At 62.2% G+C, this 454,923-nt stretch overlaps 38 protein-coding genes, 3 long non-coding RNA genes and 3 other non-coding genes across 121 annotated transcripts; 21 read left to right on the forward strand and 23 right to left on the reverse strand.

Annotated features, from left to right (window-relative positions):
* Positions 1-13,602: 13,602 nt before the first annotated feature.
* Positions 13,603-77,582, reverse strand: DYSF (dysferlin). Of its 20 annotated transcripts, none has more exons than XM_090139944.1 (57): positions 77,464-77,582; positions 70,415-70,470; positions 70,229-70,320; positions 69,746-69,851; positions 68,828-68,945; positions 68,541-68,731; positions 68,306-68,434; positions 68,050-68,112; positions 67,917-67,967; positions 67,376-67,406; positions 66,999-67,114; positions 66,799-66,925; positions 66,559-66,662; positions 66,329-66,397; positions 66,214-66,257; positions 66,014-66,096; positions 65,052-65,093; positions 64,503-64,618; positions 64,144-64,257; positions 63,465-63,642; positions 62,352-62,476; positions 61,776-61,882; positions 60,131-60,323; positions 58,857-59,012; positions 58,622-58,753; positions 57,874-58,040; positions 57,484-57,598; positions 57,298-57,403; positions 56,271-56,413; positions 54,387-54,560; positions 53,557-53,650; positions 53,337-53,414; positions 49,378-49,559; positions 48,689-48,829; positions 47,376-47,405; positions 47,219-47,248; positions 46,925-46,966; positions 46,047-46,148; positions 45,251-45,412; positions 44,297-44,462; positions 44,060-44,133; positions 42,050-42,112; positions 39,212-39,310; positions 38,422-38,550; positions 37,635-37,790; positions 36,836-36,927; positions 34,886-35,056; positions 34,514-34,656; positions 32,350-32,489; positions 31,086-31,174; positions 30,790-30,885; positions 28,348-28,489; positions 22,097-22,196; positions 21,195-21,373; positions 20,452-20,561; positions 19,771-19,918; positions 13,604-15,759 (listed from the first exon to the last, which is right to left on the reverse strand). In XM_090139944.1, exons 1-57 carry the CDS (start codon positions 77,549-77,551, stop codon positions 15,721-15,723), a joined length of 6,333 nt encoding a protein of 2,110 aa, XP_089996070.1. In that variant the 5' UTR covers positions 77,552-77,582; the 3' UTR covers positions 13,604-15,720. The 20 variants fall into 20 exon arrangements, with proteins under 20 accessions (XP_089996059.1, XP_089996070.1, XP_089996071.1 ...); XM_090139945.1 differs by lacking the exon at positions 77,464-77,582 and adding an exon at positions 74,919-75,046 and having other exon boundaries at positions 47,219-47,245; XM_090139943.1 differs by lacking the exon at positions 77,464-77,582 and adding an exon at positions 74,919-75,046.
* A 754-nt stretch (positions 77,583-78,336) lies between these two features.
* Positions 78,337-114,291, reverse strand: ZNF638 (zinc finger protein 638). 3 transcript variants are annotated; one of them, XM_031588684.2, is made up of 25 exons: positions 114,046-114,180; positions 107,196-108,756; positions 103,242-103,303; positions 102,999-103,037; positions 96,268-96,575; positions 94,834-95,171; positions 94,246-94,392; positions 93,858-93,989; positions 93,636-93,694; positions 93,406-93,458; positions 92,772-92,843; positions 92,356-92,535; positions 92,198-92,269; positions 91,873-91,925; positions 91,342-91,473; positions 91,061-91,189; positions 90,724-90,765; positions 90,361-90,501; positions 89,913-90,038; positions 88,746-88,795; positions 84,770-86,090; positions 84,177-84,242; positions 82,288-83,209; positions 81,396-81,514; positions 78,337-81,285 (listed from the first exon to the last, which is right to left on the reverse strand). In XM_031588684.2, the coding sequence occupies exons 2-25, from the start codon at positions 108,561-108,563 to the stop codon at positions 81,229-81,231; spliced, it is 5,988 nt and encodes a 1,995-aa protein (XP_031444544.2). In that variant the 5' UTR covers positions 108,564-108,756; positions 114,046-114,180; the 3' UTR covers positions 78,337-81,228. The 3 variants fall into 3 exon arrangements, with proteins under 3 accessions (XP_031444544.2, XP_089996078.1, XP_089996079.1); XM_090139952.1 differs by lacking the exon at positions 114,046-114,180 and having other exon boundaries at positions 107,196-108,823; XM_090139953.1 differs by lacking the exon at positions 107,196-108,756 and having other exon boundaries at positions 78,338-81,285; positions 114,046-114,291.
* A 4,119-nt stretch (positions 114,292-118,410) lies between these two features.
* On the forward strand, positions 118,411-125,283 carry PAIP2B (poly(A) binding protein interacting protein 2B). 2 transcript variants are annotated; one of them, XM_090139959.1, is made up of 4 exons: positions 118,411-118,484; positions 120,267-120,400; positions 122,463-122,636; positions 124,404-125,283. In XM_090139959.1, the coding sequence occupies exons 2-4, from the start codon at positions 120,269-120,271 to the stop codon at positions 124,458-124,460; spliced, it is 363 nt and encodes a 120-aa protein (XP_089996085.1). In that variant the 5' UTR covers positions 118,411-118,484; positions 120,267-120,268; the 3' UTR covers positions 124,461-125,283. The 2 variants fall into 2 exon arrangements, with proteins under 2 accessions (XP_089996085.1, XP_031443972.2); XM_031588112.2 differs by having other exon boundaries at positions 122,463-122,639; positions 124,404-125,281.
* Positions 121,090-132,615, reverse strand: NAGK (N-acetylglucosamine kinase). Of its 4 annotated transcripts, none has more exons than XM_031588109.2 (10): positions 131,601-131,717; positions 130,766-130,850; positions 130,596-130,694; positions 129,251-129,392; positions 128,297-128,407; positions 128,113-128,225; positions 127,699-127,786; positions 126,309-126,406; positions 126,101-126,179; positions 121,090-122,037 (listed from the first exon to the last, which is right to left on the reverse strand). In XM_031588109.2, the coding sequence occupies exons 1-10, from the start codon at positions 131,627-131,629 to the stop codon at positions 121,898-121,900; spliced, it is 984 nt and encodes a 327-aa protein (XP_031443969.2). In that variant the 5' UTR covers positions 131,630-131,717; the 3' UTR covers positions 121,090-121,897. The 4 variants fall into 4 exon arrangements, with proteins under 4 accessions (XP_031443969.2, XP_031443967.2, XP_031443966.2 ...); XM_031588107.2 differs by lacking the exons at positions 121,090-122,037; positions 131,601-131,717 and adding exons at positions 125,757-126,023; positions 132,525-132,615; XM_031588106.2 differs by lacking the exon at positions 121,090-122,037 and adding an exon at positions 125,757-126,023.
* Positions 132,607-139,951, forward strand: TEX261 (testis expressed 261). The gene is made up of 6 exons (XM_090139958.1): positions 132,607-132,763; positions 134,852-134,931; positions 136,220-136,373; positions 137,055-137,122; positions 137,969-138,071; positions 139,705-139,951. The coding sequence occupies exons 1-6, from the start codon at positions 132,694-132,696 to the stop codon at positions 139,815-139,817; spliced, it is 588 nt and encodes a 195-aa protein (XP_089996084.1). The 5' UTR covers positions 132,607-132,693; the 3' UTR covers positions 139,818-139,951.
* A 74-nt stretch (positions 139,952-140,025) lies between these two features.
* On the reverse strand, positions 140,026-162,666 carry ATP6V1B1 (ATPase H+ transporting V1 subunit B1). 3 transcript variants are annotated; one of them, XM_090139955.1, is made up of 14 exons: positions 162,022-162,666; positions 157,805-157,860; positions 157,095-157,193; positions 155,023-155,116; positions 152,185-152,262; positions 151,139-151,278; positions 150,425-150,526; positions 149,664-149,761; positions 148,391-148,514; positions 146,653-146,803; positions 144,732-144,814; positions 143,497-143,617; positions 142,542-142,671; positions 140,026-142,458 (listed from the first exon to the last, which is right to left on the reverse strand). In XM_090139955.1, exons 1-14 carry the CDS (start codon positions 162,095-162,097, stop codon positions 142,059-142,061), a joined length of 1,752 nt encoding a protein of 583 aa, XP_089996081.1. In that variant the 5' UTR covers positions 162,098-162,666; the 3' UTR covers positions 140,026-142,058. The 3 variants fall into 3 exon arrangements, with proteins under 3 accessions (XP_089996081.1, XP_089996080.1, XP_089996082.1); XM_090139956.1 differs by having other exon boundaries at positions 142,160-142,458; positions 143,497-143,601; positions 162,022-162,662; XM_090139954.1 differs by lacking the exons at positions 146,653-146,803; positions 148,391-148,514; positions 149,664-149,761; ... (5 more) ...; positions 157,805-157,860; positions 162,022-162,666 and having other exon boundaries at positions 144,732-146,222.
* Positions 162,667-166,343: 3,677 nt separating this feature from the next.
* VAX2 (ventral anterior homeobox 2) lies at positions 166,344-177,448 on the reverse strand. Its single transcript, XM_090140117.1, has 4 exons — positions 177,318-177,448; positions 176,261-176,479; positions 172,013-172,200; positions 166,344-166,811 (listed from the first exon to the last, which is right to left on the reverse strand). The coding sequence occupies exons 2-4, from the start codon at positions 176,475-176,477 to the stop codon at positions 166,344-166,346; spliced, it is 873 nt and encodes a 290-aa protein (XP_089996243.1). The 5' UTR covers positions 176,478-176,479; positions 177,318-177,448.
* Positions 177,449-188,276: 10,828 nt separating this feature from the next.
* Positions 188,277-211,019, reverse strand: SIGLEC1 (sialic acid binding Ig like lectin 1). 3 transcript variants are annotated; one of them, XM_090139960.1, is made up of 21 exons: positions 210,886-211,018; positions 210,303-210,397; positions 209,625-209,981; positions 208,730-209,026; positions 207,395-207,658; positions 205,782-206,036; positions 204,675-204,974; positions 203,060-203,443; positions 202,283-202,585; positions 201,329-201,583; positions 200,601-200,903; positions 200,174-200,434; positions 198,910-199,212; positions 197,804-198,058; positions 195,683-195,958; positions 194,195-194,446; positions 192,387-192,656; positions 191,365-191,619; positions 189,964-190,260; positions 189,494-189,602; positions 188,277-188,635 (listed from the first exon to the last, which is right to left on the reverse strand). In XM_090139960.1, exons 2-21 carry the CDS (start codon positions 210,349-210,351, stop codon positions 188,509-188,511), a joined length of 5,172 nt encoding a protein of 1,723 aa, XP_089996086.1. In that variant the 5' UTR covers positions 210,352-210,397; positions 210,886-211,018; the 3' UTR covers positions 188,277-188,508. The 3 variants fall into 3 exon arrangements, with proteins under 3 accessions (XP_089996086.1, XP_089996087.1, XP_089996088.1); XM_090139961.1 differs by having other exon boundaries at positions 210,303-210,394; positions 210,886-210,989; XM_090139962.1 differs by lacking the exon at positions 189,494-189,602 and having other exon boundaries at positions 188,511-188,635; positions 210,886-211,019.
* A 9,063-nt stretch (positions 211,020-220,082) lies between these two features.
* On the forward strand, positions 220,083-234,423 carry HSPA12B (heat shock protein family A (Hsp70) member 12B). 3 transcript variants are annotated; one of them, XM_090139966.1, is made up of 13 exons: positions 220,083-220,337; positions 221,424-221,496; positions 222,296-222,396; positions 223,061-223,179; positions 225,172-225,358; positions 227,045-227,149; positions 227,232-227,348; positions 228,249-228,420; positions 229,290-229,376; positions 229,677-229,781; positions 230,841-231,099; positions 231,209-231,312; positions 233,096-234,423. In XM_090139966.1, the coding sequence occupies exons 2-13, from the start codon at positions 221,454-221,456 to the stop codon at positions 233,725-233,727; spliced, it is 2,031 nt and encodes a 676-aa protein (XP_089996092.1). In that variant the 5' UTR covers positions 220,083-220,337; positions 221,424-221,453; the 3' UTR covers positions 233,728-234,423. The 3 variants fall into 3 exon arrangements, with proteins under 3 accessions (XP_089996092.1, XP_089996090.1, XP_089996089.1); XM_090139964.1 differs by having other exon boundaries at positions 221,445-221,496; XM_090139963.1 differs by lacking the exons at positions 220,083-220,337; positions 221,424-221,496 and having other exon boundaries at positions 221,849-222,396; positions 233,096-234,422.
* A 46-nt stretch (positions 234,424-234,469) lies between these two features.
* ADISSP (adipose secreted signaling protein) lies at positions 234,470-238,890 on the reverse strand. Of its 3 annotated transcripts, XR_016466262.1 has the most exons (7): positions 238,349-238,890; positions 237,530-237,638; positions 236,196-236,338; positions 235,571-235,709; positions 235,286-235,408; positions 235,079-235,169; positions 234,470-234,984 (listed from the first exon to the last, which is right to left on the reverse strand). XR_016466262.1 is itself a non-coding variant. In XM_090139967.1 (6 exons), exons 1-6 carry the CDS (start codon positions 238,787-238,789, stop codon positions 234,884-234,886), a joined length of 1,056 nt encoding a protein of 351 aa, XP_089996093.1. In that variant the 5' UTR covers positions 238,790-238,890; the 3' UTR covers positions 234,470-234,883. The 3 variants fall into 3 exon arrangements, 2 of the variants coding, with proteins under 2 accessions (XP_089996093.1, XP_089996094.1); XM_090139967.1 differs by lacking the exon at positions 235,079-235,169; XM_090139968.1 differs by lacking the exons at positions 235,079-235,169; positions 237,530-237,638; positions 238,349-238,890 and adding an exon at positions 237,104-237,502 and having other exon boundaries at positions 236,196-236,341.
* An 824-nt stretch (positions 238,891-239,714) lies between these two features.
* Positions 239,715-243,495, reverse strand: SPEF1 (sperm flagellar and cilia associated 1). Of its 6 annotated transcripts, none has more exons than XM_090139969.1 (7): positions 243,343-243,495; positions 242,149-242,213; positions 241,883-242,039; positions 241,039-241,197; positions 240,595-240,655; positions 240,298-240,412; positions 239,715-239,853 (listed from the first exon to the last, which is right to left on the reverse strand). In XM_090139969.1, exons 1-7 carry the CDS (start codon positions 243,470-243,472, stop codon positions 239,746-239,748), a joined length of 795 nt encoding a protein of 264 aa, XP_089996095.1. In that variant the 5' UTR covers positions 243,473-243,495; the 3' UTR covers positions 239,715-239,745. The 6 variants fall into 6 exon arrangements, with proteins under 6 accessions (XP_089996095.1, XP_089996098.1, XP_031443952.2 ...); XM_090139972.1 differs by having other exon boundaries at positions 241,883-242,057; XM_031588092.2 differs by having other exon boundaries at positions 241,143-241,197; positions 242,149-242,260.
* A 2,249-nt stretch (positions 243,496-245,744) lies between these two features.
* Positions 245,745-250,908, forward strand: CDC25B (cell division cycle 25B). Of its 2 annotated transcripts, none has more exons than XM_090139975.1 (16): positions 245,745-246,079; positions 246,902-247,017; positions 247,179-247,230; positions 247,727-247,768; positions 247,885-247,921; positions 248,045-248,137; positions 248,224-248,343; positions 248,471-248,608; positions 248,882-248,956; positions 249,056-249,235; positions 249,330-249,425; positions 249,573-249,635; positions 249,721-249,819; positions 249,923-250,056; positions 250,147-250,258; positions 250,347-250,908. In XM_090139975.1, the coding sequence occupies exons 1-16, from the start codon at positions 245,910-245,912 to the stop codon at positions 250,485-250,487; spliced, it is 1,668 nt and encodes a 555-aa protein (XP_089996101.1). In that variant the 5' UTR covers positions 245,745-245,909; the 3' UTR covers positions 250,488-250,908. The 2 variants fall into 2 exon arrangements, with proteins under 2 accessions (XP_089996101.1, XP_089996102.1); XM_090139976.1 differs by having other exon boundaries at positions 249,059-249,235.
* Positions 250,909-250,998: 90 nt separating this feature from the next.
* AP5S1 (adaptor related protein complex 5 subunit sigma 1) lies at positions 250,999-252,367 on the forward strand. Its single transcript, XM_031588099.2, has 2 exons — positions 250,999-251,305; positions 251,679-252,367. Exons 1-2 carry the CDS (start codon positions 251,163-251,165, stop codon positions 252,088-252,090), a joined length of 555 nt encoding a protein of 184 aa, XP_031443959.2. The 5' UTR covers positions 250,999-251,162; the 3' UTR covers positions 252,091-252,367.
* Positions 252,368-252,708: 341 nt separating this feature from the next.
* Positions 252,709-258,510, forward strand: LOC116225628 (RING finger protein 145-like). 3 transcript variants are annotated; one of them, XM_031588078.2, is made up of 10 exons: positions 252,709-252,955; positions 254,942-255,050; positions 255,208-255,299; positions 255,892-256,127; positions 256,215-256,390; positions 256,485-256,625; positions 256,740-256,922; positions 257,062-257,209; positions 257,395-257,751; positions 257,839-258,510. In XM_031588078.2, the coding sequence occupies exons 1-10, from the start codon at positions 252,724-252,726 to the stop codon at positions 258,343-258,345; spliced, it is 2,181 nt and encodes a 726-aa protein (XP_031443938.2). In that variant the 5' UTR covers positions 252,709-252,723; the 3' UTR covers positions 258,346-258,510. The 3 variants fall into 3 exon arrangements, with proteins under 3 accessions (XP_031443938.2, XP_089996100.1, XP_031443939.2); XM_090139974.1 differs by lacking the exon at positions 252,709-252,955 and adding an exon at positions 253,249-253,444 and having other exon boundaries at positions 255,871-256,127; XM_031588079.2 differs by lacking the exon at positions 252,709-252,955 and adding an exon at positions 253,249-253,444.
* Positions 258,511-261,277: 2,767 nt separating this feature from the next.
* Positions 261,278-276,875, forward strand: EBF4 (EBF transcription factor 4). Of its 2 annotated transcripts, XM_090139977.1 has the most exons (18): positions 261,278-261,532; positions 261,991-262,106; positions 264,456-264,612; positions 264,735-264,798; positions 264,858-264,913; positions 265,165-265,238; positions 265,741-265,809; positions 269,247-269,328; positions 269,873-269,990; positions 271,461-271,591; positions 271,675-271,801; positions 272,815-272,903; positions 273,124-273,189; positions 274,136-274,304; positions 274,382-274,564; positions 274,713-274,916; positions 275,541-275,616; positions 275,724-276,875. In XM_090139977.1, the coding sequence occupies exons 1-17, from the start codon at positions 261,278-261,280 to the stop codon at positions 275,609-275,611; spliced, it is 2,031 nt and encodes a 676-aa protein (XP_089996103.1). In that variant the 3' UTR covers positions 275,612-275,616; positions 275,724-276,875. The 2 variants fall into 2 exon arrangements, with proteins under 2 accessions (XP_089996103.1, XP_089996104.1); XM_090139978.1 differs by lacking the exon at positions 261,278-261,532 and having other exon boundaries at positions 261,915-262,106; positions 271,461-271,558.
* Positions 276,876-280,352: 3,477 nt separating this feature from the next.
* Positions 280,353-282,071, forward strand: LOC116225643 (uncharacterized). Its single transcript, XR_004166128.2, has 2 exons — positions 280,353-281,856; positions 281,959-282,071. It is a non-coding gene; the product is annotated as an uncharacterized LOC116225643 (long non-coding RNA).
* Positions 282,072-289,401: 7,330 nt separating this feature from the next.
* Positions 289,402-289,947, reverse strand: LOC116225644 (uncharacterized). 2 transcript variants are annotated; one of them, XR_016466264.1, is made up of 3 exons: positions 289,924-289,947; positions 289,701-289,767; positions 289,402-289,612 (listed from the first exon to the last, which is right to left on the reverse strand). It is a non-coding gene; the product is annotated as an uncharacterized LOC116225644 (long non-coding RNA). The 2 variants fall into 2 exon arrangements; XR_004166129.2 differs by lacking the exon at positions 289,924-289,947 and adding an exon at positions 289,898-289,916.
* Positions 289,948-293,747: 3,800 nt separating this feature from the next.
* CPXM1 (carboxypeptidase X, M14 family member 1) lies at positions 293,748-300,246 on the forward strand. Its single transcript, XM_031588100.2, has 14 exons — positions 293,748-294,850; positions 295,375-295,485; positions 295,840-295,949; positions 296,213-296,352; positions 296,416-296,500; positions 297,212-297,362; positions 297,439-297,527; positions 297,605-297,728; positions 297,809-298,005; positions 298,075-298,254; positions 298,860-299,157; positions 299,226-299,365; positions 299,650-299,752; positions 300,010-300,246. The coding sequence occupies exons 1-14, from the start codon at positions 294,505-294,507 to the stop codon at positions 300,243-300,245; spliced, it is 2,310 nt and encodes a 769-aa protein (XP_031443960.2). The 5' UTR covers positions 293,748-294,504; the 3' UTR covers position 300,246.
* A 229-nt stretch (positions 300,247-300,475) lies between these two features.
* Positions 300,476-302,540, forward strand: LOC116225638 (putative N-acetyltransferase camello). Its single transcript, XM_031588096.2, has 2 exons — positions 300,476-300,567; positions 301,239-302,540. The coding sequence occupies exon 2, from the start codon at positions 301,250-301,252 to the stop codon at positions 301,904-301,906; it is 657 nt and encodes a 218-aa protein (XP_031443956.1). The 5' UTR covers positions 300,476-300,567; positions 301,239-301,249; the 3' UTR covers positions 301,907-302,540.
* LOC116241588 (N-acetyltransferase 8B-like) lies at positions 300,501-306,391 on the forward strand. Of its 2 annotated transcripts, none has more exons than XM_090140017.1 (2): positions 300,501-300,567; positions 304,716-306,391. In XM_090140017.1, exons 1-2 carry the CDS (start codon positions 300,505-300,507, stop codon positions 305,418-305,420), a joined length of 768 nt encoding a protein of 255 aa, XP_089996143.1. In that variant the 5' UTR covers positions 300,501-300,504; the 3' UTR covers positions 305,421-306,391. The 2 variants fall into 2 exon arrangements, with proteins under 2 accessions (XP_089996143.1, XP_089996144.1); XM_090140018.1 differs by lacking the exon at positions 300,501-300,567 and adding an exon at positions 302,656-302,793.
* Positions 306,392-306,542: 151 nt separating this feature from the next.
* LOC116225639 (N-acetyltransferase 8B-like) lies at positions 306,543-308,516 on the forward strand. Its single transcript, XM_090140019.1, has 2 exons — positions 306,543-306,795; positions 307,784-308,516. Exon 2 carries the CDS (start codon positions 307,796-307,798, stop codon positions 308,465-308,467), a length of 672 nt encoding a protein of 223 aa, XP_089996145.1. The 5' UTR covers positions 306,543-306,795; positions 307,784-307,795; the 3' UTR covers positions 308,468-308,516.
* Positions 308,517-309,055: 539 nt separating this feature from the next.
* Positions 309,056-318,406, forward strand: VPS16 (VPS16 core subunit of CORVET and HOPS complexes). Its single transcript, XM_031588075.2, has 24 exons — positions 309,056-309,242; positions 309,469-309,557; positions 309,659-309,756; positions 310,479-310,607; positions 310,954-311,098; positions 311,163-311,278; positions 311,507-311,629; positions 312,730-312,785; positions 312,973-313,062; positions 313,477-313,571; positions 313,749-313,825; positions 314,058-314,189; positions 314,300-314,427; positions 314,794-314,829; positions 315,031-315,139; positions 315,210-315,344; positions 315,431-315,539; positions 315,891-315,988; positions 316,400-316,504; positions 316,833-316,910; positions 317,072-317,241; positions 317,401-317,497; positions 317,707-317,810; positions 318,042-318,406. The coding sequence occupies exons 1-24, from the start codon at positions 309,190-309,192 to the stop codon at positions 318,184-318,186; spliced, it is 2,517 nt and encodes an 838-aa protein (XP_031443935.2). The 5' UTR covers positions 309,056-309,189; the 3' UTR covers positions 318,187-318,406.
* Positions 318,407-318,620: 214 nt separating this feature from the next.
* Positions 318,621-326,578, forward strand: IDH3B (isocitrate dehydrogenase (NAD(+)) 3 non-catalytic subunit beta). Of its 2 annotated transcripts, XM_090140014.1 has the most exons (13): positions 318,621-318,715; positions 318,870-318,947; positions 320,535-320,633; positions 321,215-321,335; positions 321,715-321,775; positions 322,556-322,688; positions 323,079-323,212; positions 323,623-323,725; positions 324,187-324,333; positions 324,427-324,521; positions 324,609-324,669; positions 325,079-326,286; positions 326,409-326,578. In XM_090140014.1, the coding sequence occupies exons 1-12, from the start codon at positions 318,680-318,682 to the stop codon at positions 325,166-325,168; spliced, it is 1,158 nt and encodes a 385-aa protein (XP_089996140.1). In that variant the 5' UTR covers positions 318,621-318,679; the 3' UTR covers positions 325,169-326,286; positions 326,409-326,578. The 2 variants fall into 2 exon arrangements, with proteins under 2 accessions (XP_089996140.1, XP_031443944.1); XM_031588084.2 differs by lacking the exon at positions 325,079-326,286.
* A 303-nt stretch (positions 326,579-326,881) lies between these two features.
* On the reverse strand, positions 326,882-330,711 carry NOP56 (NOP56 ribonucleoprotein). Its single transcript, XM_031588080.2, has 12 exons — positions 330,581-330,711; positions 330,301-330,390; positions 330,107-330,221; positions 329,874-330,035; positions 329,602-329,800; positions 329,189-329,376; positions 328,967-329,118; positions 328,691-328,791; positions 328,262-328,410; positions 327,947-328,068; positions 327,620-327,754; positions 326,882-327,391 (listed from the first exon to the last, which is right to left on the reverse strand). The coding sequence occupies exons 1-12, from the start codon at positions 330,581-330,583 to the stop codon at positions 327,200-327,202; spliced, it is 1,608 nt and encodes a 535-aa protein (XP_031443940.1). The 5' UTR covers positions 330,584-330,711; the 3' UTR covers positions 326,882-327,199.
* Positions 327,830-327,897, reverse strand: LOC116226064 (small nucleolar RNA SNORD57). The gene has a single exon (XR_004166225.2). It is a non-coding gene; the product is annotated as a small nucleolar RNA SNORD57 (small nucleolar RNA).
* Positions 328,141-328,211, reverse strand: LOC116226065 (small nucleolar RNA SNORD56). Its single transcript, XR_004166226.1, has one exon. It is a non-coding gene; the product is annotated as a small nucleolar RNA SNORD56 (small nucleolar RNA).
* LOC116226059 (small nucleolar RNA SNORA51) lies at positions 329,437-329,569 on the reverse strand. Its single transcript, XR_004166222.2, has one exon. It is a non-coding gene; the product is annotated as a small nucleolar RNA SNORA51 (small nucleolar RNA).
* Positions 330,712-331,020: 309 nt separating the features above from the next.
* Positions 331,021-373,062, reverse strand: DCTN1 (dynactin subunit 1). Of its 11 annotated transcripts, XM_090139985.1 has the most exons (34): positions 372,913-373,062; positions 369,435-369,570; positions 363,151-363,399; positions 361,005-361,083; positions 359,104-359,135; positions 356,759-356,779; positions 350,424-350,441; positions 347,607-347,627; positions 345,269-345,457; positions 344,109-344,147; positions 343,033-343,230; positions 341,845-342,049; positions 341,454-341,532; positions 340,781-340,940; positions 340,420-340,524; positions 339,723-339,914; positions 338,569-338,685; positions 338,084-338,236; positions 337,436-337,596; positions 336,751-336,919; positions 336,295-336,363; positions 335,848-335,910; positions 335,620-335,769; positions 335,237-335,398; positions 334,830-334,961; positions 334,584-334,712; positions 334,150-334,292; positions 333,832-333,998; positions 333,132-333,146; positions 332,587-332,720; positions 331,793-331,982; positions 331,495-331,571; positions 331,322-331,411; positions 331,021-331,237 (listed from the first exon to the last, which is right to left on the reverse strand). In XM_090139985.1, exons 3-34 carry the CDS (start codon positions 363,376-363,378, stop codon positions 331,100-331,102), a joined length of 3,825 nt encoding a protein of 1,274 aa, XP_089996111.1. In that variant the 5' UTR covers positions 363,379-363,399; positions 369,435-369,570; positions 372,913-373,062; the 3' UTR covers positions 331,021-331,099. The 11 variants fall into 11 exon arrangements, with proteins under 11 accessions (XP_089996111.1, XP_089996106.1, XP_089996108.1 ...); XM_090139980.1 differs by lacking the exons at positions 369,435-369,570; positions 372,913-373,062 and adding an exon at positions 367,214-367,438; XM_090139982.1 differs by lacking the exons at positions 350,424-350,441; positions 369,435-369,570; positions 372,913-373,062 and adding an exon at positions 367,214-367,437.
* Positions 370,867-375,725, forward strand: LOC116225957 (uncharacterized). Of its 4 annotated transcripts, none has more exons than XM_090140011.1 (4): positions 370,867-371,087; positions 373,709-373,865; positions 373,947-374,113; positions 374,412-375,725. In XM_090140011.1, exons 2-4 carry the CDS (start codon positions 373,715-373,717, stop codon positions 375,684-375,686), a joined length of 1,593 nt encoding a protein of 530 aa, XP_089996137.1. In that variant the 5' UTR covers positions 370,867-371,087; positions 373,709-373,714; the 3' UTR covers positions 375,687-375,725. The 4 variants fall into 4 exon arrangements, with proteins under 4 accessions (XP_089996137.1, XP_089996139.1, XP_031444537.2 ...); XM_090140013.1 differs by having other exon boundaries at positions 373,712-373,865; XM_031588677.2 differs by lacking the exon at positions 370,867-371,087 and adding an exon at positions 373,144-373,225.
* LOC116225642 (retinol dehydrogenase 12-like) lies at positions 375,684-380,250 on the reverse strand. The gene is made up of 6 exons (XM_090140016.1): positions 378,361-380,250; positions 377,045-377,284; positions 376,884-376,973; positions 376,607-376,795; positions 376,056-376,162; positions 375,684-375,972 (listed from the first exon to the last, which is right to left on the reverse strand). Exons 1-6 carry the CDS (start codon positions 378,515-378,517, stop codon positions 375,790-375,792), a joined length of 966 nt encoding a protein of 321 aa, XP_089996142.1. The 5' UTR covers positions 378,518-380,250; the 3' UTR covers positions 375,684-375,789.
* A 144-nt stretch (positions 380,251-380,394) lies between these two features.
* On the reverse strand, positions 380,395-382,176 carry C4H2orf81 (chromosome 4 C2orf81 homolog). The gene is made up of 4 exons (XM_031588082.2): positions 382,098-382,176; positions 381,718-381,939; positions 381,410-381,616; positions 380,395-381,212 (listed from the first exon to the last, which is right to left on the reverse strand). Exons 1-4 carry the CDS (start codon positions 382,167-382,169, stop codon positions 380,415-380,417), a joined length of 1,299 nt encoding a protein of 432 aa, XP_031443942.2. The 5' UTR covers positions 382,170-382,176; the 3' UTR covers positions 380,395-380,414.
* WDR54 (WD repeat domain 54) lies at positions 382,095-388,078 on the forward strand. Of its 2 annotated transcripts, XM_090140006.1 has the most exons (10): positions 382,095-382,513; positions 383,034-383,096; positions 383,294-383,360; positions 383,723-383,779; positions 384,049-384,176; positions 385,579-385,679; positions 385,824-385,986; positions 386,085-386,159; positions 386,556-386,681; positions 386,781-388,078. In XM_090140006.1, exons 1-10 carry the CDS (start codon positions 382,160-382,162, stop codon positions 387,813-387,815), a joined length of 2,169 nt encoding a protein of 722 aa, XP_089996132.1. In that variant the 5' UTR covers positions 382,095-382,159; the 3' UTR covers positions 387,816-388,078. The 2 variants fall into 2 exon arrangements, with proteins under 2 accessions (XP_089996132.1, XP_031443946.2); XM_031588086.2 differs by having other exon boundaries at positions 382,101-382,513; positions 386,556-386,923.
* On the reverse strand, positions 388,064-392,830 carry LOC116225627 (rho-related BTB domain-containing protein 2-like). Of its 2 annotated transcripts, XM_031588076.2 has the most exons (9): positions 392,574-392,830; positions 392,393-392,496; positions 391,050-391,235; positions 389,928-390,838; positions 389,688-389,806; positions 389,382-389,532; positions 389,133-389,221; positions 388,959-389,064; positions 388,064-388,882 (listed from the first exon to the last, which is right to left on the reverse strand). In XM_031588076.2, exons 1-9 carry the CDS (start codon positions 392,763-392,765, stop codon positions 388,713-388,715), a joined length of 2,028 nt encoding a protein of 675 aa, XP_031443936.2. In that variant the 5' UTR covers positions 392,766-392,830; the 3' UTR covers positions 388,064-388,712. The 2 variants fall into 2 exon arrangements, 1 of the variants encoding a protein (XP_031443936.2); XR_004166126.2 differs by lacking the exon at positions 388,064-388,882 and having other exon boundaries at positions 389,133-389,216.
* A 1,465-nt stretch (positions 392,831-394,295) lies between these two features.
* LOC116225630 (drebrin-like) lies at positions 394,296-399,242 on the forward strand. Its single transcript, XM_090140007.1, has 14 exons — positions 394,296-394,460; positions 395,107-395,159; positions 395,242-395,354; positions 395,510-395,584; positions 396,096-396,233; positions 396,315-396,392; positions 396,457-396,608; positions 396,728-396,782; positions 397,199-397,273; positions 397,352-397,484; positions 397,555-398,289; positions 398,401-398,495; positions 398,743-398,797; positions 398,882-399,242. The coding sequence occupies exons 1-14, from the start codon at positions 394,375-394,377 to the stop codon at positions 398,953-398,955; spliced, it is 1,917 nt and encodes a 638-aa protein (XP_089996133.1). The 5' UTR covers positions 394,296-394,374; the 3' UTR covers positions 398,956-399,242.
* On the reverse strand, positions 399,230-410,463 carry RTKN (rhotekin). Of its 12 annotated transcripts, none has more exons than XM_090139996.1 (14): positions 410,125-410,439; positions 408,729-408,850; positions 405,634-405,833; positions 405,504-405,565; positions 404,040-404,093; positions 403,848-403,965; positions 403,025-403,243; positions 402,147-402,241; positions 401,868-401,974; positions 401,056-401,184; positions 400,816-400,981; positions 400,619-400,723; positions 400,332-400,437; positions 399,798-399,931 (listed from the first exon to the last, which is right to left on the reverse strand). In XM_090139996.1, exons 2-14 carry the CDS (start codon positions 408,804-408,806, stop codon positions 399,925-399,927), a joined length of 1,446 nt encoding a protein of 481 aa, XP_089996122.1. In that variant the 5' UTR covers positions 408,807-408,850; positions 410,125-410,439; the 3' UTR covers positions 399,798-399,924. The 12 variants fall into 12 exon arrangements, 11 of the variants coding, with proteins under 11 accessions (XP_089996119.1, XP_089996118.1, XP_089996128.1 ...); XM_090139994.1 differs by having other exon boundaries at positions 401,056-401,187; positions 410,125-410,424; XM_090139993.1 differs by lacking the exon at positions 400,332-400,437 and having other exon boundaries at positions 399,230-399,931; positions 410,125-410,463.
* Positions 410,464-410,643: 180 nt separating this feature from the next.
* INO80B (INO80 complex subunit B) lies at positions 410,644-412,604 on the forward strand. The gene is made up of 5 exons (XM_031588708.2): positions 410,644-410,798; positions 410,891-411,080; positions 411,349-411,467; positions 411,734-411,915; positions 411,990-412,604. The coding sequence occupies exons 1-5, from the start codon at positions 410,753-410,755 to the stop codon at positions 412,452-412,454; spliced, it is 1,002 nt and encodes a 333-aa protein (XP_031444568.2). The 5' UTR covers positions 410,644-410,752; the 3' UTR covers positions 412,455-412,604.
* Positions 412,605-413,059: 455 nt separating this feature from the next.
* WBP1 (WW domain binding protein 1) lies at positions 413,060-414,887 on the forward strand. Its single transcript, XM_031588069.2, has 4 exons — positions 413,060-413,202; positions 413,357-413,459; positions 413,525-413,686; positions 413,782-414,887. The coding sequence occupies exons 1-4, from the start codon at positions 413,140-413,142 to the stop codon at positions 414,450-414,452; spliced, it is 999 nt and encodes a 332-aa protein (XP_031443929.1). The 5' UTR covers positions 413,060-413,139; the 3' UTR covers positions 414,453-414,887.
* A 184-nt stretch (positions 414,888-415,071) lies between these two features.
* Positions 415,072-417,855, reverse strand: MOGS (mannosyl-oligosaccharide glucosidase). The gene is made up of 4 exons (XM_031588063.2): positions 417,508-417,855; positions 417,222-417,439; positions 416,930-417,123; positions 415,072-416,858 (listed from the first exon to the last, which is right to left on the reverse strand). The coding sequence occupies exons 1-4, from the start codon at positions 417,845-417,847 to the stop codon at positions 415,148-415,150; spliced, it is 2,463 nt and encodes an 820-aa protein (XP_031443923.2). The 5' UTR covers positions 417,848-417,855; the 3' UTR covers positions 415,072-415,147.
* A 101-nt stretch (positions 417,856-417,956) lies between these two features.
* LOC116225619 (programmed cell death protein 4) lies at positions 417,957-421,122 on the reverse strand. The gene is made up of 11 exons (XM_031588062.2): positions 420,970-421,122; positions 420,567-420,849; positions 420,390-420,487; positions 420,198-420,311; positions 419,770-419,991; positions 419,580-419,677; positions 419,390-419,504; positions 418,778-418,885; positions 418,603-418,713; positions 418,394-418,533; positions 417,957-418,077 (listed from the first exon to the last, which is right to left on the reverse strand). The coding sequence occupies exons 1-11, from the start codon at positions 421,024-421,026 to the stop codon at positions 418,026-418,028; spliced, it is 1,398 nt and encodes a 465-aa protein (XP_031443922.2). The 5' UTR covers positions 421,027-421,122; the 3' UTR covers positions 417,957-418,025.
* A 273-nt stretch (positions 421,123-421,395) lies between these two features.
* On the forward strand, positions 421,396-422,033 carry LOC149918337 (uncharacterized). Its single transcript, XR_016466265.1, has 3 exons — positions 421,396-421,431; positions 421,546-421,619; positions 421,713-422,033. It is a non-coding gene; the product is annotated as an uncharacterized LOC149918337 (long non-coding RNA).
* CCDC142 (coiled-coil domain containing 142) lies at positions 421,487-425,732 on the reverse strand. 2 transcript variants are annotated; one of them, XM_090140005.1, is made up of 11 exons: positions 425,559-425,732; positions 425,072-425,189; positions 423,714-424,979; positions 423,528-423,614; positions 423,296-423,448; positions 423,037-423,194; positions 422,798-422,956; positions 422,564-422,678; positions 422,312-422,489; positions 422,029-422,240; positions 421,487-421,774 (listed from the first exon to the last, which is right to left on the reverse strand). In XM_090140005.1, exons 1-11 carry the CDS (start codon positions 425,592-425,594, stop codon positions 421,518-421,520), a joined length of 2,739 nt encoding a protein of 912 aa, XP_089996131.1. In that variant the 5' UTR covers positions 425,595-425,732; the 3' UTR covers positions 421,487-421,517. The 2 variants fall into 2 exon arrangements, with proteins under 2 accessions (XP_089996131.1, XP_089996130.1); XM_090140004.1 differs by having other exon boundaries at positions 423,528-424,979.
* Positions 425,733-425,816: 84 nt separating this feature from the next.
* Positions 425,817-430,468, forward strand: TTC31 (tetratricopeptide repeat domain 31). Of its 6 annotated transcripts, none has more exons than XM_031588066.2 (14): positions 425,819-426,138; positions 426,426-426,509; positions 426,689-426,757; positions 426,915-427,061; positions 427,184-427,315; positions 428,090-428,192; positions 428,480-428,570; positions 428,641-428,782; positions 428,864-428,965; positions 429,036-429,111; positions 429,197-429,344; positions 429,499-429,573; positions 429,818-429,920; positions 430,000-430,468. In XM_031588066.2, exons 1-14 carry the CDS (start codon positions 425,890-425,892, stop codon positions 430,081-430,083), a joined length of 1,605 nt encoding a protein of 534 aa, XP_031443926.2. In that variant the 5' UTR covers positions 425,819-425,889; the 3' UTR covers positions 430,084-430,468. The 6 variants fall into 6 exon arrangements, with proteins under 6 accessions (XP_089996134.1, XP_031443926.2, XP_031443928.2 ...); XM_031588068.2 differs by having other exon boundaries at positions 428,129-428,192; positions 429,033-429,111; XM_031588064.2 differs by having other exon boundaries at positions 425,820-426,138; positions 429,033-429,111.
* A 2,345-nt stretch (positions 430,469-432,813) lies between these two features.
* Positions 432,814-435,890, reverse strand: LBX2 (ladybird homeobox 2). The gene is made up of 2 exons (XM_031588707.2): positions 435,575-435,890; positions 432,814-433,351 (listed from the first exon to the last, which is right to left on the reverse strand). The coding sequence occupies exons 1-2, from the start codon at positions 435,873-435,875 to the stop codon at positions 433,011-433,013; spliced, it is 642 nt and encodes a 213-aa protein (XP_031444567.1). The 5' UTR covers positions 435,876-435,890; the 3' UTR covers positions 432,814-433,010.
* An 11,424-nt stretch (positions 435,891-447,314) lies between these two features.
* PCGF1 (polycomb group ring finger 1) lies at positions 447,315-450,411 on the reverse strand. The gene is made up of 9 exons (XM_031588706.2): positions 450,254-450,411; positions 449,850-449,955; positions 449,620-449,772; positions 449,017-449,088; positions 448,831-448,939; positions 448,275-448,308; positions 448,016-448,102; positions 447,861-447,941; positions 447,315-447,490 (listed from the first exon to the last, which is right to left on the reverse strand). The coding sequence occupies exons 1-9, from the start codon at positions 450,347-450,349 to the stop codon at positions 447,443-447,445; spliced, it is 786 nt and encodes a 261-aa protein (XP_031444566.1). The 5' UTR covers positions 450,350-450,411; the 3' UTR covers positions 447,315-447,442.
* Between the last annotated feature and the right edge of the window lie 4,512 nt (positions 450,412-454,923).

A 454,923-nucleotide genomic window follows, 5' to 3' on the forward strand; every position in this document is an offset into this window, starting at 1 on the left:
TTTTCCTGCAGAGGCCATTCGGTGTGGAAGCAGAGAGAATCTAAGGCTACGGAACACGTTGCATGGGTCTCCTGGTTACGGCCTCTGAGCACCCATCCCTCAGCACACGAGAGCTCCATGAAGCTGGGCTTGCTGTTTCGGTGTTGGCCTGGTTGTCATCTCCATCAGCACAGAGCAACGGGCAAGTTGGCTCCTGGAGGTAAACCCGATGCTGAAATTCACTTCAAGAGCCGTAGAGATGTGGCTCAGAGGGATGTGGTCAGTGGGCATTCAGTGAGACCCCCCTGGGATTTTGTGCTCACAGGTTCTGATCAGTCTGATCTCTGCTGCCCACCTCCCTGCTGGCCATAAATACCAGGATTATTCCAACGATTGTTGTGGCCTCTCTTTTTTCAAAACAACGATAATAAAGAAAAGAAAACGTGTTTACGTGCGCAGGGAATTCAGCAGAACATTTGGTTTTGACACGAACCAAAAAGTTCCCTTTTCCTTTCAGATTGCGGACCGCTCCTCGAAAACCTTTACTTAATTAACCATGACGAAGCACAGCTTCGAGTTGCTCACCCTGAACTGGTTTAAAAATGCATGCGATCCATTGCAGAAGTGTTTTTATGGCACAGAAAGCCTCAGGTCGGGGCACTGACCTCTGCATCCATCCCCATGCCACCCCAGTGCCACCTTGGCTCCTCTCTGCTGGGAGCTGTAGGAACAAGAGCTGCAGGTTTGGTTTCAGCCTTTGGGTATCTGAGGCTGCTGATCTCTCCTGCTGGACTGTAGATGAAGAGCAGAGAGCTAATTTGGATGTTTTGGATGACTAAAAGTAGGTGAAAAGTTAGCAGTCATCTTGACTACATTAAAGAAATTGGGCTCCTTGGGTTTCTGGCCATGCAAGGTGCATTGCTCAGGCTTTGAGTCACTGCCTGTTTCTGGGTTCTCTCATAAATCACCATTCCTGGGCATGGGAGAGTTACAGCAGAGATGACACACAGGGAACAAGACACTTGGGGAAGGCTGATTGGTCAGACCCAATGGCATTTCCTATGGCCAGGAGAATAAGGACAGAAGTGCCATATTAGATCAGACAATCAATGAATGCCAGGGTTAATATCAAGGTGTGCAAATAGCAAGGCATCTGCAGAGGAGCCACCCTGACTCCAGCGATTTGCAAATCAGGGCATTCATGGAACCAGAGAATCATGGACTCGTTAAGGTTGGAGAAGTCCTCCACTATCACTAAGTCCAACTGTCAGCCCACTGCTCCCCGTAGAATCACGGAATCATTCAGGTTGGAGAAGACCTGTGGGATCCCCAAGTCAACCCCAACCCATCCCACCATGCCCACTGACCTCATCCCTCAGTGCCACATCTCCACGGCTCTGCCACACCTCCAGGGTTACCCCACCACCCCCTGGGCGCCCCATTCCAGCGCATCACCACTCTTTGGAGAAGAATTTTTTCCTAATATCCCACCTGACCCTCCCCTGGCACAACCTGAGGCCATCACCTCTCATCCTATTGCTGTTACCTGGGAGCAGAGGCTGACCCCTTCCTCTCCCCAACCTCCTTTCAGGGCACTGCAGAGAACCCCAAGCTGTTCTGGAAATCTGAAATCTGGGATCCATTGGTCACATGGAGCTCTGGACAGGGTTGTTTCAAGGACCACTGGACCCATCTGGTTGGGATTCCCTGGAAAGCAAAGCCAGCTTCCCAGCTCCTCCCTACCAAAGCAGTGGGGAGCACCTGAACCCAGCTCAGCACCCTCAGGAGTGCTCTGCACAGCTCAGCCATGGGGGGCACATTTCTACTCCTGGTGACACATTTCCCACATCGAGTGCAGCCCATTAAAGCCATCACTGCTGAGTGTTTGCATTCATCCCAGTGCAGAGCAGAGGTGTAAATGCCAAGCCATGCAGAAAGGACAGCAATGGAAGGCAGACGAAATGTGGAAAGGGCTGTGGTTAGGTGGAAGATTCTTGGATGTATCAGTCACGCTGAAAAATGTATTCAAGATGCTGCAGCAGTGGCAAAAGATGGATTTTTCCTTCTTTTTTTACTTTTCCCCTCCTCTTTTTTTCCTCAGCCCAGGACTGAAAGCTTTCTGATGGCAGCATGATGGGAGCTGAACAAACCCCTTACTGTGATTAAAAAAACGGGTATATTTCCACTGGATTAAGTGTCACCAAACTATGGCTCATGTGGGTACCATGTTTAGGTACAAGGGAGCTAAATGGGTCAGGAACAGAGCTGGGACAACGCAGCCAGGAGCTGGATCCAGCTCCCCACAAGGTCAACCCAGAGCCTCTCTGATTTCAGACGATGGAAAACACCTTTCAGTGTGAGCTCCTGTGCAAAAGAACAACCTCAGTGCCCGGAAAAAAATAAAGATATTCCACAGGAAAAGAGAAAAAAGGAGGCAGAAGGAGCCCAGCTTGGCTTACAGCTGCAGTGGGTTGGAGAAGAGGTAGACCTGGTGGCATGGCTCATCCCAGCTGCGTGGGCACAGCAAGCAGCCGAAGCTCCAAATCCAGTTGCGTGCACCCAAAATAACCATTTCCATAGAATGACAGAATGGCCTGGGTTGCAAAGGAGCACAATGCTCATCCATTTCCAACCCCCTGCTGTGTGCAGGGTCACCAACCAGCAGACCAGGCTGCCCAGAGCCACATCCAGCCTGGCCTTGAATGCCTGCAGGGATGGGGCATCCACAGCCTCCTTGGGCAACCTGTTCCAGTGCCTCACCACCTCTGGCTGAAAAACTTCCTCCTCATATCCAACCTAAACCTCCCCTCCCTTTCCTTCCATCCAGGCGAAGGCACACAGCACCAAAGCAGGCATCAGGAAGGCATTGATGTCTCTTCTTCATGGCCACAGAGAATGGGGCGAACAGAAGCCGGGCTGGGAGGTAATGGGTAAATGGACCTAATGGGGCCGTGGGCTGCACGACCACAAATGTTACTTGTTTACCTCCCCAGTAAAATCCCAACATGGAAATAATGAATGGGGCTCGCAAATTAGTCACTAGAAATCACTTAACTCGTAAAAAATTATTAGCCCAGAAACAGAGGTTTGGGGGGAAAAAAAGGTGAAAAAAGCCAGAGGAGCTGTTGTCTTCAGACAAACGTTTTTTACGTTGAAATTAATGGGGGTCGTGTCAGGGCATGGAAAGCATATAAAACAGAGCAGAGAGGGGAAAACTCTTGCTGAGGAAGCCAAGATGAAGTGAAGCTGGATTTGGGTCAAGTGAGCGTTAAAGCACTGTCAGGAAGCCTGCTTTCTTAGCCAAAAATCAGATTCCGGATAGAAGCGCAGATCGAAGGAGGCTCTGGTTTTCTAAGTCGGAACGCAGCACGAACAGATGATGCTCAGCGACGGCTGTGCTGCTGCAGGGCTAAAAACAGCCCCCTTATTCAGCACACCGTGTGCATTTGTAGCTCTGAGAGAGTGCTAGTATCAAAGGCCTTTGCTTAAATTAGGTAAATCACTACTTAAGTTAACTCAGAGTGCTGGGCTTGGGGTCCGAGGCACTTCCCATGGCCAAAGTCATGGGAGCAGCAGGGAATGGCACCCAGACTCCAGAATGGGTCAGATTCCCATGGCATCCAGCTGTGATTCTTCACAAGCCGTGACCCTTCGGGGAAAAAGGAAAAGGAGAGAAGGAAAAAGGTTCCAAACTGCATCACCACATACAATTAAAGATACCAGATCGTCTGGGCTGAATCTGGCCTTTCAATACAAAATCTCAATTACGCTGGGAGGAGTTCTTTGCTTTCTTCTTGGAGGAGGGGGAACAGGGATGGAATTGCAAGCAGGCTTCCAAAACTTGCAGCACCATGAGGCTGTCTTGAAACTGAAGTCCTCCACACCACCAGCTGCCTCCTGTACCCAGAGCCACAGATGCCTCGTGGCCTTGCTTCAAATTAAAGCCAGGCTTTGTTTTCCATTCTCCTCTTAAGTCCCTGCTGCAAATTGACAAAAAATGCCCTTTGCCAACAGCTGCTAACAATGCTGCTAATGAGCATTCATCAGGAAGGCATAAACAGAAGAAGATGGAAAAGCAGCAGGGAGTGAGGGTGTCCTCCCTGGGGTTGCACTGCCTCTGCAGGCATCGTTATAGCTCTTCATTTTAACCTCAAATCAACAACTCTCCCCTGAGAGAGCAAATTGGACCAAGGGCGCAGCTGTGCTAAGAAATCCCGTGGGTGCTTTGTGGCCTTAAACACTTCCCCCATTAATGGCAGCCACCAGGAGCTTGCTTTCATATGGCTTGGGCTGGCTGCCAATGTGGATGCTCTTGTGGGGCTTCAGGTGGCTGCCAAGAGACCTCGCTTGGGTTGGGTTGGGTTGGGTTGGGTTGGGATGTCTTGTGTTGGGTTGGGTTGTGTTGGGTTGGGTTGTCTGGGGTTGGGTTGTCTGGGATTGGGTTGTCTTGACCTAAGTGAAAAAAGGGAATAAGGACCAGGTCAATGTGAAACCCTTCCCTGCCTTACCTACTGGAATTTGATTAAAATAAATTCCTTGCGCTGAAAGTAAAAGCAACCTTCAAGACTTGCAAATTTGTTGGCACATCCAAAGACTGATGTGAACTTTAGGTCTGTGTTAAATCCAGTGAAAACACATCAGATAGACCCTGTAGATACCCTAGTGGAAGAGCAGTGATCTGAAAAGGACCAGACCCTGAGGACCTCCCTCAGAAGATGCTGTCAGCTGGGAGGTCACCTGTTCAGAAGCCCTGGGAGGGGTTGTCCTAAAGGCTGAAGAGCTTAAATGAGCCTCTGGGTGAAACCCAACTATTTCCAGTTGGCTTTAGGACTCCTGCTGTAACACCAGAGCTATTTATTTGTTCTTATGACCTGTTGGACACTCGGAGGGGTCTGTGCTTTGCTGGGACTCCCCATTACATTACCAGCACAGCCAGGGGCTTTGCCTGGGACATCTGTTTGCAGGGTTTCTGGCTGTTTGGTTCCAGTGAGATCTATTTGTTACTTGTTTCTCAGCAGAGGATTTCTCTCTCGGTGCCATTTTTCCCATTCCTCTGGCAATATCTACCAAACCACAGAACTCAAATGCCAGCTGGATTTTGGCTCTCGTTTCCACAGCAAGAAGATTTACAAGGACGACTGAAGAACTGGTAATCTCTCAGCTTGGATGACAGCAATGTGAAGGAGCCTTGCTCTTCTGCTGGCTCCGGCAGATAAGTAACTCTCAGCCCTTGGGTAACATAGAATGGAGACTTCACACGTTTTAATTTGTGTTCCCATGTTCAGTTAAAATCCCCTTTCTGAGGGCTATTTAACACTCCCTTACCATGGGTGAATTCGTTGGCCAGAATATTTGGTGAACAGCTAGGAAGATATCTTGTCTGCAAGGAAATATCTGAATTCCCAGTGTATTTCATCAAATCACACTACAACCTCCGTGTCAAAAAGAGGACTTCTGTCCATTCTTGTTGGCCAACCTTCCTTACCACGTAATCCACAAATTGAAGTACCGAATGACTGAGATCCATAGGGCTCATGCCACAGGACCTGTGCAGAAAACAGGGAATATCTGAGCCTGGAGAACCCATTCCTACTGCTGCTCATATCTGATAGCCCTGGTTGGAAGCCTACACATGACCTTACAGCCAGATTCATCAGCAGTACTATAGGTTGGGGTGTGTGGAGCAGTGCTGTCTCACGAGAAAACAGCAGAGGCTCCAGAAGATGGTCAGGATCACGTGGAATTCAGTCCCCATCCAGGTGTGGTCACTGCCTGCAGTATGAGCTGCTATGGCACCATCTGCACCATCTTCCCCACAGTGGGAGATATCACTTGAGTGGGAAGAAAATGGTGGGATGCTTCTTCCAGCCTTTGCATGGGGTAAAAGCAGTGCTGGTTGGTGGAAGAAACATTGGAAAACTGCTGGGTTCGCCGCCACTGCTTTGTCTTCTCTGCTGCTTCGTCCTGCCTTTCTCCTCTGTGCTTCGCCCCTTTGGTTTTGTGGTTTGGGGCAGCGTAGCACCAGCTCTGAATGAGAGGAGGGTCTTGTGCTCATGGTACTTGGCACTGGCTGGCCCCGAGGCCGATGCATTTCATTTGGACAGTTCTCAATGAAATCTGCCCACCAGATGGGTTCATTCCTTTCATTCCACAGCAGCTCCTAGGCGCTCCGACCCAAATCAAAGCCCTCCCAGGTGCAGGCATTAAGAGCTTGCACCCAGAGGAGACAGATGGAGGGGAACCAGGGCAATGGGGAGCGACTATTATGGTGATCAGCCACCACAATTAGCACTGGAGATGGGGAAAGTCATCCAAAAACCCAACCCGTTCTATTCAGGAGCCACCAGATAGCTGATGTTAGCGTGATGTCGCTGAGAACCGGGCTGTCATGACGTTCCCAATACCCAAAAATATCACCACTCCAGAGGCCGGGATGGAGGAACAAGTCATCCATCATGTCAGCACGTCTGGTCCTGGGCTGCCGAGCACAGCACTGTGGAATGTTTTGTAGTGCTGGCAGCAGCGTGCAGGGGTGGCACATCTGGATGCGGTCGGGGCCGGAGCAGTGGCAGCTGCTGGAGGCACAGCTGTCAGAACGAGTAGGTCACCCCTTATCTGGAACCAATTTCTGAGAGATTATTTTATGCACCAGTGGCAGACCGAAGTCTGCTTGGCAGCTTCTCTTCTGGTTTCCCCTTACAGCTGGGCTTCTCCTCCTCGTGCAGGCTTGTCCTCAGGAGGCTTAAAAATAGATGCAGAGCTGTAAGAGGAGCCACACTGCTCTTCCAAGGGCATTGCCAAAGGGAGAAGGGGGGAATCTGCACTCCTTGGAGCAGGGAAGAGCCTGAATGGGAGATGACACTGAAGGAACCCAGTGGGCACAGGCACTGAACTACTGCTACCCATGTAAATCCCTTGCCAATGCTGGTGTGTCTTTGCTATACTGGGGAAGGCACCCAAAGGCCAATGCATGGCCCATGTAAAGAACATCTCAGTTTGTGTGCTGGGACTCATGCAGGGCATGGGAGCTCATGTCAAAATGTGTGGTCAGTGAGATCCCCCCTCGCAACGACTTGGGTTTGTCCCACAGAGATCTCTCAGCACCGAAAACACAGCTCATTTCATGTCATTTTGGACACCTATAGGGCGGGTGGCCCCATGTGAAGTCATTTCCCCAGGCTCCTTCTCCAGGCAGCAGAAAAGAAGTGTGCCCAGAGGTGGTTTTGAAGAGCCCAGTCACTCCTGCACAAAGCTCATTAGATCCAGAGCACCAGCAAGCTCACAGCACCGTTTTAAGCCATAGAACATCCCAAGTTGGAAGGGACCCATAAGGATCACCGAGTCCAGCTCTTCAAGTGAGGCATGATCAGTGCTCCAGGTGATATGTGCACAATGGAGGGGTTCTTCTGCCATCCCTTGAGAGGGAAAGTCCTTCTACAGCAGACGGATGGGTAGAGAAGGAAAGGTGCTGGACCTTGTAGGTCTCTTCCAACTTGGGATATTCTATGCCCTGCTCTGCTGGAGACCCAAGGCATTGGTGTGGGGACACAGAGGGAGAGGTGAAGCAAAGGGATGGAGCTGTCGAAAGAGGTGGGGATTTGTGCTGCATTTGCTTCCTGGATAGCTCAGCAACTTCCCCAACCAGATCCCCCATCCTGGAAGGATCTGCCAGTTTGTCCTTTCATTCCTTCTGCACGCCCACCCCCGTCAGACACGGTGCTCGCAGCAATCTGTCCTTCCACCAAGCAAGCTGCTGAGCTAGGGATTAAAAAATATATTTATAACCTCATATAGAACCATATATATATATAGGTAACACCTGTTTCCCTGCCTGGGGACTCGACTGAGAACATTCAGCTCCACGCTGAACGTGTTACCGGTGGCTTTGGCAGAAATGCCCATCTCTTCCCCCGAGATCTCACGTTGCCTCCCGTTCTTTTCGAAGGGCCAAAACACACTTTTTCACACTGCATTTCCAATTAAAACCGAGAGTCTGCAACGCATTCCAAAAGTGATGTGTGAAATGTGCTGGCTTTAATATCACACCAGCTAATGTAGGGCTGCTGGGCTGAGCGTGGCCGCTCGTAATTCACCTCTGGTTGGTGCAGAATTGAATTTCCCCACCCAGCATCCCCAGGGACCTCGGTGAGGACTGAGCTCCTGCAAGTGGAGAAGCAGAATCTCGCCGGCAGCGCGCAATGCCCTGCTCTGCAAGTGGTGAAAGACTCCGGGGAAACCCAACTGAGGGTGCCAAGGTGAGGGCAAAGGCATTGCAAGGCATTAAGGTGGCAATAAAGGGGCCCAAGGAGGATGCTGGAGGCTTACTTCTCCAAAAAGAATCATTACTTTTGTGGGGTTTTTTTCAGGAATAATGTGTCTGAGGAGTGCCAAGGCTGCTCCACGCCTGCTGCCATCTCCTGGGTGCAGCCTTAAGGTTGCAGAGACCAAAAAAGAGGGGCAGGTTTTCCCGTCCCCATCCCAGACTTTGTCTCTTGCAAATTGTCATTGCAGCTGATGACAGCAGGACCCCCCCCCGACCCCACCAGACCCATAGCAGCTCCCCTGCCCTCATCAGCCTGACAGGGTTAACGAGGCAGTATTGACCCCGTTGTCTTCGTCACGTCATTAATTTGCTGTTTCATGTAACCTGCAGCCAGGCTGCTCTGCTTTGGGAAAATCCTCTTCTAAGAGTGTGAGGGGGGAGGTGCTGGGGGTCCCTCGTTGTGGGGGTCCCGTTGAAGATGCTGGAGGAGGTGAGGAACGTGCTGCCCAATGGGGTCAGCTGGATGTTGGAAGGTCCACCACCAACCCATCGATGGTGATGTTTATTCCAAATGAGAGAGCAGGATGGAAATGATTAACAGGTTTAAAATGCATCTCCAGATCCCTTTTTTTTTTTTTTTTTTTTTTATCATCTCTATTAAATAAAGAGGGGAGAAGAGATGAAGCCCACCACCTTTCAGATGACACCAGCTGACCTTGGAGGGATGGTTGGTTGCTCCAAGCAGGACAAGGCTCGTCCCAAGCCCAGCAGATGAGGATCACAATGTGTGTCCTTGCCAATTTAACTACCATGTGGGCAATGTGAGCCTGACAGCGGTGGGATGAATGGTTTCATGTCCCTGGGCTGTGTTTTTCCATAGGGCCAACAAGGCAAGGAGAACAAGTAATGAATTTTCCAGTTCACCAGAGATTCTTTAAAAAAAAATATATATATATATATATATATAAAATTAATTCTACCAGAAATGAAATGTTTTCTTTCATTCTCAAGAAAGATTATTTGCTTTTTTTTTTTTTTTTCCCCCCTGAAATCTAAGGGTTTTAAAAAACCTAAGGGTTTCTTAAAATAGCTTGTAGGAAATTTCAAATCGGGGAAGGGGAAAGGGAAGGGGAAGGGGAAGGGGAAGGGGAAGGGGAAGGGGAAGGGGAAGAGGAAGGGGAAGGGGAAGGGGAAGGGGAAGGGGAAGGGGAAGGGGAAGGGGAAGGGGAAGGGGAAGGGGAAGGGGAGTTATTTTTTTAATTTGCACTGTAAAACACACCAGGGTTTGCCCCCCAGCCCTCCCCCAGAGATCCGTGTGCCAACAGTGCTGGCAATCAGCAGCACCACGACCTCACACACCTCGCACACACGCACAGAGCTTCACGCGTGCGTTAACTTGGCACAGTGTTTGTCCAAAGCCAGGGCTGGCTCCGTTACCCCAACTTCCCTGCCAGAGCGACTGCACTCCGGTCGTGGCCATTGGTCTTCTGTCCAAGTTGGCAGCCCTTCTGCTGTCAAGGTTTGGGAGATTTACTGTGCTGGAACGATCTGGTGAGGAGATGGGGGTGAGGGGAAGCTCTTAACTGTTTAACTCTATCTGTGACAAACTTCCCTTTCCCATCTCTGTCCTCGGCTCCTTGCTCCTGTAGTCTTGCAGCCAGGACGGAGCAGGCTTTCCCTTGGTTTCAATGGGTGTTTTGGTAGGAAGGTGTGAAGTAAGCAATATAGAATCACAGATTAATGTTGGAAAAGACCTTGAAGACCGTCAAGTGCAACCCATCCCCACCATGCTGACTCATAGGGTTGTGGAGTCATAGAATCCCATGCTCTCCTGCCCCATTATGCTCAGGGAAAAGGGACAGGACACCCTGACCTGGATGTGAAGGGCAGATGGTTGGCTAAAAGCCACCACTAAAAAAATCTCACATCCCAGCACTGATGTTCCTCACGGATCTGATTTGCAGAGATTTTCCTGCTCACTCGAGCAGCTCAGGGATCATCACTGGGGCACAAACTGATCAAACTGCAGGGAAAGTCCCACTCATCCAGACTTTGGGAATCTCCAAAAGCTCACGACCCATCAGCTGAGGGAGACCTTCATGAAACCACACCAACCTCTGCCTTATGATAAGGCACTCTCCAGGCCAACTCTGACTTGCCATGAGCTCGTCATGGCTCGTGACATGGGCTGTGAGACTCACACATCCTTTCTGCCTCTTTCCAACCCACTTCTGGGGGTTTTTCCAACCTTCTCCCACTCCCTCTCCAAGCATTCACAGAACCACCAGACACGACCTTTTCTTGTTCCAATTTAAACCAGAAAGGGTTGGGTTTTCTACCAGTAACCTCCCAAATTCCTGCCAGAACTTCTGGATCAAATGTTCACCTGATGATCTTTGTGAGTCCCTTCCAACTGAACTATTCTATTCTATTCTATTCTATTCTATTCTATTCTATTCTATTCTATTCTATTCTATTCCATTCCATTCCATTCCATTCCATTCCATTCTATCCTACTCTACTCATCCCTTTTAAGCTCTGTGTTGAGGTCTCACAGTTGACAAGCTTGGATGTTAAGTCTACCACCAGCCCTCCTCTAAGCAGTGCTTTCCAAAGCTAAAAAGCTCATCTCCTCCTGCACAAATTATTGATGTATCAGCCCCAAATTCTGGATACTCCGTTATCTCAAAGCACCAGAGAAGCAGATCTACCTGCTAAGGGGCTTTCTGTGATTGGGATGCAGAAAGGAAGACGTGTTTAATAGCTTGATGTTTTTCCATTCTGCAACCCACTAGATTTTATGTCTTTGCTTTTATTTCTTCTGGTGCATTCATGGCACAGCTCACCATACACACAAATGAATAGCAAGTTTTAAAGCTCGTTGCTGAAAAGCAGCATTCGATGATTTCCAGTGCTTCCATGACAAGCAGGCCTAGCATATCTCATGCACCAACCAGAAATGGATTTCCCACTACAGAACCTCTCTGGTCTCTGCTTCTCATCGGCAGGGTGGGACTGGATAGGACTGGGACCAAAGGATTTGTAGCTTCCCCAGTGCAATGCCCATGGTCACCTGGCTCCACTTGGGCCAGAAGAGCCCGGTGTGGTAACATGGAATTCTCCCAGTGTTACAATAAAGGCAAGGAGAAAATGAACTTCTCTCATTAATGGAGATCCCAACCATCTGAATCCAAGCTTAAATTCTTCACAAACTTCACTTCTTCACTGATAAAACAAATGCTTTCCTTCTCAAAAGGCTCAGCAAGTCTTGGCCTTCCACCCCCTTCCTATAAGGAGTCCCCATTCTTCTGGAAACCTTTTACCAGATCCCTGCGTTTGCTCCAGGTCCCCATTCCAGTCCCTCCCCTGCAGTTCTGGCAAGGCTGAAGTTGCTGGGATGGGCTGGATGGCCAAGTCCATATGGCTGAGAAGGGGAGGGGAGAGAGCAATGAGGGGGTGACCCCTCTGAGGTCTCATTCCTTTGGAGCAATTTGGGCATCAGTCAAGGTCTCCCACATTACTGTGTGGTTTCCTGTGTACAAGACGTGAGAAAGATGATAGCAGTTGTCTCTGTTGCTTTCCATTTTCTGGTGTTTCTGGAGTCGAAGGAGATATGAAAATGTGCATTAAAAAAAAACACATGTGCTTTTAGCATTTGTATTGCAAAGAAAATCCCGGAATTTCGAATCCCCATTGGCTCAGACAGTTAGGAAAGAAAGAAAGAAAAAACAGCCTTTGTTTTTTCTTCCTTTTTTTTTCTTTTCTCCTCCAAAACCCAAAACCAACCAGTGGTTATGAGGATCCCGACCCCCAGTTGCTCGTGGCCCCTGGGAGATGGAGTTGGTTGCCCTGGGAAGGTTCCAGCAGAGCTGGGCTCAGAGGCATCTCCACCAACATCCAGCACAGAAGAGGTGGATGGCAGAGCCACACGGATGTCCTTCCCCTCCCAGTGACTCATCCTGGCAGGTGCCAGTGGTTCTCTGTGTGCTATGGGGAAAGACAATCAATCCAGGCTTTGTTTTCCAGCCTACGGCCATTGCGAGCAGATGACTTCCCACTCTGTTTTCCTTGGCCAAAAAAAAAAAAAAAAAAAAGCCAGCCATAAATCTCCTGATTGTTCAAGGTTGTTTTCTTTTCCCCCCCTTTTCCATATCCAATGGTTCCTATTTGTCTTTCTTTTGTCTGCTCCAGGGGCTGAAATGGGAGGAAGGAGCTGCAGCCCCGTGGTCCAGCTCAGTGCCAGCTTGTCACAAACATGGAACGATGCTCTTTCCAGAGAAACCACCCAGATCCCACTGCCAGGAGGTAGGAGAGCAGGTGGATTTATTCCATGAAAAAAAGAACAAAGAGGGAGGAAGGAAAACTCAGCCAGAGCTGGGCTTTCCTGATCTGCAGGGCAATAATTCCCCACTCCTCATGAGATGGCACCTTTGGAGGAGGTCTGGATGCCAACTGGTGGGAAACCACAGGAGGAAACGGAGGAGAGGATGGGGCAGAGCTCCATCCAACCTGGCCCTGAGCACCTCCAGGGATGGGCATCTCTCCTCTGTGGAAGTCCCTCTACTTCAGACCAGGTTCAACCACTGCCCACAATCCCAGCCTTCAGGCTCTTGCTAAAATATTGCCTGAGCCTTTTCAGGCAGAAAACCAGAGCACTCTGCTGTGGGAAGACAAAATTTGGAGCAAGTCAGGCTCTTGCTTGCAGCCCGGGTGGATGCAGTTGAGATGTGGACCGGCATGGTTCATCCCATCTCTTTGTACCACTGCTGTAGTCCAAAGGGTGGGCAGAAAGCACGCAGACATTGGGGTCTGGGAGCAAATACAAGGAGAGGAGAGCCCTGAGCTTCACCACGGTGAGAGGCAGATGGATGGACCAATCTGTTGGGCACAGGACCCTGAGGGTAGGAGCACAGCAGGTGCTGGAGACCTTATGGAGATGATGCCCAGACAGCTGGCACCATGGGTGCATCAGCTTCTATCCTATCCTATCCTATCCTATCCTATCCTATCCTATCCTATCCTATCCTATCCTATCCTATCCTATCCTATCCTATCCTATCCTATCCCATCCCATCCCATCCCATCCCATCCCATCCCATCCCATCCCATCCCATCCTATAATAATTCCATTTTGTTCTATCCTATCCTAATTCTCTTCTATTCTGTTCTATCCTATCCTATTCCAATTCCTTTCTGTTCTATTCAATCCTACTGTAATTCTGTTCTATCCAATCCCATTCTATTCTACCCTGCCTAATTAATTATATCCTATCCTACGCTATGCTATTTCTTTTCTATCCCATCCCATCCCATCCCATCCCATCCCATCCCATCCCATCCCATCCCATCCCATCCTATCCTATCCTATCCTGATTCTGTTCTATATTCTTCTCTGCACCCTTTCAGGGAAAAGAAAGGCACTTGGGGACACAGACACTAATGCTCCCCTGGCTCCCTCCCACCCGGAGCATCTCCTTGGCACAGTGGGGACCAACACTCCGACAGCCCAACAGAACACACCAGGAAGAAGGTTTCAGAGCTATTTCATTTGTAAACCACAGTGATATATATATAATTATCTCTGTATATAAGGCATAGAGAGCAGAAGGCTTTACTTGGGTCCGGCCTCTTGGCTGGCTTTGGTAACGAGACCAGGCTGATGTGTGCAGATACTCAGAACTGTCATTGCCCACCACAGCCCCCGGATGAAACAAAGCTCTGCAGCCCGGATTGGGAAGAAGAGGACTGGATGTAGGGATGCTGCCTTTTCCCCTTCTGTCACTGTTAACCCACTCTGGTTTGCCAGGGAAGAGCTGCTGGAAAGCATTAGGGAATTAAATAGGGTTTTGTGATGGCAGAGGCTCTGGTGAAGTGACGGGTGGAAATATTTTGGTAGGGTTGCTCATCTCTGGTCGGAGCAACAGGACGGATGGATGAGAACCATCCACGGCTGGACGGGAGCACTGCTCTGGGCTGCTCATCTCCTTGGGGCTCAGCACTGAGATCCCATTTCTGAAACAGGAGGGGGTCACTGAGATGGGAAACTTCACCAAATGTGCAAACTGGGGCAAGAAATGAGGAAAGGGGCCTGGCTTCCCACGGCACAGCAAGGCATGTGGGAAGGCAGCGAGGCGAGCCGGGTTGCAGTGGAGGAGGACCAACCACAGCAGCACCACTTGGCCAAGCTGTAACTCACCCAGGAAGCTGCAAAGCCAACATTCCCCTTCAGCTCGCCTGTTCCTCAGGGGAAGCAGCATCCCCAAATCTTGGGCCAACAGTTGGTAGGTCAGCACTAGGTAATGAACAGGAGCACGGGTGGGAACGAGATCCAGAAAAAAGGTGAACATGGGTAAACATGAAGCGTTTTGCTGGCAAAATGGTTCCTGGGGTGGGGAACCTCCACACCTGAGTGCCAGCTGCTTTGGGATACATTCTCTGTGTCTGAAGTGTTGTGCTCACACGTGGCAGAGCTGCCCTGTGCGATCCAGGCACTGTCACAGTACTGAGCAGCACAGGATTTGCATTACATCCCCGCCAGCAAAGCAATTAGCCACGTGCTTTTCCCCCCCATCTGCTGCTAAGAACAGGCTTAAGTGCCTCGCTGGAGCCAACGCCAGCACAGTTTGTCCTGAGAAACAAATCCTCTGGGATCACCTTGTTCTGCTGTCTGCTCCCACGTGTCACACTGAGCAGCAGCAGAACCCCCTCTCAGTGCACATCAGTGATTGCAGCACGGGCAGGAGGAGCAGAAAGCAGCAATGTCCCAGCAACACCATTCACACCTTCTGGGCTGTGCAAAACCTGCATGATGTGCACTAATCATGCCCTGCTTGCAAAGCACAAAGCAAACAGCTGTGCTTCCGAAGGTCTGCCCTGTAGCACCCAGCAGCAGCGTGCACTGCGCTCTGGTGCTGCACTGCTTGGCTTCAGCAAAAGGAGAAAACCAATCAGCCACAGAGCTGCAGGGGTTGCGCACAGCAGGAAGAGAGAAGCAAAGCCCCCATTGCACTGCATTGCTTCTGGGCTGCTCCGTGCCCTCTGCTGCTGCTGCAGCGTTGGCTGGGAAGGCAATGGGGCACGTGGGAGTGCAGAGGAGGGAGAACAGGTTCCAAAAGCAGGAATGCATGAATGCACATCGCACGGCAGAGGCAAAGGGAGGCTGCTGCAAGGTGCCAAGAAAAACCTGCTCAGGACCTGAGAGATTGTGGCTGCCTTGCAGCCATCACTCCTCCATGAGCACCGCCTTGGAGAGCCCACAAAAAGGTCCTTTTCTCCCCAACCCTCTCCAGCTTTGCATCCGAGCACTGACCAAAAATTAAGACAAACAGAAGGAGGACAAGGAAGCCAAATCAGAACTGCTGCAGAGGAGGTTTGGTTTAGGCGCTGCTCCTGAGGTGAGGGCTGCAGGTGGCACGCTGCTTTGGGGAAAGGCACGTCGCTGCGTCCTGGGCTGCAGCGTCCTGCTGAAATCCAGGCATTCAGTTGAAAGGTTTCACCAGCTTCATAGCAGCGTAGTTCTGGAGGGAAGGAGAAAGAAGGCAGAGAAGTGGTGAGTTGGGGCATGGCGGCAGGAGGAGGTCAAAGCAAGAGCATCCCTCCTATGGGATGCTCAGGACACATGGGAAGGGGTTTTGCCTTCTTCCAGTAGAGGCTTCCCAGCAGTGAGCACCAAGAGTCACTCATGGGCTTGGATTGTCCCTTCCACCAGTTTTTAAGAATCACAAATGGTTTGGGTTGGAAGGGTCCTGAAGATCATTAAGTCCAAGCCCTGGCATCCTCCAGCAGCTCAGGCTGCCCAGGGCCCCATCCATGGCCTTTGGGAACCTCCAGGGACGTGGCACCCAGAGCCCCCTGGGCAGCCCTTCCTGTTGGAGAAGACCTCTGTAGGGGTTTAGATTGGATGTCAGGGGGAAGTTCTTTACAGAGAGTGGTGGAGGTGCTCAAGGCCAGGTTGGATGGGGCCCTGGGCAACCTGGTGTAGTGCCAGACCTGGAGACTGGCAGCCCTGCCTGCGGTTATGGGGTTGGAACTTGATGATCCTTGGGGTCCCATCCAACCCAAGCCATTTTATGGTTCTCTGATCATCCAGCCCAACCCCAACTCATCACCATGTCCCCTCATAGAGTCACAGACCCAATATGGTTGGAGAAGACCTCTACAATCATCAGCTCCAGCCAACGACCCATCCCCATTAAACCACGTCCCCAAGTGCCACATTCCCCCACAGCCCTGCAGCCTATTCTACATGCAATTCCTTCCTTGAAAGAAGACAACAACCCTGTAAAAAAGAATAAGCTGTGTCAATGCTGCTTATCAAGACCACAGTGCAAAAGCAGGCAAAGACAGGCCGGTTGGAAAGAGCTCTATTTAAAGTAGCTCTGCTTCAAACACCCGTGACCACATACTAGCCAGTTTGGAAGGCTCTCCCAAACAGATTGGATTTAATTGGTACAGGATGTTCTATCACTCGTTTGGAAAAAAATAAAAATAAAAATTAAAAAAAAAAAAAAAAAGACTTTGGAAACAAAGCATAATGCTGCTTTGGAGGAGGGGAAAAAACAAAAACAAGACAAGTAAAGCCCAGCCCAAAAGCATCACGATAAATTACGACGTGTAGCAAATTACGGGGCAATTTGCCAGCGGAGGATTTCTAATAATGCCATAAATCAGGCCAGCAACGTTAGGGCAGTTTACCAGAAGTCATTAGAAAAGCCTCCAGTGGGACATAACCTTCGAATTAATTATCCATCCATTTGTCTTTCAAGAGTCTGTCCTCCAAAACTCTTCTATTTTTTACGGTTGCGTTCCGGAGGGTCGCAAGTTTGCTGTCCAGCCACGAATTTGTATTAACCAAGTGTTGAAAGCCAAGCAGGATTATCAATCAGCGCAGAAAGCGAGCTGTAATTAGAATTAATGGCAGTGGAAGCAACGCTGGGCTCTCAGAACGCAAACAGAGCTTTAAAAGGTAGTAAACATTTCCACGGTGCTGCAAAGCAGAGCTGAGTGCAGCTGGAAGCAGCGCTTCCTCCTCCCATGGTGGTACCAATGAAACCTTCACTGCAATGCCCTGCTCTGCAACTGCTCCATGAGCACAGCTAAGGAAAGCTGCTGAGGAGCCCAACGCTGAGGCGGGGTGGAAAAGCCCCCAGGAAGAGATGAAGAACCTCAAAAGATCAGATTTTCAATGTTTTTCCCATTTTGGTAGATCCAGACGATCCTTTTTTTTCCTGAATAATTGTTCTGAAGAGCACTGAGGTATCAGCTCGTGTTTATCCACCAAAAAGGAGCTGGAGTTTTTGGGAACCACCATTTCTGGAGGTTGCTGCTGGGTTTGTGGCTCCAGCTGGAAGCACAGGGCTGTCACCACGCAGCTGGGGCTGTGGTTGGAAGCTTCCACCATTATATGGGCAATGAGAAAAAAATACGAAAAAAAAAGCTTTTAAACTTTATATTCTTATACCAAAAGCCAACAAAATGCCCCAGGTTCATTTCCAGGTGAGACTCCCAGCTCTTCAGGGTGGGAGGTGACCCACGCAGCCCTGGCTCTGCTCACTCCTAGGGCACGTTGTGGACATGCATCCATTGATCCACTGAATCGTGATTCATCGAATTGTGGCATCATAGAACCGTTGTGGTTGGAGAGCACCTCCAAGACCATCAGTTCAAGTGCCAACCAATCCCCACCATGGCCACTCACAGAATCATGGTTGGAGGAGAGCTCTACGATCCCCAAGCCCAAGCCATCCCACCATGCCCACTGCCCACAGCCCTCAGTGCCACATCTCCATGGTCCTCAGACACCTCCAGGGATGGTGACCCCTGCACTCCCTGGGCAGCTGTGCCAGTGCACTGCCACTCTTTTGGAGAATAAACATCTCCTAATATCCAACCTCACCCTGCCCTGGCACAACATGAGGCCATCACCTCTCGTCCTATTCCTGCTTAGCCAAGGACCAGCTCTGAAGAGCAATGGGATGGAATGCACCCAAAAACCTGTGGTATGGGACCTCAAAGCTTCATGGCCAGCATGCAGAGCTATGACAGCGCTCCTGGCAAGCAAGGCAGGAAAGCAAGCAATGAGGGGTTGGATTTCAGTGCATTTAATCAGGGATGCCACGGTGTGCCCTGCCAACACTCAGCACGCCAGGGGCATCCTTCACAGCAAACCAGCACCAGCACGACCGCCAGATTTCGTGTTGGATGGAGGGGAAGGCAACCGAATCCCCGTGTCGATACAGAACCGGTGACCTCAAAAATCTAGGGGAAGCTGGCCAACTGCACAGACAGAAAAATTCCATTCCCTTTTCAAAAGATGACTAAAAAAACGGACCCGACCAAAACGAAATTAAATACAACAACATTTAGCCAGGAAACAGGGAAAAATCCCGAGTAATAACCAGTGTAAATCAATAGTTATAGTTTGTGAGTTTCTGCTTCTCTCAACGCTGTTTTCATCCGATGCCACTGGAATGAATGCAAAACTGCTCACAGCTGTGGGGGAACACTGAGCCCTGGGTCACAACTGCTCAGGGTTCTGCTGCTCTGCAAGGAGGGGATTCTCCACGACGGGTTGGGACGACAACACAGCACAGATCTGTTCTTGTAAGGTTATTTCCTCTTCCCCACTACTTCACACGTTGGGAATGACTTCTCCAGCAGAAGCATCCCAGCCCTTCCCAAGGACACAAATCAAACCCAAGGAGCAGAATTTGTTATGTGCTGGAAGGAGAGGCGGGTTGTTTTTCTTATCAGCCCATGAGGGAGAAGGCGTCCAAGAGCATGAATTATGGCAGTGCTGTAGGAGCAGAGGAGGATGCAAAACCCCAACCTGAGCCAAATGGGGAGGATGGGGCTCCATTATTTATTTGTTTTGTTTTGTTTCACCAGAGGAACTGACAGTGAAGCAAGAAAAAGCCACTTCCTTGATTAACGAGGTGAAAACCCTCCCCACCTCGTTTCAGACACTGTGTTGGTACAACATGCTGCAAGCCTCAACAGTGAGAAAAGGGGCTGCCTATAAACCCTATAAACCCTCCTGAACCTTAAAACAATGACATTTCTTGCCACTGCTCAGCCCTGCCATGTGGCTGTACCCCTAATTAGGCTGCGTTTTTGTTAGGGATTTTCCCACCAACGCTCAACACTTCCAACATCAAAGCTCTGTGGGAACAACCAACGAACCTCAGCAGCGTTAGACTCGAAATAAATCACAGAATCAATCACAGAATCAATGAGTCATCCAATCGTAGGGTCAACGACAGGATCATAGAACGGCTGGGTTGGGAAGGACCACAAAGCACATCCACTCCCAGCCCAAGTCATGGGCTGGGTTATGCTGCCCAGGGCCCCATCCATCGCCATGGGCACCTCCAGAGATGAAACAGAGGCACAAAGATGTGAGCAGAGAGCAGATACACGTGCTCTTTTTCTGGACCATTGTGGCCCACCAGGCCATTCTTCAAGGACCATCACACCTGGGGCACACCCCACCCCTCAGCCAATCCCAAAAGCACTCGTAGGCTTCCTACCGGGAAGGCGTAGATGAAGATGCCAAGGAAGAGCAGCAAAATGACGAGCACGATGGCCAGGATGAGCAGCCACTTGTACCGGCGCCACAGGATGTACTTCAGGGTCTTGTATGGGGAGGTGAACCACAGGAAGGAGGTCTCTGGGCGCCTGCAGACAAAGCTGGGGTCACTTCTGACTTTCACAGTGCTTTCAACCTTCCTGGATGCCCAACCCCATGAACACGCCCCGTTGAAAGAGAGAAAATCCATTCCCCTGTGTGGTCTGTGCTCCTTGGAGCTCCACCCCAGCCTTCCAGCTTTCACCCATGGAGCCAGCCCCTTGCAAACACAATCACTGAATCATAGAATCACTAAGGTTGGAAAAGACCTTTAAGATCACCAAGTCCAACCACCAACCCAACACCGCCATGCCCACTAACAGAGTCAGAGTGATTAAGGCTGGAGAAGACCTCCAAATCAATTCAACAACCAACCCATCACCACCAAGCCCATTCATAGAGTCATTAAGTTCAGAAAAGACCTCCAAGATCACCACTTCCAACCCCAACCCCGACCACTGACCACATCCCCAAGTGCCACATCTCCACACGGAAGGCCTCCCACCATCAACCCAACTTTCCAACCTTCTCCTTGAGAACCCTCTGCCCTAAATTGTTCCTTTCCCATTCCTGATGCCCTTACTTGGGGTCCTCCAGCTTGGGGTTCATGTTTGGCTCATCCCGACCCACTCCAGCTGGCCGCTCTTCATGCTCATGTTCAGCCACAATTTCCAAAGTCATTTCCAGTTTTCCCTGCATGGGTGAAACAAAAACAAGCACATAATAAGCAAAAAGCAGAGAAATGGACGTGCAATGCAAAATACTGACTGGGGGAAGGAAAAGCAGCCCAGTCACCACCTGCAGTGACCATGAGGAGCTCAATGAACATGATCTCGTGCCAACCCCTCACCTGCCCCCTGCCTGCTCCCAGCAGACACCCCTCAGCATCTCAGAAATTGGCTCCCAGGTTCAGAAAACTGACTTCAGGGTTTTTGTTGAATCACTTAATTTGCAGCTTGGCCTCACACCTCTATCAAATGGCCACCACTGACCCAAACTGGAGCCCAGAGACTCACATTTAAATATATCTGTCTGCAATGGAACCCCTTGTACCCGTCATAATAGCACTGAGAACAGCTGAGATGCAGAGTTAAATCACTTGGCACGTTCTCCAAAAACAGCAGCAAAAAAACCTACTGGAGCAAACAAGTGATTTGCATACTGCCTAACAAATCCTGGGGGAAATCCTGCTCTAGCTCGTAAAATCTGCAGCCCCAGACTTGGTTTCATGCCACACCACGAGTTCCTCCACTTGCTCAGCCCAGCCATGCCCAGCTCAATGAGTCCCCAAAGGGACAACATGAAGAGGACACCCAAGGGCCTTACTGCCAGGATCTTCTTCTCATCCTGCTCTGCAACGCAGGGCCACCAGCCCTTGACAGTTTTCTGCTCAAAGAGGGACACAAAGCGGCTGGCAGACAAGCTGTCATCTATGAGCTCTAAGGAGCACTTCTCAGCGGTCTTGGCAGGCTTGGGCATCCTGTTGAGATCCATCTGGATGGAGCCTGCAGGGAGGAATGTGGTAGGAAGACCTCTCAGGGTAACAGCTCACAGAATCACAGAACCATTCAGGTTGGAGATGACCTCAAGAATCCCCAAGCCCAATCCCAACTCATCCCACCATCTTCCCTGACCACAGCCTTCAGTGCCCCATCCCCACAGTGCTGGAGTACCTCCAAGGACGGTGAGCCCACCACCCTGGGCAGCCTGTCCTTCCCCAAGGACTGCTCCCATGAAGAAGTGCTCCCCATGGCAACCTCCTGACCTCCTTGACCTGGACAAATAGGCTCAACGTGACCCCATTTTCTAAGCCTAGCATTGGTTTTAGCATATAATGCTGCAAAGAATTCAACACTGGCAGTGATATGGAGAGGGTGACCAAGAGCTCATGAAGAGCAGAGCTAGAACTGGAGAGCACACCTTGTGAGAGTTATTTGGGCACTCAGCCTTTGTAATCAATCAAAACCAGTATCTTCATCACATAGTTCCTCAGTGAGGCTTCTGGTGTTGGACATTTATTTGGGATGGTAAAAGGAAAAAGTAGATCAACATCCAACCAAAAGAAGAATCCCATAATGCCGGAGCTTCCAGCTACACGGATGATCTACTGCATGGCTCTGCTATCTTTCCTGCTGCAGGCTTCTGTTTTGTTTTAGCTTGGCCTAAACCCGGATTTCTGAGTATGGTTAACAAGGCTTCAACCTTGTTAACAACCCCTCCTGACTTACCCAAATAGTCATCGAAGGAGAACTTGTCATTGTCCCAGATCTGGAAGATCAGCTGAGGTGCAATCTTATTTTCTGTCTTGTCCAAGCTCCAGAAGTGCTCCTAAAAATCACATCAGAAAGGAAAACAAGGCAAAACAAAGGGCTGGTTAGCAGAAGTGGGCAGAGCCTGGCGACCCTCATCTCAGAGCAATGGAGATCCCATGGGTTATCCTTGGTGATGGTCTCCTTCCCAAAGAGAGACAGCGATGCTCCCATGTGTGAGCTCCTCACTTCTCACAGTACTTCATTCACCTTTTCTGCAACCCCCCGGGTTTTTGCCCTCAGGACCCATCGATGCTAGAGCTGGATGCGTTATCCCAGTGGCTCAGCTGACAATTACATGAAGCTGCCATATCTACTCCAACATCCAACATCCGAGCTCAAGGTGAGAGCCAAGTGAGCCAGGAAAACCAGAGCCTGTGCCTCCCTGTGCCATCAGCCCTGGCACTGCGACACTCCATTTCACTCCTCATCATCTAAGATCTCTATGCCCTCCTCACTTCCACCCAATGGGATGGGATGCGTTGCGTTGTGCGATACTGATGTGTATTAAAAACCAAAAGGGACCAAAAAAAAGAGGAATGCGTCACACTCCATTGGAACATAAATATTCAAGCGAGGAGAGCGTGGGTGGAAGGAGGCACTTAAATCCCATTGGAACTGGTTTCCCTTTAAGAGATCACCCAGAAGGGTTGTATTTCAGTTTAGCTCCATTCCCTGCCTTGCTTTGGAAAACCAACACCCTTCCAACTCCACGCCAGCATTTTTGCGACGGAGCATTTTATTTATGCGTTTAAAAATATTTTATAATCCAGAAAAATAAAATAAAGGCACTGGAAACTTCCATTTCTCCCCCTCTGCTCACTGAAATGTATTAAAACGTATGTTTACTCAAGCTTGGGGGGGAAAGCCATGTATTCCCAGCTAATAATTCATCTTAAATTAAAACTGCTACAAAGGGAAAGAGCTCATGGTGATTCTTCCCTTTCCCATGTACTGGTCAGGTCCTGCTCTGCTGTTGATCACCCAGAGAAAGCCCCCAGGAGCCCCTGTACCTGCAGCCAGGTGACCTCTCTGGGGTCAGAAAGGTTCTTGTGGGGTGTGAGAGGTGGAAATATTGGTTCCCCATCTGTGCTCTGCTTGGGAGAGGATGGCACATCCTGCAGGTGCCTCCCTGTGCTAAGTCCCTGGCTCTGGGGATGACTGCACCACCTGCATCACTCAGATGTGCCCATACCCCACGAGCATCACCGTGCTTCTGCTTGGGCTGAAGCATTAATTGTTACTAATTGCACACATCAGACCTTCTCTCTGCACTGCCCATCCCCCTGGAGTAAACCCAGCAGCCAAGCAGCCCCTCCCAAAGCCAGGGGTTCTAGGTGTCCACATCCCTGTTCATTGCAGGGAGTTGGATGAGATGGCTTTTAAAAGTCCCTTCCAACTCAAACAGTTTTGTGGTTCTGTGATTGGATGTTCTCCCTGCAGGAAGATCCATTCCTGTGAGAGTCCCAATGGGGAAGAAATGGGGAGCAGGAAAAGGAGCAGGATGCTGCACCCTGGTTTGGAGCCATGGCCATCATCCACACAACACAACAGAATTAAGCCTCCCATCCTCTGGGACTGACTACACAACCATACAGGACTTTGCCTTTCCACCTTCCTATAGCAATACCCAACGTCCTGCTTGCACTCAAAGCAAACAAAACCCATCCTCTGGCCCAGCAGCCTCCTTTCTTCCTACAGCACCTCTACTGCAAAGGGCAGCACTGAGCTTCCTGGGGCTCCCTGCACAGCGTTGGCCTTCCTGGTGGAAAAAACCCACCAATGGAGGTGCTCAAGAGCAGGATGGATGGCTCTGCGTGCAGCCTGATCTGGTGGGCTCAATCAGCTCATGGAAGGGGATGCAACTGGATGGCCTTTAAGGCTCCTTCCAACTCAAACTCAAGCCATTCTATGCTTCTACGATCTTTACGGTCTCCTCTAACCCAACTCAACTCAACCCAACTCAACCCCTCCATGGTTTTATGATCTTTAAGGTCCCTTCCAACCCAACCCAACTCAACCCCTCCATGGTTCTATGATCTTCAAGATCCCTTCCAACCCAATCCAACCCAACCATTCCATGGCTCTACAGTCTTTAAGGCCCCTTCCAACCCAACCCAACTCAACCCAACCATTCCATGGTTCTTATGATCTTCAAGGTCCCTTCCAACCCAATCCAACCATTGCATGGCTCTACAGTCTTCAAGGTCCCTTCCAATCCAACCCTTCTATGGTTCTCTGATTCTGACTGTGGTTTGACTGGTTGTGACACTTCCTGTGTTCAAGAACCACGAGCTCAGGACTCACAGATCAGAGCTACATGAGCTGGAGGAGGAATCTGATGCTGGGTGAAGTTCATGGGTTTGTTTTGAGGCAGTGTGAAATCTGCCTCCGTGATTAAACCTCACTACAAAGGTTCACTATAAAAACAACCATGAGCAAGAAACTTATTTCTCAACTTTTTGCAAGCCATGGGAAGGAAGGGGGCTTGAGTTACTGTTTGAGGGTTTCTTTTGCAGTTTGGGGGAGAGAAGGATGGCTGATGAATATCGTATGGTCATGAATAATTCAGCATGGGAGGCGGGAGAGAAAAAAGTCTCATACCACTGGGAAAGTGTTGACAGGGCTGAAATTCTTCTGGGCTGCTTTTGTTCTGCAAACACAAAGTAAGGAGCAGCGCTGCGTTTTTGGGAAGGTGGGGAAGTGCTGGGCTGTGCCTGCAGGAGAGAATCAGCTCCCACAGCAACTGGAGACTCCCTCCTCCTACAGGTCCATCCTCTGAAGAGCAGAGAGATGCTGTCCCCATGGGGACACTGCATCTGTCCCCACTCCCACAGCACCCACCTGTGTGCTGTTCCCTGCACTACTTGGCTTTGTGCCTCCTTCCCAACCAGGACAGCAGCTGAGCACAACAGTCACCTGTCATCTTTGCCTGGGGGCACAGATTCTCAAATCACTCCATGCAGTGCTGTTTTCTCAGCCCCCACGTGCTGGGCCATCCCACTGCCATCATGGGACTGCCAAGCGTTGGGTCTCTCTTGGGTCTGGCAGCACTGCCAGCCCTCAGCTCTCCACTCAGCCACGTTTTGCTCACCCCTTTCCACACTGGAAAGCAAAAATCAGTGCAGGAACTTTGCTGGAATATCACAGAGGCTGTTGGTGCATGCCAGGTTGTGTTGATAGAGATTGTTGCATCACTGTGTCTGCAACACAGTGAAATACCTTATTCGTGACTATCTCGTGTAATTACATCTTCTTCCCAAAAGGGAAGAAGAAAAGGTACTTGGAGCACACTCAAAATGTTGCATTTTGGCTGCATGGTGAAAGAAATGAACACTGTGTACTTTGGGGCACAATAAAGGATGGGAAAAAGGAGAGGAACATGTCCCACGTTCCAAAGCAGCAACCCTTCTATTTGTTTCACTTTCCAAGACCAAAAAGAAGTGGAAATTTCAATCTAATGAAATATTATCTCGCTTTTCATAAAAATCAGTGCTCGGTTCTCGTGATTTCACATCAAAACCCACTGGGGCAGAGCGGCTCCTTGGTGCACACTGGGGATTTGGTGACGTGGCACTGGGGGCCATGGTCAGTAGGATGGATTGGGGTTGGATTTGGTGATCCCAGAGGTCTTCCCCCACCTCAATGACTCTGTGATTCCGTGATCCTATGGTCCCTGACACCTTGCCTCCTGCTGAGCTTTTGTGGGGATCTTTTTTGAGGTCTAGAATGAGGCGAACTCCTTTCTCAGGAGACATTTTTCTAACACTGCTACATCAACAGAAGATAGGGGTAGACAAACATCCTGAGACGGTTAAAACGTTTGGAGAAGCAAAGACAGGAGCCCATGCTTCCCATCTGTGAGCTGAACTGACACCCGCATGGTCCACAGCTCCTGCTTTCTCTTGAGGTGCATTGGGATGTGGGTGCCCCATCCCTGCAGGCATTCAAGGCCAGGCTGGATGTGGCTCTGGGCAGCCTGGGCTGCTGGTTGGTGACCTGCATATAGCAGGGGGTTGGAACTGGATGAGCACTGTGGGCTTTTGCAACCCAGGCCATTCTGTGACTCTATGAAATCCTAGAGCTGTGAAGCTGTGGAGATGAAGCTCCCCGAGCCTGGCTGCAGCAGGCAGCACCTGGATCACCCCAGGTTGGTGGGCTCTCCCCCAGCCCTGCACACTGCCATCCTCACGCTTTAGGGACGTGATTTCCCCTTGGGGTTGGGTTGGCCCATCCCCACGCTGCACCCAAAGGGAACACAAAGGAGAGCAAATTGCAGGCTGCTTTCCTCCCGCAGAGCAGCACCAGCCATGCCGGGTGCAGGTGGCTTTTAGCAGCTCAGCGTTTGCCAGCTGACCATTTTGATTTAAATTCCACTTTCCATCGCCTGCGTTTAAAGTTCGGAGCGCGGGGCTTTTACAGCAGCAGTAATGAACCCTGAGTTCAAACAGCACATGGCCAGATCAAAAAATTGCCAGAGCGGAATGCGCCCCGCAAACACAAAGCACGGCTTTTCATTCATTATTTTTTCCTTTACAGAGAGGTTTTACAAGCTGTTTATTTTCTGATACGGTGTTGGCAGACATGCGGTCGGAGGAGAATCAATATCAGCACAGTGGGATGTATTTTCTTAAACGGTTTATAGGGGGGGGTCTTTGCTTTTTCAAAGGGGGATAATTGAATGTAGTACACACTGTACTTTTGATTTGTTTAACATGAAGCGTGAAATGGGCACCGCTGTGATTCTGTCAATCACTTTAACTATCCGGCAATTCATTTTGAAGCCAGGCCTCTTTGCAGGGATCGTCTGGCTCGAGGCTGGGGTGGTGGGGGGGGGGATTCGCTCGGCATCTTCACCCCTCCCAACCCAGGCCTTGCTGGGACCCACAGAGGAAAAGCTGGGGGGGCCCCAGGTGAGCTTTGGGGACGCAGGTGGTCCCACTGCAAGGAGCTGCCGTTGAGCGCCCCACAGCCAAAGCAACTCCAGGTGGGGGTGGGAGGGCAGGGAGGGGGGCTGAGCTTTCAGGGAGGTGTCACAGAATGACCATAGGGTTATCCCTGCCATCAGCCCCAGCAATACGCCTGTTAACCTTCGGGTGATCTGGGAAGGAAATGGAAGTGAGGAGGACTCCCTCCCCCAGCGCACTCCTTGAGAGCCTTCCAGTCCTTCCATCCAACTGTTCCCTTTCTTCCTTGCAACCCCAAGCTCACAGTATCATAGAGTCACAGAATCATAGAATGGTCTGGCTTGAAAAGGACAACAGTCCTCATCCAGTTCCAACCCCCTGCTGTGTGCAGGTCACCAACCAGCAGCCCAGGCTGCCCAGAGCCACATCCAGCCTGGCCTTGAATGCCTGCAGGGATGGGGCATCCACAACAAACCCACATCTGATCACAGCATTGCACTGACATACCTAAGAAACACTAGAAGCAATGCTCAATGTTTTGGCCTCCCAGGAAGCCAAAATCACACCTGGTTTCTAATCCCCACCCGAAGAACCAGCTCTCTTTTCAGACCAGGAGCATCTTCACCTCGAACCCCAAAGCAAAGATCTCCATCTCATCTCTGCACAACAGCACATTCCAACTGCTGTTCCTCTGCATGCCCTGCTGCCGAGCATCCCTTCAAGACACTGCTCCATTCTTTTCCCCCTTTTTAGACTTTCCATGAAGTTATCATAGAATTGTTTGAGTTGGAAGGGACCTTTAATGGTCATCTAGTCCCACTCCCAGCTCATGCAGGGCGATGCCCGTTCTGCAGTGCTGGAGACCGGGACAGAGCCAGGGTTGGGTAGGCACCATCCACGTGGTTGGGAGGCTCTATCCACGTGGTTGGATAGGCTCTATCCATATGGTTGGGCAGGCTCTATCCAACCATCCCACGGGAACATCACCTCCATCTGCAGAGCAGCCCCACCGCTGAGGCCCCACACAACTCAGAACATTTTGACACTGCTGCACCAATGCTCAGCTGCCTCCATGCCAGAGGGGGGCATTGGTCTCTCCATACAATATTCTGATGTGTTCCTCTGCACATAGAAGCAAAGCTACAAAACCACACGGGGCAGACACTCTCCTCTACACAAACAATAACCTGTTGGCCACTGACTTGCATCTGGTCAGGCAGATCAGCCCAAAGAAGGCACAAACATCAGCACGGAGACACTCACCTTTTTTGCAATGCAACACATTTGCTCGGCAGGCAGATAGTCGAAGGGGAAGATGAATCTCCAGTTGAAGTTGCCTTCTCCTCCCATCGACCTGTAGTGCACATCTGTCTTCTGCTTGTTCTCCTCGTGGCCAACCAGCCAGCTGCAAAACGCAAACACAGGGCTGATGTGGTGGGATCTCTGTCCCAGGAGGTGTCCCAGAACCGTGGAGATGTGGCATTTGGGGACATGGTGGAGTGGGTTGTGGTTGGACACGGGGGATCCTGGAGGTCTTTTCCAACTTCGGCTTCTAATCTGCATTGGTGAGAGCTCCTTTTCTCTTCGCAGCCACCCCAACACACTAACACCAGTCCTCTTGATGGAGGCAACACAATGAAGAAGTAAAGGCCCATTTTTTTCCTCTATTCTCTATCAGCTTCTTGGGAATGACTCCCTGGAGATCCCAAACGACCAAGGAGCCCTTCCCCATGAAACCCTCATAGGAATTGTACTCAACGATCCTTATGGGCCCATTCCAACCTGGGAAATTCTATCATTGTATGGCTTCACCCTGCTGTGCCCAGGGTGGTCCCAGCAGCCCAGTTCCACCCCCCCAGTCCTCAACCTACCCAGGGTCAAATGAAAAGCATTCCACCACCACTGCTTTTTTCCAGCAGTGAGTTTTGCAAGTGTGAGGTTCTCATTCCGCCCTTCTTCCTCCTCCAAGAGTTTCCAGCCTTCAGCAATCAACAAAAATACAAAACAAGACAACACATCCACTCGTAGGATTCTCCCACTGAGCTCAGCACGCTTCACAGAACCATTAAGGTTGGAAAATACCACTAAAATCATCTACTCCAACCATCAATCCATCCCTACTGTGCCCCTAAATGCCACATCTACTCTCTACTTCACTTATAAGCTCTTGGTGGACCAAAGCCATCCCATTACTCAGGAAGACAGGAAGACAATGTTTAAAGATGCCAAATGATATCACATAAATCACTGTAGTGGTGCTTGGCTGAAAGAGGGCTCCAGAAGCTTCTACCCAGGCTGCTCAAAGCAGGGCTGCTTTTCTCTCCCAATATCTTGAAACATCCCAGGAAGATGAGTGAGAGCCTCCCACCTCCCACATAATCCTTCAGGTCCATCCGCTTGGAGAAAAGCTCTATTGGAAATTGGACTATGAAAGCAATACAAAAATACCCCCCACCTACAACAGCAACAATGGCTGAGATCTTTTTCAGACTGCCAATAAACACCTTCACTTAATTAAAATAAAGGGCAGGTGGCTTCTTGCACAATACCAAAGCACTTATTTCACTTCCCTCCCTAACTGGCAAGCAACAACCTACATATTTTCATAGAGCCATAAAGGTGGAAAGGACCTCTAAGATCAAGTCCAACCACCACTCATACAATCACAGCATCATTAGGGTTGGAACAGACCTCCAGGATCATCAACTCCAACTACCAACCACGACCACCATGCCCACTCAGACAACCACAGCATCATTAGGGTTGGAGTGGACCTCCAGGATCACCAACCCACGACCACCATGCCCACTCAGACGATCACAGCATCATTAGGCTTTGAAAAGACTTCTAAGATCCCCAAGGCCAACCCCAACCATCCCACCATGCCCAATGGCCACGTCCCCAAGTGCAGCATCTGAATACAAAGGCTGTATCCAGAAATGGGAACGATGCAGCCACGTGGGGAAAGACTTTAGGAAGCCAAGCAAGATTTTTTTCACTCATTTACAGCACATAAGAGTGGATGGGTCAGCAGGGGTGAGGGATCCCACCAGGCACTGCGTGCTCTCGCCTTGCCATTACCCTCTCCAAGAGCTCCCAAGCCCCGAGGTGCACGGGGAGCGTGGCTGGAGCTGATAACAACACGCCTGATGTGAATTCCAGGTAAGCAGCTCGCATTCTGGATTTACAGGAGGAAAATTAGGATTGTAAAAAAGGGATTTGCAGTCTGTTTCAAAATCCTACCTCTTCCTGTGCGTAAATCCAAAGAATGCGCAAAATAAGTAAGTCCCTTGGCTGGGACTGCACCATTTTACACGAGATAAAACATAATGGAGTCAGGCAGAGAAGGGAATGCGCCAAAGGAATTACTGCTGGTTGCCACATTTTTGTGTGTTTCAAGGTAGAAAAAAAAGGGGAATTCCAAAAAAAAAAAAAAGTCAGCTCTGCAGTGAAGCCAACCTACATACACAGAACATCCCCAGGGCTGTGCCAGGAGGGGGATGGGCAGATCCAAGCCCTGACAGCAAGGCTGCTTCCCCAGATCTCACCCTTCCATGCACAACCATCGTGAGCACCCAACTGTTGGAGGAGCCCCTTCATCCCACGGGGCGCACACTGCACTGCATGGCTGCGTCAACCCCTTCGCTGCCATATTTCAGCTTCAAGGCCAAGGCACCCAGAAGACACAGCAGTGAGCAGGCTCACCCTTTGACATAGATGTCACTCATCTTCTCCCCGGTGATGCTGAGGTCATCGAGGATGACATCCTTGGTGTTCCAGATGATGCAGCGCAAGTAGAACCTGGACGTGGGATTGAGATGAGAAAGGTGGGAACCTCAATTTAAAACCCTCCCAACGGCCTGGATGCTTAACCTGACATCTCCAAGTCCCCTCCTCTTCCACCACAAGGAGGTGCAGGAGCCACCACCACACTGATAAAGAACAAAAAGCCAACGCTGCACCAATGGACGCCACCAACTGGGAATGGAAGAACTGCTCACCTCTTGGCTTTGCGTGGTGTGATGTTGAAAGGGGGGCCAGGCTGACCCAAGGATTTTGGAAACAGGTCCACCCACATCTGTAGCTTTCCCTGGAAAGAAAAGAGGTGAAGTGTGATGAGCCTCCTGTCTGGCTGAGCTTCACTCCTCAGCAGGACCGAGCAGTGGGTGCAGGAAATACCACGTGCTCCCTGGTTTCTTCACTGAAACTACGGGTCCTCTACCAGAAAAGTCTCATTGAGTGCTGCATGAGGATTATTTTAGTGATCCTTGGGTATGTATTAATGGCCTGAGATGCATCAGAGGTCATTCTGGACTACTGAAGCTGCACTCGAGGTTTGCTCTCCGAGGCTGAAGATGTCTACAAAGAGCTGACTGAAGGGAGGTGTGTGGGAAACACAAGCAGCCCACTGGTTTTCCTGTGTCACAGCAGCTGCCCCCAGCTGAACAGCTGCTCTGTGGGTTTCTGACCATTGGATGGAGGACGGGACGAGGGGGACAGGATCTCACTCTGCCTTCACACTGCCCTTCCAGGGAGTGAGCAGCACAAACACATTCAGGACTTTCACAACCGTAATGATCCTGTGAGCAGGCATGGTGGGGATGTGTTGATGGTTGGACGTCCAACCTTAATGATCCTGTGATTCAGTGATTCTTTGTCCCCACAGCTGCCCCAGTGTGACAACAGCACGTGGCAGCTGTGAGGACAGCACAGACCCAATGGCCAGCTGACAGCAGCCACCTCCTGGCTCTAATCACGAATTTCAGCGGGTGAATTAAGGTGGAAAATTGCTAGAGCGGTTGCCAGGGCATTTATGCCTGCTGGCAGCTTCCCTCTCCCACACTGGACTGGTTAAAAATGAACCAAAAAAGGTGGTTCTGCAGAACTGGCTGCATAAACCAGCTTTGCAGTGCAGCTGGAACACGTAAGAGGGATGAGGACAAATGGTTGTGCTCACTGGGAAGAAGCATCTTTTGATCCAAATGCAAAAAAAGTACACGTGCACGTTAGTGAAATGGGCTAGGCTACCTACAGATACCTAACTCCTGATTCATTTTGGACAGAGGCCCACTTGGCTTTTGTTTGGCTAAAAACAGCCACTCTGCAATGGCACCAAGATGTCATACCTCCGACGTCTCGTTCCCACTGCACTGCCAAAGGAGCCTGCAGCATCCTTACCATTCTACAGCAACTCGAGGCTGCCCCAGCACTGGGTAGGAAGCAGGGGATGCTCCCAGCCACGTCCCAGCCCAAAGCACTGCTCACCTGCTCGATCTCTGGCTGCAGGGGGCTGTAGAGGGGCCGGGTCTCCACGTGCTCTGGCACCAGCCCTTGTTTCCGCAGTGCATGCAGGGCCAGCCGCTCCTCTGCTGGCCCCAGGTGAGGGTTGTGGGGCTTGCCATCCTCTGCCAAATGCAAACCAAGAGCAGCGTTATGCCAGGGGAGCAAGCAGCACTATCCCTCTCTTTGCAAACACTGCAAGGACCGCATTGAAGCAGAAAGATCTGGGGTTTGGTTTGGCTTGCGGTGCCTCCAAGGGTTCAACCAGCCCAGAATCACAGCAGCTGGGGTTACACCACAGCCCCACAGCCATAACCCCACGTACCCACCCCATCTCCATCCCTCTGTTTCCTTTCCTCCTCACAACTCCCAGTCCAACCCACATTGCTGCCATCACCAGCAGACGTTGCCCTGTGCATGCTCGAAGCCCTCTAAGAGAGAGGGAAGGCTCAGCTGCCTTCCTACAGCTGGGTAGGTTGGCTATCAGGAAGGATTTCTGCACGGATAGGGCATGGAAACACCATGCCCAGGGGGTGGGGGAGTCCCCATCCCTGCAGGACACGAGGATGTGGCACTTAAAGATGTGGTGCAATGGTGGATGTGCAGTGTGGGGTGATGGTTGGACTCGACAGATGGATGGGTGGATGGATGGATGGATGCATGCATGGATGGAACCCTTCCCAACTCCACAGCTCTACAGTCTAAAAGCAGCCAAGAACTTTGGCTGGGCAGTGAGATGAGCTCCTTGCAGTGTCCTCCTCTATGGGTTTGGGGTGGCAGTCAGAAAGGAGAGGATGGTGAGTCCTGGTCCCCATGCCCACTGGGACATGGCTGCCACCTCACCAGGATGGCTGCTCACAGCCACAGCACTTCAGGGCCGTGCACCTTTGAGGACCTTTGAAATGAAATGCGTTCCATAAATACTATTGCAGCTCTGCAACCTTCAGGTGATGTATCCCAGCTCCTTTCTTGGCAAGATCTTGAAGTGGTTAACTTCAGACAGATGGGCCATTTCCCAAGCAGTGGAAACCTGTGTGTGCGTGTGTGTGTGTGTGTGTGTGTGCGTGTGCATGCAGGAAAAGAAAAAGCCCCTCTCAGAAAACAACAAATGTGGGGGTTATGGAATAATGGTTCGGCTGCAGGGCTTGTAAAATCCATGCTCTCGTGTTTAATAGCCTCACTTTATACCACCAGGTTCAGATCTGACACCGCTCCACACACACAGCTGGTTTCCAGATCTCCTCGAGGTCAAGCATCAGACTTTGTTCTGTTTTTTTGAACTGATTGCCATTAAAGCAGAGGAAGGTGAAAGGCAAGGGCTGGGAGAGGGGGGAAGACCCCGCTCGCTTAACACTTCTCCAGCCCTCTCTGAAAGCCTTTCACATAACAAAAGGCTCTGAAGGAGCCCTGCCTTCCTCCTGTGTCAGCATCACAGATTTGTGCCCTGATCCCAGGGCACAGGTGGGCATCAGCCCTGGGTCGTGCTGTCCAAAGTGCAGCTCCTGGGCCCAGTTGGGGGGGTCACATCTCCACCCTGAGCCCAACCTGCCCTCCCTTCTGCCTCTGGAACCCCTGGGATGGGCACCAGTGGATGCTCAGGGAATTTCAGGCATTCACGTTTGTGGCTTTTGGGGCAAACCAAAAGAATGTCTCTGCTGCATTGGGTGGCATCTCCTTCAAGGTGTGAGCTGCAGTGCACTGGCATCGTGTGTGATATTGTCTCCCCCTAGTGACCCCAGCCCCAAATCACATGGGCTGTGATAGAACTTGGGCTAGAGCTTGCCACCAAGGGCATGATGCTCCCAGCCACCCAAGGGAAGGGTGAGGCTGTGGTTATGGTGGATTGTAGGACTACAGAATGGCCTGGGTTGCTAAGGACCACAATGACCATCAGTTCCAACCCCCTGCTGTGTGCAGGTCACCAACCAGCAGCCCAGGCTGCCCAGAGCCACATCCAGACTGGCCTTGAATGCCTGCAGGGATGGGGCATCACAGCCTCCTTGGGCAACCTGTTCCAGTGCCTCACCACCCTCTGGGCGAAAAAAATGGGAGGTTTGGGTCCAACCCTTGGATGCATTCCTAACCCCCCAACACCACCCCCTGTTCTGGGTGAAGGGAATCCACCCACAGCCCCACAGCAGCCCCATACCCAGCTCGGAGAGGATGTACTCCTGCTCCCTGAAGATGAGCCGGTCGGACGTGTAGGTGGGAGCCTTGCAGTGGTGCTGCAGGGAGAAGAGGTGGAGCAGCTGGGAGGGACGGAGCTGATCTCGCCACTGGTTGGGCCCAGAGCTGGAACCAAACAGGAGAAAGCAGCAGTTCAGCACAAGGCAAAAACCTCCAACCTCAACGAGGGGCCCACTGGTGAGAGGGGCTGTGAGTCCCATCAGAGTCAGCTGAGTGCCCAACAGCCCCCAGACCCAACCCAGCTGAAACCAGGGCACCCATCACCCCAAGGGCTGAGGAACTGCCCCAGGGTCACCTCGGCTCCACAAAACCTCAGCAGCCTGCAGATACCCACACGCAGTAGGTCTGGGGAAGCCCACAGCGTGCCCCATATTTCGACAGGAACCGGTTCTCCAGGTCAATGATGGTCTCCCCAATCTTCTCATCCTTGGATAGGAGGTCGTAGTCATAGAGCGTGACCTTCAGGTCCTTCTCCAGGGGCAGAGTGCAGCTCAACTCGAACATCCTGTGCAATGGGAACAGAGAAATCAGAGAACCACAGAATATCTCAGGTGGGAAAGGACACATAAGGATCAAAACGTCTAAATCCGGGCTCCTCACTGCAGCACCACCCGAAAATCAGACCATACATGTCCACGGGATGGGGGTCGTGCTGCTGAACCAAACCCTACACACTGCCCCACCAGGAAGGTGCCACCACTGCACATCTTTGCCCCATGGGTTGGTGTGATGGCTGGACTTGAAGGTCTTTTCCAACCTAGCTGACTCTACGACTCTATCGGCGCTGCGCTGCGCTGCCTTTGCTGGTGGAGATCCATCAAGCAACTCTGAGCAAGCTTTGCTCTTCCTTAGTCCCTCCATCTGCTAATTAGTGCAGCCACTGCAACATCCAGGGAAAAGAGCAGGCACTGAGAGCCCTCATCGCCATGGGGGGAGAATGGGGGAGAAATGACAGCTTTGGAAAACCATCTGATCTCTGAGCCCAAAGGGCATAAATCTAAAACAAGGGGACAAGCATGATGTCAGCAGGGGATGGGCCACCCCCAAAGCCTCCTCACCCTCTTCTGCTGGTCCCAAGCTCTGTATTTTGTGCTGTCTGCTCTGCCATCACTACAGCAGCCTGCATTCCAACGTAACACACAGCAAACCTTCCTCTGCCTCTTCAAATACAGGGTGACAAGAGACGAAGTACCAAAGCCCTACCAAAGCACGACATGCAATGCAAACAGAGCCATTGTTGGAGATGGGGAAGGACACAGGGTGACAGGACAGCCCGGGTCCCTCCCAGCACCACCAGGATCCTCCACTTTGCAGCCCCCCAACCAACCCACGGCAGCCTTGAAGGAGGGGAAGCGAGCGATTATGCCACCAATTAAGAGCGCAGGAGGAGCTGGGGGTCAGCAGAAAGTAATTAGCGAGAGCTGGAAGGCAGCCAGGGGAAAAGCTCATGAAAAGGGAGGTTTAACAGCCGCCAGCAGCCAGGACCTCGCTGTTCCACCACGCTGTAAAGGCTGGGTGGGAGGTGAGGCCGCCGTCTAGACGGCCCGTGGCCGGGAGCCAGCTGCTGCAGCAGGGGACGTGCCCCCCTCTGCCCCCTGGGAAAACAGAGCTGCCCTCTCTGTTCAGTCAAAGAGGAGAGAACCTGTCTACCCATGGCGTCCTCCAAGCCCTCACCCAGTGCCATCCTTATCCTTTTTGCTCATTGCCTTTGGCGTCGCGCCCATTCCCCCTCTTTTTTTGGGGGGGGTGGGGGGGGAAAAGAGACACAGCACTGACAGCCTGAGCTGCTGAGACCCCAAGGCGACCAGCTGGACCTCACACACCATAGGGCCTGCAGGCATTCAGGGCCAGGCTGGATGTGGCTCTGGGCAGCCTGGGCTGCTGGTTGGGGACCCTGCACACAGCAGGGGGTTGGAACTGGATGAGCGCTGTGCTCCTTTGCAATCATTCTGTGATTCTATGAACCGCTGTCCTGAAACACAACGCCCTACACAACGTCCCAGCTCTTCAAGGAGACCCTCCAGGCACGTGGAGGCTGACCACCAGGCTCTGCCTGCTCCCCGTGGTGCCTTCCAGCCCTGAGGAAGGGCTTTTTCTGAAATCATCCTTATTTGTTGCCTGTTATCCAAACTACCACGGGGCAAACAATGACATCAAGTAGTTGGGTGGGTCAGACTGAGAGCCAAGAGCATGGAAGGGCATGGGAAGTTCTGGCTAGAGCCCAGCTCTATTCCCTCAAAATGACACAGAAACCTCACAGAATCCACGCAGAACCAGAACTTACTTTCCAAAGACAGGCTCCAGCGTAGAGGGGAGGTAATTTTCTTGGTCATTTATGGATTTCTTTCCCACTGAAATCTTCACATAGGGATCACACTAAAGGTGGACATGAAAACATCAGAGCAAGTCATTGCATGAGAAAATGGGATGGGATGGGGATGGGGGTGGGGATGGGGATGGGGGTGGGGACGGGATGGGGATGGGATGCAATGGGATGGGATGGGGATGGGGGTGGGGATGGGGATGAGATGGGATGGGGATGGGATGCAATGGGATGGGATGCAATGGGATGGGATGGGGATGGGAATTGGCTCAACTCAGAAACAGATTTTCAAACACAAAGGACCCAAATGTGAAAGCTAAGACTTTATCCCTATTTTCCAGTGGAGCAAAGAGGGTTACGAAGGATTTTTCTCTGAGTTCTGAGGATATTTTTTGTTTGTTTGTTTGTTTCAAACTGAAACAAAGAGCATTTTCTTTTTGAACCAACACAATTTTCTTTTTGCACTGGACTGGCAAAGCTCAGCAAAGAAAGCAGTGATGTGAAAGCCATCGTTTTTCCTTCCTTTGACACCGAGGAAAAATAAAATAAAATAAAATAAAATAAATCTCCTTGAGCTATTTTAACCCGTCCTTAGGGTGGGGGAAGAGTCAGCTGCTGGGATTCCCAGATGTTGCAGCAGAGGAAGAAAGAAGGGGACCATTCCTTATGCTGTCACCACCACCCTGATTTCCACACTTTGGTCACCCATCGTGGTGCTGTGCTCAGAGCTGGGGGTTCCCACAGCCCCACAGCAGCGTACCTTCCCGTTGGCATCCTTGGGCTGCAGACCAAAGGCACGGATGATGTAGACCCTGACAAGACATTCCTGGGGACCCCTGGCTGGCAGTTGGTGGAACTGTCGAGGTGGCAGCGGCACGCGGGGGTCGTCAGGCAGGGGGTAGATTTTGAAGGAACCCTGAGAAGGACAGATGTACTCGATCACACTGAGGATGGGGATCGTGCAACAGCTCACAGAGATGGCTGGGACAGCACCTCCCTGCCCTGCTGGCCACGCTCTGCAATGCACCCAGGGTCCCATTGGCCTTCTTGGCCACCAGGGCACCCTGCTGGCTCATGGTCAACTATTGGTCAACTGATGGTCAACCACTGGTCAACCGCTGGTCAACCAGGAGACTATTTGTGTCTCCTTCTTGGCCGTCAGGGCACATTGCTGGCTTATGGTCAAGTACTGGTCAACTGATGGTCAACCACTGGTCAACCAGGAGGCTGTGTCACCTTCTTGGCCACCAAGGCACCCTGCTGGTTCATGGACACCCTGTGGTCAACTGTTGGCCAATTGTTGGTCAACCAATGGCCAACCAGGACAACGTTTGTGTCACCTTCTCGGCCATTAGGGCACTCTGATGGTTCATCCTATGGTTGACCATTGGTCAACAACTGGCCACCAGGACAACCAGCTCCTCCTCCACAGAGCTCCTCTCCAGCAGTTCAGCCCCCAGCCTGCACAGTTGCTGCGGTTGTTCGTCCCCAGGTGCAGGACCCTACACTTGCCCTTACTGAAACCCACCAGGTTCCTCTCTGCCCACCTTGAACTCGCCCACGACTGAAGGATCGTCGTTGGCATCCTGCACCCGGCCTCGGTACAGCCTGAAGGTGTGGCAGAAGTCAGAGAGCTGCTCGAAGGCCTCCACGCGCTCCAGCTCCGTCTCATAGACCTGGGGAAGGAGAAGCAAAGGGCAGCTGCACCCCAACAGATCCAGGACAAGAGTGACCCAAGCCTGAAGGCAACACCACCCAAAAGGACATCCCTGCCATCCCCACCTGAAGATCAGAACTTTGGCAACCCTACCAAAACAAAAAGTGCATCACAGGAGCTCCAGACCGTGCCAAGGTGGCCCAAAGGTTCTTCCATCATCCAGGCTGCTCCTTGCTGGGAGCGCCTCCCTTAGGACCAGGCAAGGTTTACCCTGCTTTGGTCCAACTTGGATTTTGTGTTATTTTTGGCACTCCTTGCAGTGTGTCACCTAAATCCCCACCACCACCACCCCTCAGCAATCTCCGCTTTTCCTTGTTCTCCCCAAAGGGCAGCATTCCCCCCCCTCCTCCACCACGTAGTGAAACAGCAAGATCTCGAAGGCTGCAAAGTGGAGATGCTACCAGAACACACTTTGCAAAGGAAGTCAGCTTTTCAAAACAGAATAAATAGGTGTTTTTAACAACAAAATCACCTACGCTCTGGGGAAAGTCATCTCGTGTTTGTTGTTTTTTTTTCACCTTGGAAGAAAAAAAGGCTCAACGCTCAAAAACAAAAGCAAGGTCAGTGGAAGAACATCACAGCTGGGGTGCAGCGAGCCGGACCCAACCCAGGCCACTTACCTGCAGGGTGTCAAAGCCCTTCTCCAGGTAGGAGCCACACTTCTCCCTCTCCCCTGTGGAAGCGTAGAATTTGCTCCACCAGTCAATGAATTCTTCCTCCTGGTGGCAAAGAGCAAGCAGCACAGTGACACATCCCTGTGAGCACAGCCCAGGGTGAGCTCATCCCCGCCAGCGGGGCTCAGAAGCACAGAACACAGGGGATGGAGACCCCTGAGATCCCCACGGTGCCATAGAGGAGCGTTTGCCCCATCTGCTGTTCAAACAGCACTCCAGCTCTGGGGATGCTGTTCCAAGAAGAAAAGCGTTTTACGAGAGCAGCGCTTCTGAAAACTGTGCAGGCAAAGATGAAGGGGCTCTGACTGCGATTCCTGAAACATTCCTGAAAAATAATGATGTCTTATTTTAGAAGTCCACAGAATTCCATCACACTGACCTCATGGAGGAATCATAACGGAGGTTTATTGGGTTTATATTTTAAGCCAGCGGTGCAGACTCTAAATTGCTGTCTTGAATAGACATTGTTTTTAATAGAAATATTGCATAAATTAGCTCCGAGGCCTCCGTGCCTCCCCTTTTTTTTTATTATTTTTATTTTTTAAAATGCTGCCTTTCATCGCTTCCCCTGTTTTATTGTTCAAAAAGCCACGCTCCGACCACCGCGGCTTTACTGCGACATTCCACAGGTACTGAGTTACAAAGAAAGCACTCAGACTAATCCAGGGTATCTTCTGCACCCTGAGACACAGCCAGGTTAGATAATTTTGCTGATTTCTACCCATGGAGGGGAAAAGAGCAGGGGGAATGTTAACTGTGAAGGATGTTAATCCATCCAAATGGAAAAGCGAGGGGCTGATGGCTGCACCATGGGTGGGGTTCAGCCATTGGGTGACAGCCAACAGCATCCCTGGGGTTTGCTCTTGGATGTGGTGTGGGATGGAAGAGGGACAGGGCTGTTTCAGCCAGAAGAAGCTGAGTGGGATCCCATCAGCATCTCCCCGAGCACCCAGGGTACCGGGAGAGCCCTCAGCAGCAGGGTGTCCCTGTACTGACAATCCAGGGGGCCATCTCCAAAACAAAGAAATTTGGATTCAAAACAAATCCCTTTACAATCAGAACCTCACCAACACTCTGCAGACTCCTTTGAAGACTCAGCATCCTGGATCCCCCTCCAGATAACCCAGAGGAGGTTGAGTCATGATGGGTCTCAGTGTAGGGCTTTACCCAGGGGACGCAGACATGGCTGAGCAGGCAGCTGTCGGGGGCACTAAGCTCCTTTCCTCCTCCAGCCCCCTAAATGCAGACCTGCTGTCCAACGCAACCCAACCTAACTCAACACTATGCAACACAACCCAACACTGCGCAACACAACACAACACAACCCAACACAACCCAACACAACCCGATGTGCTTCACAAAATGCACTGGACGGGTCATTTCAGCCTGCAGCAAAAAGAGCTGTGGGAAGCTGAGGAGTTGCCTTGGAATGGGTGTGTTGGGTTCTGGTGAACCTCAGCCACATCATAGGTGGGGAAACTGAGGCACAAACAAGTTACTGGCTGGACAGCAAAGCCAGGAGCAGAGCAGGTATGGCAGAACTGAAGTCCTAATTGTTATTTTTGCTCTTCTAATAATTTCGCATGTCTCTGTGGGAATAATAGATAATTACAGCGCTAATAAATATTGCCTCCAGAGAAGCTGAGCCACTGCCCCAGACTCAAGACATCCCATCTGGGCAGCAGGTTTCCTGCTGGGAGGAAGCTTTGCAGCTGGGATGAGCAGATCTCTGCCAAAACAGCTCGACCCTTTACGGGTTCACCTCCCGTGATGTTGGTTATGGTGTTTCTGCAGATGGTACCCTGGGTCTCAGCCTCAGACAACACCACGTCTGCACTCCTCTGCTCCAGTGTGAGTCCCAGCCAGGAGACCCTGGCCAAGGCACTGGGATGGATGGCTCACCCTACACCCAGGGAGCTGAGGAAGACTTCTTCATGCCCATCACCTCCCCATATCCCTCACCTCAAGCTCTTCCCAAGGAGGAATTTTCCCCTGGGTTATCCTCAGCTTATCCTGATCCTTCAGCCCACTGCAGAGACCAGCCCTGAGCGTGTCCCATGCGCTGCCATGGGCTGTCCCCACGCACATCCCACGCCCCAAGCACGTCAGCAGCAGTGCCATGGGCTGTCCCCAAGCATGGACAGAGCAGCAGGAGAACAAAGCCAGCCAGAGCACTGGGGACAGCTGGGCTGCAGCACAGGCCATTGGCACCCGCTTCCACCAGGAGATATCCAACACCAAGAGCCCTTCCAGCTGATGGTAACAGGATAAGCTGTAAAATATGTGCTCTGATTTTGGAACTAGCCAACACAGCAAATAACCAATCACGCCAAACAGTTTACAGATTCTGATTTTTTTGTTTTCCTTTGATTGGGATGGCTTTGCTGACTTCCCATTCGATGGGTTGTTTGTGTTTCATACAACCAAAGCATCCCAAGCCACAGGGAGCCGTGGGGATTCAGCTCCTGTTGTGCCATGCTCTGTAAAAGCAATTAAAAAAAGAGGAGGATGGAAAACTGCCTCCAAACAGTTCCCTTTCCAGCACGGTTCTTAAGGCATCCATCCAAAGCAGGTGAAAAGCACAGAGCTTTGCAGACACCTCCCTCTGTCCTGTGTTTTCATGGGACCCCAGTGACCAGCTCTAGTGGGACATCCATGCTACGTCTGCTTGAGTGTTGGTCATTGCAGAAAGAAATGCCTATTTTTGCTGATCTTGACATACATATACACGTATAGTTCATTAAAGCAATTAATCAAGCAAGTTAGAAATGAAGCGATACCTACTTGAGGCTCGGACCGAGAAGCTGGAGGGTTAATTAGTGCTGAGCTGGTCATGCCCTCCACAAGCTACAAATTAAAATGATTGGTTAGCAACACGGTTAGAGAAACAATGGCTAACAGATGAAAGCACCTTGTAGGAGAAGTGTTGTCTGTCCCAACACGGGGCAGCACCTCCTCCTATGAGCCAAGGGCCATGGAGTCCATAACACAAGGGGCTGGGGTCCAACTGGGCACATGGTGGAGTTTGGGTCAAGCAGGGAAGACCGTGCTCACAGCTGTGCCGTGAGGGATGAGTTGATAGCTGGACTTGGTGACCTTAGAGGTCTTCTCCAACCTTCATGTTTCTATGATTCCGTGAGCAGGCATGGTGGGGTGGGTTGGGGTTGGACTGGGTGGTCTTAGAAGCCATTTCTAACCTTAATGTTTCTACAGTTCTATGAAGGAACATGGTGGGGATGGGTTGGGGTTGGACTGGGTGGTCTTAGAAGCCACTTCCATCCTTAATGTTTCTACAGTTCTATGGGTGGGCATGGTGGGGATGGGTTGGGTGGTCTTCTCCAACCCTAATGGTTCCTTGACTCTGTGAACCCTGTGATGGTTTTATCAACAAGAAGAGAACTTCTGCAGGTGGACCTTGGGGTTGTCTTTCTGCTCTGCTTCCCACAAGGATGAGGAGCAAGGAGAGAGCGTGGAGAACAAGGAGAGAGCGAGTGGGGCTGACCCACACCATGCATGTGCACGCTCAGCCCTTGCACAGCCAAACCATGCGTGCATCCTACAGGGGAGCAAAGCAGAAAGGCTGAGCCCAGAAGATCCTGCTGCAGAAATACTGCCTTTGTGTGAGCCCCAGGAGCTGCTTTTTCTTCGCATTTGCTAACTGCAGCACTGCACACAATCTGGCCTTGAGCAGACCTCGGGCTGAACCTCCCCCTCCGCTTGCACGCAATGCACCACGCAGCCTCAGCGCAGAGCAGTTTTGCATCTGTTCGTTTTCTCTCTCCTGTCGGGGACAACACAGCAGTCCTTTGTTCCCATCATCCAGCAGGGGGATGGAGGCCAAGCTGGGCAGGCTGGGGAGCAGCTCCAGAGCCACACACTGTGCACACCTGGGAACTGTCCCCATCCTCGTGAAACTGAGGGCTCCTTCATCCCCCGACCCCTCCACGGGTGTGGGACCACCAGCACGGCCGTCACCCAACCTCTGACTGCGGGAGGAGTGGGGTCAGGGCCAGGATTTGGGGTCGGGGAGGGAGATGGTGGGAATTCTGGGTTGGCTTTCCAGGAACAAACTGCTGCCTCCTCCCCCGCTCCCAAACAAAGGGCAGAATTGAAAGAAACAAAAGGAGGAGAATCCATCTGGGGTCCAACGGAGCCACTCAGCTCACGTCAGGGGGGTTGTTTTGGAAATGTTTGCTTTGGTAAAGAAGGCCCAAGTTTTGCACTCTGAAAATGCTGAAAAGGAGCACTTTGGCCACTTCTCCAGGACTGGCCCAAGGCTCAGATGTTTTCAGTGGGCTCAAAGCAGCCCAAGGGCTCCAGGCATCTACTGGGGGGCTGGAGAGCCCCCTGCAGCCCCGTGCCACCCATCCTGGGGGTCCCACTGCAACACCTGCAAGAACACCGTGCCAGAAATCCTCAATTTTGCTGCTGCAGAGCCAACCCTCATGTGGGAGGATATTGAAGCAGGGCAAGCAGGGAACAAAATGCTCCTCAGTGACCCAAGCAGGTTTGCAAAGGCAACAAAAAAAAGGCTCACAGGGACACATCCCAGTGCACGGCATGAAGGTGGCTGGGTGTGCGCAGAAAGGAATGCGTCCCCATATTCCTGGGTTTGGTGGGACCAGGGGACCCATAGGATGCCTGCACCACTGCAGCCCCTCTGCTCCTCACAGAGTGCTCCATCCTCTGCAGCCACAGCCCAGGACTGCCCTCCTGGATGTCCCACTGCCCTCCTGGATGTCCCACTGCACCCGTGCCACACAAAGCAAGGAAGCGACGTGACTTTCTCCATACCTGGGTGGGAAGGAGAGGCTCTTTGTCATCGATGTCAATGAGGACATCATCCCTGGGCGTGAGGCTTACATCATCTGCAATCAGGACAAGGATAAACATGAGCTCCAGCTGTTACAGACCCCCAAAGCCACCTCCAGATCGAGCTCCAAGAGCAAACTCAGCCATGCCCTCGCTCACGTTGGGCACATTGGCTGTGACACATCCCAGCGGAGCCCCCCGGAGCCCCTCCCCACGTACCTGCATGTTCCTGGGCACCGTCCGCCTCCTCAGCATAGGGGTCACAGTAGAATTCCTCCAGAGAGCGGATGGTGCACTGCCCCACCACGGGCCTGCGGCCGAACGGGCGGTTGTCGATGATTTTGATGATGATGGGGGGGCTGTAGAGGCTCTCGCTGGGCAGACGCTGTGGGCGCAGGGCAAGGAAGATGGAACCAAATGGGGAGAAGTATCTTCACCATAGGGTGGGGATTTATATGGGACCTCCAGAAATCCCCGCCAGCCCCTCCAACTTATGAAAAGTTCTTCATGCTGAAGGTGGTGAAGCACAGGATCTGTCCCTTCCAATTCAAGCCATTCTATGGTTCTACAAAGATCCCTTCCAACCCAAACCATTCTATGGTTCTATGAAGATCCTTCCAACCCAAACCTTTCTGTGGTTCTGTGAAGATCCCTTTCAACCCAAACCATTCTGAGTTTCTATGAAGGTCCCTTCCAACCCAAACCATTCTATGGTTCTATGAAGATCCCTTCCAACCCAAACCATTCTGAGTTTCTATGAAGATCCCTTCCAACAAAAACCATTCTATGGTTCTATGAAGATCCCTTCCAACCCAAACCATTCTGAATTTCTATGAAGATCCCTTCCAACAAAAACCATTCTGAATTTCTATGAAAATCCCTTCCAACACAAACCTGTCTATGGTTCTATGAAGATCCCTTCCAACCCAAACTTTTCTGTGGTTCTATGAAGATCCCTTCCAACCCAAACCTTTCTATGGTTCTATGAAGATCCCTTCCAACCCACACCATTCTATGGTTCTGTGAAGGTCCCTTCCAACTCAAACCATTCTACAGTTCCATGAAGATCCTTTCCAACCCAAACCCTTCTGTGATTCCCTCCAGCTCCCAATCTGTGGTTCTACTGCTTGTCCAAACCAGTTCTACCAGCCAACCCCACGAAGAGGTCCTCACCACTTCCATGAAGAGCACACAGACATCGAAGTTGGGGTTTTTCTTGACGTTCTTGATGACACAGGACTGCACAAGTTGCCCCCCACACTCTACCAGCAGGCTGGGAGATGTGACACTGGCCAGCTGGTAGCTCTTGAGGTTCCTCAGCCCCCAGGCCAGGATCTGCAGGGCAAGAGGAACAAGGAGAAAAGACTGAGCCAAAGGCCTTCCTCTGCATCTGCCCTCAGATTGAAGACATCTGCCCTCAGCTGAAGACCGTCCAGGTGGGCAGCATGCTGCTGGGAGAGCAACGAACCAGGTCAGCAACTGCTTATCTACCAACAGAGCATCTCTGCTTGGGGCAACCACCATCGTCCTGACACGAGGCAGATTTGCATTCCAAAAAGCAAGGGTGGTCCTGCTCTGTGCTGTGCCCCAGGACCTGACCCTTCCACAGGGCTCACTGCCCCAGCCCCAGCTTGGTTGGAGCCTTCTCATCACCCCAGAAATAGGAAGAGTGCCAACTGCATGAAAGTAACAGAGGATAAATGGAAACTGTTGGTCCACTGAGACAGCTCCTCCCAGGAGGAGTGGAAGGCACATGGTTTATCCACACAAGGGCCAAATTTGCTGTTATAATGGTGTAGGGAGATCTCTGGTTGGTATCTCATGGGTCGAACCAGTTCCCAGGCCTGCACCCATGGAGCTGCCTTGCAACCCATTCCATTGCCAATCCGCAGCAAGGATCCCCATTAAGGATGCCACCCTACCCATGCCACCCTCTTGCTGGCTGCCCCACACACTCCCTGCCACTCACCTCGATGGCCGTGCGCTGCAGGACCGGTTTGATCCCTTGGGGGACCATGAAGACGTTGGGTTCCCGTTGGGGTGGTGGGTAGGGCAGGTCAGAGTCCTCAGACTGAAAACCAAAAAGTGATAGCATCAGGTTGGGCCACCATCCCCACTGCCCTCCCATTCCGGTCCCCCAAAGCTCCCATTTTCTGCTGAAGTCATCCCCACCCTGATGAAGGAGGAGACAAAACTACAGCTATCCAGCATCAGTTGCAGGGAGGGATGGAGAGCAGGGATGGAGCAGCAGCAGCAGGGGATGGATTAGCACAGCACAGCTCCTTGAGCAGGCAGGGATGCTGTGACGAGCCCCATGAGTACCACCAGCATACCATGGTGGGACAGAGGGCACTCATCAGCACCACCAAGGAGGTTCAACCCCCAGAGGTCAATGCCACAGCCATGCACCCATTAACTGAAGCACTGAGATACCCACTGCCTGCAGGCATCGGGACTGGGCTCAGGTAGAGCCCTCTGTGCAGGCTGTGGGCAGAAGGATGCGACCATCACCTCACCAGCAAGTGAGGGCTTCAAAATTTGCCCTCATAGAGCAGCGAGAGGGACCCAGAGCTCCCTGACCACTGACAGAGGTTGGGCTTGGCACCCTTCCATCAGGAAGGAGCCTGATGGATCCCCTGGCTTCTTAATTACTGCAAAGGGCACCAGAGACTCAGGGTGGCACTGGGGTTGGAGTCAGTCCTTCAGATGCAGCCCTTGGGGGTCAGTCTGATGGGGACCCTGTGGGGCAGGAGGGCCAGGCTGTGCAGGTCCCTCTGTGGGGTTTTCAGGCTGAGGCAGAGGAAGGGAGGGGAGGGGAGGGGATGAAGGGTTTGAGCACAAAGGTACCCATCGGAGGAGCCCCTCGTAGAACAAGGCAGGGGCACAGAGCTGCAGTGCCCCGTCCACACACAGCAGCAGCAAGGAATGGAGGAGAAAGAGCAGAGAGATGGTTACTTTGGCACACTTCCTTCAGAGGGGCACAACACCTCATGCACGCTCATCCCACAAGGCTGACCACCACCAACCTGCCACTGGGAGCCCACCTCAGAGCCCACCTCCCTCCGGCATTACTAGAAGCCCAACACAATGGATTTTGGAAGTGACTGCCCCTATGACAACGATGAGATGGGATGGACTCACCTCATCCAGAGTGGAGGACAGCTCGTTCTGCTTGGGGAACAGAAGGAGATTAGGAAAGGAAAGCAACTCTCACCCACAAGCCCATCCTAATGCTCTTAAAGCAAAGGGAAAAGGATGTGTTCCACTTTCCTGCCCGGTTTGAGGAGGAAGGCATTACCTCGAAGCCAGGGATGTGGTGGACAGCTGGCTGTGGAGGAAACACACGTTTTCCATTTGTGCTCCCGGGGACAGCAAACAGCAGAGCCCTTCCCCTGCCCCAACACCAGGCTCCCAAATCCCCAGGTGAGGGCAGGGCTCTGTCTACAGCGGGGAGCACAGCAGGCCCCCCAGCCCAGGGCTCACCCCCCAACTCCTGCAGGTCCTGCACAGGGTGAGGAAGGGGTGGGCATCACCTCCTCCATCCCACCAGCAGCTGCAGACCCACGTGGAGGCAGCAAGCAATAGCACAGCCAGCATCAGCATCCCTGGGGGGCACAGCCCCAGTCCCCACAGCAATCCCCAATCTGGGATCCAGAGCATCCTCTGTGACTGCAGCATGCAGGCAGTGGGGTGCTCCTGCAGGAGTAGCAGCTGGATCTGCATCCCTGCAGGAGAAGGATGCAGGAGCAACAGGACATGCATCCATGCAGCAGGAGGAGCACTGGGAGCTGCATTCCTGCAGAAGGAGCAGAGGAACATGCACCCCTGCAAGAGGAGCAGCAGGACACACATTGGTGCAGGAGGAACAGTGGAATTTGTATCCATGCAGCAGGAGGAGCACTGGGACCTGCATCCCTGCAGAAGGAGCAGAGGAACATGCATCCCTGCAGGAGCAGCAGCAGGACCTACATTGGTGCAGGAGGAGCAGCATCTGCATCCATGCAGCAGGAGGAGCACTGGGACATGCATCCCTGCAGGAGGAGCAGTACTGGGAACTGCATCCCTGCAGGAGGAGCAGCAGGACCTACGCTGGTGCAGGAGGAGCAGCATCTGCATCCATGCAGCAGGAGCATTGGAACCTGCATCCCTGCAGGAGAAGCAGAGGGACCTACATTGGTGCAGCAGGAGCAGAGGGATTTGCATCCATGCAGCAGGAGCAGCAGCAGGACATGCATCCCTGCAGGAGGAGCGGAGAGACCTACATTGGTGCAGAAGGAGCACAGGGACAGGCATCCCTACAAGAGGAGCAACACGACCTACACTGGTGCAGAAGGAGCAGCTGGATCTGCATCCATGCAAGATCTGCATCCATACAACAGGAGCAGCAGCTGGATCTGCATCCATGCAACAAGGATCTGCATCCCTGCAGGAGCAGCACCAGGACATGCAGCAGCACTCCCAGCCCCCAGCAGCCAGCACCTGGCTCAGCACCAACCCCCTCCCCACCGCTCTGCTCATCGCGCTCCCACGCTGGAAGTTGCTGAGCCCAGCAGGGACAGCAGTGCTGAGAACGGCTGCACCGTGCTGGAGCAGAGCAGGAGGAGAGCTCACCTTTTCCCTCTGGATGAGCTCGAAGGCAGCCAGCAGCTCGCCGACGTTCCTGCTGCCTTTGAGCACGGGGTGCCAGGAGAGCCGCGGTGCGCGCTGCAGGCTGGGCTGGCACACACAGCGCCCCATGAACTCGTCAGCACCCTGCGAGCAATGGAGATGTCAGTGCTCCCCATCCCCAGCACAGACACACTCGTTTTTGTGCCTTTCACTTAAAGAGGGGGTGAGGTTCCTCTGCCAGTTCCCACAGCGAGAGCTCTGAGTGTGATACAGCGGCGTCACGGAGCACCCGCGGTGGGAAGGGATGATCCATAGGGATCGCTGAGATCCACAGGGGTCGTTTGGGGGGTTCTGGGCACAGGCTGCCCATGGAGGTGGGGGTGGAGTCGTCCTGGAGGTGTTTGAGAACTGTAGGGACGTGGCACTTAGGGGTCAGGGTCAGTGGGCATGGCGGGGTGGGCTGCGGTTGGACTTGGGGATCTTGGAGGTCTTCTCCAACCTGAATGGTTCTACGATTGTGTCCAACCCAAGAGCTGTTTCAGCAGCTGGTCTGGGGAGGATTGGGGTTACCCCCCCCAAAATGCTGTCACTAGAAGGCATGCAGGATGCTTTGGGCAGCCGAGCATACAACCCCACCTGTGGTACCCCAAGCCCTGCCACCACAAGGGCCCAGCTCGTGCCCACACACTCACATAGGTGTCGTGGTCATATATCTCCACCACGATGCTGGGAGGGCAGTCAGACACGTTCTTGGGGTCCCCGAAGATCTCTATCTCATAGAAGATGAGCGTCTGGTCCCAGGTGGGGTTCAGGGTGTTCTTGATCACTACTGTCTTCTGGCTTTGGTGGAGGAAGGAAACGATGGCATAGGGGTCTGCAGGGGGTGACACAGAAGGCCGAGGGTGAATCCCAGCCACCTCGGGAGGAGGAGGTGATTCACGGCCACACTGAGCCTGGTGTCTGAGAACAGAGCGTGGGCTGAGGGAGCAATGGCCATCCCAGCGTGTCCCAGGAATGCCAGCTCACAGCCCTGCACGCTCAGCTGGGGGACCTCCCCATCAAAATGTCCTCCGGTGAGGACTTTAACCTGTGTGAGGGAGCATCTGTGACTCCATGAGGAGCCATCCTCAACCTCCACAAGGAACCAGTCTTAAATTCCATGAGAAACCACCTCCAATCTCCATGAGGAACCACCCCCATCCTCCATGATGAACTATCCCCAACCTCCACAGGGAACCATCTCCAACCTCCATGAGAAACCACCTCAAATCTCCATGAGGAACCATCCCCAACATCCATGAGGAACCGTCCCAAATCTCCATGATGAACCATCTCTGCCCTCCACAAGGAACCATCCCTGACCTCCATGAGGAACCATCCCTGACCTCCATGAGGAAACATCCTTCTGTTCCACAAGGAACCATCCTTAAGCTCCATGAGGAACCATCTTCAACCATGCCCAACCTCCATGAGGAACCATTCCCGACTTCCACGAGGAACCATCTCTGTCCATCATGAGGAACCATCCCTGACCTCCACGAGGAAACATCTTAAAGCTCCATGAGGAACCACCCTCAACCATCCCCGACCTCCATGAGGAACCACCTCTGACCTCCATGAGGAACCATCCTTAATCTCCATGAGGAACCATCCTTAATCTCCATGAGGAACCATCCTCAACCTCCATGAGGAATCATTCCCAACCTCCATGAGGAACCATCCCTGACCTTCACGAGGAAACATCCTTAAGCTCCATGAGGAACCACCCTCAACCATCTCCAACATCCATGGGGAACCATCTCTGACCTCCATGAGGAACCACCCTCAACCATCTCCGATCTCCATGAGGAACCATCTCTGACTTCCACGAGGAACCATCTTCAACCATCCCCAACATCCGTGAGTAACCAACCCTGACCTCCGTGATGAACCATCTCCAATCTTCAAGAGGAACCACCCCCAACGTCCATGAGGAACCATCCTCAACTATCCCTGACCTCCACAAGGAACCATCTCTGCCCTCCACAAGGATCCATCCCCTCAAAGTCTTCGCAGTACTCAGCTCCCACCCCCCCCGAGGCCCTCCATGAGGGAAGGAGCAACCCACCCTAACCCAACCCACCCTAACCCAACCCACCCCTCCCCAACCCAACCCAACCCACCCCTACCCAACCACCCCTACCCAACCACCCCTACCCATCCCAACCCACCCCTACCCAACCACCCCTACCCATCCCAACCCACCCCTACCCAACCCACCCACATCACATGGGGTTCTGCAGGTTCCCATCACGCTGACCCGAGATGCTCCCCTTTGGAGCTGCTCTTCACCCAGCCCACCCCTGTGCCTCTTCTCAGGAGGTCCCCACCACGGGGGACACAGCTTGGCAGTTCATCTATGCAGAAACCTCAGTGGCATCGCAGAACCTGGGCAGAACCCTTCCTTCCTGGGGCACTTCCCTTCCCTACAACCCCCCGATGAGGGATTTATGACAGAAACCTTTCAGATACCCCATGAGAATCTTTATGGTTGGAGGAGACCTCTAAGAACCACCACTGAGCCCAGTCCCAGCCCAACCCCACCGTGCCCCACTGCCCGTGGGGCTCCACGCGCCTGCACAGCTCAGGCAATTAACACAGGAAGGCCAAGAGCAATTAACAGCAGGAACGTGCATCCAATTCCTCAAAGGGAAGAGCCAGAGGTGTGGGGCTGAGCACGGGGACGGGGGGAACAGGGATGGAGGTTGTGGGGCTGAAAGCATCGCCGTGGGTCACACTGGGGGAAACAGTGGTGGGGAATGGGGGATGCAGCAGGGATGTTGTGGGGTGAGAGAGCAAATGTTACAGGGATGCTAGAGGGGATGCCATAGGCGATGCTATAGGGGATGCTATAGGGATGCCATAGGGGATGATATGGGGGATGCCATGGGGAATGATATAGGGATGCCATAGCAGATGCTATAGGGGATGATATGGGGGTGCTATAGGGGATGCTATACAGATGCCATAGGAGATGCTATAGGGGATGATATAGGGATGCCATGGGAGATGATATAGGGGATGTCATGAGGGATGCCATAAGGGATGCTATAGGGATGCCATGGGGGATGACACAGGGGATGCTATGGGGATGATATAGGGATGCCATAGGGGATGGTATAGGGGATTATATAGGGATGTCATGGGAGATGCCATGGGGAATGATATAGGGATGCCATAGCAGATGCTATAGGGGTTGATATGGGGGTGCTATAGGGGATGCTATACAGATGCCATAGGGGATGCTATAGGGGATGCTATAGGGATGCCATGGGGGATGATATGGGGGATGATATGGGGGATGATATGGGGATGCTGTAGGGGATTATATAGAGATGCCATGGGGGATGATATAGGGGATGCCATGGGGGATGAAATGGGGATGCTATAAGGGATGCTATAGGGATGCCATGGGGGATGACACAGGGGATGCTATGGGGATGATATAGGGATGCCATAGGGGATGGTATAGGGGATTATATAGGGATGTCATGGGGAATGATATAGGGATGCCATGGCAGATGCTATAGGGGATGATATGGGGGTGCTATAGGGGATGCTATACAGATGCCATAGGGGATGCTATAGGGGATGCCATAGGAACATGGCTGGAATGGTATTGGGGTTGCAGTGGAAGTGCTACAGGGATGCAGCAGGGATGATGTGGGGGATATAGGGATGCTGTAGGGATGATGTAGGGGATGCAGTAGGAATACTATAGGGATGTTATGGAGTTGGTATGGGAATGCAGTGGGGACGCTATAGGGAATGCTGCGGGGGTGATATTGGGATGACACAGGGATGCAGTGGGGATCCTATAAGGATGTTGTGGGGATGGTATGGGAATGCTACAAGGATGCCACAGGGACGGTATGGGGCTTCTGTGGGAATACTATAGGGAATGCTGCAGAAATGGTATAGGGGAAGTCACAGGGGATGATACAGAGATGCTATAGGGGATGATACAGGAATGCTACAAGGGGATCCTATAGGGTCATAGTGGGGATGGTATTAGGGTTGCTGTGGAAATGCTACAGGGATGTAGAAGGGATGATATGGGGGATATAGGGATGCATGGAGATTTCGTAGGGGGTGATGTAGGGGATGATGGAGGGGATACTGTGGGGATGATATAGGGGATGCTGTGAGGAAGCTATAGGAAAGCAGTAGAAATACTATAGGTATATTATGGGGTTGGTACAGGAATACAGTGGGGATGCTAATAGGGAATGCTGCAGGGCTGATATAGGGATGATATAGGATGCAGGAAGGATGCTACAGGGGATGCTGCGAGGATCCTATAAGGATGTTGTGGGGATGGTATGGGAATGCTACAAGGATGCCACAGGAATGGTATGGGGCTTCTGTGGGAATACTGTAGGGAATGCTGCAGAGGTGCTGTAGGGAATCCCATAGGGGATGCTGCAGGGATTCCCACTTTGCTGCTTTCCTGCCTTAAAACGACACTGCAAAGCAGGGCTGGAGGTGCACAAAGGCAGCACAGAAGAGCAGCACAGCCCATGGGGATGAGACTGTGGGACCACCCAGCACCATCCCAGCATGTCCCCTCCCCACAGCCACACTCCTGTCCCTGCACATTGTGTGGGCTCACCCGAGAAGCTGTCCTTGTCCATGGCAGCCAGGTCCCGTGCCTGGTACATGTAGCAGCGGAGGTGGTAGCGGTTCCCATCTGGAATAAATTGAGAAATGGGTGAGAGGAGCACCCAGGGTGAGCTCCTAAGGAGCACCCAACGGCACCCAAGGAGGATGTGGGGCGATGCCCGGCCATGGGGTGCCATACTGAATTTCGTCCTCCCCCCACTGAGACTCACAGTCGAAGATGCAGGAGATGGTGGGTCTGTTGACACCGAAACTCAGTGTGGAGACGGATTTGCCATCGTCACTTTTGTCGTCCGTCACTCCTCCCTGCAAGACAGAGCAGCAGGATGGGGGCTGCACACCATGGGGGTCCAAAGGGACCTGGGGGCCATCGCCTCCCAGCATGGGGTGAGCTGAGGATCCTCTGTCCCTAAACCCTTCCCCTTGGGAAGGAAGGGTGTGGGAACCCATTGGGTGCACCCCACACGGAGCACCTCAGACCATCGGTTTAGCCCAGATTTCCCAAAGCTGGTGTAAAGGGAGGGGAGATTGAGGTTGGATGTCAGGGGAAGTTGTTTGCTGTGAGAGTGGTGAGGTGCTGGAACAGCTGCCCAGAGAGGCTGTGGATGCCCCGTCCATCCCTGGAGGTGTTCAGGGCCAGGTTGGATGGGGCCCTGGGCAGCCTGGTGTAGCATTAAAAGAGAAGGTTTGTGGCCCTGCGTGTGGCAGGGGGTTGGAGCTTCATCATCCTTGAGGTCCCTTCCAACCCGGGCCATTCTCTGATTCTGTGAAAGCCCTCAGGGTTGGTGACACCAGGGGGTGGCTGACAGCTGGGACCCCCCCAATGGGGACAGTGCATTATGGCTGCGATGCAAACGAGGGCAGCCCAACCCTCACCCCATGGTGTCTCCCAAGGGGGGAAGGGAGGGGAAGTTGAGCACAGAGCACAGGGTGAGGGAGAACCCGAAAGGGAGGAAGCCCCATAATAGCAGCTCCGTGCTGCCGCGCTCGGTTCTCATTCTGTGCACCAGCAAAAGCAGCTGGGTGCTGGTTGGGGACCTACCAGGGCCCCCTCCAAGGCAAACACAGCCGCAGCCCCGGTGCGCTCCAGGGGCTCCATCCTGCGTCTCCAGCGGCGGCGGCGGAAAGCGTCGGTGCGACGGGGCCGCAGGTGGAAGCGCCAGCCCAGCAGCGAGGCGTATTCCCAGCCTTCACCATCCTGCTCGTCCTGCCTGTGCTGCGGGGCAGAGCGATGGGGGGCTCAGCACCACCGAGGGGGGGGGGGCAGGGGTCTCCTTGGGTGGGGTTGCGCCCGGGTTCTGCTCGGCTTCTTGGTGCTTTCCCCTCTGCTCTGCCCTCATGAAGCCCCGTCTGCAGCACTGCGTGCAGGGCTGGAGCCCCCAGGACAAGAAAGGCAGGGAGCTGTTGGAGAGGGGCCAGAGGAGCCACAGAGATGAGCAGGGCTGCAGCACCTCCCCTACAAAGACAGGCTGGGGGAGCTGGGCTTGTTCAGCATGGAGAAGAGAAGGCTGTGGGGTGAATCATTGCAGCCTTCAGCACCTGAAGGGAGCCTACAGACAGGAGGGGAGTCAGCTCTTGGGAAGGGGAGATGGCAGCAGGACAAGGGAATGGTTTGAAGCTGAGGGAGTGGAGATTTAGGTTGGATATCAGGGAGAAATTCTTTACAGAGAGAGCGGTGAGGTGCTGGAACAGCTGCCCAGAGAGGCTGTGGATGCCCCGTCCATCCCTGGAGGTGTTCAAGGCCAGGTTGGATGGGGCCCTGGGCAGCCTGGGCTGCTGTGAAATGTGGAGGTTGGTGGCCCTGCATGCAGTGGGGGGTTGGAGCTTCGTCATCCTTGAGGTCCCTTCCAACCCAACCATTCTGTGATTCTGTGTGAGCTGCTGTGGGATTCCCAACAGTTCTGAGCCCTCCTGGGGTCGCTGTTTGTGAAAGGTTGAGGGAACTGGGATTGTTCAGCTTGGAGAAGAGAATGCTCCGGGGAGACCTCATTGTGGCCTTCCAGTACTTGAAGGGAGCACATAAACAAGAGGGGGATAGTGATAGTGATAGGATAAAGGGGAAAGGTTCTAAACTGAGACAGGGGAGGTTTAGGTTGGATATTAGGAGGAAGTTTTTCACTCTAAGGGTGGTGATGCACTGGAACAGGTTGCCCAAGGAGGCTGTGGATGCCCCATCCCTGCAGGCATCCAAGGCCAGGCTGGATGTGGCTCTGGGCAGCCTGGGCTGCTGGTTGGCGACCTGCACACAGCAGGGGGTTGGAACTGGATCAGCACTGTGCTCCTTTGCAACCCAGCCATTCTATGATTCTATGATTCATTGGCACAGCTGCCCATGGGGGTGGTGTGCTCACCATCCTTGGAGGTGTCCCAGAATCGTGGGGATGTGGCATGGGGACATGGGGACGTGCTCAGTGGGTTGGGGTTCAGGACCCTACAGGTCTTCAACCTGCATGGCCGTGTGATTCTGTGACATCCTCGCCAGGCTCACAGTCCCAAAGCCAAGAAGGGATTTTTCTCCCCAGACCTCTGCCAGCCCTCAGCCGGGACCCTTTGGGAAATGGGATGGGGTCCCCAAACATTTCCATCCCAAACTTTCTAGAAAGAGAGAAAAAGAGGGAAACTATTCCCGGGAACCTCGCTGCGCTGTGGCTTTCACAGTCCAATGGCACCACCTAGAGGGGAGCGGGGCTGGGAAAGGGCACAGAACCCACATGGCCAGCACAGCTCTGACCCATACCTTGTCCCCCACCCCACAACCACCAACACCCAGAGATGCCACCACCTCAAACAGACATTGACCCCCCGGTGAAAAAAACCACACGGCTTTCCTCCTTCAGGCCCCCAATGCACAACCCCGAGCATCTCCCCCCAGGTGAGGACTCAGCCCCGAGCTGCTCCCAGCCCCGCTTCCCTGCTCTCACCCCACCTTCCTGACGGTCTCCATCTGTGCCAGGTCCCTGCTGCGCAGTCGCACCCAGCGCCGGCGCCGGTTGGTGTGGTACATCTTCTCAGCTGGCACCCAGGCCTTGGGCCGGCGGTCCGGAGGGATGGTGATGCCATACTCCCAGCCTGGGGGGCACAGGGACAGCAGGTGAGGGTGGGAGAAGAACCCCCAACTCGCCTCCCACCCCTCCTCACATCCAGCCACATCAGAAGGGGGATGGGTGAGTTTTACAGTCCCTTCCAACCCAAATCCACATCATCCTATGGTTCTTTGACCTTTAAGGACCTTTCCAACCCAAACCCAATTCATTCTATGGTTCTATGATCTTTAAGAACCTTTCCAACCCAAACCCAATCCATTCTATGGTTCTGTGACCTTTAAGGACCCTTCCAACTCAAATCCAAAACATTTTATGGTTCTATGATCTTTAAAGACCCTTCCAACTCAAATCCAAGCCATTCCATAGTTCTATGATCTTTAAGGACCCTTCCAACCCAAACCCAAACCATCCTATGCTTCTATGATTTTTAAAAATCTTTCCAACCCAACGCAACCCAACCCAAGCCATTCCATGGTTCCATGATCTTTAAGGATCTTTCCAACCCAAACCCAATCCATCTTATGGTTCTACATTCTTTTAGGACCCTTCCAACCCAAACCCAGGCCCTTCTATGGTTCTATGCTCTTTAAGGACCCTTCCAACCCAAGCCATGCTGCAGGTCAGTGATCTCAGATGCTCACCAGCCCTCTCTCCCCAGAAGCCAGATAAGAAGAACCCAAAGAACGCTGCCTCTCCTGCAGCAAAGTGCTGCCCACAGACCCAGACAGGGCCAGGTCCGAGGGACAGACAACACCAGGGGCTGAGCCTTTCTCCTGAGCTGCCACCACAGCAGCTGCCACAGCCACAGAGAGACACCTCCATCCCCAGATGGGAGCATGGAAAGAAGCCCCCAGGGGGCAGAGTTCAGAGGGTGAAGTGGCACGGACACCCGAATCTGCCCCCTCATACCTTTCTCATCCACGGCTCTGTTGAGGTCGGTGTCCCACTCCACGTCTTCCCATTTCCAGCCCGGAGGACACTCGATCTCATCCTTGGGCAGAACCTTCTCCCCATTCTGTGGGACACCACGAGGAACAACGTCCGTCCATCACCCCTCACTTCGTGCAGCACCCCGGGGTCCCACTCACTCCTTACCACATCGGTGTAGGCATCGGCCATGTGGATCCACTGCCCGCCCGGCAGCCGCACCTGGTTCTCAAACACCTCCTCCACGAAGCTCAGGTGCCCCGCATCTGCCTCGTGCAGCATCCTGCACCCAGCAGTGGTGGTCATCAGTGGGGACCCCACCCCGCTGCCCCCGAGCACCCAGACCACCTGCACCAAATGGGGGCCTGCATGGGGATCTGCAAATCTGGGGCTGCACGTTGGGTCGTCACCCAACAGCGATACAACACGTCGCACATCAGCATCACTGCACGCCAAGGATGCTCTGGGCAGGAGGAGCCCCCAGTGGGTGACCTCACCCCCAGCTCCACATTTTAGGGCTCCCACCCCATGTGGTTTTGCAATAAAAACATCACTCACGTTTTCTCCGGGGAGATGAACCAATCACCAGCCCAGGTCCAGCCCGTGGAGGGCTTGAAGCTGTCCTTGGGGAGCTTGATCTTGCCGGTGACATCGGAATATTTGGGGTAAGTCAGGCCGGTGGTGCCCCAGTTCCCCACCAGTGCCAGCTTGGTCTGGTTCTCGTACTGAGATCCCAAAAGAGATTTGGTGTTAGCAGTGGGGTGAGAGCGGTGGCACAGATCCTGAGGTACAAGGGGGCTGTGGGCAAGCTGGTCTAGCGAGTGGCAACCCTGCCCATGGAGGGGGGGTTGGAGCTAGATGGACTTTAAGGGCCCTTCCAACCCAAACCACCCCACGGTTCTAAGAACCACGAAGGTGTGATGCTTCGGGACGCGGTTTCGTGGTAGACTTGGCAGTGCTCAATCACCTGCTGGCCCTGATGACCTCAGAGGGCTTTTCCAACCTAAAGGACTCTGTGACTCTATGAACTCACAGCCGTCCTGAGCACCAACCTCCTGGGAAGAGCCTCTCGCACCCCCAACCCTCCTGCGGGCACCCCCAGCTTCTACCCCAACAAGGAGGAGGAGGATGGGAACCCAGATCCCCCTCTCTCCACCTTGCTGGTGGAATCAGCTCCTCTCTAGGTCAAAAGGGAGCCCCACAGCACCCACGCCCCAACCAGAGCCCACCACCCCACACCCTGCCCCTCCAGGAGGACCCACGCAGCAGGAGAACCCGGAGCAGAGGGGTCCTGGCAGATGCTCACTGTTTCAGCAAAGACGGAGAGCCTCCCCTCAGCGAATTGGTTGAACTCCTTCTCGTCAACAGAGAGCCCAAACCAGAGCTGGACGCGGATCTGGGCTGGGATCCGTGGCCCCATCGCCTCCTCCTGGGGGTACTGCAGAAAGAGCCGCGCAGAAAACAGGAGAGCGGTCCCAGGGAGCTGCCCCGGGGTGCACGAGGAGCTGAGGTCTGCACGTGCATGCAGAAAGGCCACGAACCTTCAGGAAGATGGTCTGCAGCTTGCCACAGTTCCTACCGCAGTAGCTGGGGTGACCACGGGAGTAGAGCACCTCGTGGGCCGGCACGCGGGCGTAGGCAACGCGCTTCTCGCCCCGCAGCATCCAGATCACCACGTCTGGGAGGCTGTTCTGCGGCTGCAGAGGGGTGCAGGCGTTACAGAGTGATGGAGACACCTGACCCCAGGGATTCCAGGCCCTATCGCCAGCCTCCAGCCTATAGGGCTGAGCATCCCGGCCCCGCATCCCGCCCAGGTGGTGGCTATCCGTTCGCATTGGGAATCAAAGCAACACGAAGTGCCAGATGGAAGAAGAACAGACCATGACACCTCTGGGCTCACACAGCTCTTAGTGCACTCAGTTGGAAGGAGACCCATAGTCCAACCTCTTGTTTTAAGATCAGCTACGGGATGTGATGTGTAAAAGAAAGCTCAGGAAATAAAATGAGCAGGTGAATATTCCAGCTAGTGCTGGAATCCTGGTCACTGCTACACCTTCCCTGTGGTGTGTGGTCACGGATCTCTTTGGCACATGAAGCCCCACTGACTTTCAGGACTCCACATAATCTGCCATGTAAAAAGAAACCCAAATCTGTAGTGGTAAACAACAAAAAAGATGCATGAGTTACCTGAAACCCATTCTGCTGAATATTATTATTCCTCAGCCTTTTATCAGGTTTCCCAACCCTGATTCTGCACGAGAAGCCCCACTGCCAAGAGCTTCACTGGCCAACATGGCCAGAAAGTAGAAGTCACCACTGTGAGGTGTTGGATAATCTAAGATTGGAGTTTGATAATGACTGTGATTGGAGCTAAATGAGTGAGTTTGATCGGATGGTCTTTGGAGGACCCTTCCAACTCAAAGGACCCTATGATGACACTCCCAAATGTCACTTGATTGCTTCTTGTCTCTCCAATACACATCGAGCATGTTCAGTGGATTGGTTGGACTCCTTCTCATCAACAGAGAGCCCAAACCAGAGCTGGACGCTCTGCTTCTATTGATGTTTTGAATTTGATCATTGTATGTCTCTCAACTCACCGTTTCCTCCCTCTTTTAGCACCAAGGCAAAACAAGCAAAGCATGGCCTCTAAAAGTCCATCACAGAACCAAACCTCCTGCTTTGAGCAACAGCTGCTCAGGCCAACACCATCAGCCTCTCTACACCGAGTGCCACCACCCCATGAAACCTCACTGGTAGGTAACAGCAGGGTGGTGGCAATCCTCACGTGGGGACTGGGACATGGTGGCGTTACCTCCTCAGCCATGGCACGCAGCCGGCACAGCCAGTCCTCCGCCTGCTCCAGCACGGCTGGCAGGCTCAGCTCCTCGTGCTTCAGCCTCAGGGCCGCCCGCATCACCTGCTCCATGTTGGTGCTGCGGAAGCGGTACAGGTTCTGGTCCAGGTGTGTGCTGGCCACCTTCCCCAGCACGTCGGGCAGCGGAACGCTGCGGGCAGAGATGTGGTGTGAGCAGCAATCCTGAGCATCACCCTCCTCCCAGAATCCAGAACCACGGGGGGCTGGAAGGGATCTCTGGAGATCCTCCAGTCCAAGCCCCTTAATGCCGGCTCTGTTGGTCAAACTTTGGTCAACTGTTTGCCAACCATTTGTCAACTGCTGGTCAACTACTGATCTTTAGTGACCACTGGACAACTGTTTGTCATCTACTGGTCAATCACTAGTCAACCACTGCTCAACTGATGGTCAACTACCAGTCAATCTTCAATCAACCACTGGTCAACTGTTAGTCAACTGCTGGTCAATCATTAGTCAACCGCTGGTCAACTGTTGGCCAATTTGGTGATCAACTATTTGTCAACCACTGATCAACTGCTGATCAATCATTGGTCAACTGTTGGTCAACCATTGCCCACCAGGTCACCCAGACCACGCACACACAGCATCAATTGATTCAAGCTGCTGGATGAAGGAAGATTTCAGAATTTCCAGCCCAAGCCATTCCATGGTTCTATGACCTTTCAGGATGTTTCCAACCCAAACTCAAGCCATCCCATGGCTCTCTGATCTTTAAGGACCTCTCCAACCAACCATTCCATGGTTCTCTGATCTTTAAAGACCCTTCCAATCCAAGCCACTCAGCATGAGAGCTACCTGAGCCAGGTGAGGCACTGGATTTTGCTGCTATTCCTCTTTCCCCAACTGCACCCATCACAGTGCCTCTTCCAGCCCTTCTCCTTTCCCAGGACCTTTGTGAAAAGGTCTGGAGAACACTTGAGCCTTTCCACCAGGACAGGGAAGCACTGGAGGCAGTAGGGCTGTCCCACTGCTCCAAAATCCAGCCCAAGCTCCTTCTGAACAAACCCTGTGTGTCCCACCATGGCCCCACATCCACACAGCGACCACAGAGAGGTCAGGCTGCACAGAGCCACTCTCTAGTAGAACCACAGGGTCTTCAAGGTTGGAGAAGACCTCTAGGATCACCACCAAGTCCAACCGTGTGTGGGGCAAAACACGTCTCCTTTATGATGCTCAAAAGCAAACAAATGGGGGGGCTGTGAGTACAGACATGTGGCCAGGTGAGCGCGTCCTCCTGGAGCTCTGCACAGCGGGTTCCAGGCTGAAAAGGAGGAGGCACCACCTCCCCACCATGAAGGCCAGGGGGTGACGTGGGGACAGCGGTCCCAGCAGGTGTGGTGACATCATGGGCCGCCAAGAGGGACAGATTTGTCCCACGGTGGGAGATACATCCATGTCACCCAACCCAACACCTCCATCTCTGGCCCAACCACCGGCACCCAAGAAACCCAGCGCCTTGCACAGACACACGCAAAGCACACGGAGGTAAAGAAGAAGCAGGAAGTCATTCCTTTCCAAAACAAACAAGCACTCCTGCAACAAAACACAGTGAGAAGCGTCCCGTGAGAGGTGGCAGAAATACCTGCAGTCTGCAACGACGTCGTCCATCAGCTGGGCACCCAGGGACTGCAGCTCGCCCGGCGCGCCGTTGGCCTTGAGCGCAAGGTGGATCCGTTCCAGGTTGGCTTCCTGCACAACACAGGGGTAAGTGCCACGTCCCACCACCCCGGCGTGGCCCCCCAGCTCAGAACCTCCCAGCTGGTCCTACTGAGCCCAGCACTGCTGGGTGGGCTCCACTTGGAGCTCCCATAGCATGGCAGAAATCCCACCCATCGCTCCGAAGGGGAAGGAAGCAATGCTTCCCCCACTGGTTCCCCACTTGGATGAAGCATCCCACTGTCACCCCACAGGATGAGGGTGGTCCCCCCATTTCCCACCCAGCTGCATGACACCGTGCTGTCTGGAAGCCACAAAAGAAAGGAAGCATCCCAGGTTTTGAGTCACAGAGGAGGCACCAGCAGCCCCTGCTGTGGCTCCCACACCTCAAACATAACACCTGGGTCACCACCAAGCCCCACGCCCGACCCCACTAGAGATAAGTTCCATCCCCCCAGTCCCCCATGCACAGAGGGATGCACTGTGTCACCAGGGCACTCACCAGCCTGTCTGCTGCATGCTGGAGGAGGTTCTGAGTGTCGGTTCGGTAGCTGATGTCTTCCCAGTATGAGGACAGCACCACCACGGGCTTCACGTTGCCCCAGGGCAGGTAGTAATACTGGCAACCTGGAGGGCACAGCGCTGGGTGAGCTCGGGGCACCAGGTGATGGCAGCAGGCACCACGTGGTTGGGGCAGGAGCTCAGGGTCCGGCTCTTTTGGACACCCCGTGTGCAACGAGGTCCAAAAGTGCACACAGACCCATCTGCAGCTGCTCCTGTGGAGCGTTGAGGCCAGGAAGCAGCAGCACAACCCTGGGGTGCTGAAGGCATCTGAGCCCAGAGCCCCACGGGAGCCTGGGAAAGGCCACCCCAAAATACCAGCTCTCCCATGAGAAGAAAGGGGCGTTGTTAGGGCCAAGAGGCTCCACAGGAACGCTTAACTCCTGGCTGCCTCCCTCCTTTCCAGTCACATCTTCCCACATGTGCTGGTGCCTTCACACGTTGGCTGATCTTCCAAAGGTCTCCAGTTGGACTTGAAGACTTTCAGTTGGGTTTTGAGGCACTCCAGTCAGGTTCTGAAAACCCCTGGCTGGGTTTTGAAGGCCCCCCTTTGGGTTCTGAAGACCCCTAGTTGGACTTTGAGGACTTCAAACTGAGATTTGAAGGTCTCCCGTTGGGTTTTGAAGGCCTCCCATTGGGTTTTTGATGACCCCAGTTTTGTTTCAAAGGCTACCAGTTGGGTTTAAGGACCTCCAATTGAAATTTGAAGACCTCTAGTTGGGTTCTGAAGGCCTCTATTTGTTTTTGATGACCCCAGTTTTGTTTCAAAGGCTTCCAGTTGGGTTCAAGGATCTCCAATTGAGATTTGAAAGTCTCCTGCTGGGCTCTGAAGGTCTCCCATTGGGTTCCGATGACCCCATTTTGTTTCCAGTTGGGTATGAAGACCTCCAGTTGGGTTTTAAAGGCCTCCTATTTGGTTTTGATGACCCCAGTTTTGTTTTGAAGGCTTCCAGCTGGGTATGAAGTCCTCCAGTTGGGTTTTGAAGGCCTTCAAGGATGGACACCCCACAGCCACCCCCCACCAACGCACAGACAGTCCCTTGGTGCTGCTCACCATCGAACACGGCCCGGCTGTACTGCGTGGTGGAGGCCAAGGGCAAGCAGGTGTTGTCAAACTTGTTGCCATAGTTGCCAATGCTGACCTCAAACTGGATGGCATCGTCCACGTCCTGCAGCATGGTGGCCGAGTAGAAGGCAGCAAAGAGGGAGTACTTCCTCCGCCGCAGGTGCTTCTGCAAGAGGCACAGGAACAGGGAGGAGATGCCACCACTGCCCTCCTATGATGGCCCAACACATGGCAGCACGGCAAAGCCACTGAGATGGAGAGATCAATGCAGGAAAGGAGAACATTATGCGTGTCGACAGAATTTGGGGTGAGATGTTTAAGAAAAATCTAACAGAGGAGGAGACTGGAGCTATGTGTGGAGTGTGGAAAAGGAAGGTCAGTTCTAAAGAGCAGCAGGAGTGCATCTGCAACAGCACTCGAGGTCACAGGGTCGGAGAATCCAAGCTGGAAGGGACCCATGAGGATCATCAAGTCCAACTTGCTGGAGATGGGATTGCTGTTCTTTAACAGCAAATCTCCCGCACATCCACCTTCACTATGGTTTGCTCAGACACAGCAAGGCGGACACCCTGGGATGAAAACGCAGCGGGAGACGCCCTCCAGGAGACCATCAGCTGCAAGACATCCCCCTTCCACGGCCAGCACCAGAGCACAGCAGCCCCATTACCTCCACCCGCAGGATGTCATCTGCAGAGATGTCCTCCACCTTCAGCTCCCCGTGCTCCGCCAGCTTGGTCTCCAGCTCCAGCAGCACCCGGCCGCGGTACGCGACGCCCTCGCCCTTGGGGTAGAGCAGGACAGGGTCAGCAGCCATCGCCCCATCTTTCACCTCCACCTCTGCTCTTGTTGGCTTCACGGCAGAGGTCAGAGCAGCAGCGCTATTTCAGTGCCAGGAGGAGTTTAGCCAGCAGGACAGAGCGCACAGCATGGGCTCCTGCTAACAAAGCCAGGCAGGGTTAGCAGAAGCAGGAAGGAAGGAAGGAAGGTTAATTTATTTTGGGCAGTGCTGGGAAGGAGCTGATTCACCTTTCCTAAATTGAGCGCCTCGTACGGGTCGGGGAAGCCGGTGAACTCGCGGGGGCTGCCATACAGGTTGATGTAGCACGGGCCAAAGGTCGGCAGGAAGCCCAGCCCGTCATCCACTGCAGGGCACAGGAAAGGGGATGTCAGGGACCCATGGGCAGAGTGCCACGTCCCTGCAAACACCTTCTGCCAGGACAGGGAAGGTGCTGGCAACTGTGCGGGGCATCCCTGGGCTGGGAGCTGCGTGGATTTAGGGCTGCGCTGTGCCACGAGGCAGCGTGAGCCGTGAGCGCTGCTCCCTTCTGGACACCTCAAGCAGATGAGCAGCGAAGAGGCAGATCCACGTGCGCCGAGCTCCAGCACAACACCAGACCCCGGCCACTCAGTGTGCAACACACTGTCACCCTGAGACCTCCAGCACCGCCGCTGCCCAGCAGGGATACCCCAAAACCACCGGAGGGATGGCAGCGCAGCCCCTCCCCGGGCACCACACACCCTAAAGGAAAGAAGTTACCCAAGTGCCCTCAAACCAAGAGGCTCTAAAGGACGTACAGTCCGAGGCTTTCAGAGGCTTCGCGAGAGCAGGAAACGCATCTGGAGCGTAAAGAGATGGAGAGAGGTCAGGAGGAGGAGCAGGAAGGTTGTGGGACAGGAGGAGGCGATGGGAAAAGCAGATGTTGCTGGGGGATTTGGTGCCAACAGAGAAGCAGGGAGGCTGCAACACGGCCATGCAGCCCTCCAGGGAGGTTGCAGAGTGCACACGGACTGAGACAGGATGCAAAGCCTCCTGTGCAATGCAGCTCTGCAGCAATCTCTTCCTATGGCCACAGGAGGAATGAAGGTCTGCAGGACCAGGAACCAGGAGGGATGGCCGCCAAAACAACACAGCACAAGGCCAGGGGATGGATGGAGTCACCACCATGGGATGGATGGAGTCAGCATGCAGGGGAGGTGGAGTCACTGTGCAGGGTGGATCGAGCGACCTCATAGGACTCAGAGCCACCACCATGCAGGATGGATGTAGACACTACCATGGGATGGACAGAGCTACCAGGCAGGGTGAATGGAGCCAGCACCATACAGAACAGATGGAACCACCATCACCACAGGATGGATGGAACCAAGACCATATAGAATAACCAGAGCCACCACCATGCAAGATGGACACGTCATCATGGGATGAATGGAGCCACCACCACAAGACAGACGGAGCCACCACCACCGAATGGATGAACACAGACAGCACCATGGGATGGATGGAGCCACCACCACGGGATGGATGGAGACATCACCACGGGATGGACAGAGTCCCCACCATGGGACGGACGGAGCCAGCACCATGTAGGATAAAGAGAGCCAGCCCCATGCCCCTACCCGTGCCCCCATTTCTGCCCCAGTGGTCAGGCAGAGCCCACCCTGCCCGTTCCCTCTTCCAAGCCAACGCTGAGCTCCAGCTGTGAGCACGCCATGCTCCCCAGGGCCGTGCACAGAGCCCCATCCCACCACCCACTCACCCTCCAGCTCCCCGCCGGGCGCAGAGATCTTGGACATGCAGAGGTAGGCGGTGCCGACGACGTCGTTGTGCGTGAGACGGTCCCTGGAACACAGCCCACGTCTCAGCGCACCCCGGGTGCCCCCCAATCCATCAGCGCATCCCCTCCCCAGCTCCTCCTGTTTTATAGGGTCCCTGCCCCATCCCCTCCCCGCAGCTCACCAGTCAGTCACCCGGATCTTCATCTTCTCGCACATGGAAGGGAACTGGGGACAGAGAGGAGCAGTGAGTGGTGGCCGGGGGCAGTGGGGCGGTGAGGGGTGGGCACCGCGCTCACCATCACCGGCAGCGTCAGGCACTGGTTCCACTGCGGGTTGGCATTCTTCTCCAGGATCCTCGAGAAGAGCTGGAGGGGTGGGAGCAGGGATTGGTCTCCCCCCGGTGCAGGGAAGCCCCACACCCCAGAGGAGACACAACCCTGGCACAGCCCAGCCTCTGCCCCGACAGCATCCCCATGCGACGTCCCCCCGTCCCCAGCCCAGAGGCGCAGAGCCGTGCCCCACTCACCGTCTTCCCCGCGAAGCTGACTTCCACAAAGGGGTCAACCAGGTTCTTCTTGTTGCTCTCAAAGCCAAAGATCTGCCGGACGTTGTCCATGACGGCGTCGTCCACTGCAAGGGGAGAGGTCTGCTGGGTGGGCTGCGATGTGCAGCACCCATGGGTGCTCCGTCCCACACATCGAGACCGAGTGCCACCCCCAGCACCCAACAGCCCGCCACGACGCCACGGCACGGAGCCACCACTCACTCTGGGGCAAATCTTCAGCTTTGAAGATCTTCAGGCAGAACTGAGCCCCTCGCAAGGTGACCCCCGTGGGACGCAGGAGGTTCCCCTCGATGTCTTCCTTGTCTTCAGAGACCTCCTTCTTCTCCACCTGCAGGATGGCCATCAGGTCAGTGCACCAATCCAGATGGCAGCAGCTGAAGCCCCCCAGCACTGATACTCACAGGAGCTTCGTCCCCGGGCCCCAGCACGAGCAGGCTGACCTTCAGGTATCCTTTTGCCCCTGCTGTGAAGTCCTCCGGGTCGGAGAGCAGCAGCCACCGCCTGAGGATCGCGTGTTCTGGGGGGGACATGGGGTGGTGTGGTGGGGCAGCGCTGAATTCCCTCTGCTGGCCTCCTATCTGCTAAGCTCCCCGTGTTTAATTGTCACGCTTGGAAGGGATGGGGGTGGGAAATGTTTAATAGGCATCATTTTGTCCCTTCTTTATGGACCTCATCCCAAATTGAATCCGTGTGGATACACCCCCCAGGAAGGGGCGATGGGGGGGGGAACACCTCTGCCTTTCCTATGGGAACGCGTGGGGGTGGACACAGAACTCACTGGGCTCCGAGTAGATGCTCTCAACGTCCATCTGTGAGACACAGAGAGAGAAAATCACAGAATCAGTGCATTGGTAAGGTCAGAAATGATCCTTGAGATCACCGAGTCCAACCACCAGCCCATCGCCGCCCACAGAACCACCGAATCATTCAGGTTGGAGAAGACCCCCAAGGTCATTGAGTCCAACCACCAACCCATCACCTCCATGACTCCCTCATGGCATCATCTGGGTTGGAGAAGACCTGCAAGGTCATCCAGTCCAACCACCAACCCATCACCTGCATGTCCACTCAATTATGGAATCATTCTGGTTGGAAAAGACCCCAAGGTCATCGAGCCGACCCCTCCCCGCCGTGCCCAGACACAGAATCACACAACGACAGAAGCATAAAGGCTGAAGGAGGCCTCCAAGACCCCCAAGTCCAACCCCAACCCACCCAGCTCCCAGAATCAGAGTCACAAAGGCTGGAAAAGACCTCCAAGATTGCAGTCCAACCACCCACCCATCGCCACCCCACGAGCAGATGGGAGGGATCCCTACCCGAAACTCCCCGATCACCGCGTCCATCCGGAAGGAGCGCGAGTCCAGGACCTGCGGGGGGAGCAGTGAGCCCAGGGGGGAGCAGAGCCACATCCCCGGGCTGGGGATGGGGACACGGCGTGGGAGGGCTCACCGTGATGAAGATGGGCACGTCGAACAGCTCAGCCGGCGACTCGAAGACGTTGAAGAAGAAGGTCTGTGGGGAAGAGGGGCACTGGAGCGTGGCACTCCCAGCACGGGGCGCCGGGATGTTCCAGTATGGAGCTGGCCCACCCTGCCCCACGCATGGTCGGGGTGGGCGGGGTGATGAGGATGGGCCTGGCGGTGGAGATGAAGCCCAGTTGGGTGCATTTGGGTTCAACCACCCCCTCCCAGCATCCCCCCCTCACCTCGTCGAAGCGGGGGCTGTTGCCTTTGCGTATCCTGGTCCTCTTGGTCTGCCCCGCCGCCGTCACCTTCACCACAGGGCGGATGTGAACGCCGGGCAGCTGCCGGGCCTCGATCACCCGAACCCGGATCTGGGGGGAGGGCGGAGGAGGGGTCGGCCCGGCCTCAAGGGGACACCTCGGGGTCGCCTCGCAGGTGACGACACCCGGGGTCAGTTCCGACCTACGGGGGTCTCACCTGGAAGTCCTGCGGTTTGTTGGACAGCGGTTTTTTGGGCGAGCTCCTCCTGCGCCTCACCCCACGGCCGCGGGGAGCCGGGGGTCTGTGGGGCAGCGAGGGCGGCTCCGAGCCTGGCGGCCCCGAGGATGGGGGCTCCAACTCGTCCCCTGTCACCGCCTGGTCCTCCCCCTCCTCCTCGGTGGCCGCTTCTGCGCGGGGCGGGAGGCAGGGAGGTTGCTGCGGGTCCCCGGCCGCTGTGGGGTGGGCTATGGGGGACGCGTCCCCCCGTGCAGCCCCCGCATTACCAGTGAGCGTGTCGGGCTCCGCCACCGCCGCCGGGGCTGCCTCAGGGGGGGCTGGGGGAGGGAATAGGGGGGCAGCGCCCGGGGGAGGGGTGTAGGAGACCTGCAGGATGAGGGAAGCCTGGGGAAATGGGGAGAGTCGTCACACATCCCCACCCCACTGCCGTGTCCCCATCCCACTGTGTCCCCACTTCATCACCATGTCCCCATCCCATCGCCAAGTCCTCTTCCCACTGTGCCCCCATCTCAATGCAATGTCCTCATCCCACTGCCGTGCCCCCACCCCACTGTGTCCCCATTTCACTGCCCCATCCCCACCCCATTGCCCCATCCCCACCCCATTGCATCCCCATCCCGTTGTGTCCAAACTTCATTACCATATCCCCATCCCACTGTGCCCCCATCCCACTGCCATGACCCTATTTCACTACTGCATCCCCATCCCTGTGCCATGTTCCTGTCCTACTGACACATTCCCATCCCAATGGGTTTCCATCCTTGTGTCATACCCCCATCCCATCATGTCTCCATTTTTTTGCCATGTCCCCATCCCACTGTGTCCTCATCCCATTGCCACATCTCCATTTCATCGTCACGTCCCCATGCCATTGCCATGGTTCCCATCCCATTGCCATACCCCCATCCCATCGTGTCCCCATCCCATTGAGTCCCCATCCCATTGCATCCCCATCCCATTGTGTCTCTGTCCCATTGTCACATCCCCATCCCATTGCGTTCCCATCCCACTGCCATGCCCCCATCCCATTGAGTCCCCATCCCACTGAGTCCCCATCCCACTGAGTCCCCATCCCATTGCGTCCCCATCCCACTGCCACGTCCCCATCCCATTGAATCCCCATCCCATTGTGCCCCCACCCCACTGAATCCCCACCCCACCCCCATCCCCATATGGTCCCTCACCCCAGTGTTCTGCTTCTTGTTATCCAACAACGGGACATCATAGGATGCTGCCAGGCTGGGTGAGGACAGCACATCCCGAAGGGGAACTCGAGCTTCTCCCAAAAACCTGTAGGGTCAGCGGGGTTAGAGGTGGGGGGGGGGGTTGGGCAACCACTACAAATTCCACATCCAATGGGAATTCTGCTCTCATTTCCTTCCCCCCCTCCACCCCGTCTCCTTTCGTTTCCTCCGCAGACAGCAGAAGGACAAAGGGAAAAGGGGGGGGGGGGGACAGCAAACAACCCAAATCTTTGTGTTCCCCCCCAAAAAATGCCACATTGCTTTCTTCCTACTCTTTCAACCCACAAGGGTCGATCCTAAATTCCACAACCCTCCCCCCAGGCTCCGTTTTGCAAAGCCACTTTGTGCACACCCCAGGCTTTGCAAATCGGAGCCATGGGGGGGAATATTGGGATCAAAGCCTTCCCCCCCCTTTTTCCTCACCTATTCCTCCCCACGGTCTCATGGTCCTTCACAACAACACAAAGCTCAGAGCCCAGGTCCAAAGCAACGCCCTTCAGATCCCACTCGAAACCCTATAAAGAGAGAAGAGCTCCAGAGCGTCGGAATAGGGTTTATAGGATCCGCTCCGATCCCCTTCTAGGATCGGGATGGAAAGATCACACTCACCTCGTTCCATACGGGGTTGATGCTGTTCTTGATGACCTTCGTCTTCTTCTTCACCCCTACAACACACGTGGGGTGTGTGGGAACGGCCCCAAAACTCAGCTCCCACCCCGTGCACGAGGGGGAGGAACAACGGGGTTCTCCATTATGGAGGCTGTGCCTCAGTTTCCCCGTTAATCCCATATTCTGAGCCTGTTTCCCACTGACCCCATATTCTGTGCCCCAGTTCCTCCACAGATCCCATACGCTGTGCTTCAGTTTCCCCATAGATCCCATATGCTGTGCCTCACTTCCCCACTGATCCTACAACGCCTCAGTTTCCCCATAGTTCCCATACGTTGTGCCTCACTTTCCCTACTGACCCCATATTCTGTGCCTCAGTTCCCCATAGATCCTACACACAATGCCATAGATCCCATATGCTGTGCCTCAGTTTCCCCACTGACCCCACACACTGTGCCTCAGTTCCCCCACAGATCCCATATGTTGTGCCTCAGTTTCCCCACTGACCCCATATGTTGTGCCTCAGTTCCCCACAGATCCCATATGCTGTGCCTCAGTTTCCCCACAGATCCCACACACTGTGCCTCAGTTTCCCCATTGACCCCACATTCTATGCCTTGGTTCCCCCATAGATCCTACACGCAATGCCTCAGTTTCTCCACAGATCCCATATCCTGTGCCTCAGTTCCCCACTGATCCTACATGCAGTGCCTCACTTCCCTCACAGATCCCATACTGTGCCTCAGTTTCCCCACAGATCCCATATTCTGTCCCTCAGCTTCTCCATAGATCCCACACTCTGTGCCCGTTTCCCCACTGATCCCATACGCTGTGCCTCACTTCCCCCACAGATCCCATATACTGGGCCTCAGTTTCCCCATAGATCCCATATGCTGTGCCTCACTTCCCCACTGATCCTACAACGCCTCAGTTTCCCCACAGATCCCATACACTGGGCTTCAGTTTCCCTACTAATCCCACATTCTGTGCCTGTTTCCCCACTCATCCCATATGCTGTGCCTCAGTTCCCCCATAGATCCCATATTCTGTGCCTCAGTCCCCCACAGATCCTACACACCATAACTCAGTTATCCCACAGATCCCACAACCTGTTCCTCAGTTCCCCGCTGACCCCATATGCTGTGCCTCAGATAACCCGCAGATCCTATACACAAAGTCTCAGTTCCCCATAAATCCCACATGCTGTGATACAGTTCCCCCACAGATCCCATATGCTGGGCTTCAGTTCCCCCATCAATCCTACACACAACGCCTCAGTTTCCCCGCTGATCCCATACCCTGTGCCTCAGTTCCTCTGTAGATCCTACATGCTGGGCCTGTTTCCCCATAGATCCCATACTCTGTGCCTCAGATCCCCAACAGATCCCACATGCTGTGCCCTACTTCCCCACTGATCCTACAACGCTCAGTTTCCCCATAGATCCCATATGTTGTGCCTCAGTTCCCCCACTGATCCCATACCCTGTGCCTCAGTTTCCCCATAGATCCTACACACCGTGCCTGTTTCCCCACTGACCCCATACCCTGCACCAGTTTCCCCACAGATCCCACACACTGTGCCTTACTTCCCCCACAGATCCCATATGCTGTGCCTCACTTCCCCACTGATCCTACAACGCCTCAGTTTCCCCACGGACCCCATACACAAGGCCTCAGTTCCTCACAGACCCTACACACAGTGCCATAGATCCCATATGCTGCACCCCAGTTTCCCACTGACCCCATATTCTGTGCCTCAGTTACCCCACAGATCCCATACCCTGTGCCTCAGTTTCCCATTGACCCCATACACTGGGCCTCAGTTTCCCCATAGATCCTACACACCATGCCTCAGTTCCTCCACAGATCCCATATGCTGGGCCTCACTTCCCCACTGATCCTACAACGCCTCAGTTTCCCCACAGCTCCCATGCATTGTGCCCCAGTTACCCCACTGACCCCATACTCAGTTCCCCACAGACCCCACAGCGCTCCTTTGGGGCCGCCCCAGTGCCGGCTATGGGGCAGAGCTTCTCCCCCCCCACAGCAGTGCTGCCCCCAAACCTCAGACCCCAAACCCATCCCAGCTTTGGGGCCGTCGCGTTGTTGGGTTTTTTTTTTCCTTTTTCCTGTGTTTTTGGGGTCGCTGGATTTTGTTTTCTAAGTGTCCTCCCGTTGATCTTTTCCTATTTTGGGATTTCCCAGCATTGCGGGCTCCATCCGGCACCGCACCCCACAGCGGGGCGGCCGGCTGCCAACGGCCCCATTGACCCCATTGACCCCATTGCCATCCCGACCCCCCGGGACGCGGCAGGAAGGGCCGCGCCGCCCCTCCTCGGCCCCTTCCTGTCCTTCGCTTTGGGTTCCTTTACCTAAAAATGGCCATTTCCCATTGCTGGGAGCCACGTCACCCCATTGCTATGGGGCCATCAGTGTTGTAAGGATGAGCCGGCCCCAAAAGCAATGGGGTGGGCACCAGTGGGGTCCTCAGTCACAAATCCTAAGGGGTTCCCATGCTCAGATCTTGGGGTTTCCCATTCACAACTCTTGGGGTGCCCACAGTCACCAATCTCAGGGGTTTCCCCAACATTTAGGGGAACAGAACCCCAATCCCAAAAGATGAACAGATCCCCAGAGCCCACAGCAATGAGATGGATCCTATAGGGTCTTCATTCACAAATGTTGAGGGGTTCCCATGCTCAGATCTTTGGGGTTCCCCATTCATAAATCTCAGGAGGTTCCCATTCACAACTCTTGGGGTGCCCACAGTCACCAATCTCAGGGGTTTCCCCAACATATAGGGGAACAGAACCCCAATCCCAAAAGATGAACAGACCCTAAAAGCCCACAGCCATGGGATAGACCCCTATAGGGTCTTCATTCACTGATGTTGAGGGGTTCCCATGCTCAGATTTCGGGGTTTCCCATTCACAACTCTTGGGGTGTCTTCATTCACAAATCTCAGGGGATTCCCCAACATTTGGGGGAACAGAACCCCAATCCCAAAAGATGAACAGACCCTAAAAGCCCCAGCAATGGGATGGACCCCTGTAGGATCCTCAGTCACAAACCTTAAGGGGTTCCCATGCTCAGACCTTTGGGGTTTCCCATTCACAACTCTTGGGGTGCCCTCAGGCCCCAATCTCAGGGTTCTCCCCAACATTTAGGGGAACAGAACTCCAATCCCAAAAGATGTGCAGCCCCTCAAAGCCCACAGCAATGGGACGGACCTCTATAGGGTCTTCATTCACAAATCCTAAGGGGTTCCCATACTCAGATCTTGGGGGATCCCATTCACAACTCTTGTGGTGTCCTCAGTCACCAATTTGGGGGGGCTCCCTAATATTTGGGGAAACAGAAGCCCCATCCCAAATGACGCCCTGGGGCCCCCAGCAATGGGATGGACCCCTGTAGGATCCTCAGTCACAAACCTTAAGGGGGTCCCATGCTCAGATCTTTGGGGTTCCTATTCATAAATCTCAGGAGGTCCCCATTCACAACTCTTGGGGTGCCCTCAGTCACAAATCTGGGGGGTTTCCCCAGCATTTAGGGGAATAAAACCCCAATCCCAAAGGATACAAACCCCCAGAGCCCCCAGCAATGGGATGGACCCCTATAGGGTCTTCACTCACAAATCCTGAGGGGTTCTCACGCTCAGATCTTGGGGTTTCCCATTCACAAATCTTGGGGTGCCCTCAGGCCCCAATCTCAGGGGGTTCCCCAACATTTAGGGGAACTGATCCCCAATCCCAAAAGATGTGCAGCCCCTCAAACCCCACAGCAGTGGGATGGATTCCTATAGGGTCCTCAGTCACGGATCCTGGGCGTCCCCATTCCCAAATCCCAAGGGATCCTCATTCACAAATCTCAGGGGGTTCCCCAGCATTTAGGGGAACAGAACCCCAATCCCAAAGGATGAACAAAACCCCAGAGCCCACAGCAACGGGACGGACCTCTATAGGATCTTCATTCACAAATCCTGAGGGGTTCCCATGCTCAGACCTTTGGGGTTTCCCATCCGTAAATCTTGGGGTGCCCTCAGGCCCCAATCTCAGGGTTCTCCCCAGCATTTAGGGGAACAGAACTCCAATCCCAGAAGCTGTGCAGCCCCTCAAAGCCCACAGCAATGGGACGGACCCCATAGGATCCTCAGTCCCAGCTCTCAGGCGGTTCTCATCCACAAACCTTGGGGTTCCCCCCCCCAGCCCCCCCACGGAGCACCCAAAGGCGCAGCCCTCTGCTTCCATCACCCGTTTGGGGACCGTGCGCAGCTCCTCCCCTACAAACCCCCTAAAAACAACGGGATCTCCCGCAAACCCCAAACCCAGAAGCAGCACCCCGTCGCTTTGGGATCGCCTCTGCTTCCCGTCGTTTGGGGAGCAGGGACCCCATCCTCTGTACGTGGGAAGGGGCGGGGATGGGGAGGTGGGGGGGCGTAGAGCAGCACGGCTCTATGGGGTTTAGGGGCTCCAAGCCCCCAGCGGCCCCGATGTCCCAGGCTCACCGCGGAAGGTCAGGCTGGCCACAGGGTCGCTCTGTCTGTCCCCCTTCTCGGCGCGGCGCAGCTGGGCGCGCAGCACAACGCAGCGCAGCATGGCCGCACAGCGCAGCGCCGCAACGGGCACAGATGGGCTGGGGGGGGCGGGGGGGCGAGGGGGGGGCAGAAGGGGGGGGCGGGGCCACCGTGTGCAGCTTGGGGGGGGGTGGGATGGGGGACGGCGCGGATGTGGGGGGGGCTGAGAGCTGGGGGGGGGCGTTACTTAAGGGGGGGCACTGCTGGGGGGGCTGAGAAGTGGGGGGGGCGTTATTTAAGGGGATGGCAATCTGGGGGGGGCTGAGAGCTGGGGGGGGTCGTTACTTGGGGTGGCACTGCTGGGGGGGGGCTGAGAAGTGGGGGGGGGCGTTACTTACGGGGGTGGCACTGAAGGGAGGGGGGCTGTCGTTACTTAAGGGGGTGGCACTGCTGGGGGGGTGGGACGTTATTTAAGGGGTTGGCACTGCTGGGGGGAGGCTGAGATGTGGGGGGGGGTCGTTACATAGGGGGTGGCACTGCTGGTGGAGGAGTTACTTAAGGGGGTGGCACTGCTGGGGGGGGCTGAGAGGTGGGGGGGTCGTTACTTAGGGGGTTGGCACTGCTGAGGGGGGGGACTGAGAGCTGAGGGGGGCTCATTACTTAAGGGGGGGGCACTGCTGGGGGGGGCAGCATCCTAGGGCTGTGACGCCACCTACCTGGATGTGCCCCCCCCCATCACTGCCCCCACCATCCGTGGGGCTCAGTGCCTCGTTGGGTGATGGGGGGGAAATCAATTCACTGCCCCCCCAGTTCACTGCCCACCCCCCGTTAGCGGACTCTCCCCCCCCCCCACCCGGTTCATCCCAGGGGGGGTCATTAACCAACCCCCCCCCCGCAGCTGCTCTCGCGGGACCAGAAATAGCGGCGGCTGCGCCTCTGCTGTCACCGCTCAGTTATGCCCCCCCCTCGCCCCCCCCCAGCAGCGTCAGCACTGACAGCCCCTCCTATGGGGGGGGCGGCCTTACTGCACAGAGCGGCCGGTGGGGGGGGGGGGGAATTCTCTGGGACCGCCCCAGCTTAAGATGAGCGCATACAGATGGGACTCCGCAGACTGGGACCCCCCCGCCCCCCCCGTAACAGAGACTCCATATAAAGCCAGCAGCCTGCATTACTCCGCCCTCCCCCCCCCCCATATATCCCCTATTGAGACCCCCCCCCCACACGCCCCCCCCGTTGCACAGAGCGGACCCCCCCCCCCCACTCAGACCCCTGCACATTGATGGGTTTGCCCGGATCCCCCCCCCCCCATAACGTGCCCCCCCCAGGACCCCCATACAGATACAGAACCCTGCAATGGGACCCCATACAGCCCCTCCTAAATGGGACTCCTCGGACCCCCCCCAACAATGACACCCCCCAACAATGACCCCCCCCCTAAATGGGACTCCTGAGATCTCACCCATACTGAACCCCCCCCAAAATGAGACCCCTCCCATACTGAGCACCCAACCCCCTCCAGAACGTGACCCCACCCCATATAAACTCCCCCAAAATGGGACTCGTGGGACCCCCCCCCACAATACAGCCCCCCCCCCTCCCCCAAAATGGTTCTCCCGGGACCCCTCCCATACTGAAACCCCCCCTCCCCAGAATAGGATTCCCTATACAGACCCTCCCCCCCCCGCCCGAAATGGGTCTCCTTGGACCCCTCCCATACTGAACCCCCCCAGAATAGGACCCCCCCCCATACACCCCCCCAAATGGGTCTCCTGGGACCACTCCCATACTGAACCCCCCCCCAACCAGAATGGGACCCCACCCCATACAACTTCTCCCCCCCCCCCCCCCATTAGGACTGAGATCTCTCCCATACTGAACCCCCCCAAAATGGGACCCCTCCCATACCGAACCCCCCCCCCCAGAATGGGACCCCACCCCATACAACTTCTCCCCCCCGCCCCCCCCAGGTGGAACTTCCTGAGATCTCTCCCATACTGAACCCCTCCCCCAGAATAGGACTCCCTATACAGCCCCCCCCCCCCCCAAATGGGTCTCCTGGGACCCCTCCCATACCAAACCCCTCTCCCAGAATAGGAACCCCCCTAAAATGGGACTCCACCCCATATAACCCCACCCCCCAAAATTGGGACTCCTGGGACCCCTCCCATACTGAAGCCCCCCCCCAGAATAGGACCCCCATACAACCCCCCCCCACTGGGTCTCCTGTGATCTCTCCCCTCTGAACCCCCCCAAAATGGGACCCCTCCTATACAGACTCCCCCCGGCCCCCCCAAAATGGGTCTCCTGGGACCCCTCCCACACCGACCGCCCCCCACATAACGGACCCCCCCCACTAAACCAGGACCCCCATACAGCGACCAGACCTCAGACCGTTCCCCACCGCCCAGCGCCCCTCCGTTGGGCGCCCCAGCCCCGCCCCCAGCACAAAAGCTCCGGGGGGGCCCCGCAGCCTCCACGACCCCAACACAACCCAACCCCCCCCCTCCCCGCGCCCCCCCCCGTTCACGCCCCGCACCTCTGAACACGACCCCGCAATACGCATCGCTGATGTCGGCGTCCGGCGTGCGGAGCTCCTCCGCGTGCAGCACGAAGACCCGCAGCATCGCCCCGCACCGCCCCCCCCCCCCACACACCTCCCCGACCCCCCCGCACTGCGGCACACCGCCACCCCCCCCCTCCCAACCCCCACCCCCCCAACCCCTTCGGCCTCTCTTAAAGGGGAACGCACCTCGGTTGCTCCTGCTGCAGCAGCCTCAGTTTCCCCGGCAGCATTAGTACCCCCCCACTATTTAACCCCCCCACCCTATTTAACCCCCCCCAGGGGCTGCCCACTCCCTTTGTGCCCTGGAAGAGCAGCCCGAAGGGAAGATGGGCAGAGCACTTTTTTTTTTGGGGGGGGGTCGGTATGGGAGAGATCTCGAGTCCCAGTTGGGGGGGGGTCTGTATGGTCCTATTCTGGGGGAGGGGTTCAGTATGGGAGAGATCTCAGGAAGTCCCACCTGGGGGGGGAGGGGGGAAGCTGTATGGGGTGGGGTCCCATTGGGGGGGGGGGGGTTCAGTATGGGAGTGGTCCCAGGAGACCCATTTGAGGGGTGTATGGGGGGGGGTTTCTATTCTGGGGGGGTTCAGTATGGGAGGCGTTCCAAGGAGACCCATTTGGGGGGGCATTTTAGGGGGGAGGGGGGGAGTCTGTATGGTGGGGGGGGTCCCACGAGTCCCATTCTAGGGGGTTTATATGGGGTGGGGTCACATTCTGGAGAGGGTTGGGTGTTCAGTATGGGAGGGGTCTCATTCTGGGGGGGGGGGGGGGGGTTCAGTGTGGGAGTGGTCCCAGGAGCCCCATTTGGGGGGTGTATGGGGGGGTCCTATTCTGGGGGGCACAGCACACACGAGGCCCTGGGGGCTGTACAAGGAGGGTGTTTATGGCAGATGAGCAGGGGGGTGGGGGGGGAAGCAGCCCCCCAGCACCCCGATCTTTGGGACACAAACCAAAGCCACCCCCCCGGGGGTGTCAGGCAGTTACAGAGAGCAATGAGGCCTCCGCTGAGCCTCCTCTTCTCCGGACTGAAGGTCCTCCATGTCCCACTGGGTCCTCAAGTCCCATTGGGGTCCCAGTGTCCCATCAGGGTTCTCCATGTCCCATTGGGTCCCCATGTCCCATTGGGGTTGCAGCGTCCCATCGGGGTTGTCCACGTCCCATTGGGTCCCCACGTCCCATTGATGTCCCAGTGTCCCGATGGAGTCCTCCATGCTCCTTTGGGCCCTCATGTCCCATTGGGATCACAGTGTCCCATCAAGGTTCTCCATGTCCCATTGGGGTTCCAGTGTCCCATCGGGGTTCTCCATGTCCCATTGGGTCCCCTTTCTGACCCCATTCCCTTCAGGTAGCTATAGAGAGCAGTAAGGTCTCCCCCAAGCCTCCTCATCTCCACACTCAAGGTCCTCCATGTCCATTGGGTCCCCATGTCCCATTGATGTCCAAGTGTCCTATTGGGTCTTCATGTCCCATTGGGTCCTCATGCTGTCCCCACTCCGTTCAGGTAGTTATAGAGAGCAGTAAGGTCTCCCCCAAGCCTCCTCCAGACTCAAGGTCCTCCATGTCCCATTGGGGTCCTAGTGTCCCATCGGGGTTCTCCAAGTCCCATTGGGTCCCCATGCTGTCCCCACTTCCTTCAGGTAGCTATAGAGAGCAATGATGTCTCCCCTGGACCTTCCTCTTCTCCACACTCAAGGTTCTCCATGTCCCACTGGGTCCTCATGTCCCATTGATGTCCAAGTGTCCCATTGGGTCTCCATGTCCCATTGGGTCCCCATGCTGTCCCCACTCCCTTCAGGTAGCTATAGGGAGCAGTAAGGTCTCCCCCAAGCCTCCTCTTCTCCACACTCAAGGTCCTCCATGCCCCATTGGGTCCCCATGTCCCATTGGGGTCCCAGTGTCCCATCGGGGTTCTCCATGTCCCCTGGTGTCCCCACTCCGTTCAGGTGGCTACAGAGAGCCATGATGTCCCCCCTGAGCCTCTTCTCCACACTGAACCCAGCTCTTCAGCCGCCCCTCACAAGCCGTGTGCTGCAGACCCTCGCAGCTCCGTTCCCTCCTTTCAACCCGCCCCAGGGGCTCACTGTCCTTCTTGCAGTGAGACAGAGCTGCGTGCAGGGACAGTCACTGCCCTGTTCCCGCTGGCTCTGATGCAATTCAAGATGCCATCGGCCTTCTTGGCCACCCGGTCACACTGCTGGCTCGTGCTGAGCAGAGCACCGATCAACACCCCCAGCTCCATTTCCTCTGTGCAGTCCTCCAGCCACCCGCCCCAGTCCTGCAGCACTGCCTGGGGTTGTTGTGGCCGAAGTGCAGGACCCGGCATCTGGCCTTGTTGAACCTCATCCCATTGGCTTCAGCCCAGCTCTCCAGCCTGTCCAGATCCGTCTGCAGGGCCTCGCCACCCCCAGGCACATCCACACTTCCAGCCAACTTGGTGCCATCCGCAAACTTACAGGGGGCACTCAGTGCCCTCATCCAGGTCGTCACTAAAGATCTTGCAGAGCACCGACCCTGCGGAACACCAGTGGCTGCCAGCTGGATTCAGCTCCATTCACCTCTGCTCTCCGTGCGCTGCCTTCCAGCCAGTTCCTGACCCAGCCAACAGCACACCTGTCCCAGCCACGGGCTGCCAGCTCCTGCAAAATGCTGGGGAGACATGTCAAAGGCTTGCTGAAGTCCAGGCACACTGCGTCAACAGCCTTCCCTCGTCTAGCAGACGGGTCACTGGATGATGGAAGGAGATCAGGTTGGTCAAGCAGGACCTGCTGGTGAGCCCATGCTGGCTAGGCTTCATCCCCCAGTTGCCTTCCTGGCACCGAGGTCAGGCTAACAGGCCTTCAGGTCCCCAGATCCTCCTTACAGCCCTTCTTGGAGATGGGAGTCACGCTGGCAAGCCTCCAGTCTTCTGGGACCTCACCAGTCAACAAGGAGCGCCGGCAGATAACAGCAAATGGCTGGGCTATCAGCTCCGCCAGGGCCATCCGGGTCTTGGGTGGATCTCATCCGGCCCCGTGGACTCGTGGCAGCCCAGCAGGAGTCGTAACAGCCAGCAGGAGTAGTAAATGATGAGCTGAAGCCCCACAAGGTGCACAGCAAACGGCCACAAGGCCACGGATGGCTGCACGGCCCTGGAGAGCATCGGGTCCCCCCCAGGGCGATGAGACACTCCATGATGCTCCCAGGGATGGGGGGCCTGGTGGGAACCAGAGCCCTGCCTCCAGCAGCTGGGGGGTGCAGGCAAGCATAAGGGACCCCCCCCAAGATGAACTGAAGACCCACAGCACGCATAGGAAACTTGGGCACAAGCCATGGGTCACCCAGAGCACTGCAGGGCCCCCCAGACGTGATGGGATGCTCAGGAGATGGGGGTCCCAATAGAAACCAGAGCCCCCCCCCAGCAGGCAGGGGTGCAGGCAGGCATAAGGGAACCCCCAGGTGATGCGTGGAGTGCACTGAACCAACTCCAGGACCCCGGGTGGGGGCAGGGTGGGGGGCAGGGGGAGGCACAGCACACACGAGGCCTTGGGGGCTGTACAAGGAGGGTGTTTATGGCAGGGGGGGGAGCAGCTCCCCAGCACCCCGATGCTTTGGGACACAAACCAAAGCCACCCCCTCTCCCCCCCCCTGTGGGTGTCTCAGTCTGGCTCTGTACAACACCAACAGAGCACACGAAGGCAGCCGGGCCCCACGCTGGATGGGATGGAAGGATGGAAGGATGGAGGCTCCTCTCCTCTCCTCCCGTCACCTCGGGCTGTGCTCAGCCCCACTGCTCTCCTCCTCCTGTGTGGCCATGAACCTCTGCAGGAAGAAGGGCACAGTGAGTGGGCAGCCCCCCCAGCTCAGTGCAGCCCCCCCAGCCCTGTGCAGCCCCCCCAGCCCCGTGCAGCCCCCCCCAGCCCCCAGCTCACCTCTGCGTTCTGCTGGTGCAGCGCCGTGCGGCAGTGATTCTTCACTGAGGTCTCATCTGAGTAGAACAAGGAGCAGATTTGGCAGAAGAAGCCGGCCTTGGGGAGGAGGTAATCCAGATCTGAAAAGGATGGCAGTGAGCGGAGGGCTGTCCTGGCCTTTGGGATGCGGGAAACAGCTTTTGTGGGCACCCACAGCCTCAACGGGGAACCTGTTCAGTGCTTCACATGGAATCACAGAATGGCCTGGGTTGCAAAGGACCACAATGATCACCCAGTTCCAACCCCCTGCTGTGTGCAGGTCGCCAACCAGCAGCCCAGGCTGCCCAGAGCCACATCCAGCCTGGCCTTGAATGCCTGCAGGGATGGGGCATCCACAGCCTCCTTGGGCAACCTGTCCCTCACGAAGAATGCCTTCCCTATTACCCAGTCTAAATCTACCCCCTTTAAGCTTAAAGCCATTTCCCCTCATCCTGTCAACTACCTGCCCTTATAAATTCCCTCCTCAGCTTTCACACAGGCCCCTTCAGGTCTGGAAGACCACTGTATGGTCTCCTTTGAGCCTTCTCCATGCAGCACAGCCCCAGCTCCCTCCCCGTCCCCATAGCAGAGGTGTTCCAGCCCTGCTGTGGCTCCCAGCACAGCAGGCTCAGCCATCCTTCAGCCCCTGCCTGCCTGCTGGGCTCAGATGTCACAGCCTGCAGCTCCCTGGGTTATCTATAGCTCTCCCCTCCCAGCTCCCTTACACCTTTCTTAACCCTTTCCTGACTGCACACTGCACACAGACCCATTCTGCAACTCTCATCCCCACGCATCTCCCTTTGTCCCTTCCCCACGCAGTCATTCCAGGCACCAGATTCCTGTTCCCCTCTGGCAGCTACCAGCAGCTCCTCACCTTTTGATTTGGAGGCTGCACTTTCCTCTTCCTCTGGATGAGCACTGCCCAGAACTTCCATCTCTTCTGGCCCTGCAACAGCAACAATGTCCTCCTCTTCTGGTCCTGCAGCTGCAGCCATTTCTTCCTCTGGTCCCACAGCAGCAGCAGCATTTTCCTCCTTGTCTTCACCTTCCTTTGGGTTTTCCCCTGGCAAAGCGCTTTCTTCCTCCTCATCCTCCTCCCCAACCTCGTCCACCGTAACAAAGTTCAGCTCCTCCTTCAGACGGTTGAAATCAGCCAGGAAATCATCTTCGTCCTCGTTCGCCTCATCCCACGCCGCGCCGTCGTCCTCGTGGTCCTCGCGGATCTCATCCACCGTCACCAAGGCGCTGGGATCGTCGGGCACCTGGCAGGGATCCTCAGCGCCGCCCTTCTCCTCCTCCTTCTGCTTCTCCTCCCCGCTCAGCTCCGTGGGCTCATTCAGCGGCAGCTCCTCCACCTCCCCGATTTCATCCACAGTCACCAAAGGCTCCGGCTTCAATCGCCGCCCTTCCGAAGCGCAGCCGTCCCTCCGCGAGCCGCCCTGCTCCTGCAGCTCATCCAAGGTGAGGAGCACCCGCGGCTCCTCGCCCACCTCGGCCAGCAGCTCCTCCTCCTCCACCACCTCGTCCACCACCAGCATGCCCAGCTGTGCGCCAGCCTCCTCCTCCTCCTCGCCGATCTCATCCAACATGACGAAGGACAGCTGGCTCTCGGCGAGGCGCTGCGGGGAGCTCCTCTCCTTCCTCCTCTTGGAGCTGGGCTCCGAGGTGCTCCTGGAACACTCCTTCCTCTTCCCCTTGGGCTGACTGTGCTGTGTTTTAACGGGAGGTTCGCTTTCCTCTATCACCTCGTCCACAGTAACAAACTCGTCCAGGTTGAATGGGAACAGCTCTTCTTCCTGGGAAGGGGAAAAGCACGGCTTTAACCGAGTGCGGCACTGCGCAGCGCCACAGCCACCTCCGTGCTCAACGGGAGGCACCCACAGGGCAGCCAAAGGAAGGGATGGACACACAACAGCCAGGGCAGGATCCCCATCCCACGTGGGATGGATGGAGGGAGGGATGGAGGGAAGGAGGGAGGGAGGGAGGGAGGCACAACCCAACCAGGGCAGGCTTCCCAATCCATGTGGGACTGGTGAAGGAAGGGATGGAGACACAACCAACCAGGGCAGGATCCCCATCCTATACGGAAGGGATGGAGGAAGGAGGATGGAGGGAGGAGGGATGGAGGGAGGAGGGATGGAGGGAGGAGGGATGGAGGGAGGAGGGATGGAGGGAGGAGGGATGGAGGGAGGAGGGATGGAGGGAGGAGGGATGGAGGCACAACCAGGCAAACATCCATCAAACCAACCAAGCAGATGCCCCAGATCTCAGCATTCACCTGTAGGAAATGCAGTGAACTCCTGACTGCCTCCATGGTGGCCCTCCCTCCCACAGCCCCACGTTCCTACTTCCATTTCTTCTGTGTATGATTTGAAATTTTTTTTTTTTTTTTTTTTTGCAAAACTTTTTGTCCCACCATCGAGTGTTGATGGTGCCCAACACACAGGAGGGAGAAAGCCCTGCTAGGGCAGGACTTTAAGGCCAAGGCAGAAGCACTGACTGAGAGCTGAGCCCATCAGCTCCAGGCTGTTCTTCACACCAAAACGGAGACAATACGTAGAGCCCCTGGGAAATACCTCTGCGTGGAAGGGGAACGTGGATGGAGAAGTTCTGATCTCCTCCTGTTCTACAGAACTGTTTATAAGAGCCTTCAACCTCCCTTGCACCTCTCACAGATGCGATGGTACGAAATCTCAGGTGGGTGGTTGAGGACCAGGCTCTCAGGAACCCCACGTGTGGAGCTCAGCCCCCACCAGCACTCACCTCCTTCTGCTTTGTGCTGCTGCTGCCACTGCTTTTGGACGTTCTCGTATTGCCTCCAGTGGAAACCTGCAGGGTGAGACAGGAATTCATGTGAAATTGGTGACGGCAATGAGTCCACAGGAAAAAGATAACTAAAAAATTCATCTTAATAAATTTTGCTTTTTCTGTTTCGCTTTTTCAAGCTGTCCAGGTTTGCTGCTTCTGGCCACGTCTTGGCAAACAGAGCTCAGGAGCCACCAGCAGGCAGTCCAGGCACGGAGCCACAGCTCAGCCACCTCCTCCAGCAGCCTGGCCCTGTGCAGGGCTCAGCACAGCCACCACAGCCCACAGAAGGACGAGGATTCCCAGTCAGAACCAATCCAGAAACATCAGATGACACGAGGTGCAGACTTGCTTAGGAAGGACCTTCCTGCTATTTTATCCGAGCAGCTTCAAACCTGCATGTTTTGCCCTGCATTGTTATGGCTCTTGTCTGACTCCGCCGGCCCAAAGCAGAGCGGTTTAAGGACGGGGAAGGGGAACTCAGCCCCGCTGCCCCGTGCTCAACACATGAGAGAAGCACAGTTGGTTAGCAGCCTTCCTGCCCTCCTCACCTTAGTGCTGCTGCTGTCTTTCTTCGCGCTGGACGACCTGCTCTCCCCCTCCTGGGGCTGCTTTGAACCAGCCCTCGGCTCCACGCGCAAGTCCTTGTCTTGCAGGGATGCGTTCCTCCCACTGCCTCCCTTTGCAGAGCCGCTTGGCTGGGACGTGCTGGCTCTGGGCTGACCTTCCTCTTTTAATGCCTTCTTCTGCCCCGCTGCTGCTCCCTGGGACCTGGCTTTGGAGGAAGCTGCCTGCTCCTCTCCTTTGCACAGGGCAGGTTTCCTTCTCTGCACCGCATCGCTCGGCTTCAAGGTATCAGGAACAGACGCCTCTGCCTTCAGAATTTCTTTAGGAGCAGAGGAAGGCTCCTTGGTGGACGAAGAGGAGTTCGATGCGGCAGCTTTGACAGCTTCCTTCATTTTTGCTGGCCTCGCTTCCTTGCTTTGAGGCGCTTTGCTTAAACTTCCCTTCTTTTCCTTCACATTCTTACTGCTGTTCTCCACGGCCGCCCCAACCTCAGCCACACACTGCTCGCGTTTCTTCTCCACCTCTGCTGCAGACTTCAGCTGGGGACTCTCCTCCCCAGCAGTGCCACCATGGAGCACAGCCCCTTCTGCTCTCACCTCCACGTCCACTCCAGTTCCATCTCCAGCCAGCGTCCTCCCCGGTGCCGCCCCAGCCTCAAGCTCAGGTTTCACCTCTGCTGCTGGAGCCCTCTGCTTTTCACGTTCTGTTTTCACCAGATTGTTAACACGTGTCTTTTTGGCGGCGTCAGCCTTCGGGTTTCTGTGTGGGACAACGGATGAGCCCATGTCTGCAGGCACAGCTTTGGGGACAGCCCCCGTCCTCCCCGCTGCCAGCGGGGCGGCAGCGCTGGATGGCACAGGGTCAGCTGCTCCCAGCAGCTCTCCAGCAGCACCCGGCCCTTCAGCTCCCAGCACCCTGCCCTGCTGTGCTGCGGACCCAACTGCAGGCACAGGGAGCTTCGAGGCTGCGCCGTCTGTAATCGCCTCCTCCTTTCCCGTGCTGGGAGGAGGCAGCAGCTTCTCTTCTGGCTTTGCTGTGGGTAACTCGGCCCCAGCTGATCCGAGGGGCTCATCTATGAGCTCAGCCCCTGCCTTCCTGCTGGTTTGTTCTGCCAGTGCTGCAGCAGAATCCCTCTGTGCCCCTTCCAGGTGCGACTCTGAAGGCTCTGTCTTCACCACTGGCAGCTCGTCCTCGACAGGAGGGGTGGAAATGGGTTCTTTCTTCACCACGCTGGGCTCTACTGCAGGATGAGCAGCTGCTGTCTGCACCACTCCTGATCCCTCTGCGTATTTTTTCAAGCTAGAGCTAAATGTATTTAAAAGAACAAAAAACAACACAGAAGCAATCAAACTATGTTGAGAAATCAGGAGTTAGCAGTAGCCTCTTGATGCCCATGGCGTGCCATTTCCTGCCGCGTCCGCACCCAGCATTTGGAAGTCTCACCTACCAGCATTAAAGCAATGAAAAGATGGAGGCAAGCAGCTGGTTCGTTCTACGTGAGCCCTGGTGCAGCCAAAGCCTGTTGTATCACCAGACTCAGAGCTCCCAAGGCTGCTCTCAGCACCACGTGCCCCATCTCTGTGCTGCTGTGAGCCCATGCAGCAGCTCAGGTCCCGGCTGAAGGCGCAGCTACAGCCAACAGTCCGGCACCACGGCTTTGGTACCTCTGAGTCAGCACATTTCTGCTCCATCTGAGGGCTCTGTGATCACTCACCTCCAGCACACTTCCAGCAGCAAAGAGCCCCATGGTTTTTTAACATCGGGTTGGGTTTTAGGGGGAGGGAGGAGGTTTTAGGGGGAGGAAGTTTTTCACCCAGAGGTGGTGAGGCACTGGAACAGGTTGCCCAAGGAGGCTGTGGATGCCCCATTCCTGCAGGCATTCAAGGCCAGGCTGGATGTGGCTCTGGGCAGCCTGGGCTGCTGGTTGGTGACCTGCACACAGCAGGGGGTTGGAACTGATGGGCATTGGGGGCCTTTGCAACCCAGGCCATTCTGTGCCATTCTGTGACCCAGCAGTGTTGCTGGGTGCTGAAATAAGCACGGGCACAACAGAGCAGGCTGCACCATGGCTCTGTAGAGCCTGGGCACGTGAATGAAGAGCAGGAAGAAAAAAGTCTGTTTGTACAGACCTGGCAGAAGTGGAACAAGAAAAGCTGTTATTACTGCTATGCCCTCAGCATGGAGTCATCAAAGAAACACAAGGACAGATAAAACGGGGGTCAGTGCTGAGGGAAATGCTGAGGCTCCAGGACGAACACACAACGTAAGGAGGCAGAGGGATGAAAAGTGGCAAACACTTAAAACCCTTGGGTCAGACCCACAGGCATTGTACTCTGCTGCTGTGAAATGCCAAAGGAAGGAGGGAAGGCTGAGCAGCACCCGCTTGCTCAGCCATGGTGCACAGACACAGCCTGTCACTCTGGCACGTTCTGGGGTTCAAAATGCACCACAACTGCAAGCAGCTGGGCTGAGCTGCTGCTCCTGCTGCAGGGACAGCACAAAAGCTCTGCTGGTTAAACACTGACTGTGTTCTAAAAGCAGAACGGGTTGTTTTCTCTTCTGTTTGAGCATCCTGCAGGCCCCTGCGTGGAGGTCTCACATGTCTGGCAGGAAAACATCACCCAGACAGCCCTGAGCCCTGTGGGAGCATCACTGCTGCACGGGAAGCTCAACTCAGTGCTACCTGAGCCCTGCTTGGCCTCCATTCCTGCAAGGAATGCAGAGTACAGCACTTACAGCAAGCAGCAGAGGCAGGCTGTGCCCTCTGCCACCCTCTGTGCCACAGTGGAGCCACGTCAGCTCAGGGTGACAAAAGGCTTCAGCTATGTGAGCTGACCAAAGAAATGAAAACAGCAAAATGCATCAGCATGTCTGGAAATGGGCAGCAGCCCCAGCCACAGGGCTGGGGGAAAACATGCTTCTGAAAGCTGATGGACCTTTGTTGGAGAGAGCTGCAAAGCTGAGGGTAAGCAGGGCGGAACTTCGTGCTGCTCCACCTCCTGCAGGAAAGCAGGATGAGGTCCCACAGACAGAACAATGTTTAAAGTAATTTCTGCCTCCCAGGAAGGGCTGCCCCAGAAGAGGAACGTGCAGATCCTCACCTGCAGGAAGAGGAGCTGTGCAGCAGTGGGAGCACAACGCTCTGGTTTAGGATTAGCAGCGCACAGCCCGAGGGCTCACCTGCCTCATTGCACCAGGGGAAGCTGCATGAAGTCAGGGGATGAGAGAAACAGCTTTGTGGAAGCACAGTGGCAGTGGTGTGATGCTATCACACGAAGACCCTTGGTAGGGAAATCTGTGTTGGTGCTATAAGGACAAAACTCCCTCAGATACACAGGTTTGAGTCGCGCACTGTTTTCAGCCGTATTCATCACCAGGAGCCCTTGTGATGCTCCATCCCCTTACAGAAGCGTTCCCAGAACAGAACCAAGACAAAAACCAACCAACAGCTACTCCACCATGAGAGGTTTCACCACGAGCAATGTCTGCAACTCAGTTTTTAATGGACCACACCAAAATCTCCACTTCCCAGTTCTGATGTTAACAGAGCACCAAACATTTGGAAAACCGACTTAGGCACCTGCATCACAGCACGAAGCAGAGGTTAGTAAGTTAAAGGAGGAAGCTGCAGGGTATTTATAGCAGTGGGAACAGAAAGAGCAGAGCCAGGAGCTCTGACAGGAGAGCACTGTGACACAGTGCAGCAGAACATCCCTCGGTTTGACACAAGGGAAGCATCTTACCAATGGGAATCCAAGCACACCTCCCAGGACCTGTGGCAAAACCCTGCCCGTGGTTATTAACACATCCCTGCACACTGCCTGCAGAACAGGACTGCAGCCCACCTCCCCACTGCCCACCCACACAGCTCTCACTGCACCTCTCCCCATCACACTTGCTCACAGAGCACCCAGCTCATCTCAGCTATCTGTGCCATTCAGAACCACCTGCAAGGCTTACCTTCCTCTGCTCGGCTCCTCCTTCTTCACTTCTTTTTTCACAGCTTCAGGCTGCAAAGTAAAAGTGGGGTTCAGTACCTGTGGCTTCCAGGAGCACCAGCACAGCACTCACAGCACAGAGCACTTACACCCCAGACCTACTCTGCTCTGTAAGCAAGCAGAGGCACGAGGCCATGCAGGAAATGCTGCTGATGTCAAGACGTGCAGTGCATCGCTGTGCTTTTATTGCCTCACCTTCCAGGTGGCTTTGGGTAGAGTTATGGTCTATAAAACTCGCTAACTCTGTGTTCTGTGGTACAGAACTACCTAAGATGAAATAACTTCTGAAAAAACACAAGCACCCAGCCAAGCTTTGCAGCCATCTGCCTGTAGCACAAGGCCAAGCGATCCTGAAAAAAGCATTGAGATTTCTTTCCTAACAGCATTCTACAGGCAGTGTGCAGGCTGTCCCACTGACAGAGCCCAGCTGAGCTCCAACCACACAGGTTGGCATCACAGAATGGCACAGAATGGCCTGGGTTGCAAAGGAGCACAATGCTCATCCACTTCCAACCCCCTGCTGTGTGCAGGTCGCCAACCAGCAGCCCAGGCTGCCCAGAGCCACATCCAGCCTGGCCTTGAATGCCTGCAGGGATGGGGCATCCACAGCCTCCTTGGGCAACCTGTTCCAGTGCGTCACCACCCTCTGTGTGAAATAAAGCATCACTGCTTTGTTTACAGAGGGAAATTTATTTACTGGAGGAACTAAACCAGAAGGAGCTGCCGCCCACAGGTGATGCTGACAGAGCAGCCAAGCCTTGAAGCAAAAGGACCAAATGTAGCCAAACTGCTGGAAGACAAAAGCAAGCAATAACGGAGCTTCTCCATTCCTTTCAGCCATCAACCCCTTTCTAACCTGCAGTAAGGAGCTGCTTTCCTGCTCTCTTCCCTTCTCTCCTCATCCTTACTTAAGGAATATTCCATCAGTCAAAAAAGACCCAACAAATGTTTGTAAAAGAGAGACAGGAGGAGGCCAAGCACACAGCACTGCATCCCTACCAGGCTCTGGCACGAAGGCTCTTACCCAGCTCCCCCTCCTTCATGCAAAACCACGTTACCCCACTGGCTGCTCTTTGGGGAAAGCTTGTTCTGCGCCACAATAAGGTAAGAATGAGAAAAGAAAGCTTACATCAGCTTGCTGCCTGCCGGGGGACAAGGAACAGGTCAGGGTGTGCTCCCCCATGGTGTACGAGTACTGGTTCAGGAAGCAGAACATGGACCTGGCAGCCTTGGGACTCTCCAGCTGCAGGATTGCCTGAAACAAAGGAAGACAAGCTTCAAACAGTGCTCTTCTACCTTATTTCTGTCCTGCAGGACAAGCTGAAGGGTATGGCCATGAAAATAACCAGACTGCACTCACACTGCAGAGCTCTCAGCTCCTCACCTTGAGACCATCAGGCACCGCGGGATCAGAGCTTTCCAGCTCTCTCATGAAATATTGGATGAATAAAACAAAGCACGCAGCAGCCATTATGACCTTTCTGTGTCTGTCGTTAGCCAAACACTGCTGGCAGTGAGAGGAACAGCCCAGTGTGTTTGTATTAAGGTGGTGCAGCACAGCACAGGGAACTGCTTACCTTGTTCCTGTTCTTCAGCACAACGTAATGATCGACCTTCCCAAAGCGCAGCCCCACGCAGACCACCTCGAACTCTCTGTACCCCTCCTCTGGTAAGTTCCCCAGGTGCACAAACTGCTGCTGCACCACCTCAGCATTCACCTAAAGACAAGGGATGGGCTGCCTCAGCCTCAGCAGTGCCTGCAGGCCAGGGGAGGAAAGCATCCATCGCTGCCACGCTACAGCCAGCATTTACTCCTTGCTGGTCGGCCCATGAAGGCACACAGAAACATTTAATTCCAGAGCAGTCTCAGATAAGTGAGCTAGCTCCCATTTTAGGAGGAAGCCGAGTGCACTTTTACAGCTGGACTGGTAGCAACTCACCTTAGGGTCAGAGTCTTTGATGATAGCAGTGAATATCGCTTCCTGGAAGGGGGGAAAGAAAAGCTGTAAGATTGAAACTGCAAAACACAGCTTCACCAGCAGCAGCCAGCCAGCAGTCACACTAATGCTAATGACTTCTTTCTGCCTGCTTAATTAATAAAATGAGCACAATGTGCATTTGTGACACCCATGTCATGTTAACATCAGGCCTTGGGGACCAAAAAAGACACTGAACAGAACTGGTCTCCACCAGGACAGGACAGAACTGCCAGCTCAACACAGAACCTTGCTCTGCACTCCAGGGTCAGCACACAGCATCAGCACATTCTGCACTTACTTCATCCTTTACACTCCTGTGCTGAGGTGCCAAAGTGATGCACAGCTGATTCCCATCCAGCGTCATGGGAAAGCAGGTGTAAAACTTCACCATGGATTCTGCAGATTTTCTGTTGATTTCAAGATAAGCCTTTTAAAGGGAAGAAAGCAACACAATGAACAGAGGCTGCCACTTAACAAAGCCCTTTAACAAAGCCCCCTCAGACCAACGTTTGCCACACTACGTTCATTAAAGGCGTATTTGCAGCTTGTGTCAGTAGGAGCGTCCCCAAAGTGTGATACCTTTTTATGAGATGACACAATTAACACATCCCTCAGCCCTCCGAATGGCTTTGCCAGGTTGGAAACTTCCTCCACTGAATATCCTTTCTCAGGCAGGTTTGAAACCAGAACCACGCATACGTCATCAGCTTCCTGCAAACAAAGGGAAGTGTCACAGCTCCTCCTCCAGCCCCAGGTGGAAACAGCTGGAAAGGCAATGAGCGAGAGTGGGCAGACCGTGGGGAAGGATCACAGAACGGCCTGGGTTGAAAAGGACAACAGTCCTCATCCCGTTCCAACCCCCTGCTGTGTGCAGGTCGCCAACCAGCAGCCCAGGCTGCCCAGAGCCACATCCAGCCTGGCCTTGGATGCCTGCAGGGATGGGGCATCCACAGCCCCTCTGGGAAAGGCCAGGCATCTGCAGCCAGGAGCAAAGCTGCCCTTCCTCACAAGAAACCAGCAGAGCATTTCAATCAGAGGCCTGCAGGCAGCAGACGAGCAGGGAAGCAGCCCCAGGCCTGCAGCTCCAGAGCGGAGCCCCATCACACCGACCTTGCTGCCCAGCTCTGCTGCTTCCTCGCTCTTCACAGTCACTGCAGAAGCTTCTGTTCAATAAAACAAACAGGAGAGGGGTGTTACTTCAGTAGCTGTGCACGTCTCTTCAGCTGCAGCAGAGCTCTAAGAACATCTGGTGTTATCCTTAACATTTCATCACTGCTGTCGTGGTGACAAACAAGAGAGCCACGTGCAAGAGCTCTCAGGAAGAACAGTCTTAAGGAAGACCAAAGAAACACCTCAACGTTGTGCTGCTTTACTTCACCACAGCACAGAGATTCAGGACAGAAATGAGAAAGAAACCTGTCAGTTTGCAGCTTACCTCCATCAATTAAAGCTTCCTTCTGCCCATCCGAGCCCAGCGGCACCTCCTGAAGCACCTGGGCGGCTTTCTCTACAAAAGTACAGTAAAATAAAATCCCCAGATATCACAGCATTAAACTTCACTGACAAGAAGCAAAGTTCTAACAGCAGGATTACCTGGTAATGGTGCAGGATTGCCCACTGCTTCGGACTGAGCCTCTCCTGCCTTCGTGGGCTCTGTGACACCATCGTCCCCTTCTGCAGGGCTCCCGGGTTCGACCAGCTCACCCTCCTCAATTTCCATCTCACTTTCTGGTGAGCTCTGAAGGTCTTTTGATTCATTTTCTTCTGACTGGTCTGGAAGGAAGCAGCAGAAAAAAGGGTTCTTCAGTTCCGTGCACTGCACAGAGCGGAGCTGTGAGCCCAATGCTGGAGATGTCCTGCTGCAATCCCCCTGCAAATCCCCCTGCAAATCCCCCTGCTGCAAATCCCCGCTCAGTGCTGCGAAGGAGGAAACGTGCCCACAGGAGCAGCCCCAGCACCACCCCCCTCCCTGCAGCCCCCAGAGCCCCGTGTGACCTCCTTGGTCTTACCTGCAGTGTCTGAAGTCGTCTTGGCTTTACTCTCTTTGGTCCCCACGGGCTTCTTGGTCTTCTCCTTTTTGCCTAGGAGAACATCCAGCCACAAGTCAGCAGGGATGCTTATCTCTCAGTCTTACATTTGTGAACACTCAAACCAGAAGTGTGAAAACGCACAGAGAAGAGCTCAATCTGCAGCAGCCACGACCAAAAAGCACCAAAACTGACCCTGTATGGTAACCAACAGCAGTCATGAAGGAAAGCCAAAAGTACAGCAGCTTTGGTGCTGAGCTCATCTCAGCTTCTGCTGACCAAACGGCTGCAGAAGGTTTGCTTCCTCCTCCTTTCAGGGCTGTGAACTACTCTGATGGAGGATGAAGTGCCACGTGTTACCACAGACAGACAGCTGAAGTTACAGAGTACAGGCACAGACTGATTACTGCATCTCCTGGTGGTGCCTGAAGGTTTTTGTGGGCTGCTGTTTCAAGTCAGTACAGTAGGGCTCCACCCAAGGAAGGCACTGGGATGGACAGCCCAGAACAGCTCTCACTTCACTGGAAAAAGGCACTCACAGAAAACCAGAGAGATGGCAACAAATTGAGAAGGCAACAGAGGAGATATCACAGATGAGAGGTGGACAAAACCTCACCTGCAATCGTTTTTGTTGTCTTGGAGCTGGTGGTGGAGGTGGTTGGGTGTTTTCTATTAAGAGCAGGAGGGGAAAAAAATAAAGACAACTGAGTTTCAAATACAACTGCTGAATGTGAGCAGCTAAACACGTTCCCAAACCAGCAGAACTCAAAAAGAAAACGCGAATCCGTTTAGTTTGCAATGGTTCTAAGGAGCAGGGACACCGATGGAGGTAATGGCAGGACTTACCTGGTGCTTGGGGCCACTTTCTTGATGGTCCGAGTCTTCTTTTTGACACTTGTTTTGGCCTGCAGGAGGCAGAAAGAGGAACGTCAGTGCCCATTCACACAGGTTGCTCCTCTCACTGTTAAACCCCTGCAGATGGCAATTTAACTGAGAAAAACATCAAGCTGGAATGGGGGATCAAACCAGCAGGCCAAACGCACGCAGTGCTCAGCAGCACACCATTACCTGGCTGGGAGATGCCTTGGGCTTCTCTGCGACGCTGATCTTCACCTGCTTCCCATTCACCAGCACTGGCACAGTTTCACCATATTTCACAGCTGCTATCACTGCCTCCTTGTAGTTCATTTCCAAGTAGGCCTAAAACAAAGGCACCGTCAGCCTTGATTGCTGCAGCTCTTTGCAGGACCTGCTCACAACCTCCCGTGTTCCTCCCTACGTTCAGTGTTGAGGCCTGGATAAAGCAGCCCAGCTCCTCGTGCAGCACCACGCAGTACAGCAGTGCACGCCCCCAGCTAAACCACACAGCCCACTTCTGAACTCCTACCCAGAAGGGTGAGCTGAGGATCCAGAAAGAGGTTTTCGGTTCTGCCCGTTCCATTGGCAGGGGACTGACCTTGTTCCTGGAGCGGAGCACGATCAGGTCGCTGACTTTGCCGAAAGGCTGCACAATCTTTTTGATGTCCTGGTCTGAAAAGCCATCGTCTGGTAAGTTGGAGATCTGAAGGACCGTCCCACAGTTCAGCAGTTCCTCTCTCAACAGCTGCACATTGAAGACAAAACTAAAGATCAGCACTTCCCACGTCTACTCCACCAAGAGGCAGGAGGACGCGCCCTGAGCCCAAAGCAGACAGACCACTCTGTGCTGCAGTGCTCGAGGTCTGGCCTTCTGGGCACAAGGGAAACCCGCTGCGCCAAATGGAGAATGTCTGAGCTGGAAGGGAGCTCGCTCACAGATCGTCCTGCTGCCACAACGCCACGGGCAGGGACAGCAGCACTGTGTGCAGCACAAGGCACCGCACAGCACGGCTGAGCTCGCACAGCTACACACAGCCTTCCTGCTTCGACCTAGAGCTTAGCACCTCTGCCACCCAGCTGTATGGGTGAGCAGCTGCTCAGCCCCACCGCCCTCCTTTCAATGCTATCTCCCCGCATCAGAGGCCAGGACCTACCGAGAATGGCAGAGCACAACATCAATAATCACCCGGTTATACGGAGCAGCACGAGGCCTGCTGGGCCCTGCAGGTGGGTCCTCCTCCTCCTCCTCCACCTCCTTCTCTTGGGGCAATTCATCACTCTGGGGAGAGGAGCCGGATGCAGGCAGAGGAACCGCCTCCTTCTTTACAGCCTTCACAGCAACGCTCGTTTTTGGGGTTTTCTTCCCATTCCCAGGCACCTTCCCTGCTGCGCCATGAGAGGGCGCTGACTTCCCTGAGCCCGATGCTCCAGGCGTGGATGCCTGCGATGATTTGTGCTTGTTGAACTCTGCCACAAAGCCGGGTCCCAACGTTTTCATCACCGCCTCCAGAGCTGCCTTCCTGTCTGCCAAGAGAAGGGAAAAGGAGCTTGGTTTTGTCTTTGCTTTATCTCTACTGCTGCTCGGGTCCCTGCAGCTTCAGTTTCCTCCAGACCTGATGTTCTTGTGCCACTTTTCAATGATCTGACACCTTCAATCTCCTGTACGATGTCCTTTGGTGGAGATCAGTGGAAATAATGCCCCATCCCTGCAGGCATCCAAGGCGAGGCTGGATGTGGCTCTGGGCAGCCTGGGCTGCTGGTTGGAACCTGCACACAGCAGGGGGCTGAACCCAGATGATCGCTGTGCTCCTTTTCAACCCAGGCCATTCTGTGATTCTATCCATTCTATGATCCCAACCGTTTGCCCCAACCTCTCTCCCCCAGGAGCTCTCTTGCAGTTTGTATCCTTAGAGCTGACGAACCACAAAGCCAACAAAACCTCCAACACTGCAGTATTTTGGGCAGAGACCACGCTGGCTGGATTTACTCACCATTTCCTACAGCTACTGAGCAGAGAGCTGAGCGGAGAGCCACTGGGCAGCCCAACAAATTGAACCGGATCCTAGGATGCTCCACTGAATCACAGAATGGTTGGGTTGGAAGGGACCTCAAGGATCACGAAGCTCCAACCCCCCACTGCATGCAGGGCCACCAACCTCCCCATTTCACAGCAGCCCAGGCTGCCCAGGGCCCCATCCAACCTGGCCTTGAACACCTCCAGGGATGGACGGGGCATCCACAGCCTCTCTGGGCAGCTGTTCCAGCACCTCACCGCTCTCACAGTGAAGAATTTCCCCTGACATCCAACTGAAATCTGCCCTCATTCAGCTTCAAACCATTTCCTTGTCCTGCTGTCATCTCCCCTTCTCAAGAGCTGACTCCCCTCCTGTCTGTAGGCTCCCTTTAATACTGCAGGCTGCAATGACTCACCCCGCAGCTTCTCTTCTCCATGCTGAACAAACCCAGCTCCCCCAGCCTGTCCTCACAGCAGAGGTGCTGCAGTGCCCACCGAAAGCCTTTCAGCCACCACCCCTTCACTACAAGCGAATCCTCCATGAGAACCACCCGAACGCCCACCCCGCGCCCACGACCCGTCCAACGCACAGCGCCCTCGCGGCACCTTGAGACCTGCTGCTCCTCCTCGACGACCAGTCATTGCTGGAGGAGCGCTGCGGCCGCGGGCTGCCCCTCAGGGGGTTCCTGGACCTCTGCGGGGACCGCGACCAGTGCCTGGGGCTCAGGCGGCGCGCCGAACGCGGGCTGCGGCTCCGGGGCCGCGCAGGGCGGTAGCGGCCCGGGCTCCTGGAGCGCGAGCGCGAGTGGCGCGGAGCATGGCTGCAGCCTGCGGGACGCGGGCGCCTGGGGCCGGGGCTGGCCGAGTTGCAGCGGTGCTTCGGGGTCTGGTTCTCCTTCCTGTCCGCAGCATTGCTGAGGAAAGAGAGGCTGCTGGTCAGTGCGCAGAGGGTAATTAAACACAGTCACTGAATGGGACGGGGTGGAAGGGATCAAAAAGATAGAAGAACCATGCAATGCTGGGGTAGGGCTGGAAGTGTCCTTAAAGGTCAAACAACCATGGAATGCTGGGGTTGGAAGGGTCCTTGAAGGTCAGAGAACCACGGAATGCTAGGGTTGGAAGGGTATGGCAAGGTCATAGAATCACAGAATGCTGGGGTTGGAAGGGTCATTAAAGGAACGGTAGTATCCCTAGCGTTGGAAGGGTCCTTCAAGGTCATAGGACCATGGAATGGCTAGGGATAGAAGGGTCCTACAAGGTCATAGAACAAGAGAATGCTAAAGTTGGAAGGGTCCTTAAAGGTAATAGAACCACGGAAAGCTGGGGTTGGAATAGTCCTTGAAGGTCATAGAACCACGGAATGCGGGGTTGGAAGGGTCCTGCAAGGTCACAGAACCGTGGAATGCTGGGGTTGGAAGGGTCCTGGAAGGTCCAAGAACCATGGAATGCTGGGGTTGGAAGGGTCCTGGAAGGTCATAGAACCATGGAATGCTGGGGTTGGAAGGGTCCTGGAAGGTCCGAGAACCATGGAATGCTGGGGTTGGAAGGGTCCAGCAAGGTCATAGAACCAGGGAATGCGGGGGTTGGAAGGGTCCTGGAAGGTCATAGAAAAATGGAATGCTGGGGTTGGAAGGGTCCTGCAAGGTCATAGAGCCATGGAATTCTGCGGTTGGAAGGGTCCTGCAAGGTCACAGAACCATCGAATGCTGGGGTTGGAAGGGTCCTTGAAGGTCAGAGAACCACGGAATGCGGGGGTTGGAAGGGTCCTCCAAAGTCACGGAACCATGGAATGATGGGGTTGGAAGGGTCTTGCAAGGTCATAGAACCACAGAATGCTGGGGTTGGAAGGGTCCTGCAAGGTCATAGAACCACGGAATGCTGGGGTTGGAAGGGTCCTTGAAGGTCATAGAACCACGGAATGCTGGGTTTAGAAGGGTCCTGCAAGGTCATAGAACCATGGAATGCTGGTGTAGGAAGGGTCCTTGAAGGTCATAGAACCACAGAATGGCTAGGGTTGGAAGGGTCCCTCAAGGACATAGAATCACGTAATGCTGGGGTTGGAAGGGTCCTTAAAGGAACGCAAGTATGTCTAGGGTTGGAATGGTCCTTCAAGGTCACAGGAAAATGGAATGGCTAGGGATGGAAGGGTTCTTCAAGGTCATAGAACAAGAGAATGCTAGGGTTGGAAGGGTCCTGCAAGGTCATAGAACCATGAAATGCTGGGGTTGGAAGGGTCCTGCAAGGTCATAGAAGCATGGAATGCTGGGGTTGGAAGGGTCCTTAAAGGTCATAGAACCATGGAAACCTGGGGTTGGAAGGATCCTTGAAGGTCACAGAATGAGGGAATGCTGGGGATGCAAGGGTCCTTGAAGGTGATAGAACCAGGGAATGCTCGGGTTGGAAGGGTCGTTGAAGGTCATAGAACCATGGAATGCTGGGGTTGGAAGGGTCCTTGAAGGTCACAGAACCTCGAAATGCGGGGGATGGAACGGTCCTCCAAAGTCATCAATCCATGGAATGCTGGGGTTGGAAGGGTCCTGCAAGGTCATAGAACCATGGAATGCTGGGTTTGGAAGGGTCCTGGAAGTTCATAGAACCATGGAATGCTGGCTTTGGAAGGGTCCTGCAAGGTCATAGAACCATGGAATGCTGGGGTTGGAAGGGTCCTGCAAGGTCACAGAACCATGGAATGCTGGGGTTGGAAGGGTCCTTGAAGGTCATAGAACCACGGAATGCTGGGGTTGGAAGGGTCCTGCAAGGTCATAGAACCACAGAATGGCTAGGGCTGGAAGGGTCCCTGAAGGTCACGAACCACAGAAGGCTGGGGTTAGAAGAATCCTTGAAGGTCATAGAACCATGGAATGCTGGGGTTCGAAGGGTCCCTCAAGGTCATAGAACCATGGAATGCTGGTGTAGGAAGGGTCCTTGAAGGTCATAGAACCACAGAATGGCTAGGGTTGGAAGGGTCCCTCAAGGACATAGAATCACGTAATGCTGGGGTTGGAAGGGTCCTTAAAGGAACGCAAGTATGTCTAGGGTTGGAATGGTCCTTCAAGGTCACAGGAAAATGGAATGGCTAGGGATGGAAGGGTTCTTCAAGGTCATAGAACAAGAGAATGCTAGGGTTGGAAGGGTCCTGCAAGGTCATAGAACCATGAAATGCTGGGGTTGGAAGGGTCCTTGAAGGTTATAGTACCACGGAATGCTGGGGTTGAAAGGGTCCCTCAAGGTCATAGAACCACAAAATGCTGGGGTTGGAAGGATCCTTAAAGGTCATAGAACCATGGAATGCTGGAGTTGGAAGGGTCCTTGAAGGTCATACAACCATGGAATGCTGGGGTTGGAAGGGTCCTTCAAGGTCAAAGAACCATGGAATGCTGGGTTTAGAAGGGTCCTGCAAGGTCATAGTACCATGGAATGCTGGGGTTGGAAGGGTCCTGCAATGTCATAGTACCATGGAATGCTGGGGTTGGAAGGGTCCTGCAAGTTCATAGAACCACAGAATGCTGGGGTTGGAAGGGTCCTTGAAAGTCACATAACGAGGGAATGCTAGGGTTGGAAGGGAACTTGAAGATCAGAGAACCACGGAAAGCTACGGTTGGAAGGGTCCTTCAAGGTTATAGAACCATGGAATGCTGGGGTTGAAAGAATCCTTGAAGGTCACAGAATGAGGGAATGCTGGGGATGCAAGGGTCCTTGAAGGTCATAGAACCACGGAATGCTGGGGTTGGAAGGGTCCTTGCAGGTCACAGAACCAGGGAATGCTGGGGTTGGACGGGTCCCTCAAGGTCATAGGACCATGGAATGCTGGGGTTAGAAGGGTCCTTGAAGGTCATAGAACCATGGAATGCTGGGGTTGGAAGGGTCCTGCAAGGTCACATAACCAGGGCATACTCAGACTTGGAAGGGTCCTTGAAGGTCACAGAACCATGGAATTCTGGGGTTGGAAGGGTCCTGCAAGGTCATAGAACCACAGTATGCGGGGGTTGGAACGGTCCTTCAAGGTCACGGAACCATGGAATGCTGGGGTTGGAAGGGTCCTGCAAGGTCTTAGAACCACGGAATGCTGGGGTTGGAAGGGTCCTGCAAGGTCATAGAACCACAAAATGCTGGGGTTGGAAGGGTCCCTGATGGTCATAGATCCACAGAATGTCTAGGGTTGGAAAGGTCCTTGAAGGTCACGGAACCACAGGAGGCTGGGGTTGGAAGAATCCTTGAAGGTCACAGAACCATGGAATGCTGGGGATGGAGGGGTCCCTCAAGGTCATAGAACCACGGAATGCTGGGGTTGGAAGGGTCCTGCAAGGTCATACAACCACGGAATGCTGGGGTTGGAATGGTCCTTGAAGGTCATAGAACCACAGAATGGCTAGGGTTGGAAGGGTCCCTCAAGGACATAGAATCACGGAATGCTGGGGTTGGAAGGGTCCTTAAAGAAAAGCTAGAATGTCTAGGGTTGGAAGGGTCCTTGAAGGTCATAGGACCAAGGAATGGCTACGGTGGAAAGCTCCTTCAAGGTCATAGAACAAGAGAACCATGGAACTCTGGGGTTGGAAGGGTCCTTGAAGGTCATAGGACCACGGAATGCTGAGGTTGGAAGTGTACTGCAAGGTCATAGAACCATGGAATGCTGAGGTTGGAAGGATCCTGGAAGGTCATCAAACAATGGAATGCTGGGGTTGGAAGGGTCCTTCAAGGTCACAGAACCATGGCATGCTGGGGTTGGAAGCGTCCTTGAAGGTCATAGAACCACGGAATTATGGGGGTTGGAAGGGTCCTTCAAGGTCATAGAACCACGGAATGCTGGGGTTGGAAGGGTCCTGCAAGGTCATAGAACTGTGGAATGCTGGGGTTGGAAGGGTCCTTCAACATCATAGAACCATGGAATGCTGGGTTTAGTAGGGTCCTGCAAGGTCATAGTACCATGGAATGCTGGGGTTGGAAGGGTCCTGCAAGGTCATAGAAAAATGGAATGCTGGGGTTGGAAGGGTCCTGCAAGGTCATAGAACCATGGAATGCTGGGGCTGGGAGGGAGGTTGAAGGTCATAGAACCATGGAATGCTGGGGTTGGAAGGGTCCTTGAAGGTCACAGAACCATGGAATTCTGGGGTTGGAAGGGTCCTGCAAGGTCATAGAACCACGGAATGTGGGGGTTCGAAGGGTCCCTCAAGGTCATAGAACCGTGGAATGCTGGGGTTGGAAGGGTCTTGCAAGGTCATAGAACCAAGGAATGCTGGGGTTGGAAGGGTCCTTGAAGGTCATAGAACCACGGAATGCTGGGTTTAGAAGGGTCCTGCAAGGTCATAGAACCGTGGAATGCTGGAGTTGGAAGGGTCCTGCAAGGTCATAGGAGCACAGAATGGCTAGGGTTGGAAGGGTCCTTGAAGGTCACGGAACCACAGAATGCTGGGGTTGGAAGGGTCTTGCAAGATCATAGAACCATGGAATGCTGCGGTTGGAAGGGTCCTGCAAGGTCATAGAACCACCGAATGCTGGGCTTGGAACGGTCCTTGAAGGTCATAGAACAACGGAATGCTGGGGTTGGAAGGGTCCTTGAATGTCATAGAAACACAGAATGGCTAGGGTTGGAAGGGTCCTTGAAGGTCATAGAACCATGGAATGCTGGGGCTGGGAGGGTCCTTCAAGGTCACGGAACCAAGGAATCATGGGGTTGGAAGGGTCCTTGATGGTCACGGAACCACGGAAAGCTGGAGTTTGGAAGGGTCCTAGAAGGTCATAGAACCACGGAATGCTGGGGTTGGAAGGGTCCTTAAAAGAACGATAGAATGTCAAGGGTTGGAAGGGTCCTTGAAGGTCATAGGACCATGGAATGCTGGGGGTGGAAGGGTCCTTCAAGGTCATAAAACCACAGAATGCTGGGGTTGGAAGTGTCCTTCAAGGTCATAAATCCATAGAATGGTTAGGGTTGGGAGGGTCCTTGAAGCTCACAGATCCATGGAATGCTAGGGTTGGAAGCGTCCTTAAGAGTCATAGAACCATAGAATGGCTAGGGTTGGAAGGGTTTTTGAAGGTCATAGAACCACGGAATGCTGGGGTTGGAAGGGTCCTGCAAGGTCATAGAACCACAGAATGGCTAGGGTTGGAAGGGTCCTGCAAGGTCATAGAACCATGGAATGCGGGGTTTGGAAGGCTCCTTGAAGGTCATAGAACCACGGAATGCTGGGATTGGAAGGGTCCTGCATGGTCATAAAACCATGGAATGCTTGGGTTGGAAGGGTCCTGCAAGGTCATAGAACCTTGTGATGGAAGGGATATCAAGACTACAATCATGGAATGGCTTGGGTTGGGTTGGAAAGAACCTCAGAGATCATGGAACCATGGAATGCTGGGGTTGGAATGGTCCTTGAATGTTACAGAACTATGGAATGCTGGGGTTGGGTTGGAAGTTTCTTTAAAGGTCATAGAACCAGAGAATTTTGATGTTGGGAAGGGATCTCAAGAACAGCAACCATGGAACGGCATGGGTTGGATTGGAAGGGACCTCACAGATCATAGAACCATGGAAAAGCTCGTGTTGGGTTGGAAGGGTCCCTAGGAGTCACAGAACCACGCAATGACTTGACTTGGGTTGGAAGATTCCTCAAAGATCACAGAAGCATAGAATCACTATGGTTGGGTTGGAAGGGATCCCAAATCCCCCCCATTCCCACCCCCCACCATCTCAGGCTGCCCAGGGCCCCACAGCCCTCTGAGCAGTGTTACCCAAAGCATTCCAGGTGAGCCAGCGCACGCACCAAGCCACAGCAGCGCGGCCTGCGCCTTGCCATTTCCCTGCCCATACCGAGTCCTGCAGTGCCAAACACACACCCTGCTCCAGAGCGCCCCAACCAGGCAGAGCCTGAGGGATCTAACACTAAGGAGCCTTTCGGAGAGACTTTGGGCACACTCTGCAAATTAACCTGACTTTGTTTTCAGTTTTTCTGTGCTTTTTTTTTGCTGTTCTTAACTCAGTATTCAACTTCTCAGGATGTTTAATCGATGGGAAGCCACGGGACAGCAGCAAAAGCAAAAGCCCCATTGCTCCTATTTGCATTTGAGTTGAAATATGTACATGCATCGAAGCAATAAAGTAACCCAAACTCACTGAGATTCGTTTAGCTGCTCTGCTGAGCTGGCTCGAGGAGTTCTGTGTTAACACAACACTGGTGTTGTTAAGAAATTTAGGACAAAAGCTGCTCTGATGGCTCATGTGATTGTACCACAGAAAGGGAACAGCAAGGCCAATACAGCCTGGCAGTAAACAAAGCTGGAAAACGAATGGTGTTAATGACCACTAGCAGCAAATTAAGAAGAAGCTGTAATCAAGGAGTGGTTACCGCTTTGAAGAGCGAGACTCGGGGTTCCAATCGGGGTACCTGTGGGTGTCAGAAACACAGCTGTCAGCGAGGAGATCCCATTTTCACCCAAATGCAGCCCCCAAAGAACACTGCAGCCCAATTCCCAGACACCCACCCCGCCCCCACCCCACACTGGGCTCAGTTACACACAGGGAACCCCACCTGCAGGACCCCCGTGCACAGAAAACACTTCTTCCCCCCATTTTGAAACGAAAGCCTTACTGTTGTCGTAAGTGGCGGCAGCTCTCGATGTGGGAAGGGGTGTTCTGGTGCAGGATCCAGTCCTAGGGGGAGAGAACACAGGCACAGGGGGTGGGTGAGCACACGGCACGCCCATGTTGGCCACAAGCTGCAGTGCCATCGTGCCTCCCCTCCCATCGCCAGCCAGTCCCACCAGCAAGGCAGCGAGACCAGACTGCTCTCCTGGCATCAGCATTCTTGGTGCAAGAGATGAAACACACAACGACTGGGAGAGGCTGCTGCAGAACACAGAGCATAGCTGCCTCCGTGGCTGCTGGGCTGCATGAGCCCGCGTGCTGTGCTGAGCTGCCAACACAATGCACCACCAGGAGGGCCCTGAGTGCTCCAGCAAAGCGTGGCTTACCTGCCCAGCACCATCACTGCCAGCCACACCTCGCACCCAGAGGTCATTAACAAGTCCCACAAACCTCACCAGCCCCAGCAATTGCTCTGTAGGAGAGCTGTGAACAAAACCCTGCTTGGAGGGGAGGGGGGTGAAGCACAACACAAACCCAGACCCACAGAGCCAGCCCTCAGAGCTGGGAACTCCTCACGTGGCTCAAGGAAAGCACAACAGCACGGGTAGCACTGCACAACGACTGTCCTCAAAGTGACAGCAGTGAGCTGATGACAGGAACTGAACCTGCTGCTGAAGGGCTGGCAGTGGGACAAGCACTGAGCCCTGCAGGCAGCACCCACTGCGCTGCTATGGGAGCACAGCAGCCATCTCACAAACCAGGGCTGCCCTGACAGCACACACAGCCCTTCCAATCGCACACTGGTTGCTAACAAAGGACAATAAAACCATTCTAAGACTTCGCAAAGCACTCAGCTGGCAGGAAGTTGCTCACGGGCTGAAGGGCCAACATGGTGCTTCGATGGAAAGTTGGTGATGGCTTCCTCAAAGCATGCCAGTGGGGGAACACCACGTGCCAGCACACCACTGGTTGGGTGCTTGTAAGGAAACCAGAGTTATTTCCAGTTCCTAAAGCAGTATCAGTGAGTCCGTATGTCACAGTGAGGGAAGGGCTGGGAGCAGGCTGAAGGAACAACTGCCGGCCCACAGCAGCACTGCGTGCACAGCACACACACAGCACCAGGAGCAGCAGTGCAGCACTATGAGCTCTGTGCACCCCAGCTGTGCTGCTGGGAAGCAATCCCATTCTTCAGCTCACACAGAGATCCTCCTTCCCAACAAGCTCACATCCTTCTCTTCTTCCAGCCCTCACTGCAGCAATGCATCCTCACTCCTCACACCACTACAGGAGCCTCCCTCCATCTGTGTGTATTCCTCCTCTCCAGCCGACTCCTGGCCCCCTCCAGCAGTGACCACAGGGGCAGTCCCAGCACTGGTGAGGGCTGCAGGGACCTCTGTGGATCACCCAGCCCAGGAGCCTAACCATCCATCTGTTAAAACAAAGAGCAAGCACTGCAAGGTTGGATGTGAGGGGGAAGTTGTTTGCTGTGAGAGCGGTGAGGTGCTGGAACAGCTGCCCAGAGAGGCTGCGGATGCCCCGTCCATCCCTGAGGTGTTCAGGGCCAGGTTGGATGGGGCCCTGGGCAGCCTGGGCTGCTGTGAAATGTGGAGATTGGTGGCCCTGCGTGTGGCAGGGGGTTGGAGCTTCGTCATCCTTGAGGTCCCTTCCAACCCAACCATTCTGTGACTCTGTGAAGGTGTGGTGCTGAGCTGGGGGTGCAGAGCTGCTGCTGAGTGTTACCATTCCACGTGGGTTGGAAATGAGGTGGCTGAAGGCAGAAATCACACTTCAGTACTCCACTACAGCCACTACTGAAGTGAAAGAGAACCGTTCACAACGTGCTTTACCCTGCTGGGGAGGCTGTCAATAGTCCTGCAGAGAACAGCAAGGTGAGATTCCAACTTACAAAGGACAGGATAATTCTTCATCAGGACACAAACGTGCTTCTGCTGACCCACTGTGTACAGGAGGAGTGCACTGTGCCTCACAGCAGCACTGCAGGGCTTCTTGTGGGTCTCTTCCAAGAGCAGAGCTGTGCCACACTGAGTGCTGCCCGCAGGTGCAGGCAGCTCCATGGAGAGGCATCCAAGGTGTGCTCAGATGACAGAATGAGAAGCACAGACATATTTAGGTGTGCGGCACTCCAGACAGAGCTCTCGTTTTTGATATGCTGAGATCTCTCTGAGCTTTGGTTTCATCCAAGCTCGTTAACGAGCAATGTTAAATACCCAAGAAAAATGGGCAGATGCTGCAGGGTACGTCAGGCTGGGCTCCATGTGGGATAGGCAGGCTGGGGGGCCAAAGGGACACAGCCCAGGGATGCAGAGATGGAGCAGGGGGGTCACGGCTCTGACATGGGCTGACCTCCATGGGCAATGCAGCCGTGTGGGACTGCACTGCCAAAGAGTCACAACAAAATAAATGCTCATCATGAGCGCTCTGAACTCCGAGTCTGTCATTTGAGCAATGCTGTAACTCTGCTGTTAGACGTGGAGTCTCTTTTAGTGCTGGATAAGAAGGTTCTTCTCATTCGATATGCTCCATCCTCTCCATAACTCAGCACCTGCTGTGCTGTGAGCCATCACTGTGCTTCTTCTTTCCAAACACACCACAGATATCCAGATGTTGCACTACAGGACTCAGTCAGTGGGGAAATAGTAGAGCTTGGACCTGGTGCTCTCAGAGGACTCTTCCAACCTTGGCAATTCCACGATCAAACCTTCCCAGTTTGCCCCATCACAAAGGCAGCACTTTGTAGCACAGCATCTCAACGCCACATGTGGCATCTCGGCCCCACACAGCAGGAACTGCCACCTCCCAAAAGAAGCTCTGTGCTCCCTCAGCTCAGCTCAAGGAGGGAGGAAAGGCGGTGATGTCAATGTGGGAACCCAGACTGGGACACAAAGCCACAGCCCCACAGCTCCAAGGAAAACTCAGCTCCTCTGGCAGTGCTTGCAATCCATAGAGCAGGAGGAAGCTCAGTGCTTCAACAGCTCACACAGGAACAGAGGGCATCTCCCCAAGCGCTCTGCCCACTGCTTAACACAAATCATTTGTTACCTGTTCCATTTTAGACATTCTTCTCTGAAATGGAGCTTCCCCTTCAGTTTCCCAACCCACTGTCCTGCTGCATTTCTTCCTGACCAGGAGAGCTTCAGCACTGCGACGTCCCTGGTGCAGCTGTCAGCGCTGCAGCAGCCACTCACCGTCTGAAATGCAGCAGCCTTGCACGGTTTTGCCCCCACAGGCTTCCTGTTTGTGGAAAGCTACTTCAAATTTCAACGCATAGAACTAATAACAAACCATACTGTTATTTCAAGTTACGTTCTTGGGGGTTTTGACACATCAAGCTCAGCTCCTTCAAGGAACGCCTACAGCTTTCAGGATTCTCTTCTCTCTCTTCTTCCTTCCTCTTCTTCCAAGGGTTGATGCTGCTCATAGCTCCACAGCCCAGCTGGATGGATGGATGGATGGAGGGCTGCGTGCGTTGCTCACAGCTGGGAGTCATCCCTGGGACAGCCAACGCCACGCAGGGCACGCCTGGAAGGTGATGTTTGCACAGACAAGCAGCACTCTGTCAGCGTCGGCTCTGCAGCAGCAGGGCTGAGCGCACCAACATCTCACCTGCCCTGCTGGGTCAGCACAGCACTGCTGACAACCAGGCAACGTCAATGGTTTCAGCAGGTGACGAAGGGTTTGTTCTGCTGCTTGAAATCCAAAGGCAGACCTTGTTTTTAACATGACAGCAACCCAAACAACGCGCACAAGGTTTGAAACAGAGCACGCTGTGCAGCACGGTGCTAATCCTGCACCGACACCGCCTCTCACAGTCTGACATCGGCACATCAGCACTCAGACTGCTGAGCAGCAGCACAGCCAGTAAAACATCAGCTCACCACACAGAGCAGCGGGTAAGGAGCTGGGTACAACTATGGCAATAATCTGTAAAGACACTCACCTTCATACGAGCGCATTCTACGTTACACAGAGAACACATATGTGGGAATATTCTCGGCGACGTCGCATAGTAGTCATTCATCATTGACGGGGTGGGCAACTGTTTGATCTTCTGGGAGTCAGACTGCAGGAAGGACGGGAGCCACGACGCCTTCACAACGCCAAAGGGGGATTTAATGGGCCCTTCGGGCTGCGTCTGGAAGGGCTTCTGCCCCATCCCGGAGCTCTGGGCGCTGGGCTGGCTGCTCCCGGCCTCGTGCTGGATCCTGTCCCGCTGCTCCAGGATGGCCAGCAGCTCTGCCGAGAAGGGCGGCTGGGGGATGACGGGCACGACGGGCTGCGAGATGAGCGGCGGCACAACGGGCTGCGCCATGGGCGGCACGGCCAGCGGCAGGATGGGCGGCATGACGGGCAGCACCGCAGGCGGGGGGCCGGCCTTCCCCACGGGCGCCGCGCACAGCCCGCCCGCCTTCCCCGCTGGCTCTGCTGGGAAAAATGGGTGAGGGTTAGCCGGGTCGCTCTGGAAAGCCGGCGGGGGCTTCATGACGTCCTGAGGAGGGAAGGCCGGGCCGCACGCCATGCCGGCCGGCGGGACGCCCATGGGCATGCTCTGCTCTCGGTGGAACTCTTCCCTCTTCTCTCCGCTTGGCACTTCGGGGTTGTAGGGCCGTGCATCCAGAGGCTCCTCTCTCAGCATTTCCATGTTGTAACCACGCACCTCCAGAGGATCCTCGGTGTACCCGTACTTGCTTGCGTGCCCATAATCAATCACCTTGCCCTTGATGGCCACGCCACTCGTCCCACTCATCACTTCTCCTCGGCTCTGGGAATGCAGGCCAGGCAAAGGGTGGCCCATCTTCCGCATCCGTATCTCTCTGAGGATGAGTGGCATGTTCTCAGGGGTCAGCTGGTCATCCGGGTAGCGACTGAGCTCCTCCAGATCTTCATTGGACAGCCCGAAGCTCGCCAAGATGCTGGAAGCGCTCTCCGGCGTGTAGCGGTTCTGCGCTGCGGCACTCTGCTCTGGGAGCCGGGCTGGGGGCTTCTGCGAGACCACCGGGGGGGGCGGGCAGGGGCTGCCATCCCAGCGGCCCACACGCACGTCTCCCTTCTGCTCCTGGTGCAGGCTGCCCTTGGCCTTGGCCTGCCGCGGGTCGGCCCTGTGCAGGGTGACGCGGACGTTGATGCGCTGCGAGCCGGTCCACGGGACGCTGTCCTGCCCCGACGCACGCGGCGCTGCCCCCCGGGGTGCTCCTGGGGCCGGGGGTCTCTGCGGGCCCGTCCCTCCCTGGAAGGATCCCGGGGGCTTCGCTGCGGACGGGTTGGGTCCTCTCGGCCTCTGTGGCAACGCTCCTCTGGGGCTAAACATGGTGCTTTTCAGAACGGCCCGGCCGAAGTAAGCATGAGGAGGCGCGGAGCTGCTGGTGGTCAACTGCTGCAGAGCCAACTGGGTCTTAATGTGAGCAAGCTGAAAAGGAGGAGGGCCCAACACAAGAGGGCTGGCAATGCCAAGGTTCAAGGAATTCACAAGTGGAGCGAAACTTTCCAAGAACAACACAAAGCTGAAAGTTAAAAGACAAGGGTTAGATGGTTCAGCGGTGCACCGGCTTCGCGCTGTGGGTTCTATAACCAGTGAGAAAAACAGGGCAGGTCAGAAAACAGCACTTCAATGGCAGTTCAAATGGCACTTCTACATTCAAGTTCACAAAGCCGCCAACAACAGCGTCTCCCATCGCTCACACAGCCTTACCCAGCAGACTGCTCCCAGGCAGACAGGTTTGACCCAACACGTTCAGTGTCACAGAGAACAAACCCAGAGATGACAGCATTTTCCAAAACCTGACATTTCAGGTCTTTAAGAACAACATTAATGTGCGCACCGTTTCATGAGCGGTAAACTAAAGGGTTTGAAGCCCACTCTGAACGCTTCACAAAGTGAAATTGTGGTGTAGAGAAATGAAAGCAGAGGCAGTTTGGGCGTGAGGTGGCTGTGGAGCTGCAGACAGGACGGCTTGCAGTGGGACACTCCCACGGCAGCTCCCATGGGGAACTACAGCATCCTGAAAGCATCCACGGGGCGTGGTGGCCGTATCCTGCGCCTGCAGCTCCATCTGGCAGATGTGTGAGGCAAGATTTGGTACTGAAACAACTTGAAATAGAAAGGTGTAAAGTCGTACAAAATTGGGAATACAACGTGCAGAATGGCAGCGGAAACCATCGGCTTTTATTTCAGCTGAAACCAGCGAGAGCTCAACGCTGTGCAACAGAACGTGTGGATACAGGGAGAACAGAGCAGGGCTGCACAGCTCAGCTCTGCCTCCTGCCTGCACACTGCACACCGGTGAACCTCCCAACTCCAGGAGGTGGGCAGTGACCCTAACAAAGCTGTACTAAACAAAGCCACGGCAAAGCCAGTGGCAAAGAGACGCATGGAGAACGTGGAAGCTGCTTCTTCTCTAGTCGCTAGGGAAGGTTTGGCCTGCAGACAGTCTGGCACAATCGGTGGAAAGATAATTTGCTGCTGATTTCTCTCGATAAACACTGCTGAATTTCCAGGGTCTGTGCTAGTTACATTTCAACAGAACAAGCTGGGAAGCTGAGCGTGGTGCAGAGGCAGCCAGCAGCGCTGTCCAGACCCCATGCTCAGCATCCTCACTGCTCAGCTGAGCTCAGTACCACAGAAGCCCTCCACTCCCTACCTGCAAACCCACAGCTCACTGACAGCTCTCTGCTGGAAGCCACTGCTCCGTGTCCTGCACCACCGCCAGCCCTTGCATCACAGCCACCAGCAGAGGTAGAGAAGAAAACAGAGGCAAACAAAGCACAGCCACTCATCTCCTTCCACAGAAGGACAGGCTGTAAAACACACAGCCTCAAAAGCCAAGCCAACACCCTTCACTTCTGCCTCCCCAGCCCAGAACCGGCCCCTGCCCACCCCCAGCTGTGTACCCACACTGCTCAGCAGCAGCCACAACACATGGGTGGCTCTGTGCTGCAGTGCAGAACGTGCTATTGGAACCCAGCCTGCCTGATCTGGCCACCATCTAACCCAGCAACACTCTCCTGCTGGATGTGTGTGAATGCCTGCTGCCAGGACCCTGCAAACAGCTCATCTTTCAGCTTACCCAGCAGAGAGCAGCCACACACGGTCACAACCCAGAGCACAAGCTCACCAGAAACCCACAGTGCCAAGGAAAGCTTTCCTAGCATTGCTAGGGATGTAGCTGTGTCCATCCCAAGAGCTGGATCCCCCAAGCAGCTCCCTTGATTTCACTGTTTCACAGCAAAGCAGCCTTCCCAAGGACCTCGAGGAGTCTTTTCCCTTCTCCAGCAACTCCCCTGCTGTGCTGCCCCACACAGTGATGCTGGTGGGGTACTGAAGCCATTCAGGTGCTGCTCTCGCAGTCCCTGACAACACCAAGCGCTGTGCTTCCAGTCAGCCACCACCAGATTTCTGCCACAAAGCCCAGTAAAACCAGCCCAGAAAGAAACAGGGCCCTGCTCCTCATCGGAGCACCGACTGCTGGAACTGCAAACAGGAGTCCCTTACGGAGACCTCAGCCCTCCTGCTGCACCTGCAGACATGCCTGACAGCAGCCCATGCAGCAGTATTCCTGCATGGACTCTTTCCAGCTTCAATTCTCCCCCCACAGTCCACATCCATGGCACTGAGGTCTGAGATGGCACCACCCCAGGATCTTTGAGTCCTCTCCATGGTGACACAGGGCCTGCAGTTCCATCCCCTGGGCAGGGACAACAGGCAGCATACAGCAGTAGAAATGCTTCAGGAGGCTGAGAAACTGAAAGCCACTGCAGGGAGCTGGCAGGATCCATCCCAGAGGGGGGGAGGAGGAGGAGGAGGAGGAGGAGGAGGAAGGTGCAGCTGTTGCGCACGCAGCGCCAGGACGAGGACGGGCCCCAGGTGCTGCTTCTTCTGCAAGCTGCCCAGGCAGAGCAAAACAGGGAGACGTTTCATTTCCTTATCAACAACTCTAAGGCAAAATTAGGCCACAGCTACCAAAGGGAAACGAGTAAAAGACACTCAAGAAAAAAGAGAGAAGGGGAGAGAGAGACAGAAAACGGAGAGGTTTCACCACCCTTCGGATCCAGCGCTGTTCCAGGCTGGGGCTCTTGACCCATGGATGTGGGTTGGAAGGCAAACACGCACGCTCACCATCACAGAGTCGGGCTGTGCAGGGCTGCCCTCGGGACAGCAGCTCCTTTGTGTCTGTGCAGTTTGGTATTCCACATTTGGGAGTCCTCAGCAGGGGTCTCTGTTGGCCACGCAACCCCCAGTGAGGTAAGTCTGAGCTGCCAGTCCATTCACACTCAGACGGTTCTCAGCCACCAGAGTCACTCAGTACTGAGAGGAGCAGATGCCAGTCCTTAGAGGAAGCAGAGAAAGCAGCTTGCTGCTCCACCGCAGGGCTCGATCCGTCTCTCCTAGCTCTCCTGCAATGCTTCCCGCTCCAGTTGCTTCAGACAAGACAGGCCAAGCCCCTCCATGGCTGTGGACACCCCACCAAGCAGCAGTATGCTCCGTCCAGCCCGCTCCAATCCAAGTTATCTCCGTGCCCCAAAGGCTGCAGCCGAGCCCCTCCCACCTCAGCAGGACCAAGGAAGGGGAAGAAAGAGAGCAAGAAGTGGTGAGAAAACTCACAGGTAAGATAAAGGTGGCCTAGAGGTACAAGAATAAAAACCTACGGCTCTCTGATGCTGCCATAGGTTCCCTCCCAGCACCTGTCGCGTTAGAGCACTTTACATCCAGACAGAAGGAAGTCTGTGTCAGTCTTCCAGAAAGGAACCCTCACAAGAAGGCCAACAATGCTTCAGCACTGTTATGGAATACCACAACAAGAATGGGTGTCTTTTCCAAATTCCACCTTCCGTGTGAAACTGCAGAGCAGCACAAATCCTGCACTGCTTCCTTCATGCACACATCCACACACAACAGCTCTGAGGCACGCAGAGTTCTGCACACCAACGCTTCAGCCTCAAAATCCCTACAAAAAGCACCCAGCTCCGTTCAGAAAAACACCCCGATGGCAAGGAAATAAGAAACCATCTCATTTACCTTTACACCTGAAAGAGCATTTCCACGCTGCTCCCTGTCCGCAGGCACAACCATACGGGGTGCTGGAGCCCTGCAGAACCCAGCCTGCACCCAACCACACAGCATTTGGGCAGGGGAAAGGAACGTTTTGTAGGCAACATGGAGCCCCACCCCAGGATAAACAGCTCTCACTCCAACTTGTCATTGAGAGCAGCACATCCCCACCCCTCCAGCGTGCGCTGCTCTGTTTTTTCTGGCAGGAGGCTCTTAAAGGATTGGGAAAGAATGCGATGCAATGCAAGATACTCCTTGCCCCCGAGGAGTGCTTCTCCTTACCTCACAGCATCCACCCTCCAGCACAGCTCAGGGCAGCGCCAGGACTTCATTTCAGCTGTGAGAGCCATGAGCACACAGCAGGAAGGCTGAGCCTGGAGCTGAGCGCGGGGCTGGGCTGTGGATCATGAGGGCGACCGCTGCTTTCTGGTCTTCTAAACACACACTGAGTTTTTTTCACAGAACCACAGCACATCCCAAGAGAAAAGGGACCCATAAGGATCGTGGTGTTGTGCCCCTTCAGTGCTCTTTTCCAGTGACTCCACGGAGAAACAGAACAGGAAGAGGCTGCTCAGAGACGTGGTGGAAGCTCCATCCCATGAGCCATGCAGGCAGGACGGGGCTCAGGGCTCCTGCTGGAGCTGCATGTCCCTGCTCAGCACGGGGTGGAGGGAACAGACAACTCCTGAAGGCCCCTACCATCTCTCTGAAAATAAACCTAAAGAATTTAACCAGCTGTACCTCATTGCTGCACTGAAACAAGTACCTTGGAGAAGAGAAGGCTCCGGGAAGATATCACTGAGGCCTTCCAGTACTTGAAGGGAGTGTAAAAACAGGAGGAGGAACGGCTGTTTGTGAGGGTGGACACTGATTGGGCAAGGGGGAATGGTTTTAAAGTGAGACAGGGGAGGTTTAGGTTGGATATGAGCAGGAAGTTTTTGAGCCAGAGGGTGGTGAGGCACTGGAACAGGCTGCCCAAGGAGGCTGTGGATGCCCCATCCCTGCAGGCATTCAAGGCCAGGCTGGATGTGGCTCTGGGCAGCCTGGGCTGCTGGTTGGCGACCTGCACATAGCAGGGGGTTGGAACTGGATGAGCATTGTGCTCCTTTGCAACCCAGGCCATTCTGTGATTCTACGGGGGGATCCATGGGTCCCTTGGTGACCCTGCACACGGCAGGGGGTGGGAAGTAGATGATCACTGCGGCTCTTTTCAACCCAGGCCGTTCTCTACCACCCTAAAGAGTGAAGCAGCACAGCTGCATGCCTGACAGGCAGCCCAACACAGATCGCTACAGCAGCACAGCCCTCAGGTTGGAAAAACCCTTCGGGAGCCGCGCAGCCCTCAGCACCGCGCGCAGCCCTGAGGCCCCTTTAAGGGCAGCGACCCAGCAGGGCCCGCGGGCACGGCGACACATCAGCACGACGCCGAGTCGCCACGGGACGAACCGCCCGCAGCGATCATCTGATCTGCGCCGAGGGAAACGAGAGCAAGCGCGGCTTCGGGCTCCTCTCGGCGCTCCTGAGGCTGCGCGGGCCCCAGGGATGCGGGCCGAGGGATGCGGCCCCCGGGGCTCCCCGACCGACCGGAGACGGAGCCCCGCAGCAGCGCCGCGCCTCGCCGCGCACAAACGCCCTGCGGGCTCCGAACGCCGCTCCCGGCCCGCCGCCCCGGCCGCCATTTTGTGCGGCCCCTCAGCGCCGCGCAGGCCCGGGGGGCGGCCTGGCGGCCCTACGGCGGCCCTACCTCAACCTGCCGCCCGGGGCGGCTCCCCCGTCCTCCTCCGGTTCCTCCCGCCGCCCGCGGGCCGAGACGAGCCGGGCCGAGCGGAGCGCCTCGGCGACGCGGCCTCAACGGACGGAGGGACGGAGCGACGCTGCGGGCGCTGCGCCACCGCGCATGCGCGACGCGCCACCGCGCCTGCGCACCGAGCGCGGAGAGGAAGCGGCTCTGCCGTGCGCATGCGCAGCCGCTCATCCGGGCTCCGAGGGGAGTGCGCGCATGCGCTGAGCGCTGTGCCACGGGGCATGCCGGGAGCGCCGCTGTGAGAGAGCGCCCCCATGTGGGCTGGAGGAGTGAGCCGTCACCTGGGTGGCGCAATGCCGGCTCTGCTCACCCTGTCGGCCACCACCTGGGCCACCAGAGCACCCTGCTGGCTCACGGTCACCCTCTGCTCAACCATTGGTCAGCTGCTGGTTAACAGCTCGTCACCCATTGGTCAACAGATGGTCAGCCGGGACACCATCTGTGTCACCTTCATGGCCACCAGGGCACCCTGCTGGCTTGTGGTCAACATATGGCCAACTGCTGGTCAACTGTTGACCAACAACTGGTCACCCATTGGTTGGTCAGCCAGGACACCATTTGTGTCACCTTCTCGGCCGCCAGGGCACCTTGCTGGCTCTGGTCACCCATTGGTCGGTATTGGCTTTCTTGGCTACCAGGGCACCCTGCTGGCTCTCAGTCACCCTCTGGTCAACCATTGGTCAACTGCTGGTCACCCATTGGTCAACTGATGGTCAGCTAGGACACCACTTGTGTCACCTCCTTGGCCACCCTTCTGGCTCATGGTCACCTTGTGGTCAACCTGGTAGCCTTCTTGGCTACCAGGGCACCCTGCTGGCTTGTGATCAACATATGGCCAACCGCTGGTCAACTGTCAGTCAACAGCTGGTCACCCATTGGTCAACTGTTGGTCAGCCAGGACACCATTTGCATCACCTTCATGGCCACCAGGGCACACTGGTGCCTTATGGTCATGCTGTGCTCAACACTGGCCTTCTTGGCCACCAGGGCACCCTACTGGCTCACAGTCACCTCCTGATCAACTGTTGGTTGACAACTGGTCACCCATTGGTCAACTGATGGTCAGTCAGGACACCTCCTTGGCTACCAGGGCACCCTCCTGGCTCATGGTCACTTGTTGGTCAACTGTTGGTCGTCCAGGACACCATTTGTGTCACCTTTTTGGCCACCAGGGCACATTGTTGGCTCACGGTCACCCCGTGGCCAACTGTTGGTCAACTGTTGGTCGACAGCTGGTCACCCATTGGTCAACTGTTGGTCAGCCAGGACACCACTTGTGTCACCTTCTTGGCCACCAGGGTACACCGTTGGCTCACTGTCACCCCATGGGCTTCTTGGCTACCAGGGCACCCTCCTGGCTCATGGTCACCTATGGTCACTTGGTGGTCAACCGTTGGTCATCCAGGACATCATTTGTGTCACCTTTTTGGCCACCAGGGCCCACTGTTGGCTCGTGGGAACCAGAGAAGTGGGTTTGATCGTTCCAACCGTACAAGGATGCGGATGATGAGCAAACGAATCCCGAAGCACAGATCCTCTCCAGCTGCAGGACCTTACGTTGAACCTCGGAGTGCTGAGAGCTCCCACATCCCCAGCAGCAGCAGAGCGGAGCTTCGGGGCACCCTGCAGACCCCACCTCAGTTCCCTCCCCACCCAGAGCCACCCCACAGCACAAAGCCACCCAAAAAGTTGCCGAAGGAGCTGCCGGAAAGGCAAGAAGCCGAACTCAGCAGGCAGGGAAGGGAGCCCGGTGGGGTGGGAGCTCTGTAGGGTGGGCGCCCCACGATGGCAGCAGCTCCGTTGGCAACTGAGATCAGCCCAGCCAGCTGAACCCCAGGACCCCAACTGGGAGCACTGGGAGGAGCACTGGGAGGAGCAGTGGGAGGAGCAGTGGCTCAGCTCCAGTGCCGAATGCTGTCCCTTAGTGCCACCCCCATGGCGCCGCCGTCCCTCCACGCGTGCCAGCAGCCTGCAGGACATCGGGATTATCGCCTGTCAGCAGGTGCAAGCAGATCCCACAGCCCTGCCCCGAGGTCGCAGATGGGCTCTGATCCCTGCACTGCTGCATTCCCCGTGGCTGCCGTCACCCCAAAGACGGGCAGCGGGGCCGGGCAGGGGGACCTGCAGAATGGGGTCACCGCGGGGAATGGGGGTGGGGGACAGCATGGTGGTCCTATAGGCTGTGGGGTGTGGGGACGTACAGAACGGTGCCCCTATGGGGAATGGGGAGTGGGGTCTGCCCCAGTGTCCCCGTGGGGAATGGGACATGGGGACGTGCAGCTTCCCCTATAGGTGTCCCTATAGGGAATGGAACATTGGGTACAGCAGGGTGATCCTATAGGTTATGGGATATGGGAACACACAGAACAGTGTCCCCATGCGGAATGGGGGGTGGGGGACATTCCAGTGTCCCAGTGGGGAATGGGACACGAAGACATGGGATGTGTGGACAGATGGCTTTGAGTCCCTATATGTGGAAATGGGGACAAATAGGACACAGGGACGTGCAGCTTGGGGTCCCTATGCAGAATGGGGGGTGAGGGACATTCCAGTGTCCCAGTGGGAAATGGGACATGAGGACACACAGGTTTTTGTCCCCATAGGTTACGGGACATGGGGACGTGTGGCTTGGTGTCCCTATGGGAAAGGAGCATGGGGCACAGCAGGATGTCCCCATAGGTTATGGGATATGGGGACGTACAGCTTGGGGTCCCTTTAGGAATGGAGCATGGGGTACAGCAGGGTGATCCTACAGGTTATGGGATATGGGGACATACAGAATGGCGTCCCTATGGGGAATGGGAGGTGGGAGCATTCCAGTGTCCCCATAGGTTATGGGACATGTGGGAGTACAGCCTGGTGTCCCCATAGGGAATGGGGTGTGGGGTTTACCTCAGTGTCCCTATGGGGAATGGGACACAAGGACACGTAGCTTCGTGTCCCCATAGGTTATGGGATATGGGGACATACAGAATGGTGTCCCTATGGGGAATGGGAGGTGGGGGACATTCCAGTGTCCCAGTAGGGAATGGGGGGTGGGGGACAGCGGGGTGATCCTATAGGTTATGGGACATGGGGACGTACAGAACGGTGTCCCTATGGGGAATGGGGGGTGGGGAGCATTCCAGTGTCCCACAGGGGAATGGGACACGAGGATACATAGCTTTGTGTCCCCATAGGTTATGGGACATGGGGACGTGCAGCTTGGGGTCCCTATGGGAATGGGAGATGGTTGACATTGCAGTGTCCCAGTGGGGAATGGGACACGAGGACACGTAGCTTGGTGTCCCCGTAGGCTATGGGACATGGGGACCCACAGAACGGCGTCCCTATGTGGACCGGGACGCGGGTCGCAGCTCCACGTCCCATAGACAACCTATGCTATGGGGGCACCCATCCCAGCAGCTCCCTGCTATATTTAAGACGGCAGTGGGGGCTGCCTTCCCCCCCCCCCCCCACTGCGCCCTCCCTGACCTTGGGGGCACCGACCCGACGGCTCCGCAGTGCCGCCCCCAGCGCTGCCCCCCACCGCCCCCAAACCCACGGCCCATAAACCCCCCGGCACAGAGCCCAGCCCCCCCAAGGGACAGCACCCAGAGGGTGAAAAGGGGGGTCGGGGGGGGGGTCGGGGGGGTCACTCACCGCCTGAACGGGTCGAGGGGCGGCGGGGGGGGGTCGGGACCCCCGCAGCGGGGAGGGGGGCGGCCGCCCGCAGCCCGCATCTCTCGGCCGTGGGGCGGGGGGTCACGCTGGGGGCTGCCCCCCCCCCTCCCCTCGGGTGCCCCCCCCCAGGTGGGCGGGGCCGGGAAATCCCAGCTCCTCCCACCGAGGGGGGGGGGGGCCGTTCCCGCAGCCACGCGCACGACACGTGACCGCCCCCACCACGTGACCGCCCCCCTCCGGCGCTCCGGAGCGCCACGGGGAATCCCCCGCCCCCGCGTTGTGTTGACGCGCAGCCCGCCAATGGGCAGCGCGCTAACGGCGCCCGCGCCGCTTTCGGCTCGTAACGCCTCTCGCCATTGGACGCCTCCGCTCAGCCAATCGGGGACCGCGCTGGGTGTTGACATCTCGTCTCTCCCCACGTGGGAGACGCACGCCGCGGGGCCGAGCCAATCCCGCGCTTCTCTTCGCCGCCTCTCCCTCCCATTGGCCAGCGGGTGAACCCTCGCAGCCAATCCGGCGAGCGCACGGGCGGGACGCGAGCCAAGCCTCTCTCCCGCCCCCCTCTCCCCGGCGTCCAATCCTCTCGCGGCCAATCCTCTCCCCCTCCTCTCATTGGTCAGCTCCAGCGGGGGCGGCCCAATGGCAGCGCGGCGGGGCGGGGCGCCGTGGCGGTGGCGGCGCTGCGGGCGGACGGGGCGGCACCGGGGGTCCCGCAGGTACGGGGGGGGTGGGGGGGGGGGGACACGGGGCCGGGGGGCGTTTGGGGCTGAATGGGGGTCCGCCATTGGGGGCGGGCGGCGTTGTCGTCTCAGGGCGTCCCGGCTCAGCGCCTCCCCCCGCCCAGGGAACCTCAGCCCCCATCCGGGAACCCCCCAGTGCAAGGACCCCCCCCAGTCCGGGGAGCCCACACCCAGTGACCCCCCCCCCAATCCAGGGACCCCCAGTCCAATGACCCCTCCCCCACCCAGGGACCCCCCACCCCATGATCCCATCCCCAATCCACGGACCCCCAGCCCAGGGACTCCAACCCCAATCCAGGGACCACCCCATAATGTAAGGACCCCCAACCCAAGGACCCCCTCCCCACCCCCCAACCCAAGGGACCCCCCACCCAGTGACCCCATCCCCAATGCAAGGACCCCCAACCCAGGGACCCCCAATGCAATGACCCCCCCATCCAGGGACCCCCCACCCAATGACCCCATCCCCACAGTCCAAGGACCCCCAGCCCAGGGACCCCAACCCCAACCCAGGGACCTCGAATCCAATGACCCCCCCCCACCCAGGGACCCCCATCCCCAATCCAGGGACCCCCAATCTAATGATCCCCAGCCCCACAACCCAGGGAACCCCCCACCCAATGACCCCAGCCCCAATCCAGGGGCCCCCTAACCAGGGACACCCAGCCCCAATCCAGGGACCCCCAGTCCAATGATCCCCCCCCCAAGTCCAAGAACCCCCGGCCCAAAGAACCCCAGCCCCAATCCGGGGACCCCCAGCTGAATGACCCCCCCCCCCAATCCAGGAAACTCCCACCGAGGGACCCCCAGCCCCAATCCAGGGACCCCAATCTGAGGACCCCCCATCTGAGGTCCCTCCCCCCCAGTCCAAGAACTCCCCCTGCCAAATCCAGGGACCCCCTGCCCACGGACCCCCAGCCCCCATCAAGGACCCCAAATCCAGGGACCCCCGTCCGCAATCCAGGGACCACCCCCCAATGCAAGGCCCCCCAACCCAAGGGCCCCTCCCCATCTCCCCAATCCAGGGACCCCCGGTCCAGTGATCCCCCCCTCCAATCCAGGAACCCCCCACCCAGGGAAACCCACCCCCATCCAAGGACCCCCACCCAGAGACCCCCAGCCCCAATCCGGGGACCCCCAATCCAATGACCCCCCCCAATCCAGGGACCCGCAGTCCAATGACCCCTCCCCCTTTCAGGGACCCCCCACCCCGTGACCCCATCCCCAATCCAAGGACCCCCAATCCAAGGACCCCCCGAAATCCATGGACCCCCAACCCCAATCCAGGGATCCCTCCCCAATGCGCTCCCCCCTCCCCCCGCACCTCCCCAGTCCAGGGACCCCCAATCCAAGGACCCCCCCAAATCCAGGGACCCCCAACCCCAATCCAGGGTCCACCTCCAAATGCAAGCCCCCCTCCCCGACCTCCCCAGTCCAGGGACCCCCCACCCCGTGATCCCATCCCCAGTCCACGGACCCCCAATCCAATGACCCCCCCACCCCCTCCCTCAATCCAGGGACCCCCACTGTCACCCCCCCCCCCCCCGCAGTAGGTTACCCCCACCCCTCAGTGCCCCCCCACCCCCACGGCTTCACCTCGGGGCTCCCCCCCCACCTCCTGACCTCCCCGTTTCCCCCCCCAGCCCACCCCTCACCCCTCTGCTCGCCCCCAGCTGTTCGTGGCCAGAAGCTCTGTGGGGGTGAGGAGGGGGGCTGCCGGCCCCCCATCGCCCCCCCCTGAGCCCAGCCCACCCACAGCCATGAACGGCCCCGACGCGGCCGGCAGCGGCCAGGGCAGCGAGGGGAAGGGGGGGGACGGCCGAGAGAAAAAGGAGAGCGACCCCTTCGCTGAGTACATGTGGATGGAGAACGAGGAGGACTTCGACAGGCAGGTGAGCAGAACTGACCCTACAGGTCCTTAGGGATCCTACAGGTCCTAACAGACCCTACAGTCCTAACAGACCCTACAGGTCCTAACAGACCCTATAGTCCTAACAGACCCTACAGGTCCTAACAGACCCTACAGATCCTAACAGACCCTACAGGTCCTAACAGACCCTATAGTCTTAACAGACCCTACAGATCCTAACAGACCCTACAGGACCTTACAGACCCTACAGGTCCTAACAGACCCTACAGTCTTAACAGATCCTACAGGTCCTAACAGACCCTACAGTCTTAACAGATCCTACAGGACCTTACAGACCCTACAGGTCCATATGGATCCTACAGATCCTTAGGGATCCTACAGGTTCTTAGGAACCCTACAGGTCCTAACAGATCCTACAGATCCTTACAGATCCTACAGGACCTTACGGACCCTACAGGTTCTCACAGACCCTACAGATCCTTACGGACCCTACAGATCCTAATGGATCCTACAGATCCTTACGGATTCTACAGGTCCTTACAGACCCTACAGGTCCTTACAGATCCTACAGGTCCTTGTGGACCCTACATGTCCTAACAGACCCTACAGGTCCTTACAGATCGCAGAGCCATGGGCTGGTTGGGTTGAAAAAAAATTTAAGAGATCAGAGAGCCATGGGATGGTTGGGATGAGCTGGAAAGGTCCTAACTGATCACATCATCATGGGGTGGTTGGGTTGGGTTGGAAAGGTCCTAACAGGTCACAGAGATATGGGGTGATTGGGTTAGAAGGGTCCTAGTAGATCACAGAGTCATGGGATGGTTGGGTTGGGTTGTATTGGAAAGGTCCTTACAGACCACAGAGATGTGGGACGGTTGGGTTGGGTTGGAAAGGTCCTAACTGGTCATGGAGTCATGGGATGGTTGGGTTAGAAAGGTCTTAAGAGACATGGGATGGTTGGGTTGGGTTGGGTTGAAAAGGTCCTAACAGATCACAACACCATGGGGTGGTTGGGTTGGGTTGGAAAAGTCCCAACAGGTCACAGAGACATGGAACGGTTGGGTTGGAAAGGTCCTAACAGGTCATAGAGATGTGGGTTGGGCTGGAAAGATCCTAACTGATCATATCACCATGGGGTGGTTGGGTTGGAAAGGTCCTAACAGGTCACAGAGATGTAGATTGGGCTGGAAAGGTCCTAACTGATCATATCGCCATGGGGTGGTTGGGTTGGAAAGGTCCTTACAGATCACAGATCCATGGGATGGTAGAGTTGGAAAGGTCCTTACAGATGATAGAGCCATGGGATGGCTGGGTTGGAAAGGTCCTTGCATGCTGTCCTTAAGTACGTGCCCTTATAAAACATCCCTCCCACAGCTTTCCTGTCGGCCCCCTTCAGGTCCTGGAAGGTCACTATCAGGTCTTCTCGGAGTCTTCTCTCCTGCAGGCTGCAGAGCCCCAGTTCCCTCCCCGTGTCCTTGCAGGGAGGTGCTCCAAACCTCTGACATCTCCAGGGCTCCTCCTACGGCTGGGGCTGCGCAGCTGCAGGGGTGCAGCCTCCAGGGAAGCTGGGATGGCCTTCAGAATCCACAGGGCTGTGAGGAGGAGGGGGACAGACTCCAGAGCAGCGCCGGATGAGAGGACGGGGGAAACGGTTCCAAGCTTAAAGAGGGAATTTAGGGGATAGAAGGGAAGAGTTTGACACAAAGGGTGGGGAGGCACCGAGCAGATCCTACAGGTCCTTAGGGATCCTATAGGTCCTAACAAATCCTACAGGTCCTTACAGACCCTACAGGTCCTTACGGATCCTACACGTCCTAACAGACCCTACAGGTCCTTAGGGATCCTATAGGTCCTAACAGATCCTACAGGTCCTTACAGATCCTACAGGACCTTACAGACCCTACAGGTCCTTATGGATCCCACAGGTCCTAACAGACCGTACACATCCTTACAGACCCTACACGTCCTTACAGACCCTACAGGACCTCACAGACCCTACAGGTCCTTACGGATCCTACAGGTTCTAACAGACCCTACAGGCCCTTACGGATCCTACAGGCCCTTACAGCCCTCTCTTTGGGCAGGTGGAGGAGGAGCTGCAGGAGCAGGAGTTCCTCGACCGCTGCTTCCAGGAGATGTTGGACGAGGAGGACCAGGAGTGGTTCATCCCATCACGAGACCTTCCCCAGCGCGTGGGGCAGCTGCAGCAGCAGCTCAATGGGCTCTGCGTCGCTGACGGCCGCAGCCCCGAGGATGTCGTGGTAGGGGGCTGCCATGCAGCAGCTCTGGGGGTGGGGGGAGGGGGGTGGAAGGTGTCCTTTGGGGTTTTGCCTGAGGTGGAGATGCCCTGGGAGGAGGATTGGCTGTTGGGCAACTGTTGGCCAACCTATTGATCAACCAGTGGTCAACCGCTGGCCAACCCATTCATCAACCATTGGCCAACTGTTGGCCAACCCATTCATTGACTGCTGGTCAACCACTGGCCAACCCCTTCATCAACAGTTGGTCAACTGTTGGCCAACCCACCGAGCAACCCTTGGACAACCATTGGACAATTCATTGATCAACCATTGGTCAAATATTGGCCAATCCACTGATAAACTGTTGGTCAACCATTGGCCAGCCCATTCATCAACTGTTGGCCAACCATTGGCTGGCTCATTGATCAGCAGCTGGTCAACTATTGGTCAATCCATTGAGCAACCATTGGTCAACTGCTGGCCAATGCATGGATCAACCATTGGTCAACTCATTCATCAACTGTTGGTCAACCATTGGCCAAGCCATTGATCAGCCATTGGTCAGCTGTTGGCCAACCCATTCATCAACAGTTGGCCAACCATTGGCCAACCCATTCATCAACCATTGGCCAACTGTTGGGCAACTCATTAGCCAACCCATTGATCAACCATTGGCCAACTGTTGGGCAACCATTAGCCAACCCACTGATCAACCATTGGTCAAATCATTCATCAACTTTTGGTCAACCATTGGCCAAGCCACTGATGAAGAGCTGGGCAACCATTGGCCAACCCATTCATTAACTGTTGGCCAACCATTGGCTAACCCATTCATCAACAGCTGGTCAACTGCTGGCCAACCCATTGAGCAACCACTGGTCAACTGTTGGCCAGCCCATTCATCAACTGTTGGTCAACTACTGGCCAACCACTGAGTAACCATCAGCCAACTGTTGGCCAACCATTCATTAACAGTTGGCCAAACCCTTCATTAACAGTTGGCTAAACTCTTCATTAACTGCTGGCCAACCATTGGCCAACCCACTGAGCTGCAGTTGGCCAACCGTTGGACAACTCATCAATCAACCATTGGTAAACCATTGGCCAATCCATTGATTAACCAGTGGCCAACCCATTCATCAACCATTGGCCATCTGTTGGGCAACCATTAGCCAACCCATTGATCAACCATTGGTCAACTGTTGGCCAATGCATTGATCAACCATTGGTCAACTCATTCATCAATTGTTGGTCAACCACTGGCCAAACCATTGATCAGCCACTGGTCAACTGTTGGCCAACCCATTGAGCAACCACTGGTCAACTGTTAGCCAGCCCATTCATCAACTGTTGGTCAACTACTGGCCAACCATTGAGCAACCATCGGCCAACTGTTGGCCAACCATTCATTAACAGTTGGCCAAACCCTTCATTAACTGTTGGTCAACCACTGGCCAACCCACTGATGAAGAATTGGCCAAGCATTGGCCAAACCATTCATCAACTGGTGGCCAACCATTGGCTGACCCATTGATCAACCAGTGGCCAACCCATTCATCAACCACTGGCTAACTCATTCATCAACCATTGGCCAACTGTTGGGCAACCATTAGCCAACCCACTGATCAACCACTGGTCAACTCATTCATCAACTGGTGGCCAACCATTGGCCAAGCCACTCCACCGATCAAGATTTGGCCAACCATTGGCCAACCCATTCATCAGCTGTTGGCCAACCATTGGCTGGCCCACTGACCAACCCCTGGCCATCCCCTTCTCTTACAGAGCAAAAGCACCTTGAACCCCGACGCCAAGGAGTTTGTGCCGGGCGTGAAGTACTGAGAGCTGCAGCCGAGCTCTGCGCCGCAGGAAGGCTTCTGTGTGCTTTGAGTACCTTCATTTTGGGGTTGTTTGGGGTTTTTTCTTTATTGTTACGACTTTTATTTCTCTGGTTTTCGATCTCCCCTCGTACCGTCTCTCGGTTTTGGGCAGCTCTTGCTTTCTAGGACTCTCACGGCCCTAAACTCCATCCTGGAGCCCTTCTTTGGTCTGCTATGAATTCTGGGGATCCCCCCGGCCGCACAGTGCCCCTCACCGTTCCCCTCCATGGGATCCCCTATAGCCCTATATAGGGTGAGGCCAAGGGCGCCGCGACCACCAACCCCAAACTCCTCCTTTCTCAGATAGGTGCTGACGGATGGAGGCCATGTGCTGGGACCCCCTTTAGGGGCTGGGGGTCCGAAGTGGGGAGGGGGGGACGGACGGACGGACAGACCAGCCCTAGTTGTCCTCCCATGGGATTCGCTTTGTGGAATTGGCCTTAAAGGACTTCTGCCCCGATCCCACCCAGCGGCGTCGCTCCGTTCCTTTCTCAGCACAATAAATCCAAGGAGAGCTGCAGCCTCTGTCTCCCCACAGGGGGCTGGGGGGGGCCAGGGGCACCCGTGTGCCATGGGGCCGGGAAGGAGCCCACCCCCACCCCATAGGGATGTGGAGGTTCCCTGCAGCAGAGCGCTTTGGGGTGGGTGGGCTGTAGGAACGGTGCTGAGCTCACTGCCACCCCATTGCTGCGGCCCTGGGGGGCTCCCAGACGGGGTGGGAGGGGGGGTGGGCTATGGGTCAGGGCTGCTGGGTTCTGCCAGTTTCATCCCCCCCCATCCCAAATATTAAACTCATTTTGGAGCTGAAAAAATCCTGTTTGTCTTGGAAGGAAGTGCAGCCTGCGGCCACCGCTGCTTTCCTCTCCCCCCTGTTATTTCCTGTCCTTCCCCTGTTATTTCCTCTCCCTCCCCCGTTATTTCCTCTCCCTCCCCTATTATTTCCTCTCCTTCCCCTGCTACTTCCTCTCCCTCCCCCATTATTTCTTCTTCTCCTGTTATTTCCTCTCCTTCCTCATTATTTCCTCTCCTTTTCCCCCCATTATTTCCTCTTCCATCCATCCCCCCCTTTTTTTTTCTCTCTTCCTTCCTCCTTTTCTCTCCCTTCTGATTCCCCTCTCAGCCACATCCCACCCTCCTCCCTACAGCCCTCCTCACCCCACTGCTCCCCAGCACCGACCCCAATCCCCCAACCCCCCCCTTCCCACAAACCCACCCCCCATTCTTCTCCCTCCCCCCCCGACTGCAGAGCGCTCAGCACAAAATTTCACCTTTTATGACCCAAATAAGACACAGTTCAGCCAAAACCATCCCCGGGGGGCCGTGTGCCCCCCCCTCCCCTAGAAGTGATGCGTGTAGAAGACGTCGGCGTTGCTGCTGTAATCCAGTGGCAATTTGTGCCCCACGTGCCGGGCCCCCAGGCTGGCCCCCCCCAGGGCCGAGGAGTGGCGCAGCCGCAGGAGGCTGAAGTGGGAGAAAGCCCCCAAGGAATCCCCCCCCCGCGCTCGAACCAACGCCTGCACGAAGCCTGGAGCAGACGGAGGGGTGCTGCGTATGGAGAGGGGACTACGGGTGCCCCCCCAGCCACGCACCCCCCCAGCTCACCTTCTCTCAGCAGCTCCCAGCTGTTCCAGACGGAGCCCACGCAGACGATGGGGAGCCCCAGCTCCCCCCGGAACAGGCTCTGTGTGTGTTGGGGGGGGGAAATGGGGCCAGGAGCCTCCCCCCCCCCAATCCGGGCACCGTGTTGGTGCCGGGCCAGAGGGCAGGATGGGGGCTGCCCCCCACCCCCCACCCCCCCGGTGCCGCTCACCGCATCCACGCGGGGCAGCACGGCGAGCACATGGCGGGCCAGCACCTCCCCGGCCTGCAGGAAGACGTGGCGGCACAGCGCGTCCCCAGCGTGGGCACCTGGGGGGGCACGGGGTCCTGAGCAAAGGCTGGACCCCCCCACGGACCAAGGGACATCCAGGGTCCCCACTGACAGCCAAGGGACGGATCCACACCGCAAAACGAGGGGCAGCCGTGGGTCCCCGCCCAGAATCACGGGACAGGGGTGGATCCCCTTCAAGAAGCGAAGAATGGATCCCCACTGAGAGCCGTGGGACATCCATGGGTGCCCACCAAGAACCAAGGGAGAGCAGTGGATCTCCACCATCAGGAGACAAGGACATCCATGGATCCCCACTGAGAACCAAGGGAAATCCATGGATCCCAACCATGACCAAAGGACATCCATGGATCCCCACCAAGATCCCCACCACCAGATCCCCACCAAGAGCCAAGGGACAACTACACATCTCCACTGAAAGCCAAGGGACAACTGTGGATCCCCACCCAGATCCATGGGATGACCACGGATCCCCTTCAAGAAGCAAAGAATGGATCCCCACTGAGAGCCATGGGACCACCATGGATCCCCACCAAGAGCCAAGGGAGAGCTGTGGATCTCCACCATGAGGAGCCAAGGTCACCCATGGATCCCCATTGAGAACCAAGGGCATCCATGGATCCCCACCATGAGCCAAAGGACATCCATAGATCCTCACCAAGATCCCCACCACCGGATCCCCACCAAGAGCCAAGGGACAATTACAGATCTCCACTAAAAACCAAGGGACAACCATGGATCCCCACCCAGAACCACAGGATGACCACGGATGCCCGCCAAGAACCAAAGGAGAGCTGTGGATCTCCACCATGAGGAGCCAAGGTCATCCATGGATCCCCACTGAGAACCAAGGGACATCCATGGATCCCCACCATGAACCAAAAAAGAACCATGGATCCCCACTGACAGTGAACGGACATCCACGGATCTCCACCAAGATCCCCACTACTGGATCCCCACTGTGAACCAAGAGACAACTCTGGATCCCAACCATGAGCCGAGGGAGAACCACAGATCCCCACCAAGAACCAAGGGATGGATCCCCATTGAGAACCAAGCGACAACCATGGATCCTCACCAAGATCCCCACCACCAGATCCCCACCAAGAGCCAAGGGACAACTACACATCTCCACTGAAAGCCAAGGGACAGCCATGGATGCCCACCCAGAGCCACGGGATGACCACGGATGCCCACCCAGAACCAAGGCAGAGCTGCGGATCTCCACCATGAGGAGCCAAGGTCACCCATGGATCCCCACCCAGCAGCAGGGAGGGTCCCCCCAGCCCCCATTCCCCATTTTTTGCCCTACCCTCTGCCACCTTCCGGCAGAACCCCGCGAACTCGGCCTTCTGGAAGTTGCGGTAGAGGTGCGGCAGGAGCCCCATCCTGTTGGAGATCTGGGGGAGAGGGACACCAAGAGGGGGGGTCAGGGGGCTCAGACAGCCCCCAACCCACCTCCATCCCATCCAATCCTATTCCCGTCTCCATCCCATCTCACCTCATCTCATCTCCATTCCATCCCATCCCCTCCCATCCCCATCTGATCCCTTCCCCTTCCCCATCCCCTCCCATCCCCTCCCCTTCCCATCTCATCCCCATCCCCTCCCCATCCCCATCCCCATCCCCATCTCCATCCCATCCCCATCCCATCTCATCCCCATCCCATCCCATCCCCTCCCCATCTCATCCCCATCCCACCCCCACCCCACCCCCCTCCCCACACCTGGAAGTACTGGAACATGGCTTGCTTGACGTAGTCGACGTCGTGCGGTGACACCTCCAGGTTGTCCATGCTGTCAAACACAGCCTTCACCGCCCGGTGCGCGATCCAATACGCTGTGGGACCCCACGTTGACCCCAAAAAGCATCCCCCCCTGCCCCCACCCCCACCCCACAGCCACGCTCACCCGAGCCCTCGTCGCCCAGCATGTGACCCCAACCACCGCAGCTGCTCTCCGTGCCATCGGGGTTCACCAGCTGGCAGTTGGAACCGGTGCCGGCGATCAGCACGATGCCACCTGTGTGGGGTGGGAATGGGATGGGGTGGCATGGGGTGAGATAGAACTGCATGGGGTGGGGTGGGGATGGGGTGGGAATCGGGATGGGGTGGGGATGGGAGAGCTATGGGATTGGATGGGGGTGGGATGGGGTGGGGTGGGGTGGGATGGGATGGGGATGGGGATGGGATGGGGATAGGATGGGATGGGATGTGGGATGGGGATGGGGATGGGATGGGATGGGATGGGATGGTAGAGAACAGGATGGGATGGGGATGGAGATGAGACGAGACAGGATGGAAGGGGATGGGATTTGATGGGATGGGATGAGATGGGACAAGATGGGACTGGGATGGGATGGGACAGGACAAGATGGAATGAAATTGGATGGGATTGGCATGAGATGAAATGGGATGTGGTGAGGTGAGGTGGGATTGGACGGGATGAGATGAGGTAGGATGGGGTGGGATGAGATGAGATGAATGAAGTGGGATGGGATGGGATGGGGATGGGACAGGAACAGGACGGGACAAGATGAAATGAAATTGGATGGGATGGGATTTGGATGGGATGGGATGAGGTGGGATGTGGTGAGGTGGGATTGGATGGGATGAGGTAGGATGGGATGGGATGAGATGAATGAGGTGAGACTGCATGGGATGGGATGAGATTGGGATTGGGAGGGGATTGGGATGGGATGTGGTGAGGTGGGATTGGATGGGATGGGATGAATGAAGTGAGATTGCATGGGATGGGATGGGACAGGACAAGACGGGATGAAATTGAATGGGATGGGATGGGATGGGGATGGGATGGGGATGGGGGACACCCCACTGCCGCCCCACAGCACCCCCCGTGCCCTACCACGGTCGGTGGCGGTGGCCATGGCTCCCTTGGCGTCGCTGCTGACGCAGAAGCTGTGGCTCAGCTCCGGGCAGCGCCGGCGCAGCTCCGCCAGCAGCGCTGTGAGCGCAGCCTCCTCGTCACCCCCGCTCAGCGACAGCCCCTGCGCCACGGCTCAGCGTCACCGGGCGGCACGGCCGGGGGCACTGCTGGGCGCCCGCCACTGCTATAGGGCGGCGGGACGGGGGTGGGACCGGGATGAGACCCTAAGGAGGTGACCCACGGCATGGCGTCCACATCGCTGCCGGTGGGGTGACACGGGATGGGACCGTGGGGCTGCGATGGGAAAACGGGGCTGGGATGGGAGCGGGACACCAAGGCCAAGTGTGTCCAGCACCACCAGCAGGGTGACATGGGATGGGATGGGATGGGATGGGACAGCGGGACTGGGATGGAGACTATGGGGACCAGGATGGGACCAGGACCCCAAGGCCGAGTGTCCCCATCACCACCAGAGGGGTGCCTGGGGATGGAATGGGACAGTGGGACCCAGGAGATCAGGATAGGACTGGGACTCCAACACCAATTGTCCCCATCACTATAATGGGGTGACATGGGATGGGACAGTGGGGCCATGGGGATCAGGATAGGACTGGGACCCCAAGGCCAAGTGTCCCCATCACTGTAATAGGGTGACATGGGGATGGGATGGGACAGTGGGACTGGGATGGGACCACGCGGACCAGGATGGGGCCAGGACCCCAAGCCGAATGTCCCCCATCACCACCAGAAGGATGACACGGGGATGGGATGGGACAATGGGACCAGGATTGGGGCTGGGATGGGACTGTGCAGCCATGGGGACCAGGATGGGACCGGGACCCCAAGGCCAAGTGTCCCCATCACCACTAATGGGGTGACACGGGGATGGGATGGGACAATGGGACTGGGATGGGGGCTGGGATGGGAACCATGGGGACCAGGATGGGACCGGGACCCCAAGGCCAAGTGTCCCCATTACTGCAGTGAGGTGACATGGGCTGGGATGGGACCATGGGGCTGGGATGGGACCACGGGACCCAGGGATTGGGATAGGACCAGGAACCCAATGCCAAGTGTCCCCATCAGCACCAGGGAGGTGACATGGGATGGGATGGGACAGTGGGGCCATGGGGACTGGAATAGGACCGGGACCCCAAGGCCAAGTGTCCCCATCACTGTAATGGGGTGACATGGGATGGGTGGGACAGTGGGACCGGGATGGGTGCTGGGATGGGCTCATGGTGACAGGACGGGAACCGAGGCCAGGTGCCCCACGTGCCGCAGCCCGCAGCGGGTGCCGCGGGGCAGAGCGCAGGCTGCTCACCAGGGCGCGCAGCGGCACAGCGGGGCCCAGCCCTGCACGGCGCTTCGCCTCCTCCACCATGGCCTGGATCCGCTCCGCGCACAGCTCTGTGCCCACCAGCTGGGGGGGGGGCCGCACTCAGACCCCCCCCAGCACGGCTCCCATCCCTCCCCCCCATGGCCCCCCTTTACCCAATGGTTGGTGCAGGGCCCCTCGGTCTCGGCCAGGACGCGGCCATCGGCGCCCACCAGCACGGCGTGGGAGTGGGTGCCCCCCCTGTGGGGAAGGGGGGGGGGGAGCCCCCACGTGAGGCTCAGCGACCCCTGGATTGGGGGGGGGGGGTCACGTGGGTGGGGGAACCCATAAGGATATGGGGCGGAGGGATCTGGGGGGGGGGTCACCTATGGTGGAGGGAGCTGTGGGTCATGGGGGTGGGGGGTCCCATGGGTGAGGGGGGGACCCTAGGGTCGTGGGGGGTGGCATAAGGGGTGGGGAGGATGGCCTGGGGGGGGGCCTGGGACATGGGGGGGAGGTTCCTTTGTGTGGGGGGGTCATATGGGGTGGAAGGACCCCTGGGATACGGGGGGGATTAACACAAAGGGGGGGTCAGCTGGGGTGGGGGGGGGCTTGGGATATGGGGGGGTGAATTGACCAAAAGGGGGGGGTCAGCTGGGGGGGAACCCATAACGATATGGGGTGGAGGGATCTATAGGGGGGGGCACCTATGGTGGAGGGAGCTGTGGGTCATTGGGGGGGGGGGACCCCAGGGTCGGGCGGTGGGGAATTAATCCAAGGGGGGTCATTAGGGGTGGGGGGCCCTGAGTCAATGGTGGGGGGGGGGGTTACCCCTGGGTGGGGGGGATTCCAAGGGGGGTGAGGAAGCTCCACTGGGGGGGGGGGGGTTTAGTGAAGGCGGACCCCCGGGGGGGGGGCACCCATCCCCCCCTCCATCCCATCCCATCCCATCCCATCCCATCCCATCCCATCCCCTCCCCCCCATCCCCATCCCATCCCATCCCCCCTCACCCCTCCACGCCGCCGTACAGCGCGGCCATGGCGGCTCCGCCCCGCCCCCACCCGGAAGTACGCGGGGATGGAGGTAGGGGGCGGGGCTTATAGGGGCGGGACTTTGTGGGGGCGGGGCTGGAATTATAGGGGCTGGGGTTATAGGGCTGGGATTATAGTTACGGGGTTATAGGGGCGGGGATGTAGGGGCGGGTATAGGGCTGGGGTTATAGGGGCGGGGTTATAGGGCTTAGGGCGGGAGTTATAGGGGCGGGAGTATAGGGCTGGGTATAAGGGCGGAGGTTATAGGAGCAGGGTTACGGGGCGGGGTCTATAGGGGCGGGGTCATAGGGTTTAAGGCTGGGGTCATAGGGTTGTGTATAGGGGCAGGGTTATAGGGCTTAAGGCAGGGGTATAGGGGCGGGGTTATAGGGTTCAGGGCTGGGGTTGTAGGGGCAGGTATAGGGGCGGGGGTTATAGGGCTATAGGGGTGGGGTAATAGGGCTGGGTATAGAGGCAGGTATAGGGCGGGGGTTATAGGGGTGGGGTTATAGGGGCAGGTATAGGGCTGGGTGTAGGGGTGGGGGTTATAGGAGCGCGGGTTATAGGGCTGGGTATAGGGGCGGGGTTATAGGGATGGCTGCTATAGGGCTGACTATAGGGTGTGGTGGCTTTAGGGCTGGCTATAGGGCGTGGCAGCTATAGGGCTGGCTATAGGGCTGGCGGCTATAGGCCCGGCTATAGGGCTGGCTGTAGGGCTGGCTATAGGCCCCTCTCTGGTGGCTCTGGCGTGTCCCCAGGTCCTCCACGCAGCCATTGGGGTCCGTGCGAGCTGCGAGGGGCCCCGTGTCGCTCTGAGCCCCATCCCCCCTTTTGGGGTTTCCTCCCCCTTTTGGGGTTTCCCCCCCCATTTGGGCATCCCCCCCCACATCCGGCCGTACGAACCTCCGCTCCGAGGGGGGAGCTCTCCACATCCGGCGTCGCTCTCCACTTCCGGCTCGGCTCTCCACTTCCGGCGCCGCGTGGTTCAGCGCCTGCGCCGTCACGGCAGCGGCGGAGGGAGGCCGGGGGGGGGGAGGGGGGTTCGGGCGGAGCGGGGGGGCCCGGCCGCGCCATGTGGTTTCTGTACGCGCTCAGCTGGCTGTCCCTGCTGCTGCAGGTCGCCTTCGTCACTCTGGCCATCGGTGAGAGGCGGGCGGGGGGCGGCGAGGCCTCGAGGCCGTAGGGGGGCGGTGGGGGGAGGGGAAAGGGGGGGACCGGAAGTGGTTCGGGGGCCTTTGAGGTGCGCGGGAGGGTGGGGGTCACGTGGGGGGCTTCTGGGTGTCCCCCTCCCCACGGCTGAGGGTCACGTGGGGGTGTCCCCGAGGTCCCACGGGTGTCCCTAAGGTCACGTGGGTGCCCCCACGGCTGGGGGTCCCATGGGTGTCCCTAAAGGCCCCCTGTGGTTGGGGGTCGTGTGGGTGTCCCCAGGGTCCCATGGGTGTCCATGAGGTCCCATGGGTGCCCTCCATGGCTGAGGGTCCCCTTGGTGTCCCTAAAGGTCCCTGGGTGCCCCCATGTTTGGGGGTCCCAAGGGTGTCCATGAGGTCCCATGGGTGCCCTCAGTGATTGGGGTCCCCTGGCTGTGCCCCTGTGGTCCCCTGGGTGCCCCCATGCCTGAGGGTCCCCTTGGTGTCCCCGAGGTCCCACGGGTGTCCCTAAGGTCCCATGGGTGCCTCCATGGCTGGGGGTCCCATGGGTGTCCATGAGGTTCCATGGGTTCCCTCTATGGCTGTGGGTCCCTTGGGTGCCCCCATGATTGGGGGTCATGTGGGTGCCCCCGGGGTCCCATGGGTGTCCATTAGGTCCCATGGGTGCCCCCAGTGGTTGGGGATCCCCTTGGTGTGCCCCTGTGGTCCCCTGGGTGCCCCCATGCTTGAGGGTCCCCTCGGTGTCCCTAAGGTCACATCGGTATCCCTAAAGGCCCCTGGGTGCCCCTATGGTTGGGGGCCATGTGGGTGCCCCCAGGGCCCCATGGGTGCCCTCATGATTGGGGGTTCTCTGGGTGTCTCTAGGGCCCCTGGGTTCCCCTAATGGTTGAGGGTCCCCTGGGTGTCCCGAAAGGCCCCTGGGTGCCCCCTGTGGTTGGGGGTCATGTGGGTGTCCCCAGAGTCCCATGGGTGCCTTCAGTGGGTGGGGGTCCCCTGGCTGTGCCCTTGTGGTCCCCTGGGTGCCCCCATGCCTGAGGGTCCCCTGGGTGTCCTTAAGGTCACGTGGGTGTCCTTAAAGGCCCTTGGGTGCCCCCTATGGTTGGGGGCCATGTGGGTGCCCCCGGGGTCCCATGGGTGTCCATTAGGTCCCCTTGGTGCCCCTGTGGCTGGGGGTCGTATGGGTGTCCCTAGGATCCCATGGGTGTCCCTGAAGTCCCCTGGGTGCCCCCCAGGGCTGTGGGTCCCATGGGTGTCCCTCATGTCCCCTGTCCTGGGTTCTCCCTATGGTTGAGGGCCCCTGGGTGTCCATGAGGTCCCACGGTTTCTTCGGAGGTCCCCTTGGGTGCTGCTGTGGTTGGAGGTCCCCTGGGTGCCCTCAGTGGTTGGGGGTCCCCTGGGTGTGCCCCTGTCGTCCTCTGGGTGCCCCCATGCCTGAGGGTCCCATGGGTGTCCCAGAGGTCCCATGGGTGTCCCTAAAGGCCCCTGGGTGCCCCAGGGTCCTATGGGTGCCCCCATGGTTGGGAGTCACATGGGTGCCCGTGGGGTCCCTGCAGTCCCATGGGTTCCCCCAAAGGTTGGGGGTGTCCCCAGAATCCCATGGGTGTCTGTGAGGTCCCCTGGGTTCTTCAGAGGTCCCATGGGTGCCCCCATGGTTGGGAGTCACATGGGTGCCCATGGGGTCCCCTGGGTGTCCCTGCAGTCCCAAGGGTTCCCCCAATGGTTGGGGGTCTCATAGGTTCCCTCAATGGTTGGGGGTCACGTGGGTGCCCCAGGATCCCCTGGGCGTCCCTGATATCCCCTGGGTGCCCCCATGGCTGGGTGTCCCCTGTCCATCCCTTGGGGTCCCCTGGGTGTCCCCCCATCCCCTGGGTGCCCCAGCAGTTGTGGGTCCCCTCTGGTCGGCACCGCAGTCCCCTGGAGGCTCCTCAGTTCCTTTGGGGGGGGTCCTCGAGGTGCCACAAAAGTCGGGGGGGCTCACGGGGTGGAAGTCCCCAGGCTGGGGGTCCCTTGGGTGCCCCTGATGTCCCCTGGGTGTCCCATAGGATGGGGGTCCCCCCGCTGAGCCGGGCCTTCCTCCCGCAGCCGCCGGCCTCTACTACCTGGCAGAGCTGGTGGAGGAATACACGGTTGTGACCAGGAGGGTCATCAAATACATGATCTGGGTGAGTGGGGGCCCGGCGCCCGTGGGGGTGGGACGTGGGGCTGCCGTGTGGGGTGGTACTGCTGTGCCCCTCCTGGGGGGTTTGGGACATGGGGTGGCACTGCTGTGCCCTTCTGGGGGCTGAGATGTGGGGTGACACTGCTGTCCTGCATCTGGGGGGGCTGGAATGAGGGGTGACACTGCTGTGCCTGTCCTGGGGGGTGTGGGACTTGGGGTGACAGTGCTGTGCCCCTCCTGGAGGGCTGAGATGTGGGGTGGCACTGCTGTGCCCCTCCTGGGGGTTTGGGACATGGGGTGGCACCGCTGTGCCCCTCTGGGGGCTGAGATGTGGGTGGCACTGATGCCCCACATCTGGGGGCGGCTGGGGGTGTGCTGGCAGAGGCTGGGATGTGGGATGGCACCACTGTGCCCCGCCTGGGGGCTTTGGGACATGGGGTGACAGTGCTGTGCCCATCCTGGGGGAGCTGGGGGTGTCCTGGCTGAGGGTGGGACATGGGATGGCACCACTGTGCCCCTCCTGGGGGGCTGAGATGTGGGGTGACACCGCTGTCCTGCGTCTGGGGGGGGGCTGGAATGAGGGGTGACACTGCTGTGCCTGTCCTGGGGGGGTTGGGACTTGAGGTGACACTGGTGTGCCCCTCGTGGAGGGCTGAGATGTGGGGTGGCACTGCTGTGTCCATCCTGGGGGGGCTGGGGGTGTCCTGGCAGAGGGTGGGATGTGGGGTGGCACCACTGTGCCCCTCCTGGGAGGCTGAGATGTGGGGTGACAGTGCTGTCCTGCATCTGGGGGGGGCTGAGATGTGGGTTGGCACTGCTGTGTCCATCCTGGAGGGGCTGGGGGTATGCTGGCAGAGGGTGGGACATGAGATGACACTGCTGTCCCATATCTGGGGGGGGCTGGGATATGGGGTGACACTGCAGTGCCCATCCTGGGGGAGCTCTGGGTGTCCTGGCTGAGGCTGGGACATGAGGTGACACTGCTGTCCCATATCTGGGGGGTTTGGGACATGGGGTGGCACTGCTGTGTCCATCCTGGGGGGGCTGGGGGTGTCCTGGCAGAGGGTGGGACGTGGGGTGGCACCACTGTGCCCCTCCTGGGGGGCTGAGATGTGGGGTGACCCCGCTGCCCCCCCCCATTGGTGTTGGGGTGTCCTATCAGAAGCTGCTGCCCCTGCAGGAGCTGCAGCCCCCCCCTGGGTGCCCCTGATGGCGCCGACACCCAGCACAGCCCCCCAGGGTGGGGGGGGGGTGAATGCAGCCCATCCAGGACCCCCCCTCGTGCCCCCCAGTTCTCCACGGCGGTGCTGGTGGGTCTGTACCTCTTCGAACGCTTCCCTGCCGTCATGGTGGCCGTGGGGCTCTTCACCAACCTCGTCTACTTCGGCCTCCTGCAGAGCTTCCCCTTCATCGTCCTCACCTCCTCCAACTTCCTGCTGTCCTGCGGTCAGCGGGGGGGGGGCTGGGGGGGGCTGGGGGTGTGGGGGGCATTGGGGGACATTGGAGGGATGCTGGGGATTGAGGGGGTATTGGGGGAATGGGGGGGCATTGAGGGGAGATGGGGACGATGGGGGACATTGAGGGGACATTAGGGATATGGGGGGGGTTGGGGGACATTGGGGGGGTGGAGGTTGACAGGGGGCACTGGGGGACTTTGAGGGAACATTGGGGGGACATTGGGGATGACGGGGGATTGGGGTGACATGGGGGGGGATTGGGGGCGATTCGGGGACATTGGGGGGGTGGGGGCATTGGGGGGGCTTTTAGAGGGATACTGGGGGGAGATGGGGACCATTGGGGGACATTGGGGGAATGGGGGGGATTGAGGGGGGTATTAGGAGGATATTGGGGGGGATTGGGGGGATTGGGGGGATTAGGGGACATTGGGGGGACATTGGGGGATATTGGAGGGATGGGGGGGATTGAGGGGGTATTGGGGGGATATTGGGTGGATGGGGGGGCATTGGGGGACATTTAGGGGACATTGTGGGGACGGGGGGCATTTAGGGGACATTGGAGGGATAGGGGGACATGGGGGGGATGTCGGGGGGACCCCCACCCTACGGGGCTCCCGTGGGGACGGCAGGGGACGCGCTGGGGGCCGACAGTGCGGTGCGTTCCTCGCAGCGCTGGTCATCCTGAACCACTACCTGGCGTTCCAGTTCTTCGCCGAGGAGTATTACCTGTTCTCCGAGGTGAGGGACCTCGGGCTGCCAGCAGGATCCTCAGGGTGGCACTGAGGTCCCTAAGGTGACACCCAAGTCATCGGGGTGGCGTTGGGTTCCTAAAGTGACATCGGGATTGCTAGGGGGTGACAGCGAGGTCCTCGAGGTGACACCGAAGTCCTCAGGGTGGCATTGGGGTCCCTAGGAGGACACCAGGGTGGCATTGGGTCCCTAAGGTGACATTGGGGTCCCCTAGAGGACATGGGAGTGGCATCAGGGTCCCTAAGGTGACACTGGGGTCCTCAAGGTGACACCAAAGTCCTTGGGGTGACATTGGGGTCCCTAGGAGGACACCAGGGTGGCATTGAGTCCCTAAGGTGACATTGGGATCCCCAGGAGGACGTGGGGGTGGCATCAGGGTCCCTAAGGTGGCACTGAGGTCCTTAAGGTGACACCAAGTCATCGGGGTGGTGTTGGGTTCCTAAAGTGACATTGGGATTCCTAGGGGGTGACAGTGAGGTCCTCGAGGTGACACCAAAGTCCTCAGGGTGGCATTGGGGTCCCCAGGAGGACGTGGGGGTGGCATCAGGGTCCCTAAGGTGGCACTGAGGTCCTTAAGGTGACACCAAAGTTCTTAGGGTGGCGTTGGGTCCCTAAGGTGATGTTGGGGACACAAAGGGGTGACATCGAGGTCCTCAAGGTGACACCAAAGTCCTCAGGGTGCCATGGGGTCCTTAGGAGAACATGGGGTGGCATTGAGTCCCTAAGGTGCCATTGGGGTCCCCAGGAGGTGATGGGGGTGACATTGGGGTCCCTATGAAGACATGGGGTGGCACTGAGGTCCCTAAGGTGCCATTGGGGTCCCCCCACCCGCAGGTCCTGGCCTACTTCACCTTCTGCCTGTGGCTCATCCCCTTCGCCTTCTTCGTCTCCTTGTCGGCCGGGGAGAACGTGCTGCCCTCCACCGTGCAGCCTGGGGGTGAGCTGTGGGAGGGGGGGTGGGGGGGGCAAAATTGGGGCTGGGGGGTTGGGGGGGGAGTGGGGGGCTGCGTTGCTCCCATACGTGCGGACAGGACCTTCCCAACCCAACCCCACCCCCCGTGGCTCTGTGACCTGTTAGGACCCCCAGTTCCCCACCTCCTCCATTCACAATCCCCCCCCCTTCCCCCCCATTCCAAATTCTCTGCTCTGCCCCCATTCTCATTGATGGTTGGACTGGAGGATCTCATAGGTCTTTTCCGACCTTAGTGACTCTGTGATTCTGTGACTCTGTGGTTCATCATTCCCCACTCCCCCCCCATTCTCAATTCCTTCCTCTCTCCCATTTCCCATTCATAATCTTCCCCCCCCGTTCATTTTTCTCAATCCCCCCCTCTCCCACACCCCCCATTCGTAATTCCCTCCTCCCCCCCATTCCCAATCCCCCCCTCTCCCAACCCCCCCATTCCCAATTCCCTCCTCTCTCCTCTTCCATTCCCAATTTCCCCCCCCATTCCCCCCTCCCCCATTCACCGTTCCCCCCTCTCCCACTCCCCCCATTCCTGATTCCCACCCCCCCATTCCCAATTCTCCCCCCCCCATTCACAATCCTCCCCCCTTCACAACTCCCTCATCTGTCCCCCCCATTCCCAATTGCCCCCATTCCCAACTCCCCCCCTCTCCCACCTCCCCATTCCCAATTTCCCCCTCACAACTCCTTCATCTCTCCCCCCATTCACAATTTCCCCCTCCATTCCCAACTCCCCCCTCTTCCCCCCCTCCCCCATTCCCAATTCCCTCCTCTCTCTCCTCTTCCATTCCCAATTTCCCCCCCAAATCCCAATTTCCCCCCCCATTCATTATTTCCCCCCCCATTCCCACCTCCCCTCTTCACTGTTCCCCCCTCTCCCCCCCCATTCCCAATTCTCTCCTTTCTCCCCCCATTCATAATCCCCCCCATTCATTATTTCCCCCCCATTCACAATTCCCCACACCCTCCATTCACAACCCCCCCTCTCCCACCCCCCATTCCCAATTCCCTCCTCTCCCACCTCTCCCATTCCGAATTTCCCCCCCATTCCCACCTCCCCCCTCCCCCATTCACCATTCCCACTCTCCCATTCCCCCCATTCCTGATTCCCACCCCCCCATTGCCAATTCTCCCCCATTCACAATCCCCCCCCATTCATGATTTCCCCCCCCATTCACATTTCTCCCCTCTCCCACCCCCCATTCCCAATTCCCTCCTCTCTCTCCCCCCCATTCCCAATCCCCCCCCCATTCACCATTCCCACTCTCCCACTCCCCCCATTCCTGATTCCCATCCCCCCCATACCCAATTCTCCCCCCCTTCACAACTCCCTCATCTCTCCCCCCATTCATGATTTCCCACCTCCTCTATTCACATTTCCTCCTCTCCCCCCCATTCATAATTCCCCCCTCTCCCACCCCCTGTTCCCAATTCCCTCCTCTCCCCCCCCTTCCATTCCCGATTTCCCCCCCCATTCACATCTCTCCCACCCCCCATTCCCAATTTCCCCCCCCATTCCCAATTTCCCCCCCCATTCACGATTCCCCCCCATTCCCAACTCCCCCCTCCCCCCCCATTCCCATCCCCCCTCCCGTCCCCACAGACGTGCTGTCCAACTACTTCACACAAGGCAAACGCTCCCAGCGCTCCGGGCTGCTGCTGGTTTTCTCGCTGCTGCGCGACGCGGTGCTGCCGCGCCGACAGAAGATTTACTGACCCCCCCCGCCCCCCCCGGACCCCCGGCGCGCCCCCAGGCCCACGCGTGGGGAGCTCTGGATGTGCGGGGTGAGGGGCTGCGCCCCCCGGCCCCGGCAGGACTGTGATTTATGGGGCGGGGGGTGAGGATGGTCGGCCGCCCCACAGCGCTGCGCCCCCCCCCACCCCCAGACCCCCCAACCCCACTGGGTGCTGGGGTGAGATTTGTGCAGAACTGTTGGTTAATTAAACTTAATTCTAATTACTAAGGACAGGAAGTGCTCAAACAACTCCCCCCCCCAAATCATCACTGCTGGGGGGCGATGGGATGGTGACCAAAGGGCAGCGGGGGGGGGGGTCTGGGACCCCCTGTGTGCCTTCCAGGACCCCCAAGTGCCCTCCAGCACCCCCTGTGTACCCCTCTGAGACCACCAGGTGCCCTCTTGGACCCCCTGAGACCCCCAAGTGCCCTCTGGGACCCCAAAGTGCAATCCAGCACCCCCTAAGTGCCCCCGGGACCCACCTGTGTACCCTCTGGGACCCCTAAGTGCCCTCTGACACCTCCAGGTGCCCTTTGAGACCCCCACAATTGCCCTCCAGCACCCCCTGAGACCCCCAAGTACCTTTGGGACACTCTGTGTGCCCTCTGAGATCCCCAAGTGCCCTCCAGCACCCCATAAGTGCCCCCTTGGACCTTTAGGTGCCCTCTGGAACCCCTTAGACCCCAAGTGCCCTCTGGGACCCCTAAGTGCCCTCTGACCCCCCCAGCTGTTGGATGACCCCACTCTGCTTTCTGGGACCCCAAGTGCCCTCTGGGACCCCCGTGTGCCCTATGGAACGATGAGGGCCGTGCCATTCCCATCCCCCCCGCCCCCAGTTCCACCGTTGGCTGACCCCACTCTGCTTTCCCCAGAGCCCGACTGATGAGTGAGGAGCTAATTAGGGCGTTAATGAGGCGGGTCTCGTTAAGGCCCCGGAAGCAGATGTGGGGGCAGCAGCTGAGGGGGCAGCACAGCGAAGGCCCCACAGATGTCACCCCATGGGGGGGGGTGGGCAGGATGGAGAGGGGCAGGGGGGTGTCGTTAATTAAGGGCGGTAATTAGGGCCGCCTCGGGATGGGGGCACAACTATGGGGTGGGGACATGATGGGAGGTGGGGGCATCCCTGTGGGGTGGGGGCACGGTGGGCAATGGGGGCACAACTATGGGGTGGGGACACGATGGGGGACATGTGAGTGTGATGGGGACATCCCAGTGGGGTGGGGACACTTGGATGGGATGGGGACGTCCCTGTGGGGTGGGGACACCCTATGGGGTGGGGACACACGGGTGGGATGGGGACAAATCGGTGGGATGGGGACACTTGGGTGGAATGGGGACACGAGGGGTTGATGGGGACACTTGAATGGGGTGGGGACACCCCTGTGGGGTGGGGACACACGGGTGGGATGGGGACACGATGGAGGGATGGGGACACCACTATGGGGTGGGGACATCGTGGGGGGATGGGGGACAGCATGGAGTGATGGGGTCAACGCTGGGTGACAGGGACGTTCCAGTGGGATGGGGACACCATAAAAGGATGGGGACATCGTGGAAGGATGGGGACATTGTGGGGGAATGGGGACACGATGGAGTGCTGGGGACACACAGGTGGGGTGGGGACGTGATGGAGGGATGGGGACACTTGAATGGGATGGGGACACCGCTATGGGGTGGGGACACATGGGTGGAATGGGGACACGATGCGGAGATGGGAGACACCATGGAGTGATGGGGTCAACGCTGGGTGACGGGGACACCCCAGAGGGATGGGGACACGATGGAGGGATGGGGACACTTCAGTGGGGTGGTGACACCTCAATGGGGTGGTGACACCATGGGGGGTGGTGACACCCTGTTGTGAACGGGACACCCCGCTGGCTTGGGGACACCTCAGTGTGATGGGGAGAACGTGGGGTGATGTGGATGTGCCTGTGGGGTGGGGCAAATCGATGGGATGGGGACATTGTGGGGGGATGGAGATGTCCCTGTGGGGTGGGGACGTGATGGGGAGATGGGGACAAATTGGTGGTATGGGGACATTGTGGGGGATGGGGACACCATGGAGTGATGGGGTCAATGGTGGGCGATGGGGACACAGCAGTGGGGTGGGGACACGATGGAGGGACGGGGACACTTCAATGGGGTGGTGACACCGTGGGGGGTGGTGGCACCCGGTTGTGAACGGGACACCCCTGTGGTTTGGGGACAGCGGCGCCCATCAGCCACGCCAGCGCTGCAATGCTGGGAAGGAGGGGGGAGGAGGGGGGTCTTTATTGTCCCTATTGGGGCACGGAGCCCCGGGGGGGGACACAGCACAGCACAACACAGCACAGCACAACACAACACAACACAACAACACAACAACACAACACAGCACAACACAACAACACAACACAACAACACAACACAACAACACAGCACAGCACAGCACACGGAGCCGGGGCGCTGTGCCCCATGGGGGGGTCAGAGCGCGGTGCCCCCCGGCACGCGGGAGTCCCTGGGGTAGAATTCGTCCAGCAGGTCCTCGGGGATGCGCTTCAGCAGCTGCCTGGGGAACGTGCGCAGCAGCTGCCAGCCCAGCTCCAGGGACTCGAAGATGCTGCGGTTCTCGTAGGGCCCTGGGGGAGGCGGGGGGTCGGGGGGCTGTAGGTGGAGGGGGGTCCAAAGGCTGCGCTGCCCCAACCCCCACCACCCCCCTCACCCTGGGCGATGAACTGGCGCTCGAATTTGTGCAGGAACTCCAGGTACAGCAGGTCGTCGGCCGCCAGCGCCTCCTCGCCCACCACCGCCTTCATGGCCTGCACGTCCTTCCCGATGGCGTAGCACGCGTACTGAGGGGGGGGGAATGGGGGCGTGGGGCCGGGCCAACGTGGGACCCCCCCACATGGAGCCCAGCAGGTGGGAGGCAGCCCGGGGGAATCGCATTCACATCCCATGGCCGTCCCACTCACGTCCCACTGAAACCCCGCTGACATCCCATAGCCATCCCATAGGCATCCCATAGGCATCCCATTGAAATCCCATTGACATCCCATTCACATCCCATAGCCACCCCATGGGCATCCCATTGAAATCCCATTGACATCCCATAGCCATCCCATAGGCATCCCACTGAAACCCCATAGACATCCCATCGAAACCCCACTGACATCCCATTCACATCCCATAGAAACCCCATTGACATCCCATAGACATCCCATTGGCATTCCAATGAAATCCCATTCACATCCCATAGACATGCCATAGAAATCCCATTCACATCCCATTGACATCCAATAGCCATCCCATTGACATCCCATTCACACCCATAGAAATCCCATAGACATCCCATAGGCATCCCATTGAAATCCCATAGACATCTCATAGAAATCCCACAGCCACCCCATAGTCATCCAACAGCCACCCCACAGCCACCCCATCGGGACCCCATAGGGACCCCATAGGAACCCCATAGTCACCCCATAGCCATCCCATAGAAACCCCGTTCACATCCCATTGAAATCCCATTGAAATCCCATAGCCATCCTGTAGAAACCCCATAGCCACCCCATAGCCACCGCATAAAAGCCCCCCAGCCACCCCCCAGCCACCCCATAATATCCACCCCACCCCCCAGAAGCTCCGCCCCCCCCCCGCCATCCCATAATATCCCGCACCAGCTGGTTGCTGAGGTCGCCGTGGTCGCGGCGCGTCATGCCCTCCCCGATGGCCGACTTCATCAGGCGGGACAGCGAGGGCAGCACGTTGATGGGGGGGTAAATCTGGGGGCACACAGCCCTATAGCGCCTCTTCTATAGGGCCTACAGCACCTCGGGGCCATACAGCCCTATAGCGCCTCTTCTATAGGGCCTACAGCACCTCGGGGCCATACAGCCCTATAGCGCCTCGTCTATAGGGCCATACAGCACCTCGGGGCCATACAGCCCTATAGCGCCTCTTCTATAGGGCCTACAGCACCTCGGGGCCATACAGCCCTATAGCGCCTCTTCTATAGGGCCTACAGCACCTCGGGGCCATACAGCCCTATAGCGCCTCGTCTATAGGGCCATACAGCACCTCGGGGCCATACAGCCCTATAGCGCCTCGTCTATAGGGCCATACAGCACCTCGGGGCCATACAGCCCTATAGCGCCTGGTCTGTAGGGCCTACAGCGCCTCGGGGCCATACAGCCCTATAGCGCCTCTTCTATAGGGCCATACAGCACCTCGGGGCCACACAGCCCTATAGCGCCTCTTCTATAGGGCCATACAGCACCTCGGGGCCATACGGCCCTATAGTGCCCCATCCATAGGAATCCTACAGCACTTGGGGTCTGTATGTCCCTATGGTGCCCCATTCTTCTGGCCCTATAGCACTTAGGGTCCATACAGTCCATAGGGCCGCCCCATAGTGCCCCACAGCTCCACCCCATAATGCCCCATAAGCTGTCCCATAGCACCACCCCATAGTGCTGCCCCATAGCATCCCATAGCGCCGCCCCATAGTGCCCCATAGCACCCCATAACGCCTCATAGTGCCCCAAAGCGCCCTATAGCGCTGCCCCATAGCGCCCCATAGCACCGCCCCATAGCGCCCCATAGCACCGCCCCACAGCGTCGCCCCATAGTGCCCCATAGTACCGCCCCATAGCACCCCATAGTGCCCCATAGCGCCCTATAGCACCCCATAGAACCCCATAACACCCCATAGCGCCCCATAGAGTGCCCTATAGAGCCCCATAGTGCCCCACAGCACCCCATAGTGCCCCACAGCGCCCCATAGAGTCCCACAGTGCCCCATAAAGCCCCATAGCGCCCCATAGAGCCCCACAGAGCTCCACAGCGCCCCACAGCGCCCCACAGCACCCCTTAGCGCCCCACAGCGCCCCACAGCGCCCCACAGCGCCCCCACCTGGCGGTTGTGCAGCTGCCGATCCACGTAGATCTGCCCCTCTGTGATGAAGCCGGTGAGATCCGGGATGGGGTGCGTGATGTCTGCGGGAACGGGAGGGAAAGGAAGAGGAAGAGGAAGAGGGAAAGAGAAACAGAAAGGGAAAGGAAGAAGAGGAAAGGGAAAAGGAAATGGAAAAGGAGGAGGAAGAGGGAGATGGAAGGGGAAGGGGAAAAGGAGATGGAGAAGGAAATGGAAAAGGAAAAAGGAAAAAAAAGGAAAAAGGAAATGGAGAAGGAAGAGAAAAACATAGAGGAAGAGGAGATATTGGGAAAGAACAAGAGGAAGAGCAAAAGGAAAAAGGTAAAGGAGGAGGAAGAGGAAGAGGAAGGGCAAGAGGGGAAGGAGGAGGAAGAGGGGAAGGGAGGGGGAAAGAAAGAGGGAGGGGAAGTGAGAGGAAAAGGGAAAGGAAGGGAACGGGAGGGGGAAGAGGAGAACGGAGGAGGGAGACGGACGGGGAAACAGGAAGGAGGAAGCAGGGCGGAAACGGGGCAGGAAGAAGAAAATGTCGGCAGGAGCCGCAGGAACCCGGCAGCGCGGAGCTGCAGGCAAACACACAGCGCCCCACAGCGCCCACAGCGCCCCATAGCGCCCCATAGCGCCCCATAGCGCCTCATAGCACCCATAGCACTGCCCCATAGCGCCCCATAGCACTGCCCCATAGCACCCATAGCACTGCCCCATAGCACCCATAGCGCCCCATAGCGCCTCATAGCGCCCATAGCACTGCCCCATAGCACTGTCCCATAGCACTGCCCCATAGCACCCATAGCACTGCCCCATAGCACTGCCCCATAGCGCCCCATAGCCCCCACAGCCCCCATAGCGCCCCATAGCCCCCACAGCCCCCATAGCGCCCCATAGCGCCTCATAGCACTGCCCCATAGCACCCATAGCACCCATAGCACCCATAGCACCCATAGCACTGCCCCATAGCGCCCACAGCGCCCCATAGCACTGCCCCATAGCACTGCCCCATAGCAATGCCCCATAGCACCCATAGCACCCATAGCACCCATAGCACTGCCCCATAGCGCCCCATAGCCCCCACAGCGCCCATAGCGCCCATAGCGCCCCATAGCACTGCCCCATAGCGCCCCATAGCCCCCATAGCGCCCCATAGCGCCTCATAGCCCTGCCCCATAGCGCCCCATAGCGCCTCATAGCGCCCCATAGCACTGCCCCATAGCACTGCCCCATAGTGTCCATAGCGCCCCATAGCACGCATAGCACCCATAGTGCCCCATAGTGCCCCATAGCGCCCATAGCACCCCACAGTGCTCCATAACACCCCATAGAGTGCCACAGAGCCCCATAGCACCCCATAGCGCCCATAGTGCCCCATAGTGCCCATAGCGCCCCATAGCACCCCATATCACACCCCATAGCACCCCATATCACACCCCATAGCACCCATATGACACCCCACAGCCCCCATAGCACCCCACAGCACCCACATCCCCATGGTGCACCGTCGTTGGGCATGGTGATGATGGGGTAACAGCCCATAGCACCCCATAGCACCCCATAGCACCCATAGCACCCATCTGACACCCCATAGCACCCATAGCACCCACATGCACCGTCGTTGGGCATGGTGAGGATGGGGTAACAGCGCATAGCACCCATCTGACACCCCATATCACCCCATAGCACCCACAGCACCCATAGCACCCTGATGCACCGTTGTTGGGCATGGTGGGGGTGGGGTAACAGCCCATAAAAGCCCCATAGCCCCCCATAGCACCCATAGCGCCCATAGCACCCATAGCCCCCCATAGCACACATATCACCCCATATCACACCCCATAGCCCCCCACAGCACCCATAGCACCCGTAGCCCCCCATAGCGCCCCACAGCACCCTCAGCGCCCGCACCCACCGTCGTTGGGCATGGTGAGGATGGGGATCTGGGTGATGGACCCCCCCCGGCCCCCCACCCGCCCCGCGCGCTCGTAGATGGTGGCCAGGTCTGTGTACATGTAGCCCGGGAAGCCGCGCCGGCCGGGGACCTCCTCACGGGCTGCCGACACCTGGGGGCGGGGGGTGAGGAAAGGGGGTGCGGGGTGTTGGGGTGGGGTGGGGGGTGTTGGGGATGTGGGGGGGGGTGGGGGTGAGGAAAGGGGGTGGGGGGTGTTGGGGTGGGGGTATGGGGTGGTGGTGAGAGTGGGGGGTATTGGGGGATATGGGGTGGGTGCATATGGGGACACCATGGGGATGTGGGGTGAGGGTGGGGGTCAGGGTGGGGGGTATTGGGGGGATAAGGGGTGGGGGCGTGGGGTGGGGGTGGGGGGTGCTGGGGATGTGGGGTGGGAGTGTTGGGGTGGGGCTGGGGGTGAGGAAAGGGGGTGGGGGGCATTGCGGATATGGGGTGGGGGGATATGGGGACACCATGGGGATGTGGGATGGGGGTGGGGGTCAGGGTGGGGGGTATTGCAAGGATATGGGGTGGGTGTGGGGTATGGGATATGGGGGCACCATGGGGTGGGGGGTGAGGGTGGGGGTATCGGGTGAGGGTGAGGGCAGGGGATATGGGGTGGGGGGTGTTGGGGGATGTGGGGTGGGGGGATATGGGGACACCATGGGGATGTGGGGTGGGGGTGTGGGATATGGGATATGGGGGCACCATGGGTGGGGGTGAGGGTGGGGGGATATGGGGTGGGGGAATATGGGGGAATATGGGGTGGGGGATGAGGGTGGGGGTATTGGGTGAGGGTGAGGGTGGGGGATATGGGGTGGGGGTGAGGAAAGGGGGTGGGGGGTGTTGGGGATATTGGGGGGGAAGATATGGGGACACCATGGGGATATGGGGTGGGGGTGGGGGTGAAGGTGGGGGGTATTGGGGGATTTGGGGTGGGGGTGGGGGCATGGGGTGGGGGGATATGGGGTGGGGGGTGAGGGTGGGGGTGGGGGGTGTTGGGGATATGGGGGGTTGGGTTGGGGGGTTGATGGTGGGGGGTATTGGGTGAGGGTGAGGGTGGGGGGTGTTGGGGATATGGGGATATGGGGCAATATGGGGTCATATGGGGTTATGGGGCCATTTGTGGTTATGGGGCCATGTGGGGTTATGGAGCCATTTGGGGCCGTTTGTGGCTATGGGGCCATTTGGGGCCATTTAGGGTTATGGGGCCGTGTGGGGCCATATGGGGCCATATGGGGTTATGGGGCTGTGTGGGGTTATGGGGCCATATGGGGTTATGGGGCCATCTGGGGCCATTTGTGGTTGTGGGGCCATTTGTGGTTGTGGGGCCATTTGGGGCCATTTGTGGTTGTGGGGCTATATGGGGTTATGGGGCCATTTGGGGCCATTTGTGGTTGTGGGGCCATTTGTGGTTATGGGGCTGTTTGGGGCCATTTGGGGCCATTTGTGGTTGTGGGGCCATATGGGGTTATGGGGCCATTTGGGGCCATTTGTGGTTGTGGGGCCATTTGTGGTTATGGGGCCATTTGGGGCCATTTGTGGTTGTGGGGCCATTTGTGGTTGTGGGGCCATTTGTGGTTATGGGGCCATCTGGGGCCATTTGTGGTTGTGGGGCCATTTGTGGTTATGGGGCTGTTTGGGGCCATCTGGGGCCATTTGTGGTTGTGGGGCCATTTGTGGTTGTGGGGCCGCGGCCGACCTCGCGCAGCGCCTCTGCGTAGGAGCTCATGTCGGTGAGCAGCACCAGCACGTGCTTCTCGCACTGATACGCCAGGAACTCCGCCGCCGTCAGCGCCAGCCGGGGCGTCACAATGCGCTCAATGCTGCGGGGAGGGGAGGTGGGGGGTGAGGGGGAGGAGGAGAGCGAGGGGGAGGGGAAGGGGAGGAAGAGGAAGATGGAAGGAGAGCGAGGGGAGGGAAACGGAAGGGGAGGAGGAGAGGACGAGGAAGGGTGAGAGAAAGAGGAGGAGAAGGAAGAAGGAAAGGACAGGAAGGAAAGTAGAAGAGGAAGAGGACAAGGAGGAGGAGGAAGAGGAGAGGAAGAGGAAGAGGAGAAAGATGGAAGAAGAAGGAGGGGACGGAAATGGAAGAGGACAAGGAGGAGGAAGATGGAAGAAGAGGACAAGGAAGAGAAGAGGAGGAGGGAGAGGGAGACGGAAGAGGAAGATGGAAGAAGGAAACGACAGGGAGGAAATAGAAGAGGAAGAGGACAAGGAAGAAGAGGAAGACAAGAAAGAAGAAGATGAAGAAAAAGAGGACAAGGAAGAGAAGAGGAGGAGGAAAAGGAAGATGGAAGAATGAGAGGGAAGGGAGGAAAATGAAAGGGGAAGAGGACAAGGAGGAGGAGAGGAGGAGGAAGAGGACAAGGAAGAAGATGGAAGAAGAGGAAGATGGAAGAGGATGAGGATGAGGAATAGGAGGAAGATGGAAAACGGGGAGAGGAGGAAAACAAAAGAGGAAGAGGATGAGGAGGAAGAGGAGGAGGAGAGGGAGGAGGAGGAAGAGGAGGAAGAAGAGAAAGATGGGGTAAATAGGAGAGGAAGAGGACAAAGAGGAGGAGGATGAGAACAGAAGAAGAGGAGAAAGACGGAAGAGGAAGAGGACAAGGAGAGAAGGAAGATGGAAGCCGAAGAAGAGGAGGAAAAGGGAAGACGGGGAGGAGAAAGAAGAGGAGGAAAATGGAAGAAGAAAAAGAGGAAGAAAATAGAAGAGGAAGGGGACGAGGAAGAGGAGGAAAAGGGAAGAGTGAAGAGGAAGAGGAGGAGGAAGAAAATGGAAGAGAACGAGGAGGAAGAGAACAAGGAAGAGGAAGAAGAGGAGGAAGAGGAGAAAGATGAGAAAAAGGAAAGCAAGGGAGAGGAGAAAGATGGAAGAGGAAGAAAATAGAAGAGGAGGAGGACAAGGAGGAAGAAGAAGAGGAAGAGGAGGAGGAAGAGGAGGAGGAAGAGGAGGAGGAAGTGCAGAGGACGGACGTGGGGTCGTTGGCGAGGTTGAGGAAGAGGCAGACGTTCCCCATGGCGCCGTTCTCCTCAAAGTCCGTCTTGAAGAATCGCGCCGTCTCCATGTTCACCTGTGGGGGATGTGGGGCTCAGAGCCCCATTGCGCCCCATAGCACCCCATAGTGCCCCATAGCACCCCATAGAGCCCCATAGGACCCCATAGCGCCCCATAGAGTCCCATAGCGCCCCATAGCGCCCCATAATGCCTCACAGCATCCCTCAGCACCCCATAGAGCCACATAGCACCCCACAGAGCCCCATAGAGCCCCACAGAGCTCCATAGGGCCCCATAGCACCCCATAGAGCGCCATAGTGGCCCATAGCGCTCCATAAAGCTCCACATCACCCCACAGCACCCCACAGAGCCCCATGGCGCCGCATAGAGGCCCATAGAGCCCCATAGTGTCCCATAAAGGCCCATAGCACCCCACAGCACCCCACAACCCCCCATAGAGCCCCACAACCCCCCATAGAGCCCCATAGCATCCCATAGAGCCCCACAGAGCCCCACAGCGCCCGATAGTGCCCCATAGTGCTCCATAGCGCCCCATAGCACCCCATAGAGCCCCATAGTACCCCACATCACCCCACAGCACCCCACACAGTCCCATAGAGCCCCATAGCACCACATCACACCCCATAGAGCCCCACATCACCCCACAGCACCCCACATCGCCCCACATCACCCCACATTGCCCCACATCACCCCACATGACCCCACAGCACCCACTCACCCCCATGGCAGCAAAGACGATGGCGAAGTTGTCCTCGTGCAGATCCTGCACCGCTTTGCCCGTCTTCACCAACCCGGCCTGACGGCAGATCTGCGCCGCCAGCTGTGGGAAGCGGCACGACGGGGCGGCTGTGGGGCAGCTGTGGGGCAGCTATGGGGCGGCTGTGGGGCGGCTGTGGGGCGGCTGTGGGGCAGCTATGGGGCGGCTATGGGGCAGCTATGTGGAGGTTATGGGGCGGTTATGGGGCAGCTATGGGGTGGCTATGGGGTGGCTATGGGGCAGTTATGGGGCGGTTATGGGGCAGCTATGGGGCACAGAGGCGCTAAGGGGCACAGAGGCGCTATGGGGCAGAGAGCTGCTCTATGGGGCACAGGCACTATGGGGCAGAGAGCTGCTCTATGGGGCAGGGAGGCGCTATGGGGCACAGTGCCATGCTATGGGGCAGAGAGGCGCTATGGGGCAGCGAGGCGCTGTGGGGCAGGGAGGCGCAGTGGGGCGGCCGCACCTCGTTGTGGGTCACAGAGCCACGCTATGGGGCAAAGAGGTGCTATGGGGCACAGAGCCACGCTATGGGGCAAAGAGGTGCTATGGGGCACAGAGCCACGCTATGGGGCATGGAGGTGGTATGGGGCAGGGAGGCGCTATGGGGCAGGGAGGCGCTATGGGGCACAGTGCCATGCTATGGGGCAGGGAGGCGCAGTGTGGCGGCCGCACCTCGTTGTGGGGCAGCCCCGCGGCAGAGAAGATGGGGATTTTCTGCCCGCGCGCGATGCTGTTCATGACGTCGATGGGGGCGATGCCGGTCTGGATCATCTCAGCCGGGTACGTGCGGCCCTGCGGGTTGATGGGCTGCCCTGCAGCAGAGCGGCGGCCGTCACAGCGCGGCCGGAACACGGGGCTGCGCCTGCCCCATAGATCTGGGGCTGCCCCATAGAGGACATAGGGCTGCGCCTGCCCCATAGATCTGGGGCTGCCCCATAGAGGACATAGGGGTGCGGCTGCCCCATAGATCTGGGGCTGCCCCACAGGACCCATAGGAGTGGGACTGCCCCATAGAAGTGAAGCTGCCCCATAGCAGTGGGGCTGCCCCATAGAGCCCTTAGGAGTGGGGCTGCCCCATAGCAGTGGGGCTGCCCCATAGGGCCCACGGGGCTGCGCCTGCCCCATAGGTCTGGGGCTGCCACATAGAGCCCATAGATCTGGGGCTGCCCCATAGCTGTGGGGCTGCCCCATAGAGGCCATAGAAGTGGGGCTGCCCCATAGGGCCCTTAGGGGTGGGGCTGCCCCATAGATCTGGGGCTGCCCCATAGAGCCCAGAGGAGTGGGGCTGCCCCATAGGGCACAATGGAGTGGGGCTGCCCCATAGAAGTGGGGCTGCCCCATAGGGCCCATAGAGGTCCCATAGAGCCCATGGAAGTGGGGCTGCCCCATAGAACTGGGGCTGCCCCATAGAACCCATAGGTGTGGGGCTGCTCCATAGATCTGGGGCTGCCCCGTAGGGCCCATAGGAGTGAGGCTGCTCCATAGAAGTGGGGCTGCCCCATAGAGGCCATAGGTGTGGGGCTGCCCCATAGATCTGGGGCTGCCCCATAGGGCCCAGAGCAGTGGGGCTGCCCCATAGAAGTGGGGTTGCCCCACAGGGTCCTTAGGAGCAGGGCTGCCCATAGCAGTAGTGCTGCCCCATAGAGCCCATAGAGGTGGGGCCGCCCCATAGCAGTAGTGCTGCCCCATAGCAGTGGGGCCGCCCCATAGGGCCGCACCGTTGATGTCCAGGAAGTCCTCGGGCAGCACAGGGGGGCCGCCATCAATGGGGCGGGCGGAGCCATTGAAAACGCGACCTTAAAGGGACAACGGGACATTGGGGACAATGGGACAATGGGACAGGAAGGGGACATTGGGGTCGATCGGGACAATGGGACAATGGGACAATGGGACAGGAAGGGGACAGTGGCACAGCCCGGTGTCCCCCCTGAGCCCCAATGTCCTCCCAGTGTCCCCATATCAACCCATCGACCCCAATGTCCCCAATGTCCCCATTATCCCCCCATTGCCCCCATTGCCCCCGTTGCCCCTATTGACCCCATTTCCCCCCATTGTCCCCATTGTCCCCATTGTCCCCAATGTCCCCATTTCCCCCCACTGCCCCCACTGCCCCCAATGTCCCCATTTCCCCCCATTGTCCCCATCGTCCCCATTTCCCCCCATTGTCCCCATTGTCCCCATTGCCCCCATTGTCCCCACTGCCCCCATGTTCCCCCATTGTCCCCATTGTCCTCATTGTCCTCATTTCCCCCCATTGCCCCATTGTCCCCATTGTCCCCACTGTCCCCCCATTGTCCTCATTGCCCCCATTACCCCCATTGTCCCCAGTGTCCCCGTTGCCCCCATTGTCCCCAATGTCCCATTTTCCCCCATTGTCCCCATTGTCCCCAATGTCCCCACTTCCCCCCTTTGTCCCCAATGTCCCCCACTGTCCCCATTCTCCCCATTTCCCCAATGTCCCCATTGCCCCCATTTTACCCTATTGTCCCCATTGCCCCCAATGTCCCCTATTGTCCCCATTGTCCTCATTTCCCCCCATTGCCCCATTGTCCCCATTGTCCCCAATGTCCCCATTTCCCCCATTGTCCCCAATGTCCCCAATGTCCTTATTGTCCCCATGTCCCCCATGTCCCCCCATTATCCCCATTGTCCTCATTTCCCCCCATTGCCCCATTTCCCCCATTGTCCCCAATGTCCCCACTGCCCCCCTTGTCCCCCATTGCCCCCATTGCCTCCATTGTCTCCAGTGTCCCCAATGTCCCCATTGTCCTCATTTCCCCCCACTTCCCCCCACTGTCCCCAAAGTCCCCATTTCCCCCAATGTCCCCATTGCCCCCATGTCCCCCCATTGTCCCCATTGTCCCCATTGTCCCCACTGTCCCCCCATTGTCCTCACAGCCCCCATTACCCCCATTGTCCCCAGTGTCCCCGTTGCCCCCATTGTCCCCAATGTCCCATTTTCCCCCATTGTCCCCATTGTCCCCAATGTCCCCACTTCCCCCCTTTGTCCCCAATGTCCCCCATTGTCCCCATTCTCCCCATTTCCCCAATGTCCCCATTGCCCCCATTTTACCCTATTGTCCCCATTGCCCCCAGTGTCGCCATTGTCCCCATTTCCCCCATTGTCCCCATTGCCCCCGTTGCCCCCATTTCCCCCCATTGACCCCATTGTCCCCACTGCCCCCATTGTCCCCAATGTCCCCATTTTACCCCACTGTCGCTATTGTCCCCATTGTCCCCATGTCCTCCCATTGCCCCCATTGTCTCCTGTTGATCCCACTGTCCCCCATTTCCCCCAATGTCCCCATTGTCCCCTTTTCCCCATTGTCCCCATTGCCCCCATTGTCCCCAATGTCCCAAATGTCCCCAGTGTCCCCAATGCCCCCCATTGTCCCCATTTCCCCCACTGTCCCCAATGTCCCCATTGCTCCCATTAGCCCCATTGACCCCATTGCCCCTATGTCCCCCCATTGTCCCCAGTGTCCCCGTTGCCCCCATTGTCCCCAATGTCCCATTTTCCCCCATTGTCCCCATTGTCCCCACTTTCCCCCTTTGTCCCCAATGTCCCCCATTGTCCCCATTCTCCCCATTTCCCCAATGTCCCCATTGCCCCCATTTTACCCTATTGTCCCCATTGCCCCCAATGTCCCCATTGTCCCCATTTCCCCCATTGTCCCCATTGCCTCCGTTGCCCCCATTGTTCCCAATTGCCCCATTTCCCCACTGCCCCCAATGTCCCCATTGCCCCCATTGTCCCCACTGTCCCCACTGCCCCCATTGACCCCATTGTCCTCTTTTGCCCCCATTGACCCCATTGTCCCCATTTTATCCCATTGTCCCCATTGTCCTCATTTCCCCCCATTGTCCCCACTGTCCCCAATGTCCCCATTTTCCCCAATGTCCCTATTGTCCCTATTGTCCCCATTGCCTCCATTTTACCCCATTTCCCCCCATTGTCCCCACTGTTCCCACGTTCCCCCACTGTCCCCATTTCCTCCCATTGTCCCCATGTCCCCAATGTCCCCATTGCCCCCATTTCCCCCACTGTCCCCAATGTCCCCACTGCCCCTATTGCCCCCATTTCCCCAATGTCTCCATTGCCCCCATTTTACCCTATTGTCCCCATTGTCCCCAATGTCCCCCATTGCCCCCAATGTCCCCATTGTCCCCATGTCCCCACTGCCCCCATTGTCCCCTATTGTCCCCCATTGTCCCCTACTGTCCCTGCTGCCCCTATTGTCCCCTTGTCCCCCATTGTCCCCATGTCCCCGCTGCCCCCATTGTCCCCTACTGTCCCCACTGCCCCCATTGTCCCCTATTGTCCCCCATTGTCCCCTATTGTCCCCGCTGCCCCCATTGTCCCCATTGTCCCCCACTGTCCCCATGTCCCCACTGCCCCCATTGTCCCCAATGTCCCCAATGTCCCCAATGTCCCCATTTCTCCACTGCCCCCACTGCCCCCAATGTCCCCATTGTCCTCATTGTCCCCACTGCCCCCATTCTCCCCATTGTCCCCCATTGTCCCCATTGTCCCCATGTCCCCGCTGTCCCCGCACCCAGCATCTCCTCGGCCACGGCGGTTCTCAGCACGTCCCCGCTGAACCGCACGGCTGTGCGCTGCGCGTCCACGCCTGCAGTGCCTTCAAACACCTGGGGGCGCCGGGGGGGGCAGAGCAGGGGGGTCGGTGGGGGGGGGGCAATGGGGGTGGGGGGTCATGGGACGGCATCGGGGGGGGGTCGGTGGGGGAGGGGACACATGGGGACGTTGGGGGGGGCGGGGGGGGCATCGTAAGGGGGGCACAGGGGGATATTGAGGGGGGGCACCTGGGGGGGTGATGGGGGGGGAAAGGGGGAAGTCATTGGGGGGGGACATTTGGGGAAATCGGGGGGGCACTGGGGGGGCAATGGGGGGGGTGGGGGGGACATGGGGAGATTGGGGGGCATTGGAAGGGGAGGCGATGGGGGGGCGACATTTGGGGACGTTGGGGGGGGGCACAGTGGGGGGGACGGGGAATTGGTAGCGGGGCGGCATGGAGACATTGGGGGGCAATAGGGGTGGGGGGGGGCATGGGAAGGGCATCGAACGGGGGGTCGTTGGGGGGCACATATGGGGACATGGGGGGGCGCTGGGGGGGCATCTGGGGGGTCAATAGGGGTGGGGGGGGACATGGGGACATTGGGGGGGCAGAGAAGGGGGGCTCGTTGGTGGGGGGGGGCGTTTGGGGACGTGGGGGGGGCAATGGGGGTGGGGGGGGCACGGGGGCATCGTAAGGGGGGGCACATGGGGACATGGGGGGGCAACGGGGGGGGTGGGGGGGACACATGGGGACATTGGGGGGGCAGAGTAGGGGGGGTCGTTGATGGGGGGGACGTTGGGGGGCCAATAGGGGTGGGGGGGTCATGGGAGGGCATCAGAGGGGGGGTCGGTGGGGGAGGGGACACATGGGGACGTTGGGGGGGCAGGGGGGGCATCGTAAGGGGGGCACAGGGGGATATTGGGGGGGGCACCTGGGGGGCAATGGGGGGGGACATGGGGAGATGGGGGGGGCAGGTCGTTGGTGGGGGGGACGTTTGGGGACGCGGGGGGGCAATGGGGGTGGGGGGGGCATCGTAGGGGGGTCGTTGGTGGGGGGGGACGTGGGGGTACGGCGGGGGGGGCACTTTGCATGGGGGGGGCACCACGGAGGGGGTGCTTTAGAAGGGGGGCACTGAGGAGGGGGCACTGTGATGGGAGCTGGGGGCGGCACCGTGGGGGGGGGGTGTAGAGGGGGGGCACTGGGGGGGCAGTTTGCACTGGGGGGGGGCATTGGGGTGGGGGGGCGTTGGGGTGGCACGGGGGGGGGGATACTTGTGCAGGGGGGGCGTAGGGGGGCACCATGGAAGGGGTGCTGTAGAAGGGGGGGCAGTTTGCATTGGGGGGGGCACTGGGGTGGGGGGGCACCATTGGGGGGCACCGTGATTGGGGGGTGCACAGAAAGGGAAAATTTGCATGGGGGGGGCACGGTGGGGGGGCTGCTTTAGACGGGAGAGTATTGGGGGGGGCACTGTGGTCTGGGGGGGGCACAGCGGGGGGGGACATTTGCATGGGAGGGGGGCGGGGGGGGGGGGCACCATGGAGGGGGTGTTTTGGGGGGGCATGGGGGGGGGGCACTTTGGGGGGCAGTTTGCATTGCGGGGGGGCACCATAATGGGGGGGTGCACTGTGGAGGGCGGGAGTAGTTTGCATGGGGGGGCACCGTGGGGGGGGGGGGCACCGTGGGGGGGGCGCTTTGGGGTGCAGTTTGCATTCGGGGGGGGCACTGGGGTGGGAGGGGCAGTGTGGAGCGGGGGGGGGGGCAGAGGTTGGCGGGGGGGGGCAGTGTGATTGGGGGGGGGTTCGGGGGGGTACACTTTGCATGGGGGGGGGGCACCACGGAGGGGATGCTTTGGGGGGAGGGGCACCGGGGGGGCAATTTGCATTGGGGGGAGGGCACGGGGGGGGGGGCACCATTGGGGGGGGCACCGTGACGGGGGGGCCGCGGTAATGGGGGGGGGGGCGGCAGAGGTTGGCGGGGGGGCAGCGTGATCGGGGGAGGGGGGGACACGGGGGGGGGCGCACGGTGGCGGGGGGGGCGCGGGGGGGCCGGACCTGCACGATGGCTTTGCTCCCCGCCACCTCCAGCACCTGGCCGCTGCGCTGCGAGCCGTCGGGCAGCGTGAAGTGCACGATCTCCGCGTACTGCGCGAACTGGGGGGCGAACGGGGGGGGCGAAATGGGGGGGGACAAAAGGGGGGAGGGCAAAAGGGGGGGGCAAAAGGGGGGGCGGCGCCCCCTGCCCGCAATGATCATCGGACGCGCAGCACCGACCCCCCCCACACACACAATACAGCCCCCCCCCCACCGCCACTCCCAGTGCCCCCCCCCATTCCGTCCCATTACCCGCCACCGCCCCCCCACTCCCAGTGCCCCCCAGCAGCCCCACTGCCCCCCCGTTGCCCCCCCTGTGCCCCCACCCCCATAATACCCCCATTGCCCCCCCAACGCATCCCTTTACCCCCCCAGAGTCCCACCGTCGCCCCCCCAGTGCCCCCCCAACATCAGCCCCGCCGCCCCCCCACTACTGACCCCCCATTGCCCCCCCCGCGCCCCCCCCCGCCGCCCCCTCAATACAGCCCCATTGGCCCCCACTGCCCCCCATTCCATCCCCATTACCCCCCCGGTGCCCCCCCATTACAGCCCCACTGCCCCCCACTGCCCCCCCCTCCACCCCCATTGCCCCCCATCGCCTCCCCACCCCCCAGCCGCACTCAGCGCCCCCCCGCCGCCCCACAGCCCCCCGTTTTACCCCCCCGCCCCACCTTGACGTTGTCCAGCGCCACCAGCGGTCCGTTCACCCCGCACACCGTTCTGTAGGCTGGTGGGGCAGCGGCCTCAGCGCCCCATAGCGCCCCATAGCGCCCCACTGCGCCCCACTGCGCCCCACAGCGCCCCATAGCGCCCCACTGCGCCCCACTGCGCCCCAAAGCGCCCCACTGCGCCCCATAGCGCCCCACTGCGCCCCACTGCGCCCCACTGCGCCCCATTGAATCCCACTGCACCCCACTGCACTCCATTGTGCCCCACTGCACCCCATTGAATCCCATTGCACCCCATTGAATCCCAGTGCACCCCATTGCACCCCATTAAATCCCATTGTGCCCCATTAAGTCCCATTGAATCCCATTGCACCCCATGAAGTCCCATTGCACCCCATTAAATCCCACTGCGCCCCATTGCACCCCATTAAGTCCCATTTAATCCCATTGCACCGCATTGCACCCCATTGCACCCCATTAAATCCCATTGTGCCCCATTGCGCCCCACTGAATCCCACTGCACCCCATTGCGCCCCATTAAGTCCCATTGAATCCCACTGTGCCCCATTGAATCCCATTGTGCCCCATTGCGGCCCCTTGAATTCCATTGCGCCCCACTGCGCCCCATTGAATCCCACTGCAACCCACTGCGCCCCATTGTGCCCCACTGGACCCCATTGCACCCCATTGAATCTCATTGCATCCCATTGAATCCTATGGATCCCATTGTGCCCTATTGCACCCCATTGAATCCCACTAAATCCCATTGCTCCCCATTGCACCCCACTGCACCCCACTGCACCCCATTGCGCCCCATTGCGCCCCATTGAATCCCATTTAACCCCACTGAATCCCACTGCGCCCAATTGCCCCCTATTCCACTCCATTGCGCCCCATTGCGCCCCACTGAATCCCATTGCACCCCATTGCGCCCTATTGGTCTATAGGGTCATCGGGGTCTACGGGGCCTTTGGGGTCTAAGGGGTCATTGGGGTCTAAGGGGTCATTGGGGTCTATGGGGTCATTGGGGTCTATGGGGCCATTGGGTCTTTGGGTTCATAGGAGTCATTGGAGTCTTTGGGACCTTTGGGAACTATGGGGTCTATGGGGTCATTGAGTTCTATGGGGTCATTGGGGCCTATGGGGTCACTGGGGCCTTTGAGAACTATGGGGTCATTTTGGGGTCATTAGGTTCTATGAGGTCATTGGGGTCTACAGGGGTCTATGGGGTCGTTGGGTTCTGTGGGGTTTTTGGGGCCTTTGGGAACTATGGGGTCAATGGGGTCATTGGGGTCTATGGGGGTCTATGGGGTCACTGGGGTCTATGGGGTCTTTGGGGCCTTTGGAAACTATGGGGGCTATGGGGTCATTGGGGTCTATGGGGTCTATGGGGGCTATGGGGTCATTGGGGTCATTGGGGTCTTTGGGGTCATTGGGTTCTATGGGGTCATTGGGGTCTACGGGGGTCTATGGGGTCTTTGGGGGTCTATGGGAACTATGGGGTCCATGGGGTCAATGGGGTCTACGGGGTCTACGGGGGTCTATGGGGTCATTGGGGTTTTTGGGATCCATGGGGTCTTTGGGATCTATGGGGTCTTTGGGGGTTTGGGCACATCGGGCTCTTTGGGTATTTTGGGGTCTTTTGGGGTTTGTGACCCCTTGGGGTCTTTGGGGTCATTGGGAGTCAATGGGGCACTTTGGGGGTTATTGGGATCTTTAGGAACAATGGGATCTTTGGGGTCTGTAGGGTCACTGGAGTCTTTGGGAACGATAGTGTCTATAGGGTCTTTGGGGACATTGGGGTCTTTGGGGGTCACTGGGGTCAGTTTGGGGTTCTTGGAACTATGGGGTCATTGGAGCCATTTGGGTCTGTAGGGTCTACAGGGTCTGTAGGGCCTACAGGGTCTATAGGGTCCGTAGGGTCTGTAGGCTCTGCAGAGTCTGTAGGGTTTGTAGGATCTATAAGGTCTGTAGGGTCTGTAGGGACTGTAGGGTCTACAGGATCTATAAGGTCTATAAAGTCTATAAGATCTATGGGGTCTCTGGGGTCTCTGGGCACTTTGGGGTCTGTGGGGCTTTTGGGGTGAGCAGAGCTGGGGGGGGGATGGGAGGAGCCCCCCCCCGGCAGGCGCTAATTGGGATAATTACGGGGGGGGGGGGGGAGGGGCTGTGCTGGGAAACCCCCCCCTTCCCCCGTTAATTGCGGGACCCCCCGGCACTAATTGCTAATTGCTAATTGCTAATAATGGCTAATTGCTGCACTGGGACCCCCAGCGGGGGGTCAGGGCTCGGCTGCAAAGTGCTGCGTTCCGACCCCATAGCCCCCAACCCCACCCCATAGCCCCATCCCCATCCCATAACCTGGGGAACTGTGGGCTGCCCCATAGCGCCAACCCCAACCCGTAACCCCACCCCATAACCCCATCTCCACCCCATAGCCCCTAATCCCACCCCACAGCCCCGTCCTCACGCCCCCAACCCCTAATCGCACCCCATGGCCCTTAACCCCACCCCACAGCCCCATCCCCACCCCATAGCCCCTAATCCCACCCCATAGCCCTTAACCCCACCCCATAGTCCCATCCCCACCCCATAAGCAGGGGAACCATGAGGTGCCCCATAACCTCGCCCCCACCCCATAGCCTGGGGAACCACGAGCTGCCCCATAGCCCCACCCCATAGCCCTTAACCCCACCCCACAGCCCCATCCCCACCCCATAGCTCCTAATCCCACCCCATAGCCCTTAACCCCACCCCATAGTCCCATCCCCACCCCATAACCCCATTCTCACCCCACAGCCCCATCCCCACCCCATAGCCTGGGGAACCACGAGCTGCCCCATAACCCCCCCCACCCCATAGCAGGGGCACCACGGCCACCCCTCCAGCACGGAGCGCCGCTATGGGGCGGCCTCGCACTTTTCCCACAGTCCCTAAAGGGCCGCTGCCCCCACAGCCCCCCTCCACCCCACAGCAGAACCCCTGGGGCCCTGCGCTGCTGCCGCTCATTAGGGCCGCGTTCCCACACACCTGGGAGCCCCAGCGGTGGGGGGGGGCAGCTGGGGGGCAAATGGGGCGGGGGGGCTGTCCTGCTATGAGGCAGTTATGGGGCCACGGCGCTGCTATGGGGCCACGGTGCTGCTATGGGGCCGTTATGGGGCCACGGTGCTGCTATGGGGTCACAGCGCTGCTATGGGGCCGTTATGGGGCCACAGCGCTGCTATGGGGTCACAGCACTGCTATGGGGCTGCTATGGGGTCACAGCACTGCTATGGGGCTGCTATGGGGTCACAGCGCTGCTATGGGGTCACAGCGCTGCATGGGGTCACAGCACTGCTATGGGGCTGCTATGGGGTCACAGCACTGCTATGGGGCTGCTATGGGGCCACAGCGCTGCTATGGGGCCGTAATGGGGCCACGGCGCTGCTATGGGGTCACGGAGCTGCTATGGGGCCGTTATGGGGCTGTTATGGGGCCACAGCGCTGCTATGGGGCCACGGTGCTGCTATGGGGCCATTATGGGGCCACGGCGCTGCTATGGGGTCACAGCTCTGCTATGGGGCTGCTATGGGGCCACAGTGTTGCTATGGGGCTGCGCTGCTTCTATGGGGCTGCTATGGGACCACGGTGCTGCTATGGGGTCACAGTGCTGCTACGGGGCTATGCTGCTTCTATGGGGCTGCTATGGGGCCACAGCACTGCTATGGCGCTGCTATGGGGCCATGGTGCTGCTATGGGGTCACAGTGCTGCTACGGCGCTGTGCTGCTTCTATGGGGCTGCTATGGGGCCGTTATGGGGCAACAGCGCTGCTATGGGGCTGCTATGGGGCTGCTATGGGGCCACAGTTCTTCTATGGGGCCGTTATGGGGCAACAGCGCTGCTATGGGGTCACAGCACCGCTATGGGGCTGTGCTGCTTCTAAGGGGCTGCTATGGGGCCACAGCGCTGCTATGGGGCTGTGCTGCTTCTATGGGGCCGCTATGGGGCCATGGTGCTCTATGGGGTTGTGGTGCCCTATAGGGCTGCTATGGGACTGCTATGGGGTCCATGGTGCTCTATGGGGCTGCTATGGGGCCGTGGAGCCCTATACGACCGCTATAGGGCCGCAATGGGGCCGTGATGCTCTCTGGGGCGCTATGGGGCACTATGGGGCCGTGCCCCCGCCGCCCCCCGGCGGAGCTCACAGCGCCCCCCGCGGCCGGGCGGAGGCAGCACTCACTGAGCCGCGGGGCGCTGCTGTAATCGCGGCTGACGGCGAGGGCGTGCAGGCGGGCGGCCTCCAGCTGCGTGCCCATCTTCGGCTGCGCTCGGCTCCGCTCGGCTCCGCTCGGCTCGGCTGAGTAGGGTCGGCTCGCTTCGGCTCTGCAGGGTTCGGCTCCGCTCGGCTCGCTTCGGCTCGGTTTGACTCGGCTCGGCTCGGCTGAGCACGGCTCGGCTCTGCACCGCTCCGCTCGGCTCAGCTCGGCTCGGTTCGGCTGAGCAGAGCTCCGCTCGGCTCGGCTCGGTTCGGTTCGGCTGAGCAGAGCTCCGCTCGGCTCGGTTCGGCTGAGCAGGGCTCGGCTCGGCTCGGCTCGTTTCGGCTGAGCAGGGCTCGGCTCGGTTCGGTTCGGCTGAGCAGGGCTCCGCTCGGCTCGGTTCGGCTGAGCAGGGCTCGGCTCGGCTCGGCTCGGTTCGGCTGAGCAGGGCTCGGCTCCGCTCCGCTCGGCTCCGCTCCGCTCGGCTCGACTGAGCGCAGCTCGGCTCGGCTGAGTTCGGCCGCGTTCGGCTCGGTCCGGCTGTGCACCGCTCGGATCCGGCCGGCCGCGCTCGGTCCGGCCCGCCCCGCCCTGCGCCGTGTTGGCTGTAAACAGAGCGGGGGGCGGGGGGCAGCTATGGGGGGGGGGGGCAGTTGTGGGGGGAGGGGGCAGTTATGGGGTGTGGGTATGGGGTATGGTATGGGTATGAGGTATAGGTAAGGGTTATGGGGTGTGGGGTGTGGGTATGGGGTATGGGGTATGCAGTGTGGGTATGAGGTGTGGGTACGGGAATAGATATGGGGTATGGGGTTTGGGTATGGGATATGGGGTGTGGGTTATGGGGTGTGGGTATGGGTATGGGGTATGAGGTGTGGGTATGGGGTGTGGATATGGGGTTTGGGTATGGAGTATGAGTATGGGGTATGGGGTGTGAGGTACTGGTATGGGGTTTGGGTATGGGGTATGGGTATGGGTACGGGTATGGGGTGTGGGTGTGGGGTTTGGGGATGGGGTGTGGGTACGGGTTTGGGATTAGGGAAGGGGATGGGGGCATGAATGGGGCTGGAGGTGGGGCTGGGAACCGGGACGGGAGCGAGGAATGGGGTCGGCTGTAGGGGATGGGAGTGGAATCGGGATGGCTGCACTTATGGGGTCGGGGCGGCAGCTTTGGGGCCACGCAGAGACCTGCTGGCAGCCGGGGGGGGTGGGACCCCAAAAAGCCCCCCGCCCCCCCCAAATGAAGGACGCAGCGGCGGGACGTCACTTTATTGAGCACGAGAAGCACCCCCATGCGGGCACGCGGCGCTGGGGGGGCACCGCACCCCCCCCAACCCCCCCTCACCCCCCCACCCCAAAATGAGGCTCCGGGACCCCCCCCCTCCCCCCCCCCCCAACACTGCGCCCCTGCCGTGGGAAATGGGGGGGGACCCAATGAGGGGGGGCTGCGCCGCTCTGCCCAACGCGGTGCCGCTGGGGGGGGGGGGGTCCCAATGGGGCGCCCCCCCCCGCTAAGTGACATCACGGACGGCGTCCCATAAGGTGCCACCAAGGGCACCCGAGAGGTGACACCGCCGCACCGCTCCCTTTTGGGGCGGGGACACCGGGGGGGGGGGACACGCGATGGGCGGTGTCACCTTCGGGAGGTGGCGGCGTGGGGCCGGCGGGGGGTGACGGGATGGGGGGGGAGGGGGGACGATGAGAGGGTGACAGAGAGGGGGTGACAACGCGTGGGGTGACAGCTGGGGAGTGACAGCCCAGGGGGTGACAGCTGGAGGGTGACACCCAGGGGGTGGCATCCCAAAGGGTGACAGTCCGAGGGGTGACACTCACGGGGTGACATCCCAAAGGGTGACATCCCTTAGGGTGACAGCCCATAGGGTGACATCCCGTAGGGTGACAGCCCATAGGGTGACGTCCCATAAGGTGACACCCAGGGGGTGACATCCTATAGGGTGACAATCCAAGGGGTGACACCCAGAGGGTGACATCCCTTAGGGTGACATCCCATAAGGTAACACCCATAGGGTGACATCCCTTAGGGTAACGTCCCATAAGGTGACACCCAGAGGGTGACATCCCAAAGGATGACATTCCATAGGGTGACACCCAGAGGGTGACATCCCATAGGGTGACATCCTAGAGGGTGATGACCCAGGGGTGACAACAGGAGGGTGACGTCCCAAAAGGTGACACTCAGAGGGTGACAACCAGAGGGTGACACTTAGGGGGCGACAATCCAGGGGGTGACATCCCTTAGGGTGACGACCCGGGGTGACAACTGGAGGGTGACATCCCATATGGTGACAATCCAGGGGGTGACATCCCATAGGGTGACACTCAGAGGGTGACGATCCAGGGGGTGACATCCCAGAGAGTGACATCCTATAGGGTGACAACTGGAGGATGACACTCTATAAGGTGACATCCCATAGGGTGAGATCCCATAAGGTGACACTCAGAGGGTGACAACCAGAGGGTGAGGATCCAGGGGGTGACAACCGGAGGGTGACACTTAGTGGGTGACAACCCAGGTGACAACCCAGAAGGTGGCAGCACAGAGGGTGACGTGCAGGGGGTGACGACCCATGGGGTGACATCCCATAAGGTGACACTCAGGGTGACATCACAGAGGGTGACAACCAGAGGGTGACGACCCACAAGGTGATAACATAAGGTGACATCCCATAGTGTGACATCCCATAGGGTGACGACTCAGGGTGACATCCTATAGGGTGATGACCCAGGGGGTGATGATCTGGGGTCCCATAAAGTGACAACTGGAGGGTGACACCCCATAAGGTGACACCCCATAAGGTGACACCCCATAAGGTGACAACCCGTTAGGTGATGCTCTGGGGTCTCATAAAGTGACAACTGGAGGGTGACGTCCCATAGGGTGATGACGACACCCCATAAGGTGACAACTGGAGGGTGACACCCCATAGGGAGACACTCAGGGTGGCATCCCATAAGATGACACCCCATAAGGTGACATCCCATAGGGTGACAGTCAGGGGTCCCATAAGGTGACAACTGGAGGGTGACACCCCATAATGTGACACCCCGTAGTGTGGCACCCCATAGGGTGACATCCCATGGGGTGACAACCCATTAGGTGATGCTCTGGGGTCCCATAAGGTGACAACTGGAGGGTGACATCCCATAAGGTGACACCCCATGATGTGACACCCCATAGGGTAACACCCCATAAGATGACACCCCATAATGTGACACGCCATAGGGTGACACTCAGGGGTCCCATAAGGTGACACCTGGAGGGTGACAACCCAAAGGGTGACACCCCAGAACGTGGGGACACTCCATTAGGTGACACCCCATAAGAAGACATCCCATGGGGTGACACCCCATTAGGTGATGCTCTGGGGTCCCATAAAGTGACAACTGGAGGGTGACATCCCATAGGGTGACGACACCCCATAAGGTGACAACTGGAAGGTCACACCCCATATTGTGGCACCCCATAGGGAGACACTCAGGGTGACATCCCATAAGGTGGCATCCCATGATGTGACACCCCATAAGGTGACACCCCATAGGGTGACACTCAGGGGTCCCATAAGGTGACAACTGGAGGGTGACACCCCATAAGGTGACACCCCATGGGGTGACACCCTATTAGGTGATGCTCTGGAGTCCCATAAAGTGACAACTGGAGGGTGACGTCCCATAAGGTGGTGACACCCCATAGGGAGACACTCAGGGGGACATCCCATAGGGTGACACTCCATAAGGTGACACCCCATAGTGTGGCACCCCATTAGGTGACACTCAGGGGTCCCATAAAGTGACAACTGGAGGGTGATGTCCCATAAGGTGGTGACACCCCATAGGGAGACACTCAGGGTGGCATCCCATAAGGTGACACCCCGTTAGGTGACATCCCATGGGGTGACAACCCGTAAGGTGGCGACGCCCCATAGGGTGACACCCCATAGGGTGACACTCAGGGGTCCTATAAGGTGACAACTGGACGGTGACCCCCCATAGTGCGACCCCCCATAGCGTGACACCCCATAGGGCGACGACACCCCATAGGGTGACAGCCGGGGACTGACGCGCCATAAGGTGACGACATCCCATAATATGACAGCCGTAGGGCGGCCGCAGCCCCCAGCACGGATCCCACGGGGGGGGGGGGGGGGCTGGGTGCCGATTGACCCCTCGATGTCCCGGGGGGGGGGGGGGGGCGGCGACGGCGTCCGCGGTGCCGGGGCGACATTTGGGGGGGGGTCAGTGCTCGGGGTCGATGCGGGGGTCGATGCGGGGGGGGGTCGATGCGGGGGGGTCAGTGCGGGGGGGGGTCCGTGGGGCCGTGCGTAGCGCCGTCCCTCCCGTCCTGCCGCCCGTAAGGCTGAAAAGCGGAGCCGCCCCCCCCTCCCCCCCCCCCCGCACCGCCCGACGATTCCGGCCGCCCCCCCCTCGCCCCCCCCGCCGCCACCGAAAGGAGCGCAGGTTGGGGGGGGGGGCGCGGGGGAGACGGCGGCGTCGCGGAGGGGGGGGGCGGCCGCAGATCGAAAAGCGACGGCGTCCGAGGGGGGGGGGGCGGAGGAGCGGAGGTGAGCAGAGCAGAAGGCGGGGGGGGGGCGGGGGGGGGGGCGAGGAGGAGGGCGGGGGGGGGCAGGAGGCGGCCGCGCTCCAGCAGGCGGAGGATGCTGCGCGTGGCCGAGGATTCGGAGGCGGCGGGGCGGGGCGGGGGGGGGCGGTGCTGGTCCTTTTTCTGCTTCGTGCGGCGGTTCTGGAACCAAACCTTGACCTGATTGGGGGCGGGGGGGGCGGGGGGGCGGGGGGGGAAGAGGGGAGGATAGAAAGAGAGAAGCGGGAGAGAAGTGAGAGAGGAGGCGGGGGGCGGAGCGCAGCGCCGGGGGGCGCAGAGGTTGGTTTGGGGGGGGGTCTGCGGGGCATCGCCCCCCCCGCCCCATATCGTAATGTAAAGGGACCCCCCAACCCCATGTATCCACATGTAACGGACCCCCCCATTTATCCCAGTGTACGGAGACCCCCCCGCCCTATATGCTCCCATATAAGGGGAGCCCCCCCCATGTACCCCCATATACCCCCATTTATCCCTGTGTATAGAGACCCCCCCATGTACCTCCATATAAAGGGATCCCCCCATATACCCCAATGTAGAGGGACCCCCCCCACCCCATATATCCCCGTATAAAGGACCCCCCCATTTATCCCAGTGTACAGAGACCCCCCCATGTACCCCCATATAAAGGGCCCTCCCCATACCCCCATGTACAGAGACCCCTCCCACCCCATGTGCTCCCATATAGAGGGAGCCCCCCTCATGTACCTCCATATAGAGGGACCCCCCCCATATACCCCAAAGTAGAGGGACCCCCACCCCATATACCCCCATATAAGGGACCCCCCCATTTATCCCCGTCTACAGAGACCCCCCCCTTATACCCCCATGTAGAGAAATCCCCCCCCCACCCTATATACCCCAATGTAGAGGGACCCCCCCCCAACCCATATATCCCCATATAAAGGGACTCCCCCATTTATCCCAATGTACAGAGACCCCCCCATATGCCCCCATATAGTGGGACCCCCCCCCATATACCCTCATGTAGAGAAATCCCCCCCCCCACCCCATATACCCCAATGTAGAGGGACCCCCCCCAACCCCATATATCCCCATATAAAGGACCCCCCCCCCATTTATCCCAGTGACAGAGACCCCCCACGTACCCCCATATAAAGGACCCCCCCCTATCAGAGCAGCAGTGCTGGAGAGGCAGAAGGAGAAAGAGAAAGGGGGGGGGGGGGCACAAAGGGGGGGGGGGGGACACGGGTGGGAGATGCAGCATTAGAGGGGGGGGCAGGCAGCCCCATTTCCCCCCACCCCCAAACCCCCCCAGCACATCTCTGCCCCCAGGACACCGTGGGGGGGGGGAGGGGGGTCTCCTTCCCCCCCAGCTCCAATGGGACGGGTTGGGGTTGTGGCCCCCCCCCAAAAAAAAGCACTGCTGGGTGCAGACAGACCCCCCCGCACTGCAACGCTGCTTTGCAAAGACCTGTGTGCTGCAAAGCGCCGTGCACTGCAAAGCTCTGTGCATTGCAAAGCTCTGTGCATTGCAAAGCTCTGTGCATCGCAGAGCTGCATGCATTGCAAAGCTCTGTGCATTGCAGAGCTGCATGCATTGCAAAGCTCTGTGCATTGCAAAGCACTCAACTTTGCTAAGCACCATGCATTGCAGAGCTCTGTGTTGCAAAGCTTCATGCGTTGCAAAGCTGCGTGCATTGCAAAGCTGCACGCATTGCAAAGCTCCGTTCATTGCAAAGCTCCATGTGTTGCAAAGATCTGTGCATTGCAAAGCTCTGTGCATGGCAAAGCTGCATTCATTGCAGAGCTGCATGCACTGCAAAGCTTTGTGCATTGCAAAGCTCCTTGCTTTGCAAAGCTGCATGCACTGCAAAGTACCATGCATTGCAGAGCTTCATGTGTTGCAAAGATCCCTGCGTTGCAAAGCTCCATGCATTGCAAAGCTCCGTGTGTTGCAAAGCTTCATGCATTGCAAAGCTCCGTGTGTTGCAAAGCTTCATGCATTGCAAAGCTCCGTGTGTTGCAAAGCTTCATGCATTGCAAAGCTCCGTGTGTTGCAAAGCTCCATGCATTGCAAAGCTCCGTGTGTTGCAAAGCTTCATGCATTGCAAAGCTGCATGCATTGCAAAGCTCTGTTTGTTGCATAGCTCTGTGCATTGCAGAGATTCGTGCATTGCAAAGCTTCACGTGTTGCAAAGCTCTGTGCGTTGCAAAGATCTCTGTGTTGCAAAGAGCCGTGCATTGCCAAGCTCCACGCATTGCAAAGCACTCAGCGCTGCAAAGCTCCATGCAATGCAAAGCGCTGTGCAAAGCTGGACGTGGGGACAGCGGGACACACGGACATGGGGACACTGTAGGGATACTCACTGCACACACACTCGTTGCACACACACACGTTGCACACACACATGTTGCACACACACACGTTGCACACACACTCGTTGCACACACACACTCGCACACACACAGCAGCGTGGTGACCCCCCCTTCTTCATGCTCCCCCCTCCCCATAGCAGCTCTGTGCATTGCTCTGACCCCACAGCACCCCCCCGCATTGCCCTGACCCCATCCTCCCATCCCCCCTCCTCCTCCTGCCTTCATCCTTCTCCTCCCATCCTCCTCCTCCTCTTCCATCCTCACCCCCCTCCTTCCCTCCTCATCCTCCTCCTTCCATCTTCCTCCTCTCATCCTTTCACTCTCCTCCCATTTTCCTCCTCCTCTTCCATCCCCCTCCTTCATCTTCCTCCTCCCATCCTCCCCTCCTCCCGCTGCTCTTCCTCCCCCTCCTCCTCCTCACCACTGAGCCCACAGCAATGGAATCAATGGTGCAGGGACCCCAGTGCAACAGGGTTGGACACAGACCCCAATAGATGCTGTTGGGACACAGACCCCAATAGAGTGGGGTTGGGACAGAGATCCCAATAGAATGGGGTTGGGACAGAGATCCCAAAAGAATGGGGTTGGACACCGACCCCAATAAAACGCTGTGCAGCCGTCACCCATCAGCAGAGCTGTGAAAGTCCCAGAGCTGGGGATGTGGGGTGACACCGGGGGTCGGCGGGGCTCTGGGATGAGATGGGATGATTGGGGGGGTGGATGGATATGGGGTGGGGGGGGAGGGAGGGATGACGGATGGACGGACATGGGGGGGGATGGATGGAGAGATGGAGGGATGGATGGACAGATGGACATAGGGATGGATGGATGGATGGACATAGGATGGATGAGTGAGTGACTGAACAGACATAGAGATGGATGGATGGATGATGGACATAGAAATGGATGGATGGACAGATGGACAGATGGACGGATGGATGGATGGATGGATGGATGGATGGATGGATGAACATAGGAATGGATGGATGGACAGATGGACAGATGGATGGATAGACAAATGGACGGATGGTCGGATGGACGACTGGATGGATGGATGATGGCATAGAGATGGATGGATGGATGGATGGATGGATGGATGGATGGATGGACAGATGGATGGAGGGAGGGATGGAGAGATGGACAGATGGAAGGATGGATGGATGGTCAGGTGATGGATGGATGGACAGATGGACAGACATATGGACAGATGGATGGACAGATGGACATATGGACGGATGGATGGACAGACGGATGGATGGATGGATGGACAGATGGACAGACGGATGGATGGACATAGGAATGGATGGACGGACAGATGGACAGATGGATGGACAGGTGGATGGATGTATGAATGGACGGACGGACGGATGGATGATGGACATACAAATGGATGGATGGACTGATGGATGGATGGGTGGATGGACATAGGAATGGATGGATGGACAGACGGATGGACAGATGGACGGATGGATGGAGGGATGGATGGCCGGACCCCCCGAGCTCCTGCAGCCCTGGGGACGCTGTACCGCCGGTGAGGGCAGGGCCCCGAAGGCTACGGGCACCCAGACCTGAGCCTCCACTCAACTCCTGACCCGAGAGCAAAGCCCCCTCCCTGGGTGCCGCCCTCCCCTCCGCCGGGGATTTGGGGCAGTTACCGCCCGGCTCCTTCCGCTCAGCCGACCCCAAAACCTGCTGCACCCTGGCCCCGTGGTGACACCGAATGACACCTGATGGCACCTGATGGCACCGAATGACACTGAATGACTCCGTAATGGCACCTGATGGCACCTGATGGCACCGAACGACACCGAATGACACCATAATGGCACACACCGCCCGCCCCGCTGGAGGCGATGCGTTTCCAAGCTGCTGCTTTTGCAGTTAATTAAAGGATTCCGCCGGCTAATTAAGCTGCCTTAACGCCAACGGACATTGGGAGGGATTAAGGAGAAAAGCACGGCGCTGGGCACCGCCGTCCCGCCCGCATCTGGGGCTCCCAAAAGTGGGACCTGGTGTGCGGGGTGGGGGAAAGCACCAAAAGGGGACATTTTGCAGGCAGGAGGGTGTGCTGTGGGGGGGGTGGCACAGGGTGACCCCATGGATGGCACAGGGTGACCCCATGGATGGGGTGGGGGTGGCACAGGGTGACCCCATGGATGGCACAGGGTGACCCCATGGATGGGGTGGGGGTGGCACAGATGTGTCCCTATGGATGGGATGGGGGTGGCACAGAGGTGTCCCCATGGATGGGGTGGGATGGCACAGAGGTGTCCCTATAGATGGGGTGGGATGGCACAGAGATGTCCCCATGGACGGCATAGATGTGTCCCCATGGATGGGGTGGGGGTGGTACAGAGGTGTCCCCATGGGTGGCACAGGGGTGTCCCTATGGATGGGGTGGGATGGCACAGACGTGTCCCCACAGATGTGGGCTCCAAAGCTTAGGGTGAGGGTGACCCCTCACAGCACCGCACCCCTCTCCTGGACCCCAACCCAAATCCCATCTCCCAGCTGAATCCCAAACACCGCGCTGACTACGAAGGCGCAGGGCGAGGGCCACCCCCACGCACACCTCTCCTGGGTCCCAACCAAATCCCACTGCCCACCCAAAAGCCACAGGGTGAGGCTCCCCCACCCACAGCAGCACAGCAGACCCCAACCCAAATCCCAGCCCAGCCCAGTCCCACCCCCCACATTGGCTCCAAAGCCAAGACAGACCCATCCTTAACATCAGCCCCATCCCAGCCAAATCCCGACCACGGCGTTGGCTCCCAAGCCATGGGGTGAAGTCAACTCGTCCATAGCAGCACCCACAGCTCTCCTGGACCCCGACCCAAATCCCACCCCCAACCCAACCCACCCCCACCCCCCACGTTGGCCCCACAACCCCGTGCCGCCGCCCTGCACCACCCCCCATCTCCAGGCGGCCCCGAGAGGCGCCCACCTCCCACCCGGGGGCTCGGCGGCCCCCAGCCCCACATGGGGGTCCGGTTGTGGGTCCCGCGGTGGGGTCTCCCCCTCACCTGCGTCTCGGAGAGGTTGAGCTGCCTTGCCAGCTCGCTGCGCTCGCGGCCCACCACGTAATGGCAGCGCTGGAACTGCAGCTCCAGGCGGTAGAGCTGCTCCGCCGTGAAGGACGTGCGCGTCCGCTTGGGCCGGTCCAGGTCCAGGCCTTTGGGGAGCACGATCTCCCTGATCGTCCCTTTGGCATCTGGGGGCGGACGAGGGGGAGGGCGGGCTGTGGGGCTGGTTGTGGGGCTGCGCCACGTCCCCTCCCGCCCCACGTTGGCTGACGGAAGCGTCGGGTCGGAACCGGCGCGGCACTGGGGGGGAGCAGACCGGACCACCCGCAGCCCCCATAAGCATGGCAGGGCTGGGCCGGGGGTCTGGGGGCCTTGGGGGGTTTGGGGTTGGGTTGTGTTTCCCAAAAGGAAACAGCACTGTGCCCACACCAGTGGCCCCACATCAATGACCCAACAGAATGACCCCACATCAATGACCCAACACCAATAACCCCGCACCAGTGACCCAACTCAGCGTTCCTACTCAACAACCCCACACCAATGACCCCACACCAACAACCCCACTCAATGACCCCGCATCAATGACCCCACATCAGTGACCCCACACCAATGACCCCACACCAATGACCCCACACCAATGACCCCACATCAATGACCCCACACCAATGACCCCACATCAATGATCCCACACCAGTGACCCGACTCAACGTTCCTACTCAATGACCCCACACCAACGACCCCACTCAATGACCCCACTCAATGACCCCACACCAATGACCCAACTCAACATTCCTACTCAACAACCCCACATCAATGACCCCACATCAGTGACCCCACACCAATGACCCAACTCAACATTCCTACTCAATGACCCCACACCAACGACCCCACATCAATGACCCCACACCAATGACCCCACACCAATGACCCCACACCAATGATCCCACACCAATGACCCAACTCAACATTCCTACTCAACGACCCCACAACAATGACCCCACACCAACAACCCCATTCAGTGACCCCACACCAATGACCCAACTCAACATTCCTACTCAACGACCCCACACCAATGACCCCACACCAACAACCCCATTCAGTGACCCCACACCAATGACCCAACTCAACATCCCACACCCAATGGCCCCACATCAATAACCCAACACGATGACCCCACACAAATGACCCAACTCAACATTCCTATTCAACGACCCCACATCAATGACCCCACACCAACGACCCCACACCAATGACCCCACACCAACAACCCCACACCAATGACCCCACACCAATGACCCAACTCAACATCTCCACCCAACGGCCCCACTAAACAACCCCACACCCAATGACCCCACACTGCTGTCCCCATTTAATGTCCCCATTCAACAACCACTCAGTGACCCCACACCAACACCCTCACATCCACTGTTCCCATTCAATGACCCCACTCAATGCCCCACCTCAGTGTCCCCACGTCGCTGTCCCTGCCCCGATGACCCCACACCAACATCCTCACATCCACTGTCCCTACTCAATGGCCCCACTCAACGACCCCACTCAGTGACCCCACTAAACGACTCCACACCAACACCCTCACATCCACTGTCCCCACTCAACGACCCCACTCACGGATCCCACTCAACGACCCCATACCAACGTCCCACTGTCCCCACTCAATGACCCCACTCAACGACCCCATACCAACGTCCCACTGACCCAACTCAACATCCCACTCAACGACCCCACTCAACACCCCACCCCAGCGTCCCCATGTCGCTGTCCCTGCCCCGATGACCCCACACCGCTGACCCCCCTCGGTGACCCCACGGTCCCCCCTCGATGACCCCGTGCTGGAGCTGAGCTGTGTTTTTCCGGCTGACTCAGACGCAGTGGGATTACAGAGCATGTGGGGCGGGGGGGCAGACGGGGGGGTGGCAATAGGGACGGTGTGGGGACAACATGGGGGCAGCGCGGGGACAGCAGGCACAGCTCTGGGGGGTCCCCAACCCAATGCCGTTTCCCCCCCACCGGCTGCAGCGAATGGGAGCAGATGGGGGTCAGCGGTAGGAATAGGACTTGGGGGGGGGTGAGGAGCCTCAGATCCAACCCCCCCTCGTCCCCCCCCATAGGATATGGGGCAGAGCCACCCAGGGAGCGCAGCTCACTGCGGGCAACACGCAGCTCACGTCCGCACCGTGATGGGGATGGAGGGGGGGGAACGGCCAACAGAGCCCCACAGTCACCCCACAGCTGCCAGCGTGCCCCCCCCCACCCCCCCCACCCCAGCACTGCGTGATTATGCATTGTGCATTGTCACGTAGGGCTGCAGAGCCCCAGCCCCACGGCGCTGTGGGGTGGGGGGCAGAACCACCCTATGAGGGTCCCCAAAATGCCCCGCACTGCGCTGTGCCCCCCCCCCGACCCATTCTGCTGTCGGGCTGCACCAATGGCAGCACAGCCGTGAGATGTAGGGCCGAGATCCACCGGGATGGGGGGGAATGTGGGAGTGGGGGGGGCCCGACCCCATGGATCGGATTTAGGGTGGAATCGCGTCGGTGATCCCAAATCCCAGATGTTGCTGGGCAGGTTGTAGGGGGTTCACAGGGGAACCCACAGATATGGGGGGGGGGGGGCCGTCAGCTGAGGACGGCTCAGCTCAGCACAGCGGTGTGTTCTATGGGGGGGGGGGCACAGCATCCACATACAGCTCCGTGTGGATATGGGATGTGGGGATGGGGTGGGGGGGGACGGAGCGGCCCCATACGGGCCAATGGACGGGAAGGGGGCGGGGGGGGCTGAGGGAGGGGGAGCCCCGTGGGGGGGGGGGATTTGGGGGGGGGGGTTGGGGGGGTGCTGAGAAATAAGGAGAAATGAAAATGTCGGGGGGAAAAATCATCGCCGCCACTTTGCGGGACGGGAAACGGGGCGGCCCCAAAGCGGAACGGAGCCCCCCCAAAAAACGGGATTTTTGGGGGGGGCTGTGGGGGGGTCCCGGCTGTGCCCCCCGTCCCCAATTCCGCCCCATTTGCGCCCATTCTCCCCGCCACCATTTTGTCCTCTCCGCGACGGCCGCATTAAGATGGAGCTGCGGCGCTGCGCTTCGGCACCCGGCGGTGGGCGCGGGGCGGGGGGCAACCGGAGCGGCTGCGGGACCCCGGGCCGGGAACGGAGCCGACAGCAGCGCGTCCCGCACCGCCCCGCAACGCCACGCCGAGTGCCCGCAGCGCCCGCAGAGCTGTCGGGGATCGCGGGCTGTCGCGATATGCGGGGGGGGCTGCGGGGCTGGGCGCATCTCCGGGGGTCCTGCGGGAATCCGGGCCGAGCTGCCCGGTGCCGAGTGGACCCGAACAGAGCCGAGCTGGGCCGAGCCGAGTCGAGCCCAGCAGAGCTGCTCGAATCGAGCCGAGCCGAGCCGAACCGGGCCGAGCCCAGCAAAGATGCTCGAACCGAGCCGAGCCCAGCCGAGCAGAGCCGATCCCAGCAAAGATGCTCGAACCGGGCCGAGCCCAGCAAAGATGCTCGAACCGAGACGAGCCCAGCTGTGCCGGAGCCGAGCCGAGCTGCTCGAACCGAGCCGAGCCGAGCCGAGTCGAGCCGGGCTGCTCGGACCGAGCCGAGTCGAGCCCAGCCGAGCCGGACGAACCGAGCCGAGCAGAACCGAGCCGCTCGAATCGAGCGGTTCCGTGCGGCTCCGTGCCCGGCTGATGGCGAGCGGCCGACCTCGGCCCCGCGCAGCGCAACGCGGAGCTCCGGCACCGCCGGGTCCGTCAGCGACCCGACCCGCACCGCGACCCCGCAGAGGAGCCGGGGGGGGGCTGCAGGGGGGGGGGGGGAAGCGGCGCTCCGAGCCGGCGGGGCCGAAGTTCGGGGGTTCGTTTCGAGGCCGAATGGAAGCAGTGAGAGAGGGGATGGAAACGGCGCACGGGGACGGGAGAGCGGGGAGGAAAAGGTAAAAACCGGAATGAATAAAGGAAAAAAAACCAGGGGGAACGGCCGGGGGGGGGTGGGATGGGGGTGGGGAGGGAACGGAAAGAAAAAGAAAAAGAAGGGGGAAAAAAGCCTAATAATAAACAGCCCTTCGCCCGCCGCCGCTCCGTGACGCTTTTCTCGTGCGCCAACGGTTCAAAAGCAGAACCGCTCCGTGCGGGGATGGAGGCGTGCGGGACGGGGGGGTGAGGGGTGCGGGGATGGGGGGCGGGGTGGAGGGGGATGCGGTGCGGGGTTGTGGCGGGGGGATGCGGGCCGTACCTCGCACCAGGATGCGGCGGCAGAAATCCCCCTCCCCCGGGGCGGCCGGGCTGACGCTGCCCGGAGCGCAGCTCTCGGAGGTTCCGGGGCTGAATGCCGAAGTCCCCGGGACGTCCCCGCAGTTTTCCCGCAATTCTCCGTGCTGTTCGTGGCGGTTCGTCGTTTTTTTCCGAGCCCTCCCGCCTGCGGCTCCGGCTTCGGTTCCTCCATCGCTCATCCCTGCGGGCGCCGCGATCGGGGTGAAGGAACGGGAGAAACGCGGACGGGAGGCAGCGATGGGGAGGGAGAGCGGCCCCCCCCCCTCTGCGGACCCCCGCCCCTCCCCCGACCCCCCCGACCCCCCGCACAGCCCGGGTCGGGAGCACCGCACCCCCCCGCTCCGTGTTTTCCAGCCGCCCCCCCCCCCCAAATCCAAGCCGGGAGCCGCAGCCCCATAAATGAACCCGAATGGAGGCGAACGGGAGCGAGGATGGGAGCGGGAACGGGGCGGGGGGGGAATGAGTTGGAATGGGGTAAAATCGGGCTGGAAATGGAAAAAGCCGGGTTGAAACGGGGTAAAAAAGCGGTTGGGGGGAGGCGAAAGTGAGTGAAAACGGGCTGGAAGGGGGAAAGGGGATGAAATCGGGCTGAAAGGGGGGGAAATGAGGAAAGCCGGGTTAAAATGGGTTAAAAGGGCCGAAAGGAGCTGAAAGGGGGTGAAAACGGGCTGGAAAAGGGCAGAAATGGGTAAAAAGGGGCTAAAAATGGGTTAAAATCGGGCTGAAGGGGGTAAAAAGGGGCTGAAAGGAGCTGAAAGTGAGTGAAAACGGGCTGAGCGGGGGAAAAGCGGGGAAAAGCGGGAGAAAAGCGGGCTGAAATCGGACTGGAAGGAGCTAAAAATGGGTTCAAACGGGCTGAAAACGGGCTGAAATGGGATCAAACGGCTTAAAAAAGGAGCTGCAAACGGGTTAAAAGGGGTAAAGCGGAGCTGAAGACGAGGTTAAACGAAGCGAAGAGGGAGGGAGAAATTTTACCCCCCTCCCCAACCCGACCCCCGCTCCCCCCCCCCGACCCCCACCTCGCTCCGCTCCAACTTCAGCCGCTCCTCCGCTGCTCCGCTCGGCTCCGCTCGGCCATGGAGCGGCGATTCCCGACCCTCGGGGGGCACCGGGGGGGTTCGGATCCCGGGGGGGTTCGAGGCCGGGAGATGCGGACGTTCAGAGGGGTCGGGAGCCGCTCCTCCTCTTCTTCCTCCTCTCCTCCTCCTCCTCCTTCTTCTCCTCCTTTTCCTTCTCCTCCTTCTCCTTCTCCTCCTCCTCCTCCTTCTCCTTCTTTTTCTTCTCCTTCTTTTTCGTCTTCTTCTTCTTCTTCTTCTTCTTCTTCTTCTTCTTCTTCTTCTTCTTCTTCTTCCTCCTCCTCCTCCTCCTCCTCCTCCTCCTCCTCCCCCCCCCCGGCCCGGCGTTGCCGTCCGCGGAGCTCGGCGCCCCGCATCCCCCCGGCGCTGCGGGGAGGGAAGGAGCGCTTTTAAACCGACGGAGCCGCTCAGACGTAATTTCCTGCTTTCCCCTCCCGCGACGGCGATTGGTAAACAAAGAAACCCCTGCGGGTTGGGGGGCGGGGGGGGAGGATGGAAGGGGGGGGGGGCGGTGCGGGGCGCGGCCGGGGGCTGCGGGGTGCCGAGCGGGGTCCCCCCTTTTGCCTTCAATGGGATCGCGCTGTATTACGCCGTACCCCTCCCCCCCCCCAAACCTCGCAGCCCCCGCACCCATCCCGCACTGCGAGTTGCGGGGCGCTCAGGGGTCGTCGTGCCCCCCCCTCACGACACCCCCCCGTCCCCCATTCCCTTTGCCTTCAATCGCGCTGTATTAAGCGCTGCCCCCCCAAACCTCGCAGCCCCCGCACCCATCCCGCACGGCGGGGCTCTTATTGAGGTCCTCACCCCCCCGCCCGCCCCCACCATTCAGTTTTCCTTCAATAGGATCGCGCTGTACTACGCGGTATCCCCCCCCAACCCGAACAACCCCGCCCCCATCCCGCACAGCGGGGCTGCGAGGCTCTTATTGGGGTCCTCACCCCCCCCCCAGTTCCTGTTCCCTTCAATAGGGTCGAGCTGTATTACGCTGTGCCCCCCCACAACCCTAACAGCCCCCCATCCCGCACAGCCGGGTTGCGGGGCTCTTAATGGGGTCCTCACCCCCCCCAGTCCCATTTCCCATTCCCTTCAATAGGATCGCGCTGTACAACGCGTTGTCGTCCCCCCCCAAACCTCACAACCCCCCCCATCCCGCACGGCGGGGCTGCGGGGCGCTTATTGGGGTCCTCCTCCCCCAGTTCCCATTCCCTTCAATAGGGTCGCGCCGTACAACGCGCTGCCCCCCCCCGCCCCCCTCCCAAACGCGGGTCGGTCCGGCGGAGCCCCGGGGGATCAGCGCCGGTTCGGTTCCGGCCCCGCAGCCCCACATCGGGCCGTTAATTCAATAAAAAGCGTCGGAGGTAATTAACGGAATAATGAGAGAAGGGAGCGATGAGCGCCGGTGCCGCCGCTGAGCCGCGATGGGGGGGGGGGGAATAATGGGGAAATAATGGGGAAAATGAAAGGGGAAAAGGATGGGGAGGAGAAAAAGGAGGGGAAAATGGGGGGGGGGGGGGTAAAAGAAAAGGGGGGGAAACGGGGGGAAATAAAAGGGAGAAAAAGGAAAAAATAAGAAAACAATTAAAAGGAAAGGAAACAAACGGGGGGTGGAAAGGGAAAGGGGAAAAAGGGGAAAAAAGGGAAAAGTAAAAGGGGGGGAAAGGGGGAAAAGAGAAAAGGGAAAAAAGGGAAAAAATAAAAGGGGGAAAAAGGGGGAAAAGAGAAAAGGGAAAAAAAGAAATGAGAAAAAAAAAGAAAAGGGAAAAAAAAGAAATGAGAAAAAAAAAAGAAAAGGGAAAAAAGGGAAAAAATAAAAGAGTGAAAGGAGGGGGAAAAAAGAGAAAAGGGAAAAAGGGGAAAAATAAAAGGGGAAAAAGGGGGAAAAAGAGAAAAGGAGAAAAAGAGAAAAGGGGAAAAGGCGAAAAAATAAAAAGGGGAAAAAGGCGGAAAAAGAGAAAAGGGGGGAAAAAGAGGAAAGAGGGAAAAAAGAAAAGGGAAAAAAGGGAAAAATAAAAGGGAAAAAAAAGGAAAAATAAAAGGGGGGAAAGGGGGAAAAAGAGAAAAGGGGAAAAAAGAAAAGGGGAAAAAAAGGAAAAAAGGAAAAAACGAGAATAGAGAAAAAAAGAAAAAGGATTTAAAAAAAGGAAGGAAAAGGAAATGAAGGGGGGATAAAAAGGGGAAGGAAAGGGGGAAAATGGGGAAAAAGGAAAGAGAAACAGAAAAGGATTTAAAGAGGGGGAGGAAAATGGGAGGAAAGAAAGGAAAAGGAAACGGGGAAGGAAAAAGGGAAATAAAGGAAAAGGGCCGGAAAAGGAGGAAATGAAAGGAAAGGAAATAAAGGGGGAAATAAAGGAAAGGGAACGAAAAAGGAAAAGGGAAAAAAGGGAAAAAAAAAAACGGAAAAGGGGGGAAAAGGGAAAAAAAGGAAAAAAGGAAACGGAAAAAATAAAAAGGGAAAAAAAGGAAAAGGAAAAATAAAACAGGAAAGGATAAAAGGAGGGGAAAGGAAAGGAAATAAAAAGGGGGGGTGAAAATAAAATAAAGGGAAGGAAAAAATAAAAAGGGGAAAATGGGAAAAAAATGGGAAGGAGGAAAAAGGAAAAGGAAAGGAAATAAAGGGGGCAAATGGGAACGGGGGGAAAGGGGAAGGAAACGGGAAAGGAAAATGGGGCGGAAAGGGGAAATAAAGGGAAAAATCGTTTAAATGGAAATGAGGGAGGGAGGGAAATGAAGGGGAAATAAAAGGATAAAGGGGGATTAAAAGGAAAAGGGGGAAAAGGGGGAAATAAAACGGAAAATAAAAAGGGAAAACAGGAAAAGATGAAGGGAAGGAAATAAAGGGGAAAAGGAAGATAAAAGAGGATGGGAAAAGGAGAAAGGAAAGGGGAAAGAACACAAAATGGAGGGGAAAGGAATAAAAGGGAAAGGGAGGAAAGGGGAAAGGAAAAGGAGAGGAGAGCGGGAAGGAGGGGAAAAGGGGGCAGAGGGGAAAAAGGGGAAAAAGGGGAAAAAGGGGGGAAATGGGTGGGGGGGAATGGGGGCAAAAAGCAGAGAGGAGGAGGAGCTCCGCCGTTGTGTTGCGGGACACGAACCGCACCGGGCCGCACCGCAGCCATCGGGGTGCATTGGAGCGGCGGTTCGGAGCGGTTCGGTTCGGTTCGGATCCGAAGCTCCGCTCCGTGGCCGCGGGTTTTGCGTCCCGGCGCTGCGGTGCGGGGCGGAACGGCGCAGAAACGGCGCAGAAACGGCGCAGAAACGGCGCAGAAACCCGCAGGCGCGGAGCGGAGCTTCGGATCCGAACCGAACCCGGACCGCCACGACCCGCCGCCGCCCCGCACCGCTCCGCAGGGCCGAACCCGGGATTTGGGACCGGTCCCGGTACGCTGCAGGTGCGGGGCCGGGCCTGCAGTGCGGGGCTGCGCGGGGCGGCGCGGCTCGGCACCGGGACAGCGCGGCTCGGAACGGGGCCGCACGGCCCGGCTCGGCTCGGCTCGGCTCGGCTCGGCTCCTCTCGGCTCGGCTCGGCTCGGTTCAGTTCGGTTCGGCACGGGGACAGCGCGGCTGGGAACGGGCAGCACGGCTCGGCACCGCTCGGCCTGGATCGCCTCGGCACGGCTCGACGCTGAGCGGCACGGCCCGGCTCGGCTCGGTCCAACTCGGCTCGGCTCGGCTCGGTTCGGCACGGGGCAGCGCGGCTCGGAACGGGGCAGCGCGGCTCGGCGCCGCTCGGCCTGGATCGGCTCAGCCTGGTTCAACCCAGCTCGGCTCGGTTCGGTACAGGGACAGCGCGGCTCGGAACGGGGCTGCACGGCCCGGCTCGGCTCGGTCCGGTTCGGTTCGGTATGGGGACAGCGCGGCTGGGAACGGGCAGCACGGCTCGGCTCGGCTCGGTGCTGAACGGCTCGGCTCGGCTCGGCTCGGTGCTGAACGGCTCGGCTCGGCTCGGCTCGGCTCCTCTCGGCTCGGCTCGGCTCGGTTCAGTTCGGTTCGGCACGGGGACAGCGCGGCTCGGAACGGGGCTGCACGGCTCGGCACCGCTCGGCTTGGATCGCGTCGGCACGGCCTGGATCGGCTCGGCTCGGCTCGGCTCGGCTCGGCTCGGCTCGGCTCGGTTCGGGCGCCGGCCAGGTGAGCGGGGTTGGGATATGGGGTTATGGGGTTACAGGGGCGGCTGTGCGGGAATGGGACGGGATGTCGGGGTTACGGGGACGGGGGTGCGGTGTGCGGGAACGGGGCGAAATGGGGGCGGCGGGAAGGGATTTGGGGCCGGGTGGGAAATGGGCAGAAATAGGAGGGAAAGGGCGTGAGAACAGCGCGACTGGGGTGGATATGGGGTGGATATGGGGTGGATATGGGGGCGGATATGGGGTGGATATGGGGTGGATATGGGGTGGATATGGGGTGGATATGGGGCAGATATGGGGCGGATATGGGGTGGATATGGGGTGGATATGAGGTGGATATGGGGGTGGATATGGGGTGGATATGAGGTGGATATGGGGTGGATATGGGGTGGATATGGGGTGGATATGGGGGTGGATATGGGGTGGATATGGGGTGGATATGGGATGGATATGGGGTGGATATGGGGGTGGATATGGGGTGGATATGGGGTGGATATGGGGTGGATATGGGATGGATATGGGGGTGGATATGAGGTGGATATGGGGTGGATATGGGATGGATATGGGATGGATATGGGGGCAGATATGGGGTGGATATGGGGTGGATATGGGGTGGATATGGGGTGGATATGGGGCAGATATGGGGTGGATATGGGGTGGATATGGGGTGGATATGAGGTGGATATGGGGGTGGATATGGGGTGGATATGGGGTGGATATGGGGGCGGATATGGGGTGGATATGGGGGTGGATATGGGGTGGATATGGGGTGGATATGGGATGGATATGGGGTGGATATGGGGGTGGATATGGGGTGGATATGGGATGGATATGGGGTGGATATGGGGGTGGATATGGGGTGGATATGGGATGGATATGGGGTGGATATGGGATGGATATGGGGTGGATATGGGATGGATATGGGGGTGGATATGAGGTGGATATGGGGTGGATATGGGATGGATATGGGATGGATATGGGGTGGATATGGGGGCGGATATGAGGTGGATATGGGGTGGATATGGGGTGGATATGAGGCGGATATGGGGTGGATATGAGGTGGATATGGGGTGGATATGGGGTGGATATGAGGTGGATATGGGGTGGATATGGGGTGGATATGAGGCGGATATGGGGTGGATATGAGGTGGATATGGGGTGGATATGGGGTGGATATGAGGTGGATATGGGGTGGATATGGGGTGGATATGAGGCGGATATGGGGTGGATATGAGGTGGATATGGGGTGGATATGGGGTGGATATGAGGTGGATATGGGGTGGATATGGGGTGGATATGAGGCGGATATGGGGTGGATATGAGGTGGATATGACTGCGTGCAGGGAGGAGGCGGGGGGAGAGTATAGGGCCAGGGGGGGTGAATGGGGGCTGGGGGTATTTTTAGGGTCATGGGGAAATGTGTAGGGACGGGGGATGTATGGGAACAGAGGGATTTATAGGGGCAGAGGTGATGTATAGGGGCGAGGGGGAATACATAAGTACTGAGGGAACTGTATGGGCTGGGGGGGATATTTAGGGTCGTGGGGAAATGTGTAGGGATGGGGGAATGTATGGGGACGGGGGGGGTGTAGGGACGGGAAGATATAAAGGGATGGGGGATGTATGGGGCAGGGGGGATGTTTAGGGGCGAGGGGGTTGGATGGGGGCAGAGGAGACGTTTAGGGGAGGGGGGGCTTATAGGGACATGGGGAAATGTATAGGGACGGGGGGTGTATGGGGACGTGGGGAAGTGTATAAAGGATGGGGGAATGTAGGGACCGAGGGGGTGTATAGGGACTGGGGGGATGTATGGGGTCGGGGGGTGTCCAGAGATGGGGGGCCGTGTAGGGTCTGCATGGGGACGGGTCGAATTTATGGGGCCGGGAAACGTGTGGGGATGTTGGAGGGAAATGTGCAGGGAAACGGGAAAATGTGGCTGCAAACGGGGGAAGCGCGCGGGGCCCTCGCGAGGAAAAGGTGCGCAAATGCGGGGGAAAAAAGCACGGATGCGGTGCGTCCGTTTGCGGCCACGGCGGTCGCGCGTGGGAGCGGAGAAGAAACGCGCGGGCGGTGCGGGAGACGGGCGAGAAAAGCGTGCGGGAGCGCGAGGGAAACGTCCGCAGGCGCGTGAATGGGGAGCGGCACGGCGGGAGCGCGCACGGGGTGTGGGGTGCGCGCGGCCCTGCAGCGCTACGTGCGGTTACCCCCGCAATAAAAACTTCTTAATTACTATTTAATTATTGCTTAATTTCTCCTCCCGCGCCTTTATCCGGTCGTTTCCACGCCGCCTTCGTTCCCCTCTTTGTGCTCAGAGCCCACGGGTGAAAGCGTGCAAACACGGCCACGAGGGCGGGGTGAGTGTGCAACGAACGGACACCCCCCCCCACCCCCGTACACACAGCAGACAAACGGGGGTCGGAAACCCGGCCCCCCCCCCCCCAAACCCGGTGCCGCATCCCCGGCAGCCCGGCCCAGAGGAGCCCCGCACCCCCCGTAGGTCCGATGTGGTTCAGAGGACCCTCAGCCCCCCCCCAACCCCCCCACACCTGGGGAAGGGGCAGCGGGGCGGCCCTGAGGGGGGGTCGGGTCGAAATGGACCCCCCCCGTCCCCCCCCCTTGGATCCGCGCGTCCCAGAGGCGGTCGGGATGCGCCGTGCCTCTCCCCGCAACAACGAAATTGAACGAAATTGAACGAAATTAAACGAAATCTCAAGAAATCTCACGAAATCTCACGAAATTTCATCAAATCCTACGAAATCTCATGAAATCCCGCCCGTCTCCCACCCAAATCCCAGTATTTCCCCCCCTCCCCCCCCGCTCTCAGTCCCGCACCACCCGGCCCCGCTCCTCCCCCCCCCAGCGCCCCGATTTGCGGGGCTCCCAAGGCTGCAATGCCCCCCCCCCCCCGCACCGCCCCGCATTTCCCCATCTCCGGTCCGCCCCCCCCCCTCCGTCCCCCCTCCCGCATTGCGGTTCCCGTAACCCCCCCGCATCCCCGCACAGCGCCGGGCTGCAGCGCGTCCCTCTGTGCCCCCCCCCGCCGCGTCCCCGTGGGCCCCGCACCGCTCACAGAGCTGCGGTTTGCCCCCCCCCCCCCCCCCGTGCCTCAGTTTCCCCTCTCAGCCCCGCACAGCGCGGTGCGGTGTCGTGTCCCCCCCCCCGGGTGTTCCCTTGGAAATGTCCGTGGGTGACGTTGTTTGTTTTTTTTGGGGGGGGGCACACGGGGACAATGGGGTCCCAATGGGGACGGGGGGTGCGAGGTGTCAGCGCCGGGCTGCGGGGGGGTTCGGTGCGGGATGAGCTCCCCGACCCCCCGCCCCACGTCCCTCTGCGGCACAGGGGGGTCCCCTCTCCGGGGGGGGGGGCGAGCTGTGGGGTGAGGCTGAGAGCGGGGCTGGGGGGGGTGGGGGTCCCGAAGCACAATTCCGCCCCGATCCCACCGCGCGGGCAGCGCTGGTTAACGAGCATCAAATTAACGCCTCATTATCGGAGACGCGGGGTTGCGCCTAACGAGGCGCAATGGGGAGCGGAGGGGAGGAAGGGGGGGGGGGTCCCAAAAAAGCCCTTATAACCCCCCCTCCGCCGGGCAGACAACCACAGAACCCCAATGGTTCGCATTGCTGGGGGTCACGCGTTGCCCCCCCCGACATTCCGAGGAAGGAAGGAAGGAGCGGGACGGGATGGGGGGGAGGAGCGGGGGGGGCTCCATGGGAAGGCGGCACCGCGCCCGTGGCTGCAGCTGCGCTCCTCCGCCGGCTTTGTGCAGTTCAAAGCCGCCCCCCCGGCGGGGATCGGGGCAGAGGGCAGCGCGGGGGGCACAGCTGCACGGGGCCGTCACGCCTCTGCTCACACGCGGGGTCATTTCCTGGCCCCCCTGCGGCCCCCCCCGCCCCGCAGGCCAGCGACAACCATCGCAACCCTCATCAGCGTCAGCGGTGCAGCGGGGCGAGAGCGGTGACAGCGGGGACGGGGCGGGGAATTCCGACCAACCCGCCCCCCCCACCCGTCCACCCAACCCCTCCCCCACCCATTCATGCATCCGTCCATCCCTACGGCTGTCCGTCCGTCCATCCATCCATCCATCCGTCCATCCGTCCACCCCCCCCATGCATCCTTCCACCCCCCCATCCATTTATCCATCCAGCCATCCCCATGTCCATCCGTCCATCCAACCCCCCCCCACACATTTACACATCCACTCATCCCTACAGCTGTCCATCCATCCATCCATCTGTCCATCCGTCCACCCTTCCCTATGTCCATCCGTCCATCCAACCCCCCCACTCCCCCCCTCACATATTTACACATCCATCCATCCCTACGGCTGTCCATCCATCCATCCATCCCTATGTCCATCTGTCCATTCCTATGCCCATCCACCCCCCCATCCATTTATCCATCCACCCATCCCTATGTCCATCCGTCCATCCAACCCCCCCTACCCCCCCTCCCACACATTTACACATCCATCCCTCCCTATGTCTGTCCGTCCATCCATCCATCCATCCACCCATCCCTATGTCCATCCGTCCACCTCTATGTCCATCTGTCCGTCCATCCGTCCATCCACCCCCCCATCCATCCACCCATCCCTATGTCCATCTGTCCACCCCTACGTCCATCCATCCATCCATCCACCCCCCCATCCACCCACCCACCCATCCATCCCTACGTCTGTCCTTCCATCCACTCCCCCCATCCATCCCTACGTCCATCCGTCCATCCATCCATCCATCCATCCACCCACCTCCCCCCCATCCGTCCATCCGTCCCCATGTCCGTCCGTCCATCCCTACGTCCGTCTGTCCGCCCACCCACCCATTCCCCCCCGCTCCCATGGCTCAGCTCCGCTCCCCCCGCGGAATTACGGAACGCATCACAGCGCGTTTTCCCTGTCCAGAAGCGCCCCCCCCCCCCGCTCCCCGCCCCCCCGGCAAATCCTCGGCCCGCTCTTCACCTCCTGACCTGCCCTTATCCCCCCCCGCCCCCCCCGCTCCCACGTGACGGCGGGATTTGGCTTAAGGCGCGGGGTGCGGGCGGGGCGGGGGGGCGCCGGGTTGGAGCGGAGGTCAGCGGCTGCCGGCAGCGCTGTGATAAGCGGGGAGCGGAACGCAGACCCGCTCAGCGCCCCCCCCAACCCCCCCCCCCCGCCCCCCCAGCAGCGCCGCCCCATTCATTCCCATCGGCCGCGTTGCCCCGTTGCCCCCCACCCCGCTCATCCACCCCCCACCCGTGCCCGCTCCGTGCCCTCGGTTCCCCATAGGCACCCCCCCATTTCCCCCCCACACACCCTCAGCCCCATTCATTCCCATTGGCACTGCCCCCCCATGCCCCACAACCCCCACCCACTCGGTTCCCCATGGGCACCCCCCCATTCACCCCCGTTTCCCCCCCCATCACACTGCCCCGTTCATTCCCATCGGCACCGCCCCCCCCCCCACCCCATATCCCCCCACCCGTGCCCTCTCCGTGCCCTCCGTTCCCCCCCCATTCCCCCCCCCCGCACCCCTCCCCCCAGCCCCATTCATTCCCATTGGCACTGCCCCCGTCCATATTCCCCCACATCCCCCCCCCCCGTGCCCACTCTGCCCCTTCTGCACCCCACTGCCCCCACCCCAATTCCCCCCCCCACTGCCCCATTCATTCCCATTCATTGGCACTGCCCCCCCCCCCACAACCCCCACCCGTGCCCGCTCCGTGCCCTCAGTTCCCCATAGCCACCCCCCCATCCCCCCCCCCGCACCCCCAGCCCCTCGTGGCACTGCCCCATTCATTCCCATTGGCACTGCCCCCCCCACCCCATACCCCCCCGCACCCCCACCCTCTGTGCCCTCAGTTGGCACTGCCCTATACCCCCAAATCCCTCCTTACACCCCCCCATCCCGCCCCCGTTCCCACTCCGTGCCCTCGGTTCCCCGCTGGCACCACCCTATACCCCCCATTCCCCCCCCCACTGCCCCATTCATCCCCATCGGCACCGCCCCCCCGCCAAACCCCCCAAAACCCCCCACCGTGCCCCTTCTGCACCCCATTGGCATCACCCCCATTCACCTCTCCCCCCCCCCCATTCATTCCCGTTGGCACCGCCCCATTCCGCCCCCCCCCCCCCATTTCCCCCCATGGCCCCACATCAGTCGTTCCTTCCCCTTGCCCCCCCCAGCCCTGTGCACACTGGTCAGATCCCCCCCCCCGCACACAGAGCCCGCACGCGCTCATTATCTGTGCCCCCCCCCCCCAATTAAGGGAGTGGGGGCAGCTGGAGCAGCCGGCTTTTTTTTTGGGGGGGGGGATGAGAATCGATGAACTTCAGCCTCGTGAGATGTGGAGGGATGGATGGGGGGGGGGGGAAATATGCACTGGGGGGGGGACGGGGGGGTCTGGTGTGGAAATGCCTCAAAAAGCTGATTTCCAGCCTGGGGGAGGGGCTGCCAGTGCCCCCCCCCCGGACCCGTCTGTCAGCACTCAGCGGGATGGAGGTTCTGCTGCTGCTGGGGGGGCTCGCAGCAGGAGGCTGGGGGTGAACATTGCTGCCCCCCCCCCACATCCGTGTGACCCCCCCCCCATCCGACCCCCGTCAGGTGGTGCCGCTCAGTGCCCCCCCCGCACAGCACGGACGCTGCCGGTGGCCGCAGGCTGACACCTGACGGCGGCGGGGCGAAGCCGCGGCGGGGATTTGGGGGTGCGGCCCCCCCCCATGTGATCCCACAGCCCCCCCCTCCACCCTCCCCACCCAGCGGCCGTATGCCGTGCAGCCCCCCCCCCAATTCCCAAAGCGACGTGCAGAGCTGCTCCTGTTTTATTCCTGCGGGGGTCAACCCTCCTCTCCCCCCCCCGAAATACAGCAGCATCCTTAATGGGGATGGGGCGGGAGGGCGGTGCGGGGGGGTCACAGCGCTCCCACGTTGGGGGGGGGGCGGTCGGGGCTGCCTGGATCCAGCCAGGCCGGGCTGTGCGCTTCCAGCTGCGCCGGGGGGGGGACAAGGAGCAGCACCCCCCTCCCCTCCCCCCCCCGGTTAGGTGCGTCCCTGGGCTGGGGGGGGGTCCTCAGTGCCTGCCGGGACTCCTTCCAGCACCGCCCCCCCCTGCCTGCTCAGCTCCACGGCGTCCTCAGCCACGGGCAGCGCCCACCTCCTCCTCAGCCTGGGGGGGCACAGTGTGTGTCCCCATGTCCCCATGTCCCCATATCTCCATATCCCCCATCTCCCCATCTCCCCATCTCCCCATCTCCCCCATCCCCCATAACCCCATATCCCCCATATCCCCCATAACCCCATATCGCCCATATCCCCATGGCCCCATCTCCCCATCTCCCCCATCTCCCCCATCTCCCCCATCTCCCCATATCCCCCATATCCCCCTATCCCCATATCCCCCATCTCCCCCATATCCCCATATCCCCATATCCCCCATATCCCCCTATCCCCATATCCCCATATCCCCCATATCCCCCTATCCCCATATCCCAATATCCCCATATCCCCCATATTCCCATATCCCCCATGTCCCCATATCCCCATATCCCCCATGTCCCCATATCCCATATCCCCCATATCCCCCATATCCCCATATCCCCATATTCCCATATCCCCATATCCCCCATATCCCCCAATCCCCATATCCCATATCCCCCATATCCCCATATCCCCCATATCCCATGTCCCCATGTCCCCATATCCCCCATATCCCCCATATCCCCATATCCCCATATCCCATATCCCCCATATCCCCCATATCCCATGTCCCCATATCCCCATATCCCCATATCCCCCATATCCCCCATATCCCCCATATCCCATATCCCCCATATCCCCATATCCCCCATATCCCATGTCCCCATATCCCCATATCCCCATATCCCCCATATCCCCCATATCCCCCATATCCCATATCCCCCATATCCCATATCCCCATATCCCCATATCCCCATACCCCATACCCCATATCCCATATCCCCCCCATCCCCATAACCCCATAACCCCTGTCCCCACCTGTCCTCACCTGGGCCACATCCTCACTGCCAGCAGAGCCACGAGGACCAGCAGCCCCACAGCAACGGCAGCCAGGAGCAGCGCAGCCACCACAGTGAACGCCAGGAGGTGGGAGAGCGCTGGGGGGGATGGGAGGCAATGGGGGGACAGCACTTCACCCCATCCCACCCCATCCCCACCCCATCCCATCCCCATTCCCATCCCCATCCCATCCCATCCCCATCCCCATCCACATCCCCATATCCATCCCATCCCAATACATCCCATCCCATCCCATCCCATCCCATCCCATCCCATCCCATCCCATCCCACCCCATCCCATCCCCATATCCATCCCATCCCATCCCATCCCATTCGCATTCCCATTCCATCCCCATCCTCATTCCATCTGATCCCACCCTCATCCCCATCCCGTCCCCACCCCACCCGCCCTATAACACCCCCCCAGCTCCCCCCCGCCGCCCCGGTGCCCGCACTGACTGCGCGTCTCGAAGAAGGCTGTGGCGGTGGCGTTCCCCAGCGGGTTGCTGGCGGTGCAGCGATATTCGGCCGCGTCCCCCGGCCCCAGCGCCCCCAGCTCCAGGCGCAGCGCGTTGGGGGAGGCGGCGGCTCGCAGCCCCGGGCGGCTCGGCGGGGCCAGGCTGGAGGCCAGGAGGTTCCCCCGGCGGAAGAGCGCCAGGACGGCGGGGGGGCGGCTGGAGGCGGTGCACAGCACGACGCCCGCGCGGCCGCGCCGGTTCTCCAGGAAGGTGCTGACGGCAACGTCCCGCGGCGCGTCTGCGGGGGGCACGGGGGAGGGGGGGGTCGGGGTCCCCGTGCTGCTCGGCTGCGTTCGGGGCCGCCGTGCCCGAAAGCGAGCAGGGCGGCTCCGTGCCACCCCGTGCCGACCCAGCGCCCGCTATGGGGGCTTGGTGCGCCCGTATCCCCGTATCCCCCATAACCCCCATCCCAATATCCCCCATATCCCCCATATCCCCCACATCCCCATATCCCTATCTCCCCATCTCCCCCATCTCCTCATCTCCCCCATATCCCCCATACCCCCAATATCCCCATGTCCCCACATCCTCACATCCCCATATCCCCCATATCCCCCATATCCCCACATCCCCATGTCCCCATATCCCCCATACTCCATATCCCCCATCTCCCATATCCCCATATCCCCACATCCCCACATCCCCCATCCCCACATCCCCCATCCCCCATATCCCCCATATCCCCCATGTCCCCATGTCCCCATGTCCCCATCTCCCCCATATCCCCATATCCCCCTATCCTCCTGTCCCCATATCCCCATACCCCCTCTCCCCCCGTCCCCCTGTTCCCATCCACACTGGGGTTTCATCCCCTTCCCAGCCCTGGGGTCCCCTCCCATGCCATCCCAACGCCCACCATGGGATTCTTGGTGCACCCAGTCCCAAAACCACACTGGGGTTTCATTCCCCCCCCAGCCCTTTCCAGCACCCCACCCCAAGACTCAAATCATGGGTTCTCCAAATCTGACTTTGTGGGGTCCCCTCCCGTGCCATCCCAACACCCACCATGGGGTCTCAGTGCGCCAACTCCCAAAACACACTGGGGTTTTCTGCCCTCCCCAGCCCCTTCCTGCTCCCACCCCACCCCAAAGCTCAAAGCATGGGTTCCCCAAATCTGACTTTGTGGGGTCTCCCCCCGTGCCACCCCGTCGGCCCCGGTGACGTTGTGGGTTCATCCATTCCCCAAAGCACGCGGGGTGACCCAGTGGGATTCTCGCCCTCCCTGCCCCTTTCCTCCCCCCGCAGCTGCTCATGGCTTGGGGTCCCCAAATCCCCCTCCGTAGGGCTGGCTGCTCTAAAGGGCGAGGAGGAGGAGGAGGAGGAGGAGGAGGAGGGCACTCACGCAGCACGCTGAGGCTGAGCGGCGCCGAGGATTCGCTGCCCCACGCCCCGCTCAGCCGGCACTGGTAGAAGCCGCTGTCGGCGCTGGACACGGGGCCGAGGACGATGGAGCCGCGCCGGCCGTCCCGCAGCCAGCGGTGGTCTTTGTACCAGCTGTAGTTGGCCTCGACCCCCAGCCCCGGCCCGGCCGAGCAGCTGATGGTGACGGTGGCGCCTTCGGGGACCTCCGCGGACGGCTCGGCCGCGATCCGGACGCCTGAGCGGGGGGAGGTCGGCACGGGGGGCGCGGCGCGGCGCTGCCCATCCCCGATGGGCCCCGAGCCGCTGGGGGGCAGCCGGCCCTCGGCGCGGGGTGGGGGTGGGGGGGGTCCGGGGGGGTCCCTCCCAACCCAGCCGTGCTGTAAGGAGCCCCCAAGCCGAGCCACGGCGATGCCACGGCCGTGCGGGGCAGCGCCGCGAGGGCGCTGTGGATGGCCGTGCTGCACCAACACAGCGACCCCACAGCGACACTACGGCCATGGCGACCCTACAATGACGTATGGCTATGACATGGCGACCCCACAGTGCCACTATGGCCATGGTGACCCTACAATGCTATTATGGCCATGCCATGGTGACCCTACAATGATGCTATGGCCATGGTGACCCTACAGTGCTACTATAGCCATGTTGACCCCACAATGCCACTATGGCCATGGTGACCCTACAATGATGCTATGGCCATGCCATGGTGACCCTACAGTGGCACTATGACACACTGTGGTGTCTCTATGCTGATGCTACGGCCACGCCATGCTGGCCCTACGGTGACCCCATAGCCACGATGACCCTACAATGGCAGCATGGCACACTATGGTGACTCTACGATGATGCTTTGGCCATGCCATGAAGACCCTATGATGACCCCACAGCCACGACGACCCTACAATGGCACTATGGCACACTCTGGTGACGCCATGCCGACGCAGCGCCGCGCCGCGCCGGCTCTGCCCGCAGTCGCACCCAGCCCATGACGGCACTCACCGCTGGCAGCGAGGAGCAGAGACGTGTTCGCAGCTCCCAGGCTGTTGTTGGCCACGCAGACGTGGAGCCCCGCAGCCCCCGGCCCCTCCAGCCTCAGCCGCAGGGCGTTGGGAGCCGCCCCCCCCCCGGGGTCCTGTGTGGAGCCCAGCGCCGTGCGGCCGCGCAGCAGCAGCAGGCGGGAGGGGGGCTGGCTGTCCACCGTGCACAGCAGCTCCCGCCGCCCGCCGCCCCTCTCTGCCAGCACCACCAGGGAAAGCTGCCGGGGGGGGTCTGCAACGACAAGGAGCCGCTTCAGCCCCCGGCTCCTCCTGCTGTCTGCTGTCACGGAGTCGGCCACAGAACGGGCAGCGTTGGAGGGGACCCCAAGGATGATGAAGCTCCGACCCCCCGGCGCACGCAGGGCCACCAACCTCCACATCTAGTGCTACACCAGGCTGCCCAGGGCCCCATCCAACCTGGCCCTGAACACCTCAGGGATGGACGGGGCATCCACAGCCTCTCTGGGCAGCTGTTCCAGCACCTCACCGCTCTCACAGCAAACAACTTCCCCTCACATCCAACTGAAATCTGCCCTCCCTCAATTCCAACCATTCCCCTCGTCCTGCTGCCATCTCCCCTTCCCAAGAGCTGACTCCCCTCCTGTCTGTAGGCTCCCTTCAGGTGCTGAAGGCTGCAATGCTTCACCCCGCAGCTTCTCTTCTCCATGCTGAACAAGCCCAGCTCCCTCAGCCTGTCTTTGTAGTGGAGGTGCTGCAGCCCTGCTCATCTCTGTGGCTCCTCCAGACCCTCTCCAACAGCTCCCTGCCCAACAGCTCCCTGCCTTTCCTGTACTGAAGGCTCCAGCCCTGGACGCAGTGCTGCAGACGGGGCGTCATGGAGGCAGAGCAGGGAGGGACGATCACCTCCTGTCCCTGCTGTGCAGCCCAGGATCCCGTTTGCTTTCTGAGCTGCTGCTGTTGGCTGCCATCCATGGGCGAGGCAAGGAATGGAGGCCAAGCAGCCCCCAGGCATCCCCCCCCCCATCCCCCCCAAGCCCCCCATGTTTGTGCCATGCTGCCTTCTGGGCTCTGTGCGAAAGAACGGGGGAAAATGGGAGGGTGCTCAGATGTGCAGGATGTGCCTGCAGCCCCAGGTCGAGTTGGGAACACACTTGGGGTCCAAGTGCTGATGGCATGGATGGCACGGATGGCACGGATGGCACACCCTGTGGAGCTCCCTTTCCTGAGGTCAGGATTGCTGGCACTGTAGGTGGCACAGCTCAGCCACGAGGTGTGCCTGGAATTCACGGGTCCTCCTTTGCATCTGTGCGCTGGGACCTGGGCCAGGTGTGACTTTTGCCACCGAGGTCACTACGTGGCATTAAATGCTGAGCCAATGCAGGAAACCCAGGCTGGCTGACAAACCCCTGCTTTTGCTCTGTGATCTGCACTGGACGACGCCTGCTGGAGGCCCAGCGTCAGCAGGGTACAAAACACCTGGAACCCTAACAAAAAATCCTCCCGTTTTTCCCCAGAGCAGCTCCATTCCTTACACCTGCACGATCTCTGAGGAGCGTCGAAGAGACCACAGCGCCCGTCGCGCACGGAGCCGCTGCTCTCCTTGCAGCTCCCGTTAGTTACTAAGCCACAATCAGGGGGACGGATCCCACCCTCCGAGACCCGCCGCCCACCCCACGCAGAGCGGCTCCTCGTCTCCTCCATCAGGACGGGGCCGGCGGTCGCCAGATGGCGACAGAGCCCACCCTGCCCTCCCCACCGGCAGGACCCCCCTCCTCCCCCCGCAAAACGAGCCCCCCCGGCCCCACTCACACAGCACCCTCAGCTCGGCAGGGTCGGCCCGTTGCGTGCGCGCTCCCATCCTGGCCACGCAGCTGTAGGTGCCCGCGTCGCCGCTGCGGGCGGCGGGGAGCAGCAGGGTGGCGGAGGGACCTTCCTGCAGCCACCGCCCGTTCCTCAGCCACGCGTACGTGGTGCCCAGCTCGGGGGACGCGTCCTCGCAGCTCAGTGTGACCGCAGTGCCCTCGCGGACCTCGGCGGCAGGGAGCACCCGCACCCTGAGGGCTGCAGGGCTCGGGGTTAGGGGTGCTGCAGCTCCGTGGAGCGCCTTGTTGCCGAGATCCACAGCTGTGCCATGGGGCAGCCTCGTCTCCATCCTCATCCACAGCCTTGGGGCAACCTCACCTCCATCCTCATCCAAGCCATGGGGCAACCTCACCTCCATCCTCATCCAAGCCATGGGGCAACTTCATCTCCATCCTCATCTACAGCTTTGGGGCAACCTCGTCTCCATCCTCATCCACAGCCATGGAGGAACCTCACCTCCATCCTCATCCACAGCCATGGGGCAACCTCACCTCCATCCTCATCCCCAAGCTCACACGTTGTGGATCACCATCACTCCACACCACGGAGCACCATGGGTGAACCTCACCCCATCTCCATGCTATAGAACACCATGGAGCACCCTCACCCCATGCCCACCCCTGGACCACCTCACCCCCACTGGAGCATCATGGATGAACCTCACCCCACAGCCACCCCATGGAGCTCCATGAAGCACCCTCACCCCACACCTACCCCATGGAGCTCCATGCCCATGCTTATGCCATGGACCACTTTGCCCCCAAGCACCGTGCACCCCATGAAGCACCCTCACCCCATGGCCACCCCATGGATCCCCTCACCCCCACTGGAGCACCACAGATGAACCTCATCCCACATCCCACCCCATAGAGCACCATGAAGCACCCTCATCCCATACCCATGTCATGGACCACCTCACCCCCCAGCCCCATACCCACACACCATGGAGTTCCCTCACCCCATGCCCACCCCATGGACCACCTCACCCCCACTGGAGCACCATGGATGAACCTCACCCCACAACCACCCCATAGATCACCACGAAGCACCCTCACCCCACACCCACCCCATGGAGCACCATGCCCATGCCCATGCCTATGCCATGGACCACTTTGCCCCCAAGCACCGCACACCATGGAGCACCCTCACCCCATGCCCATCCCATGGAACAACCTTACAACCTCACCCCACAGCCACCCCACGCAGCTCCACGAAGCACCCTCACCCCACGCCCACCCCATGGAGCACCACGGAGCTCCCTCAGCCCCACCCCTACGGCCGCACCACGCAACACCTCACTCCACGCACCGCACATCACCCTCACCCCAAATCTCCGTGCCCACAGCGCCAAACGACTCCATCCCGAGCCCCCCACCCAGGCACGCATCTCCCCGCCCCGCGCCTCCCCCCCCGCCCCGCCCCGCCCGCACTCACCCCGCACTCGGACGCTGACGGAGGTGTTGGCGCTGCCGAGAGGGCTGCGTGCCCGGCACTCGTAGCGGCCCTCGTCCCGCGCGGTGGCCGCCGGCAGCTCCACGCGCAGCGCGTTGGGCGCTCGGGGCCCCACGGCGGCACCGGGGGCCACCGGCTGCCCGTCCCTGAGCAGGCTGAGCTCAGCCGGGGGGCTGCTGTCGGCGGTGCAGAGCAGGATGAGGGCTCTGCCCCCGCTGCTCTCGGTGAAGGATTTCAGCCGCAGGTTGCGGGGAGGGTCTGGGAACGAAAGGAGAGCCGGGCTGCTGACGGCGATGCCGCGCCGTGCGCCGCGCTGTGCCCGCATCGCCTCCCATCCCTGCGGGCATCCGAGGCCGGGCTGGATGTGGGGTGGGATGTGGGATGAGTTGTGGTCCTGTGCGACCCGGGCCGTTCTAGGATTCTGTGCGTCTCTGTGAGTCTCTGTGGGTCTCTATGTGTCCCTACGGGTCCCTAGGGGGGATCTATGAGTCCCTATGGGTCCCTATGGGTCCCCATGAGTCTCTGTGGGTCTCTTTGTGTCCCTATGGGTCCCTAGGGGGGATCTATGGGGATCTATGTGTCCCTGTAGGGAATCCATGGATCCCTATGGGTCTCTGTGAGTTTCTGTGGGTCTCTATGTATCCCTATATGTCCCTATGGGGGATCTATGGGGATCTATGTGTCCCTGTAGGGCATCTATGGATCCCTCTGGGTCTCTGTGAGTTTCTGTGGGTCTCTATGTATCCCTATAGGTCCCTAGGGGGGATCTATGGGGACCTATGAGTCCCTGTAGGGCATCTATGGATCCCTCTGGGTCTCTATGAGTCTCAGTAGGTCTCTATGTGTCCCTGTGTGTCCCTATGGGGATCTCTGGAGATCTATGAGGGTCTGTATGTCCCTATCGGGGATCTGTGGGTTCCTATGGGTCTCTGTGAGTCTCAGTGGGTCTCTATGTGTCCCTATGGGTCCCTATGGGGGATCTATGGATCCCTATGGGTCTCTATGAGTCTCTGTGGGTCCCTATGTGTCCCTATGGGTCCCTAGGGGTCCCTAGGGACCTCCTCACCCCCACTGGAGCACCATGGATGAACCTCACCCCACAGCCACCCCACGGAGCTCCATGAAGCACCTTCACCCCACACCGATGTTATGGAGCACCATGAAGCACCCTCACCCCACAGCCACAGGGATCTATGGGGGTCTATGGGGATCTATGGGGATCTATGGGGGTCTATGTGTCCCTGTAGGGGATATATGGATCCCTATGGGTCTCTATGAGTCTCAGTAGGTCTCTATGTGTCCCTATGGTTCCCTAGGGGGGATCTATGGGGACCTATGTATCCCTGTAGGGGATCTATGGATCCCTGTGGGTCTCTATGGGTCTCTGTGGAGATCTATGGGGGTCTATATGCCCCTATCAGGGATCTATGGGTCTCCATGGGTCTCTATGAGAATCTATGCATTCTATGAGGTATCTATGTGTCCTTATGGGTCCCTATGAGGGATCTATGTGTCCCTATGTGTCCTTATGTTTCCCTATGGGTCCCTATGTTGGATCTATGTGTCCCTATGTGTCCCTATGGGGGATCCCTGGGTCCCTATGTGTCCCTATGGGCCCCTATGGGGGATCTATGTGTCCCTAAGGGTCTCTATGGGTCTCTATGGGAATCTATGCATTCTATGGGGTATCTGTGTCCCTATGAGTCCCTATGGGGGATCTGTGGGTCCCTACGTGTCCCTACGGGTCTCTATGGGGATCTGTGTGTCCCTGCGTGTCTCTCGGTGACCCTGCACACGGCAGGCGGTTGGAACGAGGTGATCATTGCGCTCCTTTCCAACCCAGGCCATTCTAGGATGGGTCCCACGACCCCAGGAAATCAAAGCACGGCTCCGAGCGGCGTGCGAGGAGGGCAGCCCAGCAGCACAGAGCACGCGGGGCGCCCCGCTCACAGCCCGCCCACAGCCCCACGGCTTTCCTGCATCCTACGGCCGAAATTCCTCCGTTCCAGCGCGGAACGCAAAGGAGGAGCGGGGAAAGGCAGAGGGGGTCCCAAAACCAGGGCGGGGCGTTGGTGGTCTCCACCCCGGGGGCCCCGCACTCACATCGCACCCGCAGAGCGCTGGGCTCCGTGCTGCGGCTGCCCGCGGGGCCGTGCGCTGCGCAGCGGTACGAGCCGGCGGCGGCGGGGGTCGCGCTGAGGATGGTGATGGTCGGGTCGGGGCCGGAGCTGAGCAGCACCCCGTCCCGGAACCACGTGTAGGTCAGAGCGTCCCGGGCTGCGCTGTGGACGGCGCAGGTCAGGTTGACGGTGTCACCTTCGAGGACGTCCGGGGATGGAGAGATCCAGAGGTGGGCGGCTGTGGGGGGGTGAGGGGACGGCGGAAGGAGATCTGGGCTCGGCGCCGCTGGGCTCCTTCCCGCGGAGCCACGGAGAGCGCTGCAATCGCAGCCCCGCGTCCCACAGCACGCCCCGTGCCGTCCGACATCCCGCTGCACATCCCGCCCCGCTCCCACACCCACAGCACACCCCACCCCAGTTCCACATCAAACGGCTCACCTCACCCCAAAGCCCCACCCCGTCACACCCCATCCCGGTTCTGCATCCCATTTCCACACCCCATCCCGGTCCCACATCCCAGTCCCACACTCCATCCCAATCCCCTATCCCATCACACACCCCATCCCAATCCTCCATTCCCATCACACACCCCATCCCAGTCCCACACGCCAATGCACACCCCATCCCATTTCCACATCAAATTGCACACCCCATCCCAATCCCCCATTCCCACCACAGATCCCACCCCAATCCCATATCCCACCACACACCCATCCCAATCCCCCATTCCCACCACACACCCCATCCCAATCCCCCTTCCCATCACATACCCCTTCCCAATCCCATATCCCACCACACACCCCATCCCAATCCCATATCCCACCACACACCCCATCCCAATCCCCCTTCCCATCACATACCCCTTCCTAATCCTATATCCCATCACATGCCCCATCCCAATCCCCCATTCCCACCACACACCCCATCCCAATCCCCCATTCCCATCACACACTCCATCCCAATCCCACAACCCACCACACACCCCATCCCAGTCCCCCATTCCCATCACCACACCTGGACCCCATCCCGCCCCACACCCCATCTCACTGCCCATCCCACCCCACGCCCCGCCGCCCCAGCCCCGCTCACTGCCTGCTGTCAGGTTTGCGGTGGCGCTGGCGTTGCCGTAGGCGTTGCTGGCAGAGCACTCGTACTCTCCCTCGTCCTCCAGCTGCACCCCACTGATGCCCACCCGCAGGCTGTTGGTGGCCGCGGTGACGCTGAGCCGCGTGGCGGCGGCCGATGGGGACGGCAGGCCGGAGGCCAGCAGAAGCCCGTCCTTGTGCAGCCGCAGCAGAGCCGGGGGGCGGCTGTCCACGTGGCACTGCAGCACTGCGCCGCGCCCGCCGGGAGCCTCCAGCAAGGAGCTGAGCACTGGGACCCGGGGGGGGTCTGCGTGGGGAGATGCGTGGGGCCGTGAGTGAGGGTGGGCAGCACCCCGCTGCTCAGCAAAGACGGGTGGCCTTGGGGCCAGCCGGTCATTCGGGTTGGAGAAGACCTTCGAGGTCATCGAGTCCAACCATCAGCCATCAGCCCATCACCTCTGTGATTCTGTCATGGAATCATTCAGGTTGCAGAAGACCTCCAATGTCTTTGAGTCCAACCATCAGCCCATCGCCTGCATGATTCCATCACAGAATCATTCAGGTTGGAGAAGACATCCGATGTCTTTGAGTCCAACCATCAGCCCATCACCTCCGTGATTCCATCATGGAATCTTGCAGGTTGGAGAAGACCTCCGATGTCATCAAATCCAACCATCAGCCCATCGCCTCCATGACTCCGTCACGGAATCATTCAGGCTGGGGAAGACCTCCAATGTCTTTGAGTCCAACCATCACTCCATCGCCTCTGTGATTCCATCATGGAATCTTGCAGGTTGGAGAAAACCAACAGTGTCTTCAAGTCCAACCATCAACCCATCGCCTCCATGACTCCACCATGGAATCATTAAGTCTGGAGAAAACCTCCGATGTCATCAAATCCAACCATCAGCCCATCACCTCCATGATTCCATCACAGAATCATTCAGGTCGGAGAAGACATCCGATGTCTTCAAGTCCAACCATCAGCCCATCACCTCCGTGATTCCATCACAGAATCATTCAGGTCGGAGAAGACCTCCGATGTCTTTGAGTCCAACCATCAGCCCATCACCTCCATGACTCCGTCACAGAGTCATTCGGGTCGGAGAAGACGCCCCACAGCTTTGAGCCACCCCTCAGCCCATCAGCTCCGCGTCTCAATCGTGGAAGCACCTCCCTCACACTGAGGGTTCCGCCCGCGCCGTGCCCACCACAGCCCCACAGCGCATCCCACCCCACTCCGCCCGTCCCCACGGCACCCCACTCACAGAGGACACGCAGGGTGACGGCAGGGGACACGCTGGCGTTGGTCCCCGCGGGGCCGTGGGCTTTGCAGTGGTAGGAGCCGGCGGCGGCGCTGCTGATGCGGGGCAGCTCCATGACAGCGTCGGTGCCCTCACGCACGGGCGCCCCATCCTTGTACCAGGAGAAGATGGTGCCAGGCGCCGGCTGCCCGGGCGCCTCACACGTCAGGGACACATCGACCCCCTCCAGCACCTCTGAGGACGGCGTCACCAGGACGCGGGCGGCTGGGAGAGGAGAGCCGCGCGGGGCGCGGGCCGTCACTTGGGCGCTTCTCCCGGCCGGGAGGGGACGCAGACCCCGGGTTGGCGCCGGGTGTCCACGCACGCGGGGCTCTGAGCCCCAACCTGGAGCGGCCGCGGCTGCCCCATCCCCTCCCAGAGCCGTCCTCACCCTGCACGCGGAGGAAGAGCTGCTGCACCGCGGTGCCGAGCGCGTTGGCGGCGGTGAGGCGGTAGCTGCCCTCGTCCTCCGGCGTCACCTCCCGCAGCTCCACCCGCAGAGCGTTGGGGGCGGCCACGGCGCTGACCCGTGGGCTGGGGCTGTGCCCCCCGCCGCTGCTGGAGGCCACCAGCTGCTCCCCGTGGTGCAGGGACAGCTCGGCCGGGGGGTTGCTGGCCACCGACGCCTGGAAAACGGCCAGCCGGCCCCTCTGCGCCTCCAGGAAGGCGGTGAGGCGGGGGTCCCTGGGGGGGTCTGCATGGGATAGAGCACAGATATTGCGTGGTGACACCGTGAGTCCACTCCCAAGTGTGACCCCGTGCCCAGAAAGGGGACCTGGCACCCAGAGGGGGACCCTGTGCCCAAGAGGGGACCCTACGCCAAGAAGAATTCTCGTGCCAAGAGGGGACCCCGCACCCAGGAGGGACTCTGCCCTGAGAGGGGACCCCACATCCAAGAGAGGGGACCCTGCACCAAGAGGGGACCCTGTGCCCAAGGTAAGGCAACAAACCCCAGCACGATTTGGGATTCGTGCACTCAGTGCATGGCCGTGCTCAAATCCCACTGCCTCCAAGCCCAACCCAGAGCCCCAAACCTCAGCACCCCAAACCCCAAGGCCCCAAACCTCAGCACCCCAAACCCCAAGCCCCAAACCTCAGCACCCCAAGGCCCACACTCACACAGCACATCCAACAGCACAGCAGCGGAGCTCCGGCTGCTGCTCCCACTGACGGCCACGCAGTGGTACAGCCCCGCGTCCCCAGCTGTCACCCGTGGCAGCAGCAGGGCTGCAGTGGGGCCAGCGGGGAGCTGCTGCCCGTTCCGGTACCAGGTGATGTTGGGACGGGTCCCGGAGTCGCTGCTGACCTCGCACGTCAAGTTGGCAGCACGGCCCTCGAGCACGCGGGGGGACGGGGACACCGCGACACGGGCAGCTGGGGGCAGGCAGAGGTTCCTTCCCACCCAACCCTAACAGGATTCTATGGCCCTTACCCATAGGATTCTACAGCCTTTACCCCTCCAACCCAAACCCCACACACTGCATGGTGCTGTGATCTCCAGGGACCCTTCCAACCCAAACCCAAGCCATTCCACAGGTCTACGTTCTTCAAGGAGCTGCCAACACAACGCACTCTTTCATTGTGATCTCAAGCAAGCCTTCCAACCCCATCATTCTATCATTCTATGATCTTTAAGGACCCTTTCAGCCCAACTGTTCCATAGTTCTGTGATCTTGAAGGACCCTTCTAACACAGCCCATTCTATCATTCCATGATCTTGAAGGGCCCTTCCAACACAACGCACTATTTCATTCCATGATGTTGAAGGACCCTTCCAACCCAATCCTTCTATAATTCCATGATCTTTAAGAACCCTTCCAGCACAACCCACTCTATCATTCTACCACCTTGAAGGACCCTTCCAACCCAACCATTCCATAACTCCATGATCCTGAAGGACCCTTCCAACTCAATCAGAACCCGTTCCTTGGTTCTGTGATCCTAAGCGACCCATCCAACCCAACCCATCCCATCACCCCAACATCATCCACTTTCTCTCCCCCACCCTCCTCCCCTCTCCCTGTTTTTCCCTCCGCCCCCCAGTCCCTCCCCCCTCCCCAGCACTGCACTCACTCTCAGCACTGAAGGCGATGGCAGCACTGGCGTTGCCCTGCGCGTTCCCAGCCCGGCACACATAGGTGCCCTCATCCTGCAGCACCACGTCCTGCAGCTCCAGCCTCAGGCTGTTGTACGAGGCAGCGACGCTCCGCCGTGGGCTGGGGGCCGGGCTGCAGCCCCTCGTGCAGGCCACCACCTCGTCCCCCCGCCACAGGCTCAGCTCAGCCTCCGGCTCGCTCTCCACCGTGCACTGGATGATGCCCAGCTGCCCGCCCTGCCTCTGCAGGAAGGAGCTCAGCACCGGCTGCCTCGGGGGGACTGCGGGTAAAGCAGCGTTGGTGAGAACACAGCAGGCGCTCAGGGGACCCCCAGAGAGAGGAACCCCCCTTCCAGCATCCTCCCCGCAGCACAGCGTCCCGTATCCGCAAGGGATCCCCGTGTCCCCCAGCAGGGAGCTGGGAGCCCGCGCACAGAATCACAGCATCCCAGAATCGTAGGGGTTGGAAGGGACCCACAGTCCAACCCCCTGCCAAAGCAGCTTCCCTACAGCAGTCACACCAGTAGGCATCCAGGCGGGTCTTGAATATCTGCAGAGGAGACTCCACCACCTCCCTGTGCAGCCTGTTCCAGCGCCCCGTCACCTCACCTAAAGAAGTTCTTGTGCACATTTGTGCAGAACTTCCCATGCTCCCAGTTTCTGGCCGTTTCCCCTCATCCTGTCTCCACACACCGCTGAAAACAGTCTGACAACACACATCCCAAACCGCAACAGCCCCACTGACAACCACTCACAGAGCACCCGCAGCAGGACGGCCGCCGATGTGTCTCCAACAGCATCCCCAGCAGCGGCAGCATCCCCATCCTCAGCATCCCCATCGTCAGCATCCCCATCGTCAGCATCCCCATCGTCAGCATCCCCTTTACCAGCATCCCCATCGTCAGCATCCCCCTTAGCAGCACCCCCACGGCTCTGGGGTCGGCACTGGAAGGCGCCGGCGTCGCTGCCACGCGCGGCAGGGAGGTGCAGCACCGGCTCCGTGCGCCCCGCCAGCCGCCGGCCGTTCCGGTACCAGGTGAAGGCGGGGCTCCCCGGGGCGTCCGCCGGTGTGACGCAGCGCAGTGTGATGGCTTCACCCTCACGGACCTCCTGGGAGGGGTGGATCAGCACCTGGGGGGCTGCGGAGGGTCGGGGTCATGGTTAGGGTCAGGGTCAGGGTTAGGGTTAGGGTTAGGGTTGAGGTTAGGGTTAGGGTTAGGGTCAGGGTTACGGTTACGGTTACGGTTAGGGTTGAGGTTTGGGTTAGGGTTAGGGTCAGGGCTAGGGTTGGGGTCATGGTTTGGGTTTGGGTTAGGGTTTGAATTGAGGTTAGGGTGAAGGTTAGGATTAGGGTTAGAGTTGGGGTTGGGGTTAGGTTGAGGTTAGTGTTGGGGTTGAGGTCAGGGTTAGGGTTAGGTTTAGCGTTAGGGTTAGGGTTAGTGCTGTGGTTATGGTTGGGGTTAGGGTTGAGGTCAGGGTTATGATTAGGTTAGGCCTAGGGTTGGGGTCATGGTTTGGGTTTGGGTTAGGGTTTGGATTGGGGTTAGGATTAGGGTTAGGATTAGGGTTAGAGTTGGGATTGGGGTCATAGTTAGATTAGGTTTGGGGTTGGGATTGGGGTTAGGGTTCGGGTTGAGGTCATGGTTAGGGTTAGGGTTTGGATTGGGGTTAGGGTGAAAGTTAGGATTAGGGTTAGAGTTGGGGTTGGGGTCATAGTTTGGATTAGGGTTTGGGGTTGGTGTTAGGGTTTGGGTTGAGGTCATGGTCAGGGTTAGGGTTAGGGTTAGGGTTAGGGCTAAGGTTAGAGTTGGGTTAGGACTGGGGTTATGGTGAGGGTTGAGGTCATGGTTAGTGTTGGGGTTGAGGTCAGGGTTAGGGGTACGGTTAGGGTTAGAGTTGTGGTTACGGTTGGGGTTAGGGTTGAGGTCAGGGTTGGGGTTCTGGTTAGGGTTAGTGTTACAGTTAGGGTCAGCGTTGGGGCCATCAGGGGAAGCTCTACCACAAAACCTTCCGCTTTCCACCCCGTCCTTCCCCAAACATGGACCCACAGGACGCGGTGATGGAAGGCACTGGGGATGTCCCCCCCAGAGCCACTGCCATCAGCAGGGACCTACAGGGGTCAAACACTTTTTGGGGTGTTTGTTCCCAGGAAAGGGATGGAGGTGGCACGAACTCATCCCCCTGATCCCACTGCCAACCAAAGCCCAGCTGGCCGACCCCACAGCTCGGCTGCAGGAAGCACTGAATAGGAAGCACTGAACCCTGAGCTCCGCTTCGGTTCCTTCCGCCATCCTAAGCGGCGTCCCCCCGGAAGCCCTTCGGGGGTCTTCACCCCGTCCCCCCCCCAAATCCCCGCTGCCCCCTGCTCACCACGGGTGCTGAAGGGCCGTGTGACGGAGGCGCTGCCCAGGGCGTTGGTGGCGGTGCAGCGGTACAACCCGCCGTCCCGCAGCCGCACTTCGCGGAGCTCCATGCGCAGCGCATTGCGGCCGGCCGTCACCGCCCTGCGCCGCCCGGGGGCCACGGGAGAGCTGCTGGTGGCCACCAGGTTGTCCCCATGGTACAGGGCCAGCACGGCCGGAGGGCGGCTGTCCACCACGCAGCGCAGCACCGCCAGCCCCCCGCCGTGCGGCTCCTGCAGCAGCGTCAGCACGGGGGGCCGGGGGGGGTCTGTGGGATGGGGGGGGGGGTCAGCGGTGCAGCGGGCTCTGATGGCACCCAGCGCCTCAGCACCCACGGAGCCGCGGGGATGGGTGCTGGGCCGGAGCCGAGCGCAGCTTCTGGAGTGCGGTGGGGCAGAGGGAGGCGCTGCAATGGGTGCTGCTGCAGCAAGTGCCGCTTTGTGGCACCTGCAAGTATTGCACGGGACGGGCAGCGGTGCAGCAAGTGCTGCTTTGTGCCACCTCCAAACACTGCAACGCATGGGCAGCAAATGCCACGTAGTCCTGCATCCACATCCCCTGCACCCATCTGCATCCCTGCATCCCCAGCCTGTGCAGTGGTGCAGCAAGCACCGCTTAATGGCACCTCCAAGTATTGCAATGATGGGTGCTGGTGCAACGAGTGCTGCTTTGTGCACCTCCAAGCATTGCAATGGATGGGTGCTGGTGCAACGAGTGTCACTTAGTCCTGCATCCACATCCCCTGCACCCATCTGCATCCCTGCATCCCCAGCACACACTGCAATGGAAGGCTGCTGGTGCAACAAGCGCTGCTTTGTGCACCTCCAAACGTTGCAATGATGGGCGCTGGTCCTGCAGCGTGCACGCCCTGCTCCCATCTGCACCCTGCACCCCCAGCACGCAGCGCAATGGGTGCTGCTGCAGAAATGCCACTTCCGTTGTGGCTCACAACCACAACCTGCCGCAGCCACGCAGCTCCTGCATCCGGCTGGACAGACGCTCTTTTAGGGCTGACCTGCAGGGCCCCCCTCCCCACCCACCCCACGGTTCCACAGCCCCCCCCGGGGTCACTCACACGTCACGCTGAGGCTGAGGGCCGGGGACGCGGCGCTGCCCCACGCGTCGGTGGCCGTGCAGGAATAGAACCCGGCGTCGGAGGCGGCGATGCGCGGGAGGAGCACGCGGTGTGCGGGGCTCTGCTGCAGCCACGCACCGTTGTGGTACCACGTGTAGTTCAGCTCCCGGCCCTCCTGGCCCGGCACGTCGCAGGACAGAGTGGTGGCCGTCCCTTCCTGCACCTCAGCCGCGGGGCTGACGGACACCTCTGCGGCTGGGGGGGGCGGGGGTGCTCAGGGGGGGTGGGAAGTGGGGCTGCACTGTCCTGCATAGCACCTTGCAGCTGCACCGCTGCACCTCCTGCGTCCTGCATCCCCAGCATCTCCTGCATCCTGCATTCCCTGCATCTCCCACATCCTGCATTCCCAGCACCCCCTGCATCCCGTACTCACCCCCCCCCCCCGCATCCTGCACCCCCTGCATCCTGCATTCTGCATCCACATCCCCTCCATCTACACACCTGCACCCCATGCATCCCCACATCCCCTGCATCCTGCATCCATACCCTGCATCTTCACCCCTGCACCCTTGCATCTCCTGCAACCCACATCCCCTGCATCCTGCAGCCACACTCCCAGTCCTCTGCATTTTGCACCCTGCACGCTGAACACATAACCTCGCATCCTTGCATCCTCTGCATCCGCCCCCTGCAACTGCACCCCTTCACCCCCTGCACCCTCTGCACTCACGTTCCTCACCCCTGCATCCCCTGCATTCACAACCTGCACCTTCACCCGTACGTCCTTTTGTCCCCTGCATCCCATGTTCCACACCCCTGCATCCTGCACCCTACACCCACATCTCCATCCTCTGCATCCCATATCCCCTGCATCTGCTGCATCCGCCCCCTCCACCTGCACCCCTTCACCCCCTGCATCCCCTGTGCTCACACCCTGCACCTGAGCACTGCACCCTTGCACCCCCTGCATCCCACACTTTACACCCACACCTCCATCCACCGCACCCCGCATCCGCACCCCCCTCACCCCCTGCATCCCATATCTCCTTATCCTGCATCCCCTGCATCCTGCACCTCCCATCCCCTGCATTCACAACCTGCATAGGCACCCCTGCACCCTTTTGTCCCCCGTATCCCACATTCCATACCCCTACCCCTGCATCCCGTACCTACACCCACATCTCCATCCCCTGCATCCCTCACCCCCCTCATCCCCTGCACCCTGCATTCCCTGCACGCACCTCCTGCATCTGCATCCCTTAAACCCTGCGTCCTCTGCACTCACACCTCACTCCCTCACATCCCCCGCATCCCTCACCTTACATCTCCACCTCACACCCACATCTCCATCCCCTTCATCCTGCACCCACACCCCCCCCATCCCCCGCACCCCGCATTCCACACCCCAACCCCCTCACCCTGCACCCCACACCCACACCTCCACCCCCTGCACCCCGCACCCCCTGCACGCCCACCCTCTGCAACCCCCCATCTCTCATCCACCCCCCAGGCGGCCCCTGCGCCCCACACACCCCACCCAGCATCAAATCCTCCCCCCAGCACGCACCGTGGGACGCACCCCCTCCCCGCTGCCCCCCTCCCGCATCACTCACACATGACATACAGCATCACAGCGGGTGCCACTCCGGTCCCGACGGCATTTTGTGCCTCACAGTGGTACCGCCCGTGGTCCTGGCCCCGCACGCCCCGCAGCACCAGGATGGGCCCCGCGCCCACGGCTGCGCCATCCTTGTACCAACGGAAGGCGCTGACGGGAGGGTGGCTGCTGTTCGCCGTGCAGCTGAGGGTCAGCGTGTCGCCCACACGGACGTGATGTGAGGGGGGGTCCAGGGACACCTCGGTGCCTTTGGGGGGGTCTGCGGGAGGACAGAGGGACGGACGGTGGTGGGGTGGGGATGGGGGGATGCAGGAAGGAGCCCTGGGACAACCGAGGGTCAAGCGGGTAGGGGACAGTGCTGCGCCAAAGCAGAGGGGAGAAGTGGTGAGTGGGGGGGGGCACCAACGCCGGCCCTGGATGTGTCGGAGGGGTGGGGGGAAGAAGCTGGGGGTGTCTGCCCCAGCTTTTTGCAGTGGGGCTGGCATGGATGACATGGGGAGGTGACCCCATCCCCGTCATCGTCCTTATTCCCACACTCATCTCCATCCTCAACCCCGCCTTTTTCCCCTCCCTGTCCCCTTTACTGTCTCTTTTCCTGCTCCCATCTCCATCCTCATCCCACCCCACCCCCATCCCCACCCCTTTTCCCATCCCTGTCCCCATCCCCACCCCTTTTCCCACACCCCCACTCCCATCCGCTTCCCTTTTCCCATCCCCATCCCCACCCCTTTTCCCATCCCCACCCCCATCCCCAACCCTTTTCCCATCCCCACCCCCACCCCCATCCCTACCCCTTTTCCCATCCCCACCCCCTCCCCTTTTCCCACACTCCCACCTCCATCCCCACCCCTTTTCCCATTCCCATCCCCACCCCTTTTCCCATCCCCACCCCTTTTCCCATCCCCATCCCTTTTCCCATTCCCATCCTTTTTTCCATCCCCACCCCTTTTCCTATTCCCACCCCCTCCCCTTTTCCCACACCCCCACTCCCATCCTCTTTCCTTTTCCCATCCCTGTCCCCATCCCCACCCCTTTTCCCATCCCCACCCCCATCCCTACCCCTTTTCCCATCCCCACCCCTTTTCCCATTCCCATCCCCGCCCCTTTTCCCACACCCCATCCCAATCCCCACTCCTTTTCCCATCCCCACCCCTTTTCCCATTCCCATCCTTTTTCCCATCCCCACCCCTTTTCCTATTCCCACCCCCTCCCCTTTTCCCACACCCCCATCCCCATCCTCACCCTTTTCCCATCCCTGTCCCCATCCCCACCCCTTTTCCCATTCCCATCCCCATCCCCACCCTTTTCCCACCCCTTTTCCCCCACGTACGTCGCACCCGCAGCAGCAGCTCCGCGCTCGCGCTGTGGGAGCCGAGCAGCAGCTCGCAGCGCAGCGCCCTGGAGTGATCCCTCCAGGAGAAGGACGCCGTGAGGCTCTGGTGGCGGCTGACCCCTCTGGCGTCCATTTGCACCTGGCTGGACAGCGCTGACACACGCGGGTCGAAACCCACCCAGCGCAGGGTGACGGCACCCAGCGGGCAGCCGTAGGGAGACGAGCACTCCAGGGTGACCAGCGTGTCCTCCAACACCTCCCCGCTGCTGGTGATGCTCGGGGGATCCGGGGTGTCTGGGGATGGAGAGGGAAAAAAGGGTTGGGGGTATGGACAGCCAAAATGGTGGGGGGTGTGCGGAGAACAAAAAGGATTGGGGATATGGAGACTAAAGATGATGGGGAATGTGGGGGATACCCGAAGGATGAGTTGGTAGGGAGACACCAATTGGGATTGGGATACGGAAAACAAAAAGGGCTGGGGACATGGAGACCAAAATTGGTGGGGGTATGGAGAGAACAAAAAGGACTGGGGGTATGGAGACCAAAAGGACTGGGGATACGGAGGAGATCCAAAGGGTTGGGAATATGGAAATATGGAGAGACCAGAAATGATGGGAACATGGAAAGACAGAAAAGGTTTGGGGATATGAAAACCAGAAAGATTGGGAAGACAAAGACCAAAAAGGATCGGATCGGGGTTATGGAGGGACCAACAAGGACTGGGATGTGGAGATACCGAGGAGACCCAAAGGGTCCGTGGTGCGCAGAGCCCAGGGATGGCGTGCACACACACACACACACACACACACAGACACACACACACACACACACACGCACGCACGCACACACACACACACACACAGACGGGGCTGTGCTCTGGCCCCATACCCACCCTCCACCCGCAGCACCACGTCCCGCGCCGCCGACCAGCGGTCCCCATCCACGATCTCGAAGCGGAAGCGGAACTTCCCGCTGTCCTGGGGCTGCACCCCACGCAGCAGCAGCGTGCAGTTGCTGGCGCTGGGGTCCCCCAGGAGCTGCGTGCGGCCCCTGAACCTGGAATCCACCTGTTGGTCGTTGGAGTGGAACACCACCGCCTTCTGCCCCTCGTAGTCGTAGTACCAAATGGCCACGACGCCGCCGGCGGCCGAGACGTCGTCGGGGAAGCTGAAGGTGCAGGGAAACACCACGCAGGAACCCGCGACGCCGTGCAGCGTTTCGGGGTAGGAGACCCCCCAGGTGCTGGGGGCTGCGAGGGGAGGGGGGCGCTGGGTGGGTGCCACCCGTCAGCCCCACGGCACTGAGCCATGGTGGGGAGAAGGGAGAGGCAACGGGGAGAGAAAGGCTGGGAGATGAAGAGGGGGGAACCCGCTTCGGGGTGATGCCCGCAGCCAGCGCGGCTGTGGGGCTCTGAACCAAGGGCTGAAAGCAGCGTGAAGGAAAGGGGGAATCAACCCCGCGGCCCTGCAGGAGCCGTGCCGCCCCCTCCCCACCCTGTGCCCATCCCACCACCCCCATCCCGCAGCCCTGGGGGTGCGCTGGGGAGAGGGGACCCCACCGAGAGCCCCACCTGCGGGATCGAGGCCGGTCAGGAGGACGAGCCAACGCAGCAGGGACATGGCTGGGGTCCCGCGGGGGGCGGGGGGACACGTCCTGCCTGCACTGCTGAGAAAGAGGTGGGCAAAGCCATGGCCTCCATATTCTGGAGGGGTCCAGGGCTGAGGCCAGCCTTGGAGAGCCTTGGGAAGGAGAGCTGCTGGGGCAAAGACCCCACGGGAAGCAGAGCCTGAGGAGCGCATCGGCTGCACCCAAATTCCGTGGGGCCAACGGGGATGCGGGGCTGCAAACAGCACTTTGGGAGCATCGGTGTGTGAGGGCACCATGAGGGGCACCATGGGGGGGCGGCCCCCTGCACTGCACCACCAGGCTGATGCTGGTGATGCTGAGGACCCCCAGCTGCCCCGCACCACCTCAGCGCAGGGCTGGGAGCATCACACCCCCCACCGAGGGTCCCGTCTGCTTGGACCCCACCAACCCCACACCGCACCCCCGGGGAGCACAGCACAGCGTCCCAACCCCACCCCATAAATGGGGGGCACTCCCAGCCTTGCAGCCCCCTGCCCACCCCCGTGCCCTGGGAGCAGCAGAATTACCTCGTCCTGGGGGGTGGGGAGGGATGGCCCCAGTGCAGCACCAGTCTGCCCCCCACGCGTGGGGCAGCTCTATTTATGGGGCGAGCGGCCAAAAGTTGCAGCACTTCCTTGTTTGGGGGCCAATCCCTGCCCCCCCCCGCTTGGGGAAGTGCTGCCACAGTCAGCAGTTTCTTTGCCTTTGAAGGACCGGGGCTGTTTGGGGTGGGCACCGTGGGCTCCCCATTTCCAGGGGTGTCCGGGGGGCTGCGATGTCCCTGTTCCATGCCCGACCCACAGCTCAGCTCTGCAGTAGGAGCCCATCCCTGAGGTTAAGGATCGTGTGGGGCACAAGTATGGCACGTGGGGTGAATATAGGGCTGCCATTGCTCTGTGTTCCCGTGCTTTCCTCACCCCATGGCCCCAAAGTGCAGCCCTCGGGATGGGAGCCCCCTGAAACGCACGAACTGAGCGCGCGGATCAGAGCAGCCAGCAGAGATCATCCTTCATTAACAGCCCTTGTTATAAACCCGTGGCGCTGGGGACCCTCACTGGTCAGCCTGCACCACATCTGCAGTGCATCCATGGCCCACCTCCACGCAGGTTTGCAATGAACCCAGCTCCCATTTCCACGCAGCTGTGCAGCGGATCCACCTCTGCACGCCATGCAGCTGAGCCATGGATCCACCTTCTGCTTCCATGCACCTCTGCAATGCTCCCACCTCCCACCTCCGTGCAACGACTCTACCTCCCTTTTCCATGCAGCTCTGAATGCATTCATCTCCTGTTTCCAAGCAACTTGGCAATGGATCCACCTCCCATCTCCCTGCACCTCTGCAACGGATCCACCTCCCCTCTCCCTGCACCTCTGCAATGCACCCACCTCCCCTCTCCATGCACCTTTGCAATGGATCCGCCTCTACTCTCCATGCAACTTAGCAATGGATCCACCTTCTGTTTCCAAGCAACTTTGCAAAGGATCCACCTCCCATCTTCATGTAATTCTGCAATGGATCCACCTCTGCTCTCCATGCAACTTTGCAATGACTCTACCTCCCTTTTCCAAGCAACTCAGCAACAGATCCATCTCCCACCTCCCTGCACCTCTGCAATGGATCCACCTTCCATTCCCACACAACTTAGCAATGGATCCACCTCTGCTCTCCATGCAACTTAGCAATGGATCCACCTCTGCTCTCCATGCAACTTAGCAATGGATCCACCACTTTCCATGCAGCTTTGCAGTGCATCCACCTCCCGTCTCCACGCAATTCTGCAATGGATCCACCTCTGCTCTCTGTACAACTTAGCAGTGGATCCACCCCCTGTCTCCATGCAACTCTGCAACGAATCCAGCTCTACTCCGTGCAACTTTGCAGTGCATCCACGTCCCACCTCCTGCACCCCGCGATGCGCCCACCCCCCGTCTCCAGGCACACAGCGGGTTGCACTGCGCAGCCCGGAGGAACAACCCCAGGCCTGGGGTCCTTCGGAGCCCTTTGCCCAGCAGCACCCATCGCTGCCCCCACCCCGGGTGCCCCCGCAGGGCTCAGCAGCAGCCCCGGCCCCCAGCCCTGCCCCCCCCAGCTGACACGCAGTGCTGCCCCCGCCGTCCCCATCACGCAGGGCTCTCCTGCCCACGGCTGCCCCTCTGCAAAGAGGAAGTGAGAGATGTTCCCCATCAGGAAAAGGGAACCTCGTGGGGAAAGCGAAACACGGGGAGAAGCGGGAGGGAAAGTCAGCAGGGCGCCCCAAAACCACGCAGTGTGCATGGGATGGGGGGGGGGCACGGCCTGGGGCTGATCCTGCTGGGGGGGCGGGAGCTGAGCTGCGCTGTGCTGTGATGGAACACACAAAAAAAGCAAACACAGGGAGACCAGCAGGGAGAACATCTGCGCCGGGGGTGCAATGGGGGTGCACAAAGGGTGCACGGAGAATGCACTGGGGGTGCATGGGGGATGAACAAAGGGTGCACTGGGGGTGCACAGGGGGTGCAAGGAGTATGAACAGAAGATGCACTGGGGGTGCACAGGGTGCATAAGGGGTGCATGGGGTGCACAAAGAATGCACTGGGGATGCACTGGGGGTGCACAAAGGATGCAGGGGGTTGCACAGGGGGTGCACTGGGAGTGCACAGAGTATGAACAGAGGATGCACTGGGGGGCACAGGAGGTGCAGAGGGGATGCAGGGGGTGCAGTGGGGGTGCAATGGGGATGCACTGGGGGTGCACAGAGGATGCAGGAGGATGCATAGGGGGTGCACAGGGGTGCAGTGGGGGTGCACAAAGAATGCACTGGGGATGCACTAGGGGTGCACTGGGGATGCAGGGGGGTGCACAGGGGGTGCAGTGGGGCTGCACAGAGGATTCAGGAAGATGTGGGGGGGTGCACAGGGCTGCAGTGGGGGTGCACAGAGGCCACGGGGTGGGGGCTCAGATGAAGCCATGCATGCAGTGAGCGCAGGGAGGTTGGGATGGGGCGGCCTGCAGGCAGCTGCTCCTTCTCTCCCCAGGAGGAATGCGGGCTGCCTTGTGCTGCTGAGATAAGGGGCGGCCCAGGGGCAGCCCAGGAATCCGGGCGTGTTGGGAGGGAGGAGGGCTGGGGGGGGGAAGCAAACACAGGGAGAGCAGCGGGGGGAACATCCAGCAGTGATGCAGCGCTGCAGCCCCTCTGCGTTGGGAACGGGGCGAAGTCCCCTCTGCAAAATGGGCCCATGTTGTGTGCGTGCAGGATGGCACTGGGTGGGGGGTTTGGGGCCCCCCCGGGTGTCACCTTACACAGCTGGGAGTGGAGGAGTGGGAAACACAAATAAATAAAAGCAGTCGTCCGTGGGGATGGCAGCAGAGCCCTGCGGTGTGGGCCTCTGAGTCAACAGCGGGGGGGGGGGGAGTGGGAAGGGGGGTCTGAACTGTGCTGTGTGGGGTGGGGGGGGATGGGGATGGTGGGGATATGGGGGTGGGGGATAGAAGAGTGTGGGGGTGGTGGGGATGTGGGGGTGATGGGGATACAGGGATGCTGGGGGGGTGGGGGGTGGGGAGCATGGAGGTGGTGGGGAGCATAGGGATGGTGGGTATGAGGGTGGTGGGGATATGGGGATGGTGGGGGTGTGGGGGGGCATGGGGACGGTGGGGGTGTGGGGATGGTGGGAGAGTGGGGTTGGTAGGGGATGTTGGAGGCCGAGGGATGGAGGGGGATATGAGAATGGTGGGGATATGGGGGTGGGGGGATAGGAGGATGGGGGGGTGCAGGGGGTGTGGGGGTGGTGGGGATACAGGGATGCTGAGGGGATGGGGGGGGTGGGAGGCATGGAGGTGGTGGGGATATGAGGGTGGTGGGGATATCGGGATGGTGGGAGTGTGGGGTTGGTAGGGGATGGTGGGGGGCATGGGGATGGGGGGGATATGAGGATGGTGGAGATATGGGGGTGGGAGGGATAGGAGGATAGGGGGTGCAGGGGGTGTGGGGGTGATGGGGATACAGGGATGGTGGGGGGTGGGGGAGTGGGGGCATGGAGGTGGTGGGGAGCATAGGGATGGTGGGGATATGAGGGTGGTGGGGATATGGGGACAGTGGGAGTGTGGGGTTGGTAGGGGATGGAGGGCGATATGAGGACGGTGGGGATTGGAAATGGTGGGGGTGTGGGGATGGTGAGGATATGAGGATGGTGGGGATGTGATGGGGGTGTGGGGATGGTGGGGATGTGGGGTCGGTGGGGGCTGGGGGGTGGCAGTGATGTGGGGGCAGTGGGGATGTGAGGATGGTGGGGATATGGAGGTGGGGGGGGTGGGGGGTGTTGAGGGGCATAAGGGTGGAGGGGGATACGAGGACGGTGGGGAGGTGGGGATGGGGGATACGGTGGGGATGGGGGGTGTGTGGAGGGGGTGGGGACGGTGGGCTGGTGGGCACATGGGGACGGTGGGGATGTGGGGATGTGGGGCCGTGAGGGTGGGGATGTGGGGTGGTGGGGCCGTGGGCGCCACAATGGAGGCTGTGGAGCAGCTCCGGGTTGAGCTGCGCTCATCTCAGGAAATCCCATTTGGGATTTGGTGTCTGAGGGAGGCTTGAAGCTCCACACGTGTAGAAGCAGACGGGGCTCTCAAGTGCGAAATCGATTAGCAGTGCACGGATCTGCTCTGCGCCTTTTGGCCGCTGATCCCGGCAGCACCATTAAGTGGGACTTAAATTATTTGTGTGAGCACGGAGGTTCCGTGCAATGCGATACGGCGCGGCCCGAGCGCTGCCTGCAGCTCACAGCGGGGCTCAATGGGGGCTGAGATGTGGGGTGAGGCCCAGCGCCTGCCGTGCCCCCACCCTGGGAACGTGGGGACCCCAGAGAGCCTCACATGGGGGAGGATCCCCGTTCCCATGAGAGGCTCTGAGAACAGCTTTGTGATTTGGGGATTCTTTCCGCTTTTTGCCGGAGAAAAGGGAGTTTCCACCAAAAGTGCTGACTTGAAAAGCTGAATGTTTGCTCGGAGAATTGATGAGGTTGTCTTTAAGGACCCAACCAACTAACCAACCCAACCAACCCAACCAACCAACCCAACCAACCAACCCAACAAACCCAACCCATCCCATCCCAACCAACCCAAATCAAACAAATCAACCCAACCCATTCCAATCAACCCAACCTGAATAACTCAACCCAACCAACCCAACCCAATCCAAGCATTCTGTGGTCCGGTGGTTTTTAACCAACCCAACTCACCAACTCCATGGTTCGATGATCTTTAAGGACCCTTCCAACCCACCCAACCCAACCCATCCCAACCACTCTGCAGTTCTATGGTCTTTAAGGACCCTTCCAACCCAACCATTCTGTGGTTCTGTGATCTTTAAGGACCCTTCCAACCCACCCAACCCAACCCAACCCAACCATTCTGCAGTTCTGTGGTCTTTAAGGACCCCTTCAACCCAACCATTCTGTGGTCTTAAAAGATGCTTCCAACCCAGCCTACCCAACCCAACCCATCCCAACCATTCTGCAGTTCTGTGATCTTTAACACAACCCAACCCAACCCAACCCAACCCAACCCAACCCAACACAACACAACACAACACAACACAACCACTCAGTGCTTCCCAGAATTTTAAGGTCCCTTCCACCCCAACCCGTCCAATGAAGAGAAATTGGCACAGTGGGGGATTTTTAAGCCCCCCGGCCCCTATGGGATGCCAGGACCTGAGGGCTGCTCTGAGCTGCAGGCAGAGCACAATGTGCTCCCATCAGCTCCGTGCTGCCCAGCCGTGCGGAGCCGCGCTGGGACGGCCGCTGTCAGCTCAATGTCCCCAACACGGCTCTCGTCTGCATCTCATTATGGGATGGCCGGGACGAGGCTGCGGATACACGCACGCCTCACAGCTCCCCTGTGTCCATCCAACATCGTTCTGCATTTTGCTCCTCGCTGTTCTGTGCTCACGCTTATCAGGATCTGAAACATCAGGACGGGGTGGGCAGAGGGGGGGCACGGCGTGCTGCTGGCTGTCTGGGGCTGGGCAGCACCGGGGGGGGCAAAGCGATCCCGTTTAGGTTCAGCTCATGGATGAGGAGCGCGGATGGGGCTGAGAGGTGGGGATTGAGGGTGGGGGTCAGGGATGGGGGTCAGGGATGGGGCTGAGAGGTGGGGGTCATGAAGGGGGTTCAGAGATGGAGATCATGGATGGGGATCAGAGGTGGGGATCGTGGACAGGGGTCAGAGATGGGGATCAGAAATGGGGATCATGGATGGGGATCACAGATGGAGATCAAAGATGGGGATCAGAGGTGGGGATCGTGGACAGGGGTCAGAGATGAGGGTCACAGGTGGGGGTCACAGATGGGGATCACAGATAGGTTCACGGATGGTTCCAGGGATAGGGCTCACAGATGGGGCTCAGGAATGGGGTCCATGGATGGGGTTCAGAGGTGGGGATCGGAGATGAGGATCAGAGATGGGGGTCATGGATGGGTTTATGGATGGGTCCCAGGGTTAGGGTTAGGGTTAGGGTTAGGGTTAAGGTTAGGCTCATGGATGGGGCTCAGGGACGGAGACTGGACATGGGGATCAGAGATGGGGACCAGAGATGGGGATTGGAGATGAGGTTCAGCAATTGGGTTCATGGATGGGTTTTAGGGACAGAGCTCATGAATGAGGTTCAGGGATGTGGCCACGGACGGAGCTCAGGGATGGGGCCATGGACATTTGGAATGGCACAGAAACGTTGCCATGGTGGCACCACCAAGGATTCAGGGGACCAAGGGACCCCCCCAGAACCCCCCCAGTCCCAAGGCGCTGACCCACAGCGACCACAGGAGCTGCTCTGCATTCTGCCCTCAGCCCCATTGCAACACAGCAGAAAGGATCTGGGCTCACTGTATTTTTAGCCACCCTCTCCCCGTGGTCCCACAGCGGCTCTCGGTCACAAAAAAGGTGCTGGAAAACCCCAAAGTGGGAGGAGGAGAGTGGGGAGCAGCGCTGGGATCCTGCCCTGCGCAATGCAAAAACGCTGTGAGCACAAAAACAGAAGGGCTGCAAAGGGCCACGGCTCTACGGGCTGAGGGCTGTGCTGGTGACCCAGCGTGGGGACACGGGAACCACCCAGCCCAGGCAGGGGAAGAGGAGAGGCCAGGAAGGAAGCTGGCATCAGCCGTAGGACAATGCGGGCCGGGGGGATGAAAGGGCTGAGAGCAGCTGGCGGCTTCCTGGGGAAGTGGGGAGAGCTGCTGCGTGGCTGAGGGGGTGCGTGGCTGTGCACGGCTGCGTGTGCATGGCTGGGTGTGCATGGCTGCGTGTGCATGGCTGTGTGTGCATGGCTGGGTGTGCATGGCTGCGTGTGCATGGCTGTGCATGGCTGGCTGTGCATGGCTGTGTGTGCACTGCTGTGCATGGCTGCGTGTGCATGGCTGTGTGTGCATGGCTGTGCATGGCAGTGCACAGCGGTGTGTGTGCATGGCTTTGTGTGTGTGTGCATGGCTGTGCCTGACTGCATGGCTGGGTGTGTGTGCATGGCTCTGCATGGCCGTGCGTGGCTGTGTGTGCATGCATGGCTGTGCACACGTGTCTGTATGTCTGCATGGCTGCAAGCACGCATGTGTCTGTACTCTGGCAGGCATGTACACGCGTGTGCGTGTGCGTGTGAGTGTGTTCTGCAGGAAAAGGGCGCGCTGCTCTCCGGGCTGCACACAGCTGCACTTCAGCTCTGCACGCCCAGGAGCTGCACGGGGCTGCAAAGCTGCAGGGCCGCCCGTGGCAACGCCAGCAGCATCCCAGCAGTGCAGCACAGCGATCCCACGGCTGTGGGGCCTCCCCACACCCCATCCCCACACCTCATCCCCATCCCCGAGGCGCGGCTCTGGCCGCCCGCCCACCCCCACCACGTGCGATGTGACCGCGGATGCCCCCCTCCGTTCCGGTGCTTTCCATCGCCCCGCCGTTCCCGTGGGAAGCTCTCAGGGGGTGATGGGAAAGGAGAGACGCCGTCCGTCCGGGTTTGGGGACCCCCCCCCCCATCTGGGGGTCCCCCCCGCCCCGAGTGGGGACCGCACCGCGCTGCGCTCCTCCTGCGTTTCCTGCGCCCGCCTCAATGGCCGGAAAGCGCTGCCTCAGCCCCAGGGAAGCGCACGCGGGCGTCACCCTCCGCCCATCTCTTCCCCTCCTCTTCCCCTCCTGATGGCTCTGCGGAGCCGAGAGCGCGCTGCTATGGGGCACGGCCGCGCACCAGCAGCAGGGCGCTGCTTTGGCTGCAAGAAATGGGATGCAGCGTGCGCACCGTGCGGCACGGGGTGTGTGCGTGCAGCACTGCACGAGCAGCACGAGGGGTGGAGGGTGCAGCGTGCACCCGGCGAGCAGCACAAAGAGGCTGCCATGTGAGCAGCACGAGGAGTGTGCCACATGCGCCCAATGAGCAGCACCAGGGGTGTGCCACATGCACCCTGTGAGCAGCACGAGGGCTGTGCCATGTGAGCAGCACGAGGGCTGTGCCATGTGCATTGAATGAGCAGCAGGAGGAGTGTGCCACATGTACCCCATGAGCAACACGAGGAGTGTGCAGTGTGAGCCCACTGAGCGGCACAAGGAGTGTGCCATGGGCACACTGAGCAGCACAAGGTGTGTGCCACACGCACCCCACAATCAGCACAAGACCTGAGCCACGTGCGCCCCATGAGCAACACGAGGAGTGTGCCACAAGTACCCAATGTGCAGCACAAGGGGTGTGCCAGGAGCACTGTGTGAACAACACAGTGTGTGTGCCACATGCACCCCTTGAGCAACATGAGGTGCGTGCCACGTGAGCAGCACGAGTGTGCCATGAGCACTGTGAGCAGCACAAGGAGTGTGCCACACGCACCCCACAATCAGCACAAGACCAGAGCCATGTGCACCCCTTGAGCAACATGAGGAGTGTGCCACGTGCACCAAGGTGCAGCACAAGAAGTGTGCCTCGTGCATCCCACAATCAGCACAAGACCTGAGCCATGCACACACCTTGAGCAACATGAGCTGTGTGCCACGTGAGCAGCACAAGGTGTGTGCCATGAGCACAGTGAGCAGCACAAGGTGTGTGCCACACGCACCCCACGATCAGCACAAGACCTGAGCCACGTGCGCCCCACAAGCAGCACGAGGAGTGTGCCACGTGCACCCAATGTGCAGCACAAGGGGTGTGCCTCGTGCACCCCACAATCAGCACAAGACCTGAGCCACATGAGCCCCACAAGCAACATGAGGAAAGTGCCACGTGCACCAAGGTGCAGCACAAGAAGGATGCCATGAGCACCCAGTGAGCAGCACGAAGCGTGTGCCATGTGCACCCTGTGAGCAGCACAAGGGGTGTGCCACACACCCCACAAACAGCACAAGACCTGAGCCACGTGTGCCCCACGAGCAGCACGAGGAGTGTGCCATGTGAGCAGCACAAGGTGTGTGCCATGTGCGTGCCGTGAGCAGCACGAGGATTGTGCCACGTGCACCCTGTGAGCAGCACTGTGACACAGTTGGGGACACGCTGGGAGCCCCTCGAGGACCCCCAGCCACGCGCTGTGCCCACACGAGCGGTGAGAACGCGGTGCCCGAGGGTGGCACAGAGCACGGTGACACCGATGGCGCACGCTGGGGTCTCCATTTGGGGGCTCTGTCGGTGCATTTCGGCTCTGCCGGTGGGGCCGGGGGGGTCGGAGCACAGAAGGGGATTTTACCTGGGGGAAAAGCTGCGCGGAACAGCCGCTGGGGGGGGTTGGAAAGGGCTCCGGGTGCCCCCGCTGCACGGCCGCCGTGCTCCCACCCAGCGTGGGGAGGCCGAGCGGAGGTTTCCGTCCCGGCCCGGCCCTGCCTCCTCCCCGCTCCCACATCTGCAGCTGGAATTGCAATTTGAAGCGCTGCCGGGGGGGCCGGGAGGGAGAGGGGCGCGGGGGGAGGCAGCGCGGGGCGGCGGGCGCGGGGCTGCAGGCGGAGGGCAGCGCTGAGTGGCGGCTGCGCCCGGGGACCCCCGGCATAGAGGTGGGTGAGCGCTGTGGGGGTGAAGGGACGGGGGGTGAGGGTGGCACGGGGGGGGCGGGGGTGTCACGGCTCGGAGGCGCGGCTGGGACGTGGGGAAGGTGGGTTTGTCTCTAAGCCGGAGCTGGGGGGGTTTGAGGAGGGGGACACGGGTGGGAGTGGGGATCGCTGCTCTGTGCGCCCCGCAGCCACCACGGCCCTGCGCTCAGTGCGGGGACAGCGCCGTGAGCCGTGGGGACAAACAGTGTGGAGGGGGCTGATTGGGGGGAGCACGGAGGGGGCTGATAGGTGGGTCCCGCTGGCGCTGCCCGGTGGCGGCACGCAGCGCTCGGTGCCAGGGGCGTCGCAGCAGTGACAGTGGGACGAGGGGGGGAGGAGGGGGCTCCCACAAAACCCCCAGCGGGGAATTCAGGCCCCCCTTCCCGACCCCACAGCGGCCCTAAGACCCCCGCGGGGCCCCCACAGCGAACCGCCCCGCTGTCCCCGTGCCGCACACCGTGCGCGCAGCCCCGGCCCCGCTGCTTCCCACCGCGTTTCCTCTCCCCATTTCCCCGAGTCGCTGCAGAAAAGGAAATGGCAGAAGGCGCTCGGAACCCTCCGCCGCAGTGCGAGGGGAGCTGGGGGGGGGGGGGTCCCACGACCACGGGGGGGGCGGGATGTGGGGCCTCAACTCTGCGTCCTGGAGGGGTGGGGGTGGGGAAGGGTCCGTGCGCCCATGGGGTGTGCGCAGCGTTATGGGGGCACCGCCGTGGGGACAGAGGAGGGGGACACAGAAGCTGCCCCTGCATGGCGCCATCGGGGTCCCTAGGGCTGCCCCCCCCCCCCCAAACTCTCCCTACCCCTCCGAACCCCCCTCAGCCGTGGCTGCAGAGCGCCCGGCCCCAAGAAACGCGGTTCCCTCCCTCGGAAGGGGAGAACGTTGGTGGGACGGCGCTGAGCTCACGGCCAGCCCCGCGCCCCATTGCACCCCACCGCCGTCCCCGCTCCTGCGGGGTCCCAATGAGTCTTTGAAGGGAGGGGAGGGGGGATGAGTCCGGCTCCCCCCCCCCTCCGGTGACAGCCGTGTTTTCCCCCCCCCCACCCGCCCAGCGCGCTCTCGGTGTTCCGCAGGTGGCGGCGATGGCGACGCTGTTGGAGCCCGACGTGCGGGGCCTCCGTGGCGGTAAGGCAGCGGGGCGGGCAGGGGGGGCCGCCTCCCCCCTTCCCCACCCCCCCTTCCAGCCGGCTGCTGACGCTCGGAGCCCCCCCCGCACCCCTAATGAGCCGCTCTCCCCCGCGCCCCATAACCAGAACCAGCTGCGGCCGCGAAACCCGACGCCGCTCCGGCAGCGGCCCCACAGCGCAACCCCCCCCCCTCACCCCCCTCAACTTCCCACCCCCGCAGCCCCCGCGCCCCACACAACGCCCCCCCCCCCCCCCAACTCCCCCCTCCCACCCCGGAGCATCGCTCTCCGCCCCCGGGGCGCCTTTGGGGCGCTGCGCCGTGAAAAGCCCCCCCGCAGCCCACTCCAAAGAGCCCCCCGCCCCCGCCGAGCCCCCCCCTCCCGGGGGCCGTTCCCTTTTGGCAGGGATCAAATATTCATGCCGCAGACACGGATACAGGGAAAGGCACTTATAGGGCCGCGGGGGGGGCGCGGAGAAGTCCCCCTCACCCCGCGGTCACCGCGTTTGGGGGTCCCGGAGCGCTGCGCTCGGGGGAGTTCGGGGGGGTCACGGCCGGCCGGCCGTCGCTCTGTGCGGGTGATTAATGAAGCCCTGCGCTAATTGGAGCCGCGTGCCAAGTGGGAGTGCGGGGTCGGGGGCCGCATCGGGGATCCGCACAGCCTCCCCGACGGGCGCGGGACCCCCCCCCCCCCAGAGGGGAGCACCGCATCCCCGACCCCGGCAGGGAGATCGGGAGATCGGGGATGGGGGCGGGACGAGGGGGGGTCCGCAGGTGGGTGGCTGTGCTGCGTCTCCAGGTGCCAACGGGGAGCGCTGCCCCACACCGACCCCCCCCGGCTCTCCGGGGGCAGCGCACGACTGGTGCAGCATCGCCCCACTGACACCTTCCCAGTCACCGGTGAGGGAACGGCGGGGGTGGGGACGTGGGGGGACGGGGGGGCAGGGGGAGATGGGGATACGGGGACATGGAAACAGGGGGACATGGGGGGACATGGGGGGACAGGGACATGGGGACAGGGACATGGGGATATGGGGACACAAAGACATGGGGACAGGGGGACAAAAGGACATGGGGACATGGGGGCATGGGGGGACAGGGACATGGAGACAGGGGGACTGGGGGACATGGGGAGACAAGAACATGGGGACACGGGGGCATGGGGGCATGAGGATATGGGGATATGGGGACATGGGGGGACAAGGACATGGGGACATGGGGGCATGGGGATATGGGGATATGGGGACACAGGGACAGGGGGACATGGGGACACGAGGACACAGGGTCATGGAGACATGGGGATGTGGATGCAGGGACATGGGGATGCAGGGACTGGGGGACATGGGGACACAGGGACATGGAGACATGAGGACATGGGACACGAGGACGTGTGGACACAGGGACACGGGGACACAGGGGAACCAGCCGATGGGCACTGGGTGGCCCCAAGCTCACAGCCATTGGGGTTCGGATGCGGGGCAGCAGCAGCCCTATGGCACAGAGGGGGTCGGCCCTGGGGGGGCTCTGCCCGCACCCCCCAGCGCTGCCCCCATCCCCGTGGCAGAGGAGCGATGCCCACACAGCCCCGTCCTTTGCTGTGGTGGTGGCCATCGACTTCGGCACCACGTCCAGCGGCTACGGCTTCAGCTTCTGCAGCGACCCCGAGGCCATCCACATGATGAGGTAACGGGGCTGCAGGGGGGGGGGTCCTGTGCCAACATGGGCCTTCGTGTGCCATCATGGGCCACCATGGCCCTCCATGTATCACCGTGTGCTTCCATGTGCCACCGTGTGCCACCATGGGCTTCCATGGGTCTCCATGTATCACCATGTGCCTCCATGTACCACCATGGGCCACCATGGGTCTCCATGTGCCTCCATGTGTCACCATGTGCCACCATGTGCCTCTGTGTGCCACCATGGACCCCCATGGGCCTTCATGTGCCACCATGGTCCTCCATGTACCACCATGGTCCTCCATGTACCACCATGTGCCTCTGTGTGCCTCCATGGGCCACCATGTGTCTCCATGTGTCTCCATGGGCCTTCATGTGCCACCATGGTCCTCCATGCATCACCATGTGCCACCACGTGCCTCTGTGTGCCTCCATGTCCCACCATAAGCCTCCATGTGTCACTATGGGCTTCCGTGCATCTCCATGTGCCACCATGTGCATCCATGTGCCATCATGTACCTCTATGTGTCACCATGGACCTCCATGGTCCTTCATGTGCCACCATGGTCCTCCATGTACCACCATGTGCTTCCATGTACCACCATGTGCCTCTGTGTGCCACTGTGTGCCACCATGTGCCTCTGTGTGCCACTTTGTGCCACCATGGGCTTCCATGGGCCACCGTGGGCCACCATGTGCCTCTATGTGCCACCATGGTCCTCCATGTGCCACCATGAGTCTCCATATGCCTCCATGTGCTACCATATACGTCCGTGTGTCACCATGGGTCACCATGGGTCTCCATGTACCTCCATATGCCACCATGTGCCACCATGGGCTTTCAGGGGTCTCCATGTGCCACCATGTGCCTCTGTGTGCCTCCATGGGCCACCATGGGTCTCTGTGTGTCCCCATGTGCTACCATGTACCTCCATGTGTCACCATGGGCCACCATGTGTCTCCATGTACCATCATGGTCCTCCATGCATTGCCATGTGCTTTCATGTGCCACCATGTGCCACCATGTGTCTCCATGTGTCTCCATGTCCCACCATGAGCCTCCATGTGTCACCATGGGCCACCACGTGCCACACCGTGCCATGCAACTCTGTGCTGTGTTGCACTGTGCAGAGCTGTGCTGCAATGTTGTGCAGTGCTGCGTTGTGCTGCACTGTGCTGTGCTGTGCCATGCCATGCTGGGCTGCATTGTGCAATGCCGTGCAGTGCTGTGATGTGCAATGCTGTGCCATGCTGCATGCCAATGCCATGCAGTGCTGTGATGTGCAATGCTGTGCTGTGCAATGCCATGCCGTGTAATGCCATGCTGTGCAATGCTGTGCTGTGCAATGCTGTGCTGTGCAGTGTTGTGCCATGCAATGCAGTGCTGTGCTGCACTGTGCAGTACTGTGCTGTGCAATGCTGTGCTGTTCAATGCAGTGCTGTGCTGCACTGTGCAGTGTTTGCTGTGCAATGCTGTGCTGTGCAATAGTGTTGTGCTGCACTTTGCAATGCTGTGCCATGCAATGCTGCCCTGTGCTGTGCAGTGCCATGCAGTGCCGTGCTGCACTGTGCAATGTTGTGCTGTTCAATGCTGTGCTGTGCGATGCAGTGCTGTGCCATGCCATGCAGTGTCGTGCTGCACTGTGCAATGCAGTGCTGTGCTGTGCAGTGCTGTGCTGTGCAGTGCTGTGCTGTGCAGTGCCATGCTGCACTGTGCAATGCCATGCCATGCAATGCAGTGTCGTGCTGCACTGTGCAATGTTGTGCTGTGCAATGCAATGTTGTGCTGTGCAATGCAGTGCCGTGCAATGCAGTGCCGTGCAATGCAGTGCCGTGCTGCCCTGTGCAATGCTGCATCGTGCAATGCAGTGTTGTGCTGCGCAGTGCTGCCCTGTGCAATGCTGTGCTGTGCAATGCTGTGCCATGCAGTGCAGTGCCATGCTGCCCTGTGCAATGCTGTGCCCCACAGCAGCTCAGCACCCCCCGCTCCCAATTGCAGGAAGTGGGAAGGCGGGGACCCTGGGGTGGCCAACCAGAAGACCCCCACCTGCCTGCTGCTCACCCCCAGCGGCGCCTTCCACAGCTTCGGTTACGCCGCGCGCGACGCCTTCCATCGCCTGCAGCCCGAGGAGGCGCAGCGGTGGCTCTACTTCGACAAGTTCAAGATGAAGATCCACGGCAGCAGCGTGAGAGCCGGGCCTGCAGCGCTGCACGGGGGGCCGGGGGGACGGGCAGCCGGGGGGGGCAAAAACTGGGGGGTGCCGAGCTGCGGGGTGTGGATGTGGGGGGCACAGAGGTGGGGAGAACCGAGCTGGGGAGCGTTGAGTTGGGAAGAACCAACCTGGGGGGTCGGACGTGGGGGGGCTGCTGATATGGGGAGAAGCAGCCGGGGGCACAGACGGGGGGGCACGGAGATGGGGAGAACCAACCTGGGGTGCACGGACACGGGGGGCACGGAGGTGGGGGCGCAGATGTGGGGGCGCTGAGCTGGGGGGCACGGAGTGGGGAGCAGGGAGTTGGGGAGAACCAACCTGGGGGGCACAGACTTGGGGGGCAGAAACATGGTGGCACAAACATGGGAAGAACCACCCTGGGGGGGCACAGATATGGCGGGCACGGAGATGGGGGCACAAATATGGGGAGAACCACCCTGGGGGGTACAGATATGGGGGGCACTGAGCTGGGGGGGGCACAGACATGGGGGGCACGGAGATGGGGAGGACCAACCTGGGGGGCACAGACACGGGGGCACAAATTTGGGAAGAACCACCCTATGGGGCACTGAGCTGGGGGGGGCACAGACATGAGGGAGCACAGACATGGGGGGGCACGGAGATGGGGGCACAAACACGGGGAGAACCACCCTGGGGGGCACAGATATGGGGGGCACTGAGCTGGGGGGCACACACATGGGGGGCACAGAGATAAGGAGGACCAAGCTGGGGGCACAGATATGGGGGGCACTGAGCTGGGGGGCACAGACAGGGGGTGAACCAATCTGGGGTGCTCAGATGTGGAGGGCACAGATATGTGGGCACTGATGGGGGGGCACTGAGATGGGGAGAACCAATCTGGGGCATACAGACGTGGGGGCACTGAGCTGGGGGGGCACAGGGAGGGGGGGCACAGACATGGGGTGAACCAATCTGAGGAGCACTTTTGTGGTGAGCAGGAATTGGGGGGCAAAAACCTGGGAGGGCACTGAGCTGGTGAGGGGGGGGTGCAGAAATGGGGGCACTGAGCTGGGGAGAACCGAGCTGGGGGGCATAGATATGGGGGGCACAGAGATGGGGGGCACAGATACGGGGGCACAGAGATGGGGGGGCACCTACCTGGGGGGCACAGAGTTGGGGGCACAGAGATGGGGGGCACAGAGATGGGGGGCACAGAGATGGGGACACAAAGATGGGGGGCACCAGCCTGGGGGGCACAGAGATGGGGGGGGCACAGATATGGGGGGTACAGAGATGGGGGGCACAGGGATGGGGGCACCAACCTGGGGGGCACAGAGATGGGAGAACAGAGATGGGGGGGCACCAACCTGGGGGGTACAGAGATGGGGGGCACAGAGATGGGGTCACCAACCTGGGGGGCACAAATCTGGGGGCACAGAGATGGGGGGGCACCAACTGGAGGGCACAGAGATGGGGGGGACACTGAGCTGGGTGGGGGCACGGAGCTGTGGGGCCATTTGGGGTCACCCCATCAGAGACATTTGGGAGCAGCAGCTGCAGGAGTACGGGATGGGGCCGGCTGTGTGGGATGGGGGCACGGCAGCTTTTGGGGTGGGTATCGGTGGGGGGGGGGCACAGCAGCTTTTGGGGTGGGTATCGGTGGGGGGGGGGCACAGCAGCGCCCTGCCCCCCCTGCAGGACCTGAGCGTGAGGACGGAGCTGGAAGCTGCCAACGGCAGGAAGGTGGCGGCGCTGGAGGTGTTCGCCCATGCGCTGCGCTTCTTCAAGCAGCACGCCGTGCAGGTGGGGGGCACGGCGTAAGGCGGGGGGGCACCAAAAAGGGGGGGAGGCACCGGGGGTCCCAGCCAGCCCCCCTGTCCTGCAGGAGCTGAGGGAGCAGAGCCCGGCGTTGCCAGAGAGCGGGGCCATCCGCTGGGTGCTCACCGTGCCGGCTGTATGGAAACAGCCTGCGAAGCTGCTCATGAGGGAGGCGGCGTATAGGGTGAGGGGGGGTGGGGGGGTGGGGGGTTGGGGATACAGGTGGGGATGGGGTGGGAACAGGGGGGGAGTTGGGAAAGGGTTGGGGATGGATTTGGGAATAGAGATGGCACTGGGCATGGGATGGGGATGGGGATGGGGATGGGGATGAGGTGGGATTAGGATGGGGATGGGATGGGATGGGATGGGATGGGATGGGATGGGATGGGATGGGATGGGATGGGATGGGATGGGATGGGATGGGATGGGATGGGATGGGGATGAGGTGAGATTAGGATGGGGATGAGGATGAGGATGGGGATGGGATGGGATGGGATGGGGGTGGAGAAGAGGGTGGGATGGGGATGGGGATGGGGATGAGGTGGGATTAGGATGGGGATGGGATAGGATGGGATGGAGACGGGGTGGGGATGGGGTGGGGATGGGGATGGGGATGGGATGGGATGGGATGGGATGGGATGGGATGGGATGGGATGGGATGGGATGGGATGGGATGGGATGGGATGGGGGTGAAGAAAGGGATGGGATGGGGATGGGGATGAGGTAGGATTAGGATGGGGATGAGAATGAGGATGGGGATGGGATGGGATGGAAATGGGGATGGAATGGGATGGGGGTGGGGATGGGATGGTGTTAGGGATGGGGATGGGATTAAGATGGGAATGGGGATGGGATGAGGATTAGGATGGGGATGGGATGGGATTGGAATGAGGATTGGATGGGATGGGATCAGATGGGATGGGATGAGGTGGGATGGGATGGGATGGGATGGGATGGGATGGGATGGGATGGGGCGGCACAGGCCGAGAGCAGTCACAGCCATGACTTCGGGCTGTGGCAGCAGCAGCGCAGCTCGGTGGGGACACACGGAGCAGCCAATGCCCACTGACCCCCTGCCCCCCAGGCCGGCCTGGTGCCCCCCGAGCGCCCCGAGCAGCTGCTGATCGCACTGGAGCCCGAAGCCGCCTCCATCTACTGCAGGAAGCTGCGGCTGCACCAAGTGCTGGAGCTGGGCTGCGCCGCCACAGACTGCGGGGAGGGGGGGGGCAGCACCATCGAGGGCAGCTTCAGGCAGGGTGGGTGGCACCGGGGGCGCTGCGGGGGGGGGCAGTGGGTGGGTGTTGGTTGGGTGCCATTGGGGTGGGTGGCACTGGGTGGGTGTCAGTGGGGTGAATGGCACAGGGTGGGTGGCACTGGGTGGGTGTCAGTGGGATGGGTGTCAGTGGGGTGGATGGCACTGGGGTGGGTGCCATTGGGGTGAATGGCACAGGATGGGTGTCAGTGGGGTGGGTGGTACAGGGTGGGTGCCATTGAGGTGAATGGCACAGGGTGGGTGGCAATGGGGTGAGTGTCTGTGAGGTGAATGGCACAGGGTGGTGGCACAGGGTGGATGTGAATGGGGTGGGTGTCAGTGGGGTGAATGGCACAGGGTGGGTGGTACTGGGTGAGTGTTGGTTGGGTATCATTGGGGTGGGTGGCACTGAGGTGGGTGGCACTGGGTGGGAGCCCTTGGGGTGGATGTCAATAAGGTGGGTGTCAATGGGGTGGGTGGCACTGGGTGGGTGCCATTGAGGTGAATGGCACAGGGTGGGTGGCATTGGGGTGAAAATGGGGTGGGTGGCAATGGGGTGGGTGTTGGTTGGGTGCCATTGGGGTGGGACTCATTGGGGGGTCACAGGGTGGGTGGCGTTGGGGTGGATGGCACTGGGGTGTGTATGGGGTGGGTGCCAACGGGGTCCCCCCCATGGATCACCGTGATGCCCCTTGGCCCTGTTGGGGGGGGGGGGGGCACAGGGGGTCCCCCAGCGCTGTTTGTGCGGTTGCTCTGCGTTACCGCCGGGGGGGGGGGGGGGGCACATCAGGGAGGGATCGCAGTGGGGTTGGGTTGGGTGGGGGTCCCACACCTCTGACCCCCCCCCCCCACCTCACGCCCCCCGTCCCGCAGCCCGAGAGCAGCTGCGGCGCTCCCGGCACAGCCGGACGTTCGTGGTGGAGGCGGGGATGGGGGAGATTTGGGCGGAACTGCGCGAAGGTACGGAGCGGGGGGGGGGCTGGAAGGGTTGTGGGGGGGTCCGTGGTCCGATATTCCTTTTGGGGGGTGGGAGATGGGGGCGGGGGGGTCCCCACCGATGGGGTTCTTGGCTGGCCGCAATCACTGCAGCGGCACTCTGCTTCCACCCCCCCAAAGGCAAAAACTTTCTCAAAGTGTTTTCAGCTGGAAAAACAGGCAATAGAGGGCTGGATGGGTACATTGATATGGGGGGTGAGTCCCCCCTACCCCCCCACTCGGGGGTCGCCGCCCCCCCCCCCACGCCCCGGTCGCCGCCCGCAGGGGATCGCTACATCGTGGCGGACTGCGGGGGGGGCAGCGTGGACCTGACCGTGCATCAGATCGAGCGGCCGCAGGGAACGCTGAAGGAGCTCTACAAGGCGTCGGGTGCGGGCGGGGGGCGCGGGGGGGCGGGCTGTTATCGCGGGTTCCAACCCCCATCCCTCCTGCAGCATCGCTGCGTGGAACCGCACGGGGGCGGCGGAGCGCAGAGCGGGGATCACGGCGGGACCGCAGCGCCCACTGCCGGCTGCGGGAGGGGGGCGGGGGGGGGAAGATAGGGGGAGATGGGGATGGGGGATATGAGGGGGGTGGGGGGAGATGGGGATGCAGGGATATGGGGGGGATGGGGGGAGATGGGGATGGGGGAAATGGGGGGAGATGGGTATGGGAGGAGATGGGGTGGGGGGATATTGGGGGGATGGGGGGAGATGGGGGGGGTGGGAGGATATGGGGATGGGGGGAGATGGAGGGATATGGGGATGCAGGGATATGGGGGGGGATGGGGGGAAATGGGGGAGATGGGGGAAGATTATTGGGGGAAATGGGGATGGGGGGAGATGGGATATGGGGATGGTTGTGTATGGGGGGGAATGGGAGGATATGGGGATGGGGGGATATGGGGATGGGGGGATATCGGGGGGATGGGGGGAGATGGGGGGACATGCGGATGGGGGGGAATAGAGGGGAAAGGGAGATTATGGGGGGATGGAGGAGATGGGGGTCATCTGGATGGGGGTCATAGAGGGGACATGGGGGGACAGGGGTGATGGAGGGGACGGGGGGACATGGAGGGACAGGGATGGGGGGTAGTAAAGAGGACGGGGGTTATGGGGGGATGGAGGAGACGGGGGTCATCAGGATGGGGGTCATAGAGGGAATATGGGGGGACAGGGGTGATGGAGGGGACGGGGGACATGGGGGGTCATAGGGATGGGGGGGGAATAAAGGGGAAAGGGAGATTATGGAGGGGACGGAGGGGTCATGGGGGGACAGGGGGGACGTGGGGGTTGGGGGATTGGGGAGGCTGGAGGGAATGGGGGGTTATAGGGCCCGATCCGGGGCCGCCGCTGCCCCAACGCCCCAAGCGTCACCCAGAGACCCCCATTGGGGCAGAGCCCCCCTTACGGGCCCGAGGACCCCCTGACACCCCCACCCCATCGCCAGGGGGTCCCTGCGGCGCCGTGGGGGTGGACGTGGCCTTCGAGCAGCTGCTGTGCCGCATCTTCGGGGCGGATTTCATGGCCAGCTTTAAGGCTCAGCGCCCGGCAGCCTGGGTGGATCTCAGCATCGCCTTCGAGGCTCGGAAACGCGCGGCCGCCCCGTCGCGCTGCGCCCCCGTCAACATCTCCCTGCCCTTCTCCTTCATCGACTTCTACCGCAGGCACCGCGGGCACAGCGTGGAGACGGCGCTGCGCAGGAGCGAGTGAGCGCCGCGACGTGCCGGGGGGGGTCCCGCCTTAAGGGGGGGTGGGAGCGGAGCCGCGGGGGGTTTGGGGGCTGTAGGGCGGCCCCGGACGTTGCCCGTCCCGTAGCGTGAAGCTGGTGAAGTGGTCGTCGCAGGGAATGCTGCGGGTGTCTGCGGACGCCATGAGCGAGCTGTTCCAGCCCACCGTCACCTCCATCGTCCAACACATCGGTATGGGGGCACCCCAAAAAGGGGGGGGGGCTCTGAGCACCGTGCGGGGCTGTGAATGGGCACCTGTCACAACCGGGACCCCCCAGGGTGGGTACCCAAAGTGGGTGCCTCCCACAGCCACATTGAAATGGGCACCCAGCACGGGTACCCAAGGTGGGTAACCAGCACGGGTAGCCAACATGGGTAACCAGCATAGGAACCCAACAGGGGTACCCAGCATGGGTAACCAACACGGGTAACCAATGTGGGCACCCAGCATGGGTAACCAACATGGGCACCCCAACATGGGCACCCAACATGGATAACCAATATGGGCACCCAGCATGGGCACCCACCACAGGTAACCAACATGGGTAACCAACATCGGTACCCAACGTGGGTAACCAACATGGCTAGCCAACATGGGTAACCAACACAGGTAACCAACACAGGTACCCCCTACAGCCACACTGAGATGGACACCCAGTAGGGTTACAGGGGTGCAGGGTACAGAGGGATGGGATGCAGGGGGATGGGGGCAGCTCATCTGGGTCCCCCCTACAGCCACACTGTAGGGTGCCCACGTCGTGCCTTATTCCCCCCCGGCATCGTGTGGGGTTGAGGCTGGGAGCCGCAAGCAGCCCCAGATGGATGTGTGGGGTTGGGGGGGAAGGAGGAGGGATGGAGGGGGGTGGAGGAGCCAACCTGGAGGGACGTGCAGGGGTGGGGGCATATGGGGATGAGTGGGGCGGGGTGGGGATGTGGGGTGGGTGGGGGTAAGGATGGAGGGCGACGGGTGCAGGAGGTGGGTGCAGAGGTACAGTGGGATGGGATGCAAGGGGGTGGGGGTGCAGGGAGACAGGGATGCAGGGGGATGCAGGGGAATGGGGGATGGGGTGTAGGGGGACAGGGAAATGGGATGCAAGGGTGCATGTGCAGGGGTCGGGGGTGCAGGGAGACAGGGATGCCAGGATGCAGAGAGATGGGGTGTAGGGGTACAGGGGTGCAGGGAACAGTGGGATGGGATGCAGTGGGGTGGGGGTGCAGGGAGACAGGGATGCAGGGGGACAGGGATGGGGTGCAGGGAACAGGGGTGCAGGGTACAGTCAGATGGGACAGGAGGATGGGTTAGGATGCAGCGGCTCAGTGGTGCAGGGAGGAGGGGTGCAGGGGGATAGGAATGCAGGGGGCAGGGATGCAGAGGAATGGGATGTAGGGGATGGTGATGCAGGGGTGCAGGGAGATGGGGATGCAGGGGGAAAAGGGTGGAGGGGGATGGGGTGCAGGGGGATGGGGAGACCAGGATACAGGGGGAATGGGGGCAGAGTATGGTGGGATGGGATGCAGGGGGACAGGGAGATGGGGTGTAGGGGGACAGGGGTGCAGAGGGATGGGATGTAGGGGGACAGGAGTACAGCAGCCAGTGGGGCAGGGAAACAGGGTTGCCAGGATGCAGAGGAATGGGGGTGTAGGGGGATGGGGGTGCAAGGGGACAGGGAGATGGGGATGGGGTGCAGGGGGACAGGCGTGCAGGGTGTAGTGGGGTGGGATGCAGGGACAGGGGGAGGGGGTGTAGGGGGCAGCTGCAGAGGGACAGGAGTGCAGGGATGCAGGGGCAGGGATGGAGGGGGATGGGGTGCAGGGGGATAAGATGCAGGGAATGGGATGCAGGAGGATGGGGGTGCAGGGGATGGGATGCAGGGGATGGGATGGGATGCAGGGGATGGGGCTGCAGATGGATGGGATGCAGGGGATGGGGGCAGACGGGGACCCCCATCCCTGAGCCCGCACCGCCGTCCCGCAGACGCCCTCCTGAAGCGTCCCGAAGTTCGGGGCGTGAAATTCCTCTTCCTGGTGGGCGGCTTCGCCGAGTCGGCCGTGCTGCAGCGCGCCGTGCAGGCGGCGTTGGGCACCGCGTGCCGCGTGCTGATCCCGCAAGACGCGGGGCTGAGCATCCTGAAAGGCGCCGTCCTCTTCGGCCTCGACCCCACCGCGCTGCGCGTCCGCCGCTCCCCCCTCACCTACGGCGTCGGGGTGCTCAACAAGTTCATAGAAGGGAAACACCCGAGGGAGAAGCTGCTGCTGAAGGACGGCCGGCGATGGTGCAGCGACGTCTTCGAGAAGTTCGTCTGCGCGGAGCAGTCGGTGGCGCTGGGGGAGGTGGTGCAGCGCAGTTATTGCCCCGCGCGCTCCGGGCAGCGCAGAACCGTCATCAATATCTACAGCTGCGCCCGGGATGACGTGCTGTTCATCACCGAGCCGGGGGTGAGGAAATGCGGCACCGTCAGCCTGGAGCTGCCCGAGCTGGGGGGGGTCGGGGAGCGCAGGGAGATCCGCGCCAGCATGCAGTTCGGGGACGCGGAGATCAAGGTGACCGCCGTGGACGTGAGCAGCGCCAGGACTGTGAGGGCCACCATCGATTTCCTGAGCGACTGAGGGCGGTGGGGCGTGGGGAGGAGGCGACGGGGGCTGGGGGGCGACGGCTGGGCGCCCCTCGTCGCTCCGTGGGGGCAGAGAGCGAGCGCGCAACCGCGCAGCCCAATTGTTCTGCTGCGCCGCGTCTCCGGGACCCACAGCCTGCAGCCCGTTTGTTCTGCAGCCCCACATCTCTGAGTTCCATATCCATAACCCCACATCTTGGAGTTCCACACCCTGCAGCCCCACATCTCCGGGTTCCACATCCTGCAGCCCATGCGTTCTGCAGCCCCACATCTCTGAATTCCACACCTTATCAGCCCCACATCTTCAGGTTCCACACCCCATAGCCCCACATCTCTGAGTTCCATACCTTACAACCCTACATCTCTGGATTTCACACCCTGCAGCCCCACATCTCCAGGTTCCACATCCTGCAGCCCATGCATTCTGCCCCACATCTCTGGGTTTCCCACCCTGCAGCCCCACATCTCCGGGTTTCCCATCCCGCAGCCCCACATCTCTGGATTTTACACCCTGCAGCCCCACGTCTCTGGGTTCCACATCTCCAGGTTTCCCACCCTGCAGCCCCACATCTCCATTGGGGTGAAGGCACGCTGAGCCCCAGCGCGTGTTCAGCTGACATTTATTATTTACTTTCCTCGAGCTCTTTGTTTCGTACCCAACCCACACATACCCACAGCTGTATATATATATATCTATATATTTATATATGTATAGGCACATACAGCCTCCTGCTGCTTTCCCAACCCAACGCTTCTGCTCCGTGCGCTGGGGGGGTCGGGAAGGGAAAAGCAAAACCAGGGGGAGGGTGAAGGAGAATGGAGGCAGCAATGGGGGGGGGGGGGGCACAGAACCAGGGGTCCCCTGAGGTCACAGCTCAGCTCCAGCCCACAGGAGGGGAAGTCGGACCCTGGGGGGGGGGGATCAGCAGGAGGGAAGCAGCAGTACAGCAGCAAGGAGAGCCCCCTCAGCCCCCCAGCCCCACACACGGTGCTCAGGGCTCTGGGAAGAGCAGCCGTGGGGCTGGGGATAGGCACGCGTGGGGGCTCGGGGGGAGCAGCCACAGCCCCACGGCAGCCGTGGCGCAGAGCAGTGGGGGTCCCACCGATGCTCAGGGAGGGGGGGTCCGTCCGCAGGAGGGTGCAGGGTGGAGTTAATCAAAGCCGTGCCAGTCGCTCTGCTCCGAGTCGTACTCCAGCTCAGCCCCCACGCAGCGCACCCCGTCCAGCAGCATCGGGGTGCCGTGGTGTCGGTCTGCGGGGCGGGGGGGGGCAATGGGAACGGGCACGGGGGGCACATCCCATTCACTGTCCTCCCATCAGCATGGGGGAGAGCTGGGTCTACTCACGGGGTTGTACTGGGAGGGCACTGGGCTGCCAGGTCTACCCACTGGGTTGTACTGGGAGGGCACAACTGCCAGGTCTACCCGTTGGGTTGCACTGAGGAGGTGCCATGCTTTCAAAAACCAACCCACGCAAAGCCCACAGAAGTTGTGCTTCCCAGACCCCACCAAAGCCCCAGACACGAATCCCAGATGGATGCCCTCAGCCCTTACCCATGACACGTGCTTGCACCACCACCTTAAGGCAGGAGCCATCTCCGGTCTCACTGGCCAGGAGCATCTCCTCCTTCAGCACACCCTCCTTGTGAGCCGTGTACTCACACCTCACACTGTAGCCTGGATACGAGGAAATACAACCACAGAGATGTGGCACTGGGGGGAGATGGTGAGCGGGCACAGTGTGTGGGGGGGAATCTCAGAGGTGTTCTCCAACCCCAGCACTCTGCTGGGGGTCACCCCGTGCCCATGGATGGGCAGGGATGGGGTTGGGGTCTTTACCTTCCGGCACCGCAGTGACACTGAGGACTTTGAGGTTGGGGTTGGGGAGTGGCAGAGCACACACGTCCCTCCCCAGCCGCTGCGATGGGGGCAGCAGGAAGGTGATCTCATACTTGTGCAGGATCTTCAGGAAGCCGACCTGGAGGGGCACAGCGGCTCTTGGGACCGAATCCCCACCCCACAGCCCCTCCCGTGGTGTAAGGACCCCCGAGAGCCATCAGCCCCGGGTAAGAACCCACTGGGGGCACCTCCAGCAGCCACACAGTGACCCCAAAGGCAGCGGTGCAGAACCCCGTGGGGACAGCAGGGGACATCCCTCAGCCTGGGTGATGTGAGGACACCAACCCTGTAATGTGAGCGCAGCGACTGTGCCACCAGGGCCTGGGCACCGTGCGTAGGGCACACGTGGCACCCCCAGCACCCACAGCCACTGCTGAGTGACTGCTGAGCTGCGGCCCCAAAGGGGATTTCGCACCACCCTGCTCCACGTGGCACCACGGAGCCCTTTGTTTCTTGAAGGAAGGGGTTGGGGCTCCACGGTGCAGCCTTGGGGACACCTGGCCCCCCGCTCCTCCCCTGCCAGGACCCCGCAGCGCAGCACCGCTCCCCACACCCCTGCCAGGACCTTGACGAGGACGTGGCCGTCCCTCTCCTGCGTCACCATCACGGCCGAGTCTCTCAGCTTCTCATCGAAGTGGACGTGGCCGGGGTTCCCCTCGCTGGGTTGGCTGGGGGCGAAGCGCACGGCGCCCGCCTTGGCCTTGCTGCCTGTGTGGGGATTGGGAAAACAGCTCCTCCAGCAGCACCCCGACAACTCAGCCACCCCCAGGGGCACCAACGGCACACAGGGGGACCCCTCTCCAGGCTCCGCTCGGGGGAGGACCAAAGCAAGCAGCCCCCAAAGTGCTGCCGCGCTGCAGTGGAACGCCGCGCCCAGATCCCCATTGTGCCCAGGAGGGACGGAGCCCCCCGGAACCAAAGCCCCCTCCCTGGCGTGGCCGCCCGCCCATCTGGCAGCAGGCAGTGAGCAGATTGCCTCCCGCTTAAAGAAAAGGCTCTTTGTGCTGCAAACGGCGGCAATGCAGATTTAACAACTCGGCATCGTCGGGGTTGGCAGGGAGTGCTGAGCCCTGGGGGGGCAGAGGGGGAGCGGGGAGGGGATGGGGACCCCGATGCAGCCCCCCACCCCAACACGCAGCTGCGTGTTTGCAATGTAATATAAAGCCCAGGGGGGCACAGAGCGTGGCACGAGGGCTGCCAAGGTGGCCAAGGTGCCAGCGTGTCTGTGGGGATGCGGCCACGGGGAGCCATCGGGGAAGTGCCACCCAGCACCGGGTTTGTCCCCACAGCCCCCAAAAGCATCCGAATACCCAACGGGGGGCACAACCCGAACGGCTGGGCAGGGCTGGTCGGGGTCGTGCCAGCACTGAAACGGGATGGGGGTGCGCTGGAACCACGTGCCCTGAGCGCACCGAGCGGCACCGAGTGCCAACTGCACCCCCTGCTCCAGCAGTGCGTGGGGCAGAGCGGAGCCACTCAGGGCTGTTCTGTCCCACCCAGGGCTCAGGGACTGCAGGAGCCCCACCAGCCCCCCGGGTGCCAACCACCCTCCCATGCCCCACAGGCAGCACACAGCAGGCATTGCCACTTCGCATCCAGAGCCACGGTGCAGCCCAGCACCGAGTGCCACCCTCCGGCACGGCGTCCCCAAGCGAGGGGCTGCCCCAGCACAGGGGGGTCTGCCCCCTCCGAGGGATTTTGGGGCACAGAGACCCCCCAGAGAGGACGAAGCCCAGCGCCGGCGAGCGCTCTGCCTTCAGGCGTCACCTGCAAGCGGTGCCACCGAGCAGCAGGTGACACAACCGCGGTGCCACCCTGAGGGGCAGCGGGGCGCAAAGGAGCAGCAGTGACGCCCCAGCCCGGCGGGGGGGGCAGCGTGGGGACGCAGCGCTCGCTCACCTTTGTTGGCTGCAGCCATGGCTCCGCCGTGCTCGCTCAGCTCTGGGCTGACCGTGGGGCTCAGCGGCGGCTCCGGGCCATGGGGGGGGTGGGGGGGGGTGCACAGCACCTGGGGGAGGGGGGAGGAGAGTGAGGGGGGGCACCGTGCCTCAGTTTCCCCACGTGCCCCACGCTGGAGCGCGCCGGCAATGGGGCACGGGAGCGTGGATCTCGCGTTGCTCCCAGCACCTGCAGCACGGATTGGGGGGGGGGGGGGGGGGATCCTCCGTGCGGGCCGTGGGAGCAAAGGGGCCACGGAAAGGGACTGCGACCCCCAGGCAGCCCAGCCCTGAGCCCCACAACGACCCCACGGAGCCCGCCCTGCTCCGGCCCAGGGGCAGCAATGGGGGCACGGCGGCTGCGGGGAGGGCGGCCCATAGGGGTGGGTGGGGGCAGTAATGGGAAAAAAGAGAGAAAAAAAAATGAAAAGAAAGAGGAAAAGAAAGGAAACGGGGTAAGAAAAGAAGAAGGAAAGGGAGAAATAAAAAAGGGGGAGAAAGGGGAAAGAATGGGGAGAAGAAAAAAGAAGAAAGGCAAAAAAGGGGAAACGTGAGAAACGATGCGAGTGGGGGAATAAAAGAAAAACAAAAGGGAGGGGAAAGGAAAAATAAAGGAGGGAGGGAAGAATAAGAACGGAATAAAAGCGAAAGAAAACGAAAATAAAGGAAATGGAAAAAAGAAGAAGAAGAAGAAATGCAGGGGCGATGCCCCAATAAATGCCCCAATAAATACCCCAGTAAATACCCCAATAAATACCCCAATAAATACCCCAATAAATACCCCAACAATTCCCGCGCCGCTCCGCGCCCTCTCACCGCCGCGTCCCGGTCGCTGCCCGCTTCCCACTACCGGGACCCGCCCCCGCCCTCCTATTGGTCCGTCAGAGGTTCGGCCACACCCCCCGTGTTTCCATTGGTCCGCCGCTCGGCGGTCACGCCCCTCCCGCCACTCCCATTGGCTCCGACTCCCCAGCGTCCCTCCGGCCGGGTCGCAGCCGGTGGGCGGGACTGACGGATGGGGGCGTGGCGAGAGGACGGCAGCCAATGAGGAACGAGTGGGCGGGGCATCGGGCGGCAGGTGGCGAGCGGGGGTCCCTCCCCGGGCGGCGCGGTTGCCGTGGGAACGGCCCTCCGAGGCCTCGGCTGCGGGGCTCCGTACAAAAATAGCGGGCTGGGAGCGGGCGGGAAAAGCGAAGCCTCCACGGGCCGCCAGCGGCCACATTTGGCCCCGCCGTGCTCAGGCAGCGGCACCCCTGGGAGCGGCTCCCTCCTGCAGCGCACGTCCGCAGGCGGGGAGGGGATGGGGGGGATGGGGGGACACGGAAGGCGTGGAAGGGCGCGGAGGGCATGGAGGGGATGGAGGGGATGGAGGAGCACGGAGGGGATGGAGGGCATGGAGGACATGAGAGGCATGGAGGGCATGCGAGGCACGGAGGAGCACGGGGGGGATGGAGGGCACGGAGGGGCATGGGGAGTACGGAGGGGTTGGAGAGCACGGAGGGGCACAGAGGGGATGAAGGGGCATGGAAGGCATGGAGGACCACAGAGGGGATGGAGGGCATGGGGGTATGGAGGGGCATGGAGGGTACAGAAGGGCATGGAGGGCACAAAGAGGCATGAAGGGCATGGAGGGGATGGAGGAGCACGGTGGGCATGGAGGGGACAGAGGGGCATGGATGGGATGGGGGGCATGGAGGAGCATGGAGGGCACAGAGGGATGCGGGGGATGGGGGCACAGAGGGGATGGGGGGCACAGGAGGCACGGAGGGGCATGGAGGAGATGGAGGGGCATGGAGGGGGCACGAGGCCGCGAGGCTCCAGCCCCAAGTGCTGCAGGGAGGCCGCGGGGGCTGTGAATGCACACACCGACGTGCAGAACGCCTCCGTGCTTCACCCCCAAAGAAAATAAAAAGAAAGGCAATGAAAAGAAAGGCCCCGCTGCCTCCACAGCCCCCACGCGGTGACACCAGGCGGGGTAAAGGCTGTTTTGCACACAGGGCCGCGTGTTCCACCGCCAGAGCCACGGCACGCGGGCTGGGATTTCCTCCGAGCTTATAAACAACAGCTTGGGGAGGGGATTACGGAGCAGCTCCCGCAGGGCCCCGTGCCGCCCTGTGCTCCTCACGGCGGGGCTGACACGGAGCTCCACGTCAGGATGGTGGCTGAGCGAGCCTGCGCTCACTGCTGCTGGGGCCGGGCTTGCTGCAGGCAGCGGCTCAGGTCGTCGATCCTCATGTCCTTGAGGCGCAGCAGCTGCTCCAGCCTTCGCACCTTCATCTGTAGGATCTGAGTGGGGTGCGGCCCTCAGCTGGGCCCGCACTGAGCCCCGCTCGTGTGCCCCCACCTGCAGGAGAACCCCCCGACCATCGGGTTTGGGGCCTCAATTCCTGCTCCCACATCCAGCAAAGCGTCCCCAGAACGCGGCTTGCCTGGAAGGACGGGGATGGGGAGCGGCTGGGGGCCAGGGATTCACACAAGCGATGTGGACACGTGTCAGGGATCCGGGGCACGGCCGGGAGGAGAGGATTGAAAGGGAAAGCTGCTCTCCCAGCTGGGAGCAAGACGTGGGCCATCTGGACACCAGCGGGGCCACCTCCAGCCTGGCACGTGCCCAGGGCTGCCACCAGAAGGGTGACCTGGGAGGCTGACAGCACTGAGCAAACATGGCAGTGGGTGCCCAGCGTTGCAGTGGGGGCGGTGGGAGGCACGGGGAGCTGCCGCAGGGCTCACCTGGATCGTCTCCTGCGCCAGGAGCAGCGCCTGCTCCCTCTCTGCCAGCTGCAGGCGGAGGGCAGCAGCGTCACCCCCTGCGGCCGGGGCACAGCGCTGGTGGCTCTCGTTCCCCCTGGGCAGGAAACAAAACACCGGGATGGTGACCAACCCCTTGTGCAGTGTGATCACGGCCCACGGAGCAGCCCCTCGTGCCGTGCAGCTCCTGGGCACACCCAGCTCCTCTGCGTCCCCGTGCCAGGGTCTGTCCCTCTGCAGGGACCCCCAGGAGCAGCACAGCAGCACAGCAGCACTCACCCAACCACCATGGGGGTCTCCTGCGCGCAGCCCCCTCCTGTGCTCCTCGCCTTCGAGCAGCCTGTCAAGCACAGCAGTTACAATAGAACAGTTTGTTTGGAAGACCTCCCAACATCTCAAGGTCCCCGAGCACTTCAGGGATGACCAAAAGTTACAGAGGGCGTTGTCCAAATGCTCTGTGTGCGCACGATGACGGACCCGGGGCACCAACCACCTCTCTGGGAAGCCAGTTCTACCACTGGACCACAGTCACAATGAATACATGTTTCCTAGTGTCCCATAAAGCTGGATGCAGCTTTATGTCATCGCCTCGCACTCTATCATCAGCTCCCACACATCAGCACCTCCCTCCATTAGCACAATTTACATCTCCCTCAATTAGCACCTGCCCCACCCCAGTAGCTCTGCCCCACGGCAGCCCCAGGCTCTGATAGCAGCACTCACTGGGCAGGAGAGGTGCCCCAGCACAAGCCAGGGCTTGCAGCACTCCTCCCTGGGGTACAGCAGGGAGGCAGTTTGGGTTGTGAGCATCCCAAGGTGCCACGTACCGGCCTTGCCCGTCTCCAGGTAGCTGATCTCCTGTGCTGCCTGCAGGCCCAGCTCCTGCAGAGAGGAGAACTCACATCGTGCCTGGCTCCTCGCTCCCTGGGTGAACCCGCAAGCAGCCCCTATGCAGGGAGGCGGCCCTGATGCTGGAGGAGGGAGAACAGGGGAGCGCAGCCCTCCTGGAGCAGAGCGGGGAGCCAGTGGGGTGTGGGAGCTTTGTTCCCACGGTGGTGGCTCAGAGCAGGGGGTTCCCAGTGCAGCACGGCACTGGTTACCGCCCAGAGGCAGGGCTGGGATCAATCTGCCTGAATTCCTGCACGGCCACAGCCCTCCCCGTGGTGAATTCCTGCTCTGACCCCAGTGCTGGGGCAGGCAGCCCAGCCTGCTCCAAGCCTGCGTGGTCGGTGTCCTCATCTCACACTGCAGGGACCGGGATCCTCTTGGGCTGAGGGTTTGGTTGGGGCAGGGGAGGAGGCCGTCCTGGAGCTGTGTGCCCAACCCAGCTGCCTTTTCCGCTCCCCTTGAGGAGTATCACAGTAAGGAAAGTGATGGAGTCAGCACCCCTTTGCCCTCCCCCACCCCAGCTAATGGCAGTGCCTCCAGGCCTGCCCAGGCCAGTTCATGGCTGCAGAGTGAACGGGGACATGATAGTTCCCATAGCAACGCTTGGCTGCCATCTGCAGCACTGAGTCTTGCCAGCCCCGCTCCCCACAGGATCCTGCCCCAGCTCTGCCCTGCTGACCTGCCCCGGGCCAGGCACTGCTTTGACCTGCTTCTGCTTCTCCTCGATCTTCTGCCGCAGCAGCAGCAGCACCTGCTCTACCACACCTGGCCGGCACTGCACGATCTGCCGGATCACCTCGTTGGGGACGGAGAAGTTCAGTTTGCTCAAAACCTTCCTAGAAAATGATCCAGATCTGCATCCCAGAGGGCACAGAGGCAGGCTTCCTGCTGCCCACCGCCCGCTGCTGCCCAGCTCCGCTCCAGCAGTGCCGTCCATCCTGGTACCTGTTGAGGTGGCCCCAGTTGGCCAACTTCTGCGGCGTGGAGCTGGCGGGCACGAAGCTGTGCAGCTGCACCATGGCAGGGAAGAAGAACTTCACCACCTCGGCCACCAGCACTGGGGAGGAGAGGAGGGGCACCAGGACTCGCAGCACCCAAGGGCTGGCCCTGCCCCCGCAGCCCAGCTTCCCCCAGGGCCCGGGCTTCACTCCCAGGCCACAGCCTGGCCCCAAACCCGGACTCCTCCTGAAGCCCAGCCTTGACCTCTAAGGTCTGGACTCCCCCAAAGCCCAGCTCTGGGCCCAACTCCCTGTGAGGCCCAGCATTACCACCAAGGATCACTCCTGAGGCCTGGGCCTGCCTTGAACCCCGAGCCTGGCAATGAGGCCTGGGCCTGGCCCCGAGGGCTGGGTTCCCCAAGGCCCAGCCCTGACGCTGGGACCTGGACTCTCCTTTAGGACTGGGCTCCTCCCGAGGCCTGGGCTCCTCCTAAGGCCCAGCCCTGACCCCCAGGCCTGCGCTCCCCCGGAGCCCTGGGCCTGACCCCAAGGCCTGGACTCCCTGTGAGGCCTGGGTTCCTCCTGAGGCCCAGCACTACCCCTGTAGGGTAGGGTAGGGTGCTACCCCTGAACTCCAAGCCTGGCAATGAGGCCTGGGCCTGACCCCGAGGCCTGGCTTCCTCCTTAGGCCTGCTTCTGACCCCCAGGCCTTCACTCCCCCTGAGGCCTGGGTTTGATCCCAGGGCCTGGGCCTGACCCCAAGGCCTGGACTCCCCAAAGCCCAGTCCTGGGCCTGGCTCTGAGGCCTGGACCCTCCATGAGGCTGGGGTTCCTCCTGAGGCCCAGCACCACCACCAAGGCTTACCCTGAGGCCCGGGCCTGCCTTGAACCCCGAGCCTGGCAATGAGGCCTGGGTCTGCCCCAAGGCCTGGCTTCCTCCTTAGGCCTGCTTCTGACCCCCAGGCCTGCACTCCCCCTGAGGCCTGGGCCTGACCCCGAGGCCTGGACTCCCCCTGAAGCCCAACCCTGACCCCCAGGCCTGGGTCCAACCCTGAGGCCCGCACTCCCCCTGAGGCCTTGGCCTAACCCCGGGGCCGGGGCCTGACCCCTTAGGCCTACTCCTGACCCTGAGGCCTGGACCCCCCCCCCGCCGAGGCCCAGCCCTGCCCCGAAGGCCCACGCCCCCCCCAGCCCCGCACACCCCCATCGCTGAAGTCCCGGGCGATGTTCCTGCGCGGCCGGGACAGCGGCACAGCGTCCACCCAGCGGTACAGCGCCCGCAGGCTGCCCTCCCCGGCCGCAGGCTGCCCACCGCCTGCAGCAGCGGCCATGGCGCCCACCCCTCTGCCATGGCAACGGGCCCGCGGGGCAGGCTGGGAGCGCGACGCCGCGTTGCCTGGTAATGGGTGGCCCTGGGGGAGCGGGGAGGGGGGAAGAGAGGCCTGGAGATATTGCAGGCTTACGGGGGAGAATGTGAGCAATGGGGACCGAGGAGCCTTCAGTGATGGAGGGGGAATCTGGAGGAAGCCAAAGTAATTTGGGGCTGGGGGTGCAGCACCTGGGGAGGGAGGCCTGCGTGTGGGACGCCAAGGGACTCCCAACCTCCCACCCCTAGGCCCTCGTTAATTACAGTAATCGTTATGGCAGCCCTCACTGTGTGGTCATTAAAGCGAGCCAGCCCACTCCAGCCCCCTAGAGGTGGGGGTCTGGGGGGTCCCCATATACCGCCCTGGGGGGGCACAGGCAGCGCTTGCCCAGGTCCTGCTGCAGGCAAGGGCTCAGCACCCCTCCATCTGCTTTGCCCCCCCCCCATTTGTTGGGGTTTGTGGATGAAGGGGGCTGAGCCGGAGACCCCTCCTCTCCTCTGAGCCCATCAGCGTAGCATCGGGGCTGTCAGAAAGCGCTGCCCCCCCCTCCCCACACACACAGCCCCTGACCCCAACAGCCCCTGCAGCCAGGGCTGGAAGCAATTACAGGGCCAGGAGCCCCTCACCCCTGCAGCCCCACATGACCCCCACCCCCAGGGGAAGTGCAGGACCCACCCCCACCATGCTGGATCCAGCTGCCGTGGGGCTACGTGTCCCCAGCTGGGGGGGGTGGCCGCCCCTGCTGCCCCCCACCCTCCTGCTGTGGGTTGGGGTCTCTGCTTGCACACCCCCTTTTATTTTCCCCTCTGAAAAGACAGAATGGGGCCGGGGACAATGGATGAAAGCGGCCACCCAGGAGCCAGCGCCTCCCCCAGCACCGCTTTGCATCAGAAAAGGGGGGTCTTGGGGGGGGGGGGAGGCTGCAGACCCTCCCCACGCAGACAGACGGACAGATGGCCACGCTCTGTGCCCGTTGGGGTCCCAGCAGCCCCGGTGACGCGTGGTGATGGTGGCACGTGGCGGGGGCAGCGCTGGGGGCTCAACCGAGACTCCACTGGGAGAACTGTGGGGGGAGGGGGCTGGGGTCCGTATCCAGACCCCCCAGGTCCCATCACCCACGTGCACCCCCCTGCCATCTGCTTCTCCCCCCAGACCACACAACCATGACACACGCATCCGTGTGTGTCCCCAGCCATGTGTACCCCACACTGACCCACCCCCCTGCACCCCCCAGCCACAGACACCAAGAACCCCCCAGCCCTATAGACCCCCCCAAACCATCCACCCCCAGCCCATCCACCCCCCATAACCCCCCCAGCCCTATAGATGCCCCCAGCCATTCACCCCCATTTTCCACTCCCTATAACCCCCCCAGCCATAGACCCCCATGGCCCCCCAGCCCTATAGACCCCCAATTCATCCACCCCCCATAACCCCCCCCAGCCCTATAGACTCCCCCAGCCATTCACCCCCACCCCCAGCCCATCCACCCCCATAGCCCCCCAAGCCCTATAGACCCCCTCAAGCCATCCACCCCCCCATAACCCCCCCCAGCCCTATAGACCCCCCCAGCTATTCACCCCCATCTTCCATCCCCTAAACCCCCCCCAGCCATAGACCCCCATGGCCCCCCAGCCCTACAGACCCCCCAGTCCATCCACCCCCCATAACTCCCCCCAGCCCTATAGACCCCCCCCAGCCATACACCCCCACCCCCAGTCCATGCACCCCCCATAACCCCCCAGCCCTATAGACCCCCCAACCCATTCACCCCCATTTCCAAGCCATCCACCCCCATAACCCCCCCAGCCATAGACACCCAGAAGCCCCAGCCCTATAGACCCCCCCTGCCATACACCCCCACCTCCAATCCATCCACCCCCATAACCCCCCAGCCCTATAGACTCCCCCCAGCCATTCACCCCCACCTCCACCCCATGACCCCCCCAGCCCTATAGACCCCCCCAGCCACTCACCCCCAGCCTATCCACCCCCTACAACCCCCCAGCCACAGACCCCCATACCCCCCCAGCCCTATAGCCCCCCCAAGCCACCCCCCATGCCCCCCATCCCCCCCGCCCCCCCCGGTGCCGCCCTCGGGGCGGTTCCTCGCCCCGCTCTGCTGTTATTTTTCGAACATAAATAGGGCGGTGCGGCGCTTCCTACGGGCGGCCCCCCCGGCCCGGCGCGCTCTGCCGGCCGCGCGCTTCGCTTTTTCCCCCCCATTTCCCCCCCCCCTCTTTTTTTTTTTCCTCTTTTTTTCAACCAATTCTTTGAATTGCCGCTGTTTGATCCTCGCTTTTTTACATTTTCTACTTTCGATTTGGTTTTTACTTTTTCCTTTTTTTTAATTATTTTCCCCCCTCCCTCCCCGAATTCCCATCGCCATCCCTGCGCTCTCATGGCGGCACGGAGCGCCCTCAGCCCCCCGCCCCCCCCCAGGCGCCCCCGTGCGCTGCCCGGCTTGGGGGCTCTGCGGGCGGGGGGGGGGGCGGCAGTATCGGGACTATCGGCGATGTCGCCCGTCACCACGTTGGCCCGCGATATGGACATGCTGACGGGGCTGGGCAGGTGAGGGGGGGGGGGTCCGGCTTTGGGGGGGAGTCTGGGGTAGGGGGGCTTCGGAGAGTTTTGGTTTTGGGGGGGAGCGATGGAGGGGTGTGGGGTGGGGGGGCTGTTGGGTGGGGGGGCTTTGGGGGGGTGTGGTTTTGGGTCCGGTTTTGGGGGGGGTGATGGAGGGCTGTTGGAGGGGGAGGTTTGATTTTGGGGGGGAGAGCGATTGGGGGGGGTTGGGATGGGGGGGACTTTGGGGAGGTTTGGTTTTGGGGGAGGGAGTGATGGGGGGGTGTGGGGTTGGGGGGGGGTTGGGGAGGTTTGGTTTGGGGTCCGGTTTTGGGGGGGAGCGAAGGAGGGGTTTTGGGGGGGGGTATTGGGGAGATTTGGTTTTAGGAGGGTGTTGGATTGTGGGGGGTCAGTAGGGGAATCCATAGGGAGGTGATGGTGTGGTGGGGGGGGGGTGGGGAAGGATTAATGAGGGGATGGTGGATTTGATGGGGGGGTGATGGTGTTTGGGGGGGGGCGATGGTTTGGGGGTGATGGGTTGGTGGTGTTTGGGGGGCGCTGATCTTTAAGGGGTGTGATGATATTGGGGGTTGGGAGGGATGAAAGTATCGGGGTGTGATGGTAGTGGGGGGGCTTTGGGGGGGTGATATTGGGATTTTGGGGGACGTTGGGTTGGGTTGGGGGGCGATGGGGTGGTGTTGGATGTGGGGGGGCGATGGCTTTGGGGGAGGGTGATAAGGGGGGGTTTGGAATGGAGGTGGTGCTGGCTGTGTTGGGTTGGGGGGGTGATGCGGTGGCCGTGTGAGCTGTGCCCCCCCCTCCCACATGCAGCCATTGTGACACCCCCCGGAGGAAGGTGCCGGGGGGGTCCCTGCAGCGCTGCCGGCTGAGCCGCGCCTCCTCGGGATCATCCCAGGACTCCATCAGCTCCGAGGGCTCCGATGCAGGTGGGTGCCCCCCCCCAGCCCCCCCCTCGTACCCCCATCCCCATTCATTCCCTCCATCCTAGCTGAGCCATGCTGCATAGTGTGCCGGGGGGGGGGGGGGTCTGGCCCTGGAGCCACACAGAATGGGTGCCATTGTGACCCCACCCCCCCGTGTCCTACAGGGGTGGGGTTGGAGTCCCCAACAGAGGAGGACCCCGAGGCCATGGAGGAAATGTGAGTGCTCCCCCCACTCCCCCAGCACCCCCTTCAGCGCCATGCTGGGGGGGTCAGGGCTTCCCCCCCCCTCCCAACCCTTCATTGCAAACGGATGAGGAGCAGCATCCACACAGCCCAAATCCTGCTGGGTGGGGCGGGGGGGGGGGGCAGGAAGCTGCAGGCTCTTCCGGGCAGTGCTGGGTGCTGGGGGGGGTGGGGTGAAGCTGATTGTGCCCCCCCCGCCCTGCCCAGCCGTTGGCAGATGGCAGCACAGGGACAGATGGTGATGGGGAGGGGGGGGAGGGACATTAGCATACAGGTGGGGAGTGGGCTGTGGACCACCCGCATGTACCCCCCCCCCCCCACCATCAGGATCCAGGATCTGAGCCCTGAGGCCAGCAGCATTCAGCTCCCATAATGAGTGGGTGGGTTTCATGCTCCCCCATCTTGGGGGGGGGGGGGCGCAGGGGGGGAGCTATGGCCCCCCCTGACCTCAGCCCCACTTTGCCCCCAGCTTTGAGAAAGCGGTGCTGGAGGCCGGGAAAGTCATCGCAGAGTAAGTGTGGCTGTGCCCCCCGGTGCCCATTGGGGTGACCCATGGGGGGGCATCTCACCACCCCCGCCGCCCCCCCCCACCTCATTCATTCTCTCATTTTCCCCTTCTGTCTCCAGTAAGAAGTTCCTCATCCGCAGGATCCACTCACTGCCTGTAAGTGCTTGGAGTGGGGATCTGTCCCAGCTGGATCTGAGCAGGGCTGGGGGGGAGCAGTGCAGCCGTGGGGGGGTCGCACAGCACCGCTTCACTCCCCCTCCCCCCAACTCTGTCCCACAGCCACGGCTCCTGGGGAGCAGCCCGGCCCTGCGGGACGTCTCCAACTGCAGCACCTTCGGCAGCCCACGGGGTGGGGGGCAGCACCGTGATGATGTGAGTGGGGCAGCGGTGCTGGGGAGGGGTTGGGGGGGGCAGAGGGTTGCTATAAAACTGTTCACCCCCCCCTCGTTTCCTTACAGGAGGGGTGTGTGTTTAAGAAGCCGCAGAGGCTGGGGCATCGCAGCCGGGTGCTGGCGATGGAGGGGGCCCTGGGGAAGGAGCCCCTTGTGCAGAGGCCCAGCTCTGCACCCGACCTGCTGGTGAGCTGGGGGGGGGCTCGGACAGCCCCGGGTGGAGGGCTGCTCCATTTCCCTTCCGCTGTGTGGGGCTGGGCCCATTCCTCAGCTGTGGGTCCTGAACTGCGGGCTGCGTGTGCCCCCTCCCCAGTTTGACACCCCCGAGAAGGAAAACCTCCCCGAGGGTGAGAGCCCCGTGGTGCTGCGCCGCTGCTCCCTCACCTCCTCCATGGGCGATGAGGAGGAGGACGATGGCTTCATGGAGATCCTGGATGAGGAAGAGATGAAGGTAAGGAGGAGAGGAAGTGCCTGGGGGGCACCCACAGCCCCTGCATCATGGCTGCAGCATCACGGGGTCCCTCTGCAACCCCCACCTTCTGGGCTGCCCCTTTCCCCTCCCCTCTCCCCGCTTTGCTCAGGGTGGGCAGCTGCCAAAGCCAAGGTGGGGCACGGGAACACCCCAAGATTTGGGGCAGCTGTTCCTGCAGCTGTCAGCCTTGCCCTGGGGGGGAAAGTGGGGGGTTTACACCCCTTCCCCCATCTCTCCCCATTGCATCTCCAGGGTGAAGCAGAGGTGCCACCGGGCATGGCGAGCCTGCTGACCGCACCGCTGGTGAGAAAGGAAGAGGCAGAGCCGGTGGGTGCAGCCCCACACGGGGACCCTGGGGGGGTCATGGGAGCCCCTGGGGGCATCCAGATCCCAGGGCGTCAACGTGGGGCTCCTCCTCCCCCCCAGCAGCGTCCCTCCAAGCGCAGCAAGTGCCGGCAGCTGTTCCGCTCGCCCTCCATGCCCAGCAGCGTCATCCGGCCCATCCTGAAGCGCATCGAGCGGCCGCTCAGCCACAACACCCCCGTCAAAACCAAGCGGCGCCGCAGCCTGGCCGGCACCCCTGGGGAGGGGGCGGCGACGGAGCCGGTGGGTGATGGGGATGGTGCTGGTGTTGGGGGGCTGAGTCCCTTGGGGGTTCTGCTGAGCCATGCGTGGGGTGTTGGGGGGTTTCTGGCTGCAGAAAGCTCGGCTGCTGCGCTCCCGGTCCTTCTGCCAAGAGGAAATTGAGAACATGTTGGCCAACGACCAGCGGGAGCTCATCGGGGACTTCTCCAAGGTGGGGACATGGGGACAGAGCAGGTCAAGGCGCCTTCTGTCCCCGCAGAGCAGGGGGGGGACAGCGGGATCGTGCTGGGCTACAAGCTATCACCATAACCGTGTTGCTAAGAGAAGCCCCTGACCCCACACACCTCCTGTCCTCCAGACATACCTGCTGCAGACGGTGGAGGGCAAACACCAGGACCTCAAGTACATCTCCCCTGAAATGGTAACGGGGGTGCAGCCCCACACACACCCCCTTCCCCCCCCGGGGCTGACACACACACACACGGTGTGACACTGCGATCCCACAGATGGTGGCAGTGCTGAGCGGCCATTTCAGCAGCGCCATCGAGAGCTGTGTGATTGTGGACTGCCGCTACCCCTACGAGTACGAGGGGGGGCACATCAAGGTCAGAGCCACGCGTCGTGAAACACCAAAGCTTGGAGCAGCCCTCGGTGCTCCCGTAGGGGGCTGTGGGGCAGGATGAAGGCTCCTCTTCATCCTCCTCGCAGGGTGCCGTCAATCTGCCCATGGAGCAGGACGTGGAGGAGTTCCTGCTGAAGAAGCCCATCGTGCCCTTTGATGCGAACAAGCGTGTGATCATCATCTTCCACTGCGAGTTCTCCTCCGAGCGGGGGCCCAGGATGTAGGTCAAAGCGGGGGGCTTTTTGGAGACGGGTTTTGGGGGACAATTGCGATCCTCTGGCCCTGTTGTTGTCACCGTCTGCTTCCTCAGGTGCCGCTTTGTCCGGGAGAAGGATCGTGCCTGCAATGAGTACCCGCACCTGCACTACCCCGAGCTGTACGTCCTGAAGGGGGGGTACCGGGAGTTCTTCCCCCAGTACCAGGTGAGCCCCCCCACCCCCAGCCTGGGTGCCATCACGGATGGCCCTGGCAGGGCGCGTTGCTGGCTCTGACGGGGCCGTGGGTGCGCAGGCACACTGCGAGCCGCAGGACTACCGGCCCATGCACCACGCTGACTTCAAGGAGGATCTCCGCAAGTGCCGCCTGAAGAGCCGCACCTGGGCGGGCGAGCGCAGCAAACGGGAGCTCTACAGCCGCCTGAAGAACTGCTGAGAGCCCCCGGCACTGCGGGGCGGGACCTGGGGCCCAGGCGGAGGGAGGAGCCCGAGGGGGGACGGCGGAGGGAGGCCTGAGCCGCGCTGCAGCCATCGCTGCCGCATCGCAGGCGCCCTCCTCAGCGTTCCCAGCTCCGGGCTCTGCCCTCCGCCCTCCCCACAGCGCGGTGCCCTTCCTGAGCGCCGGGGGCTCCGCAGAAAGCACTTAAACCTCCGGGCACCCCGACGGGAGCGGGGCCTGGGCTGCCCCCGCGTGAGGCTCTGGAGCGGCCGGGGCTGCAGTTTGCCGCCGCCCTTCGCGCTCAGCTCTCCGCTGCGTAACCGTGCTGGAGAATAAAGGCCCCAGGCCGCGGCGAGAGCAGCGCAGTGCGCCATGTGCCGGCTGCGCGCCGCGCGGAGTCCTGTGCCACCTCAATGGACTCTGCTGTCCGCTTCTTTCTTCCGTCTCTCCACCAATCAGCGCGCACTTCCGGTGTCCCCGTGGCCAATAGCGGCTCGCCGCTCTCACGTGTAGGGTGCCATCTTGGCATCGGGTCGCGTGCAACTCCCTCTCTGACCATTAACCAATGGTAGCCGAGTGTTTTCGCGGCGCCAATCACAGCTAAGTTCCGGCTCGCCCGCGCTGTCCAATCCCACCTTTCCTTCCGCCTCACGTGACGCGCGGCGCGTTGCCATGGTGCTGGCCTTCGTGCTGCTGTCCCCGGGCGGACCCCCCCCGGTAGGCGCCGGGCCGTGCCGCGTGCTGTACGCGCGGTGCTTCGGGCCGCCCCCCCAGGGCCGCCTCCTCCGTAAGGAGCAGCTGCTGGCGGTGGCCAGGTAATTGGGGCGGGGGGATGGGAGCGGCGGGACCCTCCCCCGGACCCACCTCAGCGGGCCCCGTAATGGGGGGGGGGCGGGGCAGGGCGAGGAGGGGAGGGGCGACGAACCCACCTCTAACGGACCCCCGGGCCGTGGGACCGTTATATGTGAACGGTGGGGCTGGGGGGCCATAGAACTGTGACCCCCCCCCAGTACAGCATCTAGCAGTGGGTGCGAATTGCGCTGTGTGCAGGGGATGGGAGGGGATGACAGGGCCGTGCTACGACCCCGGGGGTCCCACCAACCCCTGCCCCCTCTATCCAAGCGTTGCTGAAACCACGGGGGGGGGTCCTCACCCCTAGGGGGGTCTTCATCCCGTTGTCCCCCCCAGGCAGGTCGCCAGCCATTGCCACCTGCAGCAAGCATCCTCTGGCCGCCCCCCAGCTCCGACGCTGCCCGAAGATCCCGCACCGCTCCACGCAGCCCCAGGGGGGCTCTTCCAGCTGCCCCCCGGAGATCCCTTCCCCGGCCGTGTGACGGTGACATGGCTGGCAGCGACGGCCGTGGCTTTTGCCCTGGTGTGTGAACCCCACGAGAACCTGGCTTTGGCTGAGGTCACCCTGCGGCTCCTGGCGGGGCGACTCGTGGCCGTTCTACGGCCGCCTGGACCCGCTGTGCTGCTGCGGCCCGACGCCACCGACCTCCTGCTCGACCGCCTGCTGCCCCACGGGCAGCTCCTCTTCCTCAGCCAGAGCTTCCTGCAGGCCCTGGAGCGGGACGGGGCCGGCAGGGCGGCACGCTGAGCTGCGCGGGGGGCTTTGTTGGAAAGCACGGACAGCTGCGGTGGTCACTCAACTCAGAGCCCCCCCGGCCACGATGGGCGCTGCTGCCGGGGCCCCTGATGGGGGTTGAGGACAGCCAGCTTGGCTTCCTGTACCCACTGCCACCGGATTCCTCGCCCAGCCCAAAGCTCACCCACGCCTTGTGCTGAAACGGAAGCAGCACGTGAGCAATTCTGGGGCTTTTTGGGGTTGTTTTTGGTTCAGCTCTGGAAATAAATTCAAACGTGCAGAAACAGCATTCTGGCAAACAGTTCAGGGTGTGAAACCCCCCTCCCCCATAGGCACCTCTGGGCTGCCCCAGCCGGGCTCCTCACCTCCCAGGCTGGCAGCGGGAAGCAGGGCCTGTCCTGAGCCAGAGCTCGTCTGCGTTGCAGCCCACAGCACGCTGGGGTTGGGGGGCCCTTTAACACCGTGTAGCCCCAAGCGCTGCTATGGCAGGGACACCTCCTGCTCCAGCCAGGCTGCTCGCAGCCCCAGCCAGCCTGGCCTCCAATGCCAAACTGCCGTGAGTTATGGAAGATGCGATTCTTTGGATTCCAAGAGAAAGAATCCCTGAGGTTTGCGACAGCCCCAGGGACGGCGATCCCTCTCAAAATGGCGGCGGGCCGCCCTCACGACTGCCCGCATGCAAGATGGCCGACTCGACGCGGTGACGTCATAGAGAGGCGCCGCGTCGCGCTCCGAAAAGAGCCGCCGTACGTTGCCCTTAACCAAGATGGCGGAACTCGCGTGGATAATGTGGCTCCGTGCCCTTTTCTAAGATGGCGGACGCGGCGTCAGAAGGAGGCGGGCCTTCGCGCGAGGCCTTGCCGTTACGCGGCGCAGCGTAGGGGCGGGGCGAGAGAAAGCGAAAGTGGCGGAGGGACCGTTGTGGCGGCGGCGGGGGAACGGCGCCTTTCCGGGCGCGGGGAGGGCGCCCTCTGCCGGGCCGGAGGAGTTCCGCGGGCAGTGCCGCAGGGGGGGGGTCCCCACCGTCCCCCCGGAGCCGGGCCCCGGGACGCGGGGACCCCCCTGCCCGCCTCGAGCGGCGGCCGGGCGACGCCCCGACTCCTCCGCGGGGCGCCTCGGGGCTCGGCGAGCGGCCCGGCCGCCCGCGCCGGGGTCCCCCGTCCCCTCGCGGCGGGACCCCCGGCCATGCCGCGGCTGGAGGCGGCGGCCAACGTGGCGCTGCGGGTGCCGGCGCTGGCCCTGCTGGACCTGCTGTACCGCTGGGACGCGGCGGCCGTCGCCGAGCTGCTGCGGCCCCGGCACGGGGACGGCATCCGCGGGGACGCCCTGCTGCGGCCGCGGGCACTGCGGGGAGCGTCCTGCGTGGGTGAGGGGCAGCGGCGAGCGGGGCCTGGGGGCGCGGGGCCGAAGGCCGGCACGGGGCGGGGGTGGGACGGCCTGGGCGGGACGGCGCCGCTCTCGGGCCTGCCGGGACGGCGGGGCCTGGCCGCGGGGGGGACGGGCTGGGGCCGCTCTGAGGCCCGCTCGAGGTGGGGCGCCCCGAGGCCTGGCTGCCCTGGGGACGCCGTGGGGCCTACGTATGTCACGGGCAGCCCAAGGCCCGCCCAGGTCGGGGACACGCTGGGGACCCCAGGCTGACGTGGGGACACCCGGAGGCCCGGCCGTGTGGGGACGCCCCAGGGTTTAGAGGTGTTAGGGCCGTTCTGCGGCCTGCCTTGAGGGGGGCACCCCAAGGCCTCCCCAGATTGGGGACACGGTGGCTGCCCTGGGGACGCCGTGGGGACAGCACAAGGCCTTGACAGGTTGGGGACGCACTGGGGGCACCCAAAGGCCTGGCTGCCCTGGGGATGCTGAGGGGGCGCCCCAGAGCCTGCATGTGTTAGGGCCACCCCAAGGCCCACCCAGATTGGAGACACACTGGGGACCCCAGGGCTGACGTGGGGACACCCAAAGGCCTGGCTGACCTGGGGACAGCACAAGGCTTTGACAGGTTGGGGACGCACTGTGGACACCCAGAGGCCCGGCTGTGTTGGGACACAGTGGGGCTGCTTTGAGGCCTGCTCCAGCTGGGGATGCCCTGAGGCCTGACTGTGGTGGAGACAATGTGGGGCAGCCCAAGACCTTAAGAGGTTGAGATTCCCAGAGGCCTGGCCACACTGGGGATGTGCTGGGGCTACCTCAGGGTTTAGAGGTGTTAGGGCCGTTCTGCGGCCTGCCTTGAGGGGGGCACTCCAAGGCCTCCCCAGACTGGGGACACAGTGGCTGCCCTGGGGACCTGGTGGGGGCACCCCAGAGCCTGCATGTGTTAGGGCCACTCTACGGCCTGCCCAGGCTGGGGACACCCTGAGGCCTGGCCATATTGGGGATGTGCTGGGGCTACCTCAGAGTCTAGATGTGTTGGGACCATTCTGTGGCCTGCCCAGGCTGGGGGCACCCTAAAGCCTGGCCATGTTGGGGGCAGCCCAGGACGTGTAGGGCCTTTCTGAAGCCTGGCTACACTGGGGATGCCCAAAGGCCTGGCTGTGTTTGGGACATGGAGGGACACCCCAGGGCCTGGCCACGCTGAAGATGTGGTGGTTTTAGGGACCAGGCTGTCCCCAGAGCCAGCAGGTGCTGCATCCCCAGCTCTGTCCTTTGTGTGCCCTGGCAGCAGGGTCAGGTACAGCGGCCATTTGGGGTGACAGCAGGGCTGGGCTGAGGGCAGTGCCACCCTCAGAGTCCCACCTCATTCTCCTCTCCCGTGCCACGTTAGAGGGGCAGGGCACGGGGTGCTGAGCCCTCCATCTGCACTGGGGACGAGGGACACGTGCGCAGTGCCAGGAGAGTCCCCAGATGGCTGTAAGCCCACCCTCCCTCTCTGCAGGACACGTTCTGTGCGTGGTGCTGCTGGTGCTGCCCGTGCGCTCCCTGGTCAGGCTCTACCTCCACCTGCTCACTGCGCTGCTGCTCTGCGCGGGGCACCAGAGGGCCAGGTGAGCCCTGCGTGGGGACAGGGCGGGCTGGGGGTCCCCACTTTGGGGATGTGGGTCTGGGGGCAGTGCAGGGTGCTGTGAGCACTTTGGGGTGGGCTGCGGGGCTGCGTAGTGATGCGGGGGTTGTCGGGGTGGTGCTCACCCTCTCTCTGCACAGTGATTACGTCCACCATGAGCTGGAGCGTGGGTTCCAGGGTGCTGTGTACAGCGACATGGCAGAGTTTGGCCGCTTCTCCACCGCCCTCGCAGGTGAGCCGGACTGGGGGGGGGCTCCCCTTGAGCATCTTGGGCACCCCTGTCCATGTCCATGTCCTGGCCATGCTGAGGATGTGGTGGTCTTAGGGACCAGGCTGTCCCCTGGTGTGGGGACGGCAGCACCAGAAGGGTGGGAAGTGGCTGCAGGGTTGGGGACAAGGCAGGGGATTCCTGCAGCATCACTCTCCAGGCCTGAACCTTCTCCCCTTAGCAAGAAGTGGAAAGCAGCAAAGCTTTCAAGCAGCTGGCATCAGGTGGATTGGCCCTTCCCGGGTCCCCAAGCTGGGTTACTCACACCGCTGCACATCCCAGGCATAAGCAGGGGGGAATCCAGAGGAGTCCCAGGGCCTTTCCCTTGCCCCAGCCATCCCAGGCTTTGCAGAGGAAGCACTGAGCCCTCCCAGTGTCCTGCTCAGGCAGTCTTGGGGTGTTGCTGTCCCACTTGTAGCTGAGCATGTCCTCTCCTGGTGTCTCCCCAAGCCCTCTGCCCTTGTTTCGAGCTGGTGGCCCATGCCCAACTGTGAGGTGGCCGTGCTGGGGTCAGAGTTGTGTGGGGCCAACCCAGATGGCCCTGCTTCCTCCACAGGCCAGGTCTGCATCTGCATCCTCTGTGCACTGCTGATGAGGACCCGGCAAGCCTGGCTGTTTGCCGCCCCCCTGCTGCCCGTGCTGGCCCGGCTCTGCGGCTTCCCCCTCCATGCCCTGCCCCTGGCCAACACTTTCGCTGCCATCCTCACCAGCATGGAGGTGCTGTACGTGCTCAGCTCCCACATCCTCGTCCCCTTCCAGCTGGCTGCTGCTGCCTGCCGTGAGATCTTGCAGGTAAGCAGGGCTGCCAGCTCAGCTGGCCAGATCTCCTGTCCTGGTCAGGGTGGATCACCGCCTTCACTGAGCTGCCCTGCCCCGCAGGCCATGGAGCTGTACCGGCTGCTGGCGCTGGGGGTTTCTCTCTGGAGCCAGCTGTCCGTCCCCCTCCTCTTCCTCGTTTTCTGGCTGGTGCTCTTCTCCCTGCGCCTCTCCTCCTTCCTGGCCTCCTCCAGCAGCCCCGTGGCCCAGCAGGGGCTGCTCTTCGTCCTGCTCAGCAGGTAGGACCCCCCCGAGCTCTGCCTTCCCCAGCCTGGTGATGGGAGGAGGAGGGCTGGGTGCTGGCAGTGCTGTGCTCAGCCCTCTCCCTTGCAGCGTGGCTGAGTGCTGCAGCACGCCCTACTCCCTCATCGGCCTCACCTTCACCGTGTCCTACCTGGCTCTGGGTGTGCTCAACCTCTGCAAATTTTACCTGCTGGGCTTTGGTGCCTTCCAGAATGGCAACGTCATGCACAGGTGAGTGTGGCAGGGGGCTTGGGGGGGGCAGGGGGTGTCCCCTATGGGATCCCAGCATGGGGTGGTGGTGTCAGGAGTGCTGGGACCCCTGGCCTCACAGCCTACTCCATGCAGGGGGGTGACGGAGGGCGTGACGCTGCTGCTGCTGGCGCTGCAGACGGGGCTGCTCGACCTGCAGGTCCTCCAGAGGACCTTCCTGCTCAGCATCATCCTCTTCATCGTGGTGACGTCCACGCTGCAGTCCATGATCGAGATCGCTGACCCCATCGTGCTGGCGCTCGGGGCGTCCCGCAGCAGGTACCCATCTCTGGGGGCTCGGGGGAAAGCAGCACCCCTCCGCCCTGCCCAGGGGGCCGGAGCTGGGGACGGGCAGCCGTGGGTGCTGCTGTGGGGGTGCCCAGCTGAGAGACACCTCCTGGCTGAGCTGCACCCCCAGGAGCCTCTGGAAGCATTTCCGCGGTGTCAGCATGTGCCTCTTCTTGCTGATCTTCCCCTGCTTCATGGCCTACAAGATCGCACACTTCTTCCACCTGGACTTCTGGCTGCTCATCCTGGTCTCCAGTTGCATGCTCACCTCCCTGCAGGTATGGAGGGCTGCCTGCCCTGCACCCTGCTCGTGTCCCACCGGTGTCCCCGGGAGCTGCCCAGCCCCATTCCCTGGGCTTTTGGAGGGCAGCTGTGCCCCACTCAGCACGCAGTGTCAGCCAGACCCAGGGTGAGGGTGTGCTGGGCGGCTCCCACCAGCAGCACGTGTCCCACTGCCCCGCAGGTGATGGGCACGCTCTTCATCTACGCTCTGTTCATGGTGGAGCTGCTCCAGGACACGCCGCTGGAGCGCATGGATGAGATCATCTACTGCGTGAACGCCGTGAGCCGGGTGCTGGAGTTCCTGGTGGCTGTGTGCGTGGTGGCCTACGGCACCTGGGAGTCCCTGTTCGGGGAGTGGAGCTGGATGGGAGCCTCGGTCATCATCATCCACTCCTACTTCAACGTCTGGCTGCGCGCCCAGTCGGGCTGGCGGAGCTTCCTGCTGCGTCGTGAGGCTGCCAAGAAGATCAACTCCCTGCCCCGGGCGACGCGTGGGCAGCTGAGGGACCACAACGACGTCTGTGCCATCTGCTTCCAGGTGAGCCCCTCTGCGAGGACCCCATTCTGCCCCGGGCTCCCAGCCCCGCAGCCCCGGCGCCGGGTGACATCCGTTCTGTGCCCGCAGGACATGCAGGTGGCCGTCATCACCTCCTGCAACCACTTCTTCCACGGCGCCTGCCTCCGCAAGTGGCTGTACGTGCAGGACACGTGTCCCATGTGCCACCAGCAGGTCACGCCGGCGGCCACCAAGGAGGACGGCAGCGCGGGCACGGCGGCTCAGCCGGTGCCAGTCCACGAGGACGAGGTGCTGGGGGATGGAGGAGCCCCAGCCCAGCCCTGGGAGGACGGAGCAGCCCCGGGAGAGCCGCTCGGCGGGGACGGCGGGGCTCACCGGGATGACAGGGCCAGGGTCTGCAGCCCCCACCTCTCTGCTCATCCCGACCCCCCTGCTCTGGGGAAAGGAGAAGTGGGTGCCGTCCCACCGCCCGGCGCTGTGCCCCATAGGGACGGCCCCCCCCGGTGGGGCACACAGCAGCCGACGCCCTGTGCTGCCAGCACGGACCGCTCTGCCAGCTCTGGCCTCGGCACGGGGCGCAGCCAGGACAGCCGCAGCGATCGCCGCCTCTCCTAGCACAGCCATCCCCTCCCACCCCCGGTGCTGGGGGTCTCCAGGCCCAGCAGGATGGGGCCGTGCAGGAATGGGGAGCAGACCAAGCCGAGCGCCAGCACTGTGCAGCTCGAGGACTCTTTTTGCAATAAATCCGGAGTTGAAGCCGCCGCACCCGAGCTCCTTGGAGCTGCGCTTGCTGCCAGCTGAAACCCCTCCATAGGTGGGGGGGCCCACGTGCAGCCCCCCCAGAGCTCTGCCTGCTGGGCTGCCCGCTTGCCTTGTGGCCTTCCCCACAAGGTGGCACGGATGGCACGTGCTGGGTGGCTCGGCAGGGTTTTGGTGGCACAGAGCGGGCTGGGGGTGGGGTTGGCGTGGTTCCGGTGTGGGTTTGGTGTAGGATGGATGGCACGGGGCTGGCACAGGATGGCATGGGCTTGGCAGGGCACCCCAAGCTGTCTCTGCCAGCTCTGCCACCAAACCCCGTTACCCCAGTCCTGTCCCCATGCCAGAATGGCACCGTGGGCCCCCTGTGCTCCGAGCTCAGCCTCAGAGACAGCAGGGCCAGGGCTGCAGCCCCATGGGGTCCTCATCCCCAGTGCTTTGGGGTCGGTGCCATGTGGGCGCGAGCCAGGATGTGAGGGGGGGGGGGTCCCAGGTGTGGGGCCCAGCCCTTCTGTGGGCACCCAGCCCTTCTGGAAGCCCCTTAAGCTGCCTGGAAGGGAGAGGAAGGAGAGTCCCAAGGGCCCGGACCCCCCCTTCCAGCTCAGCCCCACCCTGCACTTACCCTGACGCCGTGTCCCAGTGGGACCTGCGCAGCCCATTAGCAGGAGGGAGAGAGCAGCGCTGATGGAACGCATTTGGGGTGAGGCAATGAGCAGTGAGACCCTCCTCCCCCCATCCTCCAGCCCTGCACTGCTGCTCTGTGCCCCCAGAGCTGCATGGGGCTCAGCACCCTCCGTGCCCCTCTGGCAGAGCACAGGGGTGCGGGGCTGTGAGGGGTCTCAGCCATCGGGGGCACCGGGGGTCCGGGCAGAGGGGGGGGGTCCCTCCCTCCCTGTGGAGCAGCAATGGGGGAACACCCCGTGCCACTTTTTGGGGCTCTGCCCCCTCTAAAGACAAGGGGTGCTTCCGTGCCCACCTCCCCATAAGCAGGGCGCCCCCCCCCGTGCTCTCCCCCCCCCCGCAGCCACGCTGCCTCCATTAGGGCCCCATTTCTAGAGCTGTGCCAGGGAACGCAGCTCCCTGAGGGCTCTGCCAGCTCCCCTGGGCACTGCCTGCAAGTGGGAAATGGGGGGGGATCTGGGAGGGGGTGGGGGTCCCCTCGGTGCTGCCCAGCCCTGGGATCACACAGCTGGTAATGTGGAGCAGGAATGGGGTGCTCTGAAGGGAGGTTGGGGAGCCCCAACGTGGAGGGATAATAGGGGTATAGGGAGGGATGGTGGGGTATGGGGGATAAAGGGAGGGAGGGATACAAGGAGGGATATAGGGATGATGAGAGGGTGGGATGCAGGGATGGAGGGAGGGATGGAGGAAAAGGGATAAAGGAATGGAGAGGGGGAGGGATATAGGAACAGAAAGAGGGATATAGGGACAGATGGACAGATATAGGGATAGAGGGATGGAGAAGTGGATGGAATTATATGGGGGGGGATGTAGAAATATAGGGATGGAGGGTTGTAGGGATGGATGGAGGGATACAGGGATGGAGGAGGAGGGATGGAGGGTGGGTGGGTCAGCTGAGAAGATGGGCAGATGGCTGGAGAGGAAGATGGGGTGGATGGATGGACGGACATAGGGACAGGCAGATGGACAGAGGGATGGATGGATGGATGGATATAGGAATGGATATAGGGATGGATGGACATAGGCATGGATATAGGGATGGATATAGGGATGGATGGGCATAGGGATGGATGGTGACCCCGCAGGGCTGCCCCCTCCCACAGGAGCTGGTCGTGCCCTGCATGGGGGGGGATTTTGCCCCTTCTGGGTTTGTCCTTCCCAGCTCCATTCCATGCTGCAGTTGGAGCTGGGGATGGTGAGAGCCAGGGCACACATCGACCCCGCAGCCCCAGGACGGCACTGCTGTGTGATGGGGCTGTGGAGGAGGGGCTGGGGGGTTGTTTTGTTTGTAGGATTGAGGTCCTTCTGGAATCTTAGGCAGCTGTGGGACCACAATTTGGGGTTGCTTTGGGGTGTGTTGGGCAGCACCCACAGGAGTAACGTGGAGTCCTGTTGGGGCGTCCTGGGTGACGCAGTGGGGTCGTTCTGGGATCCCCACTTTGGGGTCCTATTGGGGTATCGGGTGGTGCGCGGGGTTACTGCACAGCACCCAGATTTGGACCAGGAACAGACGTGGGTCCTTTTGGGCTGTCCGGGAGCTGCTCTGGGGTCCTTTGGGGTGGTTCTGTGCGCCGCAGGACCAGGGCTGGGCGGCTCGGATGGTGCAGGGCTGTTCCGGGGCACCCCAGGCCCAGGTTTGCCCGTGTAGGTTGGGATGCCTCGGGCAGCACCTGCAGGACCGGCGTTGGGTCCTCGCAGGGTCCCGCGGGCGGTGCAGAGCTCATTCTGGGATACCCACAGCCCAGCTCATAGGGGCGCCGTGGGGCCATTCAGTGCGACCCACGAGGCCGATTCTGGCTCCTCTGGGGGCATCTCAGGGGGCGTCTCTCCGGGATACCCCCATACCCGCACTCGGCTCCCATCGGGTCGCGCCGACCCCCGGAGCATCCCGGCCCCCCCCGGCCGTTCTCCCACCGCGCCGTCTCCCATCGTGGCCGTCCCCCCGTGCCCCCCCCACCCCCCGGCATCGTCCGCGACGGCGCTGCCCGCGGAGCCCCTCGGCGGCGCGGGGAGGGGCCGCTCCTCCCCGGAATGATGTCAGCCTGCCCGGCCGCGGCCCCCGCCTCCCCCGGCGGCTCCGGCCCTCCCTCCCCGGGGAGGCGGCGGCGGCATGGCCCGGGCCGGCGGGGCGGCGGGGCCGCGGCGGCGGCGGGTGCTGCTGCTGATGGTGCTGGTGGAGGCGGGGGGGCGGCGGAGCCGGGGGGCCGCGGGGGGCGGGAGGCGGCGGGGGGGAGGGGGAAGCGCCCCCCGGGGACCCCCGCCCGGCCCGACCCCTCCCGGCCGCCCGCTGCTGCTGCTGCTGCCGCTGCCGCCGCTCCCGACGCCGTCGCCGCCCCCCCGCGCCGCCGCCGCCGCCGCCCGCCCGGTAACGGAGCCCCCGCCCCGGGGAGCGCCGGCCCCCTCCCGCAGCCCTCCTCCTCCTCCTCCTCCTCCTCCTCCTCTGCCTCCATCCCTCAGCCCTCCCTCCGCTCGGCCCCCCCCCCCCATCCCTCCTCCATCCCTCCTCCATCCCTCCCTCCCGCTTCCTCCTTCCATCCATCCCTCCCTCCTCCCCTCCGCTCCTCCTCTCCATCCCTCCATCCCTCCTCCCTCCCTCCCTCCCTCCACCCCTTCCATCTCCCTCATCCCCTCCTCTCCCCCCCCCCCTCCCCCTTCCCGCACTTGGATTCCAACTTCTCCGACCCTCCCTCCGCCCGCCCCCCCGACCCCCCCCGGACCCTCCCCTCTCTCCCGGCCGCCCAACAGCCGCAGATGCCGCTTCCCCGGCGGCCGGGACGCCCGGCACCTGCCCGGCTCTGAGCCCTTGCCATGTTCTCCGTGCAGGAGGCGCTGCCCCGGGGGGGGCTGCCCATGAAGGAAGAGCCGCTGACGGCCGGGCTGCCCTCCGTCAGGTGGCTGCAGGGCACCGGCATCCTGGACGCCAGCACGGCGGCACAGAGGTAAGGGACTGCGGGTCTGCGGGCAGCCCCCAGCCTTGTGGGCACCTCGGGGACCGCCGGGCATCCCGAGTGCCGGCAGCATCCCGGGCACTGTGGGTGTCGTGGGCACTGTGGGCTCCAGGGGTGTCCTGGGGACCAATAGCATCCCAGCTGTCACGGGCAGCTCGGGTACCACCAGCATCCCGGGTACCACAGCTCCAGGAGGGTCCCAGGCTCCAGGAGCATCCTGGGTACCACCCTCATCCCGGGTACCACGGGGCTCCACAGCACCCCATGCACTGTGGCCACCCCATGCACCACGGGCATCCCGCACCCCATGGGCACCCCATGCACTCTGGGCACCCCGGGCACCCACCACCCCCCAGCATGCCGGGATCTCAGGATGTTTTGTGCGCCCCCAGTGCCTCACACCCACTGGGGTCCTGCAGCATCCCCATTGCCCCACACACCCAGCACTCCCCTCAGGCCCCACTGGTACCCCATGGGTGCCCCCATATGTGTCTGCTGGGTGCTGGCAGCACAGCAGATCCCACTGTGGTGCTGTGAGGGTTTGTGATGTCCGTGTGTCACAGCAGACCCCCACCCTGTGCCCAGCCATGGGGACGCCCGGTGCCCCAGTTCCCCCCGTGGGCTGTGGGCTGAGTGAATGGGGCAGTGCTTGCAATGTATGGGGTGCTGGGGGTGCTGGGCACAGCCCAGGGGGGGACAGTGGGTCAGGCTCTGCAGGGAGGTGACCGCTGTGGTGGAGTGGGGACATGGGTGGCATTTTTGGGGCTGAACACTCTGTGCTGTGTCTGCGTTGCCCGTCTGTGTGCCATCTCCAGGCAGGACCCCAACCCCACCGCCCTGCACTGGGGGTCACCCTGTGGGCACCCCCGGCTGCCGCACTGCAGGGTGCAGGGAACCCCAAAGCGCTGCCCAGCTGAGTGCCCGGCACTGGGGCGGCACTGAGGGTCCGGCCCAGACTGCAGGGGTGGATTTTGGGTGCACCCTAAAACTTCCCGTGGCACAGCAGGGCTGGCACCGCCGTGTGTCCCCGCGTGCCGGTGCGCAAGGAAGGGGCTCGCAGCCCCCTGCCCATCACTGCACTGTGGGGGCAGCCACGCAGCCTGCAGTGCCATCCCCGTCCTGCCACTGTCCCCAGTGGTGCCACACATGTGGCTGCTGTGGGGGTCCCGGCCCCCCCGGCAGGGATTTGGCAGCGTAACCGCAGTGCCCCCAATCCCAGGGGCTCCGCCAATGGAGGACGGAGCTTTCCTGTAACAGGCGCTCGCCGGTCCCATTTGCTAGGAAATGCTCTGATTGCCTTTAATAATTAATGGCAGCCGGGCTCGGGCTCTGGGCAGCGTTGGGAGCGGAGATGCAGCCATTACCCCCCCCCCTCCCCGCCCCAGTGCTGCCCTTTGCTGGGGCTGTGCCACGTCCCCAACCACAGCCCTACGGTTGGGATCCAGTGTCGATTCGGGGACCCCCACCCTCAGCTCTGCCCCCAGCTCTGGGGGTCCCTGGGTACCCATGAGCTGGGCGTGGGCTGGACCTGGTGCTTGGCACTGCCTCAGGCTGCAGGAGAGACCCTGCACCTCCTGGGCTGTGGTGGGGGGGGTCATTTGGGGGCATTCTCAGGAGCTGTGGGGATGTCCCACCCGCTCTGTAGGTCAGCAATGACCCCCAAACCCTGCCCCCCCACGACTCTGAGCCGGGGGGGGCTCCAGGCCTGCAGCAGGTTGGGGGTCCTGCGGTGGGCTCCGGCTCTGCACGTTTGTGCCCCCCCAGCTCTGCCCCTGCCTGCACTCACAGCACTGGGGTTGGGGTCCCCCCAGGGCTCTCCTGACCGCAGCATCACACGGGCGCAGCTCTGGCAGCCTGAGCTCACAGCACCGGGGGCCAAATTCCCCCCCCCCCCCTCCCTCAAGGCCCGCTGTGTTTTCGATGGCGGAAGGGGGGGGTGTTTGTACCTCCGTGTTTGTTTTGGCCGTGCTGCCCCACTGCTGCTGAGCAGCTCCGGGCCCCCCACGCTGATCTATGGGGCGGGGGTGGCAGTGACAGCACAGTGGGGACCACACGCCGGGATGGTGGCTTATGGGGTCACGGCTGCCGTCCTTGCATAGCTGTGCGCTGACCCACCTGGCTGCCTTATCTCTGCTGTGCGTCCCTGTGGGGACAACGGCGGTGTCCCCAGGGGGGTCCCCGTGTCCACTGCGCCCCACGGCTGCTGTCCCCACATCCCTGCCCGGAGCATCCCGCAGGCATTGGGGACGTCGTTGCCCACCCGTGGCACCATGGGGGTGCGGGCAGCCTGGGGAAGGGACGCATCCACCCCGCGCTCACCCCCACCCCATAACCCGGCAGCGGGGTTGGCCTGGCCAGAGCTCACTTTGAGAAGCAGCCGCCCTCCAACCTGAGGAAATCCAACTTCTTCCACTTCGTGCTGGCCATGTACGACCGGCAGGGGCAGCCCGTGGAGATCGAGCGCACCTCCTTCGTGGACTTCGTAGAGAAGGAGCGGGTGAGGCCGGGACCCCCCCTAAAAAAATGGGGTCACCCCAGGGATGGGGCTGCACAGTCCAGGATGGGGGCTGGGGGCTGCGTGCAGAGCCCCCCCCAACGTCATCCATCCCCGCTTTGCAGGAGCAGAACGGCGAGAAAACCAACAACGGGATCCACTACCGCCTGCAGCTGCTCTACAGCAACGGTGGGTGCCGGGGGGGGCGGGGGGCGCGGGCTGGGCTGACCCCCCCCTCTCCCCCACAGGGGTACGCACCGAGCAGGACCTCTACGTGCGCCTCATCGACTCCATGTCCAAGCAGGTAACGGCAGGGGTCCGCGTGCCCCCCCCCCGTGGGGCTGGGGACGGATGGCTGTGCCAGGTGGGCACGTGGGGGTGCACGCAGTTGTGTCGGTGCGGCGCGGAGGCAGCTGTGTGCAATGCGTGCCTGGGCACAGGTGTGCAGGGTGGGCACAGGTGTGCAGGGTGGGCACAGGTGTGCAGGGTGGGCACAGGTGTGCAGGGTGGGCGCATCGCTGCATCCCCCCCCCTCCCCATGCTGTCCCCCCCCAGGCCATCATCTACGAGGGGCAGGACAAGAACCCCGAGATGTGCCGGGTGCTGCTCACCCATGAGATCATGTGCAGGTACTGCAGGGCCAGGGCCCATTACAGCCTCTCTTGTTTACCACCAGCACGCCGTGTTTGTGCCAATTAGCGCTCCGTGCCAGCGCGGCTAATTGATCTCCAGGAGCCGCGCTAACGAGGCCGCGGCCAAGCCCCCCTCCTCCCCACCGTGCTCCTGGGGGCTGTGCCACGTCCCCGTGGGGTCACAAAGGAGTGTGTGGGGCCGGGCTGTCCCCCAATGCTGTCCCCCAATGCGGGTCCCATCGCAGCCCTGTGCGCAAAGATCCCAAATCAGAGCCTGGTGTCACTGGGGGGGGGCTGCAATGTGGGGGCCCCAACCCCTGCGCCACAGCACTGAGCAGCCCGTGTCCCCCCCCGCTGCATCCACATCCGTGCCCCCACAGACAAGGACCCTGTCTATGGGGCAGGACCCCCTCTCCCCATCACAGGGTGGCTCTGGGGTTGGGGTGCTGTGCTGGGGCTGTGCCCCCACCTCCCCTTCATGCCCCCCCCTTGTCCCCAGCCGCTGCTGCGACAAGAAGAGCTGCGGGAACCGCAACGAGACGCCCTCAGACCCCGTCATCATCGACAGGTAGGGGGGTCCCGGGGGGGCTGCAGGCAGGGAGTCCCTGTGCTGAGGGCTGGGGGTGGGCGCTGCCTCGTTAGCGCTAACGAGCTGAGAGCCACGCTGCTCCCCACTCCCCACTCCCTGCTGTTTGTCTGTTTGGCACGATGGCAATGCGGGTCCCGGGGGGCGGGCAGGAGCCCCCCAGTGTGACCGTCACCCATGGGTGGCACTGAGCGGGCGGCACCTCGCCTGTGCCCCGCTGCCTGCCTCCACGTGGGGCGTGTTGTCCCCGTATCCTCCGTCCCCACATCCTGTGTCCCCACATCCCCCCGCCGTGGCAGATGGGGCTGCGCCGTTCGCTGTCAGCGCGGCGCTTCCGATGTGCATCAAACAAATAAATAATACAGGCAGCTCTCAGCCACCTCCATTAGGGCCAAAGGGCCGCACGGCAGCTCCCCTCCACCACCAGGAAGCGTCCGGCCCTGGCACAGCACCCGAGTGAGGGGCAGCCCCGGGTTCTGCTGTGGGGTTGGGTGAGCGCTGGCAGCCCCACACTGCGCTCTGGGTCCCCCTGTGTGCTCTCCATCTCTGGCTGTGGGGCTGCCTCCAGAACCCCCTTGCAGGGGCTGACCCCCACCCTGGGTACCCTGGCAAAAGGATGGACTGGGGTGGGTGGGAGTCTCCCCCTCCTTGTACTGGGACACCATGGGACTCTGGTGCTTGGGGGCACCTCCTGGTTGCGTCTGTCCATCCGTCCATCCCTCCAATGATCCTTCCCTCCCTCCATCCCTTCATCCCTCCCTCCATCCATCCATCCAATGTCCATCCATTCCTCCCTCCCTCTATCCATCCTCCATCTCCCCACCCTTCCTCCCATCCCTCCCCCTGCCCCTTCCCCACCCTTTGACCCATTCCTCCCCCCACCCCCACAGCTCACACTGTCACCCCCCGATGTCACCACGGCCGTTGGTTCGGGGCGCACCGGGGCTGCAGCTCCCATCGGGGCTGTGGGGATGCGGAGGGGAGGACGGGGGGGGGGGGGTGCCCCCTCCTCACCCCTTCCGTCCCTCTGAGAGTCCCCACGCACGGAGGACGTTTGTGCCCCGCATCCCCATCCCGGCTGGGGCACAGCCTCACGCTGACCCGGCCCAACCCCATCACGTCCCCCCCCCGCGCCCCCCGCCCCCATCCAGCTGCTCCCCATCCAGCTGCGCTCTGTCCAGATGCGCGTCCCCGTCCGCCCACACGGCAGGAAATCCCTTCGCTCCCGTGGGCTGCAACCTCCGCACCGCGGCCAAGAGAAACGCCCGAGGGTCCCCCGGTGCCCCCCCCGCCCCCCGCCCTCTTCCCGACTACGTGGGCACGGGGTCGCTCCCACCGAGGCCGCCCCCCCCCCGCGTCCCCCGGGAGCCCGCTGAGGGCTGAGCCCCGTCCCCGGCCCGTCCCATCGCCCCCCCCCGCCCCTCTCCGGCCCGGTCCCGTCCCGTCGGACCCCCCCGGCCCATCCCACCCCCCCCCCCTCCTCCGGCCCGGCCCCGCCCGGCGCCGCCCCCCCGCCCCGCTCCGCCCGGCCCCACTGCTTTGGAGAGCCCCGCTAAGTGCCCTATCAACATGTTAATCAAATTACTTAGGAGCTAAAATTGACGCTTTTCATTAATTATACAAGATTATTCTAATTGCGAATTCAAATTTATGCGCTCGGAACAGAAGGTGTTCGGCAGCGGGGCCGGGAATTTGCATATTCGATGGGGCCGCGCCGCATTACGGATGCTAATGGATGCGCCCGGCTGTATTTATAACTCCCGGCCCCATAGCGCGGGGGGCGCGGGGCGGCCGGGCCGGGGGGGGCCGCTCCCGTCAGTCTCCCACCGCCCCCCCCGCCTTCCTGCCGCTGATTACCACCTGCGAGGCCGCGGGACACGGGGGGGTCCCCCCCCTTCTTCTTGTTCTGGCCATGAGCCCCAGGGGGAGGTGGGATGGGGGGGCTGCCTTCTGACCCCCCCCTCCCCCTCCCCGGACCTCCCGTCCCCTCTGCAGACCTTTGGGGTGGGGGCCTTGAGTTGGACGGGTTGAGGGGGGGAGCAGGGGGTGATGGAGGGGGGGATGCTCAGATGGGATGCTTGCTTGGGGGGGGCATTGAGGCGGTGTTACTGCCCTATGGCGGGATGCTGGGGGGGGGGGTGCATGTGGGGTGCTGAGGTCAGGTGCTCAGGGTGGGGGTTTTGGGGGGGTGTGGGCACCAGGACAGGTATCAGAGTGGGGTGTTATAGTGGGATGCTCAGATTGGGCATCGGGGAGGAGGGTAGGGTGGGGTGGGGTGGGGTGGGATAGGATGGGATGGGATGGGATGGGATGGGATGGGATGGGATGGGATGGGATGGGATGGGGTGGGGTGGGGTGGGGTGGGGTGGGGTAGCTCAGTAGGGTGCCTAGAGGGGATGCCAGGCTGGTTCTCAGGACATGGCTGCCATGGCAGGATGATGGGGGGATGCAGGGGTGGGCTGTGGTTGTGGAGTGCTGGGATGGGATGGGGATGGGGATGGGATGGGATGGGATGGGATGGGATGGGATGGGATGGGATGGGATGGGATGGGGGTGGGATGGAATGGGATGAGATCCTCAGAGGGTGCTGGGATGGGTTGCTCAGGGGGATGCTTGGGGGAAATTGGGATGGGATGGGATGCTGAGAGATGTTGGAGTACCATACCAGGACCGGGATGTTGTGGTGGGATGTGGGGTGGGAGGTGGGCTGGCCGTGCTGAGCCATAGAAGTGGTGGTCCACAAAAAGAAGGAGCCCAGAGGTGGTGGGCAGCCTGGAGTGGCACAGACACCTGATGGGGGGGTGACATGGCGCAGTGCAATGGGCTGGCACTGTATGCTGAGCAGGGCTGCTGCAGGGCACTGCAAGCCACGTCTGCTGTGATCCCATCCCACCCCATCCCACCCTATTCCATCCCATCCCATCCCATCCGAGCCCATCCTATCCCACCCCATCCCACCCCATCCCACCCCATCCCACCCCATCCCATCCCCATCCCACCCCATCCCACTCTATTCCATCCCATCTGAGCCCATCCTATTCCACCCCATCCCACCCCATCCTATCCCATCCCACCCCATCCCATCCTATTCCATCCCATCTGAGCCCATCCTATCCCATCCCATCCCATCCCATCCCATCCCATCCCACCCCATCCCATCCTATTCCATCCCCATCCCATCCTAAGCCATCCCATCCCATCCCATCCCATCCCACCCTATTCCATCCCCATCCCATCCTATCCCATCCCACTCTATTCCACCTCATCCCATCCCATCCCATCCCATCCCATCCCATCCCATCCCATCCCATCCCATCTCATCCCATCCCATCCCATCCCATCCCCATCCCCACCCCACCCCCCCCCAGCCCCTGTGGCACAGTGAGAGGAGCCATGGGGTCACCATTCCCCCCCCCCAGGTTTTTCCTCAAGTTTTTCCTCAAGTGCAACCAGAACTGCTTGAAGAACGCAGGGAACCCCCGGGACATGCGGCGCTTCCAGGTGAGCCCCCCCGGCTCCCCCCCCCCCCCCCCCACAGGGGGCTCTGCACCCCCCAAAGGCGTGGGGGGAGGTGGGGAGCAGCCATGCGCACACACAGCCCTCCTCCCCCCCCACACCCCCCCTCCCCAATTCCCACAGCTGGAGCTTCCGCAGAGGGGGGGCCCCGTCCCGGCCCCCACCCAGCACGGGCGCCTTCATTAGGGCCTCTCGTAAAGATATGATAATTGTGACATTTTTACATGATTAACGACCCAGGCAATTTGCATAGCGCCGAGCAGCTCCGGGAGAACAGCCAAGTCCACGGCGGAGTTGGGGGGGGGGAGAGCGGGGCTATGGGGCACAATGGGGGGGGGGTCCCAGGGTGGACATTGCCCCTGCTGTGTGTGTGTGTGTGTGGTGTGTGTGTGTGTGTGTGTGCGCATCCTTGTGCAGCCACACGCGTGTGCACACGAGTAGAGCCGTGTGTTTGCACTGTGAGGGCGCGGGGGTGCACTGATGTCCCCACGGGGGGGGACCCCCCCACCCACCCCGTTTCCCCCCCCAGGTGGTGGTGTCGACTACAGTGAGCGTGGATGGCCACGTGTTGGCCGTGTCTGACAACATGTTTGTGCACAACAACTCCAAGCACGGGCGGCGGGCACGGCGCCTCGACCCCTCCGAGGGTGAGCACCTGGGGGGGCACACTCACCTGGAGGGGGCACACTTACTTGGAGATGCACACTTAGCTGAGGGGGCACATTTACCTGGAGATGCACACTCACCTGGGGGGACACACTTACCTGGGGGGGCACATTTACCTGAGGGGGCACACTCACCTGGGGGGGACACACTCGCCTGGAGATGCACACTCACTTGGGGGAGGCACACTCACGTGGGGGGGCACATTTACCTGGGGGGGGACACACTTACCTGGAGATGCACACTTACCTGGGAGGGCACACTTACCTGGGGGTGCACACGTGTGCACACTCAGAGCCACACTCGCTGTGCTGGGGCGGGATGAGGTGCCCCCCCCCCCCCCGGTGTGGGGGTCCAGACCTCCCCATGGACCCCCCTGGGGGCTCTGGCCCATCCCCATGCATGGTGTCCATCTGTCCTTCCGTGCCCTCCCCACCCGTGGCTCCGTCCATTTGCCGTGCATGGTGTCCGTCTGTCCCTCCATGCACTCTTTTCCTCCTACAGCACCGTTCCCATCCCTGTGTCCATCTGTCCGTCTGTGTCCTGCCCCCACCATGACTCCATCCCCCTGCCATGCATGGTGTCTGTCTGTCCCTCCATGTACTCTCCCCCCCTTCAACACTGTCCCCAACCCTGCGTCTGTCTGTCTGTCCCTTCATGCCCTCCCCCTCCATGCACGGTGTCCGTCTGTCCCTCCATGCACTCTTCCCCCCGTATCTCCATCCCAGTCCCATGTGTGGTGTCCGTCTGTCCCTCCATCCGCTCTCCCCACTTCAGCACTATCCCCATCCCCATGTCTGTCTGTCCCTCCATGTCCTCCCCCCATCCCTTTGCCATGCATGGTGTCTGTCTGTCCATCCATGCCCCTCCCCCCCCATGGCTCCATCCATTTGCCATGCATGCTGTCTGTCTGTCCTTCCATGTGCTCTCTCCCCTACAGTACTGTCCCCATCCCCATCCCCGTGTCCATCTGTCCCTCCATGCCCTCATCCACCGTGTCCCCATCCCAGTTCCACACATGGTGTCCATCTGTCCTCCATCGCTCCCCCCCCATGTCCCCATCCCTTTGTCAGGCATGGTGTCCGTCTGTCCCTCCATGCACTCTGCCCCCCGTGGCTCCATACCTATTCCATGCACAGTGTCCATCTGTCCCTCCATACACTCTCCCTCCTTCAGCACTGTCCCCATCCCCATCCCCGTGTCCGTCTGTCCCTCCATGCCCTCCCCAGCCCAGTTCCACACACGGTGTCCGTCTGTCCCTCCATGCACTCTTTTCCTCCTGCAGCACTGTCCCCACCCCATGGTGTCCGTCTGTCCCTCCACGTGCTCTCTCCCCTACAGCACTGTCCCCATGGTGTCCGTCTGTCCCTCCGTGCCCTCCCCAGCCCGGTTTGTGTCCGTCTGTCCCTCCACCCCCCCCCTCCTCTCACTGCCTCCCTGTGCCCCCCCCGCAGCCGCCCCCTGCATCAAAGCCATCAGCCCCAGTGAGGGTTGGACCACAGGCGGTGCCACCGTCATCCTCATCGGGGACAACTTCTTTGACGGGCTGCAGGTGGTCTTCGGCTCCGTGCTGGTGTGGAGCGAGGTACGGCGCCGGGGGGGGGCCGGGAGCGCGGCCGCCAACTCAGCCCCCCCCCCTCCTCCCCCCCCCCATCTCTATGCCCACAGCTCATCACACCCCACGCCATCCGCGTGCAGACCCCCCCCCGCCACATCCCCGGAGTGGTGGAGGTGACGCTGTCCTACAAATCCAAGCAGTTCTGCAAAGGGGCGCCGGGGAGATTTGTGTACACTGGTGAGGGGGGGGGTGGAGGGGGGTACAAGGGGGGGGGGGGTCCTGCGCCCGGCGTGGGGCTGTAGGGCACGGGGATGCTGGGTGGGGGGGGGGGGTGGGACGGGATGGGGTTGTGGTAGGGATGGGGGGTGAGGTGGGGAGGGGGGGTGTGGGGAAGGGAGGGGTTTGGAGACGTGGAGGGGTTTGGGGACAGGATGTGTGGGGACAGGGTGGGGTTTGTGTTTGGAACAGGGTGTATGGGGACAGGGCGGGGTTTGGGGACGGGATTGGGGGCAGGGAGTATGGGGACAGGGGAGGGCCGGGGTACATGGAAGGGATGGGGACAGGGTGCATGGGAATAGGGTTAGGGTTTGGGGACAGGATTGGGGGGCAAGGTGAACGAGGACAGGGTGGGGTTGGGGCTTGGGGACAGAATAAGGTTTGGGGACAGGGTGTATGGTGGAACGTAGGGTTGGGGTTTGGGGACAGGACTTGGGGGCAGGGTGAATGGAGTCAGGGTAGGGTTGGGGTTTGGGGACAGTGTGGGGGCAGGGTAGGGTTTGGAGATGTGATCTGGGGGCAGGGTGTATGGAGACAGGGTAGGAGTTTAGGGACAGGGTTTGGGGACATGGGAAGGATCTGGGGACAAGGTGTTATGGGGACAGGTTGGGGTTTGGGTTTGGGGAGAGGACAGGGTGTATGGCAGCTGGGTATGGTGTGGGGACAGATAGGGTCTGAGTGTGGGGGATTGGGAAGGGTGTCTGGGGACAGGGTATGGTTTGGGGGCATGGCAGGAAGGCCAGCAGGGATGGGCTGGGGGGTGGGCTCGGGGTTGTGGGGTGGAGGTTCTCAAAATCTCTATGGACACCCATAGGGAGGGCTGGGGCTGTTTAAGGTGTGTATGTGGGGGGTGGAACTGCTGCGTCCCCACGGAGTCCCTTTTGCCCGGCGCTGTGCCTCAGTTTCCCTGGGGGCGCAGGGAGGCTGTGGGGACTGAGTGGGGTGGCTCCCCACTCACCCCCCTCCCCCGGCAGCACTGAATGAGCCCACCATCGACTACGGCTTCCAGAGGCTGCAGAAGGTCATCCCACGGCACCCCGGGGACCCCGAGCGCCTCCCCAAGGTGGGCACCCCATTGCCTGGGGACCCCATTGCAGGGGGCCACGCTCCCATTCTGCTGGTGGCACCCGGGTCTGGACCGCCACCCCACGAGGGGCTGGGAGGCCTGGGAGGCAGCGCTGGGGCACGGCACCGCCATGGGGATGTGCCCTCGGTGTGGGGTGTGGGGGGTGGGAGGGGTTTTGGGGGGGGGTCCCCCCTGACCCTGTGCTGCTCCCTGCCAGGAGGTGCTGCTGAAGCGCGCGGCTGACCTGGTGGAGGCTCTTTATGGGATGCCACACAACAACCAGGTACTGCAGCCCCTGTCCCGCCCCATGTAGCCCCATCCCATCCCTTGTAGCCCCATCCCACCCCATGTCTCCATCCTGCCCCATATGTCCCCATCCTACACCACGCCCCCATCGTACCCAGTAAATCCCCTCCCACCCCACGGCCCAATCTCACCCCATATGGCCCTGTCCCACCCTATGGCCCCACCTCACCTCATATGGTCCCTTCCAACTCCATGTTCCCATCCCACCCTGTATGGCCTTATCCCACTTCACAGCTCCATCCCACCCCATATGTCTCTATCGTACCCCGTACAGCCTCATCCCACCCCATATGTCCCCATCCCACCCAATATGTCCCTACCCCACCCTGTATGGCCCCATCCCATCCTATGTCCCCATCAAAAGACACATGACCCCATCCCACCCCATGTCTCCATCCCACTCCATATGTTCCCATCCCACCCACAGTTCCATCCCACTCTGTATGGCCCCATCCCACCCCATATATCTGCATCCCACCCCATATGGTCCCATCCCACCCCATATGGTCCCATCCCACCCCATGTCTCCATCCCACCCCATATGTTCCCATCCCACCCCATGTGTCCATCCCACTCCATATGGCCCCATCCCACCCCATATATCTGCATCCCACCCCATATGTTCCCATCCCACCCCATGTCTCCATCCCGCTCCATATGTTCCCATCCCAACCTGCAGCCCCACCCCACCCCATCACCCCCCCAGCTCATCCTCTCCCACCCCCTGACCCAGAGCAGGGCTGCAGGCTCCGACCCCACATCTGCTCCCCATTAGGATTCCTTTGGCTCCTTTGGTTCCCCCCACCTGCACAAAGCCCGGAGCCGCACCCGCAGCGCTCCCATCCCTCCTCTGCTGCCCTTCCTCACCCCACACCGGTTCTGCCCCCAACCCCACAGTGACCCCCCGCCCCGATCCCTTCCAGGACCTCATCCTGAAGCGCGCGGCCGACATCGCCGAGGCGCTGTACAGCGTCCCCCGCGGCCCCGCTCAGCTCAGCACCGCGCACGGCCCCGCTGCCATGGTGGGGGTCAACTCCTTCGGCACCCAGCTGGCCGTCAGCATCGGGGATGCAGCGCAGGGCCCCGAGCAAGGTGGGCGCCGGGGGGCGGGGGGGCGCCGGGGGGTCAGGATGGGGACGCGCACCGTGCCAGCGCCACCCCGCCCGCAGGGTTCACCCGCAGCAGCAGCAGCGCATCGCCGCGGGGCTACGTGCCCAGCTCCACGCCGCAGCAGGGCGCCTATGGGGGCACGTCCGCCATCAATGGCTACGGGGGCAGCGGTATGGCCGGCCTGGGGGTGCCCGGCTCGCCCAGCTTCCTCAACGGCTCCACCGCCAACTCGCCCTACGCCAGTGAGTGCAGCCCAGCTCCGCGCCGCGGACCCCCGCCGTCCCCGTTCCCCATCCCTACCCGACCCCCCGTCCCACCCCCACGGGCGTCCCCGACCCGGGGGCACCGTGTGGCCCCCATGGTGGGCTTGCTGAGCGCGTCCCCCCGCAGTCATGCCCGCCAGCCCCCCGCTGGGCGCCTCCTCCATCACGCTCCCATCCGGCACCGCCGCCTCCGCCCCGCCCGGGGGTTTCTCCTTCTCCCCGGTCAATATGATCTCGGCCGTGAAGCAGAAAAGCGCCTTCGCTCCCGTGGTGCGGCCGCAGAGCTCCCCGCCGCCCGCCTGCTCCAGCACCAGCGGCAGCAGCCTGCAGGGTGAGCCCCGCCGTGTCCCCGGCCTCATCGCCTCCCCTGTTCCCACCCCCATTCCATCCCTGCCATCCCCGTCCTCATCGCTCTTCCCATCCCTGTCCTAATCCCTGCCCCATCCCTATCCCATCCCATTGCCATCTCCAACTCTATCCCCATCCCCATCCCACCCCATTCCCATTCCCATTCCATCCCCATCCACATCCCATCCCCATCCCCATCCCCATTCCCATTCCCATTCCCATCCCATCCCATCCCATCCCCATCCCCATCCCCATCCCCATCCCCATCCCCATCCCCATCCCCATCCCCATCCCCATCCCCATCCCCATCCTCATCCCCATTCCATCCCATCCCCATTCCATCCCATCCCCATTCCATCCCACCCCCATCCCATCCCATTGCCATCTCCATCTCTATCCCCATCCCCATTCCCATCCCATCCCATCCCATCCCCATCCCTAACACCATCCCATCCCCATCTCCATCCCATCCCCATCCCATCCCCATCTCATCCCCATGCCCAGTTCCATCTCTATTCCCAAATCCATCCCCATCCCACCCCATCCGCCCCCTTTCCCCTTTCCCCATCCCACCCCCTCCCCTCTCACTCTCTCCCTGCCCCCCCAGACGCAGCCTTTGAGGACTCAGACAAGTTCCACACCCCCACACGATCTCTGCAGGGCCTGGCCTATTCCTAAGCACAGTAGGTGGCACTTTGGGATCTGCACCCAACCCTGATGGGGACGGGGCCGAGGAGGACCGTGGTCCCGCACCCCCCCAGCACCACCAACCCCTCTCTGTCTCTTGCAGCCGTGCCCGGGCTCCTCGTGCCACCCCGAGCAGCAGACGTGGATGGGACCGAGCGCAACCCATGATTGGGGCTGGGGGCCAAGGGGTCGGGATCTCCCGCTCCAGCTGCCCTCAGTGCTGTGGGGCAGTGGGGTGATGCTGCATGGGGCACGCGGGAGGGAGCGGCGGGGTCAGATCTTGGCTCCGCCCCATGAATGAAAGTTCAGCCCCCGAAACGCCCCATAGCCATGGAGTGGGGTGATGTGTGGTGAGACTGCCCGTGGTGGGACGCCCCACACAGGTGCTCCATGCTGGGAAGCTCCTCTGTGGGGCGGTTTGGGGCGGGATGCTCCACAATGGGATGTTGTGTGGTGGGACACTGCGTGGTGGGGTGCTCCACGGTGGGACGTTCCATCATGGGATGCTCCATGTTGGGATGCTCCATCATGGGATGCTTCATGTTGGGATGCCCCATCATGGGATGTTCCCTTTGGGGATGCTCCATCATGGGACGCTCCATTATGGGATGCTTCCTTTGGGGATGCTCCATGTTGGGATACTCCATCATGGGATGATCCCTTTGGAGATGCTCCATCATGGGATGCTCCCTTTAGGGATGCTCCCTTTGGGATGCCCCATCATGGGATGCTCCCTTTGGGGATGCTCCACAACAGGCCGTCCCATGGCACAGCTCTCCATGGTGGGAGCTGGCCCTGCACCCCCAGCTCACTGCCCACACTCACTCCAGATGTGCATTTCCAGATGTGCAGCCGCCCACCACAGCTCCCAGGGCCGGGTCCATGCAGGGCTGTGTCAGGACACCCGGCTGGGGGTGCACCCCAGCCCCAGGCAGAGCCCCCCAATGGGGCACGCGGCACTTTGCCCCCCCTCCATCAGCCCCACCAGCAGCCGGAGCCCCCCGGACACAGCTGCAGCTCTTCTAGCATCATTATTGCTACAATTACTATTAATAATAATAATATTTTTAGTGACAGGTGAGGGCGGGGGGCTCCGTTGGGCCCTATGGGAGCCCCCCATCCTGGCATTGCCCCTCCTCCCCCCCCCAGGATGATCCAGCACTTCCAGGTGGGGGATGCCACGTCCATTAAGGGGGAGCGGTCAAATTTTGTAAATAAAGGAAATGAGAAAGAACCTCTCCCCCCTCCCCCCCCCCCCCCCGTGCAGGGTACCCCCCTCCCCATGTGTACCGCCCCCATCCCCAGCTCCCGCCCTGCCCAGGGTGGGGGTCCAGGCTGAGGGACCCCCGGCGCCATCCCCATCCTGGTGTGGGGCTCAGGACAGCGGTGTCTCCATGGGGTCTGCATCCCCTGCACGATGGTGGCATTGAGGGGGGGGAGGGTGGGGACAGAAATAAAAGGACTTGCAGAAAGGCTGTGTGCTCTGCTGGGGCCTCGGGGTGCACCCACGGGGGTTGGGGAGAGTGTGTGTGAGTGGGGCAGGTGTGCAGCTGTGGGAGTGTGTGTGTGTGCACGTGCGTGCGTGCAGATACAGGTGGGTGTGCACAGGGCTGTGCCATCATGGCCATCCATTCATGGTGCTGCCCACACCTGGAGCACCACCACAGCGACCCCACAGCTGTGGGGCACATGAGGGTGGTTCACAGATGGGAGCAGCATCACCATCTCATCCCCAACCCCATCCTCATCCTCATTCCCATCCCCATCCCCATCCAATCCCATCCCCATCCTCATCCCCATCTCAATCCCATCTCCATCCCAATCCCATCCCCATTCCATCCCCATTTCCATCTCATCCCATCCCCATCCCCATCCCATCCTCATCCCATCCCCATTCCTATTCCCATCTAATCCCATCCCAATCCCATCCCCATCCCATCCCCATTCCTATCCCCATCTAATCCCATCCCATTCCCATCTCCATCCCATCCCATCCCCATTCCCATCCTCATCCCCATCCCATCTCCATCTCCATCCTCATCCTCATCCCCATCCCCATCCCCATCCCCATCCCCATCCCCATCCCCATCCCATCCCCATCCCCATCCCCATCCCGATCCCCATTCCATCCCATTCCCATCCCTATCCTATCATCATCCCATCCCATTCCCATTTCCATTTCCATTCCCATCCCCATCTCGTCTACAACCCATTCCTATTCCCATCCCCATCCCATCCCCAACCCAATTCCCATCCCCACCCAATCACCCCCTATTCCCTTCCTACTCCCTGGGGTCCCACCCCCCCTCCATTTGTATGGGTGTCTCCCACCCATGGGTCCTGGGCAACGTGTGAAGAAGGGACCCCCACCCAGGGCACAGCCCCGTCTGTGCCCACACAGCCCCTACGGCTGCGCTGCCGCTTCCCCCAGCCTGCCGAGAGGTGACGTTTAGATTAGAGGATAATGTGCTGGAAATAATTGCCTTAATCAAGAAAGGTTAATGAGGCGCCCGTGTGCACAGCTCACAGCACAGCAGCAGCGGGCGCAGCACCCACGGGTGACACTGGGGACGGCTCTGGGGCCACCTCATACACAAAGGGGGACGCATCTGGGGCCACCCCATCCCCGTGGCCCTCGGGGGGCACATTGTCAGTGGATCCATGGGATGTGGGCCCATGGGACACAGCATGGGACATGGGCACCACGTGGATCTGTGGGATATGGACACCATGGGATATGGGATCCATGGGATATGGGATCCATGGGATATGGGACACCACGGGTCATGGCCCAAAGGGACACAGATGGACACCATGACACCCTGCGGTGTGGGAATGCTGGATACCGACATCATGGGGGACAGACCCAGGGGACACAGATGGACAGATGGACCATGGAATGTGCACAGCTGGTGCACGATGGCACACATGGACACCATGGGGCACCGATGGGACACGGGGCACCACGGGATCCAGGGGACATGGATGGACACCATGGAATGAACTCAGCCAGCACACGGTGGCATACGTGGGCACCAAGGGATGTGGGACACCAGTGGGACGTGGGACACCATGGGGCACGGACCCCTTGCACATGGATGGGCACCATGGAATGCGCACAGCTGGTGCACAGCGGCACCCGGGACACCACGGGGCACCAGGGGACACGGATTGAAGGGACACAGCCGGACACCGCGGGACACACAGCCGGCTCACAGCGACACCCCGGGACGTGGGGCTGCTGGGCACGGGGCGCCGACGGGACGCGGAGCCGGGGGACGCGGGCGGACACCAAAACGCGCACGGCCGCCGCACGACGGCGCCCGCGGACAGAAGCACGGACACGCGCGCCCGGTGCCACGGCACTTTATTGGCGGAGCGGCAGCGCGGGGCCGCGGGTCGGGCGCGGCGTGGCGGCGGCGGCTCAGTAGCGGCGGCGGCGGCGGCGGCGGCTCCCGTAGCGGCGGCGCCGTCCCCCCACGGAGCGGCGGGAGCGCCGGGCACTCCCGTAGCGGCGGCGTCGGGGGCTGCGGCGGCGACCGGAGCGGCGGCGGCGGCGGCGGCGGAGGCTGCGGCTGCGGGTCCTGCTGCGCCGGTAGCGGGCCATGCCGGGCTGCGGTGGGACGGCGCCGCGGCGGAGCCGAGCCGTGCGGGACCGGGAAGTGCCGCTCCGCGCCCCGCGCCGCTTTTATAGGCGCCCGCGGGCGCGGCCCTCTGTGACGGCCGGCCGAGTCACTGAGCCGAACGCGCCCGGTCCGTTCCGGATGGGGCAATGGAGGAGGGGGGTCCTGGCAGGGGGGTCCTGGGGCGGGCGGTGCCGTGGGCGCGGGGCGGGGGGACCGCGTGGCACCGCGGCAACGGGGACGGCGCGGGGCGATTAAAAGGCGTCGAAAGGAGCCCGCCCCGCATGCGCGCCGTGCCAGCGCTCACATCGACCCCCTGATGCCCCCCCGCAGCCCCCTCATGGTTCAGGCCTGTGGCACTTGCTGGAGGCGTGGGACACCCTGAGGCTCGGGCTGCGCTCAGCACAAAGGCTGGCGCTGGGTCACGAATTGGACTGGAGCTGAAATTGACCCCGCTGCAGCAGGATTGGAACCTTCTCCCCAAACCCTTTGTGCCGCCCCAGGGATTTTTTATTTCCCTGGGCAGGGGACCCTGCTTCCCCCCCTTATTACTGCAGGTGCCACCGTCTGCATCCATAACAGAGCCCTCTATGGCCCCCGAGGGGTGAGGAAGGAATGAAAAGGCTTTGGGCGATGCCCGCAGCGATCCAGTGCCAACAAGGGGAACTTCAGCGAGAGAATGCACAAATTCATTGGGAAGGGAAAGGCTGCTGAAGGAATGTACGCGTGTCATTAAATGAACGCTCGTTAGCGCAGCATAACGGCGATCCTAACTCAGCAAACGGGGCTCGGTGACCTTCCGACCATTTTGGTGTGGATTTCCTCTTCGTTAAACACAGATTCTGCCATTGTGCCCGGAGTGGTGGGGAAACGGGAGGGGAGCGGCAGGATCCGTCGATGCGGTGCGCTTCTCTCCGTCGGCACACGGGGGTGCGCAGCGGCTGCAGTGAGAAGTTCTGAGCGTTTCCTACACGGGGCACAGGGCGCAGGGGCGGCACAGGGCGCGTGGCACAGAGGGATGGCACATGGCACGGGGGGGCACATGGCACGGGGGGGGCACTTGGCACAGAGGGATGGCACATAGCACGGGGGGGCACATAGCACGGGGGTGGCACTTGGCACGGGGTGGCACTTGGCACGGGAGGGTGGCACCACGCACCGCGTGATGGCACAGCGTGAGAGAGAACGCTGAGAGAGTTTTCGGAGACCGGATCTCTGCTGAGAACGCTTTAATTCGCGATTACAACGGTGGGCGTCCTGCAAGCCGGAACGTTCAACGAAACCCACATCGCTGCTTCGTATCCCCCACCCCTCGGTGCTAATTACTCGGCCCCGTTCCTCGTTAATTGATTACTCCGGGTTCACGATCTGACACTTGGTATTGTATTTACAGCCAGATTCCATCTACCTTTAATCTCTGTCTTTAACACTTCGTAACCCAACCTCCAGGATCTTGGCAGCGGAGCTTCTCGCTGTCTGCCTACCTGCCCGTCCAAGCGTCCCAGCTGGTATCTGAGGGCAGACCAGCGGGGTTTTTCGCTCGCAAAGACACTTTTATCCCTCACAAGCGGTGAGGTGAGGTGAGGTAATTGCGCCGGGTGATGGCACAGGGCGACAGCACCACGGGGCTGTGGCACGGCGGGGTCTGTGCGCACCCGCACTGCGTCGCTATCAGCACTGGGGGCTGAAACGCCTGGGAATGAGAAGGGCTCGGGTTCCCATCTGCGCACTGTGTCACTCACTGTCCCCATCTGTGTCACACACTGTCCCGGTGTGAGCTGTTGGAGGAGCTGTTGGAGAGGGTCCAGAGGAGCCACCAAGATGATCAGAGGGCTTCAGACCTCCCCTACAAAGACAGGCTGAGGGAGCTGGGCTTGTTCCGCCTGGAGAAGAGAAGGCTGCGGGGTGAATCATTGCAGCCTTTCAGTACCTAAAGGGAGCCTACAAACAGGAGGGGAATCAACTCTTGAAAAGGGTTGATAACTGCAGGACAAGGGGAAATGGTTTGAAGTTGAGGAGGGCAGATTTCAGTTGGATGTGAGGGGGAAGTTGTTTGCTGTGAGGGTGGTGAGGTGCTGGAACAGCTGCCCAGAGAGGCTGTGGATGCCCCGTCCATCCCTGGAGGTGTTCAGGGCCAGGTTGGATGGGGCCCTGGGCAGCCTGGGCTGCTGTGAAATGTGGAGGTTGGTGGCCCTGCATGCAGTGGGGGGTCGGAGCTTCATCATCCTTGAGGTCCCTTCCAACCCAGGGCGCTCTGTGGTTCTGTGCTGTCACGCACTGTCCCCATCTCTGTCCCGCCCCGTCCCGCAGAACACTCGCACACCGTTCTGCCGCCTTCCCCGCGGCTCTCCCGGTTGTGTCGGGCCGTGACGCACCGCCAGGCCCGCAGAAGGTTCCCGCGGTGCGGTTGCCGGGCGGTGACGACATAAGGTCCCCAAGGCACCGCGTTCCGTGCCCGCCGCCGCCGCCGCCGTCCCCCCGCGCCCCGCAGCGCCATGTGCCGCCGAGCCCCCCGCTCCCGCTACCGGCCCCGCTCCCCGCCCCGGCGCCGTAAGGGCGGAACGCGGCGCAGTCGCCGTCGCGGGCGGCACCGTACGATGCGGCGGCGGAGAGGTGCGGGCACCGCCCGGGGGACGGGGGGGGGGGTGTGCCGAGCCGCGAGCCCCGGCCCGAGCGCGGCGCTCCGCTTCTTCTCTCCGTCTCTTCTCTCCGTAGGCGTCCGCGTCTCGACGGTGTATTACTACCGGAGGGGCCGCTGCAGCGGAGGATTTTGAGCACAACCCCGGGGACGCCGCGGCTCCGGTGCCATAAATGCCATCTTCACCGCACCGCCCAGCTCCCGTCCTTCCTCGCGCCGCCCGTTCCCCTCCGGTTCCCCCCCCCCCCCGGCCTTCAGCGCTGCCCGCACTGCTGCTCCCAGCCCCGCACGGGGGCACACGGCCGCTGTCCGCGTGTGAATTCGTTGTGACAGCGTCCCTCTGCCCGAGCACGGGCACACGCACATGGCACAGCGGGATGGCACGGGGAGGGCACAGGGGGATGACAAGTGGCACATGGCACAAGGGGGTGGCACAGGGGATGACACAGGGATGGCACAGGGATGGCACGGGGATGGCACAGAGGCACAGAGGCACAGAAGCACAGGGATGGCAAGTGGCACATGGCACAAGGGGGTGGCACATGGCATAGGAGGTGGCACAGGGATGGCACAGGGATGGCACAGGGATGGCACAGAGGCAAAGGGTGATGTCACAGGGATGGCACAGGAATGGCACAGGGATGGCACAGAGGCACACGGATGGCACAGGGATGGCACAAAGGCACAGATCCACAGAGGCACAGGGATGGTACAGAGATGGCACAGGGTTGGCACAGGAGATGCTATGGGGGCGGTATGGATATGGCACAGAGGCACAGGGTGATGTCACAGGGATGGTACAGGGATGGCACGAGGATGGCACAGGGATGGCACAGAGGCATAGGGTGATGTCACGGGATGGCACAGGGATGGCACAAAGCCACAGATCCACAGAGCCACAGGGATGGTACAGAGATGGCACAGGTATGGTACAGGAATGGCATGGGGATGGCATGGGGATAGCACAGGGATGACACAGGGATGGCACAGAGCCACAAAGGCACAGGGATGGTACAGATGCACAGGGGGATGTCACAAGGATGGCACAGGGATCGGACAGGGCTGGCACAGAGGCACGGGGATGACACGGGATGGCACAGGGATGGCACAGAGGCACAGGGTGATGTCACAGGGATGGCACAGGGGATGGCACAGGGATGGCACAGGGGATGGCACAGAGGCACAGAGCTGGCACAGGGGATGGCACGGGGAAGGTATGGGGATGGCACAGAGCCACAGAGGCACAGGGATGGTACAGAGCCACAGGGTGAAGGCACAGCGATGGCACGGGGATGGCACAGAGGCACAGGGATGGCACGGGGATGGCACAGGGGGTGGCACATGGATGGCACAGAGGTACAGGGCTGGCACAGGGATGGCACAAGGCACAGATCCACAGAGGCACAGGAATGGCACAGGGATGGCACAGGGATGGCACAGAGGCACAAGGGGATGGCACAGGGATGGGACGGGGCTGGCACAGAGGCACAGGGATGGCACAGAAGCACAGAGGCACAGGGTGATGGCACAGGGCTGGCACAGCGCACAGCGCACAGCGCGCACGGAGCGGAGGCGCAGCGCCGAGCGCGCAGCCAGCAGCGGGGGGCGGGGCTTAGTAGCGCTCGACCAATGAGATGCCGAGACGTGGGTCACGTGTTTCGGACGGGCTATATAAGGGTGCGCGGCTCCGCTGTGCACCAGTCGCCCCGTCGGGGCCGTTGGGTTCGTGTCGTTCTGCGGCTGCCGTGCGGGGCTACTGGAGCTCAGCGGATGGGATCCCTTGGATGATTCGCCTCTTCGTCCGACCGGTCAGCACCCTCCTTCTTCTCACCGCCCCGGTGCTGTCGTGACCCCGGTAGCCACGGAAGAGGAGCCCGTGTGGTCGGGGCTCTTCGTGCTGCCCCCCGAGCTCAGCTCCGACATCGGTGCCATCCCTGTAAAAGGGACATCAGCTGAAGGAGGAACTCAAGCAGTGCCATAAGGGTCTCCTGAATGTCCCCTCACCCGAAATGATCCCTGCTGATGGTTCTGCGTGCCTTCCCAGGGCCGTTCCTGTGGTGCTGGGGGATGTGAGCGCTGCCCTAGCAGCAGTGAGCAGAGAGGCTTTAAGAAGGGAACGCAGCCCTTGGTGAGAGATCCTATTGGGTTAGCAGAACGGTTTGATCAGTTTTGGGGCCCCAGTTCTTATTCCTGGGGTGAAGTGGTGTCTATTTGAACGTGCTGTTTAATGGGGAAGAAAGAGGGAGTGGGAGAGAATGCATCCCCCAGGACCTGGGGTTGTCCTGGCAGGTGAGAAATAACCACCAACAGCCCCAAATGGGGCAGTAATGATGATGGAGATGGGGGCATGTGAAGGACTTCTGAGAAATAACGATCCTGGGGTGGAGGAAGCAGTGCTCTGCTCTCAGAACCTTCTTGCATTTGAATGGGAAGATGCAGAAATGGCAAAGACAGCAATAGGGGTGGGCTGCGTTGCCCCAAGGGTTTGCTGGATCGCCTTTATTCGTTTGGAGGAATGTGTTTGGATGGCTGCTGGGATGAAGGTGAGGTACAGGAGGGGCCTTTGGATGAAGGGGAAATGTTGTTCACATCATCCAGAGTGAATGGAGTGATGTGAAGGTGCTGCGGTGACTGGGAGAATGGAGGGAAAGGCAGAAGTGGGGGCTGCCCCACAAGTGGAGATCTCAGCCTTGGGAGCTGTGGGGTTTGGGTGTGTGTGGGAATGAAGCCTCTTCTAAACAGGATGGAGCTGGGATGGATTGAGGGGAAGAATCTCAGTGGGGGAAACGGGAGAAGGAATCCAAGCAATCACAGGCAAACTGAGTGCTGTACCAGGACAGAAAACACAGATTGGCTGCTGGGTAATTAATGGGTCTGCCTGTTAATTGAAGCTTTGTGGGCTGATGCTGTTAGACCAGAAAAGGTATTTCCTTCCAAACCTGCTGTGAAGGAGAGCACTGAGCTGGCATTTCTGGATGCCATCTGAGGACAAAGAAATGGGGATGGCAGAACAGAACTGGGGGTCCCCAGGGCCTCCAGAGGGGACCATAGGGTCTATGAAGGGAAAACCATTTGTTGGGCCTGCAGAAATACCCACTGAGTTGGGGTCTGTTGGTGCAGGGGTAAAAACTTCCATTATTTGTGAAGGAGCCCCAGGCACAAAGGCTGATCGATGGGCTGGGGGACAAATGGGCCCCATAACCCAAATGTGGTTAAAGGTGGGGGTTGGGCACCTCCCGCCTGGGAGGATGGGGTCCATCACCCCAATTCCAGTGTGTGTATTGGGGACGGGCACTGGGAACTGACCCCAATGGCCATCCACTGCCTGCTGGGTTTCATTCACAGGGAGGGCAGGCAGTGGATTTCCCATGTCCTGCCTTGGGCTGCGTGCGTTCACCTGCATTTTGTCAGCATCCAGTGGTGCATGACTGAGCAAACTGCAAGGAACCAACCACTGTCACCCACTGCATTGATCTGATGCTGATGTGTGACTGCATGGCAACATTAGGAAAGGCAATGGCTTCGTTGGCTGCACATTTTACAAGAGAAAGGGTGGGCTGTGAGCCCCCAAGGGGCCATCAGATAAATTCCTGGCTCTCTTTGGTCAGGTAAACCTGAAGCCCTGCCCAGTGCCAGTGTAGACGAGATTCAAGCATTCCTGGTCCCTACAGCACCAAAAGCCCAGCCGTGTGGGGTTGGTGATCCACACCCAACCCACGTGGGTTGGCACATGGGGGTGGTTGGGCACAGGGGGAGCTCACACGTGTGAGCACATCCCAAAGGCATCAGCCCTTGTGTCAGCAGGCAGTGATGGAGCCCTGGCTGGAGTCCTATGGCTTGGATCACCCAGTGGCTGCATCACAAACTACAGGACTGAAGATCTCATGGATGGCAGCCAAAGCGTGGGGGCTGCCCACCCAGCTGCCCCATATTGTCCAGGCACATCAGGGATGTGATGCTTGCTCAAGAATGAGGCCCTGCTGGAAGCCACAGCCCGTCTCTCTGCAGGACCCCATCTGTGGCATCGATGGCAGATGGGTGGTGTGGGTCCCCTTCCTTGATCTGAGGGGGCAGGTAGGAGCTCGTGTGTGTCAGCACAGCCTGTCCTGTGCCAAAGGCAAACCCAGCCTGTGCTGTCCAGGCGCTGCTATGCTGATGGTGTTATGTGGGATTCCTCAGGTCAGCAGGAGTGAGCACGGTGCTGTGTGGCTGCAGCTGTGCAGAAGTGGGCAGCAGACAGCAGCACTGAACGGTGGTTTCATTTACTGTGCAGTCCAAGGGAGTTGGCCTCATGGAAAGGTATAAAGGTTTATTGCAAAGGGAACATTGATCGTGTCCATACTGAAACAAAGCGGAAATCCACACCAAAATGGTCGGAAGGTCACCGAGCCCCGTTTGCTGAGTTAGGATCGCCGTTATGCTGCGCTAACGAGCGTTCATTTAATGACACGCGTACATTCCTTCAGCAGCCTTTCCCTTCCCAATGAATTTGTGCATTCTCTCGCTGAAGTTCCCCTTGTTGGCACTGGATCGCTGCGGGCATCGCCCAAAGCCTTTTCATTCCTTCCTCACCCCTCGGGGGCCATAGAGGGCTCTGTTATGGATGCAGACGGTGGCACCTGCAGTAATAAGGGGGGGAAGCAGGGTCCCCTGCCCAGGGAAATAAAAAATCCCTGGGGCGGCACAAAGGGTTTGGGGAGAAGGTTCCAATCCTGCTGCAGCGGGGTCAATTTCAGCTCCAGTCCAATTCGTGACCCAGCGCCAGCCTTTGTGCTGAGCGCAGCCCGAGCCTCAGGGTGTCCCACGCCTCCAGCAAGTGCCACAGGCCTGAACCATGAGGGGGCTGCGGGGGGGCATCAGGGGGTCGATGTGAGCGCTGGCACGGCGCGCATGCGGGGCGGGCTCCTTTCGACGCCTTTTAATCGCCCCGCGCCGTCCCCGTTGCCGCGGTGCCACGCGGTCCCCCCGCCCCGCGCCCACGGCACCGCCCGCCCCAGGACCCCCCTGCCAGGACCCCCCTCCTCCATTGCCCCATCCGGAACGGACCGGGCGCGTTCGGCTCAGTGACTCGGCCGGCCGTCACAGAGGGCCGCGCCCGCGGGCGCCTATAAAAGCGGCGCGGGGCGCGGAGCGGCACTTCCCGGTCCCGCACGGCTCGGCTCCGCCGCGGCGCCGTCCCACCGCAGCCCGGCATGGCCCGCTACCGGCGCAGCAGGACCCGCAGCCGCAGCCTCCGCCGCCGCCGCCGCCGCCGCTCCGGTCGCCGCCGCAGCCCCCGACGCCGCCGCTACGGGAGTGCCCGGCGCTCCCGCCGCTCCGTGGGGGGACGGCGCCGCCGCTACGGGAGCCGCCGCCGCCGCCGCCGCCGCTACTGAGCCGCCGCCGCCACGCCGCGCCCGACCCGCGGCCCCGCGCTGCCGCTCCGCCAATAAAGTGCCGTGGCACCGGGCGCGCGTGTCCGTGCTTCTGTCCGCGGGCGCCGTCGTGCGGCGGCCGTGCGCGTTTTGGTGTCCGCCCGCGTCCCCCGGCTCCGCGTCCCGTCGGCGCCCCGTGCCCAGCAGCCCCACGTCCCGGGGTGTCGCTGTGAGCCGGCTGTGTGTCCCGCGGTGTCCGGCTGTGTCCCTTCAATCCGTGTCCCCTGGTGCCCCGTGGTGTCCCGGGTGCCGCTGTGCACCAGCTGTGCGCATTCCATGGTGCCCATCCATGTGCAAGGGGTCCGTGCCCCATGGTGTCCCACGTCCCACTGGTGTCCCACATCCCTTGGTGCCCACGTATGCCACCGTGTGCTGGCTGAGCTCATTCCATGGTGTCCATCCATGTCTCCTTGATCTGTGTCCCATGGTGCCCCACGTCCCACGGTGTCCCCGTGTGTCACTGTGTGCCTTCTGTGTGCATCCCACAGTGTCCATCCGTGTGCAGTGGCTCCATGTCCCATGCTGTCCATGCCTGTTGCTCTCACATCCCAGGCTGTCGCTGTGCACCAGCTGTGTGCATCCCATGGTGTCCAGCTGTGTCCCTTCAGTCCACATCCCATGGTGCCCCACGTCCCACAGCATCCTTGTCCCACAGTGTCGGTGTTCCATGGTGTCACCACACAGGGCTGCGTGCCTCCCACAGTATCCACCCATGTCCCAACAGTTCCATGTCCCCACGGTGTCGGTGCCCCCATGGTGTGTCCCTTGCAGTGTCCCCTGTGTCCCCCACAGTGCGCATCCCAGGGCTGCGTGTGCTGCCACATCCAAACCCAGCAGCCACACACCCGATGCCCACACATGGAGTTTCCCCATCTCCCAACCCCTGCTCCCCCGGGCTCCCCTTTGGGTCTCCCTTTCAGGACCCCAAGGGGCATTTGGGGGCCGTGCCATGGATGAGGTTGGAGCAGCACCGGGGTGGTGCAGCTGAGGGTGGTGTGGCTGCAGGGACAGAGTGGCTGTGCCCACCTGCACTGTACTGGGGCTGCTTCCTGTCCCCATGTCCCTGCCATCCCTGTGTCCCAGCCTGTCACAGAATCACAGAATGGTCAGGGTTGGAAGGGACCTCAAGGATGATGAAGCTCCAACCCCCCACTGCACGCAGGGCCACCAACCTCCACATTTCACAGCAGCCCAGGCTGCCCAGGGCCCCATCCAACCTGGCCCTGAACACCTCCAGGGATGGACGGGGCATCCACAGCCTCTCTGGGCAGCTGTTCCAGCACCTCACCACTCTCTCTGTAAAGAGTTTCTCCCTGACGTCCAACCTCAATCTCCCTTCCCTCAGCTTCAAACCATTTCCCCTTGTCCTGCTGTCATCTCCCCTTCCCAAGAGCTGACTCCCCTCCTGTCTGTAGGCTCCCTTTGAAGGCTGCAATGATTCACCCCGCAGCTTCTCTTCTCCATGCTGAACAAGCCCAGCTCCCTCAGCCTGTCTTTGTAGTGGAGGTGCTGCAGCCCCTGCTCATCTCTATGGCCTCCTCTGGACCCTCTCCAACAGCTCCCTGTCTTTTTTGTCCTGGGGGCTCCAGACTTGGACGCAGAGCTGCAGATGGGGCCTCACAAGAGCAGAGTAGAGGGGAACAACCACCTCCCTGTCCCTGCTGGCCACCCCCCTTTTGATGGAGCCCAGCATGCCTTTTGCCTTCCGGGCCGCAAGGGCACACTGCTGGCTCATGTTCAGTTTTTCATCCATCAAGACCCCCAGGTCCTTCTCCACAGGGCTGCTCTCAAGGCCCGCTCCTTCCAGTCTGTAGGGATGCCTGGGATTCCTCCGGCCCAAGTGCCAAACTCTGCACTTTGCTGTGTTGAAGCTCATCAGGTTCACCCTGGCCCACCTTCCCAGCCTCTTGAGGTCCCTCTGAATTCATCCCTTCCTTCCACCGTGTCGACCGCACCACTCAGCTCGGTGTCGTCAGCAAACCTGTCCCCACCTGTGGTCAGGACCCCACTCCTGTCCCCCTCCCCATCCATGTCCCAGGGTGGGTTTGCAGGACACGCGGCGTGCCTCAGGGACGGCCCTTCCCCACAGCCACACCACGCAGCACAGACGGGCACGGGTCTTTATTGCTCAGTGAGTGGGACTGCAGCCGTCCTCACATCCCGATGGGCTCCTCGAAGAGGAAGATGAGGGGCAGGAGCAGCAGCAGGTAGAAGAAGAAGACGTTGGCCTGGGACAGGTGATAGGCCAGGATGACGCACGCCAGCACCTCCAGCAGCACCTCGTTCACGTGGTGCAGCTCCATGGTCCTTGTGAGTCCTGCAGGGATACGGGGTTGGAGGTGCTCCTGGGGGTACCCAGCACCGACCCCCCCGGCACCCACAGACCCGCTGGGGCCGGCACTCACTGCGCTCTGCTCCAGTCGGGGTCCCGGCACCAATCCTGTCCCCGCTGCATCCCTTCGGCTCGGCACCCTGATGGGACAGAGCGCGGGGCGATGTCACAACGGGGGTGTGGGGGTGAGCCGCCCCCTGGGAGGGGGCAGCCACGGAGCCTGGATTTCTTGGGACCGGGGTCACAGCGGGACCCCACAGCCGCGGTCACCTCACGTTAGGGCAGCAGGACAGCACCTGTGGGATGAGGGGAGGTGCCCGGCTGGGAGCCGCTCAGTCACCGCATCGGATCCTCCGTGGCACCGCGGCGGTTTGGGCACGAGCCCCGCGGCCAGCAGGGGCTGCCGAAGTGTTTGCCTTGGCTGGCAGCCCTGAGCTCGGCTGTGGGCTGAGCTCCCAGCTGGGCAGTGTGGGCAGTGCGGGCAGAGAGGGCAGCGTGCCAGGGCACACGGCACAGGGCACACGGCACAGGGCACAGGACACACAGCACACACAGCACACGGCACAGGACACACGACACAGGACACACAGCACACACAGCACACGACACAGGACACACGACACAGGACACACAGCACACGGCACAGGCACTCAGCGTAGGGACTGGGAATGATGGACGGATGGCGCGTGGCTCACGGCCATTCCCACACGGAGCTCGCTTATAGGGCACCCCACAGGCACCGGGGCTCTGCAGGGTCTCACCAGCCCCACGGGAGCCGCAGACTCCAGCTGCCACCAGCGGGTCTGGGATGCGCCACCGGCTCCGAGCCTGAAGCCAAGGACGGGGCTCGGCCCCGCTCGGCGTCCCGGCGCCTTTAAGGGCCGGGGCTGGCAGCCGGCGGCGGTGCGGATGCGGCTGCTTGACCGCGGTCCAGCATCGTGTGGAAATCCATGAAATCCCTGCGAGCGCTGACTGGGGCGGAACGCGCCTCCGGAGCTGCGCTGTGTGCCGGGCACTCGGCTCCGGGCGCGGCGCCCAGCGGCCGTGCCAGGACGGCGCGGAGCGGTGCCAGGGCCGCAGAAACCTCGAAAGTGCCTTCACGTGGGGCTGAGTCACCGCCCTGCCGGCCCTTCGCACAGCCCTGCGCTGCGGGCGCTGCCTGCGAGCACAGCGAGCCCTTCCTGCCATCCGGCCAGATGGATGCAAATAAAGCCGTGCTCCTGCGCGCCAGATGTCGGTGTTGTGGGTGGGGGCATCCGGCATTCCCAGCCGTGCCCGGCGTTCAGCTTGTGCTGGGGGGAGCAGCACCACAGAGTGGGAGCGACACATCCCAACACATCCCAACGCATCCCGACACATCCCGACACATCCCAACACATCCCAACGCATCCCGACACATCCCGACACATCCCAACACATCCCAACGCATCCCAACACATCCCAACGCATCCCAACGCATCCCAACGCATCCCAACACATCCCAACACATCCCGACACATCCCAACACATCCCAACGCATCCCGACACATCCCGACACATCCCAACACATCCCAACGCATCCCAACACATCCCAACGCATCCCAACGCATCCCAACGCATCCCAACACATCCCGACACATCCCGACCCATCCCGACACATCCCAACATATCCCAACACATCCCAACCCATCCCGACACATCCCATCACATCCCGACACATCCCAACACATCCCAACACATCCCAACACATCCCGACACATCCCGACGCATCCCGACACATCCCGACACATCCCATCACATCCCGACACATCCCAATGCATCCCAACACATCCCAACACATCCCAACACATCCCAACCCATCCTGACACATCCCAACACATCCCAACCCATCCCAACACATCCCAACACATCCCAACGCATCCCAACACATCCCAATGCATCCCAACACATCCCAACACATCCCGACACATCCCAACACATCCCAACACATCCCGACCCATCCCAACCCATCCTGACACATCCCAATGCATCCCGACACATCCCAACCCATCTCAACACATCCCAACACATCCCGACCCATCCTGACACATCCTAACCAATCCCAACATATCCCAACCCATCCCAATACATCCCAACCCATCCCAACACATCCCGACCCATCCTGACACATCCCAGCCCATCCCACTACATCCCATCCCAACACATCCCAACCCATCTCAACCCATCTCAACCCATCCCAACCCATCCCACTACATCCCAACCCATCCCAACACATGCTATCCTGTCCCAACCCATCCCAACCCATACTAGCTCATCTCAAGACATGCCAACATTTGCCACAACTCCCCAAACCATTCCATCCCAACCCATGCCAACACATGCCAAGTCATTCCATCCCATTCCATCCCAGCTCATCCCAACCCATGTCAACTCAACCCATGCCAACACCCCATGCCAAAACACCCCAACTCATTCCATCCCAACCCATTCCAAGCCATGCTAACCACCCCATCACCTCATCCCAACCCATCCCGATCATCCCGACCAACCCAACCTATGCTAACACATCCCAAACCATGCCACACATCTCAACCTGTCCCGTCCAACTCAACCCATGCCAGCACATCCCAACCCTTGCTAACCCATCCCAACCCATGCCAACACATGCCAACACATGCCAAACCACCCCAATGCATTCCATCCCATCCCAACCCCTCCCAACCAACCAACTCATGCCAACTCAACCCAACCCATAGCAGCCCATCCCAACCATCCCAAATAATGTCAATCCAAGTCAATCCATCCCAGCCCATGTCAACCCATCCCCGCCTGTTCCAACCCTTTCCAGCCAACCCACCCACCCATGGGGTTCTTGGCCACACACGACCCCATTGCTGCTGGATACAGAGCTCCCACAGCCCTCACAGAACGGCCCGGGTTGGAAGGGACCTCAAGGATGATGAAGCTCCAACCCCCTGCCACATGCAGGGCCACCAACCTCCACATTTTATACCAGTCCAGGCTGCCCAGGGCCCCATCCAACCTGGCCCTGAACACCTCCAGGGATGGACGGGGCATCCACAGCCTCTCTGGGCAGCTGTTCCAGCACCTCACCGCTCTCTCTGTAAAGAATTTCTCTCTGACATCCAACCTAAATCTCCACTCCCTCAGCTTCAAACCATCCCCTCGTCCTGCTGTCATCTCCCCTTCCCAAGAGCTGACCCCCCTCCTGTCTGTAGGCTCCCTTGAGGTGCTGAAGGCTGCAATGATTCACCCCGCAGCTTCTCTTCTCCATGCTGAACAAGCCCAGCTCCCTCAGCCTGTCTTTGTAGGGGAGGTGCTGCAGCCCCTGCTCATCTTGGTGGCTCCTCTGGACCCTCTCCAACAGCTCTCCTGGCCACCAAAGGGTGCTGTTGGCCACGAGGCCAGCAGGAGCCCAGCCCTGCCTCCCCTCTCGGCCCAGCCCAGCTGCTGGAGGCTGTGAGTCCTAATAAACCGCAAGAGAAGGTCAGGCCCAGGAATGGCCTTTAGGGTGGAAAATGAGGTCATGGGCAGATGGCGGCAGCGCAGCAGTGGCTCCTCAGAGAATCGTGCGTGGGGGCAGGACGGGGTTGGGGGTGCCAGGGCTTTGGGGGGAGCTGGGATGGGGCAAGGGAAAACAAATGGGGCTGCAGTGAGGCACTGCAGCAACGCTCAGCTCCCTGCACAAACCGAGGGCTGGGGAAGGGTTGTGGGGAACCCCGGGTATCCTCTCACTCCCCCAGACCCACTTGAGGGCACAGGTAGGGGCAGTTTGTGTGCAGGCGCCCACCTCGGTGCCCAGCACGTGGGCTCTGCCCCACGTAGTGCCCAACTCCCCCCAGGTTCCCCTCCGCTGTGGCTCTGGGCTCCCCTGGGCACCGTGGTGCCCGGTTCCAGCATCTCAGCCGCCCCGTGGGTTTGTGCCACAATGGGGGCACGCGGGGGTGGCAGCAGGGGATGCACCCACAGCACGGCACGTCCACAGCCCCCCCTGCGTGCGGCGACCCCCATGGCCACCAATAAGGGGGGCACAGCGGCGCCCCGGGGGTCCCCACGCTCCAGGGCACAACATGGGGAGGGTCCCCCACACGTCCCCCAGCGTCCCCTGCTGCCAGGGCCGGGTCAGGGCGGTGGGGCGCTCAGCAGAGCTGGCCGTGGGGCTCAGCTCCACGCGTGGCCTCGTGGGTGCCCGGGCTCAGCCGGCAGCACCGGCGCGGTGCGATGAGCGGCCCCGTGCTCGGCCGTGGGGTCGGGGTGGGGGTCCTCGGGGTGTCCGGGTGCGGAGATGGAGCGGTCACCCCGCAGCCGGGGCGCACAGGGACGACGGGAGAGCGGCGGAGGAACGAGAAACGCCGACGGCGTCGATCCGGACCGGGAAGGGTTCGCGCGCAGAAGTGCTGTGTAATCAGAAACAGTTGTGGAAGGGCGGAACGAAACCCCGTGGAGAAAAGGAGCGGGGATCTGGGGCGCAGCTGGGGATGGGGCGGCCGCAGGAACGGGCGTCGCGCTGCCCCGCAGCCGCACGGAGCGGTGGGGTCCCCGGGGCGGGGGGCGGCGGCTCCATCGGCCCCCCCAGCGCCGAGCGGGCGGGGACTGGAGGAGAGCTCAGGAAAAGGGGTCCCGGGGCGGGGGTCCGTCAACGTGCTCCCTGTTTCCCCCCGATCCCCGCATTCCCGCATCGCTCCCCCCCTCAACCGCGGTCCGCTCCCCCCCTCGCCGCTCCGAGCCCCGCGCAGGGCCGGGTCCCGCAGGGCGCAGCGGGGTGGGGGGCGAGGAGGGGCGGAGGCGGGGACGGGGCGGGGGGGCCGGGAAGGGAGAGAGGGGAGGGCCGGGGCTGAGCGCTGAGCTGCGCTCCGTTCGTCCCGTCCCGTCCCGCCATGCCGCCCCCCCCCCTCGCTCTGCTGCTGCTCTTCGCCGCCGCCGCCGCCCCCCCGGCGCCCCCCGGCACCGCGCTCCGACCGGAGGCCGTGGGGATGGGCGGCCCCGGGGGCTCCGCTGCGACCACCCCGAGGGGCGCAGCCCCCCCAAAGGCCACCGCCACGGCCCCCCCGAGGAGCACGGCCCCCCCAAAGGGCTCCGCTGCGACCACCCCGAGGGGCGCAGCCCCCCCGAAAGGCACCGCCACGGCCCTCCCGCAGGGCACGGCGACGACCCCCACGAAAAAAACGGAGTGGGGGGGGCCGAGCAGCGCAGCCCCCACCCGAGGGGGGCCCGGGCCCAAAGGTAGGGGGAGATCTGGGGGGTGGGGGAGGGGAGAATGGGAGTGCAAATGTGTGTGTGTGTGCGTGAGCGTGAGCACAGCTGGGTGTGCACAATGTGTGTGTGTGCGGGGGGGGTTTAAAGTGAGCGTGCACAGTGTGTGTGTGAGTGTGAGCAGGTGTGCAAATGAGTGTGAGTGCACCGTGTGTGTGTGCAGTGCCAAGGCTGCATTCCTTGGATGCTCTCTGTGCCCCGTCCTGCTGCCAGGCTGGGTGTGTGCACACACACTGTGTGTGTGTGTGTACGTGTGTGTGTGTGCACCTGGCTGCAGTGCTGCCCTGGTTTATGGTGAGGGGACGTCCCAGGGTGTCCCTGCGAGCTCCAGAGCCGTGTGTGTGCCCATGCGTGCACATCTGTGCGTGTGCACCTGGCTGCTGTGCATTCGTGTGGTTGGCACCGCCCCAGCTGAGCCCCCCTCCCCCAAAGCTTGGACCCACCTGAGGGCCAGCAGCCCCCCAGCCCCCCCTGCCCAGTCTGTGTGCCCACAGCCCCCGTGCCCAGAAAGAAGAAGCTGGTGAGGGTCAAAGTGGTGCGGAAGAAAGTGCTGAAGAAGAGACCCAAAGCTCCAGCCAAGAGCCCTCCTGCCCCCCAGGAGCAGCGTACGTACACGGCATGGACGGGAGGGGGGGCTGCATGGGCGTGCATGTGTGTGTGCACACGTGTGTGTGTGTGCACAGCTCTGCACCATGCACGCCCCCCTGTGCTGTGCACACATGCTGAGTGCAGACACAGCCCCTGCAGCTGGGAAGCACGAAGGGGGGGGGGATGCGTGAGGCTGCGGGTGCTGGGAGTCCTGGGGGGAGTGGGGACCCCGAGGGCACCCCGAAGTGATGCCATCCATGTGGGAGGCATTGGCTGCCCTGGTCTGCAGGGTTTGGGAGAGTGGGAAATGGGGTTTGCACAGCGGGGATCACAGTGGGGTCACTGAGTGTGCCGTGCCCTCTGCCCCCCAGCGTGCCCCCCTCTGGGGCTGGAGTCCCTGCGGGTTCAGGATTCCCAGCTGCGCTCCTCCAGCGACAAACGCTACGGGCTGGGCGCCCACCGAGGGCGGCTCAACATCCAGGTAGGGCGTGTGTTTGAGGTGTGCTTGGCGTGTGTTTGAGGTGTGCATGGTGCACACAGAGTGGCGTGTGCAGGGTATCTGCATGGTGTGTGCATGGCGTGTGCTTGGTGTGTGCATGGCACATGTGTGTCAGGGTGCCGGGCGTTGTGCTGCACCTCTCCCTGGAGTTCCACCGCGACCCCCCGAGGGTCTCCTGGCCCACCTGGTCGGTGTGGAGCTGCCCCAGTCTGGACCCTGAGCCCACCGGCGCCCTCTACCCGCAGTCGGGGCTCTACGACGGGGATTTCTTTGACGGCGGTTGGTGTGCAGGACAGGAGGACGCGGGGCAGTGGCTGGAGGTGGACGCGCGACGCCTCACCAACTTCACCGGGGTCATCACGCAGGGGCTCAACTCCATCTGGACGTAAGGCACGGGGTGGGGGGCCGGAGGGGCTCCGGGCGCCGGTGACACCGTGCCCCCCCACAGGTACGACTGGGTGACCTCCTACAAGGTGCAGTTCAGCAACGACACGCACACGTGGCAGCCGTGCTGCAATGGCACCGAGGAGGCGGTAGGAGCCCCATCCTTACCCGTCCCGCACGGCGGGGCTCGGCGGGTTAACGGCGCACCGGGCTCTGCTGTTGCCTTTGGCCTCCCGTCCCGCAGAGCATCCTCCAGCGCTTCCCCTCCGCACAAAGGCTGCTTGTGCTGCTGCCCGCTGGGGGGGCCGGGGGCGCGGGGGGACATGCGGGGCTGAGCGGGGCCTCGTGGCACAGTGGGGTGTGCCCAGAGGTGAGCAGGGCAGCGTGGTGCCCGGGGACACACGTGGGAGCTGTGCCGGGTGGGTGGGTGCAGGTGGGTCCCCCCCCCACACAACCACGGTGTGTGGGAATGTGGGAGAAACAGGGGCTGACAGCGGGGTTGGGGTCCCTGGGTCGCAGCTGTGCCAGGAGCTGGGGTGAGTTCCCATTGCCAGGAGCGGTTTGGGGTCCCCATGCTCATTCCTGGGGGCCCCTATGCTGCAAGGGGGCACGGAGCAGTGTGATACCCCAGCCCCACGGTTCTGCCCCACTCAGGTCCCTCAGCGCCGGGCTCAGCCCACTGCCACGTGTCCGCTCCTCATTAGGGGCTGGAATGGGGCCAGGGGAGGACGGGGCCACGCAGCACAGAGCCCGTAACCCTTTGGTCCCCATTGGTGGCTCTGCTCCATCCCCACATCCCAGCACCCCCCGCTGCCGCGCTGTGCCCACGCTCATGCAGGGGTTGGGACCCCCCCCCCCAGGTGTTCCCAGCCAACAAGGACCCCGAGACCCCGGTGCTGAACACGCTGCCGTGCCCGGCGGTGGCACGGTACATCCGCATCAACCCACAGAGCTGGTTTGAGAACGGCACCATCTGCCTGCGGGCCGAAGTGCTGGGCTGTGCCATGCCAGGTGGGAACGGGCACGGCGTGCGGGGCGGGGGGCTGCTCCGTGCATCCCTCACCCTGCCCGTGTCCTCACCCCACAGACCCCAACAACATCTACCAGTGGCCCAATGAGCCCGTGCCCACCGACAAGCTGGATTTCCGGCACCACAACTACAAGGAGATGAGGAAGGTGTGTTGGGATCCCCCAAATGTGGTCCCTGCAGGCCTGGGTGCCCCTGGACCCCAGTGCGAGTGCTTTCCCTGCAGCTGATGAAGAGGGTGAACGAGGAGTGCCCCAACATCACCCGCATCTACAGCATCGGGAAGAGCTACCTGGGCCTCAAGATGTACGTCATGGAGATCTCCGACAACCCGGGGCGGCACGAAGTGGGTGCGTCTGTGGGGTGGGATACGGGGCTGGGTGGGTGGGAGGGGGGGGGGACCCACAGCCAATACGGGCCGTACCCACAGGTGAGCCCGAGTTCCGCTACGTGGCGGGGATGCACGGCAATGAGGTGCTGGGCCGGGAGCTGCTGCTCAACCTGATGGAGTATCTGTGCCGCGAGTTCCGGCGCGGCAATCCCCGCGTGGTGCAGCTGGTCACCAGCACTCGCATCCACCTCCTGCCCTCCATGAACCCCGACGGCTACGAGACCGCCTACCGCCTGGTACGGCCCCAAACCCAAACCCCACGCGCTCGACCCCCTGCCCTCCAGCTGACCCCGCACGCCCCATAGGGGTCGGAGCTGTCGGGCTGGGCCATGGGCCGCTGGACCTATGAGGGCATCGACCTCAACCACAACTTCGCCGACCTCAACACGGCGCTGTGGGATGCTGAGGACAACGACCTGGTGCCCCACCAGTTCCCCAACCACTACATCCCCATCCCTGAGTACTACACCTTCGCCAACGCCACGGTGAGGGCACAGCACTGCGGGGTGCGGGGATGGTGCGAGGGTCCTGGAGGTGTCCCCACGGTGTGGTGTCACCACTGGTGTCCCCTGGGGCACAGGGCTGAGTTGGGGGTCCCAGCTGTGTCACCACTGGTGTCCCCTGGGGCACAGGGTTGGGTTGGGGGTCCCAGCTGTGCCCCAATGATGCGGTGTCACACAGGTGACCTCTGGGGGCACAGGGCTGAAGTGGGGGGTCTCAGCTGTGACTCGATGACACAGTGTCACCATAGGTGACCCCTGGGTCACAGGGCTGAGTTGGGGGTCCCAGCTATGTCCCCATGATGAAGTGTTACTGCAGGTGGCTCCTGGGGCACAGCGCTGGGTTGGGGGTCCAGCTGTGCCTCTGTGATGCAGTGTCACCACAGGCAGCTCCCAGGGGCACAGGGGTGGACTGGGGGTCCCAGCTGTGCCCCAGTGATGTGGTGTCATCGCGGGTGACCCCTGGGGGCACAGGACTGGTTGGGGGTCCCAGCTGTGCCCCAATGATGCGGTGTCACACAGGTGACCCCTGGGGGCACAGGACTGGTTGGGGGTCCCAGCAGTGCCCCAGTGATGCGATGTCACTACAGGTGGCCCCAGAGACGCGAGCGGTGATCGACTGGATGCAGCGCTACCCCTTCGTGCTGAGCGCCAACCTGCACGGCGGGGAGCTGGTGGTCACCTACCCCTTCGACATGACCCGCACCTACTGGAAGGCTCAGGAATTGACTCCCACGGCAGACGACGGCGTGTTCCGCTGGTTGGCCACTGTCTATGCCACCTCCAACCTGGCCATGGCCAGCGAGGAGCGCCGCCTCTGCCACTACGACGACTTCATGCGCTCCGGCAACATCATCAACGGGGCCAACTGGCACACGGTGCCCGGCAGTGAGTGTGAGGCTGGGGGGGTCCCGCAGCCCCCCGCCCCCCCTTGATGCACCGCCGCCCTCCCTCAGGTATGAATGACTTCAGCTACCTGCACACCAACTGCTTCGAGATCACGGTGGAGCTCTCGTGTGACAAATTCCCCCACGTCTCCGAGCTGCCAACCGAGTGGGAGAACAACCGCGAGTCGCTGCTGCTCTACATGGAGCAGGTGGGGGCTGCAGGGGGTGGCCGGGGGTCCCTCGGTATCCCCCAGGCTTTGCAGCACCTTCCCTGCTCCCTGCGTGGGGCTGGGGCAGCGGGGGGCTGCGGTGGGCACGTGCTGGAGGTGTGTGTGCTCTGAGAGTTCCTGTGTGCTGCTGTGCCACGGGGCTGTGCCGTGGTGCCAGGCTGTGCCCCAGGGCTTGCGTTGAGTCCAAACAGCCCTGAGGGTGCCTCACATGGGTGCTGTGCAGCGTGAGGTGCCCCCCTGACCCCCGGCCCTGTGGTTCCCAGGTGCACCGTGGCATTAAGGGGGTGGTTCGGGATGAAGAGACGGGTGAGGGCATCGCCAACGCCATCATCTCTGTGGATGGCATCAACCACGATGTGCGGACAGGTACAGCGGGATGGAGAGGGGGGGGAGGGCAGGGACAGGGACGGGGTGGAGGATGGGGATGGGATGAGGTGGGATGCCATAAATGGGATGGATGGGATCGAGAGAATGGGGATGGAGGGGATGGACGGAGGGGATGGCGAATGGGAGAGGACAGGTGGGATAAACAGGATGGGGATGGGGATGGAGATGGGGATGGGGATGGAGATGGGGATGGAGATGGAGATGGAGATGGGACGTCACCCTGCCCTCACCCACAGCTGTGGATGGGGATTACTGGCGGCTGCTGAACCCCGGCGAGTACGAGGTGACGGCGCGGGCCGAGGGCTACGAGGCGGCCACGCGGCCGTGCCGCGTCTCCTTCGAGAACGTTCCCACGCCCTGCAGCTTCCGCCTGGCGCGGCGGCGTTTGCGGGGCCGCGGCCCGCCGGACCTCCAGCTGCGGCTGCACCGCCACCGCCTGCGCCGCCTCCGCGCCCAGCGCCGCGCCCCCTGAGCCGCCCGGAGCGGGCATCGAACCCGCGGCGCCGCGCTCCCGCAGGCCCCGCCCCTCCGCGCGGCACGCCTCCCTATTGGCCCCGCCCTCCCCCTGACGGCCAACGGCGGCTCTGAGTGCGCGGGCCCCGCCCCTCCCCGTACCCTCCCATTCATTCCCTGCTCACGTGACCCGCGCGCCCGCCTCCCTCGCTCCCCCGCTCGGCGCCCATTGGCTGTTGGCGGCGGGAGGGGCGTGGCCGCCGTGAGAGCGGCGGCCAATGGGCAGCGGACGCCGCAGCGCCGGGCTGGCGATGGTGGAGGGCGGAGGGTGCGGCAAGGCGGTGAGCGGGGGGGGGTCGGGGGCACGCGGGGTGCGGGGTCCGCACGTGGGCGGGTGTGATCGGGGCGGGGGCGGGGGGGGGCAGGGCCGGGGGGTGCCCAGGGCCGGTCCGTGGGCGCCGGGAGGTGTGGGGGGCACCGAGGGGTCGGGGCTCCTCACGGCGCAGGGGCTGCGTGGAGCGTGGGGGGCGGCTGGGGCTCCGTGGGGCACAGGGGGCTCCGTAGGGGCACAGTGGGGGCTGTGCGGGGATGTGGGGCTCCATGGGGCACAGGGGGCTCCGTGGGGTGTGAGGGTTTAATACGGCATGGGGTCTCCACAGGGCAGAGGAGAGGCTCCGCGGGGCACGTGGGCTCTGTAGTGTGGGGGGGGTCCATAAGGTGAGGGGCTCCATAGGTCATGGGGGCTTTCTGGGGGGTGGGGGCTCTATGGGGCAGGAGGGTCTCTATGGGGCAGTGGGGGCTCTATGGGGCAGGAGGGTCTCTATGGGGCAGTGGGGGCTCTATGGGGCATGATGGTCGCCATGGGATACGGGGGCTCCGTGGGCTGGGCAGTGCTGGCACTCCCCCCATCCCACAGTACGGCCGTGCCCTTACGCCGCGGTCCCTCAGCATCCGCCCCGCTGCACACCACGGGATGGGGGGATGGGGGGGGGTCTGACGCCTCCCGCCGCAGGGCAGCGCAGCATGGCGGGGTTCCGGATCCGGCCGTACCGCGACGAGGACTACGAGGCGGCGCGGGAGGTTTTCGCCACCGCCATGAGCGAATACGCGCCGGCGCTGTGCCTGCACGTCCTGCGGCAGCCCTGGGTGCTGCTGGTGCTGGGCTGCACCTTCTGCCTGCTGCTGGCCAGCGCCCGCTCCCTGCTGCTGCCCGTGCTGGCGCTGACGCTGCTGCTGGCGCTGGGCCGCCAGGCGCTGGGCCGCGCGTGGTGCGCCTACATCGAGCGCTGCCTGGGCGGCGACCTGAGCGACATCCGCGGCGCCTACATGGACGGCCCCGGCGCCCGCTTCTGGGTGGCGGAGGCGGACGGGCGCGTGGTGGGCACGGTGGGCGTCCGGCCGGCGGGGGAGGCCGGGCTGCTGGCGCTGAAACGGATGGCGGTGCGCAAGGATCACCGCGGCCGGGGCATCGCGGCGGCGCTGGGACGCGAGGCGCTGGGCTTCGCGCGGCAGCAGCGCGGCTGCAGGGCCGTGGTGCTCAACACCATCATGCTGCAGCACGAGGCGAGAGCCCTCTACGAGCGCCTGGGGTTCCGCCGGCAGAGCCGCTACGTCCTGCCCACCGCCTACGGCCGCCTGGCCAACTGCACCGTCACCACCTACCGCTACGAGCTGCCCTGAGCGGCTGCGGCGCGGAGCCCCGAGCCGTGCCGGTGCTGCGCCGTGGGGAGGAGGGAGCTCCGTGCCCAAAATGCGCCGACGATGCTTCGCGGGGACGGCCGTGCTGTGCGGCCGACGGTGCGCCGTGGGGACCCTCGTGCCGCGTGGCTGAGCCGTGCTGCTGACGCCCCTGGGGACGCGGGGTTCCCTGTGCCGTGAGGCTGAGCCGTGTGGACGGAGCCCCGCGGGGATCCCCATCCCGTTTGGCTGAGCCATACGGGCTTCCCATGGGATCCTCGTGCCGTGTGGACGATGTCCCGTGGGGACCCTCATCGCACATGGCTGAGCCGTGCTGCTGACGCCCTATGGGGACGCGGGGATCCCTGTGCCATGAGGCGGAGCCGTGCTGGCAATGCCTCACGTGGACACGGGGACCCTCGTGCTGCCAGGCTGAGGACGTGCCCCCCTCCCCAGCCCCGCTGCTCCTCAGCCCCGGGGGGGCTCAGCCTCCTTGGGGGGCCCCGACGCCCCCACGCCCCCCAGCTGAGCGGAGACCCACACACGGACCCCCGGCCGTGTCCCCTCGCCGTGCTGGGCTCGGATTCGCGCCTGCCCCCCTTAAAGCTGCAATAATTAAAGAGCATCGGAGCGCTGCCCGCGGGGTCACAGTGTCTGCCTTCCCCCCCCCTCCCTCTCTACCCCCCTCCCTGTGCAGTGACGGCCTTTGCTCGCCGGTGTAAAGGTGCTGAGCTCTGCTACGCACCGCGGCCCCGCAGCGCAGCACTCCCGCAGCGCTGGGCAGAGCCTCCGGGGGGGGCGGACGCGGGGTGGGGGGTTCGCAGCTCCCCGTGGGCTGAACTCCCCTCGCCGTCCGAGCATCGCACGCCGCTGCCCGGTTCTGCGCACCGGTAAGGAAAGCGGAGGGGCTGCGGGACGGAGCGTGCGGGATCCGGCGGCAGAGCGGCTGCGGGAGGGGGGAAGAAAAAGGGGAGCGGGGTGGCGGTACGGCACAGCGCTCGGGCTGCGCGGAGCCACGCACACGCCGTGCGGGGTGCACCGGCGGGCGGCGGAGCTGAGGGAAGCGAGGCTCCGTCTGCGGGGTCTCCGGTGGGGCAGTGCTGGGCCGCAGCGGGACGCCGGGGGCTGCGGCATCCCCGGGCTCGGCCCCGTCCGCGGCCCCCGACCTCGGCACGGGCTCTGAATGCCCCGCACTGAAGCGGCTCAGCCCCCCGCGAGCTCAGGCAAAAAGCCCGGCGTTTCCCGTTGCTTTCAGTGCCTGCTGCCTCTCCTGTGACCCATTCCCTCCTCTTTGCCCCCGCCGTCACTGGGCAGCGCTGCTTCCCCCTCGTCCCAGCCCTGCAGCCCTCAGGGCTTTGGGCACCCCGGGCCCTGCTGCCTCCTCCTGTGTCCCAACCTGGGGTTGGCAGAGGGAGCTTCTCCAGAGCCCCCCCGGGAAAGAGACCTGCCGCCCCCTGCCCGCTGCTCCTCCTTCCTTCTCAGGGACCCCCCGGCACGGCTGCAGCTCCAGCCCTGATCTTGGGCTGCTCCAAGTGCTTGGGGTGAGGAAATACTGGGTGAGGGGCCGGCAGGATGGGGCCCAGGATGCCCATTCCAGAGAGAGCCTTGCCGGTGCTGCTTTGGGTAGAGGGCGATGCTGAGGCCATCTGCAGCCAGGTCTGTTGTCATAAAATGAGCGGAACCGGTTTTCAACTAAGAGAGGGGAGATTTAGATCGCATAGAAGGAAAAAGTTTCTTATGCTGAGGATAGCGAGGCACCGGCACAGGCTGCCCAGAGAGGTGGTGGTCCACCATCCATGGTGACATTCAGGTTGGGCTGGGGGCTCTGAGCACTGATGGAGCTGTGGGTGTCCCTGATCATTGCTGGGGGAGTTGGACCCACAGAATCACAGAACGGCCTGGGTTGGAAGGGACCTCAAGGATGATGAAGCTCCAACCCCCTGCCACACGCAGGGCCACAAACCTTCTCATTTAATGCTACACCAGGCTGCCCAGGGCCCCATCCAACCTGGCCTTGAACACCTCCAGGGATGGACAGGGCATCCACAGCCTCTCTGGGCAGCTGTTCCAGCACCTCACCGCTCTCACAGCAAACAACTTCCCCTTCACATCCAACTGAAATCTGCCCTCCCTCAATTCCAACCATTCCCCTCGTCCTGCTGTCATCTCCCCTTCCCAAGAGCTGACTCCCCTCCTGTCTGTAGGCTCCCTTCAGGTGCTGAAGGCTGCAATGATTCACCCCGCAGCCTTCTTTTCTCCAGGCTGAACAAGCCCAGCTCCCTCAGCCTGTCTTTGTAGGGGAGGTCTGCAGCCCTCTGATCATCTTGGTGGCTCCTCTGGACCCTCTCCAACAGCTCTTTGTCTTTCTTGTACTGAAGGCTCCAGCCCTGGATGCAGTGCTGCAGATGGGGCCTCATGAAGGCAGAGTAGAAAAGGACCCAATGGTCTTTGAAGGTCTCTTCCAACTCAAACCATCCTTTGGCTCCTCTGAAGGTCCCTTCCAGCTCTAACCACAGTGTGACTATATGAAGGTTCCAAGTGCTTGGGGTGAGGCACAGATCGCCCAGAGATGCGATGGGTGCCCCATCCCTGGTGACATTCAGGTCAGGCTGGAGTGGCTCTGAGCAGCTGATGGAGCTGTGGGTGTCCCTGTTCTTTGTGAGGGGGTTGGACCATCCTTTGGCTTTTATGAAGACCCCTTCCAACTCAAACCATCCTTTGGCTTCTATGAAGGTCCCTTCCAGCTCTAACCATAACGTGACTCTACGAAGGTTCCCTCCAACCCCAACCATTCTCTGGTTCTGACCTGCAGGCCCCAGTGCCCATGGCTCCCTACCGCATCCGTCTGTACCGCGATGAGGACTACGATGCCGTGCGCTCCCTGTTTGCCCGTGGCATCATTGAGCACGCCCCGGCCATGTACCGCCACGTGCTGCGCCTGGCACACGTGCAGCTGGGGCTGCTGGCCCTGTTCACGGCCGTGCGTGCCGTAGCCGGCAGCTGGCTGCTGGCACTGGCAGCCGTGGCGCTGGCTCTGGCGGCCGCCTGGCCCGTGATGCGCTCCTTCAGCTTCTCCTTCGTGACAGAAGCGCTGATCGCCGACCTGTGCGACATCCGCGGCTCCTACATGCGGGCGCCCGACTCCTGCTTCTGGGTGGCGGAGGCCGGCGGGGCGGTGGTGGGAATGGTGGGCGCAGCCCCATCGCCGCGCGGTGAGGCCATGGAGCTGAAGCGGCTGTCGGTCAGCAGGGATCACCGTGGCCACGGCATCTCCAAGGCGCTGTGCGGGGAGGTGCTGCGCTTCGCCCAGGCGCGGGGATACAGAGCTGTCGTGCTGTACACCTCCACGGTGCAGCTGGTGGCCCAGCGGCTGTACGAGAGGCAGGGCTTCAGGAAGGTGGCCGAAACCAGCCCGTCTCTGTTCTCCAGCCTCATCTGCTTCTATCTCATCCATTACCGCCTCGAGCTGCCCAGCCGCCCCCAGGGCTTTCCCTACTCCTGCACCGCTGAGAAATAAACAGAGACTGTGGGAAGGGTGTGAGGAGCGTGCCGTGGATGTGCACACGTGTGTCATGACTGTGCCTGTGTGTGGCTTCGTGCCTTCACGTGGCTCATGCCCATGCTGTGAGCTCGGCGCAACGTGGCTCCTCCGCAGCCCAGAATGGGGTCACTACACTGCAGCTGCACACAGTCGGTGCTGGGGGGCTTTTGGGGGCCTGCCGGACCTCATGCTGTGCCCCCACCAGCGCTGCTGTGCCATGTCAGTGCAGTGTGGGCAGGGGAAGGTGGATGGTGTGCGGGGCAGGAGGATGCAGGGCAATGGCTGGAGGTGGATGTGCGGAGCCTCACCAACATCCCCAGGGTCATCAGGCAGGGGCTGCACCCCCTCTGGGGGGCAGTGGGTGGGGAGGCCAGAGGGGGTCAGGCTGGTTTGAAAATGGCACCATCTGCCTGCAGGCTGAGGTGCTGGGCTGTGCTTCGTGGGATCCTCATCCCATACGGCTGAGCTGCGTGCACAGTGCCCCATGAGGATCTGCATCCCATTTGGATGAGCTATGCTGGTGAAACCCTACAGGGACATGGGGATCCCTGTGCCATGAGGATGAGCCGTGTGGACTGAGACTCACGGGGATCCTCATCCCATGTGGTGAGCCTATGGACGTCCCATGGGGATTCTCATCCCACGTAGCTGAGCCATGTAGACGATGCCCCATGGGGACCCTCATCGCACATGGCTGAGCCGTGCTGCTGACGCCCTATGGGGACACGGGGATCCCTGTGCCATGAGGCTGAGCCGTGCTGGCAGTGCCCCACGTGGACACGGGGACCCTCGTGCTGCGTGCTGACAGGCTGGGGACGTGCCCCCCTCCCCACCCCAGCCCCGCTGCTCCTCAGCCCCGGGGGGGCTCAGCCTCCCTGGGGGCCTCCACACCCCCAGCTGAGCAGGGACCCGGCCGTGTCCCCTTGCCGTGCTGGGCTCGGATTCGCGCCTGCCCCACTTAAAGCTGCAATAATTAAGGAGCATCAAAGCGCTGCCCGCGGGGTCACAGTGTCTGCCTACCCCTCCTCCTTCCCCCCACCTCGCCTTCCCCGCCGCTCCTTCGGCGGTGACGGCCTTTGCTCGCCGGTTTAAAGGTGCTGAGCTCTGCTACGCACCGCGGCCCCGCAGCGCAGCACTCCCGCAGCGCTGGGCAGAGCCTCCGGGGGGGGCGGACGCGGGGTGGGGGGTTCGCAGCTCCCCGTGGGCTGAACTCCCCCCGCCGTCCGAGCATCGCACGCCGCGCTGCGCTCGGCCCCGGCCCCCGCGGGGGCGCTGCGGGATCCCGGCTGCTCGCGGGGCTGCGGGCCCGGCTCGGTGCTGCCCGCCCGCCGCTGCCCGGCTCTGCGCACCGGTAAGGACCGCGCCGCCGCTTCCCGCAAGCGGAGGGGCTGCGGGACGGAGCGTGCGGGATCCGGCGGCAGAGCGGCTGCGGGAGGGGGGAAGAAAAGGGGGAGCGGGGGGGCGGTGCGGGACAGCGCTCGGGCTGCGCGGAGCCACGCACACGCCGTGCGGGGCGCACCGGGGGGCGGTGGAGCTGAGGGAAGCGAGGCTCCGTCTGCGGGGTCTCCGGTGGGGCAGTGCTGGGCCGCAGCGGGACGCCGGGGGCTGCGGCATCCCCGGGCTCGGCCCCGTCCGCGGCCCCCGACCTCGGCACGGGCTCTGAATGCCCCGCACTGAAGCGGCTCAGCCCCCCGCGAGCGCAGGCAAAAAGCCCGGCGGTTCCCTGTTGCTTTCAGTGCCTGCTGCCTCTCCTGTGACCTTTTGTCCCCGTGCAATCCTTCGGTGCCCACTTCCCTCCCCGTGCCCTTTTGCCCCCACCATCAATGCCGGCTCCTGTCTGGGCAGCGCTGCTTCCCCCCTCGTCCCAGCCCTGCAGCCCTCAGGGCTTTGGGCACCCCGGGCCCTGCTGCCTCCTCCTGTGTCCCAACCTGGGGATGGCAGGGGGAGCTCCTCCGGAGCCCCCCCGGGAAAGGAGACCTGCTGCCCCCTGCCCGCTGCTCCTCCTTCCTTCTCAGGGACCCCCCGGCACGGCTGCAGCTCCAGCCCTGAGCTTGGGCTGCTCCAAGTGCTTGGGGTGAGGCACAGATCGCACAGAGATGTGATGGGTGCCCCATCCCTGGTGACATTCAGGTCAGGCTGGAGTGGCTCTGAGCAGCTGATGGAGCTGTGGGTGTCCCTGTTCTTTGTGAGGGGGTTGGACCATCCTTTGGCTTTTATGAAGACCCCTTCCAACTCAAACCATCCTTTGGCTTCTATGAAGGTCCCTTCCAGCTCTAACCATAACGTGACTCTACGAAGGTTCCCTCCAACCCCAACCATTCTCTGGTTCTGACCTGCAGGCCCCAGTGCCCATGGCTCCCTACCGCATCCGTCTGTACCGCGACGAGGACTACGATGCCGTGCGCTCCCTGTTTGCCCATGGCATCATCGAGCACGCCCCGGCCATCTACAGGCATATGCTGCGCTCCACACGGGTGCAGCTGGGGCTGCTGGCCCTGTTCACGGCCGTGCGTGCCGTAGCCGGCAGCTGGCTGCTGGCACTGGCAGCTGTGGCGCTGGTGCTGGCGGCCACCTGGCCTGTGATGCGCTCCTTCAGCACGTCCTACGTTCAGGAGGCACTGATCACTGATCTCTGCGACATCGACAGCAGCTACATGCGGGCGCCCGACTCCTGCTTCTGGGTGGTGGAGGCCGATGGGGCGGTGGTGGGAATGGTGGCTGTGGCCCCGCCACAGGACCCGGCACAGCGCGGGGAAGCCTTGGAGCTGAAGCGGATGTCGGTCAGCAAGGATCACCGTGGCCACGGCATCTCCAAGGCGCTGTGCGGGGAGGTGCTGCGCTTCGCCCAGGCGCGGGGCTACAGAGCTGTGATGCTGTACACCTCCATAGTGCAGGTCGTGGCCCAGCGGCTGTACGAGAGGCAGGGCTTCAGGAAGGTGGGTGCCAGCAGCCCCTCGCTGCTCGCCAGCCTGGTCTCCTTCCAGATCTTCCAGTACCGCTGTGAGCTGCCCGGCCGCCCCTAGGGCCTTCCCTGTTCCTGTAGCGCTGAGAAATAAACAGAGACTGTGGGAAGGGTGTGATGAGCGTGTCGTGGCCGCCGTGTGGCCGTGCCCGTTGGTGGCATCGTGCCTCCACGTGGCTCCTGCCCGGCCGTGAGCTCGGCCCGGCGTGGCGCCGCGCTGCTCTGTCCGTCCCCGGGGCCTGCCCAGCCCCGCATGGCACCACCGCACTGCGGCAGCCCACAGACGGTGCTGGGGGGCCTTTGGGGCCGCTGGGCCTCGTGCTGTGCTGTGCCCCCGCCAGCAGCGCTGTGCTGCGTCAGTGCAGCGCGGGCCAGGGAAGGCGGAGGCATGGGCAGGGCCTGTGGCTCCTGGGTCCCGTCCTCTGCCGTCCCAGAACATCGGACCGGATTCCCACTGAGCTCTGTGCACAAGGAGGGCGAGTGGGGACGGGGAGTGCTGGTGGCTGGGTGAGACCGGCCGCAGGACGCGGGCTGGGGACAGGACGGGCTGGGATGGCGGCTGCGGCCTGCTGCGGCCTTACTCAAGATGGCGGCGTTTCCCCTTCCCTCTGGTCCTGCCCTCACTCAAGATGGCGGCGCTTCCTCTTCCCTCTGGTCACTGCCCTCACCCAAGATGGCGGCCGCCGTGGCGTCGGTCGTCACGGGGAGGGCGGAAGCGCATCCTGAACTGTACCCAGCCGAGCGGAGCGGAGCCGCCGGGAGGGCCCGGCCCCGGCCGGCACCATGGACTGCTACACGGCCAACTGGAACCCGCTGGGCGAAGAGGCCTTCTACCGGTGGGGAGAGGGGGGGGGCTGGGGCTCGTAGGGGAGGCTGGGGCCCGGTGACGGGGATCTGGGCCTGGCGGGGCGGTCTGGGGCCTGGTGGGAGGGGGGTCCCGGGGCGGGGGGCTGGGATTCGGTCAGGGCTCTGGGCTCTGGCCGGGCTCCGGGCCTTGGCACCCCCTCTTACTGCTCTGCACTGTCTGTCCGTTTGTCCGTCCGTCTGTTCGCCTGCCCGCAGCAAGTTCGAGCTGTACACCATGGAGTGGGGCCTGAGGGAGGACCTGCGGGACTGCCTGGTGGCAGCTGCGCCGTACGGCGGGCCCATAGGTAGGGCCGGGACCCCGCGGCGGCCGGCGGGGTGGGCCGCTGTGCCTAACGGTGGCCGGGGGGCTGCAGCCGGCTCAGGGGCTGCCCCGTCCCAACCACAGCTCTGCTGAAGAACAACGCCAGGAAGGAGAAATCCCCCAGCGCCCGCCCGCTGCTGGAGATCTACTCGGCCTCGGGGCTGCTCCTGGCCAGCATCCCGGTGAGTTGCCTGGGCAGGGCTGGAATCCAGCTGTGCGGGGGCTGCTGCCCACCCTGTGCTCTGGGCTGTGCCCTGTGCCCTTCCTAGAGGTGCGCAGTATTCCTCGGGATGGACCTGCCCCAGCCCTTGGACGCTGAGCTGAGCCCTGGGCAGGAGGGTGGCTGTGGAAGGAACGGCGCTGCTGTGCCCCAGAGCTTCGGCCTGGTGCTGTAGTTCGTGGCCGGGCTGTGAGACCGGCTGCTGCCTCAGCCTGTGCCACTCGCCTGTGCGCCCTGGGGCAGCTCCTCTGGGCTGCCTGCAGGGAAGCACGGTGCTGCTGCGCGTCCGCAGCGCCTCAAGATTTCAGAAGCGGTGGTTCTGTGCAGTTCTTGCAGCCCCCGAAAGCTTTGGTTCTCCAGCTGCTCAAAAGCAGTGCTGTGTGCAAGGGTGTTGGGAGACTGTAGGGGGAGGGAGGCACCCGGACTGGGAAGAAGAGGACAGGGTGGGGATGGGGAAAGCAGTGCTGGAGCTGTGGGAGTGTCCTCCCTTACCCACTGTCTAGAGCTGGGGAAGATATGAAGAAACAGCAGGAGGGGTAAGAAGCTGTGTGTAGGAGGCTGCGGTCCGGGGTACCAGAACTGCAAATGCTGAACTGTAGCCACTGGCATCATTTGCGTCTCCTGGAGGGGCAGCTTGGCAGCTGGGAGGTGAGCAGCAGGCACTGATCAGTTTCCTGCTTGCAGTGGAAGAGTGGCCAGCTGGTGCAGCTGGGCTGGACAGCCAGCGAGGACCTGCTGTGCATTCAGGAGGATGGCACTGTTCTCATCTACAACCTCTTCTGCGAGTTCAAGCGTCACTTCAGCATGGGCAACGTGAGTGGGGCAGGGAAAGAAAGGCTGGGGAGTTTGTCACCGTGAGGTCCACAAAGTTGGATTTGTATGTTGGAGAAGTGCTGCAAGGCCTCTCTGAATGATGCCAACCCAGTAGGGCTGAGAGCTCCCCAGCCTCCCTGCCGGCCTCTCCCTTTGGGTGTGAGCTGGCACGTGTCCCAGCAGCACAGGAGCACGACCTTTTTCAGCTGGGATGCTGCTGGCTGCACGGCACAGGGCTGGCCATCCTCCCTGGGACAGTTTTGCCCCCAGAGCCTCGGTGCCTCTCCCAGCAGCGTGGCGCTGTGCCCTGATGCCCCAGCCTGGGCCCTTCTTCTCCATGGCACAGGAGGTGCTGCAGAACCACGTGCTGGAGGCGAAGGTCTTCCACACAGAGTACGGCACTGGTGTGGCCATCCTCACTGGAGCACACCGCTTCTCCTTGACCACCAACATCGATGACCTGAAGCTGCGCAGGATGCCCGAGGTGCCAGGTGTGTTTCCTCCCCGCTGCTCCACGCTCTGCCTGGCACAGGGTCCTGATGTTGGTTCCTGCAGGTCTGCAGAAGCCGCCCTCTTGCTGGGCTGTGCTGACCCAAGATAGAGTGACCATCGTCCTGCTGGCGGTCGGCCAGGACCTGTACCTGCTGGACAACACCTCCTGCTCTGTGGTGGTGAGTGAGCCACGGCAGCGTCAGCGGGGAGCAGGGCGATCTGCAGCTTCCAGTGCCTCCTGGCAGGTCCTTCCCCCACACCCTGGCCAAGGACAAAGCTGTGGAGATAAGGCAGACGCAGCATGGGAGGGGACAGTCACGCTTTGTCCAGCTCTCAGCCCCTTGTGCAGCGTTGGTGCCAGCATGTAGCTGTGTCCCTGACCATTCCTGTCTTCTTCCTCATCCCAGACACCCCCTGGCATGAGCCCCTCCGCTGGTGCCTACCTGCAGATGGCCGTGTCCTTCAACTACCGCTGCCTGGCACTCTTCACTGACACTGGCTACATCTGGATGGGGTTGGCCACGCTGAAGGTGAGCGTCCCTTTCCCTCCCCACTGCTTGGTGTCGGTGGGAGCCCACCCTGCTCTGTGCTCCCCCGCTGCCTCTCACAGCCAGACCTGGTGGCATTCCAGCAGTTTCTCCTTCGGTGCCTGTGGATGCTGCAGCCCAATCTTCCTGCTGTTCACAGGCACCTGTGGTCTGCCATCAGAAAATCCACTCTCCGTTGCTTTTTTCACCCAATTTTATACATTACTCCTCACCTTTTCCTTTTCCAAATCCACATTTTACTGGACTTGCGTCTTCCATTCTACGTCCAAATACCTCCCATATAAACAGGCTGCTCCTGATTACTTTTTCCACACCAGATTCTGTTGCATCCATGCCCAAACTTGGTGGTCCTGATATTGTTTTGTAGCAGGCTCAGCCATATCATCACAGCTGGTGTGGCCACTCACATACAAGTGGTCCATTCTGGTTCATACTGGTGATGTGCTGGTTGCCTTGCATACTCTTTGAAGCAAATCAATGTCTTTTAGACTTTGTCCATTTTTCTGATCTCAATTGAGCACAAGCAACTTTCTGCTTTATGTACAGGTGGGCTGCTTGCCAGAGCAATGGGTGAAAGTTTACAATGACTGTTTACATGGTTGATAGTAATAGAACAAGGGGGAAATGGGGAGGTTTAGGTTGGATATTAGGAGGAAGTTTTTCACCCAGAGGTGGTGAGGCACTGGAACAGGTTGCCCAAGGAGGCTGTGGATGCCCCATTCCTGCAGGCATTCAAGGCCAGGCTGGATGTGGCTCTGGGCAGCCTGGGCTGCTGTTTGGCGACCTGCACACAGCAGGGGGTTGGAAGTGGATGAGCATTGTGCTCCTTTGCAACCCAGGCCATTCTATGATTATGAAAGTTTCTCATGCTCGGTCTAACTACTGGCACGGCATCCTTGACCTTTGTCTGCAGCAGCCACGGCCCTGGCTCCCTCTGGGACTGGAGAAGTGGCCAGGTGCTTCTGCAGGACACGTGCCCTGTGCTGCTTGTCACCTCCTCCTCGGTGCATGGCTCCAGCAGCTGCGCAGTACCACCTCTCCATGTGCCTTCTCCTCCTTGACTCTTCTCTTTCCTTCTGCAGGACAAGCTCTGCGAGTTCAACAGCACCATCCGATCTGCACCCAAACAGATGGTTTGGTGAGCATTTTCCTGAACTTCCCCACCTCTGCTTTGGGCTGTGCCTTCACCTCTGTATGCTCGGCCCTTCTCAGGGTCTGTTCAGCTCTGCAACTGTGCTGGGATGAGAGGGATCGTCCCTCAGGTCCCCACTCCAGGCACAGGGCTGGGGTAGGTGCTCCCCTGACCACGCTGGGGTTCCCTGCAGGTGCACACGTCCCCACAGCCGGCAGCGTGCCGTGGTGCTGGCCTGGGACCGGCAGCTCATGGTGGCTGGGAATTCCACGGAGTGCATCCGGTATCCTTTGGGGAGGAAGGGCTGTTGCTTCTGCTGTGCGCCTCCTCAGGCCGCAGTGGTGAAAACCACTCCTGTCTGGGCCCCCAGACCCCTCGTTCCCCTTCTGACTTTCCCAGTGGAGAGCAACCCACCTCCCCCACAGCTCTGAGAGCAGAGCTTGGCCACAGAAGCCCGTGCGGCTGGTAGGGCTGTGCCAGAGCCCTCTGCTGATTCCCCAGGGGTGAGAGCTGTCACAGTGGGACAATCTCTGTTCCTCTAAAGTGGCTGGAAAGAAGGGTCACGAGGCACGGCCTTTTGGGGATGGGGCAATCAGGGGTTTGTTCCCTGGCATCTCTGTGGCTCACGTGCTTCTGGCAGAGCTGGGCTGCAGCCAGCAGCTGCTTTCTTCCCATGAGCCCTTAGCGGGAGGCACAGATTTGTCCTGGATGAGGACTCCTACCTGGTGCCAGAGCCAGATGGGGTTCGGATCTTGTCCCGCACCTCCCATGAGTTCCTGCACGAGATCCCAGGTGAGGCATTCTCTGGGTGAAGCCAGACAATCCCAGCCCTGCACAGGGAGGGCACTGGCACAGGATCTCGGATCCCAGAGCTTACAGAAGGGTTGGGAGAGAGCAACACCTGGCTGGGTGCATCTGGGCTGGGGCAGCCTCTCATGCTGGCTTTTTTTTTCACCCCCTTCCCTGCAGAAGCGAGCCAGGAAATCTTCAAAATCGCTTCCATGGCACCAGGGGCACTCCTTCTAGAGGCACAGAAGGAGTATGAGGTTTGCCACCCCGTTCTGCTGCACACCTGCCTCCTCCCTTGGGCTGCCCCAATGCAAACCCAGCATTACATCCACTGTGATGGGAAAGGAGACGGCCTGGAGGTCCCTGTGGGGGCACGGTGCTGGTGTGCAGGCAGCCCCTGCTGTCCCTTTGGCTCCAGGCACCCAGCGCTCACCCAGGCTCTAGTGTCCCACATCCCACAACTCACCTACAGGCTGTGCTTCTTTGCAGAAGGAGAGCCAAAAGGCAGATGAGTACCTGAGGGAGATAAAGGACCAGAAGCTGCTCCCAGAAGCAGTGAGCCAGTGCATCGAGGCAGCCGGCTATGAGCATGAGCCAGAGACTCAGAAGTCCCTGCTGCGAGTGAGTGAAGTGGGCGCGGAGGCTCTGGGTGAGGCTGAAGCTGTTCCCCTCCTGCTGGAGGCTCTCCCATGGCCCATCCATCCCCAGAGCCCGCACGTCTCCTCTTGCAGGCAGCCTCTTTTGGGAAGTGCTTCATCGACAAGTTCCCCCCGGAGAGCTTTGTGCGCATGTGCCAGGACCTGCGGGTTCTCAACTCCATCCGGGACTACCAGATCGGCATCCCCCTCACCTTCACCCAGTATCCTCCACGGGGCAAGAATGAGGAGTGACTTGGGGTCTGGCAGGCAGTGCGAGTCCCCTGCCATCAGTGCCAGCCTTGGCCAGGGAGCTGGGATGTAACAGGATGGGGAGGGGTGGCCTCAGATCAGCCAGCCCTCAGTGCTTGGCTACCAGCTTGCGCCCTGGGCCCCAGAGAAGGTCAGCCTCCTGCACTCACTGCACGGTGCTGTGCCCAACCCCTGCCCGTGATGCTGAGCCCATGTCATGGAGCTGAGCCGGCCCTGCACTCAAGTGCCAGCCATGGAGGTGCTGCCATGAGGGGGTGGGCACCCAGCACGCATTGCCTGCCCTCAGCAGGGTCGAGATGCCCTTGACTGTTCTGCAGATACAAACGACTCACCATTGAGGTCTTGCTGGACAGGTAAGACTTGCTCCAAACTGGGCTTGATAGCCCTGTCCCTGAGCAACCCAGGCTGTGCCCAGTCCCAGTGCAGTCCTTGTGCAGCTTCTGCCCCCCCGGCTGGTGGCTGAGTGAGCTCTGAGAGCTTGGGACCCCCCTGGGGCTGGCTGAGCTGCACGGCTGCTCACACAGCACGCTGCTGAGCTCCCCTGTGCCCTCCAGGCTGGTCCTGCGGCGGCTCTACCCCCTGGCCATCAGGATCTGTGAGTACCTGCGCCTCCCGGAGATCCAGGGCGTCAGCCGCATCCTGGCCCACTGGGCCTGCTACAAGGCAAGGAGGGAAGGCTCTGGGGGGTCCTCTGCCATGCTGGGGCCGTGCTGACAGCTCCGCTCCCCCCTAGGTGCAGCAGAAGGACAAATCTGATGAGGAGGTGGCTTATGCCATCAACCAGAAGCTGGGTGACACGCCAGGCATCTCCTACTCTGAGATCGCTGCCCGAGCGTACGACTGCGGCAGGACAGAGCTGGCCATCAAGGTCTGTGGCGTGTCCTGGGGGTGGTGGCACCAAGGGCTCGGGGTGACACAGTGGCTGCATGCTGACACCCTCTGTGATGGCCTCAGCTGCTGGAGTACGAGCCACGCTCTGGGGAGCAGGTCCCACTGCTGCTGAAGATGAAGCGGAGCAAGCTGGCCCTGAGCAAAGCCATCGAGAGTGGGGACACAGACCTGGGTAAGGGGCAGGGCTGGGGCTTCTGCATGCACAGAGAGGGGTCCTGAGGCAGGAGGGACTCTGCAGAACCCAACACCCAGGGGACTGCCTGCAGCAAATCTCTCTTGGGAGGGACTTGGAGTCTGGGGGAGCCCGTTCATGGCTTTGTGCTGATGGGGCTGATGGGGTGGTGGGAGCTGCTTGAGCCCTGCGGGGCAAGGGGGGAGCAAAGGGCTCTGCCCTGCACGTGGATGCACGCTCACAGCCCTGTCAGAGCTGAGGACTGGCTGAATGTCCCAGCAGTGCTCCCCTGGGCAGCTGTGCTGGGGAAGAATCCTCATCCCCTGTCCTAAAATGCTCCTTCTGCCCCAGTCTACACTGTCGTGCTGCACCTGAAGAACGAGCTGAATCGTGGCACCTTCTTCATGACACTGCAGAACCAGCCAGTGGCTCTGAGCCTCTACCGCCAGGTGAGGGCTGCCCAGCCGTGTGCACACCTGGCTGAGGGGATCCCACAGGATGGCCAGGGTTGGAAGGGATCTCAAGAATCATGAATCTCCAACCCCCCGCCACAGGCAGGGCCACCAACCTCCCCATTTAATACCAGTCCAGGCTGCCCAGGGCCCCATCCAACCTGGCCTTGAACATCTCTAGGGATGGGGCATCCACAACCTCTCTGGGCAGCTGTTCCAGCACCTCAGCAGTCTCTCTGTAAAGAACTTCCGCCTGACATCCAACCTACATCTTCTCTCCCCAACCCCTGTGTGCTCTGCCCTCAGTCCCCCTTCCCACTTCCTTGGCTGGGGACTTGGGAGCCATGCAGTGTGGAGATGCAGCTCACGGTTACCTGCAAGCCCTCACCTCCACCTATTGCTTCCCAGTTTTGCAAGCACCAGGAGCGAGAGACGCTGAAGGATTTGTACAACCAGGATGACAACCACCAGGAGCTCGGCAACTTCCACGTCCACTCCAGCTACTCGGAGAAGGTCTGTGTCTGGCAGCACGGGAGGAGCATAGTGAAAGAGGTGGGGGCTTGTTGCCCTGGGGCTCTGTGTTGGAAATCATCAGCCCCTCCTGTATGTGATGGAGAGCTCCAGCTCCCCCCAGGGTGAGGAGGGATCCAGCCCTCTGCCCATCTTGTGTGATGATCAGTGTCCATCTTGTGTGATGTTCAATGCCCATCTTGTGTGATGATCAAGGCAGGGCATCATCCAGCCCCCCAGCCCACTCAGGGGAGGCCCTGCCCTGTGCCCCGTCCCTTGCAGTGCAGCATCTGTGTTGGCATGGGGTGATGTGGCTGTTTTCCGTCTCCAGCGCATCGAAGGGCGGGTAGGAGCCCTGCAGAATGCTGTGGATGAGTACTACAAGGCCAAGAATGAGTTTGCTGCCAAGGTGAGCGTGACCAGGGCTGCGAAGGTGGCCCTCCCCTGCTCTCACTGCAGCTGGGCAGCGCTGGGTTCACTGGGATCACAGCCACTGGATGGGTTACCGGGTGGGACAGTGCTGTCCCTTGCTGGGACAGAGACCCCTTAGTCTGGTGCTTTACTCCACAGGCCACAGAGGATCAGATCAAGCTCCTGCGGCTCCAGCGACACCTCCAGGAGGACTTTGACAAGCCCTACCTCGACCTCTCTCTGCACAACACTGTCTCCACTCTGATCCAGGATGGCCACCACAAGAAAGCTGAGCAGCTGTACCGGGAGTTCAAGATCCCTGACAAGCGGTGGGTCAGGAATGAGGGCAGTGCTGGACTGGAGCTGTGGGTCACAGCTTAGGGGGCACAGTTGGTTTTTCCTGGTGCCCCATATGGGCGTTAAGCTGTGGGCTGGGAGCAGGGGCTGCAGGGTGCTGGCAGCCGTAAGAGCTGTTCTGGTGTCCCCAGGTACTGGTGGCTGAAGATCAGTGCCCTGGCCACCCGCGGGGACTGGGAGGAGATGGAGAAGTTCTCCAAGAGCAAGAAGTCGCCCATTGGGTACCTGGTAAGAGCTTTCCTCGCTGGAGGAGCCCCTGTCCACGCTCCCTGCCAGCCCTTCTCTCTGTCCACACCCACACTCAGTGCTGTCCTTGAGGAGGTGGTGGGCAGGACCGTCCTGTGGGGCTGCACTGCCCTGTGGGGCACAGCGGGAGCAATCAGGGGAGTCTGATGTGGGACAGCAGGGTCCCTTCACCCCACTCCTCTCCTCCTCAGCCCTTTGTGGAGATCGCTGTGAAGCACCACAACCGCTACGAGGCCAAGAAGTATGCACCCCGTGTCACCCCTGAGCAGCGGGTCAAGGCCTTCATCCTTGTGGGGTACGTCGGCTGGCTGAGCCTGGGGGGGCAGGAAGGAGCCAGAGGTATGGCTGGGCTCAGAGCAGCTGGGGGATCACAGCAGCACTCCCAGGGCTGTGGGCTTGGGGTGCTCTGGAGGAATAAGGAAACATCCTTCTGCTGCCACTGGGGGCTGCAGGGGGTGCCACCCAGACCCTTCTTTTCTCACCGCGTGGGGGGAAACGGTGCCTTCAGCCCCCGCTTTGCCCCCAGGGACCTGGAGCAGGCGGCTGATGCTGCCATCGAGCACAAGAACGAAGCCGAGATGAACCTCGTCCTGTCCAAGTGCTCTGCCTCCACTGACAGCGCCGTGATGGAGAAGCTGAACCGTGCTCGTGCTCAGCTCCTGAAGAAGTGAGCCCCGGTGCCCCCCTCTGTGTTGGGGGGCAGGAGCTCGACCCCCCCATATTCTGAGGTCAGGACCCTCGCAGAGCTGCAAGGAGGGGTCCGCGGCCGGGAGCACCGCGGCAGCGCTGCGCTGTGGCTGCCTGCAGCCCCCTGCAGCCCCCTGCCCCCTCCTGCTGCCTCCCCTCAATTCTCGGTCAATAAAGAGCGAGAGCCTGCCGTGCTGCGTCCTGGTGGGGGAACGACTCCCGGGATGGGTGGGTGCCCCGGGGGGCCAGGGAGCGGTGCTGAGGCTGCGGGGGCTCAGTGGGGTGAGCGGGGCTCCGCGGTGCGGGGGGGCTGGGTGGGCTGTGGGGGTCCCGTGGGCTCCCAGGGAGCGCTGGGGCGGCTCGCGGCAGGTGGCTGCCCCGCGTCCTCCCGGCCGCCAGGGGGCGCTCAGCGCGGGGTGGGGCCGCTCTAACCTCCACCCGCTTTGCCGCACGCGCGGGGCATTGTGGGGCGGCAAGATGGCGGCGCTCAGCGCGGGGCGGACTGCGGTCAGGGTGAGGGGTTGGGAGGGGGGCGGCGGCGGCCCGGGACGCGGGGTGTCGGTGCGGGATCGGGTTCGGATGCGGGTCCGGGGCTCCGGGGTCGGCCGGGAGGAGCGCGGTGAGTTGGGGCCGCTCCGACGCCGTTTAACCGCCGCTCTCCCCGCAGGGCCTCCTGCGCGCCCCGCGCGGCCTCTGCCGGCCTCTGGGCGCCTCCGCCGCGCTGCAGCAGATCCCGCGGGCCAAGGTGAGCGCAGGGCCGGGTCTGCGGCGCCGTGTGACAGCTCAGCACTTTTGTCTTTGTGTCCCGTCTGTAATAATTGGGTGGTCGTTAACGTAGAGCGATAGGGGATAACGCACCGCCGTTGTTATTAGGCGTTGAGGGAGGAGCTCGGTGCTGGTGGCTCACATCGGTGCTGAGGGACAGGGTCAGCACTGAGATTGCTTTCCCCTGCACTGCAGCGCGGGCTGTGCTCCCTCGTTTGGTGACCACAAAGATGATCTGAGGGCTGCAGCACCTCCGCTATAAAGACAGGCTGAGGGAGCTGGGCTTGTTCAGCATGGAGAAGAGAAGGCTGCGGGGTGAAGCATTGCAGCCTTCAGCACCTCAAGGGAGCCTACAGACAGGAGGGGGGTCAGCTCTTGGGAAGGGGAGATGACAGCAGGACGAGGGGAAATGGTTGGAATTGAGAGAGGGCAGATTTCAGTTGGATGTGAGGGGGAAGTTGTTTGCTGTGAGAGCGGTGAGGTGCTGGAACAGCTGCCCAGAGAGGCTGTGGATGCCCCATCCATCCCTGGAGGTGTTCAAGGCCAGGTTGGATGGGGCCCTGGGCAGCCTGGGCTGGTGTGAAATGTGGAGGTTGGTGGCCCTGCGTGTGGCGGGGGGTTGGAGCTTCATGATCCTTGAGGTCCCTTCTAAACTGGGCCATTTTGTGATTCTGTGTGACACTTTTGTCCCTTCCCATCACCATTTAGACTCTGCAGTCAGTTCTGTGAGGTCTCTGCCAGCTATGCAGGGAATTAGTGGCTAAGGAGGCAGGGATTAGTAAAAGCACTGTGTAAAAATAGGTGCCAGCTCAGTGGGAGGGCAGTGGTGGTGGTGGGGAGTGGTTCAGGAATCACTTCTGAGACCAACTCTGCTTCATACATTCAGGCTTGGTCTTTTGCACAGAAGCAATGGTGGATGGTGGTAGGACAAGGGGGAATGGTTTTAAACTGAGACAGGGGAGGTTTGGGTTGGATATGAGGAGGAAGTTTTTCACCCAGAGGTGGTGAGGCACTGGAACAGGTTGCCCAAGGAGGCTGTGGATGCCCCATCCCTGCAGGCATTCAAGGCCAGGCTGGATGTGGCTCTGGGCAGCCTGGGCTGCTGGTTGGCGACCTGCACACAGCAGGGGGTTGGAACTGGATGAGCACTGTGGGCCTTTACAACCCAGGCCGTTCTGTGATCTGTACTAAGCTTGGGTGCTTTGATAAAGTGTGTAATTAGTAAAAAGCAGCAGGGCAGTGTCAGCACACAGCAGGGTGGGACTGCACACGGGAAGGCTGAGGTGATCCTGCAGACAGAAAGAAGAAATGAAGGAACACTTTGTAAAGCAGGACTGCACTCAGCTCCAGCAGCGTGTGCTCCCCGTGTGTGCAGAGGGGGGATCGCAGCAGGGGAGCTGTGTGAGGGAGGGTCTGGGATGGCAGTGGGGCAGGGGCTTTGTGATGCATAACTGTGCGAAGGGTGCAGGTGTTCTCCATGCTGTTAGTAACCTTGCCTTGCTGCATGCAGGTTAGGGATGACACTGGGTTACGTGGGAGGTCTGAGTGTCGTTTTCTCTCCTTGCAGTCAGAAAATGCAAAGTCAGAGGGCACGTTCCAGGTCACCATGCTGCCTGGGGACGGCGTGGGCCCAGAGCTGATGCACGCCGTCAAGGAGGTGTTCAAGGTAACATCTGCTGCCTCTCAGAGCAATGGGGCGGAGGACAGCAGCTGCAGAACTGCTTAAAGGCACTGCTGAGCCAGAGGGCAGCCTACCTGTGTCCTCCAGCATGGAACAGTGTGGGTTGTGAGCAGTCTGAGGTCTTTCCCTTGCCATAGAAGAGGTTCAGCTTACGCAGCTCTTGCAAACGATTCATTCTTCATCATGAAGACATTCCCAGCTGTAACTCAGGGCAGGAGTGAGAATTAAGCAGTTCTGTATTCTAATACAGAACGAGTTGGTCACAGAATAGAAAACAAACAGTGTTGTCTGCTGTGTTAGAAAACTATAATGACACAGAGGGCAGGGAGTTCTGGTATGAAAGGTGGCAGAAAACACCATTATGCAGTCACAGCTGAAATGGAAGGAGTGACCCTGAGCTCGGGTTCAGCAGACTGTGTTCAGTTCCCTCTTCTCCCCGAGGAGACGCTCTGTCTGCTTTAAGCTTCGTGCCTCAACTCTCTGAGCCCCGTGGCCGTTTGCCTTCTGTAGTGTGTTTAAAAGGACCCCGCTGAGGCAGTGGCTGTTGCTCTTTGTCTCTGGTGCAGGCTGCCAGCGTGCCCGTGGTCTTTGATGAGCACCACCTGAGTGAGGTGCAGAACATGGCCTCGGAGGAGAAGCTGGACGAGGTGGTGGACTCCATGAAGGAGAGCAAAGTGGCCATTATAGGTGAGGACCTGTGCTCACTGTCTGTCCAGCAAGGAGAGCTGCACCTATCTCAGAAGCTTTAGATGCTTTCAGAGGGCAGGATTTCTGGAGTTAGGCAATGTGTTCTCTTTAAACAAAGAAGCAGTTTACCTCTACTTGGTTTCCTTAGCTCATCAATGGAGAGGTTATATCCAACTTCTGCTTCTGAAAGGAGACCTCCTAGCATGGCCTGCAGAAACAAAGGGCCTCATCTGGGTCGAGTGTAATGCAAATGGCTCTTTGTCCTGTCTAAGGCTTTATGGAAAGCCCCCTGCTGCCCTCTCACCCAGGTTCAGACCGTGTCCTTAGCAGCTGTCAGTGCACTCTGTGTTCTTACTGCTGCTCGGTGTTGTCCCTGCAGGCAAGATCCACACCCCCATGGAGTACAAGGGAGAGCTGGCTTCTTACGACATGAGACTGAGGTGAGCTCAGCACCTGCTTGGCTGCCAGGGCTGGGAACTGACACAGCTCTGAGAAACCCGCTTTGCACTCAGTCCTGGTGTTGTGGCGCTGCACTGGGGCTGAAGCAGACGAGTCCAGGGAAAATAATCCAAAACAGTTTCACTCATTAAGTCCTCTGGGAACGTATGAAAGGCCCAACCAACTGCTCTTCGCTGAATTAGAAAGATCGAACAGGGGTGTTTGTCTATGCAGTAAATTAGATTTTTAGACTACCAACAGTTCAGAGTCTATTCAGAACAGAATCCAACAAAAGTGAGAGGCTCCTGCACTGGGTCCCACCCACCAGACGAGTTTTGGTGGTAGCCAGTCCCTTAGAAAATATCAGACTCGAGTGGAATTTCAGTTTGTGCTTATTTATGGTTAGCTCATCATCGGCGGGTTCACATATCAGCAGGAAGCCAAAGATACTGAGAAGCTGTGGCTGGGAGCTGCCTCTTCTGAGTGCCAGCCCACTGCCTGCTTTCCTGGGGGGCCTTTGGAGTGGGGGGAGGTGGCAGAGGAATGGACACAGTGAGCTGCCTCCACACAGGGCAGTCAGAGCCAGGCTGTGACGAGGTGAGACTGGCTCTGTGTCCTTGAGATCAAGGGTAGCTGGAGCAGTAGCTATGGGATGACACCTCAGGGGACAGATTGCTGTTTGCACCGTGCCCTGCTGTCACCCCCAGTGCCTGCCAGGAGCAGCCCCTGTTCCAGGAATAGCTCATGATGAAGTGCTGATTCTGCTGCTGCTTCTGTTGCAGGCGCAAATTGGACTTGTTTGCAAACGTCGTCCACGTGAAGAGCTTGCCAGGCTATAAAACACGCCACAACAACTTGGACCTCGTGATCATTCGTGAGCAGACAGAGGGGGAGTACAGCTCTCTGGAGCACGAGGTACGAGAGCTGCTTCTGCTGCTGCTGGCCTCACGGGGGTGGGGGATCTGGTGTGGCTGTCCTCAGTGCCTGGGGCACACAGGGCTTCCCACATTGCCCAGCAGTGCCCAGGAATGCCTGGAGCTGCAGGGCTGATAGCAGTAGGAGATGGGTGAGAGCAGTTGGTGATCTGAATGCACACAGACAGCAGCAGGCACGCTGGTGGGCTGCAGGAGGGGTCATGCCTGAAAAAAAGCCTCGTGGAAGTTGAGGGAGCTCTTGCTGAGGCGGTCCAGCATGAGGCAGAGGCTCCTGGTTGGTCACAGAGCACCGGGCTGCTGGCAGTGCAGGTGGGCGAGGCAGGGCTGCAGGCTGTGTGTGCCAGCTGCTCACACTCCCCTTCGTGTGCAGAGTGCGAAGGGGGTCATCGAGTGCCTGAAGATCATCACCAGGGCCAAGTCGCAGCGCATCGCCAAGTTCGCCTTCGACTATGCCACCAAAAAGGGGCGCTCCAAGGTGACAGCTGTGCACAAAGCCAACATCATGTGAGTGCTGCAGGGACACGTGGGGGCGGCTGTCGGGCACTGCCACATCCCAGGCCTTGCTGCTCTCGGCTCTTGGTCCCCATTAGAGCAATGCCAGATGCTGGTCTGGCTCCAGAGAGGCTGGGCATCTCCTGGCAGCTGTTCTTCCCCTCTGTGCGGCCTCACTGAGGCCTGACAGCTGCATTCTGAAAGCTGTCATCTGAGCAGGGAAAAGCTCTGACATGGAGGCTGTTCTGTGTGCTCCCCCTGGGCTCTGATTTCACCACTTTGTTTCTGCAGCATGAGCTGCCCTAGGGCTGCCTGCCCCCATCCCTGCTGTGCTGGGACACCAACTGCTACTGGAGTCTCACTTCTGTAATGATTGCACTGCTGTCCTGCAGAACCCTCACAGTGTGTTCTTTGTCTCTCAGGAAATTGGGTGATGGACTCTTCCTGCAGTGCTGTGAGGAAGTGGCAGAACTCTACCCCAAGATCAAGTTTGACACCATGATAATTGACAACTGCTGCATGCAGGTGAGGATCCTTACCCAGAGCCGTTCTGCAGCTCCAGCTGCTGCTCTGCCTGCTGGGCAAGGGGATAAAATGCTGACACCTGAAGAGTGCTGCTGCTGTCAGCTGCCAGGTCTGGATGTTTGCCCGTGTCCTGGCCTGAGGTTTGCTCTATGCAGGAGGGAGCACAGACTGGGTGCCCCGGGCCTTTCCCTGCTCTCCACCAGCTGAGGTCAGGAGCTGCAGGGGACCTGGAGCTAATGCCTGGGATGGACTTGCAAAACTGCCATGTGCTGTGGGTCTGTGGCACCTCGCCCATCTCAGCAGGGCTCCCTGCTGTTACCTGACCACATTTCAGGTTGTGCTTGGGGTTCTGCTGTTGCACGAACTGCAGCCCCTGCTTTCTGAGGGCTGTCATGCTGCCTGCTGCCAGTGTCAGCTCTGACTGCTGCACAGGGCTCACATCTTCCCTTCCCTCCACACAGCTGGTGCAGAACCCCTACCAGTTCGACGTCCTGGTGATGCCAAACCTCTATGGGAACATCATCGACAACCTGGCAGCTGGTTTGGTGGGCGGTGCAGGCGTGGTGCCCGGGGAGAGCTACAGTGCTGAGTACGCCGTCTTCGAGATGGTGAGCAGGCAGCTGTGCTCCCAGCAGCCCCCGTGTGCTTCCCCAGCACCCGGCAGCACTGGGACTCTCCTTCACCCACTTGTCCTCCCGCAGGGCGCCCGCCACCCTTTTGCCCAGGCTGTGGGCAGGAACATTGCCAACCCCACAGCCATGCTGCTCTCGGCCTCCAACATGCTGCGGCACCTCAAGTACGTGCTGTGGGGGGGGTGGGAGGGCAGCACTGCCCTGCTGGGCCACAGGCTGACGCTGACCTGTGGCCACTGTCCTCTCCCCAGCTTGGAATTCCACTCCAACTTGATCTCAGATGCGGTGAAGAAGGTGATCAAAGTCGGAAAAGTGAGTGCTGGGGGGCGGCCATGTGCGTGCCTGTATCCTGTGTGTGAGAGCTGGTGGTAGAGCACAGCACTGCGTTGTCCCATAGGGACAGTGCCAACCTCTGACCTCCCTCTTCTCCACCCAAGGGACTGCCTCAAAACTGCGTGTGCGTCCCGTGTGTGTGTAGCTGTTGTGTAGTCAGCTGTAGTCAGCCCCTCTGCTTGTCTGGGTTTGCTGCCTTGGGAGGCTCTAGCAGGGCTGGGGGACATCAGATGGCCTCTTCCTAGCTTGCCCTCCTCTGGGCTCTCTGTCAGGGCACATAGAGGGAAGCTGCTTTCCTCTCCTCTCTTCTCCCTTCTCTCAGTGATTTTGCTCAGTTCACAATCACGTTTCTCCCTTGTTTCTCCCCTTCCCTGTGTTGGATTTTTAGGTTCGGACGCGGGACTTGGGAGGTTACTGCACCACTTCTGACTTCGTCAAGTCTGTGATTGACAACCTGCACCCCCACTATGGTGCCTAGGAGCCCCACTCGCCCGCGGCGAGCCCTGGGACCTCACTGCGCTCTGCAGCAGCCCCCCCCCCACTGTAGCTTAAAGCCCCACAGCCATCCTTCCCCTGCCCTCGCCCTGGCTGCCTGCTCCCTGGGCCTCGGGGGAAGGAGGGGGCTTTCCTCTTCCCCAGCCCAGTGCCCACCCAGAGCCATGGTGGCTTCAACTCCCTTCTCCCCATAGCCCAGAGAGGTGCTGGGGGAGGTGGCACCCCCCAGACACACCCCAAGCAGGCAGCTCTGCAGAACAGTGGGACCTGGGGTCCTGCCGATATCTTTCCTTGCCCTCAGAGGCTTTAGCAATAAAAAGGACCCCAGGGCTGAGGCCCTGTGCTGGGGGTGTGCAAGGGCAGCTGTTTGGTGGGAGCATCCTGTGTGGCACAGTCCTACGTGCAGCAAAGGGAGATGCAAGGTTTGAGATGTGAGCTGCCCCAAGAACAAGGGCAGCCCAGAATCAGCCGTGTGTCCTGTCTTTATGAGTGGCTGGGGGCTGTGCCTGGGGCTGTGAGCTGAGCCCCTCTTCCCAGGGCAGCAGCTGCTCACAGCTCCCTGCTGCTCCTCCTGTGCTTGCCCAACCACGGGAAGGTGGGGGTCAGGTGGCCGCCTGGGCTGAGCCCTGCTGACCTTGCAGGGGGGATGGGGCTGCAGGAGCTCTTGGTGGGACCACGGGATGCTCTGCCCCACAGCTGTGTGTGTGAGTGAGTGTCTGGGACACGTATTTAACTAACTGTGCTTTGTATTTTGTATGCAAATAAAGGGTCCAAATGCTCCCCCCCACCCTGATGCCATTTCCCCACAGCACTGCTTGCTGCCTGCACCCCAAATCACCCCACCAGCGTCCTGGCAAGGGGCAGGGCCTGTCCTGGGCTGCAGCTGGGACACAACCCCCTCCCTGCAAGGAGCGGGCAGAGCAGCTGCCTTACACTCCTCTCTTCCTTCAGCCATCTCGTAGTGCAGCTGCTGGAAGCAGAAGCAGCAGCAGCTTCGGTTGGGGGTCTGTAAGGCAGAGGGAGCTGCGAGCCTGAGCTGTAAGCAGGGGCAGAGATCCTTAGAGACGGTGCACAGAGGAGCACTCGCCAAAGCCCAGAGGGGTAGATGAACACCTGCAGCACGTTGTTGGACACCCCCAGCCCTTCCCCAGCCACAGGGGCCACCGCCAGCCCAAGGCAGCTCAGGGCCTCTCCCTCCTCACTGACGCTGCCTTTCGTTGCAGGTGCGCACAGCAGACATGGGTGGATACGCCACGTCCCTGGATTTCACCCAAGCTGTGATTGGGGCCCTGGATGTGTAGGGCTGCTGCTCATCCTCTGGCAGCCCTGCTGCTCCCACTGCCTGCTCGGTAATTTATTGCTTCCCTGTAATAAAGCAGCCTCTGCAATGTAACGGGTGCAGCAGAGGTGGGGGGGGGGGGCAACCTCAACCTCTCCTTGCTCCATCCCCACCTGTGTGCCATCTCTCCCCACCTGTGTGCCATCTGCAGCCCCTCCTGGCTGCAGGTAACAGCACACTGTGCAGTAGGCACAGCACTGTGCCTCACCTGGGCCATGAGCTCCCAGCAGCACTGCTCCTCCCAGGGCAGGGCGCACAGCTCAGTGCTGGTGTGGGGATACAGCACAGTTACCTGGCACTAAACAAACTGGGACTCTGTGAGGCCCGGCAGCAGCAGGAAAAGACCAGGAGGGCAGCTCAACACCAACCTGAGCCCTTTATTAAGGCTCAGTCACACTGTGCAGTTTCCTGCCCTCTGGCAGCCATGGATGGCACACAGCTGCAGCTGCTCCAGGGGGCTCTGAAAGGCACGAGGAGCATTGCCCACGCACGGCCATGAGGCAGCAGGGCCTGGCCATGTGAGGCACAGAGCACAACGTCCAACACCTGTGAGTTGCAGCCCTGGGCACGCAGCTGCCAAGAAATGGACGGCAGGTGATGAGCTGCAGCCACACCAAGCCAGCCTCTGAGTCTGCAGTGCTGGAGCACAGCCCTGCTCCAGCTGCTGCCGCTGCCCTAATCTTCCTCCTCCAAGTCCTTGGCCTTTTTCTTTTTCTTCTTCTCCAGCGGGGCAGCCTCTCCCATCAGTTTCCTTTTCTTCTTGGGCAAGGGCTCCTCCTCCAGCCCATTCTCCTCTGGCTCTGTGGCAGCTTCCTGCTCCTGCTCCTTCTTCTTCTTCTTCTTTTTCTTTGGCTCTATGTTGTTTTCCTAAGAGAAAACATACAGTGAGGGCCCAGCCTATGGAGCACAGAGACAAACACTGGCTCCTTGCAACCAAACTCCCTCCCCCAGCTGGGTTGGGGGCCCAAACATCCCCCAGCCCTGTAGGGCAGCAGGGCAAGAGCAGCAGACACTGCTGGGGCAGCCTGGATGTGGACAGTGCAGTGGGGCCACCACCAACCCACCCCAAAGGGCCCTCAGAGCCTCTGCCCTCACCTCTGCCTCCTGCACAGAGTTCTCCATCTCCTCCGCAGCTGCAGCCAGAGCCTCCAGGCGCCGCTTCTCCCGCTTCTTCTTCTTCTTCTCCTTCTTTTCCTGCTTCCTTTTGACCTCAGCCACCACCTCATTGGCCTGCAGGGAGCAGAGGAGCACTCAGTGCAGGGCCAGACTCCCACCCGCCCCCTTCCAGCAGTTGGTCCAGCAGTCGGATCAGCCTCATTAAATCAGTTTTTTGCCTCCACAGTAAGTCAGGTGGGCACTTCACATCACATCCGACAGCAACGCCTGCCCGGCCCAGCAGCCCCACCTCCCCCACAGCCTCACCTCCACCATGGCCTCCTTCATGACCTCCAGGTTCTTGCGGGGCGGCTCTCCAGTCTCATAGAACGCCAGCCGTTCCTCCACCTGCTCCCTCAGCTTGTCCCCAAACACGCTGGTGGGAACCTCTGCAGGGACAGGGGGGCTCAGCACCCCTCACCCCACCCGAGCCCGGCGCCCTCCTCCCCCATCCCAGCGCTCTGCTCAGCCCACAGAACTCAACATTCACTCCGTGAAATGCTGTTGACGAAAAATCTTCCCATCACAGCAGAGGCTGCTTCCCCTGCCCTGCCCTGCCCCGCTCCCCCCCCACCCCCAGACCTGAGAAGCAGTCGATGCGGGAGGCGATGGTGCATTTGTTGGCCAGGTAGCGGGAGATGCGCCCTTTGTTCTTGGCGGCCGCGCGCCCGATGAAGGTGGAGTGGAAGATGAGGCCGTACTTGGGGGTGTTCCCTCGTGTCTTCAGCGCCCTGCGAGAAGCCCAGCGAGCCATCGGGGGCAGCCCGAGGCTGAGGTGCCCTGATGGGAGCTGCTGCCCCTCCGCCACCCCCAGCCCAGGCAGCCCAGGGGACGCCGCCCGCCCCCGTCCCTCTGACCTCACACAGCACACTCGGCACGAGCTGCTGAGCCGCAGTGGTCGCTCAGGGGCTGGGGCTGGCAGCTCACACGCAGCCGAGGCCAGAGCAGCCCGGTGCATCGCAGCCAGCAGCCCAGGGACCCGCCATCACCGCGACCACCCCGCAGCGGTACCTGAACAGGGCTTTCTCAGCCCCCAGGATCTGCACCGTCGAGGCCGGGTACTTGGCCAGGTTCGTCAGGCTGCCGGCGTGGGAGATGAGGCGGGCGCCCACCTGCAAGGGGACACGGGGTTATGGCTGCCCCCAGAGCACCGTGGGGGGAGCGGCACGCAGCACCCAGGCTGGGATCAGCAGTGAGGACTGTCAGCACAGCAGCTCAGTGGATTGACAGATTCACTCAGACATCATCTCCAAGGCTGGGGGGGGAGAGGGGCACGTACTCACTCACCACCTCCCCGATGAGGGCTGAGAGGCTGGGGGCCACCTGGCTCATCTTGGAGCGCAGGTACTCCTGCAGGCCCTTACGGTACTCAGACAGAGAGATCACGCGGCTGGAGAAGCTCTCGATGTTGATGAGGTCGATGGGGGAGATGTCCATCCCTGGGGGAAAGCAGTGTCAGGGAGCTGAGCTCTGCCAGGAGCTCTACGGGCTGTGCAGAACCCCACTCACCCATGGAGGAGCGGGACGCCTCCAGGATGGCCTGAGCCTTGGCACCATCCATGACGATCTCCTCCAGCCCCTCCAGGCTCTCCTCGCTCAGCTCCTTGCGGTTCCCGATGAATTTGGCCAGCCGGCAATACGTGTAGTTCTCAGAGACGATCTTGATCAGCTCGGGGAAGTGGTACCCGTACCACTCCCTGCAGGACAGCATCAGCACAGGCACCGACCCCACACCGACCCCACGCCCCCCCAGCCCCCCGTGTCCCCCCGGTCACAATCCGGCTGCAGCACCGCTGCCCCAGCCGGGGTGTTACCCGAGGCCGTGCTCTCCCTCCCCGTTCTATGCAGGCGGTTGGAGATGCAGCCACCTGCGGTAAGCGTGGGGAGGCCCTGCACCACCACCCTGCCCAGCCCCCGCTCACCGCACGCGCATGGAGAAGGTGTTGATGTCCTTGTCCAGCTGGTCCAGCAGACTGATGGACTGGATGATCATGTTGTCCACGCGGTTCACGTTGAACTTCACCTTGGCCCGGGAGTAGCTGTGGCCGAGGCCGAGCTGCGCCTTGGAGGCCGACTGCGCCGTGAGGCCCTTCACCAGCGCGTGGAAGTGCAGGCGGATCCCTGCGGGGGGACAAACCGTCACCGGCCCCGTCCCCGCCCCCATGGCAGCCCCGCGCCCCACAGCTCGGCTCACCCCGCAGGATCTCGGCCACCACGCCGCCGGTCTGGCACTGGTAGCCCAGCTCCTCCAGGATGGCGGCCCCGATTTTGGCGTCTCCCACCCCCAGCAGCGCCTTCTTCTTCTTGGCCGGCATCGACGTCTCCAGCAGCAGCCGCAGATCCTCGTGCAGGATCCCTGCGGGACGCGGAGCGGCGCTCAGCGGGGCGGGCCGGGAGCCGCACGGGGCGGCCGCGCGCCGCGCTCACCCTCGGAGACGGCGTTCATGTTCTCCAGGGCGGCCTGCGCGGATTTGAACGGGGAAAACGCCACGAGCTTCACCACGTTGTGGAACTTGCCGACGGTGAGCACGCTCTCCTCCACCTGCGGCGGGACGCGGTCACGGCACGGAGCGGCGCGCGGGGCCGCCGAGCCCCCGCCCGCGGCCCGGCCCGGCCCGTACCTGCGGCAGCAGCAAACCGATCTCCTCCACCTCGCGGACGGCGAACAGCGCGTAGCCGGCGGCATGCTCGAACAGCGCGTGCAGCAGCACCTGAGCGAGCACCGTCGTCAGCGCGGCCCGGCTCGCCCACCAGGCCCCGCTCCGCTCCGCCCCGCCGCGACGAGGGCGGCCCCGCTCCGCGCCCCGCGGCCCCCCGGCCCGCTCCCACCCGCTCCCCCCACCCGGCGTTGCGGCCCCGGCCCGATGCGGGCGGATTGGGCCCCGCGCGCCCCGCGCTCACCATCGTGCCGCCAGCGCCGCCCGGAACTGAGAGCGCCGCACCGGAAGCCCGCTTTGGCGGAAACACGTCCGGCCCGCACGCAGCCAATCGGCGGCGGCACCGCCGCTCCCTCCAACCAATCAGCGCAGGCTTCCTCTAGAAGGGCGCCCCCAGCCAATGAGAGTGCGACGGGAACGGATCCGCCTACCTTTACTCTCTCGGCCAATCAGAGACGCGCAATACAGCTACCGCCCGCCCCCTCCCGCTCCCAGCCAATGGGCGCGGCCGCAGCGCTTTCCCCGCGTTCCGCTCGGTTCGCTCCGCGCACGTGCGCTCTCGCCCCCCCCCCCCGCGGTGCCGCACGTGGTCGGACCCCCCCAGCAACTCCTCCCCCCCTAGAAGCTCCCCCCCCCCCCCCCCGGCATCCCAACCGCGGCCGAAAGAAGGCGCAGAGCCGCGTGGCTGCACGAGGCTTTATTAGGCGGGAGGGGACGGGGGCGGTTTCCCCGCCGGGGGGGACAGGCGGTGCTCCGGGGGGTCCTACGCCACGAAGTGCCGCTGGAGTTGGAGCAGCAGCTCCGGGGTGAGCAGCACGCGCTGCTCCCGGCCGTGTCCCGGCGCGCACGGGATGGACACGCGGCCGAAGCGCGTCAGGCCCTGCTCCTTCTCGCGCTGCGCCTGCGGGACAGAGCGGCGGTGGGTCCGAGCCCCACTGAACCCCACGAGGCCCCGCGGCGCCTCCCGGGGCCGCACTCAACTCACCTTCAGGAAGGACGAGGAGGGGAACACGCCGAAGCTGGTGGGGACGCCGGCGCCCGGCTGCTGCTGCACCATCTCCCGCATGGCCTCGTCCTGCGCAGAGCCGCCCCTTCCAGCACCGCCCGCAGCCCCCGCTCCCCCCCGTGCCCCGCCCGGGCGCTGCCCGCACTCCTTACCCGCAGCGCCTCGATGCTGCCCTTCACGGCCCACAGCCGGGCCGTCTGCTCCAGCAGCCGCGCGGCCGCGCTGCGTCCTGCGGAGGTGTGAGGTGAACGCGTGGCCGCGGCCCTCGGCAACCCCTGCGCTCAGAGCACCCCGGGGTGCCAGGAGAGGCCGGGGGCCGCGGGGCTCCTGGAGAGGCCTGGGGCTCCGCACGGTGCCGGTGCTCCCCCCCCCCCCCCCCCGGCACGAGGATGGCACCGACGGCGTTCACAGCCCTCGGGCTCGGCCTCACCGCGTCCCCGCCGGGCTCACCTGACTTGGTCTGCTTGGTGTCCACCACCTTGGCGTTGGTGCTCATCTGATACAGGGTCTCCAGCAGCTGCGTGCTCTTGCGGTACAGCGTGAGCGTGGCCGGGCCCTCCCCCTGCTTGCTCTGCGGGAGGGACACCTTGGCCACCTGCAGGGGCTTCAGGCCGGCCAGCTCCAGCTTCATCTGTGCGCCCTGCCAGGGGACAGCAGTGGAACGGACAGCAGGGACAGCAGGGGGTGAGGAATAGGGGGCGATTGGGGCAGGGGGTGATGGGAGCAGGTTGGGTGTTTGGGAGGAAAGGAACAGAGGAAATGAGCATTAAAGGCAAGGAGAAGAAGGCATAAAGTGGTGCTCAGAAACAGCTGCTCCCGAGGGTGGGGGGACCCGTGGTGGCAGTGCTGCCTCACACTCTGTGTGTGGGGGGGGACACACAACCCTGCAGTGCTGCTCAGTGCCTGCCAGGCTTGGGGCTCCCCCATGTCACACCATGCAGGCACGGCAGCAGCCATGGCTGTGCCCCGTTGGGTGTAAGCAATAATCACAGCCCTGCGGTGATGCATCACCATCTGCGTAATTACACGTCTGCGAATTAATGTTAGCAAAGCGTTATTTAGTTAATGAGCTTCTTTGCTGCTGTTTCCTCACAGAGCTCCGTTCAGCCCTGAATGCCCCCAGTCCACACCGTGTGAAGCAGCAACCACCACCAGCAGCCAGCACTGCCAGCTCCTGCCCCGCAGTTTGGGGGGTCGTGGCAGGGTTGCCCTGCCAGCCCCACGTCCCAGCACCCTGCGCTCACCTTGAGGCGGTTGTTCTCGTTCTTGAGGTGCCTGATGGAGAGCTGCAGTGCTTCGATTTGCTGCAGGAGGAGGGGGGAATCCTTCACCTGCACCGGCCCCGTGCTGCCCCCGGCTGCCTGCCCGGCCCCCACGCCTGCAGGAAGGCACACGGTGTCACCCACACAGCGCGGTGCAGCACGGCACGGTGGGTGCTGGGCACGCAGGGAGCTCAGCGCCACGATTTGTGCCACCCGAAGCTCTGCGAGGCACCACGGATGTGCTCAGGTCTTGCTCAGAGCTCCGCCACACCGTGCTCCCACTGCCCATTTCCCAGGGATGCACTCTGGGCTCTCTGTGCACTGCAGGGACCATTGCTGCAGTCACGTCACCCCACATCCTGCAGTCCCACGCTCAGTGCAGCCCTCTGCCCCAAACTGCACAGCCTCTGAGCCACCACGACCCTCCCTGAGCTGCAGCTGCTGCCCACCCCCAGCATGCTGTGTGCCCGCAGGACGCCGCTCCCCTGCATGCACTGCTGGGAGCATCGCACGCCGCGCTGCCGTACCTCTCTGCTGTTCCTCTGCAGTGCAGGGAGAGGAGGCAGAGGAGAGACAAGAAGAGGAATTATGCTGAGGATTGGGGCTGAGAGTAGCTGTGCTCCCAGCTGCGTCCTGCGCCACTCCGTCCCCCGCACAGGGAGCAGGGACTGCAGCACAGTGGGATGCCTGGAGCTGCAGCTCAAGGCTGCAGTGACACAGGGGGAAGTTGCAACCCAAAGGCAGCTGCCATCTGCTCCCCAGCAAGCTGGTGGTGTTCATGGTGCAGCGAGAGGGCAATGCTGCTGTTCCCTCCTTGTGATGGCATCACCCAGCCCGGGGGGGCTGGATGGGCCAGGAGCCACACCAGGACCCACCAGAGCACTGCAGGGCCCCCGGCCACAGGGAGCTCACAGCTCCAACCACGCACTGCCCTGCAGCCAGCACTGCTGGTAATGCCAGCATGGTTCCCTGCAGCCCTGTGTGGAGCTGTTTGCCACCATATGAGGGACACAGAGGTGCCAACGCTCCAGGTGCCCTCACTGCCCCCATGCAGAGCTGTCAGCCCTCCCCACGGCCCCATCACCACTCCAGCATGGCCTGTTCCCCCCAGGCTCCATCTCCCCAAGGACAGCAGAGCCCTCTGGGGCAGCCCCAGCTCCTCAGGGGGGGCACTGCTGCATTCTCCTGCCCTTTGTGAGTGCCCTCACAGCTCTTGGTGCCACACACCTCCTGCAATGCCCGACACGATGGAGGCGACCCCAGAGGCAGGGGCTCCACGCAGCCCCTCAATGGTCCGCTTGGACTGGTTGTTCAGGCGCTGCTTCAGCTCCACCTTCTCGGATTCCAGCTGGTCGATGTCTGCCTGGAGGGCATCCATGGTCTCCTCAAACTCCCTGCAGAAGCACACACAGTCACAGCTCTGACCAGAGCTCACCCCGTGCCTCCCCACAGATGTTCCCCATCACCTCGAGCACCACAGGCGGTTCTGGGTCACAGGGGACCCCTAACAGCCCCACAGCCCCACAGCCCCCACCCCACGCTTACTTCTCCTTCTTCTTGAGCAGTGTTTGGGTCTCATCCAGCTTTGTCTGTATCTTTTCCACGCGGTCGTCGGCATCCTTGGACGCGCTGTCCAACTTCTTCTCCAGGAGGCTGAGGCGCACGTTGGCTTCACTGAGCTCCTCACCCTGCAGCAGAGGGGAAGAAATCAGAGCTCAGAGCTCTGGGGGTGCACTGGGGAGAGCTCTCTGCAGTTCCCTAGCAGGGGCTGCCCAGAAACCCCACACTGCTGTACCCGTGGTGCCCAGAGCAGTGTGGGCAGAGCCCACAGCGAGGCACCAGGCTGCAGCACTGCTGAGGACCCAACAGGGTGTGAGGCAGCAGCTCCACGGGCAGCAGCACGGCAGTGGGGGCACTGAGCTGAGCACTACAGCAGCCCTGCAGCCCTCTGCTGGCTGACTGCCTCACTGTTGGCTCACCTTGATCTTGAGGGACTTCTTCAGCTCCTTGATGACGGTCTCCCTGTCCTCCAGCTTCAGCCCCAGCCCCTCAGCATCGGTGATCTCAGCCCGAAGAGCAGCTGCCCGCAGCTCAGCAGGTGGGGTGGGCTGCAGAGGGGAGTGGAGGGAGACGATATAGAATTGGGTTGCAGAGCTCCAAGCACAGCTCTGTCCGCAGACCCACCCCACAGCCCACCCCATAGCCCACCCCACAGCCCGGCCCACCTTGCTCTGCGGCCGGTCGGCGTCGTATTCTCCCTCCTGCATGGCCGTGGCCATCTTGTTCATGGTGGCAATGAGGATGCTGCAGGACTGGCGCAGGCACTCGTAGGGGTTGATGCCCTGAGTGCCGTAGATCTGCAAGGATTTGGAGGGGGGTGGGCAGTGCAGGGGGCCCTCAGCGGAGCTCTCGGCCCCCTGCAGTCCCCCTACCCCCCCCACACCGTGTCACATCCACAGGGGCTGCAGAGCAGGGCAGCTGTGGTGCAGCACGGGGCAGGGCAGCGCTGTCGTGGCATTTCCCATCCCGCTTTGCTCCCAGGCTCTGCAGCTCTCCCAGCTCTGCAGCACAGCGGGGATTCGGTCCCCTCGCCGCAGCAGGGCGCCCGTGGAGGCAGAGTACAGCTGCCCACCTGCTCGCTGGCTTTGAAGGCCAAGTCCTCCAGCTTCACTGCCTGCAGCCCCTCATTCTCAGCCAGCGGGGCGATGAGCTGCGCGCCGGCAGCGGCCACCTCCTGCAGCACGGCCACCACCCAGGTGAGGTGCTTACGGCAGTCCAGCAGCGTGTCCGACACCTGGGGCCAGGCAGAGTGGGGTGTGAGGGGGGGAAGCAAAAGGGCTGCACCGCCCCAATTCCCAGGCACCACAGCCATAGAGCAGAGCAGCCCCTGGCTCTGACAGGGCTGACGTTTAGCAGCCATCACTGGGAGGATGGCAAAGCAGGAAGAAACTCAAGAATGGACGGGAGGTGATGAAGTCCACGCACCCACCCTGAGCGCAGAACCACACAGCCCACCTGCTGCCCAAAGCCCAGTGCTGCTGGGATGCCCGGCGCGTCCGTGCCTGGCATGCGGCGCCGGATCTTCTTGCAGAACTGCCTGATGTCGCTGCATGAGGTCTCCAGGTCCTTGAGCAGGATGGCCAGGTCGGACGCCTCCTGCCCGGCCTGGGAGCAGAGAAAGGAGCTCAGCCATTTGCTTGGGGGGGATGGGGGCACCCAGCACAGCCCACCCCACACTCCTACCTGCAGGAAGGCACGCAGCCTGCACACCTCCACCCCCATGCAGTCCAAGGCACTCTGGGTGAACTGCGGGGCACAAAACGGGCGCTGTGAGCAGTGCAGTGCAGGGGCAGCACGGTGCTCTGGGGGCACAGGGTGCTCTGGGCTCAGGCATTGGCTCGGACCCTCTGCACACCACACTGCTCCGACTCTGGGTTTTCCAAGAGAAAGGTCTGAGGCACTGAATATGTTTTGTTTTACCCCGTGGGGCGCAGTGCTTCCACATGGAGCTCAGGAGCTCCTGGACACAAGGGATCCTGCAGGGCTCACACCTCTCCCCTCACCATAGGGCCCATCCCACGGCTGTGCCAGCAGCAGCAGCAGCTGCCAGGGAACTGCCAGTGAGGCAGGAGGGGTTGAAGGGGCTCCCATGGGATGGAGGGGGCAGTGGGCTGCTCTGCAGCACTTCACCTTGATGTGGTCGGCCAGCTGCATGGTGCAGTCCTCAGCCTGCTCGGCCAGGTGGATGCTGTACAGGTGCTGCACAAAAAGAGATCGTCACAGATCAGCACCCCTTGAGTGCTCCCACACATGCAAGCACACAAACCAAATGACGAAATGCATTAAAAAAAAAACAAACCCACGAACACTGAGTTTGCCCTGATTTTTAACTGGAAGTGAAAACTCAAAAGAACCACAGCAGGTCCTGTGAGCACTCAGCCCTCACAATGAGCTGAATTAAGGTGGCCCTTCTGAACAACCCCAACACACAGCACTGAGGTACAGAATCCCAGCGCAGGGGGATTATGATGGACCCTCCCAGGAATGGAGCACAGCCCCAGCTGACGGCCACAGGCTCAAATCCTGCACGCTCTAAGGGTGAAATGCTCCCCAGGGCACCAAATCAGGCTGATGCATCGCACCCACCTGGTAGTACTTGATGGCTTTGGTCAGAGGCTCCACGTTGACTGTCTCATCCAGCTGGTCCTTGTGCAGCAGCTCGATCAGGAAGTCCAGGGAGCGCTCGTGCACGCTCATCTCGGGGTACAGCATCCCCACCTTCTTGTACACCTCCACGCTGCATTTGTTCAGGGCTCTGGGGGGGGACAGCAGCAATGCAGGGCTGTGCTGCTGGGGGCCGACCTCCAAGCACCCCGGCGAGCACAGCAGTGAGCAGAAGTCAACACGTCTGCAGGAAAGCAGGGCATGAAATGGGAGCTCTGTGGAAAGGAGCCACAACTCCCCCTCCTCCCTCCCCCCTTTTTCAATTCTTTGAAAGGGTAGATAACTGCAGGGCAAGGGGAAATGGTCTGAAGTTGAGGGAGGGAAGATTGAGGTTGGATGTGAGGGGGAAGTTGTTTGCTATGAGAATGGTGAGGTGCTGGGACAGCTGCCCAGAGAGGCTGTGGATGCCCCATCCATCCCTGAAGGTGTTCAAGGCCAGGTTGGATGGGGCCCTGGGCAGCCTGGGCTGCTGTGAAATGAGGTTGGTGGCCCTGCGTGTGGCGGGGGGTTGGAGATTCATCATCCTTGAGGTCCCTTCCAACCTGGGCCATTCTGTGATTCTGCTGGGGGAGCACTGGGGATCCCATGGTGAGGGCCGTGTACTCACTGCTCGTATTTGTGCAGCGTGGCCTGCAGCAGGCTCAGTGAGTACACCAGCCCTGCTGCAAAGCTCAGCTGCTCTCCTGCTGCTCCCTTCAGCCCCGCACGCGCCGCGCAGTTCTCGTTCAGCTCAAACTTCTCCTGTGCCTGTTTGCTGATCAGCTCCGCCTGTGGGGAAGGGGAAAGCTTCAGAGTCCTCCTGCGCCTGCCCTGAGTTGGTCTGCTGGGTACAGGATGGACACCCTGCACCTCCATCCCCAAAAAGCACACCCTGCCTTCCTGGGAAGGATCTCTGAGTGCAGAGGGGGAATGAGGGACAGCTGTGAGCCCCCACCCCATCTGTGCTGGCAGAATGCTGGCACTGCCCAAACGGACGGGCTGAGATGCCTGTATTGCAGCTCAGTGTGCCACTGACAGCCAGGGCAGGAACCTCTGCTCCCTCCTCCTCCTCCTCCTCCTCCTCCTCCTCCTCCTCCTCCTCATCCTCCTCCTCCTTTTCCTCCTCCTCCTCCCCCTCCACCTCTTCCTCCTCCCAGGCAATGCTGAAAGTCCTCAAACAAATAAGCATTCAAAATCCCAGTCCCTCCAGGACAGGAGGTGAACCCAAGAGCACAGTGGCTTGAGGACAGCCCCAGCCCAGCCCTGGGGAACCCACCTTGCAGATGAGCCGTGGGATGAGCAGCAGCACCAGGATGCAGTCGTGATCCCCGCCGTGGCGCAGGAAGCTGTCTGGCATGAAGGAGGTGAGCAGGGAGACGTGCCGGTTGGCCTGCTGCACCTCCATCTGGCGCAGCTCCATCTCGATGGCCTGCAGCAACACAGCCCAGAGGTGCTCAGTGCTGTCTGGCCCAGCACCGGGCACTGCCCTTGGCTCACACCGACCCCACGCACTGCTGCAGGATGGGGCAGCAGCTGAGAGCTGCACGGAGGAAAAGGCTGTGGGGTGCTGATGATGTACAGCTGCCCACGAGCCGGCAGTGCGCCCAGGGGCCGAGAAGGCACACAGCTCCTGGGTGTGTGAGCAGCTGCCACGAGAAGGGCAGCCCCACACCACCCCACGGTGCTCCAGCTGTGGCACGCAGCAGGAAGCACCCCGAGGATGGTTTACACGGCCGGCACACAGCGCTCCTGCTGCCCTACCTTGGCGTGGGCCTTCGTCTCTGCAAACTTGATTTTGAAGTCGAACATCTCGGGGGGAGGCTGCTGCTGCTTCTCTGCAGATGCTTCTTGCTGACTCATGAGCTCCCGGTTCACATCCTGAGCACGGAGAGAAGTGCAGTCAGACAGAGGTAAATCACTGCAGGGAGATCCACAGCCCCATGGCCTCTGCACACCCAGAGCAGCTCCAGAGCTGCTCTCTGGGGGCTCCTTGTGCAACGTGAGGAAGAGGAACACAACTGATGCTGAGCTGTGTGGAAGCCAAGGAACCCCCATGGACTCATCACCCATCTCTGAGCCACGAGCAAAGCCAAGGAGAGCCGAGAGCTGCGCTGGATGACCCACGGTGCTCCAGCTGCTCCAGGTTCCCAAGTTTGCAGCAGCAGAGTGAAGGCCAAAACACACACATGCTCAGCATGAGTTCCAGCAGACGCTCCCCTTGCAGCAGAGGGACAGCCAGCACTGCCTGAGGCCATGGACACACAGACAGCCCAGCACAGAACCTCCATGGGGCAGCAGAATCACACAGAATCACAGAATGGCCAGGGTTGGAAGGGACCTCAAGGATCATGAAGCTCCAGCCCCCTGCCACACGCAGGGCCACCAACCTCCACATTTCACAGCAGCCCAGGCTGCCCAGGGCCCCATCCAACCTGGCCCTGAACACCTGCAGGGATGGACGGGGCATCCACAGCCTCTCTGGGCAGCTGTTCCAGCACCTCACCACTCTCACAGCAAACAACTTCCCCCTCACATCCAACCTCAATCCGCCCTCCCTCAATTCAAACCATTTCCTTGTCCTGCACTTATCTCCCCTTCCCAAGAGCTGACTCCCCTCCTGTCTGTAGGCTCCCTTTAGGTGCTGAAGGCTGCAATGCTTCACCCCGCAGCCTTCTCTTCTCCATGATGAACAAGTCCAGCTCCCTCAGCCTGTCTTTGTAGTGGAGGTGCTGCAGCCCTCTGATCATCTCTATGGCCTCCTCTGGACCCTCTCCAACAGCTCCCTGCCTTTCCTGTACTGAAGACCTGGATGCAGTACTGCAGCAGAGCAGCGTGCAGCCCCAGCTCAGGCCAGCCCTTTGTGGACACCCCACGCTCAGCCCCGTGGCTGCGGTGCTCAGGGCTGGCAGCAGTACCTGCAGGTGTGCCGTGAGCTCCCGGTACTTCTTGATGGTCTGCTGGTAATCAGCCACGGTCTCCTGGGCGGCCTCCACGCGTTTCTCCGCCTCGCGCACCCGCGCCGTCGCCATGTCCAGCTGCTCCCGCAGCTCCAGCTCCGTCTCACGGGCGTTCTCCTGCAGCTCATCGTTCATCTCGTTCATGGCTTCCTGGGGAGGAGGGTCAGAGAATCACAGAATCAATCACAGAATGGCCTGGGTTGCAAAGGACCACAGTGCTGATCCAGTTCCAACCCCCTGCTGTGTGCAGGTCGCCAACCAGCAGCCCAGGCTGCCCAGAGCCACATCCAGCCTGGCCTTGAATGCCTGCAGGGATGGGGCATCCACAGCCTCCTTGGGCAACCTGTTCCAGTGCCTCACCACCCTCTGGCTGAAAAACTTCCTCCTCACATCCAACCTAAACCTCCCCTGTCTCACTTTAAAGCCATTCCCCCTTGTCCTATCACCATCCACCCTCACAAACAGCCATTCCCCCTCCTGTTTATGTTCTCCCCTCAGGTACTGGAAGGCCACAATGAGGACGCAGTGCAGGATGTGGTTATGCTGCAGTGTGGGATTAATTCCATGACCCCAGAGGCACTGATGTGCCGTGGCAGCACACAGCAGCTCCCAACCCACTCGGTCCCACCGCCCCCCACCCAGTGCCCCCACCTACCAGGTCCCCAACGGTCTCACGCAGCTCCCGGACTTTCTCCTCCAGGTCCAGGTTTCTCTCTGTCAGAGTCTCCACCATCTCTTCAGCGCCCAAAGCAGCGTCCACCTGGAAGCAGCACCAAGTCACAGCCCCATGACAGGGCTGCTGGGGGGCCCGACTGCTGCACAGCCACCCCAGCACCAGGCAGTCCCACCGTGTCACCAATGTGGGCTCCAACCGTGACCACAGAAATCGCTCCATGCCAAGAGGTGCCCCACACCTGCTGCTCAGTGCCCCACATCTACTGCTGAGCCCCACACCTGCTGCTCAGTGCCCCACACCTGCTGCTCAACACCCCAGCCACCCCCCCCCCAGCACTCACCTGCTCCTTCAGCTCATCGACTGTTTTCTCCGCCTGCTTCACCTCCTCCTGCAGTTTCTCTCTCTGCTGCCGCAGCGATTCCAGCTCCGTGTTTTTCTTCTCCATCTGCTTCTGGAGTTTCACGTGTTCCTGCTTCTCCGATGCAGAGAGGTCCCTCATCCTGCAGGAGACCGAGGCTGAGCAGCAGCCCAGCAGGAGCCCAGGCAGCGTGGTGAGGCCATTTCCTTGCAGCACACTGCCCAGTGCTGGCAGCATGCAGCTGCAGAGCCCCCCAGACCTGTGTGTGCAGCTGGGCACCGATGGCACTTTCCAAAGCACGGCTGAAAGCACTCATAATGCCACTGCTGGGGCTCTCTAAGGCACACAGAGGCTGTGTATCTCGAGGACGAGCTGCTCTCAGCCCAAAGCAGGCATGCAGTGGCAGTGCAGTGCAGGCAGCCACCTCCCCCAGGCACGCGAGCTGTACTCAGGGGACTTGGCAGCAATAAACGTCACTCCAGTGAGAAGGAATTCTCCCTTCTCTGCTGCGGGCTTACAGAGCACCAGAGCTCAGACACAGCCCCAGGGCGGCAGCAGCTGCCACGTCCACTCATCCACAGAGGGGCTCTGATCAGTGCGCAGAGACCAAGAGTGACAACTCCTATCCTTCTGGGGAGCACAGGCGCTCTCCTACCTCACAAGAGCTTCCTTCAGTCTCGCATTTTGCTCCTCCAGCTGCTTGACCTGGTAACTGGATGCTGCTCCATCCGAGCCTGCAGCAGGAAGGAAGCATCATTCTGCTCACATGGACACACCAGGTGCCAGCAGCTCCAGCTCCCCAGTGCTAAGTGCAAAGCCCAGGAAGAGGGCAGCTTAGTCACAGAGAGGAAAAACAGAGGGCGCTTCTGGAGTGGGACCACTGTCCCCAGCACAGGGACAAGCACCGAAATGAGGCCTCTGGCACTGAACCCATCCATCCCCACCCTTCCCCAGGGGTCAGCAATGCGGCCGCTGCCCCCAATTAGTTGAGTCCTCTCCCCGAGGACGGAGCAGCCCAAGCCGACTCCCCCCAGCTCCTCGCCCACCTTTCTCTTCGATCTCGTGCTTCAGGATCTCCAGGTCCATGGTGAGATATTCCACCTTCTCCTTCAGGGAGTCCACCTCCTGCTGCAGGGACTCTGCCCGCTCCTCTGCCATCTCCTTGTCCAGGGTCGCCATCTCAATGGCGTCGGCGGTGTCGGCCATCTCCTCCATGTAGCGCTCCTTGGCTTCCAGAGCATCTTTGGCTTCCTGGAGTCAAACACACGTGGCTGAAAATACTGTGCCACAAAGTGCAAGGCCAGCAATGGAGAGCCCTCCCACAAAGCCCTGGGCAGCTCCAGCTCTCACAGCTGTCCCAAAGGAGGCTTGAACCCCACCTGGAGGTGCCCAAGGCCAGGCTGGATGGGGCCCTGGGGAACCCCCACTGCAGGGGTTGGGTCTGGGTGGGCTTTCAGGTGCCCTTCAACCCAACCATTCCATCATTCTACAGAACCATAGAACGGTCTGAGTTGGAAGGGCCCTTCAAAGGCCACCTGGTTCCACTCCCCTGCAATGAACGGGGACACCCACAGCTCCTACAGGGGTGCAGAGCCCCATCCCCTGACCTTGGGGTCTCTCACCCACCACCCCTCTGGACAATGACCCAATCATCCTATGGTTCTAATTAATGAAAGCTGATCAGAGTTGGGAGGGGCAGCGCTCTGCCCACATTCTCATTTCCCCTCTTCTGGGAACCTCTCCCCTATTCACACCCCCTCCAGCTGCCCAGAGCTGTGATCCACCATCCCTGGAGGTGCTCAAGGCCATGGATGGGCCCTGGGTGGCCTGAGCTGGTGGGGCAGCCAGCTTGTGGCAGGGGTGGGGCTGGGGGCTGTGAGATCTCAGCAGTACTGAGAGCCCAGCTCTGTTTGTTTGACCCCCCCCCAGGCATTTACACACACTGACATCCCCTCCAGCCCTCCCAGGAACACGAACAGCCCCCAGCACAGCACAGGCTTCCCTCAGCCTACACAAACACCCACTGAGTACAGCAAAGAGAAGCCCCCATCAGTGCTGCATTAAGACAAAACCACACTGAGGTGCAGCTGCTTTAAACCATGAGAGCTGTATGGGAATGCACTGTCCATTTAGAGAGAGCAATCCCTGGGTGCAACACAGAAGGAAACACAAACAGGAGGCACAAAGCGCTTCTCCACAAACACTGGGGAGCCCCACACGAGCTGCAGGCTCACCTTCTTGGCCTCCTTTAACCGTTTCTGCAGGTCTGCCTGCTGTTCCTGCATCTTGCTCTTCCACTCCTGCACCTGCTCCAGCTGGATCTTGTACTTCTCCAGCTCCTTAAGCTTGGCTTTGTCTTCATTGCGCTTGATCTTCAGAGTCTCCAACTTTTCCTCCAGGTCCCTGACTTGGGAACGCAGATTTTCTTCTTCCTGCAGCATCAACCCGAGAATGGCCAAGAGGAGGAGCAGCATTCATTCATAGGACAGAGCTCCAAAGACACTCACTTAACCCTGAGAGCAAAAGCTCAGAACCACCCCAAATCACCCACAGCCTCCCAGCACCCCAGCATCGCTACGGGAGCAGCTTTTGGAGAACTGCACCTGCAGCTCTGCACCCACAGCCCTTTCTACAACCCTTTGGTGACTTTTTCCCCACCCCGAAGGTGGCAGTGGGGTTATGGCATGCAGAAAACACATCATCACAAACAGCCAGATCTCACAGAAAGGTTTTAACACAACCACCTGTGCAGCACTGCAGACTCACAGCAACCAGTGCTTTAAGTTGTTAGTGTGCAATGCAGGCACACGGACACACACACGAGCAGGACACACCAGCTGTGCTCACACCCAATGGGAACCTGACCCAGGGGCACCTCCCAGCCCCGATATGTCCCAGCCCTCACCCCATCCCATCCCATCCCCAGTGTGCCCAGACAGGCAGCTCCACGCCCAGCAGGGCTCCCTTGGGCCCTGTGCCCACTGCCCGGGGTCCCATGCCCCCATTGCCCCCCATATCTGCCCCTGCTGCTCCAGGCAGCTCAAGGCTGTGCTGTTGGGGCTTCGTGGTGAAACCAGCACTACCTTGAGCACAGCGCACTGCTGGGGATGATGCCAGTGCTCTGATGGGAGGGCACACTGACTGCCCCAGCACTGTGCCCCAGGGCTGTGCTGTGAGCAGGAGGAACACAGCAGCCAAGCAGCACGCTGCCCCATGTACCCCCAGCCACACGTGAGGTCTCACCGCACAGCGGTGACCCCTGCAGCCCCCCCCATGCACACAGCACAGCACGGCCATGGGCAGCAGTCACCTGGTCCTCCTGCACGCTTTGCCCCACTGCTGGGCAGCTCTGCGGGCAGAGAAAGCTGCGGGTTACGCCCCACAGCCCGGGCGTGCTGTGCTCTGCAGCACCAGGCGTGGGCTGGGAGGGCTCTGGCCAGGCTCAAAGGGATGGGGCCGCCCCAGGGACAGTGTCCCACAGCCTCTCTGTGCCCACCGTGGCACAGCACCATGAGACACTCTCCCTGGGGGCTGCCAGCTTGTCCCCTGCAACTGCAGCAGAGCCTCGGAGAAAAGCTCAGTGTTTGCACCATGGAAAGAAAACCCCAGACCCACCTGCTTTGCACTCTGTGGGTGTCACACAGCTCAGCGTGACACTCCTTGTGCACCCCCAGCCCTGGGGTTTTACAGCCCCCCACCCTGGCTGCAGCCTGGACAGCCCCACACAGTGTCCCGTGCTCCCCACCCCAGCTCTGCAGCACTCACACCTCACCTAGCAGCACGGCTTTATGGCAGCCCCAGGACCAGGCTTAAAGCCATCGAGCTGGGGGACACCAGGGAAGAGACCTTGCAAGATACCCTGTGTGTCAAACAGGACAGAAGGAGCAGCTTTCTGCTCTGCTTGCTCACTCCTGGGCAAAGACCACCAAGCAGGCAGCGCTGCTGGCTTGTCATAAGTCTGCAGAGCAGCACTGGAGCAATGGGATTTCCTCATCTCCACCAGCACTGGGGCAATGGGATTTCCTCATCTCCACCAGCACTGGGGCTATGGGGTCTCCTCATCTCCACCAGCACTGGGGCAATGGGATCTCCTCACCTCCACCAGCACTGGACAATGGGGTTTCCTCACCTTCCACCAGCACTGCTCCCTGCAGCCCCTCCCAGGCTCCCACCTCAGGCTGGGCTCTGTGTCCTCTCTTGCCATGAATTCCTCACACTGGTGCCCTACATCTTCCTCAAGCTCTCATTTTAACTAACTGATAGAAAGCAGGACGGAAGTAATGAAGAACTATTTTAAAGAGCAAAAATGGAAGAACTATGCTGATACAACTGTTAGAAACAGCCAGGGGGGAGGAAGATGGGACTCGAGCAGCCCCAGGCTGCAGGGCTCTCCCCCTGCTCCAGCACTGAGGACACAGTTCCCCTCTGCCCTGCAGGGTGGGCACCCTGCACACGTGGAACCCCGCTTACCTTGGTGGGCGAGGGGACCATGGGTGCCACCGGTGAGGTCAGTGAGGGGGATGGGATGACGGGGGCCACCAGCGGTGTCTGGGCGGGCGTGCTGGGCTCACTGCTGCTCATCTCCCCCCCCGAGGCTGAGGCCGACCCCGAGGGCCCCGCGGTGCCGCTGGAGGGGGCGGAGGTGGGGGTCCGGGTGGGCTGCAAAGCAAAGGGCAGAGCATCAGCGAGGCGCAATGTGGGTAAGCGCTGCAAGGGCCACACGTCACCCAGCCCTCCCCCCCAGCACTGACTGCTGCCAACCACAGCTCTGACAGCAGCACCGAGGAAGCCCAGAGTGAAGGAGGAGCGAGCGGTGCTCCAGGCTGCGTCCGCCTGGGACCACATTCCCAGGTATTGGTGGCAGAAGGTAACGCTGTATGGCACTGCTGGCACAGCTTACAGACCCACAGCAGCCCCGTGCTGGGTGCAGTGATACAGCAGCGCGGCCTCCAGTGATGGGGACAGCAGAGCAGTGCTGTGCCACCTCCCCTCCCACAGCCACGCTGCTGCCATGACACACACCTGTGCATCCCCTGCGTGTGCCCCAGCTCTGCAGCTCCAACGTGGGGATGGAGTGGGGAACTTATGGGGAACCGAGCAACAGAAGGGCAGAGCAGCAGCTGGAGCCCAAAGGAAAGCAGGGGAGCCTGATGGAACCGCAGCAAAGGAGTGCTGCTTCCTCTCTGCCACCGTGCTGCCAATCACTGCTGCAGGCCCAGGGAGGGCACTGCCCCAGCAGAACCTGTCCCACCTGCTCAGCTGAGGGGCTCAGCCCACAGCCCCAGAGCTGGGCAGTCTCATCTCCTGACTTCATTCACTCCTGGAGATTGGCTGCATGGAGCACCATGGCCTCTCAAGGCACACAGACCTGGATGTGTGGCACGGCACTGCTGTGCCCACTGCCCGCCCCACACACTGCACCCACTGCCCACTGCCCGCCCCACACACTGCACCCACTGCCCACTGCCCGCCCCACACACTGCACCCACTGCCCACTGCCCACCCCACACACTGCACCCACTGCCCACTGCCCACCCCACACACTGCACCCACTGCCCACTGCCCACCCCACACGCTGGGTCTCTGCTGCCCGACCCACACCCGGTGCAGCACAGCGGTGCTGGAGGAGGCAGCACCTCCAGGCACAGCACAGCAATCCCCTCCCCGGTGCCATCGGTGACACTCTGGCACAAAGCAATCTCCATGGCATCGAGCTGCACACATCAGCTCTGAGAAATGCACCGCCCCAACAAGAGAGTTCTTGTTCCTGCTGCTGCAGCACTTCTTGGGCAAAGCCTTCAGTTGTGGCACAGAGCAACACCCCTGGGGGCAGCCCAGTACGGCCGCAGTGCTGCTGAGGTGCTCATGGCAGAGCTGACAGTGATGGGGCTGGGGGGTCAGGGGTGTCACTGCTGCTGGGCAGAACCAAACTGCAGCGTGCTCTGGTGAGGGCAGTAAGGCTGGCCGAAGGGCTGCAAGACGTGCAGGGCTGGAGCACAAGGCTTATGGGCAGTGGCTGAGGGAGCTGGGGTGGCTCAGGCTGGAGGAGGAGGCCCAGGGAGCCTCACTGCTCTCCGCAGCGCCCTGAAAGGAGGTTGTGTGCTCCCAGGGAACAGTGATGAGAGGTGACAGCCTCACACTGTGCCGGGGGAGGGCCGGGAGTCCCCATCCCTGGAAATGTGGAGATGTGGCACCTGGGGACATGGTCAGGGGGCAGGTGGGGTGGGGTGAGCTTGGTGATCCCAGAGGTCTTTTCCAGCCTGTGTGATACTGTGACTCCCATACACAGCGGTGAGGGTGAAACTATCCCTGTAGGGACCTCTCCAAAGAAGAGATAAAGCTGTATGCCACTCACAAGCCCTAACCCAGCTGTTAATGAGTTCCTAGGGGATTTACCACCCTGTCTGTGCTCATCCAACCACGTGCTGCACTCCTTCGCAATGCATTCACTCCATGGTGGGGAATGAAGCACGAGGGGCTGTGCTGGGCTGACACAGCCCTGCCTGACAGCTCTCACTGCTCCCCAGCCCTGTGCTCACAGCTGCACAATGGGAAGAGCAGCGACAGTGAGGACAGGGAGCAGCGCCCAGCCAGCCCACAGCCCAGCACTGCCACGCAGCATCCGGGCACGGCTCAGGCAGCAGCACCATTCCCCTGGCACACTTCGCCCCAGCAGATCAGCCCACGACTCAGACACACTCCAGAGGAGCACATGGACCTGGTGAGCCCCTTCAGGTGCCACGCAGTGCTGGGACACAACGCAGCACCCAGCGAGGTGAGGGGACACGACCGCCGCTGCTGTGCTCACCTTGGGCCGCCGGGCGGTGGTCTGCAGGGACACGGGAGCAGAAGGCAGAGGAGGAGAGACATTCAGACAGGGAAAGACAGGAGCAGAGGTACAGCAGCACAGCGGCAGACGCAGCAGAGAACAGGGAAAGGAAACAAAAGAGATGGCTGCCATTAGTGCTCGCTGCAGCCGGACACGGTGCTGGTTGCTGCGCTGGGCAAAGCCCTGTGAGCACAGCCCCAGCAGAGCACGTCGGCTGCAGCCCCCCGAGCTGCCTGCACCCCCACACTGCAGGGTCACTCCCCTCCCTTGATGGCACTGCTGGAGCTGCAGGCGGTGCTGTGCAGGCTCACCAGGCTCTGCTGCTGGAAAGCGCGTTTCACTCAGCTCCTTTCTTAGGGATGTCCAAAAAGTGCGAGGTTGACTTTGTTATTATCCAAACTGGTTTTTTCCTCTCTCCCCCCACCCCTTTGTTGCTGAAGGAGCCGGAGCATCACTGACCAGCTGCCTGAGATGCTGCAGCCCCAGGCTCTTGCAGGGATGTCATCTCCTGCAGCCTCTTCCCAAACACCTCCACACTTCCTTCTCATTTCCAGACACAAACCCATCCGCACACACGGGGCAGGACCCCACACAGAGCCCACTGCATCCCATGGGACCTCACACGGCACAGGGAGATCCCTGCAGCCACCCTTGGGCACAACGGGGCCGGGGACAGCAGAAGGATGGCCCCACTCTGGGGACATGCAGCCCTGCAGCACCGACCTGACCTAAGCAGCAGCAGGAATTCCTTGCAGACATGAGCTGCTCACTGCGTTTTGCTGAGGCTAAACCTCACTCTTCTCACTCAGACCATTCTCTGAAAGGCTGCACTAAGCAGTACAGAGAGGAAGACACACATCTTCCTGAACATCTTCTGCTCTGCAAAGCCAGCTGGGAAAATGCAACGAGAACAGAAGAGCTGAACACCTCCATTACACAGCACTGCTTTGGGAGCTGCAGCACGAGCTCTGCTGGAGCACTTTGGCTTCTTCTGGAAGTCCTGCTACATACAGCCCTGTTACACACAGCTCTGCTGCACACAGACCACGCAGAGGGACAATAAAATCCCCAGGAAACACCTCCTTGGGGACTCAATGGTGCAGACTTCAGCCCCATCCCTGCACACAGCCCGGCTCAGGGATGGGCTCTGGCTGTCCCTGCTCACTGCAGGGGTCAGGCGGCCTCTGAATGTGCCCTCCAGCTGGAAACCCTCTGCTTCTGCAGCTCCCGTGGTGCAAACCAAACACTGCCCAACAGGGACACATCTTGGTGATGTTCTTCGGAAGGCGACCACGTGGAACAACAGAGTCCTGGTTTTATGCCTCCTCTCCCAGCACGGCCTGCTGTGACGTGGAAGGAGGCCGTGGTTCGTGCACTGCTGCGCCACTGTGAAGAGCCCATCTGCCAGCACTGGGCGACTGCCCCGTGGGGAGGGAAGCAGCAGTTCGGCATCTGTGGTCCCCGCTGCACTCGTGAGCACCTCGCAGAGCGGTGGCTGCTGCCATGCTGGCTCCTCCCTCCCAGCCATCACAGTCAGCTGGTGCAGCTCTCCTCGCCCGTTCCCGTGCAAGGAAGTGCAGCCGGGTGGCACACAGAGCCCTGCACGAGGCAGGGCGTGAAGGGATGCTCTGCTGGGCAGCGGGGTGCAGGCACTGCAGCTTCTGCACGGCTGCAGGGCTGGTGTAGCCCAGTGCAAACACCGTGGTCCCCTGGATCCCACCATGTCGTGCACCAGCCCACAGCAGCTGGCACCACCTCATCGGTCACCTCGCAGTGTGCAGGAAGGGGCTGTGCTGACAAGCTGTGTCGGACCGGGCTGGCACAGCTCTGGTGCTGCCAAGAGCTGCTCTATGGGTCACGGCTGGGATCTCCTGTGGCTCTCAGGAGGTTCCCTCTTGGGCAGCATGCAGCCCCGAGCATCACCCAGCACGGGGACAACCTGCCATCGCCCCATGGGCACCCCCAGCTCTGCAGCCCTCCCAGGTCACACCAGATGCACTCTGCACAGCACCACAGTGTTCCCAACAGCTGGAATGCCCCATGCATGAGCAGGGCCAGGTGCAGAGGAAGGGAAAGCAGCAAGAGGAAAACCAGGACTGAGCCTGGAGCAGTGCAGGGCTGAGCTGAGGACTGCCGAGCGTGGCTGCACCCACCGGGCACTGCGGTACCGAATGGCCCATGGAGCTCTGCTTTGGATGTGGTTCTGGGGTGGAGGGCAGAGCAGGGCAGAGCAGGCAGAGCAGGGCAGAGCTCATCGCTCTATTTGGTGAGTTCAAGGTACCACATCCAGAGACGAAGATCAGCAGTGATGCTGTGCATTAAAGCCGCAAAGTCTCCTTGCTGATGCAGAGGAGGCCTTCGGTTATCTCTATTTCCACTTCTTCATATCAGGCAAAAAAAAAAAAAAAAAAAAAAAGCATCCTCCCAATTTCTCCTTAACGCCAGCAGTGACATCCTGGCCATGCTAAAAATAAGCATGCAGGGCAGCAGAGCAGCACAGAGCAGCACAGAGCAGCACAGAGCAGCACCGCACCGGGCAGAGCCGCCGTCCCCCCGCCCCGCAGCAGCGCGCAGCTCCCGCAGCACAGCACAGCACAGCACGGCACGGCTCGGCACGGCTCGGCACGGCTCGGCACGGCACGGCTCGGCTCAGCACAGCACGGCACGGCTCGGCACGGCTCGGCACAGCACGGCTCGGCTCGGCACGGCCGCCCCCCGTGAGCCCCGAGCAGCGCAGCGCTGCGGCCCCGCTCCCCCCATCTCCATCCCCGCATGCGGGTTAGGGCGCGGCTGTACCTTCCGTGCGGCCGGTGCCTGCCTCATGGCGGCGGGAGAGAATGGACACGGAGCCGTTAGCGCCCGCCGCCTGCAAATGGCCGCGCTCCGCGCTCGCCGCCCGCAGCTGCCGGAGCCCCGCGCCCGCCGCCCCGCCGCCGCCGCCGCCGCCGCCTGACATCAGCGCGGTGCCGCCCCGCCCCGCCCCGCCCCGCCCCGCGATGCTCCGCAGCCGCCGCACGGCCGGACCGACCCGGAGCGCTCCCCCCCCCCCATCCCCGACCCCCTCCCACGATGCCCGCCCACGGCCCCCCACCGCTCCCAGCACCGCTCCCCCCCCCCCCGCGGCAGCGTTTCCAGCACCCGAAGGCCCGGCATCTCCGCCCCCCACCTCCGCCCCGCGGCCCCATCGGGAAGGCGAGCTCTGTCCGCGGTGCCCGGCGCTCAGGACCCCACGCCAACTCGGTCCCAACACTAAGACCACGCGATTACATCCCTACAGAGACTTTTTTTGTCCCTAAAACCGAACCCCGTGTTTTTACGAGACCCCCGAGAGCTCAGCGCTCCGAGGTCGAGGATGGGAGCGTCGGATAACGGGCTGAGATGGCGTCGGATGGGAGAGCGGGGTGAGGAAATTACAGCCCCGGCCCAGAGCGCTGCACTGCCCCAAAAGGGCCTTTGGGCAGCTGCTCGACGGGAGGCAACCACGGCTCAGCAGGGGGAGCGGATGGCTGGGCTTTAAGGACCCTTCCATCCCAAAGCCAACCATCCTATGGTTCTGTGATCTTTAAGAACCTTTCCAACCCAACCACATTCCATGGCTCTATGATCTTTCAGGACCTCCCCAGTCCAACGTTCCTATGGTTCTGTGATCTTTCAGGACCTCTCCAACCCAACCATTCCACAGTTTGTGATCCTTTCAGGACCTCTCCAACCCAACCATCCTATGGTTCTATGCCCTTTAAGGACCTCTCCAACCCAACCATTCCACGGTTTGTGATCTTTCAGGACCTCTCCAACCCAACCATCCTATGGTTCTATGCCCTTTAAGGACCTCTCTGCAAAAAATTTCAGGCCATTTTTCACAAAGCAAACCCTGGCAGCTGAGCATCCTCTGCTGGCCCCAAACAGCTCCAGCTCCTGCTGCTCTGAAGGCCAGCAGAGGAGCCCACACACCCTGGCACCGCACGCTGCCCAGCCAAGCGCTGAATCACTGCTCATCAGCCCACATTCTCATCTCATCATCTGACTCCATCCAGCCCTCAGGGCGACTCAAAAGCACTCAGCAAAGTGAGCTCAGCTTACATGCCCCAATCAATGCCCCCCAGGGATGGAGCCTGGCTCTCATTACACATCTGAGCTGCTGGGGATGGGGTCACGTCAGCATCCCCAGCCCCACCCCGCGCTGCCCTTGGGGCTGCTCTGCCCCCCGGGTGCCAGCACTGCTCTGTGTCACCCCATAGAGAGAGGGGACAGGTCCTGGCAGCTGGAGACCAGGCAGAACCCCATTTGGTTCTCAGAATCACCAGGTGGGAGGGGCCATAGGGATCATCATCTCCATCACAGGACAACGCCGTCCAGGGCCTAAGGTAACACAAGGGTGTGAGACTGGGAGCAAGGCACGGAGCAGAACCCCCACTGCCATGGGGGGCGCATGGTGGGGCAGGTCCAGGCCTTCGGTTCCTCTTTCAGGTCCTGTTGTGTTGGGTTTTTTGATGGCTCGTTTGTAATGGATTCTTGTGGGCTTTTTTTAACCAGTGAAATCCTTCCAGAGACGTCAGCATCATTCAGCTGGCAGACAAAACAGCAGGTGGCTTCAGCACAGCGCCCAGAAGAAGGGTGCAGCTGAGATTTTCCTATAGGACAAGCACTGCACCACTAGATTACGCCACTGAGGAAATGTGGATATCCCCCAAAGATATCACATTAAGAGAGGGAGACAGAATTAATGTAGCAAAGAAGGCATGGCACTTGGTTGTAACACCCCCAGCGCTTCCCCCACCAGCAGTCAGGACCGCTGCTCTCTCCAGCCATGCATCACTCCTGATCCAGGACCTGGAGGTGGCAACCCTCTCCTCTCCTCTCCTCTCCTCTCCTCTCCTCTCCTCTCCTCTCCTCTCCTCTCCTCTCCTCTCCTCTCCTCTCCTCTCCTCTCCTCTCCTCTCCTCTCCTCTCCTCTCCTCTCCTCTCCTCTCCTCTCCTCTCCTCTCCTCTCCTCTCCTCTCCTCTCCTCTCCTCTCCCCTCAAAGCACTCACACAAAGCAATGTGTCCAACCCAGAGGAGGTGCTGCAGGAGTTCAGGGCACCGCAGCACTCACTGTCACACACCATCACTCCTATCTGCAAAGTTAATTAAGGACAGAATTACATTTATCTGCACCAAGTCAGCCTAGTTTTCACAGTACTATCATTCACATAAACCTAGATTAAGTTCACCACTTCTCAAGCATTAGCAATTTTCTGCAGTTCAAAGGACAACAGCAGCCTGCAGTGAGTGACCTCCAAGGCAACGGCCACCCGCAGCCCAGCTGGACCCATCTCTCAGATACAGACACCAACCAAGGCATGGCTGCAGCCCCTGGCACCAAGCTGTGGGCTGGCAGAAGCCGTGGGCTCCATAGGGCAGGGGCAGCCAGCCCTCCACACCACACCTCAGTGCTCACTATCGCTGCCAGGCCAGCCAGCCCCAGTCCCAGCGGTGCCTTCCCATCTCCCAGGCCAGGTGGTTTTTCCCATTGCGGATCCCTGAGCGCTGCAGAGGTGTCCAACTCGTGGTTCAGGGCCTTGAAATGGAGTGCACTGCTGTCAGTCCTCTGCTCCCCTCCTGCATCCGACCGCTTCTCCTGGCTGCAGCCACCCCCACAGCCCCACACCCAGCTGGCATCACCGCACAGCCATGGCTGCGACCCTCCTGTGCAGGATCAGCTCAGCCCCAAGCTGGGTTCTGCCCCCAGCACTCAGCTCTGTCTGGGGAGCCACACTGACCTTCTGGCCACATCCATGCTCTGCCCAGCTGGGCCCCACACAGCATGATGAACCCAGAGCCCAAAGGACACCCCCAGCAGCTCACCTGCCCCGATCCCAGCTGGTGATGGCACACTGGGGCTAAATGGGGGCAGCTCCCTGCAGGTGAGCAGTCAGCCCAGCAGCCCCATGGGCTGTGCTGATATCCCTGCTGCAGCAGGCAGGTTGGAGCCTTTAAGGCCCCTTCCATCCCAAACCACTCTGGGATGCTGAGGGCACGGTGTGCACCAACAGCTCTCGGGGTCTGGCCACCAACTCCAAACTCTGGGCTCCCCACACCCTGTCCCTGTGGGCTGTGACAGGCAGCAAATCTTCGCCCCATCCCACTCCACCAGCGCAGGCAGTGCTGTGTGTCCCCTCAGACAAAAGCAGCCCCTGTGCTGGGCTGACGGCACAGGGAGCAAAGTGCCGCCTGCACTGCTAGAGGAGTCGGGGGGTCAGGACACTGCAGTGAGAGAGGGAAGGCAGAAGCTGCTCCCACAAACCAGCCCCTTCCTAAGGCACTCAGCTTCCCAAACCCACAATGTCTGTGTCCTACAGCCAGCACAGAGCCGGCCACACCTCCCAGAGCCGCCCTTGTAAGCAGGAGGAGGAGATGGGAAAATGCAATGTCACAACTGAAGTCAGATGCTTCTGAACTGCACTTTAAAAACATGCACTGATACCCAAGAGAAGCGATTCGTGGAGGAGCTGTGCAGCTTAGCAGGGACTCATAGCACCACCAGAGATAATCAGATTGCTGTGTCTTATCTCGGGCCAGGAGCAGGCACGGTCTGACAGCAGGGCTAAGCTCAGCTCGTTTCACAGCACCTGCAGTCTGCACACTGCCCTCCCTGCAGCCAGCACTACAGCAGCCCTGGTGGCCCAGGAGGCCCAATGCTCCCTGGGGTGCAGGCACACAGTGGCCAGCAGGGCAGGGAGCTGCTCGGCCCCTCTGCTCTGCCATGGGGAGACCACATCTGGAGCACTGCGCCCAGTGCGGGGCTCCCAGCTCAGGGCAGGCTGGCAGCTGCTGGGACCTGGAGCAGCTCCTGGTGGGGGCAGGCTGAGAGCCCCGGGGCTGTGCACGTGGAGGAGAGAAGGCTGAGGGGATCTGAGCAGTGCTGGTGGGATCTGCAGGGCGGGGGATGGGGCCGGGCTCTGTTTGGTGCCCAGTGCCAGGACAGGGGCAGCGGGCACAGCCTGCAGCCTGGGGAGCTCCCGGCCACGAGGAAGAACTGCTGTGCTGTGAGGGGGGCACAGCCCTGGCACAGAGCACAGGGGCTGTGGGGTCTCCTTTGGTACCCAAAGCCACCAGAAGGGATGCTTTGTGTGCAGCTGCTGTGGGGAACGGACTGGGGGAGTCCAGAGGTCCCTTGCAGCCTCCTGCAGGACGTGGTGTGGGCAGCTCAGACGTGAGGCACGCTCTGTGAGATAATCGGATTACTCCTTCCTTTAAAAGATTAATAGGACCTGAGCCGACCCCCTCTTGTTTCAGAGCAGCCATCTGGAAGCACAGCCCCGCGCCCTCACGGAGCTGCAGAGCCCATCTGCTGCCCCGGCACTGAGCGGGGGGACGTGGGAGGGTCATACAGGACCATGGGATGGCGGGGAGGGATGAAGCTGTGCTCATTATGGACCCGTTGTGCTCTAAACAAAACACTTAAAATCCAGCTCCAGCTGGAACACTGAAAGCAGCAGGGATGCCGCTGGAGCAGGAACAACGCCAACGCATCGGACAGCACCAAACAGGCACCACTCCAGCTCTGGCTGCTGCAGGCCAGCTCGGCTCACAGACCGGGCAGCTCACAGCTTCCCTGAGCAAAACACAATCACCGCACTTTGCATTCCTTCACACTTCTCTGCCCGGCCCTTCCTGCAGCCCTGAGCGCCCTCCCCACTCCAGACACCAGCCCCAGCGCCAGGCAATGCCAGGTTCTGAGTGAGTGAGAGCTCACCTGGCACAGCCACGGCCCCCCCACAGCACGGGGCTGCCCCACAGCTGGAGCCCCACAGTGCTGGCACCACGCTGCTGTCACAGCACGTCAGACCTGCTCCTAACGAGTGCCATGGCGAGGCTCCAGGACAGCAGCAAAAGCAAGGCAAAGGGTGCAAGGAGAGGGGATGTGGCTCGGGGAACGGGGACCATCTGGCACAGGAAGGCAGCAAGCAGCAGCCTGTAATGCGATTAAGTCTATATTTAACATGCACAGAGCTACCTCAATCTCATGAATGAGGATTTACCTGCTAATAACGTTGGTTACTTGTGGCCGTGCCAAGCAGGCCTTGATTCTCACATAGCTGGGCAACACCAAGAGCAGTGGAGGAAGGGGGAGCGGAGCGAGGGACAGCCTGAGCCCTGCCTGCACCCTCCTTCCTCCACGCTGCGCCTGCAGGAAGGGCTCTGCACAGCTCTCAGCACACTGCTGCTGCTACTGAGCAGCACAGAGCTGTGAGCAGATGGCAGCATGACGTGCAGGCAGCCCCACAGCCCAGCAGATGGGGGCTGCAAGGTAAAGAAACAAAGCACCCGAACGGAGCAGCTCTTCCCAACGACGGAGGCACAAGCAGCTGTGTGAGGACAAGCTGCACACAAACCAGCACAGCAAGAACTGAGACTGCAGGCACAGGGAATGCATACATGGCATTCCTGCCATGCCTTCCTGCCCCAGACCTGAACGGAAGCAGCTGGAAGCACAAAAGGAGCAGCAGACATCGCTGTTGGGCAGAAGACCACACAGGTACGGTTCCACTGCTTACACCGGGCTGTGCCAAGCCCAGCTCTGAGCAACTGGCTCTTCCCTCCTTCCACTGCAAACAAACCTACCCCTAAGCAGCCTGTAGGGAATTACCGCTCCCTCCTTGTAGGAATTGACCCTTCCCTCCCTTGCCCCGTGCAGTTATAGCTGAGTCTGGCAGTACTGCAGGTTTTGTGCTGGGTGTTGCACACAGGTGGGCTGTGCAGGTCCTTACCTTGGGGGAAGGCACAGCCCCAGGAGCAGGGCAGCACCACACGTAGCAGTGACCCATCCCAGGTCACCACAGCATGGCACCTGGCCCAGTTCTCACCTTTTGCTATCTCACAACAGCTCCTGCCCTACCGGAGCGGAGCTACAGATCACCGCTGCTCTCCAGCGCAGCATTACCGCGTGTTGCCCAGAAAGGCATGCAGCAGCCCTGTGGCTGCACACCTGGCCACCACACTGACCTCCCCTGCGTGGGGAGAGGTGCTGGGCTGGGGGGGGCATGCAATGAGCAGACATGCAGCTGGAGATGGAGTGGGAGGGCTGGGATGCACCCGAGGCGATGCATGCAGCTGGGATGGAACACACAGACTGTCAAAAACGCACCACCTTTTTGGGTTTGGCTCCACGCTGCATGAGGAGGAAATAAAAGGTTGAGAGTTAGAGCTCACGGTATTGGATGGCGGCAGTAAGAACAGCCCTCTGTTCAGCCACCGCCACCATTAGAGCTGGGTGTGCATTCACCAGGCTGCATGACCACGTACAACAGGAAAGAGAAATGCATTCAGACCGATTTAAACAAATGTACGGAGCCTTAACAGAGGAAAGCAGGCAATGGAGTGTGTTTTCAACCCCTCGGTGTACGCCGCTGCCACTGACCTGGCTGCCAAACTGGGCTGACACAGCAGTTTGGGGTCAGGGCGCGCTGCAAGGAACACACAGCACAGCCCCCAGCAGGGCACCTGCAGGGTTGGGGGTTCCCAGCAGCCCAGCTCCACTCCCAGCCCACACAGACCCCTGGCAGAGCCCCCACACTGCCCGCACTCCCACCCCACAGACTCAGAGAGCTGCAGGGATCCACGCTCTCACCAGGCAGCAATGAGTGCCCTCCTCCCCTACAGAACAGCCCGAGGTGCTCCCATTAGAACGGACATAATTGCTCATTTGCATCGAAAGGGAAATTTTGGAATGCCCACAATGAAAAGCAGGGCAGAAGGCAGGCAACTCCAACGCTTTCACCCCAGCAAGGAGCAGTGGGTTGAAGCAGCCCTAAGCTCTGCATTCAGGAACTCTCAGCCTGGTGGCTCATCCAGCAACCCTTTGCTCCCCAGCAAAGCCCACATCCTGCACTGCGATGCCCCTCCCCTGACACCAGCAGGAAGCCATCCCTGCTCCGTGCCCTGCACCATCAGTGTGGGAGAACAATCCTGCAGGGGGGTCCCTGAGTCCCGGGGCCGCAGAGCTTCTGTGCTGCACCCACCTATAGGAACTGTCTCTTGGGCAATGGGGCTCTGTCACCAGAGCTGAAGAAGTGCTGGGACAACGCTCTCAGACAGCAGTGCTGCTGAAGCCAGGAGTTGGACCTGATGGTCCTTACGCGTCCCTCCCAACTTGGGATGCACAAACTCAGGCCCCCCAGGACCCATGGCACTGAGCTCAGGGCTGCAGGGTGGTGGTGGGAGCAGGGCTGTGTGCCACCAGGCCAGCAGCAGGGCAGTGTGGGGGGTGCAGATGCTGTGCAGTGTGAGCCCTGGGCTGGGCACCTGCAGGGTTGGGAATGCAGCCCTGAGGCACCGGGAACCAGAGAGCTGCTGTCAGGATGTGGGTGTGAAGGGCCATTGGGGCAGAGAGGCTGCTTTCCAGGGAGTGCAACACCAAAAGCATCCCCAGCACAGCAGCACCAAGCAGCTCCGGGAGGAGCAGTGTGACAGCACCAACCCTAATTCACCTTCAGAGCCTCAGGAAAGTAAGGGAGCAGTCAGAGGGCAGCAGGACAGCAGCCACAGCCCCAAGTGCAGACTCCCAGAGCCACATTCCCCTGTTCCACCAGCTGTGTCTTAACTCCAGTGCACAATTAAAGCCAGGAACTGAGATGCCCCACATCACAGGTGGGGAACATGGGGGGATGAGGGGCTGCCAGCACAGAGGCTGCACCCAACAGGCAGATGCTGAGCCAACAGGACACGGCAGCAGGAGGCCAAGCAGCGCTCAGCACCCTGTGAAATGCCCCGAGCCCTCAGTGGAAGGCAGGAAGGGGTTTCCCCCACCCCATACTCCTGGAACCCATTGTGCTCAGAGCAGTAAGCAACAAACGGGGACCCACTCCGATTCCTGCTGCCCTGAGATACATCACCCACGGATGCAATACAGCCACAACGCCTCAAGCATTGGGATTCCTGACAACGATGTTCAGAAGCACATGCAGGTTTCTCTGTGAGCCCTATGCACACAGCAGAGAATGCTGCTTTCAAATCCTCCAAGGGGCTCACTGCTCCCGCAGGGGTGGCTGTTTGTTCTCTCTGCTTTTTAAGGAGCACAGGCACAAAGCACACGGGCTGTGCGTGCCGCAGTGCTGGCTGAGCTTGGACTAATGAGAGCAGCACAGACAACGGCGCTGGGAATCTGCTTCTCTGCACCTTACTGGTTTCTTGTCATTAACCAAAACACTCTTAGCACCTCGCTTCCCAGGGGTTTGAGAAGTGCACTTTGCCACTGGCACTACAGAGCACTGAACTGAAAAAGGCCAAATAAGAGAGAGGCCAGAGGAACCCTGCCCTTCCAGCAGGTTTTGTGTGGGTGCATCTGTGTGCTCTCCTGGAGCTCTCAGAGAGATGATAGATGGTAATGAAAGTAAAACCAACCGAGTGGAATGTGCAGATCTGCCTCTCCACTGCCCCGTGCTGCACAAGGAGCTGGAGGCAGCAGCTCACAGCATGGGGTCAGTCAGCACTCACCAGTTTGCTGCCTTTGGCGGCATCCAGGGAATCTGCAAAGGGAAAGAGAAACAAAACTGTCAGCGCTGGCCCAAAGGAGCTGGTTTCTGTACACAGAAAGGACCCATCATGTGTCTGTGCCAGGCTGAAGCAGAGAACAAGGATCTCTGGATAAATAAAGCAGGAAATGGGGCTGTGATGGCGCACAGGTGTGGAGGAGGAGGGACACCCATGAGAGCTGCAGATACCATCTGGGGGAAAAGCCACAGTGCCAACACAGCTCAGGGAGCGCCAGGTCCTGCAGCGTGGCTTCTGTGGGAAACACACAGCAAAGCAGCACACCGACCACCGGGCTGCAGGATGAGCTCTATGGGAGCACTCCCCACATCTGGCAGCACAGCTCTGCCCCAGGACAGCCCCACACAGCCAGAGCCACACACACAGCTGGTACATCCTAGGCTGAGCAGAGTCAGCTCCCACTTCCCAGAGAGCAAATCCACAGCGTTGAAGGGCAGTGATGATGTTTGCTGCCCAACCCCCCCCCTCCCCAGGTGCTTACATGACAGGATGCCACCCCCCTAGCTGGAACGGAGCTCTGCAGCCCCCAGGAGGCCACATCCCTGCACTCAGGATTGCTGCTCTCTGTACCACCGCTGTGCGCAGCGCATGCTGCAATGTGAGCATGGAGAGGCTGCTGGGATGCTCCATGCAGCAGCACGCAGGTCCCTGCAGTGGGATGGCACAGCCTCATCCCTGCTGCAGTCCAGCTGCTCAGTGGACACAGGGCTGCATGCGGGGCCAGGCAATCTGCACAGGTACCGCAGAGCTGCAGCAGCGGTGCTGCCATTTCCATGGCAACTCCTGCAAGCATCTCCTGCCTGGCACCATCCCCATCAGCCCAATGCTCTGTGCTGCAGCACTGCGGGCTGAGAGCAGCACTGCTGCAGGGTGCTGGGCAGCACAGCTCCACCCACGTGGGGTTATGGAATCAGGGGTGAGGATGGAAGCAGGTGGCTGCAGGAGAGGGCAGCAGCACTGCCTGCAGTGACAGCGACAGGCTGGCAGCTCTTCCCAGAGGAGTGCTACCCCTTGATACAGGCCAGTACCAACTCATCCCTACAGACTCACAGTGTGCAGACCTAAGGAGAAATGGGGAAAAAAAAACAAACTCCTTGTACTGGGTGGTGAATACCAAATTATAGTAAGAAAAACTGTGCTTTTACCTGATAAGTCTGATCCAAGAGTGAAAAGATTGTACAGGTGTATATTATATATATTTCCATTTCCAACCCATCACCAACCCCTGCTGCCATGGGGCACGGTCAATAACAGCCTCATGTTGTGCTGGGGGGCTTGGGTTGGAGATTAGGAACAACTTCATTTTGGAAAGAGGGGGTGAAGCACCAGCATGGGCTGCCCAGGGAGCAGGGGATCACCGACCTGGGAGGAGCCCCAGAACTGTGGAGAGGTGGCACTGTGGGACATGGGCAGTGGGCACGGTGGGGTGGGGATCCTGGAGGGCTTCTTCAACCCTAACAGTTCTGTGATGCAGCTGAATGGTGGCTTTATTTGCCAAGCAAAGGGAAATTTCAGTTTCCAGAAGCCATGAGAGGGGAAAAAAGCAACCCCACTTGGAACCAATATATGTTCAACAAACGCTCACAGACAGAACCCCTCAGCTCAGTACACACTGCCCGCAAGCTATCCAGGGTGGGAAACTGTCAGAGCTCTTTTCTAGGATCCCTAAATGCAGCACCAAACAAAAACAGAGGCTCAGAGGAAGGGAAGCCTGCCCAGAGGGGAAAATGGCCCCAGGCACCAGCAGGAGGCTGCCAGTGGGAGGCAGGCTCAATGGCATGCAGCCAAGTAGCCCAGCCCAGCACACACAGCTCCCCACCCCACCCCCAGGCACAGCACCCCACCTCGCTTAGGGACCTTCAGCGCAGCTGACTCCGGGGTCTCTGGGGATGTCGTGTCAGCTCCATCTTCAAAAACCTGGATCTGGAAAAGAGTTAATGAGTGTGAGTGCCAAAACCACGCCTGGTCACATCGTGCACTCAGCACTGCAGCAGGCTGCACGTTGCTGGAGCAGGTTTGTATGTGAATCGATTGAGGTCTCGGAACACTGGCAGCCAGTGGGGGCTTTGGGGTCCACACTGAAAGCTGCAGGCTCTGCTGTGAAAGCTGAAGCACAGACATGTCTGAGCTGGAAGGAAGAGTAAACCACCCACAACCTGCCAGCTGTGGTTTGCTGATTGGGAAGGAGTGCCAGCAGCGTGCTCCCAAACGGACAGAAGGACAGAGATGGTGGCACAGGAATCACAGCAGTCACACCAATGCTGAACACACTGAAACCACAGTGCACAGAATGGGAAATGGGAAAGGCTTCCCTCACAGCCACGCTGTGAGCGTGCTTCTAACCCAGGCACTATCAGCTGAGCGACCTCATGAGGCACAAGTTTGCATGGCCACACAATGAGAACACAGCTGAGGAACACCCCTTGAAATTCCCCCAGCAGCACATTTCTGGAGATGAAATCTCATCTTAAATCAGAAGACTTGGAATGCTGCGAGGCTTCGTCGATGTCTGTGTTACAGGAGGGAGACAGCAGTAGGATGAGGGAGGTGGCACTGCTCCCAGGGCTTCCCACAGCCCTGCTGTGCCACAGCATTGTGCTGCCAGCACGGCACTGAGGAGCGACGTCACCTCGTGGCGCTGCACTGCTGGCACAAATTGCAATGGAGAAGACCTGCCTGCACACAGCAGATGGTGAGTTCCTACCCGCAGAACACGGATAGCAAAAGCTCAGCAGCTCAACCCAACTCGTGGATTACAATTACTGTAAGGTGAGCATTGTTTAAGGGGAGTTCTCTGACTGACTTCCAGGCACCCAGCGCTGGTAGCTCAGGGGCAGCATGCAGCAGGCTTGTACTCTGCATTAGAGAGATCACTCCCAGAGTGGTGGTCAATGGCTCAATGTGCAGATGGAGATCGGTGACAGTGGTGTCCCTCAGGGGTCAGGGCTGGGACCAGTGCTCTTCAGTATCTTCATCATGACACTGACAGTGGGATCAAAGGCACCCTCAGCAGTTTGTGGGTGAGCCAAGCTTGGGGTGCAGTGGGCACACCCCAGGGACAGGATGCCATTGGAGGGACCTGGAAGCTGAGAAGGGAACCTCATGAAATCCAAAGCCAAGTGCAAGGTCTGCACCCAAGTCAAGGCAACCCCTGCAAGGGGGTCAGGGCAAGCTGGGAATGCAGGGACGGAGGACAGTGTGCTGAGATGGACCTGGGGTATTGGTGGATGGCAGCTGGACACAAAGCAGCAGTGTGCCCTCACAGCCTTAAAGCCAGCTGTGCCCAGGGCTGCATCCAAAGCAGCACAGCCTGCAGGTGAGGGAGGGGGTTTACCCCTCTGCTCTGCACTGTGAGGCCTCACCTGGAGCACTGTATCCAGATGTGGGGTCCTCAGCACAGGAAAGACACAGACCTGATAGAGTGAGTCCAGAGGAGGGCCACAAAAATGATCCCAGGGATGGAACACCTCCCTGCAAAGGGAGGCTGAGAACTGGGGCTAACAGCTGGAGAGGAAAAGGCCCCAGGGAGAGCTGGGAGCAGCCTTCAGTACCTAAAGAGGTTGTGAGAAGGGAGATGACAGACTCCAGAGCAGGGTCTGTATGATAGGACAGGGGGAAATGGTTTCAAACTAGAACAAACTCAGACTGGGTGTAAGGAAAAAGTCTTTTACTCTGGGGTGGTGAGGCACTGGTTGCACAGAGAGGCAGTGGTGGTGCAGAGCCCCAGTGTCAGGGGATGTGGCTCTGAGCACTGATGGAGCTGTGGGTGTCCCTCACTGCAGGGAGTGGGACCACATGGCCTTCAGGGTCCCTTCCAATTCAAACCACTCCGCATTCTGTGCAGTCCCAGAAGCACTGAGCTCGCTGAAGTGAAGGACGGGCATTTCCTCCCCAGCAGTGGGTGCAGAGCCACGTTCCTCTATCGGGCCAGGCAGCCTCTGAGCCCAGCAAGCAGAGGCCATCACAGAGCACACAAGCAATGAAGAGTACCTGTGACTGCCGCACGAAGATGCCGTGGTTCTCCTCACAGGTGAAGTATTTCCTGCCCTGCACGGTGCCATCATTCTTGCCCTTGGCTTCGTCCAGGATGACCCCGACCCATTTGCCCGTGGCAAAGAGGGTGGCCCCGACGTAGGCTACAGTCCCACGGTGCCCCTTCCCGATGACCTCCACCCTGGAGCCCACCTTGAGGGGCTTGCTGCTCGCTTCCGTGCTCATCCTGGGGCCGGCGCTGGATGCCTGCAGGCAGAGAGAAACAGCAGCACGTTACCTATGGGGGATGGGAACAGGGAGAAACGGATGGGAGAGGGCTGTGGGGTGCAGCCCCGCACCCTGCAGGGCAGGGCAGACCCAGGAACTGGTGGGATGTCATTCCTTCTGCTACAGCTGCCCCGGGAGCCCCAGACAACAGGAGCACTGCCTGCTGCTCAGCACACAGCAGCACATCAGGACACAGCCCCTGTCTGGGGAAGCTTTAGAGGACTGTGGAGCAGCTTTGGCAAAAGATGAGCTCAGCAGCAGACATGGGTGCAAGTCCATGCCTTATTAGCCAGGTTATTAATGATGCCGACCAGTCCTGTGAGAGCATGGATAAGGTGCTGGGTGAGCAGCTCAATCAGAGCACTTGAGACCCTGTCAGTTATATTAGTAATCACTCACATTAAGTGCAATTTAGGGAAGGAGGGAGCAGACATGCAGTGGGATCTTCTCCCCTGCTACCCAATGCTGCCTCCTGCCTGAGGAAATCAGATGAAATTAAGCCTACTTTGCCACAGAGCTACACTAACTATACCTTTTAATTGCTGAAGTACTGCTATGCTAATCGTCTCTTCACAAACCCAGCTCTTGAAAGACACTCAGCACAGGGCTCTTCTCTGCAGCCGTGCACATACATAGCTGAAATCATTTGCACTACCAGAGCAAAGCACAACATTATGCAAATCTACTGCAAATCTGTCGAGTAGTCTGAAACAAACTGCCAGCTCAGGTAGCGCTCCCTTCCAAAGATTCATTGCCAGGGTTCCAGCATTTTCCTTCAGAAATGAGATGTGGTGCTGCACCTCTGCTGTGCAGGGAAAGCATGAGAGGCTGCCTTAAAAACAGCAGAACAGGGGAGAGAGGCTGCGTGACACAGCCCAGCAGGAAGGGCAGCTCTCCCACCACAGCTCACTGACCGAGGTGCAGGGCAGATGTGAGGAGGAAATTGTTCATGGTGAGGCCCTGGCACTGCCTAGAGCTGTGGGTGCCCCATCCCTGGTGATACGGGGGCCATGGATGGGCCCTCAGCTGCAGGGGCACTCAGCCTGCAGAAGGGGTGGGGCTGGGGGGTCCCTTCCAGCCCAACCATGAGCTGGTTCTATGGTTTTTGACCATTAAGGTCCCTTACAACAAACCATGCCGTGCTTCTATGGTTCTCTGATTCTTAAGGCCCCTTCCAGCCTAACCACACCATGGTTCCAAGGTTTTTTGATCATCAAGGTCCCTTCCAACCCAACCACACCATGGCTCGATGCTTCTCAGACCCTTAAGTTTCCTTCCAACCCAACCATGCCGTGCTTCTGATCATTAAGGTCCCTTACACCCCAACCACGTCATGATTCTATGGTTCTCTGATCCTCAGAGATCAGACTCAGAGCTGTGGTGCTGGCAGCAGCCCCTCGCAGCTCCTCTGCTCTCCCCCAGCACAGCACAGCCCCACGTGGGCAGAACCTGCCCCACAGTGCAGTCCATCCGCAGATCCACCCCAGACACCACAGCACCTCCCCCAGAAGTTCTGTCCCCATTTCCTTCCTGGCCTCACAAACACCCTCAATCTCACGGCTCGCTCTTCAGCCGTGCCATTAGATGTTATAATTAACACTGCAGCCAATTAATAACACATGGGCATGCACCACCACAAGAAAGTAACAAAGTGAGTTAACATCTTTCTCACATCTACGATTGCATCAGTGTTGAAAAACAGAATGCAATTAAGCCTAACAAAAGTAGGGCTGTGTATTTTCAGTCTCCAACATAAAAGTGCAATAATTTTGTAAATCTACCAAATAAGGTTTCTTCAGAAAATGAAAAAAACAGTCAGACAGAACGGCATGGACAGCACCAAGCTGATGGGGATCTGAGCAGTGCTGGTGGGATCTGCAGGGCGGGGGATGGGGCCGGGCTCTGTTTGGTGCCCAGTGCCAGGACAGGGGCAGCGGGCACAGCCTGCAGCCTGGGGAGCTCCCAGCCACAAGGAAGAACTGCTGTGCTGTGAGGGGGGCACAGCCCTGGCACAGAGCACAGGGGCTGTGGGGTCTCCTTCCTGGAGGTACCCAAAGCCACCAGAAGGGATGCTTTGTGTGCAGCTGCTGTGGGGAACGGACTGAGGGTGGGACTGGGGGAGCTCCAGAGGTCCCTTGCAGCCCCTCCAGTTCTGTGTTTGGAGAGGATGGGGACCACAGGGCTGAGGCAGCTCCAGCAGAGCCTCACACAACTGCAGAGCCAAGTGGCACAAAGCAAAACCCAGGGACAGCTCGTGCCCTCAAGGAAAGCCAGGAGGGACCCCTGGCTGTGGCACGGAACAACAGGAGCAGCAGTGCTGCCCCAAACGCTGCCTCTCAGCAACACACTGCTTCCCCACTTTTACCCCATTCAGAGAACTGCTTGGACTTACAAACCATTGCCTCAGTTTTGAAAGATGCTCATTAGCAGCCCCTGAAAAACAGATGTAATTCCAAGGGATTCAAGTTGTGTTATGAGTGTGCTTTGTCCCAGCAGCACTGCAGTGCTGGGCTGCCCAGTTTTGGTGACCCAGCAGAGTAGGGCAGGTTGGATCCTGCAGCCAGACCCCAGCACACTGCCCACAACACCCAGGTGGTTCTGAACAGAGGAGCACAGTCCACACCTCTCCGGGCAGTACATCCCAGGGCTCCGTCCCCTCACCCTGAGGCTTTCTGTCCCGTGCAGAAGTTTGCAGCACTCACATGGCCCCACACTGCCAACGCAGCGACTGCGCCTCAAAGTGTCACTCACAGCACAGATCTGAAGCTCTGGGCACGGCTGAACGCAGAGGCTGAGCTCCTGTGATGAGAGGCACAGCTGTGGGTTAAAATGCCATTGGCCTCAAAGCGAGGTGTGACCCGAGGCAGTCACAACAGGGAATGGACCACAGATAACTGCTCATGCTCAGCCCCACTCAGCCAGGGCACAGAGCTGCACATGGCAGGGGATGGACGGCCCCAGGGTGCCCATTTCCAGCTGCAACCAGAGCAAATCACAGGGAACAGAGCTGCAGCCAGCACTGCTCTCAGGGCAGAGCTGGCAACCTTGGTCTGAAATGTCACCTCCTCATCCTGCTGCCACGTTCAATGGCAACAAACCTGTGGGGCTGAGCAGCACCCATCAGTGCGAGATCACCTTCCTCACCTTCCCAGGCCACGGGAGCACACGGCCACCTGGGAACCTTTGGTAACACTGCCCTCAGAGCATCAGCTGCCACACACAGCCTTCACCTGCTGCTCACCTGGCCATGCAGCGCTCAGCAGAGCCTGCAGCCCCACTGCACAGCCCAGGCACTGGGACACGGCAGCAGTGCAGCACGATGGAGGCCCAGCTGGGGGAAGACCGCACCGCCAGGCCCAGCCCGGGCTGTGCTGCCTGCACTGGGCTCAGCGTGGCACAGCAGAGCCTGGCGGAGGCCTGCAGGCATTTGGGAGCTCAGCACCTCGCCACGCAGCCCGGGGGATCAGCACAGAGGAGAAAAACAGCAACGCAGGAAGGAAAACAAGGCGGAACCTTTGTGCTGAGATGTTCTGCCACGCGGAGCTCACCGACAGCTCTGCGCATCATCCTCGGTAATTACCAGCACAGAAAGACTCATTTAAACCCAAAGGACGCAGCGAGTGGCACCATTCAGCCACTCCAGCATCCTCACAGGCGCTGCCGGCTGCAGAGGCAGCACTCGGGGTGCAGCCCAGCACGACAGCACACATCTCTGGCACTGCAGCGGGTGGTGACGGCGCGGCGCCCGCAGCGCAGCCAGGAGTTTGTCCATAAGTTCCCTCCCCCAACTTACCCGGCCGTGCGGGTGCCTCTTGCTCTGGGCCATGCTGCCGTCGCCCTTTATCCCGACGAGGTATTATTCCTCAATAATGGCTCGGCTCATGGCTGGCAGCGGCACGGCGCGGGCTTTCAGGCTGCAGCTGATCTCATCGGGCCCGGCCGCGCTCAGCCGGGTCGCAGCGAGAGGGCAGAGCCGCGTTCCAGCAGAGGATGCTCCGGCACGGGGACGCAGGAATCCAGCCCAGCTGACGGAGCTGCGTACTGCGCTCCCACTCATCACCGCAGCGCGGCCCGCTGGGTCCTAACGCTGCCGGCCGGGCTGCTGCTGCAGCGTGGGCTGTGCCGTGCTGTGCAGGGCCAACCCGGGCCACAAAGCCACGCGCCCTCCTGCTCCTCCGACCGAAGCCATCGCTCCCAGCATTGGGGTACGGGGCTTTGGGGAAGCTGAGAGCTCCCCCAGCACCCCACAGCTCACGCAGCTCCAAAGCCCATCGCAGCAGCCGGCCGACAGCAGTGCCCACAGGGGAGGCAAGGAGCCGCCCGCAGGGAGCAGCACCCATCCCCAGGAGGGTCCCAGCTGGGGGAGGGGAACCCGCCGCGATGGCTGGGTGCACCAACAAACCACAGCAACCACAGCATCCCTCATCTCCCGCACAGCTATCGACAACTTCTGAATGGTCTACAAAGGGACAATGAGGATGCAAGCCTGGTGCCAGCTGCTGTGCTGCCCTGCGCCCAGCTGAGGTTTGTTTAGCAAGGAGAGGCTGGGCAGGAAGGCAGCCCAGGGCAGGGATGGGGCTGTGACAAACTGCAGCCACCTGGGCAAAGCACACTGACACCTCCCTCTGGAAGCAGAGCTTAAATGGAGGTCACGGAATCATGCAATGGCCTGGGTTGAAAAGGACCACAGTGACCATCTCGTTCCAACCTCCTGCCGTGTGCAGTAGTGTGTGTGTGTTACACAGGGACACACAGATCTCCATAGAGACTCATAGAGACCCACAGACACCCATAGATCCCCATAGAGACCTCAAGGGACCAATAGAGACACACAGATCCCTATAGAGACTCACACGGACCCATAGAGACCCACAGATTCCCCATAGGGACACACAGAGACACACAGACTCATAGAATCACAGAATCACAGAATGGCCTGGGTTGCAAAGGCCCACAGTGCTCATTCAATTCCAACCCCCTGCTGTGTGCAGGTCACCAACCAGCAGACCAGGCTGCCCAGAGCCACATCCAGCCTGGCCTTGAATGCCTGCAGGGATGGGGGCATCCACAGCCTCCTTGGGCAAGCTGTGAGTTGGCCTCACATTGCACTGGGGGATGCTCAGGTTGGAGATCAGGAGCAGCTGGTTCTCCTGTGGAGCAGTGGGGCACCAACGTGGGTTGTACAGGAGATGGGGATCATCACCATCCCAGGGGTGTTGAGGACCACAGAGACGTGGCTCTGCTGGATGTGGTCAGTGGGCACAGAGGGGTGGGGATCCAGCCTTTGTGATTCTGTTCTACAGCTCTGAATGACCTGCACTGCATGCAGCAACATGCTTCTCACTGCAGGAGGCTGCCACAAAAGAAAGTTACAACCTGTCAGCCACTTCCCACCCACCACATATGTGAGCTGAAGGTGCTTTTCCTCCCATACTCTGTTCTAAAGGCACTGCTTACAAACACACGCACGGAAATCCATCACAAAAAGTCACCAAAAGCCAACAGCATCTCTGCCCTCCCCTCAGTTCCATTGGCTCCAGGTGAGACCTGGGACATTCAACACAAAAACCAGCGTTGTAGCAAGTGCTGAACCCACACCATGCCCGCACATCAGTGCTCTCCCCACATTCATACAAAGCCTGAAACAACATTATGTGTAAAACAAGTCCAGAAGGACGCAGGAAGAACAGCAATGGCAACTGTAAGCCTTCCCCTCCACACAACAGCTGCAAAACAGCTCCCTAGAAAGAGCAAGAACCCCAGCTTGGGCTCACTTAAACCTAGGTTACACATGGGCAAATGCTCCAGCACTCACTGCTCAGCAAGGACGGCATAACAGCACCTTCAGGGGACAACCATCACTCCAAGAATGGTCAGGAGTGCCATTCTCTGCTTTCTGCTCTCATTCACGATGAGGATTTTGGATAAGAACTAAACTTTGACCAAACGATAAGAAGCCAACATTAGGCAGCATTTTTATTGGTGAACCAAAGCTGCATTACAAGAGCACATACCTGTGCTGAGAGGTGGCTGGATCTGCTCTGTGCTGCAACTCAGGAGTGTGTTAGCACAGGGGCTGAGCCTGGCCAGCCCAGGGCATGCTTCACACTGCAACGTCCTCCTTGCTGGCTGCCAGCAATCCTCATTCACCTGCAAAAGAGGGAGAAATGTCACAGGAGCTCCTCACAGAGCTTTGGGTGATGGCAGCAGCACTGGGCCATGCTGTGTGCCAGGCCATGGGGCTGGCAGCTCCTGCTGTGTGCCCATCCTTAGGGGTACAGCAGCACCAGGCTGAGGAACACAAAGCACAAACTCACAGAGTTTGGCTGCAACCTGGGACAAGAACCAGCAGCTCAAACATGAACTGCACCCAGCGAGCACATGGAGCAGCTCACAGCCATCAGAACCCCTGCTGTTATTTACACAGAGCAGAACTCCGTCCCATTACAGTTATGCCTTCACAGGCACACACAAAGCTGCTTTGGCAAAGCTTTCTGATGCATGAGGTAGGACAAGGGGAATGGTTTTAAACTGAGACAGGGGAGGTTTAGGTTGAATATGAGGAAGTTTTTCACCCAGAGGTGGTGAGGCACTGGAACAGGTTGCCCAAGGAGGCTGTGAATGCCCCATCCCTGCAGGCATTCAGGGCCAGGCTGGATGTGGCTCTGGGCAGTCTGGGCTGCTGGTTGGCGACCTGCACACAGCAGGGGGTTGGGACTGGATCAGCATTGTGGGCCTTTACAACCCAGGCCATTCTGTGATTCTATGGGTCCCTATGGGGGATCTGTGGGTCTCTATGGGTACCTATGGTTCTCTATGGGGGATCTGTGGGGTTCCTATGGGGTCCCTATGTGTCTCTTGGCGACCCTGCACATAGCAGGGGGTTGGAATGAGATGAGCATTGTGGTCCTTTTCAACCCAGGCCATTCTATGACTCTACAATAAGAGGTTTCCTCTTCCTGCACCCTTCTGCTCAGAAAAGGGATCCTAAGGGCAGCACTTCATGGCTCTGCCTTTATGGTATCTGTACAAAACCCCAGATGAGGCTGTTGAGTTCAGGACTCTGAATTGAGCTCTCAGCCATGCATGCTCACTCACTGCTGAGCCAGCCTGGGCTCCTGCTGTCCCTCCTGAGTGCCTGCAGTCTGTCTGCTCTGGAGTCGCACTCCTCTCTGAGCTCTGCATCATCCCATAGGATGGGCACAGCTCTGCCCCAGGGCACCACAAGTCCCACAGAGGCTCTGCAGCTCCTACCCCAGCACTGCAGGCAGAAGGACAGCCACACTTTTCTGTCCCATACAGCCAGACCACTAAACACCTTCATTAATGTTCTCACTGGTAACGGCATCCCATACAGAAAGGCAGCACGGAGAAGCTTCTGGAGCTCACATCACCTAAACCCAGCAGAGATGTGTGAGCAGTGCAGCCCCCCGCACAGCTCCAGGCTTTAGGACCCTGCAGGCAGCTCTGTGAGCCTGCGCCGTGCACGGCTGCAGCACAACTCCAGCACAGCCCAGCAGCGCCGCAACAAAGCCGGGGCACAGCAGGCACACAGCTCTGCACCTCACAGCACACGGGGAAGGCTTTCCTCCAGCTGAAAGCAAACTATCGGCACCACAGCAGCACGGCACCATGGAGCAGAGGACACCTCAGCCCAGCAAGGACAGGTCAGTGCTCTCCGCTCACCCCCACACCCCCCATCACTGCAGAGCAAGCCTGCCTCCCCCATTCAGCCCCCATTCAGCTCCCATTGCCCCAGGCACGCTGAGAACAGCTGATGTGACTGCATGCCCACTCTGCTTTGCTGCTGCAAGCTCTGCAACAGCCACCACTGCTCAGTGCTTCTGTTCTGTGCTGCACTGGGACGGCACTGCCCGCCAAGGGAAGCTCAGCTTCCAGGCCAGCAGCTCCTGGAGCCTCCCTTCTGCTTAGAATAGCAGGGACAGAAATAATAAACACTGAATTGCTGACAGCTGCTCCCAGTAGTTCCAAAGGAACTTCCGAGCGCCTGGTGTTAATTTGGCAGGGATCCTCCCTGTGAAGTAGGTCACAGCCACCACCTCACGTCAGAGAGCTGAGGGAGGAGAGAGGAAAAGAAATCTGCCCAAGGTCACATGGAAAGACCTTGGCATCTTCAATACATTAAAACACAGCACTGCACCTCACGATAAGGGCAGCCCTCCCTGCCGAGGCAGTGGCTGAGGGCAGAGAGCTGCATCAGGCATTGCTCAGAGCTGTGCTGTGCTGAATGCAGAGAAGTGGTGACTCAGAGCTGGAGGGGCTGCGAGGGACCTCTGGAGCTCCCCCAGTCCCACCCTTAGTCCGTTCCCCACAGCAGCTGCACGCAAAGCATCCCTTCTGGTGGCTTTGGGTACCAAAGGAGACCCACAGCCCCTGTGCTCTGTGCCAGGGCTGTGCCCCCCTCACAGCACAGCAGTTCTTCCTCGTGGCCGGGAGCTCCCCAGGCTGCAGCCTGTGCCCGCTGCCCCTGTCCTGGCACTGGGCACCAAACAGAGCCCGGCCCCATCCCCCGCCCTGCAGATCCCACCAGCACTGCTCAGATCCCCTCAGCCTTCTCTCCTCCACGTGCACAGCCCCGGGGCTCTCAGCCTGCCCCCACCAGGAGCTGCTCCAGGTCCCAGCAGCTGCCAGCCTGCCCTGAGCTGGGAGCCCCGCACTGGGCGCAGTGCTCCAGATGTGGTCTCCCCATGGCAGAGCAGAGGGGCCGAGCAGCTCCCTGCCCTGCTGGCCACTCTGTGCCTGCACCCCAGGGAGCATTGGGCCTCCTGGGCCACCAGGGCTGCTGTAGTGCTGGCTCGTGGTCAGCCGTTGGCCATCAAGACCCCGCGGTTCTTCTCCGCAGGGCTCCTCTGCTCCTCTCCAGCAGCGCAGCCCGACCCGCGCTGTCACTGCAGCTGTTCCGCTCCCCCCACGCCCAGCCCAGCCCTGCCAGCCGAACCCAGCAGGTTCCCCTCCGCCAGCCCTCAGCCCGCCCGGCAGCGCCGGATGGCAGCGCGGCTTTCTGGGCTGTCAGCCGCCCCTCCCAGCTTCGTGCCTACGGCTCGGGGTGCCTCCGTCCCTCCGTGCATCGCAGCGCCGAGCGCCACAACCACTGCAGTCGGAAGAGACCCCTAAGGTCGTCCGGCCCGACCACCAGCTGCTCCCCAGCGGCAGCTCCAGGGCCGGGGGCTGCGCGGCTCTCCGGGCACCGAACGGCAGACCTGAACCGAACCGGCCTGACCCCGACCCGGCCCCGCGCTGCCCCCCATCGCTGCTCCCCGTGCCGAGGCCGCCCCCCCCGCTCCCTTCGGGCGGCCACTCACAGCTGAGGCCCCGATCCCCCCGGCCCGGCCCGCACGGCACGGCGATCCCCGCGGAGCCGCCGGCGGCAGCGCGGCCCTCAGCTCGGCCGGCGGAGCAGCACGGATCGCCCCGCGGCCCGGAGCCCCGCCGCGCCGCCGTTCCCCGCCCGCCCCCCGCCGCCGCCGGTACCTCAGCGCCGCGCCCGGCCCCGATCTGGAGGCCCAGAGCCGCCGCCCGGCCGCGAAGCCCCCCGCGAGGACCCCTCGGGCTGCCCCTAGCCGCGCCTGACGGCCGGCACGGCCCGCAGTACGGCCACACGGTGCGGCACGGCTGTGGGCAGCCCGGGGGGAGAGGCGGAAGGACCCCGGCTGCCGCGCGCATGCGCGGTGAGCCGAGTGACGCCGGCCGGGCGTGGGGGCGGCGGGGCGGGGCGCGGGGCGCTGCCCCGTGGGTCGGGCCGGGCGGGAGGAGGAAGCGAGACGGGCCGGGCCGGGCGCAGCCGGTAAGCGGCCCACCGGGACCCGGCCCGACCCCCGGCACCGCGCGGGCAGGGCTGGGTTCGCGGGCGCGGTGGTCCGGCAGAGAGCGGCTCCGTGCGGCGCGCGGTTCCCCGGTTCCCCGGTCGCTGCCCGCCCCGCCCCGGAGCTGCCGGGCGAACCGCGGGCCGGGAAGGAGCTCTGAGGTCGCCGCGCCCGGCTGCAGCCAGCCCCGTCCGGGCCGGCCGTGACGGCGAGGGGCCGCCCGGCGGCTGGGATCGGCGGGGCTGCGCCGTGCCGAGCTGCGGGTCCGGCGGCGTCCAGCCCCACCGCGCGCTGCGTGCCGCCGCCGTGCGGAGCTGCCGTGGGAGCGGCGCCGCGGCTCCGTGCCGGGTATCGCTGAGCCCGCCGGGCGGCACGCAGCCGGGCACGAGGCTTGTAAACGGCTCCGCGGGCGCACTGAATACGCCCCGGCCGGCCCTGCCGCTCAGCCGTTCGTTTCCCCGCAGCAGTCGATGCCCCGGAGGAAGGCGGTGCCGGCGCTGGGCAGCCTCTGCCTGCAGAGCTTGGTGCAGCACATGCAGAGCGTGTGGGTGAAGGACTACAGCGAGAACTACCTGGATGAGTACAGCTTCCGCTTCGTTATGGGCCCCTTCAACGACCTGGGTGAGCTGCGGGGAGGAGGAGGAGGAGGAGGAGGAGGAAGGCAGGCGGGCAGTGCTGCTTGCTGACCCGCATTGCCCGCAGCCGGCAGTTTGGTGCAGGACCTGATCCGGCTGCTGGGCGAGAGCCGCCGCCTGTCGCGTGCTGCGCTGCATCTGCTGCTGCTGCCTCACCTGCAGGAGCTCAGCCTGCAGCACTGCCACAGCCTGGTCAGCAACGCCATCGGGCAGCTCATCACCGTGCGCTGCAAGGTGAGCGGGGCTGGGCGGGCAGGGGGTGCCCGCCGTGGGGCTGCGAGCGGAGCCAGTTGGCGTTGCATGGGGCGGGGTCTGGCAGCTGCTGTGGGACTTCAGGGAGTTGACGAGGGGCACTGGTCTGCACTGGTCTGCATTGGTTTTCCCCTGCCAGCACTGCTTGGGCACGAGGCCGTCTGCCGCAGCGGGGCTGTGGGCCGGGCGCTGCAGGGTGGTGGCTGCAGGCTGGCTGTGGGTTCGGGGGGCGCCATGGGCACCGCAGGCCCTGCTGACGTGGCTTCGTCTGCGGGCGCAGAGCCTGAGCGCGCTGGACCTGCACGGCTGCAGCCGGCTGTCGACCGACGTGCTGGTGGACCTGGTGGAGGAGCTGCCCCTGCTGAGCCGCCTGGGGCTGGCAGAGACGCAGGCCAACGTGCAGGTGCTGGCGGCCGTGGGCTCCTCCTGCCGCCGCCTGCGGGAGCTGGACGTGTCCCGCTGCAGGAAGGTGACCCCGCGCGCCCTGCGGCACCTGGCCTTCGACCCGCTGGAACGGACCCCGGGCTGCCCGACGCTCCGCGTCCTCCTGGCGCGCGGCTTGGAGCCGGCGGGGGACGACGCGGTGTCGGCGCTGGCCTTCGTGCTGCTGACCCTGCCGCTCCTGGAGGTGCTGGCGCACGGCGACGCGCCGGCCGCGCTCGGCCTCCTGCACGCGGGGCGGCTCGACGGCACCGGCGACGCCGACGGCTTCCCCTCGCTGCGGGAGCTGGCGCGCCGACGCGGCGGCCCTCCGCTCGCGCTGCCCCTGCGGCGCCTGGAGGAGCTGACGGAGCCCGAGCTGGCGGCCGCCCGCGCCGTCTGCCCCGACGCCGAGGAGGTGACCGCGTGCCTCGGGGACGGCGCGACGGACGGCTGGGACGCGCTGCTGAGCTGGAGCCGCCTGGCCCGCCTGGGGCTGTCGTGTGCGGGGCCGCGGGGCCGGGCGCTGTGCGAGGCGTTGCCGCTGGCGCGGGGCCTGGGCTCGCAGCTGCGGAGCCTGGCGCTGCACGGCTTCCTCTTGGAGGACGAGCTCGCCCTGTGCGCGCTGCTCGGCTGCTGCCCCAACCTGCGGGACTTCAGCGCGGAGCTGCAGCCCCCGCCGCGCGGCCGCCCCGACGCCGAACCGCCCGAGGAGCCGCCGCGGTGGGACACGGAGCTGCTGCCCCGCGATCTGCCCCGCCTGCAGCGCTTCTCCCTGGCGCTGCCCGGGCCGGTGCCGGAGCCTCACGGGCTGCTGCTGCGCGCCACGTTGGCGTCGCTGCTGTGCCGCTGCCCGCGCCTGCAGAGCCTGCGCCTGCTCGGCATCGCGCTGCCGCTGGACTCCGTGTTCGAGACGGTGCTGACGGCCCCGGGGCCGCCGCTGCAGGAGCTGCAGGAGCTCTCGCTGGTCGAGAGCCGCGTGTCCGGGCGCACCGTGCGGCTGCTGTTGGCCTCCGACGGCTGCCTGCGCCGCCTCGACGTGTCCCGCTGTCGCGATGTGCACCGCCGCGACTACGACGGCTTCCTGCAGGCCGTGCGGAAGCAGCGGCTGGACCTGGACATCATCTGGGAGTAACGCTCGCACCGAGGCCTTTAATAAAGCGCTTACACCGCGGCCGCTCGCTCCGTCTCTGCCCCATCGCGGCTCCTACCGAGGAGGGGTCTCGGGGCCGCCCACCCTATGGGCTCAGCCCCGTCAGCCGCTCCGACTCCTCCCAAAGCTTGCGGGCCAGCCCTGCGTCCCGGGCGGCTGTGGAGGGCAGCGTGAGGCTGCAGTCGCTGCCGAAATACTTCCCTGAGATGCCCGAGACCTCCTCCGAGACGGCGCAGTAAATGGTGCTGACGGCCCCCTGCTCCGCCGACTGCCGGGAGGAAAAGAGCTGAGCGGGGGCCCCGCCGCCCCCTGCCCACCCAGAGCCCCGTCGCCGGGGATGGCCCCGCTCACCTTAATGAAGGGGCTGATGAGGAAGAAGAGGCCGCGCATCGCCCAGCTGAAGTTGCGCATGATGCCGGTGCTCACCACGCCGGGGTTCAGGCTGTTGGCGGTCACCCCTGCCCGGCGGCACCGTCACCATCCGCCCCACGGCGGACAGATCCCCCCGTGCCAAGCAGGGACCCGTGGGACGGCCCCAGAGAAACGGGGCTGAGGCTCCGCACCCAGCCAGGGCAGCAGGAAGGGCCCCGACCCCACTGGTGGGGTGTTCGTGGGGTCCTAAAGGGCTGAGCTCCTGCAGCCCCCCCTGCAGGCCCTGCACCGTGGCACTGCTGTGCAGTTGGGGTGGGTGGGCAGCCCTGAGGTGCTGCTGTACCTAAGAGCCTGCAGCCAAACGCAACAGGGGCACAGCACGGCGTGGCACAGCATGGCATGGCACAGCACAGCATGGTACAGCATGGCATGGCACGGCACGGCACGGCACGGCACGGTGCAGCACAGCATGGTACAGCATGGCATGGCACGGCATGGTGCAGCACGGCACGGCACGGCCCATCACCCACCCGTGCCCTGCAGGCGCTGCGCCAGCTCGGCGGTGAAGAGGATGTTCATCAGTTTGGTGCTGTTGTAGACGGGGTCGAAGCCGCCGGGCCGCGCCCGCCCGGTGAGGAATCGGGTGTCCGCGGTGCCCGCGCTGTGCCGGAAGGACGAGACGGTGACGATGCGGGCGGGCGCCGACGCCTTCATCAGGTCTGCGCGGAGCGGGGGATGAGCGGGGCGGCCCCGGGACGCCCCCCAGCCCGGCAGCCCCCCGCGCCCGGCCCGCAGCCCTCAGCTCACCCAGCAGCAGGTTGGTGAGCAGGAACGGGCCCAGGTAGTTGGTGGCGAAGGTCCGCTCCAAGCCCTCGGGCGTGAGGGCGAAGGGCAGCCCTGCAAGAGGCGCGCGGTGCGGTGCGGCCGCGGTTTTACCGCAGCGGGGCGGCGGTGGGCGCGGGACGTACCGGTGAGGCCGGCGTTGTTCACCAGCACGTCCAGGCGCTTCTCCTCCCGCAGCACCTCCCCGGCGAAGGCGCGCACCGAGGCCAGCGAGCTGCTGTCCAGCAGGCGCAGCACCACGTTGGGGTTGCCGGTGGCCGCCCGGATCTCCGCCGCCGCCGCCTGGCCACGCTCCCGACTCCGGCACGCCAGGATGGTGCGGGCGTTCCTGCGGGCCAGGTCCATGGCCACGCACTTTCCGATCCCTGTAACGCACAGAGCGGGCGATGCCTGCAGCCCGTGGGATCCGTGCCCCCCAGGTGGGGACAGGGCAGGGTGGCAGCGGGGTCCCCATGCTGGCGCCGCCAGGAGCTCAGCACCAAACCGAGGGCACCACGGCTCGGGAGCTGTGGGTGTCAGCATGGGGCAGAAACGGGGTGGTGAGGGGTCTTAAGTTGAGGGAGGGAAGATTGAGGTTGGATGTCAGGGGGAAGCTGTTTGCTGTGAGAGCGGTGAGGTGCTGGAACAGCTGCCCAGAGAGGCTGTGGATGCCCCGTCCATCCCTGGAGGTGTTCAAGGCCAGGTTGGATGGGGCCCTGGGCAGCCTGAGTTGGTGTGAATTGTGGAGGTTGGTGGCCCTGCATGTGGCGGGGGCTTGGAGCTTCATGATCCTTGAGGTCCCTTCCAACCCGGGCCGTTCTGTGATTCTGTGGACAGCATGGGATGGAGGTGCTGTGGGGTGTGGGAAGGAGCCAGGCTGGCAGCTCGTTGCAGCTCCTGTCACGTGGCAGGAACCGATGGGGATGGGATGGGCCCAGGACACGTGCAGCCACGCTGTGCCCAAGCACAGCGGGGCACACAGCAGGGGTGGCCCAACACACAGCCCTGTGCTGCACCGAGGGACACTGTGGGAACAGAGAGCCCAGTGCCCAGTGTGAAGCTCAGGGTCGAGGCAGTGCAGGGACAGGCGGTGGCCTTGGCTGTCAGTCATTAACCTGGCAGGGGCAGAGTCCAGCCATGGGACTGCTGCCGGGTTACCTGGCACACTGCGAGGCGCAGCAGCTCCAGGCAGTGTCACTGATGGACACAGCTTCCCAGCACACAGCTGGCGGTGAGTGTGGGGCAGAGCGTGGGGCAGCAGGAGCGCAGCGCACGCAGCCCGGGGACCAGCAGCCACCTCTCCTGCAGCCGTCGGTGCCACCAGAGCAGGAGGGCAGGGACCCACGAGCCGCCCCACGGCACCACGCAGCCCCACACATCACCCTTGTCCCACAGCCGCCTGTCCCACAGCGCAGCACCTGCAGCCCCTCGCAGCCCCCCGGCGCCACCAAGGCCCTCTCACCGCTGTTGGCTCCGGTGACGATGACCGTCTTGCCGGTCAGGTCGGTGGGACACCTGCGTGGGTCCCAGGCACGTCTCCTCGTGGCCCAGAGGAGCATCCCCAGCAGCAATGCCAGCACAAACCACAGCGGGTGGCTGCAGAAGCCCGGCAGCTCCATGGCTGTGGCCGGGGGGCAGTTGAGGCACCGAGGAGCGGCCGGGGGACAGAGTCCAGCTCAAGGTGTTGGCCCGGCCCCGCAGCTGTGGCACCGTGCAGTTCCCTGCTGATCCCCCAGCAGCAGCACACGGCAGCTCCGCCAGCTGCTGGAGCACAGAGCAGGGACAGGCTGTCCGCGCTCCGTCGAGTTATAGAGCTCTTACGGCTTCCTGCAGCATGAGAAGAGTTCTCTGAACCGTTCTCCGAATCGTTCTGCTTTATTGTGTTCAAGATACATCTGATGTACCATTCACTTACAAGCCAGAAATTCCTATCCTCTAATTCCCATTCCTCTAATCAGTTAATTGGCCTCGCTTCTCCCACACAACAGTGATAAAGGATGAAAGGTTCCTTTAGTGTGATAAGGTTAACAATGCATACAAAAGGAACCTCCTATTTACCCTTACCCACAGATACCATTTGCTCTCTGTCTTACACTCCAGACTCCCAAGGTTTCACAGTGATAGGGTCTATCAAGGAGCCTGATAAACTCTTTGCTGACTCGCTCACGTTACATCTTCCCCCACAACAGGCAGCTGCAATTTGGCCATGGGACGCACAGCAGAGATGGGCAGTGGGGTGGGAGAGCAGCCTGAGTGCATCTTGTCCCAGAGGAGACCCTAGGCTGCTCACCTGTGTGGCTGGAGCCTGCTAGAGAGGCTCCCCAAGGCTGCAGGGGTGCCCCCTGCCCACTCCGTTCCAGTGCTGCAGACTCCACTGGAGGCTCCATCCTGGGGATGCAGGCACAGTTCTTCCCACAGACCTCCTCTGCTCCTTCTTTAGCTCCAGTGCTATTTCCCTCTAGAGGCATCCAGCTTTGACACTCCCTTCATTGGGCATGGCCAGCACTGCCACTCTTCTCCACATACATCTCCCCTTTCCACACTGGTGATCTCCTCCCCAGCGGAGCTGATCTAAGCATCACCTGGAGCACTGCAGCCACAAACTGCTCCGAAGTTGAGGCACGGCTGCAGCCAGGTGCTGCCAGAGCCACCAAGCAGCCCTGCGGCAGCTCTGCCCCCATGTGCTTCCCAGCATGGCTGCACAGCGAGTGCACAGTCTCACTGCAGTCCCTGCTGGTGCCACACTTGTAGTGCCCATCAGCAGCACACAGAGCCCAACGGCAGCACACAGAACCCTTCGGGGCTGGATGCAGCACTGCTCTGGACAGCAGCAAGCAGCAGGCCCTGCTGGCATGGCAGTGGTGGCCCCGGTGCAGCCAGCAGCACTGGCGTAGCAGATGAGTCCTGACTGAGTGACTGCTGCGAGCTCAAAGCGGGCCCTGAGGGACAGGAAAACCACAGCAGGCACCTGGTCTGCCCCCAGCTGATCTCAGCCACCCTTGGATCTAAGGTTAAAGAAGGGTCCAAAAGCCCAGGAAGGGTCCGATAAATAGGGGTGCACACAAGTCTGGGGGGGCTCTCTGCACCAAACACCCCCATCAGCAGGTCTGACACTGCGTCTAGGACTGCTGATCTCTCTGCCTCTCCATCTCTTTCTCTTCCTTCTTTTTCCCTTGCAGCTGCTGAGAGGTGCAAGGCTCACCCAGATTTCCCTTGAAACTACAGAGTGGGGGTGGATGTGGCTGTGGGAGGGCCAGCTCCTGCAGCAGATCCGTTCTGCAGAGAGCTTCCACTGAGACTGATGTTTGTGTACAGACCCCGAGCATTCCTTCACCTTAATCCTATGGGGGCTGCCGAAAGCAGGGGGTTGGCAGCTGGCATCCACCATGCCCACAGCAAGGAGTGGAGGCACCACGATGCCCCACGACAAGGATGGGACGGGGCCCCAAACAGAGGGAGCTCTCACCCCACGCCGCACTCAGACCCACAGCCAGGAGATGTTGGAATCTGCTGTATTCAAGGCACACCATCGCCAGTGACCTGCCTGACTGCGATGGCAGGGAAGGGCACAGCGGGGCGGAGGGGCCTCAGGTCCCTCTTGGCCTCTCCCGTCTCCTCCTCCGCATCCTCTCTCTGCACAGGGAGGCACAGCCTGCGCCCCTCGCTGCCTCCGTGCCTGATGGTGACACCAGGAGCCAGCTGGACGGTGCCCAGTAAGGAGCCCCGCACCGGGGACTGGGAACTGCTGGGCTGCTGAGCCCCCGGGATGGGCGGTAGGAGCCGCGGTGCCCCCGCAGCCGCCGGCCCTCGCGGGGACGACGAGGCACCCGGCCCCACGTCCCGCCCAGAGGGGCGGCGGGGCTGCCGCCGGTGCCGGAGGGGACGCGGCTGCCGCTCGGTCTTTGTGCCTGAGTCCAGCACCTCCACCTGGGGCTGGATCCAGCGCACGGAGGGGTCCGGCTGGGCGGTGCTGCGCCTATTGCACGCCCTCACCTCATCGCGCGGAGATCTCCATGCCCAGACCTTCATCAGGTCGCTGCAGGAGGGGGGCTGTGACACTCCGTGCCCGTCAGCTTCTGCTGCATCGCTGACCTCCGTCCACAGCTGTGGCTCTGGGTGTTTGACGCCAGGCAGGCGCCGGGGCCGCGCCGTTTTGGGGCTGAGCGGGGCCGGCACAGCGGGGCTGCCCGATAATCCCGCGGAGGGCTGGGGAGCATCGAGCACCTCATCCTGCGCCAACGGTGTTGGGGAAGGCAGCGGCACGCCGCCACCCTCAGCCTCGGATGTGACGGCGTCCGTGTCGGCGCTGGACACCTGGGCAGAGCACAGGGACCGCAGTGGGGCCGGGGGCACAGAGCGCGGCGCCCAGCCTCCCCGAGAAAGGGCAAAGCAGGGCTGCTTAGGGGCGAGTTACGGCGTCCCGTCGGGGTGAGCCGACTCCCCCACCCCGGCCCCACGTGCGAGGAGAACAGAAACCCGCGGTGCTGGGGGGGGAGGGAAGGGCGCATCACCTCTCCGTGCCCCGGGGCTGGACGCGCTCGCAGGGTGGGCACGGCGCCCTCAGCCCAGGCTTCGGTGGCAGCCGGCTGGGGCTCCTCGTCCTCCCGCCACGCTCCCGCCGCCTCCAGCGCCGCGTCGCCCTCATCCCGCGCCGGGAAGCGCCACGCGGCCGCCCGCAGCAGCTCAGCCCTCGCCCGGCTCACGGCGAACGGCACGCACTGCGCGCGCAGGGCCGCGGGTCGGCGCCGTGGCGGCGGCTCGAAGCGCGGCCGGAGCCCAACGCGGACGCCGGGCGCGGCCCGGGCTGCGCGCCGCCCACCTGCCGGGCCAGCTCGGCCTGGAAGCGGCGCTCCACGACGGCTGCCAGCAGCTCGGCCACCGCGTCCCCTACGACGTCGTCCCGCTCCTCGGCCGCCAGCACGGACAGCCACTGCGCCTCGCACAGCCGCCCGGGGGCCGCGTCCGGAGGGGCGGCGCTGGGGGTCCGCGCTTTGTCCCCGCGCTGCCGGGCAGCGGCGCCGCGCTCGCGGGAGGCCATGTCCTGCGCGGGGACACGGCGGCCGCGGGGCTGGAGGCGGCGGCTCCGGGCTGCGCGCCCTCCCGGCCCGGCTCTGCCCGGCGCCCAGCTCCCCCCGCTACCCCGGACCCTTCCGGGGACCCCGGACGCCGCCCGCCGCCCCGCTCACCCGCCCCGCTCACCTCCCGCCGGGCGGCGTCTCGGTCTCCACGGCAACGTCGCCTCCGAATCCCGGTGCTTCGTGATGACGTCATCACGACGCGCCCGCCTCCGTGTCGCTCTTACGTCATCGCTCGGCGCCGCCGTCTCCATGGTTACGGCGGGCAGCGGCCGAGCCGCGGAGCGGGCGGGGCGGAGAGCGGCAGCGGGACCGGGAGCGGCGATGTACCGCCGGGAGAAGAGCATCGCGCTGCGCGGCAGCTCCTCGGCGCTGTACAACAACCTGAGCGTGCTCCGCCCGCCCCACAGGCCGCTCGCCTTCCTCGGCTCCGTGCACGGCCCGGCCGTCACCGTGCTCAGCGCGGCCGGCGACGCGGCGGGCTGCGCCCAGCGGCAGCTGCAGGCCCGGGCGGGCGGCGGGGCCTCGCTCGTCACGCAGGTGGGACCCCGCGCCGCCCCTCGGCCGGGCCGCCGTCCCCGAGCGGAGCCGCGACGAGCCGGGCGGGGTGCCGGCGGAGGGCCGGGCGGCCGTTACCGACGGCGGCGGGACGCGAGGCGGCGCCGCGAGCTCGGCCTCCGCTCCGGTTTCCCTCCCGGCGGCCCGGCGCGGCGCTCGCTCGGCTCTGGGCGCGGCGCTCCTGGCGCTGAGCGCGGGGAGGTGGGGGGACGAAGGGGCGAGAAGAACCCGCCCTGCTGCGGGGCGCTGCTGGCACGGGGCTGCAGCCCGCAGTGTCGTGCGGTGCGTGGAGACACAGAGTGTCTCGGGTCGAAAAGGGCCTGTGAGGACCGCCGAGTCCGACCGCGGAGATGGGAGGGAAGGAGCTTCCTGAAGAGGTTCCCCGAGGATGATGCTTCCCAGCTCCCGCCGCGTTCAGCAGGAGCCGGAAACACGCGGCTCCGGGCAGCTCTGGGGAGGGATGAGGGCTGCTGGTCCCCCGCTGAGCTGTGCTTCCTTCCAGGCTGCCTGGTGTGTCCTGCCGGCACGCATCCTGCTGGTGCTGACCTGTCAGAAAGGCATCCAGGTGAGGTGTTCTCCTGCCCGGGATGACAAACACAGCACTGGGAAGGTGAACTCACTGTGGTGGCATCTGGGCTCAGGGCTGTGTAACCAGAGCACCGCTGCTCCCTTTTGGAGACCCCTTGGGGCAGCAGTGGAGCACGAGGCTGTAGGAGCTTTGCCACTGTCCGGGTCTCATTGGTCTTTTTTTTCTCTTTCCAGATGTATGAATCAGATGGATCCATCATGGTGTATTGGCACGCACTGGACATCCCAGAGCACCCTCCAGGTAAATCCCACGGCAGGAGCGCAGTGAGGAGCCCCCAGGCCCTCTGCCCACTCTTCCCAGGGCTGTGAGACCGAGCGTTCCTGTCGTGCAGCCCCGTTCCTGCTGGCTGGAGACACCCACAGCATTGCTCCTGTGTCCAGGCTGGACTGAGTCAGGCCAGGGCCACTCAGCAACTTAGCAGAAGTGTCTGGAGGGAGTTCTGTGTCACCCCAGCTCCACTGTGCAGGCACAGTGTAGGCTTAGGGTGGGTGGATGGGGACCCATTGTGGTAACTGTAGGAGGGATGGCACTCACACCAGCATCTTGGTGACGATGTGAGCTGCTGCAGGCTGCAACCCAACCAGCTCCTGCTTCCCTTTCAGCACAAGCCGTGTTTGCCCGAGGGATCTCTGCAGCAGGAGAACGTTTCATCTGCGTGGGTGAGTGAAGCACCGGGAGGAAGAACGGGCAGGGCTGCACCAGGTGGTGTTCGTGTAGCCATGGGTGAAGCAGGGTGACGTGGTGACAGCTGGAGGAGCTGTGCTCACCTCGTGGCTCCCGCAGGGAACCGTTCTGTGTGAGCCAGCCTCACATGGGCACAGGGCCTGGGAGAGAGCGCGGCATGACTGCAGACACGGTGCTGGAGGCTGGGTGGTGGGACAGCAGGACAGCAGTCCCTGCCGACACCTTTGGTGTCCTCCTTCTGCAGGGCTGTCCTCTGGGATGGTGCTGGTGTTCGACATCCCCCACAAAGGGACCAACATCACGGTCAGTGAGGTCCTGAAGGAGCACCACGACGCCATCACTGACATCGCTGCCGAGCTGGGCCAGGCACCGGTATGTTGTGGCTGCCAGCAGCTGCTGGGGCCAAAGTGTGCCATGAGGGGGGGCAGGGGGGCTGCAGCTGTCCCTCGGTGCTGTAGAGGCCATCCTAACATGTGGCACAGTGCCCTCCTTGGCCAAGCCTGGTCTCTGCTGCCTGCAGGCAGGTGGCCGAGTCTCGGCCTTGGTTGGCCAGATTCTGGAAAGACAAACTGCTGAGGCTGAGACTGTCTTGACAGGGATGAGGAGCTGAGGCCCTTTTGCACAAAGAGTGACTGTGAGAGTGTGACTAATTGCCAGAGAATAGCCTGTGATACATCAGGGTGCGTGCCAGGACACAGAAGAGCTATTGAAAGCTGAAGACCAGACTTGTAACAAGAGCAAGCGAGCAAAACTGGCTGCGAATAAACACACACCAGAATGCAAGTTCCCACCATCAGGGAGCTACTGGCACAGACCCTCCTGAGACCCCTGAGTGGGGTGAGGGGGAGCACAGCCCCATCCTACCCCATCTACACAGAGATCCTGGGCACTGTGGGACACAGGGCTGCAGTTCTGCTCAAACCCGGCTCGGGGAGGTGGGGAAGCTGAGGGCAGTGCTGCTCCTGGGGCAGGGGGCTTCTGGGGGCAGACCCTGCTTCCCCTCACTGCCCTCAGCAGATGGGAGGAGGTGTCTTGCCATGCTGTCACCAACAGCACAGTGACACTTCTCATATCAGATGGAATAACTCTGCCCAATTACAAAGCTCAGTCTGAAATCGGGATGGGTTCCTTTGGTTCATTCTGTGTGACATCTCTGCAGACACACTAATTGGCTTCCTCATTACTGGCTGCATCTTTCCCAATGAGGACGCTTTGATACACTTTCTCTAATTAGGTGCACTTAACTTTCTCTGCGTTTGGGACTCCCTTGAACAATTAATTGCTTAGAACTCGTTCCCAATTAGCCTGGATATCGAGCTTGTTTGTGAGAGCTGTTCTGTCATCCTCTCTGTCTGACTGGTCTCCAACACGCTGCTCTGCACTGCAGTGAGCAGAAGGGACAGTGCCTTGCTGCGAAACCCCAGAGCACGTCCGTGTTAGGGTGAAGTGTGTCGAGACTCCAAAGCAGAGGGAGGAGATGCAGTAATTGTTCCCACAAATTTTCCCCCGTGTGTAATTAGCATTGCCAAACACTAGCATGTTTAAACTGAAACTCTCACACACAGTCACGGCTAAGCCTTCCTCTTTCACAAAATGTCAGCAGTTTCTGTGGGCAGTTGAACTTTAAGCTTGTTGTGCTGCAGGCTGTGGCTTTTATGTACAGCAGCTCTGGCTGTGCTGGCGGCAGCAGCTTCTGCCTGGCATCGGTCAGCAGCTCACTGCCCTCTGCCAGCGCCTGCCCCACGGCACCACTGAGCCTCAGCTGCTCCCACAGGATGGGGCCGGGGACCTGGTGACTGCTGACGACGCCGGGACGCTGTGCGTGTGGAGCTCTGGAGAGGAATTCTCCTTGCTCAACAGGATCCCAGCCTTTGGGTAAGTCCTGGCTGTGAGACGATGCCCCGCGCGCCCGGCCGGAGCGCTGCAGGGCTTTGTGTGGGCCAGGACAGGAGGGGATGCACGGCCCTGCAAGCGGGTCTGCAGCCGGGAGGGGAAGGTGACCCGTGCCCTTGTGCCCAGCTGGACCTGCTCCTCTGTGAGGCTCTGGAATGGGATCATTGCTGCTGGTTATGGCAACGGGCAGATCCGGCTGTACGAGGCAGCGACGGGCAGCCTGCGTGCCGAGGTCAGCGCACACGCCCGCTGGATTTATGCCCTGGACCTGGCACCAGCCACAGGAAAGGTATGGCCTGGTGGGCCTGGAACAGGGCAGGGGCTGCTCTGTGTTCAGCACGCTGTGCTGCATCACCCCGCCGTGGCCTCTCTGCTGTCCCCCTGCAGCTGCTGTCGGGTGCGGAGGACTCCTTTGTTCACGTCTGGAAGCTCAGCAGGAACCCAGACACTGATGATGTTGAGGTGAGTGTGAGACACAAGCAAGCAGCAGGGATGCTGGACAGGGTCACTGCGGGCTGCTGCTGTCCTGTTGGCACCACGGGTCGGTGCTGTAGGGTTACATCTCCTGCCATGAGAGGTCGGAGGGCTGAACTGCTGCATGGAAAGCCAGCCGAGCTGCTGCAGTGGTTCAGCTCCTCCTCCTGTTGGCACGATCCTGAGTCTTGTCCTGGGGCACAGGAAGGGAATGGTTCCTGGGCTGTGAACTGGCCAGCTGTAGCCACGTGCTGCTGGCCCAGCTCTGCTCCTCTTCCTGCCCCTTGCTCAGAGGGGTTCCCTCTGTGTTCATAGGAGGGTGCAGACCTGAGGCAGCTCAGGCTGTGCTTATTTACCCGTGCCCCTCACCGCGTTTCCGTGCAGATCGAGCACTGCCACGCCGAGTGCGTCACCGACACCCAGATCTGCGGTGCTCGTTTCTGTGACCCCGAGGGAAACTCCTTTGCAGTGACCGGCTACGACCTCAGCGAGATCTTCTGCTACAGCCAGGTGTAACTGCGAGCCACGCGGGCTGCTGTGGGGCTGCAGCAGGGAGAGCTGGGCTGCCAGCACCCCTCCCGCCTCCAACACAGCGCCGTGCCCCGGCAGGGTGGGATTCTGCAAGCAGCTGGAGCTGAGATCAGTCGCTCCCAAAGCAACCCTGCCCTCGGAGTGGCATGTCTGCACATGGGGAGCACGGGCTGGGAGCCGCGCGGGCTCCACGAGACCCAGCTGTGCAGCACTGTGGGTCCCCGGGCCAGAAGCTGCCCCCCTCCCCCTCCCTGGGAGAAGGATGCAGCCGAGGTGATGTGGCTGAGCAGCAGCAGCCCCCCCCAGAGGCTCTCATTGCAGCACTCCCGTCCGTTCCCTGCAGGGAGGAGCGGAACTGACTCCTCTCTTCCCCACGGCACCTTTCCTTCAGACAGGAAGGGATCCAGGCTAAACCTGTGCTACGTGCCACTCCGGCCGGGTGGGCCGCAGCAGCCGGTCCCCCCCCCAGGCGGCCGCACCCATGGGTGCCGCAGCACGGCCCGCCCTGGCTCTGGGCTCACACTCAGCAGGGCAAGGCGAGGCCTCACGCCCTGCCAGCGCTGTGGGCACACGCACGGCTCCCAGCAGGACTGCTGTGCTCAGCAGCCAGCCGTGCGGGGCTGCAGCTGTGCTCCCGTGCTGGAAAAAGCAGAGGCTGCGCTGCGCTCTGCTGGGACGGCTGCGTGCCCCGGGGACGGGCTGCGAGGTCACTGCGCACGGCCACGGCCCTGCTGTCACCCCGTGGGCTGGGAGCTGTGCTGGAATTGGGGGCACGCTGTGTGCTGGAGTTCTCCCCGTGCTGCCATCACCTCCCCCTCCGTGTCCCAGGCGGGGCTCGGCGGTGTCACAGAGCTCCGTGTCCCAGCCTTCCCTGCCGGCTGCAGCGGGGCCAAACCGCCGGCTCCGTTCCCAGGGCCGTACGGGGCAGGGGGTGCGTGGGGGGCTCGGGAGGAGCTCAGCCCCGCTCGGGCTGCTGCTTGGCAGGCAGGGTGGGAGCTTCCTGCAGCTCTCGGGTCCGGCACGGCCCTGCGGGAGCTTTTCCTGCAGCCCCCGGCGGTGATGGGATCCGGCCCGGCCCCGGGCCAGGCTGCCGCAGCTCCCGCCGTGGGGTGAGAGCCTCACCAGCGGTGTTCTGCCCCACAGCCCCCACGTGCCCCATTTTCCCCATCAGCACTGAGCCCCAGCCCCGTTCACGTTACACCCCCGTGCTGCCCTCCCAGCCGTGCTCCCCCGTACGGCATCACCCCCCATCCCCAGTGCGCACCGCCCCCCACCCACAATAAACACCCCTGGCCCGAGCCCCGTCGCGTCGCTGCTCTTTGCGCTGAGCGCCACCGCTGCGGCAGTGACAGCAGAGCCGCCCCGTTACAAAAGGTTTTATTAAAGGTTAAAATCGGCGCGGTGAGGAGCCCCGCTCACAGTGCTGGGGAGGCGGGGGTACAAACAGCCCTTGAGGTGGGCGCGGGCGCCCGGGGGTTGTGCTGGGTCGGGACGAGCGGAGTAGAAAAGTGTACAAAGGGTCGTTGTGCAGCACGGGGACACTGCGACCGGGACCCCCAACGGGGCCGGGACGTGTCCAAGGCACGGAGATGAGCGGGGCCAGCCGGGCCGCCCGCCGCCTCTCCCCTGCGCCCTGCTCACAGCTTGGCCCCCGCCTCCGGCAGCGCAGAGGGGGGGGGGAATTCAGCACCAGAGAGCCCGGCTGGGAGCGCCCAGCCTGGGCCAGCACCCTGCCACGGGCTCGGCGGGACCCCAGCCCCACAATACTGCTCGGTCAGAGGTAGCACCAGCGCGGGGGGGGCCCTGCCGGCTCAGCACCGCGCCGCGGGGGCCGTAAACCAGAGCGGCGGCCGCAGCGGGCGCCCGTAGCCGGGGACGGGGCTGTAAACAGGCAGCGGCGCCGGGGACCCGTCGCGGCCGCGGCTCCGGGGGAGGAGAGCCCCGGCCCGGCTCAGCTCGGAGCCCGGCGGCGCCCCCGGCCCTGCGAAGCGGCACGGCCGCAGCCCCGGCTCAGGAGACGTGGGGCGAGGGCCGCCAGAAGCACCACTTGCTGCGGGTGTGCTGCTTGCGCTGCAGCTGCTCCTCGCGCTCCCGCTCCTTCTTGGAGCGCAGGTACAGGTCCTCCTCCTTCAGGTACCACACCGGCGGCCAGCGGTGCCGCTCGAAGTGCGCCTGGTTCTCTGGGGGAGGGGGGGGGCGGCGGGGGCTCAGCGCACAGCCAGCCCCCAACCCGACCCCGCACCGCCCGCGCCCTACCTGGGGACATGAACTTCATCTCGCGGGGGAAGCGGCGGCACACGCTGTTGTAGTTGGTGCAGATGTAGTGCAGGCACCAGGCGGCCAGCTGCCGGGCGTTGTGGAACTGCGGGGACGCCCATCAGGATGGGCCGAGCCGGGGGGCGGCGCCCCTCAGCTCCCCCCGTCCCGTACCTGAGTCATCTCCAGGTAGATGAGCACCTGCTCGTCGATCTCCACCTGCTGCATGAAGGCGCGGAGCAGCTCATCCACGGCGTACTGCTCTGGGGCAGGGATGGGGCCGTGAGCGCGGGGTGACGCCGGGCTGGGACGGCTCTTACATAAGGGCCGCCCGGGGCCGCATCGATCCCAGCGCCAGCCGGCCATAATTGTATTGGCAGCTGACGTCAATGGGCAGCCGGGGCGGAGAGGGGGGGGGCTCACCTGTGAGCGCCTGCAGCCGGGGCAGGCAGAGGCGGTTGGTGAGGATGAGCAGCTCCATGGCGTCGAGGTCGGGTGTGGGCGTGAACACCCCGGTGTAGAGGAAATCGAGGACGGCACGCAGGCAGGCGCAGTTGGTGCCCGGCAGGGAGACCTGCAGGACAGGGGCGCGGGGACCGGCGCTGCGGGAAGGACAAACCCCCACCCGGACCCCCACACGGCCAGGGCCGAGCGCGGGGATGCCGTGGGCACGGCGCCGTGCCGGCTGCTCCCCGCGGCAGCCCCCTCCCACCGTCCCCGTGCCCTCACCTCGGCAGCGTAGCTCTCCCGGAACGCCCCCCGGAACATGGCCATCATCCAGTCACAGCCGGCTATCAGCAGGGGTTTGTGCGCCGGCACGGCCCCGTCGTCCACGCGGAACACCACGTCTGGGCAGCACGGGGACAGGGATGCACGCCCCGCAACGGCGCTGCCACACGGGTGCCGCGAACGGCGTGGGGTGGGGGGGAGCGGGGGGGTTGTGACCCCAGCAGAGGGACCGCGCCGTACCTGCAAAGACGCCCTTCCCCAGGCACTCCTTGATGCGGTTGGCACGGCGCACGTGGAAGGCTTTGGTGATCTCCTGGTTCATGAAGCTCTCCTTGTTGAGCACGTTGGCCACCATCATGCGCAGGTCGAACACCTCCAGCAGCTCGGCGATGGTGGCCACCTGCATCAGGTCAGCGCACGCCCGCTCCAGCCGCCCGGTGTAGAGGTACTCCAGCACGGCGCGGAACGGCTCCGCCGCCACCGAGCGGTCCATGCACACCACCGTCATCCTCTTCTCCCTCCCGGCCACCGGGTCGGCCACCACCTCCCAGCGCATGCTGACGAAGCCCCGGCCCCACGCAGACAGATCGCGGGCGCCGTCCCCCGTCGCCGCCCGCAGCGCCTCGTCGCTCTGCACGGCGCGCAGCCCGCCCTGCAGCCCCTCGCCCAGCACCCCCCGCTCCCCGTCCAGGCTGCGGGCGCGGGCGGCCGGCTCCTTGCCCGTCCCCAGCGGCCCCTCCAGGGTAAAGAGGTCGTAGAACTTGGAGCAGGAGGTGGCCAGGTAGACGCGGTGCGCGAAGATGCGCTGCCCGCCCTGCAGCTGGAAGACGACGTCGGCGCACAGCGGGGTGCAGAAGAGCGCGGCGGGGCCCCAGGCACGGCTGGCCGGCGGCTCGGGGATGCGGATGACCGGCGGGGGGGGCTTGGGGGGCAGGAAGGGCGCCTGCAGCAACGGGCGCTGCATCTTCTTCAGGTGGGACTTCCAGAACTGCAGGTGGCGGCGGGAGATGAGCGCGGCGCGGATGGCGTTGTCAAAGACGTCCTTGATGCCGAACTGGGCCACCACGCTGGTCTCGTAGTAGGGGACGCCCAGCTCCTTGGCCACCTCGTGGCCCCGCTCTGGCGGCAGGATGTCCGTGGGTCGGATGGGCCTGGGGGACAGCGGGGGGATTCATCACCACGCGTGGACCCACTGAGCATAGGGGATCCGGAGGATAGGGGACCCTGTGACTGGGGGGGACCCACCGAGCACAGGGGGCCCAGAGAGCACAGGGGGCCCAGTGACTGAGTGGGACCTCCTGAGTGTAGGGGACCCAGTGACTGTGGGAGACCCAGCCCTGCCACCCCCTGGCGCAGCCTCACTTGGCCAAGGGACGCCTGGCACGGTTGACGGCGTCCAGGTCGGCGTAGCGCAGGTCCAGCTGGCAGCCCACCAGGATGATGGGCGTCCGCGGGCAGAAGTGTTTGATCTCAGGGTACCACATGGTCTTCACGTGGCGCAGGGAGTTGGGGTTGGCCAGCGAGAAGCAGAGAACCACCACGTCTGACCTGGGCCAGGAAGAGGAGGAGGAAGGTCAGAGCCCTGCACTGGCCCCCTGGGCACCAGCACGGAGAGACCCGTGGGCAGCAGCAGAGGGGACCCGGCCCCACGCCGTGCCCTACAAGGGGGTCCCGCAGGGCATCGGGAGCAGCCCCAAAGCCACGGCTGTGTTCTGCCCAGGACGTGACCGGGAGCCGTGCTGGGGCCGGGCCGGTGCCAGGACCAAGATAGACACCACCCGCCCTCGGGCCCCCCGCCAGCACGGGAGCTGTGAGCGATGCCGGCACCCACAGCCCTGCGGGACAGCGGTGGGGAGTGGGGGTCGCTGGGTGGGTGTGCGCCCCCCACACTGTGGCATTCCCCACAACCTCCCCCCGCCCCGGGCGCCCCCTGCCCCATCAGGTGCCCCCAGCCCCGTGGAGGGGTTGTGGGAGGGTGCCCCATGGAGCTGGCGCGGGGGCGGCGATAGCAGAGGGGCCGTGCCAGGGGCTGAGGGCTGTGCTTGTTTACAGCCTGGGCATTGTGCAGGGGGGGGGCCGGGTCTTCCCCTGCTCAGCCATGGGGCATCGGGAGCTGTGAGGTGGGACAGGACCCTACAGGGTGGGCCAGGACCCTACAGGGCACCGCACACTGCAGGGACTGGGGGGTGTGAGCCGGGCACAGCGGGACTCTGGGGTGTCCTGAAGCCCCCACTGCAGTTGTGGGTCCCCAACAGCCTCGGGACCCCCAGGAGCCCCATGGGACCCCACCCCCACGTGATGCCACCTCTATGGGAGAACCTGGAGGGGGAAGGGAGATCCCTCCCGAAGGCGAGGTCACTCCTGGGGGTGTCTGCAGGTCTTTGCCGGGGGGGTCTCATGCACAGAGGGGGTCTCACCCACGGGGGTGCGTTCTCTCCCGGGGTGGGGGTCTCTCCCGAAGGGTGGTTCCCCAGCTGGAAGGCTTAACCCGGGGGGAGGTCTCTCCTGGGAGAGGGGGGGGAGGGGGCAACGCCGAGGGGGGGTTCTGTCCTATCTGGTTTCTCCCAGAGAGGAGTTTCTCCCCCTGGGGGGGGCTCTCATCCACAGAGGGTCGCTCCCTGGGGGGGGGGGTCCTCACCCAAAGCAGTGCCACCCAAAGGGGGGTGCCCCCTCCCGGGGGTTCCCTTCGGGGCCCCGCCCCCCACCTGCCGTAGGCGAAGCGCCGGTCCTTGTGGTGGTCCCCGAAGGTGTCCCAGAGCCGCAGCGACACGCTGACCTCGTCCACCACATCGCGGGAGCGCTCCAGCACCTGAGGGGGCGCGGAGGGGGGCGGGAGAGCGCTGAGCGGGGCCCGCCGCGACCCCGCCGCCCCCCCCGGCCGCGCACCTCCTGGCAGACGCGGTACTGGTCGATGGCCCACACGGTGGGCACGTGCGTGGCCAGCAGCTGGTATTGGCTCAGCGTCGCGTTGCAGGCGCGGGCGCAGATGAGGCGCGTTTTGCCCACCGCGTTGTCGCCCACCACCACGCACTTGATGGTCTCGACGTTGGGCCGCTCGTAATCCACGTCCAGGTCCATGGGGTCCCGCCGGCGCTCAGCGCCGCGCCCCGCGCCGCCCCCCGCCCATCCCCGCGCCGCTCCGCCGCGCCGCCGCCCGGGCCCGTTAGCTGCCGCCCTGCCCCGCCCCGCCCCGCCCCTCCGCCAATCCGCGACGGCCTCGCCTCGCCTCGCCCCGCCCCCTCCGCCCCTCCCCTCGCCCTCCGCCAATCCGCGCCCGCCCCGCCCCTTAGGGCCACGCCCCCTCGGTCGCTCCGAGCCGCGCCCCCGCGCTGCCCCGCCCGCGCGCGGACAAAGGGGCGCCGCCAGGGGGCGCCGCGAACACGTGACCGCCACCGCCCCCCGCTCCGAGCCGCGCCGGAGGCCACGCCCCCTCGTGGGCGGGGTTACCAGATAGGCCACGCCCCTTTGCGCGCTCACCCGCGGAGCGCGGCCGGAGGGGGCGGACAGAGGGAGGGACAGAGGGACGGGAGGGACGCGGGGACAGCGGGACGGGAGGGGCGTCGCGGGGACACCGGCGACGCTGGGCCGCGGGCGCAGCAGGGGGAAGTGGGGCCGTAGGGACGCAAGTGACAGCCGGAACGGCGGGGACACCCGGAAGCTTCCGTGACACCGGGGGCACGAAGCGCCGCCGGGGCTGCGGGGGTCGCCGTGGGGCTCGTGGCGGAACGGCGGGGACCGGCAGCCCCGACCCCTCGTGTCCGCCCCCCGGGGCTGTGCCCGCACCGCGCCGCTTCCCCGGCCCGGCCCTCCACGTGCTGGCAGCCGCCAGCGGGGCCCAGGGGCGCAGCGAGGCGCGGGGCTGCGCGGGGCCCGCAGTGAAGTCGTGGCAGCGAGGATGGGGCGCTGCCGGGACACGGGCGGTCGGGATGTGGGACGCTGACGGGGACACAGGGCAATACGAGGACGGGGGGCACGGACCGGGACATTCAACACCGCTGGATATGGGGCACTGGTGGGGACGTGGGGCGCTGCTGGGACACGGGGCACTTGATGGACGTGGGACACAGATGGGACACGGGATACTGCGGGGACACGCGACACTGATGGACGGGGACGCTGGTGGGGACGCGGGGCACAGCGGGACACGGGGCACGGATGGGGACACGCAGCACTGATGGCTACGGGACGCCGCGGGGACGCGGCCCCATGGGATCTCAGCCCCGGCCGCCACGGAGCCCCCCGCTCTGCCCCCCTCCTCCCCCCCCCCATCCTCAGCCGCCGCCGCGCATTTTTTCGCTCTCTCGGGGCTTTGGGGTTTGAGGCCGCGGTGACCAAATAAGGGAAGCGGCGCCGGGCGGCCGCGGGTGGGGGCGGCCCCGCGTGGGTTCCCCGCGTCCCGGCGTGGGGCCCCGCACCGCAACGCGGCACCGCGTGGGGCCCCGAACCGCCTCGCCTTACATCGCGGGTCCGAACGCCGCGCCCACGGGACCGCGTGGGGCCGCCCCGCCCCCGCACCCCGCGCCACGCGGGACCCACGGTGCCCCCCCCGCCCCGCCCGGCTTTGGCTCCGCGCCCGGTGCCGCCCGCCCCGCCGGGTCCCGCCCGGTGCCGCCGGTCCCTCCCCACCTCTAAGACCGGGGCGGGGCCGCGCAGGAGCTGCCGGGCGGTGCGGGGCCGTGGGAGAACCATGGGGGCCCCGGGGCTGGAGCGGCACCGCCTGGCGCTGCTGGCGGCACGGGAGGACGTGGGCAACCCGCGGGCGGCCACCAACTGGTGAGGGAACGGCGCCGGGACGCGGGGGGGTCCCGAGCGGGACGGGCTGCGGAGCCGGACGGGGGGTTCCGGGGCGCACCGGGGCCGCGCACGTGGGTCGGACTGCGTGGGCCGGGGGCGGCGGGGCCGTGCCGGGACGGAGCGGCGACCCCGTGAGCGTGGGGTGGGAACGGGGAACCGGGACCGGGGTGCGGCTGCGGGGTGGCGGCGAGTTCCGCACGGTGCCCCTACGGCGCTCGCAATGCCCCCCCCCCACCCTCCCCGCGTGGAACCGCGCCCCGCCCGCGCCTGGGAGCCCCGCGCTCCCCCCCCATCCCGTCGCACAGCGCTGCCGTCCGGACCGCCCCCCGTCCTCGCCCTCCGCTCCGTCCGGGGCCGCGCGGCCGCTGCCCTCTGCCCGGTGCCCGTCCGCCCTCTGCGCAGGGACGCGAAGTCGCGCCGCCGGGGGGGGCCGCCCGGTGTCGGTACCCGGGGGGGCGGGCACGGCGCTTCCCGCCGCTCCATTGTCCCCGGGCGGATGACGGCGGCACTTCCACGAATTGAGGCCGTCGGGGGGCGGGGTGAGGGGCGGTGGCCGCGAGCCCCCACTTGCCCCCACCCCCCGGTCCGACCCTTACCCGGCACTGAGCGTCCCCCGCCCCCCCAGGGCCGTGTTCGCCTACGAGAAGCACCATGACCTCAGGCTGCTGGACTCGGGAGGTACGGGGGGGGCGTTGTACGGGGAGGGGGGGATCCGTGGGGGGTCGCGCGGCACGGGATCCTCCTGATCCCCCTCCCGCAGCCGGCGGTGTGGACGAGCTGGCGGCGAAGTTCTGTGCCAGCAGCATCATGTATGGGCTGTGCCGAGTGCGGGACCCCGGCAGCGGAGCCCCCCGCGTCGTCCTCATCAGCTGGGTGAGCCGGGGGGGCAACGGGGGTCTGCGCTGTGCCGTCCTACAGCGGGCACGGCACGGCTGGGCTTGGGGGATGAGCGGCTGGGGGTGCCGGGGTGCCGGGGATGGGATGGGAGGGCGCTGAGCCGGCAGCGCTGAGCCCCGCGCCTGTGCCAGGTCGGGGAGGAGGTGCCCGAGTCCCAGCGCCAGGCGTGCGCCGGACACCTGCCTGCCATCAGAGCCTTCTTCAAGGTGAGTCTGGAGCCCGGGGGGGTCCATCCAGGGAGCCCACCCCCCTCTTCCTGCCCCGCAGCCCCGACCTTTGCTTGCTGCTGCGTGCGGTGCATTCCTGGAGCTGCTGACTCAGGCGCTGCCGTTCCCAGCTCCCAGTTCCAGCTCCCAGTTCCAGCTTTGGCCGCTCTGTGGCTGCGGTTGGGCTCTCTGCCCCGGCCCCGTTCTGCCCCGGCCCCGTTCTGCCCCGGCCCCGTTCTGCCCCGGCCCCGTTCTGCCCCAGCCCTGTCCTGCCCCGGCCGCTCTGCCCTGCCCTGTGGAGCTGGGGCTGCTCCCCGCCCGTGCCTCCATCCCTGCACGCCCTGGGGTGAGATCCCACGTCTGGATCCGGCCCCACATCTGGATCTGCTGAGCACCGCTGGGAACGGTGCCCAGATTCCCCGGGGACGGTTTGGGAGCGGATCCCGGCGCGGGGGGGCCAAGGATGGCTCAGGGCGCTGTGGGGCCGACGCTGGCCCCATCCCGCTGCCAGGAGGCCACCGCCGTGCTGAGCGCCCGTCGTGCCGAGGAGGTGACGCAGGAGGGGCTGAGCCGCGTGCTGGCACAGCTGGCCCCCGCCGCAGCCCCGAGCACCAGGAGGACCCCCCCGGCAGACAGCGAGGAGTTGGTGGTGAGCGGGGCGGGGAAGCGGGGCGGGGCGGGGGGTCCCTGTGGGCGCCGCCGTGCACCCTGAGCCCCGCTGCTCCCGTAGGGCACCAACTACCGTAAGACCAACCCGGCGTTGGAGATCCGCCGCACCAAACGGGATTCGTTCTGGGCGCAGGCGGAGGTGAGGAGCTGTGGGTGCCGTGGGGGGGTGCGGGGTCCCATCCCGCTGAGTCCCTGCGGTGCAGCGCGAGGAGGAGCAGCGGAAGGAGGAGGAGCGGCGCCGGGCGCTGGAGGAGCGCAGGAGATGGGAGAGGGAGCGCATGGAGGAGGAGCGCAGGGACGCGGCGGAGCGCGAGCGGCGCTGCAGGGAGAAGGAGCAGCGCATCGAGGAGCAGCGGTGAGGCGGGCCCTGCCCGTGGCTCTGAGCCCAGCACCCGTGGGTGCCTGCAGTCCCCGTGTGCCCCTGCCCCGTGCCCAGCACCTGGAGGTGCCGGCGCTGAGCTCCCGTCCCCGCAGGAAGGAGCAGGCGCGGATAGAGGCGGAGGAGCGCAGGAAGGAGCAGCAGCGATGGGTGCGTGGGGCTGCGGGGTTAAGTTCTTCACTGAGAGAGCGGTGAGGTGCTGGAACAGCTGCCCACAAAGGCTGTGGATGCCCCGTCCATCCCTGGAGGTGTTCAAGGCCAGGTTGGATGGGGCCCTGGGCAGCCTGGGCTGCTGTGAAATGTGGAGGTTGGTGGCCCTGCATGTGGCAGCGGGTTGGAGCTTTGTGATCCTTGAAGTCCCTTCCAACCCGGGCCATTCTGTGATTCTGGGATGGAGGGGTGCCACACGGTGTTGCATCCTCACCGTGTCCCCAACCCCACGTCCCTGTCCCTGCATCCCCATCTCCACATCCCTGTCACCCTGTCCCCATCCCTACGTCCCTGTCACCCACGTCTCCATCACCGTGTCTCCATCCCTGTCCCCACATCCATCCCCATCCCCGCAGGAGCAGCAGCAGCGTGAGCACGAGGCAGCAATGCGGGATCGCTTCCGGCGCAGCGAATCCATTGAGAAGGCGGCGGTGAGTGGGGTGGGGGGACACTGAGGGCGGAGGGGGGCCGGGGGGGTTTGCACACCACAACAGCCCCCGGTGCTGCAGGAGGCGGCCGTGCTGGTGGCTCAGCGGTCGCAGAACCCGCGGGACTTCTTCCGGCAGCGGGAACGTGCAGGATCCACCTCGGGCAGCACCTCGGGCACCGCGCTGCCCGCCGGGCCCCTGGGCACACGGCCCGGTATGTGGGGGGATGGGGGGGGGCGGCCTGGGGGGTCCCTGGTGGGTGCGTGCTGACTGTGCCCCCCCAGGCGCCCGCCGCCCCTTCCTGCGGTACCAGCGCAGCCTGACCGAGTCCGCCTTCATCTTCCGCCGCCCGGAGACCCCCACCTCGCCCACAGCCCCCGATCCCGGTGCTTTCCAGGCTGCGGCCCCCCCCAGCCCCCGCCGACCCCCGGGGACTCCCCCCGGCCCGGCCGGGGTGGGGCCTCCCCATGCCAGTAGCCCCGTAGGGACGTGGCGCCCGCCCTGTGCCGCCGCGGGGAGCCCCCCGAGACCCCCGGGGGCCGGGACTCCATCTCCCATCAGCCCTTCCGGGCCCCCTGTCAGCCCCTCCCGGCTACAGAGCCCCCCCAGCCCTCCTGGGTCAGGGCCCCCAGTCAGCACTCGCAGAGCGGAGCCTCTGCCCCCCAGCAGCACTTCAGGCCTGGACCCCCCCAGCAACACCGCCAGGGGGCCGCCACCCCTCAGCCCCCCCCAGCAGCCCCCCACCGGCACCGTGGAGGACGAGGCTCTGCCCCTGCCCAGCCCCCCCAGCACCCCCTTGGATGAGGAGGGGCCCGCCCCTGGCACCCCCCCGTTGCCCAGCCCCCCCGCGTGGGGGGCTCCAGAGCTGCCGGTGGGGCTGGATGAGGGGGTCCTGAGCCCTCGGGAGGGCCCCCCCCCACCTGGGCTGCCCCCCGCCCCACTGCCTCCCCGCAGCCCCAGTCCCCCAGGCCTGAAGGATGCAGCAGTGCCCTGCCTGGCACCCCGCGATCTGCAGCAAGGTGGGTGCACAGAGCCCCCCCAGTGTGGGGCTGGGATGGGGTTCCCTCACAGCGTACCCCTACCCCACACCTGGCCCGGAGGGGGGGCTCAGCCGTGTCCCCCTCCTGCAGGGACAGCTGGGGAGCACCAGCTGGAGCCAGAAGTGAGCAACAGGGGGCAGAATGGCATTGGGGACTGGGCACCCCCTTGGGGCCCTCCGAAGCAGGTATGGGGCAACTGGTGACACTGGGATGGGGTTGGGGGTGATGGACGGGGCCGGGTGGGGGGCAGAGGGTGATGGCAATGTGGGGCTGTGGGTGGAGGTTTGGGGGCAGGTGGGCAGCAGGCAGGAGATGGCTCTGGGGCTGGGAGCAGGATGGGGATGATGGATCGTCGAGGGCGGAGGGCAACGCGCAGGACGCGGGGGGGGGAGGGGGGCTCAGCGTTGGGGACCCCCGGGTGCTCTCCCACAGGGGGCTGAGCCCGATGCCACCATCCTGCTGCAGCCACTGCAAAAAGCCAAGCCAGGTACGGGCCACCCCCGCCATATCCCCAACCCCCCCCATGCCCCTCACCTTCACCCCCCGGCCTCACCCTCTCCCTCTCTCCCAGGTTTCACCCAGCTCCTGACCCCCGGCGCCTCCCCCCCGCCCGAGGACAAGGAGCTCTCCCCCCACGCTGTGTAGCTGGGGGGGGCAGCAGCACTACGCCCCCCACTGCTCTCCACGGCACCGCACAGCCGGGGCTGCCCCAAACCTCACCCCTGGTGCCCGCAGTCCCCGGCGCCGCGCCCTGCACTGACCCCTTCCCCCTCCTCCTCCCCCCCCCCCCCCGCACAGCAGCTTTGGGCAGCAGCCGCCCCACGCAGCCCCAGCGCCGCAGCACCGTGCTGGGGGGGCACAACCCCCCGGGGGGGTGGGGGGGCACGCAACGCCCCCCGCCCCAATGAGACGCGGCGGCTGTTAAATAAATTTTAATGCACATGGACGAGGTGGCGGCTTTGGCTGGTCCTGGCCACGGTTAGGAGTGTGAGGCATAAAGCGGGGGGGCCCCGACCCCCCCCCAGGGCTGGATCCGCGCCCACCCATTGCGGGGGGTCAGCCCTGAGCACCATCCGGGTGGGGGGGGTGGAGCCCCGACCCCACCCTGCGGCGGTGGCAGCAGCTCCGAGCGACGCGACCCGACCCCCCCCCGCCCGCTTCGGCACCGTACATTCCAGTTTCTCCCCAAGAAGAGCAGCCCTGAGCACCGGGACCCCCGACCCGGGGCGCATCCTCACGGTGCCCCCCCGCCCCCTCCCCAGAACCCTCCGGGGGTGCCGGGCTCACACCTGGGACTGGAGGCGGCCCGGGGGGGCGGCGCGTTCGGTGTCGGGGCTGGAGCTGCCGGGGCTGGAGGAGCCGGAGCCGGGCGGGGGGCGCGGGGAGGGGGCGCGCCGGGTTCCCCCCCGGCCCTTCAGGGTGCTGAGCTTCGCGTCCAGCGACAGCGTGCGGGGGCGGGCGCGGGGCCGGGGGCTGCAGCCGGCGGGGGGGGCGGCGTGCGGGGGGGGACCCTCGAAGAGGGAGAGCCACGGAGGGCAGCCCCGGGCCCCCCCCGCCAGCGCCGCAGCGCGCCGCGTCAGGATGTCCGTCACAGCCTCGATGTCGTCGGAAGGGTCAATAGCTGCGGGGAAGGACGGTCAGCGGCGGGACGCGGCGGGGGGGCAGGGGAGGGGGTGCGCCCCATGGGTGGGGGGGTGTCCTAAGGAGGGGTGCGCCCCATGGACACGCTGTGCCCCGTGGATGTGGTGCGCCCGGCGGACACCGCGTGCACTACAGCCGGGTCGCGCACAGCACTGTGACAAACGGGACGTGCGCTGGAGCCAGGGGACACGGCCGGGATGCGCCCCGCGGCCGGGACAACCGTGCTGCGCTCTGCAGCCACGCTGGCCGGGCTGCACCCGCGGCAATGCAGCCGGGAGGCGCCCAGCAGCCGGCACAGCCGTGCCACGTCCAATGCCGTGCACCGCAGCCGTGCCGCGCGGCGGGCACCGAGCACCCGTGGCAGAGGCCCCGTACGTCACCTGTCACTGTAATAGGAGGAGAGCAGAGCGCGGATCTCCGCCGAGACGGCGTTATCCTGCAGCAGGAGCCCCTCGCAGGAGGAGGGCACGGCCGGGCCGGGCAGCGCTGGCACAGAGCGCAGAGAGGAGCACAGAGAGGAGCGGAGACACAGGGAGAGCAGACGGCAGAGAGCCGGGCAGCAGGAGGAGGAAGAGGAGGATGAGGAGGAAGAAGAGAAGGAGGAAGAGAAGGAGGAAGAGGAGCAGAAGGAAGAGGAGGAGGAGGAAGAGGAGGAGGCTGCGCTCACCCATCTCGTGGTACAGCGATCCCTGGCGCGGCAGCGGGGCGGGCGGGCGGCGCGGCGGCGGCACGTCGATGCGCATCAGCTCGTCGCAGCACTGCTTCCACTGACCTGCGGGCACGGGTGCGGGACGGGCTGGGTGCGGGACGGGCCGGGTGCGGGACGGGCTGGCTCAGGTGCTGCCCTGCCCCGGCCCCACGCACTCATGTCGTAGAAGTGCTGCCAGAACGCCTCCATCCAGCGCTGCGTCTCGGCGCGGCTCTCGGCCAGCAGCGTGTGGGTCACCTCCTCTGCCCCATAGCGGTTGGTGACCGTCATGCTGTGCAGTTTGCCCCGCGCCTCCTGCTCCGTGGCGCGGATCCGCGTCTCCTGCACGGCGCGGCCGTCAGCCTCCCGCCCACAGCCGCCTCCCTCCCCTTCCCCCCCCAAAATGAGACCCCCACCTTGTTGATGGCGATGGTGAGCGCGGGCTGCACGCTGCCCTCCGCCTCCTGCGCCCGCCGGTAGCACAGCAGGTTGGTGCCGCGCAGCACGCAGAACAGCCGCGCCCAGCCCTGCGGCTCACCCGGCGCCTGCTGCGGGGACGGGGCCCGTAAGGACCGCAGCACCCGAGGGTGCAGCCCCCACCCCCCCACCCAGACACCGCGGGGATCCCGCTCCCATCACACCGCAGCCGATGGCAGTGATGGCTGAGAGGCGGGGGCTGCTGCTACTGCCCGGCCCCACAGCGCCCCCAGCCCATTTCCATCCCCACCCTCACCGCGGTGTCCATCCCAGCCCCATCCCTTTCCCTCTGCATCCCCAAACCATTCCCATCCCATCCCATCCCATCCCATCCCATCCCATCCCATCCTGCCAACATTCCCATCACATTTCCATCTCCCCAACACCACCACCCCTCCACTTCCCAATTCCCACCTCATTTCCATCTCCATCTCTGTACCCATCCCATCCCTTCTGCATCCCCATCCCATTCCCATTCCATCCACATCTCATCCCCTCTGCTTCTCAATTCCTGTCTCATCCCACCCCCATCCCATCCCATCCCATCCCCACCCCATCCCATCCCCACCCCCATCCCATCCCATCCCCATTCCCATCCCATCTTGCCAACATTCCCATTCCATTTCCATCCCCCCACAACACCATCCCCTCCACCTCCCAATTCCCATCCCATCCCCATTCCTCTCACCATCTGTCCCCATCTCTCCCTCCCCCACACCCCCTGTGCCCCCCGATCCCCCCCCCCGCATACCTGCACCTTCAGGAAGCCGCACATCACCTGTGCAGCCATGCAGTGGGGCTGGGCAGCCAGGCGGCAGCACATGCTGCCATACAGAGGCAGCCAGAAGGAGCTCTCCTCTGGGTGTGGGGGCACACAGCACACTCAGGGGCTGCCCAGCACAGGGAAGACCCCCAGCTGCCCCCACCCCCCCCACCGTGCCTCGCTGTGACCCCTCCCTACACTCGGACCCTCCTCCCTGAAGCACAGGACCCCACGGCTCCCTGCCCCCCCCAGCCGTGCTGTGCTCACCATTGCAGGCGATGGCGAGGTCGTGTGTGCGGAACCCATCCTGCACCTCGGCCAGGGACAGCACCGTGTGTGCCAGGAGGTGATATTTGGGGCCCCTGCAGGGAGTGGGGCTGCGGGGCACTGCACACCCCCACAGCCCCACTGCCCGACATCCCGCATTTGCACCCCTGTGCTCCCGTATGCCAACATCCCTTTCCATTTCTATTTTCGCCTCCATTCCCATGCCAGCCCAACCCCATCCTTGTCCTTGTCCCCATCCTCAGCCCCATCTCTGCTCCCATTCTCATCCCCGTTGGGACACAGGGATATGGAGACACAGGGACATGGAGGTGTGGAGCAATGTGGGTCCAATGTGGGTCATTCCCACCCCACCCTGTCCCCATTCCATCCCATCTCCATCCCACCTTTATCCCCATCCCATTCCACACCATCCCATCCGCATCCCCATCCCATCCCCATCCGCATCCCCATCCCATTCTGTCCCATCCCCATTCTATTCCCACCCCATTCCCTTCCTCACCCCCATCCCATCCCCATCCCCACCCCCACCCCCATCCCATCCCACCCCCATCCCATCCCCATCCCCACCCCCACCCCCATCCCATCCCACCCCCATCCCATCCCCATCCCCATCCCCACCCCCACCCCCATCCCATCCCATCCCATCCCACCCCCACCCCCACCCCCACCCCCACCCCCATCTCCATCCCATTCCATCCCACTCCCACCCCCATCCCATCCCATCCCATCCCATCCCATCCCATCCCATCCCATCCCATCCCATCCCCACCCCCATTCCAACTCCATCCCACCCCCACCCCCATCCCCTCCAATCCCACCCCACCCCACCAGGACGCAGTGACAACGCAGACACTCACGGCACACTGGGGGCAGGCAGCAGCAGGGCCCCCCCCCCGTTGGCTGTGGGGCTGCTGGGCCCCCCATCCATGGTGGCCCGCAGGCGGCGCCCGGCGGAGCGGCCCAGGGAGCTGCTGAGTTTGCTGGCCAACTTCCTGGGTGCGCTGCCCCCCACCTCCTCCCCCAGCCCTGCGCTGTACAGCTCCACCTTCAGCAGGAAATCTGGCCCGGCCTCCGAGCTGTGAGCGGCATCAGTGGGGGGTTGGGGTACGGGGGGGGGGGGGGGGGCGTGGGGATAAGAGGATGTGGGGACAAGGAGACACAGATGTGCACACGTGGGGTGCGGGGATGTGGGCAGTAAGGGCGTGCAGATGTGGCGCATGGCGACACGGGGACACGGAGGTGTGGGGACACAGGGATTTGGGGATGCCTAAGTGTGGGATGTGGGGACGTGGGGATGTGTGGACACGGGGACTTGGGGACACAGGAATACGGGATGCCTAAGTGTGGGATGTGGGGATGTAAGGGTGTGCAAATGTGGCGCGTGGGGATGTGCACATGTGGGACGTGGGGACACAGGGATATGGAGATGCGTAGGTGTGAGATGTGGGGACGTGAAGATGGGAGGGTGTGCAAACGTGGCACGTGGGGACGTGGGGACATGGAGATGTGCACGAGTGGGATGCGTGGACACGGGGATGTGTGGACATGAGGGCTTGGGGACGCGGGGATGTGGAGGTGCGGGGATGCGCACACGTGGGATGTGGGGACACGGATCTGTATGGGACAGGCAGACGGTGCTGTGGGGACAGAGGGACGCGGGGACGCGGGGGCAGGGCTCACAAGAGCACGGCGTTCTCAAAGCAGATGTCGGTGAGCGTGCGGTCCACCAGCACCATCTCGGTGTCGTAGATCTCCACGCCGAGCTGCAGGAGGCAGAAGACGGCGCAGCGGTGCAGCTCTGCGCCGGGCGGGGGGTCAGGAGGTGCAGGGGGGGGGGTCAGGGACCACCCCCCCCCCCACACACACACTCACCCCCTTTGTTCCTGAAGTACTCCGTGTCCTTCCACATCAGTGGGATGCGCAGGTCTGGGAGGGGGGACCGGAGGTGAGGCCATAGGAGCCCTCCTCACCCTGGGCCGGTGTGGGACCCCCAGTGCCCTCCCCACCACGGGACCCCCAGCATCCCCACAGCACGGCACCCCCACTGCACTCCCAGTGATGGGACTCCCAGTACTCCCCCAGCCACGGGACCCCCCCTGCCCTCCCCGTCACAGGACCCCCAGCCTCCACCCACCATGGGACCCCCAGTGCATCCCCACACTATGAGACCCCCAGCACCTCCACACCATGGGACCCCCACTGCACCCCCAGCTATGAGACACCCAGCGCTCCCCCAGCCATGGGATCCTCAGTGCCCTCCTCACCATATCACCCCCACTGCCCCCCTTACATGGGATGCCCAGTGATTCCCCCAGTATGGGACCCCCGTTGCCCAGCAGTGGACCCCCAGTGCTCCCTCACAGAATCACAGAATGGCCCAGGTTGGAAGGGACCTCAAGGATGATGAATCTCCAACCCCCCACCTCACACAGGGCCACCAACCTCCACATTTCACAGCAGCCCAGGCTGCCCAGGGCCCCATCCAACCTGGCCTTGAACACCTCCAGGGATGGACGGGGCATCCACAGCCTCTCTGGGCAGCTGTTCCAGCACCTCACCACTCTCACAGCAAACAACTTCCCCCTCACATCCAACCTCAATCCACCCTCCCTCAATTCAAACCATTTCCTTGTCCTGCTGTTATGTTGTCATGGCTGTCCAGGATTCCCAGGATCCCCACACCATGGGACCCTCAAAGCATCACCACACTCTGGGACCACCACTGCCCTCCTCATTATGGGATCCCCAATGCCATCCCCACCACGGGACCCCCACTGCACTCCCAGCTATGGGACCCCCAGTGCCCTCTCTACCATGGGACCCTGGCATCCCCCTGGGACTCTGGGACCCCCACTGCCCTCCTCACCATAGGACCCCCATTGCCCCCCAACAGTGGATGCCCAGTGCCCACCCAGCCATGGGACCTCCACTGCATCCCCACACTATGAGACCCCCATTGCCATCCTCACTGTGGGACCCCCAGTGTCTTCCCACACTACAGGACCCCCACTGCACCCCTAGCTATGGGACCCCCATTGCCCTCTTCACCACGGGACCCCCATTGCCCTTCCCACCACGGGACCCCCAGCATCCCCAGTTATGGGACACCCACTGCTCCCCCAGCCATGGGACCCCCCCAGTGCCCTCCCCACCATGGGACCCCCGGCATCCCCACACCCTGGGACCCCCAACGCATCCCCACAGTATGGGACCCCGATTGCCCTCCTCACACGGGACTCCCAGTACCTCCCCACAGTATGGGACCCCCCATCGCCCCCCCAGCCAGGGGACCCCCCAGCATCCCCCCACCACAGGACCCCCCGCGCTCCCCCATACCCGAGACGCAGACCCTCCCCCGGCAGGGCAGCCTCTCATCGGTGGGTCCGGCATCCGAGGGGCTGCGGGGGGAAGCGCGGAGCCGTGACGGCTGCGGGGACCCCCTGCTCCCCCCCCCCGTGCTGCTCACCGCCTGGCCGCGCGCTGCATCACCTGCGCCTCCTTCATGCGCTGCAGCTCGGCCATGTAGGCCAGGATGCGGCTGTTGCAGACCTGCAGGCTCTTGGTGGCCTCCAGCGCCTGCTCCCGCTGTGTGCAGGCAGCCAGCAGCTTGCAGGCGCCCTCCCGCATGCGGATCTCGTGGTCGATCTTCTTCTGGATGTCCGTGTCCTGTGGGGTGGGCGGTGTGGCCGTGGGGTCCCTCGGGGGTCCCTCGAGGGTCCCATCCCAGCCAACCCACCCCAAGCTGCTTCAATGCCCCGCGGCTCCATCGTGGTACAACGCCCCAGAACGGCTCCTGACCCCCCTGGGGCACCCCATAGCAGAGCCACGTGCCCCATGGATTGCTGTGTGCCCCATGGATGTGCTGAGTGCCCCCATGGATTGCTGAGTGCCCCATGGATGTGCTGAGTGCCCCCATGGATTGCTGTGTGCCCCATGGATGTGCTGAGTGCCCCATGGATGTGCTGAGTGCCCCATGGATGTGCTGAGTGCCCCATGGATGTGCTGAGTGCCCCATGGATGCGCTGAGTGCCCCATGGATGTGCTGAGTGCCCCATGGATTGCTGAGTGCCCCCATGGATGCACTGTGTGCCCCATGGATTGCTGAGTGCCCCATGGATGTGCTGAGTGCTCCATGGATGCACTGTGTGCCCCATGGATGCACTGTGTGCCCCATGGATTGCTGAGTGCCCCATGGATGTGCTGAGTGCCCCCACAGATTGCTATGTGCCCCATGGATGTGCTGAGTGCTCCATGGATGCACTGTGTGCCCCATGGATGCGCCCCACGTGCTCCATGGATGTGCTGTGTGCCCCATGGATTGCCATGTGCCCCACAGATGTGCTGAGTGCCCAATGGATGTGCCAAGTGCCCCACGGATTGCTGTGTGCTCCACGATATGCTGTGTGCCCCATGGATGTGCTGTGTGCCCCATGGATTGCTGTGTGCCCCATGGATTGCTGTGTGCCCCATGGATGTGCTGTGTGCCCCACGGATGTGCTGAGTGCCCCACGGACGTGCTGTGGTCTCCCAAAGTGCCATGTGCCCCACAGAACTAACATCCCTACAGAGACATCACCGGCCCCACAAACATACACCTGCCCCACGGGGCAGCCACCAGTCCTACAGCTGTGCCACACACCTTACGGACACACAGTGCACCCCACAATGCACCCCACAATGCACCCCACAGACACACAGATGAGTAGAGAAGACACAAACATCCTAACGTTGCCCTGTGCCCCACAGGTTCCTTGGGCACCCCATGGAAATGCCACAGACCTCACACGCACCACGTGCCCCACAGACACACTGCTCACCCCACAGATGCACTGAGAAGCTGCGTACCCCACACTGACATCGTGTGTCCCACAGATGTGCCCCACAGCTCCACCGTGCACCCATGGACATGCCACGCACCCAGGCACATCTCATACCCTACAGATGCATTACAGACCCCACGGGGAACCCCTACACCCCAGAGACACATCACACACCCACAGGGGACATCTACACCCCACAGACACATCTCATACCCTACAGACACATTATGCACCCCACAGAGGACTCCCACAGCCCCACAGCCACATCACACACCCCGCAGAGGAGCCCTACACCCCACGTGCACATCTCATGTGCCACAGATGCATTACACACCCTATGGAGGACCCTCACAGCCCCATAGACACATCACAACCCCACAGACACACCACAACCCCACAAAGGAGCCCTACACCCCACAAACATGTTACAACCCCACAGACGTTACATGGGACCCCACAGCCCCACAGTCACATCACACACCCCATAGAGGAGCCCTACACCACACAGACACATCTCATACCCTACAGATGCATTACAAACCCCACAGGGGATCCCCACAGCCCCATAGACACATCACAACCCCTCAGCCCCATCACACACCCCATGGAAGACCCCACAAACACATCTCATACCCTACAGATTCATTACACACCCTATGGAAGACCCCCCCAGCCCCACAGCCCCATCTCCCCATGGAGGACCCCACAAACACATCTCATGCCCCACAGACGCATTACACACCCTATGGAGGACCCCCACAGCCCCATAGACACATCACAGCCCCACAGCCCTATCACGCACCCCACAGAGGAGCCCTACACCCACAAACACGTTACACACCCCACAGACATTACATACCTCACAGGGGACCCCCACAACCCCATCACACACCCCACAGAGAACCCAAACACCCCACAAACACATCTCATGCCCCACAGACGCATTACACACCCTATGGAGGACCCCCACAGCCCCATAGACACATCACAACCCCACAGCCCCATCACACACCCCACAGAGGAGCCCTACACCCCACAGGCACATCTCATACCCTACAGATGCATTACAGACCCCACGGGGGACCCCCACAGCCCCATAGAAAGATCACGACCCCACAGATACGTTACACACCCCACAGAGGAGCCCTACACCCCACAGACACATCTCATACCCTACAGACACATCACGCACCCCACGGAGGACCCCCACAGCCCCACAGACACATCACAACCCCATAACCCCATCACCCCACAGACCCACCGTGCCCTCCCCCCCACACCCCCAGCCTCATCACACCCCACAGACGTGCCCCCCACCCCCCAAACATCCATTCCCCACCCCACAACCCCCCAGCCCCACAACAACAGCAGCACAGCGATGGGTTGAGGAGGAAGGGGAAAAGGGGGGGGCGACCCTATAGCCACCCCCACCCCGCCCCCCCTCCCCCCCAGGCGCCCCACACTCACAGCACCGCAGCTCTCCATCCCGGCTCAGGGCAACGGTAGAGCCGCAGCGGTGACATCACCGCTATAAATACTCACTGCAGGGGGGGGGGGCGAGCGGTTGAGCCCCCCCCACGAGACCCCCATCGAATCAAACCCCATTAAAGGGCACACAACAGCAGGGCAGGGTACCCGGGGGGGGGAGGGGGGCGGCCGGAACCGGCCGCCCCCCCCTCCCCCCCGGGTACCCTGCCCTGCAGAAAGCAGAGGGGATTTCAGCCCCCCCCCCCTAAATTACCTCCAAGCTGAGAGCGATCTGCCGGATGTAAAGCATATTGAGGTCCTCCAAGATGCGCAATTTATCCGCCACCTCCATCGACCCCACCGATACCGGGAGCGGGGACCCCCCCCCCGAAAGGGCTGCACGGAGAGAAAAAAGGGCCCTTTCATCACCCCCCCCCCCCCTCCTCCTCCTTCCCCATCCCCCTCCTTCCCTTCTTCCCTCCGCCCCAACCGAGGAAACAAACAGCCGTTGTGCGGGAAAAGGGCAGCGCGGGTGGATAACGGGGTGCGGGGCTATGGGGACGTGGCAACCCCCCCCCCCCCCCCCCCCGCATCACCATCTTCCCGCTGCCCCCTATCGGTGCTTCCCGCACCCCCAACACCACCCCCCCTTCCCGGTACCTGCCCCGCTCCCGGCCCCGCAGCTCCGCACGGCTCCGCACCGCGCACGGAAAGGCGGCGATCCCCGCCCGCCCCCCGCATTCCTCCGGCGGCGGCGACGGCGGCGGCTCCGGTTACAGAGGGCGGCACCGCACCGCGGGGCGGGGATGGGGTGCGGGATTGGGGGCGGGTGGGAGCGCCCCCTGGCGGCGGGACGGGAAAGGGGCGCTGCGTCGGGACGGTGCGGGACGGTGCGGGTCCACGGGGCACGGAACGGAACGGGGCTACAGAGCGCGGCGCAGAGCAGCACGGCACGGCCCTACAATGCAAGGCACGGCCCTATAGAGCACAGCACAGCCCCACACAGCACGGGACAGGGCTACATAGCACGGGACAGAGCAGCACGGCACGGCCCCATACAGCACGGCACGGCCCTACAATGCAAGGCACGGCCCCACACAGCACGGGACAGGGCTACATAGCACGGGACAGAGCAGCATGGCACAGCCCTATATAGCACGGCACGGCCCTATACAGCACGGCACGGCCCTACAATGCAAGGCACGGCCCTATAGAGCACAGCACAGCCCCACACAGCACGGGACAGGGCTATATAGCACGGCACAGAGCAGCACGGCACGGCCCTATATAGCACGGCCCTATATAGCACGTGGGCACGGCCCTACAGCGCACGGTTCAGCACAGTTGAACGCAGCACGGGACAGCAGCTCAACACGACGCGGCGTAACTCAGTGCGAGCGATCCCAGCTCGGTGAACGCAGCGCAGCCCGCAGCACGGCTGTCCCGCAGGGCACGGCGCGCGGTGCCGCCTCGGGGCCGGGAGGGGCCGTGGGATCCGCTCCTCCCGGACCGGCAGCGCCCCGTAGTACCGGCGGGACGGGAGGGACCGCCCGGACGGGACGGGGCGGGTGGGCGCGGCGGCGCCTTCGCCCTTCCCGGCGGCGGCGGCGGCCCGGTCCCGCCGCTCCCACCGCCGCGGGGCTCCCGGACGCGCGTGGGTCCGCCCGTACCTGCGGGGCGCGGAGCAGCTCCGTCTGCAGCGCCGAACCCCGCGCCACGGTCGCGCGGCCGCGTTGGGACCGGGAGAACATCGCACCGGGACCGCACCGCACCGCGGACCCTCGGGCAGCCGGGGGGAGGCGGGGACGGTACCGGGCGGGTCCTGGCACGGGGCGGGCGCGGAGCCACCGGTAGCGGCGGACAAAGGGCGACTGAAGGCTGCAGCTGCACAGGGTTGGGGAGGGGGGGAAACCGGGGTGCGTGAGTGGGAGTGCGCGTGGGCGCGCCCGCGTGTGTCAGTGCACGGCCGCCCGTGCGCGTGTCCGCGTTCACGCGCTCCTGCACCGCGCGTGGGGCTGCCCGCAGGAAACGGCCCCGAATCTCCACGCACGTGGCCGGGGCCGAACGCGGGACGCGGCCCCGCGGCCTCGCGGCCGCGGTTTCCCACCCGGACGGCGCTGTCCGACGGACTCTGCCCACTTCAAAGATGGCGGCGACGGCGCTCTCCCCGCCCACTCGCCCGCACCGGATGTTTGCTGCGCGGCGGGCGGAAGTGGGTCCGTCCGGAATGCGTTCCCCCACGGCGCGGTTTCGGGCTCCGGCAGCGGCACCACCGCCGGGTGCGGGCGGCCCGGGCCGATGAGCAAAGCGTGGCGGCGGGGCAGGATGGAAGGCGGCGAGCACGGTGAGGCCGGGGAGAGGCAGAGGGGCCGCGGCTCCTTCGGGCTGTGGGCGAGGGTCCGCTCCCGGATCCGGGCCTTATGGCGGCTCCCGCAGGTGAGGAGGACGATGGCGGCGGGCACGGCGCGCACAAGAAGAAGCACAAGAAGCACAAGAAGAAGCACAAGAAGAAGCACCACCACGAGCCCGCGGCAGCGCCCGAGGCCCCGCAGCCCACGGCCGCCCCGCGGAAACCGCAGCTGAAGCTGAAGATCAAACTGGGGGGGCAGATCCTGGGCACCAAGAGGTGAGGGCGAAACCCACCCCCCAAAGCCAGGGACGGCGCTCTGCCCCACTGCGCCCTTCCTCGTGTCCTCGGGGGGATCCCGGGAAGGGCATCCTGGGGTTGGATCTTGGTCCCTGCTGGCTGGGCCCTGCCCCGTGTCTGTGGGGAGGTCCTGGCGCTGGGACCCGCCTGGGTCCTGCCCCGTGTCCCCGTATCCCGGCACCTCAGTGCCCCAGGTTGGTGCCCCCCGGCTCTGCCCGACCTCAGGGGCGGTGCATTCCCCCTGCAGCGTGCCCACCTTCACCGTGGTCCCTGAAGCACAGAGTTCCCCCTCCCCGCTGATGGTGGTGGACGAGGAGGATGAGCCCACCGAGGGAGTGCCCATTGAGCAGTACCGGGCCTGGCTGGGTAAGCGCTGAGGGGAAGGGCGTGGTGGGAGGAGGTGGGCTTGGGGGCCCGAGGCAGGGCTGGGCTGGTCCTGCCCCTCCCGCAGGCTTTAGGTGGGCTGGGAGTGCCGCCACACTGGGCACTGCTCTGGGCCCTGTTGAGCGAGGTTTCCGCACCGACGGGCAGCGCGGGCCGCCTCAACGTGGTGCGGGGTTGGCATCACCCCAGGACAGAGCGAACATGGCTTTCCCTGTGGTGATTGCTCTGTCCTTCACCGCCCGGCTCAGATGAGGACAGCAACCTGGACCCCTCCCCTTTGCCGGACCTGGACTCAGAGAGTTGCTTCCCCACCCGCGAGGATGAGGAGGAGGAAGAGGAGCGTTGGCTCGACGCCCTGGAGAAGGGCGAGCTGGACGACAACGGAGAGCTCAAGAAGGAAGTGGACGAATCCCTGCTGACGGCGCGGCAGGTGAGGGGCGGGCCGGGGCTGTGTGGGGGGGTGGCAGCTCAGGGCCGGGCGCCTCACATCGCCGCACCCCGCAGAGAGCCCTCCTGCACAAGCAGCAGAGCCAGCCGCTGCTGGAGCTGCCCATGGGCTACAAGGCCAAGGAGCTGACGGAGGAGATGCTGGTGAAGCGCGAGGAGCGGGCGCGCAAACGGCGCCTGCAGGCGGCCAAGAAGGCGGAGGAGAACAAGAACCAGACCATCGAGCGGCTCACCAAGACCCACAAGGCCAAAGTGAAGGCGCTGCGGGAGCGCCGGGCCCGGCCGGCCGCCTGCCCCGTGGTGCAGTACCGCAACGCCGCCGATCTCATCACCGTCTCCTTCCCCGCGGGCGCTGCGCCGCCGCTGCTGCCCAGCACCGCCCCCCCGGTGCCGCCGGCCGCGCTGTGCGGCGTCAGCGGCTGCGCCAACCGCCGCCGTTACTGCTGCTCCCGCACCGGGCTGCCGCTCTGCAGCCTGGCCTGCTACAAGCGCAACCTGCGGCTGCAGGAGGCCGCCGCCTGACCGCGGGCCGGGACCGAGGCCGCGCTGCGGACGGCAAACAGCCGGCGCCGCCCTTCCCGCGTGCGGCGCCGCGCGTCCCGGTGCGCGGGGCGGCGGCACGTTGGCGGGACGGAACAGCGCCTGGTTGGTCGGCGTGGCCGTCAATCTTCAGACGAGTCGTGCGTTCGCTTTTCTTTGGCCGCTCTCTCGCGGGTGGCCGCCCCGGGGGGCGGGCCCGGGCGCGCGGTTGGTGGCGACGCCCGTCCGTCACGCGCGGTGACGGAGGGCGAGGCCGCCGTTGGCCGCGGCTCCCGTCGGGCGGGGCCGGGAGGGCGGGGCCGCGCCTCCGATTGGCCGCGGGCGCCGCGGGGGCGGGACTCGGTCCCTTTGTCTCTGTTGTCGGGCGTGAGGCGCGGGCAGACGGCCGCCGATTGGACGAGGCGGGGCGGCGGCGGCGGCTCCGGTTGGCCGGCGGCGGCGGGGCGGCGTCGGATTGGCGAGGAGGGCGGCGGGGGGGCGGGACCTCGGGCCGGGGAGCGATGGCGGCGGCGGAGGCTGCGGCCCGGGCGGCGGCGGGGGCCCGGGCGGCCGCCATGGGGGCGGCGGCGGCGGCGGGGGGACAGCGGCTGCTGCTGCGGGCGGCGGGGGCCGGGGCGGCCGAGCGGGAGGAGCCGGCGCGGGGCCGCCGAGGGCTGTAGGCGGCGCCATGGAGCGGCCCGGCGGCGGCGCCGAGGGGGCCTGGGCCGCGCTGCTGGGCCGGCAGCACCAGGTACGGGCGGGGCGGGCGAGGGCCCGAACGGCACCGGCACGACCGGGACAGCCCGGCACCGCCACGACCGGCCCCGTCTCGGCCCCGGCCCTCCTCCGGCGCGGGCTCGGGGCCGGGCGGGGGCCGGCCGCGATGAGTCGGTTGTGCCCCGCAGGCCCGGGAGTTCTGCCCGGGGGCGAACAACCAGCCGTACGTGTGCGAGACCGGGCACTGCTGCGGGGAGAGCGGCTGCTGCACCTACTACTACGAGCTGTGGTGTGAGTGCGGGGCCGGGGGCGGCGGGGCGGGACGGGACGGGGCGGTCACGGCGCTCTGCCCGCAGGGTTCTGGCTGCTGTGGACTGTCCTCATCCTCTTCAGCTGCTGCTGCGCCTACCGGCACCGGCGGGCCAAGCTGCGCCTGCAGCAGCAGCAGCGGCAGCGGGAGATCAACCTCATCGCCTACCACGGTGCCTGCAACTACCCCGCCTCCATGATGGACCTCAGTGAGTGATGCCCCCGCCCCGCCCCGCCGCCCCCCCCCCGCCCCTCCGTTCGCTCCGGCCGTGCCGCGCTGACCCCCCCGCCCCTCTGCCGGCAGGGATGCTGGCCTCCTTCAAGCTGCCCGCCTACGAGGAGGTGGCCCACCGGCCCAGCACGCCGCCGCCGCCCTACAGCTCCATCCTGGCGCAGCTGAGCGGGCCCCGCAGCCGCCTGGGCTCCAGCAGCCTGACGCTGTCGCCCAGCTCGGAGAACTACACCAGCTGCTCGTGCGAGTCGAGCTGCGTGACGTCCCCCAGCAGCACCTCGCTCTCGGTGCAGGTGACGGACGAGACGGAGCGCAGCCAGGCCAGCACGCCCAGCGAGGAGTGCGGCACCAGCAGCACCGGCACCGGCGCCAGCTGGGAGCTGCCCGAGGAGCCGCCCGCCCGCCCGGCCCCGCACAAACACGCGCTCTTCTCCTCCAACGTGGACTTCTTCGAGGCCGACTGCCACCGCTGCTCTGACATCGAGGAGGGCGAGGAGGAGGACGAGGAGGACGAGGAGCGGCGCGGCGCGGCGCCGGAGGAGGGCGGCGAGCATCGCCGGCACCGGCGTCTGACGGGCGACTCCGGCATCGAGGTGGGGCGCTGCCAGGAGGAGGAGGGCGGCGAGGAGAGCGAGGGCGAGGGCGCGCGCCTGCTGGGCAAGGCCGGCTCCGCGCAGCCCCAGCGCGGCATCCCGACCGAGCCGAGCAGCGCCGAGCCGGGCGCCGCTCCCCTGCCCGTGTGAGGGGCCCCGACCGGCCGCGTGGCCGCCTCCCCCCGTGACGCTGCCGCCGCCCCGCCCGGAGCGACCCGCGCCTCTCCTCCCCGCCGCCGTCGCCGCTCCCCGCCTTGGAGCAGCCGGGCTGGGGGCACCGCGGTGCCGAAGCCGCCCCTGCTCAGAGGGTCCGGGCGCGGCGTGGCCGCCCTCCCTCGCCTCCGCTCCCCGCCGCCGTCCCCGGGCTGTGGACTCTCGCCGCGGAGCCCCCGGGACGGCCCCGCCGGTACCCTGCTGCGGCACCGCCGCGCCCCGCGCCTTCCCCTCCGAACTGCTTCCAGGGAGCCGGGCCCCAGCCAGCCCGGCCGCGGGGGCAGCTCCGTCCCGCTGCAGCCTGCGGGCCTGGGTGCGGGTGGCTGGGACCCCAGTAGCGTTCCGTCATCATTAAAGAGATGTGGAATCACAGCCTTGCCGTGCTCGGCCGCGGGTTCGGGGTGCGCGCTGAGCTGCGGAGCGGCTCTCCCCGTGGGCAGAGACCCCCGTGCTGAGGCGGTGCTACACGCGGCAGCGCGGGGAAAAGCACGGAGCTGGGCTGCGGCGGCCGTGCGCGCACCGTCACGCTGACCTCCAACACAGGCGGTGACCGGCGTCACATCCAAGGTTTATTGTTGGTGCAGGACGGGAGCCCCGGGGCCGGGACCCCGCGCCGGCCCCTGAGAAAGCCACTAGTAGTCCTCGGCCATCGCCAGCACCACGAGCGCCGACCAGCCGGTGAAGGGGTGCGAGCCCTGCCCTCTGCCGGTGCTGTCGCTGTAGTGCTCCCAGAGGTAGCCGCTCTCGGCGTACTGCCGGTACAGGTTGCCGATCAGGTTGTGCCGCAGCTCCCCGTACAGCCGCGCCGCCAGCTCGCGGTGCGGCCCCGGCTGGTTGGCGTAGCCGTGCAGCGCCCGCAGCGCCAGGTAGTTGATGTTGACCCACACGGAGCCCCGCCAGTAGGGCGGGTCGTGCTCGGTGTTGCGCTGCATGTACAGCGGGCTGTCGCGGGCGAGCGAGCGCAGGCCGAAGGGCGTCCAGAGCCGCCGCTCGTCCCGCATGGCCGCCAGCACGGCGCCCAGCCGAGGAGAGTCGGGGCGCAGCAGCTGCAGCAGCAGCGGGAAGAGGCTGACGTAGCCCAGCGCGTCCACGAAGCGGGGCCGGGGCGCCTCGTGCACCACCCGCACCACCCGCGGGGCCGGGGGGGGCCGCCCGGGGGCCGCCCGCCCCGCCTCGCGCCGCAGCCCCACCGCCCGGCTGTGGTTGCCGAAGTCGGCGAAGGCGCTCAGCTCCTCGGCCCAGTGCAGCCGCTCCAGCAGCTCGTTGTCGCTCAGCGCCCTCTCCGCCTGCCGGTAGAGCTCCGCCGGCTCGCCCAGCCGCTCGGCCGCCTCCGCCAGCACCTGCGAGGCCAACGCCATCCAGCAGCGCAGGTCCAGGTGCCGCTCGTCCGCCGAGGGGTGCGAGGCGCGGGGGTAATCGTCCAGCCCCGACGCCAGCGTCTTGGGGTTGAGGAAGCGCTCGGGGTCGGCGTCGCGGCCGCGCCAGCGGAAGGTGTGGGGCAGGGGGCCGGCCTGCGTGCCGTTGTACCACTCGTACCAGGAGCGCAGGCGGGGGAAGAGGCGCCGCAAGTAGGGCAGCGGGGCGGAGCCCAGCAGCCGCCGCAGCGCCAGGAAGAGCGTGGGAGGGTTGGCGGTCTCGCTGTGCTGCACCACGAACTCGGGGGGCACTTTGGCACGCGCCTCGTCCCCCAGGATCTGCTCCCGCGGGATCCAGCCCTCGGCGTTCATCAGGTCCAGCCAATGCGCCAACACCTCGCGGCTCAGCTCGGGGTCCCAGCGCGCCAGCAGCAGCTGGTGGAAGCCTTCGTCCCACAGGAAGCCGCGGGGGAAGAAGGAGCGGGAGGGCACGGCGGTGAAGAGCGAGCTCTCGGGGTAGGGCACGGGCTGCTCGTGCAGCGGGGATCGCACCAGGGAGCGCCCGTGGAAGTAGCCCATCCCGCCCAGCATGTTGCTGAGCGCCGCCTGCGCGAAGCGGCGCTGCGAGGGCGGAAAGCCTTTGCGCTCCAGCCCGAAGGTCTCCTCGAAGCGCCGCTCGAAGGCGGCCTGGTGCCGCGCCAGCTCCGCCGTCAGCGCCGGCCCCAGCAGCGCGGCGCGCCGCTCCCGCACGCTGCCCGACTCGAAGGTCACCTCCACGCGGGCCGGCAGCCGCAGCGTCACCTGGTGCAGCAGGAGGTGGCTGCGCGGGGCCTTCGCCGTGCCCGGCAGCCCGCGGAACGCGTCCACGGCCACAAAGCGCTGCCGGGGCCCATCCGGAGGGGCGAAGACGAAGCGGTCGCTCAGACTGCTCCGCACCACGTCGGTGAGGCGGTGCAGCCCCGGGCTCCACGCGTCCAGGTAGTGGAAGCTGCGAGCGGAGAGAGGCCGTCAGCGCCCCGCAGCGCCGCGGGGCCGGGAAGCGCCGACCGCGCGGGGCACCTGCTGTACTTGACGTCCTCCCCGTCGTCCGCGGTGGGCCGGAGGAAGGCGATCTTGAAGTCGCCCAGCTCCTCCGACGTCCCCGTTACGGCCGCCAGCCGGGTGCCGTCCTCCAGCTGCGGCCGCAGCTCGCCCTGCCCGTCCGTGGCCACGTAGAAGAAGAGGGAGACGAGAGCGGCCCGGCCGTCCGCGCCCTGCAGAGGGGGTGAGACGCGCGGCAGGGCGGGGCGTGGCGAACACCCGCGGTCCCCCCTCGGGCCGCTCGCGGCACCACGAGGGGCTGCGGCCCCACCTCCGGCCGGGCGGTGACGCGCCAGCTCCAGTCCCCGCCGTGCAGCCCGCCGGGCCGCTTGACGAACTCGGTGCGCAGCAGCAGCCCTCGGTCGTGGATGTCCTGCAGGCCGAAGCGCTCGCCGTCGTGCAGCAGCCAGCCGTAGCGCCGCAGCCCGTCGCTCTGCTCGCAGGTGTGCCGCAGCTCCGCGCCGTCCCGCTGCTGCAGCCACATCAGGCCTGGGGGGGGCGGCGCTCAGACCGGGCCCGGCCGCCCCGCACCCCGCGCCCCCGCGCCCCGCACGCACCGGTGACGACGCTGCGGGGACTCCGGGTCTTCATGCCGAAGTAGACGTGCGGGCGGTAGGAGCCCCAGAAGCGGCGCGGCGCGTTGCTGGGCCCGGTGGCGCCGGGGGGCAGCGCGGGGGCGGCGGGGTGCGGGCTGACGGCGCGGGACGCCGCCCGCCACCGGCCCCACTGCGCCAGCAGGGCCCCCGCGGCCGCCAGGCCCAGCCCCAGCGCCAGCGCCGCCGCCAGCCCCAGCGCGGCGCGCCCGCCCCGCTCCCCCCGCGCCGCCCCGCGCTCCCGGGCCCGGACCCGCGCCTCCCGGGGGCCCTCGGCGCCGCGCCGCCGCCTCTCCGCCGCCATCTTGGAGACGTCATCGCAGCGCGACGCGCCCGGAAGGACGGAGCGCCGCCGGGCCGTGGCTGCGGCGCCCCCTAGCGGAGCCGCCTGCGGGAGGACTGAGCGCAGACGCGGAGCGGGGCTCCCGGCAGAGCTTTATTGTGCCCGGTGCGGACCGGCGCTGCGGGGCTCCGCCCGGCGCTCACTGCTTCACGCGGCCCCCGTCGCCCTCGCTGACGAAACGCTTCCGGCCCCTGCCAGGGGGGTGATGGGGGGAGGCCGCTGCCCCACAGCGTCCCCGCGTCCCGTACCGGCGGCCCCCCGGTGCCCCCACCCCAATACCACCCCGTACCCGGCGGCGCAGGTCTCGCGCGGCGCCCCGCCCCGTGTCCCAAAGCCGGCAGGACCCCACGTCCCCCCCACCCCCATCCCGTTCCTGGCAGGGTCCCACGTCTCCACGCCCCCGTATCCCAAACCTGGCAGCGCCCCGTGTCCCCACGTGTCCCCATGGCCCTGTCCCATAACTGGCGGTGCCCCGCACCCCCCGTGTCCCCACGCCCCCATCCGTACCTGGCAGGACAGGCATCCCGCAGTGCCCGCGTCACCACGCCGCGCTGACAGCACAGCTCCAGCAGCCGCTCCAGGCGCGCGTGGGCCAGCGGCGCATCCAGGCTGAGGTCTGCCAGTGCTGCATACACCCGCTGGAAGCCCTGCAGCCACACTGCTGTCAGCGTCGCTGTCGGTGTCGGCGCTGCCCCGCCCCCCCATCCTGTGCTGACCCGGTTCATCTGGTCCAGCGTCACCAACCCGGTCTCCCACAACACCTGCAGCAGCGTCACCATCGTCGTCACCGGCGCGTCCCCGGAGCCCTCCAGCACCATCACCACCGCCTGCAGGGACCACACATCAGTGGGGCCACGGACCCCCCCCAGCGCCGCCCGGCACAGCGCTCACCTCGTACACCAACTCGTGGTGGAAGTGCGGCACCTCCAGCGCCCGCAGGCAGCGCTCAGCCTCTGACACCTCCCCGGACAGCAGGTACTCACGCAATAACAGGTTCATCTGTGGGACACGGTACAGGCACGCGGCCATGGCACGGTGACACAGGGATGTGGAACAAGGATGTGGTGTGGGGACGTGGCACGGGGACACTGGGATGCAGTATGGGGATGTTGTGCAGGGACAAGGGGATGTGGCATGGAGGCATAGCGTGGGGGTATGGGGATGCTGCACAAGGATGTGCCACAAGAATATGGCACGGGGATCTGGTATGGGGATGTGGTATTGGACATGCGTGGGAACGTGGCACAAGGACATGGTGTGGATGCAGGGATGGCACTGGGACCAAATGAACGCAGGGATGGGAGCAGGGACACCACACGGGCACAGCCAGGGACACGTCCACAGGAGCATGGCAGGGGACATGCAGGGCACATCCGGAGACGAGGGGGAGCTGGGGGCATGGGGCACGGTGGCGGCCACAGGGATGTATGAAGGGACAAGGCACCAGCACGGAACACCAGCAGGCACCAGTGAGGCACTGGGAGGGCTCTGGTTCATGCTGACCTCCTTCACCAGGTGTTTGACGGGGCGCTGCCCACCCCCCACACCCCAAACGTTGTCCAGCCGATTGACGTCACGTTTGATGCGGAGCAGGACGGCGGCGCGATCCAGGGCGGCCCTGTGGAGCAGCAAGTGAGTGCAGGGCACGGGGTGGGCAGCGGGGTGAGGGCAGCGGGGTGAGGGCAGCATTCACCTGGCATGCTCGCAGTCTACGCGGCCTTTGTAGCGCTCCAGGAAGCCCAGGGGCAGTGCGTGGTCGGCCACCGCCCGGGCAATGAACTGCCCCAGCATCTGTGGGGGACACGGGGTCGGCATGAGGACCCCCGACCCCACGCCCACTCCCCACCATGGCCCCATCCCCAACCGCACATCCCCGCCAGCACCTGGGGGGCTTCGGGGGTGTCGAGGATGAGGTCGGGGAGGTCCCGCAGCATCTTGTCGAAGGCCCAGGCAACGTCCTCGGGGCTCAGCACGCGGCCCACCAGGTCAGACAGCAGCCGTGACGTCAGCTCCCTGTGGCTCGCTTTGCCCTCCAGCGCCAGTGCCACCGCCAGCGAGGGCACCGCGTGCCGCCGGCCGCCCAGGTTCAGCCCCCGCAGCAGCTCCTGCGCCCGGCACCGCAGCACCGGTGGGTGCCCACACCCTGCCCTGTGCCACGGCCTGGCCCAAATGCCCTCCAGCACTACAGTGCCTCCCATCCCCTCAAGAGACTCTGCTCCTTCCTGAGGGCTCCCACCAGCCACCTCCCCGCGCAAGGGCTCCACCCCACGGACCTTCCTTCCCCCCACGGGTCCCCTCACCCCCGACGCACCACGACCTCGCTGGTGTCCCCATGTTCGAAGTACTCCAGCACCATGGGCTGCACGTTCTGCTCCAGCTCGTCCTCCTCCAGTTCGGGCACCACGGTGGCATAGACCGTGTCCCCCTGTGGGGTCGGACGGGGGGCTCCAGTGGGGCACCCAGTGGGATGGGTGCGGGGCAGCAGGGGGGGGCAGGGTCATACCTGCGCCACTTCATCATAGTTGGGGTCGCGGGAGTCGGGCTCCTGGTAGCCGTACACCACGCCGGGGGCCCCCCACACACCTTTACCCCCCGCGCCGCCTGCAGCGGGCACAGGAGGGGCTCAGCCGGGGGGCACGGCGCGCACCCCACAGGGGCTGCGGGGCCACCCCGCACTCACCTTTCTTCGGCAGCCCGCGGCCCTTCCCGCCGCGCGATCTGCGGTCGTGCGCTCTGCCCTTGGGGCTGCCGGGCTCGGCGCCCGGCTCCTCGGCCGGCGGCTCCCGGGCGGAGTCCCGGGACGAGGTGCGCCGCAGCCGCCGCTTGGCCTTGGCCCTGAGCCGCGCCTCGTGCAGCAGTTTCTCCGGGGGAGCCCAGGACCGCGCCCCCCCGGCGCCGTCTTCCCCCTCTTCTTCCCCACCCTCCTCCTCCTCCTCCTGCTGCTGCTGCTCCGCGCTCGGGCCCTGCGTGCACGGACGGCCCGTCACCGCGCGCCCCGACGGGACCCCCGCGGCCCCCTCCCACCCACCGCCCCCGGCGAGGAACCCCCGGCACCGCTCAGGGGCTCCGCTCCCGATACTTGCCGCGGCGAACGGGGCGCGGGCGGCAGCGCCCGGTTCGGCCGTGCTGGCGGCGGACATCCCGGCGGCACCGGGACCGGAGGGAGGGGAAGGGGCGCGCTGCTCGGCCGGACCCCGCCCCGCCGCGCGGAGGAAGTGACCGGGAGGAGCGGCGGCATCATGGGAGCCGTAGTCCCACCGGCACCGCGGGAAACAAACGGGGTGCGGGGCGGGCGGGGGTCCCGACGGCCCCCGTGCACGCGCGGACACCGCGTGGGGGAATCTCAGACCCCTCCGTGGATGCTCGTGGCCGGGATCCCTGGGCACGACCACGGGGAACCGCACACACTGCGGATGGAGCTCAGAGGCGGTGGGGACGGAGCCCCGCCCGGTGTCCCCGCGGGGGCACGCGCGCAGGACAGCGGCAGCGCCGATGGCAGACGGTGGCGGGGCGGGGAGCGACGCGCCCGGATGCTCGCGGCCACGGTACGGGCCCGGTCCTCCCGCGCGAGACCCCAGGGACCGAGACAGAAGTCGGAGCCCAGCGCCGCGTCGCTTTATTTTGGCCGCGCTCAGCCCTCGGGGCTCTTGGCCATGCAGGGCAGCCCGGGGACGCGCCAGCGCCGCGCACCGTGCAGCCGCAGCGCCAACCACTGCTGCTGCCCGCCCGACAGGTAGGACTCGGGGGGGCCGCCGCGGGGCCGGCCGGGGGGCTCCGCGCCGGGAAGGGGCGGCGGGGGGCCCGCTGAAGGCCCCGCTGCCTCCAGGGTCTCCAGGCTGTGCAGGCTGCTGGCGCCCAGCTCCTGTGTGCGGGCACCGTGGTTGGAGCCTAGGGGTGAGAGGAGACGGAGTTGGGGGAGGGAGCGCGGTGGGAGCTGCGGGGGCTCCCAGCTTCGTCTCCATCTTCATCTCTTTCCCAAACTTCATCCCCATCTCCATCGCCATTCCCGTTCCCACCCCGTCTCCATTCCATTTCTGTCCCCATCCCTACCTTCCCCCCATCCCCGTCCCACCTCCATTCCATCCTCGTCCCTTCCACTCCCCCCCCGTCCCATTCCGTCCCAACCCCCAAGCCCCCCTCACAGCACTGCCGCAGGGAGGGCCAGCCGTGGGGGGGCAGATACGCCTTGCCGCTGGGCTGCTGCAGGAGGCAGAGGATGGCGCCGTCCATCTGCTGGAGGACGCGCAGGGAGAGCAGCGCCTGCCTCGTGTCGGGCTCCAGCCCGTACTGCTCGCACTGCACCAGCTGCCGCACCAGCGCGAAGTCCTGCTGCAGCTGCAGAGCGCCCTGCAGGCTGCGGGCAGCGCCTCAGCACCGACCCAGCGCCCCCCCCGGACCTCCCCCCCCCACCGGCTCCCTCCGGACCTGAACTTGATCTTCTGGGCCAGGATGTGATCCATCCACGCCTCCACGAAGGCCGTCATCACCCGCGCCAACGTGGGCACCTGGGAGTCGCGGGGCAGCAGCTGCGCGCCCTGCAGCACCTGGCCCAGCACCGTCTGAGCCGCCGCCGCCGCGTATTCGCTGGGGGAGCTGGGCAGCTCTGCGGGGACACGGCGTCAGCCCCGCGGCCCCGTCCTTGGGGGGGGGGGAAGGGGATGGGGGACCGCCACCCACCGGCTCGGAGGCCGAGCCTCCAGTGCCTGCCCAGCGGCATGGTCTGGTCGAAGATCTCTGCCGACATCCGCTTGCAGTCGGTGGAGAAGAGCTTCAGCACATCCCCCGCAAACAGCTGCGAGCGGAGAGGCCCGATGGGGCAGCGCCTCCGCGGGGCCAAAGCGCTGCCTCCCGTTGCGCTGCACTGCGCTGCCTGCCGGCTGCGGGCCCCCGGAGCTCCGGCGGCGGCCGTACCTGGATGCTGGCGGCCGCGGAGCGGATCTGCAGGCACAGCCACCTCTCGTGCTGGGAGCGCAGCCGCCGGTGGGGCGCGAGGTGCTGCGGGCCGTCCTCGGGCTCCGGGAAGGCTGCGTTCACCAGCACCTCCAGCGCGTCCGTCTCGGCCTTCAGCAGCTGCGGAGCGGACGGCGGTGACCTCAAACCGCCTCCGGGGCCGCGGCGCAGCCCCGCACCGCGCCGAGCCCCGCGCCCACCTGCAGGTCTCCCTGGGTGACGAGCAGGAACTGCTGCAGGGACCACGCCGCCAGGTACTGGAAGGCTTTGCCCATCAGCCAGGAGCACGAGGCCTGAGCCGTGGCCAGGCAGCAGCCCAGCAGCTGCTGGCGCAGGCAGGGCGAGCCGAGGGGGCCGCCTGGGGGGCAGAGCGGGGGGGGGGGGGGAGGGGGGGAGCGTCACGCAAGAGCTGAGAGGGGGATCGCCCCCATCCCCGCGTTCCGGCAATGCACCGCTCACCCTCCGAGCCGTCCGGCAGGTTCCGCAGGGCGGAGTGCAGGGCCGGGTAGAGCCGCTGTAGGAGCCGCGCCGTGCCGCTGTGCGCCGCGCCGTCTGAGCGCTCCGGCACCGCGCAGCGGTCACTCAGCCCAGAGCCCAGCGCCAGGGCGAAGTCTGTGGGGAGACGCGATGCGAGCGGTGCCGGGAACTGTACGGGACATCCCCCACCCCCCCCTTCTACCCCCACGCGTACCTCGGTGCCAGGCGAGCAGGGCACCCCGGCACTGCAACCGCCGGCACAGCCGCCCCAGCTCCTCCTCGCACTCCGTGGGGATGCGGGCTGCGGAGGGACAGCTCTGAGGAACGGCCCGGGGCCGCTCGGCTCCCGCGTGGTGCCGGCGTTCCGTGGAGGCAGCCGAGCCGCCCCTCCCGCACGTACCGAGACTGAGCGCCCGCTGCAGCTCCCGCGCGACGCCGGAGGCGCGTCCCGTCCCGCCGGCCGGCAGCTCCAAGCGGGGGCCCAGCGCGGCGCCGGCCGCCTCCCAGCACAGCGGGCGGTACCGGGCGTGCAGAGCCTCGGCCGCCGCCGCGTGGGTCGCGTCCAACCAGCGCACCGCCTTGCAGGCCGAGCCCGGCCGCGGGGACGGAGCCGCGGGGCTCTCCGTAGGAACGTCGAGGGCGGAGCGCCAAAGGCCGTCGGCGGACGCCACCAACACCTGCAGCACGGGGCTCACGAGCCGCTCGTCCTCGCGGCACAGCGCCCGCAGCGCCTCGGGGAGGCTCCGCGCCGCCTCCCGTCCCGCATCCTCCTCCTCCGCGACGAAGCCGCCGTCTCCGTGCCGCAGGAGCCGTGCGAGGCTCTCGGCCGTCCGCCGGCCCCGCTCGGCCGCCAGCAGGGCCAGCACCCGCCGCAGGGGGAAGGCGCGGGGCGGCATCCCGGCGGCCCAGCCGGCGCCGGCGGCCGAGCGAGCGGAGCCCGGCTCCGGGTCCAGCTCCTCCAGCACGCGGTTGTAGATCTCCAGGCCCTGGAAGAGGTCGGCGAGCAGCGCCGGGGGGGTCCCGTCCCGCGCCGCACCGCGCAGCGCGGCCTCCAAGCGCTCCTCCAGCAGCCGCGCCGCCTGCAGCGCCAGCAGCCCCAGCGCCCGCCGCATGTGAGCCACGGCCTCGCGCCGCCGCAGCAGCAGCGGCCGCAGCCACGCGTCGCCCCGCATCCGCCGCCGCAGCGCGGCCCAGTGCCCGGCGTGCGTCCGCAGCTCCTCGCACAGCGCCCGCAGCGGCCGCGGCTCGGGGCTCAGCAGCCGGCGGACGAAGTCGGAGGCGGCCTTCAGGCGGCGGCTGTAGTGCCGGGCCAGGCGCAGCTGGTGGCGGTGCTGCAGCAGGGCGTGCAGGGCGGCGCAGCGCTCGGCCACGCGCGGATGCACGGCGTGGTAGCAGAAGGCGTCGGCGGGCGGCGGCAGCACGTGGCCGCGGAAGGTCTCGGTGCGCGGATTCTCCCAGGCGCGGAAGGCGCGGCGCAGCCCCCGGAAGCTCTGCTCCACCTGGGCCGCGCGGGGGCCGAACTCGGCGTCCTCCTCGTCGCTGTCCGAGGCGGAGGAGCCGCCGGGGCGGGGGGAGCGCAGGCGGAGGATCCCGGGACCGACGCAGCTCCGCAGAATCGCCTCCGCCTTCCGCAGGGAGCGGGCCAGGCCGCCCGGCGAGGGGCCGCCTGCGGGACGGAGCGCCGCCGGTGGAACGCGGGGCCCGGGGCCGCCGGGGACCTCGCGGTACGGCGCGGGACCGGGAGTGCCGGGCGCTCACCTGGCTCCGTGCGCTCCGCGCCGCTCCCGGGCAGGGCGGGCAGGAGGCCTCGCGGCGGCACGCGGGCCATCAGCAGCAGCAGCAGCGCGTCCAGCCCGGGCCCGTCGGCGCCCAGCAACTGCCGGCACGGAGCGGTGGGGGCGGGGCAACCTCAGCTCCTGGCCCCGCCCCCCGCCCTCCTCGGCCAATCGCCGCCAGCCGTCTGCAGCGAGGGGCGGGGCGACGCCGCGCGCGGGGGCGGGCGCCGTTGCCATGGAGACGCCGCCGGCGCCCCGGCCGTGGGTTCGCGGCCCGGCCGTAGATTCGCGGCCCGGCCGTGGGTTCGCGGCCCGGCGGCAGCCCCGGCCCCGGCTCCGAACTCGGCCCCGTCGACGGGCGCGGCTCCGGTCCGCCCGCCCGCCGCCCCCAGCGCGGCTCTGTCCCGCGCTCCCGGCCCACAGCGCCCCGCTACCGCCACGATCCCCGCCGCCCGCTCCGCGGCCCTCACCTGCAGGCACGGCCTCGCGCAGCGCCCGTCCTCCATTCCCCACAGCGGCGGCGGGACGTGGCGGAAATGAGCTTAACCGCAGCGCTAATCCGGCGGCGCCCGGGGGACACCGGGACGGCGCGGGGGCGGCGCCGGCCCTGACGCGAGCGCTCGGCGGCGCTTGGACCTAGCGGGCCGCCGTCCCGCCCTCGTCCAAGATGGCGGCGGCCGCCTCGCGCCCCGCCTGCGCCCGACTTCCGGCGTCCGCCCAGCGGGCGCTTCCGGTCGCGGTGGGCGGTTCCGTTCCGCCGCGTTTCGCTTTCGTTTGGCGGCGGCTCCGCCCCGGGCGGCCATGGGGGACGTTCCGGGGCCGGGGCTCGGCTTCGCTCCCTTTGCGGTGCCGGGTTGGTTCTGCCCCGAGTCCGACGAGGAGGAGGCGGAGGAGGAGGAGGAGCGCTTCGCCCCGACCTTCGGCCGCCCCCCGTTCGCTCTCTACGGGCCGTACGGCGATCCGCTGCTCGCCCCCCCGCGCGGCTTTACGGACGCGGATGCGGAGCCGCGCGGGCTGAGTGCGGCGCGGAGGCACCGCGTTACGGCCGAGGTGAGCGCCGCCCCGCCGCGGCCTTCGCTCCCTCCGCTCCGACCCCCTCCGACCCGCTCCGCTCTGCTCGGCCGCCCCTCGGCTCCGTTCTGCCGCTCCGGGGCTGAACCGTCCCTGCTTCTGCCTTCCCGCGGCGCCCCGCTGCGATCCCGCCCGGCTCCGGGGCTCCCGCGGTGTCCCCACGGTGTCCCCACCACCCCGCAGCTGCCCGGCTGCTGGCTGCGTGTCCCAGCCCTGCCCCGCAGCAGGGGGCTCACAGTCATTCACCAGCAGCTCTCCTTCCCCAGGAAGCGGAGAAGAACGCCATGGAGCTGCTCGCAGAAGAGGAGAGGATGAAAAAGAAAGCAGAGAAAAAGAAACTGAAGAAGAAGGTGGGTGTGTGACGCTCACACAGCGCCCCTGGGCGCCTGCATCTCTTCCTTATGAGCCGTGCTCTGTTTATCCTCTGCCCGCAGCTCATCAGGCAGTGAGCTGCACCCCAGGGCGTGTGCTGGGTTTGTTCTGCGCCGTGCTGGTGCCAGCTCACCGTTTCTTTATTTCTGGTTTCCAGAAGCAGAAAGACCGGAGGAAACAGGAGAAGTTGGAACAGGAGCTGAGGAGCAAGCAGGCGGCTGCGTCGGTGAGCAGCTTTGCACCAACCTGGGGCGGGCAGCCCTGGGCACAGCACCGGGCAGCAGCCTTTTGGAGCTGCCTCAGGGGGCTCCTACAAACCCCCAGACACCAGGAGCCGGGGCTGCTGGGAGCAGAGCCCATTCTCTGCCCTCCTCTGTCTGCAGAGCACCGCATCCCTGCCCAGTGCTGTAGGTGCTGCTTACGGGGACACCAGCAGTGCTGAGGAGGAGAGTGGCTGCCTGGCCTCCAGCCCCTCCCAGCGCCTCCAGGATCGTGCAGAGGAGGGAGTGGGGGATCTGGAGGGGATAGAGGTGAGAGTGGGATGCCTTGTGGCTGTGTCAGCCCTGCGCAATGACAGCTGTGGCCCTGAGTGCCACCAGCCCCACAGCCAGGGCATGCAGCTCTGCACGGCTCCCATCCCTTGTTTTCCTAGGATGAACTGGATTTGAGTTGCACCTTTGTCATCAAAGCATGGCAGAAGGCGGGTGTGAAGCTGCCAGCACCTGCAAAGGATAAATCAGTCAGAGCTGATGCTGCAGAGCCCAACAAGAGGCTGCAGGAGGGGGTGAGTTGGATCCCAGTCCTCAGAGGGGCATCTCCACACATGAGAAGTGTGCTGCTCAGTGTAGGTGGTCTGCAGGGCCTCTGCCCCAAGGAGTCTTGGATGGGGTGGGGGCAGACCAACTCTTTGAAAGGGTAGATAACAGCAGGACAAGGGGAAGTGGATTTAAGTTGAGGGAGGGAAAATTGAGGTTGGATGTCAGGGGGAAGTTGTTTGCTGTGAGAGTGGTGAGGTGCTGGAACAGCTGCCCAGAGAGGCTGCGGATGCCCCGTCCATCCCTGGAGGTGTTCAGGGCCAGGTTGGATGGGGCCCTGGGCAGCCTGGGCTGCTGTGAAATGTGGAGGTTGGTGGCCCTGCATGTGGCAGGGGGGTTAGAGCTTCATCATCCTTGAAGGCCCAGTCCAACCCGGGCCATTCTGTGATTCTAGAGGTGTTCAAGAGCCTGGGGCTGGGCAGAGGGATCCCCAGTGCAGCTGGCCCTGTGGCTGACACAGTGTGATGATCCCAGGGCCGGGGTTTGGTGCCCAGGTGGTGATGGGGACACTGTGTTCATCCCATGCTGTAGGCTGGGAGCTGTGGCAGCTCCTCTGTAGCCTCTCATGGTTTTATGGAGCTGGGCGGGGTGGGGCATCCTCTGCCCTCCCCCAGCAGCTCTGCGAGCTAAGGCACAGCAAGGAGGAATGCCCACACACCAGGGACAGCAGCTGTGCCTGAACCTCTGCTCCTGGGCTGGGGCAGGAGCTTGAGCCCCCACTGCCCTGTATGGCTGCCCCACAGGCACCTGAGCCCCCACTGCCCTGCATGGCTGCCCCACAGGCACCCAAGCCCGAGCCTGCACCCTTGGACACAAACATGTTGGAGCAGAGCCTGATTCTTGCAGGTCAGTGCCTCGGGCATCCCTGGGCAGCAGGAGGCAGAGGGTGGGCTCTGCTCTGCTGCGTGCCAGCTTCGGGGGTAGGTTTGCCCCCAGGAGGGCTGTGCTAGACACACATCCTTGTGCTTATCACCATTTGTGGGTCTGCACGGCTCCTGTCTGTCCCCAGAACACCTTTCCCACGCAGCTGGGTGCAGGCACAGTGCAGAGCTGCACCGTTCCCAGCAGAGCCCTGCACTCCCCGGCTGCGCTGCCTGTGTGCTGGTCAGCAGCGGGCGATGCTCTCCCTGCAGGCTGTGGCTACCAGGCTGCCATGCAGGAACGCTACACAGAGGCTGTGCAGGCCTTCACCGAGGCCATAAAGCTGAACCCCAGGGAGCACCGGTGAGCGGTGGGCTGTGGGGACTGGGCAGCATGCCCTGAGCCTGTGCTGGTGACCGTGCTGCCCCCCCAGGCTCTTTGGGAACCGGTCATACTGCTACGAGAAGCTCCAGCGGTACCAGGAGGCACTGAGAGATGCCCAGATGGCCCTGGAGCTCCAGCCCAGATGGCCCAAAGGCTTCTTCCGCAAGGGCAAGGCGCTGTGGGGGCTGAAGGTAACGTGGCAGGCAGGGCTGCAGGGCTCAGCACGGCCCTGTGTCCCCATGGGCAGCGGCTCAGCCGCTCTCTGCTCCCAGCGCTACGCCGAGGCCAGGGACACCTTTGAGCAGCTGCTGCACCTGGAGGGTGCCCACGCTGATGTAGCCACCCAGCTGGAGGCCTGCCAGATGCTGCTGCAGGTGAGCTCCGGCCCTGCTGCTGCCTCCACATTGCTGCCCTGTGGGCTCTGACCCCTCTGCCCTGCAGCAGAGCAGCCTCCACGATGCCAGCAGCCCCAGGGACATTCCTGTGCTGGAAGCTGGGGAGCTGCTGACACCCACCTCCGGTAAGGGACCTTTGTGGTGGTCCTGGGGTTGGGCTGTGGGTTCTGAGGGTGCGAGGGATGGTACTGAGCCCTGAGAGCTTCTCAGCAGATGAGTGTGTGAACGGGAGCTGCAGCGATGCAGACATGAGTGGCTTCGTGACCGTGGTGAATTCAAGGAGCCACTCGAAAAGCCACGTGCGGACCACGGCCACAGCAAGCCCCAAGCACACGCTGCCTTCACAGCACCCTGCCAGGTAGGGCTGGGAGGCTGGCACAGGAGAAGGGGCTGCTGGGTCCACGGGCTGCTGGGGGGCTGCCCGCGGGGGTCAGTGAGAGCACTGCAATGGAGCTGGGGATGCACGGAGCAGGGCAGGGGGGTGGGCTGCTGGTGACGGTGCTGTTTGGCAGGGACTGCTATCCTCTGTGGGTTGGGAACATCACCTTCAAGATCACCAAGAAAGTGCTGCAAAACTGCTTCAGCCGGTGAGTGCCCTGCAGTGCCCGTCCCTCCACATCACCATCCCTGGTAGGACCTGATGGCACCGCACCCCCCCTCCCCCACGCTGCCCGGTCTGTGACTGTCCCTGCGCTGGGTTCCTGTTCTCTCTGCTCGCAGGGAGCAAGCCCTGCTCCATCACAGTGCAGCCCGGCCGCGTTCTGCTCCGTTTCCCCTTCCCTGCAGCGGGGGGTGTCCGGGGGCGGCTGGCTGAGCTGCCCCACCACGCAGGTTTGGGCAGATCCAATCCATCCGGCTGCTCCCGGAGAAGCGCTGCGCCTTCATCAACTTCCACCAGAAGGCAGCGGCAGAAGCGGCGTACGGAGCCATGCTGGTGAGCGCCGCGCCGGGGGCTGCCGCGCCCTCTGCTGCAGGATGGGCGCACGGCGCTGACGGCCGTCCCCCCCCCGCAGGGCGCTGACCTGGAGGGCTGCCGGCTGGTGCTGCAGCTCAAACACCCGTCCCACGCCACGCCGCCGCCTCGACAGCGCCCGTAGGACCCTCCGTGGGGGCTCCCGAGCCGGGAACCTTCCTCATCTCGCGGGGTGCAGAGCGGGACCCCGGTGGGCGCTGCCCCGTGCGCTGCTGGCCCCGCAAAGCAGCTCGGAGTGCTGCGGGAGCTCGGGGCCGCACGCCGGGCTTTGGACCACGCGCCTGCTGCAGCCTCGTGTGCCTTCTCCCCGCAGCAGCCGGGCCGGCCTCATCCCACCGCCCCACTGCTCCTACCTCGTACCCCCGGCGTGGCTGTGCCTCGTGGCTGCAGCCCGGGCTGCGCTGCCCTGGTGCCTCAGGCCGGTACCGGGCGGGTCGGTACCCACAGGGACGGCCCTTCCTGCAGGGATGTGTACCTGCTGTGGGTTTCTTAATAAAAGCGAGAGCCGACAGTGCCTTGCATTGCTCTTTCCCTCAGCCTGGACCCCTTCCCGTGATGGGAAACCCCGGGCCGGGCGGAGAGCATCTTGGGGTGCCTGATGCCCCCCGGGATACCCAGCAGTGGGGGTCCCGTAGCATGGGAGTGGGGCGCTGGGTGCTCCGGTGCTGCTGCTCACAGAGTGAAGCGTGTGGTGCCGTTTGTGGGTGAGGAAACCGCGGGGCAGCGTCTCTGGGGGGGGGGGTGGATTAATATGCAAATAGGCGGCGGGGAGAAGGAGCGCGGGAGACAGCGAGTAATTAATCACTAGTTAAAAGAAATTAATACCAACAGCAGAGGTTGTCAGGAAACAGCGGTGGAGTTAATCATCCAGAAAATTGGAAGAGGAAAGAGATGAGAGTGTGGGGAGAAGGGAAGAGAGGGCTGAGGCTGACGGCTCCGCTGGTCAGCGTCACAGCACGGCGTGGCACGGCACGGCACGGCACAGCGTGGCACTGCGTGGCACAACAGCTGCCCGGAGCCCATCGGGATGGACGCACCGTGTGTGGGTGCACGCGGGTGTGAGCGTGGCCCCGTGCCGGGGAGCGGGAGACACGCGTGGCCGCAGTGCGGGGCTCCGTGCCCGATGCGGGATCCCACACCCGCGGCTGTTCCCGGGCTGAGCCCCTCTGTGCGGCGCTGGGAAGCACCGTGCCCCGGGGGGGGGAGGGCTGCACACCGCCCGGCCCCGCAGCCGCTCCCACCCCGATCAGCTGCACCCCGGGACGGGGCTGGGAGCCGAGGGGGGCTGGGATGGGCTGGGGGCCGCGGCTGGGGGCCGCACCACAGCTGCCCGGTACTGATAGGGGATGGAGGAGCGGGGGGGCCGGACTCGGTTCCTCCTGCGAGGATGGAGAGAAGACCCACGGGCTGAGCTGTGCGTCACCCAGCGCGGCCTCCTGCCGGGGGAGGGGCGGGGGGCCCCGAGGGCCGGGGGGCTGCGGGGACGGCCAACAACCCCCCCCTCTGCGTTATCCGCTCCCTGTCCTCGCTGCGGCTGCGCGACAGTCGGGCGCTCGTGCGGCCGACGTGAGCCGTCGGCTGCGGGGCGAGGGGGGGGGGCGGGTGGGGCTGCCCTTCCGCTTTGCTCACCCGTCGTGGAACGGACGGTTGTGGCCGGAGCGCTTCGGGGGCTCCGCACCGCCCTGCTGGGGATCACGGCTGCGGGAACCGCGGCTCGGGGAGCGGCTCCTGTGAGCTGTGTGCAAACCCGCAACTGCGTGTGCGAATCCCCCCGTGACCCCCCCGGAGGAGGGCAGAAGATCCGGCCCCGTATCAGCACCGGGTGCACTTGGGGAGCCCCGGACCCCCCCCACCCCTGGGCCGGATTCCTTCCCGGCGCTGCAGGATCGCAGCCGCAGCCCCCGCGCCCCCCGCAGCCCCCACCCCCGCACGCTCCTACCTGTCAAATTAAACGCGATTCCCCGCGGGGAAACGCTCAAAGGCACTTTCAGGGCTAAATCTCATTTTTTTCCCCCCTCCCCCTCTGCCGCAGCGCTGGGGGAGGGGAGGGACAATGCAATTAAGAACGGAGCGATGACGGCGGAGCGGCCCCGCGCGGAAGTTGGCGGCGCTGTAATTGGATCGGGCGGGTTCGGATGGCTGCGGGGGGGCACCGGCGGGCGGTGACAGACGGCCCCGGGGAGCGCTGAGGGGGCGGCAGCTGCGGGTCACCCCCCGGGGAGGTGGGGGGGGGGCGGAGACCTAGAGGTGTGACGTCACCGCAGCATGACGTCACGGACGGCTGTCGGGGTGCGCAGAGTCCTGCGTAAGGGTGGGTGGGGCGGGCACGGACAGACGGACACCGACAGACGCGTGGAGTCGTGTCTGTCTATCCGTGTGTTCATACGTCCGTGTGTTCCCGTGTCCCTCTGTCACCCCCTCCCTCTGTCCCCGTGTCCCTGTGTTCCCCCATCCATCCCCATCTCTCTGTCCCCATTTCTGTCCGTGCCCGTGTCCGCGTGTTCCCATGTCCGCGTGACCCCGCGTTTGTGCGTCCCGTGCTCTGGTGTCTCTGTGCATCCCCACGTCCGTATGTCCCCATGTCTTTGTGTTCCCGTGTCTGTCTGTCCCCGTGTCTGTGTCCCTGTGTCCCCGTTCCCCTCTCCTCGTGTTCCCCCATCCCTGTGTCCCCGTGTCCCCCTCTCCACGTGTCCCCATGTCTGTGTGTCCCAGTGTGTGTACCTGTGTCCCCCCATCCCTGTGTCCCCGTGTCCCTGTGTCCCCGTATCCGTGCGGCCCCATCCCCGTGTCCCCACGTCCGTGTGTCTCCATGTCCCCCCGTCCCCATCCCCGCCCCCCGCCGCGCCCCGCTCCCCGTTAAGGACATGTCCCCTTTATTCCACATATATACACGGGGCGGACCGGGGCCCGGCGGCGGCCGACGGACGGACGCGGGGGGGAGGAGGGTGGAGGTGCGGGGGGGGGGGAAATAAAATTACAAGAAAACAGAAATAAAGCGGAAACAAAGAGGACGGGAGCACCGCACCGACCCCCCCCGGCCCTCCCTCCCTTTCAGGCCCCCACGTCGATCTCCTCCTCGGACAGCTCCGCGGGGCCGGGAGGGGCCGGGGGGGGTTCCCGCAGCCGCAGCGCCTGCAGAGAGGCCACGTCGGCGCGCATCTCGTCCAGGTCGCGCTTGAGCTTAGCGCGGCGGTTCTGGAACCAGGTGATGACCTGCGCGGAGCTGAGCGCCAGGCGCTGCGCCAGTTGGTCGCGGTCGGCGGGGGACAAATATTTCTGGCGCACGAAGCGGCGCTCCAACTCGAAGAGCTGCTGGTTGCTGAACGCCGTGCGCGATTTGCGCCGCTTCTTCGACGTCGGGCGCTGCGCGAGGGCGCTCAGAGGGTCCCGACCTGCGGGGTGAGGGGGAGACGGCGTCAGAGCGGCAGAACCGGCGCCGAAACCGGCACCGAAACCGGGATCGGCCCGCGGGGCCCTGCCGGGCAGAGCCAAGCGGAGCGGAACGAGACCGGGCCCGTCTCGGCCGTGTGAAGCAAACCGGGCCGGGCCGAGCACCGCACTGCTGAGCCGAGCCGAATCGCGCCGAGCGTTACAGCACTGAGCCCAGCGCAGCATTATTCTGCCGAGCCGTGCCGTGCCGAGCCATGCGTTACATCGCCGAGCTGAGTTATATCGCCGAGCCGAGTCGTGCCGAGCGTTACAGCACTGAGCCCGGCCCAGCTTTATATTGCCGGGCCGAGCCGAGCCGTGCTGAGCATTATATTGCTGAGCCGAGCCGAGCCGAGCCGAGCATTATTACCGCTGAGCCGAGCCAAGCCGGGCCTTATATTGCTGGCCCGAACCGTGCTGTGCAGAGCGTTAATTTGTTGAGCCGAGCCGCGCCAGGCAAAGCCGTACTGAGCATTGGATTACTGAGCTGAGCCAGACCGTGCTGGGCCTCATAATACTGAGACGGGCTGGGCCGGGCCGGGCCGAGCTTTGTATTGCCGAGCCAAGCATTTTGTTATGATCCGGGCCGTGCCGAGCGTTATGTCGCTGAGAGGAGCGTTGCCGAGCCGGGCTGTGCCGAGCACTGCATTGCCGTGCCGTGCCGTGCCGTGCTTGGTCCCGGTCCCGGCCGTGGCCCCGCTCGTTGCACCGCACGGCGCTCCGTTCCGCCGCACATCGGCCCCGGCCGCCGCCTCCCTCCGCCCCCCGCAGCCCCGGCGCTGCCCGCCGGCTCCGCTCCGGTTCCTCCCGCGGGGACGCCCGCTGCGGGCCGGGCTCAGCGCGGTGCCCGTGCCGGGGCTGCCCTGCGGCCGTCCGGAGCTCCGCGTCCCGAGCGCTCCGGGTTTTGCCGCTCCGTTCCGTGCCGTCGCCCGGCTCCCGGCTGCGGCGGAGCTCCGAGCCCCGACCCGGCAGAGCTTCGGTGCGCCGTGCGGAGCCCGACGCGGCAGCTCCCCTCCGCGCTCGGGAACGGCTCCCACCGGCCCGATCCTCCCGCGGCTCCGAGCGGCCCCGGAGCCCTCCTGCTGTCCCGCCGAGCCCCGCAGCGCCGAGCCGAGGCCGTCCGGAACGGCTCCGTCCGTGTGTCCGCCCGAGCGGAATTCGTTCGTTGCAAAAGAGAGCCCGAGGTGATCCCGGTTCTGTCCGCGTCCGTCCCGGTCGGATTTTTTTGCACCACCCGCTGCCGCTGTCCGAGTAACGATCCTTTCATTTTCGCTAATTGCCGCTGTCCCGATCCGTGTGCGGCTTTCTCCGCTAATTCCGAGAGCTCCGATCCGTCCTTCCGCGTCCGCGACTCCCTTCATTAACGGCATTTTTCGTTAATCGAGATCGCAGCGATCGCTCCGGGCTCCGTCCGCGCGTCCGCCCGGCTGCGGGAGTTCCGCGTTCGTTCGGGAATCCCGAGCGGTCCGTCCGTCCGCGGCTCTCCGGGCGGCGGTCTGCGTTCATCGCCCGTCCGTCTGTCCGTCCACGCAGCGATTTTCCGTTAAGCGCAGAACGGCGTCGCGTCCCGTGCCGGTTCGGTACCGGTGGCGGTCGGTCGGTGCCGCGGGGCCTGGAACCGCGCGGAGCGTTCGGAGGGGCCGCGACCGGGCCGGGGCTGCGCGGAGCCGCCGCGGGGCCGTTCCGGGCGACACCGAGAGCCGCAGGGCCTTCGCAGCGCAAACGGGATTTCTGCGGTAGGAGCGTGGATCGCGGCGGGGCCCGGCGGGTGGGCGCGTCCCGAAGCGGGGAACCCAATTTCAGCCCGGGCTGCGGGAAAACCGCGGCGCGGCGGCGGCTTTCGTTGAGCGATTTCGTTACCGACGGAGCCATCCGAGGCCGCTCCGCCCTGCGCTCGGTAACGGATCCTCGGCGGCCGAGGGGCCGCCGCCTCCTGCGGAACTCCGGGGCCGCCGAGGGTACGATCCGGCGCTCTCGGTACCGCGGGAGGCGAGACTCGGCCCGGCGGCGGCTCTCTCCGCGCGGCTCCCGGTAACGGCGCTCCGTTCGCGCCCGTCCCGGGGCGGCCCCGACCCCGACTTACCGGTGCCGGGCGGGGGGAGAGCAAAGAGCCCCGGCTCCGCGCCCCGCGCCCCGCCGCCGCCCCCCGCCCGCCGGCACGCACCTGCCCCGCGCCCCGCCCGTACCTTCGGCCGCCCGCAGCGCGCTCAGCTCCAGCCCGCGGAACGTCTTACTGGCGAGCTCCTCCAGCGCGCACAGCGGCGAGGACGGGGCGGTGCGGGTCGGTGCGGGTCCCGCCGCCTTCTCCGGGATCCGGGCCGGGGGAGCGCCGTGCGCGGGGGGGGAGGGCCGCGCGAGGATGTCCTCGATGCCGAACGGCGTCAGCGGCTTGTTGCAGTGCGCGGGCGGCGGCAGCTGCTCCAGCGCGGCCCGGCGGCGCTCCTCGGGCAGCGGGGGGGTCGCGGCCGCCTCCCGCGCCGAGGTCATGGCGCGGCCCGGGGCCGCCCGGTGCTGCCGGGGCCGCTCAGCGGCGCGCCCGCCTCATGCTGCCGGGGGGCGGCGGCGGATCGCCCCTCGCCGCCGCTGTCTCCTCCCGAGCATCGGCGGCCCCGCGACGGACGCGGCCGCGCTTAAAGGTCCGGTGGCTGCCCGCCCCCTCGGCGGGGGCCCGGCGGCGGCGGCGGAGCGCTCGGCCTCGCGGCGCCGAGAGCGGGCGCAGAGCTCCGGTGCGGCGGCCTTAAAGGCGCGGGGCCGGGGCGGATAACGGGGCGCCGGCGGGGGGAGGAGCCGCGGGGGCGGAGGTACCGGGGGGGGGGTCCGCTCCGCTCCGGCCCCGGGAGGGGGCGGCTGTGGGGGGGTCGGGACTCCCGCACCGGGATGCAGCACCGCGCCTCCTCCCCGCGTCCCGGGGTTAAGAGCTCCTCGCCCCCCGCTGCCCCCCCCCGCCCCCCGCGCCCGGCCCGGCGGGGTTTTACCGTCGCAGAAATTTATTATCTCCCCTGCTCCAACCCGCCCATAAAAGCGCGGGGCCGCCGCGTCTGGCAGTGATTAGGGCCGCTCCGGGTTTTGGGTTTCAGAGCGCGGCCCGACCGTAAACCCGCGGTACAAATCGCGCCGCGATCCCGACCGCTCGTAAAGGCGCGGGGACGGCCGCACACGCAGGTGAGCCCCGCACCGGCGCCGACACCCGTACCGCATCCCGCCACTGGGACCGGGGCCGCCGCGTCACCCCGTAGGGTCCCGCAGCTCTCGTCCCCATCCCGCCACGTCCTCACGGCGCGTCCCCGGGGACGGCGGGGGGCGGGGGGGTGGGGTTACGTGCTGTGGGGTCCGCGGGGAAGAGGGAAGGGAAAGGGCGTGGGGGGGTCCCCGAAGCGCGGGCCGATGCGGGGGGTTGGAAGGGGGACGTTCCGGAGGAGTAGGGGCAGAGCTCTGCAGCGTCGCGGGGCTGAGCGGGGTCAGGCTGTGGCACCGCACCCAACGCCTCTGGGGGTCTTCGCGGGGAGTCGCACCGCGCCGTGCCCCGCACGTGGGGAGGGGGCGGGGGGCACCACCAGCGGGGCGGGGGTGACCACGGCGATGACAGAAAGTGAACCTGCGGGCAGGGATCGGGGGGAGCAGGTGCAGGGGGACCCGCGTGTGTCGGTGCTCTTGGGGGGGAGCCGCGGGGAGGGGAAGCGGGGGGTGGGGGGGTGCTGCCGATGTTGCTGACAAAGGCAGAACGCGATCCCGCGGCTGGAAATCGGAGTTAGACAAATCCAACCTTGAAATTTCCCAGCAGCCGGAGCCATGAAAGCCGGGAGGGGGGGTTAGGGGGGGGAACAGCGGCCCTCAGCGCGACGTGGAACCGATGGCGGAGGGGTTTGAACGTCGCTCCGGGGAAGTCCCCGCGCGGCTCAGACGGGAGAGCCTCGCGCCCCCCACCCCACCCCACCGTGCGCCCACCGCCGCCGTGTGTCCATGGATGGGCCCCGCCGAGGGGGCCCCGCGCACCGCCCCGCTCGCGCCCTCCTGGCTCCTCATTCGGCCCGGATCCACGCGCCGCGTTCCGTCCCACCCGATGTCCCGTGACACGCACCGGGAATTGATGCTCGGGGTTCGCTGCGGCCCCGCGACCCCGAATCCGCCCCCCCCCACCCCCCGCAGCTCCACACGCTCCATACGGCCCCGTGAGGCCAGGGAGGAGAGGGACAGGGGGACAGGGCCGGGCCCGGCAGTGGGAGGGGGGCACAGCAGAGCCTCAGGCCGGGCACCGGGAGGGCGCCGGTGGGAAACGTCGGTCCCCGCTGCGGGGAACGGGATGGAAGCGCCCCTCACCCCAAAGCGGGACGCGGGGTGGGAGACACAAAGGGGCTCGGATCGGCGTCCCGCCCAGCGCCGCGCCCCGACGGCGGCCCCAGGGCACGGGGGTCCACAGAGCCGGGCCTGCGGGGTGAGCCCGGTACGGAGCTAACAGCGCCCGGGTCGTGTCCGGCACGGCGCTCAGTGGGGTGGAACCGCGGTGCCCCATCGATCCCGTGGGTGCCCCCAGTGCGGCCCGGTCGGCCGGAGCTGAGCCCCACGCAGCCCAGCGCGGCTCTGCAGCACGAGTGCTGTGCGTGTGTCAGGGTGTGTGCGTGTGTCAGGGTGTGCGCACACACAGGGTACGTGACCACGCGTGTGCCCCCTGCCCTGCTCGTGCCCCCCATCCCCCCTCAGCCCCCATCCCGCAGCAGTCCCGCCCCACACCCGGTGCCCGCACGGCGCAGCTCCCCATGCCGCGGTAACGCGATTAGGGCCGGGGGGCGGCGCGGCCCCTCTAACTCGGTTACGCGGAGCCCCGCGCCGCCCCCGATCCATTATTCAGCGGCTCCATCTCCGCGGCGCGGGGCCGTGACGAACCGCGCGGCTCTGATTCAATTACGGCCGCCCCCCCCCCGCGGCTCCGAGCGCGCGGCGCTTCGCACATGGAAATTGCTTGCAAATGAATTTCCCTTTAATAAGGGGAACGGCGCGGTGCGAAATTAAACTGTCAGCGGCGGGGGCGCGCGGGGCGGTGTCGGGGGAGCGCCGGGGCCGTGCGCGGTGCAGGGCGCGGGGGGGGGAGACCCGACAATTACCGGCAATAAACGCGGTGCGGCCGCGGGTTCCCCCCCCGGAGCGGTGCGCTGATGCGCGCGGGGGGTCCGCGGGGATCCCCGTCCGGGTGTCGGCTAATGATGGATTCATTAACGCTCTGACCTCTCCGCGCGGCCCCGCGGCTTAATTAAGCGGAGAGCGAAGGGAGGGAAAGAAGGAGGGGGGCGAGAAGGAGCGGGCAAAGGGCCGTTGGGCCGAACGTGGGATGTGAGTGCGGGGTGTGAGCGGGGGGCTCCCGCACGGGGTTCGGCCGCAGGTGCACAGCGCGAGCGCGCGCGCACGGAGCTGGACGTGCCCACGGCTCCGTGTGGGACCCCCAGCCCGGTGCTGTGGGGTCAGGGGGAGCCGCCGGCCCTCGGCCACAGCTGCCGCCCTCCCCCTGAGCCCCCCCCGCCGCTGGGGCCTCCATATGGGCCCGGGCCAAACTCCCGCCAAATGGGCCGGAGTGGGGGGGGGGTTGCATTTCAAAGCCTCCGGCTGTGAGCAAACGCCGCGCTCCCCCCGCGCTGCCCCCGCGCCCCGCTGGCCCCGGGTCAGCGCACGGCTACCGGGGACGGCCCCGTCCCCTTTCCCAGGGGCGGTGCGGCCGTGCCCGGGGGGGCGAGATCGGGGGGGGGCACCGGGGATGGACTCGGGCGTGGCCCCTCCGCGAGGCTGGGGCTCCTTCCTGGGGGCTACGGGGGGGAAGCGTGGGGAGCAGCCCGGGCCCCCACGCACGGAGCGCGGCCTCCCGGCACGGGATCCGCGTCCAGCTGTGGGGCCTGGTGTGACCTCCAGCCCCACTGTGGGACGGGGGGAGGAAGCAGAGGGGCTCCATGGGGCTCCCAGCTCCGGCCCGGAACGTCCCCGCGCTGCGGCAGCCTCCACTGGGGAGCCGGGGTCCCCCTGCGGGGTTGGGAGCCGCGACCCGCAGCCATGCGGATCCAATTAGGGCCGCGCGGGGGGACGCGATGAGGAAACGCTCCGTCTGAGGCGCTGACAGCCCCGCGCCGCCCGAGATAAGGGAGTGCGGGGTGAGGGCGGAGGGCGATCCTGAGCGGGGCGGGCGGGGGGGTCCCGGGCTGCACGTGGGACGGGGGCCGGCGGCCGCGCGGGGATCTGGGCCCGTCTCCAGGACCGGAGAACGGGCGCCGCGTCGGTGCTCAGCGAGGTGCGGGGCTCCCCCCTTCCTGCGGGACGCCGTGTGCGGGTCAGGCCCCGCAGGCCGCGGGGTCACTTCGGGGCGCCGCTCACGGGTGTGGACGGGGTGTCCTGCGGTTGCCGCGAAAGTCGCGAGCACGGCGGGGTACGGGGGGGTTCTGCCCGCACCACCGCCCGCCCCCCCCGCCCTGCTGTCCCCGGGGCCACGCGCAGGTGCCACCCCCGTCCGGTCCCTCCGGCTCTGGGACCGCTCCCAGCGCCGTGACGGTGCTGTGGGAGGGGGCACTGCGGCCGGGATCCACCCCCCCCGCTCCTCCACGGCCGCTGCACAGCAGCGGGAGGGCGGACTCGTTCCCGGGGACGGGGTCGGGAGGTGCAACGACGTGCCCCCCGCAGCCCCATCCGCCCCCGTGCCCCCCCCCCCCCGCCCCGCAGAGGACTGCCTTGGCCCCGCAGCATTCCCGGTACCCCGTAACCCCGCGCGCACCGCGGCGCTGCTCCGAGCTGTGGGGCCGGAGAGGGGCGATGCGAGGGCGGCCCCCCCTCCCGGGTGGGGGCAGCGGGGAGAAACGTCCCAGGGAGGGGAACCGGCCTGCGGGGTGCGGGGGGGGGACGCGTGGCGGCGGGGGGGGTCGCTCGGGGCCGCCACGCCGCGGGTCAGTGATATCATTAACCTCGACGAGGCAGCCGGGCCGCGCCGCCGCGAGGTTAATTAAAAAGAAAAGTTCAGGGGAACGCGGCAGCGGTGTCTTGGGGAGGGGGGGCGGCGCCGCGAGCGAGCGGGCGCGGTGCCGGGGGGCGGCGGCCATCGATTGGCCCCCAGCAAGGCTGTCATTCAGCTCTGTGGGGGCGGCGGGGACGCGGGGCAACGGGGGAGGGAAGGGGAGGCTGCGGGGTGACCCCATACCACGGCGCTGCTGATCCGCGGGGCGAGCGGGGCTGTGCGTGATGGGGCACTCAGCGGGGAGGGGCTCCGGCTGGGGGCTGCGCTGCTGCCTGCCGGGCAGGATCCGTGCCGCATCCCCGTCCCCATCCCCGTCTCCATCCCCGTCCCCATCCCCTCTCCATCCCCGTCGCTGCCCACAGCCCCCCAACCCCGACCGCCCCCCAGCCGTGTGGTACCCGAAGCCGGGCCGAGCGCGGGGATGTTCTGAGCTCAGCTGTGCGCAGAGCCTCCCCGCCTCGGCTCCGCATCCCCAGTCCCCGCGTGCTGCGCTTCTGTGCTCGGGTGTGAGTTCTGCACGCCGCTGTGTGCACACGTCGGGCTGCGTGTGTGCCGGGCACGGGGCCGGCTGCGCACCGGGGCGTGAACGTCTGCGCACCAGCGCTGGGTGCGGGCATCTGAGAAGCGCGTTCTGTCGGTTCTGTGTGCGGAGCCGGGAGCAGATCGCAGCCCCGGGGGTCCCCGCGCCCCCCGGCCCTGTGCCCCCACCCCCCTCAGTGGGGCTCTGCTCTCCGCGCTGCCGCCCCCTTAAATCAATTCTCGGGTTATTGAAACGCCGCATCTCCGTCTGGCGGCTAATTGCGTGTGAGCCCTAATCATGGCGCGTGGTGGCTGCGCTGCTGCTTCTCCATTGTGCACCCACTGCGCTGCGGGCATGCGTGGGGCTGCGGGCTGTGGGGGGGCTGTGGGTTTGCGGGGCTGTGGGGTTGTGGGGCCGTCGCTTCCCCTCTTTGTGTGCGGTGACCCCACCGCGGCCGGGATGCGGGGGTGCGGGGCCGTCCATCACGCCGCTCTCACCGCCGCCCGCAATTCCGCTCCCGACCCGCGCGTGTCCCCGCAGCGGCGATTCCAGAGCCAGGGGGGTGGGACCGAGGACGCTGTGACATGCAGAGCTCTGTCCCCGCAATCGGCCACGCTGTCCCCCGCTCCATCCCCACAGTTCCACAGCCCTGTTGTCACCGCCGGGCTCCTCTTCCTACTCACATCCTTCGTGTGGGAGTATGGGGTGGTATGGGATGGGGATGGGATGGGATGGGGATGGGATGGGGATGGGATGGGGATGGGGATGGGATGGGATGGGATGGGGATGGGGATGGGATGAGGATGGGAATTGAATGGGGATTGAATGGGGATTGAATAGAGATGGGATGGGGACAAGGCTGGGACAGGTCAGGGTCCACTGGGGTGGGATGGGGATCTGCAGAGGGGTCAAGGCTGCTGGGCCGGAGGGTCTGATCCTGCACCAGCACGGGGGGTGGCCAAACCCCACCTGAATGCTGGGCCGGGAGGGTCGTGGGGCCATTTTGGCACAACAGGGCCCAGCACAGCGCCTGGCAGGGTCCCCACGCTCTTTGCCCCACTTTGGGCAGCACGGCCGGCCCTTGGCTGGGCAAGGAGGATGCAAGACAGACCGGGGCTAAGAATAGAGCCCGGCTGGGAACAGGAGCGGGAACGGGAGGAAGGATGGGGCTTCCTCTGCGACGGCTCTTCTTCCTCCCTCCCGGCCGCTGCCATGTGGCACAGCCTCGCCCTGCGCCGGGTCGGGGATGCGGGGCAGCCTGGGTGGGGCTGCGAGGGGCGGCGGCTCCTGGCCCAGGGGTCCCCCCGCTCCGCTGGGCCGCTCCCTGCGTGCTCGGCACCCCCCGCCCAGCCCCTGCCCACCGCGGGGCACAGCGCGGCCGGACCCCGTGTGGGGCCGGAGCTGCCCGTGGGGAGAACGTCCCAGCGCGATGCCGGGAGGGGGGGAGGCTGGGAGCGGAGCTGCGGGCTCTGTCCCCGCGTCTCCTCACCTCCCGGAGCGCCGTCCTGCTGGGCATGAGCCGTTCCGTTGGGACGGGGCTTCCTGCGGGGAAGGTGGGACAAGAGGGGCAGACAATAAACCCAGGAAACGCTCTGAATAGCGAAGGTAACCGAGCCGGGAGCCCCCCGCTCTGAGTCACCGCGGAAGCGTCGGGCCCGGGACGGGGGGAGCCTGCGGGGCTGCCCCGATCCCACCGCACAGCACCTCGGGGGGTTCCGAGCCCCGCACGGCGCTCACCGCTGCCTGCGCGTCCCCAACGCCTGACCTCGCGGCCCCTCGTTAAGTGCTGCCCGTGTTTTTGCCCCCCCGCCTGCCCCGTGCCGGGCGCTGACAGCCCCTCTCCGTGCCCGGGATCCCGCGGGGGAGGACAGTCGGGGTCTCCCCGTGCCCCACGCAGGAGCTGCCCGCGTGTCCCGCAGCTCAGGGCTCCAGGCCCCATCCCCGGGGCTCGGCCCCCGGCACCGGGCGGCTCGCACGGCAGCGCGGGGCCCGGCGGTGCCCTCTGCGGGACCGGGGCTCACCGCCCCGACCCCCCCCGCGCCGAATGATTTATGGGCGAGGGAAGCGCGCGGCGCAGACAGATCGAGCCATAAAACCTCGGGGCAGGAAGTCTCGCCAACTTCAAAGGGCCGTGGCCACAACGACGGGGGTCGACGGGTCCAGGGCTGCGGCGCGGGGCGTTGGGGCCGTGGGTGGCAGCCGACCCTGCGCGCACCCCGCATCTACCGCGCCCCGCGCCCGCGTGCGTCCCGTGTGCGCATCCCATGCGTGCGCGCAATGCGTGCAGTGCCGGTGCGCCCCGTGTGCCCCCGCTGTGTGCGCGGGGCTGGCGGTGCGGAGCGCAGCGGCTCTCGCTGCCATCGGAGCCCGGTGAGGCTCTCCGGGGCGGCGGCCCCGCGGCGTCCCGACGCGTATCCCCCCCCCGCCCCCCCGCGCCCGGCGGCACGCAGGAAGGCAGGGCGGGGCGGCCGAGCAAACAAAGAGCCGGAGGAAACGCCGCCGTCCAAGATAAACCGGGGAAGGTGAGGGGGTGCCCTCCCGCCCCGCCGCTCCCCCCCCCGGAGCTCCCGAGCGGAGCTGGGAGAGAGGGGCCCGGAGGTGCCGGTCCCGGCGCCCCGTTTCCAGCCCTCCCCGCCCCCCCGCCCGCAATTCCGGGGTTCGTTCCCCGCCGGGTCGGGGGTCCCAGCCCGGGCCGGGAGGCTCGGGGGTGCCACCACTCCGCGCTGACGCCGCGTGCCGGGAGAGTTCGGAGCCGCATTCCCACGCTCTGCGGCCGCGTCCCACGGGGCTGCGCGGCCCCTCCGTCCGCAGGAAGGTGCCCCCCCCCGCCCTGCATTCCCACGGCGTCCCGGTGCCAGCCCCGTGCCCACATCCCGTGGAAGCGGGCGGGGAACTCCGCGGGGCCGTGCGGGACCCCCGGGCCGGGAGCAGCGCGGGGGATCGCGGCACAGCGTGCGGACCCGCCGGAACCGCTCGGCGTCGTTTAAAGACGATCAGGCGGTGACAGGAATTAAATTGTGTTTTGATTTTCTCATTAGCCCGATCTGCGGCGCGCCTCGTTACGGGGTAATTTCCCCGCTCCGACGTGACAGCTCATTCCCCCCGTGACAGCCGGGTGCCCGCGGGGGATGTCCGCGCCTCCACGCGTGCGCGCGGGGTGGGCCGCCGTGCGGGATGCGAGCGGGGCGGCCCCGTTACTCCCCCTCACCCCGCCACCACGCACCCCGCCGCTCCGCTCTGCCCCCGTCCGCCCGCAGGAGGCGCCGCCAACCCCGCTGTGTGCGGCGGTGCGTGCGGGCAGCCGGGCCGGCGGTGCGGGGCCGTGCGGGGAGGCGCAGCAGTGCCAGCACCGCGAGCTGCGGGAGCAGCGCAGGGCCCGGTCCTGAGCCTGCCTGTAGGATGGGGGGGTGGGACGGGGTCTGAGGGGCTCCCGAGCGCATTACATGAGGTCTTTGTTGGAGGCCCTGCGGCCCCACAGCCGCCCCCGGAGCCCCGCAGGACCCGCTGCAGCACCCAGCAACCACCCGCCGTGCTGCAGGGAAGGGGCGGTGAGCGCAGAGATGGGGGAGGTGGGGGGCAGCAGGATGGGGTGCCCCACAGCCGTGGTACACAGGGAGCAGTGATGTCACAGAATCACAAAATCATCGAATATCCCGAGTTGGGGGAGACCCCCGAGGATCATGGAGTCCAACTCCTGCACTGCTCAGGACCACCCCAAATCCTTCACCCTCCCTTTGCCCGCAGCAGTCCCACATCCTGCACCCCTCACCCCATGCCCTTAATCCCACACGGTGAGGTGACACCCGCAGCCCCGCAGTGGGACACGTGTGGGGACATCCACGCCTGGGTGAACCAACCCCAAAGCTTTTGGGGCTGCTGTCAGAGTCCCAGGCTGCCCCTAACGAGGCCCAGCCATGCTAACGAAGCAGTGACTCCCACGCACTGTGGGGCTGGCTGTGGGCACAGCTGTACCTTGTTGGTACCAAGGGCAGGGTCTGCCCCAAAGCTTCTCCAGTGCCTCGGGGCAGCATGGGGGCTGTTGGGTCCCACTTTGCTTTCGTGGGGGGCATGCAGTGTTGGTGCTGCTGGGCTCTGACTGCACTGCTTGGGGCTGGTTGCTGGCCCTGGGTTCCCCTGCGGGGTGGCTGCTCGGCTCCCTTGGCTTTTTCAAACCTGCCCAGCCTGCTCCACTGTGATTTGTAGGGATGCTGGGGGGGTCTGTGGGTGCTGCAGCCCCTCCTGCTTGCAGTGCTGGAGATGGGCGGGATGGGGCTGTGCCCTCAGCCCAGTCCTGGCATTGCTGGGGGTGAGGAACAATGCGAGGGGCTGCTTTAAAAAACAAAGAAACCAAAAAGCCCCTTGAGATTTTTCTCTCTCCATATATATATCTCCACGTATTTCTTCTTTTTGTGTGTCTCCTGTTGCAGGGCGAGGGCTGCAGCGATGATCAGCCCAAACGTGTGAGCAGCTCTGGCAGCGATGGGCCGTGGAGGTGAGCGCTGGGGGGGGGGTCACACACTGCGGGCTCTGAGACAGCGAGGATTCAGCAGAGACCATTAAAAAGCTTCCACCGACCTCACAGGGCTCCGTGTTGCCTCACCAGAGGCTCCGTAGTGCTCTTCAGATAACAGATTGAGCCGAACCCTACAACTTCAGCCTTCCTGCTCCAACACAGATGGGGGTGGGATCTGTCCGTACCCGCAGGGACCGGCACTGCTGAAGCCCCCCCCGGCGCTATGACCCCCCCCAGCCCGGCATCACCGACGGGCGGCTGCGGCCACAGACCCCAAATCCCCACCCAGACCCATCGCCGGCCCCAGGCCCCTCTCGGATCCTGGGTTTGGTTCCCCGCCCCCAAGCACCCCGCGCCGTGGGGCGCTGCAGCAGGGCTCGGCTCCTGCCCTGTAACACCGGGGCAGCGCCGGCATCCCCGCGCAGGGCCGGGCGGAACGGGGGGTGGGGGGGGTTCAGGTTTCCTCTGTGCCGGGCTGGAGCCGGTGCCATTAAGCCCCCTCGGAGCATGACGTGCGGGCGGGATATCAAAGCGCCGTGACCGCAGCTCACAGCCGCCCCGACGGCACCGCCCGGCCCACGCACCATCGCGGCAGCCGTCCCTCCCCGCGCCCCGTTACGGCGGGGTGCCGTGCGGGGCCTCCCCGTGCCATCCCGCACCCTCGGGCTCCGCCGCGTCCCGCAGCCCCCCACCCCAACGGGGCGGCAGGGCAGCTCCGCAGCCCCCAGCAGCCCTCTCCCCCCGCGCAGTTGGTTTGCATTAAGCCCCGCGCTGATAAGTGGGGCCGCGGGACGTGCGGGGGAGCGCCGGGCTCCTCTTCCTGCTCCGCGCCGGGCGAGCGGCCCCAGAGCCGCTGCTGACAGACACGGGCGGCCCCGCCGCGCCCCCGCCGCCAGCGCGACCCCGCGGCCCCGCTCCCCGTTGGGTGAGACCCCCCCTCCCCTCGGGCCGTCCCCCCTCTCCCCGCCCTCGGCCGCTTTTTGCTCGCATTTCCCCACGTCCTTCGCGGCGGCCGCGTGAGGGATGGCCGACAGCTGGGGCGGCCGCGCCGGTAACCGGATCCCCCCGCCGCGGCGCGGGGTCAGAGCGGGGCGGGGGCGGCCCCGGCGTTGGGGTGCCCCGACGGGCCGGGCCGGGCGGCCGCCGAGCCTCCGTCGCTCCCGGGGCACCGGCACCTGTTCCTCCCGCCCGGCCCCGCGCCGCTCCCCGCCGGCAGCTGAGCACCCCCCCCCTTTCCGCCCCCCACCGGCGGCCGCAGATGGCGGCGAGCGCTGCCCCGCCATAGCGGTAATGAGGCGCGATGCGGGGGGGGCCGCCCCGCGCGGGCGATCCGAGGGCCCGTGGCTGCATTACGGCTCATTGTGCGCGGGCAGCGGGGGGCAGAGGCGACAGCCGTGCCACCCCCCCGAATTCCCCCCCCCCCCGCCGCTCCTCGGCGGCGTTCTGGCACCGGGGGGGGGCCGGGCCGTGCGCCAGGCGGCCGCGACGGTGATGGATCGGAGCCGCGGCCGAGAGGGGCGGCGGGGGGCGGGAGGGAAGGGGAGGGGGCTGCGGGCACTGAGCCCCCCTGGCGCAGCCCCAGTCCACTTTGCAGCCGCGCTACTGAAGCCCACAGCGCAGTGCTGCACCCCGCAGGAACCCCCGTGCTGCATCAACCTCAGCATCCCCCCCACCCCCTATGGTGCTGCACCCCACTGCACGTTCCCTCACCCCCCTGCATGCACCCCATGGCTCAGTGCTGTACCCCCCCAGCTCCCAACACTCATACTGAGGGGCGCTGACCCCCCCACAGCCCTACATCCCAAGGTGAGGGTGGGGAGGGGACTCAGCGGGATGTTTCCCCCAACTTTTCCCCCCTGAGGACCCCAGCAGGACCCCCAGCCTCATATGTGCCACCCCCATAAAGGACGTGTGATGGATTTTCAACAGTTTTATTCAAAAAATAAACTCAAGCGGGAGGGGTATTAAGTTAAAGAGGGGAGCAGGGGGGGGCAGGAGCAGGGCTGTGCTGCAGGGAGGGCAGCACCCGCCCCCAGCCCCTACCTCCTCTTGTCCTTGATGCTGTAGTGCAGCAGGAGCGGTGCAGGCTGCAGGGCAAGGAAGGGGTGTCAGCGCAGCAGCAACCCCCCCCAGCACTCCGCAGCTTCACTCCCTGCCCCCTCAGCATCTCCCCCCCCACTCCCTGCCCTCCCCGCACTCCACCACTCCCTGCCCCTGTGGCCCAGGGTGATGTGCTCAGTGCTCAGTGAACTTGTCCCAGCCCTTCTGGGACGCCCCTCTGACCCGCAGCACCACCGAGCTCCGTCCTGCACAGAGCTGCTGCCCCACCACGGGCACAACCCGATCATAGTTGCAGCGAGCAGCATCCATCATCCTCCACAACCCCCTGCTCCGTGACCTCAGCCCCCGCCCCTCTCCCCTCCTGCTGCAGGGTGGGGGTCCCACCCCGACGCCCACCTTGCCAAACCAGCGTGAGAGCCAGAGCTGCTTCATTGTCATGTGGTCGGGGAGCATCTCGCCGTTGAACAGGATCTGCACCTGTGGGCAGGGCTGTGCCATCATCAGCTTGAGCTCACAGCCCCCTGCTCCCCCCCAGCCCGGCCCACACTCACGTGCTGCAGCGGCAGCCCCAGGCGGTGGCAGAGGACCTTCCGCAGGTGCCGGATCTGCGCCCGCACGGAGCACCTCACGTACTTCTGCTGCAAAGGGCAGAGCCATCAGGGCAGGGTTAGTGCTCTGTGGGGCAGAACTGGTCCCCAAATGTCCAAAGTCTGCAGCAGCCATGGGACAACCACACCAACCCATGGTCAGGGGGTGCCCCAAAGAACACAGCCAGCCTCAGGGCAGAGCCCACAGTTCCCAGATGCTTACCTGCAGAACAGCCTTGCTCTTGTCCTTGCTGGAACTGCAGGGAAAAGAGAAGGGGCAGCCCGGGGGGCTCCTGTGCACGCCAAGGGGCTGTAACTCCGTTGCCATCCCCCTGGGCACAGCCTGGCACACAGCGCCCACGGCTATCATCCCATCCTGGAGGTGGGGGCTGCCCTGATCCGAGCACCCCGTGCTCCCCATCACGGTCGGGGTGGCAGCAGGGCAGGCACGTGGCTGAGCTGGCAGCTGAGCTGCAGCCATCGATCCCAGCACAGCTCCCAGCGCTGCTGCTTATTGACTTTGCTGTCAGGAGTCGGCAGGCAGCTGCTCAGTGCCCTGCACTGCATTTATTAATGCTCAGCCCTCCAGGAAGGGGCGATGTGGGGGGGGGAGGGGGGGACAGAGCTTTGCAGCGGGGGCTGCGCAGCTCTACAGCCTGGTAACAGTGGGAGCAGACAAGGGGGGGGATGTGGGAGCTGTGGTGCCCATGTGGTCCCTCTGCTGCGCTCTCCACTCGTACCCACAGCGAGGGGCAGCTCAGCAGAATCACAGCTCTCACCTCTGCTTCTCCAGGCACAGCGAGACGTGCTCGTCGTAGCGGAAGTAGTGGGCACGGGAATGGTCGAAGGTGCTGTAGGGCAGCCCCATGGGGTCACCCCCCACCGTGTCTGGGAAAAGGGAGCAGCAGTGAGCCCCCCGCTGCCGTCTCCGTGCCCCCCCACACCCCATCCCCACGCCCACCCACCCTCGCCGCTGGGCTGCGTCACCCGGTCGAGGCCACGGGACTGGTAGAACTCCCGGATCCTCTTCTCTTCACCTGTGGGCGAGAGGAGCGCGGTGCTGAGGGTCCCCTGGCCCCTGAAGGCTCCCAGCCCCATGGTGCCCAGGAGTGGTGTGGCAGTCCCTAGCTGCCCCTCACTCATCTCCCAGCTCTGAAGGATGTTTGGCAGAAACCATGAGCTGCCCTGCAGTCCCCCGTCCCCGCTCTCAGCATCCCTCAGATCCCCTCCTGCATTCCAGGCTGCAGGGCTGTGGTCCGCCCTGCACCCTTGCTGCGCTCCCACCCCAGCACAAGCACGTTCCCATCCCCTCCATGACAGCACTCAGAGCCCCTCCGCCTGCCCGCTGTGCTGGAGTGAGCTGACATTTCTAGACACGTCCCCAGCGCCGTCCCCTTCCCCATCCTGAGTGACGGGGGCTGATCGGAGCCCCCCCACCACCGCTTTGCATTCATCACAACCACTCGCTGTGGCTGCGCTGTCACTCACAGCCCGGCCCATGGGATGCTGAGCGCGGGGCTGCTCCTGCCACCCATCCCTGCAGCACAAACCGCCCTCCCAGCACTCACTCTCCTGCAGGCCGGGCACCAGCTTGTACACGATGTCCTGCATGACACGGTCCAGCTTCAGGTTGAGCAGCGGCTGCGTCTCGTGGATCTTGGTGTTGCACATGGGGCAGTACTTGCTGGTCTGCAGGTACTTCACGATGCAGCTCTTGCAGACTGAGGGCGGGGAAGGGGAGATGAGCGGGGCGGGCCGGGCGCGGGGGGAGGCCAGCACACGGCCCCGCAGCACTCACAGGTGTGCAGGCACTCGGTGATGGTGGTGGCGTCGATGAAGTACCCGGCACACAGACAGCACACGATGTGCTCGTTCAGCTCCTTCATCTTCACCTTCACCTCCTCCTGCGGTGACACGGCGCCGTCACCCGGCCGCACGCCATGGCAGCCGCCTGCAGCCCCCAGCCCCACCACGCCGCGGGGCTGCCCCCCCCCCCCCACGGCCCCGCGCCGCCTCACGCACAGGTACCGAAGCCCCGCCCCCCTCCGCGGCCCCGCCCCCACACCTGCGCCAGGCCCCGCCCCCGCCCGAAGCCCCGCCCCCTACCGCCCGCCCGCCGTGCGCATGCGCACAATGCCGAGGACGGCGCCTGCGCGCCTCGCGCCCCCCGCTCCGCCCCCGCGCCCCCCCGCCGCCGCTCGCCTCGTTCCGCAGCGGGTCCATCTTGTAGACGGCCTGCAGCTGGTTTCGCAGCCGCATGGCGATCGCCATCGGGCCCCCCTGAGGAGGCGACGCCATCTTAGAACCTCCTCCGCCCCCGCGCACTTCCGGGTTCGGGCCGGGGGCGGGGCCGGGCGCCGCTCCCTGCGACCACAGCTCCCGGCGTGCCCCGCGCCGCGCCAGGAATGCTGGGACGGGAGGGCGCGGCGCCACCTGCCGGGCGCGGCGCGGAGCTGCGCAGTGATCGGGCCCACCCCTCCGATGGCAGCCAATGAGGGAGGGGGGGCGGGGCTTGAGGGCGCAGCCGCAGCCAATAGGAGAGCGCGTGGTGCCGCGGCCGGCCGGTAGGGGGCGCCAGATCACTGCAAGAACGGCGCGGAGGGGAAGGAAAAACGGGGGGGGAGAGGGGGAATAAATGGTGGTTGGCGGGGAGAGAACAGAGATTGAGGGGAATTAATGGGGTGAACTGGAGGGAATGAATGTGGGAACAGAGGGGAATGGATGGGGGGAATTGGGGGGAATGAATTAGGAACAGATGGGAATGGATGGGGTCACTGGGGTGAATGGGATGAAATGGGGTGAATGGGGTTAAGTGGGGTGAATGAATGGGGGGGTGTGTGAATGAGGGCACTGCTGGGGTGAATGGGGTGCAGGGGGTAATGGGGACCTGGGGTGAATGGGAGCTGAGGAGGAAAGGATAATGGGGTCCTGGGAAAAGGGATATAAGGGGAATGAGGTGTCTGGGGAGTGGGACAGGGGGAAAATGGGGAGAGCTGGGTTGAACGTGTGAACGAATGTGAGCACTGGGGTGAACGGGGGCTGAGGGTGGGATAATGGGGTCCTGGGGAATGGGGTATGAGGGGAATGAGGTGCCTGAGATAATGAGATAGGGGGAAAATAGGGTGGGTACGGCGGTGTAAGGGCACTGATGGGAGACCACCAGGAATGTCCTGCATGGGATGGGAACGGCCTCAGCAGGGCTCTGGGGTGAATGGGGATGGGGAGGGGATGGAGCTGTCAGGGGGGCAGGGGGTGAGGGTTCAGCAGTGTGGTTTTACTGACTGGGGCAGGGACGGCCTGAATGCCCAAAGCCAGGACCCCCGGGCCCTTCTCTGCCATGTGTGGGGCGGGGGGCTCCGTGGGGCAGCCCTCGTGCCGGCCGTGGGCACGGCAAGCACCTGCCCGGGGCTGCCTGAGGGTTGGGCTTGGGGGGCAGCGGGTGCGAGGGGCCGGGGGTGCGGGGCACGGCGGCTTAGGGGTGGTGTCGAGGTGCGGGGCCGGGGGCGGGGGGCACTGCGGGGCCGGGCGGCCTCCCCGGCGCAGCAGCCGGAGCCTGGAGCCACGCTAATGGGGGTGATTGGATCAGGGCTCTGGAGGGGAAGGAGCGGCCCCGCTAATGCAAAGCAGAAGCTGTTAACGGCCGTAATGGCTCGTTACGGTTACGATTATTGCTGCAATCCCCAGCAACAAGTGCTGCCTGGGGAGCCGCCGGGGCCGGGGCCGGGGCGGGCAGACGGCGCGGCCCCGTGGGACCCGGAGCGGCGCCCGGCGCTGTTGGGCGGCCCCGGCGCGGTGGGGGGGAGTCGGGATCGGGGTGCCGTTAAACTCGCGCAGAGCCACCATAAGGGCTACCGGGGCCGGGGGCAGCGGGGCCGGGCACGGAGCCCACGGGGGGAGCAGCGGCTCCGCTTTGTTGTTTCGGTCCGGGCTCGGCTGGGCAGGGCGGGGCTCTGCATCCCCGCGGTGCCCGCAGGAGCCGAGCGACCTCCGCTCATTGGTTGGGTGTGCGGGACCGAGTGCCTTCGGTGGAAGATCCGGACACCGATTTGTGTGCCGCAACAACCCGGCACACCGAGCCCTGGCTGCCGCTGGCCTGGCTGAGTCCTGCTGGTCCACCCAGCTCCTCCTCATCCCTACCGGACCCCCCGAGCCCCGGTCCTGGCACAGCTCTGGGCTCAGCCTCGGCCACCTCAGCTCCTCCACATCCCAGTCGGCCCAGTTTGGCCCTGTCCCTGGGCTGGATAGGTCTGGCCAGGCTGCGTGGCTCCGCACATCCAGTCCGGCCCTGCCGTGCATCCCCCGGCGCGTCGCTGAGCTGTCAGCCATCCCCCCCCCTCCCGCCGTGCTCGGGAGGGGAATCCGGGCGCTCCAGGGGGCCCACGGGCCCGTGAAAGCCCCCCCACTGCTGGTTGGAGCCTGCCCCATCCCCGACCCCGCCCCATCCCCGACCCCGTCCTTGCTGGGCGGTGAGAAATGAGGCAGGGGCCGGGGTGACCGCCCGTGTCTGGGGAGGGCGCGGGAGGGCCCGGCCCCATTTGTACCTGCCAGGAGCAGTTCCTGGGAGGGACGGCCGTGCTGGGGGGCTGCGAGGGTCACAGCTGGGCCAGCACAGCCCTGGGGCCAAGCAGCATCACTCACTGCCAGCACCGTCCTGCACCACGTGCCGGCACAGGGCTGAGGACCGGCAGCACACCGACGGCAGCACCGTGCTGAGGATGGGCACAGCACTGAGCAGCGCTGCGGGCCACACGGCCTGGAGCAGCCACGGGCTGATGGTTGGAATAGGTGATCTCTGTGGTCTTTCCTTACCAGAGTGACTCCATGAGTGCAGCCTCCTTGCCGTGCAGCTTCCAGCACTCGTGCCCTGCACGCTCCCTGGCGTGTCCACCCATGTGTGTAGTGCCCACACACAGCCTTTCAGCACGGTGTTCTCTCAGCCGCCTGAGCAAAACCGTGTCCCAGGTGGTGGCCGTGGGGGCTCAGCTGGGGCTGTGGGGGCTCAGCTGGGACAGGACAGGCCTGGAAAGGGGCCGCAGGGATGGGCACCGAGGGGAGCCCAGCAGCGTGTGGGACAGCTCACCTGGGGACGTGCTGTACTCTGCCCTTGGTGTGCCCTCTCCCCACACCCTCGTGATGCACTGTGCTGTCTGGCACAAGTGCCCCTGCGTTGCACACCTTTGTAACCTGGCACACTTGTCACCTCACACTGCTCGTGCCCTGGCACAGTGGCAGTGCCACGCTGGGCAGGAACATGGCTGAGGAGGGGTGTGCAGTGCCGTGGGGATGGGGTCCGAGGGGGGTTAAGGGCTGCAGCGGGGACCGATGCGCCCCACCGACCGTTTGCAGCCTGGCACCGCGGGGCCGCGCGGCTCCATCCGCAGATACATAATTAATGCACCCCTGAGCTCCGCGGGGCTGCGGGGCGGGCCGGGGCTTTTAGCAGAGACCTGCTCAAATATTCAGCTCCATTTCCGCCGCGCGGGGCTGGGCGGCTCCTTCTGGTAAGCGCTGCGGGGGCTTTCCCGGCCCTGGGGTGCGGGGCGGGCGGGCCGTGCCCGGCGTGGGGGCACCGTGCTGAGTCCGGAGCTCTCGGGATGGCACAGAGCAGCAGCGCTCCGGGCCGGGGCTGCCCATCCCGCTGCCACCCCCGGTGCCATCGGCTCCTTCCCGGCTTCAGCGCGGGGCCCCCAGCCCCGCACCAAGACCAGCCCCACACCAGGACCAGCCCCACACCAGGACCAACCCCGCGAGTCCCGGTGCTGGGGGGCTCCGAGGATGGTCGGCGCCGGGGGGTTCGTGGCAGCGCGGCCGCTGGGCGCGGGGCGGGGGGCTCGGAGGGGGGGGGGGGGGGCTGGGCAGTGGTTATGGACTGAACTCCCTGCCTAATGCACCTGATTGGATTTGCAGAATCCAATTACCTGCCCTCGGCCTTTGATAACGAGGTTCTGAGCGACGGTTTCTGTCAACGGCCCCGCGGCAGAGAGAGCTGCGGGCACTCGGCACCCCCCGGCCCGCGCAGCCCCGGCCCGCCGGGCAGAGCCCGCAGCCTCGGGGGAGGGGCCGAGGGCGGGGGGACCGAATCCCCCAGAATCACCCGACCCCCGCGGGGATGGGGGCAGCGGGAGCCCGGGATGGGACGCGCGGCACACACTGCAGGACCGGGGGCGGCGCACCCCCCTCTCGCTCTCCCGCTCCTCCAGCACCCCGCACCCTGCCCCACGGCCGCAGCCCCACGCCCTGACGCCGTCAGCCCCACGGAAGCTTCGGGGCCTCGGCCGTCGACCCCGCTGACTGCAGTGGTGTCCCCCCTTCACCCCTCAGGACAGCGGGGCGTGCTCCGCTTCCCCCCTCCCCCCCGCGCCTCCCGCCCCCCGCTCCCGTCCCACAGAGCTGCCGGAGTGGACGCAGGGGGACAGCAGCGCCCACGCTGCCCCCGGCCCGGAGCTCCCCGTTCCCCAGAGGCCGCCCCGAGCCCCATCTCCGCGCCCCCCGCCCCGCCCCGCGGCCGCAGCCCGGCGTGCAGGGCACCCGCGCAGCGCGGGGCCGACGCACACCGCTGCCCGTCGCGCACAGCTCCTCCCCGAAGGCGCTGCGCAGCCGCCGACGGTCACCGCGGTGACGTCCGACCGGGGCGGCTTCGGCCGTCGGGGGTCGTCGGGGCGCGGCGTGCGGGGCCGTGGCCGCGCGGTGCAGCTGCCCGAGTGCTCGGCCCGGCCCGGCGCTGCCGGTCGTTACCGGGGGGGAGCGAAGCGTGCGTGCCACCGCGTCACCCCCGCACCCAGCGGTTGCCAGCGCCCGGCCCGGGGCCGGCGGGTGCGGGGCACCGGGAGTGTTTCATGCGGTTAAGAAGTGTCTGATTGAGGCAGGAGGCG

Source organism: Phasianus colchicus, chromosome 4 (assembly GCF_987193195.1).
Source record: "Phasianus colchicus chromosome 4, bPhaCol1.hap1.1, whole genome shotgun sequence".
Lineage (NCBI taxonomy): Eukaryota > Metazoa > Chordata > Aves > Galliformes > Phasianidae > Phasianus > Phasianus colchicus.

Excerpts from the sequence above, each read along its gene's own strand:
- DYSF (XM_090139933.1), bottom strand. The coding sequence starts at position 75,009 with ATGCTGCGCTGCGTTGTGCTGCGCGCCCAGCTGCGCCGCGCCGAGAAG. Across the intron at positions 67,968-68,049 it reads ACGTGCCCATCTTCATCACG|GTCCTGGACTCGCGCTCCTT; the intron begins GTGAGCCCTCCC and ends CTCCCCCCGCAG. Across the intron at positions 49,560-53,336 it reads GGACAAGGACAGCTTCTCGG|ACCCCTATGCCATCGTTTCC; the intron begins GTGAGCCCACAC and ends CACCCCCTGCAG.
- ZNF638 (XM_031588684.2), bottom strand. The coding sequence starts at position 108,563 with ATGTTTAGCCCCAGAGGAGCGTTGCCACAGAGGCCGAGAGGACCCAAC. Across the intron at positions 91,474-91,872 it reads CAGCAGAGCTGGGCAGCAAG|GAAGCTGATGACGTATGCGT; the intron begins GTCGGTGTGATG and ends CTTTGTTTGCAG. Across the intron at positions 90,766-91,060 it reads ACAGGAGTGTAAAGGATGAA|GAAGCGATATTCACTGCTAT; the intron begins GTAAGTGCAGAA and ends CCCCCCTTCCAG.
- PAIP2B (XM_031588112.2), top strand. The coding sequence starts at position 120,269 with ATGAACGGCCCCGACGCGGCCGGCAGCGGCCAGGGCAGCGAGGGGAAG. Across the intron at positions 120,401-122,462 it reads AGGAGGACTTCGACAGGCAG|GTGGAGGAGGAGCTGCAGGA; the intron begins GTGAGCAGAACT and ends CTCTTTGGGCAG. Across the intron at positions 122,640-124,403 it reads GCAGCCCCGAGGATGTCGTG|AGCAAAAGCACCTTGAACCC; the intron begins GTAGGGGGCTGC and ends CTTCTCTTACAG.
- NAGK (XM_031588107.2), bottom strand. The coding sequence starts at position 132,553 with ATGTGGAGAGCTCCCCCCTCGGAGCGGAG. Across the intron at positions 129,393-130,595 it reads CTGTGCCGCTGCGCGCCCTG|GGGCTGTCGCTGAGCGGGGG; the intron begins GTGAGCAGCCTG and ends GCCGTGGCGCAG. Across the intron at positions 128,226-128,296 it reads GCTGGGCGACGAGGGCTCGG|CGTATTGGATCGCGCACCGG; the intron begins GTGAGCGTGGCT and ends GGGGTCCCACAG.
- TEX261 (XM_090139958.1), top strand. The coding sequence starts at position 132,694 with ATGTGGTTTCTGTACGCGCTCAGCTGGCTGTCCCTGCTGCTGCAGGTC. Across the intron at positions 136,374-137,054 it reads CAACTTCCTGCTGTCCTGCG|CGCTGGTCATCCTGAACCAC; the intron begins GTCAGCGGGGGG and ends CGTTCCTCGCAG. Across the intron at positions 137,123-137,968 it reads AGTATTACCTGTTCTCCGAG|GTCCTGGCCTACTTCACCTT; the intron begins GTGAGGGACCTC and ends CCCCACCCGCAG.
- ATP6V1B1 (XM_090139954.1), bottom strand. The coding sequence starts at position 146,156 with ATGGGGTGTGATATGGGGTGCTATGGGGCGCTATGGGCACTATGGGGC. Across the intron at positions 142,672-143,496 it reads GCGACCTCAGCAACCAGCTG|TACGCGTGCTACGCCATCGG; the intron begins GTGCGGGATATT and ends CCCCCCCCTCAG. Across the intron at positions 142,459-142,541 it reads GCGCCAGTTCATCGCCCAGG|GGCCCTACGAGAACCGCAGC; the intron begins GTGAGGGGGGTG and ends CGCCTCCCCCAG.
- VAX2 (XM_090140117.1), bottom strand. The coding sequence starts at position 176,477 with ATGAGCGATGGAGGAACCGAAGCCGGAGCCGCAGGCGGGAGGGCTCGG. Across the intron at positions 172,201-176,260 it reads CCGCCGCATCCTGGTGCGAG|ATGCCAAAGGGACGATCAGG; the intron begins GTACGGCCCGCA and ends GTCCGCCCCCAG. Across the intron at positions 166,812-172,012 it reads TCAACCTCTCCGAGACGCAG|GTCAAGGTTTGGTTCCAGAA; the intron begins GTGAGGGGGAGA and ends GCCCCCAATCAG.
- SIGLEC1 (XM_090139960.1), bottom strand. The coding sequence starts at position 210,351 with ATGTCCCTGCTGCGTTGGCTCGTCCTCCTGACCGGCCTCGATCCCGCA. Across the intron at positions 207,659-208,729 it reads GCTGCTGCTGCGGGTGCGAC|ACCCCCCCAAAGGCACCGAG; the intron begins GTACGTGGGGGA and ends GTCCTCCCGCAG. Across the intron at positions 190,261-191,364 it reads GCTCAGCCTCAGCGTGCTGC|ACGCGCCGCGGGACGTTGCC; the intron begins GTGAGTGCCCTC and ends TGCCCCCCGCAG.
- HSPA12B (XM_090139963.1), top strand. The coding sequence starts at position 222,082 with ATGAAGCCCTGCGCTAATTGGAGCCGCGTGCCAAGTGGGAGTGCGGGG. Across the intron at positions 228,421-229,289 it reads CGAGGGCAGCTTCAGGCAGG|CCCGAGAGCAGCTGCGGCGC; the intron begins GTGGGTGGCACC and ends CCCGTCCCGCAG. Across the intron at positions 229,782-230,840 it reads GGAGCTCTACAAGGCGTCGG|GGGGTCCCTGCGGCGCCGTG; the intron begins GTGCGGGCGGGG and ends CCCCATCGCCAG.
- ADISSP (XM_090139967.1), bottom strand. The coding sequence starts at position 238,789 with ATGTGGCCGCTGGCGGCCCGTGGAGGCTTCGCTTTTCCCGCCCGCTCC. Across the intron at positions 235,409-235,570 it reads TGTCACTGCGGTGCCGGAAG|GCTACAGTGTGAGGTGTGAG; the intron begins GTAAAGACCCCA and ends CCTCGTATCCAG. Across the intron at positions 234,985-235,285 it reads GGTGCAAGCACGTGTCATGG|ACCGACACCACGGCACCCCG; the intron begins GTAAGGGCTGAG and ends CCCGCCCCGCAG.
- SPEF1 (XM_090139969.1), bottom strand. The coding sequence starts at position 243,472 with ATGGCCGCTGCTGCAGGCGGTGGGCAGCCTGCGGCCGGGGAGGGCAGC. Across the intron at positions 242,214-243,342 it reads CCGGGACTTCAGCGATGGGG|CTGCACAGCTTCGTGCCCGC; the intron begins GTGTGCGGGGCT and ends GCCATGGTGCAG. Across the intron at positions 240,656-241,038 it reads TGGGGCACCTCTCCTGCCCA|GCTGCTCGAAGGCGAGGAGC; the intron begins GTGAGTGCTGCT and ends TGTGCTTGACAG.
- CDC25B (XM_090139975.1), top strand. The coding sequence starts at position 245,910 with ATGGCGGCACGGAGCGCCCTCAGCCCCCCGCCCCCCCCCAGGCGCCCC. Across the intron at positions 246,080-246,901 it reads ATGCTGACGGGGCTGGGCAG|CCATTGTGACACCCCCCGGA; the intron begins GTGAGGGGGGGG and ends TCCCACATGCAG. Across the intron at positions 247,922-248,044 it reads GCAGGATCCACTCACTGCCT|CCACGGCTCCTGGGGAGCAG; the intron begins GTAAGTGCTTGG and ends TCTGTCCCACAG.
- AP5S1 (XM_031588099.2), top strand. The coding sequence starts at position 251,163 with ATGGTGCTGGCCTTCGTGCTGCTGTCCCCGGGCGGACCCCCCCCGGTA. Across the intron at positions 251,306-251,678 it reads CAGCTGCTGGCGGTGGCCAG|GCAGGTCGCCAGCCATTGCC; the intron begins GTAATTGGGGCG and ends TGTCCCCCCCAG.
- LOC116225628 (XM_031588078.2), top strand. The coding sequence starts at position 252,724 with ATGGCGGCGGGCCGCCCTCACGACTGCCCGCATGCAAGATGGCCGACT. Across the intron at positions 252,956-254,941 it reads TTGCCGTTACGCGGCGCAGC|GACACGTTCTGTGCGTGGTG; the intron begins GTAGGGGCGGGG and ends CCCTCTCTGCAG. Across the intron at positions 256,391-256,484 it reads CTCTTCGTCCTGCTCAGCAG|CGTGGCTGAGTGCTGCAGCA; the intron begins GTAGGACCCCCC and ends TCTCCCTTGCAG.
- EBF4 (XM_090139977.1), top strand. The coding sequence starts at position 261,278 with ATGGCCCGGGCCGGCGGGGCGGCGGGGCCGCGGCGGCGGCGGGTGCTG. Across the intron at positions 264,613-264,734 it reads ACTTCGTAGAGAAGGAGCGG|GAGCAGAACGGCGAGAAAAC; the intron begins GTGAGGCCGGGA and ends CCCGCTTTGCAG. Across the intron at positions 271,592-271,674 it reads CCGTGCTGGTGTGGAGCGAG|CTCATCACACCCCACGCCAT; the intron begins GTACGGCGCCGG and ends CTATGCCCACAG.
- CPXM1 (XM_031588100.2), top strand. The coding sequence starts at position 294,505 with ATGCCGCCCCCCCCCCTCGCTCTGCTGCTGCTCTTCGCCGCCGCCGCC. Across the intron at positions 296,353-296,415 it reads GGGCTCAACTCCATCTGGAC|GTACGACTGGGTGACCTCCT; the intron begins GTAAGGCACGGG and ends GCCCCCCCACAG. Across the intron at positions 296,501-297,211 it reads GCAATGGCACCGAGGAGGCG|GTGTTCCCAGCCAACAAGGA; the intron begins GTAGGAGCCCCA and ends CCCCCCCCCCAG.
- LOC116241588 (XM_090140017.1), top strand. The coding sequence starts at position 300,505 with ATGGGCAGCGGACGCCGCAGCGCCGGGCTGGCGATGGTGGAGGGCGGA. Across the intron at positions 300,568-304,715 it reads GCGGAGGGTGCGGCAAGGCG|GCCCCAGTGCCCATGGCTCC; the intron begins GTGAGCGGGGGG and ends TCTGACCTGCAG.
- LOC116225638 (XM_031588096.2), top strand. The coding sequence starts at position 301,250 with ATGGCGGGGTTCCGGATCCGGCCGTACCGCGACGAGGACTACGAGGCG.
- LOC116225639 (XM_090140019.1), top strand. The coding sequence starts at position 307,796 with ATGGCTCCCTACCGCATCCGTCTGTACCGCGACGAGGACTACGATGCC.
- VPS16 (XM_031588075.2), top strand. The coding sequence starts at position 309,190 with ATGGACTGCTACACGGCCAACTGGAACCCGCTGGGCGAAGAGGCCTTC. Across the intron at positions 311,279-311,506 it reads ACACCTCCTGCTCTGTGGTG|ACACCCCCTGGCATGAGCCC; the intron begins GTGAGTGAGCCA and ends TCCTCATCCCAG. Across the intron at positions 314,190-314,299 it reads CTCAGAAGTCCCTGCTGCGA|GCAGCCTCTTTTGGGAAGTG; the intron begins GTGAGTGAAGTG and ends CTCCTCTTGCAG.
- IDH3B (XM_090140014.1), top strand. The coding sequence starts at position 318,680 with ATGGCGGCGCTCAGCGCGGGGCGGACTGCGGTCAGG. Across the intron at positions 318,716-318,869 it reads CGGGGCGGACTGCGGTCAGG|GGCCTCCTGCGCGCCCCGCG; the intron begins GTGAGGGGTTGG and ends CTCTCCCCGCAG. Across the intron at positions 320,634-321,214 it reads CCGTCAAGGAGGTGTTCAAG|GCTGCCAGCGTGCCCGTGGT; the intron begins GTAACATCTGCT and ends TCTCTGGTGCAG.
- NOP56 (XM_031588080.2), bottom strand. Across the intron at positions 329,801-329,873 it reads GGTGGCCGAGATCCTGCGGG|GGATCCGCCTGCACTTCCAC; the intron begins GTGAGCCGAGCT and ends GTCCCCCCGCAG. Across the intron at positions 329,377-329,601 it reads ACCTTCTCCATGCGCGTGCG|GGAGTGGTACGGGTACCACT; the intron begins GTGAGCGGGGGC and ends GCTGTCCTGCAG.
- DCTN1 (XM_090139980.1), bottom strand. The coding sequence starts at position 367,246 with ATGGCCCAGAGCAAGAGGCACCCGCACGGCCGG. Across the intron at positions 337,597-338,083 it reads TCCCACGGCTCATCTGCAAG|GCGGAGCTGATCAGCAAACA; the intron begins GTGGGTTCCCCA and ends CCTTCCCCACAG. Across the intron at positions 335,770-335,847 it reads GGCTGCGTGCCTTCCTGCAG|GCCGGGCAGGAGGCGTCCGA; the intron begins GTAGGAGTGTGG and ends CTCTGCTCCCAG.
- LOC116225957 (XM_090140011.1), top strand. The coding sequence starts at position 373,715 with ATGCCCCGGAGGAAGGCGGTGCCGGCGCTGGGCAGCCTCTGCCTGCAG. Across the intron at positions 373,866-373,946 it reads GGGCCCCTTCAACGACCTGG|CCGGCAGTTTGGTGCAGGAC; the intron begins GTGAGCTGCGGG and ends CATTGCCCGCAG. Across the intron at positions 374,114-374,411 it reads TCATCACCGTGCGCTGCAAG|AGCCTGAGCGCGCTGGACCT; the intron begins GTGAGCGGGGCT and ends CTGCGGGCGCAG.
- LOC116225642 (XM_090140016.1), bottom strand. The coding sequence starts at position 378,517 with ATGGAGCTGCCGGGCTTCTGCAGCCACCCGCTGTGGTTTGTGCTGGCA. Across the intron at positions 376,796-376,883 it reads GCTCACCAACCTGCTGCTGG|ACCTGATGAAGGCGTCGGCG; the intron begins GTGAGCTGAGGG and ends CGCTCCGCGCAG. Across the intron at positions 376,163-376,606 it reads GCAGCGCCTGCAGGGCACGG|GGGTGACCGCCAACAGCCTG; the intron begins GTGGGTGATGGG and ends GCCGCCGGGCAG.
- WDR54 (XM_090140006.1), top strand. The coding sequence starts at position 382,160 with ATGACGTCATCACGACGCGCCCGCCTCCGTGTCGCTCTTACGTCATCG. Across the intron at positions 382,514-383,033 it reads GGGCCTCGCTCGTCACGCAG|GCTGCCTGGTGTGTCCTGCC; the intron begins GTGGGACCCCGC and ends GCTTCCTTCCAG. Across the intron at positions 385,680-385,823 it reads AACAGGATCCCAGCCTTTGG|CTGGACCTGCTCCTCTGTGA; the intron begins GTAAGTCCTGGC and ends CCTTGTGCCCAG.
- C4H2orf81 (XM_031588082.2), bottom strand. The coding sequence starts at position 382,169 with ATGACGTCATCACGAAGCACCGGGATTCGGAGGCGACGTTGCCGTGGA. Across the intron at positions 381,940-382,097 it reads GAGACGCCGCCCGGCGGGAG|GACATGGCCTCCCGCGAGCG; the intron begins GTGAGCGGGGCG and ends GTCCCCGCGCAG. Across the intron at positions 381,213-381,409 it reads CAGCCCCGGGGCACGGAGAG|GTGTCCAGCGCCGACACGGA; the intron begins GTGATGCGCCCT and ends TGCTCTGCCCAG.
- LOC116225627 (XM_031588076.2), bottom strand. The coding sequence starts at position 392,765 with ATGGACCTGGACGTGGATTACGAGCGGCCCAACGTCGAGACCATCAAG. Across the intron at positions 392,497-392,573 it reads AGTACCGCGTCTGCCAGGAG|GTGCTGGAGCGCTCCCGCGA; the intron begins GTGCGCGGCCGG and ends GCGCCCCCTCAG. Across the intron at positions 389,807-389,927 it reads GGGGAAGGGCGTCTTTGCAG|ACGTGGTGTTCCGCGTGGAC; the intron begins GTACGGCGCGGT and ends CGTGCTGCCCAG.
- LOC116225630 (XM_090140007.1), top strand. The coding sequence starts at position 394,375 with ATGGGGGCCCCGGGGCTGGAGCGGCACCGCCTGGCGCTGCTGGCGGCA. Across the intron at positions 395,355-395,509 it reads GCGTCGTCCTCATCAGCTGG|GTCGGGGAGGAGGTGCCCGA; the intron begins GTGAGCCGGGGG and ends CGCCTGTGCCAG. Across the intron at positions 395,585-396,095 it reads CCATCAGAGCCTTCTTCAAG|GAGGCCACCGCCGTGCTGAG; the intron begins GTGAGTCTGGAG and ends TCCCGCTGCCAG.
- RTKN (XM_090140002.1), bottom strand. The coding sequence starts at position 410,205 with ATGTTCTCCCGGTCCCAACGCGGCCGCGCGACCGTGGCGCGGGGTTCG. Across the intron at positions 405,834-408,728 it reads AGATCGCTCTCAGCTTGGAG|GACACGGACATCCAGAAGAA; the intron begins GTAATTTAGGGG and ends CCCACCCCACAG. Across the intron at positions 399,932-400,618 it reads ATCGCTGTACCACGAGATGG|CTATTGACCCTTCCGACGAC; the intron begins GTGAGCGCAGCC and ends CCTTCCCCGCAG.
- INO80B (XM_031588708.2), top strand. The coding sequence starts at position 410,753 with ATGAGCAAAGCGTGGCGGCGGGGCAGGATGGAAGGCGGCGAGCACG. Across the intron at positions 411,081-411,348 it reads CAGATCCTGGGCACCAAGAG|CGTGCCCACCTTCACCGTGG; the intron begins GTGAGGGCGAAA and ends TTCCCCCTGCAG. Across the intron at positions 411,916-411,989 it reads CCCTGCTGACGGCGCGGCAG|AGAGCCCTCCTGCACAAGCA; the intron begins GTGAGGGGCGGG and ends CGCACCCCGCAG.
- WBP1 (XM_031588069.2), top strand. The coding sequence starts at position 413,140 with ATGGAGCGGCCCGGCGGCGGCGCCGAGGGGGCCTGGGCCGCGCTGCTG. Across the intron at positions 413,203-413,356 it reads TGCTGGGCCGGCAGCACCAG|GCCCGGGAGTTCTGCCCGGG; the intron begins GTACGGGCGGGG and ends TGTGCCCCGCAG. Across the intron at positions 413,460-413,524 it reads CTACTACTACGAGCTGTGGT|GGTTCTGGCTGCTGTGGACT; the intron begins GTGAGTGCGGGG and ends CTCTGCCCGCAG.
- MOGS (XM_031588063.2), bottom strand. The coding sequence starts at position 417,847 with ATGGCGGCGGAGAGGCGGCGGCGCGGCGCCGAGGGCCCCCGGGAGGCG. Across the intron at positions 417,440-417,507 it reads TCCCCGCAGCGTCGTCACCG|GCCTGATGTGGCTGCAGCAG; the intron begins GTGCGTGCGGGG and ends CGCCCCCCCCAG. Across the intron at positions 417,124-417,221 it reads GCGTCACCGCCCGGCCGGAG|GGCGCGGACGGCCGGGCCGC; the intron begins GTGGGGCCGCAG and ends CCCCCTCTGCAG.
- LOC116225619 (XM_031588062.2), bottom strand. The coding sequence starts at position 421,026 with ATGTCCGCCGCCAGCACGGCCGAACCGGGCGCTGCCGCCCGCGCCCCG. Across the intron at positions 420,850-420,969 it reads CCCGCGCCCCGTTCGCCGCG|GGCCCGAGCGCGGAGCAGCA; the intron begins GCAAGTATCGGG and ends CCGTGCACGCAG. Across the intron at positions 418,886-419,389 it reads TCAAACACCTGGTGAAGGAG|ATGAACCTGTTATTGCGTGA; the intron begins GTCAGCATGAAC and ends CGTGTCCCACAG.
- CCDC142 (XM_090140004.1), bottom strand. The coding sequence starts at position 425,594 with ATGGAGGACGGGCGCTGCGCGAGGCCGTGCCTGCAG. Across the intron at positions 423,195-423,295 it reads CCTGCCGGACGGCTCGGAGG|GCGGCCCCCTCGGCTCGCCC; the intron begins GTGAGCGGTGCA and ends TCTGCCCCCCAG. Across the intron at positions 422,241-422,311 it reads GCCCAGAAGATCAAGTTCAG|CCTGCAGGGCGCTCTGCAGC; the intron begins GTCCGGAGGGAG and ends CGCTGCCCGCAG.
- TTC31 (XM_031588064.2), top strand. The coding sequence starts at position 425,890 with ATGGGGGACGTTCCGGGGCCGGGGCTCGGCTTCGCTCCCTTTGCGGTG. Across the intron at positions 428,193-428,479 it reads GCAGAGCCTGATTCTTGCAG|GCTGTGGCTACCAGGCTGCC; the intron begins GTCAGTGCCTCG and ends CTCTCCCTGCAG. Across the intron at positions 429,112-429,196 it reads GCTGCTGACACCCACCTCCG|CAGATGAGTGTGTGAACGGG; the intron begins GTAAGGGACCTT and ends AGAGCTTCTCAG.
- LBX2 (XM_031588707.2), bottom strand. The coding sequence starts at position 435,875 with ATGACCTCGGCGCGGGAGGCGGCCGCGACCCCCCCGCTGCCCGAGGAG. Across the intron at positions 433,352-435,574 it reads CGCGCTGCGGGCGGCCGAAG|GTCGGGACCCTCTGAGCGCC; the intron begins GTACGGGCGGGG and ends CTCACCCCGCAG.
- PCGF1 (XM_031588706.2), bottom strand. The coding sequence starts at position 450,349 with ATGGCGTCGCCTCCTCAGGGGGGCCCGATGGCGATCGCCATGCGGCTG. Across the intron at positions 449,773-449,849 it reads CACCGAGTGCCTGCACACCT|TCTGCAAGAGCTGCATCGTG; the intron begins GTGAGTGCTGCG and ends CCCCGCCCTCAG. Across the intron at positions 447,942-448,015 it reads TGGGGCTGCCGCTGCAGCAC|GTGCAGATCCTGTTCAACGG; the intron begins GTGAGTGTGGGC and ends CCCTGCCCACAG.